Source organism: Schistocerca cancellata, chromosome 7 (assembly GCF_023864275.1).
Source record: "Schistocerca cancellata isolate TAMUIC-IGC-003103 chromosome 7, iqSchCanc2.1, whole genome shotgun sequence".
NCBI classification, from domain to species: Eukaryota; Metazoa; Arthropoda; class Insecta; order Orthoptera; family Acrididae; genus Schistocerca; species Schistocerca cancellata.
The window spans coordinates 362,224,684-362,801,399 of record NC_064632.1 but is presented as its reverse complement, the minus strand read 5'-3'; positions in this window follow the sequence as shown (position 1 = coordinate 362,801,399).

Genomic DNA, 576,716 nt, shown 5'->3' with positions numbered 1-576,716 from the left:
TATAACGAATTGCTCCATACAGTACAAGTTACAGTAAAACTGTAACAAATTTACGTTGTTACCAAAAAATTGTAAGAAGTGACCTCACACGTTGACGTACTGGAGTATAAATGTAACAAATATGTCACCATGACCTCATCAACTCCATCATCTTGGGTTGAGATCAGTTACCTGGATGTGAAGTTGGGATGAGATTGTAGTACAGGGGGGCATGGCTTGCATTGGTAGAATAGTGCTGTGCATACATAATGTCACCAATCTGACTATGCACTTAAATTATAAGTGGTCTTGACTTGTTGGTACTGAAGCCTCATCATACTGACTAACCAATTTTACCTGTTGGAACAAGTGGCAACTTGTTGGATGAAGTCTCGTCCTGCCCAGTCAGCCACATGTAGGTTAATTTGTTACAATTTTGTGTAACGAGGATGGTGTATTATGGAATACATTACCATTCCAAATAATACTGGTAGTGTGTGGAGCTATTTATTACAATTTTGAGTAACAATGGTGATCTACATTGGTTCAAAATGGCTCTGAGCACTATGGGACTCAACTTCTAAGGTCATCAGTCCCCTAGAACTTATAACTACTTAAACCTAACCAACCTAAGGACATAACACACATCCATGCCCGAGGCAGGATTCGAACCTGCGACCGTAGCGGTCACGCGGTTCCAGACTGAAGCACATAGAACCGCACGGCCACACCGGCCGGCGATCTACATTGGTTTACATTAATGGTTTACATTACCATTCCATATAATACAGGTAGTGTGTGGAGCTATTTATTACAATTTTGAGTAACAATGGTGATCTAAAGGACAATTTGTTATTTGAGATATAGTAGGTGGTATCCACTGTCAAGTTAAGGCACACAGACTGTCACTTCTGGTGTTAGAACATAGTTTTAAGATGCAATAGCCAACATCAATTGTGAGGTTATGGCATGTACATACTGTCAGTTTCTGATGGTAGAATACTATCTGACATTCAGTAGCTGAGACCAACTGGGGCTGTATCGGACAATCTGCTACAATTTTGCTGTAACATAACGACACAGTAGGCAGTTTCCTACAATTTCGAAATAACAACGGAATTTTGTTACAATTTTTGCTGCAACTTGTCGTTGTATGGAGGAATTTGTTACAATTTTGTTGTAATACAGCACTTCAATGAAGAATTTCGTGCAATTTAGATGTAAGATGAATGTTCAATTTGCTACAAGTTTCCTACAATAGGGTTTACTACAGTTATGTTGTTACTTGTCGATTTATCGAGCATTTTCTTATAACGTTACTGTAACATATCAGAATATGGGACAGTTTGTTACAATTTTGCGTAAAATGATGATATATGGGGCAATATGTTAACACTGATGTTCAATAATAATGTATGGCAGATGAGGTGTCAATTTGTCTTCACTGCGTGACAGCATAAGTCAGAAATATCAGCAGAAGATGGCTAGCTCATTGCACACATAGCTAGTGTCTAAGCATCGAGTTGCTATAATGTTGGGGTGATTTTGGTATCAGCTTTAACCAAACTAACTCAATTTTGTACAAATAATACAGACAATTTAGGAATAACTGTTTATTTTTGTAAGGGGTGGAACCATTCTTGTCACCATGTGTATTTTGAGCTGTAACTTAGATCAGTAGTGATGTTAAGTCATGCTTAGTGCTGTTATAGAACCAAAAATTATATATCTTGACAAATAATACACACAGTTACTTATTTCATATACATAGGCTTACGTATTTTCATAAATAACCAAGTACATCTGAACATGTTGCAAAATTTAGATCATTCTGATACATTTCTAGATGTCCGCTCTGGCGTTACATTGTAATTGTTACTTTGTTTTAGTGGTTGATGAAATATGGTAATGAGATTGGCGGTTTTGTTTCATTGTCTGGTAAAGTATGGAGGTGTGATTGGCTATTTCGTATTAACAGCTGGTGAAATACTGAGTTTCGACTGAAGAAGAGGGCATGGAGCACTGCCATCTTGATTCCTGATGTCAGATTGCGATGTGACCGTCACCTGCCACAATGTGAACTTCCAACTGACGCAGTCCAAGGAACAGCCATTCTTCTTATTTGGCTCCAAATAAAAATTAAGCTCCTAGTGATGACAGCTGCTATATTTTCTTTACCTTACAGTATGTATCTCGCAGTTTGCCTTCCTTATACTGACCTAGTTTCGAAGAGTTCGTTGTGGTTTTACTCTTTCCACCATTTTCAGCGTGTGAACCATTCAGCGAAACATCATCGATATGGGCTTTCGGAGCTGAAGGTCCATTTGTGTACCCTTGATGACCACACGACACAATACTTTACGCCTCGTGTGGGCCCTTCAACACCAACGTTGGATTATTGAAGGCTGGATACATGTTGTCTGGTCAGACGAGTCTCGTTTCAAATTGTGTCAAGCGGATGGGTGCGTAGAGGTATGGAGACAAGTTCATGAATCCATGGAACCTGCATGTCAGCAGGGAACTGTTCAAGCTGGCGGAGGCTCTGTAATGGTGTGAGGCCTGTGAAGTTGGACCGATATGGGATGCCTGATACGTCTAGATACGTCTCTGACATGTGACACGTACGTAAGCATCCTGTCTGATCACATGCATCAATTCGTATTCATTGTGCATTCGGATGGACTTGGGCAATTCCAGCAGGACAATGCGACACCCCGCACTTCTGGAATTGCTAAAAATTTTCTCCAAGAACACTCTTCTGAGCTTAAACACTTCCAATGCCCAACTAACTCTCCAAACATGAACAGTATTGAGCACATCTGGGATGCGTTGCAACATGCTGTTCAGAATAGACCTCCAGTCCCTCGTACTCCTACGGATTTATGGACAACGCTGAAGGATTCATGGTGTCAGTTCGCTCCAGCACTACTTCAGACATTACTCGAGTCCATGCTACGTCGTATTACCACACTTCTGCGTGCTCGCGGGGCACTACACGATATTAGGCAGATGTAGCAGTTCCTTTGACTCTTCAGTGTATCTCAAAAACGGATTTGGTGAAAAAAAACTTAGCCTAATCGTCTTCTGATTCCGAACCGTTCTGTTATACTGGTTCTAAGCTTCGTATTTCGTTTCTGACTTGTGTGTAACGCCTTACTTAAAGTCCCGTCCATCCAGTGCACCTCCTTAAATTTCAGACTTTCTTTCATCTTGTCTAATTTCACCTGGTCAAAGACCTTTCCCAGATCTATGAAGCTTAAAGTCACTCCTTTCCATCATTCCATATATCTCTCACCGATAACTCTAATTAGTCCAGTATCATCTCTCGTAACCTTCCAGTTTCTGAAACAAAAATAATCGTCACCTACCTTCCCTTCGATTATAATTACAACTCTACGATTCAATACCCTTAAATTGATTTCGGCAGCATAAGAGGTTACACTTACTGTTCCGCAAACTGTGAATTTCTTGGAACCTGACAGTTTGGTGATTGGAACTGCGCATTGGCTCACATAAAGGCCATAAAATCCGGTAGATTTAGCTCTGTAAGCATAACATCATCACAACATAATGATGATCATCATATCACCATAAACGTAAACACATTAAACCCAATGACATTTTAGAGGCTGCTCTAATCAGGACTTTATCGTTAAGATGTTCAGCTACATCTTTCCATCATATTCCCACATGATTTTTAACATCATTCAACAACCCCCTTTTACGAAACCGTCTTGCGGTTTCTTTTCTACAAGGAGTAGGATGCCTTATAGTGGACAATATTGAATATAGCCTACGAATTACAGTTTTTACGCATTTCTATGACCTATTTGAAACTTACTGATGTTGGTATTCGTCTCAAGATCACAATAACTGGAACAGGGTTCCGTTTGTCAAGTTACGTCTGTGTTTGCCCTAGTGTTGTGCTCATCTACCATCATGTCAGATCTTATAGATTCATGGAGAAGGAAACCGTCCTTTCCAGTTTAGTAGTTTTATGAATGATGTTTGCAATTATACTGAAAGTAAAGCCGTTATCTTATTAGACACTTTTAGAAGGTATTTAGATTTTCAAAAACTCTGGAACTCTCAACAGTAACTGTAATTCAGAATGAAACTTGACCAGTTGGAAAAGACGACATCCTGAAACTCAGTACGCGATCCACTGTATTTACGTACTTATGGTTGCTATGGGGATCTCTTGTATAATGCATACTCTCCACAGTCAACACGCACACAGCTATGTGCTGTGAAGATGAGAGGAAGGGGGAAATGGGTTACAGAAGGTATTACCCAAGCACACAAACGTTTGGTGGCTGTAAGATGGACCATTACTTCTTTGCAGATAAGCTCTCTGAAACCTGAGGTCAGACATTGTCGTCCGCTGTCGGATTTAGGAGCCAACCTACTCTCTTCGCTCTACTTGATCCATATACACATCTCCATAATTTTAATGTGCACAAACTGCATTATCATGCTGTGCAAATTAAATTCACAAAAAGAAGGCATCTCACTTAATCTCCGAACCACGTAGAGTTAGTCTAGTCTTCGAAATCTTCCTAGTGAGCGTACTGTAGCTGTCAGTATACATTAGAATTACTTTGGGCGCAATGAGTGATCGATGTCGGAATGGAACCTACTTTGCTTTATTATCATGAAATGATTGACTAATGGAAACGACTGACTCTCCAGAGGAACGTAGTAGAACCCGTGGTCTAGGTGCGGCTTCTTTCATCAGGGTCCCTGGTTTAAATATAGCACCTGCTTAATTTTGGATAAAAATTACCAGCAATGGCGGTACAAGATTGCCGGCATAAAAATTGGCCCTCCGTCTGCCAAAAGCCTATTAAGAGACGGCCCAGGTGTGGACAGAGATTCAGGGCACTGCCTTCTCCTTGAGGTGGGATACTGCCCCTAAGAGGAGTAGAATGACCAACAATCCACAGCATGGTGCTGAAGGAGGCAATGGAAAACGCCCCATTAAAGACGTATAAGGTGTATACACCGGACGTGTGGCCTGTAATTGAAGAAGTGTCGTGATGACGTCTCCATTCGTTAAAGATTCCGGGTAAGTATCCCAGTTGGATCTCGGGGAGGGGACTGCCAAGCAGGATGTGGCAAGTAGATAAAAAATTCTGTAAGCAGCGAAAGGATAACCCTTTACGAGTCTGGACGCGGAATGTCAGAAGTGTGAATGTGGAAGAGAAGCTACAAAATCTGAGAAAAGGAAATTCAAAGGCTCAATCTAGATATAATGGGCATCAGTGAAGTTAAATGCAAATAGCGTAAGGATTTCTGGTTATAAGAATGCAGAATATTATCAACAGCAGCAGAAATTGCTATAACGGTAACAGGATTCGATATCAGTAGGAATGTAGGGCAGAGAGTGAGTTACTGTGAACAGTTGAGCTGTCCCGAGGTTCAACATCAAACCGTCATCTATAACAACAGTATACGAGCCAACGCCACAAGCAGAAGATGAAGGTGAAGAGGTAGAGGAAGTATATGAAGGTACTGAATGGGTAACTAAATACGTAAGCGGTGAAGATAAACTGTTATGGGGGATAGTAATGCGAATGTATGCGAGAGAGCAAAAGAAAAGTTACGGGAAAGTATGGTCGAGGTAGTAGGTATGAGATGGAGAAAGGCTAACTGAATTCTGCAATAAATTTCAGCTAGTAACAGCGAATACTTCATTCAAGAATAACAAAACGTGTAGGCATACTTGGAAAAGTTACGGAGATACTGGAAGATTCCAAGTACATTACATTATGGTAAGACAATAAGTAAATTAAATATTGGATTTTAAGGTATGCGCAGGAGGTAGTTATGAAGTGTAGACTGAAATTTAAGAGAATTGTCCGTATGGATCCTTGTGGAAGTATTGAGAAAGGATGAGGCGCGTTTTAAGTTCACTAACGATGTGGATAATTTTATATGGAATAAAACATTATGAAGGTCTGACGAAGACGAGTGGGCATCTCTGTAAAGAGCTGTCAGACACGTTGGAACGACAAACATATGTAATAGGGAGGTAACTGCGAATAAACCTCGGGTAACACGACAAATACTCCAACTGATCGAGAAAAGAAGGAAGTACAAAAATGTTCAGGGGAAGACAGGAATACAACAATATAAATCCCTTCAGGAATGAAATAAATATGAAGTGCAGGCAGCAGGGCGAAATGGCAGCAGAAAGAATGTGTAGAAATGTAAGAAATGGGGCTGTCGGGAGGACTGCCTGAGCATATAAAACAGTAAAAACAACCTTCAGTGAAATGAAAAGTAACAATGGCAACATTAAAAAGCACAGTGGCAATCCCACTGTTAACGACAGAGGAGAGAGTGGGTAGATTTAGAGAACACTTTATATGGGGGGGAAGGACTATTGGCTTTGGTTTGTAGAATCTGAGAGAGGCAACATATCATCGGAATTTCGGAAAAACTCAGCCACAGTATTCCAAAGATAGAGAAAGCAGTTGCGTTTGAGAAGTGCCACGCAGTCACCTTAACTGCTCTCATAACTAAGCTTCTATGAGGAATAATATACAGAAGAATGGAGAAGGAAATGGTGGATCAATGTGGCTTTTGGAAAGACAGAAGAACCAGAGAAGCAATCCTCAGTTCGCGTTTGAAAACGGAAACAATGCTGAAGAAAAATCAAGATTTTTCTTAGTATATCCCGACCTGTAAAAAGCGGTACCCTATGAAAATCCGTGCAACGTTTTCGAAATTCTGAGAAAAAAGGGATTAAGCTACGAGGAAAGATGGGTAATATACAATATGTACAAGAACGAAGATGCTAACAGTAAGACAGTAAGAGCAAGAAAGAAATGCTTGGATGAAATGAGGTGGACATATAAAGCATATTAGGAGTAGCGAAGACGTCATTCTTGGCTAGGAGAACTCTATTGTAGTATCAAACATATGCTGTAATTTAAGGCATAAATTTTTGAGAATGTACGTTTCGAGCATTGCACTGCATGTTATTGAATGAAAAGGAATATACGGAAAAAAACATACGGAAAATACAGGAAATATAGGGGTTAGAGTGATAGGGCATGTATCAAGACATCAAGGAATAAGTTCCATGTTTCATTCCGATGTTTCTTTATGACATCTTCTCTGTTGATGATATTGTGTATAAAACTGTAAAACGTCACAACAGAAATAAGCTGCCATTTTGCCGTTGCGCAGTAAGGTTTTCATCTGTGAAATTCGAATAGAAAGCTTCCACGCACGTATCTATGGAAGACATCTTTGAAGCAGTTCTCCTCGCGTGTAAATCATTGTCTAGGTTCTGTCCTTGATCTTCTCGTCGTCATCTGTTGTTACCGTTACCAGGTGTTCAACATGTCATTACAAGAGCCCTTTGCTTAATGCGCATAGGAATGAATATCTTGTTCGTCATCTTCAAAAGATGCAAAATTTGTTTCGTCCATTTTAATGAGTGGTAAGAGGACGAAGATATTCTCGAGAAAGTGGCTTGCTAATTTTCGTTTAGATTTTCTGTTTTACACCTAAATGTCTTCAGTATTGAAATGGTACACTGCTGATCCCTCCCCTCCAATGTCACTACTGTCGACGGGAGGTAAGATCCTTCAAGTGTTACTCAAATAATATACAGTGCTTTCAGAGCCAAATTAAAATCATATGGTCATTTTTAAGGGCTACCGTCAAGAAAAAAAAATCATCTGCATCAGGCTCTCTTATGTTTCAATTCTATAAAATTAGTACCTTATGCGACGGTAATTATTCGAAAGGTATTGATAAAGATATGGATGTAACTGTTAACTTACTAAGTTTTGACGAGTGCTTTAACAAAAGAACCGATGAAATTATCAGGCAGTACGGTGCTTATATTTATTAATTTTAACCGTATTTTCTAAGGCATTAGGTTGTCACGGATGTTAAACTACGAGAGGTGAACTTATACATGTCTACATTCTTGTGACATTTCGATGAAAAGGAATATGCATAAACATTGGTAGGGCAAATGTAGAGGAGGAAAACAGCTATTGAGACCCTGAAACTACACTCCTGGAAATGGAAAAAAGAACACATTGACACCGGTGTGTCGGACCCACAATACTTGCTCCGGACACTGCGAGAGGGCTGTACAAGCAATGATCACACGCACGGCACAGCGGACACACCACGAACCGCGGTGTTGGCCGTCGAATGGCGCTAGCTGCGCAGCATTTGTGCACCGCCGCCGTCAGTGTCAGCCAGTTTGCCGTGGCATACGGAGCTCCATCGCAGTCTTTAACACTGGTAGCATGCCGCGACAGCGTGGACGTGAACCGTATGTGCCGTTGACGGACTTTGAGCGAGGGCGTATAGTGGCCATGCGGGAGGCCGGGTGGACGTACCGCCGAATTGCTCAACACGTGGGGCGTGAGGTCTCCACAGTACATCGATGTTGTCGCCAGTGGTCGGCGGAAGGTGCACGTGCCCGTCGACCTGGGACCGGACCGCAGCGACGCACGGATGCACGCCAAGACCGTAGGATCCTACGCAGTGCCGTAGGGGACCGCACCGCCACTTCGCAGCAAATTAGGGACACTGTTGCTCCTGGGGTATCGGCGAGGACCATTCGCAACCGTCTCCATGAAGCTGGGCTACGGTCCCGCACACCGTTAGGCCGTCTTCCGCTCACGCCCCAACATCGTGCAGCCCGCCTCCAGTGGTGTCGCGACAGGCGTGAATGGAGGGACGAATGGAGACGTGTCGTCTTCAGCGATGAGAGTCGCTTCTGCCTTGGTGCCAATGATGGTCGTATGCGTGTTTGGCGCCGTGCAGGTGAGCGCCACAATCAGGACTGCATACGACCGAGGCACACAGGGCCAACACCCGGCATCATGGTGTGGGGAGCGATCTCCTACACTGGCCGTACACCACTGGTGATCGTCGAGGGGACACTGAATAGTGCACGGTACATCCAAACCGTCATCGAACCCATCGTTCTACCATTCCTAGACCGGCAAGGGAACTTGCTGTTCCAACAGGACAATGCACATCCGCATGTATCCCGTGCCACCCAACGTGCTCTAGAAGGTGTAAATCAACTACCCTGGCCAGCAAGATCTCCGGATCTGTCCCCCATTGAGCATGTTTGGGACTGGATGAAGCGTCGTCTCACGCGGTCTGCACGTCCAGCACGAACGCTGGTCCAACTGAGGCGCCAGGTGGAAATGGCATGGCAAGCCGTTCCACAGGACTACATCCAGCATCTCTACGATCGTCTCCATGGGAGAATAGCAGCCTGCATTGCTGCGAAAGGTGGATATACACTGTACTAGTACCGACATTGTGCATGCTCTGTTGCCTGTATCTATGTGCCTGTGGCTCTGTCAGTGTGATCATGTGATGTATCTGACCCCAGGAATGTGTCAATAAAGTTTCCCCTTCCTGGGACAATGAATTCACGGTGTTCTTATTTCAAATCCAGGAGTGTAGCTTGGTGATGTTGGGAAAACGCTGCTACCAAAGCACGACGAATTATAGTTACATGACACTAATCGAACGTTAATTGAAATAAAATTACTACATAAATACAATCTATATTGGCTTATCTCTCGAATAATTAATGACATTATAACACATTTTTAAATTTCTAGAAGTAAAGTACGTCCCATACACAATGGCACAGAAGTGGTGAACCTTGTTTCTGTAAAGTAAGATATAGACGTTGGGCACTTCCTTCCTTATGTGACAAACTCAGTGTTTATTAACTAATTACAATTTCAATAAATCCCAAATTTAAGAAAAAATTAAAGTAATCTTTGAGCTCAGTTAGTTTCATTTCTTGTTCGGTAAACATATTAGTAGTACGTATTGGTAACAATAAAAGGTATTAGTTGCCACATTTTCACCAGACAAAAGTTCTTTGCCATTTAGTGGGCAAATATCACAAGCCTTCATCTGCAGTTACTGCTATATTTGGACTAAAAAAATGTGTGCTCTTCCTAACAATTTATTGGTCGAAATTCTAGAATTTCATCACTTAACAAACTTAGTTCTTCTTTCCCAGTTTACTTTTGTGAAAAATGTAGCGTTCTTCCCCACTTGCGGTATCCACTGTATGAACCACTTCGTACACGTTCGGTTTTCGACTTTCTATCGAAATGTCATTACCCTTTTAACAAATTTCCTATTCGAAGATCTCAGCATCGGTCCTACACGTGTTCTGGTGCTGTGCTAAGTGATGAGATTTACATTCAGTAATCTCAAAGTTAATAGTCCTAAATACCCGTATCGGTGCGTGTATGTGGATTTTTCTGTGAACTTGTCAAATCCTTCACATTAAATTGCTTGATGTCAACTCGAAATAGTTTTTATCCATTTTCCACCTCGCGCTAACTGTCCACATAGCTGCCAGATAAGGAAATAGTTCGTGTTAATTGGAGAATTTCAATTAAATCAGTGCAATGAAGCATGTTAATCATAACTATTAAGGTCTGACATACAACATGATGATGATGTTTGGTTTGTGGCGAGCTCAACTGCGCGGTCATCAGCGCCCGTACAAAGTCCCAATTCTTACACAGTCCAGTTCCTTACACAGTCCAATATAGCCACTGACACGAATGATGATGAAGACAACACAAACACACAATTCTCGGTCAGAGAAAATTCCCAATCCGGCCGGGAATTGAAATCGGCATCCCGTGATCCAAAGATAGCAACGCTTGCCACTAGACCACGAGCTGCGGACAACTTACAACATCAAGATAGCTGGAACTGTCACTATATAAAGCAGCCACCAGTTCGATATTTACGAAATCTTATGGAGCTATTCATTACTTAACGAGTAATTTATGATTTAACTTTCGTTTCATTCGGAACGGATGTCCTTCAGTGTAGATGGAGATCTGCACGACATGACTACACACTGATATTCGTTTAAGGGGGAAGCAAAGCGCCTCCATGTATCATTTTGAGTAAATGCTTCGAATGCCTTAAACAAAAGCTATGCAAGTTCATAATGCCTGCTGCCCGAAGGCTAGAATGAAAACACGCCAGATACTCTCTTAGGGCGATAAATCAGGGGATCGTACAGGCCAGTCAAGGTGCCGTAATTCCACAGGACCTATGTGGTGTGGGTTTTGCATTACCCTGTTAGAATTTGCGATTTACTATCATGGTCATGAGCGTATGACGAAATTGGATCCAATTTATGTAATATACTGACGAGAATATTCGCAAATAAGCTCGCATAAAGAAAGACATGGAAATGCTGGAGTATCTGGTTGGTATCGTTCGGTATAGATGCTCATGGTATATCGTTTTCATTATGCCTCAGTATTTAGCCCTCTCTCCCACATAATATAAATTTCTCAACCTGTCCTTGTAGAATTTCTGATGGTACAGACTTAACCATCGCAGCGCTCAGAGATTTAGAATAAACGTATGAGAAGCATTTTATTTTATTTTTGCTACAAATGGCACATTTTTACATCACAGAGGTGCGTTAGTGTAGGGCAGTAACTTGAACGATGCGGTTTGCATGTTAGCACCCTTGTACCTTGGTCAGTGTAGTGGTAAGCAAAGTCGTACCTAGCAATGGGATAGAGCAGCGGACCCGTCTACAAAAATTAGATCTTCGCAAGTAAAAATCTCACCCTTCCTCGTCAGACACATAGACATACTCGTATTTATCCAGTACCAGTTAGAAGAATTCCAAGCTTGTATTGAGCATGGATTTGTAGCAAGTGTATCCAGAGTCTTTTATCGTGAGATCCTAAACACTATACTGTGTTCATCATTAGAATAATCCTTATGTATACATTAAGCCGTGTGATCCCCCGCGTTTGCTGGAATCTCACTGGATTTTGTTTCACATGGTATGAAAGTCAAGCTGGCTCGAATACAGGAAAGTACGATAATAAGGATACGTTTTATGACGTGCTTTACACGCGCATCGACTGAGCGATAATACAGGACAACAGATTTACCGACGCATTTAACCTGAACAGCACTGGCTAGGCAGCTGGTCCAACCAACCTGCAGTGATGTGATACTGCTTCCAACCTCACTTAATGTTTAGAGAGAATGGAATGGTATTCCTCAAAACTCTAGAAGTACCGCACGTTGCTTAGGGGACCTGACGGAAAACATAACATTCTCTCGGTCTTAGCTAATTAAGTATTGTAATTAAAAACAAGAGTAACAAAACTGCTAATCTAAATACAGGGCAATTTTTCTGAGAGACCTGTGTGTGACGCAAGGGATTTCATGGTTTAGTTACAAACTGAAGCCACTGAAAGCATTATTTAGAATCAGCCGTCTGGTAAACTTTGAGCACTTCAATATCCGAATTCGAGAAATACATTTTAGTACCCGACTAGTCGATCAACAGCAGAATCCACGAAGCATTCCGTGCGCCACATTTTCTCTTCTCTTGACGTGCCGTTCGAAATCCCGACAGCGCTCGGGAGTGACGTGTCCCAAAGCTTCGTGTATTAGTTTCAGTAAGTGTGGCAGCTTAAACGTCTTTCTATTTTTCGTGCCGAGATGAGTTCTGTTGGATACATAATGCAACAGCACAGTCACAACTATACGAGTATAGTCCCGCTGAATCTGTACGGTGTACACGATGTTGTGAAAACCACTGTTTTTCACGTTTGGGGGATGCTTATCACTATGGCTTGTGTGGGACCGCATCTATGGTATAAAACAATGGACATAGTTCACATAAAGAATAGCTGTTTCTTATTTTCTCCTAAAATTTAATAAGTACGCTTTCTTAATTTAAACAACATTTATTAACAATCCTTATAAAATATCGATAATCAAGTATTTATATTAGGAATAAAAACTGAAATTTTGCCTGCAGTATTCAATTAGAAACAAGAAGACATACATTTTTCATAAAAAATTATATCGGATAAGTGAACATAAATCTGATGACTTCTACATTAGAAATATGTATGTATTTGAAATAGAACGAAAAAAGGACTATTGTGAAATTCGAACCGTCGCTCGTTAGACTGTACCAAAGTACCATGATACAACGCTAGCGATTCACATGCGCACTGCGTTCAACGTAAGGGCTTATTTCTAGCAAATACAGTTCTTAGAAAAACTTAAAAGCAGGTTTCTTTTCTGTAAACTTGTGAAAAACATTAAGAAAAACCTGTTTCTCGCTAATTTTTAAAGGCGTTCCATACGCATATATCTGTACGGAGCACGAAGCAGCGTCAACATTTTCACACTGCGTAATAACAGCGCTACAATAAGAACACAACAGTACAGAGACTGCAACTGTACACGAGTTTCGAAATAAAAAACCACATAGCTAAAGCGTGCTTAAGAATAACGTTGATAGCTGTTAATACACTACGTGATCAGAAGTATAGTAGGTACCACCCACTGCCAGGTACTCCACATCAGCGATCACAGAAGACACTAGACATCGTGCGAGAGGTCCGCAGGTCGTGGTCTAGTGACTAGCGCTTCTGCCTCTGTATCACGGGGTCCCGGGTTCGATTCCCGGCCGGGTTGGGGATTTTCTCTGCCCGAGGACTGGGTGTTTGTGTTCGCCTTATCTTTTCATCATCATCATCCTCATTCGTGGCTGAGGCTAGATTGGACTATGCAAAGGAACTGGACTATGTAAAAATTGCCGCGATGGTCTAGTGGTTCTAGGCGCGCAGTCCGGAACCGCGGGGCTGCTACGGTCGCAGATTCGAATCCTGCCTCGGGCATGGATGTGTGTGATGTCCTTAGGTTAGTTAGGTTTAAGTAGTTCTAAGTTCTAGGGGACTGATGACCACAGCAGTTAAGTCCCATAGTGCTCAGAGCCATTTGAACCATTTTTTTGTAAAAATTGTTACCATGTGCAGGAGCTGACGACCACGCAGTTGAGCGTCCCACAAACCAAACATCATCATCATCTTTATGAGAGAGCAGAATGTCGTAGTCCGCGGAACTCACGGACTTTTAACGTGGTCAGGTGATTGGGTGTCGCGGGCCGTGGTGTCCAAACTGTTCTAGGCACTACAGTATGGAACCGCGCGACCGCTACAGTCGCAGGTTCCAATCCTGCCCCGGGCATGGATGTGTGTGATGTCCTTAGGTTAGTTAGGTTTAAGTACTTCTAAGTTCTAGGGGACTGGTGACCTTAGAAGTTAAGTCCCATAGTGCTCAGGGCCATTTGAACCATTTTTGATTGGGTGTCACTTGTGTCATACGTCTGTACTCGAGATTTCCACACTGCTAAAAATCCGAAGGTCCACTGTTTCAGATGTCATAGTGAAGTGTGAACGTGAAGGGACACGTACAGCACAAAAGCGTACAGGTCGACCTCGCCTGTTGACTGATAGAGACCGCCAACAGTTGAAGAAGGTCGTAATGTGTAATAGGCAGACATCTATCCAGACCATCACACAGGAATTCCAAACTGCACCACGATCCACTGCAAGTACTATGACAGTTAGGCGGGAGATGAGAAAACTTGTATTTCATGGTCGAGTGGCTGCTCATAAGGCACACATCACGCCAGTAAATGCCAACCGACATCTCCCTTGGTGTAAGGAGCGTAAAGATTGAACGGTTCAAGTGGCTCTGAGCACTATGGGACTTAACATCTGCGGTCATCAGTCCCCTAGAACTTAGAACTACGTAAACCGAACTAACTAAGGACATCACACACATCCATGCTCGAGGCAGGATTCGAACCTGCGCCCGTAGTGCTCGCGCGGTTCCAGACTGAAGCGCCTTCAACCGCTCGGTCACACTGGCCGGCAAACATTGACCGACTGAACTGTGGAAAAACGATGTGTGTTGTAACGTGTCCCGGTACACAATGTGGCGATCCGATGGCAGGGTGTGGGTACGGCGAACGTCCGGCGAACGTCATCTGCCAGCGTGTGTAGTGCCAACAGTAAAGTTCGTGTTATGGTGTGGCCGTGTTTTTCATGGAGAGGACTTGCGCCCCTTGTTGTTTTGCGTGGTACTATCATAACGCAGGTCTTCAATGATGTTTTAAGCACCTTCTTGCTTCCCACTGTCGAAGACCATTTCGGGGATGGCGATTGCATCTTTCAACACGATCGTGAACCTGTTCATAATTCACGGCCTGTGATGAAGTGGTTACACGACAATAACATCCATATAATGGACTGGCCTGCATAGATTCCTGACCTGAATCCTGTAGAACACCTTTGGGATGTTTTGGAACGCCGACTTCGTGCCAGGCCTCACCGACCGACATCGATACCTCTCCTCAGTGCTGGGCTGTCATTTCCCAAGAACCCTTCCAGCACCTGATTGAACGTATGTCTGCGAGAGTGAAAGCTGTCATCAAGGCTAAGGGTGGGCCAATACCATACTGAATTCCAGTATAACCGATGGAGGGCGACACGAACTTGTAAGTTATTTTGAGGCAGGTGTCCGGATACTTTTGATAACGTACTGTATATTAGAATATCTTAAAGTTTCATTTACCTTAACTTAGTAGTAAGTTGTCTAAAGTGTAAGTAGGAGCCACTTCCGAGAGCGTAACAACACCAGTGTAGGGATGGTACGGCCTCTGACATATCATCGCGTTTGTATTGGAATACATCAGATTTAATCGTATGATGAAGGAAGTATAGATTGTCATTCACCGTGGAACTAATATAATCCGCCAAATCAACGCGTGTTTATTTTTGATTGATGTAAGGTTGATTTTCTTATTGCTGGAATGAGAGGGAACGACGGGCTGTTATTGGGGAACGGGGTGGAGTTCCGTTGTGCTGACAGCATAATCAGACAGCGACACACTCACGCAAGGCGCCCTAAATCACCTGCTGCTCAGTGACGGAGACGGTGGTGCTACTGACCGCGATAGCCTGGTCAGATTTACTGCCCCAGAGGCGCAGGACAGAGCCGCCAAACGCGGAACTCCCCTCCCGTCGCTCCCCAAATCCCCCTACCCGACAAACACGCTCCCTGTTGGCGCACGGATACCCCTACCACAGCGTATAAATCAGCGACAGCGCCGCTTCGGTTCCGGTTCCGCGAAAAGTGTCAGCCCGAGTTTAATAGCAACCGGTGGCGGTTTCGCTTCAGTAAATTGTGGACGCCTGTAATGAATATAAAACAGATAGTTCCAGCCAGACGACGTTCAATTTGTTATTCCATCTGCTGCTGTTTATTCTTGCATTGCTGCCTACAAAGCGCTCGCTTTTTCTCGTGCACTTTGTTCCGAGTTACCGTGCGCTGAGTACCTAAACAAAAGAGACAGTACGGTCTCGCGATGCATCGCTGTTCGCTGAAAGGTCGCCAAGCTAAAATAAAGGTGTTGTAGTTTTGCTCTTCAGTATTTTGCTGCAAGCTTTGGAGCTTCTCCCCACTATCACAAATATACAGTCGCTCAGTGACTCACTCACCCATTCACTCACGTACACATAATCTGTCACGGTGTCGGACTGGCTTTTAAGAGATGAAAACATCAGAACCTGTCTTATAAAATCTATAATATGTGGAAATACATACATTATAGTGCCTGGCACGAATATAAACAGGTAAAGTTCATTCTATCTTAGCATAAAATTGCAAGGTGGCAAGAATTTCAAGGTCACTTATAATAATTTAAAAAGGAAGGTAGGGATTACCCCTTGACAATACGCACAAGTTGATGAACTTATAAACTGCGAAATTTATATGGTAATTACAATAAAAAATAAAAACCAGTTTGGGCCACAACTGCGATGAGACGTGACTTTTTGCTTCAGGAAGGAGAAAACATCACAACGCCTCGTCAAATCGAGTTTAAGAAAATTAAGAGGCTTTTTGATTCTTTCTATTTATCTTTAGTAGCTACCAAATACAGAAAATAAACAAGTGAAAAGATATAACGTAAAAAAATTGAATATGAGAATTTGTTGGTTAAACTGTTATCGCTGAGTGACTTATGCCCATTATTTCCCTGAGATAACTTCCAGTGAGAAAGTTTCCCCAAAAATATAGAAATTGTTTTTGGAGACTCAAACAGCATCTTTATCCTATTGTATTGGACATGACTGATGTTTTATTCCGGAGTTTCTGCCGACGCACGTTATTCGCGGAAAGTGGTGTGTACACTGTAATATCCTTCGTAAAGTGCGCAAAACGTTCCCAGTCGAAAGAAGTGCAGAGAAAAATTTCATAAGTGTAAGACAAAGGACAATGCAGTAAGATGAGACACTAACGTAAACAAATTCAATGTACGTCAACATCTACATCAGTATTTTGCAAGCCACATGACGACGTGCGGTAGGGGGTACTTCTCGTATCAGTAAGTGATCCCCCCCTTCCTTGTTGATCGCCGGAAAGCCTCTGTACTGGCACTTATTACTCCAATTTTTTTGTCGTGGTCATTTCACGAGATACATGTGGGAGGAGGTAATATGATGCCACACTCTTCCCAGAATATATCTCCTTGATATTTCAATACACATATTTAGAAAAACTGCTGTTTTCAATGCATAGCGAACTGAAAATTTTATTTTGAATGGCAGTTATTGACCAATAGGTTAATTTGCACCACTTGTGAAAAATGTTTCATTAATCTAAGGAAAAAAATTATTCGTGGTGGTGCCTCCACCATAACTAACATAAACACAGATAAAATTTAAATGAAGAAAGCCTTTTACATAAACTTACTTTACCGAAACTGGAGCATCGCTATGTCCCATGAGTTCAAGTTCTCTGCCGTTTCATTCCGCCAGGTATCCCGTCATAAGTGCTACTGTGCTCTCTTTTCTACATCTAAATCTGGATACGTACTCCGGAAGTCACCGTATGGTGGACGGAGCAAGGTACCTTGTAGCAACACTATCTCATCTTCATTGTCGTAAAATGACGATAGCTGAAGTAGAATCGTTTTTCAGTCGACTATTAGGCCGGAGGTTCTCCATCTTGTAGTGCTTCCGCATGTCTTACGCACCTCAACCAGTCATGGTGATTATCTTTTCCTAGAACAACCTGGGTTAGCCGCTCGATATCAGCCAAAATTGAACTCATCGACTGAAAATAAAACAGCAGTTCAGTTCAGCCACTGCATTATGTCTGCCTTGTGACAATTTGAACGTTGTCTGTTCGAATGGAGTAATACACTACTGGCCATTAAAATTGCTACATCAAGAAGAAAATCAGATTATAAACGGGTATTCATTGGACAAATATATTATACTAGAACTGACATGTGATTACATTTTCACGCAATTTGGGTGCACAGATCCTGAGTAATCAGTACCCAGAACAACCACCTCTGCCCGTAATAACGGCCTTGATATGCCTGGGCATTGAGTCAAACAGAGCTCGGATAGCGTGTACAGGTACAGCTGCCCATACAACTTCAACACGATACTACAGTTCATCAAGAGTAGTGACTGGCTTATTGGGTCGAGCCAGTTGCTCGTCCACCATTGATCAAATATTTCCAATTGGTGAGAGATCTGGAGAATGTGCTGGCCAGGGCAGCAGTCGAACACTTTCTGTATCCAGAAAGGCCCGTACAGGACCTGCAACATGCGCTCGTGCATTATCCTGCTGAAATCTACGGTTTCGTAAGGATCGAATGAAGAGTAGAGCCACGGGTCGTAACACATCTCAAATGTAACGTCCACTGTTCAAAGTGCCGTCAATGCGAACAAGAGGTGAGCGAGACGTGTAACTAATGGCACCCCCATACCATCACGCCGGGTGACACGCCAGTATGGCGATGACGAATACACGCTTCCAATGTGCGCTCACCGCGATGTCGCCAAACACGGATGCGACCATCACCCTGCTGTAAACGGAACCCGGATTCATCGGAAAAAATGACGTTTTGCCATTCGTGCACCCAGGTTCGTCGTCAAGTACACCATCGCAGGCGCTCCTGTCTGTGATGCAGCGTGAAGGGTAACCGCAGTCATGGTCTCCGAGCTGATAGTCCACGATGCTGCAAACGTCGTTGAACTGTTCGTGCAGATATTTGTTGACTTGCAAACGTCTCCATTTGTTGACTCAGGCATAGAGACGTGGCTGCACGATCCGTTAAAGCCATGCGGATAAGATGCCTGCTAGTGCTACGAGGCCGATTGGATCCAGCACGGCGTTCCGTATTTGCCTCCTGAACCCACCGATTCCATATTCTGCTAACAGTCATTGGATCTCGACCAACGCGATCATCAATGTCGCGATACGATAAACCGCAATCGCGATAGGCTACAATCCGACCTTTATCAAAGTCGGATACGTGATGGTACGCATTTCTGCTCCTTACACGAGGCATCATAACAATATTTCACCAGGAAACACCGGTCAACTACTATTTGTGTATGAGAAAACGGTTGGAAACTTTCCTCATGTCAGCACTTTGTAGGTGTCACCACCGGCGCCAACCTTGTGTCAATGCTCTGAAAAGCTAATCATTTGCATATCACAGCATCTTCTTCCTGTTGGTTAAATTTCGCGTCTGTAAAACGTCATCTTCGTGGTGTAGCAATTTTAATGGCCATTAATGTAGCTGGCATTAACTATCATGATTACTGAGCTTTCCCCCGCCACAGACAACAGTCGAATGAGCCAGTTCTTAAAAACTGCTCCATTCATTATGAGTGATAACTGTATATGTCCGGCAGATTCTTTTATCAACAGGAAAAGTATGACCTCCGGTATGAAGCCTGTGTTAAATGAGCCACAACGGCTGATGATTAAGTGGACACCTCTGTGAGAAATCATTTTCAACCCGCATTTCCTTTGGAATAGTGATATATATAATTATTGGTTTGGTTCGATGAAACCAAGTTTCATCCGGGTACACTACAGGCTTCTGGTCTGAGCGTGCAATAAGTGCATTCTACGCAAAATCTCTGCTGTTGCTGCTGCACTATCTCTTAGTCCCATTAAAATTTTTCAGAATAGAGGAAGATGTGAGTGGAGAAGACAAAGAACGAAAGTCTCTGACCAGTGTAATTTTTTTTTCTCGGTAAAATCATAGAATATATTTGTAACCGTTGGATACATTCTTCTCTCGCAGTACATTTCCATGTCAGAGCTATGTTGAAATCGTCTAATTGTGTAAATTTCTTTCTCGTTTCTATTCAGTTCTTGGAGAATCAAAGCAGTCGTTCATATCGGGAGTTTCTGGCGCAATTAGTACTCTGTTAATACGGCTACAGTCGGCTCGGAAATACACTCCTGTAAATGGAAAAAAGAACACATTGACACTGGTGTGTCAGACCCACCATACTTGCTCCGGACACTGCGAGAGGGCTGTACAAGCAATGATCACACGCACGGCACAGCGGACACACCGGAACCGTGGTGTTGGCCGTCGAATGGCGCTAGCTGCGCAGCATTTGTGCACCGCCGCCGTCAGTGTCAGCCAGTTTGCCGTGGCATACGGAGCTCCATCGCAGTCTTTAACACTGGTAGCATGCCGCGACAGCGTGGACGTGAACCGTATGTGCAGTTGACGAACGTTGAGCGATGGCGTATAGTGGGCATGCGGGAGGCCGGGTGGACGTACCGCCGAATTGCTCAACACGTGGGGCGTGAGGTCTCCACAGTACATCGATGTTGTCGCCAGTGGTCGGCGGAAGGTGCACGTGCCCGTCGACCTGGGACCGGACCGCAGCGACGCACGGATGCACGCCAAGACCGTAGGATCCTACGCAGTGCCGTAGGGGACCGCACCGCCACTTCCCAGCAAATTAGGGACACTGTTGCTCCTGGGGTATCGGCGAGGACCATTCGCAGCCGTCTCCATGAAGCTGGGCTACGGTCCCGCACACCGTTAGGCCGTCTTCCGCTCACGCCCCAACATCGTGCAGCCCGCCTCCAGTGGTGTCGCGACAGGCGTGAATGGAGGGACGAATGGAGACGTGTCGTCTTCAGCGATGAGAGTCGCTTCTGCCTTGGTGCCAATGATGGTCGTATACGTGTTTGGCGCCGTGCAGGTGAGCGCCACAATCAGGACTGCATACGACCGAGGCACACAGGGCCAACACCCGGCATCGTGGTGTGGGGAGCGATCTCCTACACTGGCCGTACACCACTGGTGATCGTCGAGGGGACACTGAATAGTGCACGGTACATCCAAACCGTCATCGAACCCATCGTTCTAACATTCTTAGACCGGCAAGGGAACTTGCTGTTCCAACAGGACAATGCACGTCTGCATGTATCCCGTGCCACCCAACGTGCTCTAGAAGGTGTAAGTCAACTATCCTGGCCAGCAAGATCTCCGGATCTGTCCCCCATTGAGCATGTTTGGGACTGGATGAAGCGTCGTCTCACGCGGTCTGCACGTCCAGCACGAACGCTGGTCCAACTGAGGCGCCAGGTGGAAATGGCATGGCAAGCCGTTCCACAGGACTACATCCAGCATCTCTACGATCGTCTCCATGGGAGAATAGCAGCCTGCATTGCTGCGAAAGGTGGATATACACTGTACTAGTGCCGACATTGTGCATGCTCTGTTGCCTGTGTCTATGTGCCTGTGGTTCTGTCAGTGTGATCATGTGATGTATCTGACCCCAGGAATGTGTCAATAAAGTTTCCCTTTCCTGGGTCAATGAATTCACGGTGTTCTTATTTCAATTTCCAGGAGTGTATGACGGAGTATTGGTCCCAACTTATGATTTCACGCAAAATTTGTATTACTCTGGTTTCTTCATTGTTGCCCAATCAGTAAAATACTTCAGCACATTCAATACAACAATTTTAGTTCGTTTTCGTATGACTTGTCATTCTTTACCTACCCTGATATATGTGATCACTTGGTCTTCCATTTCGTTCACTGAAAAACAAAATTTAATGTTTCCATGACAGATTCAGGCTACATGTGAACTTACGAAACCTCATAGAAACACTAAAACTTCAGCTGAAACTACCCTAGTTCGCTACCACCATATGTGTGTGGCAATTGGGCGAATCACAGTGCTTTGCGCATGGAGACTGCAGACAGTGTGTGTGACTTCGAGCGATCTACTTTCGAGATGGCTACTGTAGTGAACATCGGCAACCACACTGCCGTATCGCTGAGTAACCAAATGTTGGTCTTAATTCTTAAGTGCAGCATGATCATAGGAGGGATAATAAAGTTAAAAACTGTAAATTGCTTGTCAACATCTTTACAACAATAATTAATAAGTGAAATACTACCACAGTTGCTGATGGTGTTCCTTAAATTTCACTATCAGCTATGTTGATTGAACACCTTCAGATGACATAAAAACGTGTGCTGCTGGTAATGCTTTCATGGGAAACAAAGTACTCAGAAAGGTCCTGGACACCGTTGCTTGAAATGTTCCATGAATGAGTAACCAAATGTTGGTCGTAATTCTTAAGTGCAGCATGTTCATAGGAGGGATAATAAAGTTTAAAATTGTAAATTGCTTGTAGACTACGTGGTGTTAAAAAGTCTCCCCCTAGTGCCGTATGCCGCAGTGAATATACCGAAATGAAAGTCAGTGAAATACAAGTTATAAATTTATTGAATATTCATTTTTACTTACAAATTTTCACATTAAATTTGGAAATGGTCCCCCCTGTAGTTGAATACACAATTAATAATGTTTCCAAACACAAGCTGTAACATTTATTGTGTAACAGAAGCAGGGAAAGTGGATATTGGAGTTTTCAATTCATCTATGGATTTTGGACATTTTCTTACAGACAGTTGCTTTCGCTGCACCCCAGCAGAAAAAGTCAGGTGGTGTTAGGTCAGGCGATCGTGGAGGCCAAAGTCCCTGCGAAATTATGCGATCACCAAAAACATGAGCAAGCAGTGACACTGAAACGCTAGCTGTGTTCGCGGTTGCACCATCTTGTTGAAAATAACCGTTTGTATTTCATTTAATACAAGTTCTCCTATGAATGGGTACAGAGCACTATAGTATCGTTGTGCGTTTATTGCTTCATTGAAAAATATGGGACCCACAATCCGAGGTCTAGAAACTGCAATCGCAACTCCTATTTTCACAGAATGAAGTGGTTCCTCATGAATACTCAATGAATTTGCAGTACTGAACATACGAGAACTTTTCGAGTTCATGTACCTGGATAAATGAAACCATGCTTCATCAGTGAAAAACGTTTCATTAAAAATATCCCTTCCATTTTGTTGAACGAAAATTTTGAACCACTGACAATAATGCAGTCTCTTGCCATGATCAGCATATTTCAGTTCTTGCACGACTGTCACTTTCTATGGGAAAAGTTCTAATTTTTTCCTCACAGCTGTGTGGGCCGTTCCGACACTAACATCGATTTCCTGGGCGAGTTTCCTTACTGACTTTTTCGGACTCATCGACATTTTATTGTAAATATCGAGTAGTTTATCCTCAGACAAAACACTAGGACGGCCACTTCTCGGTGCATCTGTCACTGAAACAGTACTTCGAAATTGGTTAATCAGTATGGCGATGTGGGAGTATTGTCTCCAGAATAATCAGTTAAATGTTTGACGAACTGAAACTGTGTATTTACCGCCAGCTTTGAACACGTGTTCGGCTACAAACACACGTTCTTCAATTTTAACAGTGACAACAACGAAACAAACGATTAAAGGAACTAAACTTAAACGTTCACGTCAATAGGAAACGACACGGACCGACAATACTATTGACGGTGGCTGAAATAAACGAAACAGTGGAAAGTTGAGAGAGTCCACGTGAAGGGAAGTAACACAGGCAGGTGAACAATCATACGGCACTCGCGGCTAACAATCATACGGCACTGCGGAGAGACTTTTAGAACACCCCGTATTTCTCAAAAGCAGCTGAGTTTGTGTTTTAAATACAGCTTAAGGTTTTGAAAGGTGTTTCAGCAAACTGTAATTAATGAGGAATATACTTTGAAAACATAGGGAACTTACAGTTCATTAAGTCGTAATTTCACACACACAACAAAATTTCTACATATTTACTTACCTTAATACATAAAACAAATCAAAATTAGACTTACATTAAATTATTTTACCTTACTTTTTATAGTATTTGATACTCTAAACTTAACGCCGTCTGAACAGACCTTGGAACGCCCAACGGTATCGACCGGCCGCCGTGTCTTCCTCAGGCCACAGACGTCACAGGATGCGGATATGGTGGGGCATGTGGTCAGCACGCCTCTCTCCCAACCGTATGACAGTCTACGAGACCGGAGCCGCTATTTCTCAATCAAGTGGCTCCTCAGTTTGCCACACAAGGGCTGAGTGCACCCCGGTTTGACACATAATAATAATAATTTTGTCTTAACAATAACTAATCCTTTCCTTCGTCTCCGAATTGCTTGAAAGACTACTACTGTAAAATATTATTATAACAAGATGCTTGCAATTATTGTAGCAGCGAACAATATCTGGAAAACTGCACAACTGATCTAAGTGTTCCAATCATAGTGACGTTAGGACATCAAAAAGTAACTGAGCACTAATGTGACCTGTCACAGTGAACAGCTGTCAACAAAAAGTTGAACCTTACAAAATCATTTCTAAAAAGTAAAGTTTTGCTTGGAGGAACGAATTCGAAATCTGCCGTACATAACAAGAAACCTGCATGAAAGAGAAACTGGCTTTATTTAGCGGTGTAAATGACTTTCATGCCCTCAGACGATTAATTACACAATATGGTTTCTTGTGGCAATTAACACTTCATCCTGATAGTCTTAACTACCGTGAGTATCATTCACGTTGGACCCACTGTGTATTTCTCCCAACACAATGACTCTCACTGTGATACATCCACATTTATCATTGGAAGCATGTTTATGTACCTACATGTTCGGTTAATTTTATAGGTATGTGTGTAACTTAGCTCTGATTTATTATTATATTCTTCGCTACACACTTTTATGAATCATTATTTTGGTTATTATGTACTCAGTAGTTTTCTTATTAGCACATTGGACTTATTTATATGCGAATTCTGTCTAATATTTTCAAAACTTTTTCTCAAAAATTAGATTCACATGTTATTATAATATTTCATTCCACAAATTTCGTTTGTCATTATGAGTAAACGAATATTGGCATGTAAAATACACATTTTGTTATAACATACGGAGCCATGAGTACTAAATATATCCATAAGTATTAGTAAGTATTGGCAAATTTTTTACTGTTTTTTTTAGGAATATCAGTCGTTTGAGTATTTTATTTTATTTTCTTCAATATAATCAACACCGGTTGAGAATGTTAAAATTTTCTACGTGCATTGCTTCAAGCTCTAATAAAAACGGTAATTGTTTACATAGTAGACTGTGGATTGCTGTGTTATAAAGGTTAAATTACGTATTTGTATTTGTCATGCCCATAACAGGATGGGCACCAGATTGAGGAAGTTGAATCAAAGTTTGAGAGATAAGAAACTTTCTATGGCAAAACCATAAGAGGCAGGCTGACAGACAAACTGATTGATGTACTACAACAGTATTATGGGATGACCATTAGATATAATACTGAAGATTTATTGTAAATGAAGCAGGCAATATGGGCTACCTTCGACAACAGACTGGCAACGATGAAAAACCAGTACACCACCTTTGCCGTCCCGGGCCTGAATCATGGTGCAATTATCCCAATGCTCAGTACTGAAACAGTTCATACAGCCATAAACATTCCATCCCAGCAGCAGTCATGGATATGATAAAACCTGTTTACAGAGACCTGGAAAATCCTGAATTACTGAAGAAGTGTCTGCATGGTCAGACTCAAAATCCCAATGAGTCGTTCAGTAATCATATATGGACTCGCTTCCCAAAAATTATTTTTGTTGGAATGAAGACACTAAAGTCGGAGGTCACTCATGCTGTTATTGCTTTTAATTATGGCAACACTGGTAGGGTGAAAGTGCTACATCATATGGGAATTAATCCTCGAGCGAACTGCATCAGAGAACTCGAACGGATGGACAAATTTCGCACTGATAAAGCAAATTATGCAGCACAGTTGGCCACTAAGGAGTTCAGAAAGAAGAAAAGAAGAAAAAACTTGGAAAACGATCAAGAGGCTAATATACAGTATGGTAACAAATGCTTCTGAGTGACTAAAAATAAAAAATGAAGCATATATAACCTGAGTTACAGTCTTTTGAAACTTTAGAAGCCGTTCCTGAAAATTTACATTTTCCGTTGCATTTCTCCATAAATCTCAGATACCACTTAGAGTAGAGTATTCAAATTGTCAGGTAGTAATAACATACATATCCTGTATCTACAGAACTAAAAGAAGAACATAATGTTATTTATAATTAAAATTATTTGGGATAACGTACAAAAAAGTACACATAATTTTAATCATGTAATTAAAAAAATCGTATTTCTGAAAAGTGGCTGAAAAGCAATTATTGTAATTCAGTAGACTCAGAACATACGATTTAATGTCCTGTAAAAGTTTCATGTCAATGGGTACATTGGTTCCTGAAATATAGGGAAGCCAAGTCACTAAATTTAACACTGTCGGGATAGGGCGTTCCAACTCTCTCGAAGGACATAGCTTAGTACTAGTCGAACTCTTTCGAAGAGGAATGGCCATATTGCCTATGCTGGTCTCCTTTCGTAACCTCCTTGTTTTGACCTTTATTTCCGACTTTGCTCCCAAAGTGTAACCTCAGTTCGCCTACCTTACGGTCCCCAATTTCGATGGTAAGTTCTGTCGCTACATTACAATGTATTGTTATCAATAAATTGATTGCCTCCTCAATTTATGTGGTACTTGAATAATGGTAATATTTTTATGCTACAGACGATTCGTTTGCTTTATTAAAAGAATGATAATACAAAAAAACAACACAACTTCATATTTGAAGACTAGTTTACGGAAACTGACATGTTAAAATTTTTTCACTTTTTCCTTTCACGCCCTTTAATGCGTCAAAATAACTGAATTGTTTTATTTGACTGCGGTGTTTTCAATTTCTTTTTCTTACGATTTTTCCTTACAGTCTATCGTTGACACTAATATAATTCCTGTTAAGTTACTAAGTTTCAGTTGCTCAACTTTGTAATGGTCGGTAGAAAAGAATTAACTTTTTTCTACCACTTTGAGTTTGAAGCTTAATTACAATGGCTTTAATAACATTATTAAGCACTATCACAAGCAATAAGCAAGGTGGATGAGATGTACTGTCGGAATCTGAGTTGTGTGATAGTGAGATGTGAAAAGTCGGATTGCTTCCCATAAAGAAATGGTGTGAAACATCGCAGTGCATTGTCACCTCCTCGTTTCCAAACGGTTTTGAATGAGATAATGACTAAGGTGGTAGAAGAAACTGGACAAGACAAGACAAGAAGAAGGGAACGGTGTCCACAGATGACTTGATGGTCTGCGGAAATAGGGAGGAGTAGATTCGACAACAGCTACATGCTTAGGAAAAAATTATGACAGAGTATGGAATGAAATTCAATATAAACAAATGTGAGATCCCAGTTACAACTAGAAAGAAAGTAGGCCAACTAGCGGAATGAGGATTACAGGTGGACACTCGAAGAAGGTGGAGGGTGCCAATTGCATAGGAGATATGACAGATGAAAATGGAAGAAATGAGATAGAGGTTTATGAATGTGGCAGACAGGCATTCCTGCAAAATATTAGGAGCCTGGTTTGGAACAAAGATATTAAACAATAAAGATATTCAACAAGAAGTAGTATATAGAAGATACTACATCCTAATGATGACCTATGCATATGAAACCTGGGTAATGAAGGAAATAGATGTTTCAGTTTATGACCATGTTAAATGAAGTTTCTCAGAAATAGGATTGGAGTAACAAGGAAAGATAGGGTGAGGAATGGAAATGAAAATAGTGAAAGAGGAACCCTTGCAGAGCAGCACAGAAACATCAAAGCTATGGAAACGACCTAGAGGAAGAACGAGGGGTGTGGAGGAATGTGTTGAAGAAAGAGGCAAGGACTGCACCAAAATGAATACAGAAAGATAGTGGGAATAGGACCAGACGACAAGGCTTTCATCCCAAATGAATTCAGCCTGGGGCTGGAAACCGTTCAAGAAGATGATGATCATGCACTATAAGATGTCTTTGTTAGCTATATTATGCTGTCCCAGAATAACACATGTTAAGGTACCAATGTTTGTACTGTGATACAAAAATCTGTCCTACTTCATATATTCTTGTTTTTCCTACAGCCATATGTCACATTTATCAGCAGCACCATGCTGAAGTACCATAATCTGATGGTGTAAAATTGTACAGATAACTTAATTCTATTGTAAAATTTTAAGTAGTAGTGGTTGCTCATAGAGACATCGTGCCAAAATGTGCACCACATTATGTTGATGTGATTTAATTAGCAAAAAATACTGTTTACATTAATTAACTGGATTCTCTTGCATTGTTGACCTTATTGTCATGGAATTCAAATTAAGTTGCTCCAACAAAATTAAATCTGATAACTGTAAACTGAATAATTAATTTATGTGATGCAAACAAACATGTTGTTTTCAATAATTGATAGTTGTTCAATTACTCCATACACCTTGGAGGACCAATACAATTTCTTGTTAACTTGATTTGCACTTACCTTTAACAGTTATGTTGCTACTAAATTAGTTGCTCAAGATATTATATGTTCATGCTAGATACTACTGTCTGGAAGGTCTTTGAACACAAGACTCTAGGGAAAGTCATTTTTTGCATGATAAATATGATAACTGTGTTTTACAAAGTCTTAAAATCCCATCAACATATATAAAGCTTTTATAATGTGTTAAATTGACATGAACTGCTCTTTTCAATTTCAAGATTTGTTATGTACATTGTTTCCGACAGTGTTAATTTCATGTTCGTTGTTTATAACTTCGCTCCTCCGTAGTTGAGAGTTCTGCATGTCTGACTGCAATGGCGAGAGCGCTGGTTCATTTTACAGTGCTGCCAGGAATTATTTGGCTATCATGTAAGTTCCTAATCTTTCGGTAAGAGAGTTTTCTCTCTACGGACGCAGTAAATATCAGAACGATTTATCCCATCCGGCCAAGTTGGAGAGCGGATTGGAAAACTGCTTGTTAGCAAAAGTCAGTAACGAACGGCTACTCGTTTCTCAAAAACCTGAAGTGGAATAAACAGCCCGCTGCTTCTGAGGGCTTCACAGGCTCTTAAGACAGGCTGCTTACAAATCAGTCCTTCTGTAGTGAGATCCAGTTGTATAATTACTCTGAAATACAGTCTGATACAATAATAGTAGCACCTGACAGCATGCCACTTAATAAAATTACATTGCGATAAAAAGAGTATTAATGCCGCTCATTACATATCAGATGAACTGTATTCCATATTCTGACATCCAGAATTCCGCGATCTGACTCTGTTACGTAGATAGAGATAACACGCCAGTCTCCAAACTACTTGCTAAGAGTTGAGTATTGGCGCTTATTAGATACGATGTGTGGTAGCTTTCACTTTATTGAGCAGTTTTTACACATTTTATGTACGTTTCTAGTTGGAACAAGAAGACATTGTAATGACAAGTATTTTCCTTGCGCAGTAACTCATATTTGACTTGTTATCTGGGGTTAAATTGCGTTGTTTGGTCGTAAAAATACTGGATGTACTGGATGTACTGAATTGGAAAAGTATCACACTGCATATCACAGTACAACCAGACGTTAGTATGTATCATTTCACTTACCTCACAGCTGGTTATTGTAGCTAAGGACTGAGTGAAAATACTGGCACCTTCATCGCCATACAGTATCAAAGTTTTAACCGCCTCTATGGCTTAAGTGGATCTATGTAACAGCACAGACGACCAGATGACTTTGTCATTAGTTATATGTCAGAAATATATTAGTTATCATTACTGCTTACTGAACGCCATTTCCTAATTTAAGGTAATTCAGAATGTAAGAGACATTCCATTTTTGTGGAATACCCACATAAAATGGTGTCAGTGAGCCAGTTTGACGTAAGAAGCTGATGTGAGAGATATTTGAAAAATGTGCGACATTAAACATTCCATAAACTCTAAAGTAATTGAGATACGATCATTCTGCATCTTTGTATGGCGACTGTGAAGATTGTTTCTTCTGTTATAGTTTTCCAGTGATAAACTACTTCAGCGAAAATTAAATACAGGCATCATATTGCCTGTATCGATGTAATATGACTTGACTCGGTTTCAATAACATACAGGGTGGTCCAAAAGTCCGGAAACACCCCCATAAAATTCAAATGGAGTAGCAAACAAGGAAATAGAGTCCCTACACACGAGGAACGGGAAGGGGCAAACTTTATAGGCTATGCCACTAACATGGCGGCCATCTTGAAAGCCGCCATCTAAGATTCAACTTCAAAATTTCAAATGGGAATTTGGTCATGTGACATATCAAACAGATAGAGAATTTCACGAGAAAAACAATGCCGTTGTTATTTTAAACATAGCTTTATTCATTCTCGGGTTATAGCCCAGTTACATGTGGCAGTGGTGGGACGCTCGGCAGCATGTGTGTAATGTGCCGAAGAAACATTACGCCGTTGTTACACAGTCCTGAGAGACCACCAACAGTCATAGGGATGGCTCGATATGTTGTCCATTATGTTGTATTGTTAATGCTATCCTCCGAATCCAGTCTTGATGAACTTTGTTTGACCAACACATCTGGCTGAATTTGACCACACGCATCAACAATGCGCTGCTTTAGATTATGCAAATCCCGTAATGCACAGAATAAACCAGTGCTTTGACATGACCCCAAAGATAAAAATCCAAAGGGGTCAAATCCGGTTAATGCGGTGGGCACTCCAGCACTCCACAGCACCCTTACGACCAATCCGCTTCTGAGGGAACTGCATCTCCAGGTATGCTCGCATATTGTGCCCATAATGTGGTGGGGCTACATCATGCTGGAAGATGTCGGCAATGTCCCGTCCTCCGTTAACAACGAGGAGAACACTTCTTCATCCAATAACCTCAGATAACCGTTTGCTGTTAACGTACCATCAATAAAACCTGATAGGGGAAACGTGGGTTTATCTGCAGCTGCTATGTCACCCATTCTGCGAACTGTACCCGACGGTCTGGGTCATCCTCGTTCAGGTGTTGGAGCAGCTGAATTTTGTACGGGTGCCATTTGTGCTGCGATAAAATTCGCAGTATGGAGGTACGGCTAACCCACATTCTTGTGACAGCGACGAGTACTCCGTTGTGGACTCTTGCTAAATGATGGCAACACGCTCAGTGTTGTTGCTTCATCGGTGGCGGATTTTGGGCTTCCAAACTTAGGTTTATCTGCGACAGAACCTGTTGCTAGGAATTTGGGCAAAAGCTTGGCAACTGCGCTGTGAGTGACGGGCTGTCTGGTTGGGTGACGACTGTTGAAATTCTCAGCAATGACCTGTGTGCTTCTTTCTCCTGATATCAAGATGATTTCAATGTGTTTTTCATGTGTTAAGGACATTTTGTAGCCTGTAAATAAGGAAACAATGATTAAAACATCAGCTTGAGTAAACGATACCTAACAGTTAAACACATGGGATAGTCACTTTGCACCGTTTCAGACTCAATTTTATGACTTCTCAGTACGTAATACTCACGCTGCCGAGCGTCCCATTCTGCCGCAAGTAATTGGCTATAACCCGAGAATGAACAAAACTATGTTTGAAATAACAACGGCATTGTTTTTTCAGGTGAAATTCTCTATCTGTTTGATATGTCACATGACCACATTCCCATTTGAAATTTTGAAGTTGAATCCAAGATGGCGGCTTTCAAGATGGCCGCCATGTTGGTGGAATAGCCTATAAAGTTTCCCCCTTCCCGTTCCTCGTGTGTAGGTACTCTGTTTCCATGTTTGCTACTCAATTTGGATTTTATTAGAGTGTTTCCATACTTTTGGACCACCCTGTATTCATCCTGATACACGATGTAATCAAAATAATGGAAGTAGCTTAATCAGTCAGTTAACGACAATACGCGGCACTCACACGTTACAAAAAGGTTCGCGCAAAGATGCGATTTTTCCAGAGGTCATCTCTAGGGTTCTGTTGATCACCGAGATAAGGGGTCAATTGCTTAGGATAGCTCTTAGCCCAGCAATCATTTGTGTACCTATCGAAAGAACGGGCATACTGTAGCCATCCGACTATAGAGGGTCCAGGTTTGAAAACTAGATACTTCCTGCAGCCGAGGGAAACTAAGGAAATTGGATGCTTCTTCTGCGTTAGATGTGAAGTGGCATGGATTATAAAAGCACCATTTCTTCATGAACGGTCCATGAGAAACCTCGAAAAAACCATGATTTTTGGGTATGGGAAGAACCAGTTTATCAGTTGATATTCAAACGTATCGTACTTATGAAGAAAACTGTAATTCGACTGTTAGCCATAGGCCACAAGAGTCTAAAAAAATTATCACAGCAAATGGCTCAAATTCCAACTGTATGTTCCTTATCCACACATTAAAAACGCCATACTTCCGTTTTAGGAAGTCTGTGACTGTTGTCAAAATACACCAGACATACCATGATGTTTGGATACAAAAAATTCCTGTTATGTGGATGGACATTTCTATAACTTTCATTAGTAGAAATCGGTGAAAGTCTTAAAGTATGTTCTCAAGATGATGTTACCTCGAAACATTTTTCGATATCATTATCCATTAACGGTATCGAGAGGTTCAAAGTTACCGTACTTATCCGTTTTTAACCGAGGTAGTGAACACACGGTAAGGGTTCTAGGGCCATCGCAAGGATTCTGAGGTCATGATATCATGTTTATAGTCTTCATTTTTCACCATATTTTTGACATGCCGTATCTGTGTAAAGGGCATTTTGTGTCGTCATCGACACTGTAGAGTCTTGTAACAGGGTAAGCAAGGGAGAGGATGTTGTTTGGTGGCCAGTATACCCTTTCTACAACTGCACAAAAGTATACAGGGTTCTTTCTTTACCAGAACAGAAAGCTACTTATCTTTGAGCTAGTCTATGTGTTGTGGTACAGGTTCTTCCATAATAGTCCACGTTAGCGTCACTGTTGATGAAGTACAAGTCCCACTATGAACTTTACACTCTCGTAGCCGGTGACGTAAACTGATAGACGCCAACTAGAACAGTGACTGCCTCTCAGACCGCGACTGACTTGCCGGGAGAGACTGCGACTCTGACTGGGACTGACTGACTCTGCAACTCTAACTGAGTATGGCTTGGTGACTGACTGACTAAGTGACTGGGACTAAGCCTGCCGAATGACTGCGCCCTCTGGTTCGCGTTGACGATGTAAATAATTGCCGTCGAGACGGCGTTGGTAGCGAGTTGCATGCGAGTTTGTCTTCGGCCTCTCTCCTGATAGTCGCGCTTACTCCAGCGCCTACTCTCGATTTTCTCGCAACCTCATTGCCGACTGGTGTGCTGGCGACAGCACTTCATACCCACGGTGGTACTAGTGACAAAAATGGGCTAAATCAGTTCTTAATTTGCCTGAAAAGAACTTAAAAGGACTACAAAGAACTATGTAAAATCTAAAGCACTGCAGATTCAGTAAGATATTTGAATAACATTTCACTCTTTTACTATTGAAATCGTAAGCCAGGTATTCTCAATGAATTGCGAGCTAAGTATCCAGGAAAAAAGTAAAGCAAAAGGTCATTATTATTCGTTGTTTAAATGTTGCGAATTATATAAATCTATCAAAATACAAAGCACAGTCAGAAATTTGCGGACCAGTACAACTCGTTTTATATGAGCAGCACACCCTGCTGTAGCAGGAAAAAGAAGTGAACCAGCAGAAAAAATTCTGCTGTTGGAACACAAAACAGATAATGATGTTCCTCTGTAAAAGCCAGAAAAGTGGGGACACAGCTTCTTTAATCCTCATTTGGCCTTCATCATCAAAAATTTTGCCGTGCGAATATACTGCGTTTTCTTCTGCTGAAAGAGAGCTGCAGAGAACCAGTGATGGTGGATGAGAGGGGAGCCTGTAGTAGATGGAGAGAGAGAAAATGGCAGTGAAAGAGAAAGAGAGATGGATGAAGACAACAGCAATGGGAGCCTAATAGAGGGAGATATTGACGGTCAGTTACAGACAGTGACTGTAACAAAAAAGAGAGATGGGTGGAGGTAGAAGCATAAGGTATAGAAGTATAAACTTTAAACAGTGTAGCTACTTTTACAGAAGTTATGGCGAATGTTACTCTGTTCTCCATTTCTTCTATGTTACGAGGTAAAGAGGAGGTGAACATCCTTTTCTGTATGCACCCCCAAAAGAAAAATAGCGTGGGATCATGTATGGCGATATTGGAGGCCTAGAACGCAAAGCAGTGTCTTGAAGTCCCATGCAGCGTTGAGACAGAGTGGCACTGAGAAGTCCGTTGATGTGCCACTGTGGCGGAGCTCCATCCTGTTGGAGAATGAAATCAAAGTGCTCCTTAAGTTGTGGAAAAGCCAGATCTGCAGCATTTGAAAATAGCTCATTCCAGTCACTGTGCTTTATTCAAAATAGTATGGGCCTTAGCACAAGCATCCTGTCTCTTCATATCGGCGATACCAACAACGAATGTTTTTCGGGTGCAGGTGGAACGCCATACTACTTCTGACTAACTGAAGTCTGAGTAGAAGCATTGACTGACATATAACGGCGATTTTCTGAAACTCCAAGCCACGTCCATAGAAACAACACACATTTCGTTTCCGGCACGTCCCATATTTAATAATCATTACCGTCCAAAATCCTCCAAAATCTTGTCAATCTTTTTGAAACACTCTGAGTATATTTTACATACGTTAAATTTAGATACTGTTAATCAGTCATTTGACAACAGTAGCTTGACCAAAACTACCTGTCTGAAAACAAATACACTTACAACAATATTTAGTGGATTTAAGATTCTTTTCTTTAAACACAAAGTGTGTACACTAGAATTTACACTTTCAAACTACAAAGAAACTAAATGACAGAGCCTACATCTTATTCGCTTCAAACTGTATCCAGTTAATGGAGCACAAGTGGAAGGATGTTTTTTTTCAGGGGTTGCCGCCGCCACAGAATATTACTGTAGAAAATGTCAAGTGCACCCCCAATAGAAGAGCAGGTATGTCCTTCCGAATTTTGGAAAAAACTGTTGGTGGGACCTAAAACTCACGACTTGCTCTAGGTTTAGATTTGTGTGGGCTTCGCTGGAATGCTGCTCGAACGCTGTCAACTGTTTCCTGCGACACAGGAAACTTACCATCACTATTGTCTTTGCAGGAGCACTCTTCCTCCTCAAACTGACTCTACCAAGCAGTTTGAAGACTCTACTGGTGGGATCCTGGTGGAAATATATACGAACTGCCCCTTGAACACCAGATTCCCTTTAAGCTAACTGAATCACACACCATCTCATCAGCTGTGGTGTAATTGCCATTTTCTACAATAGCGGCGGCCACATGTGACAAAAGAATTGTGCCCATATATAACAGAAAAATAAAAAGTAAAATAAAAAAAAATCTTCTTCGGATGCTCTACTAACAGGTCAAGATTTGAAGCGAATAAGGCCTCGTGTCTGAAAACGTGAAGTATTTTCGGGCGTACCCTGAACGCTGGGCCGGTGCAGCATTGTCTACGGAAGACTAAATTCGATATTTTAGAACAGGCGCGTATATCTCATCCGGGAACAGAGCTGTCATGAGATATAGTTCTCGGTTTCGTCTAGCCGACATAATTTTTACGAATATTAGTTTGTAGGAGCTACAATAAATACGCAAACTGGTCCTAACTAGTTAGATTGCTTCCGGCAACTGTCTGAAAATTCGCGGGCCATGTTCATTTCGACTGATAGGACTTGGCGAAACGGTGCAGAGTTCCAGCCAGTCGTCCTTTCTCCCTTCAGCCACACCCGTCTCTCTGTTACAACGGAGGATAATCGGATTACGGCGCCTCGGCTCGTAATTCTCGCTCAAAACCAGTCGTCTCAACTCAGAATCCCATTGCACACACTTACGCACATTACTTCCGAGTATTCTACGAGCTCAGACGAAACTGAGATAATAGGCAATGGTAGGACATCATTCCGACGATAAGCAAATATTGTGGGCGAAATAATGCTAATTTAACGACAGTGAAGGCTTAACCAAATAGGAAAATCTTGCGCGTAATTACTTTTACATGTGATTTTTGTAGGATAAAAAGGTATTTACATTTTCACCTCTGGCAGGTAAGTGCTCAGTGAAACCACAATTATGCCAAAATAAGAGGGTTGGAACTTTAGTAGTCGCAACTATTTATTTACAGCTCGTACAAAACTGATATGTGTTTCAAAGTTTTATTGCCCTTCAAAGTAGTCACCAGCTTTGTATATAACCCGCTGCCAGCGATGTGAAATTCTTTGGATACTCTTAGCAGTGCGAGTTGTGTTGACAGTTCGAGCGGTGCGGTATACTACCCGACGAATTTTTAACAAGAAGCGAATGCCGTGAAGTGTTTCCTTCATTTTAGAAATCGAGTGAAACTCACGAGAGCTTAAGTCAGTGGAGTGCAGTAGATGGTATAGCACTTCGTAGTTCCATCAGTCGCCGGCCGAAATGGCCGAGCGGATCTAGGCGCTACAGTCTGGAACCGCACGACCGTTGCGGACGCAGGTTCGAATCCTGCCTGGGGCATGGATGTGTGTGATGTCTTTAGGTTAGTTAGGTTTAAGAAGTTCTAAGTTCTAGGGGACTGATGACCTCAGAAGTTAAGTCCTATAGTGCTCAGAGCCAAGTTCCACCAGTCAAACAAAGCAGTAACAGTTTGCACTGTACATGCTTGAGCATTGTACTGAAAAATGATGGCTAGGTCTTACAGAAAGTATTATAGCTTCTGTCTCTAAGCTGGTTGTAGGTTGTGTTCCAAAAATGAACAGCATAGAGACAGAAGTGATGACACTTTCTGCAGGACCAGACCATCACTTTGCAGGACAATGCTCAAGCACGTACAGTGCAAGCTGTTACTGATTTGTTTGACTGATGGGGCTTCTAAGTGCTGTACCACCTACTGCACTCCCCTGACTTAAGCCCTCGTAAGGATTTCTAAACTGAAGGAAACACTTCACGGCATTCGCTTCAGAACTGCTAAAAATTCATCGGGCAATAGACCGCGCCGTTCGAACTGTCAACGCAACTGGCACTGCTAAGAGTATCATAAGACTTTCACATCGCTGGAAACGGGTTATACACAATGCTGGTGACTACTCTGAAGGTCAGCAAAACTTTGAAACACGTATCTAATTTGTACGAACTGTAAAATAAAAGTTGCCACTATTAAAGTTCCAACAATCGTATATTAATTACTCTGTACTTCTCCGTGTAGAAATTTCACCGTACTTCTACAAATTACTGAAGGAAGTTTACGTTTGGACGTTCTGTCTATAAGGAAATAATAATTTCCAATCAGAAGGGACGTAATAGAAGCTGTTCGTGGTGTTTACAAATAACTATGGGTCTTGTGATAATGTAACCAAACTTTAATCTATATCCACATTAGTAGGAAGCAAACCCATTAGCGTCGTTCAGTACAGTATGGCAGTATATAAACGCTAGGGAATTTACACTGACGGAAATAAATCACAGAACCAAGAAGGAACTGTGTGACATAAACGAAAGTTGGTACGCGTGTTCAAACAACTTAAAGATGATGTGTACTCAAATTTTGCTCCGCTCACAGAAAGCTAGCGCTAGTAACGCCACTAAGAAGATGCAGATCAGATTTGCTTTAAATACACGCTCTAACCGTCGCGAGCGTTAGTTACCTTTGAGAGTGGACGTGGTGAGTTGGTATTAGTAAAGAATGCCTTTATGGCTACAAAGACGCCATTGTCAACACGTCGCTGAGTTTCAGCGCGGTTGCGTAAAACGTGTTCCAAAAGCTGGACGATTCTTCTGCGATACTGAAGAACGACGTGGCAGAAGTGCCGTCACTGTATGTGATTGCTGGCAGCGGTGGTCACGAGAATATACGGGCTCCCTACGGCCGCTTGACACTACTGAGAGGGAAGACAACGTGTTCGGCGTATGGCTCTGGCGTATGCTGTTGCGTATGTAGCAGAAATCTGAGCAGCAGTTGGCACCTTAGTGACCCAACGAACTGCTACAAATCGATTACTCCAAGGACAGCGGTGAACCAGACGACCTGTAGCTTGCGTTCCACTGACCCCAACAACCTTCATTTGCGACTTCAGTTTTGTCAAGCGAAATGCCATTGGAGGACAGCAGGGAGGTCCGTTGTGTTCTCTGATGAAAGCCGGTTTTGGCTTGGTGCGGTGATGGCCATGTGTTGGTCAGGGTAAGGCCAGTTGTGGACCTGCAACCGGCCTGACTCCGTGCTAGACACACTGGACCAACACCTGGTCTGGATTGCCATTTCGTATCACAGCAGTAGCATTCTCGTGGTTATCCCAAGCATCCTGACTGCGAATTGTATGTCACTCATATTATTCAACCTTTTGTGCAATCTTTTATGAATAGCTTTGCAGGCGGTGGTTCCCAACAGCACAACTCTCGTCCACATACCGCTGTTGTAGCCCATTTTCTCTACAGGGTGTCGACAATACCTGCCTTGGCCAGCTGGATTACCATACCTTTCTCCAATAGACCACATATGGGGCATCATCTACGATAACTCCAGCGTAACCCACAACCGACGTTGACTGTACCCGTATTGAGCGAACAAGTGCATCAGGCGTGGAACTCCGTCCCACAAACTGACTCCCGGCACCTATACAACACAGTGCATCCGCATTTGGCTGTTTGCATTCAACATTCTAGGCGGTTACAGCGGTTATTAATGAACTGGCGCTTCACATCTGCAATGACTTATCTCGCGCTTATGTGATCTGTGACCTTGCAATGTTGATCACTTTAAATGTTACAAAGACAAATGTATTCTCGAAATTTAGTTGCACTGCATTTATTACTTTTTGGTGTTGTGATTTCTTTCATTCAGTGTACTTATACACTTTCGATTACACTGGCTGATCTACAACATAATAGGGAAACTTCTGTATAAACAATGGTCATTTGCTACTCGAAGTACACGCAAGAAGCACCCAATTTTGTTTTAGCTTGAGGCGTGGCCCCCGCTGAAAGTTTTTTGCTAAATAATTTTAACACAATTATGGTGAAGTAACTTATCTAATTAGCTGCAATAGACTACGGTCTCTGACAGCTAATGAATCTCTCACTTAGCAAACACTAACACGGTAGGTATTCGGCATTTGACTGCTTCAAATCACTCCCTAAGAAATGGCTACTATTACGATAGGAACGGTTTATAAGCGTGAAAAGCTGCGACTGGCACATGAAATGAGCTGCGACAGAAAGTTCACGAGATGATTTATGGCTGAACGGCACTGGGCCCGGAACTGTGCTGGAGCTGTAGGAAGTGTTGCTGCGACGGAACTGGACGAGTGACGGCGGTGCGTCTTCCTGTATCCGTGACTAGCGGAAGGATCTCGATCTGCGCTCTAATTTGCGGAAGCGAAAGTAGTCCCGAAAGTCAACGCTCTCTGTGGCGGCTGACAACACTGTCAGCTGATGGATACGACACTTTGACCGTCTCGTGGCACAGGGTATAATTATCTATGGAGTAAGCATTCGATGAGCAGAACGAGAACTGTGTCTGCGACATCTACTGCAGCACAAGTCATGTAATTTTGGGATGGCGCATTTGGTCTCGTATAGCGCTTAATGTATTATGAGTATTATTACTTGGCTGGAAGAGTTAGATCACCATCAAAAGTGCAGTGAAACTTTGTATTCGCGTTTTACATACGTTTTAGCAATTTGATACCAAGAACTGAAGTTGGCCTATAGATGTGAAGAGCAACAGTATAGTGCTTTTTCCCCATAGAATCATCGCTCAGATTCCACTTCATACACGTTTTCTCGCTAACAGGATAAGAAGTGGCAGCCAGCAATACTTGTTTACGTTCTCTAAGGGACTTACTCGTATTGTCGAATCTCTGTTCTTATTAATTACTCTGCTGATGACGCCTAAATGTCACTAAAAGCAACGCTATTCGGATTATGGTATTTTTACGGCAAATGCGATAAGCTTCTACATTATATTTTCAGTTTTTCTTTCTTTACTCTTCTGCTTTTTGTAGACAAGTAAGATATTTATAACATTTTTTCGCCACCTCATCAGAAAAGTAAAACCATACACTTTGCACTAAAAAGAAGAAAGCAAAAAATACTACATCAATGCTCGAATTCTGGAGTGATAGGAGAAGTGACTGACGATTTTTATTTAATTAATTTTTTTTTACATTTTCTATTACACTTATTCATATTGCCGAACCTGTTGTAATTAATTACGTTAAATGGCGCTGTAAACGAAATTGTGTTATACAGAAGTACTTAGATAGACACAATACTCTTTGGAGAACCTGCACCATTTGGAGGATATTAGCCAAATTGTCATATATAAATTTTATCTTTATATGCCCGTAGCAACGGTATGCATTCACTGACTGGCAGATTTTGTAGTAAAGTATCTCCATATTTTTGACATATATAGTGCCCCATATCAATGTGATATTTAGAATTACATTTGTTGTATGTACCTATGAAAAGTGACTGGTCCTCATCTCACGTACATCCGTAACAACAACAGTACTCTCCGTAGCTGTAGCTAAAGCTCGAATGTGTAAAAACAAGTATGAACATGGGCGAATACGTGTAATGTTCAAATATCTCAACTGCCACAAATTTGGAAAAAGCAATGGCGTCGCAAAATCACGTGACTATCTCGTTTTGATGTTGAGAACATGCGCAAATAAGGGGGCTATTCGGAGAGTAAGTTCCGATCGGCCACGAAATGAAAATCACTGGAAAACTAAAAACTTTTCTTTGCACCAGTTAGCTACACCTTCCTGATACTTCTCTATATAACCCCTGCTCCAACTTAGACATATTTTCGTAGCGTTGTACCAACTTTCCAGATTTCTCGTCATAGACGGAAGCCGCCTGTGCTTTGCGCTACTTCTCTATGCTCCTCCAAGAGTCCCTACCGTAAATTGGGAATATACAAACTCATATGTGATACATGCCCAAAATTCTACATTGGACAGACGGGCAGAAGTTTTGATATTAGATACAAAGAACATATTGATGCTCTCAGACTTGGTAACTTGAATAAATCAGCATTTTCAGCCCATATTGCTGAAGAAAACCATTCAGTGGGAAACATTGAGGACAACTTAAAAATTTTGCATCTAGCAGAAAAAGGAACCACTATGAATTTATTAGAAGAATTAGAAATACACACACACAAAAAAAGCACCCCAGACTATATCCTTAACGAACAAACAAAGTTAGCTAACACCCCTTTCCTGAAAAATTTCCAAAAATTACTTTCCAGCCTCCAAAGCAAATAATATTAGTACACCTATCTGCAGATCAAGTAGCAAATTTATATGTTACTATAATTCTCATGATGCTAAATATAATTAAATAATATACTATTTTACCTATACAGTTATATATATATATATATATATATATATATATATAATTATTTTAGCAATATCAACTAAAAAAATAAATAAATAAAAATAAAAATTCAATGTCTCTGTACTAGTATAAAAAAAATCAACGTCTCTGTACTAGTGTAAAAGGCATTACAGTTGTGTAAATGAATATAGGATCCTTTCCAAACATAGGACATCGTCGTCACATTTTACTGTATATCATAGCATCTATGATACTCATATGTTTGTAAGCTCTTTGTATGTATCAAAACATGTGGTGCGTGGGAGAAATCATCTCTGTGAAAAATCTTGAGTGTTCAGCCAGAACAATTTACCTGTGCTACAATAAGAATGCAGTGAGAATGCATTTACATCTGCTGGACGAATTTTATGAAAACAAACACTCGAAACCGACGTTTCACGTAAGTCACATGCAACGAAAATCTGTAACGCAACCATCTGTGAGTGCCATGTTTGTCTTCAAACAACAGCGACGGTCTCCATCATGTCATCATATGACAAAATTGCAGCAAGGTGTTTTTCGTTGAGACGGAATCTTCTCACTAAATTCCAATCACCAACTTTCTCCTCCGAATGCGAAAATATTTTGTTGACACCGACCTACATAGGGAGGAACGATCACCACGATAAAATAACGGAAATCAGAGTTCGTACGGAAAGGTATAGGTGTTCATCCATTCCGAGCGCTATACGAGATTGGAATAACAAAGAATTGTGAAGGATGTTCGATGAACCCTCTGCCAGGCACTTAAATGTGATTTGTAGAGTATCCATGTAGATGTAGATATAGATATGAATCGAAGAGGTCCTCACTGGAACCGGCGAACAATGATAAGAAGAATGGTCAGTATGATAGAACGTGTACTTCCATGCTACTAGAGAGAATTGTAGAGAGCACAATCTGTAGGGAAAACCGAGATTGGAAGACATCCAACAATTAACTGAGAACGTAAATTTCAAGTGCTACTCTGAAATTAAGAGTTTAGCACAGGAAAGAAAATCGTGACTGTCAACATCAATGCATTCAGAAGACTGATGACTCAAAAGGAGAAATTGACATCTCTTCTGTGAATTTACTGCTTTCATTGATTTCATATGAGCGCAAAAACGTCATTTTTCTTGCTAAATATCAATCGTGCCTTACTGCACTTACTATCATGTGATTAAACAGAAAATTTTTACGCATATACTAAATACTTGTCAGTGCAAGACTGCACTTCTATTTGAGGTAAATTTAAAACAGAACACATTCACAGTAAACTAAGTTTTTGACATCGCTTGGGGACTGATGACCTCAGATGTTAAGTCCCACAGTGCTCAGTGCCATTTTGACATTGCTTGTAACACGCCTTCTGCACACGCAGCATTAAGATCTGAAAAGGCTGGAATGTGAAATCAAATCTGGTCTTCATCTAGTCTTTTAAACAAATAAACGAGTTTAATAAATAAATTCTTTCATCCATTGAGAACAAATTAAAAGTTTAATGTTGTGATAGTTTTTTTTCTGCGCATAGAAAACGAAATTTGTATGAGACTAGAATTTCTCTGTTTATTTCACACTTATCTTATGACTGTTTTTTTCTTCTTTTGTTGTGAACTGATGACAGAAAAGTGTATGAAACTCGAACTACAGTATTTCACAACAGTTGTTTATGGAACCACCCTATTGCCTACAATTAACGCGTTCCACTATATACTGATCTCATTTGATTGTTATATATTTTTTTTTTAATTTATGTTATGAGCGCATGAAGAATTATAAATCTTATTTATGTTAAGAGACGTTCCACAGACCGCTGAAACCAACAATCACTCTTTCCCCTTCCTACTTCGTTGCTTCCAGTAAAGTCGTTCCTTGCCCTTCTCTCCGACCTACACAACTTCTAGAATCCATGGATTAAATACTGATCAGATAAGATCACTTGCACAACAGTTGTAACATCTCACTGTTGCTAACTGTCTATCAGAAGTGTAAGGAGAAGAATAAAAGAGAAATACTGGGTGATTATTAGTTAGGTGTCTGCTAGGAAATTATCAAAGGAAGAGTCATAAGAAATTAAATTTTGTGAACCGGGAGTGTGTTCAAAACAACAAAATACAACACTTATTTTGAGAAGTTAGGAATCAGTAAGGTTGTTTATTGCTGAACTAAATCTAGTTACGTCATGATTCCTGCTACTTGAACAGGATATAGCGTCATGTAGCTCAGTTTCAATGACAACATTGTCGACTGTTACTTTACGTTCAGCCACCACTACTGGAATTTAGATATTATGGTCCTTTTGAAGTGTTGTAATTAGTGTCCATTCATATATGAAAAACTCAAGCAGCTTACTCCTGTAATACGAATGGGCATACAGCTGTACAACGGTCTGCTCAAATATGTGAATATGTGGGGAAATGTTGAAGGAGTACAATGCTCGAACTATTTTATTTTGTCATCATCATTTATCATCATCATCATCATCATCATCATCATCATCATTTAAGACTGATTATGCCTTTCAGCGTTCAGTCTGGAGCATAGTCCCCCTTATAAAATTCCTCCAAGATCCCCTATTCAGTGCTAACATTGGTGCCTCTTCTGATGTTAAGCCTATTACTTCAAAATTATTCTTAACCGAATCCAGGTACCTTCTCCTTGCTCTAACCCAAGTCCTCCTACCCTCTACTGGTTGGTTGGTTGGTTGTTTCGGGGAAGGAGACCAGACAGCGAGGTCATCGGTCTCATCGGATTAGGGAAGGACGGGGAAGGAAGTCGGCCGTGCCCTTTGAAAGGAACCATCTCGGCATTTGTCTGGAGCGATTTAGGGAAATCACGGGAAACCTAAATCAGGATGGCCGGACGCGGGATTGAACCGTCGTCCTCCCTAATGCGAGTCCAGTGTCTAACCACTGCGCCACCTCGCTCGGTCCTACCCTCTACTGCTGAACCCATGAGTCTCTTGGGTAATCTTGCCTTCTCCTCGGTCTGCCCCGACTCCTCCTACCCTCTACTGCTGAATCCATGAGTCTCTTGGGTAACCTTGCTTCTCCCATGCGTGTAACATGACCCCACCATCTAAGCCTGTTCGCCCTGACTGCTACATCTATAGAGTTCATTCCCAGTTTTTCTTTGATTTCCTCATTGTGGACGCCCTCCTGCCATTGTTCCCATCTACTAGTACCTGCAATCATCCTAGCTACTTTCATATCCGTAACCTCAACCTTGTTGATAAGGTAACCTGAATCCACCCAGCTTTCGCTCCCATACAACAAAGTTGGTCGAAAGATTGAACGGTGCACAGATAACTTAGTCTTGGTACTGACTTCCTTCTTGCAGAAGAGAGTAGATCGTAGCTGAGCGCTCACTGCATTAGCTTTGCTACACCTCGCTTCCAGTTCTTTCACTATGTTGCCATCCTGTGAGAATATGCATCCTAAGTACTTGAAACCGTCCACCTGTTCTAACTTTGTTCCTCCTATTTGGCACTCAATCCGTTTATATATCTTTCCCACTGACATTACTTTTGTTTGGAGATGCTAATCTTCATACCATAGTCCTTACATTTCTGATCTAGCTCTTTAATATTACTTTGCAAACTTTCAATAGAATCTGCCATCACAACCAAGTCATCTGCATATGCGAGACTGCTTATTTTGTGTTCACCTATCTTAATCTCACCTAGCCAGTCTATTGTTTTAACCATATGATACATAAATAATATGAACAACAGTGGAGACATGTTGCAGCCTTGTCTTACCCCTGAAACTAATCTGAACTTTGGACTCAATTTACCGTCAACTCTAACTGCTGCCTGACTATCTATGTAAAGACCTTTAATTGCTTGCAAAAGTTTGCCTCCTATTCCATTATCACGTAGAACAGACAATAACTTCCTCCTAGGAACCCGGTCAAATGCCTTTTCTAGATCTATAAAACATAGATACAATTCCCTGTTCCACTCGTAACACTTCTCCATTATTTGCTGTAAGCTAAAGATCTGGTCCTGACAACCTCTAAGAGACCTAAACCCACACTGATTTTCTTCCAATTTGTTCTCAACTAATATTCGCACTTTCCTTTCAACAATACCTGAGAAGATTTTACCCACAACGCTGATTAAAGAGATACCTCTGTAGTTGTTACAATCTTTTCTGTTTCCATGTTTAAAGATTGGTGTGATTACTGCTGTCGTCCAGTCTGATGGAACCTGTCCCGACTCCCACGCCATTTCAATTATCCTGTGTAGCCATTTAAGACCTGATATTCCACTGTATTTGATGAGTTCCGACTTAATTTCATCCACCCCAGCCGCTTTATTGCACTGCAATCTACCGACCATTTCCTCCACTTCCTCAAATGTGATCCTATTTCCATCATCATTCCTGTCCCATTGTACATCGAAATCTGAAACATTACTGATCGTATTTTCACCTACATTGAGAAACTCTTCAAAATATTCCCTCCATCTGCCCAAGGCATCAACAGGATTCGCCCGCAGTTTTCCTGACCTGTCCAAAATACTTGTCATTTCCTTCTTACCTCCCTTTCGAAGGCTGCTAATTACACTCCAGAATGGTTTTCCAGCAGCTTGACCCAAGGTCTCCAACCTGTTTCCAAAGTCTTCCCAAGATTTCTTCTTGGATGCTGTAAATATCTGTTTGGCTTTGTTTCTTTCTTCAACATAACTTTCTCTGTCTACCTGAGTTCTAGTATGTTGCAATTTTTATATGCCTTCTTTTTCCTTTTACAGGCTGCCTTGACTGTGTCATTCCACCTAGCTGTTTGCTTCATCCTACCTTTACACACTACTGTTCCACACTTACTTGCCCAGGGTCCCATTGAGTTTTACCCCTAACAGTTGAGGGACTAACCGGTGGATTTGGTAGTCTTTGCCGTCTGAGCACAAAGGTGGCCACGACTCGGAATATGTCCGAGATGCCCAGCCTTATTCCAAAGTACCTGGTATCTCGACTGTCAGGACCACCTAGTTGGCCACTCATACGTTGCCCGTGGTTCATGAACTATGACATTATACCAGGAACCCACACCATGACCCACTTCTAACACTGTGTCCCTGTACCTTGTCCATTCCTTTTCCAGTGACTGCAATTGACTACATTCGACTAACTGGTACCTTTCTGAGATCACTGTTATGTACTTGTGTCTGATTTCCTTATCGCGAAGTTTCTCCACTCTTATCCTCCTACACATGGACCTGACCTCGTGCACTTTCGGCCTCACAATACCAATTTCACTGCATATTAAATAGTGATCAGTGTCATCAAAGAATCCCCTAAATGCACGTGTGTCCCTCACAGCATTCCTGAATTCCTGATCTGTTATTATATAGTCAATGACAGATCTCGTTCCCCTGCCTTCCCAAGTATACTGGTGAATGTCCTTATGTTTAAACAAGGAGTTTGTGATTACTAGGCCCATAGTGGCACAGAAATCCAAGAGTTGTTTCCCGTTCCTGTTGGCCTCCATATCCTATCAAAATTTACCCATAACCTTTCCATAGCCTTCTGTTCGATTTCCAATCCTAGCATTAAAATCACCCATGAGCAGAACACTGTCCTTGTCCTTTACTCTACAACTACATCACTGAGTGCGTCATAAAAACTATTCATCTTATCTTGATCTGTCCCTTCACAATGCGAATATACTGACACAATTCTAATTTTCTTGCTAGACGCTGTCAGATCTATCCACATCAGTCGCTCGTTTACATACCTTATTGCAACTACGCTGGGTTCCATTTCTTTCCTGATGAAAAGCCCTACACCCCATTGTGCTATTCCTGCTTTGACTCCTGACAGGTAGACCTTGTATTCTCCCACTTCCTCTTCTTTCTCACCCCTTACCCAATGTCACTAACAGCTAAAACGTCCAACCCCATCTTACTTGCAGCCTCTGCCAGCTCTACCTTCTTCCCAGAGTAGCCCCCATTGATATTAATATCTCCCCATCTCGTTACCATTCGTTTGCCGAGTCGTATCTTAGGAGTCCCTGGTTTGTCAATTAGAGGTGGGACTCCGTCACCTCCAAAGGTCCGAGGCATTTTGCTCTGATTGTTGCCAGCATCATATTTATAGTACCAAGGAAGCAGGTTGCTAGCCTTACTTGCCCAGGGTCCCATTGAGTTTTACTCCTAACAGTTGAGGGACTAACCGGTGGATTTGGTAGTCTTTGCCGTCTGAGCACAAAGGTGGCCACGACTCGGAATATGTCCGAGATTCCCAGCCTTATTGCAAAGTAACAGGTATCCCGACTGTCAGGACTACTTACTTGGCCATTCATACGTTGCCCGTGTTTCATGAACTAGGACATTATACCAGGAACCCACACCATGAACATTTTATTTTGTTATGAAACTTTTATGAATTACAGTGATGTTTCAATTTCCTGACTTGTGCTTATTCGTTGTCAGTTTCCATTCGTGACATAAATTAAAATGAGAGGAAAAGACGAAATTTTTGTCCTCCAAAACTTTATGATCACTGTGATGACAGTCTTCATGTATGTGATTGTGGTTAGTTTCAATCATTTACTAATCAGTTTAAAGTAATAATGTGTCAGGAGTCGTATTCTGTATCAGAAAGGGTCTTTTCTGTGTTGTGGAGGCCAATCGCGTGATGGGGCCACTTTCAGTTGGAGGAAAGGGCAGAGGAAGGATTTAGTGGCGTGGAAGAAACACTGCTGACGTGTACTCTGCTCCAGGCCAAAATCACACACACACACACACACGCACACACACGCTCAGACACACACACACACACACACACACATACACTCACAAAGAGAGAGAGAGAGAGAGAGAGAGAGAGAGAGAAAGATAGAGAGAGAGAGAGAAATACGTTGCAGCGTCGTCGGAGGTCCGTCTGTGTTGCCTACCAGCAGATGTTTCAGCCGTCGTCTCCCCGTACTACGGGCAACGTTGGGGTATGCTTCTCTTAGGAGTATACAAAATTAAACTTCCCCTGACAAGAATGTTTGAGAAGCCTCTGAAAAACGTACAGTTTTAAGTAATAAAAAGCTTTTACTGCTCTGATTTCAACATCGAGACCAAAAATAACTGTGAAAACTGTTTGCTATTGTAACTGATAGCAAAATTGTTTCATATTAACTTATAGTCCCTGATGTCCTGACATATACGGCAGTTAATATACACAGCTCTTTGAATGCCGCCGCTGTTTTTGAATAACTTTATTCTCGTCCTAAGCCATTGTTACAGAAACGAAGATAAACAATATTGTAGTACAAATCAAGACAAAATTTGTACTTAATTTAAAAAAATATCCATACAAGCTGATCCCATAAGTCCTTCAGTTTTGAGGTACAAAATAAGATTTTACAACTATTAAAATCACACACATAAATAAACGTTCAAAGCATCCTCCACTCGCTTAAGCACAAGCCTCCCCTTGGCCGATCGTGAACTGTCGTACTGTTAGAAACATCTCCAGGCAATGGTCATAATTTATACAGACTCCCATACCAAGCTGATAAAGAGTTTTTCATGAAAGTGTGTTACATGATATAGTAATTTTTAGTGCCTCCTCAGATAATAACCCAATGAATGGAGTTCATATAAATGTGTAGTTTAGGCCAACCCATAGGTTTGCCGTGACAGATATCACTCGTGCACCTCGAATAATGAGAAGGAGATGGGCTCGGACCCCATCACGCATCAACCATTATCTTTGTCTTACTATCAGACATACTGCCTTTTGCAGGTCTAAAAGATTGAAACCAACACACGTAAAAGGTGCAGTGGAGTACGTTAACACATCGAGCTCCTAGTCGCCGCAATTGGGTATTCGACTGTTCTGTGGATATCACCTTAAATAGTTAATTATGTGATTTTACACTCGTAACATGGTTTGTTCCTTATGAATTTCAGTTTTTTCCTTTAAAAATAAGGAAATGAAATTCAAGTAATTTTTAAGCCCGCTAGGACGCACCATTTGAGTCACTTGATACTTCTGACAACAATGGTTAGCGCGCTGCTTCAATGCCAAAAGGAACTATGACAGTGAGCCTTTTTTTCGAATTTACGTTTCGAAAAAGAGTTACAGATGGTGTGTAGTACTACTTTGTACAAATACGTCTATAAAAGTTCCTGAAAAGTTGTTTTTTAGAGTTCCAAAGACTGAAAAGGTGCATAAAATGTGGCTGGAGCTCGCTCTTAGTTAAGTAAACATTCATAGGGGCACGTTTTCGGTTGTAATGTAATTGTCAGTGTCATCGATTTCTACCTTAATGAACACTAAGCTGATCCGTGTGTTCGGTCTCTTCGTATATTGCTGTTTCATTAACTTTACTTTATTTGTAATAGAGCTATGTAAGAGCTTTTAATTTCTACATCATATTACATTTTAATATATATCTTCTTCGTTATCTTCATATTCCACATCATCAATTTGGGATGAATCACAATGATATAGAGACCGATGGCCTCACCAGCTTGGTCTCTTAGAAATTCTCACACATTTGAACATTTTGAACAATGATAGTGGTAAGAATCTGTATTTCATCCCTGATATAGTTCTTACTCTGAAGAATCTGAGAAAGCATTTAACAATTGCCGACCACATTATTCTTCCGAAACAAGTCGTTGAAGACAATAGTTTACGACTTCCGTCTCTACTGAGCCTGCTGTAAAGCTGTATGATTTTGATAAAGAGGAAAATTAAACGTTGCTTGAACATAATAGGAAATTTAACGAGACTAGGGCATTACGATAAATTGAGGTCTGGCCCTTCTTAAGAACTTTTGAATCACAGTATTTCAGTAGCAATTAAGTAGGCAGTAGCACAACAGATACTTTAAAGTTCAGCAGTCTCAACTGCATATTTTACAGACATAATTTTCCGGCGGCTTAAATTAATTACCCTGGGGAATCGAGAAGCTGTAATGTGTAAACACAAACACAATAAAACTGTGCAGCTTCCAACGAGTGTTATTACGCTGTCCGAAAATATGAAAATTTGGAAAAGAGGTACCGCGAAAACAGTAGTAATTCTGGCAACAACCACAGCAATTAAGAATGAGTAGTGTCTGCTGAATGAAACATTGAATAAAATTTTTGCTGGATTTGTCACCGTTTTGTCAATACGTAAAACTACCGACGTATCGGACACTGTTGCAAGTGACCTTTACTGCTCAATGAGGAACCCTTGTTTCTCATATACCTGCAGACGTGGCTGTTATCTCATTCTGATAGGCTGTTAAGAGTGAAGCGGAGGGATGTTAAAAGTTCATTACTGGTATTTCTATTATTTCTTTTCATCAGTGGAAACCCGATACTTTAACTGGTGTTTGCATTACTGCTTATGGCTGGGGGATAACGGCAATTGGAAAGCCAGAAGCAGTTGTGGCGTAGCGTTGTTCTCCTGCTTTCGAGCTCCGGCTAAGGAGAATCAGTACTCTAGCTACCTGTGGCCGCTGGGGTCTCACGCGTGCCTTTGTGTATTGCCTCACGTGAATTGTTGTCCCGTAACGCCGTTATTGCCGGCAGCAAATACGTCAGAAGTCGGTAACCGTCTGATCCGTTCTTGTTAGCGTGTCGCTTGGCTATTTCTATTGCCTCTCCAATCTTCCGCCTGAAAGTAAGAGGCTGTTTCGCCAGAACGCGAGCTTCGCCGCTGATTTCCACCTATCACAAGCAGTAATACAAACACCTATCAAAACTTCGTGTTTCCACTAACGAAATGAAATGATAGAAACACCAATAAAGAACTTCTAACATCCCTCCCCTTCACCCTTAACAGCTTATCAGAATTAGGTAACAGCCACATCTGAAGGTATATAGGAAACCAAGTTTTGTCATTCAACAATAAACATAAACACCCTGAAGAAGGTCACTTGCAACAGTGAACGAAACGTCGATAGTTTTATACAATGACAATGCGGTCGCCGCTGTCTACGGCAGTCGGCACGGTAGCTCAGCGTGTCCGGTCTTAGGGTTAGCTGCTCTGTGTAATAAAAAAAAAAAAAACGATGCACTGGAACAGGTGTCACTGGACGTCCACCCCGAACAAGAGCAACGGACAAAAACGAACAAAATGAGATCAGAAAGAAAGGGAAAAATAGGGGTAGTGTCTTTGAATAACACTCAAAACATCCTCAGTCGCGAGTTGGAAACCTGCCACTGCTTAAATTTTCATTAATAATCAGCACTGGCGACCGAAGACTTCCTTCATTCTGCCAACGGCCTTGTCAAAGAGGGCGGAGGAGTGGACAGAGGTTCAGCGCACTCTCTTGTCCTAGAGGTCGAAACTGCCCATAAAGGGGAAAAAATCAGCAGTTATCGAAGACATGAGGATAGAGAAGGCAATGGAAACCACTGCAGTAAAGACACATAACGTGTATCCACAGGACATGTGGCCTGTAATTGAAAAAGTGTCATGACGATCTCTCGATTGGCGAAAGATTGCGGAATAGCCCTTACTCGGATCTGCGGGAAGAGACTGCCAAGGGAGGAGGTAACCATGAGAAAAAGATTGAATTGCCAAGGAAAGGATAACGTTCTACGAGTCGCCGCGTGGAATGTCAGAAGCTTAAACGTGGTAAGGAAACGAGAAAATCTGAAAAGGAAAATGTTAAGGCTCTTTCTAGATGTAGTAGGGGTCAATGAAGAAGTGAATTGCAATGGTGACAATGATTTCTGTTCAGATGAGTATAGGGGTAATATCAACAACAGCAGATAATGGTATAACGGGAGTAGGATTCGTTATGAACAGGAAGATAGGGCAGAGAGTGTGGTACTGTGAACAGTTCGATGTTAAGGTTGTTCTTATCAGAATCGATAGCAAAATGATACCAACAACGGTAGTTCAGGCACACATGCCGACGTCGGAAGGTGAATATGAGGAGTTAGAGAAAGTATATGAGGATACTGAAACGGTATACAGTGCGTAAAGATAGATGAAAATGTAGTAGTCATGGGGAACTGGGATGCAGTTGTAGGGGAAGGAGTGGAAGGAAAGTTTACAGGAGAATATGGGCTTCGGGCAAGGATAGAAAGAGGAGAAAGGCTCATTGTGTTCTGTAATAAATTTCAGATGGTAATAGCGAACACTTTGTTCAAGAATCACAAGAGGAGGAGGTATACTTGGAAAAGACCAAGTTATACTGGAAGATCATCATGGTCAGACAGAGATTCAGAAATCAGATACTGGATTGTAAGGAATATCCAGAAACAGATATAGACACAGATCACAATAAAGTAGTGATGAAGAGTAGGTTGAAGTTTAAGACGTTAGCCAGGAAGAATCAATACTCAAACAACTGGGAGACGGTAGTGCTAAGGAATGACAAGCTACGCTTGAAGTTCTCTAAGTCTGCAGACACGGCATTAACGAACAGCTCAGTAGATAGTAAATTTGAAGAGGAATGGAGATCTCTAAAAAGGACCGTCACAGAAGCTGGAAAAAAAACACAGGTACAAAGAAGGAATCGTACTGGCGATATCAGATTTTACTTCAATGATGTAGATCTTTTATTAAAAACCTTATTTACCAAGACCGCAATGTACAAAACAAACAGTGGTTGTTGGTTTAAACCGATGATCATACTCAGACCTGAAAGTTCTTAAAAAGAGTCACACATCAGAAATCCTTTTTAATACAAGAGCATTAATAAGAATCATTGAGTAAAATATGTTGACCGTACGTACTAGGATACAAACATGCAGTGTAAACATCAAGAGAATAGGTAGGACGTTCAGCCATTTCAGTGTAACATCCCTATGTAAATGCAACTGTATAACAAAATAGAAAATTATAATGATGTGACCCAAATCCAATGGCAACAACATCCCCTCCAATCGTGTTTACAGTATACGTATGTCACAGACACTGTGGCAACATCACCGTAGCAAACAGAATGTGAGATAATATGAGTAATCCTGCATAGCCACAAAGCCAGTCAAAGCAAACAACATGAGGGCAGCAAACAGACTAACTGGTACTGTTTGCATCGGCTCAAATCTTAGCGAAGATGTCACCAGGTGGCAGGACAAATAATGAAGTGGAATTATAATGTAATACAATACTTAGAAGCGGCAAATACTACACATTATTTTAGGAAACAAATACTGCAGCCAGTAGTTATAGCCGTAAATTATTACAATTTGTGACACACACTGAAGCTGCTCGGATAGAAGACGCCTATTAACGGCGTAATTAATTCGTTATTACGTTTTCTGGTCCAACTTTCTACTGGTGAGTAAAATAATAAAGAAATTTATGTTTGTTAATCTGGGTGAAGATGCTTACCGGTTTGGAGGTATGAGAAACGGTGATACAGAACACAGTATCTCGGTATAGCAACAGTTATAGTACCCACAGTGAGAGGGATATACTTACGAAATTAAGACGCAGTTCCTGTTACAAACTTGATGTAGGCAGCTACTGATTGCAGCCTTTTTTAATAACAATAAAAACTTAAGAAAATATAATTTTACTCTTAGAACGATCTTTTTTTAACCGTTTCATTCTCCAACGCCTTTTCCATGCGTATTATTGTCGACTTTCTTCTAGTTTTGAGAGGCGACTTCCCTAAGAGCTGCATTGCTGTCTCGTTGGCAGTGTGTTCTCATTGTTGTTAGTGCTGACAACCTTTAAATTTGGTACTGATCAGTCTTGTTAGACTAAAACGTTGGTGACAATGTGGATGTCTAATGACTGTATGCTTAAATGTTTTTCTCAGCTCATCAATTCAGTATGAGAGGAATTGTGGTCTGTGGAGGGGTACTCGGCCTGTACATTCCACTTTCTTTAAATTAGTTAGTTAATTCTACACTCATGCCAACTGTTTCCTCCTTTCGTTCTACCACCTTACGTGTCTTATCATCAAAAAACTCTTGGCAGTATCGTGAAGATAATTTGTTGACTTTTCCGGCACGAGGCGTGTCAAGCATTTCTGTCCACTGACTTTGTACAACAATCTCACACCCAAGAGAGCGTCATAGAACCTTCCCATTGAATAACATTTCATAAACTTGCTTCTGATATTGTTAGGTACCACACGACACACAACAGACAACAGTAATGTTAGATGACCTAGTAATCCCGCAACTGCAATAACCAAAATTTCAATCCACAACTACGACTCCACAGATCAGCAGCCCTCCGGAACCTGAAGTATAGTTGAAACTAAAAGTGTTGTAGCGGTGGTGCACAATACCCGAAAACTCCAGGTAGTTGCTGCAGCCGCAGCTATTGCGGGATTGGTCTTAAGCGTGCCAGCCTTCCTTATAAGCGTCAACCCACTGATTTTTTCGTAGCAGTCAGTCTTAAAGAAATTTTGAACAGCCAATAGTATGCACTGTCAATGGCCTTGTCGCAGTGGATACACCGCTTCCCGTCAGAGCACCGAAGTTAAGCGCTGTCGGACGTGGCCGGCACTTGGATGGATGATCATCCGGCCGCCATACGTAGTTGCCATTTTTCGGGGTGCACTCAGCCACGTGATGCCAAGTGAGGAGCTACTCGACCGAATAGTAGCGGCTCCGGTTACAGAAAACCATCATAACGACCGGGAGAGTGGTGTGCTGACCACGCGCCCCTCCTTTCCGCATCCTCAGCTTGTGGCCTGAAGACGGAGTGCTTTGATAGTACACACTGCTGCTCCGTGACGACTGGAATGGACTAGCCATACCTTCAACTGTTTACTGACCAGGAGCTGCGCCGGTAAAATGCACGAAGCGGACGACTTTTGGCGACCGAGGCAGGAGTAGCTGTACTTCGTCCAGCTAGGTGTGTTGTTGCAGGGGGCAGACATCAGCGGCATACTATATCAGGCTGTGCTGCACCTTGCAGCAATACGGTACGCCACCGACGGTGGAACGCAGCCTGATTGGTTTCTGGTGGCCTGGCGACAGCTTGTGCCTGCATTATTAAAGTCGGTTCCCAACTACAGACTGGCAGCTCTGTGCGCGCGGCAGCGGTAGAGGCAAGTGTTTCACGCGGAGACGTGGCGTCACGCGGAATTGACGTTCCCGTCTGAAGCGACAGACGCCAATGGTACCCAATGCAGACAGAACAGAGCTGCAGCAGAGGAACCAATGAAACCCGCTTCGTAACTGGCACTTGTTTGTTGCAAGTACGACAGTTTGGTCAAGCAAACTGTTTACTGGGTTCCGTATCTCAGTCGGTGAAAACGGAACTCGCATAAGATCTCATTATTATCCATCCGTCTATCAGTCTGTTCGACAATTATAACCCCATTTCTCAGGAATGATTGGAGGTACAGAGTTGAGATTTATTTCAGGTACGAAGGTCTACAGACTCTTGCTGGCGTAAAGCAGCGGAGCTTCTAAGTCAATGAAATGGCAGATACAGCTACTTATATAAATACTTCCTATTGACCTAGAATCATAGCAAAGTTTCACAGTACGAGTAAATGGAAAAGTTCCAGAAAGTGTTAATTTTTAATTACATCGCATAAAAATACTTTCCACCATTTGTTGTTAATTTATCTGTCTGTTCATCTGTATCTTAGGAACGGGTGGAAGCACCCAGTTTAGATTATCTTCAAGTACTATGCTTGGATAGTTGGGGTGGGTTAGGAACATACATGTCGCTGAATTGCTCCAGGACACTGAGACACACGAAATTACTATAATTACCGTCTATACACCTAGACACGTAGAAATGTTGGAACACGTGAGGCAATACTGACCCTACGACTTATCTTAGAAGATATATTAAGGAAAGGCAAACCTACGTTTCTAGCATTTGTAGACTTAAGGAAAGCTTTTGACAATGTTGACTGGAATACTCTCTTTCAAATCCTGAAGGTGGCAGGGGTAAAATACAGGGAGCGAAAGGCTATTTACAATTTGTCCAGAAACCAGAAGGCAGTTATAAGAGTCGAAGGACGTGAAAGGGAAGCAGTGGTGGGGAAGGGAGTGAGACAGGGTTGTAGCCTATCCCCGATGTTATTCAATCTGTATATTGAGCAAGCAGTAAAGGAGACAAAAGAAAAATTCGGAGTAAGTATCAAAATGGATGGATAATAAATAAAAACTTTGCGGATCGCCGATGACATTGTAATTCTGACAGAGACAGCAAAGGACTTGGAAGAGCAGCTGAACGGAATGGACAGTGCCTTGAAAGGAGGATACAAGATCAACATCAGCAAAAGAAGAACGAGGATAACGGATTGTAGTCGAGTTAACTTGGGCGATGCTGAGGGAATAAGATTAGGAAATGAGACACTTACAGTTGTAAAGGAGTATTGCTATTTGGGGAGCAAAATAACTGATGTTGGACATAAAATGTAGACTGGCAATGGCAAGGAAAGTTTTTCTGAAGAAGAGAAATTTGTTAACATCGAGTATAGATTTAAGTGTCAGGAAGTCGTTTCTGAAAGTATTTGTATGGAGTGAAACATGGACGATAAATAGACAAGAAGAGAATAGAAGCTTTCGAAATGTGGTGCTACAGAAGAATGCTGAAGATTAGATGGGTAGATCACGTAACTAGTGAGAAGGTACTGACCAGAATTGGGGAGAAGAGAAATTTGTGGCACAAATTGACTTTAAGAAGGGATCGGTTGGTAGGACATGTTCTGAGGCATCAATGGATCACCAGTTTAGTATTGGAGGGCAGCATGGAGGGTAAAAATCGTAGAGGGCTACCAAGAGATGAATGCACTAAGCAGATTCAGAAGGATGTAGTCTGCAGTAGGTACTGGGAGATGAAGACACTTCCACTGGATACAGTAGCATGGAGAGCTGCATCAAACCAGTCTCTGGACTGAAGACCACCACAACAACAACAACGACAACAACAACACATAATCAAGAGTATGAGTCCTTATTTTCCATCTAAAATACTTTTATTTATTTGATAAATCATGTATTCTCATTTCACTGTCAACAGATTCAAAGAGACAGCATTCACGTTTGATCCCTGTGAGACTATGCAGTCGACAATGTTTATAAAACCCGTCACTCAAAGAGAACAACTTGCTATGACCCTCACATCATCTTTTAATCTTGCAATTAGCAGTACCTAAACACAGTTTTGCATAATTGTAGAACATTACCTTGTATGTGGTACGATCTATTTACAACTGAAAACGTCTGAAAGTTACTTCACTCCATTTTCTGTATCAAAATAACTCGTTTTAACCACTCTGCTAATGTTATTTGCTGAAACAATCAATGAAATAGTTTCGCTGTACTAAATTCTGTCCTTTGACAGACATTACTAAAATTATAGCCGAGACTGACAAAAAACTAGTACCCACCACAGGTCAGGTATATCCGCGCCCAGTAGATGAGTGGTCAGCGCGAAGGAATGTCATATCTAACAGCGCGGGTGCGATTCCCCGCTGGGTAGGAGATTTTCTCCGCTCAGGGACTGTGTGTTGTGTTGTCCTTATCATTACCATTTCATCCCCATCGACACGCAAGTCGCTGAAGTGGCGTCAAAGACTTGCACCAGGCGAACGGTCTATTTAACGGGAGGCCCTAGCCACATGGGATTTCCATTTTTACCACAGGTATACGACTTTACATATCTACTAACAACTGAGATAATGAAGAGAGTGAAAGAAACAATGCCGAGGTAAAAGAAATCATAGGAGACAAAAATTTATAAGCGAAAATGGTGGAGAATTCGGTAGTAACAAAAGAACAGAAAATAGTAGGACAAAAAGGCCCTGTGGGAAGGATATAAGAGGAAGCCGCCTGGCAGAATTTTTCACAATCATCATACAGTCAGCGCTGACACTTGGTTTAACAATCGTGGAGGATGGATGCATACATGGAAACGACCTGGAGACAATGGAAGGTTTGAGACGCATTATACAGGGTGGTCCACTGTTCGTGACCGGGCCAAATATCTCGCGAAATAAGCGTCAAACAAAAAACTACAAATAACGATACTTGTCTAGCTTGAAGGAGGAATCAAGATGGCGCTATGGTTGGCCCGCTATGTGGCGCTGCCATTGGTCAAACGGATGTCAACCGCGTTTTTTAAAAATAGGAAGCCCCATTTTTTATTACATATTCGTGTAGTACGTAAAGAAATATGAATGTTTTGGTTGGACGCTTTGTGATAGATGGCGCTGTAATAGTCACAAACACATGGCTCACAATTTTAGACAAACAGTTGGTAGCAGGTAGGTTCCTTAAATTAAAATACAGAACGTAGGTACGTTTGAGCATTTTATTTCGGTTGTTCCAATGTGATACGTGTACCTTTGTGAACTTATCATTTCTGAGAACGCATGCTGTTACAGCGTGATTACCTGTAAATACCACATTAATGCAATAAATGCTCAAAGTGATGTCCGTCAACCTCAATGCATTTGACAATCCGTGTAGCCACATTCCTCTCAACAGCGAGTAGTTCGCAGTCCGTAATGTTCGCACATGCATTGACAATGCGCTGACGTATGTTGTCAGACGTTGTCGGGGATCACGATAGCAAAAATCCTTCAACTTTCCCCATAGAAAGAAATCCGGGGAGGTCAGATCCGGTGAACGTGCGGGTCATGCTATGGCGCTTCGATGACCTGTCATGAAATATGCTATTCAATACCGCTTCAACCGCACGCTAGCTATGCGCCGGACATCCATCATGTTGGAAGTACATCGCCATTCTGTCAGCACTGAAACATCTTGTAGTAACATCGGTAGAACATTACGCAGGAAATCAGCATACTTTCCACCATTTAGACTGCCATCGGTAAAATGGAGGCCAGTTATCCTTCCTCCCGTAGTGCCGCACCATATATTAATCAGCCAAGGTCGCTGATGTTCCACTTGTCGCAGCCATCGTGGATTATTCGTTGCCCAATAGTGCATATTATGACGGTTTACGTTACCGCTGTTGGTGAATGACGCTTCGTCGCTAAATAGAACGTGTGCAAAGAATCTGTCATCGTCCCGTAATTTCTCTTGTGCCCAGTGGCAGAACTGTACACGACGTTCAGAGTCGTCGCCAATCATTCCTAGTGCATAGAGATATGGTACGGGTGCAATCGATGTTGATGTAGCATTCTCAACACCGACGTTTTTGAGATTCCAGATTCTCCCGCAATTTCTCTACTACTGATGTGCGGATTAGCCGCGACAGCAGCTAAAACACCTACTTGGGCATCATCATTTGTTGCAGATCGTGGTTGACGTTTCACATGTGGCTGAACACATCATGTTTCCTTAAATAACGTAACGATCGGGCGAACGGTCCGGACACTTGGATGATGTCGTCCTGGATACCGAGCAACATACATAGCACACGCCCGTTGGGCATTTTGATCACAATAGCCATACATCAACATGATACCGACCTCTTCCGCAATTGGTAAACGGTCCATTTTAACACGGTTAATGTATCACGAAGAAAATACCGTCGGCACTGGCGGAATGTTACGTGATACCTCGTACTTATATGTTTGTGACTATTACAGCGCCATCTATCACAAAGCGATAAAAGTGGTCCAACTAAAACGTTCATATTTCTTTACTTACTACACGAATATGTAATAAAAAATGGGAACCGCGGGACTGCTACGGTCGCAGGTTCGAATCCTGCCTCGGGCATGGATGTGTGTGATGTCCTTAGGTTGGTTAGGTTTAAGTAGTTCTAAGTTCTAGGGGACTTATGACCTAAGATGTTGAGTCCCATAGTGCTCAGAGCCATTGGAACTGTTTGTAATAAAAAATTGGAGTTCCTATTAAAAAAAAACGCAAATGATATCCGTTTGACCTATGGCAGAGCCATCTAGTGGGCCAACCATATTGCCATCTGGTTTCCCCCTTCAAGCTAGACGAGTTTCGTTCTTTGTAGTTTTTTGGTTTAATGCAATTTCGTGAGATATCTGGCCCGGTCACTATTAATTTGCAAGACAACAATCATCTGCACGAACAGTTTGACGTCGTTTGCAGCAGCATGGACTATCGGCTCGGAGACCATGGCTGCGGTTACCTTTGACGCTGCCTCTCAGACAGGAGCGCCTGCGATGGTGTACTCAACGACGAGCCTGGGTGCACGAATGGCAAAAGGTCATTTTGTCGGATGAATCCAGGTTCTGTTTACAGCATCATGATGGTCGCATCCGTGTTTGGCGATATCGCTGTGAGCGCACATTGGAAGCGTGTATTCATCATCGCCATACTGGCGTATCACCCGGCGTGATGTTATGGGGTGCCATTGGTTATACGTCTCGGTCACCTCTTGTTCGCATTGACGGCACTTTGAACAGTGGACGTTACATTTCAGACCCGTGGCTCTACCCTTCATTCGATCCCTGCGAAACCCTACATTTCAGCAGGATAATGCACGACCACATGTTGCAGGTCCTGTACGGGCCTTTCTGGATACAGAAAATGTTCGACTTCTGCACTGGCCAGCACATTCGCCAGATCTCTCACCAATTGAAAACGTTTGGTCAATGGTGGCCGAGCAACTGGCTCGTCACAATACGCCAGTCACTACTCTTGATCAACTGTGGTATCATGTTGAAGCTGCATGGACGGCTGTACCTGTACACACCATCCAAGCTCTGTTTGACTCAATGCGCAGTGTATCAAGGCCGTTATTACGGCCAGAGGTGGTTGTTCTAGGTACTGATTTCTCAGGATCTATTCACCCAAATTGCGTAAAAATGTAATCACATGTCAGTTCTAGTATAATATATATGTCCAATGAATACCCGTTTATCATCTGCACTTCTTGGTGTAGCAATTTTAATGGCCAGTAGTGTATACTAGAGAGATCCTGGGATTCACCGAATACTGAATTTATTCGACAAAAGGAAAAAATGCAGAAAAGAAGTAGGTCGAAGGGAACACAGATGTCTAAAAATGTTTTGACCAAAAGTGTAAAATGTCAAATTAGGAATGACTAAATGAGTAATGCAAGTTTCTAGCAGAATGTATGGAAAGGATAGACGTTGCATATAGGAAAATAAACCAGGCAGAAGCAGTTGTACGAATAATAATACCCTCTGCGAGGTACTTAAATGTGAGTGGCCGACTATCCATGTAGATGTAGTTGTAGAAGAACTCAGACAGAAAGCTACACCTAAGTAAGGTAGGGAAGGCTGGAAGGTCCTAGGACTTGTAGAGAGGAGTGGGTAGGGGAAGGTGGGGGAATTACACGCATGTGGGAAATCCCAGGCAGGCTGATTTATGCAGTTTGAAAGGCGCAAGCTGTTCCCAGTTGGTGCTACACCCTGCCGGCAGGAGTAACAACTACTATGCAGCTTACGCCAGCCATTTTCCAGTGGCATTGTTGGAGCAGTGAAGTACTGTTTATTTTCGGCGTGTCTCATGTAATTTTGGTCAGCTGTATTTTGCTAGGTAAGTGCTACTATAAGGTGCTTTAATGTAATTCTTCCGTATCAACTACTAACCCTAGATGAAACCTTTAATTTAATCGTAGATTTGTACCGCTATTTGAATAGGTGCCGAGTTATGCTTAGGTTAGTCATCGAACTTACAGTGGGGTAATGCCACGCAGCTGTTGAAGTGCGTGGTATTCCCCCTTGCAGGTTATATTTTCAATACTAACGAGGGTGTTTTTTTTAATTTCAGATGGGTAGATATTATAAAATAAAAACCCAGAAAGCAAAATGGACGCAAGAAAAACTTTGTAAGGCTCTTGATGCCATCAAATCTTTAAGAAAAATAAGAGAAGTATCAAGAGCTTTGGGGATTCTTGAAGCTACACTGCGAACGAGAATGAAGGTTAAAAATACCGAGGGTCCAAAACTTGGAAGAAACCTAACATTTTCGACAGAACAGGAAATTGAGATTAGGGGTCATGTTATTACAATGGCCAAGCTGTTCTATGGCATTACATGCATCCAGCTGCGAAAGATTGCATTTGAGTATACAGAGGCTAACAACATTGCAAACAATTTTGATAAGTCATCAAGGTTAGCTGGAAAGGACTGGCTAGCTCTATTTTTAAAAAGAAACCCAAGTATTAGCATGAGAAAACCTGAAGCAACTAGCATTAACAGAATACAGGCATTTAATGAAGAAGAGGTTAATGCATATTTTAAAAATATAGAACGTGTCTTTGAAAAATATAAATTTAAAGAGGGCGAGTGTTCAACGTCAATGCAACGGGCATAAATACTCTACAAAAGCCCGACAGAATTTTGGCTGCTAAAGGTGTTAAACAAATAGGTGGGGCCACGTCTTGGGAAAGAGGAAAAAACGTGACTATGATATGTTGTTTCAGCGCTGCTGGTACCTACATCCCCCCTATGTTTATCTTGCCCAGGAAGAGGATGTCAAATCTCTTAAGTAAAGGTGGACCAGTTGGAGCAATATATGGTTGTTCTGTCAATGGCTGGTCCAATGAGTCATTATTTATCGAATGGATCCAACATTTTCAGAACAATGTAAAATCAACTATTGATGACCCTGTGCTGCTGATTTTAGATAATCACAGCAGCCACATTTCACTTGATATTTTTGAATTTTGTAAAAAACATTCTATTGCCATGGTAACCATACCTCCACACACTTCTCACAAGCTTCAATCACTTGAAGTTACATTCTTTTCCTCTTTGAAATCAGCCTTCAATCGTGAATGTGACATGTATATGAAGTCACAGGTGTATCAAAAAATTACACCATATGAGTTAGGAGAATTTTTTAATAAGGCATATATTAAGGTCGCTACCATGGACAAAGGGCAGTCAGTGTTTAAGGTATGTGGGATTTGCCCTTTCAATCCAAACAAATTTCAGCATGACGACTTACAACAATGTGAGATCTTCAGAGATGTTGTCCTTGAAGATGAAGAGGTTCCGAATGCAACAAATAGAAATGAAGTGGGTGCATCTACAAACGTGCCACATATCCCCAAAAGGAGTCAAGAACAGATTCCTGGGTCTTTAGCAGAAGATGTTCCACTTCTAGTAGGCCTAGAAGAGGTCACAACAACATCAACTAAAAGTGCATGTGCTAATCACGTTAGTATATTTGACATATCTCATGTTCCAAAACAAAAACAAGTTCTTCCTAAGACGAAACAAGCCAAGAGAAAGCCTAAGGGAAAGTCAGTGATCCTTACAGCAACTCCAGAGAAGAATAAACTGCTAACGGAGGTATCAATAAAGAAACAAAAAAAAAAGGCCTGAAAAAGAAAGCTGAAGAAAACAAGTAAAGAAATCTTAAGGATAAAGCGGATAAGTTCAGAAATCAGCTACTTAAAAAAGTCTGAAAGAAGAAACACACATTATATAAGAAAAAACACCAGCAATAAAGTGAAAGTAGCAGCGAAGATGACCTAAATCTGGACTTGCAGAACATTTGTGATGACGAAGAAATGGATGATATTGACCCATTGGCGATTTCAGAAGATGTCTGTTTAGTTTGTGGAGTGTTTGGGAAAGATGGAGAAGTATGGTACCGATGTATTTCTTGTAGCAGATGGAGTCATGAAGAATGTAGTGGCTGGAACACTCCAAAAGGTTACAAGTGCGATCTTTGCTGTATGAGAAAATGATCTCTTTTCACATCAATAAAAATGTAAAAAACGAGAATTATAAGAGATGTTTGTAGAATTACATTATTTCGTTCTTAAATATACTGTTTACCATTTGTAGTAACTAATAAGCAAATAAAAATAGCAATTAATGTACATGTTTATGATTTGTTTGTTCTACGTGTTATTACCCAGTACTTTGCGTGTCATTACCCTCAGGGGTGGGGAATACCACGCATTTGCACTTTTTTTTATTTTGATGTTCAAAATTAAGGTACTGTTCATAACTATGTACAGGCGATTGGAATATGTGGAGAAATGTCCATTGTATGGTATGTATTTATTTTCGTAGGTTTTAATGACGTAACGAATGGGTCACATCGATTTTTCCTTAGGTGCGTGTATTTCCCCCACTCTCCCCTACTTAATAGTTTGAACAGGAAACGATCCGGAACGGTACCGTTTCCGTTCTACGACGCTTTCAGTTCAGAAGTTTAACTCATCCACTTCTGCTTGAGTGACTGAATTAGGCACGACGCAGTACAATTGATTATTAGGTAACAGTTAGAAAGGAAACATAGCGAAACATCCAATTATCACTTAAGCGTATTCGTTCCTCTAACACTTAAACAATACGTTTTTACATTATTCCAAAACGAAAACGAACCCACCACACTGTACGTCCTAATGCATTTTAGTAGTGGCTTCATGTGGCGACCGCCAAGAAAAACATGCCAGCAGATCTTCATCTGTCTCTGCGGGAGTGTCGTAAATTAAACTTTGCACGTGAAATCATGACAAGTATTCCACAGGAGTTAAATGCGGCGATTGCGACGGCCACGCGGCTGGACCACCTCGGCCTATCCATCTTTCTCCATATCATCTGCTGAGATGTCTCCGAAATACACGTGAGAATTGAGGTGGTACACCATTATGCTGAAGGCACCTTTTCTGACGGACATTCAGTGGCACAGCTTCCAAGAACGGATCCAATACGTTTTGTAGGAAGATCAAGTATGCAGGACCAGTTACTCTCACAATCTTATCTCACTGTCGGCTAGATGTACTAAAAGTTAAAACGATTACTTTCGGAGTGTATACACTATTCTTACCTTTATTTTCATCTGTCTTGCATCGATTTTACTGTTCGATATATGTCTAAGCATTAGTAAGACCTTGGGTTTTTACATGTGTTTCCCGAGCCCAAACCTATCTTCTCCTTTCATCTCATAACAGCGTTCTCCACGGGATGTTACCAGATGTGAGAAAAGTAGGTCAATTGAGCGGGTCGAGCACCAAAAATGATAAAGGACGGCTGGCTGAAATTTGTGGCACGACGTGTTAGCTATTTCGGAACGAGCTTAGAACAGGACAAAAGCTGCCCACAGACCCCGCGTCCACCTGCCCAGCACAGACAGCACAATTTTCAGCGCCTCCGGTGCTGTGCCCTCACACAGACGGCTGTCGACCGCCGCTTTATGTCGGCAGCTATGCGTAATGCATAATTCACGCGCGCGTGTTTCCCCAGCTGCAGCGTGGCACGCCTCTTGCCGGGAATGGTTCTTCTCTTGTCACACTGGGCAACCTCGCTTTTAGTACGCATAATGATAAAGAAATGTGAATATTTCGGGCAGTAACTTGTGAGAACCGTTTTCTCGTTTATTTTGCCACGCTAAAGGCGGAGGCACTGGAGTTTCCTATCGTAGCATCGTACACCTCGGCCAGCTCTTGAAAGTGCCTGGACATTAACTATTAGCTAGAGGTATAATGTCATACAGAGTATCAGAGGCATCTTTGGTAAAACTGAAACAGTTCCAATGACCCAAGAAGTATATTCAGTTGCCGCAATAGGTTTTGACTTTAAAGCCACTTGCAGATATTCAGCGCAGCACGTTACTTTATGGACCTTGGTGTTGTATGCGTATCAAACATGTGATATTGTAATGTTAAATAAATGAATCGTCGCAAAGTCCTGAAGACTTTAGACCGTAAAATAAACAGGATAGATCTGCTGTAAGTACTTTTGGAACCTTTCGGACTACTGTGTTGAAATAACAGAACGGTAGTCAAAAAGAAAAAAAAAGAAACGGATAAAAAGCAGTGCTATAATTTGATATTTCGGATTTTAGATTTTGTGGTGTACCAGAGGCAAAGAATATGAATGATTCACGTAAGAAACGAAGGCAAGGGTATCAGAGAATACACACAGAGTGGGGTAAGGGAGCTACGATGCATAATATTACTTTTCATTATGGTTACCCGTGGGCCAGGCGTAGAGTCTTCGATTAATGATCAAAACGTCATTAGTCCCGGGATCGCGACCCGCAACCGCTTAAAATTTGATTGCTAATAGCAATTGGCGCCCAAAGATTTCCAGCATAAGAAATCACCCTCATTCCGCCAACGGCTTTGTCAAAGAGGGCGGAGGAGCGGACAGAGGTTCAGGGCACTCTCTTGTCCTTTGGGCGGGAAACGGTCCGTAAAGGCGGAAGAATCAGCAATGATGAACGGCCTGAGGCTTCAGAAGGCAAAGGAAACCATTGCATTAAAGACACATAACGTGTATCCACAGGACATGTGGCCTCTAACTGAAAAAGAGTCATGATGAGCTCTCCATTTACAAAAGATTCCCGAATACTCCCCCATTCGGATCTCCGGAGGGAATTGCAAAGAGGGAGGTGACCATGAGAAAAAGATTCAATAACCATAATGAATGTCAGAAGTTTGAACGTGATAGAAAGCTAGAATATCTGAAAAGGGAATGCAAAGGCTGAAGCTAGACATAGTAGGGTCAATGAAGTGAAATGGAAAGAAGATAAGGATATCTGGTCAGATAAGTATAGGGAGATCTCAGCAGCAGCAGAAAGTGACATAACGGGAGTGGGGTTCGTTATGAATAGGAAAGCAGGGCAGAGTGGGCGTTACTGTGAACAGTTGAGTGTTAGGATTGTTCGTATCAGAAGCGACGACAAACCAACACTGACAACGATAATTAAGGTATACACGCTAACGTCGTAAGCTGACAATAAGGAGTCAGAGAAAGAATACAAGGATATTTAATGGGTAATACAATACGTAAGGGAGATTAAAACCTAAGAGTCATGGGGCAATGGAATGTACACACATCAAAATAAGTTTTGCATCACCCCTGTTCCCAGAACTCCCGATATTGTATCACAGACACAGTCCTTTTGACTGTTCAGAGATGTGACTAAACCTGCCCAAAGATGTAAACAACCATGCATGAGCAGCGCCTATTAGTCGGAGGGGTTCAGACAGCCGACCAGTTCCAGTCATTCCACCAGGGTGGAGGTACACGGCTGTAGTTCAACCATACATAGACGGTCAATACCGCACTTCGATCGCGTCCGCATTGTTACTTTGTGCCAGGAGGCTCTCAACAAATAAAGTGTGCAGGCGTCTCGCAGTGAACCGAAGCGATGTTGTTCGGTTACGGAGGAGATACAGAGATACAGTAACTGTCAACGACATGCCTCGCTCAGGCCGCCAAGGGATAATAATGCAGTGGATGACCGCTATCTACTGATTATGGCTCGGAGGAACCCTGACAGCAATGCCACCATGCTGTTGCTTTTCGTGCAGTCACCGGACGTCATGTTACGACTCAATCTGTGCGCAATAGGCTGCATGATGCGCAACTTCACTCCCGACGTCAATGGCGAGATCCATCTTTGCAACCATGACACCAGATAGCGCTGTACAAATGGGTCCAGCACACGACGAATGGATCGCTCAGGATTGGCATCACGTTTTCTTCACCGATGAGTGTCGCATATGCCTTCAACCAGAAAATCGTCGGAGACGAGTTCGGAGGCAACCCAGTCAGGCTGAATGCCTTAGACACACTGTCCTGTACGTGCAGCAAGGTGGACATTCCCTAATGTTTTGGGGTGGCATTATGTGGGACCGACGTACGCCGCTGGTGGTCATGGAACCATCAGAACCACCTGATTATGGCGGAAAGATTATTCACCGAAATATCGTGGGACTTTCATGGTCCGGCTGGACATCTGAGAGCGCTGGAAACAACACATACGCCGGGAAAGCCACCGATCACATATGCCTCGGATATATTGATAAGGGTCTTTATCGACGACGTGACCCACCAACCACTCTGAGAGACCTAAGCAAAACCGCCGTTGAGGAGTGGCTGAATCTGGACAAAAAGTGCCGTGATGAACTTGTGAATAGTATGCCACGACGAATACAGGCATGCATCTGTGCTAGAGGACGTGCTACTGGGTGTTAGAAGTACTGGTGTGTACAGCAATCTGGACCACCACCTCTGCAGGTCTCGCTGTATGGTGCGATGTATGGTGTTCATGAGCAATAAAAACGGCGGAAATGATGCGTATATTGATCTCAATTCTAATTTTCCGTACAGGTCCCGGAACTCTCGAAACCGAGGTAATGCAAAACTTTTTTGATGTGTGTATTTGCGTGGGAAGGAGTAGAAGAAAAGGTGACAGGAGAATATGGGCTTGGGACAAGGAATGAGAGACGAGAAAAACTAATTGATCTACACTCCTGGAAATTGAAATAAGAACACCGTGAATTCATTGTCCCAGGAAGGGGAAACTTTATTGACACATTCCTGGGGTCAGATACATCACATGATCACACTGACAGAACCACAGGCACATAGACACAGGCAACACAGCATGCACAATGTCGGCACTAGTACAGTGTATATCCACCTTTCGCAGCAATGCAGGCTGCTATTCTCCCATGGAGACGATCGTAGAGATGCTGGATGTAGTCCTGTGGAACGGCTTGCCATGCCATTTCCACCTGGCGCCTCAGTTGGACCAGCGTTCGTGCTGGACGTGCAGACCGCGTGAGACGACGCTTCATCCAGTCCCAAACATGCTCAATGGGGGACAGATCCGGAGATCTTGCTGGCCAGGGTAGTTGACTTACACCTTCTATGGCACGTTGGGTGGCACGGGATACATGCGGACGTGCATTGTCCTGTTGGAACAGCAAGTTCCCTTGCCGGTCTAGGAATGGTAGAACGATGGGTTCGATGACGGTTTGGATGTACCGTGCACTATTCAGTGTCCCCTCGACGATCACCAGTGGTGTACGGCCAGTGTAGGAGATCGCTCCCCACACCATGATGCCGGGTGTTGGCCCTGTGTGCCTCGGTCGTATGCAGTCCTGATTGTGGCGCTCACCTGCACGGCGCCAAACACGCATACGACCATCATTGGCACCAAGGCAGAAGCGACTCTCATCGCTGAAGACGACACGTCTCCATTCGTCCCTCCATTCACGCCTGTCGCGACACCACTGGAGGCGGGCTGCACGATGTTGGGGCGTGAGCGGAAGACGGCCTAACGGTGTGCGGGACCGTAGCCCAGCTTCATGGAGACGGTTGCGAATGGTCCTCGCCGATACCCCAGGAGCAACAGTGTCCCTAATTTGCTGGGAAGTGGCGGTGCGGTCCCCTACGGCACTGCGTAGGATCCTACGGTCTTGGCGTGCATCCGTGCGTCGCTGCGGTCCGGTCCCAGGTCGACGGGCACGTGCACCTTCCGCCGACCACTGGCGACAACATCGACGTACTGTGGAGACCTCACGCCCCACGTGTTGAGCAATTCGGCGGTACGTCCACCCGGCCTCCCGCATGCCCACTATACGCCCTCGCTCAAAGTCCGTCAACTGCACATACGGTTCACGTCCACGCTGTTGCGGCATGCTACCAGTGTTAAAGACTGCGATGGAGCTCCGTATGCCACGGCAAACTGGCTGACACTGACGGCGGCGGTGCAAAAATGCTGCGCAGCTAGCGCCATTCGACGGCCAACACCGCGGTTCCTGGTGTGTCCGCTGTGCCGTGCGTGTGATCATTGCTTGTACAGCCCTCTCGCAGTGTCCGGAGCAAGTATGTTGGGTCTGAGACATCGGTGTCAATGTGTTCTTCTTTCCATTTCCAGGAGTGCATATAGTAAATTTGACCTAATAACAGTGAATACTCTGTTCAAGAATTACAAGAGGAGGAAGTATACATTACATCATGGTCACTGAGACCCCGAATTCAGATACGGGACTGTAAGCTTACCCAAGAGCAGATATAGACTCATGTAACAATGTAGTAGTGATTAAGAGTGGGCTGAAGTTTGAGATGAGTCACCAAGAATCAATACGCAAAGAAGTGGGACACAGAAGTACTAAGGAATGACGAGATACGCTTGAGGTTCTCTAAGGCTATAGATACAGCGATACGAAATAGCTGAATATACAGTATAGTTGGAGAGGAATGTCACAGAAGTTAGAAAGCAAAAAATAGGTGCAAACAACGGCGAAGAATGCGTGGGTAACAAAATAATTACTACATTTAATCGATGAAAGAAGGAAGTATAAACACATGCAGGGAAATTCAGAAATAGAAAAATACAAATTGCTGACAATGAAATAAATAGGGAGTGCAGGAATGCTAAGACGAAATGGCTGCATGAAAAATTTGGAGAAATAGAAAAAGAAATGATTGTCGGAAGGACTAACTCAGCATATAGGGAAGTCAAAACGGGCAAATGCTGTGCACTAGATAGTTTGGACGACGTGACCCACAAACCATTCTGAGAGACCTAAGCCGAATCGCCGTTGAGGAGTGGGTGAACCTGGACCAACAGTGCCTTGATGAAATTAAAAGCAAGGGTGGTAACATTAAGTGTGCAACGGGAATTCCACTGTTAAATTCAGAGGAGAGAGCGGATTGGTGAATGAGGACATTGAAGGCCTCTATGACGGGAAGATTTGTCTGATCTGATAGAAGAAGAAGCAGGAGGCGATTTGGAAGATATGGAGGGATCCAGTATTAGAATCAGAATTTAAGAGACCTGTGGAGGACTTAAGATCAAATGAGGCTGAAGGGATATATAATATTCCATCAGAATTCTTAAAAGCGCTGGGGGAAGTGGCAACAAAGCGACTGTTCAAATTGTTGTGAAGAATTAATGAATCTGGCATCATATTATCTGACTTTCGGAAAAGTATCACCCACACAATTCCGAAGACCACAAGAGCTGACAAGCGCGAAAATTATCGTACAATCAGGTTAACAGTTCATGTATCCATGTTGCTGACAATAATAATATACAGAAGAGTGGTAAAGAAAGTTGAGGATGTTTTAGATGACCATCAGTTCGGCTGTAGGAAAGATAAAGGCATCAGAGAGGCAAGTGTGACGTTGCGGCTGATAATGGAAGCATGACTAAAGAAAAATCAACATGCGTCCATAGGATTTGTTGATCTGGAGAAAGCGTTCTACAGTGTAACATGGTCCAAATAATTCTAAATTCTGAGAAAAATAGGGGTAAGCTATAGGGAGAGACGGGTAATATACAATATATACAGGAACGAAGAGGGAAGTCCCACGATATTTCGGCGAATGATCTTTCCGTCATCATCAGGTGGTTCTGATGGTTCCATCACCACACTTCCACGATGCGGTTGGACATCCGAGAGCGCTGGAAACAACACATATGCCAGAAAAGCCTCCGATCACATATGCCTGGGATAGATTGATAAGGGTGTTTATGGAAAGTTATTGTGCGTGCAAGTAACCCAAATATAGGATGTTAAAATTTGTTCTTTTGGTCTCTGCTGTATAGTAACTAGATGAGGTGAGCCATATAAGAGATAGAGACAGAGAGAGAAAGAGAGAGACAACGAGAGGGGGGAAGAGAAGAGATAAACAAACAAACAGGCCTAGTACTTTGAAGTTCGTGATGTTTCCCGTCCGTCTTAAATACCGTAAGCTGCTCGTATTATATTGACATAGGAAAACTAAATTTTTTAACGATAATGGCTTTCTCATCAATAAATTACACTATAGTTCCAGACGGAGTGGAGGTGGTTTTGATATACCTACTCAAAAATTATGTTTTTCCTGTAAGTCGACTATCCTCCACCCTGCAAGTGTATATCATTAAGTTCTGTGCAAACCTGGACGCAACGTCGGCAGAAAAAATAATGTGTGGAAGAGAATGCCTAAAATTTGAGTGTCTTTTTAGAGGTGAAAATTTGAGTAAAGAATACCTACATCTATAGCTTATTATTTGCTTAAATAACACAACTTCTACTCTGCGTGTATTTAGTAATGTTACCAGCAAAATGGTTAGAAAGTTTGTTTCCTTTACAATTTTTCATTCATTAATGTCGTATAGAGTAATGTGTAAGACAGTATTACGACACATTGCACAGACACTATTAATAAATATCTGGGTTCTGTCCTCAACAATTACATAAAGAACAACTTAAACAAGTGAATATAGATTATGTCAAGCAGCACACCACTAATACTGCATTCTAACATTACAGGATTGTTTTCCTTACTTTTCTGCATAAATTTAAATATTTCTCCTTTTACAGCAACTTGTTATTTATCACACCAATTAGAATTCTATCTTTCTAAGCTATCCTGTATCTTGTACAGTATCTCAATGGCGACACTTTCATGTAAGCTTACAGTTTCACCAGTAAACAGCCGCAGACAGCTACTTGCTTTAGCCGTCAGACCGTTCCCGCGTATAGAGAACAATACCATTTCTATCACGCTTCCCTGGGGCACTCTCTCCCTAAACGCTCGCCCTCCAGGACAACGTACAAGTTTCTATTACTCAACAAGTCTTCGAGCCACTCACATATGTCAAAAACTATTTGCTTGCTCGCATTGAAGTGGAAGGGGTGGAACAAGTTATTTCTGATTTCATCGTTACGTATTTAAAAAGAAAATCGCAACATAGAAGAGGGAAATTCAAACGAATACAGTCCACTTCCATAAGCTCATTGACATTAAATAAAAGGTGTGGTTTGAAGAATTCATTGTGACATTTTTCGAGCTACTTTCCAGGCTGTTTGCCGTTTCAGTTGAAAGAGTCCTGTGCATGTGAAGACACTACTGACAGATCTACAGTGAAAATCCCATTTTGAAGACAAGTCCTATTACGTTTAGATATTATAGTCCGCCTACTTTGATTTCCTCAGGTATACTTTGCAGGTCTCCATGCTGAGGTTTCAAAACTGCTATAACATTCCGATCAACATGTGTGTCTGAAAGACCTTTTGTCAAATGTTGAAATGTGTGTGAATTCCTAAGGTACCAATCTTCTGAGGTCATCAGTCCTTAGACTTACACACTGCTTAAACTAACTTATGCTAAGAACAACACACACACCCATACCCGAGGGAGGACTCGAACCTCTGGCGGGAGGGGCTGCGCAATCCGTGACATGGTACTTCAAACCACGCGGCCACTCCACGCGTCGACCTTTTTCAGTTGTGGAACTGAATAAGTCACAATAATGTGTCAAACTGTGTGGAAAAATCTGTAAAATTCTCCATGTCTGTATGTAAGCTGACACTTTGTAGCAGATAAAATTTTATTGTATTGTGTTGTGAGTGTGCCAAAAATAATTAACTAATGGTGTAATTTTCTTTTCTGTGTGATCTATACCGTTGAAAAATTTTAAATGTAAAACCCAGTCTTATGCAGTGCGACTGCATTGCCATTTACATGCGACGCTTCGCACTTTTCACCTTGCTCGCAATCAGACAGCTTTCCTCTGCAGTTGGAGAAGTGTTCAGCGCTCTGGGATCCAATGCTGCGACACGTCTAGTGAGGCGAATTCTTAGCTGTCCCTTCTCTAGGCAATTCTGACTTCTACTTCTTACTCTCTGTCACTGTTATTGCTTACGACAACAGCTGCGAGCGTTCCCATGGGAGAAACCAAGACGAGAATGAAGCAAGAAGCGCTAGTTGGTATGTCAGAGGTAGGGGTCAGGGAGAGGGGGTTGGAGGCAAAAAGCAATAACGCAGACGCCCTCGCTGCTGCTCTCAAAGGACATTTGCATTCCTGCATCTGCACGGCCTGGCCACCAAAATGGCGCCGCTGAAACCAGTTGCCAACGTAAACGAGAACGCTCCGCTGGTCACTTCGCGGTTTTCAGTAACACTATTCGGTCAGCCTGCCGCATGGTTGGCACTTTAACTTGTGCGAATTCAGAGCTCAGCGAGATTTTAGACTTGGGAACACCGAGTAAACACGTACAACTGGGACATTCCTCTTTGTCGAAGACGAAAATAAAAGCGGTCAACTCAACCTCACCAAGATTCGTACAGGTGACAGCTGTCAATATTATTTACACGTCAAAGAGCAAGTGACTCGCTCTCGTGAAGTGACAAGAGAGAAACCAAGACACTTTGTAATGCTTCGCGTTGCAGGATTGTATATCTGCCATTTCCTCAGGGATTTGTACTATGTGACTTTTAATACAGTAGAATGTTCGTTTCAACATCGGAATACGAGTAATAGCGGCGAATCTGTCATGGCTGACATTCGACTTGAATCAGATATTACTTTTAATTTCGCGTCTATCCTCTTCTCAGTTACAACTAGCAGCACTTGAAAATTGTATAGCCCCACTGCACAGACTGCACTTTCATTGTCTAACGTTTTGTAATCATTACCAGAGATATGTGCAGGAGCCAAGAGGGAATAATAAGAGGGGACGACCAAGAACTAAGGGCTTAGATTAAAAAGTTTGTAAGACAATGATCTAGTCTTTCGCCCTCACTGTTCTATCTGTACATCAAAGAAGCAATGATGCAAATAAAAGGAAGATTTAGCAGTGGAATTAAAATTCAAGATGAAACGCTATGAATAATACGACTCGCTGATGAGATTGCTATCCTGAGTGAAAGTGAAGAGGAATTACTTGAGCTGCTGATTGGAATGAACAGTGAATTGAGTTTAGAATATGGATTGAGAGGAAACCGAACAATGAGAAATTAATGAGAAGTAGCAGAAATGAAAATAGCGAGAAACTTAACACGAGTATTGATGGCCACGAAGTACAGGGTGATCAAAAAGTCAGTATAAATTTGAAAACTTAATAAACCACGGAATAATGTAGATAGAGAGGTACAAATTGACACACATGCTTCGAATGACATGGGGTTTTATTAGAACCAAAAAAATTCGCCAAATGGCAGACAAATGGCGCTGAACAACAAAACGTCAGTAACTGCTACCGTGACGGGTGAGAGGTACGCCGACACGTTGCAGAATCGTATCATCCACAGCCTGGCTGATAAACACCTGCTGGGACGTACGATGTTTGTACAGGATGGCGCTCCACCCCATATTGCTAGACGCGTGAAAGTTCTCTTGCGCGCGTCGTTTGGTGATGATCGTGTGCTCAGCCGCCACTTTCGTCATGCTTGGTCTCCCAGGTCCCCAGACCTCAGTCCGTGCGATTATTAGCTTTGGGGTTACCTGAAGTCACAAGTGTATCGCGATCGACCGACATCTCTAGGGATGCTGAAAGACAACATCCGACGCCAATGCCTCACCATAACTCCGGGCATGCTTTACAGTGCTGTTCACAACATTATTCATCGACTACAGCTATTGTTGAGGAATGATGGTGGACATATTGAGCATTTCCTGTAATGAACATCATCTTTGCTTTGTCTTACTTTGTTATGCTTATTATTGCTATTCTGATCAGATGAAGCGCCATCTGTCGGACATTTTTTCAATTTTTGTATTTCTTTTGGTTCTAATAAAACCCCATGTCATTCCAAGCATTTGTGTCAATTTGTTCCTCTCTATCTACATTATTCCGCGATTTATACAGTTTTCAATTTTATACTGGGTTTTGATCACCCGGCAGATGAAGATAAGGAATTCTTCCACCTAAGCAGCAAAATAACCAGTGGCGGACGGAGCAAGGAGGACATCAAAAATAGACTAGCACTAGCAAAAAGGGCATTACTGGCCAAAATAAGTCTACTACCATCAAATGCAGGCATTGATTTGAGGAAGAAATTTGTGAGACAGTACATTTGAAGCACAGTATTGTGCGGTAGTGAAACAAGGACTGTGGGAAACCGGAACAGAAGAGAATCTAAGCATTTGAGATGTGGTACTACAGATAAATGTAGAAAATTAGGTGGACTGATAAGGTAAGTAATGAGGTGACTGCGCAGAATCGCATAGGAAAGTAATATGTGGAACACACTAACAAAGAGAAGAGAGAGGACGGTAGGACAACTGTTAAGTCATTACAGGAAGCTGCAGAAGGCAAAAACTGCAGAGAAAGACAGAGATTGGAAGATATCCAGCAAATAACTGAGAACGTAGTGCTACTCTGAGATGAAGAGGTTGGCACTCTAGAGGAATTTGCTGGCGGGCCTCATCAAACCACTCAAAAAAGAACAAGAAAACCCAAAGATAAGCACAGCAATCAGTCGCATTTAAAGCAGTACTTTATTTTTAGATCTAGCTGGTTTTCAGCTACAGCATAGGGATAATCAGTTCTTTTAGTAGAGATTCGTGTAGACCCAGAAAACTTGCATGACCTCATCTTATTAAAACGGCGACAACTCAGATATTGGCTGTCTTAAGTTGTTTTAACAACATGGGCTTATGCAAGATTTATGATTCTAGATGACTCGCTTCTAAACATAACGACGGTGGCTATACTGCAGCTGAAATCCAACTAAAGTTGCAAAACATACCGATATATATGCAAATGACTACTGTGTTTGTCCGTGGTTATATAAGCACAACAGTTCCTAATAGAATCGAACTTGATGTTTTTTGATCACTTTTATTAAAAGTGGATTATTTGACTTAAGTGTTGGGTTCTTGGGGTTTATTCTCCACAATTTCAACTATCCGAATCGAATGCTAGTGTGTGTATCGTGGGACATATTATCACATCAGCTTTCAATGTTAATCTTAAGTAGCGCCTATGGAGTATACTGTCAGCTGTAGACTGAATTCGTGATTCCCTGTCAGAAAGGTCACAGTTCGCAGAAATTGACGGTAGTTATTGAGTAAAACGGAAGTGTTTCTACTGTTTCTAATCTATGTAAATGATTTAGGCGACAATCTGAGCAGCCATATTAGATTGTTTTCAGACGATGCTGTCATTTACCATCTAGTGAAATCATCGGAAAACGAAAACCAATTGCTAAATGATTTAGTCAGGATACCTCTACGGAAAAGTGGCCATTCATATGAGTAATAAAGTGGGTCCGTTACACAATAAATCTAGAGACTGGCGATTTAATGAAATATCTAGGAATCTGAATTCCGAACAACTTGTAGTGGAAGGATAACATGGGTAATGAGAAAAAGGCAAACCAATGACTGCGTTTTATTGGCAAAATTCTTAGACGATGTAGTAGGTGTAAAAAAAGAGATTGCCTACAATACGCTTGTCCGTCCTCTGCTAGAGTATTGCTGCACGGTATGGGATCCTTACAAGATATAATTGACGGAGGACATCGAAAAAGCTCGAAGAAGGGCCGCTCGTTGTGTAGTATCGTGAAATAGACGAAAGAGGGTCACAGATATGATATGAAAGGTGGATTGACAGATAGTAAAAGAAAGGCGTCATTTGTTGTGACGAGATCTCTGAACGAAATCTCAATCTGTAAGATTCTCCTTCGAATGCGAAATTATCTTATTGACACCCGCCTACATAGGGAGAAATGACCACATTAATAAAGTATGAGAAATCCGAGCTTACACGAAAAATTCAGGTATTGGTTTTTCTGCACTAGAGAAACTCTTTCGATGAATTCTCTGCCAGACACCTAAGTGTGAATTACAGAGTAGACATGTAGCCGTAGATGTAGATGGAGAATAAGCTGACTGCTCGCAATGACTATAAGGAGTGCAATCAACCCCACGCCTTATTTAAAGTAACGATGTCACATTAACCAAATCATAGACTCCAGAAGTATTTTCAACACCTAAAATGTATGTCATCCATCAGGCAAAAGATAAGGAAAAAAACAATGGCTCAATATCTCTGCGTCGAACGTGGATAGATTAAGATAAACCATAATTAGGAAACACTAAGTAATCGGACTCGCTTCAGCAATCTTGTCCGTTGGCGAGCATTTACAATAATTTACTGGTAGCAACCAGACGGTAGTGGGATGCAAGGCATGTCGGTAATGAGTCACAAATTGTGAGCGTACAGGTTGTCATATTCTTGCCTGAGTTTCAGAACACATTCAATAAGTACGTTTATTAAAAATAGGAATACAGTGTCCTGTGCGTGCACAGGAGATACATTAACTTCTGTGACCCATGTCATGACGCTGATGCCAGTTGAAATTACAGCACATATAAAAAAGATTGTTTTAGTTATTGTGCGTCTGTAGTATACTAGAGTGAGCACATAATTAAATTTTTAACGTATTTGCGAGTAGGCAGAGTGCGAATTTTGTGCACAGTGCTGCCAACTCTGGCAGTAACAGTGACTAACGCGCCTCGTCTACGAGTCCAATTGAACTTGTAAGACAGTTAGGAATATTTAATTTCCGAGTAGTGGCTGACGTGTGTTCGTGGAGCCAATGAACAGATGTCGGTGGGTGGCGGATGTGACGAACACACTCTCTATATCGGCGTAGGTTAGAACGAAAGGGTAACATGCTGTCTTGCGTCATCTTGTAAGTTAACATTACTGAGAACTGTACGGTAGAGCAAAGCTACCAGTTTTCGGGCTTGTTACCTACGATTGATCGTGTTATGTACCTAGTGGCATACCATATCATAAAGCCAAGTGCTGCGCCTCTATGAAAAAGATGAATTATCATTCTGTGTTTGTTCTACTCGGAGTCCCCAAACGCGAGTACGTCCATCGTGTTCACAAAATTGGCACGACTGCAATGAGAACGCGTAGTGCCACCACTGTGTCCAGCGTTGCCATTTGGGCACAATACTGACAGCAATCCTCTCTCTGCTACCACGTCGTGGGAAGACACTGCAGCGGTCGCCATGCTGCTGACGTCGTAGCATTGATCAGGAGGTTTCTTGTTGCAGAAATTCATTTAGTGACTCAATGTGCGTGATGTGGTTGTATGATCCCACAGGCACGAGCGAACTATACAGTGCGCTGGACAACATTAAATCAGTATTTATTTCATTTTCAGACTAGTAATTGTGGCTATTAGGAGTAGAATGTTCTTATATTTGTTTGTACATCGAAGTCCGCGGGGCAACAGCAAGCCATTAAGCCATTAATGATAATACCCACGTGCATGTGTTAACGTGTGCACATGTGGACGCAAAACGGTTAGCCTATACTGACAGGCATGCTACAAATAGTTAGTTACGGCTGTGCAGTAAGCATCAGATAATAAGTTACGCGATGTGTTTGTGGGAAGACTGTTCAACGCAGAGGAAAAACAACCAACACGCTGATGTATTTACATATTAACCACTTATAAATATAAAATTATAAATAAACAACCATGTATAAAAATATCTGCACTTTACACCTTGTATGTCTGCACTCTCCAACATTAGGCATGGGTTGCCACTGAGACCCTGCATGGCACGAGTGTAGTCGTCCTGAACTCTTCTTCAATTCCATGTTCGCATAACAGTCGTGGAATCTTGGCCAACTGAGTAGTAGTATCGCAGAAAGATATACTTCATCTTGATAGGGTACGATTCTGCCGCTGCAAGATTCACGCCTCTCCTTCTCACACGAAATCCAAAACGATCTTCTGTCACAGATATATGTGGCTCAGCACTCTGAACTTGCATTCGCGAGGACGATGTTCAAATCCGCGCCTAGTCATCCACATTTCCTTCTTTACCTTTACCTAAATCACTCCTCACGAATGCCAATATTCTTCTTTCGAAAGAGTTGGCCGAGTTCCTTCCCCCGTCCCCTACACCTTCCGAGCCTGTACTGTCTCTGACTTTCATGTCGATTGGACGTTAAACCCTGATATTTGTTGTTTCTAGTCAGTCTTCTGATAACAACCAACTTTCAGTAGCGAGTGAGGAAGTGGCTGCATAATCTTTTCTTGTAAGCAGGTTGCAGAGGGGTAGCAAAAAGAAATTGAAATAACGAAAACACAACGCTTTACCGTGACTACAACAGTATAAAGAAATAGATGTGTGAAAAACAGCTTTCAGCCGTTTCAGAATGAATAAATACAGACACTGAGTGGTTCTCATGGAAGTCTCATACCGCTCTTCCTGCAAAATAACCACAAGTGCAGGTGACAATTATGGAGGTCGATGGCCCACTTCTCTCAAAAGTAGATATATGGTGACTGTTGTGGCCAAGGGAAACGCAATAATTCATCCTGGTGGTCAAGAATCAGTTATTCGGGTAAACAGTGACCCCGTCGTCTTGGTCGCAGTCGATTTCGCTTATGTTGATTTCGTGCATTATTCTCAGCCACTACTATTGGTAGCGCGAATCGATTATAGTTAGTCGCTGATTATCTCTGGCAGAGGACTCCTAATGTAGGCCTTGAGCAGCGTTGATGGGGCAGAAGAATGAAGCAGTTACTGACAGCGGATTACAGGGCTTCATAGACTGAGTCAGTGGGATGTTACCTCTGTTTATGTCAAGACTAGGTTTAGCTGGTGAAGTCAAAGTTACGACACAGAGTTGAGTATGGCGTCCTTCTGTTCGCGCCCACTCATTTGTCTGGCTTTGATATTCGATGCTTTGTGGGACTGGTGCTGGGATCTCCACTGGAGATCAGTATCAGTATTATCAAATATATGCAACGTTGTTCGTTTATGATTACTGTTTTTGAAACTACGAAACGCCCACTTCTATTGCTTGTGCTTGGTAGATTCCAGAAACATTACTTTGGGCGTAATTATCTGCGTTAAGGCTCTGTTGCTTCCGATTATTTATATTTCCCCTCAGTCGAATATTGGTCTCTATATGTAACTGTGTCTGTAATGGGGTTTCTGTGTGCCACTAAGAGCTTCACTGTAGTATAATTGCGTTCGCTATAAGCAGTGTGAAAGACTAAATTCAGTAGCTAATATTTATGTTAGAGTTTTCCGTTGATATGGCCATCGCTTTCTTGTGCCATAGTATTCTGGGAAACTATTTTGTTAACAAACCGTTGCAAAAATTTGCTGGTTAAATTGTGATCTTAAGTAATTTAAGGATACTGCATTTAACCTTTTGTTTATATTGTTTGTATTAATTGAAATTTCCTGTATTTAATTTATATGTTAAAATTGTGTTGTAATTATTCAAGGCTAAATACCATAGAATTATTAATTATTGCCTCGAAGAACTATGTTTACATTTTCCTTACGTAACTGTTTGGTTCATGAAGGATTCTTGCCGTATGGTTTGGCTAAATTATGGTCAGATATTAAAAATTTAAAATTTAAAAAGGGAAATGGATAGGTTAAAGTTAGATATAGTGGGAATTAGTGAAGTTCGGTGGCAGGAGGAACAAGACTTTTGGTCGGGTGATTACAGGGTTATAAATACAAAATCAAATAGGGGTAATGCAGGAGTAGGTTTAATAATGAATAAAAAAATAGGAGTGCGGGTTAGCTACTACAAACAGCATAGTGAACGCATTATTGTGGCCAAAATAGACACAAAGCCCATGCCTACTACAGTAGTACAAGTTTATATGCCAACTACCTCTGCAGATGATGAAGAAATAGATGAAATGTATGACGAGATAAAAGAAATTATTCAGGTAGTGAAAGGAGACGAAAATTTAATAGTCATGGGTGACTGGAATTCGTCAGTAGGAAAAGGGAGAGAAGGAAACATAGTAGGTGAATATGGATTGGGGGGAAGGAATGAAAGAGGAAGCCGCCTTGTAGAATTTTGCACAGAGCATAACTTAATCATAGCCAACACTTGGTTCAAGAATCATAAAAGAAGGTTGTATACCTGGACGAATCCTGGAGATACTAGTAGGTATCAGATAGATTATATAATGGTAAGACAGAGATTTAGGAACCAGGTTTTAAATTGTAAGACATTTCCTGGGGCAGATGTGGATTCTGACCACAATCTATTGGTTATGAACTGCAGATTGAAACTGAAGAAACTGCAAAAAGGTGGGAATTTAAGGAGATGGGACCTGGATAAACTGAAAGAACCAGAGGTTGTAGAGAGTTTCAGGGAGAGCATAAGGGAACAATTGACAGGAATGGGGGAAAGAAATACAGTAGAAGAAGAATGGGTAGCTCTGAGAGATGAAGTAGTGAAGGCAGCAGAGGATCAAGTAGGTAAAAAGACGAGGGCTAATAGAAATCCTTGGGTAACAGAAGAAATATTGAATTTAATTGATGAAAGGAGAAAATACAAAAATGCAGTAAATGAAGCAGGCAAAAAGGAATACAGAAGTCTCAAAAATGATATCGACAGGAAGTGCAAAATGGCTAAGCAGGGATGGCTAGAGGACAAATGTAAGGATGTAGAGGCTTGTCTCACTAGGGGTAAGATAGATACTGCCTACAGGAAAATTAAAGAGACCTTTGGAGAGAAGAGAACCACTTGTATGAATATCAAGAGCTCAGATGGCAACCCAGTTCTAAGCAAAGAAGGGAAGGCAGAAAGGTGGAAGGAGTATATAGAGGGTTTATACAAGGGCGATGTACTTGACGACAATATTATGGAAATGGAAGAGGATGTAGATGAAGACGAAATGGGAGATAAGATACTGCGTGAAGAGTTTGACAGAGCACTGAAAGACCTGATTCGAAACAAGGCCCCGGGAGTAGACAACATTCCATTTGAACTACTGATGGCCTCGGGAGAGCCTGTCATAACAAAACTCTACCATCTGGTGAGCACGATGTATGAGACAGGCGAAATACCCTCAGACTTCAAGAAGAATATAATAATTCAAATCCCAAAGAAAGCAGGTGTTGACAGATGTGAAAATTACCGAACTATCAGTTTAATAAGTCACAGCTGCAAAATACTAACGCGAATTCTTTACAGACGAATGGAAAAACTGGTAGAAGCCGACCTCGGGGAAGATCAGTTTGGATTCCGTAGAAATGTTGGAACACGTGAGGCAATACTGACCTTACGACTTATCTTAGAAGAAAGATTAAGAAAAGGCAAACCTACGTTTCTAGCATTTGTAGGCTTAGAGAAAGCTTTTGACAATGTTGACTGGAATACTCTCTTTCAAATTCTGAAGGTGGCAGGGGTAAAATACAGGGAACGAAAGGCTATTTACAGTTTGTACAGAAACCAGATGGCAGTTATAAGAGTCGAGGGGCATGAAAGGGAAGCAGTGGTTGGGAAAGGAGTAAGACAGGGTTGTAGCCTCTCCCCGATGTTATTCAATCTGTATATTGAGCAAGCAGTAAAGGAAACAAAAGAAAAATTCGGAGTAGGTATTAAAATTCATGGAGAAGAAGTAAAAACTTTGAGGTTCGCCGATGACATTGTAATTCTGTCAGAGACAGCAAAGGACTTGGAAGAGCAGTTGAACGGAATGGACAGTGTCTTGAAACGAGGATATAAGATGAACATCAACAAAAGCAAAACGAGGATAATGGAATGTAGGCAAATTAACTCGGGTGATGCTGAGGGAATTAGATTAGGAAATGAGACACTTAAAGTAGTAAAGGAGTTTTGCTATTTAGGGAGTAAAATAACCGATGATGGTCGAAGTAGAGAGGATATAAAATGTAGACTGGCAATGGCAAGGAAAGCGTTTCTCAAGAAGAGGAATTTGTTAACATCGAGTATAGATTTAAGTGTCAGGAAGTCGTTTCTGAAAGTATTTGTATGGAGTGTAGCCATGTATGGAAGTGAAACATGGACGATAACTAGTTTGGACAAGAAGAGAATAGAAGCTTTCGAAATGTGGTGCTACAGAAGAATGCTGAAGATAAGGTGGGTAGATCACGTAACAAATGAGGAGGTATTGAATAGGATTGGGGAGAAGAGAAGTTTGTGGCACAACTTGACTAGAAGAAGGGATCGGTTGGTAGGACATGTTTTGAGGCATCAAGGGATCACAAATTTAGCATTGGAGGGCAGTGTGGAGGGTAAAAATCGTAGAGGGAGACCAAGAGATGAATACACTAAGCAGATTCAGAAGGATGTAGGTTGCAGTAGATACTGGGAGATGAAGAAGCTTGCACAGGATAGAGTAGCATGGAGAGCTGCATCAAACCAGTCTCAGGACTGAAGACCACAACAACAACAACATTATCCTCTGGGGACTTATTAAGTTTTCGTGTACAAAATTGTATCCAGATAAATAATTTAAGAGATTAAGTTTTCGTGTATAAAATTGTATCCAGATAAATAATTTAAGAGATTAAGTTTTCATGTACTAAATTTTATTCAGATAATTAATTTACGAGACATTACCTTCGCCACTACTATACATTCTTGATATTTTGTAAATTTAGTTAAAGAGGAACTTTGAAATCTGCTGGCGTATTAAGGGGCTTATGCTGACCATTTCCCAAGAAGGTGGTCATTAATACTTGCTTAACTTAATTCGTTGGACTATGTTTCCCTTAAGTGGTCTGTGTTAACAACCCTACTTAGTCTTCTGGGCTTCGCCGCCGATTTTTAAGTGGCTGGTGGCCACAGGGAGGTTATTGCTGTTATGCACCACCTTGATGTTTATTGGCTGCCTCTGCGATATGCTCACAATAGCCTTAGGGCACTGGTTTGCGCTGCCTGCTGATAACTTTTAAATGAAGTAGTATCTATGTCAATAATCTCACCTATAGAATCTTGTTTACATTTTGAATTAAAGTTGTACATCTTCTTCTGAATATGCCTATATAGCCCCTGTTTTGAATCTGAGGTACGTAAGTTTTTTGTTAACCTGATTAAGCACAAGTTATTGTCTTGATTATTACCTTCAGAGAATATTTCCGAATCATCTAATCATAATTACTGGTACGAGACTAAATTGGGACTGTACTTCCTCACGTGTGGACAGCCTTACCTACAGGGTGAGTCACCAACTATTGACACCAAGAATAACTCCGAAAGTATGATAGGGGCTGAAAAGTTTGTGGGACAAAAGTTGCATGGGACAATGGGGGCCATGATATGACGGTTTTTTGTTGCTTGGCGGGATCGCTTCAGAGATATGAAGGTAAACTTTTTTTTATGGGACTCTGTAATTTGGTACTTATTTTCTGATATCCGCTACCGACACAAGCGTCAATTTACAGAAGGTGTTCGATGTTAAGACATTGGTATCAATGCAGTGGTGCAATCTTCTTATCATGGACTGAGTGGTATTCCTTGTCACATCGGCACTTATCGAAGCACATACTCTGACAATTCTCTCTCGCATATCTTCAGGTGTAGTTGGAACATCTTTATAAACAATGTCTTTCACGAATCTCCACAAGAAAAAATCCAGATGCATCACGTTTGGCGAACTAACCGGCCACAACACATCTTCTTCTCGTCCAATCCAACGATTTGGGAATTGTCTCTGCAATTCATTTCTATCCATCAGCGAAAAATGTGTAGGACACCTGTCGTGTTGATACCACATTCTGTTCCTTGCTCCTAAACGTATTTCTTCCAATAACAGACATAACGTATCTTGCAGGAATGTGGTGTACTTCTACCATTAAGATTTAAAATCAAATTAATAAATGTGTCATCCTTCTGAATCTGAGGTTGATCCCATCGGCAGAATTCGGTGCGACGCATACAGTCTGTGCCAGTTAATTCTTGGTGGAGACTGATATGGTAAGGATGATATTTATGGCAATGCAGAAAAGGAAGAACACTACTCTGGCTCATGCCAAATTCCCTTGCGATTTGACGCGAACTAACACAAGGATCTCAAACCAAAGTAGCAAGAGTACTAAGTTTCGTTTCCTCGTTAGTAGCTTTCCTTTGCCGGATAAGTTTCCAACGCGTTAAAAATCGAGTTGTTCTCAATTTATCATACACATATTTAAATCTACGACGTGTAGGATGAGTACGTTGAGGATATCTTTCAGCGTAGAAGTCTATATCTCTCACTGAATTTCTTTGGCATTCTCCGTACATCAGAAGCATATCGATTTGTTCTTCGAAGGAATACATAATTAACATTCACTTGATTGGACGATACTAGTCTTACCGTACCGATTAGTGTTGTGCTGCGAAACCGTCGAATGGTGTTTACATGTCAATGGCACGTTCGATGAATACGCCGTATTCGATGAATATTTACTATTTGCACGATATAAGAGACAGAATTCTCAGACCATGTGTTTCGATAAGTGCCGAAGTGATAAGGAATACCACTAAATCCGTGATAAGAAGATTGCAGCACTGCATGGGTACCAATGGTCATCACTTCGAACACCTTCTGTAAATGGACGTTCATGCCACCTTCGTGACCTTCGTTGACCTCACTGTTACATATCACTGGATTCGTCTCGATAGCCGCTATCTGAAAATAACTACCAAACTATAGCATCCCATTTAGAAAAACGAAGTTGACCTTCATATCTCTGACGCGACCCCACCTAGCAACAAAAAATCAACATCATATTAAGGCCTCCGTTGTCCCATGCAACATTCGTCCCACAAACTTTTCAGATACTATTACAGTTTCGGGGTTATTCAAGGTGGCAATAGTTAGTGACTCAACCTGAATTTTTTTGTTTTGGTACTGATAAACTGTCAGTAAATTTTATGCTGATTTTAGCAGTTTGTTAGCCCTCTTATGTGTTATGGGCTTGTTTGAGTAAAAGGAAAATTTAATTAGTTTTCGGGAAATCCTTTGAAGGCAGTAAGTGATCTTTTCTTAAGTCGTCTTGAAGACATATTTTCTGTTTCCCTTTGAGCTACTTCTGTTTTATAAAGAAAGAAGCTTCTTTTTTCAAAAAAAGTGTTTTTACTGATTTATATTTATTGTGGCACTGTGTTTTGTGGCTTGTTGAGTTACAATAATTTGTTAATGCCGATTATTGATCTAAGCAACTAATTAGCCCTACCCTGCCGCTAACAACTTGAGACCATTTTATTTATTTAATCATTTTGTTATGTGCTGTCTAAATAACGTAGCTACTCAAGCGACAAATGACTTTGCTATTCTTGGTTCCCCCTTCCATCCCTTACTTTTCCTACTCCATCCTGTGTTTAGGGATTTCAGTATTAGACAGAGTCTGGTTGCGTTCTGTTCATTTGAAAGGGGGAAAGCAGTTAGAATTGTCTACTGCTGTAGCGTCATTCCTCTTTTGGAACCCGAGAATTCCATTTCAAACTTTTGTGCTTTTCAGGATGCCACTTATTGTCATGGAGGCCAGAGTCTGTTTGAGCATATCGTATCTCAAGCGTGAACACCTTGAGCATGAATTAAGGGTAACGCGCGATTCTGTGGAAGACAGCGTCCCAGAACTGTCGGCCAGGTCCACCACAACAATGGGTAACCGTCTTAACATTTCCCCTGACGCCGTTGGAGAGGTACGTGCGACTGTCTCTAATGGTTCCGTAGCTTTGGAAGAAGTATTACGTAATTTGCTTTTTTTGGAAAGCAGTCGACCCACATATAACCAATTGTGTAGGGACCAAGCCCATTTGGCTCATAGGGGTAACCGTCTTGACGGTTTAAATTATTTTGACCGTAGTGACTAATAAAGAGAGACTGTTGAGCAGTTGATCGATCAAGTGAAAGATCTACAAGTTAGGACTGGTTACTTGAGTTTGGATAGTCAAGTGGATAGTTTGCAACAGGATTGTTCGGCGAACAGCCATTTACTGGATTTGAAACTGATCGGTGCTCCAGATCTGGGTGTTTGGGCTGTGATGCCTTTTCTAAATTACCTAACCCGATCTTGTGTTTGTGTAGTGGTATTTCCGAGTTACCTATTGATCACTTTGGTAAAGATCGACAGGTGTCGTTGTTACTTGCCCAACCTGAATTTAATGTTGATGCTTGCAAATATCGCATTTTGTGAAACTTTCCTTGATGTGTACTGTTACACTGTTCCGCCGTTAAGTATATTGTTGTCTGAGGTACTTAGAAATCAAGGCATCCTAAGTCAGCTCACAACTCGTGTGATAGACAGTTATCACCACTTATACGTATCGGACTAGAGTTGATACACTACTGGCAGGTACAAGTGTCTGCCGAGGCCTTGAGTCAATATGTTGAGCATGTTCGCATTGATTTCTCGCCTTTGAATATGAAAGTTACCAAATAGGTTTTGACCTCGAACATTTTAGAAGGCATGAAACCGGGAGATTGGTCGCGTTTTGTATTTGCTTGCAAACCTACAACTTTCTCTGAGTTAAATGAGTAATTTCGTTCCTCCATTTCATCAAAATACACTACCGGCATTAAAATTGCTACATCACGAAGATGACGTGCTAAAGACGCGAAATTTAACCGACAGGAAGAAGATGCTGTGATATACAAATGATTAGCTTTTCAGAGCATTCACACAAGGTTGGCGCTGGTGGCGACACCTACAATGTGCTGACATGATGAAAGTTTCCAACCGATTTGTCATACACAAACAGCAGTTGACCGGTGTTTCCTGGTGAAACGTTGTTGTGATGCCTCGTGTAAAGAGGAGAAATGCGTACCATCAAGTATCCGACTTTGATAAGGGTCGGATTGTAGCCTATCGCGATTGCGGTTTATAGTATCGCGACATTGCTGCTCGCGGTGGTCGAGATCCAATGACTGTTAGAAGAATATGCAATCGGTGGGTTCAGGAGGGTAATACGGAACGCTGTGCTCGATCCCTACGGCCTCGTATCACTAGCAGTCGAGATGAAAGGCACCTTATCAGCTTGGCTGTAACGTATCGTGCAGCCACGTCTCAATCCCTGAGTCAACAGATGGGGACGTTTGCAAGACAACAACCATCTTGCACGAACAGTTCGACGACGTTTGCAGCAACATGGATTATCAGCTCGGAAACCATGGCTGCGGTTACCCTTGACGCTGCATCACAGACAGGAGCGCCTGCGATGGTGTACTCAACGACGAACCTAGGTGCACGAATGACAAAACGTCATTTTTTCGGATGAATCCAGGTTCTGTTTACAGTACCCGTGTTTGGCGACATCGCTGTGAACGCACATTGGAAGCGTGTATTCGTCATCGCTATACAGGCGTATCACCCGTCGTGATGGTATGGGGTGCCACTGGTTACACGTCTCGGTCACCTCTTGTTCGCACTGACTGCGCTTTGAACAGTGGACGCTACATTTCAGACGTGTTAGGACCCGTGCATCTGCCCTTCATTCGATCCCTGCGAAACCCTGCATTTCAGCAGTATAATGCACGACCGCATGTTGCAGGTCCTGTACGGGACTTTCTGGATACAGAAACTGTTCGGCTGCTGCCCTGGACAGCATATTCTCCAGATCTCTCACGAATTGAAAAAGTTTGGTCAATGGTGGTCAAGCGACTGGCTCGTCAATACGCCAGTCACTACTCTTGATGAACTGTGGTATCGTGTAGAAACTGCATGGGCCGCTGTACCTGTACACGCCATCCGAGCTCTGTTTGACACAATGCCCAGGCGTATCAAGGCTGTTATTACGACCAGAGGTCCTTGTTCTGGGTACTGATTTCTCAGGATCTATGAACCTAAATTGCGTGAAAATGTAATCACATGTCAGTTCTGGTATATTTGTCCAATGAATATGCGTTTATCATCTGCATTTCTTCTAGGTGTAGCAATTTTGATGGCCAGTAGTTTATTAAAACAAAACTGTAGGTTGACTAAAATTATTAGGGAAAAGGTTCCAGTGCCATCTCGCGGATGAAAATGTTTAATACTTTGTTTTTAGTAAACAAATATATTTGTGTGACACAAGCTCTGAGATTTTGAGACGAGTAACGAGGTCGGAGTAAGGGTTTTCAGTCTGAACCTCCTATCCGAAATAGTAATCATCAACAGTTGCCTTTAGATTCATCAGCCAGTAAACGCTGCTTTCAGTGTGGTGCCATATGTCATTTCGTACCGAGTGCCCGGATGGACGTGGTCCTAGGCCCTACATGTGACGCCACAGGGTACGAGGTAAAACTCTCCGCGTAAACTTCCCGTGCATTGCTCGCTTATTCGTGTTCTTAGTCAATGTGCTCTTCCATATATTTGTACTCCTCTTAATGGGGAACCTGTCTATGCTCGTCTGGATTCTGGGAGTTTCGTTTCCTTGCTCGACTACAGTTGGTAACTCGAATTTCGTAATTTGTGATGGATGCCTTCTATACACCCCTCTTGCCAGAGACGTAGTGCGGCCAGTGGGCAAAAATTGAATTCGATGGGTAAGGTGGGATGGAATTCATCTATTTGTGAGTTTCGTTGGCCCGTAAGTTGCATTGTCGTTAAGAATGTGTCTGTGACCTCGTTGCTTGGTTGTGATTTCATTCAACAGACAGGCTTGGTTCTCGACTTCGCAACATCTTTGCCTTTAGATTCCGTCCATCTCAAAAATTTGCTGTCTGCCGTTGTCATTTTATCAATAAAATTAATTCTCGGAGGGCAAAGCCCTCCGAATTCGAAGTTAGTCACCTGTGTCATGATCAGGCTAAACAGTTAATGGCTCTTCTAGAACAGCTTTCCGATGTATTGACTAACACGTTGGGCGTAGCCGATATAATTTAATACACAGTCCGTCTGGCCGACGACATCCTGGTACAGCATACTTCGTATCGTCTCTCCCCTAAGGTGAGTATATTAAGACAAAAAATTAATGATGTGCTGCGGGATGGAGTTATAAGACCAAAGACCATCAGCTTCCTCATATGCTTCCCCACATTTCTCATTCCTAAGAGGCAGGGTAGTCGATTATCAAGACCTTAATGATAAGGTTATTTTGCAGTTAGTTTCCCTTATTGATCTCCACAACTGTTTCACATGGTTGGCTGGTGCTTGTTATTATACGGTATTTCTAGGGATGGTATTAGTGTTGATCGAGAACGGACTTCCGACTTCAGAAAGTTTCCAGCTCAAAAGAATAAAAGAAGGATGGCCAGATTCGTTGGTATGGCCAATTGTTTTCTGAATTTCGCCCCTAATTTCACACAACTTGGTGTAAAACAAGAGGAAACTTTGTTTTGGGAAGAGAGTCAGTAACCCATCTTTGAAACAACTAAGGCAACATTCAGTGAAATGAAATGAAATGTGTGACGAGGGCCTCCCGTCGTGTAGACGGTTCTCCTGGTGCAAGTCTTTTGATTTGACGCCACTTCGGCGACTTGCGCGTCGATGGGGATGAAATGATTCAGTAATCCTCTTGTATTGGCTATCCTGAACTCTGGAAGGAGATTTACAGTGCAGACTGATGCTTCCAACTCAGGAGATGCTGCTGTACTTTTACAACAATATTGAGGTGAAAAGCTCCCTTCAGCTCTTGTCTCGAGGAGATTAGCAGATCCTGAACCTAAGTACTCGTTTATGAGTGTGAGTCCTTGACTGTTCTATCTGCTTTTGAGAAATTTAAATTCTATCTCGAGCATACATAATTTGACTTACAGACCAAGAACCATGCCTTGAGATGGATTTCGGCACGTCCTCGGAAGACCAGCAGAATTGCAAGGTGGGTTGTTCGTATATCCCCCTACTGTTTCAGAGTGTATCATATTAGAAATTCCTATTATCACATTGCTGATGCACTTACCCTCCTGTGTAGTGATGGCACTCAGAAACCAAAATAAAGCTGTTTTAGTAAGTATGACGTCTGAACCGTGAATTCACTTTTTCTTAAGAATTTACCTTTTTACTAGCGAATCATCAAGAACATTACCACATTTAATCATACTATTCGAGCGTGGAAGTAGTTGCCAGTGGGTAATTGATGAAAACGAATCAAATTTCTTTCAACAAATGGAAATTTTATTCCCAGGAGCCCTTTTTTCTCAGGAACAGATTTAAAATTACAATCAGAAAGCACCCTCTAAATATTAAGTTTTAATTTATTCAGAGGCAGAAAGAAAGAATTTTTGACAGTATGAGCTTTCGGGCTGAGAACCTTGCCACTCCCTTTTGATACGGCCGTAGTCTCGACAGCTCACAACAACCTCTGAAAGACTACACTGGTGCAAATCCGCAACACACCAGATTACTGTAATCTAAAAATTTTAACAACTCACACAAGCACATGAACTATGCACCCCTTAGGAGGGATGGAAATGGTACAAAACACTAACATTAAAAGATTAACGTGCCACCGAAGGTGCAATTTGATTTAATAAAAAATAAAAAATAAACTCTTATGGTGGAAGGGTGGAAACTTTATACACTAAAATGACCATTTAAATAAAAACCCATAAAAAGCAGTCTTACATAAATATACAAGTTTGGCCAAACATGTTCTACATTACACGTACACCGCGTCTCAAGATGAATTTCAGGAATTCGGGCGTTACACTTCAAGCAATAAATTCGTTAGCACCGATTCCGACAAACCTGATAGAGGCAGCTATTAACGTACGACAGACAGACAGACAGACAGACACCCACTAACTGCCTAACAAATGCGGACGAGAGAGAGACGAGCAAGCTGGGGACGAGAGACTGACCAAGAAAACAAGTAGAATTTAAAAAGTAAATGAAACAACATATCACGAATCACCTAACTTCTAATAAACTGCGATGTCTCGCAAAGACCTGGTGCAGCACCCCCAAAACGCTTTCCCGAACCGTCCGCTACCAGCCGCTTCAACGGACACAGGAAGGCGCACCGATATCCCGTCTCACGGCGTCGCAGCTCACACTGGCCAGACCGATGTCGTGGGTTGATTCCTGTTGCTCTCGTGTCGGCCGCGAAGCCACTACCCCTTGCTATACCGCGCGGCCCACTGGACTGGCGTGGCGACCTCACATGCGCCGACGCTCAAGACGGACAAGTCATCTTGTGTCTCAGTGCGTGACCGACCAACCGATCGATGTAACCGCCAATGACCATTGCCGGAACAAACTGGAGGAGACTGGGAGCCTAACGCGCAGGCTCAGATGCAGGAACTCAGCCCCGACCGGGCGACCACTAATTGAGTTCTGTTACTGGCGGAGTGGCAAGACTCTCATTTGCCAGCTTTAAACGACAGACGACAGACATACTAGCACTCCAAACGACAGACAGACACAGACTGTCCAACACTGACGCGGCAGACCAAGTGACCGACTGGCGAGCTCATCGCGCCCTCTTAAATGCACGTGAACAGGCAACCTTTCCCCTTTCCCACAGAGGGAGACACCAAAGCTGCGATTGCCATAGCGGCGCCACTGACAGAAACGGAGGGCGACTGCTTCACACTACCTGCTGCGGCGCGCTCTTCAAAGTAGCAATTTTTACCACGTCTCAACTTCCTCACATTATTATTTACTAATATTTTTACAAGATGGTAATTTTACATGTGGCAATTCCTGGAGAGGAAATATTGTTCTTAATTTGTGGGCAATTTTGAGCTTGATGTCTTGCAATATATGTTAATGACATGAACTAAGTCACTTGAAAATGTTATAAAAGACCGAAACCTGGATCGTAATTAACTAAGCAACAATACAATCAACTGGCAATGTGTTCATTTAAAAATCATCATATGACTGTTGCTCAACAACATCAGAAACTCTTTACTGAAGGCTGTTCATTGTTGGCCAATTCACCAGTCTACAGTGTTTTAACTGAGGTATCTCTTGGATCATCTCAAGGTTAAACAGGGTCATGATCAGTGTTTGGGATCTATTAGGAAGCGCGCTTTGGCTGGAGACTGTTCCCAGTTATTCTTTGAGGAATATTAGTTTTTCTCGTTAGGTTCGTAATTTAGCTGAGGCTAAGATTTGTTTACCCATAGAATTTTTGCTTTCTGTCTTTCAGTATTTTCATGCTTCATTGTTGCTTGGTCATTTGTGACTTCGTAAAACTCTTGCTAAGGTGCGTTCTCATCTCACCGGGCCTTTCTTATAAAATGACATTCGTCGTTTAGTTGGCGTGTGTGATTTGTGTAAAATGGGTAAACTCAACATAAGTCACGTAAGGGGCTATTCAAACCTGAATGAGAACAGCGCCCAATGGATGAATGGTTTATTGCTTATGTGGTCCCCTTCCCTGGGCTAGGTGAGGAAATCGTTATACACCAGTAGTAGTGGTTGGTTTTTCTAGGCTTGATTACTGCCCAGCACAGTAATCACCTCTTCACTCACTATTCATCATCTTATTAATACGATACTTTTTGACCACCTAACGCTCTTGTGAAAGATAATGCTTCCGTCTTTATCTCTGGTCGGTTAAAAAGTTTTCGCTTTAGTAACACTATTAAGCATACCACTTCTGCCCCTATAATCCTCAGCCCTACTTCTCTGAACGGTTTAGCAGAAATTTTAAGGCACCTTTAATCATTTATTATGGGATATTTCTCTCCGTAGGATCAATGTTGCATTTATTCGACATAGCATGAAGCCTCTACAGTGATGCCGACGGCTCTTACGTTCGCCTACCCCGTCAGTTCTTCCCTTACGAACCTATGATATATAAATTACCTTTTGTCTGAGTGTATCATCCCCCCATGAGATTATACAGAACAGGCACGGAACTAGGAGGAATGTTGACTTAGCCCATCACCATCCGGGGAGACCTTATAAACAAGGCAGACAGCTCTTTCTAGGGAATGTGGCGGATGAGGTTTTCGTCTGGAACATAATGTCGGTCGGGGACAGCAAGGGCGACTTACTGGGAAACAAGCTGCTCGATTTGTTGGTCCTTGCTCCATTGTAAGGATCTTGAGACCTGTCAATTTACTCGATCGCAGTGTGGCTATTGGTGGAACTTGTAAGGTTCATGTCAGCTACGTGAAACAGACTGATTACCCCTTCCATATTTTCCCTCCAGTTGTGAAGAAGGGGTCGACGGGGGTGGGGGGGGGGGGTGGGAGAGTTCCTTCGGTTTGAGTGGGAGAAACTGAGCCATTTCGAGCTCGCAATCCATTTTTCTTACCTCGATATCAGCAATTATTCACAGCCGCTACTTTTGGCAGTTCGAATCTCTGTCTTTCCGGTAATCATCTTTGGCAGAGTGACGCCTAATATAGACCTTGAGTAGCGTTGGTGGGACAGCAAGAATGAGGCAGCTAGAGACAGCAGACTACAGGGCATCATGGGCCGAGTTAAAGGCATACTTGGTCAGTCGGCTGTTAGCCTTGTTTACGTCAAGACTGTTGCAGCTAGTGACGTCAGAATTACGACACAGAGCTGAGTATGCCGTCCTTTCTTTCGCGCCTGCTCATTTGCCTGACTTTGATATTCCATGCTTTGTGGGACTGTGTGCTGGAAGAGGCACTGGATATCAACAGCATGATTGGTTTATATTGTCTCTTCCTGTATTTAATATATATGTAAAATTTTTGCTGTAGATATCCATGTCTAAATACCATGGAAGGAAGATGCTCGTAAGATCTAATTATTAAGTTTTGCCTCTTAGATTCAAACTTTTCATTTTTCTTACGTAACTGTTTCGTTCATGCAAGGACTCTGGTCATGTGGTTTTGTTAAATTACGGTCAGATCTCATTCTCTAGGCACTTATTACGTTTTCTCGTATAAAGATTTATTCGGATTAATAGTTTAAGACACAATACCTTCGCCACTATTACGCATTCTTTATAGTGTGTATATTTGGCTGAGGATAAATTTTGAAGTTTGGGGATTACTAAGTTGCCTTATGCTGACCATTTCCCAAGAACGTGGCCTTCAAAACTTGCTTAACTTATTTGGTTGGCTTATGTTTTACCTGAGTGGTCTGTGTTAACAACCCTACTTAGAGCTCCGCGACTGGTTTTGCAGCGGCTGGTGGCCAAAGGGGGCTTACTTCTGCTATGCAGCACCTTGGTGTTTATTGGCTGCCTTTGAGGCATGCCCGCAATAGCCTTCGGTCACTGATTCGCACTGCCTGCTAACAATTTTAAATGAAGTAGTTGCTACATTACTTAATGTCCTAATATATGGAACATTATTTACATTTTTACTTAAAGCTGTACATCTCCTTCGGAATATGTTTGTATTGTCCATGTTACCAATTTTGGGTAGCTTAGTTTTTTTCTAAACTTGCTTAAGCACACAGTATGGCCTTGATTACTACGTTATTTCCAAATCATCTAATGGTAATTACTGGTTTGAGCCTAAATTGGGATTTTATTTGCCTCAAATGTGAACAATCTTCATCTATTTTGCTGTTTTGGTTCTTGATAAAACTGTCACTAGAATTTTGGCTGATTTTAGCAGTGTATTTTGCCTCTTATGTGTTAAGGGAATATTTGGTTAAAAGAAGTTTATTTAGTTTTAGGAAAATCTTTTGAAGGCTTTAAGTGACCTTTTCTTAAGTTTCTTTGAACATGTATTTGCTGTTGCCCTTTGAACAGCTTCTGTTTGATAAGGAAAGAAAATATCATTGTTTAAAGAAAAAAGCTTTTTGCTCTTTTATATTCATTCTGGCACTGTGTTTTGTGGCTTATTGACCAAAAATAATCTGTTAATGCCAATTTCTACAGTAAACTATTAATCTGCTTTAGCCTGTTACTTAGGATTAATTGATTTTTCTTTGTATTTATTCATGCAATTATCTGGTGGTTAAATAGATGCAACCATTCAAGCGACAGATGGAGCTCCTATTCTGAGCTCGTCCCGGCATGCTTTACTTGTCACACTCGATCCTTTGTGTAGGGATTTGAGTCCTGATAAGCCAAAATAGTCACATAATCCTTACATAGTAATTATGTGGGCGACAGAATTCCACAATATTGCGGCTCAATTCATCTCCGAACACCTCTAATTTTTCAATTTAGGGACGTCAATACAGCCAAAAGTTGCACGAAATTTTTTCCACATGGCGCTCCATAGTATAGGTTTTTTGGCTTTGACACCACATTTTCCTGTTACAGGCATTTGCATCGCTCGTGAGTTGTTATGGAATTGCGGCTCGCTCTGAAGTTCGCAGTTGATAGAACTCCCTTCTTGTTTGTGCCGATGGTATCACCGCCACACGTCTGACGCCTTTGAATGCCGCGCGCAACTAGTCTGCAGCGTCTGCAAGTGTGACAGTGAGTGACTTTTGTTTCAACAGGCCAGTTATTTTATGTCATATTCCTCTTCAGTGACCGTCTATCACGATCACTCAACATAATTTCGTCCACTTTCCTTGTATGCTGTAAAATTCTTCGATACAGTTCCTCTTGAAACACCAAATAAATTGAGTTTTTCGACCGAATAACAGGAGGCCTAAGGACAACAGTAGGACACAGCGATGGAAGAACACGGTTTCTCTACCCTTCATCAAAAAAGTAACCGATAAAATCGGCAAGATGTTCAGGAAACATGACGTTTGACCGATTCCAACGAGGAAGTAGGCTAAGCACTTCGTTCTGTTAAGGATACACGTCCCCCTATGTTTGCAAGTGGTGTATATAAGATTCCGTATATGTGTGGTAAGGTCTACATTGGAACTACAAAGAGAAGTGTGAATACATGGTTGAAGAAACACAAAAGTCTTTGCCGACTAGGGAAAACAGACAAATCAGCCGTGGAGGAACATGCTCTTCAGTCAGGTGATCACGTAGTGAAATTTTCGGAAACTGAAGTTTTATGTACTATGACGAACTATTATCCACGGCTATATAGAGAAGTCATCGAAATATATAAACATGGAGATAATTTCAACAGAAATGAAGAAGCCATGAAACTCAATGATATATGGACAGTGGCGCTACAGAATCGTTGAGAAGTTTTTATCTTTGACGTACTATGATCGATAGTTATATTTTATCTTTGACAAGGTCTGTCACGTGAAATATCCAGACTACGCCAACTTTCCGCGGTATTTAGGCCGCTCTTCGACGTCTGACTCCCCCCCCCCCCCACCCTCCCTAAGACCCTGCACCCCATCCTTGCCTCTTTCCTTCCCACATCCCTCCCTACCTGGCCCTCTTCAGCGCGCCCTCCGCCCATCATGACTTGACAAAAACCTGTGAAACTATTAATTGCAAATTAGAATCAAACACGCACGCATGTGACGAAATTAATTTAAAGGTGAATACAATAGAAACAAACGTAGCACACAACAATACAGATAGAGGCTGAACCCCATTTGTCTCGAATTAATTCACAATTTAAAGAATGGACGGCACACAAAGACGAAATTTTTGAAGAATGTATACAAAACAAATTGCCACATATTGTGCACGATTCTGTAGTGGAATACATGAACAACAATAGACAAGTAATCGATGACGATATGCAAACAAAGACAACTCAATGCCAAGCACAACAGAATAATACACCCACTACACATTTTTACACACACAAAAGAAAATCTCGATTCGGAAACGAACACATGTACACACACGAATTTCAACACTCAAATACACAATACACTGACACGCATAGAAACATGATACGTAACAACTTATGATTCATAGCATGATAAATAAAGAAAATACGTCAACAAATTGCTCAGCTGCAGGTGGTATACCTTTGCTCCCGCAATTTGGGGGGCAGTTTAAGGAACCATTTGCACTCGAGCACAGACAATATTTAATTTAGTTAACTTAGATTATATGTATCGATTTTTTAAGACAAGAGAATGCAAAATAAAGCAATTAACACCGCTCTCTTGTCACAGCCAGTAGGCATCAACACTCTTGTGTCATTCGTTGTCCTAGAAGGACGTAATATTTTGTGTGGCTCCACAATTAGCCATTTGATACTTATTTGCAGAAAAGAGGCGCAGAATCAATAAGTCGGTCTCATTTGTGAATTATCTGCAATCATTTACCTATAATTTTACGTAAGTGTCATTTATATCGTAATGTATATGTTAAAATGAATATATGTTTTATTTACTCGTATGATTTTCTCTGTTTTAGTAATTTTAGTCACTCCATTTTCATGATTGAAGCTCAGGTCAGATATTAGACTGTCTACAGAAAATATATAATGAGCCCTGGCTACGTTCCGTACATCTTCGGACGTGCGAAGCTCGATGAATTCACGGCGTAAATTTTAATCTCTCAATTACTTACTCAACCAAACAAACAAGTATTATTATTATTATTACAAATTATTACTATTATTATTATTATTTTAATTTTTTTTTATTTGCTAAACCCCTCTCTTCCCCTCCCTCCCTCCCCCCCATTCTTCCGGTCTCCCTCATCTCCTTGCGCCTGGCAGATCCCCCGTTTTGATCATCGTCAGTGTGCCACGTCAGTGTTGTGTTTAGTACTGTTTCTCCTGTGCATCGAGAGGTGTGATTTTAATTGTGTGCTGCCTTGAGGTTCGCTGTCAGTGTTTGTTATGTGCTACGCCATCCGTCGATACTTTTTATGCTCCGGTCATACTGTGCCTTGTGTTCTTTTAACTGTCGCAGTGTGTGGCTTTTTGTGTGCGCTACTTTTTTACAGTTTTTTATCTCCGTTTTACAGTCGCTCCTCGCTCCTTTTTTTGTCTATTGCCTTCCATGATGTTCCCCTTTTGCTATATCTATGTTCACCATATTCTCTCCTTTGTATAATTTTCACTGTCTTCTATTGTTTGTTCTATCTCTTTCGGCTGAAGAGCAGTGCAAATGCTGCTGCCAGCCCACCCCGATGGGGATCTGAAATACAATAAAGGAAAACAAAAAAGACATCCGACCCGTCAGTCTGCAAGACTCAGCACAACCAGCAGTGCCTCCAAAGATGTCCAACGCAGCCTTGGACGAAAAGTCAGAGATAGAAGAGTTCTATGGACCACAGCCATACAACCCGAAGAATTCTCAAGAGCTGACACAAAACACTGTTTTGATCACGTGTTGATTTGGCTGGTGCCGTTCGTTATCAAATACTGAAATGGCACCTGCAGGCTAGGCTAACATCTCCATTTATGTACAAATATGCGTTTCTGGCGGTATTTCCGTATTTTTGTGAACCCCTGTAGATAGCGTGGCCTGTACATAATTCGTGCTGTTGCGTAGACACGCCAATTTGACGATTGTTTAATGCCGCTTTCAAGGTGTTGTAATTTTAATGGCTAGCACTGTACGTTGCGAGCCAGAGTTACTACACACTCATTCCGCTTCCTGACACTATGTCAGAGATAATGTTCTGCAAGCAGATGAAATTGAGACAGTTTTAGAAAGGCACGTAAGCCAGAGTTGTAGTGGCCAGGTAGGTAGTTTGGATAGACAACTGTCTGGTGGCCGTCCTCTGCAGTGTGGTCTTTTGATGGGCTGTTCCTCAAAGGGCTGCACAGTAGTCGGAGCCCTGTTACAGGCACAATGAGATAGGAGACGTCGGGCAGAATACGGACCTCCTGCGGTTTATAGCTCACAAGAGCAGCAGACGTTCCCAGCATACAGGACGGACAGTAGCCGGCCTCCGGCGATTCCGTGGCGTAATAACTTGCTGCTGCGTAAAACTTATTACCCCAAACAAGGGCAGCACACACACTGGCCACTCCGTTCCTCTCCCTCTCTTTCTCTCACTACATCCTCCTCTGTTCTTTGTGTTTATGCGCGTGTGTGGCTCCCTTCCAGTTTAACTGCTTTAGCTAACCGTATTAATGACTCGGCCTTTGCGGAATTTAGGGGGATTCACTCTGACTCTGTATCCACACATGCTACAAAACTGAGTACTGGTTTGCAGCAGATAGTCTCTGAGACTTCCAGTGAAACACTCGCCCTTCTAAATATTTTATCCGTATATTTTTCGACACAGTCGCATTTTGAAGTCCTCCAGTCTTCCAAATGAGTAGATCGCAGAAGGGAAGGGCGGTCTTTGAAGTACGAAAATTTATACATGGTGTAACACAATTAACAGTGAAAGCTGACACGACTCAGCATACACGATAATAGAAGAAAAGGGGTGCGTTTTACTGTTCCAGTGACGCGCATCCCCAGATAAGCTACTAGTGAGATATTTGTTAATCTGTGATTACCAGCCGCCACTTTAGTACCACATAGTTTTCCATTCAACTCAAATTGCATTAAAAAACTCAAAAATTCACCCGTGAATTGAACCCAGATTTCGCCCGTAACCTACATTAACAATAAGTCACATGTTATATTGCAGCGTATTTTTGTACTAGTAAAAAGAAGTGTTCCACGACTCAAACTCGCAGTTGGAGGCAATACAGCACTATGCAGCTGGTAACTAATTTTTCCATACACCCTCGGATCATCTCGCTATTTCATTTCTTCGATGGTAACAACGGATGTGTTGTACACCACATTTTGATAACACCAGGCCGAAAAGTCAAAAGGACTGAAGTCAAGTGCTCTTTTCGACCGACATATGTACAGGTCCTGCTCGCGTTATTCGTCTTGCGAGTTTCTACATAGTCGCAGCAAAATTATCTGTGGTCCTTGGGAACTTCCTTTTATATTTATTCGAGCTAATAAGCACAATATCTTACACCCAGTAACGTACTTGGTCAATGATGATAATCTTCAAGACTTAAGGTGGGACATAGGAATCTTGCCATGCAAAATGCGCCGAACCACCTAGTATGGTACTTGAGAATCAATTTATGCGTGACTGAGACATTCACTTATCTACATATAAACTGTATTTCAATCACATCGAGCCAACATACGTAAATATGAGACACTTATAAAGTAACAAGCCAAGTAAATTTCGTAGTTCCATGTAAATATGTAGGTACCAAATCTACAGGGTGGACCATTTTAACCCATAATAGGAAATAACTCAAGATAGAGATGAAGTAAAGCAAAATGTTTTAGTTAAAAGTAGTAGGTGTTAAAGACGATCACCAATTAATACTAATTGTCGTGAATGTGAACCTGATTTTCAAGGTGATTTGCAACTTAAGTAGGAACCATAATATTTCATTAAAGATTTGAAAAGAGCTGAAAATCTTACATATAAAATGATGCATTATTGAAGGTCATGGGATAGTTCAATTAAGGTCAAATAAGTCTATATGTTTTTAGTTCTAGTAGGGATTAGCTCGGAGCAGAGGAGACATACAGCAAAATATGATGTTAGATTCAAATTGGAAGAAGCAGCCCGAGGAAAGAGACGTGAGGGCACTCACTCAGCGACTTGTAAATCAATGATCTGCGTTTTATTTATATTTGTTCTGCCTTGATAATGTTAAAGTAACATTTATACATTGTGGTGTATTTAGTTTTGCTAATAAACGAGTTAATGAAAACTAAAAGTTTAAATCTCTTCACTCTTTCCAAATCCGACGTTAGAAATTAGGGTTTCCGTGACGCAAAACTCAACCTTCAAACGATCTTTGATAATGAAATTTAACATCAACGGTTATCGGTAATTGAATGTGACCCTTATGCCCCTCCCAGCTAGTACCTAACGTTTTATTTATCGTTCCTCAATTCAGATTTAACCACGACGAAATTTAAAAACGTACTAATATTTGCTTATTTGACCTTCATTGAACCACACTAAGGCTTTGAATAACGCAAAATTTTCTTCGTAATATTTGCAGCTCTTTTCAAATCTTAAATTAAATGTTGGGGTTTCCATTTTAAAGTATCTGTTTATGCTTCTAATCACCTTGAAAATCACGTTTAAAGTCACGACCATTCGTAGCAGTACATGACCCTCCTTCCCACCTACAGATTTTACCTACGACATTTTCCTATATCTCATCTCCGTCTGGTGCTGTTTCCCTCTAAGGAGTAAATTGTTCTATCCTGAATATTACTAAACGGTTAGAAACCGACATAGATTTCAGTTCCGGGTTTTATATGTAACGGTTCTAGTCAACGAAAATTTAAGGCCGGCCAGAGTGGCCGAGTGGTTCTAGGCGCTAGAGTCAGGAATCGCGTGACCACTACGGTCGCAGGCTCGAATCCTTCCTCGGGCATTGATGTGTGTGATGTCCTTAGGTTGTTGTTGTTGTTGTTGTTGTTGTTGTGGTCTTCAGTCCTGAGACTGGTTTGATGCAACTTTCCATGTTACCCTATCCTGTGCAAGCTTCTTAATCTCCCAGTACTTATTGCAACTTACATCTTTCTGAATCTGCTTAGTGTATTCATCTCTTGGTCTCCCTCTACGATTTTTACCCTTCATGCTGCCCTCCAACGCAAAATTTGTGATCCCTTGATGCCTCAGAACAAGACCTACCAACCAGTCCCTTCTTTTCGTCAAGTTGTGCTACAAACTCCTCTTCTTCCCATTTCTATTCAATAGTTCATCATTAGTTATGTGATCTACCCATCTAATCTTCAGCATTCCTCTGCAGCACCACATTTCGAAAGCTTCTATTCTCTTCTTGTCCAAACTATTTATCGTCCATGTTACACTTCCATACATGGCTACAAACCATATAAATACTTTCAGAAACGACATCCAAACACGGAAATCTATACTCGATGTTAACAAATTTCTCTTCTTCAGAAACGCTTTCCTTGCCATTGCCAGTCTACATTTTATATCTTCTCTACTTCGACCATCATCAGTTATTTTGCTCTCCAAATAGCAAAACTCCTTTTCTACTTTAAGTGTCTCATTTTTTAATCTAATTCCCTCAGAATCACCCGGCTTAATTCGACAACATTCCATTATCCTAGTTTTTCTTTTGTTGATGTTCATCTTATATCCTCCTTTCGAGACACTGTGCATTCCGTTCAACTGCTCTTCCAATTCCTTTGCTGTCTCTGACAGAATTACAATGTCTTCGGCACACCTCCATGGATTTTAACACTTACTCCGAATTTTTCTTTTATTTCCTTTACTTCTTGCTCAATATACAGAATGAACAACATCGGGGAGAGGCTACAACCCTGTCTCACTGCTTCCCTTTCATGTCCCTCGACTCTTATAACTGCCATCTGGTTTCTGTACAAATTGTAAATAGCCTTTCTCTCCCTGTATTTTACCCCTGCCACCTTTAGAAGTTGAAAGGGAGTATTCCTGTCAACATTTTCAAAACTTTCTCTAAGTCTAAAAATGCTAGAAATGTAGGTTAGCCTTTCCTTAATCTTTGTTCTAAGATAAGTCGTAAGTCCAGTATTGCCTCACGTGTTCCAATATTTCTACGGAATTAAAACTGATCATGTCATATGAGAGTGCTTATTAGCCAACATACTCCTTCCACCTTTCTGCTTTCCCCACTTTGCTTAGAACTGGGTTTCCATCTGAGCTCTTGATATTCATACAAGTGGTTCTCTTTTCTCCAAAGGTCTCTTTAATTTTCCTGTTGGCAGTATCTATCTTACCCCTAGTGAGATAAGCCCCTACATCCTTACATTTGTCCTCTAGCCATGCCTGCGTAGCCATTTTGCACTTCCTGTCGATCTCATTTTTGAGACGTTTTTATTTCTTTTTGCCTGCTTCACTTACTGCACTTTTATATTTTCTCCTTTCATGAATTAAATTCAATATTTCTTCTGTTACCCAAGGACTTCTACTAGCCTTCGTCTTTTTACCTACTTGATCTTCTGCTGCCGTAACTACTTCATCACTCAGAGCTACCCGTTCTTCTTGCACTGTGCTTCTTTCCCCCATTCCTGTCAATTGTTCCCTTATGCTCTCCCTGAAACTCTGTACTCTGTACTCCTTAGGTTAGTTGGGTTTAAGTAGTTCTAAGTTCTAGGGGACTGATGACTTCAGCAGTTAAGTCCCATATTGCTCAGAGCCATTTGAACCATTTTTGAAAATTTGAGTTTCAGAACGTCATATGACTGTGGACTGAATTTAATAATTGAAAATTCTGTGATAATCTACACGCTAAGTGGTGATGCAACTGAAGTAGTAAAGTGACAAGCTGTTTATATGTTTCGAGACGGCGTAACTCATGGCGGACTGATTATCCAGTCTACATTCATCTAGTATTTGAGAATGGAAGCACTAGGTGACTTCCAACTAACTTCACATATAATTTTAAACCTTTCGGAAACTTTTTCTCTCTGATACCTCGGACATAAAAGTGAAAGGAAAAAAAGTACATCGACTTCTAAATTATCGCTGTTCATGCACTAAAGCTTCACCATCAGGCATAACGTTGAAAGTTATTACTTCTTTGCTACTAACATGTAATACATTTTGTAGGCAGGATTAATGAATACCGCTGAACGTTCCTACATAATTATACACGGTCCAGTCACAAGACCGGTGTCCCACGTCACCGTGTAATAACCACTTATAGACGGCATGTAGCAGCAGTAGCAGTGGAGGGTAAATAAAGTGTGCAGAGAGGACATGGACAATGGTACTGTTGTTGTCACAATGAGGAAATGGAGCGATTTATCTGACGTCCAGAATTTTCGGACCAAGGGTGGTAGTATTTCAGAAATGACTAGGTTTGTAAACTGTTCTGGTACCGCTGTGGTTAAGGTATTCTGTGCATCGCAAAATGGGGCTACAGAAAACCGGTGGCAAGGCAACGGTCGTGCATCATGGGCTGCAGATGGCAGGGGTTAACGACAACTCCGGGGATGTGTAAGGGCGCTGAGCAGCTGACCGTACAGATGAACTAAGGAGCTAGCAACAGTGCCTCTTCTACCACCGTCCAGCGAACACTCCTGTGTATGGACCACCGCACCAGGCGCCTGATGCTTGCCCCCATGCTGACTACTGCTCATCGGCAACTAGCGTTGGATTTCGCACCCCAGCACTGCAACTGCACGTCCACAGTGTGCCGACAGGTGGCCTTTCACATTAATCACATTGTATGTTCAGTAACACAGACGTATACTGCCCTGCAGCAATCATCGGAAGGGACCAGACAGGAGAAGACAGACACATACTGGTGGTGATAACTAAGAAAAGCAGAATTTTCATGGAATGGCAACGAGTGTGGCTTACGGTAACCAAGGGGCTTGTAAATAGGATGAATCTTGAGAATAAGATCGCCGAAGTCAGCATCGCTGTCAGGATTGTCGAGCCACCCGGCGACTAAACGTGTCAACGATGGCACGACATGGCGGGTGGTTAGGACACGAAGACGTTCCCGCAGAAGACGCAGCTTGCCGTCACTGCAAGTCGTCCATGAGGTTCTGCGCTACCTAACAGCAAAAGCCAACGCCCTTGTAAAGAATTCTGCGGCCAATTTCGCTCCGATAGAAGTCCCTGTAGAGGCACACCACGTCTCTCTCTTCGAAAAACGAACTGCGTTTTCCCAGTCACCAGAGCAGATGCGGTGCAGCAGTTCGAACAATTCAAAACAGATGTGGCTCAACAACTCTCCTGCTACAACATTGGCAAAGTCGAAGGCCCCGACCTGCTTACTTTCGTGTCAACTGCCACCGGCAAACGAAAACAATCTAGGGGAGAATTTCAATAGCGTGCTCTGTACTCCGAGGTACCCAGCTGGTTGTATGACAGCCGACTTTTTGATCATCGTTAAAACTGGGAAGAATCGACAATCGTCGAACAGCTACCAGCCACGTGGCAAAAAGCTGTTCCAATCGGTGTAATGACCATTTCTCCCAATTGCTATCAGACGACCGTTTTGAATTTCGTCGGCAACATGCGACGACTCACCAGATGTGGAGGAGGCGTTTGACGCTCTTGGCAGGAGTAAGTACTTTGAGGCAGTACTCCTCGATGTTCCGAGCGTCTTCAAATCGTCGTTACGCGAGGATCAGCTCTTCTAGGTCATCCACATGGAGATGCCTGTGCCAAATGTTCGCTTCATTATGTCTTACCTTAGTCCGCGCTGAAGGCGTATCCACAGTGCACCACATCCTCGCTCGCGTCCTACTTGTGGCCGTCTTCGGCCAACTCTTCTACATTTTGCACAAAGAGGATTATCCAGGTATCCCCACCCCATCCCCTCATCGTGAGCATCACCACCACAGGTTCAGCTTGCCCCCACAGCGAATTATTCCACCAGTATGAACGCCAGTCTTCAATGCCGCATCCAACAATCATACGACCTCTTGACACAGTGGGCAATGCTTTGGTGGCTGAGATTCTCGGGTTAAATACACATGCACTTATAATAACAAAAAAAAAAACATTCCTACTAGTTGTAGGCTGCTGCTATTATATCCCTTTATAGATCCGCATTCTTCATCAGAAGTTGGAGTTACCATATTTGAGATATTTGTCCTCCCATCATCGAGTACATGGATATCATTTGGAGCAACGCTGCGTAGATGCACATAGAGTGACGCAAGCACTCCAGAACAGCACTGTCTTGTCCCTGATCTCCACAAGATTAGCAAGGTGTCTCCCTCTACAGGTCTTCTAATAAAAGATGGTGTAGTTTGTCATGTATTATGTTCGTAAGTTTCCGTTATGTTATCTACATTAATTATAAAGAAATAATATTGTTGTGATGGAAGTGATATTTGAAATGTGATATGTAAGTACATTACTCCGAGCTCTTCAGTGCAAGTGAATTTAACTTTATCCTCGAGTATCAGTATGGTCGAATTGTGTCAGAGCGCACAGTCATCGATGCTGAAAAGTTAATAAAGTAGGTTTAACTTGAGTCTTTATGTCTTTCAATCAATCTATCATGTACTATTCGTAATAACTGTAATAAAAGAACAGCAAGTTTCAGTGTAGTTATTCTGCCGTGAATCTGAAATGAGCTGATAGCGTTGCTCTAGTTGCAATTAAAACACTCTTTGCGTAATTATGAGCAGAGGTGAGGCTGCACGTGCGCTAGTACGACTCACAGCGTCGAGGTTGAATGGATAGCTGCCGGTTGTACTGATAATTCAAATTAAAGTTAAATAATGATTTCCTGAAGAAGGCAATGACCGTGCAGCAAGCTCGGTTAACCTTGTCACCCTGCACACATCTCCATGACATTGAAAGACATCGATCGCATTAAATTAAATACTGAGGATTTGATTATTGGAATTAAATAGTTGAAACGTACCTTAACAAAAATCCATGCACATTCTTCATAAATTAGTATAAGTGATCCGTGTCATTTTCAGCAAGAACAGTTTTCTAGCTCTTTCACAGGCGGACATGATTCCGTTACTCACAAATTCATACATTGGCGCCGGTCGGTGTGGCCGAACGGTTCTAGGAGCTTCAGTCTGGGAGCGCGCGACCGCTACAGTCGCAGGTTCGAATCCTGCCTCGGACATGGATGTGTGTCATGTCAAAAAATGTTCAAATGTGTGTGAAATCGTATGGGACTTAACTGATAAGGTCATCAGTCCCTAAGCATACACACTACTTTACCTAAATTATCCTAAGGACGAACGCACACCCATGCCCGAAGGAGGACTCGAACCTACGCTGGTACCATCTGCACATGCGTCATGTCCAGTCTGTGTGCCTTAACTTGACAGTGGATACCACCTACTGTATCTCAAATGACAAATTGTCCTTTAGATCACCATTGTTACTCAAAATTGTAATAAATAGCTCCACACACTACCTGTATTATATGGAATGGTAATGTAAACCATTAATGTAAACCAATGTAGATCACCGGCCGGTGTGGCCGTGTGGTTCTAGGCGCTTCAGTCTGGAACCGCGTGACCGCTACGGTCGCAGGTTCGAATCCTACCTCGGGCATGGATGTGTGTGATGTCCTTAGGTTAGTTAGGTTTAAGTAGTTCTACGTTCTAGTGGACTGATGACCTCAGATGCTAAGTCCCATAGTGCTCAGAGCCATTTGAAGCAATACATTGGCCGCAGCAGCAGGCAATGCGTCTTTACAGATTCAGTCAGTGTATCATAAGGGCTTTTTCTCTATCGAATTTCTTATACATGAAGTAAAACGTTCCACTCTCACAGAGTGCATAGCTCTGTTCCATTGGATTAAGTGTTTTATCATCGCTGGTGCTATGTTCACGCGTAGCGTAGTATGACATATTGAAAACTTCTTCCAAATTATCAACACCTGAAAGAGTGAAAGAAGCTTTGTGTTAGTCCCCTTTTGGCCATCTGGTCTAGTCGTTCAATATCCTGATTCGTGAGGCGTTCTGATGTGACTGTTGCCATACGTCGGACTAGATGAAACGCGAAGTTATGCAAACTCATTGTCAAGGTTCCGGTGGATAACGTGTGACTACCACAAGGCACGGTGCATCTTCCAAGCAGATGGTAACCCTTTCAAATCTGCACCTACAATGGCACACTACCAGGACTAGGGAAAACCGTACCATGTGTAGGCTGCCGTTATCACCACAATAGAAACAGCTGGTCAGAAGAACCTGCGCCGAAATATCGTACCAGCAAGATGCAGACATCCGGCAGCTCTCACGAAATCATGGCTGTGTTTGGAAAGGTGCGGGGACTCCTGATGAATGACGTTGCACTGTGTTTACCAATGAGTCCCAGTTGTGCACTACCCCAGATCACTGTCGTCGGCGAGTATGGCGAGCAGCTGAGAAAAGGTCTCATTCTTCCAGTCTGATGGAGAGTAACAGCGGCGTCATGATGTTGGTAGACATCAGGCATGATTTCGGGTCACAGCTAGTACGGAGCTATGACAGCATAGAGCGTCCGCACGTATTGCCTCTCGTACTACAATACTGTGGAGTAATTTTCAAAAGCACATTGCTCTTGTACAGATGACGCGTGTCTCTATGAACTGTCTGCGTGATGCTGAGGTACTTTCGTGGTCAGAAACATCCCCAAATCTATCCCGACTGAACGTGTGGGAGATTAGTTCAGACGTAAACACCGTCCAAGCGCTAGTACTCGTTATATCAAGGATATGTCACAACAGCTATGGGCCGGCTTGGTTCAGGAGACGATACAATGGATTCATGACAACATTCCAAACCGAATCAGTATTCAACCCACAGAGGGTACAACGTCGCACTGAATAACGTGCTTGTACTGGAATGGTCTTTGCAAATCTGACTCGATACTTACTGACATAACATCACATACTTTCTCAATTGAGCAAGCAGTAAAGGAAACAAAAGAAAAATTCGGAGTAGGAATTAAAATCCATGGAGAAGAAATAAAAACTTAGAGGTTCGCCGATGACGTTGTAATGCTGTCAGAGACAGCAAAGGACCTGGAAGAGCAGCTGAACAGAATGGTTCAAATGGTTCAAATGGTTGTGAGCACTATGGGACTCAACTGCTGAGGTCATTAGTCCCCTAGAACTTAGAACTAGTTGAACCTAACTAACCTAGTGACATCACAAAGATCCATGCCCGAGGCAGGATTCGAACCTGCGACCGTAGCGGTCTTGCGGTTCCAGGCTGCAGCGCCTTTAACAGCACGGCCACTTCGGCCGGCAACAGAATGGACAATGTCTTGAAAGGAGGATATAAAATGAATATCAACAAAAGCAAAACGAGATTATGGAATGTAGTAGAATTAAATCGGGTAATGCCTAGGGAATTAGAGTAGGAAATGAGACACTTAAAGTGGTAAATGAGTTTTGCTATTTGGGGAGCAAAATAACTGAAGATGGTCGAAGTAGAGAGGATATAAAATGTAGACTGACAATGGCAAGGAAAGCGTTTCTGAAGAAGAGAAATTTGTTAACATTGAGTATAGATTTAAGTGTCAGGAAGTCGTTTCTGAAATTATTTGTATGGAGTGTAGCCATGTATGGAAGCGAAACGTGGACGATAAATAGTTTAGACAAGAAGAGAATAGAAGCTTTCGAAATGTGGTGCTATAGAAGAATGCTGAAGATTAGATGGGTAGATCACATAACTGATGAGGAGGTATTGAACAGAATTGGGGAGAAGAGAAGTTTGTGGCACAACTTGACTAGAAGAAGGGATCGGATGGTAGGACATATTCTGAGGCATCAAGGGATGACCAATTTAGTATTGGAGGGCAGCGCAGAGGGAGACAAAGAGACGAATAGACTAAATAGATTCAGAAGGATGTAGGTTTCAGTAGGTACTGGGAGATGAAGAAGCTTGCACAGGATAGAGTAGCATGGAGAGTTGCATCAAACCAGTCTCTGGACTGAAGATTACAACAACAACAACTTTCTCGTTTCGTGACGATTCATTTCGTTTCCGCCTCCAATTCTGGTTCAAATGGCTCTAAACACTATGGGACTTAAACATCCGAGGTCATCATTCACCTAGACTTAGAACTGTCTAAACCTGAGTAACCTAATGACATCACAGACATTCATGCCCGAGGCAGGATTCGAACCTGCGAGCGTAGCAGCAGCGCTGTTCCGGACTGAAGCGCCTGGAACCGCTCGGCCACACCGGCCGGCTCCCATTCTGGGTGACTTGATTTTTCTGACAGATGGGAAGCGTTCAGCCGATATAAACAGCAGAACTTTACATGAAAAGGGAGGATTTTACAAGAAACTGCTACATGCATGAATGAGCCTAAATATGGAGAGGAAAAACTGATTTAGAAAGAGCACTGACGGGCCCGCGGCCATTTACGGATGCGAAATGTGGGTTACTGATGCATGCGAGAGCAGTCTGAAGACATATAAAATATGGTGTTCAAGCAGGATGGAAATGACTTCATGGACAGTAAATCTCACAAATACAGTTTTAGAAAGGCAGCAGAGAAAAAAATACATACGCTATGATGACAAGTCACGGGATAGCGATATGCACATATACAGACGGAGGTAGTGTGGCGTACACAAGGTATAAAACGGCAGTGATTACGTGGAGCTGTCACTTAACTCAGTTGATTCATGTGAAAAGGACTGGGGCGTTATTATGGCTACACGACTGGAATCAAGTGTTTGAACGCCGAGTGACAGTTGGAGCCAGACGTATGGCACGTTATTTCCGAAATCATCAGGGAATGCAATATTCAGAGATGAACAGTGGTAAGAGTGTGCCGAGAATATCAAATTTCAGGCATTACCTTTCATCGTGACCAACACAGTGGCGGAAGACTTTTACTTAACAACCGACGCGTTTGCGTAGAGTTACCAGTGCTAAGAAACAAGCAACACTGCATGAAATAATCACTGATATCAACGTGGAACGTACGGCGAACCAGTAGGCCAGCGACCCGAGTCCCTTTGCTAACTGCACGACGTCGCCGGCAGCATCTCTCCTGTGATCGTGACCATATCGGTTCTACCCTAGAAGACCGGAAAACCGTGTTCTGGTCGAATGACTCCTTATTTCAGTTGGTAAGAGCTGACGGTAGAGTTAGACTGTGTCGCAAACTTCAGAGAGCCATGACACACGTTGTCGAGACTGCACTGTGATAGATTGTGGGGGCACTTTAATGCTGTGGGGTATGCGTCCTAGACATGGACTTCGTCCTCTGGTCAAATTGAACCGGTCACTGACTAGAAGTGCTTCCGCTCGGCTACGTGGAGATCATTGTAGCCATTCGTGGACTTCATGTTCCCAAACAATCATAGATTTTTAATGGATGGCAATGCGCCATATCACAGGCCACAATTGGTCTCGATTGGTTTGAAGAATATTCTGGACATTTCGAGCGAATGATTCGGCCACCCATATCGCCCGACATGAATCCTGTCGAAAACTTGTTGCCGCCGGGGTGGCCGAGCGGTTCTAGGCGCTACAGTTTGGAACCGCGCGACCGCTATGGTCGCAGGTTCGAATCCGGCCTCGGGCATCGATGTGTGTGATGTCAAATGGTTCAAATGGTTCTGAGCACTATGGGACTTAACATCTATGGTCATCAGTCCCCTAGAACTTAGAACTACTTAAACCTAACCAACCTAAGGACATCACACAACAGCCCGCATCTCGTGGTCGTGCGGTAGCGTTCTCGCTTCCCACGCCAGGGTTCCCGGGTTCGATTCCCGGCGGGGTCAGGGATTTTCTCTGCCTCGTGATGGCTGGGTGTTGTGTGCTGTCCTTCGGTTAGTTAGGTTTAAGTAGTTCTAAGTTCTAGGGGACTTATGACCACAGCAGTTGAGTCTCATAGTGCTCAAAGCCATTTGAACCATTTGACATCACACAACACCTAGTCATGACGAGGTAGAGAAAATCCCTGACCCCCCCGGGAATCGAACCCGAGAACCCGGGCGTGGGAAGCGACTGTGTGATGTCCTTAGGTTAGTTAGATTTAAGTAGCTCTAAGTTCTAGGGGACTGATGACCTCAGAAGTTAAGTCCCATAGTGCTCAGAGCCATTTGAACCATTTTTGAAAACTTGTTGGGCGTAATCCAGAGGTCAGTTCGTGCACAAAATCTTGCACCGGCAACATTTTCGCAATTATGGATAGCTATAGGGCAAGCAAGACTCAGTATTTCTGACGAGGCCTTCTAACGACTTGTTGAGTCATGCCATGTGTAACTGCTGCAGTATGCCAGGCAAAAGGTGGTCCGACACGATATTAGTGCTTTTGTCATCTCTGTGTACAACCAATAGTACGGGAGAGAAGCTATAAATTAATTTACCATCCATAATGACAAAATAGCTTTCTTATTAATCTAATGAAAGTAATGCACCAAGACAGGAGCGAGACGGCAGCTCGGAGTTGATTTAGAAACAGGCTCACATGAAAAACTGAAAAGTCTCTCAGGGAATTGAGAGTTGAGAAAAGTTACTGCCCTCCACTCTTCGGCGTGAGCTTTAAGACAACAGTCGGACTGCTAAGTTGGTCAGAAGCTCTCTAAAAAGGAAACGCATTATCAAGCTGTGCAACGTGCCGATGGGGCAGGTATATGTTGATGACAGTCGGTGGCTGTCACGCCTTGAGGCCACTGTAGGGCCTTAGTTGTAGTATGCTTTACAAAAATTGAAGGGCTGCGCGCGGTTCGACTGTACTTGGCTAGCTCTGAGTTCGACTTCTACGTAGAGCAATATCCCCAATATAAGTCTGGTAAGGTATTCCAGCGGGCCATTGAGTTGCTCTTACGCCAAATCTAACAACTGACTTTACCTCTCTTAAATGAGGAAAGATAGCAGCCTAGAACTCACATTGATTCTCAGCAAGTGGTTCAGCCTGGAACATAGAGGACAGTACGTTAGAACTACCACGTTACTTCATATGAAATGCGTTATTAAAAGTTTCTCCGCTGCAGAAAGCAAACTCGATGAGTGCCGAATCTTGAGAGAACTGTACAGAACCCTTAATTTTAACGAATATGTAGACAGAATTTAATGGCTTTAGACAGCTTTGAATTAAAGGAGGCTGAGAGTTTGAATAACTTACGCAATATAGTGACCAGCCAATGACAGTTTTGTTTACTTTCTTCGTGTTTTTTCACCCACAAGAGATATACGCTGGCATTAGCTCTCCATACCAAATGTATTTACAGTGTTTTTAATTCCAGTACTTCGGAAAATATAGGTTATAACGTAAAGATCAGGTACTTGTGTTGTGAGAAAAAGTCTCCCTTGCACTGGGCACTTGATCTCAATTGATGCTTTGGAATGTTCGTTGAGGACTGTTTGTTCCTTCCTTCTCGCGGGAAGCATTAAGATGTCCTTGTAATTATAGATGCGCTGCCTAGATAAGCTACGATAAAAGTATCAGTGAATTAAGGGTCATTGGTTTCTGGTCTGGATACTTGCCACTGATTGCTCTAGTGCTTCTTAAGCAGTACATCGAGTCGGTATCAGTTCACTGTTGACTACATGAGACTTTCAAAGTTAGGGGTACAAGAGACTTCTCAGTTTATACGACAATTAAAAGGGAACGTTTTTGTTTGCAATCTGTGCTATTTATGCACCTTCCATAAGTATTCGTCTGTACTCATTGAATAGTTTCTAAAGTCCTATCTGCCCAGATTTCAAGAGGAGAGTCTTGTCCCCGAATGGTTACAAGTTTTACCATCTTTGCGATTACCATAAATGTGTGGTCACAGTTGTTATATAACTGCAGTGCTTCTTTTAAAACCTGCAAGACGAACTCGGAATTTACAAATAGAGGTTGGAGATTAGCTCTAAATACAGGTTCTAAATTATATTCTGAAAAGTGTGTGTTGTTTATAAGTTAATTCTGAGCATTAAATTTCAGTTCATTTAGTATTTTTATGGTTACATTACACATGGAACATTTAAATAAGGTCCCCCATTGCAATGAACAATTTAAGGTGCTCTAGCCATAGATATTAAATCCTGTGATATAATCCAACCCTCCAGGACATGCTATCTGATCTTTCTACCGCTAAACTGTCATGTTGGGGTCAGGATGTGACGAACAGTAAGGCGTAGCAACGGCAGACAACTATTAAGCTAAGTTGTTCCTCTTTTCGGCCGTTAACATGGGAAAAAATAGTCTCATTCGTTTAAGAATACCACACAGATAAATAATTCATTATTTAGTGTTCTAGATAAAGAACCATCAGACTGATTTTAATTTGAATTAATAAGAAGGAGGCTACATTACGTGCCCTTTCTAATTTAATAGACAGTGTGATAAATGCAAAATTGTGTAAAATGACCGACCTGCTAATAGAGTCATCGCCCCAATCAACAGCGACAGCATTTTTAATTCCATGTAGGATTGTGAGCTTCTCCAAATTTCTCCAGCATAACAAGCGTCCATTAGCACCTTCCAATTCACAGATATGACAGTCTTACTGTGGACCTGGAAACCAGCTGAGTTGGTCCTCTAGTCATTGTTCAGTTGTAGCGGCAGTGTGTATAGCAACTTGTAATATAAATTGAGTGTAGGATCCTGTAACATCAGTAAGTATCGTTCCATGAAATTCATGCTGCTAACCAAAGAAATATTGCATTCCACAAAAATATTTGAGGAAGTTCTATCTCTATAAACAGTATTAATCCACGGTTTAATTACCAGCAATGCTGTTCAAATGTAGCTCTTCTTCTATTTCCGATTTAATGTTTCAATATTTAGTAAAAAGACTGTAGTCTTTAAGGCTACTTTCACATTGATACCTGTTCTTTTTTATCCTGTACAGTTCATTTAATCAAAATCGTGAGAAAGCATGCATCGTATGAAATCATATTTCAATCTCAAAGACATCCTGTGTGTTATACGTAATTGTCTGAAAATAATGGTAACTCACGAACGAAGCTATTAACAAACAAACTTTTGAGAACTTCCTCGAGACGCATTCAAACACTTCATGCTTAGCCTTATAGCCATTGTTCCTTTACTGTGAAGTGAAATTCTCTACAAACATTCAGCTCGGTATTATCACTCCTGACCATACCTAGTGATTTGCATAATGGACTGTCGTGTTATCTTAATGGAATTGATCGACTAATAATGCGACTCCCAATTACCATAATACTGGTACGAAGACAATCATAGAAACACTATTCGAAAAAGGCGTCGTATACGATGTTCTCTTCGTTTCTTACCTTGGGTGCTAAGGAAGATAAAAACTTTTTACGAAAACTCTGTAAGTGTGGTATATACTCTGTGGTGTACAGGTATGACTTCGTTAGAATTAGTCCTATATGATGACATGAAATAAGTATTTCCATATGTTTTTGTTGCAGTTAATTTCCCCTTGTTTAATAGTGTGGAAATATATCTCTTGTGACACGAGATGATGAAATTTAATGTGCAGATGCTTACCCCCGTTTTTTTTAAACCTACCAGCTGGGTATTTTCACCCATTATAATTTGATTTTTCTCATATCGTATCATAAAAATCGAATCTATTTCCTGTAATACATACTGAAAATGTGAAATAACATCGAATTATAAGTATCTCTGCACTGAAATTTTGTACTTCTTTTTTTTACAATGTTATTACTTCATAGCTATTCGTGTTAACTGCAAGCACTTTCTTCGATGTAGCAGTAACAGGTTTTAAGGTGGTTTCAGTTTACTTTGTGTCACATGGAGTACATCGCCCTGTTCCTGGTTACTAGAAGATTCCGTACGTAGCAAAAGTTACACGAGGTTCTGGTACTATGTCTAATGGTATGTGAAGTAAATATAGTGCTCTACTCTGTTCCGTTCCTACCTGTGCTCATAACTGGGCTTCTATTGGCTATTTACTCGTAGATGCTTCTCTACTTAAATTCAAACATGGTATAATTTCTCTTCAATTTCCACTCAATGTGAGTACTTACCGCGACACTGGTACTATCAGGCATAAAGGACATAATCAAGAGATCTGGCAGCTGTGTAGTCGGCATTGCCAACATATTGAACATCACATTCGTTTTGGTCACTTTCAGAAGCATTCTTAATTATTCATTACGATACCGGAAATAAGAACAAATTTCAATCTTATGTTAGTTTACTACTGGATGTCAGTACATTCAACCACATACTGCCTATTACTTCACACTAATCGTAGTAGTGAGGAGTCGCAGTGCTTATCACTCTGGACTCCCAACCTGTCAACAGTTCCTCGAAATTACTATAGCGAAATACTGATATTCCTTTTCCACTTTTGAAAGGCGCAGTGCGAAATTTTCCTGATCCTTCTCGAGCTCATTAATTGTAGCTCACCCCCGTCAAAATTTAATCATTTGTTTTGTGCCCATATTATTACTAATGACATAGAGTTTTAGTTATAGTGCATAGTGCATTATCGCTTAGATATTCGTGCATTTCTAAATTAAATGCAAAGCGATTCCATCATATTAACTCCTGATTAATTACACTTGCGCATTACCATAGTAAAAAAAAAGAAAAAACATATTACCGGTTCATTATTTGAAGTTGAGTTTTCGAAGGAAGGCACAAAGGCTGAGTATTTAATTGAGGGAAAGGGGGGGGGGAAGGTGAGGTGAGGTGTCTGTTACAGTGCTTGATTAGTCACCCTTGGTGCTCTTGTGCTCTTACATTTATTGCAATTCGTCTGTCAGTAAAGAAATTTGGTTGGGAATATTCGATTTAATAACGTTGAATTAACTCGAACATAGTAATCAGATATGCTCTGTGTTTATGAGAACTACCAGAAAGAGATACTGAGAGACTAACCAGACGATTGAAGTAGACCTCAGTTGTTTCGAACGAAATATTCGTTGACAGAATCTGCATTCACCCCTAAATTTTAGGAAAGAATATTACTTGGCCAGACAGATTTAATGTAATGATACAATCATATTATAGCACTTGCTAAACTTTGGCAATGGAACTGGTTTACGGAAACAAGTAATATCAATGGCAGTTCCGTTTAAAGAGCTCTACGTTCTACTGAAGAAAAAGATGGTACTTTTAATATGTCTAGAATAACAGCATAGCCATAACCTTATTGTACTGAAGAAAAGGACAGTACTTCGTTCGCCGTGTCGGTAGAAAGAAATCTATCGCTAGGAATGCTACCGGATACTAGATCATTCTTGTAGTAAGTTTGTTCCCATATTTAAATCGTTATCTCTATTTTTCATTATTATGCTTCTAATATGAAGCATGTCCACGTTATGTGGCTCAGAATGTGCAACGATCCAGAAAAATATAAATTTACTCTCGCTTGAGATGCGTATTCGTGAGTGACATTTCCAATCATGATACCGATATCCCAGGCTCTGAGCACTATTGGACTTAACATATGAGGTCATCAGTCCCCTAGAACTTAGAACTACTTAATCGTAACTATCCTAAGGACATCACACACATCCATGCCCGAGGCAGGATTTGAACCTGCGACCGTTGCGGTCACACGGTTCCGGACTGAAGCGCCTAGAACAACTCGACCACAACGGCTGGCGATACCGATATCAAAGGATGCTCATAAACCCAAACGTCACCCAGTAAAAAATTTGTGGAATTTCCTGTGTCAGAGGCCTGCTCGTCCAACTACCGATGCAGCCGATTTTTGGGATAGGATGAAAGCCATTTGTAATTCCATCGTACGTTTTATTATTTGATAGGGCAGAAGAGCCATGCATTAGAAATTGATAAGAGTGGAATTTGCATTCTGTTGCATTGCGGGGCGTTATATGATTCGCTGCCTGCAAGTAACGATAATATCAGCAAAAACTATACATCTTACTAATTTCCTGGTTTAAGGGTAAAAATGAGCAGTATAATATTTTAAAAATTAGGGGGATTAAAATTTTGAGTGCAAATACTTCATTATTCATCAGTCAGTTCTGCACTTTTCCTTCATGAGAACTGATTCCTTATGTAGTGTATAATGGTCATGGGCCAAAATGTTTGTAATGGACAAGGAAATAATGAAATGAAAAACGTTTTGAAAATATTCCAGCAACCGAGCATAACTAGGAGGCTTTAGCCATTGACACTGAGTTGGCCCCTCATGCGGTATTGGCCTCATTTTTATTTATTTCTTATTTTTATTTTTTGAAAAATAGTAGCTTGCTACTGAAAAGAATGAAACAAGATGAGAGTAAGTCCTATATTGTTTCAGTCACGTAGAAAAGAGAGAAAAACTTTACTTCCAATCGTTGCCTGCAACAATATTTTGTTCCTTTTTTTATTAATTCAGAAAAGGAAAATGAGACAAACAGGCCCACAAAAATGAAATAAACTGTGTGTTCCGTAGCCATCACAGCGGGAAGGCTATACATATCCAGAATCCGATCTTTCTGAAGAACCTTAAGGGAACGTCGTTCATGTTCGAGGATTTCTTCTTGTATCTTCTCCGCAACCAACTCCCAATCATATGTAGCCATTTGGAATGGAGAACGGTCAATTATGACTCGTTCCATGACCATGGAGACTTCTCCTTAATTTGGTCCCACGGAACAATAAATAAATAAATAAAACTAAATAAATGACTGCCAAAGATTTATGTCTATCGACTACCGTCGCTCACGAAATGACAGTACTATGAAAACACCGTAGTTCCACCAATCAACAATTGCCTTCGTTGATGCGGGCACCAGACACAAGGCGAAAGGTATCCAACGTAACCTTGAGCAGTGGAATCACAGCAGGAGGGCGGAATAACACCATCACATCGTCCGCATATGCGCGCACCGAGAATATCTCTCTAAAGAGTGTCCATCCTTGTAACCGAGCAACGATTCTTCGAAGAAGGGGCTCAAGTGATAGAACAAACGACGACATTGATATGACATCATGACATCAGCTACCGGGGTCAGAATAGTACGACCAGGAAAACAACTTTGTCGGTCAGCAACAGTTTTCCTGAGCAAAGGAGACAGCCGGTGATTCACCGCCCTAACCACAGTCTTATCATCAAAATTTAATAAAGTCACCAGACGAAATTTATCAGTTGCTGCGTGACCACAAGTTTATTAACACCATTTTTCTAACTACAAACGAATGGGGAAGAAACCCTCCTCTCAACACTTCGTTCAAAACCAATGTAAAAGTAGTGCCCAAGCAAGGCCAAACACGCACGTAAGACTCCTTAGGTACCCCATCCAACCCCAATGACTTGCGAGATGGCGACCTGACAAAAAAGAGAAAATACTTCCAATCGTTGCCTACAACAATATTTTGTTCCTTTTTTTATTAATTCAGAAAATGAAAATTAATTCAGAAAAGATCCCAGACATCGTAACATTGAAAAGCTTCTAAAAGCGGAGCATTACGAGAAAGTGCAAATTTACGATCTACTACCAGTGGACGCACATGGCAACCAACACTATGGAGCAAACCTCCATGCGACGTACACGAAGACAAATACAAGACTTGAGGAAAAGCTGTCCAGACGCGCACGACGCTGCGGTGAAGCGGTAAACTAATGACCTTCCCGTTCGGAGCTCGAGGCGGAACTGACGGACCTCGAGCACATACAGTTCAGTGAGACGGGAGAGCTAACCGCTACACACAGTACCTATTGCAGAACTTCACGGTCTAACCCTGTCACTCTTCCCTTCCTCAACCCAAATTCCCTTTCACACCTCAGCCCAATTGCTGTTCTCCATATACTAGAACAGCATTGCAGAGGCTACCCAATTGTCATGGAATGACACCTTAGCATCGAATGGTATGAGGGAGGGGGAATTTGGATTGAGGAGGGAGGCGTGCTAGGGTAGTCCATGGAGTTGTGCAGAAATACTGTACCATGGTGGTGTAGTGAGTAGGAGACCTGAGCTTGAATCCTGGACTTGGTAGAAAGTTTCATTAGTCGATTCAGTCTACGTTTATGTATCTACACCTACACCAGAGTCTTCTTGATTAATATGACAGAGTAATCGATGGATCACGTCAAGCCATTTGTGCACCGTTCCTCTGCCGAACAGTGCGTGGGTAAAACGAACACTTAAATTTCTCTGTGGTAGCTCTGATTTCTCTTATTTTATTTAGATTATCATTCCTCCCTATTTAGGTGGACACCAAAAATACATTTTTACGCTCTGAGGACAATGTTGGTGATTTAAATTTCACGAGAATATTCAGCTCCATTGAAAATTTTCTTCGATTTAATGATTGCCACCCTGATTCGCATAATATCCATTGCAATCTCTCATTTATTTCGCGATAGTACAAAACGAGCTGGCTTTCTTTGAAATTTTTTGATGTCGTCCGGAAATCCTATGTGATGTGCACCCCACACCGCACAGCAATACTCCGGAACAGGGTGGACAAGCGTAGTGTTACCAGTGTCTTCAGCAGACTTGTTATTTTTAAGCGTTTTGCGAATAAAGTGCAGCCTTTGGTTTGCTTTCCCCACATCAATATCTATGTGATTGTAATTTATCCGTTACTGTAATGCGTAAGTTCAAAAATGGCTCTGAGCACTATGGGACTCAACTTCTGAGGTCATTAGTCCCCTAGAACTTAGAACTAGTTAAACCTAACTAACCTAAGGACATCACACACATCCATGCCCGAGGCAGGATTCGAACCTGCGACCGTAGCGGTCTCGCGGTTCCAGACTGCAGCGCCTTTAACCGCACGGCCGCTTCGGCCGGCTAATGCGTAAGTTTTTAGTTGAATTTACAGCCTTCAGATTTGTGCGTTTTACTCTGTACCCGAAACGTTGGAATTCCATTCAGTACCGGCGTTCCATGACGCCACACTTTTCATTATTTAGATTCAATTGCCTCTTTTCACACCATGCAGATATCTTGTTTAAATGGCTTTGCAACTAATTTTGATCACCCGAGAACTTTAAAAGACGGTAAAATGACAGCGTCAACTGCAAATAATCTAAGAGGGCTGCTCAGATTGTCTCCTAGATCTTTTATGTAAATGAGGAACAACAGGGGACCTGTAACCGTTCCTTTGGGAACCCCAGGTATTACGTCTGTTTTACTCGATGACTTTCCATCAGTTGTTACGAACTGTGATCTTCGTGATAGAAAATAAAGAATAGAATCGCACGAGGATACTCCATAAGTACGCTATCTGTTTGGAAGTTTTTTGTGAGGAACGGTGTCAAAAGACGTCTGGAAATCTAAAAATACGGAATTCATTATGTCGTGAGAATAAACAGCTAATTCAATTTGACAAGAACGATGATTTTTGAATCCATGTTGGCTCTTTTTCAATAAATCGTTGCCCTCGAGGTAACCCACAATATCCGAACAGAGTACACGTTCCGAAATTCTATTGCAAACCGACGTTGGCGATTGGATCCGTTACCCAGCGTATTACTCCTATTTTCTTCCTTCGGTATTGCTGTGATGTGTGCAGCTTTCAGTCTTCAGGTACGGATCCTTCGACGAAGGAGCCGTTTTCTAGGATTTCTAAGTATCGAGCTACTGTATCACCGTGGTCCTAAAGGAAGCTGCCTGATACAATCTGGACCAAAGGTCTTGCCTATATTGATTTGAGCTAGTTTATGACACCGAGGATATCTACTTCCAAGTTACCGATGTTGGTACTTGTTCTTGTTTTGAATTCACGAATATTTACTTCTTTGGTGAGAGTATTTCGGAAAACTGAGTTTTGGTACTCTGTGTTTACTCAGCTTCATCTATAACATCACCATTGTTATCGAGCAGTGAAGGTACTGATCGCGTCTTTCCGCTGGTATACTTCACATACGACCAAAATCTCTTTAGATTTTCTGTCAGATTTCGCGAAGAGTTTCATTGTGGAAACTGCTGGAAAGATTTAACATTGAAGTTCGCAGTAAGTTGGGAGCTTCTATAAAATTCTTCCAGAGATGAAGGTTTTACATTCATTGAAATGTGGTATGTTTTTTTCGTTGCTTCTGCAGCAGTGCTCTGACCACTTCTGTGTTCCATGGTGTCTTGTGGCCGGCCGCTGTAGGCGAGCATTTCTTGGTGTTTCAGTCCTGAACGGCGCTGCCGCTACGGTCGCAGGTTCGAATCCTGCCTCGGGCATGGTGTGTGTGATGTCCTTAGGTTAGTTAGGTGTAAGTAGTTCTAAGTCTAGGGGACTGATGGCCTCGGATGTTAAGTCCCATAGTGTTTAGAGCCATTTGAACCATTTTTGCTCCTTTGGGGATCACCGGTATCTCTTAGTTTAATTAGTGTAGAGCTCTTAATTGTTGTCGATATCATTTCTTTGAGTTCAAACCATATGTCCTTCACTTACATATCCAAATTGGAAGGAGTGGAGACTGTCGCTTAGGAAGCCTCAAGAGAACTTTTATCTGCTTTTTTAAACAAATGTATTTTTAGTTTATTTTTGGTGGATTTTGATGCTACGGTATTGTCTCACTACAGCAACCTTGTGACCGCTAATCCCTGTATCTGTCATGATGATCCCATTTTGCTCAGTATTACTTGTTGATAAGAGATCAAGTATGTTTCCGCAACCACTGGCACCTCGAAAGGGCTCCTGAACTATTTGTTCAAAACAATTTCCTGAGAGAGTAATAAGAACGATTTCGGAAGATGATTTATGTGTACCACAAACTTCAAATATATGTTTTCGACAACGTTTCGAGGGTAGATTGAAGTCAGCACCAGCTATAATTGTATGAGTGGGGTACCTTTTTGAAACGAGACTCTCGTTTTCAGTGAACTGTTCAGCAACGGTATCATCTACATCGGGGGGACGATAAAAGAAACGAATTATTAATTTATTCTCGTTATCAAGCATTACGTCGGACCATACTCACAAGAAGCAACTTTTTCAATGTTTTTGCAAGGTAAACTACTTCTGACAGCAATAAACACTACACCACCCATTGTATTTAATTTAACCTTTCTGAACACGGCTTGGTCCTTTTTAAATTTTGCGAATCAACTTAATTACAGCTACAGCCAGCTTTTCGAACTTATAACGATTTGAGCTTCAGTGCTTTCTATTAGCACTCTGAACTCTGGTTCTTTTCGAACACGGGTACGATAATTTACGATTACAGTACCGATGGTTTCCAGGTTGACCTTCTTGTGTTTGTCCTGCATTCTTTTAGACTGGCGTCCTTTCTGTCGTTTTCCGACACTCTCTAACCTAAAAACTGTCCATTCCCATCCATACGGTCCTCGCTAACGGTGAAGCCGTTTTCACTACGTGGTGGACCCCTAACCTATAAAGCACAACCCAGAAACCCACTCTACAAGAACGAAGTATTCCCTGAAACCCGCCATCCTATCGCGCAAGTTGAGGCATCTTCATCCCACACTGTCGCAGAACTATCTGAACCTATTCAGAACCTCCACGTTGCTCTCTACCAAAGGACCATAGTCAGTTCTACAGTCGATGTGACAGAAGAAGGAATATGATCGTTACGTTATGGTGACGTGAGGTCTAACGTTTCCAGCTTTCTGAAATCGGTAGACTCACCGATCAACGCTAATGTAGTACTGTGCTCCTCCCCCCTCTGTGTCTATTCAGCCCTGAATTCATTATAATGGACGTCAATCCTCGACCGCAACAAGTGTGCAGGTGGAAGAGATCTCGGAACGAGGTGATATTCGGCGAATAGTGTGGCTCGCTAGTTCCCCCGAATTTAATGTCATCGAGCACGTGTGGTATGCGTTGCACGTCCATGTGCACGAACAACCATCGAACAGTTGTCAACTGCCTTGGTGGAGGAATGGAGCTCCATACAACAAGAATTCCTTACCAACCTTGTGGCCACAATGGAGGACACGTTATAAAGCAAGCATTTCCATCCGTTGTGATCACAGATCCCGTTAAGAACCACATCAGGGCACTTATAATGTTAAGAGACCATCATAACCTTGGTTATTTCGGTGTGATTTTTGTCTTTGAATAAGTGTAAATTCTCTTCGTCTCATTGCGTATTTGTTTCTTACCTTGCGTACTATACTAAACCGGTGCTTTCTGTTGCATCTTCCAAGTCATTTCAGACTTACTTAACACAGGCACATCATGCTATAGTTACTTCCTTCCTTAAGTTTTCACAGCAATGTGTATTTGAGAAAAGCGATAATTCAAAGTGCACTGCTGTGAAGGCGATGAAAATACGTGGAAATATCATTGACAGAAATATGACTTACACAGAAAACTATCCAATGAAATTTGAATTTGGGGCGTATTTTTGCAATGTCACATCTATACAGGGTGAACATTAATAAAATCAACAGACTGAAAATGGAGGAAAAAATTTCCTACGAACCTGTAGCTGGAAATGGACGGTGTGCGTGCAAAGACAACAAATCGTACCGGAACGCAGTACAGAGTAGCACCACATCCACGTCACAACAGATGTTCAAAATGGCTTCCATTGGATGAAAGATGATAGAGATAGTATTGGTTGTCAAGCAGGATACGGATAATCGTAGTTTGACTTACGTCATGTTGGCGGGCCACTTGCCTAGAGCATGTATTATGTTTCGTTCAATAAACTATATAACTCGGTCTTCGAAATCTCATGTACGCACAGTCCACCACCTCCATGCACGTTCATCTGTCTGAAAGGCCACATGACTACAGAAACACTCAAATGGATTTAAAATGTTGTGTGATGTGGTTGGCGTCTGTAAGAGTACTCATTTTTGTATAGCTGTGCTGCATTTCGACCTTTTCCATCTGCTTGCTCGTACACAAACCCCATCTCGACTTGTTCCCGACATGAATACCGGACGAATCTGCTGCTTACTGTACGCTGTTTCAATCACACAGCCTGCAACACACTTGGTAGGCACGGTACATGGTCAGAGGAAATATCATTCGTCAGGTCCATCTGTAGTGAAAACGATGCATTTCCAGACAACAACCTTTTTCCCTCCATTTCTAATCAGGAAGCCATCCCAGCAGTTCGTCGGTTTTACTCATGTTCGCCGAATACTCAATCCGGGACACGGGAGAGAACAAATCATGCGGTTATACTCGTTTCAAGGAAATCATATTGTGGCTCTACGGGATGTTATTCATCGTACGGTAGATCTGACCAAAGATTAGGTATAAGCTGCGTGTCAATATTGGTAGCGTAGAGGTGCGTATACACTTGCAAGCAACATGACCGCGAGTGACGCAAGAGCCTCTCAGAGTAAAATCTCTCGCGGCGAGCCTCACCGAAAGCTCTATTAGCAAAACTGGTATCGAGCGTGTAGATGCCTGTAAGCGTGCAACTGTTTCATGAGTACTCAGCTAGCGGGTCCTTTGCGTTCGCCAGCTGGGATGTTACGCCGAGCATGTAAGGAGAAAAATGCTCGCGAGCTATACATGAGCCACTTTGGTCGTTCGTGTAGCCGTACCTTAAGGAAAGGTGCCACAATCGTCATCCTCTTCTATCACGGCAGCAACATAAATATTTAATCCTAGACCACGGCTGATTTACATTTCGTCCAGATTAACAACTAAGAGCCAATTTCTGGAAACTGGGCTCCTAGCTGGGATGTAAATTTCAACTTGTTATCATACTTTACCGTTCACTCCAATCCAGATGGTACAGTAGGACATGTAACTGGAAGAATGATTGTTACAAGAATCTATTTATTGGTAGGAACAGATTCTACTTTGGCATCTGCAACGTCAGTTTAGAAAAGAGCCATTGAGCAAAAGAACGTAGAGACATCAGAGTATGGGACATCACAGCCTGCGACAGTTTTTGGATTTGTCTGTAACTACAATTTCCAGGATTATGCTGATTATGTGCTTTCAGAAATAGGATGGTATATCTCTAAAATCATAGATTCCCCACAGTAACATGGAAAATCATTTGGTTTCCACTTCACTCCTTCGTTTTAGTAATTCAGATTTAGTGTTCTCTATTTTTTGTATCTTGTACGATAGGAAGAATTCTAAAGCTCCGATAAATTGTCTCTAATACTATATCCAAATGGTTCAAATGGCTCTGAGCACTATGGGACTTAACTTCAAAGGTCATCAGTCCCCTAGAACTTAGAACTACTTAAATCTAACTAACCTAAGGACATCACACACATCCATGATTGAGGCAGGATTCGAACCTGCGACCGTACCGGTCATTTTTAATTCTATCAACGCTTATAGCGGCAATAACACTCCATGTATGTCAGGAGACCATGTTTAGTGCACCAATCAATCGACAATATTTCGCATTTTCTTCTGTTGATGGAACGGGACGATTTTAGTGCGCCACCATAAATATAAAAATGGAAACCAAATCAGATCAGAGGGAACCTTGAAGAGGGCTAGTTACGGTCTAAACATCTTTTAGCATATCATTCTGCCATTACGTTATACAAAGGTACAATAACGATACTCTATTGACGTTACGCGGCTGATAGATATGAGACATGCTAGGAGGCTAGGAGGGACTCCATTGATGAATACATACCGTGTAAACATGACGTTAACTGTCTGTTAGCATTCACCACGAATGGGCATCAGAACGTATGTCATTATCCATTAACCGAACGTTACACGGACATCTGAAGCAAGCATTCGTTGTTAGCTCGAGTCGCCTTCAGTTTTCGCTCTCTGTACCGCGTTCTGCAACACAGCTGTTGCAATTCAGATAATCTAATGACTGGTCTAATTGTTACTTTAATGGCATTGGATATGGTTTTATTGTGGGCAGTAGAGAACTAGTTACTTCAAAATACTTCAAGCTATGATTGTATGTTCTGCCCACATTAGACGTTCATTACAGGTTAGATACCTTTCCTGTTTTCTTGATAGGGTAACGGGGTACTACTGTGGTATGCAAAAGTTAAGGAAGAAAGTAACATCCAGATCATGTGGCACTGTCCGATGAATCCTGCACCATACATAGGAAGAATTACTACAGTGTTGTACAGAAGAAAACAAAGAAATAAGCATTGAGACTAATATAAGTGACACTATCTTTCAAAGGCGATGACTGACATTATAAACGCCAGAACTTTTCTTAAAACGGTGTGTGGTCACCACCCACGGCGCTGCTTTCTCTGCCATGTGCTCTCATTCTGACCCCGAGGTTGGCAGGGATTTCTTGCTGCAGGGCCATCAGTTCCTCCACCAGCGCAGATGACAATTGTAGGATTGTCATTGGTGCACGTGGATGAGGTGCAGTATGCATCAGCTACGCGTCACACACGTGCACGATGGTGGGAGCGGACAGCACAGTCCTCTCAGGCAGGAAGCTCCTGCACCTGCGCTGTTCGATGCGGTCACGTACTGTCAACTCTAAAATTTGAGTCAAGGCCGAATACACCCTTGAAATGATGCACATGGTGAAGGCAGACAGTTCCACATTGACGTTGACCGGTAAGTGTACCATAGTCGAAGCTTTGAAGGTCACTACGCCCTTGAAACATTGTCTTCCCACAGCGTAACAGGTGTTCTGCAAAAACGAACGTATTCGAAGTTTCTGAATTCATTACGTGTTCTCACCTTGCGCCATACGAGGTTACGTCGAGTATCACTACTGAGATTCGATCTGCTCTCATGTGAGAAGATCTCGCAACCCTTTTCTCCACAAACCAGGCCCTATGTTCGTGTCGCCAAGTGCGGTTGTCGGACAAAGAGACAACCCCCGTGCAGTCACCGTGACACCGTACAGCGTGATATTGCGTACGTCGTAATAATCTTAAATGTGGATACCGATTCATCTGCCAAAAACCCATGCTGTGCTTTTTCCATGCTAGAAACGTTTTCTCTTGTGCATTTCTATCAATAAACCCCGTTGTGTGGTTAACAAAACATTCTACATCACGAAGGAATTATTCGAATTAGACGGAAATCGGTAGATTTGATGCCCGTGTACAGACAATCGAATGATCTGAGTTTCGCAGAAATTTGATTATGTATTCAGGAGGAAGAGTTTCAAAAAGAGAAAGTTAACAATGCGTTGGTCTAGATATGCCCCTTATGCAAGCAGTTATTCGGCATGGCACTGATCAATAAAATTGTTGGATGTCCTCCTGAGTGATATCGTGACAAATTCTATCAAATTGGAGCTTTAGATTGTCAACTTCTCGAGATGGTAGGAGGCCCCGGCCCATAATGGTCCAAACCGTCAAGACAACCGACGAACTTGCTGTCGAAGGCAGGATTTGGCAAGCACGAAGACAAGCACTAGAAACAATCGCCGGGTTCGCCGGCGGGCATTATCCTACTAAAATGTAACCCCAGGATAGCTCTCCATGAAAGGCAACAAAACGGGGCGTAGTATATAATCGATGAACCACTGTTGGAGGTGCATGGATGTCAACGAAAGGAGTCTTTCCATAAGAAGAAATGACCCTCCAGACCATCACACCCGGTTATCGCGCTATATGGCTGACGACAGTCAGACTGCCATCGCAACGCTGTCCGGGACGTCTCGAGACATGTCTTCGGCCTGGAATGTCATTGACTACAGTACAATTGTATCCAGTGGTAAGACCTGCTTCTAAGTGAGTTCCGATGACCACTACTGACGTGTCTGTAGATTGCGCGGAGAGTGATGGGATACCAACGCGATTATCGCCTGCCATACTTACAGGAATGACGGTTTGGGGTGCCGCTTGTTTTCATAGCTGGACCCCATTGGTTGTTCGCGGCATTCTTACAGCGCAGCGGTACATCGAAGATTACCCTAGGCGCCCATTTGTTGCTCTCCAAGGCAAGCCATCCTAGACTCACATTTCAGCAAATTAATACCCGCCCACGCACTGCGAGAGTTTGTACTGCTTACCTTCGTGCGTAAAAAATCCTGTCTTGGTGAGCAAGGTTGTCGGATGTCTCCCCAACTGAGAAAGTTTAGAACATTATGGGCAGGGCTCTCCAGCCACTTCGGGCTGTTGACATTCGAACGCACCAATCTGACAGAATCCCTGCGACGGACATACAATTACTATATCTTTTGTATCCCGCCTGGATAGGCGTCGCGCGGGTCTGCTCCTGTAAGCTGAAGGGTAGGCCGACTGTAGGAGTCGAATAGGGGCAAGAAAAGGTAAAGTACTGCGGTACTGCGTATAAGTTAAACATCTTTTACTGTTGTTTTTTTTTCTTTATTGATTTTCAGTTCCCCCCGAAGGGGCCGGGCCGGCAGCAGCTTACTACGCTGCTCTACAGCCTACATACTTTTTTTAAAGAAAGGAAGAAGATAGAAACAAGGAAAAACAGGCGATAAAATGGCGATTTAAAGCGAAAAATGGCGTAAAATTGCGGAAAGTTAAAACAGAAAGCAAAGGGGGTTGGCATTGTAGATAAAAGACACAGGAATCAGACAAGTAACACAGTAGACACACAATTAGAAAACATGGCGACAGTCTGGTTTCTGTTCGAAAGTAATAAAAAGCACACCCAGCGACAGTATGATGGCTGTTCGCTACACTTCCCAAAAGACGCAACACGGAGCACGCACTGGAAAAAACACACTGTAAAACACTGCACGAAAAAGGCGGCACAAAGATGGCACTCCCGACCCAAGGCAGATGGGGGGGGGGGGTGGGGGAGGGCAGGAGTAGGGGTAAAAACAAGGAGGGAGAATTTTCTGTCGTATGAACATGTACAAATTATAATATTATTTAACTTTGGCTGAGATGAGCACGCAGATGCGAGGCCGTACAGGCATCACCGCTAACAGCTACTAGTAGTTGGACAAATTATCATTGAAGTAACTGAAGTAACAAGTCTGTAATGGCTAGCCCCCCATGAAGTAGAAACAATGTTACTAGGTCCTCTCCTCGGAATCAAATGGGCAGAATCTGGAGCGGCGCTCGTAGAGCTGCACAGCGCTGGCTAGAGGGCGCCGTCGTCGGTGTCGGTGTCGTAGTGCCAGCCTACGAACTTAGCACCTACGCCGTGGCATCGTAGCTATCGACACCACAATATCAGTCAATGCCAAGCTCAGCTAGTTTCCATAGTGATCGATGTGGACCTCCGCCATATTGACTAACTCAATGTGTGAAGCTTATTCTCTTATATACTTCATCCAACAATTGTGAATTTGTAATCCTGTCTTTGTCTGTACATGTACATCTCATCTTCCCATTTCTGTTCCATTTATATAATTCATTTGAGGTGGGAAATTTTCTGTTTCTATTTTACTTTTTTTCATAGAGCGTATTTAATGGCTGTAGCTGCAGATATAAGTCTTAGACCCATATGGCCTTAAAAATAAACAAAAATAAAAAACTCAACGGTGATTCCCCCAAGAGGTTCTACGAAATTATGTTACATCTTACTAGGAGTGGCCAAATAGGAATTTCGCGAACACCCTTGCAGAATGTGACTGCAGTATCGTAATGCAGTAGCTACAGGTAGATTTGTGTCCGCCCCCCGTAGCTGAGTGGTCCACGACGAAACCCCATCCACAATCCATGCCGCATCCGACCATAGTCGTCGACGTCGGCTTTTCGTCCCCAACATCACGACCTCCGATGGTGTTCACCACACAACACAGGCGGCAGTCGTGTCCGCCTTTGCTGAACATTATCGCCAATTTTATGACGATGAACCGATGGCGACGCCCATTCCTGATGATCTCCGTCCTTCCCCTGCTCGGACGCTCACCGTAGCGGAGTCAACGTCCATGATGTCTGCAATCACCGCAGAAGAGGTGGTAGATGCGATCAACAAAGGGGCCAAGAACAAATCACCCGGACCAGATGGTCTCCCAGTGGAGTTTTACCGGGCGTTCACGACGTTAATGCTTCCTCGCTGGATGGAAATGATTCAGGAACTCTTTACTCCGTCCTTCCCAATTCCGCCTGAATTCGTCACTGGCATTCTTCTACCTGTGCCTAAACCGAAGGGAGGGTCTCATGTCTCTGCATATCACCCCCTTACACTACTGAATGCAGACTATAAAATCTATGCACGCCTCTTAGCAGCGCGCATACGCACCGTCTTACCTACGGTCCTTTCACCTGAGCAGACTGCACGTGGTTGTGGGGCCACCTTACAAACAGCCCTAGGGGAATGCCGTGACCTCATTGCACTGGCGTCGGTTTGTCGCCTTTGTGCAGCACTGGTATCCGTCGATTTCGCGAGTGCCTTTGATCGCGTTCGACACCCATTCCTCCTCATGGTGGCGACACGTATGGGGTTCCCATTGCTTTTTGTCGATGCCATCCGCCGGTTACTACTTCCCGCGGTCTCGATGGTACAAGTCAATGGGAGGCTTGTAGGACCGATTCCTATACGCCGCTCTGTGCGTCAAGGATGCCCTACGTCTACTATATGCCATTGCACTTGAGCCCCTCATCACTGGACTTACCTCTAGACTGCAGGGCCTCACTTTGCGTGACCACACCATTTACTGTAGGTCTTATGCGGACGATCTCCTCTTTCTCACCTGCTCCTCCACGGAACTCAATGACGCCATCCAATGGATCCACCAGTATGGACGTCTTTCTGGTAGCATTCTTAATGTCCGTAAATCGACTATGATGCACATTGGGCGCGGCCTCCCGGCTATGGTGCCGACCCCACTCCCAGTCAGTGCCACCCTTCGTTACTTGGGTATCGAATTTACGAGCTCCACACGCCGCACAGTGGCCCTGGCTTACCGGCGGCTTTTGCAGTCGATTCGGCACCATGTCCGCGGTCAAGTGCACCGTAACTTAAACCAACTCCAACGTGTGTCCTATCTCAACATCTATGTCGCCCCTAAACTGGTACACGTCGCCCAGATCCTCCCAATGCCGTTACTCCTTGGCCGCCGCATCCAATCAGCCTTTGGATATTTCGTGACAGCAGGGACACTTTTCAAAGTCCGCTACAACACTCTAACACTGCCTCCTGCAAAAGGTGGCCTCGGACTCATCAACGTGCGGGCACGCTCTTCTGCACTCTTTGTCCACACTCTGTTGCGGCACTGGCAGGGGCCGGTCCCGTCCTTAACACGCAGTCTCTTAGATATCCTCCGACCAGCTTCTCTCGATCCACCGATCAATGTGGCACCTATTTCTCCATTATTGTACTACGTCGCCAATTGTTTCATAGAACTCAGCTACGTTCGGGCCGATCTTCCAGTCACCCGTCCTCCCCGTACAAAAGATTACTATCGTTTGTTTATGCTGTCCAACCCTTGCGACCCCATGGTGCTACAGCATCCTGACATTAACTGGCGCACGGTTTGGGGGTGTGTGCATGCACCCTTTTTACCGTCGTCTGTGTCTGCACTCTGGTATGTTTTAGTCTATGGAAAATTCCCGACTAATAGTCGACTTTATCGCATAGGACTGGCCACCTCCCCACTCTGCCCTGACTGTCAGCTCGAAGACACGACGAGCACCGTCTTACGTGCCCCCTGAAACAAAACGTATGGCTCCTCATCCAAAGAATCGTGGGCTTTTACCTCCGTGCCCCGCCAACGACGGTAACCCCGGATTTCCTGTTGTTGCCCCAGACATTTCACTACCCTCTTGCTAAGCACCATACCCTAATCTGGTTTCGAGGACAGGCTTTAGAATATCTCTTTCAGAGTGGTCCGCATACAGTCCTTGACTTCTGGTACAAAGTTGTGACCGCGCATAGCACCCTCACCCGAAAACCATCTTACCGACAAACTTTTGCCGGTTATCTCCGCAGCGTCTTCCTTGACCCCCCTCAAAGTTGGGGTGTACCATGTCTACCTGTCACATGATGCAACACCCTTATCCACGTTCTCATGCATCGACCAAAAACAAACACAATTTAAAAAAAAAGAAAACAAGGAAGAAGACAGAATATGTTATATTTTGTTGTATTTAATGTTTTTCTTTTTTAATATTTTTTTGTTTAACTAACAGTCATTTGTATGTTTTTAAATGGTACCTTGAAGAACTCCTGCATAGTGAATATATATGTACCTTTTTTTTGTTCAATACAAATTTTTAAACAAAAACAAAAAAAAAAGGAAAACAGGATATGTTCTATTTTGTTGTATTTCATGTTATTCTAATAATTTGTTTACCTAACACTCATTTGTATATGTTTAACTGGTACCTAGAGAACTTTTGCTTTGTGTATCTATATATGAAACCTCCGTTTGTTCAATAAAAAAAATATAAAAAGAAAAATAAATAAATAAATAAATAAAAGTTGCTAGAGCACTTATCAAAAAAAAAAGTGGTCAGCGTGACAGACTGTCAATCCAAAGGGCCCGGGTTCGATTCCCGGATGGGTCGGAGATTTTCTCCGCTCAGGGACTGGGTGTTGTGTTGTCCTAATCATCATCATTTTATCCCCATCGACGCACAGGTCGCCGAAGTGGCGTCAAATCGAAAGACCTGCACCAGGCGAACGGTCTACCCGACGAGAGGCCCTAGCCACACGACATTTCATTTCATTTCATAGGTAGATTTGTTCACAAGATATGGAAGGTGAAAACAAACAAAGTAGATCGCCATCGACGTGATGGATCACCTTCCAAAACTTTTAGAAGTGCTTCGCTAGAAAATAGGCGGGTTATATCGTCGTTCGAAGGAAAAGTCAGACTTCTTTCTTTCGCCTTTTTAAGACGCCAATGTTTAATGTATGAGCAGAATAAAATTGCTCTTAAGAAGGTCCTCAGGGCAGCGTGTTTCATTAAGACGCACTAACATGGCCGTGGTTCAGAAATCTCGTACGGTTCATTAATCACGAAGTTAGCGGCAGCTACCGCAGCGATAAGCTCCCGAGACAAGGCGGCCGGCGCCATGCCTCATCTGTTCGCCAACTTAAGTCGCCCCTCGATTGTCCATTAGCCTGCTCGGCTTACAAGGACGGCGACCAGCAGCTGCTGCAGATGATCTGCAAGTCGCTCGCCATCCCGAGCACTCTCTCTCCCCCTGATCCCGTCCTCCGTCTTGGCAGAGCAGCTGATGCCAGCAGCTGCTGAGAGCCTTAGGGCTTTGGCTGTACGTTGCTCGCTTAGCGCATTTGTATCATCAATCAACTATAACTTCTTGGCAGCTGCACTGAGCGTCATGAAATACTTGCCGTCCACTGTTGGGTAAAGGCCTCCTCCATGAACTTCAGTCATGAGATATTTGCCCTCGCCACCCTCAATATGTATTTAATACTATTTGCTAAACTTCCATACCTACTATTAGACCTTTTCGATTCTTTAGAAATTCGGCAAGAAACTTCTTTTGTTCATTGACAATCCAGTGGATTGAATTTTCTCATGCTAGTAATTTAGGAGGCGAGCCCTTTTTCACATGCTAAAATCTTTCTAAAGCCCAGATAACGTTAACAAATGTGCACTGTGTATGAAATTGAATACGTTTTTTATGATGTAACAATAATCTGTGAGCACTATGGCCATGTTCACAATGTGCTTCTTGATTTTAGGACTTTTACTTGTAACAAACCTTTATAATATGAACTACATTTTACCTACATCACACCCTGGCATGAAGTCCAACTCGAAATGAACACATTTTATAACAAAAAGTTGACAGCGAAGTCTGCCGAACATTGTTGTTTGTAAACAAATTTTTATGCGACCTTGGTTATAGAAAGTTTTTACCAGTCCATTTGCCCCAAAACCTGACCCATCCATCTCCCTTTCATCTGACGGTATCGCACTCTCTCCAGTAAACGACAACCCTTCAGAGGTGTCAGTGAGTGACAAAGTGCAAACATCCGTTTATTTTAGACAAGTAATATTCTACGAGACAGTCTTAACTGGTCCGTCTCTCTGTGATGGACCACGTTACGACTATCGCATGTAATGAACGTTTGGTCTCCAAATACACCCATGACCAATAGCATTTGTGGATGACCGTTCAAAGCCGAAACAGCTTGTAAACGTGTCACAGCACCTCATTGGTTCCGAAATAAAAGGGAGCTGTTAATTATATCTTCAAATTCTAATTGTTCCTATTTCTGCCTCTTTGTTTTCATGTCTCTCACACAAATTCCCAACATGCATCTTTCAGCGATCAATTATCACTTTTCGAATATTTTTTCGAGCTGAATATCCAGGTCCCATTGCTGTAACTCAAAACAGGTACACCGACGAAGTATTAAATTTCGTTTCGGAACTATAGGAAGCTTCATTTCGAAACCTCAGCTTAGTTTACCGACAGCAGTTCTTTCACTTCATGTTATTTCATTCCCTTTGTATTTATTACTTATTTTCTTCCTGGTCGTTATCGACTTTCTTTTATCTACGTATATAAGACGAAACGTCTTGACTCATCATAGCCCAGCCAAAGCCACTAAGGATACAAACATGAAATTTGGAGATTCTACACCACAGGCGTCGTTTATGGAGAGCTTTTTCGGAAAATAACCCTTAAAGGGGAGAAAAAGGAATTAATTGATTTTTGAAAATATGTCGCTGCTAAGGTAATTTTGAAGCTAGGAATACGAAATTTGATATTTGGGTTTCTTGATCAGAAATAAAATAATAGATGCTTCACCAGTTTTGGAAATCGAACCACAGAAGGAAAATAGTGGATCAGCGTTTATTTTGAAAATAAATAACTATTAATTTACTAATAAAGCATTTGTATAATTACATCTATGAAGATAGGTATTTTTCTTCTCCGTTAGAAATAAAAAGATACATGTCTCAGAGTTTTTGTAAATTCAGTCCCTAACAGAATGGAAAAGGGTATGAAAATTTTTATGGAATTATTTCGTTATGGAAGTATTTTTAAAGATAAATTCAAGTGAATTTGTATTTGGCTTCTAGCTTGGAAATAAAAAGAACTACGTTTCTCATCTTTCGAAAATTCAGCCCCTAATGGGGTAAAATGTGGGATGAAAATTTTAATAGAAATATTTCACTACTAAATTATCTTGGAAACTAAATCCCAGAAATTTGTATGTGACTATTAGGTTATAAATAAAGATACTTGTTTCATTATATTTTGGACATTTGTCTCCTAAGGTAGTGAAATACGGCATGAAAATGTTCATGAGAGAATTTCGTTACATGTATTGATTTCTAAAGAAGTTGATGATAAGGGATGAAAGTCTTTACAAAAAAAGTCACCGCAAGGATTCAGAAGGAAAAATTAACGAAGACCTCCGACTCCAGGTACCAGAACCGCTTTTTCGTCAGCAGTAAATTCGGTAAAGGCCATGCTTCTACAACCTTAATGACTGGGAAAACTTCAGAAGATGTTTCAATTTGTGAACAACATAAAAATTCGATCAAAGAAAAATATCTCTGCATGGAAAACAAAAATATCTGTGTAAACCATTCTATCAACGCGAGCGAAGCTGCGGGCGCTAATGTAGTCCTACTGCAAATACAATAATCAGAGGTCCTCTAACTTCATTCTTTATTTTTACTATTTTCTTCTTGGTATACGTGTTAGAAATCTCTTCTGACAATATGTGTCCAATGTTTTACCTTGTATGGAAGCTAAACGTAGATGCTGAACAATTCAGAAGAGAAGAAAGTAGAAGATTAGGAATCTAATGAAATCGGTACCACATGGTACTGGCGAGGAAAGAAATTTATGGCACAATTTGAAAGAAAAGATTGGATCTATTGGAAGGACGTGTGCTGGTGCATCAAGGAATCGTTAATTTCGCAATGAAAGTGTGTGTGTGTGTCTGTGTGTGACTGTGTGTGTAAAAGTTGCAGAGGAAGACCAAAGCTTACCAATGGTAAGAAGTTTCAAAGGGATGTAAGCTGCAGTAGATATACAGGGTATTACAAAAAGGTACGGCCAAACTTTCAGGAAACATTCCTCTCACACAAATAAAGAAAAGATGTTATGTGGACAAGTGTCCGGAATCGCTTGGTTTCCATGTTAGAGCTCATTTTAGTTTCGTCAGTATGTACTGTACTTCCTCGATTCTGATGATCAAATTGCAAATTTTCACAATCAACACGTGTGGGCTGACGAGAATCCGCAAGCAATTGTGCAATCACGTCATCAACACAGATTTTCTGTGAACGTTTGGGCAGGCATTGTTGTTGATGTCTTGATTGGGCCCCATGTTCTTCCACCTACGCTCAATGGAGCACGTTATCATGATTTCATACGGGATACTCTACCTGTGCTGCTAGAACATGTGCCTTTACAAGTATGACACAACATGTGGTTCATGCACGATGGAGCTCCTGCACGTTTCAGTCGAAGTGTTCGTACGCTTCTCAACAACAGATTCGGTGACCGATGGATTGGTATAGGCGGACCAATTCCTTGGCCTCCACGCTCTTCTGACCTCAACCCTCTTGACTTTCATTTATGGGGGCATTTGAAAGCTCTTGTCTACGCAACCCCGGTACCAAATGTAGAGACTTCGTGCTCGTATTGTGGACGGCTGTGATACAATACGCCATTCTCCAGGGCTGCATCAACGCATCAGGGATTCCATGCGACGGAGGGTGGATGCATGTATCCTCGCTAACGGAGTACATTTTGAATATTTCCTGTAACAAAGTGTTTGAAGTCATGCTGGTACGTTCTGTTGCTGTGTGTTTCCATTCCATGATTAATGTCATTTGAAGAGAAGTAATAAAATGAGCTGTAACATGGAAAGTAAGCGTTTCCGGACACATGTCCACATAACATATTTTCTTTCTTTGTGTGTGAGGAATGTTTCCTGAAAGCTTGGCCGTACCTTTACGTAACACCCTGAATAGGAATCCCTCTGTAATAAGTTACTAGTTATACACTTTTTCTGTGGTAACTGATCGCAATGCCTATTTTCAAACTTCTAATCATTGTTGTTTTTAGCTGCACTAGAGGCACACAGAACAAAACTATCAGGAAAGTGAAGTTGATTCAGATATGATTTTTCTCATACAAATGAACCGAATATTTGATCTATAGCTTGTGAGAGTATATTTTCGCGTTCTTATTTCAATTGTACTTTCCTACTATCTCGATTCTACCTCAGAAAAGTTGTACAATTAACACATATACTCGTCCGCATTGTAACTTAAACGAATCACTATTTTGTTTCACAAGGCGTTATAACAGATTTTATAGAAAGCTTTCCGAAAAATCAATGATCCCAGACAAGTAATTTATAATCAGTTCTAAGCTGTGCTCCACAATCGTTATGAATGACATTATGTATAACCACAATAAAGCTTGCAAAATTATTATTGCTCCGCAACAAGTGTCATACTGCACACATCAAAATTTTAAAATGGGGTTTACGTCACGCCCATAACTACAAAAGATGTATCGAGACAAAACCAACCTGACACCCCCATGTAATGTGGAGCTGACCACCAGGTATCCGAGAGATGTACCCGCCAGTATAAAGGACCGCAGAGAGCATTGTGTTGTTAGTAGAGAGGCAGTCAAAGCATAATGGATCAGTCAAGAGAGATACACGATATTGAATGTGGGCTGGTTATTGCATTTCACCTCAGGAAGGAATCCATCGGGGAAATTTCAACTTTCTCCCTCAGCTAAACCAAAACCCGAGAGGCTTCGTGCACAGACAGACAGTGCCCATCGGCCATTGTGGAGGGTGGTTAAAACAGTTAAATGAAATGAGTGGAAGAAATCTGAATTAAAAAATGTCACCAGCAGTCCGATAATGGCTGTGCATAGGGAGACAAAAAGGACAAAATGTAATTATCGCCCGCATCTCGTGGTCGTGCGGTAGCGTTCTCGCTTCCCACGCCCGGGTTCCCGGGTTCGATTCCCGGCGGGGTCAGGGATTTTCTCTGCCTCGTGATGGCTGGGTGTTGTGTGCTGTCCTTAGGTTAGTTAGGTTTAAGTAGTTCTAAGTTCTAGGTACTTATGACCACAGCAGTTGAGTCCCATAGTGCTCAGAGCCATTTTTTTGTAATTATCGAATAGCTCGCCAAAAGCCACGCATTTCCATAGAAAATGATAAACGACGTTTGAGATGTATAGAGCAACACCACTGGACAGTGAAGCTAGTGATTTGGAGTGATGAGTCACGTTACGCATTTTGGTAGTCCGTTAGAAGAGTTACCTGCCATCTCGCGTGACGCCAACAGTGAAGTGAGAGGGAAGTTGTGTTACGGTACGGAGGTGATTTTCGTGGTTAGGGTGTAGTCCCCTTAACGCGCCTAAGAAAACTTTAAATGAGGAAGGGTATGGAAGCTTTCGCAGAACGCTTTGCTACACACGGTTCAGTGACGATCGTTGTACCAACGTGATTATGTAGCTTAACATAAAGCAAAAAATGCGAGACAAATGTCGATAGTCAACAACTTTCTTAAAATTGACTGAGTCTGGTGGAACATTTCTGAAAATAGTATTAGGTTTAGTTTACAATCTATTTCTTCTTATTTTGCCTTCTGTTTATCAATTTCGGTACGCAGTACAACTTTATGCCAGAAGATGGTGTCAGGATGTCAGTATCTGATATAGTCACTTGAGAAGCGAATGTGTATACTGCTTGCCAGTGGATGGTCTGAGGATGTTGGTATTTGTCACGCCCACCTGGGAAACGAGAATCACTACTGCGTGCCAGGCTATGGTTTATTTTTGTTTATTTTTTTGTAATGTGCTTCTTCAATATTTGTACCAACGGGACCGCATTGCTTAACGTTTACATCCAACGGACGGATATACGAATTTTTCCTTTTCAAAGTGTCTAGAGATAAATATGGAAATCTTAACTGCATACAGAGAACCTCAGTTTAGTAGAGACGGTCGAGCCAGTAGGACTGTTACAATTTTCTTTAACTTACAATTATTCTGAAATAAATAGTAACATTTATTTTCAGGGGGAGAATTTAGCAATGATCTGTAGTTTCTAGGTACACTAGCCAGATTTTTCGTCAGTGACTTGGAATATAAATTTTTCCTGAATCACAATGACATAAAAGCCAAAACGTAGATGGTGTGGCCATGTTAAGTGGTAGCGAAAGAGATATACAAAACTACGTTTCATCATTAAATGACGTGTACCATGAAAAGTAAATTAACGCCAGAAACGGAAGAAAATAATCCAGCTAGTTTCCTAGACTTTACCATCACCAGAAAAGTAATGACATTTTTTGGATTTACAGAAAACCAGCCAGCACTGATATTACCATTAATGGCACATCATGCCACCCAGTACAGTATAAAACGATATTCTTTTGCACAATTGTACATAGACCTATTAAACTATCAACTGAACAGAGAAATGCTGAAATAGAACTAGTAGCCCTCGAACAAATAGGTATCACGAGCTGCTATGGTAAAATGCAGTAACTAAAATATGTAACAAATTTAGGATGAGAAACCAAAAGACGATCCGTACAAGACATACTTAGGAGTCAATGGTATCTATAACAAAATTTGTTACAAAACCATACCAAGGAACAGTTTCAGATAAGACTATGGGTTTCGCAAATCTATCTTTAAACTTTTTACACATTATCAGGTAACTTTTTTAAGAGAGTATTCTGATAATAGAGAATATTCTGATAATAGAATGATATATTTTGTTAAAATTATCTTTTATGTTTGTTAAAAACCACGGCTAAATTTTCTCAGGGCACTATCGCCAGCAATATCATACGTATTCCAACGTGAAGACATCCCGTCTTACTGAAGATGGAATGAAAAAAATCTTTATTTAACGCTACGCTTAATTATTTTTTCTGTGAGGCTTGATGCTCCATGATAGCTGCCTATGTGCAATGGCAGTGTGCTCTTAACAAATCTCTGGCCAAAATTCCATAGGAAAATATTACAAGACGACGTTTTGCATTTATTTACCTTATTTTTTTAATACTTTTAGCATTAAATGACTATTAAAATAGAATATATCATTCTATTATTAATGGCGTCTCTACAACAATGAGGCTATATAAAATGCCCAGGACGACATTTAATTGTTACGTAAATAAATCATGGGCAGGAAATGTACTTGCTATTGACAAAAACACAGTTTTGAATGACTACTTTTATATATATTCAAAACATTACTATTATTACTACAGATGATTGTATTAGTTACAGACCGTGAACAATAAGCGTCTGTCAGTTAGAACATCAGAACCAAGAAAGCAATGAAACAAAAATTATTCATCCCTTTTGTACCAAATGACAAAGATAATACATATCACTATTCCGAGAGCGCATATAGCGCTTCCATTGTTGTGTATCGATAATTTAATTTTTACTAACTTTTTTTCCGGAGGCTATGCTATAATACGTGGCTTTCACAACTGATCATTTCATTCCAAACATTACAGACCTAAGCACATACACTCCTGGAAATGGAAAAAAGAACACATTGACACCGGTGTGTCAGACCCACCATACTAGCTCCGGACACTGCGAGAGGGCTGTACAAACAATGATCACACGCACGGCACAGCGGACACACCAGGAACCGCGGTGTTGGCCGTCGAATGGCGCTAGCTGCGCAGCATTTGTGCACCGCCGCCGTCAGTGTCAGCCAGTTTGCCGTGGCATACGGAGCTGCATCGCAGTCTTTAACACTGGTAGCATGCCGCGACAGCGTGGACGTGAACCGTATGTGCAGTTGACGGACTTTGAGCGAGGGCGTATAGTGGGCATGCGGGAGGCCGGGTGGACGAACCGCCGAATTGCTCAACACGTGGGGCGTGAGGTCTCCACAGTACATCGATGTTGTCGCCAGTGGTCGGCGGAAGGTGCACGTGCCCGTCGACCTGGGACCGGACCGCAGCGACGCACGGATGCACGCCAAGACCGTAGGATCCTACGCAGTGCCTTAGGGGACCGCACCGCCACTTCCCAGCAAATTAGGGATACTGTTGCTCCTGGGGTATTGGCGAGGACCATTCGCAACCGTCTCCATGAAGCTGGGCTACGGTCTCGCACACAGTTAGGCCGTCTTCCGCTCACGCCCCAACATCGTGCAGCCCGCCTCCAGTGGTGTCGCGGCAGGCGTGAATGGAGAGACGAATGGAGACGTGTCGTCTTCAGCGATGAGAGTCGCTTCTGCCTTGGTGCCAATGATGGTCGTATGCGTGTTTGGCGCCGTGCAGGTGAGCGCCACAATCAGGACTGCATACGACCGAGGCACACAGGGCCAACACCCGGCATCATGGTGTGGGGAGCGATCTCCTACACTGGCCGTACACCACTGGTGATCGTCGAGGGAACACTGAATAGTGCACGGTACATCCAAACCGTCATCGAACCCATCGTTCTACCATTCCTAGACCGGCAAGGGAACTTGCTGTTCCAACAGGACAATGCACGTCCGCATGTATCCCGTGCCACCCAACGTGCTCTAGAAGGTGTAAGTCAACTACCCTGGCCAGCAGGATCTCCGGATCTGTCCCCCATTGAGCATGTTTGGGACTGGATGAAGCGTCGTCTCACGCGGTCTGCACGTCCAGCACGAACGCTGGTCCAACTGAGGCGCCAGGTGGAAATGGCATGGCAAGCCGTTCCACAGGACTACATCCAGCATCTCTACGATCGTCTCCATGGGAGAATAGCAGCCTGCATTGCTGCGAAGGGTGGATATACACTGTACTAGTGCCGACATTGTGCATGCTCTGTTGCCTGTGTCTATGTGCCTGTGGTTCTGTCAGTGTGATCATGTGATGTATCTGACCCCAGGAATGTGTCAATAAAGTTTCCCCTTCCTGGGACAATGAATTCACGGTGTCCTTATTTCAATTTCCAGGAGCGTATATGGGTTGTTACGAATAAATAACAATGGATAATTACAGGTTTTGTTATTATGCTACAGTCAGGACTTCTAATAATACAACGCATATTTTATTTAGGGTGTACATTCGGGTACATCCCTGGGACTGTTCGTACTTGTAGAGAAACCAACAGCCGCTGTGAACATTCTTAAACACTTCATGTACATATTTTACGAGGTACATCATTTAGCACCATATTTTATACCCTAATTCTTAATACCGTATGTTCTGATAACAATTGTTAATGTTCACAGCATTTCATCCTGTATTTAATTAGAATATATGTACATTATTAACATACATTTCTGACACGATGTGAAATATTGTCATACCTATCTGTGTATTAATCTAGTAAGCTACCATATCGTAAAATGAGGTCTCAATACTTCTTAAGAAGAACATTGTAATCTCACATTATTATTTGCATAATGTTTATGGTTTACCGCAGCATAGTCTACCAAAAGTTATAATTACGCTATGTAGTGCTCTGTATGTGCAGTTCTCTTATACACTAAAGTAACATTTTATCATTGTCTGTGTGAAAAATTTTACCCTCGTTTCAAATTTGTGATACATTGTATACTGGTACACAGAAATTTTTTATGGTATATACATTCTGATTTATGTGGTACTGTACACAAGAAAGAAGACTTAATGTAAATTACATTGCCACCTGGTGGCAGACTCGCGCAAGCTGGGATTAACTTACTTCCAGCATGCAGCACATTACAGTCGTTGTGTAAATAGTAGGCTGCACTCAGTCACTCACACAGGCTACGTGACCATCATTCATACATAATAAATGTTGTATGACTTAGGTGGATGATTGTATTGAATAAAAAAACCGCAACTATTCTTCAGTTAATAAAGACCACTGTCTATGTAACTTTGACGTTCTTTAAAATTTTGTTGATATATGTTTACAAACTGCATAACCGTCTTCAAAAATGGTTCAAACGGCTCTGAGCACTATGGGACTTAACATCTGAGGTCATCACTCCCCTAGAACGTAGAGCCACTTTAAAACTAACTAATCTAAGGACATCATACACATCCATGCCCGAGTCAGGATTCGAAGCTGCGACCGTAGCAGTCGCCCGTTTCCGGACTGAAGCACCTAGAACTGCTCGGTTGCATAACAGTCTTCCTCCAGCTGTTTACATAGACGCATAGACGTGTTATCTACCGTGGTACTGGCTAGGTGTACTTGCTATTGTTGTTATGGTCTTCAGTCCAGAGTCTGGTTTGCTACAGCTCTCCATGCTACTCTAGTCTGTGTTAGGTTCTTCATCTCTGAGTAACTACTACAACCTACATCCTTATGAATCTTCTAGTGTATCCATCCCTTGGTCTCGCTCTACTATTTTTACTCTTCACGCTTCCCTCCAATACTAAATTGATGATACCTTGGTGCCTCAGAACGTGTCCTACGAACCGATCCCTTCTTCTAGTCAAGTTGAGCCACAAATTCCTCTTGTCCCCAATTCTGTTCAATACCACCTCATAAGTTACGTGATCTACCCATCTAATCTTCAGCAATCTTCTGTAGCACCACATTTCGAAAGCTTCTATTCTCTTCTTGTCTAAACTATTTATCGTCCAATTTTCTCTTCTATACATGACTACACGCCATACAAATACTCTCAGAAATAACTTCCTTACACTTAAATCTATAATCGATATTAACAAATTTCTCTTATTCAAAAACGCTTTCCATGTCATTGCCAGTCTACACTTTATATCCTTTCTACTTCTATCATCATCAGTTATTTTGCTCCCCAAATAGTAATACTCATCTACTACATTAATCGTCTCATTTCCTAATCTAATTCCCTCAGCACCACCTGATTTAATGTGATACATTTCATTTTCCTCGTTCTGTTATTGTTGTAGTTCATCTTATATCCCCCTTTCAAGACACTGTCCATTCCAGGTCTCTAACAGAATTACAATGTCATCAGCAAACTTCTAAGTTTTTATATCTTCTACATGGATTTTCATTCCTACTCCGAATTTTTCTTTTGTTTCTTTCACTGCTTGCTCAATATACAGATTGAATAACATCGGGGTTAGGGTACAACCCTGTCTCACTCCCTTCCCAACCACTGCTTCCCTTTCATGCCCTCGACTCTTATAACCGCCATCTGGTTTCTGTAAAAATTGTAAATAGCCTTTCGCTCCCTGTTTTTGACCGCTGACACCTTCAGAATTTGAGAGTATTCCAGTCAACGTTGTGAAAAGCTTTCTCTAGGTCTACAAATGCTAGAAACATGGGTTTTCCTTCCCTTAATCTATCTTCTAAGATAAATCGTAGAGTTAGTATTGCCTCGCGTGTTCCAACATTTCGACGGAATCCCAACTGATCTCACCCTAAGTCGGCTTCTACCAATTTTTCGATTCTTTTGTACAGAACTCGTGTCAGTATTTTGCAACCGTGACTTATTAAACTGATAGTTCGGTAAATTTCACACTTGTCAACACCTGCTTTCTTTGGGATTGAAATAATTAAATTCTTCTTGAAGTCTGAGGGTATTTCACCCATCTCAAACATCTTGCTCACCAGATGGTAGAGTTTTTTCATGGTTGGCCCTCCCAAGACTATCAGTCTATCTAATGAAATTTTGTCGACTCCTGGGTCCAATTTTCGACTTAGATTTTTCAGTGCTCTGTCAAATTCTTCACGCAGTACAAAGTCTCTGATTTCACCTTCATCTACGCCCTCTTCTATTTCCATAATATTGTCCTCATGTACATTGCCCCTGTATAGACCCTCTACATAATCCTTCCACCTTTTTGCTTTTTCTTCTTTGCTTAGAACAGATTTTCCACATAAGCTCTTGATATTCATACAGGTAGTTCTCTTTTCTCCAAAGGTCTCTTTTAATTTTTCTGCACGCTGTATCTATCCTACCCCTAGTGATATATGCGTCTTCATCCTTAGATTAGTCCTCTAGCCATCCCTGTTTTGCCACTTTGCACTCCAGTCGATCTCATTTTTGAGACATTTGTATCCCTTTTTGCCTGCTTCATTTAGTGAATTTTTATGTTTTCTCCTTTCATCAATTACATTCAATCTCTCTTCTGTTACCCAAGGATTCCTACTAGCTCTCGTCTTTTTACCTGCTTGATGCTCTGCTGCCTCTACTATTTCTTCTCTCAAAGCTACCCATTCTTCTTCTACTGTATTTCCTTCCTCCGTTCTTGTCAATCGTTACCTAACATTCTTTCTGAAATTCTCCACAATCTCTGGTTCTTCGAGTTTATCCACGTCCCATCTCCTTAAAGTGCCACATTTTGGCAGTTTCATAAGTTTTAATCTACAGTTCATAACCAATAAAATGTGGTCAGAGTCCACATCTACCCTGGATATGTCTTACATTTTGAAACGTAGTTTCTGTCTGTCTAACCATTATTTAATCTATCTGAGATCTTCCAGTGTCTTCAGAGCTCTTCATCGCATACAACCTTGTGTCATGTTTCTTAAACCAAGTGTTAGCAATTATTAAGTAATTCTCTGTGCAAAAATTTACCAGGCGTCTTCCTCTTTTATTCCTTACCCCCATCCCTTATTCACCTACTACTTTTCCTTCTCTTCCTTTTCCTGCTATCGAATTGAAGTTCCTGGTGACTATTAAATTTTCGTCTCCTTTCACTATCGGAACAATTTCTTTTATCGCATCATATATTTCTTCAGTCTCTTCATATGGGGAACTAGTTGGCATATAAACTTGTACTACTGTGGTAGGCGTGGGCTTCGTATCCACCTTGGCCATAATATTGCGATCACTATGCTGTTCGTAGTAGCTTCCCCCCGCTCCTATTTTTTTATTCATTATTATACCTGCTCCTGCATTACCCCTATTTGATTTTGTATTTACAACCCGATATTCAGCTGACCAGAAGTGTTGCTCCTATTGCCACCGAACTTCACTAATTCCCACTATATCTAACTTTAACCTATCCATTTCCCTTTTTATATTTTCTAACCTACCTGCCCGATTAAAGGATCTGACATTCCGCGTAGAACGCAAGTATTCTTTCTCCTGTTAACGACGTCCTCCTGAGTAGTCCCCGCCCGGAGATCCGAATGGGGGACCGTTTTACTTCAATCATACAGTAAAGCTGCATGCCCTCGGGAAAAATTACGGCTTTAGTTTCCCCTTTCTTTAAACGACTTATCGCATTTGATGTGAATTTTATTTCTTTAATCGTTACGGAACATTCTGTAGTTTTACCTGTACTGTAAGGTAGGTCAGTTACGTACATACCCTCTATTATTCTATTGATAACTGTGGATATTTTTCTACTTATTCACATACTTCGTATCGTACAATAAATGTAGTGTCGATTGTGACAAAATTTGTACCTAAAATGGTCGTTGTAAAAACTACTGCCTGTAGTAATGTAGGATGTAATTATTTTACTTGTTTCTCTGTTAACTTATATATTCATGTCAAATATTAACCTGTAGCTTACATGTTATGCATTTTCAGATTTTAAAATGTGAATTCAAATTTGCCGAAACTAGTCACTCTGTCTTTAAAAAATGGTTCAAATGGCTATGAGTACTATGGGACTTAACTTCTGAGGTCATCAGTACCCTGGAACTAGGAACTACTAAAACCTAACTAAACTAAGGACATCACACACATCCATGACGGAGCAGGATTCGAACCTGCGAGCGTAGCGGTCACGCGGATCCAGACTGTAGCGCCTAGAACCGCTCGGCCACAACGGCCGGCTAACTCTGTCTTCTATCTCGGCAAATAAAGTATTTGAATTAGAAAGACTTCTACATTTTAATATCGATTCCTCTTCCCATTCTGGGTGATTCACCCTTTCGTTACACGGTACATAAATGAAGCTGCAAAGTCTTTGCATCAAATGCCCAGAGGTGGTAAATCACGCCATTTGTCACGACTTTAGTTGGAGAGTAAACGTTCGAGAGACGGCAGGCATAGGCCCGCATCGTGCGTCTGCAATGCGGGTTGCCTATGTTTCAGTCACCTGCTTCGCTTCAAGGAGCATGGATTGAGCAAACCTGACAACCATCCAATTGGCGTTCCCAGAGTTCATCAACACTATCAGTAAGGCTGGAATACAGTAAAACCTTTAAATATTCCTGTAGAAACAAAAGTCTAGTGGTTTCAAGATCAGCGACGTAATACTGGCTAGCCCGACCAATACAATCTTTGTCGAAAATATGTGTTTCATATTCCTGAACAGCTGTCATGCGTATACCATTTACACGTCCTTTTATCGAAAGGAACATCTTCGAAACACCCAATAATTTTGTCGTAAAACCTGCATTACGGCATTTGTGCTTTCGTTATGTCTGGGAAACCATTCGTTTTCGGAGGTATGTTCATTATGACTATTTTCTTATCATATGAATGTGTAATGCATTCGTATAACTGATTCGCCTCGATAGGCCATGAATCCACAACCTTCAGTGCGGGTGCATAATTGCCTTCGACCTCCTGTGGGAATCTCCATGTAGCGAGCATGGAGGATAAGAATGAGAACACCAGATAGATGGCACTCGGTGGGAAAGTGAGTAAGCCGAGAGACGTACCGAGATACTCCGCACAAATACGATAAGTACTGTCTCTGGATGATGCAGTGGTCAACGCAACTGCCAAGTACGCCCGAGGTCCTGGGTTCGAGTTCCCGTCATGCACACATTTTCACTCACCAACGCTGATTCTGCATAAAATCGCGATGCAGCTGACGTCTATAATCCGTTCTCTTTCATTTACTTTTATCTCTCCCTCTCTACCTTCAATTTAACATAAGATTATTTGCTTGTTCCAAAGTCTTCTACTGTCGCCTTTTTTTTGTATTCTAAATTCAATCAACAGCCACTGCACACCTACTGTGCACTTTCACACATTGATACCATCTTCTAAGTTCTTTACACAATTGCAGCACCTGAGGTTCTAAATAATAAGGGATATAGAGACTCAAATACTTGACATTGATAGTTTCCTACGTTACGTTATTAAACTCAATTTGTTCAAGAAGTACGTTAACGACTAATAGGTCGTTTCATCCTTGAGAGCTTCCTTCATTTATTGACTCGCCTAGTTTATGTGACACTGCTAGCGATATAAAGTGTAACACATTGTGCAAGGTGTAGCATTCTCATGGCCAGAAATCAACGTATTCCACTTCAACAAGATAAATGAAAATTTCCCCAAACGGAGCTCGCTCTGAACTGTAGGTTCTAGTCGCTGATCCACTTTCCAATGACCCCTCCAACCCGCAAACTGCTTATGCTTTCCAACATCCTCAAGATAATTGTAATCAGTACTCGTTGAAATAAGGACCTCACACTGAAGTTTATTTTGGAGGAAATACTACACTACTGGCTATTAAAATAGCTACACCATAAAGATGACATGCAACAGACGCTAAATTTAACCGACAGGGAGAAGATGCTGTGATATGCAAAAGATTAGCTTTTCAGAGCATTCACACAAGGCTGGCACCGGTAGCGACACCTACAACATGCTGACATGGGGAATGTTTCCAACCGATTTCTCATATACAAACAGCAGGTGACCGGCGTTGCGTGGTGAAACGTTGTTGTGATGCCTCGTGTAAGGAGGAGAAATGCGTACCAACACGTTTCCGACTTTGATAAAGATCGGATTGTAGTCTATCGCGGTTACGTTTTATCGTATAGCGACATTGCTGCTCGCATTAGTCGAGAGCCAATGACTGCTAGCAGAATATGGAATCGGTGGGTTCAGGAAGGTAATACTGAACGCCAAGCTGGATCCCAACGGCCTCGTATCACTAGCAGTCAAGATGACAGGCATCTTATCCGCATGGATGTAACGGATCGTACAGTTACGTCTCTATCCCTGAGTCAACAGATGGGGACGTTTGCAAGACAACAACCATCTGCACGAACAGTTCGACGACCTTTCCAGCAGCATGGACTATCATCTCGGAGACCATGGCAGCGGTTACCCTTGACGCTGCATCACTGATAGGAGCGCCTGCGATGGTGTACTCAACGACGAACCTGGGTTACGAATGGCAAAACGTCATTTTTTCGGATGAATCCAGGTTCTGTTTATAGAATCATGATGGTAGAATCCGTGTTTGGCGACATTGCGGTGAACGGACTTTGGAAGCATGTATTCGTCATCGCCATACTGTCGTATCTCCCGGCGTGATAGTATGGGGTGCGTTTGGTTACACGTCTCGGTCACCTCTTGTTCGCAATGACGGCGTTTAGAACAGTGGACGTAACATTTCACATGTGTTACGACCCGTGGCTCTACCCTTTATTCGATCCCTGTGAAACCCTACATTTGTGCAGGATAATGCACGACCGCATGTTGCAGGGCCTTTCTGGATACAGAAAATGTTCGACTGCTGCCGTGGCCAGCACATTCTCAAGATCTCTCACCAACTGAAAACGTTTGGTCAATGGTGGCCGAGCAACTGGTTCATCACAATACTCCAGTCACTACTCTTGATGAACTGTGGTATCGTGTTGAACCTGCATGGGCAGCTGTACCTGTACACGACATCCAAGCTCTGTTTGACTCAATGGCCAGGAGTATCAAGGCCGCTACTACGGGCAGAGGTGGTTGCTCTGGGTACAGATTTCTCAGGATCTATGCACCCAAATTGCGTGAAAATGTAATCACATATCAGTTGTAGTATAATATATTATTCCAATGAATACCCGTTTATCATCTGCATTTCTTCTTGGTGTAGCAATTTTAATGGCCAGTAGTGTATAATGCAGCTCCCTCGCCCAGTACTACTTTGAATAGTACTATTATTGTCTAGAATCCGGACATGAATACAACTCCCTACAAAAGAGAATATTATTTATCGTCTGTACCACACGATGGATAACAATCGAGAGAGTGAAATCTTTTCTTTCATCCCAAGAGACATGGCATAATGGAATGGGAGTAGATCTCTAAACCACATACGCCGCAGACAGCGGTCGTGAATTGTTTTCTTTGGCACACAATATGCACGTACGGGAAAAAATATAAGAATATATACTACATTGGCATAGTAAATTACACAGCAATGCGAACGTGACGGCAGGTGAAAATCTTTTAGCGTCAACTGAGATGAGGCATCACGATCGTTACACTATGAATGCATGGGCAGGCATTGTCAGTGACAGAGAGTAGGCCACATACTTTACCATACAGATTAGAAAGGATCTGTATATCTCTCAGTTATGCACGATGAGTTAGCCCTCCAGAAGAGCGACGACTGCAGAATATCCACGAAAGGGCATCGGCTCATTTTCTGCGAATCATGTGACACATTTTACCACAACGTTTGGTACGCTACATATTTGTAGCATGGCCTCACCATTCACTAATTATGAATCCATTAGATTTCTATCTACGGGACATTCAAAGCCATTAGCGTACGTGCAACTTTCAACAATGTACAGACTTAAGAGAGCGGCTGGCCAATGCGCGAGATGCAGTCCGAATGGAGCCAGATGTATTAGGAGTGATGTAACGTTAAGAAGGGCTGAAGAATGTGTCAGGGTAACCAGATGCAACACTTCCCATGGTGTCTACATCTACGTAACAGATGGCAAGGAGTGTTTGAAAGCCAACTGATTTTCGGTGAAATGATTATGGGAACCTCTCTTTTAGTTTCCACCTGTACTACCTCCCGCAGGAATATGATACCTTTACAAATAACCAATGTAATATTCGATACAGGGAGTTACTGGAATTTAAATGTGAAATGAAGGTTAAAATATTGTTGCGTATTATAAATTTGTTAATGTTTATCACTGTTGGTTGTAGAATATTTCCAAGTACAGCTTTTATTTTTATATCCATATATCTAAGGCTATATGAATTCTGCTGATGTCTTGTCACACAAGGTACGTATATCTAAATTCTTGGTTATAAAAGTTATTTAATTATGTAGTACAATAAGTCATAACAAAGCTGGCCGGTGTGGCCCAGCGGTTCCAGGCGCTTCAGTGTGGTACGCGCGACCGCTACGGTCGCAGGTTTGAATCCTGCCTCGGGCATGCATGTGTGTGATGTCCTTAGGTTAGTTAGGCTTACGTAGTTCTACGTTCTAGGGGACTGATGACCTCAGATGTTAAGTCCCATAGTGCTGAGGACAATTTGAACCATTTTGAACTCATAACAAACACGACTCCAGCAGGAATTAACAAAGTATTAGGCTTTATACATGAACAGATAAGAGATACAGCGAAATCATTTACTGCATTCTTCTGAAATTTAAATTACACTTACTCCATTGTGAACTGTAATCCTGTTGGTATTACATAGGATGGGACATGGGATAAAAAGATAGCAATAAGGACGATAGAGGGAGTACTTCCAGAAATAGGAAAGGAGACCAGATTTCTACACATTTCCATGCACTTTCTCAACGCCAAGGGATATAAATACAGCAGTTTTGTTGAGATAGGAGGTGGCCCAACGTTAGCGCTTGCAACTTCGATTGCTACAGCCGTTTAATCCCGGACAAGAAGTGACAAATACAACTACACTGGGTCTCGTTAACAACAATGCGCATTGAAATTCTAGTCGATATCAGTTCATTGCGATCTGATCTGTAGAGTAGCGGTCCACGAACATAGACTTGAATATGGCTCACGTGATTAAACTATAACGAAATTTCAAGGTTCAGCTGTTCAGTACAATTTTTTTTTTCTTTTGCAGTAACAAATTATTCAGACAATGTTGGCTCGACTATGAGTTTATGTCCACAAGACAAGAAAGTTCCAAAATATTTCTAAATCCCGAACTGATGCACATCGATATATTAATAAGTACCGAATAACGCAGTAGCCCAAGTGGATGTTCGGCCGCACTGAACCTTACCAAAACCAAACTCACCGACCAAAAAATGAAGAGAGAGACAGTGTCCAGTTCTGCCTCCTACTTAATAACTTGGTCGTGTGAAAGACTGCCTTGCCCTATTCAGCAACTTGCAACTTGTCCATCACTCGTTAGGTTACGAACATTAAATTGATACATTTAAAATACATATACACCATCAATAGTCTGGATATCAATCTTTTGCTGGTGGACATTTGCGCGACGTGCAGGAAGAAAATCAGAAATTCTAGAAGAGACCGATAGGTATATGGTGGCCTGGCGACTCAAGTGCCGTTGCCAGATGCACAAGGCTTCTCAGTTTCGGATCGATGGAACGTATAGTCCGATCGAGGCGGTCTCACGAATTTTCGATTGAGTTTAAATCTGGGGAACCTGGTGTCCAAGAGAGTACGGTGGTCTTCGAACTACCTACGTACGCTGCTAGCTGTGTGAAGCGTTGCGTTGTCCAGCCAATAGATCCCACCATGTTGAGGAAAAGTAAACTGCGTGGAAGGGTGCATAATGTTGCCAAGGATAGATTCACACTTGCGTACATCCACGTGCCTTCCAGAACGAATAGATCATCCAGGGACTGCCACGAAACATGAATACCACCATAACTCGCCATCCACCGGCCAAGACCCTTCCGACGAATGTTGGAAGATGGATAATTTTAGACGCTTCACGTCATCACACCAACGGTCATTCACCTGGAACGGCCACCTCTCGCCACGCAGTGGACGTGCAGTTCCGGTACTGGCTTGCAAATTCCGGCCTTCATGGTCGATCAAACGCAGTCAGCAGGGGTGCACGAACCAGGTGCCTGCTGCGGGGGCTGTACGCGGCGAACGGAAGTTGAGGGGCCACAGTTGGTAGCTCCTTGTTCATCTCGACGATGAATACTCAATGGTTGCACATCTGTTCTCCTGTACACATTTCTGCAGACGTTGTTCACCCCTGTCGTCTATGGCCCGTGATGTGCCACAGTTGCCTCAGCGTCAGTTATGGCAATGCCCTTTTTCCACACACGGTGTACTTTAACCACAGAGGAAAACTTAGCCATTTCGGATGTGTTTCCGCCCTTGACGAGAAAACCAATGACCGTACCCTTTTGGGGTTCAGAAATATAGTTCGGTTTCAGCCATACGACAAATACTGCATTGCCATCCACATCACCCAAGATGTGTTAAGTATCCTCCACTGCTACTGCTGCCACCTGCCGTCTGTGAGTGGCTATTGCACGTTGTCGTTGAACGTAAGCGCTGATCACATTAATGTGACTGGGCCGTGTGTAACACATGTTGTTGGCTAATAAGCACTCTCATATGACATGATCAGTTAGAATTCCGTAGAAATTTTGGAACACGTGAGGCGATACTGACCTTACGACATATCTTAGAAGAAATATTAAGGAAAGGAAAATCTACGTTTCTAGCTTTTGTACACTTAGAGAAAGCTTGCGACAATGTTGACTCGAATACTCTATTTCAAATTTTAAAGGTGGCAGGAGTAAAATACAGGGAGCGAAAGGCTATTTACAATTTGTACATGAGCCAGATGGCAGTTATAACGGTCCAGGGGCACGAAAGGGAATCAGTGGTTGTGAAGGGAGTGAGACAGGGTTGTAGTCTATCTCCCATGTTATTAACTCTGTATATTGAGCAAGCAGTATAGGAAACAAAAGTAGAATTTGGAGTAGGTATTAAATTCCATGGAGAAGAAATAAAAACTATGAGGTTCTCCGATGACATTGTAATTCTGTCAGAGATAGCAAATGACTTGGAAGAGCAGTTGTACGGAATGGACAGTGTCTTGAAAGAAGGATATAAGATGAACATCAACAAAAGCAAAACCGAGGATAATGGAATGTAGTCGTATTAAGTTGGCTGATGCTGATGGAATTAGATTAGGAAATGAGACACTTAAAGTAGTAAAGGAGGTTTGCTATTTGTGGAGCAAAATAACTGATGATGGTCGAAGTAGAAAGGATATAAAATATAAACTGGCAATTTCAAGGAAACCGTTTCTGAAGAAGAGAAGTTTGTTAACATCAAGTATAGATTTAAGTGTCAGGACGTCGTTTCTAAAAGTATCTGTATGGAGTGTAGCCATGTATGGAAGTGAAACATGGACGATAAATAGTTTGGACAAGAAGAGAATAGAAACTTTCGAAATGTGGTGCTACAGAAGAATGCTGAAGATTAGATGGGTAGATCACATAACTAATGAGGAGGTTTTGATTAGAATTGGGTAGAAGAGGAGTTTCTGGCACAACTTGACAAGAAGAAGGGACCTTTTGGTAGGACATGTTCTGAGGCATCAAGCGATTACAAATTTAGCATTGGAGGGCAGCGTGGGGGGGTAAAAATCGTAGAGGGAGACCAAGAGATGAATACACTAAGCAGATTCAGAAGGATGTAGGTTACAGTAGATACTGGGAGATGAAGAAGCTTGCACTGGATAGAATAGCATCGAGAGCTGCATCAAACCAGTCTCAGGACTGAAGACCACAACAGCAACAACTTTCATTCTCTAGCTGATATCAATATTTAAATAATAGTGTGTCACATGCATTTATTGTATGTCTGAGTCATTTGTTATTTATTGTATAAATAATTTGCAGCGTAAATGTTAACATTAAGGATATACTCCTGGTATTAAATTTCATGAGATCGTCTCACTACCGCGAATTCGACGCTGTCCATCGAACTTTAATGGCATTTCTGGAAGTAGTTTTACTATTTTCAGTGAATAGTTTAAGTTTCCTGGGCCATTTTGACTCACTTCGTTAGGCGCGCGGCGTACCGTTCGTGATATCCAGATCGCTGGACTGCTCTAAGTGCCGGCCGCGGTGGCCGTGCGGTTCTAGGTGCTCCAGTCCGGAGCCGCGCTGCTGCTACGGTCGCAGGTTCGAATCTTGCCTCGGGCAAGGGTGTGTGTGATGTCCTTAGGTTAGTTAGGTTTAAGTAGTTCTGAGTTCTAGGTGACTAATGACCACAGCAGTTGAGTCCCATAGTGCTCAGAGCCATTTGAACCATTTTTTTGACTGCTCTAAGTGACAGAGTGCCCTCTGCATCTGTTGACCGCTCGCTGTAATAGCCTAGGTACGCTGCCCATCCGACTCTTACTTATTTGGTGCAGCCTCTTGACGACAACATGCCAGCCACAAATCACTCAAATCAGTACTCTGTTGCTATATACAGAGTGAGTTCTTTTGTATTGAGACAAGGAAATACCTTAAAACTGCGTATCAGATTAGAAAACGGAAAAATACTTGCTCAAAATGATTAAAAATGCTTCCCGACGATAGCAATGAGGACCCCCCCCCCTGCCCAGCCCCATTTGGAATAACAATTTTTTTTTTGTAGATTAGGATTCTACAGATATACGTAAATTTTGTTTGTATAACTTTTATCGTTGAGTGACGAATGGCCTTGTAATCGACAGATAACACAGTTGAGTTCCATAACGGTATTACCTCGAGAAAAATTTAGCAGATTAAACACGCAGAACCAGACGTGTGTGGCGAACGACTCACTCTACGAGGAATTCATACATAGCCACAATCGGGCATTAAAACAAATCCGATGTCGACAACTAAAAATTTGTCCTGGCCACGGAAGCGAATCTGGATTTCACGCTTTACACGAGCGGTCGCCTTAACCACTTACGCTTTCCAAGCATGCTTTCCGCCCAATCGAATTTATTGCACACTACACTTGTATCGACCATTGCCCATTATATTCCTTGCTCGCTGCTTCACTTGATTCCCATAAGTGTTTAGACACAGTATTCATTCGCTTTTAAGACGCGTATGTATTATTTGTATGTGTTGCGTCTGTTCTTTTGGGCAACTCCGAAAGAACAGTTATCACATATATAAGTAATACGTACACGCCTATCGCCTAGAAGTTCGAACCCGGGACCGAGAACGTCTTCATCAGTGAAGACGTTCTTTCTCCCTGGTTCGAACATACCATAGTTTAAATTTTGAGTAAACATTGTCAACAATGGCGGCCGAAGACTTCAGCCTTAAGAAGACACCCTAATTCTGCCAACGGCACTTTCAAAGAGGATTGGGGAGCGGACAGAGGTTGAGGAAACTGTTGCCCTTTGGGTGGGATATTGTACCTAAAGGCGAAAGAATCAGTAATGATCAACGACTTGAAGGTGTAGAAGGCAATGAAAACGTGGTATGTCAGAGGTCTGAATGTGGTGGGTGAACTAGAAAGTCTAAAAAGAGAAATGCTGAGGCTCAATCCAGGTAATATGAAGTTAGTGAAGTGAATTAGAAAGAAGACAAAGATTTCTGGTCAGATGAGTATAGGATAATATCAGCAATAGCAGAAAATCGTTTACCGAGAGTAGGATTATGAACACGAAGGTGGGGCAGAGAGAGAGTTACTGTGAATAGTTCACGGATACCGCTGTTCTCTTCACAGTCGACAGCAAACCAACACGGACAATACTAGTTTAGACATACACGCCGAGTTTGTATGCCAAAGATGAAGACATAGAGGGAACATGTAAGGGTCCTGAACGGGTAATTCACTACGCGAAGGGAGATGAAAGTCTATTAGTGATGGGGGATTGGATTGCGGTTGTAGGAGAAGGAGTTGAAGAAAATATTACGTGAAAATATGGGCTTCCTGCTAGGAATGAGACAGAAGAAAGACAAATTTTCTGCTATACATTTCAGCTAGTAATAGCTGTGGCTCTGTTCAAGAATCACGTAAGGAGTTATACATGAAAAAAGACCTGGTGGTGCGAGAAGATTTCAGTTAGATTACTTGATGGTGAGACACAGATTCCGAAATCAGGTGCTAGATTGTAAGGCGCACCCATGGACAGACATGGAGACAGATCACAATTTAGTAGTGACGAAGAGTAGGCCGAAGTCTGAGACTACTCAGGGAGAATACATGTGCAAAGAAGTGGAACACAGGAATACTAAGAAATGAAGAAATGCGCTTGAGGATCTCTCAGGCTATAGATACGGCCATAAGGATCAGCTGATTAGGAAGTTGAGTTGAAGAGGAATGGACATCTCCAAAAATGGCAATTGCAGAAGTTGGAAGGGAAGACGTAGGTATGTTGTTGTTGTTGTTGTCTTCAGTCCTGAGACTGGTTTGATGCAGCTCTCCATGCTACTCTATCCTGTGCAAGCTTCTTCATCTCCCAGTAGCTACTGCAATCTACATCCTTCTGAATCTGCTTAGTGTATTGATCTCTTGGTCTCCCTCTACGATTTTTACCCTCCACGCTGCCCTCCAATGCTAAATTTGTGATCCCTCGACGCCTCAGAACATGTCCTACCAACCGATCCCTTCTTCTAGTCAAGTTGTGCCACAAACTTCTCTTCTCCCCAATCCTATTCAATACCTCCTCATTAGTTACGTGATCTACCCACCTTATCTTCAGCATTCTTCTGTAGCACCACATTTCGAAAGCTTCTATTCTCTTCTTGTCCAAACTAGTTATCGTCCATGTCTCACTTCCATACATGGCTACACTCCATACAAATACTTTCAGAAACGACTTCCTGACACCTAAATCTATATTCGATGTTAACAAATTTCTCTTCTTGAGAAACGCTTTCCTTGCCATTGCCAGTCTACATTTTATATCCTCTCTACTACGACCATCATCGGTTAATTTACTCCCTAAATAGCAAAACTCCTTTACTACTTTAAGTGTCTCATTTCCTAATCTAATTCCCTCAGCATCACCCGACTTAATTTGACTACATTCCATTATCCTCGTTTTGCTTTTGTTGATGTTCATATAGAGAATGTAAATACGAGGAACCACGGGTAACAAAAGAAATGCTTCAGTTGATTGACGAAAGAAGGAATCACAAAAATGTTCCTGGAAATTAGGAATGAAGAAGTTCATTTCACTTAGGAATGAAATAAACAGCAAACTAAGGCAAAACCGCTGCATGAAAAATGTGAAGAATTCGGAAAAGGAAGGGTTTTCTGAAGGATTGACTCAGCATACAGAAAAGTCAAAACAGCATTCGGTGAAATTAAATGGAAGGGTGGTAGCAACAAGAGCGCAATGGAAATTCCACCTATAATCGCAGATGAGGGAACGGATAGGTGGAAATGGCACATTGAAGGCCTTTATTAGGGCGGACACTTGTGTGATGACGTGACGCAAGAAGATATAGGAGAGATACGCAATCCAGTATTCGAATTAGAAATTAAAACAGCTTTGGTAGCCTTAAGATCGAACACTGCAGTAGGGATATATAACATTCCATAAATATTTGTAAAATCATTGGGGGAAGGCTTATCAAAACTATTATTCACGTTGGTGTGTAGGATATATGTGTCTGGCGATAAATCATCAGACTTCAACCACACAATTACGAAGATTACATGAACAGATAAGTGCGAGAATTATTTCACCATCAAATTAAAATCTCATTCATCCAAGTTGCTCAAAAGAATAATATACTGAAGAATGGAAAAGAAAAGTGAGGTTGTGTTAGATGACGATCAGTTTGGCTTTAGAAAAGAGGAAGGCACCAGAGAGGCATTTCTCATGTTGCGATTGATAATACAAGCAAGACTGAAGAAAAATCAAGATACGTTCATAGGATTTTTCCGTCAGGAAAAAGCGTTCAGCAATGTAAAATGCTGCATTATGTTCGAAATTCAGAGAAAAATATGGGTAAGCTATTAGGAAAGACGGCTAATATGCGATACGTACTGAAACGAAGAGGGAACAATGTGACTGGAAGACCAAGAACGAAGTGCTCGGACTAGAAAGTGTGTAAGACGGGGATGTAGTCTTTCGTCTTTACTGTTCCATCTATGCAGCGAAGAAGCAATGAAGTAAATAAAAAAAAATTAAAATTCAAGGCGTAAGGATATAAACGATAACGTTCGCTGATGATATTGCTGTCCTCAGTGGAAGGGTTTTGTGAAGGGAATGAACCGTCTAATTAGTACAGAATATGGACTGAAAATAAATCAATGGAGGACGAAAGTAATGAGAAGTACCAGAAATGGAAACAGCAAGAAACTTAACATCAGGATTGTGATCACGAAGTAGATGAAGTTAAGGAATTCTGCTACCTACGAGTAAAACTGAAGTGATATCAGGTGTTCCCCAGGGAAGCGTCCTGGGACTTCTTCTGTTCCTGATCTATATAAATGACCTGGGTGACAATCTGAGCAGTTCTCTCAGGTTGTTCGCAGATGATGCTGTAATTTACCGTCTAGTAACGTCATCCGAAGACCAGTATCAGTTGCAAAGCGATTTAGAAAAGACAGCTGTATGGTGTGGCAGGTGGCAGTTGACGCTAAATAACGAAAAGTGTGAGAAGATCCGCATGAGTTCCAAAAGAAATCCATTGGAGTTCGATTACTCGATAAATAGTACAATTCTCAAGGCTGTCAATTCAACTAAGTACCTGGGTGTTAAAATTACGAACAACTTCAGTTGGAAAGACCACATAGATAATATTGCGGGGAAGGCGAGCCGAAGGTTGCGTTTCATTGGCAGGACACTAAGAAGATGCAACAAGTCCGCTAAAGAGACAGCTTACACTACACTCGTTCGTCCTCTGTTAGAATATTGCTGCGCGGTGTGGGATCCTTACCAGGTGGGATTGACGGAGGACATCGAAAGGGTGCAAAAAAGGGCAGCTCGTTTTGTATTATCACGTAATAGGGGAGAGAGTGTGGCAGATATGATACGCAAGTTGGGATGGAAGTCATTAAAGCAAAGAGGTTTTTCGTCGCTGCGAGATCCATTTACGAAATTTCAGTCACCAACTTTCTCTTCCGAATGCGAAAATATTTTGTTGAGCATAACCTACATAGGTAGGAATGATCATCAAAATAAAATAAGAGAAATCAGAGCTCGAACAGAAAGGTTTAGGTGTTCGTTTGTCACGCGCGCTGTTCTGGAGTGGAATGGTAGGGAGATAGTATGATAGTGGTGCGATGAACCCTCTGCCAAGCATTTCAACGTGAATTGCAGAGTAATCATGTAGATGTAGAAAGTAACCCATGATGAACGGAGCAGGGAGGACATAAAAAGCAGACTGGCACAGGAAAAAAGTGTGTTTCCTGCCAAGAGAAGTGTGCTACCACCAAGAAAAGGCTTTAAATTGAGGAAGAAATTTCTAAGGATGAACATTTGGAGCATAACATTCTAGTAGTGAAACATGTACTGTGGGAAAAACGGAACAGAATCGAAGTATTTAAGATATGGTGTTACAGAACGATGGAACTATGTGAAAATATGGTGAACTGATAGGGTATGCAATGAGGAATCGGCGAGGAAAGGAATGTATGGAAAATACTGACAAGAAGACAGCACAGTATGGTAGCCGATCTGTCACGACAATAGGGAATGGCTTCCATCGTACTATAGGGAACTGCAGACGGTGAAATCTGTAAAAAAAAAGAGATTTGAACACATCTAGCAAATAATTGAGTACGTAGGTTGCGAGTTAAATGAAGAGCTTGTCACTGGAGAAAATTTGGCGGCGGGCCGTATGAAACCAATCAGAGGACTTAAAAAAAGCCTTGAGTACGCGAATGCACACAGCGTACAACTTCTTGCGGGAAGCAGATGGATCTAGGAGCGATCAGGATAATGCAGAGGAGACGCAAGATGTGAAATGTTCGTCAAGATGAGAGTTTTGGTTAGACGGAAAGCATGTTCGGATAGCAGAAGCAATTCCAGCACGGTAGCTCTGTTATCTTGCTAATTAAAAAAGAAGAGGAACTGTATGAAGGATTCGGTTCTCTACGTGTAGCTGTTTTGAAACATTCATTCAACATTTGACTTGACGCCCACATCGTCCGTCATTTCTTCAATCCGTTCCTTCATGACCTGAAGGCATTACTAATGACAATGCAGGCTATTGTGATAGAATAGAAAACTAAAATGATTTACATTTGAGTGGATCATGTGGTAGGAATATCGATAATGCTATAATGTTGTATGCTCATCCTTTTCTAATGAGCGTGCTATCACGTGATTCTTTCTGTCGCGGTATTTGACAGATATCCACTGAGGGCCCACCATGAAACCGGAACAGTCGAAGAACAGTTGCTGGAGAGAATACTGAAACAGTGATATTAGCTACAGCGAATCATAGCACCCACATTAGCACTCCGCAGTTAAGTAGTGAATCAGGAATTAGAGAGACTACCGTTTGCCGAATTCTGAGGCGTAGGAAAAGTAGTCTGGTTGATATTTCCTTCCATCAGGAACTTCGTGGCAATGATTTCCAGAACGGAGTGACATTTTGCCAGTGATCGCTTCAGCAAATACTGAGAGACCCTAACTTCTTTGCTCGAGTAATGTTCACTGACAAGTCGACTTTCAAGAGCTACTTAATGGAAGAAGGTGAATTACTGAAATGCGGAAAACCCACGTTAGTTACGCCAAGCTAAACATCATTGTCCGTGGAAAGGATTATGTTTGATGTGACATAATTGGTGACAATCTCATTGGTCCATCACTTAAGCACCTTAAATGGTGACAGACATCGACCATTCTTGGAGGACAATTTTCCAGTACAACGTGCAGACCTTTCCCTGGACTTGCGAGAGCCAATGTGGATTTAACATGACGTTGGTCCGAAACATTATTCTGTCGCAGCAGTGGAAGTATTAGATCGCGAGTACAATCGTCGTTAGATCGAGAGAGGTGGACCAGTTTCTTGGTCTGCAAGGTCGCCAGATCTTATTTTGCCTGACTTTTGATTCTGGAGCTACTAGAAGAGCGAAATTTATAACGTAATACAAACAACGCACTATCCAGGGGATCACAAATGCATATTATCAGATTATACAGGAAACCCTTCTCAATTGTGTCGAGTCATTCCATCGAAATGGATGGCGACATTTTTGAGCACTTATTTTTTTCTTTGCTGTTATTTCACACCGCGAGCCCCATATGCGAGGGGAATTTGCTGCCAATGGTATAATATCCCACTATTCATCCTACTTCATTTACAAAAATTAATAAAATAACAGAACATATTTATGGATGAAAAGGTTTAAAATACAAATTTGAGATAACGTATATGTAAAAATTTTTCTTCGATGAGAGTTAAAAAGCAATAAAAAATCCAACATGTGAACAAAAGAAGACAATAATGGACATTTCAAACGCTAAAATGAAAATGAAACTCTGATGTTCGTTAAAATAATACTGCACTTTCACTAAAGAGCTGAAGGACCTGCACTGGATGAAGAAGCTAATGCACCGCGTTCGAGGATTTGGAGGGACTTGTAGAGCTTTGGTGGGGTGAACAGAAATTACTGTGAAACAGTTTTAACAAAGAAGCACCCTTGGTAAGAGGCGGAAGGACACACCTAAAACGAGCACTCTGTTGGGAGTGATACGAAGGCAAAACTGAAACTTTTCTCACAGGTACTAAACAAGTCAGTTTTTTTCTTTTCTCTTTTTGAACCAATGAATTTTTCTCGAGATTATACCCTTTCGGAACTCAATTGTTACTTGTCAAATGCGGCGACATCTATCGTGAAACAACAAAAATTACAAATATTTTCCAATGTAATCCAGTAAAAATAGGAAGTTCCTAAGATTTAATAGTTGTCCCCTGCCTCAACAGCTAGGAATGCGGAAGGGGGGCAGGTCAACATTGGCATCGGCAGAAAGGATTTTAAAAAATATTGAACACGGATTATTCCGGTTCTTTTAACCCGATGCGTAGTTTTTGAGGTGTTTTTTTGACACAAAATAAAGAAAAAACCAGGCTGTATAATGCTTAGAGAACTTGCTGCTCATAATAACACGAGTACCACAATTTATTCGCAGCTGGTCTGAGGGTGATGGTGTGTCCAGTGTAAGGGGCCATTCTGAAAGATGTACTGCACGTAATCTGCACTTGCGCCAGTGTTAGTGAGAAATGACGACCGCTAAGAAATATCGACAGTATGGGTGGTGTTCACTTTATACTTGTGCTGTTTCACTAATGAAAAAGCAGGAAGCAACGTATGGCGAGATTTGTAGAACGAGAGGTCGAGTCTTTTATTTGTACTGCTGAGTAATCTCTAGCTAGCTGCTGTGTAATCTCTAGGAATTCTCTTTACCCAGAAAAAGTTTTACCTGCGCATATAGTTTTGTTGTAAAGAAGGCAGCATTATATATTACACACGCCAGTAAACACACATTCCACTAGCAGTAAGAAAGCATATAAATGTAGTACGTCACTGGTTAAAAGAAGCGTATGGGAAGCTTATCTTCAGTACTACTTCATACTTGTTGCAAGTGAAAAAGAAAGAATAGTCTGTCAAGTGAAATGACCCAACGACATTTTTTTTTCCTTTCCTGCTTCGTCTTCAGAACGCAATTTGCAAATAAAAGTAGAAATAATACTGTTATCAAGAGCAAGAGACTCTGATGCTATTCGGAATGAAGTCGGAACACCGAACTACCTCCATGAATAAGAAAAGATTTAATATCACTTGTTTTTAAGCCTCCCTTATGGCTGATTCATATCTTCACCTCAGGATTGTAATTGAACGGACATATAGTCCACGTAAGCTATGTAAAATAATAAGTTACGATGAAAACAGTGAAGTGCGCTGTGGTACATCACTTTAACATTATGTTTCAATAGCGCTTCGCAAGGAAGAAGTGCTGAGTTTTTGCTGAACGAAATTAGCCGGCTTGGTCGTGATCGGTTTAGCCGCCATTGTGTTCATCTTAATGACACAATAAGTACTTACATTTGTCACATGGGACCTGTTTTTTTAGTTTTTTTATTTAACGAAGTCGAACAGAATCTGCCACATTCATAATTTTATGTCTCGCGGTGGTCATAGAATTCTTTTAGCCAAGGTTATTAATTCAAAAGGAAATACTTCGTGTTCAGTCTACTGATAAACAGCTTGGGAGAAACTTACTTTATTCTATGGCAGCTTTAAGGCGGTTTAAAGATAATCCTCTCTTTCTCACCAATGTGACGAGTATCTTACGTGATCGGATATCACGAATCATTAATTAATCAGTCCGACATCCGACATTATTTATTGGCCGGCCGGAGTGGCCGAGCGGTTCTAGGCGCTACAGTCTGGGACCGCGCGACTGCTACGGTCGCAGGTTCGAAACCTGCCTCGGGCATGGATGTGTGTGATGCCATTAGGTTAGTTAGGTTTAAATAGTTCTAAGTTCTAGGGGACTGAAGACCTCAGCAGTTAAGTCCCATAGTGCTCAGAGCCATTTCAACCATTTTTGAACCATTATTTATTCAGAACGAATTTTAGTAAATTTATTCCAACTGAGATCGTATATGATGGGGGTCACATACTGGAGCTCTACTGTTAACGAAACACTCGACTTTCAAATATGCTGCCACAGTCCCAAACGTGGATGTTAGCAATTATGCTTTAGAGTTTTCGCGGATGTTCAGCGCAGGACTTGTTAATGAGTACTTTGTTTGGCACATAAGGGAAGGACTTAAAGCAGAGTAGATTCTCGTCTGTCACACGCAGTTCCAGTCGGCGGTAACAGAGAGCAATTTGTAGCAAATCTCCGCTAACGCGAGACAGCCGCCGCTGCCGGCCGTTCAGTGCTTTTACGACACTCATTCTATTAAGCTGATTCGATGCTACGGCTAACGCAGTTACAGAATACTTCCTCACAAAGCCGACGTTAACAGCAGTAAACTGTCGGTGGCTTTCAATTAAGCCTCCAATTTATTAATATGAGCGTCGCGATATTTCGGGGTCACTAGTGCTGAGATGGGCTTCCACAAATGCTGCTCTCAACAAAATTACGCACTGTTCATAACTGCCGACCCTCACTCGATTTAAAAGCGGCATTTTCGGATTTAATACGAGTAAGAACCCTAACAAGATTGCAGATTTCGAGCAGAGTGTGTTAAATAAATCCATCCAATACACAAGGCACGATGCGTTCATCAAATCTCGCTAGATGAGGGAAGTTTTTCAGTTGGTTATCCAATCTCACAGATTGCTACCTTTCTTCCCATTGTCCGTGACAGCGGAAAATGAATAGCTCTCTGTTCCTATCTGATTTTACAGAGACGAGTTGGTGAATGGGTTAAAAAAATGAGACAAATAAAGTTTCCGAATACATATAGAGCATGAAACGGGGAGCGTAAGACGCGGGGTCGAAAGTAAAAAGGATATATTATATATATTGACCCCTTCTGCATTTTACCATTAACAAACTGAAATGTAAAAGCAGTCACCAGACAATACAAGACGGAAGTCAGCGATCAGTCGCACCTCAATCTCAAATTCATTGCAGATCTACGTTTTCAGCTGCAGAATACCTAACATCAATACCAAAAATATAAAAAATACAAAGGAATCAGACATTGGATGGCGCTAAACGAGACAAGTATTGCAGTTGTACAGAACTGGAGACTGATTAGTAATCGTATCTAACCTGACGAAACATAAGGCATGTAACAGACGTTGCATCGGGGAAAGAAAGTTAAAATTATTTAACACTTAAAGAGTTTTTTAACGTCTGACACGAATAGTTTTTTTTTTGTAGGAAAAGGAATGAAAGAATAACCTTTACCAAATTTTAAACATTGAAGAAAATCGAGTATGTAAAAACATAATTGATCAACCTGAAACCTGTGCATCTAGTTATTAATTATGTGATGTCAGAAGGTGACCAGCTTAATCTAAGCCAGACTTCACTAAATCTAAAATATACAAGGGGAGTGATTTAAACAAATGACAACAAATAAACTGAATACAAGGCTCTCTTAACTATTGACTTTAACTGACAAATAATGGTATTTTACACTGAGGTGAGAAGTCGTGGGCAAGAAATGCATGTATACAGGTGATGGTAGCATCGATTACACAGGGTATTAAAGAACAGAGCTTTGACCAAGCTGCCATTTGCATTAAGATGTTTAATGTCAAAGGACTTCCGACTTAATTATGGCCGCAAGATTGGATTAAGGCTCTTAACGCGGAATGGTGGTTGGACCTAGACGCCGGGATATTACATTTCGTACGATCCACAGTGTCAAGAGCGTGCCGGGAATACCAAATTTCAGGCAATATCTATCATGACGGACAATGCAGTGGCCGACGGTCTTCATTAAACGAGCGAGAGCAGCAGCTTTCGGGTAAAGTTGTCAGTATCAACACACAAGCAACAATGCGTGAAATAACACCAGAAATAAATGTGGGACGTGCGATGAATGTACCTGTTAGGACGTGCGCCGAAATTTGCCATTAATGGGCTGTGGCAGCAGACGATCGACGTGAGTGCTTTTGCTAACGCGGAAAATCCTGCAGCACCTATCCTGGGCTCGTGACAATACTGGTTAGACGCTAGACGAGTGGAAGACCGTGTCCTGGTCAGATGAGGCCAGACTTCAGTTTGTAAGAGATAATGGTAGAGTTTGAGTGTAGTGCAGCCCCCTGAAACCACGCAACAGTTGTGCACAAGGCACTTTGCAAGCTGGTGGTGGCTCCGTGATGACTTGGGTTGGTTTACGTGGAATGGACTGGATCCTTTGATCCAGCCGAACCCATCATTGACTGGAAATGGCTGTATTCGCTTACTTGGAGACCATTTGCTGTCATTCACAGACTTCATGTTCCTAAACCACGATGGAATTCTTATGGATGGTAGTGAATCACCTCAGAACATGCTGGAGAATTCGAGCTAATGATCTCGTTACTCCGATCGCTAAACAGGAATTCCATCGAGCATTTATGGGTCATAATCGAGAGGTTAGTTCATTCACAGAATCCAACACCAACAACACTTTCGCAGTTATAGACGGATATACAGGGTGTTTCTGTAAGAGCGTGCAAAAATGTAAGAAGACATAGAGAATGTTCCACTGAGCAATTTGAGATAAGGAATCCATGGTGGGAGGACCCAGGTTAAGGAGATATGGAAGTACACTTGTATACCACTTTGTCTAGCATTACTGTTTTCCAACTTATTTACAACTAACATGCGTGTGCTGTTCATCTACATGTACGTTCTTTATTTCTTGCGAGGAAACTAGGACGACGAGCCTGATTACCAAGACGTAGGTTTTGTTTTCTTTACTTGTCCATAAGGTGGCTTTGCTGTATGGTATTTACATCGTCCCATGACAGAACGTCCTCTGAATCAACGGAACCGACAGTAGAGCGTGACCTCTGAATTACACCATTAAGAGACCTTTAATTGATTGTTATTTACAATAAGATCTTGAAACGTGTAACAGCTTTATTATTTTATGGGTTTCATCCGGTGCTGCAATCAGAAATTTCTATCATTGATATAAATGATGCTTGAGCTATTACAAATCAGGACATTTTCGTTCCAAATTTAGTTTCAGGAAATTACTCGAAAACTGTTCGAGGTAGGTTGATAGGGGTCACATATTTGATGTTTTTATATCAAATTGAAGCTTCATACCAATTCTCGTATTTCTGAGTATATTACTGAGCACCGTAAATTTTTGGTAAAAACACCGATTTTGATCAAATATGGCTCCGGTCAAGTTGCGACACGTAGCAATTGATTTTGACACACGTTTTCACAATCTGAACAGTCTTCGGTTTTTTAGCTTTATTATTTAGCACCACTTGATTTTTACGTAAAACCATGTATTTATCTAATCACACTTATTCTTAAAAATTAATATACTGAAGCATATTTTGACTAAAGTTTAGAAAACCTACTTTAATTTTTAACTTTATTCTCAGATTATGGCGCAAACCGCTGTGTGCTACGCACAAGTGCCTTACGTTGAAGTGGCGCTGGTAGCAGTGAACTGGTGTAAGTCCTTGTGCACTCCCTCATGTGATACAGCGCTTGTTCCCCCACATAACCCGGTATTTATTTTGCGGAAAAATTTATTTTTTGACCAAATTAGATATTGAAACAAGGAATGTGTCTTTAGCTGACCTCTTTTAGATGAAATTGATATTAGCAAAATCACAATATTAAAAAATATTCTCAGAAAAACATGACACATTGGAGTTTTAAAAATCGTGTACATAAATTACGCAGTAACATGAAATAAGATTGTCGATTATTATAAAATTATTTTTTTATCTAAATTCTTCAGTCTTTACATAAAACAGAAGCATACAAAAGTTTTCTCTTTTCAGTACTCACTATTTTAATGACAATCGTTCGCACCAATGTGAGCACCCATATAGGCCACTTTCTACAAAACATTAGAGGTAGACGGTGTCAAGTTATTCTATGGTGTGTTCCAATATAACACAAGGTAAATGTGTATATTCCCCGTAAACCGTGTTATTCTGACTTCCTTCACCACTACAGCTTGTAGGCAGCCTTTCATGTAGCCTCAAATGGCTCTGAGCACTATGGGACTCAACTTCTGAGGTCATTAGCCCCCTAGAACTTAGAACTAGTTAAACCTAACTAACCTAAGGTCATCACACACATCCATACCCGAGGCAGGATTCGAACCTGCTACCGTAGCGGCCTCGTGGTTCCAGACTGCAGCGCCTAGAACCGTACGGCCACTTCGGTCGGCATGTAGCCTCTTTGTGCCTGAGAAACACATAACATATCCTAAGCTTCTGTTCTCTACTTACTTATAATTGAGGACAAAACGCATTTTATAGTCTATTTTCCTTCAATAATTGAATTAAAGAATTCAGAGGTTATCAATAAGAATTTTTCTTCTCTTCTGTTTTTGTTATTTTAGTATCTTGAAAATTGTTATTAACTTTTTTAAAAATGATTATTAGCAATTCTTTACTTTGTAAAATTGTGATACCTCAGTTCATTACTGAATCACAAACCTGGCAGTACTCTTTTATGTATATAAACCATAGCTATTACATTCTTTTTAGGTTTTTAAATAGTGACATGCTGAGCTAGTCTGCAATTTACTTGATTACTTTAGATGTTGTTTTACTTAGAAAATCGAGTAACCTTTGTATGTTGAATCTTAATGTGGCTCAATTATTGTACGGGTTAGTATGTTAAGGAAGTCATTCTTTTGACAACGGTTTCATTGCTTTGTTACTAGAATAATTAGAAACTTGTTTTTATTATAACATAATAATAATTTATAATTTGCAATTCGTAACACATTCGTTCACTTGTATTCGGTTGTCTGTATTCTTCTGTTAATTGACCATCTTCCTTAACCAAGATTACGCGTATTTCAAATCATTTTTACGAGACATGTTGGAATTCCTCATTTATTTTCCACCTTTTTACTATGTGTGTGAGCCTGCTGACTTCTCTGTTTCCACTTATTCGTCTATCTCGAACTTCTTTCCCATTTTACCTCTGTCAGTCTACTGACCTCATTATTTACCTGTGATATTAGTGTGAGCCTCACACCTCTTCCAGACATCCTTAATTAAAACCAAGACGCTTTGCCATGTATCTAGTGGCGTTATTACTCTCTCGTACCTGAGCTGTGTTGCGGCTCGTGTTGGTGTCGTTGACAGGTTGGCATCGTGTAGTAGGGATAGTGGCGTCTCGTTTTCTTCTCATGTTTACTGGCGCCACTACGTCTGCTAGCGTTGTCTGTCCGTGAGTGGCAGCGGCAGCAGCGGTTATCGATATTTAGTACTCTAGTACCATCTTTGAAAGGACGTCAAGTGTTTCCCGGATAGGAGTGTGTTGGGTACTTCAGTTGGGATGGAGCAGCAGTGAGGGCCGGCAGTGGGAGTACATCGAGGGACTGCTGGCGGCACACAGGCACTGCCAGATCGAAGTGATGTAGTTACGAGGGCCACAACCTCGTAGTCCATTGGACCAAGGACGTTTAAGGTGAGTGAACATTAACCCAGTGGGGAAACCCCCTCTATTTTGAGATCATGCCGATTGTTCGTGCCTTGCTGCTCGCAGGGTCGCTGAGACGAAGAGCAACAAGTGGAGTTTTTGGAGTTGGCAAAATTAGTTAGCCATTTTCTTCTTCTTATTATTAATCATTGAATTTCTTGTGTTTATTGTTGAAGTTCAACCAGCGGTATTTCTCTGCCTAGTGGCCGTTAACGCCCCAGTTACCTGCCCTAGATGTTAGCGAATTTTCGCGGCAGTATACCTTTCCTTGCCTTGCCGCTGCTGTCCAGTAAGGCGTGTAGTTCGAAAGCCTCCTTGATTGCGGTTCGGATATTTGTTTCTTTTGGACGACCTTGGTCGTAATGGTTTCCTCTGCTTCTGGATGTTCTAAACACTGGATTTTCAAGACGCAGTAACGTCTGGTGGTTCCGCCTTGCCTGGGTTATTCCATCGTTATGTTGCTTACCAGAGGTTAGGTAGATTTTGCAAGAGTGTTGGTCTGTGTTTAAACTGTCACTAGTTTCAGTTGCCACCCAGTCAAGTGAATACAACTCTTGGCTGCCTGTCTCATCCGTGAGTGACTTTCACAGGCCGATACTTGGAGCACTGTCTGAGGCCCACTTCTCTCTTGATCTGGTTAGATTGTAATGATTGTTTATTAAAAAATATATTAATTGTGAGTTATTACCATTGGGGTCTTCAGCAGACAAATAATTTGAATTTCTGCTCAATACGGACCTCAGCCGTGAGTGCAACTTGCTTAAGAATCTTTTTTTATTTAGACATTGTCTTAACAGTTAGATTTGATAATTGTTCCTTATTGTGAACCTTATTTGCAATTGGTTCCAAATAAAGTGTACGTGATTTAAAAAAAAACTGTGTAACCAACAGTAACTGAGTAGGGCTCCGACCACACCAAATCCTGCCTTTCCCTGAGTCCCATGTTTCAGTACCTTCAGACAACTTCACTTTCAACTGAAAATTATTAATTTATGCAAACTCTATTGTTTCATATTTTAGGAGTTTCCAGCTTCAGTAACTTCTCATTACCCAAAATTCTCTGTATTACGTAGTTGTTAATCCTTGTTGTGAATTTTATTTATTATTTATTTAATTCAGGCATTATTGGTATATTATTCGTGCTCCATAGTTACTCATCGTTATTTTACTACTTAGAATTTACTACTGCAAACTACTTCTGATATTCACTTATAAGTGTTCGATATAGTCCTTTTCAGGAATCATTCACCGCAAGACATTACAAAGTTATAGCAGATATGCTGAATGAAGAAGCTCTTTTACCAGAAGTTTGATTTGTTGGTTGCTCCTTTGTCTATCTCTTCTACGATATAGTTCTCTTCCGCTCACTACCATCTTACGTTATATTACAGAATTCAGTACCTTAATGCAAATATCCGTTGTTTTACTCTAAGAGGCAGTTCCCATTCTATATTATTACTGCCTCTCTTTTTATCAGAAATTTGATCTATTGTTATGTTACCTATACCAACTGGTATCAAAGAATCGTGCTATACTTGTGTAGAAACTACTCCAGTAGCACCTATTATTTTTAAACCACTTCTTTTCATATCAGGTAGTTCATTCTCATTAGGAATAGCATCGTAGACAATTTGGAAGAAGGCGTACACTTGCTTCAGTGACACTATCAAGGAGACAACGCTGTGTTACTTCTGAGATGTCAGTTTTTATAATAAGGTGAGTTGCTCTAGTTTCAACAGATTCTTCCTAAAAGTCTTGTAATAAATCCATCGCAATCTGTTTCAGCTATAGGCGTTTTGTACGGTTGCAAGTACATTCACACATTAATACAACGGGGTAATCAATCTTTATATTCTTAGCTGCCTTTTCCAACCTGTCCACCCGTTTTAAATCAAAGCAATTGACTATTTCCTCTACTTTCTTTTGCTGCAGGTCAGCTAAGTTGCTCTCTGCATCTGAGCAACTTCGTCCCTGTGCTACATTGCTATCTATAACACTGCTGTAGGCTTTTACAGTCTGTGGCAAGTCAATACAGCTAATAGGTTCGTTGACCACATTATTATCCCTACCCTCTGAATTCATGATCTATTCCTATTCAAAACCTTGCAACACTCACTCTACTTCCTCTACCGAAACATTAACCTTCAGATTGCCATCATTGTCGATGATGTAAGCTTTTACCTCATCTTCGTCCATATCAAATTCGAACAAATTAGTTTGTTCCTTCGTATTATCTATAGCGTTTACCTTCTCGTCCCTTACCCATTTTTCTATAGAGGCCAAAATGCTGTCAACTATATACTGGTACTGTTTGTTCCTATGTCATCATGCATGTTATCTGTTTGCGTGTTCTGACTGACTTTGGTTTGCGTTTTTGTTTGTGGTTTGGAAATTTGTGGTAAGTTCCTTTGGACCAAACAGCAGATGTCGTCGGTCCCTAGGCTTAAACACTACTTAATCTAATTTAAAGTAGCTTACGCTAAGGGCAACGCACAGTCCCATGCCCGAGGGAGGACTAACTTCCGATGGGGAGAGCCGCGTGAACCGTGGCACTGCGCCCCAGACCACACGGCTTTGTTTGTTACTGGATGTGAGACTGTTTGCGCATTGTGAGCGCCAGTTTCCTCATGGATTGGGCTCAGTTTCCCACACACGGCCTGTTGAGTTCCTCTGATACAGAATCAGATAGGGTAGTATTCTGCTCTGTCTTCTCTCAACGGCAAATTATTTACATTTCTGCTTTCGTCATAATAATTGTTGCGAAAGGGTGTCTATCCTTTCTTACTCTACTACGGCCTTGACTACGATAATTACATCTTGTGTTCTGAACCTCCATACTTCCAACATTCACGTTCCCACTGTCAGTATTTCTGTTGTTTAAGTGACTGTTAGAAGACCTGTTATTATTTAGCACCTTCTCCTCAGCGCAGCCACTCTTTCTACTCGCTCTAAATATTCAGTGAACCTATCCACATTTTCCCTAGGTAGGGGAGTGATTCTCTTCTTCCAATATCAGACAGTTTACCTTCAAATTCAAAATGGTTGAAATGGTTCTGAGCACTATGGGACTTAACATCTAAGGTCATCACTCCCCTAGAACTTAGAACTACTTAAACCTAACTAACCTATGGACATCACACACATCCATGCCCGAGGCAGGATTCGAACCTGCGACCGCAGCGAGCGCGCAGTTCCAGACTGAAGCGCCTAGAACCTCTCGGCCACTGAGGCCGATTTGCCTTCAAATGCCAAGATAATCATTCCCTGTTTCATGCTTTCTGTTAGATGCGACAGCTATGAAACCCAATTTCTAGAGAACTCTTTCACTGTCTCACATCCTAAAGCATGCTTTTTACCACTCCAAAACTCTCTCAAGACATCTTTTTGTTTGGAAAGTGACAGTACTCACTAAAAAATGCAGATTTAAATTCAGAAAGAGTTTTGCATCTCATCGTTACGTCAGCTGACAACCGCAAAGCGTTTCCTGACAGATGACTTCGTATGAAAGAAATTTTCTCTCGTTCTGACCACACGTTAGGCAAAACATCCTCAAAAGCAATTCAGTACTCTAATTGTTGAATTTATTTGTTTGGATCAAAACGTAACATTTGACGACATCCGATGAAAGCGGCTCAACTGAAGCAAAATGCAGTACAGTAGTATTAGAAGAACAATTAGGGACTACTCTATTTTATGTGTTAATAATGTCAATATTTAGAACCTGTACTTGTAGTTCTACTGCTTCCACTCTGTGAGAAAATCTTTTGTCAAGGTCTTCACAAAATTTCTCACAGTCAGATTTTACTTTCTCAATATCTTTTTGATGACCTTTTACTTTAGTAGTTACTTCTGCAAATCCCCTAGAGCGAAGTCTGGATTCACTGACTATTCTTTCTGGCAACCTCCCTTTTATAAGTTCATGTGCATCTTTGAAATCTTGGGACACTTCGCTAATTTTGTTTTTGTGAGTGCTATTCAATTTATTTAGCTATTCCCCTACTTTGACTTGCAGATCTGGGTGGTTAGGTTCAATTTTATAATTTAAAATATTCAGTTTTGAGTTCATTTCGTCCTCTAATGCTTAATTCTATCCTTCAGATGTTTACTAATATCCTTTAGATATTTATTAGTAGACCCAATCTTGCTGTTCCGTTCTTTATTACTATTCTTTATTACTATCCCTCAGCTCTCAGTTTCATTATCTGACAACTCTACTAATTCTACCTTTTCCTTTGTGACCTCAACTTCAATTACCTCATCGTCATGTAACTTTGCAGTAACATTGAAATTAATTTCAGATTCTACTTATGACAGTTCACATTCCGTTTGTATTCCCTACATTGTCGGAACCATCCTCATTAATTCCAGTTTATAGTTCTGACGATTCATCGTCGCATCGCGACGTAGTACAGGCAGCAGCAGCTGTGGCGGTGAGTATGGTGGCGAGTATGGGCTACTGCAGTAGCCCCATGCGAGGCTGGGAAATGGAGTACAGCAGGGGGCCCAGAATGGACCCCTGAGGCACCCCGCCTCGGGTAGACTGGACTGTAAACGTAACCTGAACGGCCTGCACGTGGAACGAGCGGCCAAAGAGGTATGACTTCAGGAGGACCGCGAAAAGATTGTACATGAGGCTGTCATTCTAAATGCAGTCAAAGACCTGGGAAACATCTATGAATACCGCCCCAAGGTATTCCCTCGAGCTCCACCAGACACAACATCTGGTATCATGGCCACCTCGAAAACCATCCGGGAGGAGATGTACCTGATCGACATACTAAAGGAGTCACTTCACGTAGATCCTCTCAACCAATTTCTAGAGGACTAGTAGCATACGAATTGGCCGGTAACTTGATGGCAAACGTGGAGTCTTATTGAGTTTTGTGACGGCCACCAATTCCGCTTGCTTCCACGTGCACATGAGAGTGAAGTCCATCGAAACCATGATCTCACTGAAGATATCCGCCAGAGGTTAATGTACCACTGGTGGTAGGTCTAGCAAGAGTGTGCCAATGCTGTCATCACTGCCATTGGGCTTTCGGGCATTCAGTGTGCCCAGGTATGAAAAGACCGTTTCAGCAGAGATCGGAACGATGACATCCTCCTCCCTACCAGCCAGGAAGGTGAGGACTCGTTCCTCAACGAGGTGCATGTGGGGCTCATCAACATCACACCAGTGTCGGTTGGTCACAGCCAGTGTACTCCCTGTCGCTGTTGGATAAGCCGCTGCCAGTAGCAAGTCGTATTCTCTTAGCTCACGTATTTGTTACATAGTTTAATTCTTAATTTCTTTGCGTATTTTTGGGTACTTGCACTGTTTAATTCATAAATTTCTGGCGTATTATAGTATTTGAGAGTTGTAGCATCGCGCTTTAGAACCTGAATAGTGTAAATTCGCGTAGTCGTTTGTCTTCTGTTTTTGTTTTGAATGGCCAGTGTCAATTGGTCACAGCCAGTGTGCTCCCTGCTGCCATTGGTTAAGCAGCTGCCAGCAGCAAGTCGTATACTCCTAGCTCACTTATTTGGTACATAGTTTGGTATAGGAGGTGTAATTTCGAGTTTTAGTTACTGTAATCTTAAATTCAGGCAGATTGTAGCGCAGTCATTAGGCATTTGTACAGGTTAGTTCATACATTCTTTGCGTGTTTCCCTTGCGTTATCTAGGCACGGACTTGTGTTTCAGTAACTGTTGTTCAACATCGATTAGAATGGACAGGGACTGTGATTGCTGTGTTTGGATGAGGGCTGAGTTGGCATCCCTTCACTCACAGCTGCAGGCGGCGCTGACTTCGGTCGCACAGCTTGAGGCTGTTGCCAATGGGCACCTCTGCGGGGAGCCGGACTTGGATATCACGGAGATGTAATGAGGCCCCTTAGGGATATGGAGGGGAAGAAATCCAGTGTGCACTCCATGTGCATTCCGGGTGAAGTCATTCCTGATGTGGAAAAGGTCCTTCCGGATGCCATGAAGAGCGCAGGGTGCAGCCAGCTGCAGGTGGTGGCACATGTCGGCACTAATGACGCGTGTCGCTTTGGATCTGAGGAAATTCTCTCTGGATTCCAGCAGCTATCTGATTTGGTGAAGGCTGCCGGTCTTGCTTACGAGATGAAGGCAGAGCTCACCATCTGCAGCATCGTTGACAGAACCGACTACACACCTTTAGTGCAGAGCCGGGTGGAGGTCTGAATCAGAGGCTCAGACAGTTTTGCAACCGTGTTGGCTGCAGATTCCTTTACTTGCGCCATAGGGTAGTGGGGTTTCGGGTTCCGCTGAATAGGTCAAGAGTTCACTACACTCAGCTGGCGGCTAAATGGGTAGCGTAGGCTGTGTGGCGTGGACTGGGCGGTTTTTTAGGTTAGAAGGCCTCGGGAAAGTACGGGGTGGGCTGCAATCTCAAAGCGTGCATGGCAAATACAAGACGTGCTTGGTTCAAGGAACAGTCGGAATTGTAGTTGTAAATTGTTGTAGTTGTGCTCGGAAAATCCCTGAGCTTCAAGAGCTAATGGAAAGCACAGAAGCTGAAATCGTTATAGGTACAGAAAGCTGGCTAAAGCCTGAAATAAGTTCTGCAGAAATTTTTACGAAGTCTCAGTCGGTGTTCAGGAAAGAGAGATTAGGCAGAATTGGTGGGGGAGTGGTAGTGTCTGTCAGTAGTGGTTTACCTTGTAGTGAAGTCGAAGTAGATACTCCGTGCGAATTGGTATGGGTGGAGATTATACTCAACAGCCGAACTAAGTTAATAATTGGCTCCTTCTACCGACACCCAGACTCCGATGATATAGTTGCTGAAGAGTTCAGCGAAAATTTGAGACTCGCAGCAGAGAAATACCCCACTCATACAGTTATAGTTGGTGGGGACTTCAACCTTTCCTCGATATGTTGACAAACATACTTGTTCAAAACCGGTGGTAGGCAGAAAACATCTTCCGAGATTGTCCTAAATGCTTTCTCCGAAAATTATTTCGAGCTGTTAGTCCACCAACCCACGCGCATTGTAAATGGATGCGAAAACACACCTGACCTCTTAGCCAAAAACAATCCAGAGCTTATAGAGAGCATCATGACTGATACAGGGATTAGTGATCACAAGGTCGTTGTAGCTAGGCTCAATACAGTTTCTTCCAAATCCACCAGAAACAAACGCAAAATAATTTTATTTAAAAAAGCGGATAAAGTGTCACTATTAGCCTTCCTAAGAGACAATCTCCATTCCTTCCGAACTGACTACGCAAATGTAAACGAGATGTGGCTCAAATTCAGTGATATAGCAGCAACAGCAATTGAGAGATTCATACCTCACAAATTGGTAAGAGATGGAACTGATCTCCCATGGTACACAAAACAGGTCCGAACGCTGTTGCAGAGGCAACGGAAAAAGCATGCGAAGTTCAGAAGAAAGCGAAATTCCGAAGATTGGCTAAAATTTACAGACGCGCGAAATTTGGCACGGACTTCAATGCGAGATGCCTTTCATAGGTTCCACAACGAAACATTGTCTCGAAATTTGGTAGAAAATCCGAAGAAATTCTGGTCGTATGTAAAGTACACAGGCGGCAAGACGCAGTCAATACCTTCGCTGCGCAGTGCCGATGGTACTTTACCGACGACTGTGCCGCTAAAGCGGCAGTTTTCCGAAATTCCTTCAGCAGGGGAGACGAATGGAATATTGCAGAATTTAAAACACGAACAGCTGCTAGCATGAGTTTCTTAGAAGTAGATACCTTAGGGGTTGCGAAGCAACTCAAATCGCTTAATACGGGCAAGTCTTCAGGTCCAGATTCTATACCGATTAGGTTCCTTTCAGGTTACGCTGATACAATAGCTCCCCACTTAGCAATCATATACAACCTCTCGCTCACCGATAGATCTGTACCTGCAGATTGGAAAATTGCGCAGGTCGCACCAGTGTTTAAGAAGGGTAGTAGGAGTAATCCATCGAACTACAGACCTATATCATTGACGTCGGTTTGCAGTAGGGTTTTGGAGCATATACTGTATTGAAACATTATGAATCACCTCGAAGGGAACGATCTATTGATACGTAATCAGCATGGTTTCAGAAAACATTTTCAACGCAGCTAGCTCTTTATTCGCACAAAGTAATGGCCGCTATCGACAGGGGATCTCAAGTTGATTATGTATTTCTAGATTTCAAGAAATCTTTTGACACCGTTCCTCACAAGCGACTTCTAATCAAGCTGCGGGCCTATGGGGCGTCGTCTCATTTGTGCGACTGTATTCGTGATTTCTAGCTCTTTATTCGCACAAAGTAATGGCCGCTATCGACAGGGGATCTCAAGTTGATTATGTATTTCTAGATTTCAAGAAATCTTTTGACACCGTTCCTCACAAGCGACTTCTAATCAAGCTGCGGGCCTATGGGGCGTCGTCTCATTTGTGCGACTGTATTCGTGATTTCCTGTCAGGAAGGTCGCAGTTCGTAGAAATAGACTGCAAATCATCGAGTAAAACTGAAGTGGTATCAGGTGTTCCCCAGGGAAGCGTCCTGAGACCTCTGCTGTTCCTGATCTATATAAATGACCTGGGTGACAATCTGAGGCGTTCTCTTAGGTTGTTCGCAGATGATGCTACAATTTACCGTCTAGTAAGGTCATCCGAAGACCAGTATCAGTTGCAAAAAGATTTAGAAAAGATTACTGTATAGTGTGGCAGGTGGCAGTTGACGCTAAATAACGAAAAGTGTGAGATGATCCACATGAGTTCCAAAAGAAATCCGTTGGAATTCGATTACTCGATAAATAGTACAATTCACAAGGCTCTCAATTCAACCAAGTACCTGGGTGTAAAAATTACGAACACCTTCAGTTGGAAAGACCACATAGATAATATTGCGGGGAAGGCGAGCCAAAGGTTGCGTTTCATTGGCAGGACACTTAGAAGATGCAACAAGTCGACTAAAGAGGCAGCTTACCCTACACTCGTTCGTCCTCTGTTGGAATATTGCTGCGCGGTGTGGGATCCTTACCAAGTGGGATTGACGGAGGACATCGAAAGAGTGCAAAAAAGGGCAGCTCGTTTTGTAGTATCACGTAATAGGGAAGAGAGTGTGGAGATATGATACGCGAGTTGGGATGGAAGTCATTAAAGCAAAGACGTTTTTCGTCGCGGCGAGATCCATTTAGAAATTTCAGTCACCAACTTTCCCTTCCGAATGCGAAAATATTTTGTTGAGCCCAACCTACATAGGTAGGAATGATCATCAAAATAAAATAAGAGAAACCAGAGCTCGAAGAGAAAAGTTTAGGTGTTCATTTTTCCCGCGCGCTGTTCGGGAGTGGAATGGTAGGGAGATAGTATGATTGTGGTTCGATGAAACCTCTGCCAAGCACTTAAATGTGAATTGCAGAGTATTCATGTAGATGTAGATGTACTGTAGTGAATTTGGCTTGGAAGGTTTTGGCTTTGGGGTTCCTCGTCGACGAGTAGAGTGGGGCGGGTTGTCTGCACCGCAGACAAGTTGTGCACGACACGTCACGCATTGCCGTCATGAGGGTCGAGTGTGGCGACCTAGTCAGCCCACTCCTTGTTCCGACGAGCCTCCACAGTTGCCTTAATCTCGCGTCGCAGTTAGTTGAAACTGCGTTTCGCGGCCGTCTGTCGCGTGAGTTGCCACTCACGGAACAGCCGATTTCGTCAGTCTCCCAAGCTGTTTTTATATATGGGCGCAGCGGACGGCAGAAGGGAACATCAGTCGTCATCTGTTGTATGCTGTAGCAGCATTTATGGCCGCTTTCTCGGATTCATTTTATAACACTGTTATATAAATTTACAATCCTCGTAATTTTTATATGGATGGAGAAAAGCTGACTTTAATAACAGAAAACGATTTTTCTTGACAGAATTTAAATTTTTCCCGCTAGAAGTTTTAGACCGGAACCAACGGTAAAATATGACCTCTGAATTACAACTTTAAGAGACCTTTAAGGGATTGTTATTTACATTAAGGTCTTGAAACTTGTAATAGCCCTATTACTTAATGGGTTTCATCAGATGCTGCAATCAGAAATTTCTGTCATTAATAAAAATGATACCTGTTCAATTACAGATCAAGACTTTTTGTTCTAAATTTAGTTTTGGAAAAGTACTCAAAAACTGTACGAGGTAGCTTGATTGGGTCACATAGTTGACGTTTTTATATCAAACTGAAGCTTCATAACAATTTTCATATATCTGAGTCTATTATTTAACGCCTTAAACTTTTCATAAAAACACCGACTTTGATGAAATTATTGTTCCGGTCAAGTTGAGACTAGTAACAGTTGATTTTGACACACATTTTCACATTCTGAACTGTTTTCAGCTTTCTAGCTTCATTTTCTAGCACCGCTTGATTTTTATGTTAAACGATGTATTTAGGGAAACATTCATTTGATCACACTTATTCTTAAAATTTAATATACTGAAGGATGTGATGACAAAGGTTGCAAAAGCTACTTTAATTTTTGACTTCATTCTTGGATTAGGACGCAATACTCTGTATGCAACGCACAGATGCGTTACGATGATGCGACGCTAGTTGAAGTCCCGGCACACTCGCTAGCCGTTGTATCTCTCAAACGATACAGTGCTTGTTTGGATAGAAAATGAGTGAATAGAAAACAAGAAAATGGTATTGTATTCGTCTATGGAGAGAATGACCTCTGTTTTCTAGAACGTGAAAGAAACTTTTCTCAGTGATTACTAGTGTATAGGATAAAAGATCTGGCGAATAGAATGAACTTTTTCCATTATAATAGGCAAAGGACTTACGTGGGAGGAGAACTATAATGTGATATAGGACGTCACTAAAAATGGCAATGACATTACAAATATGACAGTGGAGAGGTCCAATCCGACATGCAGAAAACCACCCTGTAATTTTTTATACGGGAAAAATAGGACGAAAGTAATATCATCATTATTTTAGCTCCTAACAAATACTGCAACTATTTTTTCAAATGTTTTTGAATTCTGTCGTATTTGTCGCACAAAGAACCGCTAATGACAGCTTTTGTACAGCCCTTCCTGTCTAGCGCGCGATCGTCCGTGACGACATTGCGTAGCGCGACGTAGTGCTCTTTTCCGGAGGACACAAACGAATCTGAAGCACCACCTAACAAGAAGTATAATATATCATTAATGTTTTGAATAAAGCGCAGGGACGTAAAGCCGAAAGGTGGAAGGAGTATTTAGAGGGTCTATACAAGGGAGATGAACTAGAAGGCAGTATTGCTGAAGTGTAAGTGGCCGTAGATAAAGGTATGATGCGAGATACGATACTTCGGGAAGAATCTGATAGAGCTCTGAAAGATCTAAGTCGAAACAAAGCACCAAGGATAGATGATATTCCATCAGAACTAGTGATAGCCTTTGGAGAGCCATCCATGACAAAACTCTTCCATCTGGTGTATAAGATACATGAGAAAGGCGAAATACTCTTTGACTTCAAGAAGAACGTACTAATTCCAAAGAAGGCTGTTGTTGACAGGTGTGGAAATTTCAGAAATATCAGTTTAATAAGTCATTATTGCAAAATACTAACATGAAAAGCGTTGGAAGCCGATCTCTAGGAACATCAGTTTGGATTCAGGAGAAATGCAGGAACACACGAGGCAATAACGGCCCTTAGAAGATACGTTAAGCAAAGGAAAACCTGAGTTTATAGCATTTGTAGAGTTAGAGAAATCTCTTGACAGTGTTGACTGGAATAATCTCTTTGAAATTCCTAGGGTAGTCGGGGTAAAATACAGGGAGGAAAGACTATTTACAAAATGTATCGAAACCTGACGGCACTAATAAGAGTCGAGGTGTATGAGTGGGAAGCAGTCGTTGAGAAGACAGTGAGACAAGTTTGAGGACTACCCCTGATGCTATTCAATATGTGCATCGAACAAGCAGTAAAAGAAACCAAAGAATAATTTGGAATAGCAGTGAAAGTTCAGGAAGAAGAAATAAAAGCAGTAAGGTTTGCCGACGACACTATAATACTATTAGAGACAGCAAAGGACTTGGAACAGCAGTTGAACCCAATGGGCGGTGTCTTAAAAGGTCAAGTCCATCTACGTCCCCCCTTAACTGGAATGGGTCTGCCTTGAGCACAAAGACCAGCTGACATACTTCGGAGTGACGATGGACAGGTACTTCACATATAAACGTCACTGTGAGTAACATCGATATAAGGTAGGTGAAAGGATAAATATCCATAGAAAGCTAACTGGTAGTAACTGGGGTGCCAAACCAAATGTGCTTAGAACCACTGCCTAACTGCCTTAGCACTGCGCTTAGCTCAGTATGCGTGCCCTGTCTGGTCTAGATCGGTACATGCGAGGAAAAAGGAACATCAGTGCAAATCTTAACCAAACCTGTAGTCTAGTCACGGGATGCATGAAGCCTACTCCACTGAAAAAGCTTTACCAAGCTTCAGGTTTCAGAACTCCCAAACCTCGTAACGTAGCTCATGACCATAACGAACAGTTCAAAAGACATTTGCTAGTACACGTTAACCTTTAAGGATTAGAAAGACTAAAATCAGGACATCCGATCCCAATTTACACCTTGGATGAACCTCCTGTCGACTACTCTGTTTCAGAACTTCCTCCAAGTGGTATTTCATTAAACTACGAGTCATGGAAAGTGCTAAGGCGTATCATAATTGGTGTAAGCTCTATAAAAATCAATCTGATAAACTGGAACCTATTAAAACCTGATGACAATAAGTGCGACTGTTGAAAAATACAAAACATGGAACATTTCTAACGTGCCTAAATTGTTGTGCCCGTTGCTGCCTAGATGGCCCCTTGCTAAGCAGGCCTGACGCTTTTGACATACCCCGGTATTGGGCCGAAAGTTTGACAGCTGCGGACATGAAACAGTTAAGATAAGAGGGACAACGACATCTGCCGGAGGAGTCACGAACTTTTCAAGGGAACCATCATGACATTTGTCTCAAGTGATTTGATGCAGCCACGGAAAACCTAATTCGACATGTCAGCACGGGGATTTGAAAACCATTCATCAGTGTTGAGCCATTGCACCTCATAGGTACAAGCTGCGAGAGTCATAGCTACAGCAGAAGTAATGTAGTACAAGTCTTATGCTTTAATTAAGAACTGGTACTATGTAATTAACATCATCCAAAGGACGGCTGCAGGTGTTCCGTTTTATTGCACACATGAACGAGATCTTTCTATAGCCTGGCATCAACAGTGGATAAATCAGGCCACCCATACTTGGTTCACATTCACTGTTCGAAAGCTTTGACGTCATCGCCCTTCGTGATTTCTCTTTGCACTGGACGGCTATTACATTACTGCTGGCATCCGGCAAAAAGTTTTTCTCTTCAGAGTTTACTTTTACCTGACTATTTTCTACGACTGTGGGTGGGCCTGGCTAAAGCTGACTGCAAAAATGGTTCGAATGGCTCTAAGGACTACGGGACTTCACATCTGACGTCGTCAGTCCCCTAGCCTTAGAACTATGTAAACCTTACTAACCTAAGGGCATCACACACATCCACGCCCGAGACAGTATTCGAACCTACGACCGTAGCAGCCACGTGGTTCTGGACTGAAGCGCCTAGAACCGCTCGTCCACCGGGCCGGCAAAGCTGACTACAGTTTGGCTGCCAGATATATTGGCCCACGAGCTCATTAAATAATAGGATGATCTAAGGACCTGTGAAAAATGAAAATGACAATAAATATGCGAATTTATCTTCCAAATAAAACCATTTTACAAGATAGGGACCTAGTCAGTTTGTAGATCTTCTTTTTGTTATGCAGTTGACATACCTCCAGAATTACTGGTATCACATCAAATTTAAACTGTATTATCTCGTTATAGGTATTTAGGTAGTGTGATAACCGCATATCAGCTGTGTGAATATTTTGATGAAAAATCGTGGTGGCAAATTTCTTGATTTACTTCGTAAATTTAAAGAGAACAAAACAGATTTTCTCAGATGATTTTTCAGTTTTTTAAACGCATTTACCTTTTAGCTCCAACTACAGATACCTGATTGGAAAGATCGGGAATTACCTTCCCTGTCGCATTCATATACTACATTTTCTGTCTTCTGAATTCGATTCTTTTCGGTGAAAAGTTAGTTTACTAGGCGAAAATATGATACAACACATGACATACCGTAGATGAGCCTTAGTAACCCTAAAGCTGTTAAAACAGCATCATTAAAATACCCGAAGAGTCCGCTAGGTTTGCATGTATGGGAGAACGATTCACGTGATCTATGGTTCTTCGTAAGCAATTAATTTACTATTTAACATGGTTATATTCACCAAGGTCCTTGAGTGCTGGGCTGGTTGAAATTGTCTTTTTAATACTGGCTAATGATAACAACATGGTAACTTTAACTGCCAAATTTTTGTGATCAGTAACTCGTATCAAAAAGACTACATTATTACTGGACTACTGTGCCTAATGAGATCATGTCTCAACTCGTATGCAAGAGTTTCACGGACATGTAGAGTCTGCTGTATGCTGAAGTTGTCTGAGCGATGTGCGACGTAGCACATGTTGGGTTGTTTGGGGGAGGGTGGGTGGGAGGGGAGACCAGACAGCGAGGTCATCGGTCTTATCGGATTAGGGGAGGATGGGGAAGGATGTCGGTCGTGCCCTTTCGCAGGAACCATCCCGGCATTTGCCTGGAGTGATTTAGGGAAATCACGGAAAACCTAAATCAGGATGGCCGGACGCGGGATTGAACCGTCGTCCTCCCGAATTCGAGTCCAGTGTGCTAGCCACTGCGCCACCCCGCTCGGTCTTAAGTTGTCTGACGACTTGTACTGTACTGGTGAAAACAACTAAAACGGAATAAAATAGTTCGGAACATCTTCGGGAAAGAAACACACAAACTCGATGGAACTGTAGAGTGCGTTTCAAGCTTGAACTACTTTTTCCTGTTGCTGAGTTAATAAATTTCACATCTGAGGAATACAGACTGTCATTTATTTTAAGTCGTGACTCTTCCACGCGGTCTTCCTTCCGCGTGTCAACCTCTTTAGCTCACAGCCGACTTGCACTCACGCCAGCGTTATTTGTTGAAAGTTTTCCAGTCGCTGTCTTTCACTACAGGTTTTAGACTCTACTAAAATGCAAGTTCTGTCCTACAACGCTTCTTTCCTTGTAGTCAGAGATTTCCCTAACACTCCTTGCCGATTCTACAAAGAAGCTCTTCATTCCTCATTACTCCACCTATTTTTCAACACCCTTCTACACGGAGAGATTTTCCACTGTATACAAACTCTAGGGATTGATCGATGGGTGGATGCAGAGCGAAAAAGGTCTAATGAATTTACGTCCGTAAATGCGTTGTTTCCATCCTAGTGACCACTTATTCGATCATAAATTGTAACAAAGACTGCGGGCTGATACGCGCTGTACTATGCACCCACATCTATAGAAAGTGTTAAGAATGGTTTCCATGTGCCTCAACACATGCGTGTTCTGCCTCACACGTTCACATAGCGCAATTTGCATCTAAACAGTGTCAAAGGCAGCATGAATATGCCGCTCCAGTATCTCCAAATCTGGAATGCGCTCTGCATACACGATACCTCTGAGATGGTCTCATAACCAGTAATTGTTCAGGCTGAAATGTAGTGATGGAGCAGGCCATGCAACTGGACCGCCTCGTCCTATCCGTCGACTACGGAAGACAGAACTGAGTTGCGTCCGGTCGTTAACGGCGAAGTGGGTTGGAGCAATATCAGCAACCGCGCCACTCTTCGAATCATCAATGGTGCTTCTTCCAGAGGGGAGGCAGGCAACTGCAGATACGCTGATAATTCCGGCCTGTTAGGCGACTTGGAGGGAATACTGGTCCCAAAATAAGTTCAAATGGTTCAAATGGCTCTGAGCACTATGGGACTTAACATCTGTGAACATCAGTCCCCTAGAACTTAGAACTACTTAAACCTAACTAACCTAAGGACATCACACACATCCATGCCCGAGGCAGGATTCGAACCTGCGACCGTAGCGGTCACGCGGTTCCAGACTGAAGCGCCTATAACCGCACGGCCACACCGGCCGGCCCCCAAAATAAGGTCGGCAATCATCCCAGCTGCAGCGACGCTGATGATATGCTGTCACCATACAAAGGTGGTTCTGGCTACTATCCCATAGGTGAATGTCATGAAAATTGTGGATAACCATCCGCGTCAAGGTGGCCTCACCTGTGGATAGGATGGATGACACAAATCCCGAAACCGTGGTTGCCTGATGACAAAACTGCTCCCGATGTGGAAAGTCTGTCGCTAGTAAGCCCTGCACGCGCTGTAAGTGATATGGGTAGTAACAACTGTCATGGAGAACGTTCCACACGGTCGTCTGGTTTAGTATTGGCGGGCCAACTGCGTGATACAGCAGGAGCGGTCGCCTGCCAAGATGTTAATCACGTTTTCCTCCAAGTCTGGTGTCCGAAAATTTCGGGTACGTCTTACATGATGTCCATCTTCCCAAACCACCCTGTTTCAGACAAACTGCGAAACACTGTTGCAAACATTGAATGCTGTTGTTGTTGTTGGCGGTAATAGGTCTCCGATACAACACTGCAGCCCGCAACCCGTTGGCATTTCCCTTTCCGTAAGTAAAGACCAAGGCGCCAAGCTCCCGATTCGAACAACGGTGTATCACATTCACTACAAGGTGAGTCAGCAAGAGAAGTGAATCGGGCACAAGATTACCAATTACTATCGCAGGAAAGGGAGCTAGAGCATGACGAATGAGAAACAGTACCACCCTCTAGGAGGAAATCATGCATACTGTAGCTGTGGATGCATGGTACCGGAGTCTCTGTAACAAAGTACGATTGAATAAATTGTTTGTAGCATGGAAACCATGCAATATCCAGACATAAAATCATTAGACCTTGTTTGTTCCGTATCCTCTCATCGATCAGAGTTTGTACACGGTGAAAAAATCATGCTATATAGCAGCACTCATGAAACACTTAGATTCTCTTCTTTTCCGGTTTTTCCTCTGTCCGTGATCTATCACCATAAAGTCTTGTGCTCCTTACTTAGTCTCAGATATTAATGCCCCAGATTAAGGCCGATGATCTATTTTTCATCTATTCTTTGCTTCATTTGTGTTATTTCACTTCCAAGGGAGCAAAATTTCTTGTCTTCGCTTAGTTGCTGCTCTGCAGTTTTGAAGTTTAGTTTGTCGCCAGTCTCATTTCTGCACCTCATTACTTTCGATTTTCTTTAGTTAACTCTCAAACACTTGGCACGCTATGGGATCTGTTTCCTTACATCGTCCTTTTCGTATTCGACCTGAAGTTTTCAATGACGTTGGCATTACGAAACGGAAGAGGCCAACAGTGAAACACAAATTCGTGTTAACAAACGGCACAGAGTTCCTTTGCAGGTGTCTTCATAGGAAACTGCTCTGTATACACTCATACGAAGGAAAGTATCCCCGGAGAAGATGGAAGCACTCTACTGGAATGTGTGGTGTGTATCAGGTAGTCGTGCACTCAGGGAAATGAGTATCGGAACGCCCAGTCCTATTGCAGTTCACAAAACTCGCGTCTCCGGAGAAGGTGTACAAAAGGGTAAGGAATAAAGGAGATACGCCTCAAGAAAGGCCCGAGTTCCTGCTTCTCCACATACACTTCGCTACGTCAGCCAGTCAGTCAGAGTTCGGTTTCCCGGCTCCAGTTTTGGATTTCATAGCACTGTGGGCATTTTTATTCTGCGCTTATGTCACCCGTTATTAAATACTTCCTGTGCTATTGTATTCCGTCTTCAAAACCACCGACTGCAGATATCAGAATCGTATGTGGCCCCTCAGGCGTAAGTGTGATATTATTTTAGTTTTAACCAAAAATTCAAATAATTGGCACTAGAACGAAAATTAGGTAGTAACATGTGTCAATGGTGTTGGGTACGGTGCCCTGTGCGTCCGTGAAAACTGTAGTCGCAACGGAACGAAGCAGCGCAGGATACGGTCACAAGATTCGATTCGGATACAGCTGAGTTCGAGTTACCATTTGATAACTCACATTTAAATTTTCCACACTCCTTTTAAATTACTTCCTGTGGATGCTGTGATAATCCCTCGGCTCAGCTATGACCGAAAAGTTCCTCTTTTCTTCAGTCTATGCGAACGTTCTGTTTTAAATCACCTCCATATCGATGTGGTGTTAAATTCTGCCCTCGTCCTTACCAATTTACATTTCTAGCTGTGTTTCCGTTATTTATAGTGTGTACATTAATAAGCATTAAATGTAACAAATTTTCATAGATGACAACAACTCTCCGTGACATGAACTATACTGAACGAGAGCGCTCTCTCTATCTCTCTCTCTCTCTATCTCTCTCTCTCTATCTCTCAACGGGCGCCGGTGCGTGCATGCGCACGCGCGCGCGCGCGCGTGTGTGTGTTCCTGTGTGTGTGTGTGTGTGTGTGTGTGTGTGTGTGTGTGTGTGTGTACGCGTGCGCGCGCGCCCCGTATGTGTCGCTTATCATACAATCAGTAACTTCTTCGCCACATGGGACCTTAACTGAGGTGACAAAAGTAAGGGAATACCTGATTTTATCGTGTCTGATTTCCTTTTGCCCGGCGTTGTGCAGGAATTGGACGTGGCATGGACTCAACAAGTCGTTGTTACCTTAGTTTCATCCGGATTATACGGTGTTCAAATAACGTACGGGACTGCAGAATGTTGACCTCGTCGAAAACCCGAAAGTCGCTTGGAAGTCCGCTCCACAAATGTTGAGCCGTTGCGAAAGTGTTACCGGTGGCGGATGTTGTGCACGAAATGACGTCCCAATTATGTCTCACAAATGTTCCGTGAGATTCATGTCTGTCGATGCGTTAAACGAAATCATTCGCTCGAATTCTCCAGCACGTTTTGGCGTGATGCATTGCCGTCCATAAAAATTCCATCGGTATTTGGAAACGTGAAGTTCATAAAAGGCTACAAATGGTCTCCAAGTAACCGAAGATAAGCATTTCCAGTCAATGAGCAGTTCAGTTGGATCAGAGGACGCAGTCCACGAAAAACGTATCCCATACTGTTATGGAGCCGCCACCATTTTACACAGTGCCCTGTTGGCAAGTTGGGTCCATGGCTTCGTCGGATCTGCGCCACATTCGAATCCTGACGTCATCTCTTACGAACTGAAATCAAGACTCATCTGACCAGTCCTCAGTTTTCCAGTCGTCCAGCGCCGACCGATATGATCTCGTGCCCGGGAGAGGCACTACAGACGATATCGTATTGTTAGCAACGGCACTCGTTTTGGTTGTCTGGTGCCACAACTCATTAACGCCAAAAAAGTATGTAGTCTATTATATTGGCAATATATTTTCAAACACTGACAAACTTCACAGAGACTTTTAATTATTCCACAATGTCTACACTCAATAAATACGTTAATGACCACACCAGAGATACGAATATTATTCTCGATGTATGCATTCACGGATCTGATAAAATCGCTATAGTGCGCAAGCAACGAACAACTACGTGCAGTGAAAAGGCAAATTACCAAAACTTCTCAATTATTACCAAAGTGTCCTCCGTCACTACTAGAACGATCACGGCAGGCTGCGGCATCTCATTTGCGAAGCTTCTCTCCACAGCACTTTGCGTCCGAAAAGTTCCGACTCCTCTCAACAACCACCCGCGATAATAATATCTCAGACTCACAGTTTGTATCTGCACACAGCAGCGTCATAGACTTCCAAGTCTCAGCCGCTGATCTCGTTCGTTAAGTGAAGGCCTTCGGCTTGAATTTTGTTATTCTCGGCACATTCTTGACACCATGCATCTCGGAATATTTAATTCACTAACGGTTGCCGAAATTGAATGTCTTGTGCGTCTGGTTGAAACCACCATTCCGCGTTCAGAGTCTGTTAATTCCCGTGCAGCCAAAATCACGTCGGAAATATTTTCACCTGAATCACCTGAGTAGAGTCCGCCCCTGGTAGCTGAGTTGTCAGCGCGACGGAATGTCATACCTAACGGCCCAGTTTCGATTCCCGGCTAGGTCGGAGATTTTCTCCGCCCAGGGACAGGGTGTTGTGTTGTCCTTATCATCATCATTTCATCCTCATCGACACGCAAGTCGCCGACGAGGCATCTACTCGAAAGACTTGCACCAGGTGAACGGTCTACCCACCGGGAGGCCTTAGCCGCTCGGCATTTCCATTTACCTGAGTAGAAATAACGTCTCCGCCAGTGCACTACCCATTTATATTATACATTGTGTACACGATACTACCGTCATCTGTGTGCTTTTATATCGCTGTCTCATGACTTTTGTCACCGCGGTGTAGAACGGTATCACGCAACAGTATGAGATGTTTTTCCTCTAGCGTAACGGAGGTCGTTTTGTGACGGGGATGACAGATTTAGTGATAAAATCACTGTATAGTTTTCAATGATTGAACCGAATGTGAAACGATCCAGACCTGCAAGCAATGTACATAATAACTGCGGTCGAATTGCTGGCTCGTGTTAGGACAAATGGTAACGCAACGACGTAGACATTTCTGATAGATATGAACGTCGGCACTTACTAATTATGAGAAGAAAACTACGAGAAGGTGTGCAAGAAGTGCATATTTGGAGCAGGAGAGATACCAAGTGAGGCTTTTTCGCCCCTGTCTAGTGTAATTACGAAACCCAACAGTTGGTTATCGAAGATTGTAGTCATACATGGTCAGATGCTTCACGTCTATTAGTCTAGCCAAGTGCTGTGTGAATTCGTTTGCGCCACAACCATTGAAAACGTTTTTAAACTAGTTGTGATGCAGATTGGAGCATTCTTAGGCCGGCCGCTGTGGTCAAACAGTTCTAGGCGCTTCAGTCCGGAACCACGCAGCTGCTACGGTCGCAGGTTCGAATCCTGCCTCAGGCATGGATGTGTGTGATGTCCTTAGGTTAGTTAGGTTTAAGTAGTTCTAAGTCTACGGGACTGATGACCTGAGATGTTAAGTCCCACTGTGCTTAGAGCCATTTGAACCATTTTTTTGTCGCATGCTTTCTAACGCTTTGGGAATCTTTTAATATCACTAAATTAGGTCCTTTGGTTGCGTAGATAAATATAAAGAAGCTCAATATTTACACTTGACTGCTGTAAGACAAGGTTTAGCTGTTGATTCATCACAACCAACATGTCGGCCAAACATACGAACTTAGTGGCGTACTGTTGGGTACGGAAACCAAGTTGTGGATTCTGTTTCATGCACAATATTCGACGGCCGATCCAAATTCTGCGAAGTGCCTCAGTTAGGTTACTTGCTGGCGGCACTAGTCCAATTATTTAGGAAGACTAGTGGATCGATCGTCGAAACCTTGTGCATAAAACGAAATGCAATCACGGCTTTAAACCCGATAGTACCCCAATAATTAAGCACGAGGGACTTGTATACTTTTACTGAATTCTCTTGCGCACATAGGTCACGTGAGATCATTTATCCCATAGTGAAGCGGCTCACGGAGAGTGCTCAGCTTCAGAAGCTGCCACCGAACAACGTTCAGTCTCACCACAAATCATCAACACAGGTTCATGGGGAGAGTCTCGCTGATGCCTCAGTAATCGAGTAAAGGTCGGCGATCCTGCTCACTTAGATATCACTCGCGATGTAGCCAAATGATCCAATCAGTGAGAAGCTGGACAGATCCATTGACTGACTGTTGCGCCTACGAAATGCCAGCCGAATTTTACGTCCCTCAATAGGCCATATCACAGGACTGCCTCCGGGCTACAATTATGTAACTGAGTGGTTTTGTAAAGTGAGGGGCCAACTCAGGTTGTATTGTAGTGAAAAAGGTTTTAATAAGTATCAGTCCTCTTTGCAGACACAAAATTCTTACAAATTATGGTTTTAGCTCAGCATTGTAAAACTCAACATGGATTTAAACTCAAAACGGCCAAATGGTCATGTGTGTAATTTTTAAGATTTTTCTGAATTGGGTTTGCATCAGGAGCTGCGCGCTTCACAACAACCATACCAGTTTTAACAACAAAAGGAGTGCCAGCATTGTTCGTGTAAGTAGAAATTATTTCTGTTGCATATCGATCTCATTCACTGTGAGACCATCATCAGCGCCCGTATTAAAGCCGTGTGGACTCATAAATACAAGCAATAAAATAGCAAAACCTGCACGTATAAATGAAGAGCACTTGTCAGAGCCCAGGTAGAATTGCACCTGGGCTATCTGCTTACAAGGACCTACGCAGCTATTATCAAATGGTTCAAATGGCTCTGAGCACAATGGGACTTAACATCTGAGGTCATTAGTCCCCTAGAATTTAGATCTACTTAAACCTAACTAACCTAAGGACATCACACACATCCATGCCCGAGGCAGGATTCGAACCTGCGACCGTAACGGTCGCGCGGTTCCAGACTGTAGCACCTAGAACCGCTCGGCCAGCCTGACCGGCGCAGCTATTATCGCTGCCAAAATTGGTCGCAACAGCGCCCTCTTTGATCATTAAAGAGGGCGCTGTAGCGTCCAGTCCTTCCAACAATCATATCATTTTCGAATTCTTCACATTTTTCATTCAGCCATTTCATCTTGATTCTATTTATGTATTCCTTCATTTCTCTGGACATTTTTGTACTTCCTTCTTTCGTCGATCAGCTGAAGTATTTCTTCTGTTACTCGTGGTTTCTTCGCTGTTACCTTCTTTGTATCTATATTTTTGCTTCCAGCTTCCGTGATTATTCTTTTTACAGACGTCCATTGCTATTCGACTTTACTGCCTACTGTGTTATTTCTTATGACAAGATCGATAGCCTAGAATAACATCAAGTGGATTTCTTTATGCCTTATTACTTCCGTATCCCAAATCTCTTCGCACTGACCCCTCCTAACTATATTAAACTTCGCCCTATTCTTCATCACTGCTATGTTGTGATCTGAGTCTATATTTGCCTTTCAATCCAATATCTGATTTTGGAATCTTTGCCTGGCCTTGAAGTAATCTAATTGCAATCTTCCCGTATCTCCCGACCTTAACCAAATATATATCCTCCTCTTGTGATTCCTGAACAGAGTATTCGATATTATTAATTGACATTTATTGTAGTACCTGTAGTATCACTGTTCTTGTTGCTCTGTTGTCGATTCTGACGTGAACAACCCTATCACTGAACTGTTGCCGGCCGCTGTGGCCGAGTCGTTCTAGGCGTTTCAGTCCGGAACCGCGCTGCTGCTACGGTCGCAGGTTCGAATCCTGCCTCGGGCTGGATGTGTGTGATGTCCTTAGGTTAGTTAGGTTCAAGCACTTCTAAATCTAGGGGACTGATGACCTCAGATGTCAAGTTCCGTAGTGCTCAGAGCTTTTTGAAACATGTGAACTGAACTGTTCACAATAGCTCACTCTCTGCCTTGCCTTCCTATTCATAACGAATGCTATTCCTGTTGTACCATTTCCCGCTGCCGTTGGTATTACCCTATACTCATCTGACCATAAATCCTCGGCTTCTCGCCATTTCATTTCACTTCACTGACCCTGAAAGAAGCTAGACTGAGCCTTAGGATTTACCTTTTAAGATTTTCTGGCTTCCCTGTTACTTTCATTCTTATGCCATTCCACGCCCTGACTCGCAGAACGTTATCCTTTAGTTGGCTATTCAGTGTTTTTCTCAAGGTCACCTCCCCTTGGCAGCGCCTTCCTGAAGAAGCGAATGTGTGGCTTTTCCGAAATATTTTGCCAATGGAGACATCATGCTGACACTTTTCAGTTACAGGCCACATGTCCTGTGGATTTATATTATCAGCCTTCAATGCAGTGGTTTCCATTGCCTTCAATAAGAAATGCAAGTACTCTCATTGTCAGAGAAGGAGGTGCATCCAAAAGGGCATGACGGATCCACTGCTAATTGGGTAAGTACTTTTTACACCGACACCTATGGTAAAGATTACTTTCTCAGGTTCGGCCTTATTCTCGGGGAGCGCGTGGGATTATGTCGTCGTGCTATTCGGTTGATATAAGAAGGTCCAAACAACCGTGGGACCAGTAAGACAGCGGGTACCGTTACAAGAGCAACAGCTGAACATTCACCATTCCCAGTCGACAAGCTTGTTCATCGTCGTACTGTGGCCATTGCGCGTTGTAGGCGACAATGGATACAGGAAGGCAAGGAGACATCAAATGTAGAATCTGGACGTCCGACAAGTACCACAAGAACGATGTACAGACGGATATCCGCCAGGAGCGAAGAGATGCGACGTCGACGATTAGAGGCAATGTATCGCACTGTCATTCCTTCTCTGCAACATCCTGTAAGCACTAGTATCATTGGCAGGCGACTGCATGACGCAGGGCTCGCCACAGGCCGAACGTAGCGACACCTGCCATTCACGCCTCCCCGTAGAATCGCGCTCGACTCGCATGGTGTCGGCAACGAGGTACATGGGGCCCTGATTTGCAGACTGGCATCGGAAGAATGTCGTTTCTGCCTCAGAAGCGACATCCATACGTCCGTGTCTGGAGGCTCAGTGGAGAGCGCCCCATAGAGCGGTGTGTAGGGTGGGTGATGGTGTGGGGAGCAATATCCTAGTTCACCTGTTCACCGTTAGTGTTCCTGTCGAACTCCATGGCAGCTGTACGGTACATGTAAGAGGTCCTCCGCTGTTCATGAACTCCCACGCCCACGCCCTGTGACAACAGGACAAATTCGTCCTGATAACGCTGCTATTTCTTGAGCCAGTGTTCCGGCTGTGGATACTCTCAGGTGCAAGCAGCATGGGATGGAGTGTCACAAGACCACATCCGAGACCTGTACAACTAAATGCCGTGACGTCTGGACGCTCGGATGCTGGCACCGAATTAACATGTACATTTTTGGCGGTATAGCGCAATACACGTTGGTCCTTCATAGTTGGAAGCGTAATTATTTCCCATGCTTGCTACCATTTACCTGCCTACCAACAATATTCGCAATTCACTTTGTCTTTCTAAGACGATAAGTGTATAAATCTTTATTAAGAAATGCACCGTACATACATCAATGTGAAATGTATACTGCCTGAATTAGTATGTCTAAACTAGCATAAATGCAACACATGTGAGAATGTTCTACCATATAATATAAAAACTAACGCTTAATAGTGGAAAGGTGGTCACCCAGTATCGTGATGCGAAACATATGGTCATCTTAGTGTCTTCAGCGAATAAGAAACCAGCATCGCGTCGCCTACACTTTAAAATGTGATAAGCGTAAATGTAATAATGTCGTAGAGTCAAAGTTCAAACGCAGATCAGTCCTGAATATCAGATAGTATGCGAAGGAAACTTCGTATGTAAACTGTACGGCACTGTCGGTCAGTTGAATTCGTTAATTAAATTTAAATGTGGTAGGGGAAGGAAACGTACATCATTATAAGGTAAAATATCGTAGAAAAAAAATACAAAATCTACATTTTTCAGAATTTCATAAACGCAGTTGTATGCAAAAAAATTAAGGCAGATTAAATGAATATCAATTTTCATAACCCTCGACATCTTATTCAAAATAGCAAGAGAAAATTGGATTATTCATGCAGACGTACTCCAAGATTAAGTTCCTGGACTTTTTATTATCATATTCGACTCACATCTGAATTGGCAAGGTAAGAATAACAATATAAAAATATGACCTTCTCAAATGTGCTAAGACCTAAGAAAACAGAAAATGTGCACACATGATAAAATAACGCAGTGAAAAGTACTTCGTTCACTTGCGAACAGTACTGCTATAACAACATGTGAGTTAAAACAATAACTTACGAAGTATTATTAGTTTAATATGGAAAAACTCATCTAGTTTTACAGATTATTTATGAAATGCATGAGAGGCATCCGTCTACAATATACTTCCTGTGTTATTACTACTGGTTTTGGTTAATATCTTTTATCACTGTGTGAAAGTTCATAGACAGTTGACCAATGAAGTCATTTCGTATCAGCATAGGCATGTTACCAGTACAGCCCCTTCATGACTGCTGAAAATCAAAACAAAAAGGAGCATACGCTTAGAGACGTGCAAGAACAATATTGTAAAATCCTGACCGTAAAATATACAACAAAACACCTGCAGACAAAATCGGTTGGTAGAGGAGGATGTTGCTACAACGCGGTGGAAAACACAGCCATTATAAAAGGTGAAGGTGATAGACCTTCAAGAAAGAGTTTATTCCCAAAAAAGCAGTGGTGTTAGAGCAGTTATGCTCAAGTGAAAAATAAAATAAAACGTTCCAGCCTTTGCCACGTGTGCCTACCTAGGAACAATAACTGACTGATCGATCCAGTGTCTTACATTGCTGCCACGGAAACTATACAAGATCCGCCGCCTGTTGGGCCCAGACTGTAAGATGTAACCATTTCAAATAATATAATTGAAATAATTAAAAAAAGACAATGTAAAATACATAGAGAAAATAGAGATGATAGCCTCGATGTACTCGAAGAGCTGGAGATTTTCAAGAATATTTCTAAGAACGATGGCCTCATACTCAATGAGAGATTAAAACTATGTAACAAAAATATTTTCAACGATTCCAATCCTCTGCTCTCGGAATTTTGGTACCTTTATTTTTAGCATATTTTCCTGCCTCTGATTCCGAAACATCATTTTCTTCGATTTTCATAGATATGTGCTACTAAAGTTACCTTCATGCAGTTATTTTCTGGATTGTACAGCTGTTTGTAAAAACATATTTTCTATATTATTCTGTCCTTTCTATTTTCTATAAATTTCTATAAAACTTAAGAGATGGCTCATATTTACACTTAATCTGCTTGACTACTGTGTATTTTCAATAATGTATTAAGTTCTCTTCATTTATATTCGTTTTTTTTTAAATTAACTGCTGCTTTTTCTCAATTTTGTTTGTTATATGTGAGAAATGGACACATGCTACTGCCCGCACCCGACTGGCGCTGCAACTTGTATTGTTTTCGTGAAATCAATGTAAGGCACTGTTCCTATCAGTCCAACGTTGTTCCTAGCTAGGCACACCTGGCAAAGAATGGAACGTTTTATCTCATTTTTGACTGCAGCATAGTTGCTCTAAAATCAGACCATTGGTTTCTCGCAGTTTAATTTTACGTTAGTAACATTTGTAACTCATGAGAGCAGTCACCTTGGTTAATGTGTTTATTTGTCATTCTAAATTTTAAAAGTCCTACCTTATAGGGTTCATCAAGAAGGACCGTTAGTAGGTGTCGAAACCTATGTCAGTGTGTCTTACAGTGACTTGCAATCGGTTGGCAGTATAAGACTATGCTGTGTGTGAAATCTTATGGGACTTAACTACTAAGGTCATCAGTCCCTAAGCTTACTGTTATATCCTAGCCAGTAATGCCAACCGAGCCCGCTGCCAAAAGGTTGGCAGCATCAAAGTCCGGACGCCGTCCGCATAAGCAGCGCCAGCGATACAGGAAATCGCCGCTAGTCTGCGCGCGCCACCGCTGGCTTCTGGCTTCGTAAGCGCTGGAGTCGCGAGCGCTAGGACAGTTCTGTATTCGCCGCTCAGTTGTATACTCGCAACCGATTTGTGTACTTGCTAGACAGTTGTGTGTTCATCGCAGCAGAGTTGTTGTTTGTCGTCAGCCGACGCTGACCTAGCCGCTCCGACTCGAACTAGACAGATTTCTGTAGACACGGAGTTCACTACTGTGTTACTGTATCTTCGTTAATAAAGATAAGTCCCGATTTTTATTTAATCAGAGTGTTTGGGTTTTCATCTTTCTGTTCACTGTTCCAGCGGACCGGTCGGCCCGCTATTAAAAGTGTGGCGGTGACTTCGTAAGCCGTTTCTACAGCGAAGTGTTTGTCGCTACGAACGCCGCCACAAAACTTACACACTCAGCATCATCAGTTATCTGCTATATTAGCAGGTCCTTTGCCTCTCCATTTTCTGCGATCCATTGCTTCCTTGTTAAGGCTGCTGTATGTTGTACCGTCCATCATGTCATCCAGTATTTAGAATCTCTTCCTTCCTCGCTTCCTTTTCCCTTCTACATAACCTTCTAAAACTGTTTTTATTAGTCCGTCATTCTTTCTTAATATATACCCAATCCAATTTCTTTTTCTTCTCTTTATTACATCTAGTAACTGTCTTTTCTCTCCCACTCTTCTCAGTACCTCTTCATTTTTTACTCTGTCCATCCAACTTATTCTTTCCATCTTCCGCCATGTCCAGATCTCAAAAGCCTCCAGCCTTTCTCTGTCTTTTTTCCTCATAGTCCATGTTTCAGCGCCATATAGAAGAACACTCCATACAAGACTTTTATGAGTCTCTTTCTGAGTTCTCTGTCCAGACCGCTGCAGAAGATTCTCCTTTTCTGATAAAACGCCTCTTTTGCCATTGCTATCCTTGTTTTAATTTCTGTGGTGCACTTCCAGTCGGTGTCTATCCTGCTTCCAAGATACTTAAAATTTTGCACCTGTTCTAGTGTTTCTCCATTCAGCACAATTTTTATTTTCTTATTTCCTCCTATTGCCAATACTTTTGTTTTATTGGTGTTAATTTTTATTCCATATTTTTTCCGTTAGTTGCAATGGTGTCCACCAAATCCTGTAATTCTTTTTCCCCTGTGGCTAGAAGGACCATGTCATCAGCAAATCTCAAGCACCCTACTCTTCTTCCTCCAATTTCTACTCCTTTGTCATCTAATGAGCATTGGTCAATCATATTTTCCAAGTACAGGTTGAAAAGAGTAGGTGATAAACAGCATCCTTTTCTTACTCCTTTCCCTAGTCTGATCCAGTTTGTACTTTCTCCTCTCACTTTAACTGAAACTTTTTGATTAAGGTATAATGAGTTTATAAGTCTTCTGGTTTTCCAGTCCACTCTCTTTTCCCTCATAATAGTCGCCAGCTTGTCCCAAACCACATTGGCAAGTCCCTTTTCTAAATCGATGAAGCACAAATATAGGTCTCTTCCTTTTTCAATAAACCTTTCTCCCAAGATTCGTAGGAGCCCTATCGCATCTCTGGTGCCCGTTTTCCGTCTAAAGCCAAACTGCTCCTTGCCGAGATTCTCCTCTATTACTTTTTCAAGTCTTTTATTAATTATTCTTAACATCACTTTGGCTGCATGTGAAATGAGGCTGATTGTCCCGTGCTCGCTGCATTTCTTGGTTCCTTGTTTTTTCGGTAATGGAATCGTTACTGTTGTCAAAAAGTCCTCAGGCCATTCACCACTGTCATATATTTTATTACATAACCTCAATAATTCTCTTATTCCATTGTGGTTCAAGCATTTTAGTATTTCTCCCGGCATTGTATCCGTACCTACTGCTTTACCATTTTTCATTGCAGCAATGGCAGACTTTACTTCTACCATTATGATGGTCGTTCCTTTCTCTTCATCACTTACACTGTTGTGTGATTCAAGTTCGAGAGTTTCTGGTTTGCTATTTGTGTCATACAGCTCTTTTATATATTCTTCCCATCTCTGGAGGACATCGTCACGATCTTTGTACACCACCTCTTCGTCTTTACTCCAAATTTCCATAGTAGCACTTCCTGCTCTGTTTTGGTCCCATGTCATAGTCTTTACTCTGTTCGTATCTTCCCTTCCTGTCCAGTTCTTCAATTTCATCACATTCCTCTTTTAGCCATTTTTTCCTAGCTTGCTCTGTTTCTCTACGCAGTTCGTTATTTAACCTTCGGTATATCTTTCTTGCATCTTCAGTGTTCTTGTTTTTCAATTCTCTTCTCTCCTCCATCTTGGAAATCATTTCTTGTGTGACCCATGGTTTATTTGACCCTTTTAGATATCCTATATTTTGCTGTCCTGCTTTAATGATTCCTTCTTTCAGCATATTCCAGTACTCGTTGGCATTATCAGGTGCTTCTATTTCTCGTAATGTGTTTAGAAAGGCCCGAGACAGCATTTCTGTAATTTGTTCTTTGTTGGACCTTATCTTCTCTAGATCCCATTTCTTCACCATTGTCGCCTTTTTCAGTTTTTTCATTCTTATTTCTATTTCTGCCATAAGTAAGTTGTGGTCACTATTAATATCTGCACCTGGTAATGTGTGCACCTTCTTGATTCCATTCCTGTAACTTTCTTCTACCAGTATAAAATCGATTTGGTTTCTGTATTTATCCCCTGGTGATTTCCAAGTGTAGAGCCTCCTCTTATGGTTCTTGAACCATGTGTTTGCCGCTATCAGCTGCCTTTCCCTGCAGAAGTCAATTTACCATTCACCTCTGTCATTTCTCTTTCCAAGACCATGACTGCCTACTTACACACTACCTAACCTAAATTATCCTAAGGACAAACACACACACCCATGCCCGAGTTTGGACTCGAACCTCCGCCGGGACTAGCTGCAAAGGCCGTGACTGCAGCGCCCAAGACCGCTCGGCTAATCCCGCGCGGCTAACCATATGTTGAAAAAATATTTAGTCTGTTTTTTAATACTCTGCCACGGATTTCATCTTATATGAATTTGGGAAAGGACAGAGTGAACTCTGTGTTCGCAACACCGAGGCAAGTGTACTGCCGGACACCTGCAGTGACGGGGGCCACGCGCCCGAAGGTGAGAGGCGGCTCGGCTCGGCACACAGAACTCGACGGCAGGCAAACACGGGGACCTCCACTTTACCCGATTGCGAAACTCTGAAAGGGCCGTTAAAGGGGGTCCGCCGTAGCGCTGCTCCGGCAGGTGGGCTGGCTCTGACGCCACGAATTCTGGTCAGTTCTTCCATCTCTCACTTAAAGTGACTGAAGCACCTAGCAGAGAGAAGTGTGTTTCAAGTAGTTCATCGACGGAAATATATCGTTAACTGCGATGGATCCAGAAAACGTTTGCAATACTGTCCTCCTCAATTTATTTTAAAAGTCAGTTTCCACCCATTGACTGTCATAGTCTTCTAAACCGTCGGCTAAGCCATTAGAGAGCGTAATTAGTAGGGTGAAAGTACACTTAACCTTAGAGCTTTCTTCACATGTAGTGTCAGTGTATAGCATCATTTTTTTACGCAGGACTACAAAAGTCTCTTGGGCCTAATTTCTGCAAAACATTTGATCGTGTTTCTAATGGTTAACTTGAGCTCAAAGTAAATTATTCTTCTCCAAAACAGAAAACAATCAGTGTACATGACAAGGCGGACATCAAATTGCAGACAGGCTTTTTAATAAGCAGAAAAACTGCACCAAAATTGAAACAAAACTATAGTTACTAACAGTCTGCATTAACAGTAGTGCCATGAGACAGATACGAAACCTAGCTTTAATTGTAATATTCATTACGTACTTTACTGTGAGACACTATATAACAACAACATTACTCCCTCACATTAACGGTTACAAAAATACTGTGTACTGTTCTGAACGAAGCAATAATTAAGGTAACCAAGAAAATTAATCTGCAGCCATATTTTCATATCACTGACGTTTCATAATCACAAGTACATCTACATGATACACATAACTAAACACACGCTTACCACGCTTTGTGAGCAATGAAATGCTAAAAAAACAATCATTTGCCTTGAATGTTTGTTAATAAGGCTGTTAGAATAAAGTTACTTTTAGGTTCCTGGTTGGCATTAACTGATAATCTGAATATATTATAAGTTATGCAGTAGGCTAAAACGTGACCTTGCATAACCAAACTGAATCGTTAAATATTTTTTGAAGGTAACATAAATTTCTGACAGTCCCTGTTAAATGAATAAGGCATTAGTCTCATTATAATTATGACGTTAAGGTTTCTTTTATTATTTGGCCCAGGAACCTATAACAGGTAGCATGACCTGGATCAATAGCAGCCTGTATTCCCGAGTAACTATACTGAAAAAAAAATGCACAACAAATACAGGCCCATCTGATTTACAATACTGAACAAAAGAATACATTGCCTCGAGACGATGACGTGAACTACTACATCGGCGTCGTCGAATTTTTGTATAGCTTTAGCTTCAGCACTTTCAGTGCTCACGTATTACACTTCTTCTAACTAACGACTGCCACCATGGAGCACTGTTTAAGTATTCCACATTTTTTACTGTCAGAGCCAACGTCCATCCAAGGCAATATTTCAATGTAGTGGTACAGACTTTAGCTTCGTATACGACTCAGTATGAGCTCACTATGATGGCAGCCTACTGACTGCTGCTTTGTCCTCATTTAGCCCGCTCTCCACATCCATTTTCCACAGACAATGTTTTGCGTCCTTAATACAAATGGACGTCGCTCCATCTTTTATTATCCTATAACAATGTTATAGGACCTCTACATGGGCCAGTACCCATATGATATTTTCACAGATTATATTACATATACAGAAATGGTTCGTATTTTGTACAATACAAGTTATTTTAATTTCAGTTTATGATGGACAGCAAACTTAACATTCTTCCCCATTGACAGAGTGTACAAATAGCTTTCTAAATTTTGTAATGTACATATTACTACTCTTACTATTTTAATATTGTAATTTGATTTTACTAACTTAGAACACTCATCTTCATTCTGACATGTCACTTCTGCCTTTTTACTTCCATTTACTTCTCTCTAATAATAATTTTAAAAACTTCCCTATACATCATTTTCGTTAAATCTCTCAAATTTTCATGTAAACAAGAGAAACAATGTCATTACCTTTTACGTAACAGATGTCATACGCGAGCAGTTGGATCAGTAAGTTATATTACACTAATCTCCCTGTAATGCAAAACAGAATTTCAAGGAAGTCGTTTCTGTATGGTGCATATGTATAATAACGTAATTCCCCCACAAATAATTTTAGATTTTTCTTGAATTCCCATATACTTAAGGATTTCTTTTCTGAGAAGACACAATTTCTTTCATTTTTCATCAACCTCCTACTCACAAATGCAGTTATTGTGTTTATCCTTTCTCTGGAATCATTTATTTCTTGAAAAACTACATATAAACTAAGACTACTGTTACTATTCATTTGGAAAGTTGCAATACATCATAATTGTACTGTATACCACTTAATATTAATTCTTCATTTAATTACTCATTAAAATTACTGGCTTTAATCTATCCAAATAAAAACATTGTTTTTCATTGACAAATAACTCAAAGTTGAGTTTCTGAATATATGCTTCTTTACAGGTTTCTGTAACACCCACATACCCAAGAAAGCGGTTAAACGTTGTAAAACTGGGTCGCAAGTGGCAAAAGGTGAAACATCTGCCACACAATCTTCATTTTTGATATAATAGAAGGAGGCAGCTCGAAAGATTTGAACTGCGTGTGGAGCGAGTGCTTTTAGGAAAGATGCGCCAGAAAACGATATTCTTGTTTCAACAAAGATAGTTCTGGCATAAATGATTTTCCACATTAAGGAAGTCTCGATTAGTGATATATGTGATGGGTTACCATTTAACCATCCCGCGATATTTTCATTCAACAGGCAATGTTAAGAAGTCTGGTGTAGGGGTGCTGCATGCTCTAATTAAAAACAGCAATTGCAGTTTTGTTTGAATGTCATCAGGTCGCTCATTGAGCATTCATATGCAATGCTGTTACTGGTGACGAGTTATGACGCAATTATCGTTAACTTCTTAAAAAGAAATGAAAGGCTGGGACCTACCAAAAGACGTAAACGCGAGCAAAGAGTAGTTTGAACATAGTATTTTGCATCTGATAGCTCCAAAAGTGTATTTGAACTACGAATTCTTCCGCAAGTGTGTGTCCATCACAGCTAGAATTTGCTGCCAACAATTGAAACACCTTTCAGTCACAGTGTAAGGAAATCGACCGACATAACTGCTTCACCTGTGCTACTGCATGATAGCGCACACTCTTGATTTGAGAAACAGAACTATCCAGGCGACTGATAGAGAAGTCATCTCAAGGGCACTTGTATTGATACGGAAGTCATCTCGCAGGTACTTATCCCTCTGATCGTATACTCGTAAAATTTTCCCTCACCCGCTCTTGATCGGTCAACCGTCAAGGAAATTCATTTCTATATGAAAATGCTCCTTAGACTACTCTGCTTCAATGACATCGTTAGAAACAATAGGTTTCTACAGGCGTAGAATTTGTAAACTACTTTAGAATTGTCAGATTGTTTTAGACATTGTAAGAGAATATACTTACTGTTGCTGATTACTTTCTCTTTGATGATTACTGCTTTGTTCAATAAACTATTTGAAAACGAAATTAAAATATACACTGTACTAATAGAAATTAAATTCAGTTTATTACAGAAACATCATGACAGCAGGCTATCTTAATAAAGTGTCTGTAAGACGATTTTGCCTATTTTAACACGAATTAGTAGGATATTACCGAATTTTGACTTCGAGAAGGTCTGTATTTACTTCATGTCCTGTATCATACTCAAGTATTATGAAAATGTGGCAGTTTATAGATAAAATTATGTATCCACAACAATAACAAATAAGTCAGCAGAAAGTAAAGGTGGCATTGTGAAATTTACAGTACCATAATGTTTTCGCTCAGACGCTAAGGAGTACTGAAGGTAGCAAGACGAATTTTGCTTGAGCGTTGTCTTAAGATTCCCTTATTGAGTTTCTATCTGCCTGCTTGTAGCTCTGCCACAGAAGAATTAAAAATCTGTCTTTCAGCCAGTCTCGAAAGGTGGACGAAAGCAGCTTGTTGCTGGTAGGCAAGCGTGTTACATTTTTCTTTTTTTTTTTAAAAAAAAAGAAACTCATTTTGATCGTTTTTCCGTTCGTTACATCTGCTCGGGGCGGATGTCGCAAGACACTCGTTTCAGTTCGTCGTTGACCTATTTACTCACTTTTTTTTTTTATTACAGAGGGAAGCTAACCCTCTGACCGAACACTCTGAGCTACCGTGCCAGCAAAAACTTTTGGAACCACTGTCCTAACATGCAACCATCTGTGGATCAGTGGCGCTACTCAGTGCGCTAAACCAACACCACTTCGCAGCTAGCGACGAGGTGATGCCCTGTGTGTGGTTTATTTGCCCATTAGCCGCTATGACAGTTTAATCGCAACATAAGAGATGAGATGAGTTGGAATGACTATCGTGGACTCAAAAGCATTAACTGATATCCTCATATCCCATCTGAAGAGAAAATCACTCACATTATTCACCTGAAATGACACGATAATATCAAGTGAATTTATCAGCATAGTTCCATGCAATCAAGGAAGTAACTCGTCGGTTACAGAGTGTCAAACATATTCTACGTTATTGCCAAGTTTCAGTTGTACTACCAGGAAGGATACCAGCTGATGTGTTCTGTGAGTGACCTCGGAAGCGACTATAGCTTTGTCTCGATGTTGTGGGTGGCAAGGGCCAGAATATCTTCATTATGAGTCTTATTCGCATTTCTGTAAGTAGGTTTAGGGGCTAAAGTGTAATTATTTGTAACACATCGATGCATCGAGTGCAAACGAAAAGTCATAAATTGATAACTACGATAATTACAGGTATTTTAGTGTCTTAATCGGACCGAAACCTTGAAAAATATTCACCAGACGCGATTCACAACTTGGGAACTTCTCCAGTGGTTGAGTTGGCAACGTATCTTTGCTATACAATATTGTTATTAAAATCACTGTCATTGGCACATCCTTCAGAAGACAGCCATGCCCTGGCTTCTTATTGTCAGCTTTTCTGACTGATATTCAGCCGTTGCTCGAAACGTGAAGACTTAAGGTGAATTCGAATAATAATGCAGTCATAATTAGTGGAATCTGACAAACTCCACCTGTCATCTGATAATTGTGAAGAACAACTTTTTTTATCTTCATAGCACCGCAGTATGAACTCAAGAGTTTCGTAGGATTAATATACTTCATTTCGTTGTGGTCTTTTTCAATTACAGTGGAGGAGGAGCAAAACCATTTGATTTGTAATATACTTTTCCAGTGGGATTTCACTCTTTGGAAATGCTGCAGTATCACGTCCAGTGAGGTATCAAGAATGTGAGCATCCACGCATTGCTGTAGTATAGGCTAGGGCGGAAGGAAGCAGATTTCCCGCAAAGTAAAAGACGACAGACACTGTAATTTACGCATAAACTAACCATCTCGCAAACGTAAATTTCCCAAATCACTGTCACTTATTAAACATCAATTTTTGGGAAAACATTCAACTGAAGCACGTAAGAAATTCCAGTCTGATGTTTAAATTTCAATGTCTGTTTCTAAAGAGATAAATATTCGCTGACTGGATACTTAACTGACACTCTGTCATCCACGAATAGCCTAGAATATTGGTCTTTCAATGATGCATGTATGCTGGAATTCATGATACGGTGCTAAATTCCGTCGTCTAGAACCAGCACTCGAAATGTATCACAAAGCCTACTGTTGATACACCTAAAACAGCACTAGACAAATGCTTTCGCCTAAATTGCTGCCACGTTTCAGCTCTTTACTTTGACCAGTGACTTAATTTCACGCACCCAGTTACATTTACATAAATGGACTTTTTTTTTTTTTACTTTTCAAATTTCAAGTCTTTGAATGGTTTAATGAGGCCCGCCACGAATTGCTCTCTTGTGCCAACCTTCCCATCTCACAGGAACAGCTGCAGCCTGCATCCTCAGATATTTGCCGGATGTATTCCAGTCTCTGCTTTCCTCAACAGTTAATGCCCTGTGCAAGGTACAAGTATAAAATTATAATAATATTTGAAGAGCTAGTTTTATCAGTAAATTATTTCTCTGTCTTGACAGAACGGTGGTGCAAAAATTGGACTATTTCAAGTTTATTGAGTCTAATTGAAAACCTTAATTCATTCTGTTGACTTATATGTACGTAAAAATGATATCAGATGGAAAGTGTATAAAAATGGCTCTAAGCACTATGGAACTTAACATCTGAGTTCATCAGTCCCCTAGACTTAGAATTACTTAAACCTAAGGACATCACACACATCAATGCCCGAGGCAGGATTCGAACATGCGACCGTAGCAGCAGCGCGGTTCCGGACTGAAGTGCCTAGAATCTCTCCGCCACAGCGGTTGGCGAAAATGTACAAACATACTAAATATAGTGAGTTACATATAAGTAAAAACGATTATCAGACCGACACTGTACCATGGATTGTCGATTGTAAGATTACTGTTGCAATGAATAGAACTGCAACAGTCAAGTTTAGTTTACTATAAACGTTTTTATATATAGTGAAATAAATAGACGTTACTTTACAGAACAAATATACATCGCAAATTAACTAAAGGCAGAGGAGGTAAAAGATGACCTTCCATTTAAACCTTACAGTCACGGAATTACGACCTTAGCGCGAGAGTTAAATAGTTGAGCACAAATTTTGACTGCAAGAAAAATTCTATGCTTCAATATAAAACAAGAATATATTAGGATTAGTTACTATTATTCTGAAATAGCTGTTTAGATCACAACAGTCTTTGCTGTTACCTTTCTTTAATGAGGTCTGCTGCAAAGTGCTTGTTTCCAATGTAAACATTCACTACTGTGTAGCATATAATGGCTGCCACCAGAGAGATATGACTGCTTCCCCTCCTGAAATTTGTATTCTGCATCGGCTAACAATAGCCAAACTGTAGAGGATCAGCTTTTCTGCTACACACAAGAAGCTAGCAACATGGTGGCTTTGCCGTTAATGAGCAAATAAATTTGAAAAATTCTATCAGCTGCCACGGTTTCTCTCTGCATCGTGATGCTGTGTAAACTCTGTTGAAAACCTTTTCGAAAGGACATCTTGAGTGTGATGAGCTGGGCTGATATATGAACATCGTATAAAGTTCAGAGCGGTATTCCTAAATACATACACTGAAGCGCCAGAGAAACTGTTAAAGGCATGCGTATTCAAAAACAGAGATATGTAAACAGGCAGAATACGGCGCTGCGACCGGCAACGCCTATATAAGACTACAAGTGTCTGGCGCATTTGTTAGACCGGTTACTGCTGTTAAAATGGCAGATTATCAAGATTTAAGTGAGTTTGAACGTGGTGTTACACTCGGTGCACGAGCTATGGGACACATCTCCGACCAAGGAAGCTATGAAGTGGGGATTTTCTCGTACGACAATTTCACGAGCGAAACATGACTATCAGAAATCCGGTAAAACGTCAGATCTCCGACATCGCTGCGTACGGAAAAAATATCCTGCAAGGACGAGATCAACGACGACTGACGAGAATAGTTCAGTGTGACAGAAGAGCAATCTTTCCGCAAATTGCTGCAGATTTCAATGCTGGCCAGTCAACAAGGGTAAGCATGCGAATCATCCAATGAAACATCATCGATATGAGCTTTCACAGCCCAAGGCCCACTCTTGTACCCTTGGCGACTGTACGACACAAAGCTTTACGAGCCTCTCCTGGGCCCGTCAACACCAACAATGAACCGTTGATGACTGGAAACATGTTGATCGGACGAGTCTCGTTTCAAATTGTATCGAGCTAATGGACGTGTACGGGTATGGAGACAAGCTCATGAATCCAATGACCCTACATGTCAGCAGGGGACTTTTCAAGCTGGTGGAGGCTCTGTAATGGTACGGGCTGAGTGCAGCTGGAGTGGTACGGAACCCCTAATACGTCTAGATAAGACTCTGACAGATGATATGTCTGATCGCCAACATTCATTCACGTCCATTGTGCATTTCGACGAAATTGAGAAATTCCAACAGAACAATGCGTTACCCTACACGTCCAGAAGTGCTACATAGTGGCTTCAGAAAACGCTCCTGAGTTTAGACACTTATGTTGGCCAGCAAACTTCCCAGACTTGAAAATTATTTAGCATTTCTGGAATGCCTTGCAACGTGCTGTTCAGAAGAGATCTCCACCCTACGGATTTATTAACCCGCCTTCAGGATTCATGGTGTCAGTTCCCTCTAGCACTACTTCAGACATTGCTAGAGTCCATGGCACGTCCTGTTGCAGCACTTCTGCGTGCTCTTGGGGCCCTACACGATACTAGGTAATTGTACAAGTTTCTTTGGCTCTTCAGTGTATTACGGTGGACTGACATCATTTTATTTATTCTTTCACTCTAGAGTAATGTGCGTTTAAATACCTCTGCTATATAGCACCTGTCCCTCTCCACACTGTTGAGCACCAGAGACCGATAATTGTCACTTTTCTAACAGTGTCCATACCGACACTGTAGTCCAGCCTCCTTTGTGTCTCAGATGAAATGTCGCCGTTTGTTCCCTTCGCACATAGCCTCTGATTCTTTACCAAATATTACATTCGTAGCATGCACGCCACCTTTAAACCTCTCCCTCATGTTTTCAAAACTTCGCTCACCTGTCGTCTTCGAAGCTGACCTTTTGTTTCTTCTTCGCTCATGACTCTCGATTTTGCAACTTTTACTTGATCCCCTCTCCATCCTTAATTTGAAAATCCATGTCTCTTCTTACTGTTATTGCAACACTACAGCTATGGTAATTTTTTGGCCATTTCTTAAATGCAATCATCTCTGCACTGTTAAACTGCTTCCACTGTCTGTGGGCTTTAATTCCCGTTTCCATCTTATATCTTCCAACTAATACCACAAGAAACTCCTCCGCTCCAGAAAATTATTGCTGTTTTCCAAGAATTAAACAACGTGTCCCTTGCGATCGTCTTTACGCTTCAACGCAACAGCTGCAACTGTTCGTTTCAACTTGTGACTTCCATATTGGATAATAAAATTTGCACAGATTAAACTTCTAACGCTCTAACGCACCCAATACAAATATTATGTTCAGTTTCCCTATTTGGTGTTTCTAGGCCCTCATCAGCTGCCTCCTAGGTGGCGAATTGAGGAGAGCCTCCCAAATATGGATGGCACTGGTGAAATGAAGTACCCTGGGAGCAGCAATACTAGCAACTTGGGTGGAGCCCGTATTCAAGAGGAGGGGCCAGCCAGAGATGTCTTTACTCCATGTTAGAGGCGGTCTTGAAAATCAGATCGCCATTTTGTTCTGAAGCAAGCGTGACGATTACGCTTCACATTTCATTGATGATGTGTGAAAGTAAGGTAAAATGTTCCACAGCTAAATTAGCTCCACATTCGGATCTCCTGGTGGCATCTTCTGTAGTGTCTCAAAATACTAAGTCTCAAATATGCACATATAATGATCGTTCGCTAATGGGAGGCGCAGATTGACAGAAATAGAAGAGGAATTAGAAAAAAAAACTAACTGGGGCATTGTTGGATTTTGTGGCAGTACGTCGTTAAGGTGAAAACAGCCTTTGACCGAATGCGGAAGATCTTCTTCCATTACCGTGGGGAACCATATGGAAAATTAGACGGAGTCGGATTTTTAGTAAACAAAACCGTAATAGAAAAGATATCAGCATTAGAAGGAACCTCGAGCAGAATTGCACGTTTGGTGCTCAGAATATCATAAAGGTATAAAATTCAATTACTTCAAACATACGCACCTACTTATAGTCACTCGGATGAAGAGATTGAATTCTTCCATGAGTGCCGTAAAGAAACCTGCGAAAACAGGAAAGATTGCTTTTATAAATTTATAACTGGTGAGTTTAACGCCAAAGTAGGAAATCACAAGGAATGCTATTCAGTTATTGGCAAACATGGGTAGGCAAGGTAATGAAAAAGGTGAGAGATTGGTTCAGTTTGCAGAATATATGAAAACATCTATTATTAATACGTTTTTCAAGATGCATCCTAGTCGCAGATGGACTTGGAGAGGTCCTAACCTTGAACTGAAAAATGAAATACACTTCTTTCTTACCAACATGCCTCGAAGTGTTAAAGATATCTCTGTGATGAACAGGTTCGGTACGAACAGGGATCATCGATTAACAAGAATATGATCTGAATTGAATTTAAAAGATAAATGATCCAAACTAATGAAAGCTAGAGGAAAAGTTCTTAGTTACAAAATCTCGAAGAACGGAAAGATGAATTCCAAGACAAAGAAGTAAATTCTAATCTGAAAAACAATTAAAGAAGCTAACGAATAAAATGATACATTCGATGGACAAGAGAGAAAATAAAAGTAGAAACAGAGAAAGATAAGATATACATCACTGTGCAAATATCTGGGAAAGAGTGTGAAACATGACCTGAAGAAGCATGAAGAGCATGATAAAAGCCAGTCCTGAAACTAAATGTAGTTTAAAGACGGCCAAGCTGGTTCTTATGATTAGAAAGAGTCAACTAGGAGCGGTAGGCACAGACCAAGGGCTAATTGCAGATAAGGAAGAAATACTGGGATATATTGAGAATTTTTATTGTAACAGTAAAGACAATCCTTGACGAACTGGATGCTTCTGTTTCCCAAATCCCAAAATACACCCGTCCGAAGGGAGACATGCTACAGACAAGATGGAAAAAAGACCTGTTCAAGGTAGCGATGAGTTCTCAGTCGATATTGTTAAGCTGGTGGAAGGCGAATCTATCAGACATGTAGGTAAAATATTTTCAAGTTATTTGCACAGTGGAAAATTACCAAGATGCTGGAATAAAGAGAAAATAGTCCTAATATATAAGAATGGTAATTCTAATACCGCCTTATCAACGTCCTGTCTGTACTGTTTAACGTCGATACTAGAATTTTGTCTTCCAGGTTGAACACTGCACTTGACAAGGCCCAATCCGTTGATTAAGGTGGGCTCCACGCGGGGTTTAGTACAACTGACCGTATCTTTACTCTACGCGAAGCAATTAGTGGAACAAATGAGTACCATCTGCCTCTTTGTCTTGCCTTCATGCATTTCTAAAAGGCGTTCTATTCGATCAGTCACTCAGTTGTGTTTCAGGCTCTAACACACCAAGGAATAGAACAGACCTGTATTGAAGTCTTACACAGCATATAAGAAACTTCCACAGCCTTTGTGAATGTAGAGGAAACAACTAAACAATTTCTCATCTCCCTAGGTCAACTGCTAACTGTGATAGAAGACATAAAACCAGAAATTTTTCGAAGTGTTAAATTAGGCAAGCAAATTTAAGAAAGATACTCCTCATTTTTTAAGTTCAAGGGGTCTCCGAGGTGAGTGAACAGTTTTTGACCTGTGTATACTGCCAGTAATAACTTGTGGCTGAGAGACATGGACATTAAATAAGTTTAGTGTCAGAAAACTAATAGTAGCCGAAAAAGGAATGGAAAGCTCAATATTGTAAGTAAAACATAAAACTGTAGCCACTGACTTTTTTAAACAGTTATTAATTGTTCCATAAAATGGTTTTCTAATCTTTTCAGGTTATTTTCAGAGGGATTTATGGATGTTACATCACTATTTACGGCATAATGGTAGGTGCTGCCTGCGTGACAAGATGAATCACGCTTTACTGTATCGAAATGACTATTGTTTACCTGCGAAATGGATGAAAAATTTAGTATTCTACTTATTGCTTTCTTCCGTTAGTCTTCGTCTCTCTGCCTCTATGAAGGAAATAGTGATTTAACATCCAGAAAACCATCTGAAGGTGAAACTGAATAGGTTCGAAAACTGGTTGATGGAATAATAAATAACTATTCAAAAAAAGTGATTGGTTGCAGTTTTATGTGTTTAAATTGATAACCATGGGTTCCAAAATATCCGTAATGTATAAACTTAATAAATACACTGAAGAGGCAAAGAAACTTGTACACCTGCTTAGTGTCGTGTCCGCGAGCACGCACAAGTGCCACAACACGACGTGGCATGGAATCGACTAATGTGTGAAGTGGTGCTGGAGGGAATTGACATAATGAATCTTGCAGGGCATAAATCCGTAAGAGCACGAAGGGTTGGAGATATCTTCAGGACAGCAGGTAGCAACGCAACCCAGATATGCTCAGTAATGTTCATGTCTAAGGCTACAGGTGGCCTGCGGCAATGTTTAAACTCGGATAAGTGTTCCTGGAGCCACTCTGTAGCAATTCTGGATGTGTTTGGCGCCGCATTGTCCTGTCGCAATTGCCGAAGGTGTCGGAATTCACAATGGACATGAAGATAATCGGACAGGATGCGCACGGTAGTATCTAGACGTATCAGGGGTTCCGTATCACTCCAACTGAACATACCGTGATGTTTCGTTGATACTTGATGATGGCCCGGCATTGAAATATGCAGCAATATCTAGCTGTATCTTTTTCTTCCCGCAATGAAGTCTGAATCTGATGTTATACCGGATTCCTGATATTCACGGTTCACTCGTGAAATGATCGTACGGGAAAATCCCTTCATTGCTGCCTCGGAGATGCTGTGTCGCAATGCTCGTGCTCCGACTATAGCACGTTCAAACTCACTTACATCTTGATAACCTGCAATTGTGGCAGAAGTAACCGATCTATCAACTGCTGTAGATACTTGGTTTATATAGGCGTAACCTATCGCAGCGCGGTATTCTACCTGTTTACATATCTCTCTATTTGAATACGCATGCCTATACCAGTTTCTTTGGCGCTTCAGTGTAGGTCAATATTGTGCTACGCAAATAAAGGCAAACAGAAACCAGATGGTATCGGACAGACAACAAAGAATGCAACCTATAACACTAAATTGCGTACTCATGACAGTTCTGCTTTGCCGTTTTTGGTACGACTTGGAAAGAGAGAGAAATTAATTTATAATCGCCGATTGGTCGGCTCTCGATTGTGTTCAGGAGACGTAAGGTTTGATTACGCGAAGGTGGTTTCGTGACTGACCTTTGACCCGGATTGCCTTCAAGCAATCAGAATCTTCGATGAAAATACCTGAGGGACCTATTTAAACATTAAAAAAATGGAAATGACTGTAAAAGAGTGACAGTTTGTAAAACGTTACCAGATTGGAAATTGAACACATTAATTCTTTCCCGAATACAATCGAGATACCACGATGAAGAGCGATCCTGCAACACAGCTTACATACATTGAAAAATCATGGTGAGTCTAAAGAAAAGAATAAGCAGATATTTTCTATAAAGTGAAGTTTCAATATATTCTCAAAGAAAAGGGAGTTAAACTAATAGACATTAAAAAATATACAATGAATACAAAACTTACATTTTTAAGTTTCTCTCATACATGGAGCTGTCCAACAATCGCTGCTTTTATCTGTCCGAGATTTCTTAAAAATTAAAAGCACTGGCGTGCGCGTGAGTACTTTTTAGCGTCACACGGTTTACCGAAGCGTTTTGCTTGGTGTTTACATGGTTTTGAGACTAAATAAAATCTAACTTGTGGCGGTGCTACACAACAGCCGGCCGTTGTGGCCGAGCGGTTCTAGGCGCTACAGTCTGGAACCGCGCGACCGTTACGGTCGCAGGTTCGAATCCTGCCTCGGACTTGGATGTGTGTGATGTCCTTACGTTAGTTAGGTGTAAGTAGTTCTAAGTTCTAGGGGACTGATGACCTCAGAAGTTAAGTCCCATAGTGCTCAGAGCCATTTTTCAGCTACACAACACGCCTTAACAAATCGGTGACCAAACGTACAAAGGTAATGCAGTCTCTAGAACATTTCTTAACAAATTTTGGATTGTTCTTTTAAATGTTTCGCAGCGTATTGCTATCGAGCACTGTGGCAATGATTTAAATATCTGCGCCCTGCGGGTCATCGTGTTTATTTGAAATATTTTAACGATGGACGCGTGTCTTGGTGTAGGCGCACATTTAAAAAGTATTTTGTCTCTTTACACATGCGCTGTGATGCTCAATATCTGTACCAACTACAGCCCGATGGCTGTTCCTCTCTTTCATAACAAATATCTCATTTGCAAAATATCTGAAATAATATAATATTACAGAGGGTAACATGTTTACAGTCCAGGTTACAAACGTTGTTCAATGTTACAAATGTTGCTCGATGGACGACGATCTGCATTCACGACAACCTGGATCTGCACTACGGATACCTTTTCACAATTTTTCGAACGGTGGACCATGGAATGTCTCGATGAATTTCGTGCACTTCTTGACACGTTTCGTCCAACATTCTCAGTCATAGCAATAGTAACTTCAACAATTTTCGACGCCATTTGGCATCGGAATCTCTCAGGAGAAATTCCCAAATAAACTAGTTAATTCATTCTCTCGAGCCAAGCTATTCGACACCAGTGCAGAAAGAGGATGGTTCCGTGTTCATTTACTGCGTCGACACTCGCGAACACCAGCAGTACTATTGCTGTTGTTTCGATGAAAACAGTGTTGCGAGTAAAGCCTTTTTTAAACTGTCCTGATCCATGCTGAACGTATGCAACTGTAATGCGCGCTGGTGCTTATAATTCAACTCTACGCGGTCTTTCCAATACCGGCCCCTAAAGGCATATCATGAAACTAACACAATTAGTAACGCAAATCCTGCAGCGCACAGTCTGAACATCATTCGTGTAAAGATGGGCACCTATATGGTTAATAGTTATCTGTCTACACTTCCTCAAACAGCAAAAGTTTAATTATAGCCACCCTGTTAACATTGTTGATTAACAGTGGAGAAAAACTTCGTTATAACTGCACCTAAATCGCAGATTTATATATTTGTTGCTGAAATGTTCTTATTCGATGGAATTGAGAGGCTTTTGGCTTTACCTACTGAATATCAAAAATTAAATGGTTCGTAGAATAAGCACATGTGGTCTGGTAATGGTTTACAAGAATTTCCTGTTCTGGAATCAAGAGTTCTATATTTGTGGCTTTTCTAAATTAGTCTGAGTCCGTTGGGGCCCTTTATAAATGGCTGATTCAGTTACAAATACGAAATGAAATGGAGGTCAGAATGGCGATTCTACAGAATGGTCATACAACAATACTTAACGTACTTTCAATGGTAATCTAAAAGTATGCCTATCTAATTATATTAAATGTTTGGTATACTGTGATGCGGTTTCCAAAGAGCTCACCACGAAAAGGGATAGACGAATACACAGGTGGGTAATAACCACACACCTTTCATCACGCAGGTTACGGGCACGTCGTTGGTAGTTTGCACTACATCCACTTCTCTATAAGCACTGCCACGCCTTACACAGTCACTGCAGCGTTTTTCTCATATGTCTCACAATTTTTACTCGTTGAGTTGTATCTTTTGTAGACTGTCCCCTAAATTCTAGTAACAAGTTATTGTAGACAGTGTATGTAGTAGCATTCAGGTTCATTTATTAAAAATATGTCATTTACTGATATAGTCATAACTTTAATAGTTCGTTATTTTATATATCAGAAGAGCACGTCTGTGCCATAGTACAAAATGGACAATTGCACTGCTAGATTTGAATTGTACCCTCGGAACTGCTATCTGATATTAGGAAAACCAATACACATTGCAATTCTCCCCTTCATCTGCACCCCTCCTTATGCCGCTTCTTCTGCCTGGAGCTACTCATAACATCGGAAGTGAGACTGTTTTCGTGTTATCTCTTCTGATTTATACGTCCTGGAAATGTTTTAATTAGTGTGTAAATGTAGCAAACTGGTACGCCATTATGAAAACGTACCCGGAAACCTTGTTAAGTGTCGTACGTGTGTTGAAAGCAGTGTGGATAGTTACTGCATGCCACAATTAAGATTCCATTTCATTGTTAATATTAACAGCCAAGCCGCTCAGGATGTTTTGATGAGACAGTGATACACTCCTGGAAATGGAAAAAAGAACACATTGACACCGGTGTGTCAGACCCACCATACTTGCTCCGGACACTGCGAGAGGGCTGTACAAGCAATGATCACACACACGGCACAGCGGACACACCACGAACCGCGGTGTTGGCCGTCGAATGGCGCTAGCTGCGCAGCATTTGTGCACCGCCGCCGTCAGTGTCAGCCAGTTTGCCGTGGCATACGGAGCTCCATCGCAGTCTTTAACACTGGTAGCATGCCGCGACAGCGTGGACGTGAACCGTTTGTGCAGTTGACGGACTTTGAGCGAGGGCGTATAGTGGGCATGCGGGAGGCCGGGTGGACGTACCGCCGAATTGCTCAACACGTGGGGCGTGAGGTCTCCACAGTACATCAATGTTGTCGTCAGTGGTCGGCGGAAGGTGCACGTCGACCTGGGACCGGACCGCAGCGACGCACGGATGCACGCCAAGACCGTAGGATCCTACGCAGTGCCGTAGGGGACCGCACCGCCACTTCCCAGCAAATTAGGGACACTGTTGCTCCTGGGGTATCGGCGAGGACCATTCGCAACCGTCTCCATGAAGCTGGGCTATGGTCCCACACACCGTAGGCCGTCTTCCACTCACGCCCCAACATCGTGCAGCCCGCCTCCAGTGGTGTCGCGACAGGCGTGAATGGAGGGACGAATGGAGACGTGTCGTCTTCAGCGATGAGAGTCGCTTCTGCCTTGGTGCCAATGATGGTCGTATGCGTGTTTGGCGCCGTGCAGGTGAGCGCCACACTCAGTACTGCATACGACCGAGGCACACAGGGCCAACACCCGGCATCATGGTGTGGGGAGCGATCTCCTACACTGGCCGTACACCACTGGTGATCGTCGAGGGGACACTGAATAGTGCACGGTACATCCAAACCGTCATCGAACCCATCGTTCTACCATTCCTAGACCGGCAAGGGAACTTGCTGTTCCAACAGGACAATGCACGTCCGCATGTATCCCGTGCCACCCAACGTGCTCTACAAGGTGTAAGTCAACTGCCCTGGCCAGCAAGATCTCCGGATCTGTCCCCTATTGAGCATGTTTGGGACTGGATGAAGCGTCGTCTCACGCGGTCTGCACGTCCAGCACGAACGCTGGTCCAACTGAGGCGCCAGGTGGAAATGGCATGGCAAGCCGTTCCACAGGACTACATCCAGCATCTCTACGATCGTCTCCATGGGAGAATAGCAGCCTGCATTGCTGCGAAAGGTGGATATACACTGTACTAGTGCCGACATTGTGCATGCTCTGTTGCCTGTGTCTATGTGCCTGTGGTTCTGTCAGTGTGATCATGTGATGTATCTGACCCCAGGAATGTGTCAATAAAGTTTCCCCTTCCTGGGACAATGAATTCACGGTGTTCTTATTTCAATTTCCAGTAGTGTATATAGGAGTGCACCAAGGAAATTAAGTTACCATTATTGACAGGCGATGCTTCGTCTATTGAGTGTTGCACCACACTTTAAAATGCCACAGGTACGTGACACAATTTGTCAACAAATTCGCCAAGCCTCTGTAAACAATAGTTGGAACATATATTGTTCGCTCCCCCGACCATAGAAATTTGATCCTTGCACACGGTGCCAATCGCCGACCTCTTTGTAACCCTCCTCATTGTTGGAAAATCTACATTTCCTGTGAATCAGTTCCTCGGCTGCCTAGAGAGTCGTCTGTGGACGCTGTAGATGGCCTCGCTTCTCGATCGGCATCATCCACGTCAGTGCGGCATTGGTCAATTTGTTGCTACCATTTCAGTACCGCTGCCGCAGTGAATCTGTGTGGTTATTAAACATTTTTCTTTCAAGAATCGCACTGTCCCATGTACTTGAATTTTAAGTACCTTTACAGTTGCCTCACCATTTCGCTCGTAAGCTTTGATGCATCTCTTAAGAACAACTCAGTGGAGCATGTCTGCAGCGCACGCGGAACATGTGGTCTGTTTTGAAAATGCACTACTCAGGTTGAGCAGGGGTCTTAGCGATGGACAACATGTGTAACTTACGTTTTGAAGTCCCTTCGTAGAATCTGAACTGAATGTGTTTCACATTATCATGTTTGCATGTATGTACTTGTATTATAGGGTCTTAAGAAATTTCTTTGCGCGCATCGACGGTAGTGTGAACAGTTGCATAAGGGGCTACAACGGGTATCCTTGCTGCCATGGCAGTCACACGTACTTGTGAAACGCAAACTTTGGCTTGACGCGAATGAGAACAACGTCTTAACTAGGATATGCTGGTGTTATTTTTATCATGAGGGCTGCCGGTGCGATGACAGATATTACGACAGCTCACTCCCACTTATCGGTGTTTTCATTTCGGCTACTAGTTTTAAAATGTATTATATCGATTTTTCACAATACCGTTTGTAAGAAAGTAGGTACGTAAGCACGTGACCGGACAGCTTGATGGCTTGTGCTCAGGCGCGTAAAGTACGTTTATTGAATCTGTGTACTAGTGTAACCGTCACTACCTGTTCATTTGCTATTTTTATTTTATTGTCCTTTTCCTTTATGAATGCCGAATGCAGATGCAATCTGTTTTTTGGAGCTGCCGCACCAAAATGACATGATAGTCGAATTTGACCAATTTCGGGAAATAAACAATAACTACAGTTTTAGATTCAGTGGACGCCCCAGGATCTTAATGGCGGGACGGAGGTGCAGGCTGCATTCAGGGAGAGGCATTTGTTGTTTCACGATAGTTGTTATTCTTAAATTAAACAAGCTGCTTTTAAACGTCAGTATCAACAAATCCACAGCAACTGTGAGATAGATTTCCAGACCACAAACCAGAAATACTAAACTTACGATAAAGTAGTCCTGACAAAACACGAAGTTTAAAGTTAGTTAACACAAGTTATCCAAGGCTGTTTTAATACCTCCTTTAGCAGTTGCAGTTTTTTTTCTTTTTTACGGGACAAGTAATATCTTTTTAAAATAACAAGTTCAACATTCTCAAAACTACAGCTTGAGAGCTCTTTAGGCACTCGTAAAATTTCAACCAGGCAAATGTGGCTTCTGTACGATGACATAAAGAGCATTACCATAACAATTTGGGAACCGCTCATTAGATAGTAGACTTGAAACAACGAAGGTGGCTCCTTTACAGAAATTTTTTAAAAGTTCAGAATTGCAATTGTTCAGAATTTAACAAAACTGGAGGATCTCTTTGACATTAGGATCTTTTCAAACAGGAAGGTAACAATATTCAAAGTTGTATTAGTTCAGCGTTTGACAATCTGAAGCCGAAAGACATTAGGACTTTCATCAAGCCGGAATGGCAGAAAAATTTTTAAGCTATAGATGTTCAGTATTTCTCCTATATCGAGTCTCTTTGCCACAAGTAGTTTTTCAAAAAGGAAAAGCTGCAATATTTTAAAATCTACTAGTTCAGGATTGCGAAAAATGTATTTGGAGCGACCTTTGGGCACTAGCCATTTCGGACCGGAAAGGTAAAAACTATTTTAAGATTTGCGGGTTCAGCAATCCAAAATTAGAGGATTGAGAGATCTTCAAACCAAAGCCAATTCAAAGGCAGCAATAATAAGTCTAGGGAGCTGTGACGGAGGCAAGGCTTGGCTAGGATGGCTTAAGGTAGCGAACACTTTGATTTAAATTTAAGTGCAAATGGCATAAAGATTCAGAACTTAGCTTACAAAGAGGTGCCGTACCAAGCGAGGAGGCCTCACCGCCTCAGTGACCACCGCAAGACGGGAGGTGGAACAGCAAGCCGCACACACATACACAGCCAACGTGGACTAGCCACACCCGGTGAATCAGCGGGTAGTGGATAACGCGCCGGGGCCAACGGCTCCAACGCTGCGAACAATTCGGGAAGCCGAGGGCAAACAAAGAGACATAGAATTCATGCAAGACTGAGCATAAAAAATAAGTAAATTCTCAATGCCCAACACAGAAATACCAAATGAGAACCCCGCTTCAGACACCGACCAAAATCTAAGTGCTGCAATAACTGCGTAGTAAAAACAAAGGTGATTAACTGGTTCATCTTTTTACAGTTATGACCAAACATAACGATTAACTCGTATAAGCAGCCAACTGTTAACAAGGCTCCTAAAAATGTACTTAGCTTAAGAATGTAGCAAGAAATTCTTGAGCGCTAAATTCTAGCACGAGATCACAGTAGCAATAAAATATACGACAGTAAACATCGGATTTCTTCTTTTTAGGGAAATGCTGGATCTCAATAAGATATTCCAATGTCGTTACAGAAAACGAGCCAACATTCACCGGGCTGCTGGCATGCTTACCACGACAATGCCCGATGTTACAATTCATGCACAAGTCTGGCGAGCAAGAACTTGCCACCGTGAGGGTCTGGATCGATTGTCGGCCTCAGTGGTCACTAATGTATGTGATGCCCTAGAAAATATTACAATAAAATAGTTACACACCCTATCAATAATTACAAAGATCGCTGAAACACTGAACTCTCATATAAATTAAAGGAACTTCACAGAGAGAGTGGGGTAGCGAATTTGTTAGATTGAGTGTGGAGTGATGGAGAATAGCAGGAATACCAGCCTAATGGGAGAAAGTTCAGCCACGGAGCACATGTGCCAAAATCCATGAACAGAACTACCTTCCCCAAAAACAAAGTAGAGCAGGCAGTTATCATAGATAATCAACGTCATCACGACGCCCATATCAGCAGAGTCACTCCCAAAACAATATAGCCAATCAGGAGCAACAGTATAGAGCCCAACACTCTATACCAATACAGCCCTGTACAAAAAGCCACCCACATGCACGAGCAACCGCCGACCATGCCCTGTAATCACACGCTAACCCATTCCTCTCTCTCACTGCCCATAGTATGTCAACGATCTCCTATAACCAAAGGGCCAACTACAAGAAGACCGAAGTGCACCTGGTGGAGTGACAGGAAAACAGATTGCGCCAGTAAACCAAGATATAACAGCTCAGAAAACAAGTCGACACAGCTCAACTTCCCCTACCAAAAGAAACATACCCCCCTCATTCACCACCCCTTCGGGGTCTCACGAGGGTCGGGTTGATTAGAGCTCTTAAGGCTTCTCTGGTCCACAGAATTTGCACCAGGAGATATACTGGACTCAGAACCCTCAAGGCAGTGCAAGGACCTATAGGTCATGGAGTAAGTTTATTAGAACCAGCTTCTGCCAAACCCCCAACAGGGTTAAGATTTGACATGAAGATCCTGATTCCAGACTTGACCTGAAAGGGCTCCTGTCCTAACTGAAACATGTCCTGAGCCAATTCTGGGCTACTTCAATATTTCTCTGGGCCCGCCCCCAACTCTGCCTACTAACATCCGAGTCGACGATGTTGGGTGAAAGATCATCAATATTTCAAAAGTTGGACAAAAAAGAATTAAGGTGGTAGGCTAAAATTAGGACAGCTGAGCCTCCTCCAAAAGCTTCCGGCTGTGCAGATTCAAAAGTGTGGGTGATTTAGCAAATCGAACTATTCCACTTGGTTTGAGACGTTGCGTGATAAATTATAGGAGTGGCATTAAGATTTTTATTTACCCTTTCCAAAAAGGATGGCTGCAGATATTAGGGGATGGTGGTGATAAGCTTGAAGCCATTACCAAAACAGAAACACTAAAAATCCCTGGAAACAAGCCGGCACATTAACATTTTCTAGCGCCCTAGGAGAATCAAACACAGAAAAAAATCGGGTAAGGTAATGAGCAGTTACAGGTGCGATCTACGCCTTAGTAGGAACAAGCCAAACGAAACATGAGAAGGCGTCCACAACAACTGGAATGTAACGTTGGCCGATCTTTGTGCGAGGCAGTGATCTCATGTAATACACAACTTATCCATCGGGTGTCGCTCAAGTTCCAAACAAAGAGGCCCTTTCCGTGAGTTGGAGTTCTGGAGCTCACATTTCCTCACTAAGCGGGGCACATCTTTGGAAAACTTTGGATGACGTGGCGCCGAATCTTCGCAACAGTTTTGTGGATGCCTAAGTGGCATCCGGTCAATGAACCACAAAAATAATGAAACATCGAATGAGCTCGATCGACAAACAAATTCTAAGTTGCAGAGGCCTGCCTACTTCTCGGTAAAAAATGCCTTTCTTCAATGTGTAACCTGGGACTGAAACTGCCGCCAAAAGTTTTTTACGAATAGGCACTAGGTCAGGTTCTTGATCCAGTTTACCCTTGAAATCGCTAAAGAGTTGGGGAACCTCGATACGAATACTGCCCACAGAAACGTCTGCTTCAAGAGGACGTTAGTGATCTGGCTCGCTATCGTCTTCGAACATCCGACCAAGTGCATCAGCGACATAGATGTCAGGACCTCGAATACGGCACACTTGCAAGACGGAGATACTACAGCCCGATTTTCTAGGCCGAATGAGGGGCTTGGTTTCAGTCTCGTGATCGAACTCCCAGTGTTGCCACTTAAATTTAAATTCGCAACAGCGAGCAACAAAGCCAACGCCTTACATACGTAAACAGCATATTTATGTTCGAGGAATGCAAATCTTCTAGAGACGTAAGAAAGAGGCAATACCGCGGCAATGCCAGCATTGGAGGCATCGGTATGGACAATGAATCTTTTATCAAAAAATGGTTCAAATGACTCTAAGAACTATGGGACTTAACATCGGAGGTCGTCAGTCCCCTAGATGAAAGAACTACTTAAACCTAACTAACCTAAGAACACCACACACATCCAAGCCCCGAAGCAGGATTGGTTCAAATGGTTCTGAGCACTATGGGACTGATCATCTGAGGTCATCAGTCCCCTAGAACTTAGAAATACTTCAACCTAACTAACCTAAGGACATCACACACATCCATGCCCGAGGCAGCATTCGAACCTGCGACTGTAGCAGCAGCGCTGTTCTGACTGAATGGCCTAGAACCTCTCGGCCACAGCGGCCATCTCTTTCATCAAGATTAGGGATGGTTAAGAATGGGGGGTTCGTTAAGATGGTTTTAACCGCAGCAAAGACAGCCTGCTGGTTTTCTCCCAACACGAAGGCTTGCCCCTTCCTGCGCATATTGTTAAAGGGGCACCAATTTGGACAAAATTAGACACGAAGTTACCAGAATAATTTGCCGTGAGAATAAACCCAGCGATGCCTTTCTTACTTAACGGAGGGGGAAAGTTCCTTACGCCAATAGTACGTTCGTGGTCAACTTTAATTCCGTCACTAGACACCAAGTGCCCCAAAAAAGAAAGATTGTTGTCTGGCCAAAGCGATCAAGTGATCTTCGATGGTTTAACGGTTAGACCGCAATCTAATCAAAACCTGACCAAGAAGTTCCAAATGTTCGCTTAAAGACCGTCTATAAATGACCACATTAAATCCCCCAGCAATATGATACAAGAACTTGGACAGGACAGCAGCACCAATGGACAAGCCAAAAGGAACCCTGTTGAATTCGTACGGGTTGCAGTCAGTACAGAAGGCGGTGGCCGGCTTGGAATCTTCAGTAACAGCTATTTTATAATATGCCTGATTTCAATCGAGCACCGTGAAATAAGCGCTAATATCTAAGCAAGAGATCACACCAGTAGTAAAATACACAACAATAAAGAGTAAATTTCTTCTCTTAAGAGAAATGCTGCATCTTACCGAGACCTTCCAACGTGAGTTCAGAGAACGAACCAACATTCTTCGGTCCGATGGCGTTTGCTTAGCACCATGCCCTATGTCACAATTCATGCACATGTCGAGAGAGCGACCGTAAGGGTCAGGCTAGATTTTCGACGGAGTGACGAAGAACAGCGGTTTAACCAGCCTAACAGGAGCAAGTTAAGCACCGGAGCACAGGTGCCAAATCCATAAACAGAGATACCTTACCAAAAAATGAGGTAGCGGAGTTTACCAGAGAAAATCAACGTCATCACGACGCCCACATTAGCAGATATTCACTCCTAAATCCAGATAGTCAATTGGGGGCAACAGCGTAGAGCCCAACAAATGGTTCAAATGGCCCTGAGCGCTATGGGACTAACATCTATGACCATCAGTCTCCTAGAAATTAGAACTGCTTAAACCTGACTAACCTAAGGACAGCACACAACACTCAGTCATCACGAGGCAGAGAAAATCCCTGACCCCGCCGGAAATCGAACCCGGGAACCCGAGCGCGGAAAGCGAGAACGCTACGGCACGATCACGAGCTGCGGACAGAGCCCAACACTTCACACCAACTCCTTCCTGTATGAATAGCCGACCACTTGGACGAGCAAACGCCGATCAGGCCTCGTAATCGCACGCTCACAGTTCGTCACACACTTCTCTCTCCCACTGTCCAACCGACTGTCAACAACCTCCATCGAACTACCTCTAACCAAATAGCCAGATACAAGGACGCCGATACGCCACCCGCAGGCGTAAGAGATTGCGTCAGTAAGCAGACATACAACCGGTCGAAAAACGAGCCGACATGGTTCACAGTTAAGGCGGAAAATGTTTTTAGTTCACATGTTTTGTACCTCTGTGGAATTTGTCCAAAGGAAAGTAACATCTTTCCTTTTTGTTGTAGGAATGCTTTCCAACATACGAAGCTGCCTTGTGGCGAATGCTGTCTCGTATCTCATTTAATTACCTGACAGAAACCCAAAGCCCCCAAAAGACATGGCTAGATGTCAGTGTAACTCGGTACACGTGATAGCATTGGCTGATATGTAAATGATTACAACTGCAATTGTCTGTAACAAGTAGAACGGCCACCAGGTTGGATTAGTGTCGTTCGCTTTTAGCGTTGTTACCAGGGCCAGTAGGGTACGCGAGGTGAGTGAATAGCGTTAGATGATTAGTGATCACCGTGAAGGACACGAGAATGGCGCGTAGTCGTTTGGGTCACCGTTATCAGAATCTGGCAGAGTGTGAAAGGGGCCATATTGTGGGTTTCCATTTGGCGACCACCTGGTCGAATGGCGCAATTTACAAATTTATGATGCAGTTGGATGTGACAGTGAACTGACGCTGGAGTGCAGGGGCAGGAGAGTGCAGGCATATTTGTCGTCAAGGTCGCATCCGACTGCACTGTATACCGTAATAACCCCTTCACATCGGCGCATGCTGTCCAAGAAAAAGTAAAGGACTCCATGCAGCATTCTGTGTGATTCTCAACAATTTGTCGGAGTCTCACAGCAGCCATCACGAATGACCAACGTTGACGAGCATGACGGCCACTGAGCAAGAGGTACCGTCCACCCAATGTTTAGAAAGACACATAGGTGTTACTTTCTTCGTCATGATGAGCGAGATACAGGGTATGACTTTAGGCCACGACTGGTAGTAATTGACAGACATCCTGCATTCTCATAACTTACTTATGATGCGATAGTGCCGTGGTGACATCTTTCAACAGGACAATGCTCGTCCACGCATGGCACATGTCTCAATGAACTGTCCCTGTGATGCTGAGATATTCCCGTGACCAGCAAGATCCCCAGATCTGTCTCCAATAGACGTGTGAGACCATCTCGGAGGTCAACACCGTCTCAATGCCAGTAGCCATAATACCATTTACAACTGTTGAGTGCAGCTCTCCTCTGGAATGGACACAATGGCTTTGATATCTTTCTCAACCGAATTTTGTGCATACATCCAGGCCAGAGGGGTTACAACTACACACTGACAAGTGGTTCATACTGTCAAGTTCTCTCCCAGTTTTACTCCAACACATGAACTTTCATTCCGTTCCTCTCCTCCCTTCACTCCCCCGCCCCCGTTGTCGGTGCTTCACCTTCTTCTTTTTTGGCAGACATTATTACATAAATTCCTGACCCGGAGTTGACGTTATTCAAAACGTCAACAAGAGCCTTAGAAGCGCACTGTATGTGGCAAAGAGTACAATCGCACTGTCGTTACCGACTGAAATATGTAAGGAAAATACATCTCTTTAAAACACAATTAAGGAGGGTTTACTCATTAATATTTGTGAAATAATTAAAACTCTATCTATGTTTGATGTTGAACGGGCAGTTATCAAAGCAACAAGAGCGCGTACACTTGCTGCGTAGCGAAGCATTGCCGCGGCTGTTTGAAGTAAAATTTAGCGACGGCCAGCGATAGTGAGAAGAGACCGCCATTTTCTTCCTTTTTCTGTGACCATTATAAAGGCACTTTATTTGTAAAACAAGAGAAAGACATCTAAAAACAGTACGAGTCTGGCCTTCGTAATGTTCATCTCTGTGTTGTACCAGGTACGGAAAAGTTGTTTGTGTCGTTACTTAAGATTACTCACAACAGTAAAACCTCTGTCACTTGTGAATGTAACCACGTCTACATCTATATCTCCAGCACACGGTACACGGAGAATAGTATTTTGTGTAACTGCTAGCCCTTTTCTTTCCCGCTCCACTCACAAACAGAGAGATAGATAACTGTATGTATGTCTTCGTACGAGCTAGAATCTACGATCTCTTCTGTTCACCGACTTTACGCGAGACGTACTTTGGTGGAAGCAGAATCCTGAGCCACAAGTGCACGTTCTGTAAAGTTTTTAAAAAAAAGTACTTCGCAAAGAGAACGTATTCTTCCTGTGGTGTCACCGCCAGACACCACACTTGCTAGGTGGTAGCCTTTAAATCGGCCGCCGTCCGTTAGTATACGTCGGACTCGCCTGTCACCACTATCAGTGATTGCAGACCGAGCGCCGCCACACGGCAGGTCTCGTCTAGAAAGACTCCCTAGCACTCGCCACAGTTGTACAGCCGACTTTGCTAGCGATGGTTCACTGTCTACATACGCTCTCATTTGCAGAGACGACAGTTTAGCATAGCCTTCAGCTACGTCATTTGCTACGACCTAGCAAGGCGCCACATTCAGTTAATATGTATCTTGAACAGATAATATTGTGAATCATGTACCGTCAAGAGCGACGTTCATCATTAATGGATTAAAGTTAAGTATCAAACTAATTACGTCCGCTTTCTGAATTCTAATTCCTTGTCATGTTCCAGACCTCACGTCAGTATAGTCCTTCCCTCCTCACGCCAGCCTGCGTGAGCTAAGACGCGTGCATTTCGGCCTCCTCTCGTAACACGGTGTTGGCTCTTCTGCCAACACAACACTTCCCTCCACGGTTTCACATTTGAGGTAATGGAACACTACCGTAATACTTGTTGCCAATAACTAACGGCAACAAATGTAGCATCTGCTTCGATGAGTTCCATTTAATACAGCCTGGGAGGGTTCTCAAACACTTGAGCAGTACTCAGGAATGGATCGCACTGCTGTTCTATACGCGATATTCTTCACAGATTAGGTACCCTTGGCCGAATAAAACAAAGTCAACGAGTGACTGACTATATGCACTTGAGTCGCTTAGCGATTTTACGCAGTCTCCGAATTTTCTCAGGTTCTCCAAATTAACTTTTGCTGTAGCTGTAAAATGAGAAAATAAGTAATTTATTGGGGGCTTGTGAAAAGAAACTACAACTTCTGAGCAGTTCGTGTTGAAAGTTAACCCGGCATGGGACGCCACATTGAAAGTTAACCAGTGGGGCTGACTATACAAAATGATTGAGAATGCAGTAAAATTTACTAACATTTATTTTTATAAGAAAAACAGACGTAAATTATAGTTATTGATTGAATACAGTAAACAACTAACAATTGGGTTAAGACAACAATGGACAAGAATCTAGGGTGACAGCAGTGAATCAAGTACTCTGGTCCTAAAAATGTGGATAACGCAATCTGAATTCATCTGACGATGAGCAGACTTGATAGTCTACGGAAGTTTATATAGGTGTAGCTGAGAGCAAGTGTCGACTGAGATCAGTAAGCCCTGACAAGGGCGGAGTAGCTGTACGTCACCCTGTTTGTTTCGTGCAGCGATGTAACTTGCAGCTGGCGAGATGTGAGAGGCGGAGTTGAGGCTTAAGGAGGCACCTGTGAATCAATCGCGGCCATGAAAGAAATGCAAAATCTCACTGGTCATACCAAGGACCAGTTTGGCTCACCTATTCGACAGAGCGCACAAGGATACCAAACGTCAAGACCGGTAAACCACGACCACTACGGTTGCAGGTTCGAATCCTGCCTCGGGCATACACGTGTGTGAAGTCCTTAGGTTAGTTAGGTTTAAGTACTTCTAGAGGACTGATGACCTCAGATGTTAAGTCCCATAGTGCTCAGAGCCATTTTAACTATTTTTAACCGGTAAACCAAAAACGAATACTTGTGCCCTCGGCAAACGAGTAGTCCGAGACGTTTCAAGTCACACTTTCGGAATAGTAAGAACTTCACCACAGGCTCTCTCGTCTAGCTACTCGCAAGTGAAGTCAGTCTCAGGACAGGTCCCAAGTACCAACCATACATGATAGTGCTTCGACCAGAAGATGCTTCCAGACCCAAGTGCCTCTCACATCTACAGATAAAAAAATTCCGTTTCTCCGCAAAGGGCACAAACGAGACCGCCTTCACCCAATCTTGAGCCAATCACAGGGCTTTAGAGGCGATAAATCTCCCTTCCTACACGACAGCACGAACTCATGTCGAACCAACGCAAGAGCTAAGAAACCTGCGACTCTGGAAAAAAAAATCGCAAATTACTGGCTTTTTTAAGTTTTTGCGGAGGGAGGAGACGTTTTCCTCTGAAGTCGCATCACTTGCTGCGGCAACAAGCAAACAGATAGAGTCTTAAAAGTCCTTATCTAAATCACCTGTTCCTTGGAGAATGTTAGTCCTAGCTATGAAGTGTGATGAAGATTCTATCTCTAAACGTTTCTCAGACGCCAGAGTTTCTTATACAACAGAGGCGGCCGATGGATGTGAGTCACAGGCCTATTTGCAGTATCGATGAACATGTAAACCTGTGAATTTTTATTATGTGTGGCTCTGCACAGAATGTCTGGTTTACGACTCCACTGTGTAGACCCATCCCTTCAGTCTGTCTCCCACAGCTCAGCCTTTGGCTGAAGCCAATGCAGGTATAGTAGCATTGTCCTCCTGGACTCTTGACTAGGGTCTGCTCTGTCTGCCCTGTACAGCTGTGGGCCTGTCCAGCAAGATTTACTGAGCGATGAGCTCGCCGCCAATTGCTTACAACTACCAACATGCAATTTCTACAAATAAAGAACTATAAAAATACCTCATGCTTTTAGCGCCCTACTAGGCTCCATCAACGTCTGCTCAGGCCGTTAACTTTCTAGAGTGTTGCTTAGGGTGCGTAAGGTTGTAACAAAATCTTTAATAATTTTCTGTATACGAAAAATAAGTGAGAGAGTAACTTGTCGTCTCTCACTGTTAACAAATGTATCCTTTCTCAGTGGAAGACTGAAGTGATGAACGAGTCAATGGACATATTTTACATAGATATGATATAGGAATCAGTCAAAGACAATTGCTTTACTGTTAATATGGAATGATTCAATATACAGAAGAATGGCCGTTTTTATCAAAATACTAATATTTTTTTAAGAAAGCGAGGAATGATATGCAAATGTCTAATATATCAAAGATTACAGGAAATAATTTAATGGAACTCTAAGTTGAATAATAACTGAAGCTCAGAGTGAAAGAACAAAACCGACAAGTTTCAGTAGGATCCCGCCCTCAGGGGTTCGTAAAAACTAATTATGTGTGTATGTAATAATAATGATTTTGTATGCTTCAGTGGCTTGGTGCAAGTCTTGTTTTTGGACGTCAGTGTCGTCGTAACTGCCGCCTGCTTCACGTCTGCTGTGCAGCGAGCTACCTTAATTTAAGTATTAACTGTATTTTTCTTACTTGTCACTTCTTCTTCCGTGTGTATTTGCTTTTAGGAAGCTTTATTTTTTGAGTGCTCTTAATAGTGTTCCATAGATTTCGTGTTTGTTTTGAATACAGTAAGAGAGAGTCCCTGTAGTCAACCATAGTGCCAGTAGTGCTAGAGTTTGTTTTCAATACAGTCCAGAGACAGGTAGTGCTATTTTCATTGTTTTCTACAAGAAGTGGCTAGCAACCACAGTTTAGTGAATAAGCAGCCGCCTTTAGAGAATTAGCAGTCTAGTTAAAGGTTGATTAACTCCCTTCAGTAAATTGTTTCCTTAGGATGGATAGGATGTGTGACTGCTGTGTACGGACGCAGGAGGAGCTGGCCACTGTTCGCGAACAGCTGAGCGTGTTGATGGCCGCGGTCAGCCGTCTTCAGGCTGCTGCCTCGGAGTGTAGCGGCAGTGGGGAGTCTGGTGCGTCGCAAGGTACACCCCAGGTGTTACATGCTTCACCCACTGTCCCTGCTATCGAGACATCTTCGCGGGTATCGGGCGCGGTTGGGCCACCCTCTCCCCAAGGGGAGTGGCGGGTACAGCGGCGTTCGCGGCGCACGAGGCGGAAGGTTAATGTGGAGGCTGGCCGTGTGGCATCGCCCGCTCTGCCTGTGAGGGGACATGTGGCTGCTCCTTCAGCAAGGTCCGAGCAGGCACACGGGGGGAGGGGTTTATTAGTTATTGGGAGCTCCAACGTTAGGCGGGTGATGGAGCCCCTTAGGGAAATAGCGAGAAGGTCGGGGAAGAAGGCCAGTGTTCACTCTGTCTGCTTGCCGGGGGGTCTCATCCGAGATGTGGAGGAGGCCCTACCGGCGGCGATAGAGAGCACTGGGTGCACCCGACTGCAAATTGTTGCTCATGTCGGCACCAATGACTCCTGCCGTCTGGGTTCAGAGGTCATCCTCAGTTCGTACAGGCGGTTGGCGGAATTGGTGAAGGCGGAAAGCCTCGCTCGCGGGGTGGAATCAGAGCTAACTATTTGTAGTATCGTTCCCAGAACCGATCGCGGTCCTCTGGTTTGGAGCCGAGTGGAAGGCTTAAACCAGAGGCTCAGACGATTCTGCGGAGATCTGGGGTGCAAATTTCTCGACCTCCGCTATCGGGTGGAGAAATGTAGGGTCCCCCTGAATAGGTCAGGCGTGCACTACACGCCGGAAGCGGCTACAAGGGTAGCGGAGGACGTGTGGAGTGCACATGGGGGTTTTTTAGGTTAGAGAATCCCCTCCCTAGGCCCGACAAGACGCCTCCTGAGACGCGGCAAGATAGGAGTAGGCAAAATGCAACAGGGAATAACAATATTAATGTGCTAATAGTAAACTGCAGGAGCGTCTATAGAAAGGTCCCAGAACTGCTCTCATTAATAAACGATCACAACGCCCATATAGTACTAGGGACAGAAAGTTGGCTGAAACCAGACGTAAACAATAACGAAATCCTAAACTCAGATTGGAATGTATACTGCAGAGACAGGCTGAACAGTGAAGGGGGAGGCGTGTTTATAGCGGTAAGAAGTGCAATAGTATCGAAGGAAATTGACGGAGATCCGAAATGTGAAATGATTTGGGTGAAGGTCGCGGTTAAAGCAGGCTCAGACATGGTAATTGTATGTCTCTATAGGCCCCCTGGCTCAGCAGCTGTTGTGGCTGAGCACCTGAAGGATAATTTGGAAAATATTTCGAGTAGATTTCCCCACCATGTTATAGTTCTGGGTGGAGATTTTAATTTGCCGGATATAGACTGGGAGACTCAGACGTTCATAACGGGTGGCAGGGACAAAGAATCCAGTGAAATTTTTTTAAGTGCTTTATCTGAAAACTACCTTGAGCAGTTAAACAGAGAACCGACTCGTGGCGATAACATATTAGACCTTCTGGTGACAAACAGACCCGAACTATTTGAAAAAGTTAACGCAGAACAGGGAATCAGTGATCATAAAGCGGTTACGGCATCGATGATTTCAGCCGTAAATAGGAATATTAAAAAGGGTAGGAAGATTTTTCTGTTTAGAAAAAGTGACAAAAAGCAGATTTCAGAGTACCTGTTGGCTCAACACAAAAGTTTTGTCTCAAGTACTGATAGTGTTGAGGATCAGTGGACAAAGTTCAAAACCATCGTACAATATGCGTTAGATGAGTATGTGCCAAGCAAGATCGTAAGAGATGGAAAAGAGCCACCGTGGTTCAACAACCGAGTTAGAAAACTGCTGCGGAAGCAAAGGGAACTTCACAGCAAACATAAACCTAGCCAAAGCCTTGCAGACAAACAAAAATTACGCGAAGCGAAATGTAGTGTGAAGAGAGCCATGCGAGAGGCGTTCAATGAATTCGAAAGTAAAGTTCTATGTACTGACTTGGCAGAAAATCCTAAGAAATTTTGGTCTTATGTCAAAGCGGTAGGTGGATCAAAACAAAATGTCCAGACACTCTGTGACCAAAATGATACTGAAACAGACGATGACAGACTAAAGGCCGAGATACTAAATGTCTTTTTCCAAAGTTGTTTCACAGAGGAAGATTGCACTGTAGTTCCTTCTCTAGATTGTCGCACAGATGACAAAATGGTAGATATCGAAATAGACGACAGAGGGATAGAGAAACAATTAAAATCGCTCAAAAGAGGAAAGGCCTCTGGACCTGATGGGATACCAGTTCAATTTTACACAGAGTACGCGAAGGAACTTGTCCCCCTTCTTGCAGCGGTGTACCGTAGGTCTCTAGAAGAGCGTAGCGTTCCAAAGGATTGGAAAAGGGCACAGGTCATCCCCGTTTTCAAGAAGGGACGTCGAACAGATGTGCAGAACTATAGACCTATATCTCTAACGTCGATCAGTTGTAGAATTTTGGAACACGTATTGTGTTCGAGTATAATGACTTTTCTGGAGACTAGAAATCTACTCTGTAGGAATCAGCATGGGTTTCGAAAAAGACGGTCATGTGAAACCCAGCTCGCGCTATTCGTCCACGAGACTCAGAGGGCCATAAACACGGGTTCACAGGTAGATGCCGTGTTTCTTGACTTCCGCAAGGCGTTCGATACAGTTCCCCACAGTCGTTTATTGAACAAAGTAAGAGCATATGGACTATCAGACCAATTGTGTGATTGGATTGAGGAGTTCCTAGATAACAGGACGCAGCATGTTATTCTCAATGGAGAGAAGTCTTCCGAAGTAAGAGTGATTTCAGGTGTGCCGCAGGGGAGTGTCATAGGACCGTTGCTGTTCACAATATACATAAATGACCTGGTGGATGACATCGGAAGTTCACTGAGGCTTTTTGCAGATGATGCTGTGGTGTATCGAGAGGTTGTAACAATGGAAAATTGTACTGAAATGCAGGAGGATCTGCAGCGAATTGACGCATGGTGCAGGGAATGGCAACTGAATCTCAATGTAGACAAGTGTAATGTGCTGCGGATACACAGAAAGATAGATCCTTTATCATTTAGCTACAAAATTGCAGGTCAGCAACTGGAAGCAGTTAATACCATAAATTATCTGGGAGTACGCATTAGGAGTGATTTAAAATGGAATGATCATATAATGTTGATTGTCGGTAAAGCAGATGCCAGACTGAGATTCATTGGAAGAATCCTAAGGAAATGCAATCCGAAAACAAAGGAAGTAGGTTACAGTACGCTTGTTCGCCCACTGCTTGAATACTGCTCAGCAGTGTGGGATCCGTACCAGATAGGGTTGATACAAGACATAGAGAAGATCCAACGGAGAGCAGCGCGCTTCGTTACAGGATCATTTAGTAATCGCGAAAGCGTTACGGAGATGATAGATAAACTCCAGTGGAAGACTCTGCAGGAGAGACGCTCAGTAGCTCGGTACGGACTTTTGTCAAAGTTTCGAGAACATACCTTCACCGAAGAGTCAAGCAGTATATTGCTCCCTCCTACGTATATCTCGCGAAGAGACCATGAGGATAAAATCAGAGAGATTAGAGCCCACACAGAGGCATACCGACAATCCTTCTTTCCACGAACAATACGAGACTGGAATAGAAGGGAGAACCGATAGAGGTACTGAAGGTACCCTCCGCCACACACCGTCAGGTGGCTTGCGGAGTATGGATGTAGATGTAGATGTAGATGTAGACTTGCGTGTCCCTAACCTACATCAGTATTACCCAATCTCGTAAAGCTTAAAGTAGACTCTGGGGCAAGTGTTGTTTCTGGCGACTTATTACATCATTGAGAGATGAAAGTAAGGTTAAAAAGACGACATAGAAATAAATGAAGTGACTGAGGTTCGATTGTGTGACCTCTGGGTTTCCAGGTACACGCTTTACCGCTTTCTTCTATCTCGTTTATCTTGTTCTCTTTATCTGGTCTGGACTTACGTCACATGACGCTCCTTGAAATTCATCGTTGAATATTTCACTGAATTTTTTTATTGCAGAGGGAACCTGAACACGCTGAACCGCTGGACCACCCGCCCGGATATATCTATATAGAACCATTCATCTACTGCTTTTGGTAAGTGAGTTTGAGAGTAAGAAAACACGTGACTTATTTGACCGTATCTTTTCATTACATCGACTAAAAGTTTAAATTTTTGGCACTGTAAGGGACCGTAGAGGTTAGTATTAGACGTAAATGTGAATGTGATACCTGTACCGGTTCGTGAGGGCTCATAACAAACGGACAACAAATGGCTAAAAGCTTTTTTATGTGGTATAATTACAAACAAACAGTTTTCGGATTTTTTGCCTTACTTGTGCTATGAAACTTTACTTCTTGCACATATAGTATTCTAGGTCAACAGAAAGTATTCTGTATGTTTTGGTAGTGACGGTAATAGCCGTGGGCGTGGTGATGGTGGTGGTATGCATAAGGTGCTATTCTCCAATTTTATCAGCGCCCGAACTCAACAGATGGGAGACGAATGTTGTTGTGTTCCCTGAAAAGAATGCTATAGATGGTGAAATATAAAATATAACCCTAATCGATCCTGGGACACTCACCCAATTTCACACTTTTACTCAGAACATCGAAATATATAGCCCTAAAAGGCAGTTTGTGATTACAACAAACAGGTTATAACCACACAATAGGTAAAGTAGTTTAAAGGGGACTGTGCCTGGTTGAGCAATTGGAAGATGAAAGATGAAGCTACTACTCTGGAAACACGTTAAAATCACCTAAGTACTACTTTACACAAAATCTTAGAACACGAACTACATTTGATTAATCCCCTCCTGAAATGGAAGACACCTTTTAGGTTTTGATGACTGAGTCTGCAAGTATTAAAATATGTTTGAATGGTATACCTTTTGACTGCAATGACTTAATAGCATAAACGTTCTACGCCGCGAACGGACAGTGGAGTTTGATATGTGACATAATTTCAACTTGTTATCTATACCCGGCCATGAGGAAAAGGGGTCTAAACAGACGGACAGGGAGACAGGACAAAGAATGGTAATAAAATCATGTGATATAGTTACACGTTAATAAATTTCGGATATTGTCTTTATTTGTACTGTCAAACTCTGCATCTCGTCAAATTTCATAATATTAGTTCAATGGGAAGAACTTTACAAGTCTGGATGATCGACTTTGTCGGTACCGAGATAAGTGACATAAATGACCGTATCTTTAATTGAATTGACTTAGAACCTTAAATTTTTCCCACCGTCAAAGGAGCATAGATCTTAGTTTGTGACATAAATTTCAACCCGATACATCTACACGTTTCTGAGAAAAAAGGGTCTTCATAGCCGGACAGACAAACAGGCATACGAACTAAAAGTGATCCTATAAGAGTTTCATTTTTACCAGCTAAGGTACGAAACCCTAAAAATTAATATCTTGTTGAATCTCTAGCAACGAAAGGAAGCAACTAATTCTACACTCTAACACTACGTCACTGACCAGATTGTGGTGATATCTGGATATTAATTATAACTGTCGCAGAAAAACGTGTGGCTGCAGAGGTAATAAATATAAAACAGCTATATAAACGTTTGACTGCATGAAATACGTTGTTCGCAGTGCGCAAGTATACTGTTTTAACAATGCGACTATTACGGCTATACCCTTCTATTCGTGTTCGACAAATGATGTATTCCTTACAGAATTAGGGTACTTGTGGTAACGTGCTGCTGCTTTGCTTGAACGTATAATCGATTCGAATAGAGTGGTCGACCGGTTTCTCACTCGCAGACTGGGGTTAGCACAATGTGTTCGATCCACGGCACACAGCGAGCCTTCGACAAAGCGTCTCAGAGCTTTCTTTCGCGACCGTTGCGTTCACGTTGCAGCTGACACGAGCGGGCTAGCCCATTTCGCCATCAATGGCTAGGAAAACGGTAGCACAGCGTGCTTTCTTCTGCAGAAATATCGGAAACTCATTCCTTTACTCCCTTGGTTGAATCGTAGGTGCTTGACGTCGTGCACCGTAAGGCGTACGAAGCCCCACATTCCACGCAGTTGGTTTAAGAAGTGTGCTACTGGCCGCCAAATATTTCCGCTATCATCAACAAAAATGTACTTCTGCGGCCATGTGCTACGTATCTTATAGCAACATGTTGCCACTACGACCCACAAGACAACAATTCTGCAGCCGCCTATTGCAACATAGCAAGGATTCTTGTAACACATTCCGTAGTTATTTTGTAGCTGCCGTTGTGTTAACTTTAGCGTCGTCGCTGCGATCATATGAATCTAACCCGTTTCATCTTCGTATGCAGAAACGTTATCATTCGGTAAAGGCGAAGTAAACAGAGTGATTGACAAGAAGAGCTGTTTCTATTTATCCCTCGCATTAGTAATCCCCAAATGTTTGAAAGTAATGTACAGGCACTATCAATACGTTGAAAATAAAAATATAAATATCGCTAAACAGTCGATCCTTTTCTCTCAGAGCTGGCCGCTGTGGCGGAGCCGTTCTAGGCGCTTCAATCTGGAACCGCGCTGCTCTTACGGTCGCAGGTTCGAATCCTACCTCGGACATGATGTCATTAGGTTAGTTAGTTCTAAATCTAGGGGACTGATGACCTCAGATGTTACGTCCCATTGTGCTTAGAGCTATTTGAACGGATTTTTTCTCTCAGAAACTGATAAATGCGCTGTTTGATGAATAAAATTAAAAGCTAACAATTACTGTAATTTCCATATAGCAACGCTCGTGTGTCAGTCATTCACGAGTCGGCAAGACTCAGCGTAGCAGCGCCTGTGAGGAAGTCCAGCGCAGTCCTGGACGAAACGTAAGGAGCAGAAAAGTTCTTGGACCACGACCTCACATCCCGGAAAGTGTATCAACAGCCTATTCACGAGACAATTTTGTTTCTTTCGTCACCAACGGCGTAATACAAAAGCCTTGAACCACCAGGAGAAAAGTCCCGTCGGTTTCGTCTCTTTTTAGAAAGTTTTTTCTGAAAAATTCTTTGGTGCACTCCACGATGTGACTAAGAAATGTGACTGACCTGTTTGCATGAGCCTACCCTCAGCGCTTCACAACGGCGTGTCCGCAAAGTATACGTACTCTTACAACGATCGATGGACATCCGGAAACGAAAATTGCAAATTATTGTTCATGTGGTAGGTTTCTCCCAGAAAGTATCGCCAAAATAATAATTAATTGTAGCGATATCGACAATCTCCCTATCCGACCAGCGTCAGAGGAAGGACAGACATGTTACTCCGTCAATCTTACTTTCTTTTTAATTATTCGTGTAAAATGTGGGTGGTGTAACGGTAACCACACAGTATAAGTATATGATAAGTATATGACATCGGAAACTCCAGACAATCATGTACTTCAGGAGACTGATGACACTTGGCCGCATTAGAACAGTTTAATAATTTGTTACCGATATCGGTCACACACCACCATCAGGCACGGAAAATTGGCTACTGCCAGTCACACGTCAATGATGCTGACTTATACTGCCAGTTTCATGAGTAATAATACAGAAGGACAATCGTTTTCACACATTCCTTATGGCCTCACGACAGGAAACTGTTGTGTGGGCATGAGGGAGGATGCTAATGTGTCAAAATTATTGTTGTTGTGGTGTCACCGCCAGACACCACACTTGCTAGGTGGTAGCCTTTAAATCGGTCGCGGTCCGCTAGTATACGTCGGACCCGTGTGTCGCCACTGTCAGTGATTGCAGACCGAGCGCCGCCACACAGCAGGTCTAGAGAGACGTCCTAGCACTCGCCCCAGTTGTACAGCCGACTTTGCTAGCGAAGCTACACTGACAAATACGCTCTCATTTGCCGAGACGATAGTTAGCATAGCCTTCAGCTACGTCATTTGCTACGACCTAGCAAGGCGCCATTATCTATAGATATTTAACTAGTGATGCCTGTACCTTCAGACCGATGTTCTCCTATTATGGATTAAAGTTAAGTATTACATCAACTACGTACTTTATTTGCTACTCTAAATTCCCTTAACTGTTCCAGACCTCACGCCAGTCTGCGTGAGCTTAACGCGTGCATTTCGGCCTCCTCTAGCAACACGGTGTTGGCTCTTCTGCCAACACTTCAGTTCTTCTATATTTTTACTCATGAAACGGACAGCTAATGCGATTGTACGGTTCACCATGATTGACATGTCACTTGCCGTAACCAATTTTTTGTGTCAGATGATGGTCAGGGAATGAAACCGGCAGCAAAGAAATAAAATGTGGTAGTGCAGCCAAGTCTCATGAACATCCTGGAACATACATCCGCTGCTAACAGTTGCTTGAAGAAAACTATTACACTGTCACAGTAAAAATGGTTGCATTGAATTGTACTCTGAACTGTGCGATAGAAGTCAACCCGGTAAACTACATAAATGGAGGTGTGCTTTACAATAAAAGAGATTTCTTCTGACAAATGATGGAATTTATGCACAGTGTGGTCTCGAAATGGGAGTAATTGAAATACCTGCCTCTACACAAAGATCAAATAGCACAGTTACGTCACCTCTGAGCTTTTGCATGTTACAGAGAGGAGAACGTAAGTCACAACTCCATAGTGAAAAGGGGGAATAGCTTGATACAACGCTCATGGGACAAATTTGCGTAACTTGTGCGAATAAGGAGGAAATCTGTTTCACCGCCTTGGTTGTCACCAACCGTGTTTCCTTTCTTCGTTAGCTTTCTAACGCATAGCTACTGTAAACTTTTGCTTGTTATGAAGTCACGAATTTTCTTCTAACTCCACAAATTAAAGGGGTTTACGTTGCTGCTACGTTTATGCAATAAATCTGATTCATCGCGATGGTTTTCCGAAACTGTGTTTCCTTTTTTCCTCAACTTTCTAAGAGATGAAACGACCAGATATTTGTTACGAGACGTCATAAGTGAAGAGTCTCACACGAGCCGTAGAAATTTACTAACAGAGGCACCATAGCCGCAGCATAGATAAGACAGTGCTTAGATCAGTTCGTACGGACAATACAACTCGGAACAGCTTATAATTCTATGTATTTATTTAAATACGATCGTAAGAGTACAGCTCATTTGACGTGCTATTGACGATTAATTGAAGTTTATTCTCAAATGATGCTGAATTAAATTTCCGCTGTTGTAGCAAAAGACAGTCACAGCATTGTCCGAGAAACAACGGCCTTGGTGGAAATCACTTAACAAAGGTACCAACCTGATTAACGGGGCCCATAGTCATAGATTTCCGATCTAAACTCTAAGTCAAAAATAAAATACTAAAAAGACCACGAAGGAATTATCTGAATGTAACAGAAACCAGTTTATGTAATGGATATGTATAGACAAACAAATTTATTATAACTTTAGAGAAAAGGAATGAATCATTCAAGAGGAAGAGCTTCACAAATGAAGCAAGTGAATAACACATTCGACCACTTTTGGTGCTTACGCAAGCAGTTATTCGACTTGGCACTGATTGACAGAGCTGTTGGAAGTCCTCATGAAGGATATCATGCCAAATTGTGTCCAATTGGCGGGTTAGGTAGTCAAAACCCCGAGCTGCTTGGAGAGCCAGCCCTACAATACTAAGAACTTTCGGCATTATCTTGCTGAAACGTAAGCCGAAGATGGCTTGCCATGAAGGGCAACAAACCTGGACTTTTCGCGCTTGCTAAACCCTATCTTGGCCAGCAACATCGTCGTATCTTTCCCCAACTGAGAAATTTTGCAGCATTACGCGCAGGGCTCTGCAACAAGCTCGTAATTTAGACGATGTAATGCACCAATTGGACAGAACGTGGCACCATATCCCTCATTAGGACTTTCAGCGACTCTGTCATTCAATGCGATGTCTTATAAGTACTTGCGCAAGGATCAGAAGTGGACTAGCGCGTCATTGATTAGCCGAAGTTGTGAAGCTCTTCCTCGTGAATAAATCAACCAGTTTTTCTAAAATTGTAATCCTTTGTTAACCTGCATCAACGCAGTTGGTTTTGTGTTCCGCGGATCATATGTACGATTAATGGTAATGATGTCGAGGAAGTCATTTAACATTCATATTACAATAGTAATACGTAAATAATATTACATGCCTAATAAAAACTTGTGTAAAACAGATGTGAATTAGTAATTGCTACTCACCAATGACTACTGATTACACAGATAGAAATACTTCTAAGGACAGAAGGAGTTGTAAAGACGAATGTTTTTTTCATTTTGTTTCCAAATTTAACTTTGTTGACTGTCAGACACTGAGCATATTTGGGTAAGATATATATATTTTTTTTCTTTCTTTTCTTTGTGGCAGCAAAGTACACCCCATTTTTTAATGAAGATAACTTTGATACGGAGTGATGAATCTCATTTTTATTCTGCTGTTATAATCGGGTGCACCACTGTTTCTTTCCAACTCCTTCACTTTATAATAGAATAAGTATATTGGAAACCAGCTATGGCCGAGTGAGGCGGCGAAGTGGTTAGCACACTGGACTCGCATCCTCCCCTGAGCTGATGGGACCGATGACCTCTGTTTTGGTCCCCTCCGCCAACAATGAAAACTGTCATTTTTAAAGATCGTTATTGCATACATTATCGAATGGATAAACACAAAATATGTGAAGTAACTCATTTGTATCTTCCCAGTATTTTCAATGATTCATAGTGCAAATGTCGTTGAACTGAATTGTTTTAGGGGTTGTAAAGTGAGTATTTTCCAGTTTGATTTCTTATCGATATAGACACCTAAAATTTTTGAATTTTCCACCCTGGTTATTATTTCCTTTCTGCATTTGTCGTTGGTGTTGTACCCCTAGATATGCAGAACTGTTCGTGCTGTCGTTTTTCTACTTTATTTCATTTTCTTGTAAGGGTGGAGCCCTCCACGCCCACGCCAACGTGGATATCATCTCAATACAACTACCGTCGCCCCCGTATTAGTTGCAAGTCAAAGATGTCACAGAATGTGAGGCCATGATGCTGTCCGAGCGCTTGGATAGGAGTACCCCCTAGAACAGGCCAAACGAGGTGATAAAAGCGGACGAAAAGCATGAGGAGTAGTGGTTTTAAGGGGGAAAGGGGGGCGGGAGTGTCAGGACAAATGCCAAGAGAGAAAAACCTCTGCGACAGTCTGCACGGGTAGTAAGAGCAGTAGCGGATTTCTTGATATCTGTGACAGACCATGCAATGATAGTTACACTCCTGAAAATGGAAAAAAGAACACATTGACACCGGTGTGTCAGACCCACCATACTTGCTCCGGACACTGCGAGAGGGCTGTACAAGCAATGATCACACGCACGGCACAGCGGACACACCAGGAACCGCGGTGTTGGCCGTCGAATGGCGCTAGCTGCGCAGCATTTGTGCACCGCCGCCGTCAGTGTCAGCCAGTTTGCCGTGGCATACGGAGCTCCATCGCAGTCTTTAACACTGGTAGCATGCCGCGACAGCGTGGACGTGAACCGTATGTGCAGTTGACGGACTTTGAGCGAGGGCGTATAGTGGGCATGCGGGAGGCCGGGTGGACGTACCGCCGAATTGCTCAACACGTGGGGCGTGAGGTCTCCACAGTTCATCGATGTTGTCGCCAGTGGTCGGCGGAAGGTGCACGTGCCCGTCGACCTGGGACCGGACCGCAGCGACGCACGGATGCACGCCAAGACCGTAGGATCCTACGCAGTGCCGTAGGGGACCGCACCGCCACTTCCCAGCAAATTAGGGACACTGTTGCTCCTGGGGTATCGGCGAGGACCATTCGCAACCGTCTCCATGAAGCTGGGCTACGGTCCCGCACACCGTTAGACCGTCTTCCGCTCACGCCCCAACATCGTACAGCCCGCCTCCAGTGGTGTCGCGACAGGCGTGAATGGAGGGACGAATGGAGACGTGTCGTCTTCAGCGATGAGAGTCGCTTCTGCCTTGGTGCCAATGATGGTCGTATGTGTGTTTGGCGCCGTGCAGGTGAGCGCCACAATCAGGACTGCATACGACCGAGGCACACAGGGCCAACACCCGGCATCATGGTGTGGGGAGCGATCTCCTACACTGGCCGTACACCAACTGGTGATCGTCGAGGGGACACTGAATAGCGCACGGTACATCCAAACCGTCATCGAACCCATCGTTCTACCATTCCTAGACCGGCAAGGGAACTTGCTGTTCCAACAGGACAATGCACTTCCGCATGTATCCCGTGCCACCCAACGTGCTCTAGAAGGTGTAAGTCAACTACCCTGGCCAGCAAGATCTCCGGATCTGTTCCCCATTGAGCATGTTTGGGACTGGATGAAGCGTCGTCTCACGCGGTCTGCACGTCCAGCACGAACGCTGGTCCAACTGAGGCGCCAGGTGGAAATGGCATGGCAAGCCGTTCCACAGGACTACATCCAGCATCTGTACGATCGTCTCCATGGGAGAATAGCAGCCTGCATTGCTGCGAAAGGTGGATATACACTGTACTAGTGCCGACATTGTGCATGCTCTGTTGCCTGTGTCTATGTGCCTGTGGTTCTGTCAGTGTGATCATGTGATGTATCTGACCCCAGGAATGTGTCAATAAAGTTTCCCCTTCCTGGGACCATGAATTCACGGTGTTCTTATTTCAATTTCCAGGAGTGTATATTAGCGGTATCATGCATCCTGATACCTACTCAGAGCTAATCTTCGTCACGGCAGCGCAAAGCGCTGCTTTGAGCCCTTCTGCTGCTTCGTGTCAGTGGTGACTTGGTGCAGCATCAGGCAGCCGGCGGCAGCTCGCTGCTGTTCGGCCCCTTACTGCATGGTGCAGTTTGTCTGCAGCAGTTCTTCGAACAGGACCGCCTGTTCGGTGAGCTGCGCTGCATCCTCTTCGGCGAGCAGCGTGTCGGCTTCTAGCGCTTTCACGATGATTGGTGTTCTCTACTCTTCCTTGGCGCACGTCACCTCCAAGGCGTGCGGCGTCGCCACCGTCCCGATGTAGTGACAGGTGTCTTCGAGGGGCCCTTCTCTTGCGGCCCTGCTGGAGCAGTTACCGGGGCAGGCAGCCATACAACTGTCGTATTACTGGAGTCCGCCTTCTGCGATGGTGCAGAAGTTGTCGCCGGGATTGAAAGCCCTGCGGCTGGTTATGCGTCTTATGGGAGCACTGTGTACAGTTTTCTCAACGCTTCTCCTTCTCAGTAGCCTTCTCTGCCTCTATGACGGGCCGCTGTTGCCTCCTACAAGGCGACGCGAACGTCCTCATTAGTGAAACTTGAAACTTCCTGGCAGATTAAAACTGTGTGCCGGACCGAGACTCGAACTCGGGACCTTTGCCTTTCGCGGGCAAGTGCTCTACCAACCGAGCTACCCAAGCACGACTCACGCCCCGTCCTCACAGCTTTACTTCTGCCAGTGTCTCGTCTCCTACCTTCTAAACTTCACAGAAGCTCTCCTGCAAACATTGCAGAACTAGCACTCCTGAAAGAAAGGATATTGCGGAGACATGGCTTAGCCACAGCCCGGGGGAAAAACTCATTCTGGTCCTCATTAGTCTTCTTCTCAGGAACGAGAGGTGCTCCCTGACCAACCGCCTTCGCCGGTTTTCCCCGCTGTCCAAGGAGAGCGTTGCTTCCGCTATGCTCAGGGCTGGTCTCCGCCCGTCGACGTCGTCGTCGTCTTCTCCGCTTCGGCGTCCTTGCTGCCGCAGCCGTCGCATCGCCGTCGGTCTGGCTGTGGCTTTAGAAAGCCGGGCAGTCACGCCAGCTGGCGACGTGTGGCCTACGACAGATCGGCGAAAACCGCTATCGTGCTCGCCAGAGCACTTTACACATGGTCATGCATAATAGCAATATTTGGCCGCCTGACCGTCGTCCTAGCACTTGTAACACTGGCTCTGATGGTCCTCGCCGGTCGAGAGGGTTTCCACCATCACAAGGAAGGCCAACAGCTTCCGCAGAGAGAATACGTCGCTTGCACCGTCTGCTTGCACCGCTACGGCAAAAGGCGGCGGTCTCCTCCAGTTGGTCCGGTTACGCAAGTGCATTACCGAACCGGGCTCGCAACAGGCCTTGCCGAATTACTGCTTCATTACAGCAGCAAGGCAGTCCTCTTTGGTCGTCTTCTGTCTTCTCTGCAGAGTAGTTCTCACTCGCATCGGTGGCGATTTGGGCGACCACAGCTCTCTTGATGGCCATGTGGTCTGCCATGCTCACTGCTTGGACGCAGATCAATGAGTCTGGGTCAATAGATTCGAAGATCACTTCACGCCTACAGCAACTCGACATCGTTTCGAAGAGCGCTGTCCATCTGGGACCTCTGCACTACATGTACAAAGGGGTTACATGCAGCGTAATTGAAATTTTTTATAGTTACTGTTGTTTTTGGTTCCTATTTGGGTTCTCTTGCTTCTAAGTTAGATTTTTCTCGTAACTTGTTTTCTTTGGGTATGCTATCCTTCGCGCGCGTTCTTTCCCGGGTCGTCGGCAGTCTCGCTGAGCTGCATCATCGACTTTGGTCTGTCTGACTTCTTTGCCCACTCTAAGGCGTGGAGAGACGCGAGCTCGCTCGCTGGCTCGACCCAAACTCGCTCATGTTGCCTTATTTAAAACTCATAGTAAGATCATTAGCAAAAAGCCAGCCAACACTTTTAAGAAGATTATTTACCCCGTCTTACGTTGCTGAATGAATGGCTGGATTTGTTACATGTGGCGTCGGCAAAAAGAATCAAATCTAAATGATGCCAAAAGACACAGTACAGTGAAGAGCTGACGATATTCATAACAATAAGATGGAGTTTATTTCCCGTACCATCAGCATACTGAATGAGAAAAACTGACACTTTCGACACATGGAGACCAATAACCTGTACTATCACAATCTCGTGATCTCTAATCGAAATATATGATCGTGTCAGCAGAATTATCACACACTCTTCCTTGATTCCCTTTCCTCTAAATTTACTCTGAGTGGCTCTTCCGTCTAAAAATTCACACTTTAAATCTGTGTGCCATTCTGACCTCTTATGATACCTGAAATGTGTCTGAGTGTTCTTTCGCTACTTCATTAATGGCTACTTTTCAAAGTGCAATAGATTACGATAGGTCGTACTAGCTTCAGCTGCTCCATAACAGGCAGTACGCTAGAATTCCTTGCATTAGGGTTCCACACTTACTTTGCTGATTCCCTGCGCTTTCCCAGAACATTGCCAACAAAAGCTGTTGCCCTACTCATTAATTTTAAGTTTTCGTCCCATTTCATGTCGATTCTAAGTAATACGCCCTAAATATTGAAATGAAATGACAAGCAACAGATGTTCGCCAGTACTTTTGAGAACGGGCACTGTCTGGCTTTATGTTTGTTCTGGTAACAACATGGTGTCACCCAACTACCATTTCGCTACTGTGAACGAGCATTGACGTCCTGCTCGGCTGGTGCCCAGGTGCTGTGGACGTGTATATGCGCAACGCTTGGGTTCTGCTACACTGCTGTTGCCATCTGCACTGTATGCGTCCTTTGCCACAGACCTCTCACTGCTGCGGACGAGTTACTTCCAGATCTTGGTGAATAAAAACTTTCTAGTATTATCATAAAAAACCTTCCTCTTTCCCTGCAAGCGTTTTTAAAAATCATTGTTTCGACATCTTGAGTCATTTATGAAACATGACTATTGTTATGGCCACATAACTCGTTATGCGCAGCGGCAGAGACGAAAGCGTCGCACGATCATCTGTGAGATACAAAAATCAGAACGAAATGAGGTATCGTTCTGCTCTTAATTTAAATAAAATTTCGACCTGTTACGTTCATTTCTTTTTTTTTTTTTTTCTTTATTGAATTTCAATTCCCCCCGAAGGGGGCGGGCTGGCAGCATCTTAGTACGCCGCTCTTCAGCCTTCAGACTTTGTTAGAAAGATGAAGAGAATAAATAATGAAAACAGGCGATAAATTCGGAGACTTAAAGAGTAACATGGCGAAAAGAAATCATGGAACTTAAAACAAAGAACAGAGGGATGATGATGCTAATAAAATATATACGAAGCAGACAGGTAAAACAATAGACAGACAATTAAAAAAAAGGGCGACAGTCTGGATTCTGTTCGCAAAAGACAAAAAATTCACACCTAGCGACAGCATGGTTTCTGTTCGCAACATGAGAAAGACGAACAACACTGAATAGTCACTGGAACACTGCACTAAAAAGTTGGCAAATGTGACATACCACAGTCGAGAGCAGATGGGGGGAAACTGGACAGATGATGGGAAAACAAAAAAGGGGGGAAAGGAGAGTAAAAGCGAAGGGGGAACCGGGAAAGGAGCTGATGGAGGATGAGGACCCATAAGAGGGGTGGGGGGCAGACGCGACAGGGAGTGGGGTAGGCAGAGGAGGGGAAGACAAAACGACTTGGGGGGGGGAGAAGGGAGGTAGGGAGATGTTTAGTGGGGAGAAAACAGGACGGAAGGGGGGAAGAGGGAGCCCAGAGAAAGGACAGAGGAAAGGAGGGGGAGTGAGGATCAGAGTTGATAGGAGGGATAAATGGAGGGAGAGAGGGCATCGTCCAGGAGGGGGAGTTGATGGAAGCCACCTTGGGAAAGGAGATGTAGGGTGTAGAGATCGAGGGTAGGGGGGACACAACGGTGAAGACGTGGCAGGGGGCGGGGATGGGAGAGGAGAGGAACAACCAGGGGGTGAGGGGGTTCAAGACGGCGGGAGGTGTAGAGGATGCGGATATGTTCGAGGAATAGGAGCAGATGGGGGAAATGAATGAGATCATAGAGGATCCGCGTATGCGGAAGGCGAGGTGGAGTGCATGACGCTCAAGGATCTGGAGGGACTTATAGAATTTGGGGGGGGGGGCAGATATCCAGGCAGGACTGGCATAACAGAGGATGGGACGGATTAAGGATTTGTAGGTGTGGAGGATGGTAGAGGGGTGCAACCCCCACGTCCGGCCAGAGAGGAGTTTGAGGAGTCGGAGGCGATTGTGGGCTTTGGATTGGATGGAGCGGAGATGAGGGATCCAGGTGAGGTGACAGTCAACGGTGAGGCCAAGGTAAGGTGAGGGTGGGGGTGACGTTCATTTCGTGTACTCAGATATATGAGCTGATATCAACCACACGCAGGCTTTCAGCTCTGCAAACTCTTCAAATTTTGTTCATTGATTTACTTAATTCGATGTAGCGCAGTAACTAGGACGAATAACTGAACGAAATTCTGTCCTTTAACGAGAAAAGATATCAGATCGTAAGATGTGAGAAAATCATATTATTTGAGGGAATAGTTTTCTTAAAATCAGATCAAAAGTATTTCGTAGCGACTGGAGAGCCATCTCTCAGCACAGGTAGCAGTATTTGGCGAGCAGTACAGCAGCAACAGAGACGCGCTCAGGAGGGAATGCAGAGGGCGTCACTGCAGCAGCGAAAGAATTAAAAAGTGGAAATTTAGTCTTTCTGTATTTTCAGTGAGGATAAATTTCTGAATACAGCAATATCGCTAACAGACGACCATAATACAGAGCAGATTCTCTCTGATAAATTCTTTACGAATGCTAATGTGTGGCATTTACGCCTCATTTCAGTCCACGTTTTACGATTATTATACAGTATATATGGAACCTCACGCTGTTGAATTCGCGAACAAATAGATCGGTTCACTTACGCACCTCATAAAGTGGCAGATTGTGGTGGAGCTCGGGAAAAGTTGTCTGAGTACTGTCAGTGTCGTCCTGGAGATTATGGAAGGAAGAGTGATTCTCCTACTTAGCTTGGCGCCAAGAGCGGAACTTCCATTTTTGGCGATGACATTAGCCACGTCGACAGCTTTGTAATTGTGCTTTCAGTAACTACACATTCCGGCTCAGTTGCACAAGAAAGTGCACCCCGTTATCCGTATGAAATAAAAGAAACTGCTATAAATATATCTTCACATGAAAATACATGTCATTATTAATATCACAATTACCTAATAGTTAATCCAATCGCCGCCATTATCGATTTTAGCTTGGTGCCTTCCTGGCATGCTTTTCACGAGATGTTATTCAGATTCTTTCGGTAACGATCTCCATATCTTCCTGATTTTATATGGCAGCTGCTTCGAAGTACATATTGGCTTTCCTTCCAGCTTCATCTGAATATACGAGCAAACATTTGCGATCGGATTTGCAATCGGAGACACAGCAGGCCAATCCATCGCGGACACCCACGCTGTATAGAGACGGCTGCTATGTTTCGAATCATTATCCTCATTGTCCAGTTTGCCTCGTTTGAACCACATAACTTCTTAACGGATGTCAGAAGCCATTTTGATAAATATTGCACATATTTTCAGCTATTAAACTGGCTGTAAATAAGTGCAAATAGCCAAACCCGTTTAGAGAAACATCCCCAAAGATAAACTTTTACACAGTGTCAGAGAGACCGTTGAAGTAACCTTTCACTCTTCGTACACCAGGCTTTTGAAAGAGATTAGGTCTCTTGGACGATTTACAAGAAAGACTGCCTCTTGATGCTTCAGATACTTTGCACTCATTTTAACCTGTAATCACAAAACAAAACATTCAACTCTCATACTGTTTATCTACAGCAGGCTGTTCCAACCGAGCTCCAGGGAGCCGGAGCGCTCACTGCGGCAGCTCGGAGCCCGTGTGGAAGGGGAAAGCGAACTCACTGCCCCCTGGCCGCATGCAGCCGCAACTGACGCAGTAATCCGTGTTCAATGACAGCTATGACTAGCCGCGGGAGACCTGTACCTCTATTGGAGGATGCCTTTCTATTCATTGAGAGGGATGGACGCCCGCAGTGTCTCGTATGTCATAAAGTATTTAATTCTGCAAGGAGGTAAAATATACACCGACATTATACACGTCTTCACGCAGCACACTACGATCAGGTAGAAGGCGTTGCACGCAGAGAATTGGTAGCCAGGCTTAAGAACGACATACCAGGAGGCGTAATACGGAGGGTATCGAAACATGCAACATAGTTCGTGTTCTGTAATGCGTTTATAATTTTCAGGTGAATGAGAGTGGAGAAAACACTACTGAACCTGCAATTCGAGCAAGCTACAGGATCGCTTACGTCTTTGCGACCAGTGACAAGCCGTTTTCGGTGGGACCACTTGTAAAATCGTGCATGGTAGCAGTTGCAGAATGTTTGTTTCCAAGGGAGGTGCAGGCAATTGAAGGGGTTTGCCTGAGTGTGCCTGTCGAAGCAAACAATGTCTCGTCAAATCCTGAATATGGCAGCGGTTTTAGAGACACAGCTCAGGTAAAAATCAGAGAGCTTTGTTGCATTTTAGCTAGCGCTTGGCGGAAGCACCGACATATCGGACGGTGCTCAGCTGGCAGTGTTTGTGTGTGGTGTCGACATGGAGCTGCAAGTAACTGAAGAACTCTTGGATGTGGTACCACTCGATTACACCGCAACAGGACGTGACATTTTTGAAGCTGTTTGTGAATCAGTGGACAATATGGATTTCCCGTGGGATAAGCTCCAATCTGTAACGACAGACGCTGCACCACAAATGATCGGGCGTCATCAAGGTTTTGCTTCTCGCTTGAAAAATAAACTCAGGGACGAATTCGGGAAAGACATTTTGACTTTTCATTGTTTTGTTCGCCAAGAGGCACTGTGTGCTGAAACAGTAGAGCTAGGTGGCCTAATGAAAGATGTCGTGAAATGTGTGAATTTTGCACGGCGTCACGGTATGAATCATCGCCAATTCAAAGGATTCCTGAAAGATGTGGAAGCGGAATATGGGGATATACCTTACCACAGTACAGTTCGTTGGCTGAGTCGGGGAAAAGTTCTTGATGTTTTCTTTGCCATTCGTGAGGAAATATTCCTTCTTCTCGAAATGAAAGGGGAAGAAATGCGTTGTCTGAAAGATATAAAATGGATATCAGACCTGGCGTTCCTAGCTGACATAACTATGCATCTGAATAATTTAAATCTGTCATTGCAGAGCAAAGGGCAGCTAATCGTTGACATGCACGACCAGATCAAAGCGTTCATGGAAAAGTTACGTTTATTTGAGAGGCAGATGAGTAATGGACATTTAACGTTCTTCAATCGTCTTGCTTCTTTAAAACTACCTGAAGGTACTACTTTCGGCGATTACCAAGCAAAGTTAAAGCAGCTCATCACGTCGTTTGAAACACGATTCCGAGGCCTCACTAGTTTGGAAATGGAACTTACGGTGTTCAGCACTCCTTTTTCAGTTTCCCCCGATGACTTGTCATCGTCACTTCAATTGGAGATTATTGATTTGCAAAATTCAACTTGTTCAAAGAGAGGTACTACAACATGTTGGATTTGTCACGATGGTATCGTTTATTACAGCAAAAAACATTTCCCAAGTTTCACAACGATGCCGCTCAGATCATCTGCATGTTGGGATCTACATATTGTTGTGAGCAGCTTTTCTCAGCACTGAAAACAGTAAAGAGGAAGGAACGATCGTTTCTTCAGGATGCAACAATAAAGGCCATCCTCCGCATTAACGCTGCGAACACTTTGACGCCAGATATTTCCGATCTTGCAATGAAAAGAAAATGTCAAGCTAAAGAGGCCCAATAAATTTGTAAAACAGTTGTTCCTTATATATTTCCTGAACATCGTATTCCCTGGTGTAGCATGTCCCCACGTCTTAGCAGCTAAGAGTACGAGGTTGTCGATCTTGTAAGACGCAGCTGGCACATCAAAACGCTCGCCTTGCCGCCTGCCTCAGCCTGCCGCGCCACCTGCCGGCGTGCCGGCCCACTTGAATGGCCACAGCGAGCGACACGGCTCCCTGGAGCAGGGTGCGCTCCGCGGCTCACAACGGAGCCGACGAGCTGGAACAGCCTGATCTACAGGGTGTCCAGAAAAGGGCTCCCTGATTTCAAAATTAAATATCTCGACAACAATGATCGATAGAGGAATGCAGTAAACGGTATGTTTATTGTGAAAGCTTCAAGAAGTTTATACAGCAGTTTGAAATAATAATAGTTACAAAAGCTAACAGATGGCGCTGTACACTGTACAGCTCATATCAACATACATAAGTGATATAATCGTATGAAAACAATCTTTGAAAACAATCACATCACAATGTTTTCAAAATGTTCACCATTGGCACTACGGACGTGGCGCAAACCAAAAATGAAATTCGCCATCACATTTCGTAGTGTCTCAACGGAAATGGATTCACGTGCCACAGAGATCGCCCATTCAAGCTTGTCCAGAGTGGCGGGATGCTTCGGGTAGACCATGTCTTTCCCCACAAAAAAAAAGTCACAGGGAGTCAAATCCGGCGAATATGGAAGCCAATCCATTCCTGCACCAGTAAATTTGGGATATTCCAAAGCAATATTCGATTCCCGAAGTATTCCTCAAGAAAGCGAAACACTTGTTCGGTCTGATGTGGTCGGCCTCCATCTGGCATAAACCATTGAGTACCTGATCGATCCTTTAACGCTTACTGTGTGGCGACAAATTGTTCCAAAATTGCAAAGTAACGTGCACCAGTGACCGTTTATCGAATGAAAAAAGGGCCAATAATGCCTCTGCTGCATACTGCAGCCCACACAGTAACTTTAGGAGAATACAGGGGTTTCGCTTCACACCAATATGGCTTTTCGGAACCCCAAAATCACCAGTTCTGCTTATTCACGTATCCATTCAGATGGAAGTGTGCTACATCTGTAAACCAGATGTAGCCAACATCAAATCCTTCACTATCAATTATTGTGAGCATCTGATTAGCAAAGGCAACCCTTTGTTGCACAGCTCATACGGGTATGGCCTGGTGCATTTGAATTTTGAATGTAAACATGTGTAGGCTCTTTCTCAGTATTTTCTGCGTGCTGGAACGCTTCAAACCAGTCTCAGATGCAATTCTACGGACGGATGACATTGGATTTCGCTGAATAATTCCAGAAACTGTGGCGATATTTTCAGGCGTAACTGCGGTTTGCTTGCGGCCAACATTCCCCACTAGGTCATCAGTTACGCTGCCTGTTCGTTGAAATTTTGCGAAGAGCATACGAATGGTTTTCGAATCGGGTCCTTTTGGAACATTAAATCGTGCTTGAAAATTTCGCCTTGTTGCCGTAGGACTCTCTTCTAACCTGTGGTACTCTAGCACCAGAAAAACGCGTTGTTCAATGGAGTACATGGTTTTAATCTCTTCGTTCGGTACGCTAACCTCCTTTCACGTTTCAAAAGTGGAACTCATCGCTCTGGGCTTCAGATCACTATTTATACTAGGCATTATGTATGGCGATTACAGCACCATCTGTGAGCAGCTTTTGTAACTATTATTTCAAACTGCTGTATGAACTTCTTACAGCTTTCACAATAGACATACCGTTTACTGCATTCCTCTATCGATCATTGTTTTCAAGATATTTAATTTTGAAATCAGGGAGTCCTTTTCTGGACGCCCTGTATATTCTGTCTAAAAGCGCATTGAGTACAGATTGGAGACCACTACTAGAGATGTCACTGCGGATGTTACATTTAATACTACGGCTTACATTTTCTTGTGGAACTAAGTGTAGCTTAACATCTCCGGCGGTAATCCGAAGGGGTACAGCCCTTGGATTGTGCCTTTCCGTCTCTAATCGACGCGATAGGTCTATTGCAGGTGCCTGCCACCCTGCATCGGTCCAGCCAGCAGCCAGCAGCGGTTCCAGACAGCAGCGGTTCCAGCCAGCAGCAGTTCCAGCCAGCAGTGGTTCCAGCCAGCAGTGGTTCCAGCCAGCAGTGGTTCCAGCCAGCAGTGGTTCCAGCCAGCAGTGGTTCCAGCCAGCACCCAGCAGCTAGCGGCAGTTCCAGCCAGTAGCCAGCAGCCAGCAGCGGTCCCAGCCAGCAGTGGTCCCAGCCAGCAGCTGTCCCAGCCATCCAGCAGCAGCAGCAGCGGCAGTAGCAGTGGCGTCCCTACCGGCCAGCCAGCCGCCCCCCCCCCCATCAGCAGCAGCAGAGTGGGGCTTCGGCCCTAGTCTCCTTCATTGTTCTCCGTCCCTTTTACTCTGTGTTTGTCGTCGCCTTGCCAGTCCCTCGTTTGCTTCTTTGTCCTGTCCTGTGCTTTTCCCCTTATCACCATGTCAACCCCCACCACCACTACTACAGCCACCACCACTGCCATTGTATACACATCTCCCTCCGCCGCCGCCACCACTATCACGTGGTGTGCTCAATCACCCCATCCTCAGTCCATCCCCCCACTCCTCACTCTACCGTCTCCCAAACATTTTGTCGCTCCATCCCCATCTCCTCCCTCCTGTGCCTCCGCTGATCCCTTCCCTCCACTCCCTCCGTCTGCTCCTTCCATTTCCGCAGCCCCCGCTAGGGTGGTGGCGTAGAGGGCCACAGCCCATGCTCAACTTTCCCCTTCGCCCTCTTCATCGTCTTCATCATCGCCGTCGCCATCGCCTTCGCCCTCACCATCTCCGGCGCCGACTCCAGCACCGAAACCTGCCACTTTTTAGATGAAATGGAGGCAGGGGTGGTACTGGGCCGTTTGACAGCAGCGGAGGAAGAGTGGGGGACGGGAGCAACTGGAAGGTCAGATAACATTTTTGCTATGAATTAATTTTATACTTTAGTATTGTAAGTTAATTACAGTATCCAGCATGACTACGTTTTACATTCTACTAGACCCTAATCGGCTCTCTAGTAGAATGTAAAACGTAGTCATGCTGGATACTGTAATTAACTTACAACACTAAAGTATAAAATTAATTCATAGCAAAAATGTTATCTGACGCGTGCGTAATAAGAGTTTGATTCTATACATCTCGCGCATATGCGCCGCCCTCTGTGAAGCAGAACGCGAAGCCCTCGCGGTCCACAGTCTCTATTCACATGACGAGGCCCATACAACAGGCTTAAAGTGAATTTGCTACAGGTTGTTTAATAGAAGCGACAAAACCTTATGGTTATGCATCAAGTGTTATAAAGTTGACTTAGGACATGGTTTGTTTTAGGCAAACATGTAAATAATATTTTGTGTAAGTACTACACGTTGCATCCTATAGGATGACCATATCTAATATAATTTACTAGCACATTATTAACTTTTTGCAAGTTCTGAATAAGACGTTATTACTAACGTTGAAACCTAGGTATACGATGAAGTTAACCTGCAACTGTAGGCTGTATATTCTTGTACATTTTCCATTCCATAATTTACTGTTCTTTTCTTGCATTTTAGGTTCTGCGGGCGTCGGAGAAGGAAACCAGGGGGATATCGAGAGAACTTTGCAAGACACAGGGTAAGCAGGCATCCTCCTGTTGAGTTAGGGAAAATAATGGAGAGAACTGCTGCATATCTTCATTACCAAATGGTCAACATAGCGACAATTCGCAAAGAGCAACTTCCCATTTCGCATGCCCAACACAGTAATGCCTCACGGCAAGAACATTCCATGTCTCAACCTCATTAATTAGTTAGTTAGTTAAGAAAGGGGTAAATGAACAGGGCTAAAGCTGATGCTATTACACAACCAAGAGACACGTGAGATGTTAGTTTTGTATCTATTGACTTTTTGTCGTCCAATAAAGACTACTGGTCTCTAGTGTCAAAACTGCAGATAGACAAATTCATATCGGTGAGAATATTCGTCATAATCGTTTGTTGAAGATGTAGTATTACGTCAAGTGACTGCTGATATCACAGGTAGGAGAAATCTGCGTGTTCACCTACATATTCCGCGAAAGATAGAAGGCCCATCTGGCCCGTCCACTTCCATAAGAAGGCTGTCAGGCCCTTCCCAGTTACATTCTTTATACTTGTCTATCACGCAAATTTTGTCGAGATCACCGTGTTAATTTTTTTTCCCGTGCTTAATGTTAAGTGCGAAGGGTGATTAGTGGTACAACTATCCTGCGATCGACTGCACTGTACCTGCATGACTTGGGAGTGCGTAATAGAATCAAAATGTTTCCATACTACTTTTCGCTTTCTGGACGCAAATGTTCCATTTAACTCTTAGCTTCCCAGGTCATTTTCTGGTCACACACTGTCCCATATCGGGTCTGAGTAAGCGTGTTATGCCGGCTGGTGTGGCCGAGCGGTTCTAGCCGCTTCAGTCTGGAACCGCGCGACCGCTACGGTCGCAGCTTCGAATCCTGCCACGGGCATGGATGTGTGTGATGTCCTTAGGTTAGTTAGGTTTAAGTAGTTCTAAGTTCTAGGGGACTGATGACCTCAGATGTTAAGTCCCATACTGCTCAAAGGCATTTGAAATGTTTTTTAGCGTTATATCTGAATAGCCATAAAAACTGAATTAAGCAATTTCAGTGGAGCAGTTCAGATTTTATGTAAATGGTTACATCAAAACGACACAGAAAATATAAATTCAAATAATTTTTAAAGTTCATTTTCGGGAAAAATGTATTTAAACAGAAAACTACCCAAAATGAATATAATATTACATGACAATGTTAATGCAATGAAAACTCCGAATTTCACTTTTTGCTATGTTTTTATCGGTGACTACACATGTAATAATAAAAACATAAGAACTCCCACAGAACATAAAAAAAATGAAAATTACAATAGTATGTTTCAGGTGTTTAGTTGCCTTCTCAGAGTTTCCTTTTGCACTAGCTGGTGGGAATTTCTGTAGAGATTTCCAAACAGGCTGGCTTATTGCAACAGTGCCAAATATAAAATCTCGTTACCATTCGTTTGGTTCTCACGTGTAGCATGTTTTGAGTTTCTCGAATCGTTTTAGAACGATCTCCATTCTTGGTTCCGCTGCCCTCAAACACGATGAAGGGCGCACGAAGTTCATGTGGTATCTGATACTTGTTGACACGTTTTTTATCTGTGGTGTCACCAACGATTTTACAAGCTCCTACAAAAATTACAGCGGTACGCCTAAGTATTGTCTTTGCAGCAATCGTGAAGGATAAACGCATTCACCCCACTTACGTCCAACAATGGCCAGCGTTGGAAGAGGCTTCGACAACCAGCGATATTGGTTTCGACCTAATATATTTCATCACCCTGATCACTTGTTTCCTTCGAGGAATTCACAGGATGCGAAACAAATTTCTCTTTACTTTCACACTGTTCTTCTACTGTGTTATGTTCAGTTTCAATTTCGTGGTCACTATCTGATCCAACACCACTTCCTAAACTGTCCTCAGGCAATTTTAAAACAGTATCCTGAAACACAGCAGACATAGACCTGGCTACTGAATCCATAACGCAAAGACCCAGGTCAGTCTCAGAAACCGCTAGCACGAAAGAAGCAGTAATGGCATACGTCCACGTCACATACATGTGGCTTCTGACAAAGGTAACCACGTCAGCTTCCGAGAAGAACAACTAGACAACGCTGTAATCTCCTGCGCTACCATTATGTATTAGCAACAGAGTAACAATGAAAGCTAGCGGTCTGGGAGACTGAGTTCGAGGAACTCGGCGCCCGTGGAACGGATAGGCAACACCTTTCCTGGAAGGACGGGTCGGCGAGGATAATGGGAAAAAACGGGGGAACTTGAGTTAGGCGGCCGCGAACTGCATGGCTTCCTTTGAATTGCAGCTGGCCAGCACCAAGCGCCCAGCAAACCGCTTTACAGTAGCCTCTGCATGTGGCGTTAGAAGCTATCTCTTGTTGTGCGGGGTGCAAATGTCGTGGCCCCAGTATCTCCAAGCATTGTTCATTGGGCTTCCGAGAAATGTGCGACGTGCACAGGGTGTCTCTATATTGCGCTCTGGATTCGTGTGTGTGATTGGCGAGCAGTTGTTGTTCGGTTCCGACTGGCAGTTTCGAGCACAACGACAGACACCTTATTATTACTGTTATCATTATTACTTTGTAGAGATTAAAGGCAGCGGCACTTACTGGTTGACCGCTGTGGAGCATAGTCGTTCTTATCTCATCCGTACCTGTGAGTAGATCTTACCAAAGTATTCTCCTCCGGATATTCGGCCGAAATTTACTTCGCGGTCACGAATCAAACCATCTGCTGATCAGCGGTCGTCTGACAGCTCGGAACGCAGCAGCCCACTTCGCAGCTTGGCACTGTCTTCGTGCAGCCGACGGCTTCACATCGTACGACTGCAGCTTCGGCAAGTGGGGAAATTCCGGATCGTTAACCAACACTCTCGATTCAGTCTTGTTTATACAATGATCGCACTTAGATTCTTCATTGCATGCGCGCCTAAAGTTCCACACGTGTGACCAATCACTCTGACGTGGAAGGGAAATTTGTATTTTACGACCAACGGCCATCCGCCAATAGTCCAAGATAGAATTCCTGTGATTATTCTCAACCCTCCTCCCGCATATGACACTGACATTTAACACGTTATTAACATCTGTCATTCGATATTGTATACATTTTCCTAATTCATGACCTTCATTTTATTCAATAAATGTAGTTTGATATCGTAATACCTTGTTATACTTTTAAAGCATCACAGACCCACTTTCCTTACCACATCACTTACTTTGGTAGGATTATCGAGGGATTGAAATAAATTACAGTACCTATGTCAAGCTAGACAGCCCATTAGGTGTTGTACAGGAGTCCACAATTTAACTAACACGTTTCCTGTGCAGCAGTATTAATGCGTAAGCTCTTAAGCGTGTTGGATATCAAGGAGGTCCTCTTGTATAAATTATCCGTACACAAACTGACCACAGCATAGGATAATTTACAACTGTATACAACATATAATACAAGAAAACAGTAACTGCATTTCATACGACTCGTTTTTCCTGAATCCATGCCGATTACCTGAAGAAGTTCCCTTTTCGTCCAGTGACATAGCGTACAGGAGGATCCTGCAACAGACTGACAAGTAGATCTATAATTCTGTACATTCACTATTTTATTCTCTTCGCAAACAGGAATGAGCATCCTCTTTTGGAGTCAAGCATGACTCTTCACTGCAGAAGAGATCCTCGGGAAATCAGGGTGAGACTAATTCCGCAGCATGTTCAATGTAAAATCTAAGATGAGTACCGTCTATGCGTAATTTCCCGTTTTATTTGAGCCATCTTAATACATTTTCACTACCCGGGGTTTGTGAGGCTGTACAGCGGTAAAATAATAATTGGAAAGTGTCTTCAGGAGCGGATTATCGGAGAAATCGTTCGAGACAGTAATCTCAAATGTGTCAGTATTACTTCGCCAGACTCTTTAATGTGGCTTGCGGAGTATTGATGTAGATGTAGGTGTAGATAACGTATGTATACTTATAAATTGTAGCCACGTCTAAATACTGGAGTACATATGACGTTTTAAGAGTGGTACCATGCATTAGTAGTCATTCCCTGCCTTGTTCCCCTCAAGTGGAGCGAGGGGAAGACCACTGTGTAGGTATAAATATTCTTCTGTAGGGGCTTCTTGTTTCTCTCATGTTGTCTTCGCGGTAACTATGTAAGACGTATGTTGGTGGTAGAAGAATCGTTCTGCCCTCTGTTGTAAATGCTGGTTCTCGATATTTTCTCAACATGGACTAGCGAAAACAGCGTCTTCTTCCCTCCTGCTATTCCCATTTCATTTTAACTAATATTTACGTAACACTCACTTGTTGATCGAAGTTACTGATAACAAAGGTCGGAACACACTCCTGAATTCCGACGTACTTTTCTTTAATTTGGGCTGGTGGGGATTTCCAACACTCGAGCAGTAATCAAGTAAGGGTCGTGCTAGTTCTATAAGCGGTTCTCAATATAGATGCGGTAGACACTCTCCCGTTCAACCGAAGTCGACCGCTATCCTTCCATACAATCAGCCTTACGTCCTCATTCCATTTCTGCAGCTTTACGTCTAGGTATTTAATTGGAAAGAACGAGTCATGTAGCACTCTAGTATTTGAACGTTTTCCACAGGGCCAGTTGAAATCACTACTCAATATTAGCGTAAGCTCGTATATTTAGTTACTGCCAAGTTAAGCCCACATTTGAGTAACTCCGCAGTTCATGTGTCCAATCTAACTGCATGCAGAAACATCTTTGGGGGTGGGAGAGGTGAGGGACGAGAGTAAACGTCCGGTCAACGAATGGGCCATTATAGACGAAGTAGAGGTCCAGATTTCGGAGGATGGGAAATTAAAATGCCCATATTCTCTTTAACAGGAAGAATCCTGGTATTTCCCTTGAACGATTTAGGAACACCTCAGAAAATCTGAATGTGGATATCTGCGTGTGGATTCTAACTGTCATTCTCTCGAATGCTAATACCACATCACTCAGCAGAAACATTCTATATTACACTACTGGACATCACATTTGCTACACCACGAAGATGATGTGCTACAGACGCGAAATTTAACCGACAGGAAGAAGATGCTCTGATATGCAAATGATTAGCTTTTCGATCATTCACACAAGAATGGCGCCGGTGGCGACACCTACAACGTGCTGACATGAGGAAAGTTTTCTACCGATTTGTCATACAGAAACAGCAGTTGACCGGCGTTGCCTGGTGAAACGTTGTTGTGATGCCTCTTGTAAGGAGGTGAATAGCGTACAATCACGTTTCCGACTTTGATAAAGGTCTGATTGTAGCCTATCGCAATTCCGGTTTATCGTGTCGCGACATTGCTGCTCGCATTGGTCGAGATCCAGTGACTGTTAGCAGAATATGGAATCGGTGGGTTCAAAAGGGTAATATGGAACGCCGTGCTGGATCCCAACGGCCTCGTATCACTAGCAGTCGAGATCACAGGCATCTTATCCGCATGGATGTAACGGATCGTGCAGCCACGTCTCGATCCCTGAGTCAGCATATGGGGACGTTTGCAAGACAAAACAACCATCTGCACGAACAGTTCGGCGAAGTTCGCAGCAGCATGGACAATCAGCTCGGAGACCATGGCTGTGGTTAGTCTTGACGCTGCATCACAGACAGGAGCGCCTGCGATAGTGTACTCAATGACGAACCTGGGTGCGCGAATGGCAAAACGTCATTTTTTCGGATGAATCCAGGTCCTGTTTATAGTATCATGATGGTCGCATCCGTGTTTGGCGACATCGCGGTGAACGCACACCGGAAGCGTGTATTCGTCATCGCCATACTGGTGTATCACCCGGCGTGATGGTATGGGGTGCCATTGGTTACACGTCTCGGTCACCTCTTGTTCGCACTGACGGCACTTTGAACAGTGGACGTTACACTTCAGATGTGTTACAACCCGTGGTTCTACCCTTCATTCGATCCCTGTGAAACCCTACATTTCAGCAGGATAATGCACTACCGCATGTTGCAGGTCCTGTACGGGCCTTTCTGGATACAGAAAATGTTCGGTTGCTGTCCTGGCCAGCACATTATCCAGATCTCTCACCAATTGAAAACGTCTGGTCAATGGTGGCCGAGCAACAGGCTCGGCACAATACGCCAGTCACTACTCTTGATGAACTGTGGTATCGTGTTTGAAGCTGCATGGGCAGCTGTACCTGTACACGCCATCGAAGCTCTGTTTGACTCAATGCCCAGGCGTATCAAGGCCGTTACTACGGCCAGAGGTGGTTGTTTTGGGTACTGATTTCTCAGGTTCTATGCACCCAAATTGCGTGAGAATGTAATCATATGTCAGTTCTAGTATAACATATTTGTCCAATGAATACCCGTTTATCTTCTGCATTTCTTCTTGGTGTAGCAATTATATTGGCCGGTAGTGTAATAAAAGTGCATAGACCTCCGTTAAATTTGTCTTTTTTATTTTGCAGTTCTGCTCATTTTGGACTTGGCTATATCTCAAGTTCGTTCTTGTTGCAATAAACACTCCTTGTTTAAGGAGCGTAATCCACCTTTCCGGTACTCGTTCCATGTGTTTGTGAAAATTATGTTCGCAGTATGGTGAAAAAGTTACAGCTTTCCAGCGGTTTACAAGTTCTTGAACAGTAGTGCGACTGTTCCGGCAGTTCGAAATCAACATTTTAAAATTATGACGCTGTTATAGTGGCTGCTTCATTTGATGATAGCTGCCTCATTATTGATCTTAACTGTGCAGAGGAGCTGCTATACCAGCTGCAGCACAACACCGTGTTGAGACTAGCTCCCTAACGTCCACGCTGAGCACTGATTGCTGCAGCTTGCTCGTAACTCTCTCTCGTCCCCCTCGTTCCCAGGCCTCCGGCGGTTTGTGCGGTATCGGACGAACTCTGCGGGCCCGCTGCGCCCTTAGTCAAAGCTTGTGTGTCTTTCACACTCCCAAGAGAGATGTCCCTTCCAGCTCCAGCGGAAACCAGCTACCGCTCTATTCAATCTGTCCGACAAACAACCGAACATAACGGAAGTCAACAAAGTCGTCCGAAGTTAAATAATGAGTTCCTGACATAGCCCACAAACATGATAACAAACACAGTGTACTGGTAAATAGCACCAATAAATGTATAGAACTCACAAATCTAAAAAGACACCTTAAACAAGTTAGAGCCACTATACATGCTAGGCTTAGTTGTCCACAAAAGTAGTACCATACAGGACCACGAGAGAAAAGACACCAAAAGAACATTAGAATACGAGAGGACCTTGATTCAGATTTTAGCGACGTTTCTTTCAGTCCTTGAGCTAATATCTGGTTCGATACCATATCTTCCCACGTAGATACGTTACTAATGGGATCAGTTAGTAAGAAACCAGAAGAAAAATCCAATACAGTTGTTAATTAAACAGTGTCTCAACAGCATTACACAAAGCAGAACAAGGTAACACTCCGTCTGCCCGACTTCGAACCCTTCAGTGTAGGGTATAATAATAGACCACTAAAAGTCAATTGTAGATCCCTCCTCTGTTTCTTCCCATCGACGATCCTATGATTTCAAGTAAGACAGGAAATTACCAACAAAACAAAAGAAAACAGCCACATCTCAGTGTCTTTATGTATAAAAAATAGCACCCCGTCTTCAGGTCACGAGTGGCCTACCAGGACCATCCGACCGCCGTGGAGGATGTGGATAAGAGGTGCGTGGGGTCAACACACCGCTCTCCCTTTCGTTATGATGGTATTCTTGACCGAAGCCGCTACTATTCGGTCGAGTAGCTCCTCAATTGGCTTCACGAGGCTGAGCGCACCCCGAAAAATGGCAACAGCGCACGGTGGCCTGGATGGTCACCCATCCAAGCGCCGAACACGCCCGACAGCGCTTAACTTCGGGAAATGATGTATCCACTGCGGCACGCCAGTTGCCACAGTGTCTTTATATATGCCCAGAAAAGTTAAATATTTTTTTCTTTGGGGGGGGGGGGGGGAGGGGCGGTGAATATATGAGGATATTGAGTAAGCTACGGATGCCGTCAAATTTGAAGGAGATATAGGAGGTGGCTCGAGAAACAAAATGAGTTTAGGAAGTTCGGAAGCGTTATACAAAGAGTCTAAACAGCGACGAAGGTACATGGAGCGGCGTCTGTATATGTGTGTATATAGCGTGTATAAAAAGGGATGGCGCAAACCTACACGGCTGAAAGTACGCGGTAATAGAAGCATAAATGTCAAGTAAACATGGGCTCTAAAACTCTTACCTTAAGAACTATGAGATATTCTTGATTTTCAGTTTTGTGAATCAAATCTCTTCTACTGCAAGCTCTTTGCTTTCCATATTATGGGAAGTGGGAGTATGGACCAAAACGAGAAAAATATGTTCAGTAAACACGTGCTCTAAAATGCATACCTTGAAAGTTACGAGCACTTGTTCAGTAGAAGAGTTGTGTTACAAAGTACCGAAAATGAACAGGTGCTCATAGCTGTTAAGGTATGCATTTTATAGCACATGTTTACAGAACATTTTTGCTTGTTTTGGTCCATAATACGTCTTCCTTAAATATGGAACGCAAAGAGCTTGCAGTAGAAGAGGTTTGTTTTATAATATTGAAAATCAAGAATATCTCATACCTCTTAAGGTATGCATTTTAGAGCCCATGTTTACTTGAAATTTGTGCTCCTATTATCGTGTACTTCCAGTCGTTTCTGCCTTCGTTTTTGATACACACTGTATACAAGGTGATCTCGTCATGTTGCTGCTAACTTTAATGGACGATGGAGAATGATAAATATATCAGCCTGAGGTAACGGACCCTAGTCCGGAAATCAATGCGTTGAAAGTAATAAGCGAAAATATTTCTGATGACCTCTGGTATTGGAATAAATGTTGTGGTACTGTTGTTGCTGAGATTGCAGGTAAGCAACTTTCAATACAAGAAAAAGATGTCCAGAAATCGTGAGTTCTAGACTGAATACCTGAGGACCTATGAGCACTTATCTATCTTCGCTACAATGAAACACATCTCCCCTACTGAGCAACTGCTCATAGCCCTTAAGCTATGCATTCTACAGCCCATGTTTACTGAACACTTATCTTCTTTTGGTCCGTACTACCAGTTGTGAAAGCTGTCTATCCTACACTATTAGCAACAACAGGCATGGTACAACTATTCGTCTGTCAGTGGTATCAGAAAGATTTCATTTTATCACCCTCAAGTTCATTTCCAGACCGGGGTCCCCTACTCCTCATTGAGTCACTTATCGTTCTCCGTATTTCTGAACGTTGGTAGGCAACATCATTGAATCACCATGTAAATCCATATGTACACATGCGCCGGCGCCCTTAACTCCGACACTGTGTAGCGACGTTTCCGAACAAGATATCCTATCGCTATTTTGTTCCTCAAGACACCTTCTACATCTCCTTGAAGTATAACGGTGTAATTCTGTAACACAGTGCATAAATCGGGTGTTTATCCTTTAGGTCGTCAGGCGCTTTTTATCTTTTATTTCCACAGATAATTGCACTTCCAGTTTTTCAACATGTAGTTGGTGTCTGCCCAAAGATACCTTGCTCATCACGTCTTTCATGCGACGCTCAGCGCCGGCGGAAGACGTCGGTTAATTTCTCATTACAAGAAAAAATATTTTTTATGGTGGAATTTTACGCGCCCATATGATAGCTCGGTCTCAGATTGGTCTTGTGCGTTATTTTTTCATCGATATGTATTAACAAGAACCGTTAAACAAGAAGAAAAATCAATATTCCAGCTGCGGCTGAACAGTGCCTTCTTGGCGGTAGCAGTCAGCGCGGGCCAGCGGTACTGCCGGAGTACTGGTTACTTTTCGTGTTTTACGGTCACACATCGTTAAAAATATGTCACACTAGTTTAATTAAGATCTTTCTGACGAAAGGGCATGTAAATTCCATTCTAAAATATCATTTGGTTTGTAACGGGAAACAATCTGACGCTTTCCATCGAAGCTCGGCGTCACACGAAACACGTGATGAGCAATGTTTGTCTGGGATAGCTCCTGCTACACATAGCAAAAAATAAACTACAAAATATCTGCGAAACAACACAGAAAATGTGCATGATATATATGGCCGTTGCCACACATACAGGGTGTTTTACTAAATGTGTTTGCCTCTGTAAGTTACGAAGTAATAGGCGACCGAAATATTTATTGCGATAGGTCACCATAAGAAACGTTACACTGCGGAGCTATGAGCATAGTTTATTGTGTTATTATCCAAAGAGTTTCAGCAAAAAGATATAATTTTTAAATGGAACAATAGTTGTTTCTATCTTCTCTGGAGTCAGTAACACCAGCTGTGTATACATCAATTTCAATTACATTCCTATCACTTTTAGTTTGGGAGCTACAACCCTTCAAAGATTCAAGGGCAGATACCACACGCTGTACATAATACATGGCTTTGTGGTCGGTGATGGATGTTCTGGCCGTGGGAAGTTGTTTTAAATGAGATATTGAAATGTGTGTCCATGTTACTGAATGCACAATGCAATGCGCCTTCTAAAGGATCAGAGGACGAGATGTAACATCGCCGGTGTCACGGAGCAACATGCGTCCTCGATGCGCCGTTTTATATCATCTGAGGATGTGGGCACAGTGACACAAACACGATCCTTTAGATATCCTCACAAAAAGAAATCTAATGCTGTTAAATCGGGCGACCTTGCGGGCCATGAATGAGGACCATGGCACCCCATCTCCCTTCCTGCAAAACCTGTGGGTTAGCTTTTCCACAACAGCACGCGCAGAATGGGCTGGGTGACCATCGTTCTGCATTCACATATGAACTCTCGTGTATAGAGACACATGTTGAAGGAGACCACCCAATCTGTCGACTATAAACGCGCGATATAACTAACCTGTCAGTGTACCTGGGAAGTAGTGTGGACCGTTGATTTCATCTCCAAGGATTCCACACCATACATTAATAGATCACCTAATTTGACGGGCCAGAGGTCGTACCCACCGAGGATTGTCTGCGGCCTAATAGTGCACGTTATGGCGATTCACCATAACTTGTAAACGTGGACTCATTAGAGAACATAACACCTTGTAATGACTCCAGCGTGAAACTACGCACGGCCCATTCACAAAATGTAATTCTCGCACGGAAATCGTTCCCGTGCAGCTCCTGGGTCAGTGAGTGACAGGTGGTACGGATGCAACCTGTGGCCGTGTACTACACGCCACAGAGATGAGAAACTTACACCAGCGACTGCAGCAACGGCTCGTAAGCTGACATGAGGCCGGCCGTGGTGGCCATGCGGTTCTAGGCGCTCAGTCCGGAACCGCGCGACTGCTACGGTCGCAGGTTCCAATCTTGCCTCGGTCATGGATGTGTGTGATGTCCTTAGGTTAGTTAGGTTTAAGTAGTTCTAAGCTCTAGGGGACTGATGACCACAGATGTTAAGTCCCAGAGCGCTCAGAGCCATTTGAACCATTTGTTAACTAAGCTGACATGAGGATCGTAGTGTACTGCAGCTAAAACAAACGCCTCCGTCTCCTCACGTCTTGCAGTTATTCGTTTGTTACTGCAGCGCATTAGCAAGCAGCGTGTTTCCCGAAGTCGTTGTTCGGCACGTAAGAACGTAATGGCTGCCGAAGCTCTTCGCCTAGGACATCTCACGACGTACGCTATGGCTACTTCAGAGGCATCGTGTCGGCACTAGCCGAGCATCAGCAACATGTCAACGTACTCGTTGTTCGTGTATGCCATCTTCATCCGATGTCAATAACTATGGTATATTGATCCCCGTTTGTTTGTGCGGCTCGAACTGTCGGGTACACGGCCGTGTGCGGCGAGAGTCGTCAGTCTAACACTGCATCAAGGAAGCTTCTCGCTCCGTGACACCGGCGTTACAACTCAGCCGCACCACATTTAGAAGGCGCATTGTGTTAGGCGCAGCGTGTGTGGTATCTGTGGTGTCACCGCCAGACACCACACTTGCTAGGTGGTAGCCTTTAAATCGGCCGCGGTCCGCTAGTATACGTCGGACCCGCGTGTCGCCACTGTCAGGATTGCAGACCGAGCGCCGCCACACGACAGGTCTAGAGAGACGTACTAGCACTCGCCCCAGTTGGACAGCAGACTTTGCTAGCGATGCTACATTGACAAATACGCTCTCATTTGCCGAGACGATAGTTAGCATAGCCTTCAGCTACGTCATTTGCTACGACCTAGCAAGGCGCCATAGCATTTGATAATTATTATTGTGAAGCCTGTACAGTAACGAGAGATGTTCTACAATTGTGGAATAAAGTTAAGTATTCTACCAGTTACTCTTGTTTTGCTAGTCTTATTTCTCTGACCTGTTCCAGACCTCACGCCAGCCTGCGTGAGGTTAATCGCGTGCCTTTCGGCTTCCTCCAAACTTCGTGAATTGGCTCCTGCCAATTCACAACAGTATCTGCTCCTGAAACTTTGAAGGGTTGTAGCTCCCAAACTAAATGAGATAGGAATGTAATTTAAATTGATGTATACACAGCTGGTGTTACTGATTCCAGAGCATGATAGAAACAACCATTGTTCCATATAAAAAATTGTATCATTTTGCTGTAACTCTTTGGATAATAACACAATAAATTATGTTCATAGCTCCGCAGACAGTATAATCTTTCTTATGGTGACATACCGCAATAAATATTTCGGTCGCCTATTACTTCGTAACTTACAGAGGCAAACACATTTAGTGGAACATCCTGTATATGCCAACCGGTTTGCCGGTGGGGTAGCGCTGGTTACCATCAGAATACCCTAATTAAGCGCTGTCGGACTTGTGGTCTCGGATAACACTTTCATGGGTGGCCGTTCTGTCTGTCGAGCGCTCTTGGCATGCAGGGTGCACCCCGTTCTTGTGAGGCAAATTGAAGAGCTACGTGTCTGAGAAGCAGCGGCTCCGGTCACGAAAACTGACAACGGCATGGAGAAGGGTGTGCTGATTACACGCTCCACCATATCCGTATTCAATGATGCTTAGGTGTTGAGGATGACATGGCGGTCGGTCACTACCGTTGCGGCCCTTGGCGACCTGTTCTGACGGATATATACAGATACTGTAATAATTTGTACCTTAATATCCACCCCCTTCAGCCTATTACCTGTTTTTTCCCTGCATCTAACGCTCTTCCACAAAAACGTAAAATGATTTACTACCTGATGTTTCCTGCATGGTAGCAACTGCACCGTTCAGTGGACTGCGCCTGGCAGTAAAGACTAACCCTTCTGTGTCCACGAATCCACACTTCAGTACCTGATTTATTTCCCAGGGCAATATAAACATCAATGTCTTCCTTGTGCCATGCGTACTTGTTGGTACTAGTGAATCTTGTAACACAACTCGCGAAAGTCATAATTATCAGTCTGCAAATGCAGTAAATAGTTATGTAATGGTGTCCATTACACTGTCCTCAGCCATCAATAGTATTATTCGCACTTTACAGTGGGGTGACAAAGGTCGTGGGTGCCTTCAAATATAGTGTCAGACCTCATTTTGCCCAACTTAGTGCAGCAACACGACGTGGCACACATTCAAGAAGTCGTTGCAAGTCCGCGGCAGAAACAGTTCAAATGGTTCAAATGGCTCTGAGCTCTATGGGACTTCACATTTGAGGTCATCAGTCCCCCAGAACTTAGAACTACTTAAACCTAACTAACCTAAGGACATCACACACATCCATGCCCGAGGCAGGATTGGAACCTGCGACCGTAGCGGTCGCGCGGTTCCAGACTGAAGCGCCTAGAACCGCTCGGCCACACCGGCCGGTGCAGAAACAGTGAGCCGTGCTTCCTCTATAGGCGTCCGTAATTACGAATGTGTTGCCAGTGTAATATTTTATGCATGGACTGATTTCTCGATCATGTACCATAAATTTTATAAATGTACGATGGGATTCATGTCACGTGACCTGGGTGACCAAATCATTCGATCAAATTGTGCAGAATGTTCTTCAAACCAATAGCGGACAATTGTCGCCACGTGAAACGATGGATTGCCATACATCAAAATTCCCTAATTGTTTGGGAACACGAGGTCACTGAACGACAACAAGCGGTCTCCAACAAAGGCCTTCATCTGAGGAACAAATTTCTGGGAATGTACGTTTTCTGCATAGCACTGTTTGGCAGTGAAACATGGACTGTGGGAAACCTGGAACAGTAGAAAATCGAAGCGTTTGAGATGAGATTCAACAGAAGAGTGTGGGAAATAGGGTGGACTGATAAGGTAAGGCATGAGGAGGTACTTTGTAGAATCGGTGACGAAATGCGTATGTGGAAAACACTGAAAAGAAAATACAGGATGATAGGACCTGTCAAGACATCAGGATATAATTTCCATGGTACGAAAGGCAGCTGTAAAAGGTAAAAACTGCTGCGGGGAACAGAGATTGGAATACTTACAGCAAACAATTGAGGACGTAGGTTGCAAATGCTACTCTGGGATGAAAAATTGGTACAGGGTAGGAATTCGAGGCGGGCTGCATCAAACGATCGATAAGACCAGAGAAAATAAAAAAGAGTGCTAAAATTCCATGTTCATGACGAATGTAAAGGGAGATGGCTACAGAATCTAAAACTGTCAATCACAACATTCTTATAGGTCATCCCAATTACCTAACCATGACATCAAGGAACAGGAGCAAACGTGTCGATCGTTTTCCCAGTGCTGCTCATGAGAGGAATCCAGTATTACACGATAGCCGGCCGAAGTGGCCGTGCGGTTAAAGGCGCTGCAGTCTGGAACCGCAAGGCCGCTTCGGTCGCAGGTTCGAATCCTGCCTCGGGCATGGATGTTTGTGATGTCCTTAGGTTAGTTAGGCTTAACTAGTTCTAAGTTCTAGGGGACTAATGACCTCAGCAGTTGAGTCCCATAGTACTCAGAGCCATTTGAACCAATTACACGATAACAAAATAGCTTTCTCAGAGGACCGCTCCTCTAGCAAGGTATGAACGAGAGCTCGCTTACTGATAGGAATGAACGTAAAAGATACTGGTAGACTGAATTCATGATCACAACAGGTGAACCTGGTTTAACATTTCATTACCCAAGGCAATATTCACTAAAAAACAAAAACAAAATTTGATTGATTTTAAAACATATCACATGAGTGGCAGCTCGCCACCCCCTGTCATTGTCAATTATGACAGTACAATTAGTCAAATGCCTCTCCATGACAAGTTGGAATCACAGTTGCGCTACATCAAATTACCACATCCACAAGGTAGGGCCTAATCGCCTTCACATTTAGAGAACCTCTTTCTCATTTGTGTCTGTAGCAATATTTATAAAGAATTTATTCTGAAGTATGAGGAATGTACTCTAAGTTATTTCTAATTACACTGTTATATTTTTACCCTTAGTTTTCCTTAATGTGTCTTCCAATTGCGTTAATCGGTGTAGTAGTAGCTTGCGTGCGGGTATTTAGGTCTCTTCTAAATTCATCGATCATCACTTAAAATCTCTCAACTTAATTACTACTTAGTACAAAAGACGAAGGTAGAGTATTCAAATGTTACTGAAATTATATTTCATTCTAGGTGGTCTCACACAGTGACATGAGACAGAAGAGGATGAAGCGAGAAACAGTTGTAACCAAGAGAATGCTAAATGCAACCAATCTATACACTAGCAGTTTCTTATAAACGTTTTCTATTGTGTCATCCATAGCAGAAACTGCAAATCGATTCTTTCTTATGTATGCTCTAGGCGCACAGTAATGCTATCGCCTACACTCACACTACTTCTTGTGGAAGACTAATACGTTCGGTAAGTTTAAATGTAGAGTTGTGGAATCTGTGTGAAAAGATCAGACTAATCGATCCAAATTTTCAATGGGTTCATCTATCCAATCACAAATTGTAATGTCAATAAAAGAAAAAAAACTATCGTACCGTGAGATATTCAAGGAAGAGGGAAACTATTCTTTAATGTAAAATATTACTTCGTAATAGTACGTCCCGCGGGCATAAACTACAGATAGTAATTTCTATTTCCTTTGAATCTTCTAGATTGAGACAAGCGACAGTAACTAGTAATTTACAGGAGAAAAATCTCGCATTTGTTTAACTTCAGTGTTTAATAAGATATTTTCACTGTATACGTTAACGTGCAACGTTGTGCAACAACTACTATACTACTGTACCCCATACTAACCAAGATTTGAATATTTAGGTATCTATGTTCAGGCACTTGATACTCAACGTCGAGTGGTTACTGACTTGTAAAATTTATAAAATATTCTAAATTAGTTTCATATTTTGGGGGGTTGCTAGTGACCGTATGCAATATAAAAGTTTATTGTGTGTACAGCTAAACAAGCAAAAATTCAGTATACGTTGTATTAATTATACAGCACTGAAACTGTGGTATTGGGAACCGATTAAACAAGCCTTCTAAATAAACTATAGCAAAAATTGCTGAAAGCAGTCTCTTAATGTACTATTTATTTTAATAACTTTGTTGGAGTCATGTCAAAGTTATTTCATATTGGACTCATAGAATGTTTATTGTTAAAATACGATGCTGGATGTTTGAGCTTGGTTCGCTGTGATGCATGACACCGTACTCTTCCGCCGAGAATGATGCTGATAGTAGGATGTAGAACACTTGATACGGGGGTGCGTAACTCCTTAGGCAACGTACATAGACACGAACGTAGCTGAAAATTATATCATATTAAAATTATGCACCAATAGTGCTAACACCCACTTACTCCAAAGTACACGTAGACGCATTTATGTGCACGGTAACATTTTTTTCTGCGGCAGTTAGTTTTGACAGATAAGAACAATGTCAGCGGAAGAAAACCAAACTAGTACACTAAAACCCTGTGAGTGGTAGATCATAATTCCGAAGGCGTATGTGGAAGCAGAGAACTGAGCTGATCCTGTGTCCCTGGTACACAGGTCAATAAAAATTTTTAATATTGCTTTAATTAATGATTAGAAATCATAGAAAGAGATTTATAACTAAGGGTTGAGAGAATTTATCTTTCCAGCCATTGTGTTAGTAAAAGATGTTGACTTTACTTAATCTTCCTTTGGACAAAACAACCTCAATAGTTCTGGTACGAAACTCGTATTTGGCAGCTGTGTTGTGCTCTGCCAGCAAGGTAGCTGTATGGCGGTCTGGCTTTACTCATAACTTAGGTTTTTCTTCGAGCCATCAGTCTTCTGACTGCTTTGATGCCGCCCGCCACGACTTCCTCTCAGAGTAGCATTTGCTACCTACATCCTCAATTAATTGCTGGATTAACTCCAATCTCTGTCTTCCTCTACAGTTTTATCCTAGGCAGCTCCCTCTAGTACAATGGAAGTCATTCATTGATGGCTTTACGGATGTCCTATCAGCCTGTCCCTTCTCTTTGGCAGTATTTTCCACGTATTCCTTTCCTCTCAGATTCTGCCCAGAACACCCTCATTCCTTAATTTACAGTTCACGTAATTTTCGGCATTCGTTTGTAGCATACATCTCAAATAGCTCGAGTCTCTTCTGTTTCGGATTTTTCACCATCCATTTGTCACTACCGTATAATGCCGTGCTTCGTACGTACGTTCTCAGATGTTTCTTCTTCAAATTAGGGCCTATGTTTGAGACCAGGAATGCGCTTTTTCCAACGCTAGATAGCTTTTTATATCCTCCTTACTCCATCCGTCATTGGTTAGTTTGCTGCCTAGGTAGCAGAATTCCTTAACTTCATCTACTGCTTGACCATCTATCCTGACGTTAAGTCTCTGGCTGATCGCATTTCTGCTACTTCTAATTACTTTCGTCTTTCTTCGATTTACTCTCAGTTCATTCAACTCAGCACATCATGTAATTCTTCTTCACTTTCACTCAGGATAGCAATGTTATCAGCGAATCGTATCACTGACATCCTTTCACGCTGGTTTTTAATCGTGCTGAGCCTTCTTTTTATTTCCACCATTACTTCTTCGATATACAGATTGAACAGAAGGGGTGAAAGACGAAATACCTGTCTTACACTCTCTTCAATCGGAGCACTTCGTTCATAGTCGTCCACTCTTTTTAATCCCTCTTGGCTCTTGTACATCTTGTACATCATACATCTGTCCTCATAGCACGTCCCTATTGTTCTCAGAATTTCGAACATTTTGCACAATCTTACATTGTCGAGCGCATTTTTCAGGTCGACAAATCCTATGAGCGTGTCTTGATTTTTCTTTAGTCTTGCTTCCATTATTAACCGTAACGTCAGAAGTGCCGCTGTGGTGCTTTTACCTTTCCTTAATCCAAATCGATCGTCATCTAAGACATCCTCAGTTTCCTTTTCCATTCTTCTGTATACTTTTCTTGTCAGAAAACTGGATGCATCGGCTGTTAAGGTGATTGTGCGGTAAATCTCTCACTTGCCAGCTCTTGTAGCCTTCGGAATTATTTGGATGATATTTTGATGAATGTCAGATGGTATGTCGCCAGACTCATACATTCTACACAACAACGTGAATAATGTTTTTGTTGCCACTTCCCCAATTATTTTAGAAATTCTATTGGATGTTATCTATCCTTTCTGTCTTATTTATCTTAAATCCTCCAAAGCTCTTCTAAATTCTTATTCTAATACTGGACCTCCATGTTTTCTAAATCGATTCCTGTTTCTGCCTTTATCACATCGGACAAATCTTCCCCCTCATTGAAGTGAAATCTAGTTGCACTTTTAATGTTACCATCCTTGCTTCTAATTTCACCAAAAGATTTTATGACATTCCTATATGCTGTCTTTCCGACAATATTTCCATTTCTTCACATTTTTCATGCAGCCACTTCGTCTTACCCCCCCTACACTTCCTGTTTATATCATGCCTCAGTGGGTTCTGTATTCTTAAATTTTCCTGAACATTTTTGTACCTACTTCTTTCATCGACCCACTGAAGTATTTCTTTTGCTACCCAAGATTCCTTCACAGCTACCTTGTTTGTACCTACGTTTTCCTTTCCAACTTCTCCAAATGCCTTTCTTAGATATTTCCGTTCCTCTTGAACTGTGCTGCCTACTGAGCTACTCCTTATTGCTGTATCTATTTCCTTAGAGAACTTCAAGCGTATCTCGTCATTCTTTAGTACCTCTGTATCTCACTTCTTTGTGAATTTACTCTTCCTGACTAATCTCTCAAACTTCAGGATACTCTTCATCACAACAACATTGTGATCTGTATCTTTATCTGCTCCTGGGTACGTCTTACAATCCAGTATCTGATTTCGGAATCTGTGTCGGACTATGATGTAATCTAACTGAAATCTTCCCGTGTCACCCGGTCTTTCCTAGGTATACTTCCTCCTCTTGTTACTCTTGAACAGAGTATTCGCTATTAATAGCTGAAATTTATTACAGAACTGAATTAGTCTTTGTCATCTCTCAATCCGTATCCAAAGCGCATATTCTCCTGTAACTATTTCTGCTGGTCCTTCCCTACAACTGTGTTCCGATCCCTCATCACTATTAGATTTTCATTTCCCCTTATGTTCTGTAATACCCTTTAATATCTCCATATGCTTTATTTCCTGTTCTTCAGCTTGAGAGGTCTTCATGTATACCTGAACTCTATCAGTGTCGGCGTTGGTTTGCTGTCGGTTCTGATAAGAACAAGCCTACCTTTGAACTGTTCACAGTAACACAGTCTTTGCCCTACCTTGCTAATTACAACGAATGCTAGTCCCGTGATACCACTTTCCGCTGCCACTGATATCTTATACTCATTTGACCAGAAATCCTTGTCTTCTTTCCATTTCTCTTCACTGGCCCCTACTATATCTAGATTTAGCCTTTGAATTTGTCATTTCAGATTTTCTAGCTTCCCCAACAGGTTCAAGCTTCTGACATTTCACGTCCCGACTAGTAGAAAATTATACTTTCGTTGGTTATTCAGTCTTTTTTTTATATTTTTTCTCATATTCAATTTCTTGATATTGTGTTTCCATAACACTTTTGTCCTAATTAAACTGAAAGCAGTTTCAATGTTTCAATAAGCACATTCTGAAAAAATTCAAATATCGGTACCTTAACCTCGGACTTGAAATCAGCTTTTCGGTTTAGTTCCCTTGTATTAATATCTATGCTAAATTTGGCAGCAAGCTCAGATTCAATTTTTTTAAATGAGATAAAGGGCTCTCAGATAAGGCATTTGCTGATTGGAAATGAGCAGTGATATTAACGCTAGCAGTGACTTATGGTGTATAGTGAAGTATACTGTTTGCATGTCGCTCATCAGTTGCGACAATTGGATTTGAACCAAAGTTAAGTATTTTCAAGTTAATTTATTGTAATAAAAAATTATTAATCTGATTTGCTTGAATTTTTGTATAGCTATCTGGGAAAGTATCCTTTACGCACCCTGTAAAAGACGAGGGGGCAGGACCCCACAGGAACAGTACTCAAGAACAGGTCGCACAAGCGTCCTAAGGCCGTCTCCTATACAGGTGAAGCACTCTTTCCTAAAACTCTCCTAATAAACCGAAGTCGATGATTCGCCTTTCCTACCACAGTTCTCATGTGCTCCTTCCACCGAATATCGCTTTGCAACGTTACATACAGATATTTAAACGACTTGACAGTGTCAAGCAGGGCACTAATAATACTGTATCCAAACATTACAAGCTGGATCTTCATACTCATACGCATTAACTTACATTTCTCCACATTTTATGGCTAGCTGCGCTTCGTCACACCAACTGGAAATTTTGTCTAAGTCTTCTTGTATCTTCATACAGTCGCGCAACTTCGACACCGTAACGTACGCCACGTCATCATCAGCAATCAACTGCGGATTACTGTCCACCCTGTCAGCTACATCATTTATGTCTATACACTGTTATGTCCTCGTTGAGTGCATGTGATGTTTTTCCACCCCCGTGTATCAGTTATAAGAAATAGATACGGTTCCTCTTGAAATAGCTGTCACTTCAGCTACCATGGTTCAGGAATCATCTGCCATACGAGATCCTACTACTTGCCCACGTTGGAGTCCACTTAGCTCTGACATAATGCACTCACTACTACACCGGAAACTGTGCTGACCACAACTGATACTTGCAACGTATTGAGGACTGCACAGGTAGGTTTCATGGTCAAATACAACAGTGGAGCCTGGAGGCTTTGTTTGCACCTACATTTATGTTCGAACGTCATTTTCTCGGTGCTGTTGCATATTTTGTACAGTCCCTGCAGATATAGAAGAACTGGTGGAGGTAAAGCTGGAGGCTGAATTCTGAGTGGTGGGTGGACAGCTCGATCACTATAGTTTTTGCCTCCGAAGCGCAAACGTTGTGAAGAACCTTCACTTCGCTTTGTTTCACCTGAAAATGCTTTCGACCAGTTGTCACTTGCTGGCATACAGCTTGTCCTGCGAGAGCAGGAAGCGCTTGGGGAACTAACTGAACGGTTGCAGCTTCTCTACCACACCCTAAAAATCGAATAGTATCTGATACGTGAGTATCAGGTGGCTTTCCTGTTTTTGTGGATGTACATTAGGGATCTACTCCTCCTCCCCTCCCTTCAACATAGAATGGACACATTCAGCAGCCATCTTCAGAAATTATCACCTATGCTTATGCTGTTCTACAGACTACTGACGGCAGAACGACCATCAAAGAGTCCAACCGTACCAGAACCGCCCTGCACAGCTTGGAATACGCTTCAGTATAAAGACGACCATAGCTGTCAACAGATGCACACGATATGGACTCCGTCACGATCGACGCTATATATCTGCCAAAGACAAATACCTACAAGTGATTTGGTTTGAAGATCACTGTGGACGCGACTGCTCACTCGCAACCGAAATCAGATCTTGCATTAGCAATGCATGGTTTGAATTTCGGACAACGTCCGATATACTATGTGACGAGACCGACCGACACCAGTGGCAAACATCACTACATTGCGCCCCACCCAATGCGGTGCAGAATATTTCCTAAAAAGAAAAGTAGCAGAGCTATGACCTTACTCATGACTGTCCTTTTCTCGGAAACAGCAGTATATATTTTGGAGCAAGATTCAGTAGTCAGTTGCACAGTTAAGAAATTTATTTCGCTTTACCGGTTTCAAGAGATTCATCTGTCATAATCAGAAGCCTGCAGAGTTTGGGATATTATATATCATCAGGACTTGGCCACAAAAGTTTGTAAAGTACAGGAAGTCTATCACAAAACCTTACTAAGCAATTACTTAGCAGATATCAGAATCTTATTTACAGGAGAAAGATGCCATGAACTCTCTAAACACGTACATATGTGATAAATATAAACACTGATCGATAATTTGCAGTAAATCGATCACATTTATGTACACAGTTCAGTTGAGGCTCTAGATGCAAGGACATATGCAACGAACGCCTCGTCCAGTTCCTGAAGACAAAAGGAATGTCAATCAGCCACCATAACATCCTCCGCCTTGCGACGCGATGCGGATGCGGTATGGAGAATCATGTGGTCAGTACACTGCTCTCCCTGCCACTGTGCCACATTTCCAGACCTTGGAGCCGCAACTGCTCGGCCAAGTACTTCCCAGTTGGAATAGCGAGACTGGGTCCACGCCATACCAGCCCTTCCATTAAGAAAAGATCACTAGCAGCATCGGGAATCTAACCCGGGTCCTCTGCACAGCAAACCATTTATGCCGACCACTGAAACATACATAAAAGCAAATGTGAAATATAAGTAACATGTATAAATAGGGACTACTATTTAATACGTATGAACAGCATCGAACGTAGTTCAGCATAAGATATTAATATTTAAATTTAACACACTGATTTTCATCACTTTGTAAGACCTGCTACACACTCAAACCAGTGTCTACTTTCAAGGCGAGAAATGTTGAACTATCAGCTTGCAGAGAAATATCTTCGCAGGCGGGCGTGACGGCTTCTGAATAACGTAAGTAAATTTGTTGACGACGAGAAGGGGAAGGGAATCATCGCCTAATCGGACAAGGCGACGAAATGCACGGCCAAATTGCTGCGGTTGAGTAAGAGAATGCTTCTCAAATTACGGAAGCCGAACAGATTGGGATTCAGCTTTCTAAGTGAAAGGCTAAGCAGGGTGCTCACAATAAGTATTCTATTGACGATGTGGATAAATGTATCGTTAGTCAGGAATTTCTCCTCTTTTACGAACAACATAAAGAAATACCAACTTCGCGAAGACCACACAACTTTTTATCACACAGAACTGAACTTGAAAACTAACAAGAAAATTCTTAGTAAAATACACTGATCAGCCAGACTATTATGACCACTGATCTACTATCGAGTCCAGCCGGCAGCAGCATCACCTGGAAAGGAACAACTGCTAGTCAGAGTTACACACAGCGCACTACATACATAAAAAAAGTTTTGCATCACCCCGATTACCAGAACTCCTTAAGGCAGACGTTGACTGTGGACATTGTATCACAGACACAGTCGCTGTGACTGTTCAGAGATGTCACTAAACCCGCCCAAAGATATAAACAACCATTCATGAGCAGCGCCTATTAGACGGAGGGGGTCCGACAGCCGATCAGTTACAGTCATTCCACCAGGAACGAGATACACGGCTTCTGTTGTCTGTAGATCAACCATGCCTTGACTGTCAATACCGCGGTTCCATCGCGTCCGCACTCTTACTTTGGACCAGGAAGGGCTCTTAACAAGGGAAGTGTCCAGGCGTCTCGGAGTGAACCAAAGCGATATTGTTCGGGCATGGAGGAGATACGGAGAGACAGGAACTGTCGATGACATGCCTCGCTAGGGCCGCCCAAGGGCTACCTACTACTGCAGTGGATTACCTCTACCTACAGCTTATGGCTCGGAGGAACCCCGACAGAACGCTACCATGTTGAATAATGCTTTTCGCGTAGCCAGAGAACGTCGTGTTATGACTCAACCTGTGCGCAATATACTGCTTAACGCGCAACTTAATTTCCGACGTCCATGGCGAGGTCCATCTTTGCAACCACGACACCGTGCAGTGCGGTAGAGATGCACCCAACGACATTCCAAATGGACTGCTCAGGATTGGCATCACGTTCTCTTCACAGATGAGTGTCGCATACGCTTTCAACCAACAATCGGCGGAGATGTGTTTGGAGGCAACCCGTTCAGGCTGAACGCCTTAGACACACCGTCCAGCGTGTGCAGCAAGTTGCAAGTTTGCTGCTGTTATGGGGTGGCATTTATGGCCGACGTACGCCGCAGGTGGTCATGGAAGGCGCCGTAACGACTGTACGATACGTGAACGCCATCCTCTGACCGATAGGCGTTCTCGCTTCCCGCGCCCGGGTTCCCGGGTTCGATTCCCAGCGGGGTCAGGGATTTTCTCTGCCTCGTGATGACTGGATGTTGTGTGGTGTCCTTAGGTTAGTTAGGTTTAAGTAGTTCTAAGATCTAGGTCACTGATGACCATAGATGTTAAGTCCCATAGTGCTCAGAGCCATTTGAACCATTTGAACCGACCGATAGTGCATTCGTCTTTCTTGAGGACAATTCGCACCCCCATCGTGCCCATCTTGTGAATGCAGTGCTTCATGATAACGACATCGTTCGACTAGAGTGGCCAGCACGTTCTCCAGACATCAAACATGCTTAGGATAGACTGGAAAGGGCTGTTTATCGACGACGTGCCCCACCAACCATTCTGAGGAATCTACGCCAAATTGCTGTTGTGGAGTAAGACAATCTTGACCAACAGTGCTTTGATGAACTTGTGGATAATATGCTACGGCGAAAACAGGCATGCATCAGTGCTAGAGGACGTTTTGCTGGGTATTAGAGGTACCAGTGTGTCCAGCAATCTGGACCAACACCTCTGAAGGTCTCGCTGTATGGTAGTACAACATGCAATGTGTGGTTTTCATGAGCAATAAAAATGGCAGAAATGATGTTCATGTTGATCTCTATTCCAATTTTCTGTACAAGTTCCAGAATTCTTGGAACCGAGGTGATGAAAAACTTCTTTTGATAAGTGTAATATTAGTGAGCCTGCTCTACGTGTACAGAATGGGGAAGGCGCACGATCTGAGTTTGACAGAGTGCAGATTTCAATGGTCCGAGCATTTCAGAAACGGCACGACATCTCGGATGTTCCAGAAGTACTGTGGTGAGCGTCTTCAACACGTGGCGAAACCATGGTTAAACCGAGTTCAGACGTCTTGAGTTAGGCGACTACCCCTGATTACAAATGTCGGACGTCGTAGATTGGGCAGACTGGTAAAACCGGAGAGGCGGTGGAACACTTTAATTCTGAGAACAATAAAACTGTCAGTACACACAGTGCACCTAACACTCCAAACGCCTGCCCCTCACAGCCACCGACACATTCATGTGCCAATGTTAACTCCAGGACATCGAGAGCTACGACTGAAATGGTCACGTGACCGTCGGCATTGGTCGGTGGTGCCGTGGCAGAGCGTTGCATGTTCTCATGAGTCCATATACTTTCTCCATCATGCCGATGGGAGCGAGCGAATCCGTTGTCCTCGCGGGAAACAACTCCTTGACACTGCGCTGCGGACACAAGCCGGCGACGGCTCATTTACGTTTTGGGGACATTCACGTCGGCATCCATCGGTCCAGTGAAGCTCGTGCAAGTCACAACAATGGGCAAGGAGTATCATATATCGGTTGCAGACCACATACATCCCTTCATGATGATCATGTTTCCTGACCATCGTGACATCTTTCATCAAGATAATACGCCATGTCACAAAGGCAGGAGTATGATGGAATGGTTCGAGGAACACAGTGGCGAGTTCCGATTGATGTGCTATCCCCTGATCTCGCCAGATCTGAACCAGGCCGAATACGTCTGGGATGTGACTGAACATGGCGGCAGAGCTCATCACCCCCTTCCCTGGAATTTACAGGAATTAGATGACTTGTGTGCTGATGTGGTGCCAGCTCCCTTCAGCGACCTACCAAGGCCTCATTTCTTCCTTGCCATGACGATTCGCTGCTGTTAACCACAACAAAGGTGGACATACTGGCTATTAGGCAGGTGGTTATAACCGTAAAATCGTCTGGCTGTTTATTTCTGTGTTTGGGATTTAGTTTCAAAAGATGCCAAAATAAACATCTTATGTGCATTACATTTTTACAGAAGAACGAAGCATCAGAAACAGACCGGCTAATGGTTTACTTCCATGAAACGTGTTATCACATTACACTGTTGAGCTATGTGTGGCTCGTGTTCACGCTTTTATTGTTTGCCATCTTTTCTTTACCGTACTGCGGCCTCGTTTCCTTATTTGATTTACTGGCGCCACTAAGTTCCTGTCTTACCTGCCCGTGACAGGCAGCAGCAGCGCTTATCGATAAGAGCACTGTCGTATTATCTTTGAAGCGGCCTCAAGTATTTCCGGCTCGTCGTATGTCAGGAGTTCGAGTCGGGGGACGGAGCGGCAGTGAGGTGCAGACAGTCTGTACCTGCCGACCGCTGGCCACACACATGAACTGTCTGACGGAACGGATGGGGATTGGAGCAGGAACGACCGCCGCTTGGTCGTTCGGTCGGTCGTCTCATCGGACGACATTTGCTCGTCCAACGCTTATGGAATCTCTCTCTTTGTGTGACTTGTCATTTCTCCTTGTTCTTTCTCGGTGATTGGTTTTAGGATTGTCAGAGTTCTTGGTGCAAGTGTTTACGTGGAACTGTTTGTAGCGTCTGTCATTTCCGCTGAGCAGATGAATGCTGTCTGCGAACTGGAGTAGCCAGTTGGTCGATTGCGACGGAGCAGCGAAGAAGTCTCCGCGGCGTGAGTTCAGGCCGGAATTGATTGGATTGGTGGTTGGTTCTTCAGCCGTCCCCAGGTCGTGGTGCCACCCGATTATTTAGTGTTTTACTATCAAGCTTGGCTGCCTGTCTCACCTAAACTGTCGTTAGTTTCCTCCCCAGGCCGACCCTTGGAACGCTTCTGAGCCCCACTGTTCTGCTGTTTGTGATTGTGATTTTCTTTTGTCAGAAGTACTGTGCCAGGCCTTCAGCCATGTATTAATTTTGTCCGTTCTATGTTTAGTATATCGCCTTCAGCCGAACCTTATGTGAAGTATTTTAATATTAGGCCTTCAGCCGCCTTTTATTTAAAATTCTTGTTTACTCTGTATTTAGGCCTTCAGCCGCGTTTGTTTTAAAGTTTGTGGCTTTCAGCCGTAATGTGCTAATTCCTGTCTGTAAGGTTTCTCTTTAATTATCTTGAATTCTTAAAATGGCCTTCAGCCGTACTGTGTAAATGGTTATCTTAAGGTTTTCTTTAATTATATTGAATAATTGTTTGGGCCTTCAGCCGTCAAGATATTATCATATTTTCTTAAGATGGTTTTCTGTTGTAGTGTGTAAACGCTTATCATTAAAGTTTGCCTTTTATTATGTTGAAATATTATTGGGCTTTCATCCGAGGATTTAATTTAAATTTTCCTTAATATGACTTTTAGCCAATATTGGTAAATGCTTGTATTTTAAAGAATTTCCTTTGTTGATCTCAAATATTATTTGGGCCTTTAGCCATGAAGATATTTTAATTTTACTTAGGTAAGGCCTTCAGCCGTTTGTCTAAATTCTGGTGCCTTAAAAGGAATTATTTAAGGATATTTTAATTTTACTTAAGTATTTTAAAAGGAATTATTTAAGCTTTATTATTGAAAAGCTACTTGGGCCCTTAGCTGTGAATTGATCCTTGTATTAAAGAGAAAACTGTGCATTGTGTTTTCGAGGAATAAAGTTGTGTGTTCTTGTGTAACTCACAGTAACTGATCTTAACTGCTCTCCACAACCTGATCCACTCTGTCCTGCGAAATCAGATTTCAACTGTAAATATATCTTGGCAAACTGACAGTACGCTAAAACTGTTGTCGAATGAAAGCGTCTGTCAACAGATAATTGTTATGCATACAGGCGATGACAGTCGTTGTTCGTTAAGTGCTCACTTCTCATCATCTATGACTCAAAACCAAAAGTTCGCACTACCACTCAGAAATGGACCATGAAGTCTTTATTTATTTCAGAAGAATCACGTTTTATCTTGACGTAACAAGGTACACAAATGCTGAAATATTTTATAAACTATGAAAACGAAACTAATCACCAATAACGCTATTATCCCTCTTGGCAGGCTGATTTTTAAATTATACCCACTTTCTTTTACTGGCAAACTCTCGGGCGGAATCATTTACTGGCGACAAATCATTCGGACTTTTTGAAATACTCTTTAAGGTACGGAATGGCACCAATGGTTGACAAAATGAGAAGATCAAGAAACAATAGTGAAACGCAAATTGTCGTAGCTCAATAATAAAAGATCTGTTGGGAGACCAAGGCAACATTGGCTGGATATACCTCTCAAGATGAGCCTCTGTCCTGAACAAGCATTATATCGCACGAAGCGGAGGAAGAGATTTAATAGCTTGGACATCCGTACAATGCAAGACGTACTGTCTTAGACATAAAAACTGACCGCCGCCGGGCCGCGACAGTGACTAAGTCCGAGTCGTTCACTTAAGGTGGCCAATAAAACTGGCCGCCCCTGACAACTCCGGTCATCTGCACAAACTGGCAACACTGTAAGATGCGGAAGTGTTAGGAGCAAGTGTTGACTACTTCCGAGGTGTACTCGGGTTGTGTGAGCCCGTGGTCTAGTGGTAATCGTCGTGCATTCTAAACTTATAGTCGCCTGTTCGCGTCCACTTGTATTTTTTTTACTACATTTCGGCCCTCGTCTAAAGTTATGAGTCTGATTGAATGGCAGACATAATTCGCTTGACATTCTACCCACCAGCAATAACAAGTATTCCAGAAACAATTCCGCAGGACAGTTCGTGACTGCGTCGCGATCATAACAGCTTACGCTCTAGCGTTTCCTCGCTGCAGCGGCTACCGGCCACCGGCGAGACGCCACCCGCCGCCTGAAATCGGGCGCAGCCCACGTGAACGAGGCGCGACGCTGTCAGTGTATGTATTAACTGTCATTTTCGAATTTAAAGTTCTAGTTATCATTTTGCAGTTATGCAACTGTGTGTGGAGCGAGTGCTTTTGGGAAAAATACGCCAGAATAAAGATATTCTTGTTTCAACAAAGATCGTTCTGGCATGAATGATTTTCCACATTAAGGAAGTCTCGTCTACTGATATATGTGATAGATTACCATTTCACCATCATGCGACATTTGAATTCAACAGGCAAAGTTCAAGAATCTGGCGTAGGAGTACTGCATGCGCTAATTCTAAACAACAAAAATCATGGAGTGGCTATTATTGAACGTCATCAGGTCGCTCATTGAGCATTCGTAGGCAGTACTGTTATTGGTGACGTGTTATGATCCCTTTATCGTTAACTTCCTCACAAGAAATGAAAGGCTGAGCCCCACCAAAAGACGTAAACTCGATCAAAGAGTAATGTGAACATAATATTTTACATCTGATAGCTCCAAAAGTGTGTTTTGGGCTACGAATTCTGCCCCAAGGGGTGTGTGCAACACACTTGGAATTTGTTGCCAACAACTGAGACACCTTCCGGTCACAGTGTAAGAAAATTGAGCAACATAACTACATCACCTGTGCTACTGCATGATAACGCACTCTGTTGATTTGAGAAACAAAACTATCCAGGAGATTGATAGGAAAGTCATGTCACAGGCACTTGTATTGATAGGGAAGTCCTCTCTCAAGCACTTGTCCTTCTCGTCATATATTCGTAAAATTGTACCTTTCCCGCTCTTGATCGATCAACCGTCAAGGCAATTAATTTCTACACGAAAATATTCTAAAAAATACACTGGTTAAAACCTAACTAACCTAAGGACATCACACACATCCATGGCCGAGGCAGGACACGAAACTGCGACGTAGTGGACGCGCGGTTCCTGACTGTAGCGCCTAGAACCGATCGGTCACAACGGCCGGAGCTGGCTTTCAGCGAGTCTCGAAAGCCGAACGAAAGCAGCTTGCACCTTGTAGCCAAGCATGGTACCTGGGAACTGGTTTTTTTCCTAAAGTGGGCTGTTGCCGTTTGTTCCACGATCACCGAAGATCAGCCAGATAGAGAATATGTGGGCAGAAGTAACAAGGTCATTGTCATGTGGACCTACAAATGCAAGCGACCTTTGGACGAATCTAGAAAACGTATGGTGGGAAATAAACCATCACACTACACTGTCGACAACTTAATGAAATCAATGCCCCTATGCCTGCGAAAAATCTTACGTAATGATCGTTGGTGGGTTGGTTACTAAAAGTATACTCGTCCACAAAACCCATGTGGACTATTATCTGACAATCGGCCAAGCTTTGCTTTGTCGCAGCTCTTTAGCATAAAAGTCCATTTACTTTCAGTCTCCTTCTTACAATTCTTGCAATGCAAGGTAATTGAAAAATCTCATCCACTCGACGCCTACTGAGGAATTGACTGGTGCATGTGTTGTTCAACACACAGTAGTTGTCACCCTCACTGGAATCAATGGCTGTTCGTGCGTGCGTGCGTCCGTGTGTGTGTGTGTGTGTGTGTGTGTGTGTGTGTGTGTGTGTGTGTGTTTTCGTGTTCACGCACAATCTGAATCAATACTGCTAACATTAGAGAGACAACCAACAATAAATATTGCATCAAATATGACAGTAAAGTATTTTAAAGCGATGGGAGGTTGCAAACTGAATATTTACCCAGCCCACGTCCTGCGTATTACGTTAAGTAAGATGTGTTAACTCCATAGCATCGTTAGCAGGGACAGTGTGCTCTTGTTGTCTAGGCTCGCGACAAGTGCAGCGATTAGCAGTGCCCAATGCCGCCGCACTTTGTTTATGTTGGCTGAGCGTGGACACTGCAGCAGACGCTTCGCCATAGACAGAAAGAAATCACGTTGGTTCTGACTGCAGTGAGCGGATATCACTGCCTGCGTGTTCTTATAGTAACCAACGTGAGACTCTACTCACAGGTGCCATGGAGCAATTGCAAAGGGTATCATGTCATTAGTCATCTGAATACTAACCAGTGATGAAATGTCCACTCTATTTGAATCCCACGAAAATAGGAACCTTCTCGCAAAGGAATGTGAGGTGGTATCAAAATTTATCCAACATACAAAAATTAACTGCAGGGCTTTCATGTATGCAGTAGTAGCACACAAGGAATTATTGTGTCTTGCAAGCGTATATTTCATTTCCTCTTCTCATATTAATGCCCTTGTTTTAGTATGAAGTGAGAAAATAAACACGAAAAACTAAAGTCCATGAGAAGCATATAAGTCATTCCCTCTTCTCATATCATAACTTTTGTTTTAGTATGAAGTAAAAAAATAAGTAGTTTAGGGTTCTGAAGCATAATATGACACCATATTCTTATCGTAGGCGCTATCGGAAACGCAAAAACAGGGAGCTGTCCATTCTTTTGTCCAACAGTCTGTTCCCTTTCATGCATTACTCTGGCTAGGATATTCTTATTTAAGGACTTGTGGGCATCAAGTTCTTCAGCAGAATAAGCCTTATATTATTGTGCTAATTACGGCATGGAAAAAATGCAACAAAGAGGAGTTCCCCTAAAGCAGTAAGGATATTTGTACATGTCTGTATTCAGCAATGACTGCCAGCTGCCACAATACTTCACAGAATCCATGCGGCAGGCAACACATCTGTGCGTGCGCTTCAGACTTCATACAGTAAGACGTCAGGAGATGGATGAAAACGTCGAATTAACATCGCTTTCCGAGTCGTATTCAATCCAGGGAATGAAGTGTTATTAAGGTAGTTGAGCGTTCTAGCAATTACACTTTTATAATTCCCATATGAGTATTCCAATACCTGAAAGAACCCGTTAGCGTGAAACCATCTGGAACTGCATTAATATCAAACTGCAAGAACTTGAGATAATACATGGACTCTCTCATAGCTGGGTGACCTATTACTGTTATTTAGGATTCTCTCCGTCCTAGTAGTAATACAAATGGAACTTCAGAGGCGCTTTCCGCTATTCTTGACAAACATCAGCAACTTGTAATCACTGCGAGTTACAACTGCGTGATGATAATAGTTCAGGTCGTCAGTAGTTTTGGTGGTGTTATGCTGTCAAACTGCTTACAGTAACGTTAATTGTGGCGCACATAATTTAGCACTGATTACCTACTTGAGTAAAGATAGTGTTGTGGCGTCGTCACTTCTCTTTATTTGGCCTCAGCTTGAGTAATACAATTTTACGAACATAGTACACCATTCGCGAGCTGCTAATGATACAGTATGACTACAGAGATCAACGTGCGGGTATTACATTAATTCTGCAATGAATTGCTTAACAGACTCTGACCACAATCTATTAGTTATGAACTGTAGATTAAAACTGAAGAAGCTGCAAAAAGGTGGTAATTTAAGGAGTTGGGACCTGGATAAACTGACTGAACCAGATGTTGTACAGAGTTTCAGGGAGAGCATAAGGGAACAATTGACAGGAATCGGGGAAAGAAATACATTAGAAGAAGAATGAGTAGCTCTGAGGGATGAAGTAGTGAAGGCAGCAGAGGATCAAGTAGGTAAAAAGACAAGGGCTCGTAGCAATCCTTGGGTAACCGAAGAAATATTGAATTTAATTGATGAAAGGAGAAAATATAAAAACGCAGTAAATAAAGCAGGCAAAAAGGAATACAAACGTCTCAAAAATGAGATCGACAGGAAATGCAAAATGGCTAAGCAGGGATGGCTAGAGAGCAAATGTAAGGATGCAGAGGCTTATCTCACAAGGGGTAAGATAGATACTGCCTACAGGAAAATTAAAGAGACCTTTGGAGAAAAGAGAGCCACTTGTATGAATATCAAGAGCTCAGATGGAAACTTAGTTCTAAGCAAAGAAGGGAAAGCAGAAAGGTGGAAAGAGTATATAGACGGTCTATACAAGGGCGATGTACTAGAGGACAATATTATTGAAATGGAAGAGGATGTAGATGAAGATGAAATGGGAGATACGATACTGCGTGGAGAGTTTGACAGAGCAAAGAAAGACCTGAGTCGAAATAAGGCCCCGGGAGTAGACACCATTCCATTGGAACTACTAACGGCCTTAGGAGAGCCAGTCCTGACAAAACTCTACCATCTGGTGAGCAAGATGTATGAGACAGGTGAAATACCCTCAGGCTTCAAGAAGAATATAATAATTACAATCCCAAAGAAAGCTGGAGTTGACAGATGTGAAAATTACCGAACTATCTGTTTAATAAATCACAGCTGCAAAATACTAACTTGAATTCTTCACAGACGAATGGAAAAACTGGTAGAAGCCGACCTCGGGGAAGATCAGTTTGGATTCCGCAGAAATGTTGGAACACATGAGGCAATACTGACCCTACTACATTAAGGAAAGGCAAATACTCTATTGCAAATTCTACAGGTGGCTGAGGTAAACTACAGGGAGCGAAATGCTATTTACAATTTGTACAGAAACCAGATGGCAGTTATAAGGTCGATGGGCATGTAAGGGAAGCAGCGGTTGGGAGGGGAGTGAGACAGGGTTGTAGCCTCTCCCCGATGTTATTCAACCTGTATATTGAGCAAGCAGTAAAGGAAACAAAAGAAAAATTCGGAGTAAGTATTAAAGTCCATGGAGAAGGAATAAAAACTTTGAGGTTTGCCGATGACATTGTAATTCTGTCAGAGACAGCAAAGGACTTGGAAGAGCAGTTGAACGGAATGGACAGTGTCTTGAAAGGTGGATATGAGATGAACATCAACAAAAGCAAAACGAGGATAATGGAATGTAGTCGAATTATGTTGGGTGATGCTGAGGGAATTAGATTAGGAAATGAGACACTTAAAGTAGTAAAGGACTTTTGCTATTTGGGGAGCAAAATAACTGATGATGGTCGAAGTAGAGAGGATATAAAATGTAGACCGGCAATGGCAAGGAAAGCATTTCTGAAGAAGAAACATTTGTTAACATCGAGTATAGATTTAAATGTCAGGAAGTCGTTTCTGAAAGTATTTGTATGGAGTGTAGCCATGTATGGAAGTGAAACATGGACGATAAATATTTTGGACAAGAAGAGAATAGAAGCTTTCGAAATGTGGTGCTACAGAAGAATGCCTAAGATTAGATGAGTAGATCACATAACTAATGAGGAGGTACTGAATAGAATTGGGGAGAAGAGGAGTTTGTGGCACGACTTGACAAGAAGAAGGGACCGGTTGGTAGGACACGTTCTGAGGCATCAAGGGGTCACAAATTTAGCGTTGGAGGGCAGTGTGTAGAGTGAAAATCGTAGAGGGAGACCAAGAGATGAATACACTAAGCAGATTCAGAAGTATGTAGGTTGCAGTAAGTACTGGGAGATGAAGAAGCTTGAAAAGGTAGAGTGGCATGGAGAGCTGCATCTAACCAGTCTCAGGACTGAAGACAACAACAGAAACAGCAACATTAGTATTTCTTGACACAGATGGATCATCTAAAAATGGGGGGGGGGGGGGTAAACTTTGCAAAGCGATATGAAATGGTATGAGCATGTGACGATTGTAGTAGGGAAGGGAATTGGCGGCTTCGGTTTACTGTGAGAATTTTGGGAAAGAAAGATTCATCTGTAGGGGAGGCCACATTTAGGAGAATAGTTAGACCTATTCTTCTGTACGGGTCCAGTGTATGGATCCACACGAGGTCGGATTAAAAGGACGCATCGAAGCAATTGAGAGGCGTGCTGCTAGATTTGTTACTGACAGATTCGAACAATACGCAAATGTTATAGAGATGCTCCGAGAACTCAAATGGCAATCGCTTTGCGGGATGGCGAGGTGCTTTTCGAGAATGACTACTGAGAAAATGTAGAGAACCAGGATTTGAGGGTGGCTGTAGTACGATGTTACTATCGCCAACATACATTTTGCGTAAGTACCACTAATATAAGGTACAAGAAATAAGGGCTCTTTCAGAGGCACGTAGAGTGTTGTTTGTCCTTCGCTCATTCTCCTAGTGGAACAGGGGCTGGACTAGTGGTGGTACTGGGTACCTTCCCCCTCACACCTTACGGTGACTTGCGAAGTATACATTTAGATGCAGATGTAGGAACCATGAAATACGTGTGTTTGGGAAGCGATTACACAGAGAAAAATCAGCTGACAGGGAACCACATTCTTGAAACGAAAGTAAAAAAGGGCTTTATTTGGGGCATTGTACCTTATGAGCATACGCGCGTGAAACTGTCGATTAGGAAACGCGTAATAACATGGTTTCCCAACGGAGAATGTGAGAGTGAGGCAAAGAGAGACAGTGAGAGAAAGCCAGGCAGAGAGTCAGAGATAGCAACAAGAAGCCCCGCCTGCATTTCTCTCCCGCAGCACGTTTCGGCAATAAGCGCATCCGCGGGACAAAGACGGCACGCAGAGGGCGACGACGGAGGGGGTCGCGCGATGCCATTATGCTTTTTGCGGGCCCGGTAATTACCAGAGCCTTTCGGCGGAACCGCTGCGGCAGCGCCAGCGGCTCGGCAGATCCAATTAGTAGGGCCCAGTCAACGGGACACCGCCCCCCCCCTCCCCCTCTCGCTCCGCACAACCATACCATGGGTAGGCCGGCCACGTCTGCTGGCGCAGCAACGCTGTACTTCCACTGTGCGCCGCGCGCTGATTCGATAGCTGCCTGGAGACTGGCAAAAATAGGCAGAGACCACATTCCCCTACACACGTGGCCAAACTATTTCGTACCGCGATTTCCGTACGCTGCAAGCACCCTCCGCTTAACTCTTTCTATCACGCTTGATTCGAACTGAATCCAGGAGCGCATTTATGAGCAGGGTATCTCAATTTCAGCCTAGGGATCTCGTTCATAAACAAAAGAAGTACCTGTTATAATCTTAAAAAGCGATAATGTAGATATTTTATGGGCTTTACCTGCTGAAGAGTTCGTACGAATTGATAACATGTAAAAAAATTGGCGCTAACGGTAAAATCTGTCTGGGAGACTGAGATGAGCAATGCTGAATTTGCATCTTTGAAGAGGGTGACGTTCGTACCATATTTGGCAGGTTTATTGTCCATAAACATCTTTTATCGCCAATGACTCTAAATGAGCTTAGACACACCAACACATGGATGAGCCCGAATGGAATATACGCTCTCACAGTTAGAAAAAAAAATACTCGAAGTGTTGGACACAGCTGTCAGAGGATCATCTCTATTCCTTTAAGGGGGGTAGGACGTCAAATGGGCCGATTTGGAGCAGGAGAGGCACCACAGGACATTTTAATGTCCACTGTCTATACTTTCACAAGTAAATTCATAAAACTTTGTCAGCATGACCAGAAAGGATTCAGGATTCACACTCGCAGCAGCGGAAGTTCAAAAACATAACAAAATAATTTTTTTTACATCTGAAATTTCATCATTATTTCACTTACTATTGGCTGCATTTGTTGCTATAGGTACACTTTTCTTCATAAGTAAGAGAGCCTGTTCCATGAATTTTGGACGGCATACAAACCATACTTACAGGTGTCTGAAACTCTAGAATCTATTTAATTTATGAAAAAATGAATGAGCTGTTACGTTTAAATTTTATGTTTAGAAAAAAATCAAATTTTGTAGTTAATTATCTCAAATTTCACCACAGTTTTTAATAGATTTGCAAAATTCTAGAGTTTCATATTTCTGTAAGTATGGTTTGTATGCTGTGCAAAATTCATCAAAGAATCTCTCTTACTTGTGAAGAAAAATGTATCTATAGCCACAAATGCAGCCGACAGTAAGTGAAAAAATGATGATATTTCATATCTAACAAAAATTTATTTTGTTATGTTTTTGTACTTCCACTGCTATGAGTGTGAATCCTGAATCCTTTCTGATCATACTGACAAAGTTTTATGAATTTATTTGTAAAAGTATAGACAGTAGAAAATAAAATGTCCTGTGGTGCCTCTTCTGCTCCAAGTCGGCCCATTTGACGTCCTACCCCCCTTAATCGAAAATATATGCGTCATCAAATCTGAGAGCCACAAATGAAACTTCCCTTCGTTTAAGAGTGTTTGTACCAGGAAAAACGAATAAGTCCAGTAGAGTTATTTTCAGAACGTGTTACCAAGTTTTCCCGTCCAAACTTGTAATTGGGTATTGGAACTATCAATCCAATAAATGCCTTAATTTAATTTTTGTCTGTATATTAATAATTGTAGGAGGAAGTGCAGGGTGTACATAAAGCCTGGGAACACTTTCAGTTGTTTATTGCACAAGAACTAAAGATTGTACAGATGTCATACATATTGCATTTTGAAGAGAAACGCTGAAAGTTTTTTTCTTTTTTTAATGTATACCGCAACCGATTTCTTTGGACTCTTTACGAATGTCCCTCGTACGCTCTACATTCACTTCACTCACACTGGGACGTCCACTTCTCTTTGCCGCGCGCAAGCAACCCGTAGAAACGAATTTGTTGTGTCAGCGGCAAATGGCTTTCCTCATTGATGGCTTCTTATTGCACTTGGTTCTAAACATCCGATGAACAGCCGTAGCACACTTGTTTTTGTCGAATTTCAACTCACAGAAAGCTCACTCCGCAACTGAACTCGCTCTGTTTGCGACTAGCGCTGACTATCGGCAAATTATCGAACTACGCTGTGACGGTATACTTTGGGGAAAAAAAAACCCTTTCAGGGTTTCTCTTCAAAATGACATATGTATGATGTCTGTACAGTGTTTGCTTTTTGCGCAATAAATAATTGAAAGTGTTCCCGGACTTTATGTAAACCCCGGATTGTGTAATTTATTTTGTATGATCTGCAGCGCTGAGTTGGTAATGATCAAAATACGAGCTTTACGGAACACAGGACCAACCGTGTGATTGGACTGAAGAGTTTCCAGCAAACAGAGTTCTGCATGTCGTTCTGAACGGAGAGGTCTTCAGGCGTGCCTCAAGGAAGTGTTGTAGGACCATTATATCATTGACCTAGCAGATATCGTCGGACGTACCACGAGGCTTTTTGTGGATGATGCTCTTGTCGTATACAGAGACGTCACAACTCTACAAATTGTACTAAAATCCGGGGTAGGGGGGATCTACAGACGTTCTATGCTTGGTGCAGGGAGTGGAAATTGACTCTCATGTAACGTATTGATACGTGGTACTTACCGGAATTGAGGAAAATGTGGAAGCTAGGACCCACCAATGTAACTTCCTTTCCATACAACCTGTTTATTTGGCAATATGTAAACTGTGTTTTACAGATAATCGAAGCATTAAACGATAACATTTTCTTTAAGAAAATGAACAAATTTGCAAAATTCTTTCGACCTTAAACTTTAAGTTGAATAAGCTTTTAATCTGAAGTACTGTATTGCAAAACAGCAAACAATATGACAGTGATTAAAAGACGGCCAGACCCGCAGCCCGCCCATTATCGGATGAAACAGCGGTGTTTGCTACCGCGCTGGACACAGTCTGTCTTATTAAATGCCCTTCTGGAACACATGGAAACTATATAAGCACCATTGATGACTAGAGTAATTCAGTTACTCAAAACAGATGACTTAAGCTTTAATTTGAAAACTGTATGTCGAAAGCTTAGGGGTTAAGATGCGCACCTGTGCTTGAAGTTTAAACAGATTAACAAACAATATGACAATGATAAGGCTTACTTCAAAGCAACCAACCTCTTAGTTTCAGTCGGCAACGAACCCGTCCGTTCTGACAATTTTATTTTGACTAAATCCCTGGTGACAGTTAACTGATTGTCAGTTATTAAGACCGCTCTGAAGGAACGTCTTAAAACATGACATGTGAACACTTATTACAAGAGAACCCACTCGGCGGAACCACAAGACCCAGCTGAAATACACGAATAATAACCCAGTCTTTCAAACACAGAACAAACAGCTTTGTACAACACGTTGTTCAGATTATAACTAAAGACTGAGAAATGCAATTCCAATCAAAGAATTGAACCGGTTAACAGCTAAATCTAACCCCAAGGTCCCTCTTTTGTTTCACGGCAACCTGTGCTTTAGTACAATTGTTCCGGCTGTATTTACGACCAAGAACTGATTAGTTAGAACATTAATGATCGGGTACAAACCAGAAATTAAAGACATACACTCCTGGAAATTGAAATAAGAACACCGTGAATTCATTGTCCCAGGAAGGGGAAACTTTATTGACACATTCCTGGGGTCAGATACATCACATGATCACACTGACAGAACCACAGGCACATAGACACAGGCAACAGAGCATGCACAATGTCGGCACTAGTACAGTGTATATCCACCTTTCGCAGCAATGCAGGCTGCTATTCTCCCATGGAGACGATCGTAGAGATGCTGGATGTAGTCCTGTGGAACGGCTTGCCATGCCATTTCCACCTGGCGCCTCAGTTGGACCAGCGTTCGAGCTGGACGTGCAGACCGCGTGAGACGACGCTTCATCCAGACCCAAACATTATCAACGGGGGACAGATCTGGAGATCTTGCTGGCCAGGGTAGTTGACTTACACCTTCTAGAGCACGTTGGGTGGCACGGGATACATGCGGACGTGCATTGTCCTGTTGGAACAGCAAGTTCCCTTGCCGGTCTAGGAATGGTAGAACGATGGGTTCGATGACGGTTTGGATGTACCGTGCACTATTCAGTGTCCCCTCGACGATCACCAGTGGTGTACGGCCAGTGTAGGAGATCGCTCCCCACACCATGATGCCGGGTGTTGGCCCTGTGTGCCTCGGTCGTATGCAGTCCTGATTGTGGCGCTCACCTGCACGGCGCCAAACACGCATACGACCATCATTGGCACCAAGGCAGAAGCGACTCTCATCGCTGAAGACGACACGTCTCTATTCGTCCCTCCATTCACGCCTGTCGCGACACCACTGGAGGCGGGCTGCACGATGTTGGGGCGTGAGCGGAAGACGGCCTAACGGTGTGCGGGACCGTAGCCCAGCTTCATGGAGACGGTTGCGAATGGTCCTCGCCGATACCCCAGGAGCAACAGTGTCCCTAATTTGCTGGGAAGTGGCGGTGCGGTCCCCTACGGCACTGCGTAGGATCCTACGATCTTGGCGTGCATCCGTGCGTCGCTGCGGTCCGGTCCCAGGTCGACGGGCACGTGCACCTTCCGCCGACCACTGGCGACAACATCGATGTACTGTGGAGACCTCACGCTCCACGTGTTGAGCAATTCGGTGGTACGTCCACCCGGCCTCCCGCATGCCCACTGTACGCCCTCGCTCAAAGTCCGTCAACTGCACATACGGTTCACGTCCACGCTGTCGCGGCATGCTACCAGTGTTAAAGACTGCGATGGAGCTCCGTATGCCACGGCAAACTGGCTGACACTGACGGCGGCGGTGCACAAATGCTGCGCAGCTAGCGCCATTCGACGGCCAACACCGCGGTTCCTGGTGTGTCCGCTGTGCCGTGCGTGTGATCATTGCTTGTACAGCCCTTTCGCAGTGTCCGGAGCAAGTATGGTGGGTCTGACACACCGGTGTCAATGTGTTCTGTTTTCCATTTCCAGGAGTGTATTTTCAAACGATAACTAGTGTCTTTGTACAATACTACTGCCTATATTTACGACCAATGAGCCGACCGAGTAAAACTCTGGGAGTCGGGTGCAAACCAGAAAATAATGAGGGCAGGTAGTCAATAAAAGAAATGACCACGAGGATAACAGAATGTTACCCCACTTTATCGGCAAGCAGTTCCATGGATCCACGGTGCTTCGCAGCGGTTACTGAGTTGTGCCGGTGAAAGCCAGGTAGAAGAGAGCAGCCAGGCCACGAGCGGGTCGTCCGACATGAAAGTTGCCAAACAACCGACAGGATGTCGACCTGCTGCTTACTGTCGACGCTGAACGCAGTGTAGTACTGCGGTATCTTAGCTCTGCGCAGGCCCTCCTTGCGCAGCTCATATCTTCGGCCGCTCGGACCTCGTGACCACCCCTCCTCGTGACCTAGCGCCAATCGCCCAATTTCGTGCCCCTCTCTCGGGCCAGCGAACACCGTATATACATCGGCAAACAACGAACTTCTGAAGACACAATCCGCAAATAACAATAACATTAGATATTGGCAATGGGGCTGCAACTTCGACCATAGATACTAGTAGACTGGCCTTGCTGTGCAGAAGCTATAGGGCTGGTGTGGCTCCAACATAAACCACGTGACTGTTGGCAAAACGTGGCGGGATTTCAAATCAGCGGTCTGCCATCCTATATTTGTATCGTATTTTACCCACGTTTCTCAATTGACTGCCAAACGCTTCCGACAAAAATTACTTTTTTATTTGCGAAAAATTATGTCAGAACTACATTTTACCTGGATTTGTTCTCAGTACAATTTATAAAATCTAACAAATACATCGAACGCCCCTCTGGTGGGCAGCGGGACGAAAGTACTATAAACTATCAATTAAAGTAAAATGTCGTTAAAATTCTTTTAAACAGTAAGAGTGGTCTCATGTCAAAACTTGAAATATTGGATTCGTCACGTTTTGAGCTCTAGTCACTTATAAAAGAAAATGGGATATGGGAATTATGTCAACTATAGGTGCCAAAATTGTCGACTTTAGGAGCAGTTCCTTTTTAGAGTATCAATTTTAGGTGTACTTCAAAGGTTCAGTTCCTACTATTTTTACAAAACTTTAAACTGTCAATTTAAAAAAAAAATTATATTATAGATGAAAGGTGAGACTTTGAAGTTTCAGAAAATAGTTTTAGAGCCTACATTTATTTAATAGTATAAGAAGGTAGAAAAAGATTCTCTTCATGTGTCGACTATAGGTGCTCTTAGGTGCTCTTACCTTATTATAATCTCACTAGTATATACAAAAAGGCGCGTATGTACAGATGGCTTACAGTTTTTCCGTTTCAGGGCCTGTATCCAAAGCTGCCTTCGGTTTTCATCCTTAGTGAACCTATGAGTAGGAACGAGAAACATTTATACATACTTACATCTGTAACCGAATTATCACAGATACTTTCCAAAATGTAATATGAGTCTGACTTTATAGGCATCACTTTCAACGTTTCAATTTACGTGATACTCTATTTCAAGTGTAAAAAACATATAAAAGTCACTTCAGCAGATTTCAATAAACGCATCTGCGCTATCATAGAAACACGTGAAATGAAATGCCATTTCACCCGACAAAACGCTGAGTACAGCCATAAGCGCTACACGAAATAACCATGTTTCCCCGACATTCACGTGACTTTAGCCCAGAGATGTTGGAGCAACGAAAATGACGTCAGGGCCAGTCTGTTATATTTACGGTCGAAGGGCTGCAAGACGGATAGTCGATAGCACACCTGAGCCAGTGGCGCCAGACAGAACAGTCTACTAATACAATGGCGCCACGGCTCACGTGCTGCTAGGACATAAACAGAAAGTCTCTTTGTTGTATGATTACACGATTGCAGAACAATCATAGGAAGCCATTAGCTCCATAAAATATGTAGCAGTGTGTGTACGGAGTTATCTGAAGCGGAACGACCACGTGAAATTAATCGCGGGTGAGGCAGCTGCTAGACAGACTCATTGGAAGAATACTCCACCGGAAGAATACTCCATCAACAAAAGAAGTACTTTATAAAACGCTCGATCGACCAATACACGAATATTGAACGTCATGGCATCCATACGAGATAAGACTGATAGAGGAAATAGAGAAGACAAGGAGAAGAGCAGCACGTTTCGTTTCAGGTTCATTCAGGATGTACGAAACTGTTACAGAATAGGTCAGCCGACTCTAGAGGCAGACACAGGAAGAGAGATGTGGTTTACTATTAAAATTCCGTTAGCGTGCTTCCTATTTGAGTTCCTCCCGTGTATATATCACGAAAAGACCATTAACATAAACTTAGAGAGATCCAAGGCCACACAGGTGCTTACTAGTAATCTTTCTTCCCACGAAACATAGGCGACTGGAACAGCAAAATGGGGAAGTGGCAGTGGGTATGCAAAGTACACTGCACAGCACACCATCAGGTGGCTTGCTGAGTACAAGTGCATATGTGTGTTTATACCACAATCTCATCCAAAATCTCAGTGTTCAAAAACAAGCACGATACTTTCTGCGGGGCTGGGTTATTACCTAACTACAGTAGTTGGCAGGGCTTAACTACAAGGACAATATAATTTTTATTATTTTTACGTGTGATGCTTTAGTAACACTACTGGGCTCTCTGGAACTTCAAGCGAAACGGTTCATCCAGAACAACAGTACTACTGGGGAAATACAACAATAACGGCTATCAACTATGCGTTCAGTCCCTTGTATGAAGCATCGCTGAAATACCAGATCAATTTAATAATGCCCATGAGCCAAATATACGTTGAGATTTTTATATTGCCTATTTCCGTCTTTCTTTCTCTTTCTTTCTTTTGGCCTTGTCCTGCGCCAACGCGGGGTCGGCCGTGTTATTACGGATTCGGCAGTATTAGGAGCAGTGGGTGGCCGGATGCCTTTCCAGCCGCCACCCCGAACCCCCTGGGACGTAAGCAGTGTACTCCAGGTTATGCGCCTAGTGTAATCCATGAAATAGTGCGAATGTGTGCAAATGTCTGTAAGTCGTTCAACTGAGGCGGACCTTGGGAACCATCCCGTTATTCACCTAGTGGGATGTTGAAAACCGCGTAAAAATCACATCCAGGCTGGTCGGCGTACCGGCCCTCGTCGTTAATCAGTCGCGCCTACTCGAGGCCAGCAAGCAGCACATGAGAGCCCTTGGCTACGTGGTAGGTATGTCGCCTATGATCGAACTCACCTCTTAATCGTTGCATTCTATATTGTTTACATTACCGGTGATATCGGGCAACCATATGGCACCTCAGTCATCAAAATCACTAAGCTACCGGAAAACGCAGCCAACATAATTTTGACATTTTGAAATGAGTTCGATTTCCCGGAATTTTTTTTTTTTCTGTACCTCATTCCCTAGGACCTATAAATCTATTTAGTTCCTGTCGCGAGACGTGGATTTTCGGGACTCTTGGAGGTGAAGACAGCAATTTTCAGATAACTTTATTACTGTGGTAAATGTAATCGTAAGAGCAATATCGTGTGGCGTACACTAATGACGAAAAGTATCCGGACGCCATCAAAAACATACGTTTCTCGTGTTAGGTGAATTGTGCTGCCATCTACTGCCAGGTACTCCATATCAGCGACCTCAGTAGTTACTAGATATCGTGAGAAAGCAGAATGGGGCGCTCCATGGAACTCACGGCCTTCGAACGTGGTCAGATGATTGGGTTCCACTTGGGTCATACATCTTTACGCGATATTTCCACACTCCTTAACATCCTTAGGTCCACTGTTTCCGATGTGATAGTGTAGTCGAAACGTGAATGGGCACGGAAAGCACAAAAGCGTAAAGGTCGACCTCGTCTGTAGACTGACAGAGACCGCCGACAGTTGATGAGGGTGTGTAATAGGCAGGCTTCTATCCAGACCATCACACATGAATTCCGAATTGCACCAGAATCCACTCCAAGTACTATGACAGTTAGGTGGGACGTGAGAAAACTTGGATTTCATGGTCGAGCGGCTGCTCGTAAGCCACATATCATGCCGGTAAACGCCAAACGACGCCTCGCTTGGTGTAAGGAGCGTAAACATTGGACGATTGAACAGTGAAAAAACGTTGTATGGAGTGATGAATCATGGTACACAATGTGGCGATCCGATGAGAGTGTGTAGGTACGGCGAATGCCCGGTGACCGTCATCTGCCAGCGTGTGTAGTGCCAACAATAAAATTCTCAGGCGCTGGTGTTATTGTTTGGTCGTGTTTTTCATCGAGGGGGCATGCGCCGATTGTTGTTTTGCGTGGCACTATCGCAGCACATGCTTACATGGATGTTTTAAGCGCCTTCTTGCTTCCCACTGTTGAAGAGCAATTCCGAGAAGGCGACTGGATCTTTCAACACGATCGAGCACCTGTTCATAATGCACGGCTTGTGGCGGAGTTGTTACACGACAGTAACATCCCTGTAATGGACTGGTCTGCAGAGTCCTGACCTGAATCCTATAGAACACCTTTGGGATATTTTGGAACACCGACTTCGTGCCAGGCCGCACCGACCGACATCGATACCCCTCCTCAGTGTAGCACTCCGTGAAAAATGGTCTGCCACTCTCCAAGAAACCTGTCACCACCTGATTCCACTTATGCCTGCTGGTGTGGAAGCTGTCATCAAGGCGTAGGGTGGACCAACACCATACTGAATTCCAGCATTACCGATGTAGGGCGCCACAAACTTGTAAGTCATTTTCAGCCCGGTGTCCGGATACTTTTGATCAAATAGTGTGCCTTAATGACCCTTGACGTCTTAGGGTTAATTCCAAAATCAAATAAACTTGTAAAAAATTACGAAAGTATCTTGTAAAAAGTTTATTTCAGTCCTAGTAATTAAACACTGCAGGAAAAAATTAGTACACTCTTTTACAGGTTTCCAAGTCACTCGAGATTTATTGTTGCAACAGCACTTATGGAGTTCATTACATTTTCGGATTACTAGCACAAGCAGCTCTGAGGAATCAGATATGGGACATTGTTAAAACACCTGTGGTGTCACCGCCAGACACCACACTTGCTAGGTGGTAGCCTTTAAATCGGCCGCGGTCCGCTAGTATACGTCGGACCCGCCTGTCGCCACTGTCAGTGATTGCAGACCGAGCGCCGCCACACGGCAGGTCTAGAGAGACGTCCTAGTACTCGCCCCAGTTGTACAGCCGACTTTGCTAGTGAAGCTACACTGACAAATACGCTCTCATTTGCCGAGACGATAGTTAGCATAGCCTTCAGCTACGTCATTTGCTACGACCTAGCAAGGCGCCATTACCAGTTTATATTGAGATTGTAATTAACCTTGGGATGCATGTACCGTCAAGAGAGATATTCACCAATTGTGGATTAAAGTTAAGTATTCTACCAGTTACCTCCTTTTTTTTACTAGACTCAACTCCTACAACTGTTCCAGACCTCACGCCAGCCTGTGTGAGCTTAAACGCGTGCCTTTCGGCTTCCTCCAAACTCCGTGAATTGGCTTCTGCCAATTCACAACAACACCCATATCAGTATCTCGTGTAGACTCGATGAGCGGCAATGCAGGTGCTGACCCTGGCATCGAGTCGATCGTACAGATGTCGAATACTGTCCCTTGATACGTTATGCCATGCCTGTTCGACCTGTTAAACTAGCTGCGCAAGATTTGTCGGCTAACGAGTCGCACGAGTCACTTCTCCTCCCATCATATCCAACTCGTCCTTGATTGGAGGGAAGTCCGGAGATCGTGCTGGCCAGGGAAGTTGCTTACAGAGCTCGTTGGGTTTCACGGGCAAGGTGTGGGAGAGCATTATTCTGTTCAAATGAACGACAAATACCGATTCTACCAACATTCTGTACGTACTCTGCGCTGGTTACCATCCCCTCGATAAACACCAAAAGTAATGAGAATTGTAGGTTTTCACACCCCAGATCATAACGCCTCGGGTGGAGCCAGTGTGTCTTCGACGAATGCACACTACAAGACAGTGTTCGCCAGGTCTGCGTCGTATGCACAAACGGCCATTTCTTACATAAGGGCAGAACTTGCTTTCATCGAAGAAAACTACATCGAGCCATTCCATCTTCCAAATGATCCTCCGATGGAACTAGTCGAGTTCTGCATGTCGAGTGAATGGAAGACGTGCTAAAATTGTGAGGAGTCCCACTGCTAAAAATAGGTTCGTAATCGTGTTGAAAGGTCAGTGCTCACAAGCTCTAGCATCCGTGCTGTGGTAGCTGATGATCTGCCACCGCTGCCCTTACAATACGACGATCCTGGGGGCCATGTGTGCTGCGTGGCCGTCCAGAACCTAGGCTATGGGTGTGAAAACATTTACGCGCGTACGACAATCAACTGTGGTAATTGAAACCGTCTTTAATGGTGAATGACGACATCGTAACTGTGAAGTAAAGCTGTCACTCTAACAATAATTACTTTAGGTATTTCTCTTTTGTCGTCCAGTATTAAGGACCTACATATGAAACAGATTGGTCGCTATAATAAGAAAATATGTTTTAACAATATCAGTTCATTAAGCCATAAATTGTGTAGTAGCATTTTACGTAACAGAAAAATCTGAATGCAGCTTTATATGCTTTTTACTGAAAAGTTGCTCAAAAATGCAGTTATTATTGATTAAATATCACAAAATTTCCACTGAGACGAACCGCACGACATTTTCAGACGAGGCAGTCCATAGATTTAAAATGTGGCCATACTTCTAAAAATTCATTTTTGAGACCTGAAATGTCCTTCTCTCTTTAAATATTTGTGACTAAAATATTCAATTAGCTGAAAATGAACACTTATAGTAACGAACTGGTCGCATTTACATTCTCAGAAATTTCTCTGATTATACCTTTGGAACACAGCATTGTATGGTAGTCAAACATGGTCTGTGGATAAAACGGAAAGAAGAAAATCGAAGCGTTTGAGATGTGGTACTACAGAAGAATGTGGAAAATTAGGTAGACTGATAAGATAGGAAATGTGGAGGTTCTCCGTAACATCGAAGAGGAAAAGAATACACATAAGACACTGAAAAGCGGATAACTTCCGTGGCACTAGAGGGAGATTTTGAGGCTAAAAATTGTAGAAAAAGACGGAGATTGGAATACATACAGTAAATTATTGAGGTCATAAGTGCTACTCTGAGATGAAGAGGTTAATCAGAGCAGCTCGTTCATTATATTGTCCCCTACATTTACTTTCCTCGCATTAAATGTGCCTTTGATTTCTCTTGGATTAACGTTCGTAATATTTTTGCAAGAAGGTATAGAACAGCTGTTTGAAAGTCTTAGTGTGAACGAAAGTGTACTAAGTTGTGCAATTAGAGGTAGTGAAACGAAGTTTACTGGCACTGTGGCGACCCACACACAACACCGAGAACACGTCCGCTACGCTTCCACTTTCTGGTCTTATCTTAGCAATTGTCGGAGGCGCTTGCCCATGTTTCGATTGCTTCCATTCAGGTCATCTCCCCTTGAGTCGGTTACCAGTATGAGATTTTGAGAGAGCTATTCACTGAACGTATTTGAACGAGGAAACTTCAAAGCTGGCAGAACATCAGTGTGGGAAAGTTGTTGACCAGTCAACAGGTTCGCTTCAGAAATTCGTTGAGAGCAGTGCGAATAGATGCTATGGAATACAGTTTCCAGATGGATTTTGCTCTTATTGCCGAAAGAGTTAATAAATATGTTGGCGTTCCCAGTAAATATAACTTTTTATGTTATGTAACGGTGTAGAGAAAGACACGCATCTCTCCTGCAAGCAGGCAAAGATGTTTACTTTCCCTGCGGAAGAGACACTTCTTCGTCATTACGGACGTACACCTATCTCTTATACCGTAATGATGTTTCTGTATCTGACAAAGAATTGGAAATGGGCCGTCCTATTTGCCTTGGCTATTTTCAAGAAGTTATGGCTGTATTTGTGAATAAAGTAGAGAAATACACTCCTGGAAATGGAAAAAAGAACACATTGACACCGGTGTGTCAGACCCACCATACTTGCTCCGGACACTGCGAGAGGGCTGTACGAGCAATGATCACACGCACGGCACAGCGGACACACCAGGAACCGCGGTGTTGGCCGTCGAATGGCGCTAGCTGCGCAGCATTTGTGCACCGCCGCCGTCAGTGTCAGCCAATTTGCCGTGGCATACGGAGCTCCATCGCAGTCTTTAACACTGGTAGCATGCCGCGACAGCGTGGACGTGAACCGTATGTGCAGTTGATGGACTTTGAGCGAGGGCGTATAATGGGCATGCGGGAGACCGGGTGGACGTACCGCCGAATTGCTCAACACGTGGGGCGTGAGGTCTCCACAGTACATCGATGTTGTCGCCAGTGGTCGGCGGAAGGTGCACGTGCCCGTCGACCTGCGACCGGACTGCAGCGACGCACGGATGCACGCCAAGACCGTAGGATCCTACGCAGTGCCGTAGGGGACCGCACCGCCACTTCCCAGCAAATTAGGGACACTGTTGCTCCTGGGGTATCGGCGAGGACCATTCGCAACCGTCTCCATGAAGCTGGGCTACGGTCCCGCACACCGTTAGGCCGTCTTCCGCTCGCGCCCCAACATCGTGCAGCCCGCCTCCAGTGGTGTCGCGACAGGCGTGAATGGAGACGTGTCGTCTTCAGCGATGAGAGTCGCTTCTGCCTTGGTGCCAATGATGGTCGTATGCATGTTTGGCGCCGTGCAGGTGAGCGCCACAATCAGGACTGCATACGACCGAGGCACATAGGGCCAACACCCGGCATCATGGTGTGGGGAGCGATCTCTTACACTGGCCGTACACCACTGGTGATCGTCGAGGGGACACTGAATAGTGCACGGTACATCCAAACCGTCATCGAACCCATCGTTCTACCATTCCTAGACCGGCAAGCGAACTTGCTGTTCCAACAGGACAATGCACGTCCGCATGTATCCCGTGCCACCCAACGTGCTCTAGAAGGTGTAAGTCAACTACCCTGGCCAGCAAGATCTCCGGATCTGTCCCCCATTGAGCATGTTTGGGACTGGATGAAGCGTCGTCTCACGCGGTCTGCACGTCCAGCACGAACGCTGGTCCAACTGAGGCGCCAGGTGGAAATGGCATGGCAAGCCGTTCCACAGGACTACATCCAGCATCTCTACGATCGTCTCCATGGGAGAATAGCAGCCTGCATTGCTGCGAAAAATGTTCTAAGTTCTAGGGGGCTGATGACCATAGATGTTAAGTCCCATAGTGCTCAGAGCCATTTGATGCGAGTTTGGAAATTTTTACAATATCTTTTCAAACTAAAGCTGAAAGAGAACATTCTATGTTTAAGAGTACACGCATGAGTACGGTTTCTACTAGGGATGGGCAAAATTGTGGCTTTCCGACAACAGTGATTTCTGTGAATGCTAACTGTCGGTAACTGACATTTTTATATGCGATTTTTCAGTTTAAAATCGCAGTTCACGAATTCACATCTTGTATCGCACCATACACTATCAAATATAAAATGCGATTTCTGTAACTTCCGCGATTTCTGAGACTTCTCACCGTATATGCTATACTGTGATTAATCGCAGGAAATTTCTGAGAATGTATGTTCCGAGTACAGCATTGTATAGTAGTGAAACATGGACTGCGGATGGTACTCACAGTCAAACCAGACAACTCACCGAGCGAGGTGGCGCAGTGGTTAGACACTGGACTCGCATACGGGAGGACGATGGTTCAATCCCGGGTCCGGCCATCCTGATTTAGGTTTTCCGTGATTTCCCTAAGTCATTCCAGGCAAATGCCGTGATGGTTCCTCTGAAAGGGCACGGCCGACTTCCTTCCCTAATCCGATGAGACCGATGACCACGCTGTCTGGTCTCCTTCCGCAACCAACCTACCAACCAACCAGACAACTCAAAGTCAACTAGGTGCGAAGTTTTGGCGAAATTATGATTCCGTTATGTACGCTACATAATTAGCTATTTTCCTGTCACAGAATTCATTACACCTCGTGCAGACCCGCCTGTCTCACGTAGGAAGAGTAAACACAAAGATGCACCGCTATTCAAATCAAGACACACCAGTCATCTAAAGTTAAGCTTACCGACATTCGCAGATAGGATTAAACTTATCTCAAAGAATGAGTACGGATTCAAAAAATGGTTCAAATGGCTCTGAGCACTATGGGACTCAACTGCTGTGGTCATAAGTCCCCTACAACTTAGAACTACTTAAACCTAACTAACCTAAGGACAGCACACAACACCCAGCCATCACGAGGCAGAGAAAATCCCTGACCCCGCCGGGAATCGAACCCGGGAACCCGGGCGTGGGAAGTGAGAACGCTACCGCACGACCACGAGATGCGGGCAGTACGGATTCACTTGTATGGAAAACAGCTTCCTAACCCTCACCCCAACGTTTCTCTCGACTATTAGTTAGAACCTAACACGTAGGTTCTGTCTTCCAAGATTTCTATAAGTCGTACAGAACTGCAGCACACTAGACAGCGATAGTCAGTTCTCTCTGTCAAAATGTCTCGTTGAATATTTTACTGACCGAACACAGAGCGTGTTTCCGGCTACCTACCGTTTAACAAACTCAAAAGTTGTTTTGATCGAGAGGAGTAATGCGTTCTACGGCATAATTTTGTAAAGAAATTAAATTAATTTACAAAATAGTCCACTTTTAACTCAATGCAGTTTGTGATAAATTTTAAGAGGACTCATCAATGCCTGCCACAACTGCATCATAACACTGATAACGTTTTCCAGAAATTCATTACTTTAACTAAGAGAAGTGTTGGAAGTTGATGGGTAGCAAATCTGATAAACAGGATGGAGGTATTAAAAGTAAATGCATGAAATCTGTCACATTTCTCATAGTGAAACCAAATTCCACACTCCCGACGGAAGACCATCACTAGTGATATTATCTAGGCCGCTTCCGACTCTATTTTTTCCTTATAACTAGTTCAGAACACTACCATATCATCAGTTAGTTCTTTTTTTACGCATACAAATTCCAAGAAAAACTCCAGTTGCATCTAACATAACACTTGCCTTTACCTGTCCTGTAGGTGAAACTGACTTCTTACTTTGTTTCAGCACTATGGGATTCCACATGGCTGTAAGAAAAGTACGCACGTATCTTCCCGAATTCTCACCTAGACATGACAAAAATTGGACTGCAAACATCGGTGAAAACTTTATTCCACTATTATTTATTTGGATATACATTTCATTTCAAATAGTCCTCCAAATAACCGTCAGGAAACAGCTCAGATTATCCGATACAACTACATTCCGTTGCCACTAAATAGATTGGCTCTTCTACTACAGTATGATGCACATATCTCCAGATATTCGGTTTTGTCACTTGCGCATGTTTGCTTCTAAATGCTTCAATTAAGAAATGGCCCATTCATGTACCACAGGCTTTCTTGCTGGTAGCACTTCATGCAATATATGGAAAGGTCTTTCTTTAAAAATGACCATAGTGTCAGATACTGCACACATGAATAATTAAAGTTATCAAATGCTATACAATTCCCTTCTTCGATTTCTTTTATTTGTGGTCATAGTTTTGACAGTTCGTTCACGTTTACTACGCATCTTCAACAGATGTACAGCAAATCTGAAATCGGGCACTCAGTTTTTGACTTTCGAAAACAGAAGCTAAATCCTTTCAAGTGTCACTAACTGCATCTGAAGTTACCTTCATTTTGAAACAAAAAAACTACTTGTTTCATTCGTCACAATGTACTAGTTTATCCATTTGAACAACACACACTGACTCTACAAGGCTACTTTATAATTTAAAAACAATTATTGCAAAGAACAGGTTATCACTCAATGTTGTCGTGACACGCCGAGATATTTTCGCCTTGGATTCGAGGGGAGAGGGGACTACCATCTGTCGCAGTTAGCACAGTATCATATAATTTGTATCATGTTTATGTTGGTCAAAATTGGAACTAAATACGAGCACGTCATGTGTCCTGAACAGTGTGTCGAATCTGGATCCGGCATACAAAAATTATAACTTCCTTCATGATCTTTTTGGGCTTTATGACAAATATTGGTTTTCTGCCCTCATTCAGTAGTAATACAGTGCTGCTAGTAATACGGGAGAATTTTTCATCCACACCACGTATTTGACAGGAGTCCACAATGATTTAATATGATTCGTTCCGAGAATCAGAATGGTGCAAATTTCAGCGACGTTTTTTGTGCGCCAGCAAATACCAGCTTCACACAAATGTTTCGGATGAATGATTTTCTTCGTATCTCGGTATCGGGTATGAGTCGGTAGACTGCAAACTGAACTTCACACTTACTACCTTCTTCATAAATTGATTACAACTTCTCCAAGTCAATTTCTTAATGAAGAGGAAGAGCATACACCTAGCCTTTTGCAGGCAAATAAGCAGTTGCGAGAATAAAATTATAAGCAGCAACAATTCCCCGCAACCATCGAAGTAGCGACAGGCGTTGGAAGTCGGTTACAGAAATATAAGCTACCTGACATCTGATCATCTAACTAAGTTCCTGTAAAAAGATATATAAGTTATTTCTAGGTGACTAATGATTATTTCAACAGTGGATTCCTATCTGGCTATGCAAGAATAACATGATTAAATTACATAGCAGACTAAAGTGTAGGGGGTTGGAATATGGCATTAAAGTACACTCCTGGAAATGGAAAAAAGAACACATTGACACCGGTGTGTCAGACCCACCATACTTGCTCCGGACACTGCGAGAGGGCTGTACAAGCAATGATCACACGCACGGCACAGCCGACACACCAAGAACCGCGGTGTTGGCCGTCGAATGGCGCTAGCTGCGCAGCATTTGTGCACCGCCACCGTCAGTGTCAGTCAGTTTGCCATGGCATACGGAGCTCCATCGCAGTCTTTAACACTGGTAGCATGCCGCGACAGCGTGGACGTGAACCGTATGTGCAGTTGACGGACTTTGAGCGAGGGCGTATAGTGGGCATGCGGGAGGCCGGGTGGACGTACCGCCGAATTGCTCAACACGTGGGGCGTGAGGTCTCCACAGTACATCGATGTTGTCGCCAGTGGTCGGCGGAAGGTGCACGTGCCCGTCGACCTGGGACCGGACCGCAGCGACGCACGGATGCATGTCAAGACCGTAGGATCCTACGCAGTGCCGTAGGGGACCGCACCGCCACTTTCCAGCAAATTAGGGACACTGTTTCTCCTGGGGTATCGGCGAGGACCATTCGCAACCGTCTCCATGAAGCTGGGCTACGGTCCCGCACACTGTTAGGCCATCTTCCGCTCACGCCCCAACATCGTGCAGCCCGCCTCCAGTGGTGTCACGACAGGCGTGAATGGAGGGACGAATGGAGACGTGTCGTCTTCAGTGATGAGAGTCGCTTCTGCCTTGGTGCCAATGATGGTCGTATGCGTGTTTGTTTGGCGCCGTGCAGGTGAGCGCCACAATCAGGACTGCATATGACAGAGGCACACAGGGCCAACACCCGGCATCATGGTGTGGGGAGCGATCTCCTACACTGACCGTACACCACTGGTGATCGTCGAGGGGACACTGAATAGTGCACGGTACATCCAAACCGTCATCGAACCCATCGTTCTACCATTCCTAGACCGGCAAGGGAACTTGCTGTTCCAACAGGACAATGCACGTCCGCATGTATCCCGTGCCACCCAACGAGCTCTAGAAGGTGTAAGTCAACTACCCTGGCCAGCAAGATCTCCGGATGTGTCCCCCATTGAGCATGTTTGGGACTGGATGAAGCGTCGTCTCACGCGGTCTGCACGTCCAGCACGAACGCTGGTCCAACTGAGGCGCCAGGTGGAAATGGCGTGGCAAGCCTTTCCACAGGACTACATCCAGCATCTCTACGATCGTCTCCATGGGAGAATAGCAGCCTGCATTGCTGCGAAAGGTGGATATACACTGTACTAGTGCCGACATTGTGCATGCTCTGTTGCCTGTGTCTATGTGCCTGTGGTTCTGTCAGTGTGATCATGTGATGTATCTGACCCCAGGAATGTGTCAATAAAGTTTCCCCTTCCTGGGACAATGACTTCACGGTGTTCTTATTTCAATTTCCAGGAGTGTACAATACTGATGTTTCGTCTTTCTTTGGCGAAATTTCCTTCCTTAGAATGAGATTATGGAATGCATTTTGCGCTAATGACTACTTATTCTTTCGCACAAGGTGATCATTATTTAGTGGGTCTCATCATTAAGACCGAAACCCACGGCCTTACAAAACATCCTGATACATACGAACAAACGCTGCACGAATAGCGGGCGTCCTCATGATGCCACTATGATTGCACTTCTAATGTATACTTCGTAAACAAAAGAGATAAGACTAAAAATATCCTTGTGGCTGTAAGTGTAAAAAAAAAAAGCTAGGTTTTTTTTTTATTCTGTGCACTACGGAAGGCTTCCCACTGGCGAACGAGAAAGCAGTGTATAGCGAAATTTTGTATTCTCAAAAAAAATGAAACGTTATGAGCGTGCATTGCGGCATACTCGTAGCTGTAAGAATTGCCTCGGGAGCAGTTCCAGCGGCTTGTGATTTATTCAGCTGCGTTGCGCAATTCAGAACTCAGGGACGGGACCGCAATAGTAGTTACCCGCTAACTTTGTTGTAGTCCCGTAAGAGACGGTAACTATTCCGGTAGTAGTACTCCAACTTGACCAACCTAATGCATTTATGGGAAAGAATGTTGCTGTGGAAAACTGCGGATTCTAATGTGGCATTAAGTTATATTAACACCAGTATCTTATTTACTGATAGGCGTCTGTTCATGGCCAATGAAATTTGGTGTGCTTTCAACGTCTCCATACTGATGTCTGATGAGACAAGCCATTACAAGTTGTTAGCAGAACATACGAACGTCGAAACCTATATGAGGCGATGCACAACATTACGAGAAAGGCACTGTTGAGAAAATGGAGGAGAATTCGAATTTATCGACAGCGCACTCATTAGAGATGGAGCAAAAGCTCTGGTTCGGGAATGATAAAAAAGGGAAAGAATCGCACCTTTTTCAAGGGAATAACCCAGGTATTTGATAGCAGCGATGAAGGGAACACACTGGAAACCTAAGCCAGCATGTGTGCACTAGGGTTTGAGACTTCGACCTTCCGAATGCGAACCCATTGTGGTATTGGTCAGTCAGGTTATGAACATGTTCTCCGGTGAGACATGTTCACACTGGATGAATTCCACCTAAATGTGGAAGAGTCCTCTGTCCGACCATATGTGCACGTTCGTCTGCCTTGCATGGGAACCTTGCATGGGACCAATAACTCTGCAGCTATCAATTCATGGAAAAACACTATACGAAAATTTGAGCGTTAAAGAGGACACTTTGAGGACATAAAAAGTATTTAAACTGTAATGAAACTAACTCTCAAATATCCCTCAGAAAACAACCGGCTTCATACTTCCTTGTATAGTACTTCTATTTTTGAGGTAACGTGGGAACATCAGAGTGGTCATGGAAAAAGTCGGTACATAGTTTGCAGAATGGCGATTACATACTTTAGAAGCAAAAACGTAAATAATTAATTTAATACGGGAGAAATTCTGAGCGAGTATACGATTAGGTAAAACTTTACGAGAACAGATCTCAGCTGATATGAAGAACTCCTGGATAGAGTAGCAGAACTGTGTCTGAAGCAAGCTTTCTTAATTAGATTACAACACTTGGAGTTCATTAAAAACTTTTTTAATTCCGCTGGAAGAGCACTGAAACTAAAGCTCAATCTACAGCGCACATCTTTCTGTACAAAGCTAAAGAATGTGTTACCCAAGTGCCGTTATCGAAGCTCTGTTACTTACACAGTTAGTAAATTTTCAATAGCCACCACGTCTGAAACAAGGTCACTGGTGTTTTTACCCCAGTTTTGAATTATTACGTTCTGTGGTGACATGTATTAAAATTATACCTCTACACTCCCTATTTTAAAACAATCATCCAGCCATGGTTACTATTAATGGTCATTATATCTTTCAAAGAAAATGCCGAAGCTGTAGTGTCAGTGATCAGGTACTCGTTTTACAAGTATAACAAAATCTACTAAATATTTACCGATATTAAATAGTGAGACACTCCATTCAATAGTTCCAAATATGAAATAGAGCTCAAAGTTTAATCACAATTGCAAAAACAGAAATTTTGCCGATATGACACAATACAAAGGAAAAAAAACGCAGTGCTATTGAATGTTTGGAATTTTCTAAGAAGGAAAGTGACATAAAATCGATTAACAACGTAGCTAGGTCTGACAGAGGTCCCAAAAAATTGAAAAAAATCAACGAATAGTTCAAGAACTTCTTTTGGTCCCTGTAGTGGTACTAGAATAAAAGATAAATACACTGAAGTGACAAAATTCGTGGGACAGAGACATGAACGTATACAGATAGCGGTATTATCGCGTACACAGAGGTATAAAAGGGCAATACATTGGCGCAGGCGTCACTTGTACACAGGTGACTCATGTGAAAAGTTTTCCGAGGTGATTAAGCAGCGCCGGCCGCGGTGGTCTAGCGGTTCTAGGCGCTCAGTCCGGAACCGCGCGACTGCTACGGTCGCAGGTTCGAATCCTGCCTCGGGCATGGATGTGTGTGATGTCCGTAGGTTAGTTAGGTTTAAGTAGTTCTAAGTTCTAGGGGACTGATGACAACAGATGTTGAGTCCTATAGTGCTCAGAGCCATCTGAACCTTTTTTTTTTTTTTTTATGATTAAGCAGCACGACCGGAATTAAAAGACTTTGAACGCCTAATGAGATATGGAACTATATGCATGAGACTCTCCATTTCGGAAATAATTAGGGAATTCAATATTCCAATATCCACAGTGTCGAGAGTCTGCCAAAAACACAAAATATCAGGCGTTACCTCTCCTCACGCACAACGCAGTGGTCGACGGCCTTCACTTAAAGACCGAGAGAGGTGTTTGTGTAGAGTTATCAGTGATAACAGACAAGCAACTCTGCATGAAATAACAGCAGGAATGAATGTGGGACGTACGACGAATGTATCCATTACGACAATGCGGCAAAATCTGAAATGAATGGGCAATTCCAGCAGACGACCGGCGTGAATGTCTTTGCTAACAGCACGACATCGCCTGTAGCGCCTCTCCTGGGCTGGTGACCACATTCATTGCATCCTAGACGTTTGAAGAACCACAGCCTTGTCAGATTTCAGTTGGTAAAACGGTAGGGTTTCAGTGTGGTGCAGACACCACGAAGCCATCGACCGATGCTCTCAACAAGGCACTGTGCAAGCTTATGATGATTCCATGATGGTGTGGGCTGTGTTTACAAGGGACTGACTGGGTCTTGGGTCTTCTGGTCCAACTGAACTGATCTTTGACTGGAAATGGATATGCTCAGCTATTAGGATACCACCTGCAGCCATTCCTGGACTTCATGTTCGCAAACCACGAAGGAATTTTTATGGATGAAACGCGCTACGTCACCGCGTCGCATTTATTAGCAACTGATTCGGAGAAGGTTCTGGACAATTCGGCCGATGGTTTGGTCATTCAGATCACCCGACATGACTCCATCGAATATTTATGGGACATAATCGAGAGCTGATTTCGTGCACAGAACCCTGAATTGGCAACACTTTTGCAATTATGGATGGCTGTAGAGATACCACGGTTCACTTTTTCGAAGATGACTTCCAATACCTTCTTGGGCCCTTGTGACTTCGAGCTGCTGCGCTGCTCCGGGCGAAAGGGGGTCCGACACAATGAGATGAGGTGTCCCATGACTTTTATCAGCCCCGTGTATTGTGGCCCTATCGTGCAATCATAATCGCCATTAAAGCACATTATATCTCTCAAAGAACTTGTCAAAGCTGTGGGATTACTGTTCAAAAACATGGTACTCGTTTTACAAGTTCAGCAAAATATAGTAAATATTTAGAAATATTACAAAGTTGAAAATTCAGCAGTCCCATACAAAATCAGTTAACCATTTCACAAAAATTAACCTCTAATCATATTTATGAAAATAAGTTATTCTGATAGAATATAACGTAAGGAAAAATGCGCAGTGAGGGTTGACGTTTGGAATTTTGTAGCAAGTAAGGACATATAAATTCAATTAATTACTTAGCTAGGTCTGAAGTAGGTTGAAAAATAAATAAGATCACTCAATGATTGAAATAACAACTACTGGTCCCCGCTGTGATACCGCAGTTAACGATATACGCGGCACTGGACCCACATGAAGCGCCAGACTCTGTACTCAGTATGAAAATACTACATTAATTATTTTTTAGGAACGTGGCTTTCACTGAGGGAACATAAACAGTTTGATATTCCTCCTTTACAGACGTTTTTATTAACAGTATTCTGTATTAACTCATTTTAAATGCTGCTGATTATCTAATCAAATACATTCAGACACTAGGACGTCCGTGGGACTGGATGGACATCTGCAAACTATGTCGTCCCCCGCTAGAGATCATTTCAAAACTAATTTATTTGAATCAGGAGATACCAGCGAAGTTAACCATTTACACCAAAGTATCAAAAATATCCATAAATGATAGGAAGCGTGGAAAGAAGTTATCCTTAATGAAATAGTTGTACAGATGCGTCACGTACAGGTGAACCTAGATTCGCACATAGTACGCCTTGGATACTTGTAGCACAAAAGCTATGTGTAACTGAATTTCATCCCGTGCATATTTTAGGTGGGGAAAAGATGTCAAAGATTTACAGTTTGGCAACACTGCAATCAGACTTATGGCAACTGTCTTCATTCATAATAATTATACAGCAATTACAGCGAAAGACTAGTTTTTAATACTACAACAGAAACGAGAGTACAGTAGCAGCAGAAAACTCCACCCACCGTACCAGCCGGCAGCAGAGATATGCAATAATGACTGAATGCAGTTATCTTACAACTGATTACGTTGCTCCCAAACTGCTTGTCTTTGACGACCATTTTCTAATGAAAATATGCATGGACGAATTTTAGTACAGATACTTTTCTAGTGTTAGAAAGAAATGAGAGAGTGCATGAATTTTAGTTCATCCTACATACATTGGTGGAAAAAAATCGTCACAACAAGAAGATCTTGTGAGACATAATCGGAAGTAGGTAGGCGTGTTGTTACATCTGAAAGATGATGTCTGTTAAGATTTCGCACCATTCGCACAAGAGTGACTCTATTAATGCCACTATAAGGATGTAAGTCAGGTTTGCTTTGAGCAAAAGCTGTAACTGTCGTCAGCGTTAGTTACCTTTGAGACTGTACATGTTGAACTGATGTTAGTCAAGAATGTCTTCTGGGCGACAGTTCACTGAGTTTGGAGGAGGTCATGTAATATGGCCACGATAAGCTAGATGTTCCTTATTCGACACTGCAGCGGTGCTCACGAGAATGTACGATCGCAAGAAGACTAAGCTATGGCTCATCGAACTGCACATGCAGTACCGATCTGAACAACAGGTGGCAAAACAGTGACACAACGAACTGTTATAAATCGGTTACTTCAAGGACAGCTCTGAGGCAGATGTCCTCTACGCGCATTTCACTGGCACCAAACCACAGCCGTTTACGACTTCCGTGATGTCAAGCGAGAGCACATTGGAGGACAAGGTGGAGGTCTGTTGTGTTTTATGATGAAAACTGTTTCTGCTTCGGTGCCAGTAATCGTCCTATGTTGATTGGAAGGAAGCCAGTTGGGGACCTGTGCCCACTCTGACTGCGTGCTAAACCAACTGGATCTACACCTGGAGTTAGTTCTTTTGACAGCAGGCGCACTGTTGTGGTTATTACACGAATCCCGGCTGAAACTTGTTCGTAAATCTGGTGATTCGACCTGCTGTGCTGCCATTTATGAACAGCATTCCAGAACGTATTTTCCAAAAGGATAACCCCTTTCCCGACATGCACGCCGACAAATCGCACCTCAAAATATACGTTTTTGAGCGTACGTTCGTTTTATGTTCACCCTATCTTCGAATGTTAACATTTATTCAAGTGCAGTGAACACTGCGTTTACTTATAACATTTCACAAAAACTATATTAAAAATTTCCGTTGAAAAATTCTTACTAAAAAAGGTATTCATCAAATTAATCATCATCTCCCTTTCAAGGAGTTACGCTGTAGCCTGTTTAGAACTCAAAAACACAATCATTCTCATCTTTTTCGAAGGCTTCCAGTATCTCTTTTCCCATCCGGCTTGTAGTTCAGAAATTTCTGGGGAATTCTGTGACCTAAATTCTCATGAAGTGTTACCTCCAATCTTCATGATACATTTTATTTTTTCGTTAATGTTGAAAAGGTTCTAATATTTTCATTTCTAATCATGTCTCATTTTGTGCAGCCCTTTATCGTTTTTAGGAACCTCATCTCTTCTGGTTGAATTTTATTTTCTTGCTTTTTGTGGTCATCCAGCTTTCGATTCCTTAGGATAACCCGATATAGCGTCTCCTGGGCCAATCGTCATAAAAAGCGTGTGACAGAATTTTTTCCGTGTGTGTAAGACCCGTTAACATGTATCGATATAGTGCCACGCACAAGGCGAAAGAGAAGTAATTGAAACACGAATAAACATGACCAAATGAAGCAATAAAGCGAGACTGTGTAAACATTTCACGAATACATTATGTGTATATGTAGAACATTCATAATTATTTGACGTTTTATTCATTTTTAACTCTCAGTCCATGACATATTATTATCTTTGACAATCGTAATCTTGTTAAATGAATTAGTGATTATGATCTGTGCCTCAGATAAAAAGGACAAGTCAGTACATGTATAAATAGTAAAAAGTATTGTAGTAATCTATCTGTTCTCTTTGGGTATCGTTAAGAGTAACACTTGCGTGTTAAGCAAATGTATATGCTGGCCTTGAGTCTTTTGTTCATGAAGCATGAGATCCGCCATTAGGCGAGTTGTTATAAAAAGGTGTGTAAAATTAATGCATTTTGGTTTCAATATATAGAGTTTGAGCAAATATGTTTTTAAAATAATTAGTACAGTTGCCAGCCGTTCGTCCTGTAGATAATTTAGACATTTTCAGCATTTAATTTAGCGGAAGCCAGCTTACCAATCTGCGAGGGCAACGGCCACAGACGCTGCACATTTAAAAGATATTTATTTCAGGCATCACAGTCGTCTCACCGGTAAAGCGAGGTAGCATAATAATATTAAACATTTTCTTACAGCTCCCAGCAGTGCCGGCAGACTATATTATATTATTCAGTGCATTTCAAAGTTTGATTTGGAAAGTACTGTGCGACATGTTATATGCGATCACAAAAATATAATGAATAACTGTGTTATGACTTTATCATTTTCACATTTTGTGGCAAGGTCTGCTCTGTCAAACTAAAGAAACATTTTACATTTTTTCCCTGAAATTAAGAGAACGCGGGCTAGCTGCGCGCCTGTTCTAATTAACAGTGTTCAAAAATCCACTGCATAACGTAACCAACATTCAGTGCTGTGACGATCATTTGAATTTCATTACTGACTTTTCTGAATACGATGCAAGGTAGTGAGTTCAGATACAGTTTTCTTTCTTTCTTGATTACGTTACAGTAGCAAGTGAATGTTTCCTACATAATTATCCAGAGCAGATGTGGAAAAGCAATAATGTGATCCACAGTGCGCCACATTTATGATAAAGGTGTTTATTCCCTCTCCCACTCCATGTCTGAACTTAACATATGTGTGCTAGAATGAAATTTTCACTCTGCAGCGGAGTGTGCGCTGATATGAAACTTCCTGGCAGATTAAAACTGTGAGCCCGACCGAGACTCGAACTCGGGACCTTTGCCTTTCGCGGGCAAGTGCTCTACCAACTGAGCTACCGAAGCACGACTCACGTCCGGTACCCACAGCTTTACTTCTGCCAGTACCTCGTCTCCTACCTTCCAAACTTTACAGAAGCTCTCCTGCGAACCTTGCAGAACTAGCACTCCTGAAAGAAAGGATATTGCGGAGACATGGCTTAGCCACAGCCTGAGGGATATTTCCAGAATGAGATTTTCACTCTGCAGCGGAGTGTGCGCTGATATGCAACTTCCTGGCAGATTAAAACTGTGAGCCCGACCGAGACTCGAACTCGGGACCTTTGCCTTTCGCGGGCAAGTGCTCTACCAACTGAGCTACCGAAGCACGACTCACGTCCGGTACCCACAGCTTTACTTCTGCCAGTACTTCGTCTCCTACCTTCCAAACTTTACAGAAGCTCTCCTGCGAACCTTGCAGAACTAGCACTCCTGAAAGAAAGGATATTGCGGAGATATGGCTTAGCCACTGCCTGAGGGATGTTTCCAGAATGAGATTTTCACTCTGCAGCGGAGTGTGCGCTGATATGAAACTTCCTGGCAGATTAAAACTGTGAGCCCGACCGAGACTCGAACTCGGGACCTTTGCCTTTCGCGGGCAAGTGCTCTACCAACTGAGCTACCGAAGCACGACTCACGTCCGGTACCCACAGCTTTACTTCTGCCAGTACCTCGTCTCCTACCTTCCAAACTTTACAGAAGCTCTCCTGCGAACCTTGCAGAACTAGCACTCCTGAAAGAAAGGATATTGCGGAGACATGGCTTAGCCACAGCCTGAGGGATGTTTCCAGAATGAGATTTTCACTCTGCAGCGGAGTGTGCGCTGATATGAAACTTCCTGGCAGATTAAAACTGTGAGCCCGACCGAGAGTCGAACTCGGAACCTTTGCCTTTCGCGGGCAAGTGCTCTACCAACTTTTTTTTTACTTTTTTTCATTTTTTCTTCTTTTTTTTATTTTTTTAATTTTTTTTGTTTTTTTTATGAAAGTGAAAATAAAAATATTTGATTCCGAGTGGTATTGAACCCGGGAACTCCGGTACCAAAGTTCAGTGCACTGGCTTTTTTTTTTTAATTTTAATGTCCCAAAAGAAAAATCATATATAAAAAAGAAGGAAAAGAAATATAGGACTGAAGTGACATCCTCGTCACTTCCCTGGGAGTACATTCTATCCCTCGAAACAACGTAAACCTGGGACTCCCCACCGCTTCGGGGGGTTATGAAACATGCTGCCTAGAAAGTTCGCAAAATTCGTTTTATATTTAGAGTGGCTTCGGATGATTTCGTGTTGTTCTAGTAGATAATGCCAATAGTCCATGCCCGATATCAATGTCCGCGAGAGCACGTAGTGCGATGCGTGTCCACCAATCCATCGGATTGCCGAAGTTTTTTGTGAGGGGAAAAATACAGCGTCAGGGAAAAATAAGGCGTCCGTCGTGATCGTTGATTCGTCGGTGCGTCTGAGGAGGGCCATGATGCGTTGCGTCAGCCGCCAAACATCCTTTGCCTCACCGCACTGCAGAGAATGTTCGTTGGTGTCCTGCATGCCACATATAAGGCAGAGCGGGGAATCCACCATGCGAATGTCGTACAATCGTTGGCGGTTGACTGTCTTGCGGTTGATTAGTGTATACCATGACGATCGCGCTGCTGTGGTGAGGAGAGGTGTATGGACAGCTCGCCAAATCTGTCGCCAGTTTCATGTTGGGTATTTAAGTTCGACAACATTGCTGCCATGATGACGCCGCAAGTATCGATATATCTCACGGGTAGTGGGGATTCTTGTAGAAGGTATCTGTATCTGAACATAACTAAAATCAACAAAAAATCGCGCGACGTGAGAAAAAGAGGGCGAGATTGTGCCTACCGCCACCGGTGGTTCAAAGGACGTGGGAAGAAGCACATCCAGGATGGCCGACGTGATGGCGTGTTGCCGTTGGTTCCAAGTGCGTAGCGTCGCTCGCAGGTATAGAGCTAGAGCCTTGTTCCGCACATCCGTGAGGTTAAGTCCTCCAGCATGGGTTGGGAGAGTTAAAGTCTTGTATTTGACCTTAAACAGCATTCCTTGGCTGACATAGTATCCAAAGGCCGCCATTAATCTGTCAGCAATACCATGTGGCATTGGCAGTACCTGTGCCAGGTGCGGCAGTCGCGAGGCCAGGTGAACATTAGTGTAGTTCACCCTTTGGAGCAGGTCGTGCGTTCGGAGTGAATTGTTGCGTATGTGCAGTCGGACGTTCTGGAGGAGACGTCGATAGCTCGCCGCCGCTGATTGCCGTAGCGATCGGGTGAACAATACACCTAAGCATCGCAAGATGTCCACCGTCGTAAACGGACTGTGCAGATCGTCCAGCCCTCGACCGATGTGCATGATCTTGGTTTTATTCATGTTGACCCTGCTTCCCGCAGCTACTCCGTACGTAGTAAGAAGGGTAACCACCTGACTTACTTCGTTCTCCGACCGGACGAGTATCATCAAGTCGTCGGCATATGCACGACACGTGAAGGAGCTCGCACGGAGTCGGACGCCTGTTAGAGACCGTCTAAGAGTCTGCATCAATGGTTCGAGCGCTATTGTAAACAGTAACATCGACAAGGGACATCCTTGCCTAACTGAGCTGCAAACAGGAATCGGTCCTACCTCCCTGTCATTGACTCTCACCGTCGAAGAAGCGCCGCGAAGGAGGCGCATGAGGACGATAATAAAATTCTGTGGTATCGCCATGCGTCGCATGGTCGAGTCAAGGAAATCATGGTTGATCCTGTCAAAGGCACGATCAAAGTCCACCGATACGAACGCCGCTCGCATGCGACAAGCTTCCGTCAGGGAAATTACGTCACGGTATTCGCCGAGGATAGTATGTATGGTGCTCCGAACCCCTAGACAAGCCTGGTCTGGTGGTATTGTCTTGGATATTACAGTCTTGATCCTTGCCGCCAACATTCGCGCAAAGACCTTATGATCAGTATTGAGCATCGTGAGCGGTCTAAATTGATGGGCGCTGACACTCGCTGTCGATTTCGGTATTGGTATAAGCAGTCCCGCCATGAACTGCGACGGAACGTCCGTGTCAGGGCTCAATAACTCATTATACATCAATACCAACTGGGACATCATTACATCCGCAAATGCGCGGTAAAATTCGAGTGTCAACCCATCTGGCCCAGGGGATTTATGCACCGCACCCTTCGCGAGTGCGCCCCGGATGTCATCTTCCGTTAGGGGTTCCAATAGCGCCTCTGCATCCGAACCATCCACCTCCGTTTGCATCTGTCGCAAAATTTCTTCTCCTGTCCGATTGTCCGTCGGCGTCCCAGTGAAAAGGAGGCGATAATGCTCCAGAAACTCAGCAGCAATTTCCTGTTGTGACGTCAAGGGCCGACCATCGTCATCATGGAGGACTGTGATTAGGGAGCGGCGATTACGCGCATGTCCCTTGGACACATGATGCATGCCAATACGTTCTCCATCGACGTTGTCCAAGCACCGAGCACGGATCGAAAGTCCCTCCAGTCGACGTCTCGTGATCGATAAAATACAGGCCTGAATGCGATGGACTTCCGCTTGACGCTCGAGCGATGGGGCCATGGAGGACAGGTCGCGGAGCACCATGTAGAAATAGTCAAGTGTATCTCGGAGCCATTTCGCTTTTTCCTTGCCATACGTGATGAGAGCTCTTCGTATCGCCGGTTTTGCACACTGCAGCCACCACGAAAGAACCGTACGGTGCAGCGGCAGACGGCGAGTGCAAGTCTGCCATGTTTCTTCGATCCGCTGGCGACATTCGAGATCCACCAATAAGGATGAATTGAGTTTCCAGGAACTACGACTCCGCCAGACCCTCTGCCGTGGGAGGGTTAACGTGCATAAATATGCAAGGTGATCCGTAAAAGCTGTGGGCCAACGTTCAGCAGCCAACACGTGATCTCTTAATCCGTCAGAAACATAAATCCGATCCAGCCTGCTCGCCGAGTGGCTAGTAAAATACGTGTAGCCCTCTCGCTGCCCATGGATCTTTTCCCACGTGTCCATAAGGGCCATGTCCCGGCAGATCGTGTTAAATGCGTGGCATGAGCTGAAATTAGGAGTTTGATCCTTCGGGGCGAGGACACAGTTAAAATCCCCCCCTACCAAGATGTGGTCATACCTCCCATGGAATAGGGGGGCAATCTCCTCTGAGTAGAATCGTGCACGCGCCTGTCGATTGTCAGATCCGGAGGGTGCATAGATGTTGACGATATGAATGCCGTTCACGGTCATAGCCAAACCCCGAGCCGAAGGAAGGTAATCGAGGTCACACATCGGAATCCCTTCCCGGACTAGTATCGCTGTGCCACGTCCTCCATCTGGAGTCGGCGCTAGGTAAGTGTTGTATCCGTGCACGTCGGGAAAAGCAGCATTGCAGGTTTCCTGCATCAGCAGAATATCAACGTCAGTGGCGTAAATCATGTCCCGGAGAAGTTGCATCTTTGCAAGCGAACGTGCGGTGTTAATGTTCACTGTGCCCACCTTATATGCTTGGTTCGTTGTCGTTGTCATGCTCGTGTCATGTCACTGAGAACTCCAAGGGCGTTAGTCCACTATTCGTGCTCAGAGGGGTGCCCGCCAACGGGCTGCCCTCCTTTGTTGTCGTTCCGTGGTGTGCATCCTGTAGGTGAGTGGTCATCATTAGGGGGTGGCAAGTCCTGTATGTCCTCGACTGGTTCCGCCCAGTCGCAGTGGTCATCCATCCGAGAAACGTCCTCTGATGTATTTCGACGAGGCTGCTGGGACATTGGTATCCCTGACTCCTTCGTCGGCAGCGCTGGGTCAGTCGGTGCCAATGAAGAGGGACCATCTGAAAGGCAGGACATCCGGTCTCCATCTGACGGAATCCTGTCAGCGTCCTCTAAAGGCACGTGTTTTGTGTCAGACAGTTCTTCGGCTAGGATACCTTCCGTGTCCCCTAGGCTAGGGGGGGACGCGTCACCCGAACTGTGGCGACGCTTTTTGCGACGCTTCGGCGATCGCTGTTTGCGTGCCCTGCCCTCTGCTGCCTCACTGTGTTCGTCGATCGTTCGTTGGTCCGTTGCCGGCGCCGCTGTCTCGACCTCTACTTCCACGTCGCGTGCTTCATGTGAGTTGTCGGAAGGTTCCTCCCTCAACCGACGCGACGTGGGCGTAGGGACATTCTCCGAGTCACCTCCATGCTCCCGTAACTCGGTCGGCTCTTGCATAAACACGTCCTTGTCACGCTCCGAACTGGGCAACACCTCCCGGCGAGCCACCGACACGTACGTCATCGGCAGTTGCGTGGGAACTTCTCGCTGTGACGCGTCTCCATGTGGCAGTTGCACGACGCGGCGTTGTATGCACTCGGAGCGGATATGTCCTTCTCCACCACAGCCAGAACAAGTGCGTGGCTGGCCATCGTAGATCACAATAGCTCGACACCCGCCAATGTATAAATAAGACGGGATATGTTTAGTAAGGACGATCCGCACCTGTCGCACGCCGTTTAGCACAGGATATGTACTAAAACTTGCCCAGCGTTCAGGCGTATGACTAAGTACCGTTCCATATGGTCGCAGCGATTCAGTAACCATCGATTCTGGCACCTCAAACGGCAATTCAAAGATCCGAATGATCCTCACACCCAATCCTGAAGGAGCTACTGTTACATCGCTGATATGGCCATCAGAGTGTCGAAATTTAAATCCTCTTTGAGCAGCGGAGAGAGTTCTTTCACACGCAGCTTCATCGGTCATCTTTACGTACATTGTACTGCTTACAATGGACAGGTGTATTCCAATTATGTCTGTAGCAGGTAAACGAACTTCTTCCCTCAAAAAACGCTCTATTTCGAAAGCTTTGGGTCTGGCAAATTCGTTGTTGAACGTAAATTGGAGCGTAGTCTTTCGAAAATTGTGTGCCATGGCGATCGAGTCAGACAACAACACGCGCGAGTACCGGCGGTGTAAACACTTCCTCGTCCACGCGCGCCCGCGGCCGGGACAGCAGGTCCGTGCCGCGCCACCGCCTAAAGCAGACTTCTTACCAACTGAGCTACCGAAGCACGACTCACGTCCGGTACCCACAGCTGTACTTCTGCAGGTACCTCGTCTCCTACCTTCCAAACTTTACAGAAGCTCTCCTGCGAACCTTGCAGAACTAGCACTCCTGAAAGAAATGATATTGCGGAGACATGGCTTAGCCACAGCCTGGGGGATGTTTCCAGAATGAGATTTTCACTCTGCAGCGGAGTGTGCGCTGATATGAAACTTCCTGGCAGATTAAAACTGGAGAGCTTCTGTAAAGTTTGGAAGGTAGGAGACGAGGTACTGGCAGAAGTAAAGCTGTGGGTACCGGACGTGAGTCGTGCTTCGGTAGCTCAGTTGGTAGAGCACTTGCCCGCGAAAGGAAAATGTCCCGAGTTCGAGTCTCGGTCGGGCTCACAGTTTTAATCTGCCAGGAAGTTTCATATGTGTGCTAGTGTGACTCATGCAGCCAAAGTGAAATATTTATTCAACATTACTCAAAGTTGCTTGCTTTCATGAAGAAAGAATTACCAAGTAAAGACAGTGTAATAACATTGAATCAAAACCATAGTAACTTGTTACAAATAATTTTGTGTACTGCCATTAGCTCTCAGTTTCAGTCTTATATCAGCCTGAACATTGGAAATCCAAACTTTAATATCGTAAAGCAAAGTTACTAGTTACCATGTACCAACTTACGTGCTGCTATACATATATAATCATATCTAAATAAATAAAAATCACTAGCCGAATAAAATTAACTCCAGTAGTAAAAACGTGAGAGGAGGAGTAAGGGAGACGGAATAATAAGAAGCCCACTACCTTACAGAATATCATGATGGTCACTATTTGTACTTTATGGCCCAATTTACTGCTAAAGATAAAATATGAAGCTTGGAATTCGTGTAGTTATTTTATTTACACGTCAAGTTCCTTATGACCAAATTTAGGAGCAAATCTCCAAGGTCATGTAACGTGTCAGTACATGATATTACAACGTAAAAGTAATAACAGGTAAAAATAAAATGTTTATGAACCCGAAAAATGTTTGTCCATAAATTTAATCAAACGCAATCAGCAATACAACAAGAAGCAGCTTAATTTTTCAAGAAACTCCTCGACAGATTAGAAGGAGCGACCCATGACGAAACACTTCAGATTCGATTTGAAAACGAGTGCATTACTGCTAAGATTTTTGAATTCTAGCTGTAATTTATTGAAAACGGATGCAGCAGTATACTGAACACCTTTCCGCACAAGAATTAAGGAAGTCTGGTCCAGAAGCAGATTTGATTTCTGCCGAGTATTAACTGAGTGAAGGCTGCTTACTCTTGGGAATAGGCTAATATTGTTGAAAGACATAGCAGTAAGGAATATATCTACTGAGAGGTCAGTGTCAAAATACCCAGACTCGTGAACAGGGGTCCAGCAGATGTTCAAGAACTTACACCACTTATCCCCGTACCGCCCGTTTCTGCGCCAAAATTATTCTTTTAGAATGGGAAGAGTTACCCCAAAATATAATACGATAAGACGTAAGCGAATGAAAATAATTAAAGTAGACTTATTTTCGTGTCGAACCATCACTCATTTCACTTCACATACCGTTGAATAGTAAAAATGGTCGCATTAAGTCTTTGAACAACATCCTGAATGTTGGCTTTCCACGTCAGTTTACAATTTATCTGAACACCTAGAAATCTGAACTGTTCAGTTTCACTAGTCATATGCCCTTTCTGTGAAATTAAAACGTTAGGTTTTGTTGAATTGTATGTTAAAAATCGTAAAAACCGAGTCTTACTGTGATTCAGCGTTAGTTTATTTTCTACATGTCCTGAACGTATGGCCCAAACTGCAGTATTTGAAACCAAGCCAATGTTGCACACAACATCAGTTATTACCAAGCTAGTGTCATCAGCAAACAGAAATATTTTAGAGTTACTCATAATACTAGAGGACATACCATTTATATAAATAAGGAACAGGATTGGCCCCAACACTGATCCTTGGGACACCCCCCAATCGACCATACCTCACTCAGATCCCACATCACAGCCATTCTCAACACTGTGAATAATGACCTTTTGCTGTCTGTTGCTAAAGTAAGAGGTGAGCCAATTGTGAGCTACTCATTGTATTCTGTGATCCAACTTATGGAGCAATATTTTGTGATCAACACAATCAAATGCCTTAGTTAAATCAACAAATTTGCCTAGCGTTCGAAACCTTTTTTCTAACACTTCCAGTAGCTCACAGAGAAAAATTAATATAACATTATATGTAGTTAAACGACTTCTGAAGCCGAACTGTACATATGATAGCAAATCGTGTGATACAAAATTATCAATTGTCCTTACATACACAGCTTTATCAATCACTTTAGCAAACACTGATGGCATAGAAATAGGCCTAAAATTGTCTACATTATTCTTTTCTCCCTTTTTATAAAGCGGTTTTACTAATAAGTACTTTAATTGTTCAGGAAAGTGACCATTCCTAAAGGAAAAATTACAAATATTCCTAAATAGATGGCTAAAATAGGCAGCACAGTACTTCAATATTCTGCTAGGGACTCCAGCATATCCATGAGAGTCCATAGACTTCAGTGAGTTAATTATTGATTTTTGAATATCAAGGTGAAAATCAAATCTGATAGCTCAGACGAAATAAGAGATTTGATAATCTTGTTCTGAAACTGAATTATCCGAAACAGTTTATGATATGGCTGGATATTTTCCTCATAGTGCCATTATTTCTGTTTCATTAGTAGAAATTTTAAAGTTGTACTTCTTGCAACATATTCACGACGCATAAAGCAACATAAACATCTGAAAATGGATTCAAGGCATCCTGAAATGTCATCATGACACAGTAAAAGAAACTAGTTGCAGTTAATGCATTACAAATTACGGCCAGATTCAAGAGTATCAGTGTTCTAATACATCAACAACAGATAAGAATTATTACCGATCTCAATACGAGAAGGGTTAGGAAAACGACTTACGGTAGTGAGATACGTAATACCAGTCGACAAGCGATCTCAGTCGGCTTTGTGATATTTGGCCGGTTGTTTTTGAAATCTAGTGCGTATATATCCATAAATACTATTCGCAACACACTTCTTGTAAGTATTTGTCCAAAAATACATTTGATGACTGATCGCATAGGCGTGCATTGTTTCTGTAACATTAAAGTAATTGGGTGCTCAGATTGGAGACGTGTTACTATTTGTTGTTCAGCTCTAGCGGCGGCGAAATGGTATGTGCAGAGTAAGCAAAACTTCCACTGGTATACGACATGAGCTGCGAACCCGAGACCAAATGAGTGTCGGCGGAAATATCCGAAAAATATGTCGCGGGTGGAGTACAATGCGAGCGCAATCCCTTCTCTCACACGAATCTCTTCCGGGGCCGGACTGAAAGTAATCGCTGGCCGCACCTTGTCCGAGGGCCGCTGATTGCACACCTGTGGCGTAAACGAACCCATGATGAGTTCTGCTGTTCTTTTTTTGGATATTCTTTGTCAACGCTGCTAAGCCCATATTGCGTGTGTCTCAGACTAGCGAACAGTGCAGATGAATGGATCGACTGAACCCTTTGTACATTTTTCCTTTCGTAGGTGCATTACATTTCCTTATTACTCTATCGAAGGGAAACAATGTCTTATCCGCTTTTCCTACAACTTGTTTTATGTGGTCATTCCAAAGAAGCTCGCATGGGACGCAGCCACTGGTTTCCTCTCCTGTACCAACCTCTTCATTTCAAAGTATCACTTTCATCAAATGTTCTCAATAACCAACAATAGTTATGCACAATTTGTTTTACGTTAAAGAATTTCTCACCACAAGAGCGAAAGTTCGCTGTTATCGTCTCTTCGGTCGCTACGATCGATCGAGTCCCTGGAGGGTAGCTCTCTCGAATTATTTGTACCTGAGGGGTGACTAATAGGAACGTCTCCACGGTGAGAGGGAGACCAGTGGTCAAAGAGCACCCGATCGGGCGGCTGCCGTAGGTCAGGGTTCGCGGGTCTCGTAAAGTAAAGAGAGAATATGTACAAGGTGTATAACTTTGCTTCCGCCGTTTTTTCCCCAACATTAGAGGCTTACACATGTTCATTCAGAGTATTTTCCATCGCTGGCCACTACTTTCTCCAATCTTTCGGGCAGTGTACGAATCCCGAGTCGAAAAAAATGTTCATCTTTTGAAGTGATCCACGAATCAATCCAATTTTTGAGTTCTTCATGAGATCGAAAGTGTTGGTCAGCCAGGCCATGCACAATTGATCTAAACAGGTGATAGTCAGAGGGAGCAATGTCTGGACAATACGGCGGGTGGGGCAGGACTTCCCACTTTAACGTTCCCAAGTACGTTTTGACCTCTTATACAACGTGGCGTCAAGCGTTGTCGTGCTGGAAAATCACTTTATCGTACTTCTCGCTGTATTGCGGCCGTTTGTCTTTTAATGCTCTGCTCAGACGAATTAATTGCGTTCGATAACGAGCATCTGTGATTGTTTCACTTGTTTTTAACACCTCATAATACACGCGGTATTGGTCCGAAATGCAGAGTATGATCTTCGTGCCGTGCATATTCGGTTTGCCCGTCAACGTGTAAGCGTGGCTGGAATATCCCCATGATTTTTTGGGTTTAGGGTTGTCGTAACGAACCCATTTTTCGTCCCCGGTCACAATGCGATTTCCCTTTGAAGCAACTATTCACAAACACACAAACGCCATCCAACGTCTCTTGGTTTCAACTCACATGGGAACCACGTTTCTTCTTTCTGAACGTGCCCGTAGCCTTGAGGTGTTTTGAAATGTTGTTATTGGCACAGAGCGTGCCCTCATTTGTATAGGACCTTGTCATTAACTTGTAACAGGCATATGTTACGAACTGGAAACAACAACATTTAATCAGCTTAATAAATACACTACTGTCCATTAAAATTGCTACACCAAGAAGATATGCAGATTATTATTATGTGATTATATTTTCACGCAATTTGGGTGCATAGATCCTGAGAAATCAGTACCCAGAACAACCACCTCTGGCCTTAATAACGGCCTTGATACGCCTGGGCATTGAGTCAAACAGAGCTTCGATGGCGTGTACAGGTACAGCTGCCCATGCTGCTTCTACACGATACCACAGTTCATCAAGAGTAGTGACAGGCGTATTGTCACGAGCCAGTTGCTCGGCCACCATTGACCAGACGTTTTCAATTGGTGAGAGATCTGGAGAATGTGCTGACCAGGGCAGCAGTCGAACATTTTCTGTACTCAGAAAGAACCGTACAGGACCTGCAACATGCGGTCGTGCATTATCGTGCTGAAATGTAGGATTTCGCAGGGATCGAATGAAGGGTAAAGCCACGGGTCGTAACACATCTGAAATGTAACGTCAACTGTTCAAAGTCCCGTAATGGGAACAAGAGGTGACCGAGACGTGAACCAATGGAACCCCATACCATCACGCCGGGTGATACGCCAGTACGGCGATGACGAATACATGCTTCCAATGTGCATTCACCGTAATGTCGCCAAACACGGATGGCACGATCATGATGCTGAAAACAGAATCTGGATTCATCCAAAAAAATGACGTTTTGCCATTCGTGCACCCAGGTTCGTCATTGAGTATACCATCGCAGGTGCTCCTGTCTGTGATGCGGCGTCAAGGGTAACCGCAGCCATGGTCTCCGACCTGACAGTCCATGCTGCTGCAAACGTCGTCGAGCTGTTCGTGCAGATGGTTATTGTCTCGCAAACGTCCCCATCCGTTGACTTATGGATCGAGACGTGGCTGAACAATCCGTTACAGCCATGCAGATAAGATGCCTGTCATCTCTACTGCTAGTGATACGAGGCTGTTGGGATTCAGCACTGCATTCTGTACTACCTTCCTGAACCCACCGATTCCATAATCTGCTAACAGTCATTGGATCTCGACCAACGCGAGCAGCAATGTCGCGATACGATAAACCGCAATCGCGATAGGCTACAATCCAACCTTTATCAAAGTTGAAAGCGTGATGGTACGGATATCTCCTCCTTACACGAGGCATTACAACAACATTTCACCAGGCAACTCCGGTCAACTGTTGTTTTTGTAATGAAAATTGGTTGGAAACGTTACTCATGTCAGCACGTTGTAGGTGCCGCCACCGGTGCCAACATTGTGTGAATGCTCTGAAAAGCTAATCATTTGCATATCACAGCAACCTCTTCCTGTCGGTTAAATTTCGAGTCTGTAGCACGTCATCTTCGTGGTGTAGCCATTTTAATGGCCAGTCGTGTAATACGCAAGCACCCGGAACGAGATCAGTAGCGTCAGACCGCTACGAAAACTCTTAGAGGAACACCAGTCTATTACTACACTCCCTTGTAAGGATGCCTTTAATGTTTCTTTTAAAATGACATTGATACATATCGGGACTGTCCACTATTGAAATCAGCACCTTGTCCCCGAACCACAAATAATACTTGCTATTTTACAAGAGACAGACCTTGATAAACCGCGGAGAACAGTTCGAAGATGCTTCTTCAGTTAACTCTCAGCAGAGTCACAGTACCATCACACCTCAATGAAAATTTGAGCACCATACGCGCTCACATCGCCACAAATGAGGTTGTCACGCGTTCTGCCTTCTGTAATAACACTGTCTGAGGATGACTCCAATCATACCAATTATCTCAGCCATTTCTCTCGGCCCGACAGCCACGCCCTGCCAGCAAAGCTTCCCACTTACTCACTGGCGGTCCACAACCTCCTCACTCCCGGCGGACCAGCTAGCCAGGGAGTCTCTGTAGCTTCGAAGACCAAAGAGAGGTCATTGCTCCTTGATACGACTGTCGATAAGTGCCAATACGACACACAATGTACGGGTGTAGGGCAGCATTCACTTAAGCAGTTATCTTGATTTTGAAAAGATCCACGTTTTCCAATAATAAAACCTCCTTTTGTACCTGAAGCTCAGGCATAAAAATTTTGTTGTGACCTTTGAAGATTTCAGAAAGACATACGACTCGATTTACAGTAAAACCCTGATCAGAATTCTAGAAGAACTTGGCGTAGACAAGAAGCGCAAAGCGATAATACAGCAAACACTAACTAACACAACCTCAAAAGTTAAATTTAGAGGATAAAAATATCAGAAGCTTTTGAAATAAAGATTGGAGTTAGAAAAGGAGATGGACTCTCACCTCTGCTCTTCAATTGTGCCTTAGAGACGGTGATTCATGAGTGGCGCAAAGAACTGAAAAATCAAGGAATTAAAAATGGCATCAGGTTGGGTTACAAGAAACTAAATCTTGAAATCGACTGTTTTGCTTTTGCATATGATCTTTCATTTTTTTCTGATTCGATGGAAACAGTTGAGAGACAGATTAATGAGCTTAACGTGCAAGCACAGAACACTGGCCTCCAAATTTCACTTGAGAAAGCCGAGTTTGTAACGAACATAAATTCACCACCAATGAAGCTTGTAGTTGGTCAAGGCAAAATTAAGCGCATTGAAAAGTTTAAATATCTCGAATAATGGATAACAGCCACCTTATCAGAGAAAGAAGGCTTCACATCACGCATGAACAAAATAGAAATTGCCTTCCGTTAACCAAAAACATCCACAACAAAAGATCAGTATCGTTCACTGCAAAGTTAGGACATTACTCCGATGTTATCCACCTGGAGGTCTTGTACGCTTCTGAATGCCTAGTAATGAACAAAAAAGGCCTAATAGAAAAATTGGAGGCCGAGTAAAGGAAGATTTTGAGAAAGATCTTAGGTTCCATCAAAGAGAATGGGGAATATAGAAGATGTCATAATCATCAAGTGTATTCCCATATAAAGAAGATAACCGATACCATTCGGAGAAGAAGGATCATATTTTATGGACGAAGGACCCGAATGAGCCCTGGAAGACTCACTAATCGTACGGTCACCTACTTTCAGGAGAAGAAAACAAAATAGGCCTGGTTCACAGAGGTGGAGAAAGATCTTAAAGAAGTGGCGATCACCCATGATGACATCTTGGGGCGTGTCCCACTCAAAGAGAAAGTTATGACTTGGCAGGGTTTCGAAGAAATGCCAAAACTAAAAGCAGGATTTGCTTGGACCCTGGAAAGGAAGGAGCAACACAGAGATCGAACGCTGGAGCACTGGGCAAACATAAGAACACGTAAGGCAAGACAGTTGGAATATCGTGGTTCAAAGATGGCCTATACGAAAAGAATGAATGAAATGCTTGGATAGTTTAATGTGAAATGGCAGTTCTTACAATCAAAGTTTGCTACGTACTACCATACAATTTTAATACTAAGATGTTGCTGTTCTGTTGCCATATTTAAAGATGAAACTCTTTCTGCCAAATTCGGTATTCCTGCACTGGGCAATTAGTGCAATGTTTTGGCATTACGACTGTCAAGAGGACCTCAAACAAACACTTTTATAAAGGACAGCAAACGCTGATGTAGGTTCCGAAATTTATTTTCAAGTGAAAGGTACCTCTCTAGGGCGACAGGCGATTATCTTGTTTGCACTGCTACAGTCCATTGCAATTGCCATCTTAGATGAAGGTAAAAGAACGTCGAATTTCAGGGAAGTCGCTCAGAACGAGTGTTTAAAGTATTCACAAAGGAGAATCGCATTTCCATTAAGCAGCTCTGAGACCTGACAGAGGGAACAGAAGTTTGCTTAGACTTGAGCCGCCAGCGCCAGTAAAGGTACATATCCCGCGGCAGAGGAGGAAACACGTCTCCCTTTGGTGCCTCTGGACTCTGTGTTTACACAATGTTTCCACCAACAGAGCACGGACTACTTTTTGTTTGTGGAAGAATAATGAAACTTTTTGGTGAAACGTAAAGCAAATACATCGCATTTGCAAGAGGCGGAAGCCACGTACCTCCACAACGTGTAGGAAATATAATGAATATCGCTGAATGAGAATATAGAAGAACAATGGAGAAACACAGTGAAAATGCAGCGTTGACAAAAAGATGGAATGAGCAAGCTAGATTAACTTCCAGTAGACTAAAAAGTCGGAAATCTCATCTAGTTCTTTTCAGGCTTCGCTCGCGGTAACAACGAAACACAGGGTGGGAGGCATCGAGTAAAGCAAATTTCAGCCACCACACCTAAAACATTTTTCTGTCAGCCTTTCGTAGGATTTCAAATTGTTCCGTTTAAAAGGTGAATGCAACACTTGCTCCTATCCGCTACAAAAGAAAAACTTGACTAGATGAAATGTGAACTACAGTTAGGTGAAGAACGAAAGCTTCTTTTACTGTAGTTTATTCGAAAAATGTGACGGCACGTGTAGGATCTCTTAAGCGTATATAACAGCCAAATAATTTCTTGGGGTCGAAGAGTATATATTCTTATGATCGTCTATGGATTTTAACCTATTTCTGCTGGAAGTAGTTTTCAATAATGAATTCAAAAGCTTAGGTGCTTATATATTTATTGTCATCAAAGAAACACACTATGAATTTAAAAAACAGACAACTCCGAGTACGACTCGCACTCTAAGGATTAGATACAAAATTAATTTTGTACAGACAATTAAAATAATCTAGGGTGCCCGGTGCAAGTCTTCCGTTTGGTCGCCACTTCGGCAACTGGGGAAAGGAGACGGGGGACCAATAGTCTAACGTCCGATAGAGGTACGTCCGATAGAGGTACTCAAGGTACCCTCCGCCACACACCGTCAGGTGGCTTGCGGAGTATGGATGTAGATGTAGATGTAGATGTAGAATCCGAGTCACGTGACGTTTCTGGTGACTCATTACATCGTAGAGAACTGAACGCTAGGTTAAAACGAAGACTGAAACATCATTCATCCGCCCGGCATTCAAACCCACAACCCCTCGGTTTTCAAGCACTCGCATTGCTGCAAAGTCACCAGGACCAAGATGTAAGAAAATAGTTAATCTACCAGGTCTGACAACTGAATTTACGAGTATCAAAACATGTTATTTTGACTTCATTGACTTAGAAGGTTAAATTTTTTACACCGCTCAGTGATTGCAGGTCTAGTATTTGACATAAATCTCAATATATTACACTTATCCGTTCCTGAGAAAAAGGAATGTAAACAGACGGACAAAGAGACAGGTGGACAACAACCAGAAAAAATTGTGAGTTATAATTACAAATTAATAATTTTCGGAATTTTCCCTTTACCTTTACTGTTAAAGATTGCTTCTTATAAAATGTTCTGATTCTACACTTACGAGTAGTGCCGCAGAGGTTTTCATGAGTGAGTTTGCTAGTATCAAAGTATGTGACTTTTGACTGAATTGACTTAGAAATTTAAATTTTAGTTCTGCCAAATGATCATAGGCCCTAGTATGTTACATAATACCTCTACCCGTATTTGAGAAAAAGAGATCTTCACAGTCGGGCAGACAGACAGAGAGGCAACAACATGGTTTTATAAGGGTTCAATTTTCACTGAGTAAGAACGATAAAAATAATAATTTAAACAATAGAGGGTTTAACATACTAATATATGTCACAATATACACAATATATATTTTGAGCGAAATTCATGACAGTAAATAAAATAATGTAGTGTATGTCATATTTTTTATGTTTAGGCAACAGTACTCACATTCTGTGATAGGTACAATGCACCTAATGCACACAGACTGACACGTGCAGTGAATTCTCATCCGACTTCCTGTGCAGTTTTCTGCTGTAAAAAGCGTTCTTTTCTTTTGTCGCCCTATAGCTACCCCACGATTTTTACCAACGTATCCGGTGTCATGCAGCACTGTTCCTTGATACGAATTACCTGCATGGCGACCAGGACCTCTAGGGATTGTTGTATTGGAAATCAGGTAAATTTCACATTGTACTGCCTAAACCGCGGATGTAATAGCTATATTAATAACTTTCTTTGGTAGAGAAGCCATCCATTACGTACACTCATATACAACAGCCACGTAATATTTGGCCACCACCACCTATTTCCTCTAATACCTTATACGACACTATGTTTTCATCCATTCGGTAAATTCCCGACAGTAACATATGGTGGGTGTGCTAGGATTCTTTTCTTCTATTATCTGTGGCATCAGGCCACAGAGCTGACTCGATTGATGCCATGGCTACTGTTATACAGTTACTACAGAATTGTCTACCGATGTGGTAATGATGATTTCATTTTCCTTTCTGCTGCTGTAATCAACATCTCTCTTACTCTTTTTGGACATTGTCTTTGAGGGTATCAGTTGTCATTCTTCAGACAGACCATTTTCGCAATAAGTCCCAGTTGCTCCATAATCCTGTACCTTTACGTGAATAAACGATGTCTGTAATATAACAGTTTGTCAAAATAAAGCCTGTAGGCCACATTTCTTATTTTTTTCAGAAACTTAATCGCTCGTTTGAACTAGAGATGCAGCATATTTTTCAAATATTTCTTGTACACTTGGTTCCTTTGTGAATCAGTTACTTGGTATATCTGAAAATCCGTTAGACATCCCACGTCTGTGATTAGGCACCGTGCTTTATTCGCAAATCTGGTGGGCGTAACTTTCAAGAATGGTTGCATCCGTATCTACCAAAATACATTATCATCCTCTCATCACAATCCAAATATTTCTCACGCTGCAAGTGAAAAGAAAAGGAAATCTGCCTATTTTAGAAGACACATTCCCGGCATATGGAAGGAGCGCAGTTTATATATAGTCGTTATTAGTGTGCTCATTGCGTTGCTTCTTATTATTATAGCTGTGCATGGCCTTGCTTATTTGGCGTGGAGTGTAGTTATTCTCTTAGAAACCTATTCTGATATCGAAGTACGTAAATCTCGACGCGGGGCAACAGAACTGTGTTAAAGTTAAATTTTGAAGGAATGTATGTGAAGCACACGTTACACGATGTGAAATTCGAGCTAGCCGTTACATCAAACACTTCGCCTATAATGTTATGAATTAATGTAAATGGTACCTAGGCTGAACAGTATTTAAATATGATGTACACTCCTCGAAATGGAAAAAAGAACACATTGACACCGGTGTGTCAGACCCACCATACTTGCTCCGGACACTGCGAGAGGGCTGTACAAGCAATGATCACACGCACGGCACAGCGGACACATCAGGAACCGCGGTGTTGGCCGTCGAATGGCGCTAGCTGCGCAGCATTTGTGCACCGCCGCCGTCAGTGTCAGCCAGTTTGCCGTGGCATACGGAGCTCCATCGCAGTCTTTAACACTGGTAGCATGCCGCGACAGCGTGGACGTGAACCGTATGTGCAGTTGACGGACTTTGAGCGAGGGCGTATAGTGGGAATGCGGGAGGCCGGGTGGACGTACCGCAGAATTGCTCAACACGTGGGGCGTGAGGTCTCCACAGTACATCGATGTTGTCGCCAGTGGTCGGCGGAAGGTGCACGTGCCCGTCGACCTGGGACCGGACCGCAGCGACGCACGGATGCACGCCAAGACCGTAGGATCCTACGCAGTGCCGTAGGGGACCGCACCGCCACTTCCCAGCAAATTAGGGACACTGTTGCTCCTGGGGTATCGGCGAGGACCATTCGCAACCGTCTCCATAAAGCTGGGCTACCGTCCCGCACACCGTTAGGCCGTCTTCCGCTCACGCCCCAACATCGTGCAGCCCGCCTCCAGTGGTGTCGCGACAGGCGTGAATGGAGGGACGAATGGAGACGTGTCGTCTTCAGCGATGAGAGTCGCTTCTGCCTTGGTGCCAATGATGGTCGTATGCGTGTTTGGCGCCGTGCAGGTGAGCGCCACAATCAGGACTGCATACGACCGAGGCACACAGGGCCAACACCCGGCATCATGGTGTGGGGAGCGATCGCCTACACTGGCCGTACACCACTGGTGATCGTCGAGGGGACACTGAATAGTGCACGGTACATCCAAACCGTCATCGAACCCATCGTTCTACCATTCCTAGAACGGCAAGGGAACTTGCTGTTCCAACAGGACAATGCACGTCCGCATGTATCCCGTGCCACCCAACGTGCTCTAGAATGTGTAAGTCAACTACCCTGGCCAGCAAGATCTCCGGATCTGTCCCCCATTGAGCATGTTTGGGACTGGATGAAGCGTCGTCTCACGCGGTCTGCACGTCCAGCACGAACGCTGGTCCAACTGAGGCGCCAGGTGGAAATGGCATGGCAAGCCGTTCCACAGGACTACATCCAGCATCTCTACGATCGTCTCCACGGGAGAATAGCAGCCTGCATTGCTGCGAAAGGTGGATATACACTGTACTAGTGCCGACATTGTGCATGCTCTGTTGCCTGTGTCTATGTGCCTGTGGTTCTGTCATTGTGATCATGTGATGTATCTGACCCCAGGAATGTGCCAATAAAGTTTCCCCTTCCTGGGACAATGAATTCACGGTGTTCTTATTTCAATTTCCAGGAGTGTATATGTAAGTGAAGATATGTTTTTGAGAATAACTATTTCAGGAAGCCAATGAGGAGTAGAAGGTGATGTTATTTCAGTAGTGGTAATGTATGAGGGTGTTTTTATGGGTTATTATTTCATGTAGCCAATGAGAGATAAAGCAAGATTTCTCTCCCAGCAATGATAATGTAAGTAGTTTGATAGAAACGTCACAGGTACACTGCGTAGTAGTGGAAACAAGAACCAAAATACAATTAACATGAACATTTTCTTTCAGAACCGTGCTCTGTATGTATGTCTTTATGAGGAACTCACTCAACAGATAATAGACCTACTATGTGGTTGACACTTGATCTTTGAATGTTCAGGAACTTGCAGCTTGTCCATGAAAATATAACTAATATGTCACTCTTTTAACACCATGAATGGCAATGGTTTTGTAGCTGTTATGATACCAGAGTATTTGGCAAATGCTAAGGTGATGTTACATCTTTTTTACTCCATTAGTATAAGATGTTGACAGATGCGTGGCTCATGTTAATAGTACGCTAATAAGGTTTTCTATTCTAAAAGTTTGCATATTATAATTGGCCAGTTTGGTTGTCACCATATTTATTAGTACCGTTACTGTACATGGTAGTTAGCATTCTGGCCAGATACGTAAATGTATGAAACTTAAGAATCTGGATCCAAGTCTTGTCATTTACGTAAGGTCCTTTAAAAACGGAGAAATGTATTCATGAGTGATATTTAATACCAGACTGATGATCAGCTGTTTACTTGTTTAAGCAACTGTCTAAAATGATACCAGAGCCTTAGAGATGAGGCTTCCATATTATGAGATAACTATATCTACTGTCTGTACATCAGATAAAGATTCTGAATAAAGCACATGTGCATGGAGTTAAATGTTTTTCAGGACAAATAATTTTGCTATCTACATCGCGTGTGTAATTGTTTCTTTTTTTCTGGACACATATGGAAGATGACCTTGGTTAACGTGCAAACGCAAAACTCAGTGGTCAGAGTATGCTGGATGGCTTCATACAATTTATTGTGGCTCTAAGGTCAGTTCCACAGCTTGTGGCAATTCTACAGCAATGACTGTAGCTCTTCAAATTCTGGGTTTCAGTGGAGGTTGTGCAGGTCACTTATTCCTCCCTACGACTAACTGGATAGGATCTTCCAATTCTGGATTGACAATGGAGATTGTGCAAGACAATTCAGCCTCCCTGAGGCTGCTTGGATAACATAATTACTTCGAACCTCGTGGTTTGTCAGTGAAGAGACTGAAAATGAAGTACTGTGGTCCCTCAGTCTGTACCAGGAATGTGCTCTTGCTACCATGCTGGTGCAACTGTGATAAACGTGTGTGCAAGAAACAGTGATGCGTGTAACTTTTTGCTGTGATAGTTTTCTGCCACTGCATGACGTTGTCCTCACAGGTTTTCTCAGTGATATTGACCAGACAATTCTAAGCATTTTATGTATCATACTGTAAGCGAGTGTATCTTTCTTCCTTTATTTGAACTGACTTGTTTTCACAATATTTTCCTAAACTTTTGAACCGATAATTATAACTGCTTAGTAAGAATCCTTATAGTTTTGTTTTAAACATTTGTACATCTAACTGTAATAACTTTGTAATGCTTTGGACTGTATTGTCAAATTGTATGTATTCACGTTACTGAACTCTAGTACGTTTAAAATTAGTTCAGACTTTTGACGTTTCGGACATGACGCCGTTGCCCAGTTAACATCAATGGCGAACCGACTTTCCGTAGTACGCTACCAGCAGTTTGCTTGGTAAAGCACAGTTGTTCCCACGCCGTGGATGAACAGTACCACGTGGTGTTGCGCTCTAGAGGCACCTACGTTCATTAGTTCTCGTAGTAAAGTGACATTTTCTGGCGTTGAAGTATTTTAGTCGTCAGGTATTGTGAAAGAGTGTTTCGTGTTGGCGCTGCATTAATGACAGTGCAGCACGTCTGACCACGAGATTCGCAATAATAGTGGTCGTCCAAGAATAGGTAACCGGCTGTGAAGATCATGTTCTGCTGCAAAATATTCCTACGAGTTCGACAAAGCAAAGGACAGTGAGCAATACCACTCGGTTGTATGGCTAAAGCTCCAACAATGCACCAGAGGAAACTGGCTATTTTTCTCTGACCACAAAGGAATGTTAGACTGAATAACGTTGAACCCAGCTTGTATAAGGTGTAATTAATGGAACTTATAGTACTGTGCAAGCCAAAACCACACGCTATCAGGTCAATGAACAGGATAACACTAAAGGGCTTAGTTTAATCAGGCTTCCTCCGTATCATTCTAATTCAAATCCAATTGTGAATATATGGGCCTAGATGAAAAGTAATGTAAGACGAGAAATTTACGCTCATTGAGGTTGAAATGCTGACGAAAGAAGTCTCTGCCAATCTTATATCACATGACTGGTCTACAGTTGTTAGCCATACCAAGAATGAGTTTCAGGAGACATGGATTCATGAAGCACTGCGTCGAGTTTTTAGTAATACGTCACTTCTCTTGTTGCTGTGTTAACAACTGCTTCTTTTGCCCTCACACAGCAGAGTTTAGAGATATACATCTCACTAACATTCTACTGCAGTTGAAATAGTGACAGAATCCTAAAACAGCGTATTATGAAACTAGCAACTGAGGGTGAGACATATCATCAGTTATGAGAAAAGCTCAATGTAAGTATAAAAATAAATGTTTGGTTTCTTCATTTACATTATTGCAACGTACAGCAATTTTCGTTTCACTGGCTACTCATGGTCCTTGAAGATTACATCATTTCATATAAAAACATCTGTAGTTGGTTGAATACCGCGGTAGAGATGGAAGTCTAGCATATTAATCATATGGAAAAATATTCTGCTCTTTGTGTGCTATCGTTTACCAGAATCCTGTTTCGATATCTCAGACCGTTTATGAGATACGAGAGATTTATGAATATTTCATTTTTGCATTTTTCACTGGCGTATGCGTTCGTGACGAAAACACATTCTATTTTCTGGACATTGCAGATAGATAGCGATATAGTTCGAGATTTAATGGAAAATTCAATACGTTATCTAAATTTTATATGCAGCAACGTATGACCTAACAAACACTAAACGGAAATTCGTAGCGATCCCTATTTTTTACTACAAACTTTCAGAATTTCTCGCAGTAGACTAGCTAATACCGAAATATCGCAATAACTATTTACATCTACATCTACATCCAAACTCCGCAAGCCGCCGACAGTGTGTAACGCGGAGTGAAATAAGTGTCAAGGAAAGTAAACTTAAACAGGAAATAGCGAAATAATAGGTAACTCATCATGAAGCTGACGAATGAAGATATAAGGCGTGTGAGACTCGGAGGTTATTGGCTTATAGTTCCTCTAAAATCGGTTGAGAAAGAGTGCAGATCGGCCAGTTTGCGCGGGCGACAGGTTACACGCCGAACAAGTTACCGTTGCCTAGACACGCCGGCAACTACGGTTTCCTCCAATTAGTCCTCACTGAACTGTCAAAAGTCACAACTAATTTTAAACGCACTATACATTACTGTTTTACCAAAGCAAACATCTTGTTATGCTGTGTCTTATGTATCATGACAAAAAATTGAAGTGACTTATTACTGGAAGCTTTGTACACTTGTTTGTGTGTATGTACTATTATATACATTTCAAATAATTCACCATATTAGTATCACTTAGCACTTGTTCACTGATATTTTATATGCGTACTCACACGCTTGGTGTCATACTTTTGTCATTACTTCTTTTGGAGAATTTTTTGAGTGCATCCTGCTACTAATCAGAAGAAACGACTCTGCAAAATCTTGTTTAGTAGGAGGAAGGCTTATGAAAGGGGGCTGTCTTATTTACCATTACGATTTTCGACAGGTTTTCACCATAAATATAAAGGAAGTTGGTAATTTCATAAATGTACTCAACGCCAATAGTACCGATATAATTATATTACTTGTAAGTCTGTTCCTGAGACAAGAGCTCTTGCTCAGAGAGGTTAGTTTTACTTTGTCAGAGTTGCATTCACTTGTGTGTTAGTCAGTCTTCTTGCTTTGTGTAGTGGAGGCAGCATTATTTGGAAATGATTTTGTATTAATTGATTCTGAGAAAAAAATTTGTGGAACTAAGATGATATAAACGCAAGAATGCCAGAAGAGAAGTTTTCTAAGATAATCTAGTTTTTCATACATTCGTAATTATGTAGTTCCTTATTATAGAATATGGTTAAAGTTTACTGTAAGGAGTTTGATATTGGAGCACATGGACTTGTGCTATAATTGAAATAAGTGTCAAGGAAAGTAACTGTAAACAGGAAAATTATTGAGAAAGATATCTGCTAGCTTGTCTAGTTGGGAGAACTTTATGAAATGGTGTATTGTTATTAATCAAGCATAGTTATACTTGTAGTGTTTGTTCTCAATTATCACTCATTGAGCTTAGAGCCTCATTTTTCAGTCTTTACCCTTATCAGTTTGTTTGTAAATTCGCACTGCACCGCGCGAGTTGTGCTGCTGAAGCATTTTATGAAAATTGATATGATGCCGTCTTGCATTGCACATTGTAGAAAGTATGGCAATTGAAATCTGGTTTTAGATAATCAGATCTATACTCCTAATAGTAACGGGTTGCAGAACAGATGAGTGTTCTGTGGTACAGGTAGACCATTAATTTAATTACCTTTAAGATTCATGTCCATTGTAAGGCACAGTGATTGTCACAATGCATTCGTGAAAATATCATATCATTCCAAAGTCTTAATACCAGTAGAAGATTTCAGTAAAATGCTATCTTGTGAATTTTCAAGCCATTTTATCATAAACTCAGATGCGGTATATTTTCTGGTCGTTTATTGTGTAATTAAAATTACAGTTCTGGTAAAGTGATTGTTTGCAAGACTAAATATGAAGATTAACATTATTCAGGACCAACATTTTAATCGGAATCATTAGGTTTGCAGTCAGGAAGCGTATGTAAATTTCATTGGAATCGGATTACTTTCTCGCAGGCGAATTATTGAATAGACAGGCAAGTCTGGATTTCGCATCGTTTAACGAGTGTTTCACATACTTGCGTTCAAAATTTAAGACCGTTCTGTTGTCCTACACCTGGATTTACGTATTTCGATATCAAATGGTTTTATACGTGTGTACCAGACACCAGCGAGACCATTGCGAAGACGAGTTTCAGTAGAAGTTCTTACATTCACTTTCACCTGTCGACCGACCGTTTCTGCCAGGGATTGTAATTACATATTTGTTCGCTGATTTTTGCAGTCAGATATTTTTTCCTACAACAACAAATTAAAATTCCAGTTACAGACCGTGGCTTAGCAACTACTTTCAAGATATGTGGCGCCACAATTGAAATGATTTCACACTGTATCCCTTTAGCAACAGAGTTTGTTTGGGGTATTTATTAGCAGTGAACAATACAAATTCTCTTGAGAACAATCAAAACGTTTGTTTTAGCAGCATTCGTGTTTTGAGTATTTTCCTCAGTTTTGAATACCAAGATTTGTGACAAGTATTTTACTGTGTATAGTGTTAGTGAGATTCTTTCATTTTCTGCATTTGTGATGTCTATTATGCTTAGAACAAGTGATCTTCGGTGTTGTTAAATATATAGTATATTGTTCCATAAAAACACGGGAGCACTGCCGGATATCAGTAACGTCCTGTCACAATATTGCAGCGCAGAGTCTTCTGGCCATCTTCAGGTGAGCACCACTGTAGTAGTACTGGGGGTACGCGCTGATTTTATCAGCCGACCTCAGTCACTACAACTGCGAAGTACCGACTTATTGGTGAGTCTTGATGTGGTATCACTTGTCACAAAGGTGCCTCTTGTGGACTCACTACACCTCTTTGGCAATATGTTTGGTGCAGACATTACAGCGTTGTTTGAGCACACCCTCTCCTCTACATATTTTATATTTAACAATGAATTTTACGATCAATCTGACGGTGTCGCCATGGGGAGTCCTTTGTCTCCTCTGGTGGCCAATCTTATTATGGAAGATTATGAGGAGAGAGCACTCGACTCTGCCACTTTTAAACCGACAGTATTTTGGCGATACGTTGACGACACTTTTATAGAGCGGCCTCATGGACTGGACCGTCTCCAAGAATTTTTACGTCACATGAACTCCATACATGAAAACATAAAGTTTACTGTGGAGATAGAGCAAGACGATTGCCTGCCATTTTTAGACGTCTTGGTGTGACGGAAGAGTATTAGCACACTTGCTCACTCGGTGTACAGAAAGCCCACTCATACAGACCCGTATCTACAAGCTACTAGCTTCCACCGTTCAGCACAAACAATGGGCGTTCTCAAAACTTCATCCACCGTGCCCATACCATCTCTGACGCCGACAGTATTCAAGCGGAACTGGAACACCTGAAAAAAGTATTTCTGAAGAACGGCTTTTCAACTAGGCAAGTGAACAGAGTGATGCAGACCTACGAACGACGGAACAAGGAAGAGGAAGAGGCCTTTGGGTCGACTGCTTATCTACCATTTATTGGGAATATTTCTTCACAGATAGGCAGAATATTGAGAAAGTATCAAGTGAGAGTCATCTTTCGCTCTCCTTCCAAAATTTCATCACTGCTGGGATCCGTTAGAGACGACCTGGGCCTGCGTAAATCAGGTGTTTACAAAATTCCGTGCGAATGTGGCAAATCACATATAGAGCAAACAACACGAACTGTGCGGGAACGCATTGTGGAACACTAACGACATACTCGCCTTCTCCAACCCACGAAGTCCGCAATTGCCGAACATTGTTATTTCCACTGACCATTCCATGAATTACAACGACACAAAAATTTTGACCCATTCATCAAACTTTTGGAGCTCGATTATCAATGAATCTGTGGAAATAAGATTGTCTGACAACGAGACTTTTATCAATGGAGATAGCAGTTATCAGCTAAACTCTGCTTGGAATCCTGTTACACAGAAACTTTGTAGTCGACGTAGTTATTTGCATAAAAATGAAAATCGAACTGATTCGCCAAGCTTTCACCGTGGAGGGAGCGAGGCGCAACCCTCAGAGTTTTTATGAACGTGCACGCCGAGCAGCGCATATGCAGTGTCACCTCAGTATGCCTTTTAATAGCAGAGCTCAGCGTGTACTCGCCAGTACTACTACTACAGTGATTCTCACCTGAAGATAGCCAGAAGGCTGCGCCGAAATATCGTGGCAGGACGTTACTGGTATCCGGCAGTTCTCCCGTGTTTTTATGGAACAATCAGTACGCCGAGAAAGCTTTAAACATCACATATAGCATATTCCCTTTTAAAAGTATTCTTACTTACTGAATCTTGAAATGTTTTATGGATCAACAGACAGTGTTTTTTGTGGTGTATGCAACATTGTGTCCGCTACTGAAGAATAGGTATTTCATTCCTCAGTGATATTATCAGAATTTTGAACTTGCGTTTATCCAGTGTATTCTGTCAGTGATAATTTAAATATTTTTTATGTTTTCATTAGGAATTGACTTTTAGTAGTTATTTGTGTATTATTGATTTTCGGCGTGTGACAGTTCTTCCTTTTTGTTGGCTTTATTGCTATAATTGCATTAAAATGTCAAAGGCTACCAGAACTAATACAAATGCTATAGCAGCAGCTGATGTAACTTCTGGTAATCCTGTACACAGAGAAGGAACAACTGAACAGGGCTCTCTCACGATACTGATTAAATTGAAACAAATAGGACAATGTCTGACAGGATTGATGAGAGTACTTTTTAGGTATCAAACATGGAACAAGAAAATTAACAAGAGAAAGTGCAACTGGGGATTCTGCTGTGGAAACACAGCTTGTAGGATATAGCTTCTCACAAGTCAGTGTTCTGTAGATAAAGACTTATGTTTCGCATCCACAGCTGTTGACCAAGGTGAGCCAGTCTCTGCCCCTCTCCTGTAGTAATGCTCAAGATGGGAACAATGGTTTTTTGCGAAGTATAAAGAACAGTTTAGAAATTTGAAGAAAGTGATAGACGACTTTTCCAGCAATCTAGAACAGATTAATACAAAATTCAGAGAGGGACTTTTGGCCAGTTTAAATGAGAAAACTGAACAGGATAGCCAAGATGTATCTGAGGAGTTCAAGCCTGTAATAAACAAGCCACAAAAAATTCCTCCACCTATACCATAGAAATCATAGATTGTGAACCAATTAGCGGCGAACAAAATGAACAGTGTGATACTATTTGTAATCAAAATGAAGAACAGATGGTAGGTGAAACCGATCGCAATCCTGTTAATATAGAGACTGTTGGGGACCAAGCACTAGATTTAAGACTAATCGGTGTTTCTGACTGGGTAACTAGTTACATGCCATGCTCATCGTACGATGATAGTGAATGTGAAGCATATGTACATACGCAAGCAATAGGGACCATATCTAATGATATGCTGCTGGATTTTAGTGACACTTTTTTAGGAAACACATTTTGTGATATGGATTCAGAGGAGTGACGGAGAGACTCTGACCAGTTTGATCATTTTAGGGATACCTTGCTGGAACAGAAGATGGACGATCAGTACACCTTAATCGATACTATGATGTCAGTTTACGTTGTACAAGTGTCTTTATCACACGTATTCGGCTCAGGCAGTCCCATTTTGGTCATCAGTGAGGCAGCTTTCAGTAAATGTGAGAAATTAACTGTTTATCCAACATTTCCATTACAACGAACAAAAATTAAGGATATGGTTACTTGAAAACTTTCGAGATCAGAACCGAGGCACGTTTAGATTGCATTTGACAAGTTCATCAGTTCTCTCCCAACCTCTTAATTGTGACCCTTCTTACTACACAAATGGTACTAGGTGTTGATTTCTCAACTGAATACAAGGCTTCCTAAACTTTAATGATGCTGAGTCTAATGCCGAAGTCGGCGATAAGTTAGTCGGCTTACAATTTGAGGATTGGATTTCAAAGGATGAGGAAGACATCAACTGCCTGAAATTTTTATCTTCGTTAGAACCACAACTTTCCACTGAATCTATCGGTCATAAATCAAACATTTCACAGGAGACACAACAGTTTTTTGATATATCTGAAATTAGACTCGAGGAAGTAGAAAGTCCAGAGGATGCTTCTGAAGGGGATACACAAGAGCTATCCGATGTTATTTGTTTCACCTGATACTACTCTATTGTTATACAGGGAAAGAGGAAACAATGAGATCCAGTGGATGTAGAGGACTCATCTGTCTATGGTCGATACGTCAGCTGGCGATTGATGCCTCCTCGAATTGGGTGTTACTATTCCTCTTTATAATTCATGGTGCTCTCGAATTCTTCTAACGTTCTATTTCATTAATAGGTGTAAATGACTCTCTCCTACTATCCCAGTGTAAGTATAGTAAAGTAAATTTTCTGACTGGTGATAAATGTCATTTGCTACTAACTTTTGGTAATTTGTGAATGGTGTTTCAGAAGACTACTGTATCGATGCCATCTTTGAAAACTAACAATCCTCAGATATTGACTAGTGGTAATACAGAGATATGAATTGTGAATTCCAGCAGAAAATGTATATTATGAGAAACTCTACAGTGTAAAGAATGATAAAGAAAGCGTAAAGTATGACATTTGTTAAAAGAAGCACTGACCTTATGATGTAGCTTGTATTTGTGTGATGAAATAAGAAAACAGAAAAGTTAGCAAAAATCTTTCTCAATAATTTTTCTGTGTACAGTTTCTTTCATTAACACTTATTTCAGTTATAATTAAGCCCAAGTGGTCCAATATCATACTTCTTACAGTAAACTTTGACCATACACGATGTTATACCAGTAAGGAACTGTATAATTACAAATATATAAAAAAAACTAGATTCCCTTAGAAAACTTCTGACATTCTTGCATTCATATCATTGTAGTTTCACAGTTATTTTCCTCAAAATAAATTTATACAAAATCCTTTTCGAATAACGCTTCGTTCACTATACGGCAGGCCAGCTTCCATCCTTCTCAAAGCAAGTACACCGCCAGACTGTCTAACACACACTGAATGCTACTCTGACAAAGTACAACTATCCTCTCTGACGAAGATCTGTTGGTATCAGGTACACAGTTACAAAGAATGTGGTTATATCGACACTACAGAGGTTAGTACAGTGATAAAATTACCAACTTCCTTTATATTTATGGCCAAAATCTCTTGGAAATCGTAATGCCAAACCCAACAGTCCCTTTTCAAATGTCCAAATGGCTCTTCGTTGTTATGGCCAACACGTCTAGAAAATGTAATTTCGCATCTTTCTCAATCTGCATCGTAAACTTGAGGTTGAAGTGAAGAGGGGTTGCTCCAGTTCTTGTATGCCATGAGAACATACAACAAAGCTATCATCTACATAACGCCAGAAAACCGTGGGCTTTAAAACAGCACTCTAGCGCTTTGCCCTCAGATTCCTCCATAAAAAGATTAGGCGGTACAGCCTCCCCAAGGCGAGACCATCTGTTTGTTCAAAGAATTCGATATTAATTAAGACGTAGGTGAGGAGAAAATATGTTCAATTGAGGTCGTCGCGACAGTACTGAATAAGTTACAAATAACATATGACGAGTCCATTAAAGGCATATAACACTCCCCGTCTGCTAACTACTGTACCATAACCTCAATGCCAGAAGCAGGTTGTAACATAAAACAATTTTGTAAAAGTAACTATGGCACAAAGCAACAGAGCAGTGTTACCCTCTGAGAGGAATTTTGTTAAGTTGACCGTATTGTTCCTAATGGAAGTGGCTTATCGGAAATGAAAGTCAGAATTACATTAATATTGGAATAGTGACAAACAAAATTTTGCCTAGCTATACTGTTTATAGAATAAGGGAAACGGTCGCCAGCCTAATTAGGCAAGAGAAAGATTAACATTCTCGTTTATGAAAGTAGGTATAAGTAACTATAATGGACAACACGACAGACACAACCTAGACTTAGCAACACGCGAGTGCAATGAACTCTAACACACATATATTTTAAGATTGAAGCTAACAGTTAGAGCAGCAGGAACTATTTTCAAAATTATAACAGGTACAGAAAAACACTATCACTTTCAAGGTTTACACAAACTGAGTGGTCTTTATACTGTTAATATGCACACAAGAGAGACAAACACTTGGAATACATGAGAATGTAACGTTTCACAACTGCAGCTTTCTCACTTTTTCTACAACGAAACACAATGTTGACAAAATTGCAAGAAACTGACTCTCCTTTTTAGAATTTACTACAGACAACAACGTGATCATTTACTTTATAAGACTCAGCCTAAAGTTTGAAGTTGGTAACAGCACTTTAAATAACAGTTTCAATACGAAAATTATTATTGGACAAATAACATTTGCTTTAACTCACTCTGTTACCACATTAGCTTTAACTATCTTTTTAATAAGTTCAAGAGGCATTATTTCACAAAGCTCTAGGCTTCAACGTACTTTCAGTAAGGGCACTCGGTAATCACTTTACTTCAAACGGATAGGACCCTGAGAGGTGTTATGATGAGGAGTAAAATCAAGGTAGGTAAATAAATTCCGATATGAATTACCTTATATTTCAGCACACTAACACATCCATTAGGCTGATCCTTCACTGTACATCAATATAGTATTACGTTACAGTGATTGCGCAATGTGGTGGCAACTGCATGTTGGTAGGTGGAATTACAGGTAGAATTGCCGGACTTTATCGTATCTTCATGGCGATGATTCATACAAATTCCAGAATAGATCCAGCTATTTATCCACCCATCCGAGGCATTGAAAAGAAGCAGGAAAAGCCTCTCTCTGAATCAGCACAATATGCACCTTTATAATGGCAGTGCACAGACTCGTAGCTCCTTTCCAACTCGTGGCTCGTCCCAGACTGACTATCAGTTCCACCTTTTTCACCTAAGCCAACCACAATTTGCGCACGCTACACATTTCCGTTCCTAAGGGGAACCACTACACCTTTTACATACAAAGTAACTAAGAACCCTAAGTGAGGATCAGCAATTTACATAACAGCAAACAAATACTTTAAATAAAACAGAACATTTTCACATATTGGCGCTTCTACAAAAAATTATTCACACAAAATTACAATTACATACAATAAGTTCTGTTCCCTCCAAATGGGACAAAGAATATAAATTGCAGATACACTACTTTGCATAGAATCAAATCACGACACCAAAGTTTTTTAACAAAGAAAAGAGTACACAATTTTATGCTATCGATATGAACACATTTACAGACGATCAACAATGTAACATTAAATAAAGCAAAAGCAAAATAAATTCATACAGCATAAGAGCTGTGGTGTTACAGGCATTTTGGTAAAAAGTAAGAGAAAATCAATGCTAATTAATAAACTCGAGCTGCTAAGGTTATCTGTCTTCAAGCGATTCACAAAATCCACTGAATAACGTATATGGTAACAACACTTGGCCTCATACAGGCAGATGTTTTGCAGTACAATAGGTAGAGGCAACAATATTGCTCACTATTAATCGTAGTGGGATCATACTTGTGAATCTTGGGAAGACCATACAGTCTTGGTGGCACTGCACTGCGCGAGATTCAACATAAATACCGAGAATGCACCTGACCTCTTCAGTAGTTGTCTACTCATATGAAGATGGCCCACCGTCTCTGGACCGGAATATCGTGGAAGATGTCGAAGAAATCAGGCTGCATGGCTGCAAATTATTAGAAAAAGAAATAAGCCGGAATAATTTCAGCTGTTCTGTTTTCGTTTGTTTGTAGGAATGTACTCACAACACTGAGTCACAGTGCTGCACCACACAGCTAACGACTCTAAAGGAAATGACGCAGTTTACTACTAAAGTGGGGTATATGTCGGTATTTTGGAGTAGTATCTTTCACCAGTAATCAAAACATCCTGGTTCCTAGTGAAAGGGGATGGTCCGATTTGCCATGCCAATTTACAAAAAGTTTTGGCCACAACTGTGAATTAAATTGCGAATCTGATGAATGCATGGAACCTATGAACTGCAGTATCGATATAATCCTATTCTTTGTAAGTCTGTGTTTTGAGACCAAAGATTTTAAACTAAGTCAGAGAGTAGAGATGTAGAATGTATTGGACAGTCTGGCAGTGTACTCGGTTTGGAAAGGATGGAAGCTGGGCTTCCGTGTAGTGGAGGCAGCATTATTTAAGAAGGATTTTGTACTAATATGTTTTGAGGAAATAAAACAAAATTACGTCAACAGAAGAATGTTAAAGGGAAAATTTTAAGGTAATTCGATTTCCTTATTTATATCTGCATTTGTGTAATTTATAATTGTTGGAATATTGCGTATGGTTGAGGTTCTCTGTAGAAATGTTATAAAGCGATATACGGTTTTGTGTCATAATTGAAACAAGTGTCAAGGAAAGTAATTGTGCGCAGGAAAGTTATTAAGAAAAATTTTGCTAACTTGTCTAGTTGTGAGAACTTTATGAAAGGGTGTATTGTTGTTATGATTTAATGAATCACAGTTGTACTAGGAGTATTTGTTCTCTCATTTGTCACTCGTTAGATTTAGGTTCTCATTCTTCATTCTTTACCTCAAGATTGTGTTAGTATACTCGCGTTGCATATCGCGATTAGTGTGCTGCAGTAGCATTTCGTGAAAACTGGTGAGATATCGTCTCGCACTGCACATCGTAAATACGGTAAATTAAATGAGTTTAGACAGTCACATCAGTATTCTTCATGGCGAAAGTTTGCAGAGCAGACAATCGTTCCGTGTGCACAGGTAGGCTAATAAATTTAATTATCATCAAACTTCATGTCCACTGTAAGATACAGTGATTGTCGCCATGTATTTGTGAAAATATCATATCAGATAAAGCACTCAGTAAAGTGCTATTTTGTAAGTTTTCAAGCAGTTTTATCAGAAAGTCAGACGCGTTAAATTTTATATTAATTTGTTGTGTAATTAAAATAACAATTTTGGTGCAGTAATTGTTTGCAAGATCAAAGATAAAGATTAACCATATCCACTACGCACATTTAAATCAAAGTCCTTTGTTTTTCAGTCAATAGCAGTCGTAAATATCATTGAAAACTGGTTGCTTTCTCGAAGGCGAATTGTTTGATGTTCTAGCTAATGTGGATTTCGCATCGTGTAGTGTGAACTTCAAATAACTCGTTCAAAATTTAGCACAGTTCTATTGCCCTGCACTGAGATTCACTATTTCGGTATCAAAATACGTTTTATACATTTGTCAGAGAGCAACCTGAGACAAACACATGTTTAAAAGTTTAACATTTAACTTTCCCCGAGTTTGAACCTAGCCATTGCTCCCCTGTTCTGCCAGCGCGCCTGTCAAAGAGGATGGAGGAGCTGACAGAGGTTCAGGGCACTCTCTTGTGCTTGGGAAACTTCTCCAAGAATGTAGAAGAATCAGCAGCGAGCAACGGCACAAGGATGTAAAAGGCAATGGAAACCACTGTAATGAAGACACACGCAGGATGTAGCAACAGGACATGTGGCCTGTAATTGAAAAAGTATCTTGATGATATCTGCATTGTAAATATATTCCGGAATATTTCCCGGTTTTTATGTGCAGGAGATTGGCATCAATAGGAAGCTGACCGTGAGAAAAATTGGAATAACCAAGGATAGGATAATATTCAGCAAAATCGAGTGTGGCGAATAAAGTGAACAGGAAAGAAGATAAGGATATCCGCCCAGACGAAAAGAGGGTAATACCAACACCAGTAGGAAATTGTATAACGGGAATAAAGTTCGTCATCGATAGGTGGGTAGGAATCAGAGTGAGTTGCTGTGAACAGTTCTGTGATAGGATTTTTCTCATTAGAACTGACAATAAACTAACGTCGCTAGTACTAGTTAAGGTATACTTGCAATCAACCTAAGCAGAAGATTACAAGATAGAGCAATTATATGAAGATATAGAACAGGTAACTCAGTATGTAAAGGATAATGAAAATCTAATAATCTTCGGGGATTGGAATTCGATAGTTTGGCAAGAATTAGATGACTGAGTTAAAAGAGACTGTGGGCTAGGTAGTATGAACGAGAGAGGATGTATGGTAACTGAATTTGGTAATAAATTTCTGTTAGTACTGTTCAAAAGTAACAAGAGGAGAAAATATACGTGGAAAACGCTTAGATACAAGGGAAGATTACAGATGGATGAAATCATATTCAGGCAGAGATTCCGAAATCAGATGGATCGTAAGGCGTACCCAGGAGCGCATATAGACTCCGATCTCAGTTTGCTAATGATGAAGAGTAGAGTAAATTTTATGAACATCACTCTGGAAATGTCATACTAAAGTACTAAGAAACGAAGACACGCTTACGAAATTCCCTAAAGATCTGCATACTGCGACAATGAATACCACAGTGCTCAGTTCAGTTGAAGTGTTGAAATCTCCAGAAGGGCAATCACTGACGTTAGAAAGACGAACAAAGATATCAGGAAGGCAATGGTGAAGATTCCACGGGTATCAGAAATATTCAGCTGATCGGCGAAGGCAGGTGAGTTTTCGAGGAAGAACAAGAAAACGGCAATGTAAAACACTTGCTATGAAATAAGTAGATAAGGCTGGGCTTCCAAGCTAAAATGACTACAGAAAAAAGTGGAGAAATAGAAAAAGAAGTGGCTGATGAGAGAAATGAATCAGCGAATAGTAAAATCAAAACAACCTTCGGTAAAATTAAAAATATGGACTGCAACATTAAGAGTGCAATGGTATTTCCACTGTTGAGCGCACAACAGAGAACGGTAGGACAAAGATTTCATTGAATGTCTGTGTGACGAGGAGTAACTGTATGATTATATGGTCGATGAAGGTATTGCAGTCGATGTGGAAGAGATAGGAGATGCAGTGTCTGAGCCAGATTTTAAAAGGGCTTTTGAGGACTCGATATTAAATAAAACAGAAGGGATAGAAAATATTCTGACCAAATTTCTGAAATCATTGCAGTAAATGGCAATCATAGTGCGAATCAAGTACTTGGGTAGCGTCTTTGAGACTGACGACATACCATCAGACATTTGGAAAAACATAATCTTCACAATTCTCAAGATCCCAAGAAAAGGTAAGTAAAATAACTATCGCAGAATCAGCTTAACAGCTCATGCACCCAACCTGTTAATAAAGTTACCCAAATAGGACGTAAATCCAGAGATGTGATGTACATGTGCACACAAACATGTGATTACAGTTACAGAGAAATTGAATTATTTTTTCAGTAGAAACAGTTTCACAAATTCACAACCGGCCCTCCAATCAGTTCCGGATTTTGGTGATCTAACCGTCCAGCTGCACCGAACTTGGCACAATATCGCTCAGAAGGACATCCAGCAATTCTATCAATCAAATCCAAACCAAATAACTGCTGGTATAAAGGCGAGAGGTAGGCCAACGCGTTATTGTCCCTCTCAATTTGTGAATCTCTTTCTCTTCAATAAATTCTACAATATTCTCTGAAACTGGAATCACTTGTTTATCCGTACATGTACATCACAGTTACCGATTTCTGTTCCATTCGGGTAATTCCTGTGTGGTACATTTTTTTAGTGTACTTTTATTGATCACTGCGGACATTATCCTGAAAAACATTAGACCAGTGTTTGCTTCATTTACAAATTATTCATTGCAGCAATTAGGAGAGGTGTGTTGTTAGGTTGGTTAGTACCTCCAAGAACATGTTGCAAGACGTAAGCCATAAATGCTTATTTTCCCCTTGGCATTTGGTCAGATGTTGAAGTACCACTGTTCACAAAATCTGCACTTTTACCTCTATCATCCTGTTTACAGAAGAATTGAAGTGTAAATTGAGGCTCTGTTAGATGACAGTGAGTTAGGCTTAAGGAAAGGTAAAGGTACCAGAACAGACCAGAAGGAAGACTGAAAAATATCAACACATGCTGATAGGATTTTTCGATTTGGAATAGGCCCTCCACAACGCAAAATTTTGCAAGATACTCGAAAGTCTGACAAAAACTATAGAGAGAGATCTGTAACGCACAGTATGTATAAGAATCAAGAGTGAACAGTAAGAGTGGAAGTCTAAGAATGAAGTGCATAGATTAAAAGAGCGTAAAACAAGAATGTATTCTTTCACCCTTATTGTTCAATCTGTAATTCCAATTTATTAAATTGTATGGCTATGGCCCCCCTCTGGGCAGGCCGCTCGCTAGGTGCCGGTCTTTCAATTTGACGCCACTTTGGCGACCTGCAGTCGATAAGGATGAGAGGATGGTGATGAGGACAACACAACACCCAGTCCCTGGGCGGAAAAAATTTCCCGACCCAGCCGGGAATCGATCCCGGGCCCAAAGGACCGTCAATCCGTCACGCTGACCGTTTTTTTTTTTTTTTTTTTTACCGTTCAGCTGAGGGGAGCGGACTATAATTCTAAGAAGCAACAGCGATAACTAAAGAAAAGTTCAGGAGTGTGATTAAAATTCATGGATATCAATGATGCGATTAGCTAATGTCATTGCTAACCCCAATGAAGGTGGAGGAGAATTATGTAATGCACAGTCTAATGATAACAGTAAATGGATTGAGCGTTAACCGAAGAAAGACAAAAATGATAAGAAGCAGCGGAAATGAAGATAGTTAGAGAGTTAACATCAAAATTGTTGTTTACAAAGGAGGTAAGCAGTTGTGTTGCACTGGAAAAAAAATAGCCACAAAGCAAGGAGGAAGTAAGAAGCAGATTAGCACACGCAAACAGTCCACTTCTGGCCAAAATAAGAGTTCTAGTATGAGTATATGTCTTGATTTGAGGAAGAGGTTTGTGAGAATGTACGTTTGGAGCACTTCGTTCTATAGTAATAAATCATGGGCTCTAGGAAAACCGGAACGGAAAAGAGTCTATGCGTTTGAGGTGTGGCACTGCAGAGGACTCTTGAAAATTATTTGGATGATAAGGTACGGTATAAGAATATTCTCCTAAGAAGCAAGGAAGAAAAGAAAATACGGAGAACATGGAAAAAAGGATAAGAAGATATGAGATATGTTATCAAGGAACTAGAAGGGGTTACAGACGGTAAAACCGTGTTGAGGAAGAAAGAGATTAAATTATACCCTATATACAAATATAACTGATGTCTAGCAGAATTGCTACGCTGAGATGAAGAGGTTGGCATTGAAAATGAATTTGGAAATTTGTGATATGGACTGTGCGACCAAACAGCTGAGGTCATCGGTCCCTAGTGTTACTCACTATTAATCTGATTTAAACTAACTTACGCTAAAGATAACACATACACCCATGTTCGAGGAAGGACTCGAATCTCCGACGGGGGGAACCGCGTGAAACGTGCAAGACGCCCCAGACTGCACGGATATCCCGCACAACAAAAGCAATTGCGAGCAAAGCAGTCAGAAGACTTAAAAAAAAAAGAAAGTCTACCGAAACGAAACATTATCATATTGTGTTACGGTTAGGTGGCACAGACATATCCAGTAAGGTCAATGGTGAAAGGAGCCTGAACGATGGAGAACGAAGTTGCCGATCGTCTATCTGTGATGAAATTTGAATCACCTGAAAGGAGGAAATTTGTTACTCGAAGACCAGAGTATTACAATTAGTGTCTTTGACTAGAAAGCAAAATAACCTCGGTCCTGGATTCGAACGGCATCACTGCTTAAAGTTTGAATAAATGTTATCAGGAGAGGCTGTCGGAAACTTGCGGCATAAAAAGTCACTCTTATTCTGCCAATGACATTGTCAAAGAGGGTGGAGGAGAGGACAGAGGTTCAGGACACTCCCTTGCCAATGGGGAGGAATACTGTCCTAAAAGGCGAAAGATTCAGTAATACGAGTTGCATTCAAGTTCTAAGGCCTCCGATTTTTTTTTTCTAATTAACTACTCACCCGAAATCGATGAAACTGGCGTTACTTGTCGACGTAATCGCCCTGCAGACGTACACATTTTTCACAATGCTGACGCCATGATTCCATGGCAGCGGCGAAGGCTTCTTTAGGAGTCTGTTTTGACCACTGGAAAATCGCTGAGGCAATAGCAGCACGGCTGGTGAATGTGCAGCCACGGAGAGTGTCTTCCATTGTTGGAAAAAGCCAAAAGTCACTAGGAGCCAGGTCAGGTGAGTAGGGAGCATGAGGAATCCCTTCAAAGTTGTTATCACGAAGAAACTGTTGCGTAACGTTAGCTCGATGTGCGGGTGCGTTGTCTTGGAGAAACAGCACACGAGCAGCCCTTCCCGGACGTTTTTGTTGCAGTGCAGGAAGGAATTTGTTCTTCAAAACATTTTCGTAGGATGCACCTGTTACCGTAGTGCCCTTTGGAACGCAATTGGTACGGATTACGCCCTCGCTGTCCTAGAACATGCACACCATCATTTTTTCAGCACTGGCGGTTACCCGAAATTTTTTTGGTGGCGGTGAATCTGTGTGCTTCCATTGAGCTGACTGGTGCTTTGTTTCTGGATTGAAAAATGGCATCCACGTCTCATCCATTGTCACAACCGACGAAAATAAAGTCCCATTCATGCTGTCATTGCGCGTCAACATTGCTTGGCAACATGCCACACGGGCAGCCATGTGGTCGTCTGTCAGCATTCGTGGCACCCACCTGGATGATGCTTTTCGCATTTTCAGGTCGTCATGCAGGATTGTGTGCACAGAAACCGCAGAAATGCCAACTCAGGAGGCGATCTGTTCAACAGTCATTCGGTGATCCCCCAAAACAATTCTCTCCACTTTCTCGATCATGTCGTCAGACCGGCTTGTGCGAGCATAAGGTTGTTTTGGTTTGTTGTCACACAATGTTCCGCCTTCATTAAACTGTCGCACCCACGAACGCACTATCGACACATCCATAACTCCATCACCACATGTCTCCTTCAACTGCCGATGAATTTCAATTGGTTTCACACCACGCAAATTCAGAAAACGAATGATTGCACGCTGTTCAAGTACGGAAAACGTCGTCATTTTAAGTAATTAAAACAGTTCTCATTCTCGCCGCTGGCGGTAAAATTCCATCCGCCGTACGGTGCTGCCATCTCTGGGACGTATTGACAAAGAACGCGGCATCATTTTAAAACAATGCGCATGTTTCTATCTCCTTCCAGTCCGGAGAAAAAGAATCGGAGGCCTTAGAACTTGAATGCACCTCGTAATTAATGGAATGGGGATGCAGAAGTCAGTGTAATCACTGTACTAACCCTTTGGCTGCTGCAGTTGCACGTCTGGCTGTCTGTGTCGAGCGCGCCCTTGAGGTCGCCCAATCCGTTTACCTGCGATAGCCTTCTCAGCGGACTGCTGCCTGTGCCTGAGCTCTTCGCTCGGTCGATGTCGCCCTGTGTTGAGTTTTTCTGGAGCCACGACGGGACTGGTTGACAGTTTGAATGTGATCACCAACGTTACAAATAAACACTGTTTCTGGATACTTATTCCGTAGCTTTGAATCTGTAGGAGAATTGCTCGACACACATAATGTACACTGTGACTGCTGATCCTGCTAACATGTAACTCCTCATCAAAAGCACTCTTTCATTTGCAGGTGGTTCTTGATCATCTTAATGTTTATCTACACATCTGAGTTTTATTTGACTTGTTGACATTTATTTATCTGTTTTTTTTAATGTATCTTACGATGTAAACGCTGCAGAATCCGTAACAATCAAACGTTGACCCCCTCCTCCAGGGAAATTTCAAACCCAAAAAGTCTCCATTTCTGAATTCCTTGTTAAGCAACGTGGTTGTTATTACACAGTAGAAATAAACGATGACGTACAACTTTTGTTTAAGAATACTAAAGTTTCTACACTGCCTAATAAATGTCATCTTTAATTTCTAATGACTTTTGTGCCTAAGAAACGGGCGAGAGTGTGCGTCTAGTGAAGTTAACGTTCATGATCCCTATATATAAAAATGAACGGTGTTGCATTAGTCTCACTTAATCTCGATAAAAAGCTCAACCGGTTTGGATGATCCTTTGTTTCGTTCATAATTGTTAAACCAAGACCCGTATAAAAGAAAAGTTGGGAAAATGTATCTAGACAATTGGAAAATTCTGGAAATATTGAAAAAGCTTTTTATATACGATTTTCACGATTTTCGTTATTCACAATTGAAACGATCATATGATTAATTGTTTCCTTTTATTTTTGTTCGTTATTCTCCTGGACTAGAAGTATCCAGTCTGTGTTTGTCAGCGCACTGAGCCTACACTTGCATTCTAGTCGAAAAAACATTGCGGCTTCATTACTTTCTCGCCAGTCTTCCTGTTTATCTTTCACGTGACACGCATTTCAGTAGTGTTACAGACAGTCAACATCAACATTTCGCAACACTTGATGGCAAGCATTGTGTCAGTTGACGTAAATTGAACTCCTCGTTGTTTTACTTTCCTCTGTAGCTTCGCCAAATTGTGCCTGTTGCTACGTACAGTTTCGCATACTGCTGGCCTATGGTTGTGAAGCCAGAGGAACAAGTTTGGACTACTATACCAACTGTGGACATACAATATATGTCCACGTCCACAGTATGGCTTCATTAGTGTTGCTACTATACCGCCGGATTTCCCCAAATCATGGACATCAATTTCTGTTGTGTCTCTGTATGCAATGAAATCCAAGACGTATCCAGTTTATCGTCGCACAACACGAATGTCTTGATTTCGAATCTATTTCGTTTCGAAGGACTGAATTGTTTATAATTAAACGACCTTTGACAGTAATAGGTTTCCATCGACACAGATTTTTGAACGGATTAAACGCACTGCAGAATGCCATAGCGAATCTATCAATTCTTTTCTTATTTTTAAGCAAACTGTTATGTCCACGACTGGCAGAGTTCTCACTAAAATGCAACGTTCTCAAAAGTAACATAAAACGATTTCGGGACATAACTTCGCCGGAAGTTGAAGTGCTCAGAAATATATAACTAGACCAGTATTTCCTTATTCTCAACTTTTTGACCACGGGCCAAGAGAAGCCAAATACCAATGAAGACATACAGTGTCTCAAAACCAGTGTCGTCCCAGGTGAACAGTCGAGAATAAACTGATTCCGAACTGTTTTCCATGCTGCAAGTGTAAAATCGATGCTATCAATTTCATCAGATTTTCTGGTTGAAATAACATAAAAGAGGACAGAATGCTTGAATCTACTTCTACATCTACCTCCATCTCCGCAAGCCACCTGATAGTGTGTGGTGGAGGGTACCTTGTGTACCTCTATCGGTTCTCCCTTCTATTCCACTCTCTTATAGTTCGTGCAAGGAAAGATTGTCGCTATGCTTCTGTGTGGGCTCTAACCTCTCTGATCTGATCCTCATGGTCTCTTCGCGAGATATACGTAGGAGAGAGCTATATACTGCTTGACTCCTTGGTGAAGGTATGTTCTCGAAACTTCAACAAAGGCCCATACCGAGCTACTGAGAGTCAGTCTTGCAGAGTATCCCATTAGAGTTTATCTATCATCTCCGTAACGCTTTTGCGATTACTAAATGATCCTGTAACGAAGCGCGCTGCTCTCCACTGGACCTTCTCTATCTCTTCTATCAACGCTATCTGGTACGGATCTCACACCAGTGAGCAGTATTCTAGCAGTGGGGAAACAAGTGTACTGTAACCTACTTAATTTGTTTTCGGACTACATTTCCTTAGGATTTTTCCAATGAATCTCAGTCTGGCATCTGCTTTACTGACGATTAATTTTATATGGTCATTCCATTTTAAATCACTCTGAAAGGTGGCTTTCATTGGTGACATTCATTTCGCTGATTATTCTGCATATTTGAAGTAAATAAATCCATATAATGGTTAATTAGTCTTATTAGGTGGATTAGAAAGAGAGATACGTGATGATTAAACATATATCTGATATAATACAGGCTTTGAGAATGATAATATTTAGTTGCATGCTGTAAGTGCAAGCAAAGTAAGTTTGCCTGTGGAGGCGAGGAGTGGTCGGGAACAACCGGGGAGGCGAAGGCCGATGAGCTCCGGAAGAGCATTGTGCGGGGGCCGGGGGTCCCACGGGATGGGGCCACTCACCTGCAAGCATCAGAAGGAACGCCGCCGGGTGCTAGGTGTGGGAGAGAGGGGATATGTCGAACAGACAGAGAGCGTCCAACGTACGCGCTGGCGGCGCTCAGTCGCGCGCTGTTTTAGCGGCAAATGGGCTGAGCTCTGGTTGGGCAGTTCATAAGAAAGTGCGGGAAACGCTGAGGGTCAACGCCCGCTGTTTGGACAGAGAAATTTTTGGATAGGTGGAGAAATTGTATCACTCCGCGAGGGAGATGTGGGAGGCCTTTGCAGCGTCGGGATTGGCGGCAAGATTGTCGCAAGAGCATCGTGCAGAGAGCGACAGGTGAGAGAGCGTCTTGTGCCGTGAAAGCGGACAGTCGCAAAGTTTGGTAGCTCTGAGATAGGGTCATAGATTCAGAATACTGTGCTGTGTATGATCTAGAGTCTGCAACTACAGTAGGACATCAGCGTCCACGATAGGCATTACATTGACTACTAGTATAATTGCAGTTGATTCCGCCTTATAGGCTGGCAGTCACCATTGAACGTACTCAACGAGTGCACAGAGCTATCATACTGGTATTGCACGTTAGAACAAGACACACTGGGCTGCACGCTAAAGGTTGTTGAGCCAGTCTTGAAAGCGTTGTATACCATTTAGAGGAAATATAGGGCTTGTGGTATTAGCAGTTTCTGAGTAGTTTATTCTGCTCAAGGTATTTGAGAGACTTATCTTAATTCAGCGACTTCACAGCTGCAGTCGTCGCCCCAGCAGTATCGAGGGAGCCAGCACGCTGGTAGACGGTATTGTAAAACTTGCAGCAGCGGCAGTAAAGTTCAGAAATAGTTGTTGGATCGTGTTCTTGCCATCCACTGAGCATCCGTGTAGTTTTGCTTACGATTCGTTATTGTTTATTTGTCTATTTTCATGTTGTTTGGTTTGTTTCTTGGTGGTGGTAACCGAAATGCGTATTATTTCAGGCACAAAAGAGATTATAGGAACGCAGTCAGATCGCATTTGCCATTTCCTTATCCAGGGGCGTAATTAAATCTAACTTCGCATCAACTTAACATTGATATTATAGGAATGCTGTCAGATCGCATTTACCATTTGCTTATCCTGGGACATAATTAAATCTAACTTCGCATCAACTTAACATTAAGAGCTGAGAGCCAAACTTACCAGTGTACTATATCTAAGAACAGTGTACCATTTGTTTAGTTTGTTTTCATTCATGATTTGTTCAATATGATCTAATTTCTATCGTGAGATAATTTACAATAAATACAAGTTATTTACAATATCGCTTTTGATTCAGTAGTAGGCGGTAGTTAGCCGTCACTGTCACATCAGTAATATCTTATTCATGTTTATTATCGGGCTGCCCCAATAGGAACCCTTACAACTCTTATTGCCTACTCCCAGGTAATTTATGGAATTAACTGCTTCCAGTTGCTGACCTGCTATATTTCTGCTAAATGATAAAGGATCTTTCTTTCTATGTATTCGCAGCACATTACACTTCTCTATATCGAGATACAATTGCCCTTCCCTGCAACATGCGCCAATTCGTTGCAGATCGTCCTGCATTTCAGTACAATTTTCCACTGTTACAACCTCTCTATATACCACAGCATCATCCGCAAAAAGCCTCAGTGAACTTCCGATGTTATCCAGGTCATTTATATATACTGTGAATAGCAACGGTCCTACGACACTCCCCTGCGGCACACCTGAAATCACTCTTACTTCGGAAGACTTCTCTCCATTGAGAATGACATGCTCCGTTCTGTTAACTAGGAACTATTCAATCCAATCACACAATTGGTGTGATAGTCCATATGCTCTTACTTTGTTCATTAAAGACTGTGGGGAACTGTATCGAATGCCTAGCGGAAGTCAGGTTCTAGTTGGCAATTTTGCTCTGAAGATGAGTCACCAAATGCATGCAGTGCTGGACTGAAATCACGCTTTTGCCTATCAAATTTGTCAGTAAGCTGTGGCGATTCACGGAGCGACTCGTCTTCACTTACTATTATGTGAAGTACGTGGACAAGTATCACTACGAGATTTTTCTGAAGAATCATCATCATTATGATTACAATCATTGTAGACGCCACATTCACTGTCACTGTCACTCCTTGTGCGAATCTCCAGTCTCTTAGTCAGTGCAACCACGCCGACGTGCCATTTGTTTGTGAAACTCAAAAGTGACAGCACTCTAAAAATCCTGATGGATAAGCAGAAAGCTAGATGACATCACAGAAACAGAATGCAGACGATCACATAAAACAGCTAGCTTTAATTTCGAACAGCAACAGTGAAATCAGGCGCAAATACCGCAGAGCGGCTACACACGGCTGCAAGAACACAGTAGTGAGTAGAGGAACCGGCTGACGCTAAATGCCGTCATTAGGACTCAGGTTCCGGCCAGGCCGCGACGGTGAATGCCATCCGCAGCGCCCATGGGAAATACCTCTGCAGCGGCTGACGACGTCCGCAGCCCCTGCGGAAAGGTGGAGCACTGCGGGATTTCACGTCTGCAGCGCTCAAAGGGCTACAGGAACATATGTGTATCCGTAGGACATGTGACCTGAAACTGAAAAAGGGTCATGATGATCGCTTCATTGCCAAAAATAGCGGATTCGGGTATTCGGGAGGGGACTGTCAAAGGGGAGCTGACAATGAGAAGAAGATCGAATAGCCAATGAAAGGATAATGTCTTACGAATTGGGGTGTGGAATCTCAGAAGTTCGAACGTGCTACGGTAGTTAGGAAACCGGAAAATGAAATACCAGGGCTCAGTCTAGATACGGAGGGGAGGATTTCTGCCCAGATAGTGTAAGGTAATACCATAAGTATCAAAAAATGTTATAACGGCTGAAGGCTTATTTATGAATAGGATGATAGGGTAGACAATGAGCTACTGTGAACAGTTCAGTGACAGGGTTGTTCTCGACAAAATCGACAGAAAACCAACACCGACAACGATAGTTCCGGTGAAGAGATAAATAAAGTTGTGAGAATATTGAACGGATAATTTTGTAGCTAAAACGCGATGAATGTGGTGGAGGACTTGGATGCGGTTGTACGGGAAGGAGTAAAGTACGACTACGTGGGAATGCGGGTTTGGAAGTACGAATGAGAGGGAGAAAGACAGATCCGCAATAAATTTCAGGTAGTAATAGTGAATACTCTGTTCAAGAATCACAAGAAAAGGAGTTAGAAAAGTCAGGGAGTTACGGGAAGAATTCAGTTATATTACATAATGGCGAGGCATAGATTATAAATTCATATTCTAAACTTTAATGCGTACCCAGACTCAGACTCAGATCACAATGAAGTAATAATGTTAATTGGGCTGAAATTTGAGAGCCTAGTCAGAAAGAAACAACGCACAAAGATGTGAGAAATGGAAATAATAACGGATGAAGAGATACGCTTGAAATTCTCTGTGGATACAGGTAACGTAATAATTAGTTGTTCAGTAGGCAGTTCACTTGAAGGATAATGTATATCGTAGCCAAAAGCATACACGAGAACATCAAATTCATAGTGGAATTGGAAGAAAGTGGGTGCCTACCCCTCTTCGATATCCTAATAAAGAAGATAACGGACGGCACGCTGGGGACACTCGGTCTACCAAAAGAAAACACAGTCTCTTGGTTTCTGGAATTCTGTTATTAAAGAGGCAGTGGAGACGCGGGTCAGTGATAACCTGGTCAACCGGGATAGTGGCTTCCAACTCAGCACCGTATGGGACACAACATTATCAAGAATAAGACGAGAGCGCGCAAATGGAGGCAGGTCGGTGGCGGCTAATGCAATAAACAGGCCGCACCGAGACGAGACCCCAGGACCCGGTTCCTGCGGCTACCACCCCCCCCTCCACCCACGCACCACCAAGCCGATTCCGCTCACGCCTGACAGACCCGAACGGAGCCGAGGATGCAGAGAAGCCCGTGGTCCAGCGGTTATAAGGATCCGGACGAAACGTCAACCCGAGACTTCGCCTGAAGATGACAAGGAAGAAACTTGCTGAAACGTTGCCGACTGTCAACCCGAGAAGATTTAATCATCTAGATTCGCCGAGAAAGCTTGCATCTCGTTTAACAGTAATGAAATACTGAAACCGGTCATCAATTCAAAATGAAAATAGAAATTTGATCTAGGGTCTGAAGTATTTCTTTTAATATTTCCATCTGCAGATCGTACCCTGATCATAATATCTGTACTATACTGTATACCGTCAACATTATCAGGAGGTAAGTGCCTTAGCTGCTGTTGGAAGAGGCTGACAGTTCTTTGGCATGTCGCCCCCTCAAGCATTGGTGTGACAGCTTTGTTTGTCTGTCCACGGTCTGGTCGTGGATATGAAGTCAGCAGTACGGAGCAGACACCACAAAAAGAAATTGAGGCACTGTCGGAGGCTAAGGCTTCAAGTGATTGAGATGTCGTGTGGTGGTGGTGTGCTGTGTTGTGGCACTGGCCACCCATATTTTGGATTCAGTGTTGTTGGGCCATGTAGTCGTATTGGGTCGCATTTGTGTGGTTGGTAGCAAGCGAGAAGGAAATAGAAGCTACCTGGAACGGGAAATGCCATGAGGCCGGATAGCACACGGAGAGTCACGTCGATCAATATGGGCGTGGCCAAGTTGCACATGGACATCGCCTTCATGGAAAGTAGATGGAGCCATTTTCCAGTGTCCATAAGAAGGCGACAGCCATATGCAGAGACGATAAAAATTGGAGATTACTGTTTCTCTCTTGTACATCTACATCTACATTTATACTCCGCAAGCCACCCATCGGTGTGTGGCGGAGGGCACTTTACGTGCCACTGTCATTACCTCCCTTTCCTGTTCCAGTCGCGTATGGTTCGCGGGAAGAACAACTGTCTGAAAGCCTCCGTGCGCGCTCTAATCTCTCTAATTTTACATTCGTGATTTCCTCGGGAGGTATAAGTAGGGGGAAGCAATATATTCGATACCTCATCCAGAAACGCACCCTTTCGAAACCTGGCGAGCAAGCTACACTGCGATACAGAGCGCCTCTCTTGCAGAGTCTGCCACTTGAGTTTGTTAAACATCTCCGTAACGCTATCACGGTTACCAAATAACCCTGTGACGAAACGCGCCGCTCTCCTTTGGATCTTCTCTATCTCCTCCGTCAACCCGATCTGGTACGGATCCCACACTGATGAGCAATACTCAAGTATAGGTCGAACGAGTGTTTTGTAAGCCACCTCCTTTGTTGATGGACTACATTTTCTAAGGACTCTCCCAATGAATCTCAACCTGGTCCCCGCCTTACCAACAATTAATTTTATATGATCATTCCACTTCAAATTGTTCCGCACAGAGAACTGTCTTTTGCTTTTGTGACTTGCGTCTATTGATGGGAAAGCTGACAGGTTTTGTCAATGTAAAGTACAGCGCGTACTGAGAGCAATGGAAGGAGAGAGTGGCCGTTGTTGTGTTTGTAAAGCTGATGTAACTGTTATAAGTTGTTAAATCTATACAGCATGGCATGTCGTTGAGGGCATAAGGCAGTGCTCTCTGTATTGCGTTTTATATTCAAGTAGACATCGTGTTTCTGTCATTGTATACAGCCACATGGTTTTCGGTGTTACGCTGCTATCTGTTGTGAGTATAATAGTTAGCTCCGTGTAGTCTTGCTGTCCATATGTTGATGGAGTACCTGACGGAGGTTCTTGGTGGTGCAGTGTAACTCTTGTTGTGCCATTTGCCCATGTAGTGTACTGTGTTATTATGGCTGCCAACTTATAAAGTAATGTGATATCATATGCCCTCTGTATCTCGCTGGACCCAAACAAGTTAAATGTTTGAAAATATATATTTTTTTCTTTACTATTGTCCTATGCCCGTCGTTAAGTGAGAATTATTGTTTTGCAGAATGCTGTGTAAGTAGGCTGTTTAAGTTTTTATGTCTGTGTAATTGGGCTGTTCAGGTTTTTATGTTGGTAATACCACGTAGAGCAGTGTACGAAAGTCGCTGACTGCGCTGTGTACAGTCTGTGGCTGGTTGGACTCATTGTTGGAATATTCGCTAGTGTAGTGTTGGGCATTTGGATGTGAACAGCGTTGCAGGTGAGCCGCCAACAGTGGTGGATGTGGGGAGAGAGATGCCATTGTTTTGAACTTACGAACTCGACATGTGTCCGTCAGAAAAAAAGGAAATTTGTTTAATTGGAGATCACAAAATTATATATATATATATATATATATATATATATATATATATATATATATATATATCAGTAGTTAGTGCCTTTAGTAGTTAGAATCTCTTATTTAGCTGGCAGTATGGGCGCTCGCTGTTTAAGTAACGAAGACTTTTGTGATGTGATTCATGAAAGGTGTAGGTTATTGTAAGTCAGGGCCATTATCTTGCAGGGGTTATTGAAAGTCAGATTGCGTTGCGCTGAAAATAATATTGTGTCTCAGTTTAGTGATGATGAGAATAAGTAAAGAGAGAAATGTCTGAGTACGTTCAGTTTTGCTCAGCTGTTTGAAAATCAAAAACGTAGAAGTTTACCAGCACAGTCATTCTTAATTTTTCAAAGGGGACGTTTCAGCTGTATATTTTGATATGAATTGACAAGTATATCTGTCGATGTCATTTGAGTTTTACATGATAACTTAAGTGTGACGTGAAGGACACGGAGCCGTTTCAGGCTGCTAGCTGCACAAAGACGGATTTCTTGGCGGTCGCACCAAGTGTCACCGCGGCTCAGAGCGCACGCGAAGACAACACACTGTGAAGCAGTGAGGGTCTCGGAGACAACGTTTCTTGCCTTAGTGTGAGATGGTGAACACTGTGTAGGAGGCCCACCGTCACCACTCCTGACAGACGTTAATGGCTTCACCTCTGCCTACACCTGGAAGTCATAATTGGTGTGCAACAGGTCAACAGGCCTCCTGTGGTAATTATCATTAGCCCAGGGGGAATCTGAAGAAAACTACACTTTTTTTCTTTCAAATCGCTGCAGAAGGAAACCTCTGTGACTGTAATTGTATAAATTTAAGTTCAGCCTGTAAAAATTCAGATTATCGGACCTAAAAATTGTCTGTTTTCTCTTTTGGTGGATGGCGTGCCTGCTTAGGAAGTTCAAATATTAAAACGTTGTTTTGAGTAAGGTTGCCATGCGACTTAGCACTGAGTTCTAATCTCTATTCTTGTTGCCATGACTGTTGTGCCTCAATCAAATTTAAATTTTAGAATATTTGGTAAGGTGTCTTTTGTGGCTAGCCATTAAATACGAATTTTAAGATTTTTTTGCTAAGGTCGCGGCTGGACTTAGCTTTTGCATTTAGATTGTTTCTTGTTAAATTTAGTTCATCCCAATCTGCCATTGAACTTTATTTCATGTGTCTGAACTGAGATATACAGGGAGTGTAACATTATTGAGAACACTCCATTTTCAGTATTTAATGTAAATTTACTCTGTATAATACATCGTTCCAACAATGTTGAAAAACTCTTTTTTGGAAACATAGAATTACGCTCCCTAGAGAGTGAAGCAATGTTATTAGTTTGGAGTGAAAATGTGCTAATGAATGACATTATCTGGGTAACTTAATTTTGACCTTCAGCACGCACGAGACATACTGTACTAGAAAACCAAGCGAATTTGCGCAGTGCTTAGCACATTGGACATACATTTGCTAAGACGACGGTTGAAATCTCCTTCTGGTCATCTTGATTTAAGTTTTCCATGATTTCCCTAAATCGCTTCAGGCAAATACCGGGATAGCTCCTTTGAAAGGTCGCATTGCTTCCCTACCGTTCCATAATCCGATTGGATCGATGACCTCACTGTTTGGTCCCCTCTAACAAATCAACAAACCAACCAACCAGCCACTTATACTAGACATTAGAACTGGTACACATACCGAAACGCGGGTTTTGGCAAATGTTAGAGCGGCGAGAGGCAAGTAGTTTTTTGTTTGGTTGATGTTTGTAGCACTAGTATCAAAGAAAATATTGAAGCAAGTAGGTTTCTTTAAATGGAATGGTAACTTTTTATAACTGCATTATTACAGTTGAAAGTTTCCTTAACTTGCTATTTTAGTTTCATTTGGAACTCGTAGCTGCAGATTTCTAAGTACAATTGCTGACAGCTTAGTGTAATGCTGCAGACAACAAGTAAACTGTTGAAACACATATCGTTGAGTGAGACACTCCTTTAAACAAAAATGACTAGGATCGAGGGTGTGGACAATGCTCCTAGGTGATATATTCCTTTAACAAACTGCTTTCAAACTATTTGGTTTATTATTAATCGTATGAAATTCGTGTTACAACACTCATTAACACTGACGAAGGGCAACACAGATAACAAAGTCTTACTCACACAAATCTTAGACAAATAATTAATAAACATTAAAATTACCTTACAGTGAAAATTACTCAATACTCAACGAAAAGTCTAAGGTCCCATGATATGGATGTCTCGTTCAATAATGATTCTAACTACTCCTGACGGCAGCGCCAGCAAAAAAGTATTAATTCATTCCTCTTCATATTCTTTTTATTCTAAACCACTAATGAAATACTGCTCACCTCTTTCACAACATTCAAATACAAATTATTTCACTTAAACACAGATTCGCTTAGTTTAACGTCTACATTGCCTCGAGTCATCGGCTCGAAGTCTTCCTCACTACTACACTAACGACAGAACTCCCTCGCTCTTCGCTGCCAAGCAGCGATGAGGAAACAAACACATCTTCCAGCGACAGAGCTACTCTGACCAAAGACTGTGCGCGGATAATAAGGGAATCAAAATTGTCGCTTAGCGTCTGAGATACACAAAGGTTGTATAAATAACAGAAATGCAAGTAAGAAAATCCCAACAGTCCTGTTTCACTATCCTACGGCCTCTCTGGCCAGAATTCTGCAGGATTATTTTTGCATATGGCAAAAAGCGTACAATATTACACAGAAGTAGTAGTAAGCTAGGATCTAATACAATATATCATAGAGATACATAAAAAAGATTGCAGAATATACACTATATATCATATATGTAAAGAAGTCATGAAAGAATTTGTTTTGCGAGTAGTGATGTTCAGTCGCACATAAATTAATTTGCAAGAAGCTCAGGTACACTCATAATACATTACATTTCGTTTGCTAGAAGTGTGCACAAGTTAAATAAAATTTTCCATTACATTAGGGTGCATTAGTTATGAAGTCATTACCTGTGGGAAGAATGACGGCCATAGCATTATTATTTTTGTAGTTATTCAACTCAAAAAATCGTGATAGTGACTGTGATTAAAAGTCTTTTAGTCGTAGCCAATATGTATCGAAGAAATATTTTTTCGTGGTTCTTGTTCACGAAGCTCTTCACGTGAGTGTACACTGTACACTACGTAGCACATGTTGAAGTGTCATTTAGCACTTATAACGTTGTAATAACTCATCAAGTGAAAGAGTTGTATCCTGATTGTTTGTGATATGGCTAAGAGCAGTCTCAGTGAATGCAGTACTTGCCCGTATTAAATCCAGTGACAACTCAGGGGCAAACCGACCACAAAAGGTACCGCCATGTACTTTTCACCAAATGTCTGTGAACTCGTCTAAAACCACGATAATCGATGTGACATGTCGTGGCAAAGAAAACGTTCATAATACCTCGAACTTATTCACAGTGCAGAGAGTAATTAAGTACGTCCATGAATGTCCTGATTTACATCTACATCTGCATCTACATCTACATAATTACTCTGCTATTCACAATAAATTGCCTGGCAGAGGGTTCAATGAACCACCTTCAGCTAGCCGTCTGTCTACCGTTCCACTCTAAAACGGCGCGCGGGAAAAACTAACGCCTTAATTTCTGTGTGCGAGCCCGGATTTCTCTAATTTTATCGTGATGATCTTTTCTCGCTATGTAAGTGGGTGCCAACAGAATGTTTTCGCAATTGAGAGAGAAAACTGGTGATTGAAATTTCGTGAGAAGATCCCGTCGCAACGAAAACGCCTTTGTTTTAATGATTGCCACTCCAATTCACGTATTATGTCTGTGGCACTATCTTCCCTATTTCGCGATAGTACCAAACAAGCCACCCTTCTTTCAACGTTTTCGATGTCATCCGTTAGTCCCACCTGATGTGGATCCCACACCGCACAGCAATACTCCAGAATAGGGTTGACAAGCGTGGTGTAAGCAGTCTCTTTAGTAGACCTGTTGCACCTACTAAGTGTTTTGCCAATGAATCGCAGAATTTGGTTTGCTCTACCCACAACATTATCTAAGTGATTGTTTCAATTTACATTAGTTGTAATGTTAATCCCTAAGTATTTAGCCGAATCTGCAGCCTTAAGATTTGCTTGAATGATCGTTTAATCGAAATTAAGCGGATTTCTTTTAGGATTCATGTGAATAACTTCCAACTTTTCTTTATTCAGGATCAATTGCTACGTTTCACATCATAGAGATGTCTTATCTATATCATTTTGCAATTCGTTTTGGACATCTGATGACTTCACAATACGGTAAATGACAGCATCATCTGCAAACAATGTAATCGGGCTACTCAGATTGTCTCCTATGTCGTTAATATAGATCAGGAACAATAAAGGGCTTGTAACACTTCCTTTGGGAACGCTGGATATTACTTCGATTTTACTCGATGACTTTCCGTCTGTTACTACGAACTGTTTCCTTTCTTACAGAAAATAACGAATCCAATCGCACAACTGAGGCGATATTCCATAGCCACTCAGTTTGTTTAGATGACGCTTGTGAGGAACGGTGTCGAAAGTCTTCTGGAAATCTAAAAATATGGAATCAATTTGACATCCCCTGTCGTTAGCACTTTTACTTCATGAGTATGAAAAGCTAGTTATGTTCACAGTAACGATGATTTCTGAATCCGTCCTATGTGTCAATAAATCGTTTTCTTCGAGGTAACTCATAATGTTCGAAAACAGTACATGTTCCAAAAATCCTACTTCTAATCAACGTTAGTGATATGGGTCTGTAATTCAGCAGATTACACCTATTTCTCTTTTTGGGTATTGGTGTGACTTGAACAATTTTCCAGTCTTTAGGTGCGGATTTTTCCATGAGCGAGCGGTTATATATAATTGCTACATATGGAGCTGTTGTTTGAGCATACACTGAAATGAACCTCACTGATATACAAACTGGCCCGAAGGCCTTGCCTTTATTTAGTGATTCAAGCTGTTTTGCTACACCGAGCATGTCTGCTTCTATGTTTCTCATCTTGGCAGTTGTTCTTGATTGGAATTCAGGAATATTTACTTCGTCTCCTTTGGTAAAGGAGTTTCGGAAAATCATGTTTAATAACCGCGTCTATCGCACAGTGAGAGTACTGATTCCGTCTTGGCATTGGTGTGCTTGATGTGTGACCAGAATCTCTGGGTTTTCTGCGAGTTTGCGAGACAAGTAATCTGTTACAACTTAGTGAACAAAAATAAAGTCAAGACATATATTTAAAACTACATGTGGTACCTTCTCAGATTGCATGACGAAGAATAACAGACATTTCTTACGAACATTGAAATTTCGCTTTATACAGATGTGTCAGTAGTGACATCTCAAACTGAATATTCATAATCGAAATCTGTTTAATACTGTGAGAGGATAGGAACGTTAAAAAATGGTACTCGTTGCGTGGGAAGTCCATTGTGAAAATATCAATAGGCAAACATTGTTATCAGTGTTCTTCCTTTTTACAGGTGTATGACTGGACCACTCGTGTTGTTATGCAAGAGTACAACAGTGATTTCTGCAGACAGTATTTTTTTTGTATCCTCAAATAAATGCACATAAGACACATGGTAAAGGGAAGGAAAAGAAAGGAATGTGCGCAATATTTTTCTGCTATAAAAAAAAAAGAAATTATGACATTTGTCTATCGTCTGTCAGTCAAAAAACAAAAATCAAATGAAATTGTGATCACAAAGCCTTAATCTATGCACCTACCAGTTACTTAAAATTCCCCCAATTACAATATTTAGATGGTATCAAGAAGGGTACTTAGTATTTACGAACAAGCAAACATACAGAACGAAAATAATTAAGAAATTATGTCTTTCCAATGAAGTCGGTTAACGAGAACTGAAAAATAATGGGAAATGGTATTTTCCCGTAAATGAGAAAAAAATCCATTAGCGCAAGCTAAATTACAAATTCAACTAAGTTGGTACTTGGCGACAAGCGTCTTCAGTCCTTCATGTTGCTGTTCATAAAGAGAAAAATATACATATTGTTGAAACAAAGTGTTAATCTTCCTGTAAATTCATGGACCAGTATTATCGTTCTGCAACACTTTATCGCAAACCGTTGGAAATACTACTGATGAGAGGAACAGACCGAAACACAATTTACAAAGCATACACCAAGGGTAAAATGATCACGTAATCCCTAATAATCTCAAACATCAGTATTTTGCACTTCATATCATAAATAGCTGCATAATAATCAAAAGAAATTTGGTATCCTCACTTCTTATCATCTCGTCATATCCTTTTTCTAAACATTCAAAATCGTCGCTTCATCGCTTCACATACTTCATCTGTAATAAATGCGCAAGTCTTCAGTTCACATACGACATCTAGAGTAAAATTCTTATGCCAATGAAGAAACCCTAGCTACAGCGGGCATATCTCATGGCAAGGCACAAATTAAACAAACATCTCCTCCCATTACTGACGGAACATGTTACACGTGTGCATATATATATATATATATATATATATATATATATATATATATATATATGTGCTACCTGCTTTATCATTCCTACCTGGAATCCATTGTTGCATACTTCTGTACGTTAGCCTGTATGCATTATGTTTCTCATGTTGCTTTTGTTTTCTGTGATGCCCTTGTGTTTGATGAAGAAATATTGCTGTCTTCTTTTACATAACCTTTGCTTGTGAAATGGTGGATTATACGGATCTGAGTCATTACCTTAGAACATGATGTTGTATACGATCTGTAACAAATATTGTGTCTATTACTTATAAGTCATGACACAGCGAAAATAATCATACGAAATGACTTATAGTACAGTATGAGGCAAAAATATTGTTATTGATATGTACACAAGCATGTGAATGAAAGAAAACTAACTGTATACAAACTGTTCATGTCAAAAGAAAATGAAATACCTGTTGCCACAACGTGACCGTTATATATCGGTACGTTGTTGTCATTAGGGAAAAGAAAGTCAAATAATTATTCCATGACCGGTTTTAAATTGGTGTGATGAAGACCTCTCGAAGCTTTAGTTCTCAGTGTTTAAAGATGTACCACTCTGGAATGTGGAATTCGCAGAATCCGAAACGGTCCGCTACAAAGTAATGCAAATTTCTAACACTTATTCTTTGCTGTACTCGAACTAAGATTTTTTATCCAACTTCGAATTTTCTAGTGTGACTTTTCTTGTTTTGTAGCATTTTCCTCTTTTCATCTACCTTTTTTATATTAGTAATTGCAATGTCAATCAGATTATGATGACGTAAACACTGTGAATTGGGATAAGGAACAGATTCTTTTCTTTTTTTTTGTGGCGGACTTTTATTCTTCAAAACTAAATGTCATTAATCCGTCGCGAATCTAATACAAATCTCAAAGATACGTCTTTGTATGGGACGACGTGTAAGAGGCTGATATACGGACTTGCTGCCGGTTCAATAATGTCTTTTGACAGTGTGAATTATAATTCTTGTTACCCTTTGTCTCTGTAAATAAAAAGTACCGAGTAATGCTTTGAAACAGAAGTCTTATGTGGTTTTACTTGGAATTCATACACAGTACCGAGTACATTGTCTAAAACATACGAATGCAACTGAAAAACATCTTGTAACTGTCGTCTGTCTTCGTCTGTTACTGCTTCATAACTGTCTACCTTGGCTTTGATTGTCTGCGAAACTTCGAAATTAGATTCTTCACCTGCATTGTTAATAGCAAAAGACGTGTCAGTGAAAAGTGATGTATACCACCGTGTATTCTTTGTGTATAAAAAAAAGTTCTAATCTTTTAATATCCTGTTCTTCCACTGAAGTGCTCTGATGAAACTTAAGAGCAGCTTCAGCGTTATTGTTGCCTAGTACAATATAATAGTCTTTAAAGTCCAAAATCGCTTTATGTTCTGTCAAGTAATCCAGATATAGCATAACTTCAGTTGTTAAACGTGGAACGATCCAAATATTTGCATAAAACGTGTAGCCATGTAAAGTTACTTTTAAGGGTGTCTGTAGTTTTACATCTACTCCTTCTCCGGAAACTGCTCCTCTTACTTTAGGCTTTTGTAGTGGGAATGTAGGGAAAGAATCACTTTGAATGTATTGAATGGTGCATCACTGATCACTGTAACCGGAGGTCCAGAGTCAATTACTTCGTTGAAATTATGTGAATCAATTTGAATGCTTCTAATCGGATGATACACATTCTTTAGTGGCTGTTCTTTTTCGTGCGATAAAGTGTCTCTTATGTCTTCCACCGTGATAATATGCCCTGTTACTGCGTTCATATTGTCTGTAGATGCTGAGCTCCTATATGGTCCATTTAATACATAATGTTGTTGCTGTCGGTAGCTTTCATTTTGCCTGTTGTCATTGCGGTTACTGTGTCTGTAGTTATGATAGTGGTTCTGTTATCTGTTGTCGTGCCTTCTGTTATGTGGCACGTGATGATTGGAATGAAACTTTATTTCGATGACATAATTGTTTCTCTAACTATCATTATTGTAATTCTGCTGTGATCCGTAAGTTTACTGGGACGAATTATGATTGCTATTATCTTGCAGCTGAAACTGTTGGTTGTTGCCAGCAAACTTTTGGTTTTGTTGTTGAGTGGACTGAGGCTATCCGTTAAAACTGTTTAAAATTGTTTCGCCTGTTCAAATTATTCTGATTCCTCTGACTACTGCCGTATCACCTGTTGTGTATGTCATTAAATGATCTCTTATAACATTGATTCCTATTGCCATTGTAGCCTCTGTTGTTTTGAGGGAAATTTATGCTAACGAAAGAATAGTCAGGCTGCTGAATTTCAAGTAATGGAAGTAAGTTCGGAATGCGTTAATACCTTTTTGTTTATTTGTGAGTAAAGGAACACGTCATGAACGAGGAAATTGAGATATAAAGCAGATTGAGAGCTGACTGTATGGTTGTGCTATATGTTGGTTCTGTCGCACCATGTACTAAAAAAATTTAGTAATTGGCGCGAATTGCAAATTGTCAACATTAACTAATCTTTGATGCCTCACCATGTCGTTTCCGACCAATACGCCGCTAAAAATGGATCCTGGAATCCAACAGAATGGCATTGTCTGGCTACTGGGCATGGCGGGTTCGCCTTCTAAAAAACTACAAATGAAGTCTAGTTTGTGAGTCACTGCCCAAGCTAGAGGTAAGGAAAAAGAGAACTGCTCTATCCAATCTAACGGATGCAAGTCCGTTTCACTATTTTTAAAAATTTAGAATTTTCTTACAGAAAGAAAATGTCTATAGTCGAATCAGTCGTGTCTTGGAGCATTTAGTAGATAACTGGTAATGTAAAATGTATGCGGTTGTCACTGTTCTGTTTCAAAGTCCCTGATTCTTCTCTTTCTGCCTATATTTTGTTCAAATGTAAATCCATCTGACTGTTCACGAAAAGTATTTGGAGAATCACAAGTGCTATGTTCATATGACACAGGTTTCACAACGTTGGTAAGATTAAAAAGTAATCTGTGAATCTCCTATGATTTGATGTTGTTCACTATATGCTGGTCGCGTTGAAAACACTGTAATGAGGGAAATTCTTGGGTAACAGGTTTGGGAAGTGTGTCTGCGGAATTTGAGTTTGTATTGACCTCTAATTGTTCGACACTCTGAGAAATGTGTTCTATTTGTGCTTTTAGAGATCGAAATTGTGTCGTAGTGTCATCGTCGACTTTATTAATTTCCGATTCCCACAGACAGATCTGTTCCGAATGCATGAGTGCTTTGCGTTATAGCCTTGTGGTTGCTGCGCTGGAAACTATTTTCTTAAGAAGCAAATATTTCTCTTTGAGCATTGTTTCTTTAACATTTTATACAGATTATCTACTTCAGCAACTCGTTGTGAAAGTAAAGTTTGTAACTGGGTGTGATGCTCTGCAAGCGCTTCTAAATGGTCTGAAATTTTATTTAATTTCGTGTCAACGTGGTTTGTTAGGCTCAAGTGTTTTACTGTGCTTTCGTAACTTTTGGTCAATATGACTTGAAAGTTGAGAAGCTAGAGCTCTGTTACTTTCTTTCTGTTTTGCGTCAAAATGTGTGGCTAACATTTTACTACTTTCTTGTTGTTTAGTCTCGAGAATTTTGTTGGTTTCTGCGAGTAAAATCTGGGACATAATTCGAAGATTTGGATGTTGAAAAATTGCCGTTAATCACTTTGTGATGAGCGCACTGTTCATTAGTATTTTCATTGCATACGGCTATTGTGGCCTGGCTTCTCAAAGTCTCTGTTGTGGTGGATTCCGCCTATCTGGAATCTAAAATTTGTAAAGCTGAAGTAGGTGATTCATTGACGAAAGAAATATTTAGACTTGCAAACGCATTGCTATGCGAATACGGTAACGTTTCTATATTAGTTGGAACGCGACTGTCTGTGACGGAAGAGTCTGCATCTTGCATTGTCAAGTAATATTTTTTGAAATAGCATGCAGTAATTCGTCAGAAATCTCTGTATTATGTACGAGAACTTCGGTTTGCCATATTACGCGGCATCACGATGAAGAATGATATTAACAAGAAAATAAATTGTCAAATAGAAGTATTTCGGCCAGCACGGGAAAGAAAACACAAATAATTAATTTATAATCGCAGCGCAAAATCTAACCACGAACAGAATGTTACGAAGAGCAGTGGAGATACCTGACTAAAAATTTAACAAAACGTTCCCCGACGTCCGGATGAAGCAGAACTGTCGCCAAGTGAAAGTTTCCTTACAAAAATTATTTTTGTTTCATTTGAAACTCTCGTACTGGCTTGATGGAATGTAACGTTGCTGTTGTTCAGCTTTGGACGACTTTTCGCATTTCCTATTGCGAGAGCAACAGTTTTATCTGCCTGCGAGACTACAACATGAAATTGGCCCTGTTTTATAATCTTTCTAAAAGTGTGCAAACTGATTAAATCCTGAACATTAGTATTAATTTCCCTAATTAAACAAAGTGGTCCCTGTGCGTTAATGATCTGCCTAATAATACTGCTGATGAAATGGTCCCTGTACGTTGATAATTTTTGTGGCAAACTGACCCTGAAATGAAAATACCTCGCCTCTTACTGTAATTGCTTGGGAACGCGATGCTTGCTGATCTCTGTCCACCAGCTACAAATGTCTAGTTACAGCTGTTGAGAGCTTAGTGCAGTGCTCCAGACAAGTAAACTATAGTTTACTCATCATTGAGTGAGATAGGCCTACTCCTTTAAATAAAAATGTCTTGGTTCGAGGATGTGGACGATGCTCTTAGGTGAAACATTCCTTTAACACAATCTGTTTAAACTGTTTCATATTTTATCAGTTGTATGACATTCATGTTACAACCGTCACTACCATTGACAAAGGGCACCATTGATGCTAAACTCTTATGCTCACAAATGGTAGAAAAATAAGTAATAAACATGAAAAAATCCTTACAGTGAAAATTACTCAATCTTTAAAGACAAATCTAAGGTTCCGTGATATGGATGTCTTTTTCAACAATGATTCTAACTACTCGCGACTGCAGTGCCAATAAGAAAAATATTATCTTTATTCCTCTTCATAATCTTTTCATTCTAAATCACTAATCAAATCCTTCTCATCCGTTTCACAGTGTTCAGATACAAATCATTTTACTTGAACAAAGATGCACTTCACTTTTACGTCTACATTGCCATTAGTATTCTACTCGGAATATTTGTCACTACTACACTACACACTCTGTAAAGAAGCGATGACGAACCAAACACATCTTCAAGCGACAGAGCTACTCTGACCGAAGGTTGCGCGCGAATAATAAGCGATTCGAAATTGTCACTTAGCGTTTGAGACATATGAAGTACGCACAAAAGCAAATAACAAACTCCCAATAGATTTGTTTCACAGTGATAAAGCCTTTGTTAATGCTGGCGTTGAAAGCTGTCACAAAAAAATTCCGGAATGTGAGAGCACGGTGGCCGGAAATGGCATTAGCGGTGCAAACACCGCCAAGCAGGTCTCTCGGGCTAGCTGTGTCAGGATGTCAACACATTTGCCTGTTTACTCATGAGCACGGCAGGCCGCTCATTTCTGATTCAACATTCGTAGCGTACAGGCATGTACAAATGGTTCAAATGGCTCTGAGCACTATGGGACTTAACGTCTGTGGTCATCAGTCCCCTAGAACTTAGAACTAGTTAAACCTAACTAACCTAAGGATGTAAGCGTAGGCTTCCGCGGCCGTTGTCATCTTCAATAAAATTCTTCAGGGTATCAGACCGCATCGTCATAATTTAAAATGCGCCAACGTTTCGGCCAGCGTTGCAGCTAGCCTTCATCAGGGCCTTACGTTAAACTGCTAAATGAAACACACTTGGTTCCTTAAATAGCTGCACGAGAAAACCGTGTCGTTACTTGATTGGCTGTAAAATCAAGTAACGACACGGTTTTCTCGTGCAGCTATTTAAGGAACCAAGTGTGTTTCATTTAGCAATTTAACGTAAGGCCCTGATGAAGGCTAGCTGCAACGCTGGCCGAAACGTTGGCGCATTTTAAATTATGACGATGCGGTCTGATACCCTGAAGAATTTTATTGAAGATGACAACGGCCGCGGAAGCCTACGCTTACATTTAACCAACCTGTATGGGCAGGAAATACACGGAAACATCAAGAAGTTAGAAGCACTGCGTCTAAAAAGATGTAAACTGTTGAATGACCTTGCTTTTTTGAAGAGATGCAGAGACACGAGTGTTGTGCCGTATTCTTTGCGGTTGACGTCTCACATAAAAACGAACAAGGCGAGGAATATCTGTACTAAAGCCAGTAAAGCATTGCTACGGGAAAGGATCCGCCACGTCCGCATAAGTCTCGATGCTCACAACAGGAATTTGTGTGATCTGCACCTATTTCTGGCCGGAAAACTTCAGATGGAAGACTGGGATAAAGTCGACAGGTTAACCTTTCAGCAAGAATCAAGGACCAGCAATAGCATTACTAACCGCCAGATGAGAAAGTACGACAAACTACAACAGAAAGCCACGGACGAAACATTGACGCTGGACAGGCGACGGACAGTGGTCAACCTCTCCAGCCACACCTTGAGCGAAGCAACCACAGTAATTCTGGCCAAGGGGATGAATTTCGCAGTCGCACCTAAGCGAGTTCCAAAAGAAGATATCATAGAATCCGTAGAGGCTGCGGTAGGTCATCTGCCACAGGCCGAGGCGGAGAAGATCCGGCAGGAAACGGTCAGAGTTCTGAATAAAGCAAAGCCACCGAAGCAAAACATCAACGCTGAGGAATACCATGCCCTCAAGGAACTCAGGGACAACCCCCACTTAGTAGTGGTACAGGCAGATAAGGGCAACGCCACTGTAGTCTTGGACACAACTGATTACAACAAACGAATGGAAGATATTCTCGCAGAACCTATCTACAAGAAACTTCAGGGAGATCCGACGGCCAAGGTAATCAAAACGACGCAGGCACTGCTCAAGCACTCTAGAATCAACTTCGACAAGGCCAGAAGATTCATCCCGCAAGTGACACAGGCACCAAGGATATATGGTGTACCGAAGGTACACAAAACCGACTTCCCCTTAAGGCCCATAGTAAACAGTATAAATTCGCCGACCTACTACCTAGCGAAAGAACTGGCACCTAGGCTCCGACACCTAGTGCATCAAACCGAGTCCTACGTTAAGGATTCCACTCACTTCGTGTCTCTCCTAAAGGAAATGCGTGTTACGGACCAAGATCTGATGGTTAGTTTCGACGTCAAATCCCTATTCACGAACGTCCCAGTGTCAGATACTGTGAACATCCTAGAAAAACGCGTGGCACCTGATATATGTGAGCTTGTGCGCCACTGTCTGACGACCACCTATTTCAAGTGGAGAGGTCAATTTTATGAACAAACTGACGGTGTAGCTATGGGCTCACCCCTATCGCCTATCGCAGCAGAAATCTTCATGGAGGCATTTGAGGAAACAGCCCTCCAGTCCGCACCATTACGTCCAAATTGTTGGCTTCGCTATGTCGATGATACTTTCGTCATTTGGCCCCACGGAGAAGAGGAGTTACAGAACTTCCACAAGCACCTTAACCAACAGCATAGGAAAATTCAGTTTACAATGGAAACAGAGAAGAATGGGGTGCTGCCTTTTCTCGACGTGGAAGTTTATCGAAAACCTGATGGTAAACTTGGCCACAAAGTGTACAGGAAACCAACCAGTACGGACAGGTACCTTCACGCCTCCTCCCACCATCACCCCACGCAGAAGAAGTCCGCCCTGCACACGCTAACGAAGAGAGCGTACAGGATAAGCGACGAAGAACATCTGAAGACAGAACTTGAACGCCTCAGGTCCATCTTCGGAACCAATGGCTATGGGAAGCAGAAGATAGACAGCACCATGTCGACAAGGGAGAAGACTAATAGGGAAGAGGAGAAGGAGGCACAGAGCATTGCTGTGTTACCATATGTACAAGGGGTCACCGAACGTATTGGCAAAATTCTACGAAAAGCCGACATCAAACCAATTTTCCGAAGCAGAAACAAAATATCAGACATGCTCGGTTCTACCAAGGATGCAGTTGACAAACTACACACAGCTGGCGTGTATGAAATTGGTTGTGCATGTGGATTAGTCTACATAGGTGAGACGGGACGTCCGATTAGCACAAGGCTCTCGGAACATGAAAGATATATCCGCCTGAAACAACACACTAAGTCAGCAGTGGCGGAACACCGAGACGAGTGCGGGAAACCAATATTTTTTCAAGAAGCCCGCGTCCTGGCGAAACAGCCTCTCACTTTCAAAAGAAAGATTAGAGAGGCGATAGAAATAGCCAAAAGACCCGCCAACATAAATAGAGAGGACGGGTACAAGCTTCCGAGGTCTTGGCTGCCTGCAATAGCAGGGCTACGGAGCGGCGGCAGAGCCGTGGCGGCCCATGCAGACACGCGGAGAGCCGCAGTAGTGGTCGCGAGAACACAAAGCAATGGCACGCCGCAGCCGGCTTCTGGACAGCATGTAAACAGTATGACGTCACAGCCATCACCTGTTCGCTATTCGTCCGTCTCCTCCAATGGGGTGGATTAATATAAAGACCAATAGAAAAAAAGCTATTTCAGCCAATGACAGATAATAAAGGAAACACCAATAAAGCATACCTTTCACCCCTCCTCCTCCTCCTTTTACAGCCAATCAAGTAACGACACGATTTTCTCGTGCAGCTATTTAAGGAACCAAGTGTGTTTCATTTTGCAGTTTAACGTAAGGCCCTGATGAAGGCTAGCTGCAACGCTGGCCGAAATGTTGGCGCATTTTAAATTATGACGATGCGGTCTGATACCCTGAAGAATTTTATTGAAGATAACCTAAGAACATCACACACATCCATGCCCGAGGCAGGATTCGAACCTGCGACCGTAGCAGTCGCGCGGTTCCGGACTGAGCGCCTAGAACCGCGAGACCACCGCGATCGGCAGGCATGTACACCAATGACAAGTTGGATGTACTACTTTTATATGGTGAATGTGCAAGAAATACCGTAAAATCAGTGCATCAGTATACGGCTATCTATCAGTATCGCCAACGTCCGATGTGCCAGCCAACTCGAATTATTGAGACGCTAGTGCTAACAGGCTGCTTGAACGTTAAAAGGAGGACAAGAAAGAAGACTGCAACTGACAAAGAACACGAAGAAGCTGTTGTGGCCACGACGCTAACGAATAATCACAGTGGGACGAGAAATGTGGGGTCAGCCAGGCGAGTATCATTCGCGTCATGCATCGACAGAATTTCCATCCCTATCATCTGTCACTACATCAGGCACTCGACAATAGTGATTTCGAACGTCTTACAACATTTTATCGGTTTGCTCTTTAGTAACTGAGAGACGACCCTACGTTTTTTTGACGTGTGCTCTGTACCTATGAAACAGGGTTTAATAACCACGCTAATGTGTAATTGCAGAACATGCACTATTGGGAAGCCGAAAATCAGCACTGGCTTCGGCAATTGTAATATCAACAACGTGGAGCCTAGACATATTGAGCGGCATCATAGAAAATTACATTTTAGGACCGTACTTCATCTCACAAGGGGACCCTCCATACTGTAACTCACGGATTTTGATGCGCTTCAAATATATTGTAGAGGCACTTACCCTGAGTGCCTCGCTATCCGGTTTTCTAGCGACGGGCCTTGGTTGTTTAGAAAATCGTTTTTGAAGTTCATTGCGCGCTGTGTATACCCGTAACATTACATATATTCCCGGAAAGTTAGAGCACCGCAGCGGTAAAGCTACACGGCTACCGCGCTGGAGGTACCGTGTTCGAATCTTACTTCTAAAAGTTTTATTCATGTATGCAAGAACCGTGCGGAGAATTTGGTCCTGACATTCAAGTAGACGAATTGACTGAGAATTGGTCCTGACATTCGAGTAGACGAATTGACTGCGAAATACAGAAATTTAGTCGTGTACTGCACGAAATCTGGGAAATTCACGAAACGGGTGTACGAAGAATTTTAGCGTTCTGTAATTCTTCCGTACGTGGGACAGAATTTTTTTTTACATTACCGATTCGTGGGGACTGCAAACCGATTCAACTTTACACGACCATCTTTTCACTGATGAAAGGAAAGCGAGCATCTGCACCCTACAAGTGGTCCAACCAAAGTGCTCTCCTTATTGCCAGCCCTGTGATGTTATTTTACCTACAGGTGAAAATGACGAAAATTATTCAGAATGCTCCCGGCTTGATGAAAGACAATAGAGAGATCACTTCTAGCGAAGATTCGATAAAATTGCATTCGCTAATCCTACATATATTCAGTGCACCGAATTTTGAAAGCATGATTAGATACGCATGGTTCGCATCGAAATTAGCGGATGAAAGAGAAATCGTTTTGAATGGAAAATAATTGTGTTTCCAGGTATCGCTCAAGAAGAAACCGTGCGCCTGCAAGACGGTTGCTTTAATAAAATTCGCGTGGTTCTGCGAAAATTTGTGCTTTGATTGTTTCTATGATAAGTATCTCCCACAATATTGTTCTGGCACATCAAGCAATGTGGACGATGAAAAATAAAATTCTGTAACATTGTATGACAGATAAAATTAGTAAATGAACATAACTTTATAATTTCGCACACCTTACACTGTTTGTTTATACTCTTTGAAATAAAATTAAAAAATTCGGTCGACTTAGAAAAAAAAAGTACACGCGCAGCATTCGAACATGGTATCTCCAGGACGGAAAACGTTAACCTTCACCGCTGCGCTACGCTGACTTACTCGGAATAGACGCCATGTTACGGATATAGACAGCACGCAATCAACTTCAAAATCAATTTTCTCAAAAACCAAGGCCCGTCGCTAAAAGAAACCGGATAGCCAGGTACTCAGGGTTAAGTGCCTCTACAACATATCGAAGCGCATCAAAATCCGTGATTTACAGTATGGAGGGTCCCCTTGTCAGACGTACTAAATGGACATTCGTACACACGTTTTATGATGAACATTCTGCTGGTTCCTCTAGAACAGGTAGCACCGAGTAATAGACAGTGTATGTGGCTGAAACACGACAGTTGTCCAGCTCCCTCACCCCGTGTTGCAATGCAAATATTGAATAAGGACTTTTCTTGGCCTTGCGTACGTCGAAATTCCGCTGTCAAATAGCCTGCGAGGTCACACGATTTGACTACTCTTGATTTCTTTCTTTTAGGAGCACTCGAAGATGCAGTCTTTGATGAAGTCCCTCCTACACCACACGAAATGTGTCGTTGAATCGCCAGGGCATGCTCTACCACATCATCCACTTTAATTACATTTGTTCATTGTTCTTCCGATCGGCGATTGCGAATGTGCTTTTCAGTTCACGGTCAACAGTTTCAACACATGCTTAAATAAGGATAAAGTTATTTGTTTGTAAGACAAAATTTAGATTAATCTGATTTGTATGGTTACCAAATAATTGCCAACTGTTTCTTTGATTTATGTGTGTACCATATTGCACTGAAATGTCATGTAATTCGACACCGTCTACTACACGTAGCTGGTAACACTCCCACTACGCGCTTACGCTCAGCGTGAAACGATGTTTCATTAGGAAGAATACTTATTTCGCGGTAACAGGCGGTCACCAAAGGATTATTAATAACATCTTTCGGAAACCACTGTATGTCGCATGATTTAACTTGAAGCAGTGTAGGTAGAGATACACTCCTGGAAATGGAAAAAAGAACACATTGACACCGGTGTGTCAGACCCACCATACTTGCTCCGGACACTGCGAGAGGGCTGTACAAGCAATGATCACACGCACGGCACAGCGGACACACCAGGAACCGCGGTGTTGGCTGTCGAATGGCGCTAGCTGCGCAGCATTTGTGCACCGCCGCCGTCAGTGTCAGCCAGTTTGCCGTGGCATACGGAGCTCCATCGCAGTCTTTAACACTGGTAGCATGCCGCGACAGCGTGGACGTGAACCGTATGTGCAGTTGACGGACTTTGAGCGAGGGCGTATAGTGGGCATGCGGGAGGCCAGGTGGACGTACCGCCGAATTTCTCAACACGTGGGGCGTGAGGTCTCCACAGTACATCGATGTTGTCGCCAGTGGTCGGCGGAAGGTGCACGTGCCCGTCGACCTGGGACCGGACCGCAGCGACGCACGGATGCACGCCAAGACCGTAGGATCCTACGCAGTGCCGTAGGGGACCGCACCGCCACTTCCCAGCAAATTAGGGACACTGTTGCTCCTGGGGTATCGGCGAGGACCATTCGCAACCGTCTCCATGAAGCTGGGCTACGGTCCCGCACACCGTTAGGCCGTCTTCCGCTCACGCCCCAACATCGTGCAGCCCACCTCCAGTTGTGTCGCGACAGGCGTGAATGGAGGGACGAATGGAGACGTGTCGTCTTCAGCGATGAGAGTCGCTTCTGCCTTGGTGCCAATGATGGTCGTATGCGTGTTTGGCGCCGTGCAGGTGAGCGCCACAATCAGGACTGCATACGACCGAGGCACACAGGGCCAACACCGGGCATCATGGTGTGGGGAGCGATCTCCTACACTGGCCGTACACCACTGGTGATCGTCGAGGGGACACTGAATAGTGCACGGTAGATCCAAACCGTCATCGAACCCATCGTTCTACCATTCCTAGACCGGCAAGGGAACTTGCTGTTCCAACAGGACAATGCACGTCCGCATGTATCCCGTGCCACCCAACGTGCTCTGGAAGGTGTAAGTCAACTACCCTGGCCAGCAGGATCTCCGGATCTGTCCCCCATTGAGCATGTTTGGGACTGGATGAAGCGTCGTCTCACGCGGTCTGCACGTCCAGCACTATCGCTGGTCCAACTGAGGCGCCAGGTGGAAATGGCATGGCAAGCCGTTCCACAGGACTACATCCAGCATCTCTACTATCGTCTCCATGGGAGAATAGCAGCCTGCATTGCTGCGAAAGGTGGATATACACTGTACTAGTGCTGACATTGTGCATGCTCTGTTGCCTGTGTCTATGTGCCTGTGGTTCTGTCAGTGTGATCATGTGATGTATCTGACCCCAGGAATGTGTCAATAAAGTGTCCCCTTCCTGGGACAATGAATTCACGGTGTTCTTATTTCAATTTCCAGGAGTGTAGTTGTCCGATAACATGTATTTTCCTTCTAAGAAGCACACAACCACATACCGGAAAAGATAGGTCAAATCTCCATTCTAATATTTAACTCAATAGTTGATTTTTGTACCGTATAGGGACTCTTCATATTTCTCTGTTTCAGCACATGTAAATTTGGGAGTGATAAAAAAATTGAAAATTTGTGGTTAGATCTTTTGGGGACAAATCTGCCTAGGTCAATGGTTGCTAGGCTTACACACTACTTAATCTAACCTAAACTAACTTACACTAAGAACGACACGCGCACCCATGCCCGAGGGAGGACTCGAACCTCCGTCGGGGGTAGCCGCCCTGACCGTGAGAAGACACCTCAGACCGCGCCGCTACCCCGCGCAGATTGGGGCAGATACACACATGTCAAATAGTTTTCCTAAACCCTTTCAGATACGCTAGATTCAAGCCTATGTCGTATTTCGATATACAACATTCGTAGGTGAACCTGAATCAAGGTCGTATGTTGGTTTAAGGGGAAAATTTATTCTTGTAGTGCAGGCCTACCTTACGGTATACGGATATGCGGTCTGGTCCGAGACGTCGGTTTGGCAGTGTTTGCATAGCAAATACCGTTCTCGGCCACCGTGCTGTCACGTTCTAGGGCACTTAACGGGCCGGCCGTGGTGGCCGAGCGGTTCTAGGCGCTTCAGTCCGGAACAGCGCGACTGCTACGGTCTTCGAATGCTGCCTCGGGAATGGATGTGTGCGATGTCTTTAAGTTAGTTAGGTGTAAGTAGTTCTAAGTTCTAGGGGACTGATGACCTCAGATGTTTAGTCTCATAGGGCTCAGAGTCATTTGAACCATTTGACACTTATCGAATTTTTTTACGACAAGTTTTAACGTCAACATTAACAAACTCTGTCACTGTAACTGTCTTCTCAAGAGGTATCGAATGCAGTTACAAAAAGTATACGATTCTATTTAGTAAAACGTTCTTGTTTCCATATGCCCGTTGATACAGCATTAAAAACGCGTCAAGAATTTTTCAACGTATATTACAGGGATGCGTGGGGGACGACGGGATAGAAGGGATTCTGCTAGACGATCCTTGCAATTTTGCATGGTTTTCTAATTAACGTAAGTGCATATTGTAGTACAACATGATTAAAAGCCATTCACCCTCCGGCAGGACTCCGTACTGGGACAGATGTGTTGACTCCCTGTTCGTTTAGCAAGATGCTGCAATTAAATCCAATGATAAAAGCTCTGCTAACGAACAGTCCTGGAGCAATTTTATCCATTATCCTGTACCAGTACGGCGAACTGCTGGAGGGTGAATGGATTTTAGTCATGTTGTACCATATTATGCACTTACGTTAGTTAGAAAACCGCGTAAAGTTGCAAGGATCGTATAGCAGAATTCGACTTACCAGTCATCCTCAACGCATCCCTGTAATATACGCTGAAAAAATTCCCAAGGTAACAGAATTCAATTATATCTAGAATTTGCGTAAAGTAGTTCAGTGAGCTTTCCTGATACAGAGGTGATACAATTATTTGTCTTTCATTTAAGGAAAGAGAGAATTTTCTGTCAACGAGGTGATTCAAGAATTGTTAAGCGAAACAAAATTCTTGTCACATCTAAGGTTAGTAAATGTGCTTTGATCATTTCAGATTATTCAGTCTTGTAATACAGTGTTGTACATACGTCATTGTAATTACTGCATAATACGTACTTATAGAATAACTTCAATTTTAAAATGGAACATGTGGTAAAGTGGCCGCTATACCTAGTTGTTTGAGATTTGTTTCTTTAAACTGTGTCCACTGAGGTCTATTAAGTGGTGTTCTAGCCTTTTCATTTTATAAAAGTTGTTAAGAGTAATGCACTTAATGAACCAATCCTCCACTCTACTGTTACACGGGTGCACTAAGGTAGGACAGCGCGTTTGATTTGATTATTTGGGTTATTGTTAATCAGTAGATTATTCCCTGTTGATAATATTGGAGCATATACATGGTGTTACAAAAAGGTACGGCCAAACTTTCAGGAAACATTCCTCACACACAAAGAAAGAAAATATGTTATGTGGACATGCGTCCAGAAACGCTTACTTTCCATGTTAGAGCTCATTTTATTACTTCTCTTCAAATCACATTAATCATGGAATGGAAACACACAGCAACAGAACGTACCAGCGTGACTTCAAACACTTTGTTACAGGAAATGTTCAAAATGTCCTCCGTTAGCGAGAATACATGCATCCACCCTCCGTCACATGGAATCCCTGATGCGCTGATGCAGCCCTGGAGAATGGCGTATTGTATCACAGCCGTCCACAATACGAGCACGAAGAGTCTCTACATTTGGTACCGGGGTTGCGTAGACAAGAGCTTTCAAATGCCCCCATAAATGAAAGTCAAGAGGGTTGAGGTCAGGAGAGCGTGGAGGCCATGGAATTGGTCCGCCTCTACCAATCCATCGGTCACCGAATCTGTTGTTGAGAAGCGTACGAACACTTCGACTGAAATGTGCAGGAGCTCCATCGTGCATGAACCACATGTTGTGTCGTACTTGTAAAGGCACATGTTCTAGCAGCACAGGTAGAGTATCCCGTATGAAATCATGATAACGTGCTCCATTGAGCGTAGGCGGAAGAACATGGGGCCCAATCAAGACATCACCAACAATGCCTGCCCAACCGTTCACAGAAAATCTATGTTGATGACGTGATTGCACAATTGCGTGCGGATTCTCGTCAACCCACACATGTTGATTGTGAAAATTTACAATTTGATCACGTTGGAATGAAGCCTCATCCGTAAAGAGAACATTTGCACTGAAATGAGGATTGACACATTGTTGGATGAACCATTCGCAGAAGTGTACCCGTGGAGGCCAATCAGCTGCTGATAGTGCCTGCACAAGCTGTACATGGTACGGAAACAACAAGTTCTCCCGTAGCACTATCCATAGAGTGATGTGGTCAACGTTAACTTGTACAGCAGCAACTTCTCTGACGCTGACATTAGGGTTATCGTCAACTGCACGAAGAATTTCCTCGTCCATTGCAGGTGTCCTCGTCGTTCTAGGTCTTCCTCAGTCGCGAGTCATAGGCTGGAATGTTCCATGCTCCCTAAGACGCCGATCAATTGCTTCGAACGTCTTCCTGTCGGGGCACCTTCGTTCTGGAAATCTGTCTCGATACAAACGTACCGCACCACGGCTATTGCCCCGTGCTAATCCATACATCAAATGGGCACCTGCCAACTCCGCATTTGTAAACATTGCACTGACTGCAAAACCATGTTCGTGATGAATACTAACCTGTTAATGCTACGTACTGATGTGCTTGATGCTAGTACTGTAGAGCAATGAGTCGCATGTCAACACAAGTACCGAAGTTAACATTACCTTCCTTCAATTGGGCCAACTGGCGGTGAATCGAGGAAGTACAGTACATAGTGACGAAACTAAAATGAGCTCTAACATGGAAATTAAGCGTTTCCGGACACAAGTCCACATAACATCTTTTCTTTGTTTGTGTGTGAGGAATTTTTCGTGGAAGTTTGGCCGTACATTTTTGTAGCACCCTGTATAACGCACCGATGGAGATTATTTTATTCCAGAATGGGTGACAAAGAGGTGCCTGGAGTTGGGGAATGGAGGAAAGAGGAATTACGATATGAGCTTAGAATTATGGGCTTAGAGCCTCCTGGGAGTGTAGCCATCCATGTAGGCGTGCCGAAGGAAATACTGCATGGACTTGTTGTCAGAAAACATCGACACATCCGAGTGAGGTGAGTGAGTGCCGCTATCGACTCTGTTCAGCCCACAGTAGCTGAAACAGCATAGGTCGTGTTATTTGAAGCGGGTGAATCCTCTCGAGTGCAATTAAGACGTGCTAAGGCCCAATTAACGTGTTATTTTAGTAGGTAGCGTGATTTGCATTAAGGGGAGCGAACAACTGAGTAAACAGATAAGCCAGTTACAGCAACAAGCTTCCGCCGTCTCGGAACATTTTGAGGAAATGTCTGCTACTAATCTAGGGGAAAATTGGAAGTGAGGCGCGTGGAAGCAACTGCAGAGGATACGGAATACGGTGGCCAGAATTATAGGAGAGTTGTTGACGGAGAGCAGGAGGGCGCAGCAAAACGAGAGTCCATGAATCTGTTCGCTAAGTTACCTCATCCTTCACTTGTGTGGTTACAAGAGTACAGAAACTTGTCGATCGACTCTTCAATCCATGTTCAGTATGTATTGCGGTCCCCAGTTGGATTCAAGAAACAAGGTGAAATTTGTGGATCTTAAAACCTGCTATATCTGAAGTGTACAGTGCTGTTGAGGGGCTATACTAACACCGGCAAAGTGGCGCATTATAGTCTTAATAATTTTTGGGAGTACCTGTGTAAGCAAGAGACACACCGCAGGCATTGCAGGAAGTAATAAAAAGACACTACTAGCGGTTATCAGACGGATGCCATATTCCTTGACTCCCGGAAAGCGTTTGACTCGGTGCCCCACTGCAGACTCCCAACTAAGGTACGAGCATATGGGATTGGTTCCCAAATATGTGAGTGGCTCGAAGACTTCTTAAGAAATAGAACCCAGTACGTTGTCCTCGATGGTGAGTGTTCATCGGAGGTGAGGGTATCGTCTGGAGCGCCCCAGGGAAGTGTGGTAGGTGCGCTGTTGTTTTCTAACTACATAAATGATCTTTTGGATAGGGTGGATAGCAATGTGCGACTGTTTGCTGATGATGCTATGGTGTACGGGAAGGTGTCGTCGTTGAGTGATTGTAGGAGGATACAAGATGACTTGGACAGGATTTGTGATTGGTGTAAAACATGGCAGCTAACTCTAAATATAGATAAATGTCAATTAATGTAGATGAATAGGAAAAATAATCCCGTAATGTTTGAATATTCCATTAGTAGTGTAGCGCTTGACACAGTCACGTCGATTAAATATTTGGGCGTAACGTTGCAGAGCGATATGAAGTGGGACAAGCATGTAATGGCAGTTGTGGGGAAGGCGGATAGTCGTCTTCGGTTCATTGGTAGAATTTTGGAAAGATGTGGTTCATCTGTAAAGGAGACTTCTTATAAAACACTAATACGACCCATTCTTGAGTACTGCTCGAGCGTTTGGGATCCCTATTAGGTCGGATTGAGGGAGGACATAGAAGCAATTCAGAGGCGGACTGCTAGATTTGTTACTGGTAGGATTAATCATCAAGCGAGTGTTACGGAAATGCTTCAGGAACTCGGGTGGGAGTCTCTGGAGGAAAGGTGGCGTTCTTTTCGTGAATCGCTACTGAGGAAGTTTAGAGAACCAGCATTTGAGGCTGACTGCAGTACAATTTTACTGCCGCCATCTTATCTTTCGCGGTAAGACCACAAAGATAAGAGAGATTAGGGCTCGTACAGAGGCATATAGGCAGTCATTTTTCTCTCGTTCTGTTTGGGAGTGGAACAGGGGGAGAAGATGCTAGTTGTCGTACGAGGTACCCTCCGCCACGCACCGTATGGTGGATTGCGGAGTATGAATGTAGGTGTAGATGTAGGTTACAACAAAACGGGCTGCTGTTAGCACGGCGTGTGTGGGACATCTAATGCCCTGTAGAGGCGTGTTGTTTACGATAGAGCGAAGCACAAGTTATTAGCAATATTCTTGAAGTAATACGTCTGGGGGATAAATCTAAGTTGCTGTTTGTGGCATCTGTTGTTGCTGTTTTGCTGAATTTTAAGATGTTATACAGCAGGCGGACGCTCTGCTTAATGTGAACGTGAAGCATTAGGTAGCCAACGAATTATAGGATTCGAAAGTGCCTAAGAGGAATGAAGGGGCACCCTTACAGATAATTGGACAAGTTTACGTGTTTTGTATGTTGGAATAATAAACCATTTTAAAAGAGACTGTCCAGGCAACCAGCCAAAGAACAGGAAGTATTATGACCGACTATTGGCCAGGAGTAGGGGGAAGGTTAGGGCGGGCAAACGGCAAGTGTGTAATAGGATGGCTCCCCATGTTGCCTGTGTTCCGTTTATTGGTGTTAGAGTGAAAGAAGAACCATTTTGTGCTGTACTTGACTTGGAAAACGCGTAAATTACCAATTAGCGAAGAGTAGTATCACTAGTGCCCCTCACCATGATGATGTCCTCCGTTGAGCTCGGAACTTGGTGGTTTCATTGCGACAAACCCTCTTGTATATCATGTGTTACGAATAATTCATCATTAACCTGAGGGTTCAGTGTTTCACTTGGAAGATTAAGGCTAAGACAGCGCGTGAATTGTTCATGCCCCTGGCTCTTGGTTCTGACTTTATCCAACCCATCGGTCTGATTATTAATTGAAAAGAACACTAATTATCAGACCGTTTCGCTAGAGTACGAACTCATAAGTTATGTAACCATCTACGTGAAGTATTGGTGCAGGTTGACACGGTCGAAGAAACAGGGGTAAAAGAGAACGACCAGAGCAGGCCGTGCAGTTGTGGTGCGCATGTAAGATGTACAAGGATATGCTTATCATTGTTTTTGAGAGATGCAAAATTCGGTGCGTACATGATCGAACGTACTGAAAATATTCTTGTCAGACATTCACCGTACAGGTTTCCTCCTCCAAGGATGAAACGGCTCACGTTAGTTATTGAGGAAATACTTAAGGAAGTAATCATTAGATCTCCCTACTCTCCCCCCATAGATTTGGTTCCAAAATGAGAAGCGAGATTTCGGTCTATCATAGATTCTACATCTACATCTACGTGATTACTCTGCTATTCACAATAACGTGTCTGGCGGAGGGTTCAATGAACCACCTTCAAGCTGTCTCTCTACCGTTCCACTGTCGAACGGCACGCGAGAAAAACGAGCACTTAAATTTTTCTGAGAGAGCCCTGATTTCTCTTATTTTATCTTGATGACCATTTCTCCGCATGTAGGTGGGTCCAACAGAATGTTATCGCAATCAGAGGAGAAAACTGGTGATTGAAATTTCATCATGCTGTGAAGAAGGAGATAATGCTTCAGTTCACTCTGCTGCCTGACCTGCGTTCCTGTTTTTCCTGGTTTTGTAAGACTAAATTCTTCACTACCTTGGATCCCAACCAGGCCTGTTACCATATTCCACTCTTTGAAGATTCTAAACCTACCACAACCATTTCAGCCAATTAGAACATACGTGAATTTAACCCTGTTGCATTCGAACTTTCAACTGGAGCGGAGGTATTGTCCCATCTCCTGCATAATTTTCTTATGCTTTGGTTATTTGTAACGAGAACTTATCTGAACATGTTAGGCACATTGAGGAAGTCTTGTGCCTGTTATAGGAGGGGGGCGGAGCTTTCAGTTTGGAACATGTAGTTTCTCCCCAGGGTATTACTTTTGATTAGAGTTGCACATATGCAATCAAAAATTGTCCGCCACTTGACAGTCCAAAGGCGGTGGCAAGATTGATTGGTACGATTATTTATTTTTTCAAAGTACATTCCTAATTTGGCCAAATGGCCGCTCCACTGAACAAACTAAGAGAGAAAGGAAAGAAATATGAATGGCGTCTTTCCCATCAAGCCGCCTTTAGGGATCTTAGCAACAGTACGCATGCTGGAGATCCCTAACTTTGCTAAATAATCTGTGGTACAAACGGATGGTCTTCGTTTACAAGTACATCCATCGAGGAGAAGACCGACAGGATATGCCTCTTGCAGTGTCAGGACTAGAGAATAATTATTCGATTTCCGAACTGAAAGCGTTAGATGTACTAAAAAATTTCATATATGCTCGAATCTGGACCACCGCACATTTTTTTCAGAGTCTGATAACCTGACCATTAGTTGGGTGCTGAGAAGATAAGGCGAACATGGCCTACGGACAGGTGGGCAGCTCGAATCTCAGCCTTCATTGCTGATTCTTCTGCCTATTAGAACCAATCTCACACAAAGTTCAAGAAACTACTCTGAACCTCTGCCAGGTCTTCCAACCTGTATGTCAAGGCCGATGTCGGAATGAGGATGACTTCTAATGTGGGAAGCCTTCGCCCGCCTTTGATGATGAGTTTGTTTGAAATGTAAGCAATGGTGGGGTTCGAACCAAGGACATTCGGTGTTGCGATTAGTAGTTAATGACACTATTACTACACCACAGGTAGACCACTTTACCGAAAAATATTTTAAAATTAACGTAATCCCAACATACTGCCGTTTGGAACAGGCGAGAAATGTGCTGGTTTTCTTATGTATATTAAAATTTCCCTTCCTAAGGAAGGAACTGTAGCTCTGTAAGATTTCTACACGTGGTAATTTTAATTTAATTCTCCATACGACACATAGGAATAAAAGAAAAGGCGACCTTCAGCAATTTATTTGAGGGTGTCGCTAATATTATCGTTCTACGTTGCCTTACCAAAAGCTTCTACCCACATGAAGGTGTTCCGGTGGGCATTCTGCAAACTTGATTTTCGCTGTTGTCAGGGCGCTAGAGGACGCGCCACAACTGCGCGCTGTGGAGCAGCGAGACATTCGGTGACGGATCGTATCTTGGCGTGAGTTTAATGGTCAGTTCTGCATGGACGGCCCACTGTGACCGCTGTTGCCAGGGAGCAACGGCTTCCTCTGCTGGCACTTGGGTATCTTACCGGGTATGGTGGGGTCTTACTGCGTGGCATGTCCAATGCACTTGAGTGGCAACCCTCAGCAACGCAGAAGGAACCTGAAGGCAACATTTTCCCCTTCAAACACGTGCTGAAGGAAATCTCCGTGTTTGCAATTGTATACATGAAAACTCAGCCTGTAGCCAATAAGCAATAAATAGAAAAGGTGCGACTATAACTTTCTTCTGAGTATACCGATCGCTGTTCCAACCAGCAGTACGTCGCAATAGGTAAATTTCAAAATGTTTCTTGGTGCAGGTGCCGTCTCACCTAATCACTGTTGCTCTTGTTGTCGTGCCTATTGTGCCTCAATCACATTCAAATTTTGAAGTATTTGGGAATGTGGCCATTGTGTACAATCATTAAATTCAAATTTTAAGATTTTTCCTAAGGTGTCGCTGAACCTAACTATTGATTTCAAGCTATTTCTTGTTAAATTCGATATTATTTGGTGTATGATCACTGAATTCAATATGTTTATCTTGTCATAGTGTGTTATGTATCAGTCAAATTAATATTTCAGATACGTTCGTAAGGTATCTAATGGGCCCAGCTATTAAATTCAAATTCTAAGTTTTCTTAGTAAGTTGTCGGCAGGGCCTAGCTGTTGAATTCAAATTGATTCTTACCAAATTCAGTTTTAATTTTTTTAATGTTTATTTTCCTGCTGCTAATAAGGTGAGTTTACTGTTCATTTGTTAGATAATTTTACAAGCTTCAAACAGGAGCCTTTTCAGTTATCTTGTAGTTAGTAGTTTATTTTTGTAATTTCTTGCGCGTTTGAGTGGTTACTAGGCACAACCTTTTATTTTATTAACAGCGTAGCCAACAGTACCACCGTTTTTATCGACCCTTGTATCGACCTTAGTATAGTAGAGGCTTTTGTTTGTTTTGATTAGAACAGTTCAGTGTTGGTTAGACCATAAGTGAGAGAGCACTGTGAGTTTCTGCTGCTAATAAGGCGAGTACACCGTTCGTTTATTACACGAGCTTCAAACAGGAACGACTTCAGTAATGCATAGGAACTGTGACTGCTGTGTGCAGATGCGAGCTGAGTTGGTGAGCCTTCGTTCACAGTTCCAGGTGGTGTTGACTTCCGTCACAACCTTGACGCTGCTGCCACGGACCATCACTGGGGGGGTTTGGATGCGCAGATGCGAGGAACGTCGAGCACACTCCAAGTGTCCCCCAATCGGTCCACTGCTGTGGCTGCCCTGGGCACTGTCTGCACTGTGGTTGACACCCATGGTCGAGTGGTAGATCATTCCAAAGTCTGGCAGGCAGCTAAAGACTTTCTGAGGGGCTGATCATAGGACCTCCTGAGTTCGTTTGACGAACAGGTTCCAGGCATTATCTGTGGCTGACGAAGTCTCTGAGCCAGATGTAGTCATCCACGCTGTTCCTAATTTTTAGGAAGTATGTTCAAACAGATAGACCCAACAGTTTAAGTTTTATTATATATGTATAATCAACTTCTAATCAGGCTGTCTCTGTTTCAGCTATCATTTCCCCATACTTTGTAGATTAATAATGTAGTAGCCTTGCTGTGAGTCTTCTGATATCTGAGTGTTGAACATGTATGATGCAGCGTTTTAAGGCCTGTGAATGGATACACTTTCATGCAGTGTGCGAAAGCGAGGAAGGCGTACTCCAGTGGCGTTTGTAGTGCCACCTTTAGGAGTGTGGCAAACCCATTACACAGCGGGTTTCGCAGTCACGCAACTGCCGGTCCGTTTAAATCGTGCCTGTTCTGCACAGATGTGGTGTGGAACAGATATCGTCATCTTCGTTACCAAGTTGGTCCCAGACACCGTCTTTGCCACTTTTACTTTTATCAGAAGGCTCTGCGGAGAACAGCTGACTTGTGTAGTGGACTTTCCTCTATTTCGAAGTTTTTTGGAATGTATACTGTTCAAAACATAAAAATTTTCTTCATTGTTTTGTCAAGGACCAAAATCTGAAGATGATCTTTTGGAAGATCGAAACAGGTCATTAAAATAAACAACTTCAATGCTATAGCGAATGTGTGTATTAAATTAGTTAAGAGATTCGGCAGCCTAAGAAGTGCTGCTCCACTAGAAGTCTGTACTCTGTTGGAACGCGCACCTAGTCGCCGGGGTTCTGTGTTTCAGTCGTAGCTGATTGCTGGCCCGTTGTGCATCGAGCAGTTGGTTTGGCTCGACAGTGACGCCTGCATTTGTTCGGTCTGAAACTGGATAATGGGAGGGTGTCATACTTCTCCCGTTGCTGTTTCAGTCACAATTTAAGAACACCTTAACGTACAATAAACACAAGGAAAAAATTGAAACATGGGGCTTGGGGAAAGGCAGGATTCGGTGTGGACGGGGTCTTACTCAGTTACCATTGGTTGCTCAGTCTTTTTCTTTTCCTAATCACGTACACTTTATTTGGAACCAACTGCAAATGAGGTCGACAATAAGGAACAAATATCAAATCTGACTGTTAAGACACAATGTCTAGTAAAAGAATTCTTAAGTAAGTTGCACACGGATGAAGGCCTTATTGACAAGAAATTCAAATTACTTGTCGGCTGAAGGCCCCAATAGTAATAACTCAACATTAAAATATTTTTAAAAAGAAACAGTCATCGCAATCTGACCAAATCAAGAGAGAAGTGGGCCTCAGACAGCGCGCCAAGGATCAGCATGGGAAAGTCGCTCAACTTCGTAACCGATGAGACAGGCAGCCAAGAGTTGTATTCACTTAACCGGATGGCACCTCAAACTAGTGACAGTTTAAGCGCAGACCAACACTCTTGCAAAATCTACCTAACCTCTGGTAACCAACACAACGATGGAATTACCCAGGCAAGGTGGTCAGGAGGCAGACACCACTGCGTCTTCAAAATCCGGTGTTTAGAACATCCAGAAGCAGAAGGAACCACTACGACCAAAGTAGTCCAAAATAACAAAATATCCGAACCACAATCAAGGAGGCTGTCGAACTACACGCCATTTTAGAGATATTTCCTCGTAGTATCTTCATCTTAGGCGATGAGAGACGTTGTGGGGACTGCCTGGTGGGAATATTGTCAGATAGACAAATATGGTATTCAAGAACATTAGTAACCCTCAGTCTATCTCAGTGAAGCTCGGGGAACCTCTGCAACAAATCCGCTAGTTCAGAGGCCTGCTGTGAAGGCAGTTGGGTGACTCATTAACCTTAGAATCAACAGCCAGCATGCCGGCATTTCGATGCACATTACGCTTAGCACATTCAAAGAACCCAAACTTCTGAGCGGTTGCGAACTTATAGGAGAAGGTCTACCCGAAATAATCCAAGACAAGACCAGTCTTACTGATAAAATCGCATTCCAAATTCAAATCGACCGGCAACTTCTTAACCAAGGCCAAAGACAAGGGCCAGGAGATATCCCCAACCCAGATACTCCCTCTCACCCACCCATGCAGAGGCAATACCTGCCCATTAGCAACCCAACATCTCTGCACCGGCCTATGTCTCGTAAGATGACCAAATTCAAGAAACCATTCCAAGCTCAACAACGAAAAGGAGCTACCAGAATCAAAAAGGGCACAAATACGTTCGCGACCTATTTGAGAATAAATATAAGGCAGGGCAGGTGTTGAGCGAGGGCAACAAGGGCACACCAAGGTTTAAGGGCTTGATCCCGAGGTCGCTGTCCAGCCCGGCGTCATTTATTGGCTTTGGGTTCGCGCGGTTGAACGCAAGAACGAACTAAATGACCTGTCCGATCGCATCTGAAGCATCGCCACGGTCCCCTTTTAGTAGACTCAGCCGATGCAGATAATATGGAGTTGTCCTTGATAACGACCGCATGCTGAACCTTAACTTCACTGCCTGGATCGTCCGCGAGTGGTAACGCAGATATCGCTACAACGGCGGCACTAAGTTCTTCCCAGGTGGAGGGACGACCACGAAAAACAAAGTCCGACTTATGCGCCGTTCGCATTCCCCTCAGGACAATTGACACTAACTCCGGTTCTGGCAAGTTGACTAACAAGGCCAAGCAGGCCGTCTTGACTCTGTCCACATACTGATGTGACTCCACTTTATATTGCTGCATCTGCCAAATATAGCGACACTAGAGCTGTTTGCGAACTCCCATGGTCAATCTTTCTTTAATTACAAGCTCCCTCAACCACTGCAAGGAAAACCGCTCTGCCATGGCTCTGGATATGGAAGTCCTCAATTCGCCTCTAGCTAACGGATACAACAACGACATAACTACTTGATGCGAAACCCCAAAGGCATCAGCGTGTTAATCAAGGCGAACCAACAACCCAACAACCATAACAACCTTTTAATTTGCTCAGGTCGGTCTAAAACTAATTCTGTGATGTCCCGAAAGAGATGCACCAGAGGATCAGGCAATTTAGCAAACGCTGCGTCTAACCTCCCGGGAGACATAAGTGCATCATTCACGGGCTGGCTCGCGCGCCCATGAAGACAGCAAATCCTGCTCCCCAGTCCTCTTCCCATCTACCTCTAAATATATAATCCGAAATCGCAATTCATTAATGAAGGACACAAATTCAGCAGCTGATTCCTTATAACGATCCTCTAATTTTAATGTCCTTAAATCCGCTATCCAGTTGGTTAAATGTATTAACTGTGCCCGCATCCTGTTTAACTGACTTCCAATAGGTTGAATGCCCTCCAAAAAGCCGATGGTGTCCTCAAGGCCACTAACAGCATTTTTAATATCACGTACACTTTATTTGGAAACAATTGCAAATGAGGTCGACAATAAGAAACAGTTGTCAGATATCTGACTATTAAGACAGAATGTCTAACAAAAAAACTCTTAAGCAAATTTCACTCACGGCTGAAGGCCTTATTGACCAGAAATTCAAATTATTGTTTGTCGGCTAAAAGCCCCAATAGTAATAACTGAAAGAACGATTTAACGGCTGAAGGCCTGGATAGCAGATTCTCAAGAACAGTTAAACTTCTCCAAGGGAAAGAAAACACAATCATCAAAATTTCACTATTAAGAGACAATGTTGTTGTTGTTGTGGTCTTCAGTCCTGAGACTGGTTTGATGCAGCTCTCCATGCTACTCTGTCCTGTGCAAGCTTCTTCTTCTCCCAGTACCTACTGCAACCTACATCCTTCTGAATCTTAGTGTATTCATCTCTTGGTTTCCTTCTACGATATTTACCCTCCACGCTGCCCTCCAATACTAAATTGGTGATCCATTGATGCCTCAGAACATGTCCTACTAACCGATCGCTTCTTCTGGTCAAGTTGTGCCACAAACCTCTCTTCTCCCCAATCCTATTCAATACTTCCTCATTAGTTATGTGATCTACCCATCTAATCTACAGCATTCTTCTGTAGCACCACATTTCGAAAGCTTCTATTCTCTTCTTGTCCAAACTATTTATCGTCCATCTTTCACTTCCGTACATGGCTACACTCTATACAAATACTTTCAGAAATGACTTCCTGACACTAAAATCTATACTCGATGTTAACAAATTTCTATTATTCAGAAACGCTTACCTTGCCATTGCCAGTCTACATTTTATATCCTCTCTACCTCGACCATCATCAGTTATTTTGCTCCCCAAATAGCAAAACGCCTTTACTACTTTAAGTGTCTCATTTCCTAATCTAATTCCCTCAGCATCACCCGACTTAATTCGACTACATTCCATTATCCTCGTTTTGCTTTTGTTGATGTTCATCTTATAACCTCCTTTCAAGACGCTATCCATTTAATTCAACTGCTCTTCCAAGCCGTTTGCTGTCTCTGACAGAATTACAATGTCATCGGCGATCCTCAAAGTTTTTATTTCTTCTCCCAGGATTTTAATACCTACTCCGAATTTTTCTTTTGTTTCCTTTACTGCTTGCTCGATATACAGATTGAATAACATCGGGGAGAGTCTACAACCTTGTCTTATTCCCTTCCCAACAACTGCTTCCCTTTCATGTCCCTCGACTCTTATAACTGCCATCTGGTTTCTGTAAAAATTGTAAATAGCCTTTCGCTCCCTGTATTTTACCCCTGCCACCTTTAGAATTTGAAAGAGAGTAATCCAGTCAACATTGTCAAAAACTTTCTCTAAGTCTACAAATGCTAGAAACGTAGGTTTGCCTTTCCTTAATTTTTCTTCTAAGATAAGTCGTAAGGTCAGTATTGCCTCACGTGTTACAGTATTTCTACGGAATCCAAACTGATATTCCCCGAGGTCGGCTTCTACTAGTTTTTCCATTCGTCTGTAAATAATTCGTGTTAGTATTTGCAACTGTGGCTTATTAAACTGATTGTTCGGTAATTTTCACATCTGTCAACACCTGCTTTCTTTGGGATTGGAATTATTATATTCTTCTTTAAGTCTGGGGGTATTTCGCCTGTTTCATACATCTTGCTCACCAGATGGTAGAGTTTTGTCAGGACTGACTCTCCCAAGGCCGTCAGTAATTCCAATGGAATGTTGTCTACTCGGGGGGCCTTGTTTCGACTCAGGTCATTCAGTGCTCTGTCAAACTCTTCATGCAGTATCGTATCTCCCATTTCATCTTCATCTACATCCTCTTCCATTTCCATAATATTGTCCTCAAGTACATCGCCCTTGTATAGACCCTCTATATACTCATCCACCTTTCTTCTTTCCCTTCTTTGCTTAGAACTTGGTTTCCATCTGAGCTCTTGATGTTCATACAAGTGGTTTTCTATTCTCCAAAGGTCTCTTTAATTTTCCTGTAGGCAGTATCTATGTTACCCCTAGTGATATAAGCCTCTACAGCCTTACATTTGTCCTCTAGCCATCCCTGCTTAGCCATTTTGCACTTGCTGTCTGTCTCATTTTTTGAGACGTTTGTATTCCTTTTTGCCTGCTTCTTTTACTGCATTTTTATATTTTCTCCTTTCATCAGTGAAATTCAATATTTCTTCTGTTACCCAAGGATTACTACTAGCCCTTGTCTTTTTACCTACTTGATATTCTGCTCGTGCGGTTCTAGGCGCTGCAGTCCGGAACCCCGGGACTGCTACGGCCGCAGTTTCGAATACTGCCTCGGACGTGGATGTGTGTGATGTCCTCAGGTTAGTTAGGTTTAAGTAGTTCTAAGTTCTAGGGGACTGATGACCTAAGATGTTAAGTCCCATAGTGCTCAGAGCCATTTGAACCATTTGATCCTCTGCTGCCTTCACTACTTCATCCCTCAATGCTTCCTATTCTCCTTCTACTGTATTTCTTTCCCCCATTCCTGTCAATTGTTCCCCTATGCTCTCCCTGAAACTCTGTGCAAGATCTGGTTCTTTCAGTTTATCCAGGTCCCATCTCTTTAAGTTCCCACCTTTTTGCAGTTTCTTCAGTTTTAATCTACAGGTCATAACCAATAGGTCGTGGCCAGAGTCCACATCTGCCACTGGAAATGTCTTACAATGTAAAACCTGGTTCCTAAATCTCTGTCTTACCATTACATAATCTGTCTGATACCTATTAGTATCTCCAGGGTTCTTCCATGTATACAACCTTCTTTCATGATTCTTAAACCAAATGTTAGCTATGATTAAGTTGTGCTCTGCGCAAAATTCTACCAGGCGGCTTCCTCTTTCATTTCTTACCCCCAATCCATATTCACCTACTACGTTTCCTTCTCTCCCTTTTCCTACACTCGAATTCCAGTCACCCATGACTATTAAATTTTCGTCACCCTTCACTATCTGATTAATTTCTTTTATTTCATCATACATTTCTTCATTTTCTTCGTCATCTGTAGAGCTAGTTGGCATATAAACTTGTACTACTGTAGTAGGTGTGGGCTTCGTATCTATCTTGGCCACAATAATGCGTTCACTATGCTGTTTGTAGTAGCTTACCCGCATTCCTATTTTCGTATTCATTATTAAACCTACTCCTGCATTACCCCTATTTTATTTTGTGTTTATTACCCTGTAGTCACCTGACCAGAAGTCTTGTTCCTCCTGCCACTGAACTTCACTAATTCTCACTACATCTAACTTTAACCTATCCATTTCCGTTTTTAAATTTTCTAACCTACCTGCCCGATTAAGTGATCTGACATTCCACGCTCCGATCCGTAGAATGCCAGTTTTCTTTCTCCTGATAACGACATCCTCTTGAGTAGTCCCCACCCGGAGATCCGAATGGGGAACTATTTTACCTCCAGAATATTTTACCCATGAGGACACCATCATCATTTAATCATACAGTAAAGCTGCATGCCCTCGGGAAAAATTACGGCCGTAGTTTCCCCTTGCTTTCAGCCATTCGCAGTACCAGCACAGCAAGGCCGTTTTGGTTATTGTTACAAGGCCTGCCCCACTGTCCTATCGCCCTTTCAAACTTCGCGTCCGCTAACGCGACTGTGTACCGCTCTCCGCCAGTGCACCTGCCGCTCTTTTCCTCTTCTTTGATCCTCTCCTTTTCCACTCTCCATTTTCATCATTCTTGTTGGTTGCATGTTCCGAGGAGGCAGATGTTATGTCCTCGCTGTTAATGGCAGATGGGTGGAAGACAGTCAAAGGTATCCGTTACCGCAGGTATCTGAACAGGCTAGCAAAAGATTAGTTGACATAAGCACGCTTTAAATAAATTGTACTGAACTTCTGGATGAAGAAATGGCACACTGTTGATAACTTGTGGCACAAGTCACTAGTTATAATGAGAGATCCCATATTACGTGCGTACTAGCTATCAAAAATTTGCGTCTAAGTGCACTGAATATTTATAGAGAGAGCTATCTATCAAAAATTTGGTGTAACTTTCGGCACCACCTGGCAACTGGAAGTAATCACGGCTATCAGCAATCTTGAACTAGAAGACTCGTTCCCAGGTTCCCGCCTCTTATAACACCGTCGTGATGGTCTTCATTTCTCGGCAGCCTGGAGGTACTTCAGTAATGGCGACGTCAAACCGCCTCACCGTCGTCTTGTAGTGACGACGGCGACGATAGCACGGGGGTGGGAGGAGACGTGGATGCAGGAAGCGATGAGGAGCAGGAGCCGCAGCAATTGCTGGTAACGAGAAACCAGACGGAGGGCGGCCCCCCATCCAGCGACGGTATGATGTATTCTGGTGATCGAACCTCAACGGCGTCATGGTCTTGTAGTGGTTCAGCGCATCCCTGGCCAGCCGCGGAATTGAGCGGACCATCGCCTGTGGACGTCTACTGTCCGCTTGACGATGGATGAGGTGTATGTTCCTGATTCATCGGTTCAGTGCCACATGTAGGCGACGCAAGACCCTAGGAAGTCGGGAGTAGAGGAGGATGCAGGCTGCATCATCTGGGAACCAAGAGTCACCAGCAGGATCAAGCACTTCGATGTCGATTCAGGTGTCGTCGCTATGATTGTCTGGACACTGTAGCAAAAAAATACAACTACCCGGAAACTTTACGACGATGTCGCGCTCCCAGCGCATCCGACCGCTGTATGATCTTAAAAAATGATTCATTAACCTAATACACTGCCGCAGTGGGCGAAGTAGGCGCGGCCGCTGCAGTGGTTGCAGCAACTGGTGTAAGGTGCTGTGACGCCGTCCATGAGGCAACTCCGCCGGCGATGTGCCGTTGCGAGGCTGGGAGCGGTAGGCCCAGAGAAAGAGCAGAGCAACAAAGCTTTTTCCTGTCTGTGGTGGGAGCGTAGCTTATCCTTCCGCTGCTTAAAAGTGTGAACGGAGTTTTACGTTTCTCCGTTGGACTGCAATTGTAATCAGACTAATCTCGTTGATTGTACAGAGGAGCCGGCCGGAGTAGCCGAGCGGTTCTAGGCGCTACAATCTGGAACCACGCGACCGCTACGGTCGCAGGTTGGAATCCTGCCTCGGTCATGGATGTGTGTGATGTCCTTAGGTTAGTTATGTTTAGGTGGTTCTAGGGGACTGATGACCTCAGAACGCAAGTCCCATAGTGCTCAGAGCCATTTGAACCATTTGAACAGAGGTCTTCGAACTGTGCAGACATAGAATGAGGTCCGTTGTCTGTCACAAGCAGCTCTGGAATATCTTGGAAGAAAAGTATGGATTACTAGGCTTGAATGCTGCAAAGTGTCGTCGTAGAGTGCATGGAAACAAATGCATGTGTTCCAGTACGGTCCAGCAAAATCCAAATAAAAACGTTGCCAAGGCACTTGAGGCTACCTGGTGTTCCGCACAAGCCGTCATCTGCTCTATATGCGACTCTGTGCCAAACCATGTACAATCTTGGTGAGCTAGTCGTTCGGCGTGGACATGCTCCAGGGACCCTGATGAACAAAGCTAAGAACATGTCAGGAGAACCTTTGAAATCCCACCACGCGATTGTTCAAATTCAATGGGTAGCAACAGGACGTCTTGTAGTACAGAAACATGCAGAGTGCGGACTAACAATTTGTTCCACAGTGCGAGGCTAGCCAGTGCGGACGAAGCGCAACCGAGTCTACGAGCCCAGATCTACTAGTGTGGCCTGGGCGATGTTCTGGTGATTTAATGGAAAAGAGATCCAGCGCGTCTCAGTCCTGTGCATCAGTGCGGCAACAAAATGCCTCTGATGCGTCGAAGTCTTATTCCGGTCCCAAGGAAAGACGGGAAAGTGTGTCTGCGTGCGCATGCTTGGTTATGGGCCTGTTCATTATCTCTTATTGGTAGTACGATAAGATGAGAGCCCAAAGTTGCAATTTCTGCTCAGTGAATGCAGAATGGCTTGGCCGGGTTTAAAAGTGGATGGAAAGGCTTGTGGTCAGTGACCAAGTAAAACCTTCTTCCGTACAACACAGATGAAATTTAGTTACTCCATAAATGATGGCAACAGCCCCCCTCCTTCGTTTACGAATAGTTGCTATGAGCTTTGTCAAGCTATTCGGAGGCGAAGGTCAGCACACCAATCCTATGTGGCAGTGGAGCACCAGTGCCTTACGAAGAGGCATTCAATACCTACGAATTACAGTTAGTAAGAACTTAAATTGGAAAGAACACATAAGAAATGTTATGGAGAAGACGAACTGAAGACTGCGTTTTATTGGCAGAAAGAGCAACAGGTCTATTGAAGAGACTGCCTACACTACGCCTGTCCGTCCTCTTTTGGAGTACTGCTACGCTGTGTAGGATCCTTGCCTGATAGGATTAACAAAATCCATCGAAAACGTTCAGCGAAGAATAGTACGTTTTGTATTTTAGAGAAATAGGGGAGAGTGTCACAGACATGACAGAGGATACCTTAACTAAAACGGAGGCAATTCATGTTGAAGCGCGAACTTCTCACAAATTTTAATCACCATTTTGCTCCAGCGAAAGCGAAAATATTTTTTTCACACCGGTCTACATAGGGAGAAACAATCATCATGAAATTAGGGAAACCAGTGCTCGTACGGAAGATACAGGTGTTCGTTTCCTCTGCGCACCTTTCGAGAGTAAAATAGTAGAGTATTATTGTGAAGGTGGTTCGATGAACCCTCTGCCAGAGGATCCATGTAAGTGCAGATGTAGAAGAGGCATCCACCAGCAGGATGACCGATCTGTGAGGATGACAATGTACTTGGTAACGATCGCTTAGAAAAGAGTCTTTGAGTAGTCGAAAAACAGTGCCACATTCCTGTGTACATTCTTGCAGCGAAGGCTGTGCCAAGTTGACGCGTTGTGACCTGCATTCGGAATGAAGCGCATGTAGTAAGTCGCATCTGTTATGTTATGTGAGCCTCACTGCCCTTTTTTAAAACTAATTTGCGCCTTAAGCTCAATCTATGTAAATACCGCAAATGTAAATTTGATTCAAAAACTACTTGAAGCGATGCGCAGCTGGACAGCAAGAAACTCTTTAGCGCGCAATCCCCGCAACGATAGTATTAGAGAATCTTTGAGTATGGACTCTAAAAAAAAGACAATTGTTTTATTAAAAAAAGAGGACTGTTAATCTGTATATTGTGGAAAGAGGGCGTGTTGCTAGGACGTCGCTCAGAACCTATTGTTACATTTAATTAAAATTGATATTTTAGTGATAACATCGAGTAAAGCATGTGGAAGAGTTGCCAAACATTTATGTACACAAATTTTCTGGAAGTGAAGAATAGAAAGATCTTGTTTTTGGAAACAGAGGTGAACTTCATTGTCGTCGCCGTCTATCAATCAAACAGAATTGTAAGTGTACAAAGTTCACTAAAATACAGGAAAAGAAATGCATTCTCTATAGTTTTCATTCAATAAGTAACAACCTCTCATAATTTCTTAATTACAGTAATTGGATTACGTTCTTGTGCAACAGTATGGTGCTGAACTCCACCGACCAATTTTGATGTAGCAGGACGTTTACTTTGAAGGAAGTTTGTGTGTCAAGCAGTCTCTTTTTCTCACGAGAAGCAGATTGCTGTTTGATCTTATCCACTTACAACAGTGGTCCCTTAGGTATGAAAAGTTACGAAAACATGGGCTCAAAGCTATCCGCAATACGGCCAAGTAACTAACAGTCATATTTTAAACCTTAAAGAACAATAACTTCCTCCAAATTATAATACGTCACCAACTGGTACAGAAGCTGATCATTCAATGAGGCAGCAACCAAAATTCCGGTACCAATTACGACTTAAAGTAAAAATCTCAATCAAAAAATCTCTCTCTCTCTCCAAACACATATATAAATATTCATATCATTAAGATAAAAGTAACTTTATAATTTGTAGCACCGGCTGTAATCCAGTAACATTCCTTGGAGGTCTGAGTTCACGAAATGCCTGCAAGTGCGACTGTGTCGGAAGAACACTGTGGAAATTAATCACATGCCCCAAGTACTCCGTCTCACTTTGAAAGAACAGACGTCTTTGTTACATTTAAGGCCTGCATCTGATAACCCTTGCAACAAGATGAGCAAATTACCAAGGTCCTCGTGTGCTGCCCGACCTGCTACCATTATATCATCTAAATAATTTATACACGAAGGCACCGATGCGGTTAACTGTCCCAAATAGCGTTGAAAAATTGATGGTGTGGATGGAATACCAAAGGGCAAATGAAGAAATTTGAACAGCCCCTCGTGTGTATTATTGGCTTCTCTTTTAAGGGATTCTGGAGGTAGGCACCAAGTAAATCAATGTTTTAGAAGTAACGACCATTTCCACAAAAAGCCCAAAAGTTCATTAGGTCGAGGGAAATAATATTAATCAGTCACTGTCTTGGAAGTTCACTGTGGCCTTAAAGTTTGCACAAATAGACTATTTGACCAAAGGCTTCTTGACTACTGTTAGCAGAGGTGCCCTCTACCTGGCCGCAATGGGTGCCATAACGCTAGTGTTCTGCCACCGTGAATGTTCTTGTCCAACCTGATCACGGGGCACGTGCTGTACAGTATGAGCTTTGAAAAATCGATGCTGTACATTGTCTTTCATGGCCACATGCGCAAAAAAATTAGAGCCTTTGCCTTATCCATCAGTAAATAAGTCTCTGAATTCAGCACACAACCGAGGAGCGCTGTCCTTTGAATCAAAAACTAGCAACACGTTGTCCACCACACACAACCAAACTAATCAGACAAATGAAGGCCAGGTACATTTGCACTTTTGTGTGAACACAAAATATGGAATGCTAAAGCCTTTTGAAAATTCTGATGTACAGCAATCAGGCTGCAAGAGCAGAGCACTGGAATGTCTTGTCCCTTATATGCTGTAAACGTAGTGTGAGATTTCTGCGTCTTGGGCCTGCCAAGGATGTAAATACTGCGACAGAGCAAAGAAACTGAGGTACCCATATCTAACTGAAACTAAACTGCTAAACCTGATATCATATGATCCACAAAGAGTTTGTTAGAGCGGCGTTGCACCGAAGAATAGACCACTGATTTATTGAATTGCGAGATACCACAGGACTACTCCACACTAGAAACTGTTTGGTTCAGAATGCACAACATGCAGAGCAGAGTTTGATATCCGCGGGCGTATGTTAACTCACGTCGGTACCTCGCTGGCGTGTCTGTTTACGTGGCTGGCTACGCCGAGGCCGAGGCGGCCGCTGTGCGGTCTGTTTACGCGACCACGCAGTGCTATTGTTAGGCGCTACAGCACAAATGTTGACTGACCGGGAACTGTCTACTGCATTATCACAAGTGTGTTTATAGTCAATAATCTGCAAAACTTGCTGCAAGGTGAGACTGGAATTCCTGAGAAACTGTTTTTTTATTCTATTATCAGCGGCGTACTGAGTAATGGCGTCACGTATAGTGAAATCCCTTTAATACTCGTACTTGCCGCACTCACATATAGTGGCCAGTCAACCTTTATTTTATTGGGAAGGATCGCCTTGTCCCCGGCACGAATCCGCCCGGCGGACTTGTGTCGAGGTCCGGTGAGCCGGCCAGTCTGTGGATGGCTTTTAGGCGGTTTTCCATCTGCCTCGGCGAATGCGGGCTGCTTCCCCTTATTCCGCCTCAGCTACACTTTGTCGGCGATTTCTGCTGAAACAAGTTCTCCACGTACACGTACACCACCATTAGCACGCAAACATAAGGATTACACTCGTCTGGTGTGAGACGTTCTCTGAGGGCGTCCACCGGGGGCCGAACCGCATAATAACCCTGAAAGAAGGGTTCGGTGTGCGGCGGCGGAGGGGTGAAGTGGACTGTAGTAGTCGTCGTGGCGTTGTGGACCACTGCGGGTCGGTGGGGACGGAGCCTCTCCTTCGTTTCTAGGACCCCGGTTGACATACAATACAAACGTTTATTATAATGGTCCGTGTTGATCATTCCAACTTTTACACTTCACTATTGCCAGTTTCGACTACTGCGATCTTCGGAACTGTTACAAACAGAAACAGGGTGTAACCAATTAAGTTCAGCTTGCTGACAATAAATCTATAAAAGGCCTGGTGCTACATAAGGAAGATAAAAAGTGTTCACATGATTAGCAACCATCTATACCAGCCATGCATATCATAAAATTTTCTGATGTAGTATCAACGTCAAACTAAAAGCGTAGATGTATAGTAAGTGCTGGTGATGAACAGAATGCGACTGATATGCAAAAAAACTGTGGCCAGCAGAGGGCACTGTAGCTAGGGTACATGATTAACCAACATCGCAAATGTAATGGTTTAAATGCGTTAGGCGTAGTCATTAATTAAAATTACTTCAAGTGACAAAATCAGTGTCTACAATACAACATGTACTGATATACTAAAAATGGAATTAGATCCTTTCTTGAAAAACTACATAAAAAGTGCAAATACTAATAATGTGAAGCTCCTAGCCTGGCAAATTGAAATATACAAGTGTGTAAAAAACAGTATAAAAAGTTTAAGAATAAAATCACATCAACAAAATGAGATCGTCCAGGACGAGAAAACAATTACCGTAACTTTATGTCTTCAATTGATGAATTTTGTCAAGAATTAGCTAAAACTCTCCCTTAAAACAAAAATGCGCATTATGAAAGATACAAGGTTTAACAAATTCTATATACAGGGGATTATTCCTAAATATGTTAATATCAGGATTAATAATCATTCTGCAGCAGCAGTACGTGTTAAACCAAATAGTGAAATTTTATGCATAAGGACTGAGATCAGGGAAGCATACTAGAATAAAGAAAAATATAATTTGGAAGCACTCATATTTACATCTACATCTACATCTACATTTATAATCCGCAAGCCACCCAACGGTGTGTGGCGGAGGGCACTTTACGTGCCACTGTCATTATCTCCCTTTCCTGTTCCAGTCGCGTATGGTTCGCGGGAAGAACGACTGTCTGAAAGCCTCTGTGCGCGCTCTAATCACTCTAATTTTACATTCGTGATTTCCTCGGGAGGTATAAGTAGGGGGAAGCAATATATTCGATACCTTATCCAGAAACGCACCCTCTCGAAACCTGGCGAGCAAGCTACACCGCGATGCAGAGCGCCTCTCTTTCAGTTGCTTTTCAGCACTTTGCTCTCGCCATTACACTTGTCATGTGTTTTCAAAGGTGTTAATAATGTGGTGGACAATGAACAGATAAAGATCGCAATGAGACAAAGAAAACCCCCAATTTACAGATGACGTTCAGTGTAAGAGTAGACGAAAAGCTGGAAAGCAAACATCAATTTACGGACACTGTGATGAATCTCACGAACATAACAATGACGGATAATGAAATGGATCTTCTGAATAAGGGTTTAGATTTTAGTATTAGTCCGAAATTTAGCCCAGGCATAATTAAAAATACTATTTCAGAAGTAAAAGTTGTTTGTGACGTGGCTAAACTCAAATTTGATCAAATAGACATAGAAGTTAAAACTAACCAAAGTATATCCAAAGTAGGTCGCTATGAACGTAATAATGCAAAATACTTTGTTGTTGTTGTTGTCTTCAGTCCTGAGACTGGTTTGATGCAGCTCTCCATGCTACTCTATCCTGTGCAAGCTTCTTCATCTCCCAGTACCTACTGCAACCTACATCCTTCTGAATTTGCTTAGTGTATTCATCTCTTGGTCTCCCCCAACGATTTTTACCCTCCACGCTGCCTTCCAATACTAAATTGGTGATCTCTTGATGCCTCAGAACATGTCCTACCAACCGATCCCTTCCTCTGGTCAAGTTGTGCCACAAACTTCTCTTCTCCCCAATCCTATTCAATACCTCCTTATTAGTTATGTGATCTACCCATCTAATCTACAGCATTATTCTGTAGCACCACATTTCAAAAGCTTCTATTCTCTTTTTGTCCAAACTATTTACCGTCCATGTTTCACTTCCATACATGGCTACACTCCATACAAATACTTTCAGAAATGACTTCCTGGCACATAAATCTATACACGATGTTAACAAATTTCTCTTCTTCAGAAACGCTTTCCTTGCCATTGCCAGTCTACATTTTATATCCTCTCTACTTCGACCATCATCAGTTATTTTGCCCCCCAAATAGCAAAACTCCTTTACTACTTTAAGTGTCTCATTTCCTAATCTAATACCCTCAGCATCACCCGACTTAATTCGACTACATTCCATTATCCTCGTTTTGCTTTTGTTGATGTTCATCTTATATCCTCCCTTCAAGGCACCATCCATTCCGTTCAACTGCTCTTCTAAGTCCTTTGCTGTCTCTGACAGAATTACAATGTGATCGGCGAACCTCAAAGTTTTTATTTCTTCTCCATGGATTTTAATACCAACTCCAAATTTTTCTTTTGTTTCCTTTACTGCTTGCTCAATATACAGATTGAATTACATTGGGGAGAGGCTGCAACCCTGTCTCACTCCCTTCCCAACCGCTGCTTCCCTCTCATGCCCCTCGACTCGAGCAAAATACTTAGAAGCACTTAAAAGCCTAAATCAAAAATTGCAAATGGAATGGGCTTCAGTTACGTGGACTGATAAAGGAAATTCGGTTGTTGTAATTTAGATTGACACTAAATCCAAAAAAGTAAAATTTCTTGCTGATAATAACATAGTCGAAGTCAAGAGAAATCCTGTGCACAAATTTCAGTCAGATATAAGGAAAACAAATGAGAACAGTGCCTTTTTGTTTCCATTTGAGAAAGAGAAACGTAGATGAAAAATTAAGAATCCGCCCATTCCTGCGCTTCGTTAGCAAATTAAATTACACAAGAAGGGAGAACCGATTGGGCCGGTAATTAGCAACATATCATGCCCCAATTAAAATTGAACCGGGAATGAAACAAAAAAACTGAGAGCATCGTATACTTGCAGGAAGACATTAAATGTCAGAATAGTTACGAGTTTGCGAATGATGTTAATGCTGGCTAATATCAGCTAGAGCTACATTGGCTTCATTTGATATTCTTAACCTGTATACCAACGTCTCAGTAAACGATACTTCGGAGATAAGGTATAACTCGCTAAGATACTAGTCAAGGCGAAATAGTAGAACTCTTGGAAATTTAAGAACTAATATTATTTAATTATTTTAAGTTTAACGATAATTTTTTATCAAGAGGATGGACTCGCAAAGGACAACAGTTTGTTTCTTTTGCTAAGATATTTGTAAATGAGATAGAAAATAAGTTTTTTGAACAAAATCCTCACATCTTCGAGAAAGTTCTCTATTACAGACTTTATGTTGACCTCATACTACTGTACAAAGGTGACGAAAGTGAAATACGAAAGGTAGCAGAAAGAATGGATGGGATGCTCCATCAAATTAAGGTCACAGTGGAACTATAAGATGAAGAAGTATAACATTTTGGATTACAGGCTAACTTAAAGGTAAGGAAGGCATTAGATTACCATATTTAGGAAAACGACAGTTACTGATACGATTACACATGTGAAATCCTGTCACCCTAAAGAGCGTAAGTGTGTGTACTTCAGAGCCATGATCAACAGGATGCAGAAACTACCACTCATCCCTAATGAAGGGGTGGAAGAATTAAATGTGATTAGACAAGTAGCCGAGGCAAACGGATATAAAGACCGTGATGTAATGAAACTTTATAATAAACTGGAGTCAATAATATGTGACAAGGAGACAACATAACCAGAGTGCAACAAGTTTTTTACTATGTTGTACAGTCTTGTATTTTCCGACTGAATTGCACGGGCTTTCAGAAAAACGAAAGTAAATACTGGTTTTGAAACGAAAACTACAATTGGTTTTAGGCCACGATACAAAGCTGGAAACAACAGCAACAAATGTTGGAATCATATGTCTATATGATCAGCAGTCAAGACTATGACAAGTTTTATATTGGTCAGGCAGGAAGAAATTTCAAGAGTCGTGTTAGTGAAGATAGGTGTAACCGAAATAAGGGCGCTTTCGGTACTCATTTGAATAGAGGAAAACATTCGGGAGGCAAGGTAGAGAATAATGTGAAAGTGGGACATAGCGCGTCAAAACGCCAGTTACTGGACCTACTTGAGGAATTGGAGATTCATATGCACAGGAAACGGCAACCGGAGTTACTGTTGAACGAACAGAATTAGTTCAACCTGAGTGCCTACTTTGGTGCGTTCAGAAACCTTGTAGTTCGAGCAACGTCGAGAGCGCCATCGGCTTGGCGTGCGGTCGTGTGATCCGGCTGTCAGCAGCGGGGAGACTAGGCCTCACTACGGAATTTCCCCTGCAGGAAAAGAAGAGAATCATACAGAGAAGCCACGAGGGACCGCCATTGATTTTCCGCTCCGGATGTGTTATCGACTATAGATTTCTTATTATTTGATTAATAGTCACTGCTTCGTTAATTACCTTACACTTGGGGTTACGGTAATTGTTTTGTCATGCAGGAAGGTTTCGTTTTATAGATGTGATTCTGTTCTGTAACATTTTATACTGGTTTTTACACAATTGTATGTATTACTTTGCCAGACTATGAGCTTCACATTATTAGTATTTGCTATTTTTTATGTGGATTTTAAATATGGATCTAATTCCACGTATAGTATCCCAGTACATGTTTTGTTGTTAGATGCTCGTTTTGCCATGTGCAGTAATTTTAATTAAAGAGTACCCTACGCAAACCGCATTTTAACGAGTACATTTACGACATTGGTTAGTCATGTAACCTAGCTATAGTGCCCTCTACTGGCCACTGTTTATTTGCATAAAAACCACACACATCGTGAACATCGCCAGCACTTACTATGTACCTACATGTTCAGTTGGCGTTGGTACTACATCAGAATATTTTATGGCTGGTATAAATGGCTGATAATCATGAGCAAACTTTATATCTTTTTTATGTAGCACCATGCCTATTATAGTATTTGAACCAACTATTGTCTTCTAAGGATGTGGCCTTATTCAATATGCTGAAGCACTATATAACCAGCGAGTAAGATAAAAGGAACAGTGATTGCAGTCTTCCTAGAGTGTTCAGACGGCACAGCGTTCAAACAGTTACAGCAGAGTAACTGAATCACAACTCACGTAGACAATTGGATCAGTCAGTACAACAGCTGCACCGCAGAGAAGATAATTCACACTTATGAAGAACAAAAGCGGTCAAGTATCTGTGACCCCCACGCTTTAGAATTGCAGTTGCCACTGTCCTGACGAAACTGAACGCAGTTGGTTACATCCTGGTTTTGTTTGTAAAAGATCTGAAAATGGCATTAGCCGAAACCGGTAATAGAACTATGGATATTTATGTGATCAAGACGGACCTGCAAAGTAAAGTGCCAAAATATGATCACGGACGCATTTTCATATTTTATTGATAATAAACCCTTTTAAGTCTGTCACCACTGATTATATGTTAGTCCTGACTGCTTCTTTAGTCTGAAAATTTAAACGCAGCAGCAGCCACTTACTCTCTCGCGTCTTAGTGCTATATGTTATTCTCAACTGCTCCCATCGACAAGTCTCATTCTTGTCCGATACAATCGAACAATTTTCAAAGTATGTAATGGTAGAAAAATCTCGTTTTCGACCAAAACTTGACGTTATTGCACCAATGTCCTCGACTGTAGGCGAGCCAAAGAAAATGTCTCTGAGAGAAGTACCGCATTTCGAGCTGAAATTTGTCACAAGATCTACTCAAGATTCATATGACGTCACCCAGTGCGTCTGTTGAGTTCTCGGCCTCTGCCTCAAGTGTTTGTCTTTAATTGGAGACTGCGGTGCGACGACGAATTTCCATAATTAACTGTCTGGGACACTATCTCTGGTAGGGGCATTGAGCATGCATGAGCAACAAGAATCGGTGCTCGGTTACGTGTGGTGACGCTAATAGGTTTGCAGTGGTGGGTCTCAGTGATTTAGACAGCCAAGTTATTCCGCCTCTGTTGCCACCAATGACTGTCCTTCCTGCAGAAAGCGTAATGTCTTATCACATGATATCAGAATCTTTGAAATGAGTTTCTAGGGGATTCATGCGTAATGCTCTTTCACTCGAAGATATCCCCACTTGTCTACGTGAGTTCTGACTCAGTTACTCTGCTGTAACTGTTTGAACGCTGTGCCGTCTGAACACTCAAGGAAGACTGCAATCACTGGTCCTTTTATCTTACTCGCAAGTTATATAACGCTTCAGCATATTCAATAAGGCCGCATCCTAACCACTTTCATGTCCGTTTATTTAATAGAAGACAATAGTTTCTTCTGTTTTAAATAAACTACTACTTCGTGAGTATAAAGTAGTTTTTATGTTACTTTAACTTGCTGTTTTTGGGACATTAAATATTGTTGGGTAAGTGATCGAAGACTGTGACAAAATTACTATTTCCTGAGCTAAAGTTAGTTTTCCAGGAGTCTTTATAATCCCTTCCCGTGCAATAGCGTTAGCTTTAGAGACTGATTTCGTCAGGACAGTGGCAACTGCAATTCTAAAGCTTGGGGGTCACAAATACCTGATCGCTTTTGTTCTTCATAAGTGATATTTGTGAATTATCTTCTCTGCGGTGCAGCTTTTGTACTGCCTGATGCAGTGACAGTACATTCGCATTTGTGGGGATGAAATCGATGAATCTGTTTCGCTGAATGGCTTGTCATAACTACCCCCAATTTGGTGTGCCATATCACTTAACCTTTGCATGGCCAAATTTTGGCAGTGGTTTCGCTATTAGAGGTCGCGTCCCAAGGCATGTGTATCCAACTACGCACAGCGTAAAGTACGTGTATTTAAAGTTAAAACGAATTATGTCCACTACTCGTAAAACTGGGCTCTCCAGTATTCCTATATAACGTTTGTATCAATGTCCAAGGTTTATGATCAGTTGACAAAAGCCTTACGAGGTTGCCGTTTGTGTACAAGAGATAAAATTCTGAAGTACTTTCTTCGCCCTCGATGGAGGGCCAGTTTTTCCCGGAAATAATCCAGTTTACAGAAAAGCTTACTGTGGATAATTCGTGGCGCTATTCCGCTTTTCACAGGAACAGTGCTGCCAGTCGCCACAGCTTTCTCCTGAGTGTGCTTCACGGTGAAATTTGCTTCTCTGCCCGTACGTCCAAGACGAGCCTGTTATGGGCACTTCCTTGGCCCGAGAAAGTTCGTTGCTTCCCTCTAAAATTACGGACTGTACAATTGAATCACTGATTGCAGAAACAGCATTAGTTCATGCATGTTGATTTTGAGAAAAACGGAAAAATAAGTATTTTCTTTGACAGCTCTATTTTACTTTGAACGGCCTAGTTTCTGGTGATGTCCAGACACTATTTTCAATGATGTAATGATTAGATTATATAATGATGTAAATACGCAAAATTCGTGAACATGTGCTGTTTCTGAAATCAACTGGTGGCCAGCAATGTACGTCTGTGTTATTCAGCAGTTTATTTGTAAATTTATTGTGTTCAGTACAAATATTGTTATTATTAGGCTACATAACAGTTTCTGAAGATTAGCTATATTATTTCTCATTACTGAAATTCTTACTTTATGTGTACATAACAGATTGTGAACAACTACTTTTAACTACAAATTACAATCAGCTAAATAGCAAGCTCAGTGAAATATTGCTTGCACCCATGTCTATTTTTCACTGTCAGGCCCTCTGCTGTCCCCTGAAGGCCAGTTGTAGAGAGCTCTGTAAAAGAAAGGTGCTCTTCAGGGATATACGGCTCCAGCCGGCCGAAGTGGCCGGGCGGTTAAAGGCGCTGCAGTCTCGAACCGCAAGCCCGCTACGGTCGCAGGTTCGAATCCTGCCTCGGGCATGGATGTTTGTGATGTCCTTAGGTTAGTTAGGTTTAACTAGTTCTAAGTTGTAGGGGACTAATGACCTCAGCAGTTGAGTCCCATAGTGCTCAGAGCCATTTGAACCATTTTGAACGGCTCCAATTTCTTGAGGTCAGCTATCTTCTTCTTACTTAGTGATACACATTTTCCGTATGCTGCAGCCGTCGGTAGAGTTACTGTTGTTTTTAAATCAAGTAGTAAAAGAAAAGTGTGCATCACCAGGCTTCCAATGTGTGGTTTTGCAATGACGTTCCCACTACACTCACTGTTGTATTCAAATTCCATGAATTCTGAAATGGTGAAGGATTCTTTCTCATTCCTTGTGAGCACTTTGCTCTTCATTGTTTCCAAAGACAAGGCATTGCGTTTATAAAATTTAGGCCACCATTGTTTGAAAGCCAGTAAAAACTCTGTTGAAACAAGTTTAACCTTGTATTTGTTAAATATACTTGCAGAAAAAATAAGTTCTACAATCTGCATGATGCTATAAATCGTATCGACAGCTCGAATTTTCCTCTTAATCACTGCAAAGTCCCTGTCCCAGGGTAAGAATGAATGGCCTCTGACCGGGAAATAATGATAAATTCTGAGTAAACGCTGATATGCTGCAACTGCCATGAGGAACCTGACCATACTATTATTCTTATTCTGCCCTGAGCAGCCATCTGAAAATATATGCAGGTATTTTATGTTTGGTGGCAACTCGTTTCGTATGTAATCCAGCAGAAACGCGCAGACTTCATTGGGACCCTTCTTTGCTACACCTTCGTGATAAATGTAGAATGTTGCATATCTTGTCTTCAGGTTCTGAATATTGAATACATTAACACTGATTTGCCGAAGGTAGAAAACTTCATGAACTGGAATGGTAGGAAGGGACAGATTTTGCATAAAATATATGGCAATACCTGCAACATCCTCGTCTTTTTGACACAATACTTGTACTTCACGAATACGAGCAGAAAACTTTGCAGCCCTACGTTCATGAACCATCATTTCTGCAGCGGCAAACCTCTTAGCCTTTTCATTCCGTGTTTTGTTTCGTAGTTTATTTTGAAGTGCTTCACAAGTACCAGATGTGTCAACTTGTGGTCGACCAAATGTAAGTGAAAAACGTTCATTGAATATTTTTAAATAAAATTCGTACTTTATATTACTTGCTTGGGGATGTCGTAATCTGAACTGCTCATGCATGATTTTGACATTACGTTGATTATTTAAATAACGCTGTTCTCTTGTGCCGTAGTGAGTAATTTTTTGGGGATAGGAATTTATGTGATCAATTATCAAACTTATTTATGCACCACCGATTTGATTTCCTGATGCATTTTTACCCCTCTGGTCACTAGGATACTTTCCACAAGCAAGCCGATTGATTATCCTCCATAACCTTTCGTTTGTGACACCATGGATACTTAAGAAAGCTTACTTGCATACCTCTGATCGTCCAGTGCTGAAATTAATAAAATACTGAAAATTGTTGCATCTTGGTTTGCAGTTGCCTCCTTCTGGAAATATTACCTACAGCAATCAGCCCTTGGAGATAAGAATCTTGTGCGTCCTTTGATGTCATGTTGTACAAAAGTGAAAATTCTTCATTTCTTTCCTCTTCAGGAATTCTTCCAAAGCAGTTTCTACAACATCTACAAAATTACACATATATTTCAGTCACGCAATAAATCATTAGTTTACTATTTTACTGACGTATAGCCTCCCGTATTAGTACATTACTTACTTGCAGTCCACACCAATGCTTTTCTTTGAAACTAACTTTCCATTGTAGGTTTGTACTCTAAACCTTTAATTCGCGACCTTTTTATGATTTCCCACCGATACTCAACATTCTTTACACCTTTTCTCCTCTTTCTGCTTTCACCACCATCATGTGCATCCATATCTTCCCTGTTCATCATTGCTGTGCTTCACAAAGAAAAACCGTGCGAACACAGAGATGATATTACACAATAGGCTAGCCAACTTTGGCTGCAGAAATAGCACTACTCCTGCACAAGTGTTGTTTCTCCTCTCATTCATAACGTCGGGATCTTGTTTGTCCCATTAAGAATGTTGGACAAATGTTGTTTCTGAATTCATTCCATAGAGGGAGCGCCATAACATGGAAATCAGCTCTTAACTCAATTCAACCAAAAAGTGGACAAGTGTTGTTTCTGCAATCAGTGATTCAATTAAAGTTAACGCTCCTACCACCAGAGACGGTTAGGTCGGTTCTGGTAAACGGAGAGAGACTGCTGGAAAGGTGAACCGACGTAATGAATAGTAATGATGCTTTTTGGACGACTTACTTTATATTGAAATTAGAAATATATAAAAAATTAATTAAATGCAGAAAATTATTTCAAACAATTATATCATCCTTGTATAAAATACATTGCCATTTTTCATAAAATGGCAAATGTTTAATGGAAATGTTGACTTTTGCAATGTACAAGAGGACTTGTTTCGTTTTGGAACCAGCAAAGAAGGATATAATGTTTTGGAACGGATGAAATACGAAGGTTTCAGGAAATCATGAAATATTTATAAGAAAACTGAGACGTAGTCACATTGTCAATATACTTATAAAGTAGTTACGTGAAGAAATTAATTGTCATTTACATTATACATGTCGTATAATCATTTGCATTTTCATTCACAAAAAATTGAAACAGTTTCTCTGAGTGTAATTAGGAAATGGTTAAAATTTAAGTTACTCAAATAAAATATTTTGCATTATGGAAGCATATAGTTCACAAATATGTTCGACTTTGTGGTTATCAGTGTGGTATACTTTGTAGTACTGATGTGGCTCCATTAAACACAAACATTGTCTATTGATGAAATTAACTTAAAGGTAACGATTTGTACGGCACAAAACATTACTTCATAGAACGGGATGAAACAACATCTTTGTCAGTTATTGGTATCATTACCTTTTTCCTCCTTTTGTTGTTGTCTTAAACTAAACTTGCAAGACTCCAGCAGTTTTTGGAAAAGTTGAGCTCTGGATTAGTGTCCCACTCATTGCCAAAGTGCTTATTTAGCAGGCTCAAAACGCTTTTGATTTTGGTAGATTTAGGTACAAAACAAAAAGGTTGTGGTTCAGTAACCGTAGTTTAACGATTCTGTCTTTCCAGCAAACACCCCTTGGCATTGCAAGATCTGTAAGGTAGCTTGTTTCACCTTGGATTCTTGTTACTTATCTTCTCCGGATAGCATTTCTATGGAGGCAAATGTGAAGTGACAAATTTGCCTGAGGTTTCATTACAACAAACACTGCTTTTTTACAATTACAGAATCCATCCAGATCGATGACAGTTCCAAGTTCCTGAAATATATGTAAGTAGTCTTGTGTTGGAATTACTTCTCGTCGTCGAATATCTTTCTCGAAACGACGAATAACTCGATCTCGTAGCAGATATGAGATACTAGGCACTGGAGGAATTACCATTACTGTTGTAATTGGATTGGTTCTTCAGTTGCACACGCACCATGATTTTGTTTTGACACCCGCTTCGATCGGAAAAAAGGCGTATGGTGTACACCATAGGAGGGAAAAACGTATTTCGTAATCACTCAGAAAAATCTATTTCATTGGAACTTTTGAAACCCTCAATTTCTGTGCAGCAATACATATACATTTTCCTTAGACTGTTTTGTCTTCGAAATTCCTTTCGCAGCGTGAGAAGATAACAAAGTTAGAGGCTATAATATCTCGCCTAATCCGGTAGTTCATATATAAGAGATTCTTTTTGCAGTCAAAAGAGATAGTTATTTCTAGTTCATTCCGAATTTTCAGCAGTTTAAAAAATGCCTACGTACGCAATTTATGATAAACAACTTCACTGAGGAACGTACCTTTTACTGCAACATTCCCTAGTATTTTGGCTCTTTCAATGCGTTCTTGCAACTCAGTACATTTTGAGCGTTGGTCTAAGAAACTGTATTTGACTCTCACTCCAAGATTTGGTGCTGTGCTGTACATCCTCCACAACTTTTTAATAGACAGTTCACTTGGTAAGTATTGGAGGTTTGAATAATCACGGCAGTAATGTGACTCAGTCGCTGTCAAAGAATGATTGAATTTCTTTACATCATCTCTTTGTTTCGCATAGAGTTTTGAACGGGTATCACCCCCTGTTTTTCCTTGTGGTAATAGCCTTATCCTTAATTGATCTTTACGAAGAGTTTGAAATCTAAATTTCAAAATTCCCAAAAGAGAAAGAAACGTATTCTGATACACTTTCAGTAATTCTCTCTTTCCAGAAATAAATTGATGTATGTAGTAAGTCAATGTGACAACTCTGCTTTTACTTATTTCACTCATTCTTGGCCTTCTACGGTGTGGACATTCTTGCGTCGCGTGGAGCAGAATAAATGAATATTTTACAGTGAGACCCAAAAATCACTGGTGAAACGCTCTGATACCTTGCATTCCAAGATCATTGCATTTACAACCAAACCATTGATGCGGTAACAATTTGGTTTCTTTGGAACAGACCTGAATGAGTCTCTGAAAAACTGAAAAAATTTTATGTGTAATTTTTGACTATTGAATGGCATTGACGATATGTATCTATAGGTTTAAAACTCAGAGAGCAGCAGCGCTAATAAGATTCAGTCAAGGTTAATTCATATCATCATGAAGATCCCTGATTTAATTCGAAAAATCGGAGATTAGGTGTACGTCACTGGTAATCTTTGATGCAATAAAATAAGAAATGTTTCAGAATCGTTCTTACCTTGCTCGCTTTTCATTGGCTTTTAGTCATCTAGAGACGTCTCCATTCCTTTCCCTATTGCGTCCTAATTCCGTGGCAGTAACATTACATCGATGAACTATAACACTGACTTCTTCTCTTCCCATTTTACTCAGTGTTATTACTATTACTGTGCTCATTAATGCTGCATGTTTTCAATTGGGCAAAACCCACTGCAGAAGTACGTTGCTGTTCATGTGTTTGAATTGATTACTGATTGTTCGCAGATACTAATGTTTGTTATGCGTTTATGAACAACATAAACAGAACTCTATTTCATCCCTGAGAATATTGGTAAATCGAAGCAGCTCCTTTTCAATCTTCTCAGAGTTATAAAAAGTGATGAATCATTTAGCTCTGTGTAATACGACTGCCTATGCGTATCTCCCTTAATACAGTAAAACAAACACAAGAGATAAACATTTCATTGAGAAACTTTGAAATTCACGTTGCACATACAAAGTTTCAGAACTCAAGAGGCAGTGGACATACAAACTTTTGGAACAAAATCAAAACTTCATTGCTTAATATCCATGGGACGTGGAAAATTACGGACATAGACTAACTTTTCCACCATATTACAAAGAAAGTTACAAAGGTTTTGGTATGTGTGAAATCTCGATTTGAACTGACGACTTCACTTAATTCGTTTGGTTTTGCATCTTGAATTTTCCTACATACGAAATATAGATCTTATTTACTCGTATCTTGCTTTTGCGACCTTATTCATTTTCGATTCCTGCTGTCTTCCAATTAAATGCGAGTCCCACGGAGATTAGAGTAGCTTTATTTTAGTAACATATTCGTAGATTGCTAATTAGATTGGACATCAGCTGTAAAATTTTGTAGTGACGCATGAAAATGGGTCCGGACCGGGACTCAAAACCGGATTTCCCTCTCAACGCGAGCGATCGCGTTAACTACTTTTTTTTATTGATCTCATTTTGTTTGTAATTGATTGTTGTATTTGTTCGGGCCGGATGTCCTATGACACTTGTTCAAGCTCATCGTTGATCCATTAACTCTTTTTTTTTTTGTTACAGGGGGCAGATATCCCTCTGACCGAATACGCTGAGCTACCTAGCCGACAAAATCACCACTTCCGCTATTTGTTCATGCTACCTGGACTGACCTAGACCCCGAGCGGTCTGAGGCGCTGCAGTCATGGACTGTGCGGCTGGTGCCGGCGGAGGTTCGAGTCCTCCCTCGGGCATGGGTGTGTGTGTTTGCCCTTAGGATAATTTAGGTTAAGTAGTGTGTAAGTTCAGGGACTGATGACCTTAGCAGTTAAGTCCCATAAGATTTCACACATATTTGAACATTTTTTGACCTAGACCTCCATATGTCACCTCGAGTCCATCCCGCAGTCACTCACTTGCTGTGCATCCCGCACAGGGAGATATCGTTTTATTATTCTCGCGGGCTAGCTAGGTTTATACGAGGGGCGTTCAATAAACAATGCAACACCTCTTTTTCTGAAAGCAGGTTCGTTTTATTTTAAATTCCAATACACCATCTTATTGCCCTCATTTATGGGTAAAAATTTCTGCTTTTAAGGATAATCTCCGTTCACTGCGACGGCCTTACGCCACTTTACAGGGAGGGCCTGTTGGACTACGTGGTAACAGTCTACTAGTCGACGTCAGTCAACGTCTTGCTTCATCATCCACAGACTGTTTCCCGTCGGTTGCATCTTTCATTGGGCCATACAGATGGAAGTCGGAAAGGTACGAGATCCGGCATGTAGGGTGGATAAGGAAGTACAGTCCAAGAAAATTTTATGAACTACTCTCGAGTGCACAGTCTTCTATGAGGCTTTGCGTAGTCATGGAGACAGAGAAGTTATTTTGCGTTCTTGTGACGAAGACCACTCTTAAGTGATTCCTTCAATTTTCTGAGGGAAAGCGCAATACACTTCGGAGCTGACTGTTGCACCATGACGGAGGCCATTCAACAGAATGACCCCTTTAGTCTCAAGGTAGACAGTCGCCTTGGCTCTACCAGCTGAGAGTGCGGCTCTGAACTGTGAAGTGTCGCCGCTCCATGGATTGCCACTTTTTTTCCTCTTCAAAACGATGAACAGATGTTTCATCCCCGGTGACTCCGTTTGACAAGATATTGTCACGATCAACTTCTTAACGCGAAAGCAATTCCGCACAAATGATCCACGTATGTCTGAAGGACATTGCAAAGTACTTCGTAAAATGCGGGCTCACCAAAAAGGTACAATTTTTTTTAAGTTTTCTACGGCTTTCTCAGTATTGATCATTGTCATTTGTTTACTTGATTAGTTTAAATAAGAGTTTCCTGTTCACAGTGTGACGTTTTGAGATCGCTAACGTCCTACAAATTCCATACGATTAGGTAGCCCTTGAGTAATAAGTATAACCAACTGCAGTTCTAGGACCTTTGCTTCATCGTGACAATTTTCCGTTGTGTGTAGCACTCACTGTTTTTAAAGATGTAAGAGATGGATCCTGGGAACGGAACTGCAAAAGGGGAGGTGATTATGAGAAAAAGACTGAGTAATCAACGAAACGATAATGTTCTACGGGTCGGGGCGTGGAAAATCTAAGTCAGAACGGGGTAGTGATGCTAGAAAATTTGAAAGAGGAATACTATGTCTCAATTTAGATATAAAGACGATCATTAAATTGAAATTGAGAGAAGACAAGGTTATCTTGTCTGATGCGTATATGATAATATCAACAGCAGCAGAAAATGGTGTTACGGAAGTAGGGTTCATTATGAATATTAAGGTAGGGCCGAAAGTTTTACTGTTCAAAGTTCAGTGTTAGGGTTATTCCTATCAGAATCGACAGCAAACTGACAACGACAATGATAGTTCAGGTATACATGCCAACGTAGAAGATGAATTTGAAGATGTAGAGTAAATACATTAGCATATTAAAAACGGACTCGGTATGTAAGGCGAGATGAAAATCTAAACGTCAAGCGGAACTGAAACGAGGTAGTAGGGAAGAAGTTGATGACAGGGTTGCGGGAGAATACAGGCCTGGTACTAATAATGAGAGAGGAGAAACTATGTTTTCTAATAAATTTCAGCTACTAATACCGAATACTCTATTCAAGAATCACAATAGGAGGAGATATACACTACTGGCCATTAAAATTGCTACACCAAGTTGAAATGCAGATGATAAACGGGTATTAATTCGACAAATATATTATACTACAACTGACGTGATTACATTTTCACGCAATTTGGGTGCATAGATCCTGAGAAATCATTACCCAGAACAACCGTAATAACGGCCTTGATACGCCTGGGCATTGAGTCAAACAGAGCTTGGATGGCGTGTACAGGTACAGCTGCCCATGCAGCTTCAACACGATACCACAGTTCATCAAGAGTAGTGACTGGCGTAATGTGACGAGCCAGTTGCTCGGCCACCATTGACGAGACGTTTTCAATTGGTGAGAGATCTGGAGAATGTGCTGGCCAGGGCAGCAGTCGAACATTTTCTGTATCCAGAAAGGCCCGTACAGGACTTGCAACATGCGGTCGTGCATTTTCCTGCTGAGATGTAGGGTTTCGCAGGGATCGAATGAAGGATAGAGCCACGGGTCGTAACACATCTGAAATGTAATTTTCACTGTTCAAAGTGCCGTCAATGCGAACAATAGGTGAGCGAGGCGTGTAACCAATGGCACCCTATACCATCACGCCGGGTGATACGCCAGTATGGCGATGACGAATATGCGCTTCCAATGTGCGTTCATCGCGATGTCACCAAACACGGATGCGACCATCGTGATGGTGTAAACAGAACCAGGCTTCATCCGAAAAAATCACGTTTTGCCATTCGTGCACCCAGGTTCGTCGTTGATTACGCCATCACAGGCGCTCCTGTCTGTGATGCAGCGTCAAGGGTAACCGAAGCCACGGTCTCCGAGCTGATAGTCCATGCTGCTGCAAACGTCGTCGAACTGTTCGTGCCGATGGTTGTTGTCTTGCAGACGTCCCCATCTGTTGACTCAGGGATCGAGATGTAGCTGCACGATCCGTTACAGCCATGCGGATAAGATGCCTATCATCTCGACTGCTAGTGATACGAGGTCGTTTGGATCCAGCACGGCGTTCCGTATTCACCTCCTGAACCCACGGATTCCACATTCTGCTGACAGTTATGGATCCCGACCAACGCGAGCAGCAATGTCGCGATACGATAAACCGCAATCGCGACATGCTACAAACCGACCTTTATCAAAGTCGGAAACGTCATGACACGCATTTCTCTTCCTTACACGAGGCACCACAACAACGTTTCACCAGGCAACGCCGGTCAACTGCTGTTTGTGTATGAGAAATCAATTGGAAACTTTCCTCATGTCAGAACGTTGTAGGTGTCGCCACCGGCGCCAACCTTGTGTGAATGCTCTGAAAAGTTAATCATTTGTATATCACTGCATCTTCTCCCTGTCGGTTAAGTTTCGCGTCTGTAGCACGTCATCTTTGTGGTGTAGCAATTTTAATGGCCAGTAGTGTAGTTGAAAAAGGCTGGGAGATACGAGAAGGTTTCAGTCTGATTACATCATGATCAGCGGAGAATCCGAAATTAGATATTGGACTGTAAGGTCCACTCAGGAGCAGATATAGACTCAGATAACATATCATTAGCGGTGAAGAGTGGGTTGAAGTTTAAAACTGAACACGAAAAATCAATGGGAAGTGAAGTGGGATATGAAAGTACAAAGGAATGAAGAGGTACGCATTAAGTTTTCTGAGGCTATATAAAGGATGAACATTAATAAAACTAACAAACTGTAGGGAGGGATTCCTGATTGGAAATAAAGGGAAAATGGTTCTGTGAACATGTGTTCGGAAATGGATTGTTGCTATGGTCGAGGGCGATGACGAACTAAATTTCATCTGTCAACGTATCGTGTGTTCCTTGTGTGTTGCAGGCTGTGGGATTGACACAGTGTACTGTAAGAAGCAGAATGGCTCTGTATTCATGTCAGGAAGAAGTCGAGATGAGGTTTATGAATGGCCAAGCAGATGGAAAAGTCGTAAAGCAGCGCGGTCCTCCACATGTGGTATACAAACCGTTCATCGACTCCCTGCATATTCGTCTGTTCGAGAAAACCCATGAACACAGAAACACCCAAAAATTGCTTTAAATGTTATGTGATGCGGTTAGTGTCTGTCACGGTACTTGGTTGGTACAGCTGTGCTGCCTGTCGACCGTTTCCATCTCCTTGGAAGTATGCAAATACTATCTCGGCTTCTTCCCGGTATGAATAACGGATCATTACTCTGCTTACAGTACGTTGCGTCAATCACATAAACTTTAACATACAAGAAACATACAGCACGTGCTCAGAGGAACCTTCATTCGTCAGCGCTCTCTAAAGTGGCCACGATGCATTTCCAGGCACATGTTCGTAGAACCGTTTCTCCTTCATTTTCAGTCAGGAGTCCACCCACGCAGTTCGTCGCTTTTATTAATGTTCACCGTGTATACTGCGGTAAGTAATATCTCGGTAGACAGTTCAGTTGAGGAGGAATGGGCATCTCCAGATAGTACAGTGACAGAATGTGGAAAGAAAGACAGGTACGAAGTAGGTAACTAAGAAGAAACAGTAGGTAACAGAAACACTTCTGATGATCGATGAAAGAAGGAAGTGAAAAAATGTTCAGGAAAATTCAGGAATCCAGATAAGGATAGAAATAAAATGGAAATCCATGGAAGGCGAAGGCGAAATGACTACATGATAAATGTGGGGAAATCTAAAAAGCAATGCTTGTCGAAAGGACTGACTGTCACATAGAAAACAGTCTTCGATGAAATGAAAAGCAAAGGTAGTAACATTAAGGGTGCAATGGAAAATCCACTGTTAAATGCAGGGGAGAGAGTGGAGAGGTAGAAAGATTACATTGAAAGCGTCTACATGGGTGAAGACTTGTCTGATATGATAGAAGAAGAAAAAGGAGAAAAGATGCGGAATCCAGCATTAGAATCAGAATGTAAAAGAGCTTTGAAAGCCTTAACATTGAATAAGGCAGAAGTCATACGTAACAGAATTTCTAGAATCATTGGGGAAAGTGGCTACGAAACTTATATTCACGTTGTTGTGTAGAATGAGACTAGCAATACGTGATCAGACTTTCGGAAAAAACATCATCCACAGAATTCCGAAGATTGCAACGGCTAACAAATGCGAGAATTATCGCATAATCTGCTTAACCGCACAGGCAATTAATTTTCTGACAAAAATAATATACAGAAGAATGAAAAGGAAAACTGAAGATGTGGTAGATGAGGTACAGTCGGGCTTTAGGAAAGGAAAAGGCACCAGATTGCCAGTTCTGACGTTGCTGATGATAATGGAAGAAAGACTAAATAAATACACGTTTAATGGATTTGTCGACCTGGACAAAGTGGTCGACAGTGTCATATGGAGCGAGATATTCGAAATCAATAGGTGAAAGCTGTTGGAAAAGATGGGTAAATGCAATATGTACAAGAGCCAATAGGGAAAAATAAGAGTGGAAAATCGAGAAAGAAGGGCCCGCATTAAAATGAGTTTAAGACAGAAATGCAGTCTTCTGCGCCTACTTGATTTGTACATCGAAGAGGGAAGGACAAAAATAAAATAAAAGTTCAGGAGTGGAATTAAAATTTGCGGTGGAAGGATATTAATGATGAGATTCGTTGACGTTGAACCTGAATAATGGTTACAGGATAGGATGAGTCGAATGAATATTCTAATGTGTACAGAATAATGATTGACAGTAAATCGATGAAAGACTAAAGTAATGAGAAATATCAGAAATGGGATCACCGAGAAACTGAACATCAGGATAGGTGATCATAAAGTAGGTGAAGTTAAGAAATCTTGCTATCTAGGCACCAAAATAACCCATGGCGGACGGAGCAAGCAGGACGCAGAAACCACACTTGCGCTGGCAAAAAGGGCATTCCTGGCTAAGAAACGTCTACTAGTAAGTAAGATATGCCTTAATGTGAGGAAGAAAATTCTGAAAGTGTACTTTCGGAGAACAGCACTATATGGTAGTAAAACGCGGATTGTGGGAACGCAGAAAAGAAGAGAATCGAAGAATTTTAAATGTGGTGCTATAGAAGAATGTTAGTTGGACTGAGAAGGTTAGGAATGGGGAAGTTCTTTGGAGAATAGGCGAGAAAAGTAATATATTGGAAACAGTGACAAGAGGAAGGGACGGGATGGTAGGACATCCGCTAAGACATCACAGAATAACTTCCATGGCACTAGAAGGAGCTGTAGAAGAAGACCAGATTTGGAATAGATCCAGCAAACAATAGAGGACGTAGGTTGAAAGTACTACTCTGAGATGAAGAGGTTAGCACATGAGAGGGATTCGTGGCGGGTTTCATCAAACCAGTCAGAAGGCTACTGACTCAAGAAAAGAAAAACCGAGTTGTGTACGGAAAAAACTCACTTGACGCCCACCGCATCGGCACGCAGCACGGCTTGAGTTACACTCCTGGAAATGGAAAAAAGAACACATTGACACCGGTGTGTCAGACCCACCATACTTGCTCCGGACACTGCAAGAGGGCTGTACAAGCAATGATCACACGCACGGCACAGCGGACACACCAGGAACCGCGGTGTTGGCCGTCGAATGGCGCTAGCTGCGCAGCATTTGTGCACCGCCGCCGTCAGTGTAAGCCAGTTTGCCGTGGCATACGGAGCTCCATCGCAGTCTTTAACACTGGTAGCATGCCGCGACAGCGTGGACGTGAACCGTATGTGCAGTTGACGGACTTTGAGCGAGGGCGTATAGTGGGCATGCGGGAGGCCGGGTGGACGTACCGCCGAATTGCTCAACACGTGGGGCGTGAGGTCTCCACAGTACATCGATGTTGTCGCCAGTGGTCGGCGGAAGGTGCACGTGCCCGTCGACCTGGGACCGGACCGCAGCGACGCACGGATGCACGCCAAGACCGTAGGATCCTACGTAGTGCCGTAGGGGATCGCACCGCCACTTCCCAGCAAATTAGGGACACTGTTGCTCCTGGGGTATCGGCGACGACCATTCGCAACCGTCTCCATGAAGCTGGGCTACGGTCCCGCACACCGTTAGGCCGTCTTCCGCTCACCCCCCAACATCGTGCAGCCCGCCTCCAGTGGTGTCGCGACAGGCGTGAATGGAGGGACGAATGGAGACGTGTCGTCTTCAGCGATGAGAGTCGCTTCTGCCTTGGTGCCAATGATGGTCGTATGCGTGTTTGGCGCCGTGCAGGTGAGCGCCACAATCAGGACTGCATACGACCGAGGCACACAGGGCCAACACCCGGCATCATGGTGTGGGGAGCGATCTCCTACACTGGCCGTACACCACTGGTGATCGTCGAGGGGACACTGAACAGTGCACGGTACATCCAAACCGTCATCGAACCCATCGTTCTACCATTCCTAGACCGGCAAGGGAACTTGCTGTTCCAACAGGACAATGCACGTCCGCATGTATCCCGTGCCACCCAACGTGCTCTAGAAGGTGTAAGCAACTACCCTGGCCAGCAAGATCTCCGGATCTGTCCCCCATTGAGCATGTTTGGGACTGGATGAAGCGTCGTCTCACGCGGTCTGCACGTCCAGCACGAACGCTGGTCCAACTGAGGCGCCAGGTGGAAATGGCATGGCAAGCCGTTCCACAGGACTACATCCAGCATCTCTACGATCGTCTCCATGGGAGAATAGCAGCCTGCATTGCTGCGAAAGGTGGATATACACTGTACTAGTGCCGACATTGTGCATGCTCTGTTGCCTGTGTCTATGTGCCTGTGGTTCTGTCAGTGTGATCATGTGATGTATCTGACCCCAGGAATGTGTCAATAAAGTTTCCCCTTCCTGGGACAATGAATTCACGGTGTTCTTATTTCAATTTCCAGGAGTGTATTTTGGAAGTACTGCGATCGCCGGATATCGGCTGCAAAGAACAGGGGGCAGACAGGAATCCTAGTTGCAAGAGATGCTTGACATTTAAACGTATCCATGTGGCATGTGCAGATGATTCTACTCTGACACATTTTATTTTTACTGTAACAGAAACGCATTTGTAGGCCTTTGCTTCGCACGATTGGGAAATCCGTACCTTTAGAATTGGAACTGAGAAGATGTAGAATTGTCTTGGAATATGAAGCTGCAATGCAAGATGAAAATCAACTGGTTTCGAAACATTACACATGGAGCTTTCGTAGAGCTGTTGGGAATACGTATTTGGGAACTCCATCGTAAAGAGACGAATGCTTCGTATCGGTATTAACTTAGACAAGAACAAAGTAACTGGTCTAATAAAAGTCGTGACTCTTGATCTAGGAATCGGTGTTTGTATTTCGCAGCAAATATTTTATATTTCACTTCGATAAAAATTTACGAGGTGTTTGATGCCAGTTTACATTTGTTATTAACATCTAATTCCCTTTCACAGATTCTCTGACGACTGGTAATCCGCCGTACTGATTAATATCAACAAACTTCTTTTCTGAAAACAAATATTAAACTAGCGTAACTGAGAATTATTCAATAATAAATGTGTGAACACGCGACGCATGTGTAATGCAACTTAACATGCAAACTTACGTACTATTTGCAGCGAACTCGATTACAGAAGACTAGTCCACCCATTTGCATATCGTACGTTATTTCACGGTTCGTCTTACACTATTGCATATTAAAATCAATAGTACAAAATCCATGCTGCTGATTCGTGACGTTCGCGGCTGGATGAGCATGTGTTCGAGAATTATCGCCTCCGACTACACAGGCTGTTCCATGCCTGGAAGCCCACCACAATAATATCGTGTGTCGTAATATCGATGAACATCTAATTTAATTTCAAAACAGACTTCAACTCGCCCATGGGCTAAGCCTAAATAAACAATTCCAGCACTGCGTCACTGCGTGATTCCAGAGGCAAGAGTTTGTTTTCTTATTACACATCGTGAAAGACGGCACTCAATCCACCTTCCACGTGATTTTGTCATTTTATTATGTTGTGCAGAGTGTCTTTCCTCTGCTGTGTTTCTCAGATTTTGTATCATGTCAGGGGTAAGGTCACTCTCGGAATCGACCTGATTGACCTCTATTCTAATCTTTATTGCAGCTGATATTCAATATCCCATGTAGCTACATCCGTCTTCCGTAAACATGGATGATTGATTGATTATATGAATAAGAGTGTAATTGCAACCAAATACACACTGGTAAACTCAGGAGGGCTTTCTTAGTTTTGCCACATCGCAGGGCCTGCCAACGGCCGTCTCCGACGCTAGCTTGCGGCAACAGTTTGGGAAGGCGTCCGGTTGCTCGTTCTTTCTTAATCCGGAACCTCGCTATTACTTACTTCAGACCCAAGCGCAGGGAAAACCGTTGTTCAAACTCTAGACGCTGATTCGGTGCGAAATTCTGATCAATGGATCCAGGCGTTGTGTCTGTTATCTCCCGATTGGAGGAGACACTTGGCACCACTGTAAATTTCTCTTTGTCGGTTAGTCAGTTCGCCACCGCCAAGTTTTGTTCTGCCTCTGTCCACGGAATTGCGATAGGTTGAATTTTGTTGAGAGTCGCCGTTAGAGGGTCTGGTGCATACGTCCGGCCACTGCTATCTGCACTTGCAATATGATTTTGGGTAGAAGTTAGTGTTTTCGTGTTAGAGTGTTTCTACAATCTTTAATTGTTTTGTCAGAAGCATTTTTACGGGGTGCTCGCGAGTGATAATTAGCTTGTCTTAACTAGTTTTAGTTAGGGTCGACTTTGTTCCTTATCCTATCACGATTCACTTCATGCACCGTGATCGCGCTTTAATTTCGTGGTTTCGTTCCGTTGTGGGCCCCATGCAGTTTTCACAATTCGTACAGCGCGATAGATGCTGAATGTGGCTTTCCGTCATCTATGAGTGTCTGAATTTTCATAGCAATTGAATATTCGTGTGACAGTTCATGCTGCAATCTTCTCTTAAACGAATAGTAACTAAGATACCGTGCAAGTAAATATAGTGATAGAATTTTACTCGTATTCAGTGTTTACTGAATTTGAGTAACTTTTTCTCCATTTTATGAATAGCTGTAACTTGGAATCAACTTACTAAGCTAAGATACTCCCTGAAGTGCATTCCAGCACAGCATCCAATATTACTTAGCTCATTAACTCCAACTGTCCTCTGCTGAAAATGCATGAAAAGGCACATGTTTAAATTTGATAACAATATCGACCTTCCTGAAGTCTGAAAGATTTCCCGTTGTTCGCTTTACAGCAAGACTTAGGGCCAAATTCAATTAATGTTTTGCTTGACTTCATCCGGCTTGACATTCAGTGGGAATCAGATGACGAAAATTATTATTTATGTAAATAATCGATGCAGAAACGAAACCAGTTATAAAGTGTTTCATCGAGATTCATCCTATTTCAGAAGACTGTATCTTCAACATTCATGAAGATAGTAAACTGAATTTTATCTTACGAGTAGGACTACAAAGTTATTGTTATGAAAACATATACCCTACTGTGTATGGTTACATCTTTTCATGCATACTAGGGTGTCACTTACTTTTTGACTTCAAAATTATTGTGAGTATCCCTCCAGTACTGTTTCAATGACTCTGGATCACGTGTGTACATAATTTTGGTTCAAATGTTTCAAATGCTCTGAGCACTAAGCGACTAAACTTCTGAGATCATCAGTCGCCTAGAACATAGAACTAATTAAACCTAACTAAAAGGCATCACACACATCCATGCCCGAGGCAGGATTCGAACCTGGGACCGCAGCGGTCGCTCGGCTCCAGACTGCAGCGCCTAGAATCGCACGGCCATTCCGGCCGCCGTACGTAATTTTGTAGCGATCGTAACACTCAGCGTGATATTTGACATTGTTTACAGATATCACGCTGACGTCACCTCCGCTGGTTAGTACGTACATCCACACTGCAGTCAGCTGTTTATTTGTTATCGAGCTTGTTGGATTATGTTTTGAGAGAAAGCAAGACTTCTGACAAGCTGATAAGAGCTATACAGAATAGTTAACAAAAATTTAATAACCTACATTCAGAATGGAGAAAAAAAAGAAACCCTAGAAAGTGTCAAGCTCCGTTTGATTGCCGTGAAGTTTATAAATAATTTGGATAATTCATTTCATATCGCGCGTGCCAATGTTCTACAAAAGACGAAGTTGGGTGAACACGGGATGGTTTTACTTCTACAGAGAGAGCTAAGCCGTAAAGGCAGTTTTGCAGGAGTAGACCGAGATCTTTAGAATACAGAAGTAATCACGAGTGCAAAAGAAAATTGGAAAAATGCCAGAGAAACTAAGTTGTACTTTATCTACCCCTACATCTACTGCCGCACTTCCTTCTTTTTCATCTACAAACTAAGATATAGCATTTTCAAGTTCAAGTGAAGTTGACGCTGGTGATGCTGAGTTACTAGAACTTACGTCTGATAGTAGTCCATTAGAGTATGCTGCAAGGCAAGGAACGAAAGATTTTCTTACTTAAAAATTAATGACTCCTTTGTATTCATGCCAGAGAAGTACAAGAGATTCTGTACACATTCTTCAGGCAACAAAAGAGGGACTTCGTCACAATACTAAGGAGCTCTGTGTTAATAAATCATCTCCTGATATCGGCAAGCAGAAGAAGAGATGAGAACGGTCAGAAATAATAAACCACCTTTAATGAACGATTTCAGACAGTTCTTAGTGTTGAACGAGATGGTAAACTGTTGCCAGCATCACTGTTACGTTTGATTTCAGTAAACAGCACATTGGCTATCCAAAATTGTAGGATGACTTTGGTGAAGTGCAAGTGAAAAGAGATTGGAATGCATTACACAAATTGGAGGGAGTTGTTGTATTCACCAAGTCAGTTTCACATATGTGAACCTATTTTAAAAAAGGTGTACTTGAACGTAAAATGTATGGTGTAAGAAGCGGTCCTGTCGTACCAGTTTTTAAACATTTTAGAGAAAACTGGAAAAGTGTTAATGGCAGGAATTTGCACACTGTCAAAAAAAATGTGGATTTGTTTTTATGAGTCAAAAATTAAGAAGTTAATCATCCATGAAAACGAATTAGATGAAGCAATAGTGAGAAGTAATTATCGTCGACTCATACAACTCTAATAGTTTTGGAAAGAAACTTAGAAAAAACGGAAAATATACCATGATGGAGCAATGCATCAAGGAAGATGGATAGCAAAACCAATTTATTGCTTAAAATACTTTTGATAAGGTAACAGCTTGAACTAATAATTGAAAACAAAGTTCATTGTGAGATGTATCCCTTTTTACTGTAAATTTTTATCTCTAACCGTGGCTCAAGTGCAGTGGTGTTGTAAAAGTCCTCATTTAATCTCTTTTTCTTAAAAGATCTGAAGTCGTATGCTTAGTTTGAATCCACGATTTCCAAAGCAGCTGTATGGAAATTTAGTGATCATTTGTGGTACTTATCATAACAGTTCTCTCTCCTATTGCACTTTGATAATGAAGAAGAAGTGCAAAGAAAAATCAAAATGGAATTAAATTTGAACACACTCAATCGACAACTAGAAAAATCATACTTTGCTTTTGTGGAGAACTGAATGGATTACTATTTAGTAAGTGTAAACATTCTGGTTATCATATGTAATTGGTTTTAATTCAGAAATTTACATAGCTTTATTTAATATCACCTTCATTTCAGAGAAAATATTAGCTGACTTCGTATCAACCAAAAGCATAGATATGGCCTCTTGCTTGAATATTGCGATCTGTACATCGATTAGGTAGCTCTGCGTGGTTGATAAAATGAAACTTCTGGAATATTTTACAATTGTGCAAAAAGCCGGATATCCAAAAGATGAGTAAGCCAGCGAATGAGACGGAAACTTACAGTTAGCGGCTAGGTAAACCTTTACTTTCGATGTGTAAGTTAGATTCTAAGCTTAGTTTCTATGTCCATCCTCGTAAAGTCAAATTAACCTTTCAAAACCACCTGTTCAAATCGAACATAACAATCACTGACTAAAGACACACAAGGTATTGCACATAGCAGTAGCTCGTAAGGAACGAGCACTCATATGTGTAATTTAAATTGTTCTCTTACAGAGTGGGAAAGATATCATAGTACAAGTTGTTTTGCAGTTTGTGAAACATGCCTCCCAGATATGTACGAGAAGGCGGCAAATGTTTTCATATTATATTATTTCACATAGATTAAATTCACAGCTTTCAGTCTTACTGCTGTCCTTGCAATTGTTTTCAGCAGGGTATGAGGTAGCTACACATATAAACTTCCTAGCCCGCATTCCGCCTATCCCCCCCCCCCCCCTCACCGGCACCAAAACCAAAAAGAAAATGATCGTGCTATCGTCATATATCGCCGGCGCGCTTGACGAAGTGGGGCAGGCTCAAACTGTGATGGACATTATGGATTTGAATAAGTGAGTATGGCAGATGCTGCCGTCCAACACCCATTTTGACGTTTGTCTTGCGTATTTCCGGAAACATCCGTGAAAATCCGAAAGTATGAAGCATACCCACAGCCACAGGATTCCAGCACTGGTGCTAATAACAATTACGCTGACGTGAATTATGGAACTATGTCACAGAAGGATAGTGGAAAGGGATGTTGCAGCCATGGCTGAGACAGCTCCTTCATAGGTGGACAAGGGTAGACCGACATGGATGTTGCAATTTCTTTTGAGGCATGCGACTGGACCGCTACCGTAGCCGGTCGCTGCGTACAGGCTGCGGACTAGTTTGTGACAGTGGCTCTCGAAAACTAAGATCTACAGTAAGATCAGTGTATTCACACGAAGATGATTTTTTTTACGTCAGGGCTGATAGCGTGTGCCGCTTTTGCCCTGAATTGAACAGTTTGCTCGGCCGGTCGCCTGAACTAGAATTTCTGACTCCCAGATGCGATTAGCTGTGACACTTTGTCACTCTTGTGAAATTTCATCGTTCAGCGTGCCTTCGAAATAGTGTTCTGAGTATGTTGTAATATTACATTAACGTGCGATAACTAGGGCTATGCATTCAGCCTGCTTGGTATCTGCTGTGACAGTGCCTCTCGAAAATTAAGATCTACAGCAGGATCAGTGTATTCACACGAAGATGATTCTTTTACGTCAGGGCTGTTAGCGTGTGCCGCTTTTGCCCTGAATTGAACAGTTTGCTCGGCCGGTCACCTGAACTAGAATTTCTGACTCCCAGATGCGTTTAGCTGAGACACTTTGTCACTCTTGCGAAATTTCATCGTTCAGCGTGCCTTCGAAATAGTGTTCTGAGTATGTTGTAATATTACATTAACGTGCGATAACTAGGGCTATGCATTCAGCCTGCTTGGTATCTGCTGTGACAGTGGCTCTCGAAAATTAAGATCTACAGCAGGATCAATGTATTCACACGAAGATGATTTTTTTTACGTCAGGGCTGTTAGCGTGTGCCGCTTTTGCCCTGAATTGAACAGTTTGCTCGGCCGGACACCTGAACTAGAATTTCTGACTCCCAGATGCGTTTAGCTGAGACACTTTGTCACTCTTGCGAAATTTCATCGTTCAGCGTGCCTTCGAAATAGTGTTCTGAGTATGTTGTAATATTACATTAACGTGCGATAACTAGGGCTATGCATTCAGCCTGCTTGGTATCTGCTGTGACAGTGGCTCTCGAAAATTAAGATCTACAGCAGGATCAGTGTATTCACACGAAGATGATTCTTTTACGTCAGGGCTGTTAGCGTGTGCCGCTTTTGCCCTGAATTGAACAGTTTGCTCGGCCGGTCACCTGAACTAGAATTTCTGACTCCCAGATGCGTTTAGCTGAGACACTTTGTCACTCTTGCGAAATTTCATCGTTCAGCGTGCCTTTGAAATAGTGTTCTGAGTATGTTGTAATATTACATTAACGTGCGATAACTAGGGCTATGCATTCAGCCTGCTTGGTATCTGCTGTGACAGTGGCTCTCGAAAATTAAGATCTACAGCAGGATCAATGTATTCACACGAAGATGATTTTTTTTACGTCAGGGCTGTTAGCGTGTGCCGCTTTTGCCCTGAATTGAACAGTTTGCTCGGCCGGTCGCCTGAACTAGAATTTCTGACTCCCAGATGCGTTTAGCTGAGACACTTTGTCACTCTTGCGAAATTTCATCGTTCAGCGTGCCTTCGAAATAGTGTTCTGAGTATGTTGTAATATTACATTAACGTGCGATAACTAGGGCTATGCATTCAGCCTGCTTGGTATCTGCTGTGACAGTGGCTCTCGAAAATTAAGATCTACAGCAGGATCAATGTATTCACACGAAGATGATTTTTTTTACGTCAGGGCTGTTAGCGTGTGCCGCTTTTGCCCTGAATTGAACAGTTTGCTCGGCCGGTCACCTGAACTAGAATTTCTGACTCCCAGATGCGTTTAGCTGAGACACTTTGTCACTCTTGCGAAATTTCATCGTTCAGCGTGCCTTCGAAATAGTGTTCTGAGTATGTTGTAATATTACATTAACGTGCGATAACTAGGGCTATGCATTCAGCCTGCTTGGTATCTGCTGTGACAGTGGCTCTCGAAAACTAAGATCTACAGCAGGATCAGTGTATTCACACGAAGATGATTCTTTTACGTCAGGGCTGTTAGCGTGTGCCGCTTTTGCCCTGAATTGAACAGTTTGCTCGGCCGGTCACCTGAACTAGAATTTCTGACTCCCAGATGCGTTTAGCTGAGACACTTTGTCACTCTTGCGAAATTTCATCGTTCAGCGTGCCTTCGAAATAGTGTTCTGAGTATGTTGTAATATTACATTAACGTGCGATAACTAGGGCTATGCATTCAGCCTGCTTGGTATCTGCTGTGACAGTGGCTCTCGAAAATTAAGATCTACAGCAGGATCAATGTATTCACATGAAGATGATTTTTTTTACGTCAGGGCTGTTAGCGTGTGCCGCTTTTGCCCTGAATTGAACAGTTTGCTCGGCCGGTCGCCTGAACTAGAATTTCTGACTCCCAGATGCGTTTAGCTGAGACACTTTGTCACTCTTGCGAAATTTCATCGTTCAGCGTGCCTTCGTAATAGTGTTCTGAGTATGTTGTAATATTACATTAACGTGCGATAACTAGGGCTATGCATTCAGCCTGCTTGGTATCTGCTGTGACAGTGGCTCTCGAAAATTAAGATCTACAGCAGGATCAATGTATTCACACGAAGATGATTTTTTTTACGTCAGGGCTGTTAGCGTGTGCCGCTTTTGCCCTGAATTGAACAGTTTGCTCGGCCGGTCACCTGAACTAGAATTTCTGACTCCCAGATGCGTTTAGCTGAGACACTTTGTCACTCTTGCGAAATTTCATCGTTCAGCGTGCCTTCGAAATAGTGTTCTGAGTATGTTGTAATATTACATTAACGTGCGATAACTAGGGCTGTGCATTCAGCCTGCTTGGTATCTGCTGTGACAGTGGCTCTCGAAAATTAAGATCTACAGCAGGATCAATGTATTCACACGAAGATGATTCTTTTACGTCAGGGCTGTTAGCGTGTGCCGCTTTTGCCCTGAATTGAACAGTTTGCTCGGCCGGTCACCTGAACTAGAATTTCTGACTCCCAGATGCGTTTAGCTGAGACACTTTGTCACTCTTGCGAAATTTCATCGTTCAGCGTGCCTTTGAAATAGTGTTCTGAGTATGTTGTAATATTACATTAACGTGCGATAACTAGGGCTATGCATTCAGCCTGCTTGGTATCTGCTGTGACAGTGGCTCTCGAAAATTAAGATCTACAGCAGGATCAATGTATTCACACGAAGATGATTTTTTTTACGTCAGGGCTGTTAGCGTGTGCCGCTTTTGCCCTGAATTGAACAGTTTGCTCGGCCGGTCACCTGAACTAGAATTTCTGACTCCCAGATGCGTTTAGCTGAGACACTTTGTCACTCTTGCGAAATTTCATCGTTCAGCGTGCCTTCGAAATAGTGTTCTGAGTATGTTGTAATATTACATTAACGTGCGATAACTAGGGCTATGCATTCAGCCTGCTTGGTATCTGCTGTGACAGTGGCTCTCGAAAATTAAGATCTACAGCAGGATCAATGTATTCACACGAAGATGATTTTTTTTACGTCAGGGCTGTTAGCGTGTGCCGCTTTTGCCCTGAATTGAACAGTTTGCTCGGCCGGTCACCTGAACTAGAATTTCTGACTCCCAGATGCGTTTAGCTGAGACACTTTGTCACTCTTGCGAAATTTCATCGTTCAGCGTGCCTTCGAAATAGTGTTCTGAGTATGTTGTAATATTACATTAACGTGCGATAACTAGGGCTATGCATTCAGCCTGCTTGGTATCTGCTGTGACAGTGGCTCTCGAAAATTAAGATTTACAGCAGGATCAATGTATTCACACGAAGATGATTTTTTTTTACGTCAGGGCTGTTAGCGTGTGCCGCTTTTGCCCTGAATTGAACAGTTTGCTCGGCCGGTCACCTGAACTAGAATTTCTGACTCCCAGATGCGTTTAGCTGAGACACTTTGTCACTCTTGCGAAATTTCATCGTTCAGCGTGCCTTCGAAATAGTGTTCTGAGTATGTTGTAATATTACATTAACGTGCGATAACTAGGGCTATGCATTCAGCCTGCTTGGTATCTGCTGTGACAGTGGCTCTCGAAAATTAAGATCTACAGCAGGATCAATGTATTCACACGAAGATGATTTTTTTTACGTCAGGGCTGTTAGCGTGTGCCGCTTTTGCCCTGAATTGAACAGTTTGCTCGGCCGGTCACCTGAACTAGAATTTCTGACTCCCAGATGCGTTTAGCTGAGACACTTTGTCACTCTTGCGAAATTTCAACGTTCAGCGTGCCTTCGAAATAGTGTTCTGAGTATGTTGTAATATTACATTAACGTGCGATAACTAGGGCTATGCATTCAGCCTGCTTGGTATCTGCTGTGACAGTGGCTCTCGAAAATTAAGATCTACAGCAGGATCAATGTATTCACACAAAGATGATTTTTTTTTACGTCAGGGCTGTTAGCGTGTGCCGCTTTTGCCCTGAATTGAACAGTTTGCTCGGCCGGTCACCTGAACTAGAATTTCTGACTCCCAGATGCGTTTAGCTGAGACACTTTGTCACTCTTGCGAAATTTCATCGTTCAGCGTGCCTTCGAAATAGTGTTCTGAGTATGTTGTAATATTACATTAACGTGCGATAACTAGGGCTATGCATTCAGCCTGCTTGGTATCTGCTGTGACAGTGGCTCTCGAAAATTAAGATCTACAGCAGGATCAATGTATTCACACGAAGATGATTTTTTTTACGTCAGGGCTGTTAGCGTGTGCCACTTTTGCCCTGAATTGAACAGTTTGCTCGGCCGGTCACCTGAACTAGAATTTCTGACTCCCAGATGCGTTTAGCTGAGACACTTTGTCACTCTTGCGAAATTTCATCGTTCAGCGTGCCTTCGAAATAGTGTTCTAAGTATGTTGTAATATTACATTAACGTGCGATAACTAGGGCTATGCATTCAGCCTGCTTGGTATCTGCTGTGACAGTGGCTCTCGAAAATTAAGATCTACAGCAGGATCAATGTATTCACACGAAGATGATTTTTTTTACGTCAGGGCTGTTAGCGTGTGCCGCTTTTGCCCTGAATTGAACAGTTTGCTCGGCCGGTCACCTGAACTAGAATTTCTGACTCCCAGATGCGTTTAGCTGAGACACTTTGTCACTCTTGCGAAATTTCATCGTTCAGCGTGCCTTCGAAATAGTGTTCTGAGTATGTTGTAATATTACATTAACGTGCGATAACTAGGGCTATGCATTCAGCCTGCTTGGTATCTGCTGTGACAGTGGCTCTCGAAAATTAAGATCTACAGCAGGATCAATGTATTCACACGAAGATGATTTTTTTTACGTCAGGGCTGTTAGCGTGTGCCGCTTTTGCCCTGAATTGAACAGTTTGCTCGGCCGGTCACCTGAACTAGAATTTCTGACTCCCAGATGCGTTTAGCTGAGACACTTTGTCACTCTTGCGAAATTTCATCGTTCAGCGTGCCTTCGAAATAGTGTTCTGAGTATGTTGTAATATTACATTAACGTGCGATAACTAGGGCTATGCATTCAGCCTGCTTGGTATCTGCTGTGACAGTGGCTCTCGAAAATTAAGATCTACAGCAGGATCAATGTATTCACACGAAGATGATTTTTTTTACGTCAGGGCTGTTAGCGTGTGCCGCTTTTGCCCTGAATTGAACAGTTTGCTCGGCCGGTCACCTGAACTAGAATTTCTGACTCCCAGATGCGTTTAGCTGAGACACTTTGTCACTCTTGCGAAATTTCATCGTTCAGCGTGCCTTCGAAATAGTGTTCTGAGTATGTTGTAATATTACATTAACGTGCAATAACTAGGGCTATGCATTCAGCCTGCTTGGTATCTGCTGTGACAGTGGCTCTCGAAAATTAAGATCTACAGCAGGATCAATGTATTCACACGAAGATGATTCTTTTACGTCAGGGCTGTTAGCGTGTGCCGCTTTTGCCCTGAATTGAACAGTTTGCTCGGCCGGTCACCTGAACTAGAATTTCTGACTCCCAGATGCGTTTAGCTGAGACACTTTGTCACTCTTGCGAAATTTCATCGTTCAGCGTGCCTTCGAAATAGTGTTCTGAGTATGTTGTAATATTACATTAACGTGCGATAACTAGGGCTATGCATCCAGCCTGCTTGGTATCTGCTGTGACCTTGGCTCTCGAAAATTAAGATCTACAGCAGGATCAATGTATTCACACGAAGATGATTCTTTTACGTCAGGGCTGTTAGCGTGTGCCGCTTTTGCCCTGAATTGAACAGTTTGCTCGGCCGGTCACCTGAACTAGAATTTCTGACTCCCAGATGCGTTTAGCTGAGACACTTTGTCACTCTTGCGAAATTTCATCGTTCAGCGTGCCTTCGAAATAGTGTTCTGAGTATGTTGTAATATTACATTAACGTGCGATAACTAGGGCTATGCATTCAGCCTGCTTGGTATCTGCTGTGACAGTGGCTCTCGAAAATTAAGATCTACAGCAGGATCAATGTATTCACACGAAGATGATTTTTTTTACATCAGGGCTGTTAGCGTGTGCCGCTTTTGCCCTGAATTGAACAGTTTGCTCGGCCGGTCACCTGAACTTGAATTTCTGACTCCCAGATGCGTTTAGCTGAGACACTTTGTCACTCTTGCGAAATTTCATCGTTCAGCGTGCCTTCGAAATAGTGTTCTGAGTATGTTGTAATATTACATTAACGTGCGATAACTAGGGCTATGCATTCAGCCTGCTTGGTATCTGCTGTGACAGTGGCTCTCGAAAATTAAGATCTACAGCAGGCTCAATGTATTCACACGAAGATGATTTTTTTTTACGTCAGGGCTGTTAGCGTGTGCCGCTTTTGCCCTGAATTGAACAGTTTGCTCGGCCGGTCACCTGAACTAGAATTTCTGACTCCCAGATGCGTTTAGCTGAGACACTTTGTCACTCTTGCGAAATTTCATCGTTCAGCGTGCCTTCGAAATAGTGTTCTGAGTATGTTGTAATATTACATTAACGTGCGATAACTAGGGCTATGCATTCAGCCTGCTTGGTATCTGCTGTGACAGTGGCTCTCGAAAATTAAGATTTACAGCAGGATCAATGTATTCACATGAAGATGATTTTTTTTACGTCAGGGCTGTTAGCGTGTGCCGCTTTTGCCCTGAATTGAACAGTTTGCTCGGCCGGTCACCTGAACTAGAATTTCTGACTCCCAGATGCATTTAGCTGAGACACTTTGTCACTCTTGCGAAATTTCATCGTTCAGCGTGCCTTCGAAATAGTGTTCTGAGTATGTTGTAATATTACATTAACGTGCGATAACTAGGGCTATGCATTCAGCCTGCTTGGTATCTGCTGTGACAGTGGCTCTCGAAAATTAAGATCTACAGCAGGATCAATGTATTCACACGAAGATGATTCTTTTACGTCAGGGCTGTTAGTGTGTGCCGCTTTTGCCCTGAATTGAACAGTTTGCTCGGCCGGTCACCTGAACTTGAATTTCTGACTCCCAGATGCGTTTAGCTGAGACACTTTGTCACTCCTGCGAAATTTCATCGTTCAGCGTGCCTTCGAAATAGTGTTCTGAGTATGTTGTAATATTACATTAACGTGCGATAACTAGGGCTATGCATTCAGCCTGCTTGGTATCTGCTGTGACAGTGGCTCTCGAAAATTAAGATCTACAGCAGGATCAATGTATTCACACGAAGATGATTTTTTTTACGTCAGGGCTGTTAGCGTGTGCCGCTTTTGCCCTGAATTGAACAGTTTGCTCGGCCGGTCACCTGAACTAGAATTTCTGACTCCCAGATGCGTTTAGCTGAGACACTTTGTCACTCTTGCGAAATTTCATCGTTCAGCGTGCCTTCGAAATAGTGTTCTGAGTATGTTGTAATATTACATTAACGTGCGATAACTAGGGCTATGCATTCAGCCTGCTTGGTATCTGCTGTGACAGTGGCTCTCGAAAATTAAGATCTACAGCAGGATCAATGTATTCACACGAAGATGATTTTTTTTACGTCAGGGCTGTTAGCGTGTGCCGCTTTTGCCCTGAATTGAACAGTTTGCTCGGCCGGTCACCTGAACTATAATTTCTGACTCCCAGATGCGTTTAGCTGAGACACTTTGTCACTCTTGCGAAATTTCATCGTTCAGCGTGCCTTCGAAATAGTGTTCTGAGTATGTTGTAATATTACATTAACGTGCGATGACTAGGGCTATGCATTCAGCCTGCTTGGTATCTGCTGTGACAGTGGCTCTCGAAAATTAAGATCTACAGCAGGATCAATGTATTCACACGAAGATGATTTTTTTTACGTCAGGGCTGTTAGCGTGTGCCGCTTTTGCCCTGAATTGAACAGTTTGCTCGGCCGGTCACCTGAACTAGAATTTCTGACTCCCAGATGCGTTTAGCTGAGACACTTTGTCACTCTTGCGAAATTTCATCGTTCAGCGTGCCTTCGAAATAGTGTTCTGAGTATGTTGTGATATTACATTAACGTGCGATAACTAGGGCGATGCATTCAGCCTGCTTGGTATCTGCTGTGACAGTGGCTCTCGAAAATTAAGATCTACAGCAGGATCAATGTATTCACACGAAGATGATTTTTTTTACGTCAGGGCTGTTAGCGTGTGCCGCTTTTGCCCTGAATTGAACAGTTTGCTCGGCCGGTCACCTGAACTAGAATTTCTGACTCCCAGATGCGTTTAGTTGAGACACTTTGTCACTCTTGCGAAATTTCATCGTTCAGCGTGCCTTCGAAATAGTGTTCTGAGTATGTTGTAATATTACATTAACGTGCGATAACTAGGGCTATGCATTCAGCCTGCTTGGTATCTGCTGTGACAGTGGCTCTCGAAAATTAAGATCTACAGCAGGATCAATGTATTCACACGAAGATGATTTTTTTTACGTCAGGGCTGTTAGCGTGTGCCGCTTTTGCCCTGAATTGAACAGTTTGCTCGGCCGGTCACCTGAACTAGAATTTCTGACTCCCAGATGCGTTTAGCTGAGACACTTTGTCACTCTTGCGAAATTTCATCGTTCAGCGTGCCTTCGAAATAGTGTTCTGAGTATGTTGTAATATTACATTAACGTGCGATAACTAGGGCTATGCATTCAGCCTGCTTGGTATCTGCTGTGACAGTGGCTCTCGAAAATTAAGATCTACAGCAGGATCAGTGTATTCACACGAAGATGATTTTTTTTACGTCAGGGCTGTTAGCGTGTGCCGCTTTTGCCCTGAATTGAACAGTTTGCTCGGCCGGTCACCTGAACTAGAATTTCTGACTCCCAGATGCGTTTAGCTGAGACACTTTTTCACTCTTGCGAAATTTCATCGTTCAGCGTGCCTTCGAAATAGTGTTCTGAGTATGTTGTAATATTACATTAACGTGCGATAACTAGGGCTATGCATTCAGCCTGCTTGTTAGCTGCTGTGACAGTGGCTCTCGAAAATTAAGATCTACGGCAGGATCAGTGTATTCACACGAAGATGATTTTTTTTACGTCAGGGCTGTTAGCGTGTGCCGCTTTTGCCCTGAATTGAACAGTTTGCTCGGCCGGTCACCTGAACTAGAATTTCTGACTCCCAGATGCGTTTAGCTGAGACACTTTGTCACTCTTGCGAAATTTCATCGTTCAGCGTGCCTTCGAAATAGTGTTCTGAGTATGTTGTAATATTACATTAACGTGCGATAACTAGGGCTATGCATTCAGCCTGCTTGGTATCTGCTGTGACAGTGGCTCTCGAAAATTAAGATCTACAGCAGGATCAATGTATTCACACGAAGATGATTTTTTTTACGTCAGGGCTGTTAGCGTGTGCCGCTTTTGCCCTGAATTGAACAGTTTGCTCGGCCGGTCACCTGAACTTGAATTTCTGACTCCCAGATGCGTTTAGCTGAGACACTTTGTCACTCTTGCGAAATTTCATCGTTCAGTGTGCCTTCGAAATAGTGTTCTGAGTATGTTGTAATATTACATTAACGTGCGATAACTAGGGCTATGCATTCAGCCTGCTTGGTATCTGCTGTGACAGTGGCTCTCGAAAATTAAGATCTACAGCAGGATCAATGTATTCACACGAAGATGATTCTTTTACGTCAGGGCTGTTAGCGTGTGCCGCTTTTGCCCTGAATTGAACAGTTTGCTCGGCCGGTCACCTGAACTAGAATTTCTGACTCCCAGATGCGTTTAGCTGAGACACTTTGTCACTCTTTCGAAATTTCATCGTTCAGCGTGCCTTCGAAATAGTGTTCTGAGTATGTTGTAATATTACATTAACGTGCGATAACTAGGGCTATGCATTCAGCCTGCTTGGTATCTGCTGTGACAGTGGCTCTCGAAAATTAAGATCTACAGCAGGATCAATGTATTCACACGAAGATGATTTTTTTTGCGTCAGGGCTGTTAGCGTGTGCCGCTTTTGCCCTGAATTGAACAGTTTGCTCGGCCGGTCACCTGAACTAGAATTTCTGACTCCCAGATGCGTTTAGCTGAGACACTTTGTCACTCTTGCGAAATTTCATCGTTCAGCGTGCCTTCGAAATAGTGTTCTGAGTATGTTGTAATATTACATTAACGTGCGATAACTAGGGCTATGCATTCAGCCTGCTTGGTATCTGCTGTGACAGTGGCTCTCGAAAATTAAGATCTACAGCAGGATCAATGTATTCACACGAAGATGATTTTTTTTACGTCAGGGCTGTTAGCGTGTGCCGCTTTTGCCCTGAATTGAACAGTTTGCTCGGCCGGTCACCTGAACTAGAATTTCTGACTCCCAGATGCGTTTAGCTGAGACACTTTGTCACTCTTGCGAAATTTCATCGTTCAGCGTGCCTTCGAAGTAGTGTTCTGAGTATGTTGTAATATTACATTAACGTGCGATAACTAGGGCTATGCATTCAGCCTGCTTGGTATCTGCTGTGACAGTGGCTCTCGAAAATTAAGATCTACAGCAGGATCAATGTATTCACACGAAGATGATTTTTTTTACGTCAGGGCTGTTAGCGTGTGCCGCTTTTGCCCTGAATTGAACAGTTTGCTCGGCCGGTCACCTGAACTTGAATTTCTGACTCCCAGATGCGTTTAGCTGAGACACTTTGTCACTCTTGCGAAATTTCATCGTTCAGCGTGCCTTCGAAATAGTGTTCTGAGTATGTTGTAATATTACATTAACGTGCGATAACTAGGGCTATGCATTCAGCCTGCTTGGTATCTGCTGTGACAGTGGCTCTCGAAAATTAAGATCTACAGCAGGATCAATGTATTCACACGAAGATGATTTTTTTTACGTCAGGGCTGTTAGCGTGTGCCGCTTTTGCCCTGAATTGAACAGTTTGCTCGGCCGGTCACCTGAACTATAATTTCTGACTCCCAGATGCGTTTAGCTGAGACACTTTGTCACTCTTGCGAAATTTCATCGTTCAGCGTGCCTTCGAAATAGTGTTCTGAGTATGTTGTAATATTACATTAACGTGCGATGACTAGGGCTATGCATTCAGCCTGCTTGGTATCTGCTGTGACAGTGGCTCTCGAAAATTAAGATCTACAGCAGGATCAATGTATTCACACGAAGATGATTTTTTTTACGTCAGGGCTATTAGCGTGTGCCGCTTTTGCCCTGAATTGAACAGTTTGCTCGGCCGGTCACCTGAACTAGAATTTCTGACTCCCAGATGCGTTTAGCTGAGACACTTTGTCACTCTTGCGAAATTTCATCGTTCAGCGTGCCTTCGAAATAGTGTTCTGAGTATGTTGTAATATTACATTAACGTGCGATAACTAGGGCTATGCATTCAGCCTGCTTGGTATCTGCTGTGACAGTGGCTCTCGAAAATTAAGATCTACAGCAGGATCAATGTATTCACACGAAGATGATTTTTTTTACGTCAGGGCTGTTAGCGTGTGCCGCTTTTGCCCTGAATTGAACAGTTTGCTCGGCCGGTCACCTGAACTAGAATTTCTGACTCCCAGATGCGTTTAGCTGAGACACTTTGTCACTCTTGCGAAATTTCATCGTTCAGCGTGCCTTTGAAATAGTGTTCTGAGTATGTTGTAATATTACATTAACGTGCGATAACTAGGGCTATGCATTCAGCCTGCTTGGTATCTGCTGTGACAGTGGCTCTCGAAAATTAAGATCTACAGCAGGATCAATGTATTCACACGAAGATGATTTTTTTTACGTCAGGGCTGTTAGCGTGTGCCGCTTTTGCCCTGAATTGAACAGTTTGCTCGGCCGGTCACCTGAACTAGAATTTCTGACTCCCAGATGCGTTTAGCTGAGACACTTTGTCACTCTTGCGAAATTTCATCGTTCAGCGTGCCTTCGAAATAGTGTTCTGAGTATGTTGTAATATTACATTAACGTGCGATAACTAGGGCTATGCATTCAGCCTGCTTGGTATCTGCTGTGACAGTGGCTCTCGAAAATTAAGATCTACAGCAGGATCAATGTATTCACACGAAGATGATTTTTTTTACGTCAGGGCTGTTAGCGTGTGCCGCTTTTGCCCTGAATTGAACAGTTTGCTCGGCCGGTCACCTGAACTAGAATTTCTGACTCCCAGATGCGTTTAGCTGAGACACTTTGTCACTCTTGCGAAATTTCATCGTTCAGCGTGCCTTCGAAATAGTGTTCTGAGTATGTTGTAATATTACATTAACGTGCGATAACTAGGGCTATGCATTCAGCCTGCTTGGTATCTGCTGTGACAGTGGCTCTCGAAAATTAAGATCTACAGCAGGATCAGTGTATTCACACGAAGATGATTTTTTTTACGTCAGGGCTGTTAGCGTGTGCCGCTTTTGCCCTGAATTGAACAGTTTGCTCGGCCGGTCACCTGAACTAGAATTTCTGACTCCCAGATGCGTTTAGCTGAGACACTTTGTCACTCTTGCGAAATTTCATCGTTCAGCGTGCCTTCGAAATAGTGTTCTGAGTATGTTGTAATATTACATTAACGTGCGATAACTAGGGCTATGCATTCAGCCTGCTTGGTATCTGCTGTGACAGTGGCTCTCGAAAATTAAGATCTACAGCAGGATCAATGTATTCACACGAAGATGATTTTTTTTACGTCAGGGCTGTTAGCGTGTGCCGCTTTTGCCCTGAATTGAACAGTTTGCTCGGCCGGTCACCTGAACTTGAATTTCTGACTCCCAGATGCGTTTAGCTGAGACACTTTGTCACTCTTGCGAAATTTCATCGTTCAGTGTGCCTTCGAAATAGTGTTCTGAGTATGTTGTAATATTACATTAACGTGCGATAACTAGGGCTATGCATTCAGCCTGCTTGGTATCTGCTGTGACAGTGGCTCTCGAAAATTAAGATCTACAGCAGGATCAATGTATTCACACGAAGATGATTCTTTTACGTCAGGGCTGTTAGCGTGTGCCGCTTTTGCCCTGAATTGAACAGTTTGCTCGGCCGGTCACCTGAACTAGAATTTCTGACTCCCAGATGCGTTTAGCTGAGACACTTTGTCACTCTTTCGAAATTTCATCGTTCAGCGTGCCTTCGAAATAGTGTTCTGAGTATGTTGTAATATTACATTAACGTGCGATAACTAGGGCTATGCATTCAGCCTGCTTGGTATCTGCTGTGACAGTGGCTCTCGAAAATTAAGATCTACAGCAGGATCAATGTATTCACACGAAGATGATTTTTTTTGCGTCAGGGCTGTTAGCGTGTGCCGCTTTTGCCCTGAATTGAACAGTTTGCTCGGCCGGTCACCTGAACTAGAATTTCTGACTCCCAGATGCGTTTAGCTGAGACACTTTGTCACTCTTGCGAAATTTCATCGTTCAGCGTGCCTTCGAAATAGTGTTCTGAGTATGTTGTAATATTACATTAACGTGCGATAACTAGGGCTATGCATTCAGCCTGCTTGGTATCTGCTGTGACAGTGGCTCTCGAAAATTAAGATCTACAGCAGGATCAATGTATTCACACGAAGATGATTTTTTTTACGTCAGGGCTGTTAGCGTGTGCCGCTTTTGCCCTGAATTGAACAGTTTGCTCGGCCGGTCACCTGAACTAGAATTTCTGACTCCCAGATGCGTTTAGCTGAGACACTTTGTCACTCTTGCGAAATTTCATCGTTCAGCGTGCCTTCGAAGTAGTGTTCTGAGTATGTTGTAATATTACATTAACGTGCGATAACTAGGGCTATGCATTCAGCCTGCTTGGTATCTGCTGTGACAGTGGCTCTCGAAAATTAAGATCTACAGCAGGATCAATGTATTCACACGAAGATGATTTTTTTTACGTCAGGGCTGTTAGCGTGTGCCGCTTTTGCCCTGAATTGAACAGTTTGCTCGGCCGGTCACCTGAACTTGAATTTCTGACTCCCAGATGCGTTTAGCTGAGACACTTTGTCACTCTTGCGAAATTTCATCGTTCAGCGTGCCTTCGAAATAGTGTTCTGAGTATGTTGTAATATTACATTAACGTGCGATAACTAGGGCTATGCATTCAGCCTGCTTGGTATCTGCTGTGACAGTGGCTCTCGAAAATTAAGATCTACAGCAGGATCAATGTATTCACACGAAGATGATTTTTTTTACGTCAGGGCTGTTAGCGTGTGCCGCTTTTGCCCTGAATTGAACAGTTTGCTCGGCCGGTCACCTGAACTATAATTTCTGACTCCCAGATGCGTTTAGCTGAGACACTTTGTCACTCTTGCGAAATTTCATCGTTCAGCGTGCCTTCGAAATAGTGTTCTGAGTATGTTGTAATATTACATTAACGTGCGATGACTAGGGCTATGCATTCAGCCTGCTTGGTATCTGCTGTGACAGTGGCTCTCGAAAATTAAGATCTACAGCAGGATCAATGTATTCACACGAAGATGATTTTTTTTACGTCAGGGCTATTAGCGTGTGCCGCTTTTGCCCTGAATTGAACAGTTTGCTCGGCCGGTCACCTGAACTAGAATTTCTGACTCCCAGATGCGTTTAGCTGAGACACTTTGTCACTCTTGCGAAATTTCATCGTTCAGCGTGCCTTCGAAATAGTGTTCTGAGTATGTTGTAATATTACATTAACGTGCGATAACTAGGGCTATGCATTCAGCCTGCTTGGTATCTGCTGTGACAGTGGCTCTCGAAAATTAAGATCTACAGCAGGATCAATGTATTCACACGAAGATGATTTTTTTTACGTCAGGGCTGTTAGCGTGTGCCGCTTTTGCCCTGAATTGAACAGTTTGCTCGGCCGGTCACCTGAACTAGAATTTCTGACTCCCAGATGCGTTTAGCTGAGACACTTTGTCACTCTTGCGAAATTTCATCGTTCAGCGTGCCTTTGAAATAGTGTTCTGAGTATGTTGTAATATTACATTAACGTGCGATAACTAGGGCTATGCATTCAGCCTGCTTGGTATCTGCTGTGACAGTGGCTCTCGAAAATTAAGATCTACAGCAGGATCAATGTATTCACACGAAGATGATTTTTTTTACGTCAGGGCTGTTAGCGTGTGCCGCTTTTGCCCTGAATTGAACAGTTTGCTCGGCCGGTCACCTGAACTAGAATTTCTGACTCCCAGATGCGTTTAGCTGAGACACTTTGTCACTCTTGCGAAATTTCATCGTTCAGCGTGCCTTCGAAATAGTGTTCTGAGTATGTTGTAATATTACATTAACGTGCGATAACTAGGGCTATGCATTCAGCCTGCTTGGTATCTGCTGTGACAGTGGCTCTCGAAAATTAAGATCTACAGCAGGATCAATGTATTCACACGAAGATGATTTTTTTTACGTCAGGGCTGTTAGCGTGTGCCGCTTTTGCCCTGAATTGAACAGTTTGCTCGGCCGGTCACCTGAACTAGAATTTCTGACTCCCAGATGCGTTTAGCTGAGACACTTTGTCACTCTTGCGAAATTTCATCGTTCAGCGTGCCTTCGAAATAGTGTTCTGAGTATGTTGTAATATTACATTAACGTGCGATAACTAGGGCTATGCATTCAGCCTGCTTGGTATCTGCTGTGACAGTGGCTCTCGAAAATTAAGATCTACAGCAGGATCAGTGTATTCACACGAAGATGATTTTTTTTACGTCAGGGCTGTTAGCGTGTGCCGCTTTTGCCCTGAATTGAACAGTTTGCTCGGCCGGTCACCTGAACTAGAATTTCTGACTCCCAGATGCGTTTAGCTGAGACACTTTGTCACTCTTGCGAAATTTCATCGTTCAGCGTGCCTTCGAAATAGTGTTCTGAGTATGTTGTAATATTACATTAACGTGCGATAACTAGGGCTATGCATTCAGCCTGCTTGGTATCTGCTGTGACAGTGGCTCTCGAAAATTAAGATCTACAGCAGGATCAATGTATTCACACGAAGATGATTTTTTTTACGTCAGGGCTGTTAGCGTGTGCCGCTTTTGCCCTGAATTGAACAGTTTGCTCGGCCGGTCACCTGAACTTGAATTTCTGACTCCCAGATGCGTTTAGCTGAGACACTTTGTCACTCTTGCGAAATTTCATCGTTCAGTGTGCCTTCGAAATAGTGTTCTGAGTATGTTGTAATATTACATTAACGTGCGATAACTAGGGCTATGCATTCAGCCTGCTTGGTATCTGCCGTGACAGTGGCTCTCGAAAATTAAGATCTACAGCAGGATCAATGTATTCACACGAAGATGATTCTTTTACGTCAGGGCTGTTAGCGTGTGCCGCTTTTGCCCTGAATTGAACAGTTTGCTCGGCCGGTCACCTGAACTAGAATTTCTGACTCCCAGATGCGTTTAGCTGAGACACTTTGTCACTCTTTCGAAATTTCATCGTTCAGCGTGCCTTCGAAATAGTGTTCTGAGTATGTTGTAATATTACATTAACGTGCGATAACTAGGGCTATGCATTCAGCCTGCTTGGTATCTGCTGTGACAGTGGCTCTCGAAAATTAAGATCTACAGCAGGATCAATGTATTCACACGAAGATGATTTTTTTTGCGTCAGGGCTGTTAGCGTGTGCCGCTTTTGCCCTGAATTGAACAGTTTGCTCGGCCGGTCACCTGAACTAGAATTTCTGACTCCCAGATGCGTTTAGCTGAGACATTTTTTCACTCTTGCGAAATTTCATCGTTCAGCGTGCCTTCGAAATAGTGTTCTGAGTATGTTGTAATATTACATTAACGTGCGATAACTAGGGCTATGCATTCAGCCTGCTTGGTATCTGCTGTGACAGTGGCTCTCGAAAATTAAGATCTACAGCAGGATCAGTGTATTCACACGAAGATGATTTTTTTTACGTCAGGGCTGTTAGCGTGTGCCGCTTTTGCCCTGAATTGAACAGTTTGCTCGGCCGGTCACCTGAACTAGAATTTCTGACTCCCAGATGCGTTTAGCTGAGACACTTTGTCACTCTTGCGAAATTTCATCGTTCAGCGTGCCTTCGAAATAGTGTTCTGAGTATGTTGTAATATTACATTAACGTGCGATAACTAGGGCTATGCATTCAGCCTGCTTGGTATCTGCTGTGACAGTGGCTCTCGAAAATTAAGATCTACAGCAGGATCAATGTATTCACACGAAGATGATTTTTTTTACGTCAGGGCTGTTAGCGTGTGCCGCTTTTGCCCTGAATTGAACAGTTTGCTCGGCCGGTCGCCTGAACTAGAATTTCTGACTCCCAGATGCGTTTAGCTGAGACACTTTGTCACTCTTGCGAAATTTCATCGTTCAGCGTGCCTTCGAAATAGTGTTCTGAGTATGTTGTAATATTATATTAACGTGCGATAACTAGGGCTATGCATTCAGCCTGCTTGGTATCTGCTGTGACAGTGGCTCTCGAAAATTAAGATCTACAGCAGGATCAATGTATTCACACGAAGATGATTCTTTTACGTCAGGGCTGTTAGCGTGTGCCGCTTTTGCCCTGAATTGAACAGTTTGCTCGGCCGGTCACCTGAACTAGAATTTCTCACTCCCAGATGCGTTTAGCTGAGACACTTTGTCACTCTTTCGAAATTTCATCGTTCAGCGTGCCTTCGAAATAGTGTTCTGAGTATGTTGTAATATTACATTAACGTGCGATAACTAGGGCTGTGCATTCAGCCTGCTTGGTATCTGCTGTGACAGTGGCTCTCGAAAATTAAGATCTACAGCAGGATCAATGTATTCACACGAAGATGATTTTTTTTACGTCAGGGCTGTTAGCGTGTGCCGCTTTTGCCCTGAATTGAACAGTTTGCTCGGCCGGTCACCTGAACTAGAATTTCTGACTCCCAGATGCGTTTAGCTGAGACACTTTGTCACTCTTGCGAAATTTCATCGTTCAGCGTGCCTTCGAAATAGTGTTCTGAGTATGTTTTAATATTACATTAACGTGCGATAACTAGGGCTATGCATTCAGCCTGCTTGGTATCTGCTGTGACAGTGGCTCTCGAAAATTAAGATCTACAGCAGGATCAATGTATTCACACGAAGATGATTCTTTTACGTCAGGGCTGTTAGCGTGTGCCGCTTTTGCCCTGAGTTGAACAGTTTGCTCGGCCGGTCACCTGAACTAGAATTTCTGACTCCCAGATGCGTTTAGCTGAGACACTTTGTCACTCTTGCGAAATGTCATCGTTCAGCGTGCCTTCGAAATAGTGTTCTGAGTATGTTGTAATATTACATTAACGTGTGATAACTAGGGCTATGCATTCAGCCTGCTTGGTATCTGCTGTGACAGTGGCTCTCGAAAATTAAGATCTACAGCAGGATCAATGTATTCACACGAAGATGATTTTTTTTATGTCAGGGCTGTTAGCGTGTGCCCCTTTTGCCCTGAATTGAACAGTTTGCTCGGCCGGTCACCTGAACTAGAATTTCTGACTCCCAGATGCGTTTAGCTGAGACACTTTGTCACTCTTGCGAAATTTCATCGTTCAGCGTGCCTTCGAAATAGTGTTCTGAGTATGTTGTAATATTACATTAACGTGCGATAACTAGGGCTATGAATTCAGCCTGCTTGGTATCTGCTGTGACAGTGGCTCTCGAAAATTAAGATCTACAGCAGGATCAATGTATTCACACGAAGATGATTTTTTTTACGTCAGGGCTGTTAGCGTGTGCCGCTTTTGCCCTGAATTGAACAGTTTGCTCGGCCGGTCACCTGAACTAGAATTTCTGACTCCCAGATGCGTTTAGCTGAGACACTTTGTCACTCTTGCGAAATTTCATCGTTCAGCGTGCCTTCGAAATAGTGTTCTGAGTATGTTGTAATATTACATTAACGTGCGATAACTAGGGCTATGCATTCAGCCTGCTTGGTATCTGCTGTGACCTTGGCTCTCGAAAATTAAGATCTACAGCAGGATCAATGTATTCACACGAAGATGATTCTTTTACGTCAGGGCTGTTAGCGTGTGCCGCTTTTGCCCTGAATTGAACAGTTTGCTCGGCCGGTCACCTGAACTAGAATTTCTGACTCCCAGATGCGTTTAGCTGAGACACTTTGTCACTCTTGCGAAATTTCATCGTTCAGCGTGCCTTCGAAATAGTGTTCTGAGTATGTTGTAATATTACATTAACGTGCGATAACTAGGGCTATGCATTCAGCCTGCTTGGTATCTGCTGTGACCTTGGCTCTCGAAAATTAAGATCTACAGCAGGATCAATGTATTCACACGAAGATGATTCTTTTACGTCAGGGCTGTTAGCGTGTGCCGCTTTTGCCCTGAATTGAACAGTTTGCTCGGCCGGTCACCTGAACTAGAATTTCTGATTCCCAGATGCGTTTAGCTGAGACACTTTGTCACTCTTGCGAAATTTCATCGTTCAGCATGCCTTCGAAATAGTGTTCTGAGTATGTTGTAATATTACATTAACGTGCGATAACTAGGGCTATGCATTCAGCCTGCTTGGTATCTGCTGTGACCTTGGCTCTCGAAAATTAAGATCTACAGCAGGATCAATGTATTCACACGAAGATGATTCTTTTACGTCAGGGCTGTTAGCGTGTGCCGCTTTTGCCCTGAATTGAACAGTTTGCTCGGCCGGTCACCTGAACTAGAATTTCTGACTCCCAGATGCGTTTAGCTGAGACACTTTGTCACTCTTGCGAAATTTCATCGTTCAGCGTGCCTTCGAAATAGTGTTCTGAGTATGTTGTAATATTACATTAACGTGCGATAACTAGGGCTATGCATTCAGCCTGCTTGGTATCTGCTGTGACAGTGGCTCTCGAAAATTAAGATCTACAGCAGGATCAGTGTATTCACACGAAGATGATTTTTTTTACGTCAGGGCTGTTAGCGTGTGCCGCTTTTGCCCTGAATTGAACAGTTTGCTCGGCCGGTCACCTGAACAAGAATTTCTGACTCCCACATGCGTTTAGCTGAGACACTTTGTCACTCTTGCGAAATTTCATCGTTCAGCGTGCCTTCGAAATAGTGTTCTGAGTATGTTGTAATATTACATTAACATGCGATAACTATGGCTATGCATTCAGCCTGCTTGGTATCTGCTGTGACAGTGGCTCTCGAAAATTAAGATCTACAGCAGGATCAATGTATTCACACGAAGATGATTCTTTTACGTCAGGGCTGTTAGCGTGTGCCGCTTTTGCCCTGAATTGAACAGTTTGCTCGGCCGGTCACCTGAACTAGAATTTCTGACTCCCAGATGCGTTTAGCTGAGACACTTTGTCACTCTTGCGAAATTTCATCGTTCAGCGTGCCTTCGAAATAGTGTTCTGAGTATGTTGTAATATTACATTAACGTGCGATAACTAGGGCTATGCATTCAGCCTGCTTGGTATCTGCTGTGACAGTGGCTCTCGAAAATTAAGATCTACAGCAGGATCAATGTATTCACACGAAGATGATTTTTTTTACGTCAGGGCTGTTAGCGTGTGCCGCTTTTGCCCTGAATTGAACAGTTTGCTCGGCCGGTCACCTGAACTAGAATTTCTGACTCCCAGATGCGTTTAGCTGAGACACTTTGTCACTCTTGCGAAATTTCATCGTTCAGCGTGCCTTCGAAATAGTGTTCTGAGTATGTTGTAATATTACATTAACGTGCGATAACTAGGGCTATGCATTCAGCCTGCTTGGTATCTGCTGTGACCTTGGCTCTCGAAAACTATGATCTACAGCAGGATCAATGTATTCACACGAAGATGATTCTTTTACGTCAGGGCTGTTAGCGTGTGCCGCTTTTGCCCTGAATTGAACAGTTTGCTCGGCCGGTCACCTGAACTAGAATTTCTGACTCCCAGATGCGTTTAGCTGAGACACTTTGTCACTCTTGCGAAATTTCATCGTTCAGCGTGCCTTCGAAATAGTGTTCTGAGTATGTTGTAATATTACATTAACGTGCGATAACTAGGGCTATGCATTCAGCCTGCTTGGTATCTGCTGTGACCTTGGCTCTCGAAAATTAAGATCTACAGCAGGATCAATGTATTCACACGAAGATGATTCTTTTACGTCAGGGCTGTTAGCGTGTGCCGCTTTTGCCCTGAATTGAACAGTTTGCTCGGCCGGTCACCTGAACTAGAATTTCTGACTCCCAGATGCGTTTAGCTGAGACACTTTGTCACTCTTGCGAAATTTCATCGTTCAGCGCGCCTTCGAAATAGTGTTCTGAGTATGTTGTAATATTACATTAACGTGCGATAACTAGGGCTATGCATTCAGCCTGCTTGGTATCTGCTGTGACCTTGGCTCTCGAAAATTAAGATCTACAGCAGGATCAATGTATTCACACGAAGATGATTCTTTTACGTCAGGGCTGTTAGCGTGTGCCGCTTTTGCCCTGAATTGAACAGTTTGCTCGGCCGGTCACCTGAACTAGAATTTCTGACTCCCAGATGCCTTTAGCTGAGACACTTTGTCACTCTTGCGAAATTTCATCGTTCAGCGTGCCTTCGAAATAGTGTTCTGAGTATGTTGTAATATTACATTAACGTGCGATAACTAGGGCTATGCATTCAGCCTGCTTGGTATCTGCTGTGACAGTGGCTCTCGAAAATTAAGATCTACAGCAGGATCAATGTATTCACACGAAGATGATTTTTTTTACGTCAGGGCTGTTAGCGTGTGCCGCTTTTGCCCTGAATTGAACAGTTTGCTCGGCCGGTCACCTGAACTAGAATTTCTGACTCCCAGATGCGTTTAGCTGAGACACTTTGTCACTCTTGCGAAATTTCATCGTTCAGCGTGCCTTCGAAATAGTGTTCTGAGTATGTTGTAATATTACATTAACGTGCGATAACTAGGGCTATGCATTCAGCCTGCTTGGTATCTGCTGTGACCTTGGCTCTCGAAAATTAAGATCTACAGCAGGATCAATGTATTCACACGAAGATGATTTTTTTTACGTCAGGGCTGTTAGCGTGTGCCGCTTTTGCCCTGAATTGAACAGTTTGCTCGGCCGGTCACCTGAACTAGAATTTCTGACTCCCAGATGCGTTTAGCTGAGACACTTTGTCACTCTTGCGAAATTTCATCGTTCAGCGTGCCTTCGAAATAGTGTTCTGAGTATGTTGTAATATTACATTAACGTGCGATAACTAGGGCTATGCATTCAGCCTGCTTGGTATCTGCTGTGACAGTGGCTCTCGAAAATTAAGATCTACAGCAGGATCAGTGTATTCACACGAAGATGATTCTTTTACGTCAGGGCTGTTAGCGTGTGCCGCTTTTGCCCTGAATTGAACAGTTTGCTCGGCCGGTCACCTGAACTAGAATTTCTGACTCCCAGATGCGTTTAGCTGAGACACTTTGTCACTCTTGCGAAATTTCATCGTTCAGCGTGCCTTCGAAATAGTGTTCTGAGTATGTTGTAATATTACATTAACGTGCGATAACTAGGGCTATGCATTCAGCCTGCTTGGTATCTGCTGTGACCTTCGCTCTCGAAAATTAAGATCTACAGCAGGATCAATGTATTCACACGAAGATGATTCTTTTACGTCAGGGCTGTTAGCGTGTGCCGCTTTTGCCCTGAATTGAACAGTTTGCTCGGCCGGTCACCTGAACTATAATTTCTGACTCCCAGATGCGTTTAGCTGAGACACTTTGTCACTCTTGCGAAATTTCATCGTTCAGCGTGCCTTCGAAATAGTGTTCTGAGTATGTTGTAATATTACATTAACGTGCGATAACTAGGGCTATGCATTCAGCCTGCTTGGTATCTGCTGTGACAGTGGCTCTCGAAAATTAAGATCTACAGCAGGATCAATGTATTCACACGAAGATGATTCTTTTACGTCAGGGCTGTTAGCGTGTGCCGCTTTTGCCCTGAATTGAACAGTTTGCTCGGCCGGTCACCTGAACTAGAATTTCTGACTCCCAGATGCGTTTAGCTGAGACACTTTGTCACTCTTGCGAAATTTCATCGTTCAGCGTGCCTTCGAAATAGTGTTCTGAGTATGTTGTAATATTACATTAACGTGCGATAACTAGGGCTATGCATTCAGCCTGCTTGGTATCTGCTGTGACCTTGGCTCTCGAAAATTAAGATCTACAGCAGGATCAATGTATTCACACGAAGATGATTCTTTTACGTCAGGGCTGTTAGCGTGTGCCGCTTTTGCCCTGAATTGAACAGTTTGCTCGGCCGGTCACCTGAACTAGAATTTCTGATTCCCAGATGCGTTTAGCTGAGACACTTTGTCACTCTTGCGAAATTTCATCGTTCAGCATGCCTTCGAAATAGTGTTCTGAGTATGTTGTAATATTACATTAACGTGCGATAACTAGGGCTATGCATTCAGCCTGCTTGGTATCTGCTGTGACCTTGGCTCTCGAAAATTAAGATCTACAGCAGGATCAATGTATTCACACGAAGATGATTCTTTTACGTCAGGGCTGTTAGCGTGTGCCGCTTTTGCCCTGAATTGAACAGTTTGCTCGGCCGGTCACCTGAACTAGAATTTCTGACTCCCAGATGCGTTTAGCTGAGACACTTTGTCACTCTTGCGAAATTTCATCGTTCAGCGTGCCTTCGAAATAGTGTTCTGAGTATGTTGTAATATTACATTAACGTGCGATAACTAGGGCTATGCATTCAGCCTGCTTGGTATCTGCTGTGACAGTGGCTCTCGAAAATTAAGATCTACAGCAGGATCAGTGTATTCACACGAAGATGATTTTTTTTACGTCAGGGCTGTTAGCGTGTGCCGCTTTTGCCCTGAATTGAACAGTTTGCTCGGCCGGTCACCTGAACAAGAATTTCTGACTCCCACATGCGTTTAGCTGAGACACTTTGTCACTCTTGCGAAATTTCATCGTTCAGCGTGCCTTCGAAATAGTGTTCTGAGTATGTTGTAATATTACATTAACATGCGATAACTATGGCTATGCATTCAGCCTGCTTGGTATCTGCTGTGACAGTGGCTCTCGAAAATTAAGATCTACAGCAGGATCAATGTATTCACACGAAGATGATTCTTTTACGTCAGGGCTGTTAGCGTGTGCCGCTTTTGCCCTGAATTGAACAGTTTGCTCGGCCGGTCACCTGAACTAGAATTTCTGACTCCCAGATGCGTTTAGCTGAGACACTTTGTCACTCTTGCGAAATTTCATCGTTCAGCGTGCCTTCGAAATAGTGTTCTGAGTATGTTGTAATATTACATTAACGTGCGATAACTAGGGCTATGCATTCAGCCTGCTTGGTATCTGCTGTGACAGTGGCTCTCGAAAATTAAGATCTACAGCAGGATCAATGTATTCACACGAAGATGATTTTTTTTACGTCAGGGCTGTTAGCGTGTGCCGCTTTTGCCCTGAATTGAACAGTTTGCTCGGCCGGTCACCTGAACTAGAATTTCTGACTCCCAGATGCGTTTAGCTGAGACACTTTGTCACTCTTGCGAAATTTCATCGTTCAGCGTGCCTTCGAAATAGTGTTCTGAGTATGTTGTAATATTACATTAACGTGCGATAACTAGGGCTATGCATTCAGCCTGCTTGGTATCTGCTGTGACCTTGGCTCTCGAAAATTATGATCTACAGCAGGATCAATGTATTCACACGAAGATGATTCTTTTACGTCAGGGCTGTTAGCGTGTGCCGCTTTTGCCCTGAATTGAACAGTTTGCTCGGCCGGTCACCTGAACTAGAATTTCTGACTCCCAGATGCGTTTAGCTGAGACACTTTGTCACTCTTGCGAAATTTCATCGTTCAGCGTGCCTTCGAAATAGTGTTCTGAGTATGTTGTAATATTACATTAACGTGCGATAACTAGGGCTATGCATTCAGCCTGCTTGGTATCTGCTGTGACCTTGGCTCTCGAAAATTAAGATCTACAGCAGGATCAATGTATTCACACGAAGATGATTCTTTTACGTCAGGGCTGTTAGCGTGTGCCGCTTTTGCCCTGAATTGAACAGTTTGCTCGGCCGGTCACCTGAACTAGAATTTCTGACTCCCAGATGCGTTTAGCTGAGACACTTTGTCACTCTTGCGAAATTTCATCGTTCAGCGTGCCTTCGAAATAGTGTTCTGAGTATGTTGTAATATTACATTAACGTGCGATAACTAGGGCTATGCATTCAGCCTGCTTGGTATCTGCAGTGACCTTGGCTCTCGAAAATTAAGATCTACAGCAGGATCAATGTATTCACACGAAGATGATTCTTTTACGTCAGGGCTGTTAGCGTGTGCCGCTTTTGCCCTTAATTGAACAGTTTGCTCGGCCGGTCACCTGAACTAGAATTTCTGACTCCCAGATGCCTTTAGCTGAGACACTTTGTCACTCTTGCGAAATTTCATCGTTCAGCGTGCCTTCGAAATAGTGTTCTGAGTATGTTGTAATATTACATTAACGTGCGATAACTAGGGCTATGCATTCAGCCTGCTTGGTATCTGCTGTGACAGTGGCTCTCGAAAATTAAGATCTACAGCAGGATCAATGTATTCACACGAAGATGATTTTTTTTACGTCAGGGCTGTTAGCGTGTGCCGCTTTTGCCCTGAATTGAACAGTTTGCTCGGCCGGTCACCTGAACTAGAATTTCTGACTCCCAGATGCGTTTAGCTGAGACACTTTGTCACTCTTGCGAAATTTCATCGTTCAGCGTGCCTTCGAAATAGTGTTCTGAGTATGTTGTAATATTACATTAACGTGCGATAACTAGGGCTATGCATTCAGCCTGCTTGGTATCTGCTGTGACCTTGGCTCTCGAAAATTAAGATCTACAGCAGGATCAATGTATTCACACGAAGATGATTTTTTTTACGTCAGGGCTGTTAGCGTGTGCCGCTTTTGCCCTGAATTGAACAGTTTGCTCGGCCGGTCACCTGAACTAGAATTTCTGACTCCCAGATGCGTTTAGCTGAGACACTTTGTCACTCTTGCGAAATTTCATCGTTCAGCGTGCCTTCGAAATAGTGTTCTGAGTATGTTGTAATATTACATTAACCTGCGATAACTAGGGCTATGCATTCAGCCTGCTTGGTATCTGCTGTGACAGTGGCTCTCGAAAATTAAGATCTACAGCAGGATCAGTGTATTCACACGAAGATGATTCTTTTACGTCAGGGCTGTTAGCGTGTGCCGCTTTTGCCCTGAATTGAACAGTTTGCTCGGCCGGTCACCTGAACTAGAATTTCTGACTCCCAGATGCGTTTAGCTGAGACACTTTGTCACTCTTGCGAAATTTCATCGTTCAGCGTGCCTTCGAAATAGTGTTCTGAGTATGTTGTAATATTACATTAACGTGCGATAACTAGGGCTATGCATTCAGCCTGCTTGGTATCTGCTGTGACCTTCGCTCTCGAAAATTAAGATCTACAGCAGGATCAATGTATTCACACGAAGATGATTCTTTTACGTCAGGGCTGTTAGCGTGTGCCGCTTTTGCCCTGAATTGAACAGTTTGCTCGGCCGGTCACCTGAACTATAATTTCTGACTCCCAGATGCGTTTAGCTGAGACACTTTGTCACTCTTGCGAAATTTCATCGTTCAGCGTGCCTTCGAAATAGTGTTCTGAGTATGTTGTAATATTACATTAACGTGCGATAACTAGGGCTATGCATTCAGCCTGCTTGGTATCTGCTGTGACAGTGGCTCTCGAAAATTAAGATCTACAGCAGGATCAATGTATTCACACGAAGATGATTCTTTTACGTCAGGGCTGTTAGCGTGTGCCGCTTTTGCCCTGAATTGAACAGTTTGCTCGGCCGGTCACCTGAACTAGAATTTCTGACTCCCAGATGCGTTTAGCTGAGACACTTTGTCACTCTTGCGAAATTTCATCGTTCAGCGTGCCTTCGAAATAGTGTTCTGAGTATGTTGTAATATTACATTAACGTGCGATAACTAGGGCTATGCATTCAGCCTGCTTGGTATCTGCTGTGACCTTGGCTCTCGAAAATTAAGATCTACAGCAGGATCAATGTATTCACACGAAGATGATTCTTTTACGTCAGGGCTGTTAGCGTGTGCCGCTTTTGCCCTGAGTTGAACAGTTTGCTCGGCCGGTCACCTGAACTAGAATTTCTGACTCCCAGATGCGTTTAGCTGAGACACTTTGTCACTCTTGCGAAATTTCATCGTTCAGCGTGCCTTCGAAATAGTGTTCTGAGTATGTTGTAATATTACATTAACGTGCGATAACTAGGGCTATGCATTCAGCCTGCTTGGTATCTGCTGTGACCTTGGCTCTCGAAAATTAAGATCTACAGCAGGATCAATGTATTCACACGAAGATGATTTTTTTTACGTCAGGGCTGTTAGCGTGTGCCGCTTTTGCCCTGAATTGAACAGTTTGCTCGGCCGGTCACCTGAACTAGAATTTCTGACTCCCAGATGCGTTTAGCTGAGACACTTTGTCACTCTTGCGAAATTTCATCGTTCAGCGTGCCTTCGAAATAGTGTTCTGAGTATGTTGTAATATTACATTAACGTGCGATAACTAGGGCTATGCATTCAGCCTGCTTGGTATCTGCTGTGACCTTGGCTCTCGAAAATTAAGATCTACAGCAGGATCAATGTATTCACACGAAGATGATTCTTTTACGTCAGGGCTGTTAGCGTGTGCCGCTTTTGCTCTGAGTTGAACAGTTTGCTCGGCCGGTCACCTGAACTAGAATTTCTGACTCCCAGATGCGTTTAGCTGAGACACTTTGTCACTCTTGCGAAATTTCATCGTTCAGCGTGCCTTCGAAATAGTGTTCTGAGTATGTTGTAATATTACATTAACGTGCGATAACTAGGGCTATGCATTCAGCCTGCTTGGTATCTGCTGTGACCTTGGCTCTCGAAAATTAAGATCTACAGCAGGATCAATGTATTCACACGAAGATGATTTTTTTTACGTCAGGGCTGTTAGCGTGTGCCGCTTTTGCCCTAAATTGAACAGTTTGCTCGGCCGGTCACCTGAACTAGAATTTCTGACTCCCAGATGCGTTTAGCTGAGACACTTTGTCACTCTTGCGAAATTTCATCGTTCAGCGTGCCTTCGAAATAGTGTTCTGAGTATGTTGTAATATTACATTAACGTGCGATAACTAGGGCTATGCATTCAGCCTGCTTGGTATCTGCTGTGACCTTGGCTCTCGAAAAATAAGATCTACAGCAGGATCAATGTATTCACACGAAGATGATTCTTTTACGTCAGGGCTGTTAGCGTGTGCCGCTTTTGCCCTGAATTGAACAGTTTGCTCGGCCGGTCACCTGAACTAGAATTTCTGACTCCCAGATGCGTTTAGCTGAGACACTTTGTCACTCTTGCGAAATTTCATCGTTCAGCGTGCCTTCGAAATAGTGTTCTGAGTATGTTGTTTTGTTACATTAACGTGCGATAACTAGGGCTATGCATTCAGCCTGCTTGGTATCTGCTGTGACCTTGGCTCTCGAATATTAAGATCTACAGCAGGATCAATGTATTCACACGAAGATGATTCTTTTACGTCAGGGCTGTTAGCGTGTGCCGCTTTTGCCCTGAATTGAACAGTTTGCTCGGCCGGTCACCTGAACTAGAATTTCTGACTCCCAGATGCGTTTAGCTGAGACACTTTGTCACTCTTGCGAAATTTCATCGTTCAGCGTGCCTTCGAAATAGTGTTCTGAGTATGTTGTAATATTACATTAACGTGCGATAACTAGGGCTATGCATTCAGCCTGCTTGGTATCTGCTGTGACAGTGGCTCTCGAAAATTAAGATCTACAGCACGATCAATGTATTCACACGAAGATGATTCTTTTACGTCAGGGCTGTTAGCGTGTGCTGCTTTTGCCCTGAATTGAACAGTTTGCTCGGCCGGTCACCTGAACTAGAATTTCTGACTCCCAGATGCGTTTAGCTGAGACACTTTGTCACTCTTGCGAAATTTCATCGTTCAGCGTGCCTTCGAAATAGTGTTCTGAGTATGTTGTAATATTACATTAACGTGCGATAACTAGGGCTATGCATTCAGCCTGCTTGGTATCTGCTGTGACAGTGGCTCTCGAAAATTAAGATCTACAGCAGGATCAATGTATTCACACGAAGATGATTTTTTTTATGTCAGGGCTGTTAGCGTGTGCCGCTTTTGCCCTGAATTGAACAGTTTGCTCGGCCGGTCAGCTGAACTAGAATTTCTGACTCCCAGATGCGTTTAGCTGAGACACTTTGTCACTCTTGCGAAATTTCATCGTTCAGCGTGCCTTCGAAATAGTGTTCTGAGTATGTTGTAATATTACATTAACGTGCGATAACTAGGGCTATGCATTCAGCCTGCTTGGTATCTGCTGTGACAGTGGCTCTCGAAAATTAAGATCTACAGCACGATCAATGTATTCACACGAAGATGATTCTTTTACGTCAGGGCTGTTAGCGTGTGCTGCTTTTGCCCTGAATTGAACAGTTTGCTCGGCCGGTCACCTGAACTAGAATTTCTGACTCCCAGATGCGTTTAGCTGAGACACTTTGTCACTCTTGCGAAATTTCATCGTTCAGCGTGCCTTCGAAATAGTGCTCTGAGTATGTTGTAATATTACATTAACGTGCGATAACTAGGGCTATGCATTCAGCCTGCTTGGTATCTGCTGTGACAGTGGCTCTCGAAAATTAAGATCTACAGCAGGATCAATGTATTCACACGAAGATGATTTTTTTTACGTCAGGGCTGTTAGCGTGTGCCGCTTTTGCCCTGAATTGAACAGTTTGCTTGGCCGGTCAGCTGAACTAGAATTTCTGACTCCCAGATGCGTTTAGCTGAGACACTTTGTCACTCTTGCGAAATTTCATCGTTCAGCGTGCCTTCGAAATAGTGTTCTGAGTATGTTGTAATATTACATTAACGTGCGATAACTAGGGCTATGCATTCAGCCTGCTTGGTATCTGCTGTGACAGTGGCTCTCGAAAATTAAGATCTACAGCAGGATCAATGTATTCACACGAAGATGATTTTTTTTACGTCAGGGCTGTTAGCGTGTGCCGCTTTTGCCCTGAATTGAACAGTTTGCTCGGCCGGTCACCTGAACTAGAATTTCTGACTCCCAGATGCGTTTAGCTGAGACACTTTGTCACTCTTGCGAAATTTCATCGTTCAGCGTGCCTTCGAAATAGTGTTCTGAGTATGTTGTAATATTACATTAACGTGCGATAACTAGGGCTATGCATTCAGCCTGCTTGGTATCTGCTGTGACAGTGGCTCTCGAAAATTAAGATCTACAGCAGGATCAATGTATTCACACGAAGATGATTTTTTTTACGTCAGGGCTGTTAGCGTGTGCCGCTTTTGCCCTGAGTTGAACAGTTTGCTCGTCCGGTCGCCTGAACTAGAATTTCTGACTCCCAGATGCGATTAGCTGTGACACTTTGTCACTCTTGTGAAATTTCAACGTTCAGTGTGCCTTCGAAACAGTGTTCTGAGTATGTTGTAATATTACATTAACGTGCGATAACTAGGGCTATGCATTCAGCCTGCTTGGTATCTGCTGTGACAGTGGCTCTCGAAAATTAAGATCTACAGCAGGATCAGTGTATTCACACGAAGATGATTTTTTTTACTTCAGGGCTGTTAGCGTGTGCCGCTTTTGCCCTGAATTGAACAGTTTGCTCGGCCGGTCACCTGAACTAGAATTTCTGACTCCCAGATGCGTTTAGCTGAGACACTTTGTCACTCTTGCGAAATTTCATCGTTCAGCGTGCCTTCGAAATAGTGTTCTGAGTATGTTGTAATATTACATTAACGTGCGATAACTAGGGCTATGCATTCAGCCTGCTTGGTATCTGCTGTGACAGTGGCTCTCGAAAATTAAGATCTACAGCAGGATCAATGTATTCACACGAAGATGATTCTTTTACGTCAGGGCTGTTAGCGTGTGCCGCTTTTGCCCTGAATTGAACAGTTTGCTCGGCCGGTCGCCTGAACTAGAATTTCTGACTCCCAGATGCGATTAGCTGTGACACTTTGTCACTCTTGTGAAATTTCAACGTTCAGTGTGCCTTCGAAACAGTGTTCTGAGTATGTTGTAATATTACATTAACGTGCGATAACTAGGGCTATGCATTCAGCCTGCTTGGTATCTGCTGTGACAGTGGCTCTCGAAAATTAAGATCTACAGCAGGATCAATGTATTCACACGAAGATGATTTTTTTTACGTCAGGGCTGTTAGCGTGTGCCGCTTTTGCCCTGAATTGAACAGTTTGCTCGGCCGGTCACCTGAACTAGAATTTCTGACTCCCAGATGCGTTTAGCTGAGACACTTTGTCACTCTTGCGAAATTTCATCGTTCAGCGTGCCTTCGAAATAGTGTTCTGAGTATGTTGTAATATTACATTAACGTGCGATAACTAGGGCTATGCATTCAGCCTGCTTGGTATCTGCTGTGACGGTGGCTCTCGAAAATTAAGATCTACAGCAGGATCAGTGTATTCACACGAAGATGATTTTTTTTACGTCAGGGCTGTTAGCGTGTGCCGCTTTTGCCCTGAATTGAACAGTTTGCTCGGCCGGTCACCTGAACTAGAATTTCTGACTCCCAGATGCGTTTAGCTGAGACACTTTGTCACTCTTGCGAAATTTCATCGTTCAGCGTGCCTTCGAAATAGTGTTCTGAGTATGTTGTAATATTACATTAACGTGCGACAACTAGGGCTATGCATTCAGCCTGCTTGGTATCTGCTGTGACAGTGGCTCTCGAAAATTAAGATCTACAGCAGGATCAATGTATTCACACGAAGATGATTCTTTTACGTAAGGGCTGTTAGCGTGTGCCGCTTTTGCCCTGAATTGAACAGTTTGCTCAGCCGGTCGCCTGAACTAGAATTTCTGACTCCCAGATGCGATTAGCTGTGACACTTTGTCACTCTTGTGAAATTTCAACGTTCAGTGTGCCTTCGAAACAGTGTTCTGAGTATGTTGTAATATTACATTAACGTGTGATAACTAGGGCTATGCATTCAGCCTGCTTGGTATCTGCTGTGACAGTGGCTCTCGAAAATTAAGATCTACAGCAGGATCAGTGTATTCACACTAAGATGATTTTTTTTACGTCAGGGCTGTAAGTGTGTGCCGCTTTTGCCCTGAATTGAACAGTTTGCTCGGCCGGTCACCTGAACTAGAATTTCTGACTCCCAGATGCGTTTAGCTGAGACACTTTGTCACTCTTGCGAAATTTCATCGTTCAGCGTGCCTTCGAAATAGTGTTCTGAGTATGTTGTAATATTACATTAACGTGCGATAACTAGGGCTATGCATTCAGCCTGCTTGGTATCTGCTGTGACAGTGGCTCTCGAAAATTAAGATCTACAGCAGGATCAGTGTATTCACACGAAGATGATTTTTTTTACGTCAGGGCTGTTAGCGTGTGCCGCCTTTGCCCTGAATTGAACAGTTTGCTCGGCCGGTCACCTGAACTAGAATTTCTGACTCCCAGATGCGTTTAGCTGAGACACTTTGTCACTCTTGTGAAATTTCAACGTTCAGTGTGCCTTCGAAGTAGTGTTCTGAGTATGTTGTAATATTACATTAACGTGCGATAACTAGGGCTATGCATTCAGCCTGCTTGGTATCTGCTGTGACCTTCGCTCTCGAAAATTAAGATCTACAGCAGGATCAATGTATTCACACGAAGATGATTTTTTTTACGTCAGGGCTGTTAGCGTATGCCGCTTTTGCCCTGAATTGAACAGTTTGCTCGTCCGGTCGCCTGAACTAGAATTTCTGACTCCCAGATGCGATTAGCTGTGACACTTTGTCACTCTTGTGAAATTTCAACGTTCAGTGTGCCTTCGAAACAGTGTTCTGAGTATGTTGTAATATTACATTAACGTGCGATAACTAGGGCTATGCATTCAGCCTGCTTGGTATCTGCTGTGACAGTGGCTCTCGAAAATTAAGATCTACAGCAGGATCAATGTATTCACACGAAGATGATTTTTTTTACGTCAGGGCTGTTAGCGTGTGCCGCTTTTGCCCTGAATTGAACAGTTTGCTCGGCCGGTCACCTGAACTAGAATTTCTGACTCCCAGATGCGTTTAGCTGAGACACTTTGTCACTCTTGCGAAATTTCATCGTTCAGCGTGCCTTCGAAATAGTGTTCTGAGTATGTTGTAATATTACATTAACGTGCGATAACTAGGGCTATGCATTCAGCCTGCTTGGTATCTGCTGTGACAGTGGCTCTCGAAAATTAAGATCTACAGCAGGATCAATGTATTCACACGAAGATGATTTTTTTTACGTCAGGGCTGTTAGCGTGTGCCGCTTTTGCCCTGAATTGAACAGTTTGCTCAGCCGGTCACCTGAACTAGAATTTCTGACTCCCAGATGCGTTTAGCTGAGACACTTTGTCACTCTTGCGAAATTTCATCGTTCAGCGTGCCTTCGAAATAGTGTTCTGAGTATGTTGTAATATTACATTAACGTGCGATAACTAGGGCTATGCATTCAGCCTGCTTGGTATCTGCTGTGACAGTGGCTCTCGAAAATTAAGATCTACAGCAGGATCAATGTATTCACACGAAGATGATTTTTTTTACGTCAGGGCTGTTAGCGTGTGCCGCTTTTGCCCTGAATTGAACAGTTTGCTCGGCCGGTCACCTGAACTAGAATTTCTGACTCCCAGATGCGTTTAGCTGAGACACTTTGTCACTCTTGCGAAATTTCATCGTTCAGCGTGCCTTCGAAATAGTGTTCTGAGTATGTTGTAATATTACATTAACGTGCGATAACTAGGGCTTTGCATTCAGCCTGCTTGGTATCTGCTGTGACAGTGGCTCTCGAAAATTAAGATCTACAGCAGGATCAATGTATTCACACGAAGATGATTTTTTTTACGTCAGGGCTGTTAGCGTGTGCCGCTTTTGCCCTGAGTTGAACAGTTTGCTCGTCCTGTCGCCTGAACTAGAATTTCTGACTCCCAGATGCGATTAGCTGTGACACTTTGTCACTCTTGTGAAATTTCAACGTTCAGTGTGCCTTCGAAACAGTGTTCTGAGTATGTTGTAATATTACATTAACGTGCGATAACTAGGGCTATGCATTCAGCCTGCTTGGTATCTGCTGTGACAGTGGCTCTCGAAAATTAAGATCTACAGCAGGATCAGTGTATTCACACGAAGATGATTTTTTTTTACGTCAGGGCTGTTAGCGTGTGCCGCTTTTGCCCTGAATTGAACAGTTTGCTCGGCCGGTCACCTGAACTAGAATTTCTGACTCCCAGATGCGTTTAGCTGAGACACTTTGTCACTCTTGCGAAATTTCATCGTTCAGCATGCCTTCGAAATAGTGTTCTGAGTATGTTGTAATATTACATTAACGTGCGATAACTAGGGCTATGCATTCAGCCTGCTTGGTATCTGCTGTGACAGTGGCTCTCGAAAATTAAGATCTACAGCAGGATCAATGTATTCACACGAAGATGATTCTCTTACGTCGGGCTGTTAGCGTGTGCCGCTTTTGCCCTGAATTGAACAGTTTGCTCGGCCGGTCGCCTGAACTAGAATTTCTGACTACCAGATGCGATTAGCTGTGACACTTTGTCACTCTTGCGAAATTTCATCGTTCAGCGTGCCTTCGAAATAGTGTTCTGAGTATGTTGTAATATTACATTAACGTGCGATAACTAGGGCTATGCATTCAGCCTGCTTGGTATCTGCTGTGACAGTGGCTCTCGAAAATTAAGATCTACAGCAGGATCAGTGTATTCACACGAAGATGATTTTTTTTACGTCAGGGCTGTTAGCGTGTGCTGCTTTTGCCCTGAATTGAACAGTTTGCTCGGCCGGTCACCTGAACTAGAATTTCTGACTCCCAGATGCGTTTAGCTGTGACACTTTGTCACTCTTGCGAAATTTCATCGTTCAGCGTGCCTTCGAAATAGTGTTCTGAGTATGTTGTAATATTACATTAACGTGCGACAACTAGGGCTATGCATTCAGCCTGCTTGGTATCTGCTGTGACAGTGGCTCTCGAAAATTAAGATCTACAGCAGGATCAATGTATTCACACCAAGATGATTCTTTTACGTCAGGGCTGTTAGCGTGTGCCGCTTTTGCCCTGAATTGAACAGTTTGCTCGGCCGGTCGCCTGAACTAGAATTTCTGACTCCCAGATGCGATTAGCTGTGACACTTTGTCACTCTTGTGAAATTTCAACGTTCAGTGTGCCTTCGAAACAGTGTTCTGAGTATGTTGTAATATTACATTAATGTGTGATAACTAGGGCTATGCATTCAGCCTGCTTGGTATCTGCTGTGACAGTGGCTCTCGAAAATTAAGATCTACAGCAGGATCAGTGTATTCACACTAAGATGATTTTTTTTACGTCAGGGCTGTAAGCGTGTGCCGCTTTTGCCCTGAATTGAACAGTTTGCTCGGCCGGTCACCTGAACTAGAATTTCTGACTCCCAGATGCGTTTAGCTGAGACACTTTGTCACTCTTGCGAAATTTCATCGTTCAGCGTGCCTTCGAAATAGTGTTCTGAGTATGTTGTAATATTACATTAACGTGCGATAACTAGGGCTATGCATTCAGCCTGCTTGGTATCTGCTGTGACAGTGGCTCTCGAAAATTAAGATCTACAGCAGGATCAGTGTATTCAAACGAAGATGATTATTTTTACGTCAGGGCTGTTAGCGTGTGCCGCTTTTGCCCTGAATTGAACAGTTTGCTCGGCCGGTCACCTGAACTAGAATTTCTGACCCCCAGATGCGTTTAGCTGAGACACTTTGTCACTCTTGCGAAATTTCATCGTTCAGCGTGCCTTCGAAATAGTGTTCTGAGTATGTTGTAATATTACATTAACGTGCGATAACTAGGGCTATGCATTCAGCCTGCTTGGTATCTGCTGTGACAGTGGCTCTCGAAAATTAAGATCTACAGCAGGATCAATGTATTCACACGAAGATGATTCTTTTACGTCAGGGCTGTTAGCGTGTGCCCCTTTTGCCCTGAATTGAACAGTTTGCTCGGCCGGTCACCTGAACTAGAATTTCTGACCCCCAGATGCGTTTAGCTGAGACACTTTGTCACTCTTGCAAAATTTCATCGTTCAGCGTGCCTTCGAAATAGTGTTCTGAGTATGTTGTAATATTACATTAACGTGCGATAACTAGGGCTATGCATTCAGCCTGCTTGGTATCTGCTGTGACAGTGGCTCTCGAAAATTAAGATCTACAGCAGGATCAGTGTATTCACACGAAGATGATTTTTTTTACGTCAGGGCTGTTAGCGTGTGCCGCTTTTGCCCTGAATTGAACAGTTTGCTCGGCTGGTCACCTGAACTAGAATTTCTGACTCCCAGATGCGTTTAGCTGTGACACTTTGTCACTCTTGCGAAATTTCATCGTTCAGCGTGCCTTCGAAATTATGTTCTGAGTATGTTGTAATATTACATTAACGTGCGATAACTAGGGCTATGCATTCAGCCTGCTTGGTATCTGCTGTGACAGTGGCTCTCGAAAATTAAGATCTACAGCAGGATCAGTGTATTCACACGAAGATGATTTTTTTTACGTCAGGGCTGTTAGCATGTGCCGCTTTTGCCCTGAATTGAACAGTTTGCTCGGCCGGTCACCTGAACTAGAATTTCTGACTCCCAGATGCGTTTAGCTGTGACACTTTGTCACTCTTGCGAAATTTCATCGTTCAGCGTGCCTTCGAAATAGTGTTCTGAGTATGTTGTAATATTACATTAACGTGCGATAACTAGGGCTATGCATTCAGCCTGCTTGGTATCTGCTGTGACAGTGGCTCTCGAAAATTAAGATCTACAGCAGGATCAATGTATTCACACGAAGATGATTCTTTTACGTCAGGGCTGTTAGCGTGTGCCCCTTTTGCCCTGAATTGAACAGTTTGCTCGGCCGGTCACCTGAACTAGAATTTCTGACCCCCAGATGCGTTTAGCTGAGACACTTTGTCACTCTTGCAAAATTTCATCGTTCAGCGTGCCTTCGAAATAGTGTTCTGAGTATGTTGTAATATTACATTAACGTGCGATAACTAGGGCTATGCATTCAGCCTGCTTGGTATCTGCTGTGACAGTGGCTCTCGAAAATTAAGATCTACAGCAGGATCAGTGTATTCACACGAAGATGATTTTTTTTACGTCAGGGCTGTTAGCATGTGCCGCTTTTGCCCTGAATTGAACAGTTTGCTCGGCCGGTCACCTGAACTAGAATTTCTGACTCCCAGATGCGTTTAGCTGTGACACTTTGTCACTCTTGCGAAATTTCATCGTTCAGCGTGCCTTCGAAATAGTGTTCTGAGTATGTTGTAATATTACATTAACGTGCGATAACTAGGGCTATGCATTCAGCCTGCTTGGTATCTGCTGTGACAGTGGCTCTCGAAAATTAAGATCTACAGCAGGATCAATGTATTCACACGAAGATGATTCTTTTACGTCAGGGCTGTTAGCGTGTGCCGGTTTTGCCCTGAATTGAACAGTTTGCTCGGCCGGTCGCCTGAACTAGAATTTCTGACTCCCAGATGCGATTAGGTGTGACACTTTGTCACTCTTGTGAAATTTCAACGTTCAGTGTGCTTCGAAACAGTGATCTGAGTATGTTGTAATATTACATTAACGTGTGATAACTAGGGCTATGCATTCAGCCTGCTTGGTATCTGCTGTGACAGTGGCTCTCGAAAATTAAGATCTACAGCAGGATCAATGTATTCACACGAAGATGATTCTTTTACGTCAGGGCTGTTAGCGTGTGCCCCTTTTGCCCTGAATTGAACAGTTTGCTCGGCCGGTCACCTGAACTAGAATTTCTGACTCCCAGATGCGTTTAGCTGAGACACTTTGTCACTCTTGCAAAATTTCATCGTTCAGCGTGCCTTCGAAATAGTGTTCTGAGTATGTTGTAATATTACATTAACGTGCGATAACTAGGGCTATGCATTCAGCCTGCTTGGTATCTGCTGCGACAGTGGCTCTCGAAAATTAAGATCTACAGCAGGATCAATGTATTCACACGAAGATGATTTTTTTTACGTCAGGGCTGTTAGCGTGTGCCGCTTTTGCCCTGAATTGAACAGTTTGCTCGTCCGGTCGCCTGAACTAGAATTTCTGACTCCCAGATGCGATTAGCTGTGACACTTTGTCACTCTTGTGAAATTTCAACGTTCAGTGTGCCTTCGAAACAGTGTTCTGAGTATGTTGTAATATTACATTAACGTGCGATAACTAGGGCTATGCATTCAGCCTGCTTGGTATCTGCTGTGACAGTGGCTCTCGAAAATTAAGATCTACAGCAGGATCAATGTATTCACACGAAGATGATTTTTTTTACGTCAGGGCTGTTAGCGTGTGCCGCTTTTGCCCTGAATTGAACAGTTTGCTCGGCCGGTCACCTGAACTAGAATTTCTGACTCCCAGATGCGTTTAGCTGAGACACTTTGTCACTCTTGCGAAATTTCATCGTTCAGCGTGCCTTCGAAATAGTGTTCTGAGTATGTTGTAATATTACATTAACGTGCGATAACTAGGGCTATGCATTCAGCCTGCTTGGTATCTGCTGTGACAGTGGCTCTCGAAAATTAAGATCTACAGCAGGATCAATGTATTCACACGAAGATGATTTTTTTTACGTCAGGGCTGTTAGCGTGTGCCGCTTTTGCCCTGAATTGAACAGTTTGCTCGGCCGGTCACCTGAACTAGAATTTCTGACTCCCAGATGCGTTTAGCTGAGACACTTTGTCACTCTTGCGAAATTTCATCGTTCAGCGTGCCTTCGAAATAGTGTTCTGAGTATGTTGTAATATTACATTAACGTGCGATAACTAGGGCTATGCATTCAGCCTGCTTGGTATCTGCTGTGACAGTGGCTCTCGAAAATTAAGATCTACAGCAGGATCAATGTATTCACACGAAGATGATTTTTTTTACGTCAGGGCTGTTAGCGTGTGCCGCTTTTGCCCTGAATTGAACAGTTTGCTCGGCCGGTCACCTGAACTAGAATTTCTGACTCCCAGATGCGTTTAGCTGAGACACTTTGTCACTCTTGCGAAATTTCATCGTTCAGCGTGCCTTCGAAATAGTGTTCTGAGTATGTTGTAATATTACATTAACGTGCGATAACTAGGGCTATGCATTCAGCCTGCTTGGTATCTGCTGTGACAGTGGCTCTCGAAAATTAAGATCTACAGCAGGATCAATGTATTCACACGAAGATGATTTTTTTTACGTCAGGGCTGTTAGCGTGTGCCGCTTTTGCCCTGAGTTGAACAGTTTGCTCGTCCGGTCGCCTGAACTAGAATTTCTGACTCCCAGATGCGATTAGCTGTGACACTTTGTCACTCTTGTGAAATTTCAAAGTTCAGTGTGCCTTCGAAACAGTGTTCTGAGTATGTTGTAATATTACATTAACGTGCGATAACTAGGGCTATGCATTCAGCCTGCTTGGTATCTGCTGTGACAGTGGCTCTCGAAAATTAAGATCTACAGCAGGATCAGTGTATTCACACGAAGATGATTTTTTTTTACGTCAGGGCTGTTAGCGTGTGCCGCTTTTGCCCTGAATTGAACAGTTTGCTCGGCCGGTCACCTGAACTAGAATTTCTGACTCCCAGATGCGTTTAGCTGAGACACTTTGTCACTCTTGCGAAATTTCATCGTTCAGCATGCCTTCGAAATAGTGTTCTGAGTATGTTGTAATATTACATTAACGTGCGATAACTAGGGCTATGCATTCAGCCTGCTTGGTATCTGCTGTGACAGTGGCTCTCGAAAATTAAGATCTACAGCAGGATCAATGTATTCACACGAAGATGATTCTTTTACGTCGGGCTGTTAGCGTGTGCCGCTTTTGCCCTGAATTGAACAGTTTGCTCGGCCGGTCGCCTGAACTAGAATTTCTGACTACCAGATGCGATTAGCTGTGACACTTTGTCACTCTTGCGAAATTTCATCGTTCAGCGTGCCTTCGAAATAGTGTTCTGAGTATGTTGTAATATTACATTAACGTGCGATAACTAGGGCTATGCATTCAGCCTGCTTGGTATCTGCTGTGACAGTGGCTCTCGAAAATTAAGATCTACAGCAGGATCAGTGTATTCACACGAAGATGATTTTTTTTACGTCAGGGCTGTTAGCGTGTGCTGCTTTTGCCCTGAATTGAACAGTTTGCTCGGCCGGTCACCTGAACTAGAATTTCTGACTCCCAGATGCGTTTAGCTGTGACACTTTGTCACTCTTGCGAAATTTCATCGTTCAGCGTGCCTTCGAAATAGTGTTCTGAGTATGTTGTAATATTACATTAACGTGCGACAACTAGGGCTATGCATTCAGCCTGCTTGGTATCTGCTGTGACAGTGGCTCTCGAAAATTAAGATCTACAGCAGGATCAATGTATTCACACCAAGATGATTCTTTTACGTCAGGGCTGTTAGCGTGTGCCGCTTTTGCCCTGAATTGAACAGTTTGCTCGGCCGTTCGCCTGAACTAGAATTTCTGACTCCCAGATGCGATTAGCTGTGACACTTTGTCACTCTTGTGAAATTTCAACGTTCAGTGTGCCTTCGAAACAGTGTTCTGAGTATGTTGTAATATTACATTAACGTGTGATAACTAGGGCTATGCATTCAGCCTGCTTGGTATCTGCTGTGACAGTGGCTCTCGAAAATTAAGATCTACAGCAGGATCAGTGTATTCACACTAAGATGATTTTTTTTACGTCAGGGCTGTAAGCGTGTGCCGCTTTTGCCCTGAATTGAACAGTTTGCTCGGCCGGTCACCTGAACTAGAATTTCTGACTCCCAGATGCGTTTAGCTGAGACACTTTGTCACTCTTGCGAAATTTCATCGTTCAGCGTGCCTTCGAAATAGTGTTCTGAGTATGTTGTAATATTACATTAACGTGCGATAACTAGGGCTATGCATTCAGCCTGCTTGGTATCTGCTGTGACAGTGGCTCTCGAAAATTAAGATCTACAGCAGGATCAGTGTATTCAAACGAAGATGATTATTTTTACGTCAGGGCTGTTAGCGTGTGCCGCTTTTGCCCTGAATTGAACAGTTTGCTCGGCCGGTCACCTGAACTAGAATTTCTGACTCCCAGATGCGTTTAGCTGAGACACTTTGTCACTCTTGCGAAATTTCATCGTTCAGCGTGCCTTCGAAATAGTGTTCTGAGTATGTTGTAATATTACATTAACGTGCGATAACTAGGGCTATGCATTCAGCCTGCTTGGTATCTGCTGTGACAGTGGCTCTCGAAAATTAAGATCTACAGCAGGATCAATGTATTCACACGAAGATGATTCTTTTACGTCAGGGCTGTTAGCGTGTGCCCCTTTTGCCCTGAATTGAACAGTTTGCTCGGCCGGTCACCTGAACTAGAATTTCTGACCCCCAGATGCGTTTAGCTGAGACACCTTGTCACTCTTGCAAAATTTCATCGTTCAGCGTGCCTTCGAAATAGTGTTCTGAGTATGTTGTAATATTACATTAACGTGCGATAACTAGGGCTATGCATTCAGCCTGCTTGGTATCTGCTGTGACAGTGGCTCTCGAAAATTAAGATCTACAGCAGGATCAGTGTATTCACACGAAGATGATTTTTTTTACGTCAGGGCTGTTAGCGTGTGCCGCTTTTGCCCTGAATTGAACAGTTTGCTCGGCTGGTCACCTGAACTAGAATTTCTGACTCCCAGATGCGTTTAGCTGTGACACTTTGTCACTCTTGCGAAATTTCATCGTTCAGCGTGCCTTCGAAATTATGTTCTGAGTATGTTGTAATATTAATATTCACACGAAGATGATTCTTTTACGTCAGGGCTGTTAGCGTGTGCCCCTTTTGCCCTGAATTGAACAGTTTGCTCGGCCGGTCACCTGAACTAGAATTTCTGACCCCCAGATGCGTTTAGCTGAGACACTTTGTCACTCTTGCAAAATTTCATCGTTCAGCGTGCCTTCGAAATAGTGTTCTGAGTATGTTGTAATATTACATTAACGTGCGATAACTAGGGCTATGCATTCAGCCTGCTTGGTATCTGCTGTGACAGTGGCTCTCGAAAATTAAGATCTACAGCAGGATCAGTGTATTCACACGAAGATGATTTTTTTTACGTCAGGGCTGTTAGCATGTGCCGCTTTTGCCCTGAATTGAACAGTTTGCTGACTCCCAGATGCGTTTAGCTGTGACACTTTGTCACTCTTGCGAAATTTCATCGTTCAGCGTGCCTTCGAAATAGTGTTCTGAGTATGTTGTAATATTACATTAACGTGCGATAACTAGGGCTATGCATTCAGCCTGCTTGGTATCTGCTGTGACAGTGGCTCTCGAAAATTAAGATCTACAGCAGGATCAATGTATTCACACGAAGATGATTCTTTTACGTCAGGGCTGTTAGCGTGTGCCGCTTTTGCCCTGAATTGAACAGTTTGCTCGGCCGGTCGCCTGAAGTAGAATTTCTGACTCCCAGATGCGATTAGCTGTGACACTTTGTCACTCTTGTGAAATTTCAACGTTCAGTGTGCTTCGAAACAGTGATCTGAGTATGTTGTAATATTACATTAACGTGCGATAACTAGGGCTATGCATTCAGCCTGCTTGGTATCTGCTGTGACAGTGGCTCTCGAAAATTAAGATCTACAGCAGGATCAGTGTATTCACACGAAGATGATTTTTTTTACGTCAGGGCTGTTAGCATGTGCCGCTTTTGCCCTGAATTGAACAGTTTGCTCGGCCGGTCACCTGAACTAGAATTTCTGACTCCCAGATGCGTTTAGCTGTGACACTTTGTCACTCTTGCGAAATTTCATCGTTCAGCGTGCCTTCGAAATAGTGTTCTGAGTATGTTGTAATATTACATTAACGTGCGATAACTAGGGCTATGCATTCAGCCTGCTTGGTATCTGCTGTGACAGTGGCTCTCGAAAATTAAGATCTACAGCAGGATCAATGTATTCACACGAAGATGATTCTTTTACGTCAGGGCTGTTAGCGTGTGCCCCTTTTGCCCTGAATTGAACAGTTTGCTCGGCCGGTCACCTGAACTAGAATTTCTGACTCCCAGATGCGATTAGCTGTGACACTTTGTCACTCTTGTGAAATTTCAACGTTCAGTGTGCCTTCGAAACAGTGATCTGAGTATGTTGTAATATTACATTAACGTGTGATAACTAGGGCTATGCATTCAGCCTGCTTGGTATCTGCTGTGACAGTGGCTCTCGAAAATTAAGATCTACAGCAGGATCAGTGTATTCACACGAAGATGATTTTTTTTACGTCAGGGCTGTTAGCGTGTGCCGCTTTTGCCCTGAATTGAACAGTTTGCTCGGCCGGTCGCCTGAACTAGAATTTCTGACTCCCAGATGCGTTTAGCTGAGACACTTTGTCACTCTTGCAAAATTTCATCGTTCAGCGTGCCTTCGAAATAGTGTTCTGAGTATGTTGTAATATTACATTAACGTGCGATAACTAGGGCTATGCATTCAGCCTGCTTGGTATCTGCTGTGACAGTGGCTCTCGAAAATTAAGATCTACAGCAGGATCAATGTATTCACACGAAGATGATTCTTTTACGTCAGGGCTGTTAGCGTGTGCCGCTTTTGCCCTGAATTGAACAGTTTGCTCGGCCGGTCGCCTGAACTAGAATTTCTGACTCCCAGATGCGATTAGCTGTGACACTTTGTCACTCTTGCGAAATTTCAACGTTCAGTGTGCCTTCGAAACAGTGATCTGAGTATGTTGTAATATTACATTAACGTGTGATAACTAGGGCTATGCATTCAGCCTGCTTGGTATCTGCTGTGACAGTGGCTCTCGAAAATTAAGATCTACAGCAGGATCAGTGTATTCACACGAAGATGATTTTTTTTACGTCAGGGCTGTTAGCGTGTGCCGCTTTTGCCCTGAATTGAACAGTTTGCTCGGCCGGTCACCTGAACTAGAATTTCTGACTCCCAGATGCGTTTAGCTGAGACACTTTGTCACTCTTGCGAAATTTCATCGTTCAGCGTGCCTTCGAAATAGTGTTCTGAGTATGTTGTAATATTACATTAACGTGCGACAACTAGGGCTATGCATTCAGCCTGCTTGGTATCTGCTGTGACAGTGGCTCTCGAAAATTAAGATCTACAGCAGGATCAATGTATTCACACGAAGATGATTCTTTTACGTCAGGGCTGTTAGCGTGTGCCGCTTTTCCCCTGAATTGAACAGTTTGCTCGGCCGGTCACCTGAACTAGAATTTCTGACTCCCAGATGCGATTAGCTGTGACACTTTGTCACTCTTGTGAAATTTCAACGTTCAGTGTGCCTTCGAAACAGTGTTCTGAGTATGTTGTAATATTACATTAACGTGTGATAACTAGGGCTATGCATTCAGCCTGCTTGGTATCTGCTGTGACAGTGGCTCTCGAAAATTAAGATCTACAGCAGGATCAGTGTATTCACACGAAGATGATTTTTTTTACGTCAGGGCTGTTAGCGTGTGCCGCTTTTGCCCTGAATTGAACAGTTTGCTCGGCCGGTCACCTGAACTAGAATTTCTGACTCCCAGATGCGTTTAGCTGAGACACTTTGTCACTCTTGCGAAATTTCATCGTTCAGCGTGCCTTCGAAATAGTGTTCTGAGTATGTTGTAATATTACATTAACGTGCGATAACTAGGGCTATGCATTCAGCCTGCTTGGTATCTGCTGTGACAGTGGCTCTCGAAAATTAAGATCTACAGCAGGATCAATGTATTCACACGAAGATGATTTTTTTTACATCAGGGCTGTTAGCGTGTGCCGCTTTTGCCCTGAATTGAACAGTTTGCTCGGCCGGTCGCCTGAACTAGAATTTCTGACTCCCAGATGCGATTAGCTGTGACACTTTGTCACTCTTGTGAAATTTCAACGTTCAGTGTGCCTTCGAAACAGTGTTCTGAGTATGTTGTAATATTACATTAACGTGCGATAACTAGGGCTATGCATTCAGCGTGCTTGGTATCTGCTGTGACAGTGGCTCTCGAAAATTAAGATCTACAGCAGGATCAATGTATTCACACGAAGATGATTTTTTTTACGTCAGGGCTGTTAGCGTGTGCCGCTTTTGCCCTGAATTGAACAGTTTGCTCGGCCGGTCACCTGAACTAGAATTTCTGACTCCCAGATGCCTTTAGCTGAGACACTTTGTCACTCTTGCGAAATTTCATCGTTCAGTGTGCCTTCGAAATAGTGTTCTGAGTATGTTGTAATATTACATTAACGTGCGATAACTAGGGCTATGCATTCAGCCTGCTTGGTATCTGCTGTGACAGTGGCTCTCGAAAATTAAGATCTACAGCGGGATCAATGTATTCACACGAAGATGATTTTTTTTACGTCAGGGCTGTTAGCGTGTGCCGCTTTTGCCCTGAATTGAACAGTTTGCTCGGCCGGTCACCTGAACTAGAATTTCTGACTCCCAGATGCGTTTAGCTGTGACACTTTGTCACTCTTGCGAAATTTCATCGTTCAGCGTGCCTTCGAAATAGTGTTCTGAGTATGTTGTAATATTACATTAACGTGCGATAACTAGGGCTATGCATTCAGCCTGCTTGGTATCTGCTGTGACAGTGGCTCTCGAAAATTAAGATCTACAGCAGGATCAATGTATTCACACGAAGATGATTTTTTTTACGTCAGGGCTGTTAGCGTGTGCCGCTTTTGCCCTGAATTGAACAGTTTGCTCGGCCGGTCGCCTGAACTAGAATTTCTGACTCCCAGATGCGATTAGCTGTGACACTTTGTCACTCTTGTGAAATTTCAACGTTCAGTGTGCCTTCGAAACAGTGTTCTGAGTATGTTGTAATATTACATTAACGTGCGATAACTAGGGCTATGCATTCAGCGTGCTTGGTATCTGCTGTGACAGTGGCTCTCGAAAATTAAGATCTACAGCAGGATCAATGTATTCACACGAAGGTGATTTTTTTTACGTCAGGGCTGTTAGCGTGTGCCGCTTTTGCCCTGAATTGAACAGTTTGCTCGGCCGGTCACCTGAACTAGAATTTCTGACTCCCAGATGCCTTTAGCTGAGACACTTTGTCACTCTTGCGAAATTTCATCGTTCAGCGTGCCTTCGAAATAGTGTTCTGAGTATGTTGTAATATTACATTAACGTGCGATAACTAGGGCTATGCATTCAGCCTGCTTGGTATCTGCTGTGACAGTGGCTCTCGAAAATTAAGATCTACAGCAGGATCAATGTATTCACACGAAGATGATTTTTTTTACGTCAGGGCTGTTAGCGTGTGCCGCTTTTGCCCTGAATTGAACAGTTTGCTCGGCCGGTCACCTGAACTAGAATTTCTGATTCCCAGATGCGTTTAGCTGTGACACTTTGTCACTCTTGCGAAATTTCATCGTTCAGTGTGCCTTCGAAATAGTGTTCTGAGTATGTTGTAATATTACATTAACGTGCGATAACTAGGGCTATGCATTCAGCCTGCTTGGTATCTGCTTCCAATTATAATTGTACGATAAGTACAAATAAATAACAATAGCGCAATTCCTCTCTGCGCAGCATGAAGTTTTGGCTTCTGAGTCTGGAATGTTCTCTAAAGGCGCACGCCTACGCCGTTGGACTGATGAGAGAACCAAGTCGTTATAATGTGCGGAATCGTGTTTTGTTGATAGAATATCTGAAGTTAAAAAGACGATAGCTTATCTGAAACGACGACTTTATGCAATTCGCCATACCGTTACAGCACAGTGGTACGTAGGCGATAATCTGCGTCCCGTTCTGTTGCTTTTCATGGTAAGCCATCCTGGGGTTACATTCAGCAAGTCAATGCCCTTCGGCACCGGGCGATAGTTTCTACTGCTTTGCTTGTCTTCGTGCTTACCAAACCGTGTCTTGGCCAGCAAGGTCGCCGGATCTCTCACGAGTTGTAAACATTTGGAGCATTGTGGGCAGATCCCTCCAACCAGCTAGGGCTTCTGACGACCTAACACACGAATTGGATAGAGTTTGGCACGATATCACTCAAGAGAATATCCAACAATTCTAGCAATCAATGCCAAGCCAAATACCTACATCCATAAGAGCCAGACGTAGAGCTACGTATTATACACTTTTTAATAATAATTTATCTGAGCCGTGTTAGAAGCTTTCGATGTAAATGCTCTGATTTGCTAACCTTGTGCTATGAAACTGTGCAAATTCATAATGAAGAAGCGTCGACTGCCAGTACTACTTATTTACTAGGATCGAAGTTTGAATAAGCCAGGAATCCTCCAATTTGGGAAATGATTGTCTGTAATCAATAGTCTACCTGAAAGGAACGTCAATATGCCTGAGGTGATACAATGGTGGCACTGTTTGTGCTGCGTTAGCGATAAATCTTACATAATAATTAATACACTCAAGAACTGCTAATAATTCCTGATCATTGTTAGGTCATTTTCGGGTCACCTCTATATGTTTGGTAGTGGGATGTGTGCCCTGAACATCTCTGTCAGTCCGCAGCTCGTGGTCGTACGGTAGCGTTCTCGCTTCCCACGCCCGGGTTCCCGCGTTCGATTCCCGGCGGGGTCAGGAATTTTCTCTGCCTCGTGATAACTGGGTGTTGTGTGATGCCCTTAGGTTAGTTAGGTTTAAGTAGTTTTAAGTTATAGGGGACTGATGACCATAGATGTTAAGTCCCATAGTGTTCAGAGCCATTTTGAACCATCTCTGTCATGTCGGGAATATTTCCATGTCGATCAAAGATCCTTATAGCAGACTACATTTCTTATCATGGATTGGACAATACCTGTAAAGTGATTACAAATTACTGAGATGTTACTAGTATTAGGTCACTGTGGTATCTACGGAATTCGGTGCCTCAGTACCCGTCAGTACTTCATCCACATATTTTATCATCTCATTTGTCCACGTTCACCAGGACCATTCCGAGAATCATAGTGTGTAAGCACTTCCTTATCATTCCAAGAATCCCACCAAGCTTCATTGCATCTGGCAAGTCGCCAAGGCCTTGTAGGGAGAGGGGAGGGCCTGGCCCCAACCCCAGTGCCCCGTCACCCCCATCCTATCTTTCCAGGAATCTTTCGAAGGGTGCCTGTTTCATTTTGATGATATTAGCTTCATTACATCTGGCAACACGCCAAGGACATGAAGGGAGCAGAGGGAGCTTAACCCAATCCCCAATCCCCCTTAATCCCGCCCTTCACATGTTCCCGTACGCCAGCCAATGACGTTCGGTTTTCATATGTGTTGTCAGCATGAAGCGTAGCCCGCCCCTAGCGCCCCTGTTCGGTATTACATTCCATGAAAGTTTAGCTGAGTAAATGTTTCGTAATGAGTTCAGTACATGTGAGTAATCATGTGGTGTTCAGCATGAAGCACAATGCTGGCGTAGTTTATGAGTTCGCACTTACATCAGATCAGTAGATCCTTACCTCCATGGCGATGTTATGAATCCAGACATCCCACTCCCCGCACCTCATGCGCCCGCATCCCACACCACCGCAGCTCACCCAAGCTCATCAACATCATCGTCAGTGGTTTGGAAATAAAATGATCGCTTCAGCTTTCTACCTGTTCTCTATTGTACCTCAGTGCTTGGGTATTTATTATGAAAACAAATTAATTTATGATGTCCTAAAAGTATTCGAACAATCCGACGATGTCATACACGCTTCACGTATGTGTAATGCAGGCATTTCAGTTGCAACACACACACACACACACACACACACACACACACACACACACACTCCAAGTGCCACATCTATGTCCGTAAGTGCTTAGTCCTTGGGTTACTTTTTTTTTTGTCATCAGTCTTCTGACTGGTTTGATGCGGCCCGCTACTAATTCCTCTCCTGTGCTAACCTCTTCATCTCAAGCTCTTGCAACCTACGTTCTCAATTATTTGCTGGATGTATTCCAATCTCTGTCTTGCTCTAAAGTTTTTGCCCTCTACCACTCCATCTAGTACCATGGAAGTCATTCCCTCATGTCTTAACAGATCCTATCCCTTCTCCTTACCAGTGTTTTGCACAAATTCTTTTCCTCTCCGATTCTACGCAGAACCTCATTACTCTTTATCTTATCAGTCCACCTAATTTTCAACATTCGTCTGTAGCATCACATCTCAAATGCTTCGATTTTCTTCTTGTTTTCCTACTTTCGATGTTACACTACCATAGAATGCTGTACTCCAGACATACAGTCTCAGAAGTTTTATTTCTCAAATTAAGGTCAATATTTGATTTTGGTAGACTTCTCTTGGCAAGGAATGCCATTTTTGCTATTCCTAGTCTGCTTTGATGTCCTCCTTGCTCCATCCGTCATTGGTTATCTTACTGCCTAGGTAGCAGAATTCCATAACTTCATTTACTTCGGGACCATTCATCCTGATGTTAAATTTCTCACTGTTCTCATTTCTACTAATTCTCATTACCTTCGTCTTTCTTCGATTTACTGTCAATCCATACTCTGTATTCATTAGACTGATCTTTCCGTTCAGCAGTTTATGTACTTCTTCCTCACTTTCACTCAGGATAGCAATGTCATCAGCGACTCGTATCATTGACATCCTTTCGCCTTGAATTTTAATTCAACCACTGAACCTTTCTTTTATTTCCATCATTGCTTCCTCGATGTACAGATTGAACAGTAGGGGCGAAAGGCTACATCCTTGTCTTACATCCTTTTTAATACGAGCACTTCCTTCTTGGTCGTCCACTCTTATTATTCCTTCTTGGCTGTTGTACATACTGTATATGACCCGTTTCTGCCTATAGCTTACCCCTCTTTTTTCAGAATTTCGAACATCTTGCACCATTTTATATTGTCGAACGCTTTTTCCAGGTCGACAAATCCTATGAACGTGTCTTCATATCTCTTTAGTCGTGCTTCCTTTATTAACTGCTACGTCAGAATTGCCTCTCGTGCCTTTACCTTTGCTAAAGTCAAACTGAGCATCATTTGGCGCATCCTCAATTTTCTTTTCCTTTCATCTGTGTATTATTCTTGTAAGCAACTTTTTTGGATGCATGACCTGTTAAGCTGATTGTGCGGTAATCCTCGCACTTGTTAGCTCTTGCTGTCTTCGGATTTGTGTGGATGATGCTTTTCCGTAAGTCATATGGTATGTCGTCAGACTCATACAATCTACACACCAACGTGAATAGTCGTTTTGCTGCCACTTCAACCAAAATGATTTTAGAAATTCTGCCTTATTTCATCTTAAATCCTCCAAAGCTCCTAAATTCTGATTCCAATACTGGATCCCCTACCTCTTCTAAATCTACTCCTGTGTCTTCTTCTATCACATCAGACAAATCTTCACCCTCTTAGAGGCTTTCAATGTATTCTTTCCACCTATCTGCTCTCTCCTCTGCATTTGAGTGGAATTCCTGTTGCACTCTTAATGTTATCACCCTTGCTTTTAATGTCACCGAAGGTTGTTTTGACTTTTCTGTATGCTGAGTTTGCCCTTCGGACAATTATTTCTTTTTCGACGTCTTCACGTTTCGTCTTAGCTTCCCTGCATTTCCTATTTATTTCGTTCCTCAGCGACTTGTATTTCTGTATTCACGAGTTTCCCGGAATATTTTTGTACTTCTTCCTTTCATCGATCAATTGAAATATTTCTTCTGTTACCAATGGTTTCTTCGCAGTTACCTTCTTTGTGCAAATGTTTTCTTTCCCAACTTCTGTGGTGGCCCTTTTTTGATATGTCCATTCCTCTTCAACTGTACTGACTTCCGAGCTATTCCTTACAGCTGTATCTATAGCCTTAGAGAATTCCAACCATATCTCGTCATTGCTTAGTATTTCCGTATCCAACTTCTTTGCGTATTGATTCTTCCTGACTAAGATCTTAAACTTCAGCTTATTCTTTGTCCGTACTATAGAGTGATCTGAGTGTCTCTGCTCCTGGGTACACCGTAAAATCCAGTATCTTATTTCGGAACCTATGTCTGACCATGATGTAATCCAACTGAAATCTTCACGTACCAAACGGTCTTTTCCAAGTGTACCTCCTCCTCTTGTGATTCGTGAACAGAGTATTCGCTATTACAAGCTGAAACTTGTTACAGAACTCAATTACTCTTTCTGCTCTCTCATTCCTTGTCCCAAGTTCGTATTCTCCTCTAACTTTTTCTTCTACTCCTTCCCCTACAACTGCATTCCAGTGTGCAATGGCTATTACATTTTCATATCCCTTTACATACTGTATTACCGTTTCAATATCCTCATACACTTTCTCTATCTCTGAATGTTCAGCTTGCGACTTCGGCATGTATACCTGGACTATCGTTGTCGGTGTTGGTTTGCTATTGATTCTAATGAGAACAACCTTATCACGGAACTGTTCACAGTAGTACACTCTCTGCTCTACCTTACTTATCATAATGAATCCTACTCCCGATATGCCATTTTCTGCTGTTGGTGATATTACCCTATACTCATCTGACCAGAAATCGTTGTCTTCTTTCCACTTCACTTCACTGACCCATACTATATCTAGATTGAGCCTTTGCCTTTCACTTTTCAGATTTTCTAGTCTCCCTACCACGTTCAAGCTTACGACATTCCACGCCCCGACTTGTAGAACGTTATCTTTCCGTTGATAATTCAGTTTTTTTCTAAAGGTAACCTTCCCCTTGGCAGTCCTCTCCCGGAGATCCGAATGGGGGACTATTCCAGAATCTTTTTCCAGTGGAGAGATCATCATGATACTGCTTCAATACAGGCCACTCGTCCTGTGGATACACCTTACGTGTCATTAATGCAGTGATCTTCATTGCCTTCTGCATTCTCATGCAGTTGATCATTGCTGATTCTGCCGCCTTTAAGGGCAGTTTCCCACCCCTAGGAGAGGAGAGTGCCCTGAACCTCTGTCCGCTCGTCCGCCCTCTTTCACAAGGCCGTTGGCAGAATGATGGGTGACTTATGCCGGAAGGGTTCGGCCACCAATGCTGAATTTTGTTATAACAAATTATATTTGCCCGACGTACCTAAACGATCTGACGCCGTTACACGTGTGCTTTACGTACCAGAACAATATAAGATCAACCTCTATAACTAATTTACTGCTGAACAGTACCTGTGGTATTTGTCAACCATGTGCTGTTGTTCTCCAATCGAGAACTCTTACTCTGTAGCGAGAAGCAGAGTAAGATATACTGACAGTATGAAACAATGACACTATAGCATAGCTCGCTAAAAGTATCAGTCTTGTGGCACCAAAATCCTTAATCTAGCAGTAACGGCAGTTTGGCAGGACTTTAAATACAGAAAAAGTAGTAAACAGGCTGTAAATGGTTACACTGTTGTATGTATTTCGAGAAATATGCTCTACATTCTAGCACAGGACTTGAATATTTGCTATAACGGCAAATTAATTTTATCTTACGCATAAAATATCCCAAAACGATCTGACGGTATCTCACACAAATCGGTGTCAACGTTCATACATAGATTAGTGCTCAAAGGACCTACAATATTTATCAACCAAGCGCTGCTCGTCTCCATTCAAGACCTCTGCACTCTAGAGGGAAACAGTAGCATAGTCTGACATTACCATGGAATGATATCATACAGCTATGAAACAAGCCATACTATACATTAAACTAATTAGATCACCGTAAACAGGAGACTCGTTTAGGATTGTTTGACAGGGTAAAGAATGCAAAAAGCAATTATTCTTGTACAAAATCACATGTACGTTAAACATAGGAAACACTCCTTTCTTTATTTGTGCAGAATGTAGTTGTAACGTAAGAGCATGGTATGGCATGGAAGCAGTAACATGGAATCACTTTTGGGGCATTCTGCAAAGAAGACAGTCATACTGCTTGTGCCACCTCGTGCAACTAACTTTAGTTACTTGTCAGAATTCTGCTTGCAGTTCGCATGCATTGGGATTCAACATCACAGCATTCAGAATACAAACAGAGTGCAATAGAATCTTACAGCTGCGAATAGAGTGAAGCATGTATGGGGCCCTGTTAAGACTCCACAAGTTTATTCATTTACAGTATGAGTTACCCAAGTTCATAACTGTGAGACACGGTGTCAAGGTAAACCTACCGTTCCTCCTACCTCCGAATATTGGAAATCACTTCTCAGAGTAAAAAATGGAAATCCGATGGGTAATAAAATGGAAATAAATCGAGAAATATTATTAGTATATACTATCATACGGGACGGCCTCCCACGTGAGATGCTACGCTTAAAGAAAATTGGTCTTAAATACAAGGTGTTTGGAAAAGAACTCCCTACTTTTAAGTTGGTTGGTTGGTTGTTTGGTGGGAAGAGACCAAACAGCGAGGTCATCGGTCTCATCGGACTAGGGAAGTATGGGGAAGGAAGTCGGCCGTGCCCTTGCAAAGGAGCCATCCCAGCATTTGCGTGGAGCGATTCAGGGAAATCACGGAAAACCTAAATCAGGATGGCCGGACGCGGGATTGAACCGTCGTCCTCCCGAATGCGAGTCCAGTGTGCTACCACTGCGCCACCTCGCTCGGTCCCTACTTTTAAGTGTAAATTCAATGAGGACGTTAATGAAAAATTACATCAATGAGTACTTATCATGAAAGAGAATTCCTTCAAGTTTTGTTCAATGTTAGTGGATGTCAATGTGTGATCCATTTGTTGCTTGGCACATGTAGAGACGATATTCCACTTCTCGCCACGTATTTACCAACATTTCTGGTGTAACTGTCCCAACTGCCGTGAAGATTCTTTCCCGTATATGGTTGATGTCTCTCATCTTTTCACTGCACACAACATTTTTTATGTGGCCACAAGAGAAAGATATCCAATGGGGTTAAGTCTGGGATTCGTGGGGGCCAAGGTATTGCGTCAGCCCTGCTTATCCACCTTCCTGGAAAGCGAGTGTCAAGAGCCGCAGTCACATGGTTACAGTAATGAGGTGGGGCGCCATCTTGGTGGAAAAACACAGTCCCCTTATCTGCCTCAATATCGTCCATTTGGGGAAAGACGTACTCGGTCAACATGTCACAGTAAACGTCCCCGTTTATTGTTTCTTCTACAAAAATGAAAGGACCAACCACACGATCTTCCATCAAACCACACGAGACGCTAACTTTGGGAGTGTCACGTTGATTCTGAATAACTTCATGTGCATGCTCTGCCCTCCAAATTGTCATCATCATCAATTCTGTGTATAAAGCCAACAGCTAAGCCATGCCTTTCGATTTCATCAGTAGATTTTATTTCATGTAAAAGTTGCAATTTGCAGGCAAACAAGTTAAGTCTTTTACGTACAGTACCTTTAGGCATTCCTAATTGTGAACTACGTCTTGACCGTGACTTCTTAGGGCTCCAAACACACGAAACACGTATCTGTTCAACAACATCTTCAGAAATTCTCGGTCTACCTGGTAATTTTGCTTTTAAACACTATCAGATTCCTTGAAAGACTTTAGCCAATGACGGATAGTTTTTACTGTAGGTGGTTCACCACCATACTAACGTCTAAAATTACGTTGACTGAATCAGTTTTCACATCTCTAATAACACAGCGCTCTCTGTGGCGGAGTACACATTGCTGCTGAGTTGCTCTGCACTGCACGCACGCCCGGACTGAACTGAGGGAAGTGAGGGAAGAAACAGTACTGGTGCAGCTGACCGCTATGTCCGAGCGGTTCTAGGTGTTTCCGTCCGGAACCACACTGCTGCTACGGTCGCAGGTTCGAATCCTGCCTCGGGCATGGATGGGTGTGATATGGTTCAAATGGTGCAAATGGCTCTGAGCACTATGGGACTTAACTTCTAAGGTCATCAGTCCCCTAGAACTTAGAACTACTTAAACCTAACTAACCTAAGGACATGACACACATCCATGCCCGAGGCAGGATTCGAACCTGCGACCGTAGCGGTCACGTGGTTCCAAACTGAAGCGCTTAGAACCGCACGGCCACACCGGCCGGCATGGGTGTGGTATCCCTAGGTTAGTTAGATTTAAGTAGTTCTAAGTTTAAGGGACTGATGACCTCAGATGTTAAGTCCCATAGTGCTCAGAGCCATTTGAACCATTTGAACCAGTACTGATACCATCTCAAGGTCAAGCAGATCATCCAACTGCAGGGGAGCTTACCTTGGAGAGTTGATGAATCAAATACGACAAAATATAATAGTGTATGTCACTTTGTACAGATTCGAGGATACATTAAAACTAGGAACTAGGAAGTCTGGACATTCTTACCATAACTGTAACTGTCGGCTCCTAGTGATTATTCCAGACCAATCAAATTACATCATGCCTTTAACAGAGAACCCTAAGGAAGTAGGTGACATAATTGTTGAAGTACGTTCAAGTATTAATAACAGAAATAAAAATTATATTAATAATGGAAATTACACTCCTGGAAATGGAAAAAAGAACACATTGACACCGGTGTGTCAGACCCACCATACTTGCTCCGGACACTGCGAGAGGGCTGTACAAGCAATGATCACACGCACGGCACAGCGGACACACCAGGAACCGCGGTGTTGGCCGTCGAATGGCGCTAGCTGCGCAGCATTTGTGCACCGCCGCCGTCAGTGTCAGCCAGTTTGCCGTGGCATACGGAGCTCCATCGCAGTCTTTAACACTGGTAGCATGCCGCGACAGCGTGGACGTGAACCGTATGTGCAGCTGACGGACTTTGAGCGAGGGCGTATAGTGGGCATGCGGGAGGCCGGGTGGACGTACCGCCGAATTGCTCAACACGTGGAGCGTGAGGTCTCCACAGTACATCGATGTTGTCGCCAGTGGTCGGCGGAAGGTGCACGTGCCCGTCGACCTGGGACCGGACCGCAGCGACGCACGGATGCACGCCAAGACCGTAGGATCCTACGCAGTGCCGTAGGGGACCGCACCGCGACTTCCCAGCAAATTAGGGACACTGTTGCTCCAAGGGTATCGGCGAGGACCATTCGCAACCGTCTCCATGAAGCTGGGCTACGGTCCCGCACACCGTTAGGCCGTCTTCCGCTCACGCCCCAACATCGTGCAGCCCGCCTCCAGTGGTGTCGCGACAGGCGTGAATGGAGGGACGAATGGAGACGCGTCGTCTTCAGCGATGAGAGCCGCTTCTGCCTTGGTGCCAATGATGGTCGTATGCGTGTTTGGCGCCGTGCAGGTGAGCGCCACAATCAGGACTGCATACGACCGAGGCACACAGGGCCAACACCCGGCATCATGGTGTGGGGAGCGATCTCCTACACTGGCCGTACACCACTGCTGATCGTCGAGGGGACACTGAATAGTGCACGGTACATCCAAACCGTCATCGAACCCATCGTTCTACCATTCCTAGACCGGCAAGGGAACTTGCTGTTCCAACAGGACAATGCACGTCCGCATGTATCCCGTGCCACCCAACGTGCTCTAGAAGGTGTAAGTCAACTACCCTGGCCAGCAAGATCTCCGGATCTGTCCCCCATTGAGCATTTTTGGGACTGGATGAAGCGTCGTCTCACGCGGTCTGCACGTCCAGCACGAACGCTGGTCCAACTGAGGCACCAGGTGGAAATGGCATGGCAAGCCGTTCCACAGGACTACATCCAGCATCTCTACGATCATCTCCATGCCTGCATTGCTGCGAAAGGTGGATATACACTGTACTAGTGCCGACATTGTGCATGCTCTGTTGCCTGTGTATATGTGCCTGTGGTTCTTTCAGTGTGATCATGTGATGTATCTGACCCCAGGAATGTGTCAATAAAGTTTCCCCTTCCTGGGACAATGAATTCACGGTGTTCTTATTTCAATTTCCAGGAGTGTATATGTAACCCACCCCTGCGATCTCTGATTTTGAAGCGACTAGACGCGAAGCGGATGGCAACATGCTCAGCACAGGATCAAATCGCCTCACTCAGACAAACACACACACACACACACAAACACACACAGAGGTAACACGCACACACGCTTGGCGGTCTGTGGCATACGTCCAGCTCTGATAGATTTCGGCCTCTCGCAGTGTGTCCGTCACTGCAGGGGAAGTAGTAGTCAGAACGAGCTGCTTTGACATACTCCAGTTCTCCTCGCATAGTTGCTAATAATAATGCGAAAAAAATAATACTAAATTATTAATCATTTTATACATGACACTATCCAAAGACGAATTGACTCCCTACCAACATTAGCAAATGTTCTGATATAAAGGAGAGACAGAGACAGAGAGAGAGGTTGAACGTCAGATACAGGTCAGATGACGAATAGAGACCTGTCACTTAACTGAACTATATGTATTTCGTCACACAGTAAAACGTAATTAGCAGTATTTTGCTAGTTATCCATGGACACTTTTCTTGCATGACAATAGCCTCAAATAATGAAACAGCCCATATTATTGTATCACCACATCATGCAAAACAAAGCATAAAGCAATGAAACACCCCTCAGACGTAATACATATACTTATGTCGCAGTGTGTTCATACTGTTCTGACAGTGTACAGCACTTCTGTGCTTTGGAAGCCAACCTACGACGTGTGAAGAGTGTACTTTGTTAACTACTGCCATTCCCCATCTTCCCCATTCCAGTTGTGAACGTTTCAGGGCTACACAGAAAGTAATGCACAGCATTTTTTTCTCAGACTAAAACAATACTACGAATGCGAAACGTAACGTATGTATTATTTGAAGTCTCCTGAGTGAGCATACCAAGTTTCCGTCACTTCCGACAGATAGCGTAGCTGCAGGACAGTTTCAGAATGGTGTCTGTAGGAGATGTACGCTACAAGCAACGTGCCGTCATTGAATTTCCTCGCTGCAGAGAAAGAAACAGTGGGGAACGCTTGTGCAAAGTCTATGGAGAATCTGCTGTCGACGGAAGTACAGTTAGTCGCACGGAAAGTGAGGTCATCAGAAGGCGGTTCGGCGGAGCTCCACGATTTGCAGCGGTCGGAGAGACCATCCACTGCTGTTACACTTGACATACTGAGCGAGCTGATGCAGTCATTCGCCATTAAGGGGTGCCGTTCGTGCAAGAAATTTTGAGGACTTTGTAACGGTAATTGGAACACCATGTCCTGAATTCCGTTGATATGTAAAGGGAAGAAAGAATATAAAGAACGAGAAGGAAAGGAAGAAAATGAAAAGAAGGGAAGGTGGAACAGAGATAGAGTGAAATAAGGCACGCATCTAGAGTGAAGTAAGGTACGTTTAAGTAAAGAAATTAATACAAGTAGAAGCTGTAATTGACGAATACATTCATCCAAAGAGACGAGATGTGGTGTAAATGCAGCATTCTGATTTGTTCAGTGTTTGTTAACTGAATTCGTACATTATGAAGAATAGGGTTGCAGTAGCAAGCACAAGAATTCTCTGGACAGTTAACCTGGAAGAGGGGGGAGGTGAAGGAATGACACAAGTTATCCACAAACGAGACAAAGAGCTGATGGATGTGGAGAAATAACGAGATGAGAAGTCGCCAAGTAAAAGACTGCAACCAGTAAGCGAAAGAGATCGATAAAGTAGGCCCGTGTGCAGCTAAAAGACTATCACGTAAGAGAATATGTTAAGGAGAAAGAATTTTTGAGTTTTTCTTAGTTTACACAGCATGTCAGTGTAATGCACCAATAGGACAATGTTTACATGTGAAAAAGCGAGCGCGCCGGTTCGTTTCCGGGTACTGTAGTGCAAAGAAGAAGAAGGAGACATCGGACTGATTCTCTTTCCTTCCGAAACTGACGCTCTTCTAATAAATAAGACCCAATTACAGGAACCCTTATACCCTTCTACCCTTGTACAAAACCTGTGGTAGAACACAGTAAAGAACATCACAAGCGCATACGCTAACTATTCGGATTCTGGCCAGTAACGAGAGATTTGACTATCACAGGTTGTGTTGAAAATGACCACTGCCAGCGGAAATATAGGCTTCCAGTCTGGTATGGAATGACTGATGCAAGCATACTAGCATTTCGCGTAAATGTTCGAGCAGGCAACAGTAATATGCCATTGCATATCGTCGAGTATAGCTGGTATGTCTTTGTAGACAGCGTCTTTCAGCTTCCCCTACAGAAAATGTCTACAGGCGTCTGATCCAGAAAATGGACCTGCCAAGGTATGGGTCCTCTCCAATTCAACGATATGAAAACAATGAGGGCTTAGCAGACATTATGTTGGTACTACACGTTTCATCTAGTCTGTAGAGGAACATATTTCAGCGTCCGTGGAAGTTCTCTTATGAGGCTGCGATACTTGTGCATGCTCAGTGTTCCATGTATTAAAATCGGTCCTGTGAGCTGATGGTTCACTATCCCGCACTACTCGTTTACCCTCCATGGACGCTGACGTTCCATCTGACGAAGCGAAAGGGAATTTTCAACGATTAACACTGCATATTTCGACGATTTACCTGTGCACGCTTAGTAAGTGCAGCTCCATCACTAAATATGATGCAGGATATATCTAGAGTATCTTGTCTTAATGCCCATCTTCGGAAGTTAACACGATTCTCATAATCGTTTCCATTCAACTTCTGGTAGAGAGAGATATGGTGCAGATAGATCCTATATAGTTTCGATAATGTGTAGGACACTTGCCAGACTCATGCACCTCTCCATCCGATGCGCTGGAGTGAACGTGTGCATCAATTTCATCAGCTGTAAGAACGTCACTTGCTTCCTACTGTTACATTGTCCAGGTGTTACATTACCACATTGACGTAACTGATTGCACAGACTGATAAATAACTACCCAGATCGTTGACGTCTTTTGGGATATCTTGCTGCGTACACCGCGCAATTTCTAATGGAATTCTTCTTACAGACTATATACACCATGAGCATGTTGGCCTTTTTTTCCTTTGGTAAATCCAATCGTACACACACGACCTACTGCTTGGATATCACACACTAACTGAGTAGCAAGTCACAGTGCATTCAAGGAACACAATTGCACACTCTAAGCAAACCTAACAACATCGTACCTAGCAACTTCACAGCTTTAATGGCATAAACAAGCGTTGGTGTGAAAACATTTCAACTCGTAAACGGCTAGCACTAGAATCCTGCTACATACACCAATGGCATTCTAATTTACCCTACGTTTAGTGTGTTTATGCCAATAGGCATTGTTCCATTTAAAAAGTGTATCTTTCCACATGGAATACCCTTTCTAAGTATTATTACAATCTGTTCATTTGCTAACAGTGCTAGCCCCTAACTGCTAACCCATTCTATGATAACCGCACATCAATAACACTTTGCATATCCGCAATACCTGTGGTGTGTGTTTTAGGTGACTTACCCTGTGTATACGCTCCTATCCCAAGCTGCACCTTTGTACCCATACAGGGCATATATTCCACACATATCCTCCTCCCTCCCCTCTCTCTGGTCATCTCCACCTCCCCTTCTCCTCTGCCTCCTCCTCACTCTTCTCCATGTCCATCTTCATATGCCCCCCTTACCTTGCTGTCGAAGCCAAAGTGCTCCCACTTCCTCTCTCTCTGCCCATTTCCTCTTGCCCCACCTCTCCTTGTCGATATCCTCCTCTCTCTATATCTCTGGATCTCACTGCAGCCCCATCTCCCGATCCTCCATTTTTCCTGTCATTCCCCTCCTCTTCAACTCCTCTTTCCACATATCTTTGTACATCTCCTCCTAATCCCTCTCTCCTTGTCGATCTTCTCCTACTCCACTCTCTCTGTCCATATCCTCCTCCCACTCTCTGGCCTTCCCTCCCTGTCACCATTTCTCCATCTCCTCCAGGCCTCCTCTCCCTCTCCTTCTTCTACTGTTCTCCCTATTCACATCCTCCTCCTACTCCTCCTCCTCCTCCTCCCTCTCCCGCTCCTCTTCCTCCACTCCACCTCTCTATCTTCATCCTCTTCTGCCCATGTTCACCATTTTCCACCCCCTCTCTCTCATCCATTGCCTCCTGTATCCATTGCATCCTTCGTACATTGGTGCTGACCTGCACATGAAGCTCCTGCAAAACAGATCTGTAAAGAAGGTCGATTTTACTGATACTAATCGTGCAGGGAAGCCGCACATCAGGAGCTGGAAAACGGTTTTTGCTCATATCTGTGCAAATAGTGGAATTTTGTAGGTGTAACCAAATCGATGCCGATGTTCATAAAATGTGCTGTTTATGTTCGAAATTGGGTTGAATACGATCAAGAGCTTTGGGAGGCGACGCTGGATGGATAAACACACATTACTATATATATGCACTTTTGTCCAAAATAAAGCAATTAATGAAAATGTTGTGGACTGACAAGACAGCCAGTCCACAGTGACGGGTAACCGAAAGGCACGCGTCAACTCACGCCAGCTTGCGTTATGTCTGAAACAGGATACGTAATGAATGCTATAAAGAAAAGTACGTAGCTGCTGGAATACTTAACTTTAATCCATCATTTGTATACAGCGTGCTTGACGATACAAGTGAGACTCTCTCTAGAAATGGTTAGTGGCGCCTTGCTAGGTCGTAGCCATGGACTTAGCTGAAGGCTATTCTATCTATCTCTCGGCAAATGAGAGAAAGGCTTCGTCAGTGTAGTCGCTAGCAAAGTCGTCGTACAACTGGGGCGAGTGCTAGTACGTCTCTCTAGACCTGCCGTGTGGTGGCGCTCGGTCTGCAATTACTGACAGTGGCGACACGCGGGTCCGACATGTACTAATGGACCGCGGCCGATTTAAGGCTACCACCTAGCAAGTGTGGTGTCTGGCGGTGACACCACAGAAAATTTTGCAATGTCGCATTTATTTTGCCCCAAAACTATATAAACAAGTGACAATAAAAAAGAAAAATGTCAAGAAAACAGAACGTAAACAACTGCAACATGCATAAGAGTAGACAAAAATGTTCTTAGGTTTTTTTTCCCATTCAACGGACATGCACACACATTCCCACAACTGGTTAATGTGCTCAGTATGGGGTGTGACTACATCTGGCAGCAGTACAGGCCTAACAACGATGGAGCATACTGTGAATGATGTCATCAACCTCATGTTGAGACAATAACGCCCTTTATTCCTGTAGAACTGCTCACGTCCCAGAAACGCTCTATGGGATTCAAATCGGGAGAATGAGTATGTCACACCTAGTATGCAATAACTTCGTTTCCAAGAAAACATCAATAACCCATGGTGTATGAGATCGAGCATTATCGTCCATCAATACGACACGTGAGCCCACAGCCCTTCGCAACAACTGTTCGACTGATCAGGTGGTATTGAGAGGCACCCACTTGCCTTGCTCATACTGTGGCATCAAGCAGTCAGGCCTGCAAGATGAGTGGTCTGCCAAGCGAGTGGATTCATCCTTCTTTATGGAGTAACATGAACTCTCGTACTCACAATTAAGTTACAAATTATCCTCCTGTATGAATAATACGCAACGGAAACACGTATCTGACTATCAGTAATTTATAGAACTCTGACTGTACACTACGCACTGGCAATACCACATTTTCTTTCCTTTTTTATTTAACGGCTTTTGTCTACACGTGGCCACCGCACTGAATATGAATGGCACACACATCATAAATTCGGGACATTATGGCAACATACAATTCAATGGAAAAGTCCACCAATCTTTTTCTGTTCACTATCTCATTTATTCCGATAAATTATCTAACCTAAACACACAAATTCTATAACCTACAACAATAACACATGATAAATTCCGCCCAGTGGGCATGACTTTACATTGGTGAATCTCTATATTATGGCCTCGTAGTTATTTTAACGCTACAGTGCACTTTCTGGATAGGATGGTGGATCTTTTATTATACCTCACACTTCGACTCTCACAATCATCATCACGAAACTTTCCTCCAGACCGAGCGGTACAGAAGGAACAAGCATAACCCACTAATCTTTTGAAACTACCTTGCTACTCTCTCATGCAATCCACACATACCCAAATTACATGACATACACCACACTACGACACGAAATGCTACACAGAGAATGGTCACAACATTATCACTTTCAGCTTTCTCACTTCAATTAATATTTATCCCAGTTTCACACGACACTGCCCCACTTTGTAATTCTACTTTCCTACTATGAACTCTGGAGATATATGCACGTCTTCCTGTGCAATGCAAGCCCAGTGGCGTTGCTGGATAGACGGCCGACTCACCTTGCTTCTCTCTCAGAGTTTGAATCTAGCGTCACACGGAATCATATCACGCAAAGTAATATTAAGAACTTATTCATCACACACGCGAGTCCTCAACTGATACCATGGACGAGTACTTCTCTTTATCTTTTGTCTCATACACAGTTTGAGACTCACACAGTACTCACCACGTGGAAGTACTCGTCTCTAATTTCAAGTCCTGCACACGCCATTTCTTAAATATTTCAACTTATGGTACACACGCTATTTCTTAAATATTTCAACTTATTGTACACACGCTAGTGATTCAGCTTAACTTAAGCACACGGAAGTATTTCAACTTATTGCTACACGTGGTTTCATTGTGACCGTTGGTCACTTCCGAAGATTACTACAATCCCATTAATATTACCGGCCTGACATTTAATTCTCCCCACAAAAGTTCCTGAAATAGAGAAATTATTATTTCAAACTACTCTTAAATATTCCACATGCATACCATGACTCCACTCTTTCGTCATTACGGAGCACAACTAAAACAGGTGTTAACAGCACAGGATCCAGCGCAGAGTGCTGAAACATGGCTGTTCTCGAGGTCCTCTCACACCTCTGTCGAAGTGGGGGAGCACCTTACTACCCTATTGGTCAGCCACATTTCAGGCGCTCAAAGCTCAGGTAAATTTCATCTCTTTGGTCCCACTAAAGGTGGCCAAAGGATCGACTCATAGATGATCATAAATTCACATTGACTATCTGTGGTTAGCAGACGACCATACATTCATTCATTTCAGAAGATCTCACCAAACTGGACGTAGGGATTTACTTTGTGGGAGTGCACATGTGATCAATTAAATAAATAAATTGTCATTCTTTCCCACACTGGTATCCGGCTTCGCTGTATTAATTGAAATTGAGTTATTTTACAAAAAAAAGATGTGTTGTTCTGACAAAAATAATGAAGTATGTTGTACCTATTTTCAATGTCGGGCGGTACTGTACCCTTTCACCATCGGCTACCCATGCAGAAAAAAATGGCACGGTACTATCCTTGCAATGCGAGGGTAGTTCCAAACATTTTTTTTAAGAATGCTGTATTAGAACAAACGTAGCAAGTCATCAAAATAACCAGGAGGAGACCTTAGCCCCTGGTGACCTCAAATTGACGACCAAATGTCGCTACTTTACCAAATTATTGACATAGTTGTTGCATTATTGTACTCTCCACAATCCGAATTAACGTACACATACAAATTTACAACAATCCACATGACAAATAAAACATTACATCATACAAATAAAAAATAATGGTGAGATAAAAATTTGCTTAGTTACTGGGATCTTCGTTATTTTTATGAGTAATCCAAACTTCACTAATTCTATGACAAATAAAAAAATACTAATTGTACTCATGAAATTTTAAATAGCTCACCGTCCAAACACAGAGCAAGTAATCTGACATTCATAAATTGTGGGGTAAAAACCTTTACACAGCAAAGTCTAAATACAAAACAAAATCAACAAAAGAAAAACATTGCGTACACCAGTTACATGTATATTGTCAGGCTCCATACCATTACTCTAAAATATACATCAAACGTACAGAGAAATAAAACTGAGAAGAAAAACAATGAAATATACCACAAATTACATACTGGTTATGTAATATAGTTCATCTAAGACATCATGTCATACCTAATTAACTATCATCACTTAAGCAATTGCCACAACTACTCGACTGTGAGTTTAATCTTATCCTTGTCGACCAGTACAAATACCTGCTGCTGAGCTAGTCAGTCCATCAACTTGGATCAATACACGCAGTAAATATAGTTTAGCAATAAGTGCTTGAATCCACCAGTAGCTCTTGTATCTTACTCTACTGCTCATTTCTCTGTTGTTACACATTTAGACGACAAGAACTTGCATTTCGACTAGCCCTCGTTACACTTTAATGTGAAATATCACCACTGTGATAATGAAAATAAGTGGCTTCAGTCAACACACCAACAAGATCAATACTGTCCACGACATCAAAATGCATCAGTTAATTCTGATATTTGTTGTGCAATGCAAATTCTTGTCCCCTGTGACAACCTTACTGACCATTGCAACAAGAGCCGCTACGTTACTATTACGCCACTGGCTAATAATTAAAGCATCATTGTACCAAATATTCTAATAAACATGTTACGTGTACTTGATAACCCAGAACAAACAAAAAAAACACACTAACTATTCTACACACAAATGTTAATAAAATACAATTACACTTGCTGTCCCTTCAGGAATGAAACATATAATAAAAAAAATTCACACAATTACAATTACAAATACATTATTCCCTATCATGCGAGTCACACGGAATCATTTCATTCTGTGATTTTCTTGGGGTCAAAAAGTTGCTGATAGTTTTCCTAGAAACACTGTCTCGGTGTCAAAGCTCTCCCATGGTCACCCGGACGAAAGTCTTTAAGTCACTCAAATCGGCATTTTGAACACGCACTGAACAGTAAACTGTGTCTCACATTAAACACAAATGTCATAGTCACACTCAGCCTACCATCCACACGAATCTGGTCGTCCAGAACTGACCCTACAACTACTATTACCCACGGTTCTGTCCTTTCAGTTCATGGTGTAATTAAAAGTCGTAAGTTCCAACAAACAGCACTTATTCTCGCACCAATTCAAGAAATGTCTCCTACTACAGACGCAAATGTCAATGTCCCACTCTAGTTTCTTGTGTTCATACAATAATTAGTCACCAAACGACAACTGTCCTCTTCAAGAATACCAAGCGTCCCACATGCAATTCACAAAGCACACTTAACATGTCACTGCCAAAAGTTTATGGATCCCACCGTTCAGTGGTCAAGACAAAACAAAACGATCGTCCTGTCTGCTAAAGACAAAATCTTTTCCACCACTCACAACGTGGAAACACCAGTCCTTCACTTTCCACCTTATGGAGACATACGATCAGTCATCTTGTTTCACGGCTCCACAGTCCAGTACTAGTTAATAGTTGCTGGTAACAAATGCCTGCAGGGCTCTGCCACGCGTCGTCCATTCTGCCGTGGCGCCGCTGCGCGCCACGTTGAGCAGAAGAAACCACCCGCTGTTGCCTCCGCGGGATACTTTCCCCAGTCGTAAGGGTGGCGGAACTTATGAATGGCCAGTGGTACGTGCGTGTCGCCCCAGGCCGTTGCCCTGCTGTAGCGGGCGCGTGGAGCGTACCCCGACCGGCAGTGGAGTGGGGGAGTGCCGCGGTTCTGCTGCCGACGTCTGCTTGGCTTATGTGGTACGGGCGTGTTCTGTGTAGCCCCTCAGCGCTACGACACCCAATCAGTCAGACCCTTCCGTGCATCTCACAACATTACAGACAAAAGGATATTCTTACACTATTTAAATACTCATTGATTACATGTATGATCTATTAGATACATTGGTAATAAAAGAATCTTTGTTCTAAAAAAAATAAAATTATACATCCTAGTTTTCTACACATACAACATATCCCTTTTCTATATACAGCCCATACTTGTGCTACTGATTGTACCTGTCGTCCCTCATACAAAACATGAAAGTGTTAAAAAAAGGAATAAGAAACAATCTATACAGCTCATAATTACAATATCAAATAGTAGACTACTTTAACATCCTATCACAGTGAAAATATTAGAAACTGTTGATCCTAATACTACAATATACAACGCACCTTTGTGCTTGTGACAGACTGAAATTAATACCCCTTGAAAGTGTTCCAACAAAAAAATAAGAAATCATCTACACAGCTCCCAATTACCTACCACATGTTATTAAATGGTAAACTACTTTATCATCCTAACACAATAAACCTGTGTCATGGCGGCTGCAGTGTAACACGTGTTAAGTTCGGCTCGCGAAATTTAGTTGATTTCGAAGGTGTTCTCGCAGGTGGTGTTGTCTAGTACAAGTGGAAATCGTGTAAACAACAGTGTTCTGTGCAGTAGTGCTATTTTTTTTTCTGTGCTCCGCCAATATCTTCGAGAAAATGGTAAACAGAAGAGTCAACAGCAGCGCGTCCAGCAGCGGGGAAGCAGCAGGTGCGGCGGGTCTGCTCTTGGCGGAAGGTGCGGCCGCGGCTCCCGGTATAGCGGAGCTGGTCCGCTCTGAGGTAAACGCTGCGCTTCGCGATAAAAACAATCTCGATCTGATAGCAGGCACTATATCAGATACTGTAACGGCAGCAGTATTGGCCAAAATGCGTGAAACTGTTGAGGCCAATACTGCCGAAATTACAGCACTAAAAAAGTCTGTGTCTGAATACGAGAAAAAGGCACGAGAGTTGGAAGTGAAACTATCTGCAGCAACAGACGAGCTAGAACAGTACCAAAGGCGAAATAGTCTACGACTGTTTGGAGTAGTAGAAAATAAGGAAGAAGACACAGACAACCTGCTTATAGAGGTTGCGCGTGAAAAATTAGGTGTTGAAGTGACCAAGGCAGACATTGACAGGAGCCATCGGGTGGGACGAAAACTACCAGGTGCTACCAAACCTCGTCCAATAATAATTAAATTTCTCTCGTACCGAAAAAGGGCAGAGATCTTTACCCAGAAGAAGAAGTTAGCAAGGACAGGGCTTACAATAAGGGAAGATCTGACACACGAACGGCTAAAGATTTTAAACAGTGCCATATCCCATTTCGGTCTTCAGAATGTGTGGCCTCAGGATGGCAGAGTAATCATTAAGACAGCAGCTGGAAAGAAGACAGTCACAAACATGACAGAACTGAATAGTATTAAGTGAAGCTACTCGAGCCAAAAGTGCAAACTTAACACCATTTGCAAATTGTAACAGCCCTATACTCAGATATAGTCTTGTAATTGTATTAACTTTTCGATTATACCCATATTTGTACCTTCAACTAATTGTTTTTGTAACTGTATTAACTTTTCACTATTTTTTGTGTCTGTAGCTCTAACCATTACTTAATTTTAGTTACTGCTAATACTTTTTTCATTTTCTCAGTTTATTCTCTTCCATTCTGTAATAGTTCTATTGCAACTATTACTCTCTCGTTTAGCTCAGTAATCATCCATCTCTTCGGTTCAGATTGTTCATAACAAAAATCACCATCAGTATCACTTTGGCAAATTTCATTCTAATTGTAGCTTCCTACGATAATCACTACCAGTATCGCTTTAGTAAATTTCAGTTTAATTCTAGCTTCCTACGATAATCTATTAATTATTAAGCTTACTTCTCTCTGCTGGCAGCATCGGCCTATTAAATCACTCCCCTTTTCCTTATTTCCACCCTAACCTGTTTCAAATACGCTAATTACATTTCTCCTCTTACGACATAGGATACACACTGACACACAGCCGTCACTATTTTGGTCATATTCTCCTTGCACCGAATACCACTAATCCATTTTCTATACTCCCGCAACCCCAGGAAATCTCTTGCAGTCGCCTTTCTTTCGGTACTCGCGGAGTCACAAACAGGGCGCGCAAAATCTCGGACACCCCTGTGTTATGGCGGAAGCACCGGCCAGTGCCCCTCGCGGCAGGTAGTGCCCAACAAAGGGACAAACCAGTCTGCCACCCTGCTCCAGGCCGCCCAGCGGAACGCGTCAGAGCTTTTAGCAGCTCACTGCAACATCCAGTCTTTACCTGCACATTACGAGGAACTTAGCCTCCTCTTCAACCAACTAAACTACCACGTAATCCTCTTATCCGAAACGTGGTTGAAACCACACATATCCTCTGCATCTATTCATCTCCCAGGGTACACATTTCTTAGGGCAGACAGATCAAAAAAGCGAGGTGGCGGGGTCGGCGCGTATATACGAACAGATCTCAAAGCGAAAGTCTTATGTACGTCAAATCCTGCTGAAGAAAAAGAGGCTGAATTCATGTTCATTGAAATAAATATACAAAGTCGGAAATTCTTGACTGGCGTCGTGTACAAGCCGCCAAAAATAAACTCAATGAGTTCCTTCCAGTCGGAATTACATTCACTTCAGTGTCAATACGAACATGTCGTCGTAATGGGTGACTTGAACATAGACCTGCTAAGAGACACTCCCTCCGCAACAAACCTAAGAAGACTGTTTAGTTGCAATAGCATGAACATTCTTCCATTACAACCTACACACCATACGGCGCACAGTCATACTCTTATAGACGTAATCGCAACGAAACAGACTGACAAAGTAAAAGATGTTGGTCAAACATCGGCCCCTGGCCTCTCAGCACATGATGTAATATTCCTGGCCTACTCTGTGCAACCCCCAAGGATCAAATCGCGTTACATAACTTGTAGGAATATGAAACGTATTGACCCTGACGCTCTAACAGCCGATTGCTCAGAAATCTCATGGCATCAAATAATCAGAGAACCTACAATCGACGGCAAAATTAATGAACTTGGTGATAAACTCACTGCCCTCTATGACAAACATGCACCTGTGCGGACAATCCGTGTAAGAAAATCTCCTGCTCCATGGCTGACAGCTGAATTACGTCAAATGATGACTAATAGGGATGCTGCCCACAGGCGTTTCAAGGCAGATCCGAAACCCGAGCGTTTCGAAGAATACAGAAAGCTACGGAACAGAGTGAAACAATGCATTCGCAATGCTAAAATCAGGCACGCTCGCTCCCTTGTATGCAGCGATCTGACGCCCACGACTCTATGGAAGAATCTCCGTAGCTTGGGGGTCGGAAAGGCAAAATCGGAAACTACTTTTCATGTGTCAGCTAACGAATTAAATGAATTCTTCTCTGCACCTCTGAATACCAGCACGGCTGATAATTACCGTCCACAAGAATCCCCAAACATGATAACTAAAAACGATACCTTCCATTTAAAACATGTAACAACAAATACGGTAAGAAAAGCAATAATGAGAATCTCTTCTGATGCAATAGGCAACGATAGTATCGGTATAACCATGATTAAGAATGTTGCCGATATCTTAGTACCTGTCTTAACTGACATATTTAATTTTTCCCTCGTGAACGGAATATACCCCACTGCATGGAAAAGAAGCATAATTCGACCCATCCCTAAGATCGAAAACCCGCAACTGCCTAGTGATTACCGACCAATTAGCATACTGCCTGCTGTTTCCAAAGCACTTGAATATATTGTTCATGACCAAATCACTGAACACTTGCATGAATTCAGCCTATATGACAAATTTCAATCCGGTTTCCGTAAACATCACAGCACAAACACTGCTCTAATTAAAGTAACTGATGACCTGAAACGTGCCATCGACAATCGAAAGGCAACAGTATTGACGCTACTGGACTTCAGCAAAGCTTTTGACACTGTTAACTTTGACATATTGCTCAGAAAAATGCAACAGCTTAATTTCTCTGATAGTGCAATGAGATGGTTTGAAAGCTACTTAAAAGACAGACAGCAATGTGTTGTCTGCCTAAATGAAAAATCTTCCTGGAAACATGTTTCCTCTGGAGTGCCACAAGGATCAGTCTTAGGACCACTTTTGTTTTCTTTATATGTCAACGATATTTCGTCGGTTCTGTCCTCCTGTAAATATCATTTCTATGCCGACGACCTCCAACTCTACCTAAGCGTCAGACCTGAAGACGTAAACACTGCAATCGCTCAGATGAATGATGATCTGTCTTCAGTAGTGACATGGGCGAAAAACCTGGGACTTAAACTAAATGCAAAAAAGACGCAAGTAATCTTAATAGCCCATCAGAAACTAATAAGTTCAGATTTCCGCGAACGGCTACCTCCGATTCTGCTCGACGGTACTCCAATACCATATCAGAAAACAGTGAATAACTTGGGTGTAACTTTGGATGAGCATCTCAACTGGGCGGAGAATACAGTCGCAGTGTGCCGAAAGACGTCTGCTTGTCTCTATGCTCTCAAAAAGTTTCGGAACGTATTTCCACAGGACTTGAAACGCCAGCTCGTGCAAGCACTCGTTCTACCGAACCTCCACTATTGTGATGTGATTCAGCAAGGCACGAGTAGTGAAAACAAAAGACGGCTAGAGCTAACCATGAATGCCTGTGTGCGTTACACCTGCAACATTCGCCGATATGATCATGTTAGTGCTTCATACTCCGAGCTAGGGTGGCTGCGGCCGGACAAATTGCGTGACTACCACACTCTATGTCTACTTCACAGACTCCTCGTCGCGCAAACACCCCAATACCTTGCTTCAGAGATTAAAAACCTGTCATGCCATCATAATCGAAACACGAGGTCACTCTTATTTGGTATCCTAACTGTGCCCACTCACAAAACAAAAACTTTTGCAAACTCCTTCTCAGTTGCCGCTGTCCGCCTCTGGAACAAACTGCCCCTTACCTTGCGCAAAATTCAATCTCCTGCTGCTTTTAAGAAGAAGTTGAAGCATTTCCTACTATCATCTTCATAAAGCTCTCCACAAAATTAATGTACCAGGCCAATCCTCTGATCTGTCAAATAGCAAAGCTAGCGTCTCCTATCTTGCTCCTGAGATGCCTTCCTCTTCATCTATCTCTATTAGCCACGCAATCTTCTTTTCCTTTATATTTCCCTAATTATGTTTCATCATGTCTCTCTATTCTTCTGCTCCCTTCACCATGAGTCTCCCTCATACTCCCTGCTGCCAGCACTCCTATCCAAAATCTGTCTGTTCAATAATGTCTAATTATAACAGTACTTATGATCTACGAATATAAACTCTATATGTATGTATTTCTAATTGTTTATTTCACTTTTTGTACTAGATGTAGTTTAACATGCCTACTAAAACGTATGAATGTAAAATAAGTAGAATGCCTGGTTAGATGTAAGAGAGGGCCTGATGGCCCTAATCTTGCCAGGTTAAATAAATCAATAAATAAATAAATAAATAAATAAACATTTTAGAAACTGATGACTCTAAATCTACAACATACAATGCACCTTTGTGCATGTGACGGACTGAAATTAGTATCTCTTTATATATTTTTCATTTTATTATATATAACAACATTTCTAGGACACGTATGTACCATCTACATGTCAGATCCTGACCTGCCATCGAGGTTCATCCCAATCAAACAATAAAACACAATAATGTTTTAGATATGGATCGGTAGCATCCCCTTTACGGAAGTGTGCGCATTGATCACACTAAATTCTACGACTCTCACTCACCAGACATCACACTTTCCTTCTCATTCAATCCATTAATACACTAACAGAATAGGTCTAGAAGTCAGCTAACCTTAACACCACCACACTCACGACAACATACCATACCTTTGCTCCCTTATACTCAACCACATAACACATGAAGCTGCTTCGGAGATAGCATTCCAGTCTCCGAATTCGTCCTTTCACTCTGGCACCTCTCTCCATTGGCTTACCTCTGCATTCAATTTACCTATTATTCATCCTGCTAAATATCAACTTAGAATTGCGACATTTCATCTAAGAACAAAAAATACACAAATTATTCATCCTGAAAAATAACTGAACACATTCTTGGTACCGTTTTGATTAGTTATACTGGTACCAGGCTTCAACAACAACAAAAAATATAATTTTTGCCAAATCGCAAATCTTATGGTAAGAATTAGATTTACACTTATATTACATCTTACGTCAGTATTCCACAACGTTCACCATCTGGATCTCATACTCCCTTTATGTCCTTTCACATTGTGCAGTTGTCCCCATCTCTTCATTCGTATTTCGGCTCTCCGTCCGTCCATTACTCCATCATTTCCTGGTCTTCCTTCGCTATTGGCAACAATCTCTATTGCAGCATACACAGGCCTCTCTGTAACATACATCTAAGACATCTCCACATTATTCAATTCTACTCACCTTTATTTACCACTGTTTCATCACGTCGAATCTCTCTTTATTAATCACTCTGCTTCACGTCGCTTCTCTCCTTAAATATCACCTTTATCCACTACTATTTATCACGTCGCTTCTCTATCTACCATCTTTATCCACTCAGTAATCATCACGTCGTTTCTGCTTGATCCTTATTCATATGACAAAAAATACGTACATACACCACTCTGTCGACTCCTGTTCATGACTCATTCGACCAGTCTATTCCGTCATACTTCCTAACATCCCGCCTGAAAATTCTTGTGTTCGATTTGCCCCTGCACAACGTTACACACCACAAATAAATACACTGACTATCTACCATAAATTGCCTACTTTAGATCTATCCTTAACTTTTCCATAATTTGATGTTAGAAATGTGATGAAGCCCACGAGATTGTTTTCCCTTGATCGTCTCAATCAGTACAGCATTTTCATGGACAATCCGCCTCACTCTGAATGGTCCACTGTACACAGTAAAGGATTTGTTAGTTATGAATCTGTGCTTACATGAAAATTAAATGTGTGCGGAGAATATACAAGCTGGGAGAAATGGGCAGCCCAAGTGTTAGAAACTTAGGTGCTAGTGGCCTCTTTCCCTAACACCCGATTCCGAACAACCATACACAGCACTTCATTATAACTGTCACCAAGACAATGACATCAGATGGCATCTAATTTAAAAACTTCGATCACAATGTTGACTCTTTACATTACCTGCATTAGTCAAATCGCACTAATTGAACTGGACTCATTGGCATTAACCTAAAATTTTTAGCAACTGATTTTTTTGAGGAAACAGTCCTTTTACTTTACTTTAGTGTTACAAATAAAAATTTGCAAATTTTGCTCTGAGAGACCAGCCTAACAGATGCCATTACTGGTGTTTTATTCTCTTACCAGAAGTATGGTATTTGCCTTCCTACATATCAGTAGAGTATGTCTGCTACATAGACAATTTTCAGTGCCAGCTGCATGTGTTTTAAAGCAAGATATTAAGGGCTGATATGTTGGATTTGTTTCTCCTGTCCATCCATCTATTACGACAAGAAAGAAATGCCAGGATTCCATGCTCTCCTGTCATTCTGATAGTTTCTGCCATTCCTATCCTCGACACTATCTGACCTATGGGTCGTGTCTCCGTTCACAATGTTGCTCTCATTACCCAGTTCCTGTGACAATTGTTCAAATGACGCAAAATCGTCCAAGCCTCTGCCTGCTATCACTATATCTCTGCGCAATTTCACTGGCAACTTCGTTATTCTGATCCTAATGAACTCCCCAGGATCGTATGGCAGCACCTCCAAATACCTATTTCGTCTCAGCATTTTCTGATAGCACGACACTGGATCTCTTATACCACTTTCGTTACAATTTGGCATCATCAATATGCTTTGCTTAACCTGGTCCTGCTTACTTTTCGCCCAGAATTCATTTAAAAACTTGTCACAAAATATCTTGTAGCTACTACAGTCTTTAATAACTTCCTGCATTTTCGCTCTAGCCTCATCCCTCAAATGGTTACACACAAACTTCGTTTTGAGGAGCAGTCCCCACGATGAAGGTAATGAATCTTGAAATTGAGACAGCCTTGGACTATACCCAGTTGGGTCTGCCACCTGTTTTATCCGACACCATCGTTCTTCTGACTCCGTGAATTCGTCTTCCTCTTTCTGCCTATTTCCGTTTTTTGAATTCATCTCACTCTCCCTCTGCAGTCTACCTGGTGGTGTTTCACCTTCGCTTCTGCACGCTAATTGCAACTGTGCTAGTTCTTCACTATGTTTCCTACTTATTTCTAATTGTGCCTCTTTAAACTGTAATGGTGATTGTATCTCCTCCTGGTCGGCATAAACCTCTCGCTGCGTACTGTCAGAGCCTGTCTGGCCTCTTATACTGAGCTTTTCTACATCTGCACTAATCGTATTCATTCTGACCACGTCTTTTCTTTCGCTCATCCGGCAACACGTCCCTACGTTCAGTAGTATCACTCTCTATTGCAAATACTTGTACCTCCAAATTATTAGCTTTTTCTTTCACGGCGTCACATACTTGCTTCAACGCACCCAGATTCTTCTCCCCCTCATCTAACCGATTATTAACTGCGGGCAGACGCCCATCGATAACTGAGTCTAGCTTCATCGTTGCCTCTTTATTTCCCTTATCCATGCCTCCATACTTTCCTTACTACCTTTATCCATCGCTTCCCATCTTTCCTTATTATCTCTATGCATCGCGTCCAATATTTCCTTAAACTCCCTATCTCTCTCCTTAGTCTCCCTATCCATCGCTTCCCATTTTTCCATATAATCTTTATCCATCTTCTGTAAAAACTGCAGTAGCACACTGTCATTTGCTACTTTCGGTGCGCTCACCTCGTTCGCCTGAGAAACCGTCTCTTTGCTAAGGGTAGCTGCACTTTCACTGCATACCTGACCTAGTCCCGACTCGCCCGCGTCGTCGGGAAAAGCCCCCGATTGTGAACAAAGCCCGCCGCTCAAAGGATCACCTTGCAGCGGTCCACTGAACAATTCAGACCCTTCTGAGTGTTTGCCGTCCCCGCTCATTAACCGAGGGTCAACAGCTACTTCCTGCTGCACTGCTACGTTCACCCCAGAATCGCTATTCTCCATGGTGGCTACACTTTTCGACTGCGACCTAGTTACTACGGACATTACGCAAAAAAAAATTATACCACGATCTTCCAGCCTAGGACGATATAGCAATTAATTACATAAAAAAATAAAAGATCCTCACCAATCCAGAAAGAATTTGCAAACAAACAAACAAAAATTTTTACTTCTTAGCGCTATCGCAATATATTCCATTAAAAAATAAAAAAAATCTTAACAGCAAACCCTAAAAGCAAAATATCCTGGCAAAATATCCTGGCAGGGTCGAAATTATGAGGGGCACCCACTTGCCTTGCTCATACTGTGGCATCAAGCAGTCAGGCCTGCAAGATGAGTGGTCTGCCAAGCGAGTGGATTCATCCTTCTTTATCGAGTAACATGAACTCTCGTACACACAATTAAGTTACAAATTATCCTCCTGTATGAATAATACGCAACGGAAACATGCATCTGACTATCAGTAATTTATAGAACTCTGACTGTACACTACGCACTGGCAATACCACATTTTCTTTCCTTTTTTATTTAACGGCTTTTGTCTACACGTGGCCACCGCACTGAATATGAATGGCACACACATCATAAATTCGGGACATTATGGCAACATACAATTCAATGGAAAAGTCCACCAATCTTTTTCTTTTCACTATCTTATTTATTCCGATAAATTATCTAACCTAAACACACAAATTCTATAACCTACAACAATAACACATGATAAATTCCGCCCAGTGGGCATGACTTTACATTGGTGAATCTCTATATTATGGCCTCGTAGTTATTTTAACGCTACAGTGCACTTTCTGGATAGGATGGTGGATCTTTTATTATACCTCACACTTCGACTCTCACAATCATCATCACGAAACTTTCCTCCAGACCGAGCAGTACAGAAGGAACAAGCATAACCCACTAATCTTTTGAAACTACCTTGCTACTCTCTCATGCAATCCACACATACCCAAATTACATGACATACACCACACTACGACATGAAATGCTACACAGAGAATGGTCACAACATTATCACTTTCAGCTTTCTCACTTCAATTAATATTTATCCCAGTTTCACACGACACTGCCCCACTTTGTAATTCTACTTTCCTACTATGAACTCTGGAGATATATGCACGTCTTCCTGTGCAATGCAAGCCCAGTGGCGTTGCTGGATAGACGGCTGACTCACCTTGCTTCTCTCTCAGAGTTTGAATCTAGCGTCACACGGAATCATATCACGCAAAGTAATATTAAGAACTTATTCATCACACACGCGAGTCCTCAACTGATACCATGGACGAGTACTTCTCTTTAACTTTTGTCTCATACACAGTTTGAGACTCACACAGTACTCACCACGTGGAAGTACTCGTCTCTAATTTCAAGTCCTGCACACGCCATTTCTTAAATATTTCAACTTATGGTACACACGCTATTTCTTAAATATTTCAACTTATTGTACACACGCTAGTGATTCAGCTTAACTTAAGCACACGGAAGTATTTCAACTTATTGCTACACGTGGTTTCATTGTGACCGTTGGTCACTTCCGAAGATTACTACAATCCCATTAATATTACCGGCCTGACATTTAATTCTCCCCACAAAAGTTCCTGAAATAGAGAAATTATTATTTCAAACTACTCTTAAATATTCCACATGCATACCATGACTCCACTCTTTCGTCATTACGGAGCACAACTAAAACAGGTGTTAACAGCACAGGATCCAGCGCAGAGTGCTGAAACATGGCCGTTCTCGAGGTCCTCTCACACCTCTGTCGAAGTGGGGGAGCACCTTACTACCCTATTGGTCAGCCACATTTCAGGCGCTCAAAGCTCAGGTAAATTTCATCTCTTTGGTCCCACCAAAGGTGGCCAAAAGATCGACTCAAAGATGAACATATATTCACATTGACTATCTGTGGTTAGCAGACGACCATACATTCATTCATTTCAGAAGATCTCACCAAACTGGACGTAGGGATTTACTTTGTGGGAGTGCACATGTGATCAATTAAATAAATAAATTGTCATTCTTTCCCACACTGGTATCCAGCTTCGCTGTATTAATTGAAATTGAGTTATTTTACAAAAAAAATGTGTTGTTCTGACAAAAATAATGAAGTATGTTGTACCTATTTTCAATGTCGGGCGGTACTGTACCCCTTCAGTATGTTAATGATACCTCTCTAGGCGCATCAGAGGAAGACATGCAGCATGTCTCTGAAAATAAAGGCTATTCTGCTGAGGCCTTCTGCATATAGTTGGCTTCAGTACAACATGTCTAGTGGATGATGCGAGCTGGCATGCCAGGTTTCGTGTAGTACTGAATCAGTAATGTCGTGCTTTTACAGCCAAATAACGGTCCTCTCTTCTGAAGTCCCATGTGGTCAGCCCATGTCTTAGTCTCCAGGATACAGCTTTGGTCTCTATAAACTGTTGGCACATCCAAGAAACGACAGAAAGATAATTAGTAAGTCATCGGTCCAAATCAATTTGTGTCTGTCCTTCTTCCTTTCTTTCTATGGTCCTCCACCACAGAGAGTCTGTGTGCCGTACTGCACCATCTGTGACTGAGTACTCAGCAATGTGGATGTGGGGCTACCCAGCACACACGACTTTCGTAGGTGCCCTGACGTCATCGTTCGCATGGTTGTCTTTTGACCAGAATCCCATCTTCACTCAAGCAGACATTTCATACATATTCCTCACCCACCTCAACCAATCATCTCCCTGTTACCACGTTTTCCACCACATGATTTCTCTACCAATCTCCTGCTTTCCCCTCTTTCTTTCCGTCTCTGCCCCCCTCCCCCTAGCTGCTTATTTTCCCTGCTCACTGTCCATCTATTCCTGACCCTCTCTGGCCATATCTTCTTCCCTTCTTTTGTACATACCTTCTTCCCTCTCCTCTCTGTCTCACTACTCTTCCTTTTCCCTCTTTCTGCCATATCCCACCCCCCTTTCTGTCAATCTTCTCCCTCTGTCTATCCGTATCCTCCTTTTCCTCTCACTGTTTGTACCCTTCTTCTCTCTCTCTACTTTTCATCTCTTTCGATGCATCTTCTGTTCCCCCATATCTATATCAATCGCCTCCTGCCTGCCCCCCTCCATCCCCCATCTCTCAAATTTACCCTAGCTGTGCTTACCTGATCATGCACAGCCCCTGCAGAACAAGTTGACAAACCAGGCCGATAGAACTCCAATGTGATACATTTGTTGTAAAGGGCTACCTACAAGTCAGAAGCTGGAAAACAGTTTCTTCTCAATGATTTGTAGACTGCCCTTCACCCACTGTAGCAGACTATAAAGCAGGGGGTGAAAAGACACTCTTTTGCCCTTATCTCCTCTCTGATTGGAGCTTGGAGGTTTTAAACACCACAGGCTTGATACTTGTGAGGTTTGCTGTTTGTGTGCATATCTTGTTGGAATCGATCTAGAGGTCCGGGAGGAGATCCAGAAGTTACATACGAACTTGCTGCTTATATACCCAGGTGTCTCTAATAACACTGGTGCACCTCAAATACCTGTTAACCATCTTTACTCGAACTGCTTGTGTAGTGGCAACGATGTTTCGAAAACTGGCTACACTGCGTTATATTAAAAAGTTGACTGTAAGTGTGCGTTCGTTCGTCAATTGTTGTGAGAATCACGTATTGTTCAATTGTTACAGAAATGGTGCAGTTTACATTGGAACAGTGAACTGATACTGGGAGCATTCCATAAAGACATACTCCTTGAAGGAATGTAAATAAATGTTTAAAGCGATGTATCATGGCTGGAAACTCGCCACGACCGGCACTGTTAAAGAGCTGTACAAGAAATGGGGGGCTGTAGGTTCATTCAGAACTTCCAGAGGAATAGGGGACCGATCATGAGAAGCCCTGAAACTATAGACAGAATTTGCACAGACATCACGAGAAGTGAAGGAGGTTATCGCTAATTGTTACTTTAACTCATGCCCTTACATCTTGTCATATGAGGCCAGAATTTCTTTTTCAGTTAACGAAATCTCCTGGAATCGCAGATAATGGCCGCAGGACAACGCGCATATTCTACATGAAAAACCTCTCCAATCAGAGAAGATATGTATTAGCCTGTGCATTGTGTGGCATACGCATTACTGGCCCCATGTTCTTCAATTATGCAGTAAGCAGTGACAGATATTTAGAGATCCTTGACTCTTTCTATGCTCAGTTAACAGACGCAGAGAAGTTCTGTGCAGTATTGCAACAAGAAGAAGCCACCACTCACAAATCTAACCAAAGTATGGTCTGCTGGATCTTGCCCACTCTTTGCTTATAGGGTGCCTAAAGGATGCTGCATTATCGTAAAGCTACATACAGATTCAAACAAATAACATTAGTAGTTTTATTTCTATAAAGCAGCTTGACAATACTTAACTTTGGAGTTACATCTGTGTCGAATGTCTTCGCTATAGTCAAAGTCCAGACAAGGAACTGATAAGGATTGCAACTAGTTGTTATTGCAGCACGTTCCACTAAAGACTGTATACCAGGCCGGTCTCAGCGGCCGACACTGGCAGGAGCGACGCTTATATTCACTTATTGCAGGGGGCGCTGCTGGCGCGGCGCGGTCCAATTTCGCGCACCATTGGCCGACGTTCCTTCACCGCCTTCTCTGGTCTTGCGTTCTGCATCTTCGTTCCGGCTCTTGTGGTAACACCAGATCATGGTCCAAATGATCAACGTGCTCCGTGAAGACAGACTTGTCAGTAGAGGCTTCTGGCCTCCAAGGTTCCCGGGATTAACATGGTGTGACTTTTATTTATGGGTCACACTAAAAAGGACAATAGACGATCTTAAACGAAACATTACTAGAGATACTGACAACGTAACACCTGCAGAGTTACAGTGTGCTGCTTGTGATCTCATCACACTAAGTCAGCGATGCCTGGACGCACATTGCCACCACTTCCAACGTATCTTATAAACAGTTAACTTCATGTTATTTAACGTTAGTATTATCAGTTATTTTTAGTTAGTTAATTGTTGTTTGAATATCGGGCGTGAGGCGTATCAGTTTTATACGGGACCCACTTTATATACGGAATGACCCGTGTAACACTGCCGCCTCAAATATTTCCGAAATGAAGTAAAATGTGAAAAATGAGAAATGAAAACTTAGAGGTACAATTTGTGATGGCAGACTTGGAAAACATTCAAGAAACATAATTATTTCTTGTAAGTGATGTTTGTTTAAATTTATGGATTGTACACTCCTGCCCATTATGTGAACCCCTCCCCTGACATTGGTGCCTCCCTGGCCAATTTCGGAATTATATGAGGTTGTGGAATTAGGTGGCATACCGCACACACACACACACACACACACATATATATATATATATATATATATATATATATATATATATATATATATATATATATATATATATATATATATATATATATATATGTGTGTGTGTGTGTGTGTGTGTGTGTGTGTGTGTGTGTGTGTGTGTGTGCAGCATACCCTCTATATGGCGTATGCCACCTAACTCATATATATATATATATATATATATATATATATATGCAGCATACCCTCTATATGGCGTATGCCACCTAACTCTACCACCTCATATTATTTCCACACAGTACATCCAAGCTGTGGAGAATAGTTTGAAGAAGACACATATCTCAAAGGTCTGAATCAGATAAACACAAGACTTCCCAAGCATGCCATTAACTTTGTGGACTTCATATCTCAGTACAAGTAGATTTTCCAAAGCCATAGCAGATTACCGTAACTATGAGTGGCTTAAGTCTAAGAGGGAGACCCCCTTCTCATCCGAAAATTACTGAAGACTAAAAGGGTGGAATAGTACGAGACAAACTAAATGACATATCTCCATGAACAAATCGATAAATGACTGAGAATAAATACAGTGTAATTTATTTTGTACATTGTGTGTACGTCTTATTGTGCCCCAAAAAAAAACATGAATAAAAATTAATGGATCATATCAAATTAGTTTCTACCGTAATGCAAGATTCAATAACATTAAAAATTACTGAAAGTTTTCTAGTCCCCAGGACTGCTACAATGATACAATAGGAAAACTACAAATCCAGGTGAATCCATCACTAAGGAACTGTCATACACAGTGTCTCGATATCAATAGGGTCTCTTTCCTGAATCATAGTCTTTAGTTTAAAATCTCCTGTCTCTTGACTATGGCGTATTTGACTGTCAAATCACTGTAGTTACAAGTATTTGGAAAACGGTGTATATGTGAATGAGACCACCTAGTATTGTATGATATCTCGCGAAGAATGGTATTCAGGTTCAAATATTTCATTGCGTGTCTACGCTGGCGGTGATACAATAAAACAGCTGCCTGCTACGCAGCATTGCAGATGCGGCCGAGATCTAAACGCAAACAGTGAGTCGGCCGACCGCTCTCCGGAAGATAAACATTTTTAGCAAGCCGTACTGGCTACTTGGTCAGTAGTGAGCCAGTGGTGAAGTATTGGATGGTCTATGAACAATAGTTGGCTCGAAAACAAGAACAGCTTGAAACACCAACAGTGGGCGCTGAGTACTCGAAGTTGCTGACATGCTGAGTAACAGCTGTTTGGTGTGACGTAGCAGTTTCTTCTAATTAACTTAGAGGCCTAACGGGACGAAATGAGTGGTTCCATTTCAAGACGTACCGCGTAGGATACCACAACCTTGCGGGTAGATGCTGCGTACGGAACGAGTGTCGGCACTCTACCTGCACAGTATGATATTGAAAATTGAACTAAACTTAGGTCATCAGATAACCGACTTCGAAAACTGAGTATTATTCGATGTAACACGCATGGATCATACCATAAAAAATAAACAATAATTAATAATTCCGAGTTCACCTGTGGCTGTTCAATACCACAATATTCCAGCAACCTTAAGGTGCGGCACTGTATGGTCGCAAGTGTTTCACGAACGGACGTCACGTCGCCTTGACCCGGTAATTGCTGATCTGATGTGAGTCAAATCGTTACTCATTTGAATGTATGGTATCAGGATCTCAATTCTACTAAAAATGTAATGACTGAGATCAAAGCATAGGCTTCAAAAGCCGACGACCGAAAGTTACTTCCACTTCCTTAGCTTGACGCTTAACCCTGTCAATGTGCCTTGTGGTGCATCATCATGTAAAACAAATAATCGACGTTGGCACTGAGAATCTTAAATGATGGCTCGCTGGCTAGTGGTACATCTCCCTCCACCAAATCTCTTGATGTTAATGGCAATTGAAGTATTTTGGTCGGTATTCCAAGTTTAAACATCAAAAAAATTGCGTATTGTTTCCATACAATTTATTATACTTGTAAAGCGGGTGAACAAAAGTAAGGAAACACCAAAACTACGACATATTACCATGGATACTACAGTGTGTGAAAACCGTTGGCATCCAAGACTGCTTCATCCAATCGTCTCTGTGTGTACTGCGTGCTGTGAATGCATACCATTCTTCTTTCAAAATAGTGTTTAACTTAGGTAATGGTGATGGAGGTGGATAGCGATTACGAACTCTTCACCCCATAATAGGCAACAAAGTACCCTCTCGCCTTGATACACAGAATAACCATCGAAGATCAAACACTGTAGCACGGAATGGACGCGCTCAGCCAAAATTGTCACATAATCCTTGACACTAAAGCGACTTTGCAAAGTAACCATGAGGTTCTTGGAATGCTGGCGAATAAGGCTGGCGAAATCATCACTGAACTTCCGTCATGTTTCACTCTTCGGACGCGAACTCGGGCAGAATTTGAAAGCAGTGTTATATAAGGCTCATTCTTTCTTCCATTGCTCCAAAGGTCAGGTTTCGTGACTTTGTCACCACGTCAGCACGCTACAGGCGTTTGCCTGACTAATGAGTGGTTTTGGAATCCCAGCTTGGCCTGCAATTCCCTATGTTTGGATCTCCCTTCGCGTTGTTATGGTGCTGACAATGTTCGCGGCTGCGACGTTTATTTCTGCAGTGGCTCTTGCAGCTGTATTCCTCGAAAGATTTCACCATCCTCTACAATGACCACCTGTCACGAATATTCAACACTCCCCTTCTTCCGAGTTGTTACTCAGCGGATGATGTCTTTCCGATTTCCCTGTATGCGGTTTAAATCTTCGATACGGTGCCTCTTGAAAGAACAAACACTCGCTTTCCGTGGTTACGGAATCATCCACTATGCGACCACTAGCAAATTGTTCACGTTCGGATTCACTTAACTCCGACATAATGCACTCACAACTACTCAAAACAGTCTTCTGACCACATTTGTAACGTAGTGACGACATTGCATCGGTGTCGTTCGTGGTCAAACACAACAGCGCAAGCAGCAGGCTTGGGTAGCATCTGCATTTATGTTCAAATATTGATTTCTCCCGATGTTTCAATATTTGTATCGACACACGTCAAACTTGCTCGATTAACGGTACTGGAAATAACAGGTCGTTTTTATTACCAGTGCAGTAATTCTTGACCACACTCTCTGAAAAGCAGTCAGAACAGCCATACGTCTCACAGATGGAGCGTGTTCATTCGGAACCGCAGACGTAAACTTTTTACTCGGATAACACTCATAATTTGCGTCATGTAAGTGACACAGTGGATGCATTAATAACAGGCTAACATTAAACATAAAGTAATTTATTACATTTGTGAGCGGAGCCTCTAACATAATATCAGTTTCTTACGCCGGAAAATCATGTCTACAAATCAATAATGTCACTGAGTTTATGACGCAAACACACACAAAGCTAATTACTTGTCACACTTAAAAGAAATCAGCATTTTCATTTTACGAGAGGCATTCCGTAAGTGATGCAAAACAGTTTTGTTGGCCAACTCCGGTTAAAATAATGCGGAACTTTTTGTGGGGCATCGTGGAATATCCTACCTTCAGCCTTTCTAGTTTCACGTCTTTCTGATAGGTGGTCGCTCTATTCGTAGCCTTCAGAATTGCTTCTGTAACAGAGGTGCGTTCCAAGCAGAGAGTTGTCATTAAGTTTCTCTTCGCGGGAAACGAGAGCATCGACGATATTCACAGCCTCTTCCAGAATGGTTTTTTGCGGAGACCTGGCAGTGAACAAAAGCCCCATGAGTCATAGGGTGAGGCGTCTGCCATCATCGCTCTACGGTCATGGATACCTATGCGATCTCCCGCATGGCGGCCGGACAGAAGAAGAAATGTATTCAACGTGTCTGTCGCCACAAAAATGCAATCTTTCCCTTCTTCATTACAATGTAAGACCTCACACAAGCGAGCTCACTCGAGAGGAGCTCACAGAACTTAATCGGACTGTTCTTCTTCATCCATCCTACAGCCCGTACAGCCAACCTTCCGAAATCATCTGTTCGGTCCAATGAAGGATGCTCTCCACGGGAAGCGGTACGTGATGGGCAGGTTCCTTGATGAGGCAATACGTTGTCACGACGTCGACCAGTAATGTTGTACCATTTGGGTATACAAGACCTCCCACTAAGGAGGCTGAAGGCCATTGCATAAAACGGAGGTTATGTGGAAAAATAGGGTTTTGAGCCGGCTGTTGTGACCGAGCGGTTCTAGGCGCTTCAGTCCGGAACCGCGCTGCTGCTACGGTCGCAGGTTCGAATCCTGCCTCGGGCATGGATGTGTGTGATGTCCTTAGGTTAGATAGATTCAAATAGTTCTAACTCTAGGGGACTGATGACCTCAGATGTTAAGTCCCATAGTGCTCAGAGCCATTTGAGTGGATCTTATAGGTTACTAAAGGGCATCGATGTTTTGATGACATATGCGGGAGATTCATAAACAGTGAAGTGTGACTTACGTACAAATCTATGAATCTAAACATTAAATCAAATTTATTCAATCAAATTAACCTATTCTGTGGGCAAATTTAATCTAACACCTCTTTCGTAAATAAAGTAAGACTGTATAACGAAAAGTTAGTGCTTACAGCCAGTAGGGTTTTGTAGCCAACAGAATGGGGAATAATGGGGTGTATTGGAAATCTTAATAAAACCAATCCACTGTCAGGAAAAAAAGTGTTGCGTTACTTATTCGATGCACCTCGTACGTAATAATGTGATTTTCATGGTTGCAAATATTCGTGTACAACATTTCACACTGCAAAATCATTTACAGTGGAGAGCATTAATGACAATCAATGTTGATGTCTTAATGTAAGCATATTGCATCAAGACAGGTTCCGTTCACAGAACATCATCATCAATACACACTGCCAAAAGTATTCTGAGCAAATCCTCACCGACTGTACATTATTTTCTCATATATTTTCAGTATATATAGCTACACTGCCAACTGTTTTCTGAACAAGTCCTTACAGACGCTACATTACTTTTCTCATATATTTTGACTATTTATGGCTACACTGCCAACATTATTCTGAACAAATAATCACAAATTGTTGACAGCGTAATGGGGACCATGTTCATAAAACGCAAACGGTCGTTTGCCTACGCTAAAACTTCAGGCCTCTACCCTCCATCAATGCTAACTTCTCACATCTCACATCCATCACTGCTGGCTGTTCACCTCCAACTACCGAACATACTTCCATCACTGCTGGCGACTGACTTCCAACTGACCAACACTACTGGCGCTTAACTTCCAACATGAGTCCAACCAGCAACAGAATCTCTTAAATAAAAGCGCAGTCAGAGATCCAAAGCAAAGAGCTACACAGCGCTGCCAACACAGAAGCAGCCCACTTACACATGTTGTCTTATACAGGCGTTGCAAACCGCAGCGCCGTTTTCTGCCCGTTTACAGACCTCTGTGACTGAATTCGCATGCCTATACTAGTTTCTGTGCGCTTCAGTCTAAATGCATCAGTACTTCATTTTATTGGCTGGAGAGTTATTTGTAAATCATTAATTTCTTTTTTTTTTTTTTCAGGCCTCCTTGTGGTCAGGCACTTCGTTTTGACTGTTAGTATTTGTCCAATAGCATGGCCATTTCTAGCTATCTTTCAGGGATTTGTCGACAGCTGCCAGATCGAATGACAACCTGATAAAAGTCGACAGGGAGTCGTATGACGACTGTAGTACCTCGCACAATTTATTGTAATATTCGCCCTAAGGAACCTTTGGCAAAAGGTCACTGCAATAAACGCGCTTTATCGTTAGACTTATTACTCATGTGACCAATCTGAAGCAAAAGCTGGTTCTCCCTTCGTGCTGAATTCTCTAACAGAGAGAAACATAATTCGCAGCAACAACGTTATTCGTTACTAATAAAGCGCTTCAAGGTGACGGGGAAAATGCAAAGATATTCAGGTGCCATGTCTCTGTGCTTTTGCTGTTCGTCATTTTTGGTGTTGGTGATATAAACTGGGGATGGAGGATGAGCTGGATTTTTCGATTTTAGGAATTTAATGCTTCGGTGAAAGGGGGTATCAGATAGGAGTGTAGCGTAGGATATGTTCCAGGAACGAAATGGTGTGGCATGACAGGCAAGAACACGTCGAGCCACCCACGCTTAGGGGAAGAAGACCAAGTTTCACCTAGAAATGGGAATAGATCTCGAGGCAGTGTGACAGCATGTGGACAGGGTGTCGCTTTGAATTTGGGGTGATGCAGTATCATCAGCGGAGCGTAATGAGATCACTGAAAATCAGAGATGAAAAGCATAACTCATTTCGATGGAAATGTAGGGGGTATAAAGTTGACAAATAAAGGAGAGATGATGGTGAAATAGACTTCAGTTGATCTAGTACTTTATTAATCGATATCATGATAGAGTGGATCTTGCCGGCCGGAGTGGCCGTGCGGTTCTAGGCGCTACAAACTGGAACCGAGCGACCGCAACGGTCGCAGGTTCGAATCCTGCCTCGGGCATGGATGTGTGTGATGTCCTTAGGTTAGATAGGTTTAATTAGTTCCAAGTTCTAGGCGACTGATGACCTCAGAAGTTAAGCCGCATAGTGCTCAGAGCCATTCGAGTGGATCTTATAGGTTACTAAAGGGCATCGATGTTTTGATGACATATGCGGGAGATTCATGAACAGTGAAGTGTGACTTACGTACAAATCTATGAATATAAACATTAAATCAAATTTATTCAATCAAATTAACCTATTCTGTGGGCAAATTTAATCTAACACCTCTTTCGTAAACAAAGTAAGACTGTATAACGAAAAGTTAGACAGAAATCTTATTACTTTTGGACAAATGTTGAGTAGGAGAAAACAAGGCTCCCTAGATGTGCAACCAAATTTAGAGTTTTATGCCGGTAGTCGAATCGTTCACCGGGCGATATTTCTACTGGGCACCCGCCAGTCGTCTTTATGTGAGACATCGAACACTGAGAAAGACTTGCTCCGTTCCACCATACATAGCAAGCTGCGAGTATTCCACGCATGCGTCAAAATTCAAGTTGACGAACGGGACGTCCTTGTCGGCGGCAGCGCCGTCGCTAGTGGAACCGCGAAAGTCAACTATCGCCTGCGTTACTGCTCGCCGCGGCTGTTGGCGCAAATTTTTCCTCTTCGATTGGAGCAAATCGTGGAGATGATGGGATTTCATGCAACTGTGGTTCTGAGCATCCACGAAGGTTCATCAAGTTTCCTGCCAGGCGTATTTCCACGGACTCTTTAATGACGTAGCCCCAGAAAGTTGTTACTGCTGTTAGAATCACAGTTTTAGCATACTCCATTGAATGCAAAGTGGAAATACAGTGTTCGACAATATCGGACTTGTTTGGTAGCAAAAGACGAGTAAACGGTGATGGTCAGTGCAGCGCTCTTTCACAGTGCGTGTGGTATGTCCTAAGTGAGCTGACAAGGCATTTTGTGAATTCAGGCCTTCCGCGGTAACAAGTCGTCCTTTAGTGATCCCAAAAGATCTTCGATCTTATATGATGGACGAAAGATGATTGGCAGGTGTCCAGTCGAATTATCGTGCTGTTAATTGGACGTCGACCGACTGGAAGCCCCAACCTAGTTTGAACGTTCACTTCGCCAGGAAAATTTTAAAATTCACATAAGACTGCACTAAAATTACACTGTTGATTCTTTTCCGAATTTTCATAGCCCAACGAATAGTGGGAAATGTACAAACGAGATATGAAATTAACTGGCGTGTTGTCATGTTTTGCGAAAAAGTGTTTAATAGCTTTAAAGTAATCCAGGTAACTAATAAAAAACTAAAAAATGATTTGAAGGAAAATTACACAATGCAATTTGCCAGCCAAGCCACGAGTGAGAAATAGATATTTGGGTTATCAAATTGATATACATGAGGTCTAATTTTGCCGAAAAAACTTTTTAATTGCTTGGAAGTAATGAGGATAATAAAGATAATCTTATTTATCTATCATTTAGAAGCTACTAGTTGCCATGGTAAGTATAGACGCCATTCAAAAGCTGTGGCCGCAGGCTACTCTCCAACGAGGTTGTTGTAATATCGATATGCAAACACTGGCACTTCAGACGACGTACCATAAACAGCAGCATGTTGTTATGGAAACGATAGACGCTCTACCAGGGCGCTTTCCATTAAGGAGGCTGCAAAATCCGTTGACTGACGTGTTGTAGTAAATGATGCGCAGATACAATTTCAAGGTGTAACAAGAGACATCTATTTGTATAGATTATTCGAGAGATAATAATTAGTTCTTGGAAATGGAAACTGAGAATGAAAGTAATCGAGAAGGCACAGTACTTCTGCATAAAAATACTGCCTATGACGCTCCTATATATATTGCAAATTTTACAAGTGACATTATTAAACGGCATTGCTATGTTTTATTTTACATGTCTGTCTTATAAAGAAACATGTACTTAAAGTATAAAAAATAGTTCTAGAAGACTAAGAATAAAACAATGATAGTGTAAGTTACGGAATTAACAGGTACCTCTGACAAACACTGGAGCGGGTGAGATACATTATTGGTTACTAAAATATATGCACAAAATTATGAACATATAATAACAGTTTGTATTAACTTTTGTTTAATAGTGGTCGAAACCAGTTACGAGAAGAAATACATTTGTGATGAAGACTGATTTTAATAGTAACATGTGTGGGTAATCCACGAGAACAAAAGCCAGCACTTCCAGAACTTTTCCCACTGCTGTGCTGCTTTCGTCACCAGCGGAACTGAAAGCAATTCAGACAATGAGTCGGCATTATCTCTCTTTCTCTTATTGATGCCTAAAATTGATTTTCCTTGGGTAACATCTAATTTTCGCTTTCGCTGGACACTTGTGTTACTTTTCATTCCACAGCGAACATTCTGAAGAACATCTTCAGAGTTTGAAGACCAGGCATCTAAAGAATTATTTTGAAAATTATCTCCGTCAGGCAATTTTTGAGGACTGTTTCAGGAACAAAATGGAATTAATCCCACTGCACGGAATGCACTTCTTATGTTGTCTTCTTCAGTTGCTAGCACCTTTTTAATCGTTTCCTTTGAAAGTGAGGGGAAACCATCTTTTGATATTGGCACAGGGGAGCTTTTCTTCCTTTGCCTAAGCACTGCCCGCCAAGCAGCTTTTAAAAGTCTAGGAAACCTACATCTAATTGCAGTAAAATATGAGTACCATGTGGTGGCAACAAAATAAAAGAGATTTTATTTTTCTCACATTCTTCATTTACTCGCAGCGAAATGTGACTCGAAAGGTTATCTCCTGTCATAACTTTCTTCTCCTCCATTGACTTCAGGTAAGGTAGCACTATAGCAATACGCCAGTCTTCGAATGTAGACAGATCAAACCATTCACTTTTATCGCGGTTATAGCGGGTCTCTTTGGGATCTCCATCTTCCCAAGCGTTCCATAAATGCTCCGATTTGTAGGCCTCATAGGAAGGTAACAGTTTTCTTTCCCCAGTAGCAGCCATCATTACTGAAATACTAATATTAGAAGAATCTAAGATCCTTTCAGGATCTTTTGTTCCCCTTCTAACTATTAGATGCTTCCTCCCAGGTTAGTCATACAGACTGGTCTCGTCATAGTTGATAACAATTTTTGAGATATATATTTTCCATTTCTTTACCAACATTCTTGAAATATGATTTCATTGTCCCATAACTCACTTCACCACGTTACCTACAACTGTTCTCAGAGAATCAGACGCTTAATATGGTAGGGTGACGCTGCAAGAATGAACGCGACCCCTCAATCCCTGGCCTGTTACAAGAAAATCGTTTTTACCTTCGCCCACATTTTTTAAGATATCTTTTCTCTATGTTCCTAACATCATCAGAGGTAAAAGGAAAACCCCAACGTGCAACCCTTAAAATATCACGGACAAGTGTGTTCTCTTCGATGGTAGTTAAGACAGAAGGCCTTGCAATCATTAGAGGGTTTGTATTATTAACTTTATTCTCTAACGTTGAACGTGGTATATTAAATTGGCTTGACCCCTTTGTGTACGATAGATTTCCTGATCTTAGAGCTGCAACTACCTTTTCAAGATTTTTAGTATCATAATAGCGCCACGGAAGAGCCTTTTGTAAGTTTGTAGCATTGACCGATTGTGTGTAGTTACCAGACATTAGCGAAAGTGAGAGGTGGAGACAAACTGTAATCATATTTCCTTCTTAATCTTTCAGTAGGTAAACTATAAGCAAATTAAGCTTACCAATTATTTCTCTTCTCGTACAATGACGAAAGTACTCGCATAAATAGAACTAGCAACAATTGTATACTGCACTGTAAGACGCTACACACCACTGTTTCAACTTCCAGTTGCAACAACGTGTGTTCGTATATGCTTGACAATATATAAGATATAAACAGCCAAACACGCGCGCGAAGTGAAAGCTTGCATTCAGTGATACCAACGTAAGAACAGAAATGCGCTGTTCCCGTCCTAAATTACCCCTGTGTTCGATATTTCCCCATCTTACGGTTGTGTCCCTTTCGAGGTAACACGAGAGTAACATGTCTTTGCTTTTCCAATAGTAGGGGGAATATCTTGGTCTCACTCTTTAGAAAGTGTATTTCCGTCAAGTCCACATACCGTATGCCTCGAAGTGCGTAGGTGGTGTGGTTTTCCTCTCTCGTTTACTGCCCATCATCTCTTTTACTTCCCGCTATCCATTCTGTGTTTTTCCGTGATGAGAAGTAATGAAGTATCTCATACTCTATACAAGCCGTGCGGTCTGGGCGTGACATGTTTCATCATTTGAATGGCATCTGTCGAGGAACCGAAATTCATGAAAATTTTTTGAAAGGGAACTGAGGAATATTATGTCTCTTTGCTCCACTGCATTCCTATTTCGAATAATTATCTCACGTCACTGTTGTCGTTACCTGTCACGCCGGCAGTCACTGCCGTAGAGAAAATGTGCAGAAATAAGATATTCGCGAGTCGGTTCTATTTGCACAGCAGTAGCTGGCATACACGGACCTAACAGAAATATGGAAATACCGTGATACGACAGTAATTGGTTGTCCATCACGGTGCTAGACCACAACGAACATCATGCTCTCCTAAAGAACGATAAATAAAAATTCTCAGTGTTGTGTAGCGGAATTTAGTAACACGTATTCTACAGAATTTCATAGTCTTCAATAAACAAGAGGCACGTGTGGTGTGGGAGTGCCATTCTTCGGAACAGACCAAAAAATCATTTATTGAAAGCTACGACTTAGCTTTGAAATAATTATTTCGTCACAAGATCTTATTTCTAATTTCAAAGAACATTAGAATCTTTGTCTACAGAATTAATGTGATACACTTCTGCCTCTATGTTTTTGTGCAACAATATTGGAAACTGTATGCTCTTCTACATCTACATCTACGTTGGTACTCTGCAATCAGCTTACGGCACGTGCCGCGTGTCACGTGGCAGAGCGTCCCCGTACTTACGAATATAAAAAATATGTGAAACGTACTAAGACAGATTCCTAGGAAACACATGTTATGAATGTAATCTGGTCAAGTTTTTGCACGAAGTGATATAAAATGTTATCAAAGTTATTGACTGAAAAATTACTAACATATTTCTTGCAAATTCCGCAAATAACAGTTGTTAGTTGTGAGATATTGCAGTTCTAAATAAGTACTGAAACGATAGGATAAGGAAAGAAGTTCCTGCAGACATGATTCACAAGACTTTTGTAGGACAACACTAATTAGAAGTAGGGACAGAATGGTAGGCTTCAGCGATAAGCTACCATATTACTAGAGGAAACTGTAAAGAGTATAAATTGCAGAGAAAGATAGAGGTTGGAATATAACAAATAATGGAGGACTTACCGTAGAAGTGGTACAGTAAGTCAATCCGTCTGACAGAGGAGAGTTTGCCGTCATGGACTGTGACGTGACAGCTGGAAGACAGACGACTTACAAAGAAAACAGAATAAAAAGGAGCATTAAAAATAAACAGAAGCTAATAGCTTGAAAGATTACAGCTAGTTGGGACCGTGTACTCCCCTAGAGCAAATCGGTTGTTGTGTGATTTTCTGTATTTAAGAAGATTGCTCTGGCAATCATTTACCCCTTTAATTTTCACAGACAATAATAATTACCTGGAATACAAAAAAACACGAAATTTCCATTGCAACTCCTGCCAGTTCTTAATGATTTCACTACACTTGTATTACAGTACTAGACAGTTGACTTTACTAAGTTTTCATTTCGTCTCTACCAAGTGCAACGCCATTTACTTCACTTTACAGATGTGTTTCATCTTTTTTTAATAAGTTTCGCTAGAAGTTATCTCATATAACTCTCCCTTATGACTAGTCAATAGGTAGTTGATGAAGTCCAGTGCTGTCCTGTTTTAGAGTTCGACTGTAATAGTACATGAATTCAATTGTTGCGAGAGGTTAGGTAAAATTATATAAATACCAATGACCGTGGAAATAAATTTTAATCGAGGTATACTATTCCATTGCTTGGGTGAAAATAGGAAAGTTTATGGCTGTAGATCAATTATGCGTTGTTTGAGAAAGAAGAAATCGCTAGTTAGTTTTTTAAGTGTTACTTTCTAGACGAATTTGCAAGAGCTTTGGAGGCGATTTTCTTCAGTTGCAACACTATAATTTTGTCTGTAAAGCCTGTATTTTGCAGATTTCAATTATTGTAATCCGTATAAGTAAATACTATCAACAGAACAGAAGTAGGCACACAACGGACGTTTAATGGACAGACAGGAAATGTCGCACATACAACTACATAAAATCGAATTCGCTAAGTACATAACATAATTGAGGGAAAAATTGATGATCATCCAAAAATAGAACCTAAAATATTTACTTCAGTTTGGAGAGGTCTCTCCAAAGACTTTCGTGTTATTCCTCATCAGTATTGGTATGTATAATTGTGGCCGTAAGATTAAATGGTGGAACTGACTGAGAACCTAAATAGACAGGACCATAGTAATATAAATTAGACTCGATCACGCCAACTGACTACAATGACATTTACATATGCAATTTTTCCAAGACCTAATACTAATACTGCAACAAAATTATTAATAAAGACTCGGATTAAGTATAATGTAAATGAAATTAGCGTCATAATAAAGACCACATCAGAATAACCAGCTACAACTCCAAGACTTGTGAATGAAATGCTTCCTAAAAAAATTAACAAGAGCACAGATTATTAATAAAGACAAAGATTACACGAAATGTAACTGAATTTACGTCATAATTAAAGCAACAACAATATATGAAAGTGAGCTGGTACAAGATAATTTCAGAAATATAGTGTCTAAAGGATCAAACGTTTACCACAAATGCCATAACATTTAAGAACGTTAACATCTCTTTTGAAGGACCATTGGCGTTTACCACTCGAAAAGTTTCTGGTAAACGAACCTAAGTCTACATCGGCATACGCAAGGCACGAGAGAATACCACAGAAACTAACCCTGAAACCAATCCGTGTAGTAAACAGAAAACAAACATGTGTGGTTTTATCAATATCATTAGCTACTTACGATGCGCATTAACAGTATAACAAAATCTTTTATCTTACCATAAAAATATCTTACAAACTGACAGTCCAGATGATAATAAACAGTTAATACAAAAGCTGTATCCTATACAGCAAATGTAGCTAACTGCGGGCAGCTGTCTCACGTCATCGGTTATTAACACAGTCTAGCTGTGAGCCCTGTACGGGCAGTTGCTAGATAATGTCAGTTTTAGCAAACACCTGATTGCAGTTCCTGTTAACCATATCCTGCAGCTTGGATAGCTAGTCAAAGTAAGGCACTCCATGTGTTTGACATGCAAGGAACACCAACACATTGCAACCAATATCCATAAGCCACATGTTACAGTACCTGAAGTCTGTTCATCTCACGATAACTGCCATGCGTGTGGGAAACCTAATATAGACACGGCCAGCATCAATTTGTGGCGAAATTTCTACCGGCTGCTCACGAGCACCATCATAATTTGTTGCTTAGTTCACAGTCCTCTCTCGCAGCCCTCTGCAGCTATAGTTATACCCACAGTCGTTAATTACACTAATTACAATCCACTGCCCTTGATGTAATTTCATAATTCTTGTTGTTGGTTCTTCTTCCTCGCATATTCGTTTCTTACATGTCAACTCGCCACAATACCAACAAATTACTTTAGATGAGACCCGTTCTACATGTTTTGAATTAATTATTCCTCGGTGTACTTTCCTATTAAAGTCATACTCCGTCTAAATCTCTGCTAAATTCTTACTCTCCCGTATTCTTCCCGTTATGGCCTGGCTGTCCGTGCATAAATTCAGAAATTCCGCAGCCTGGATTTTCTGGACAAATTCATCTAATTGAGCCAACGTTTAGGGACCCGTCAAAACTCTGCTCTCCATCTATTCCAAGTGCTTAGCCAACCCAGAATATAACTTTCTACCTATTCTTTGGTATACATTGGTTCCAAGGCAAACACGCTCATTTTAACTAGTTCGACATTATTTATTAATGACGAGCTTCTTTCTGTTCACCCCCATATTGACAATGAATTAACTTCTCCAGCGCCCTGAGAGGAATTATTTGGTAGACTCTACTCTGAAATTGTTCCCATGTGTTATTAACTAGCATGTCAGCAATAACTCTTCAGACAACATTGACCTGTATGGGAATTAATGTTAGTGCATTTGAATAACCCAGCAATAAAATATAAAAATTCGACCCTTTGGTAATTTTAGTTCAAAGTTCAATGAGATCATCCATTCAATCACTCCTGTAATGGGTTCTGCAATTTTACACAGCATCAAGGATGATTGGACTCGCCTCACTAGTATGACCTTCCTGATGGACTTCACAATCAAAATAATTCACTTTTCTATTACAGCTCTAGAACCATTCATTAGCTGTGTAACTATATGTGTCTTATCACTGGTCTTGACCCTTGCCCATACACACCACATCACTAATTCCATCAAAGTAGCCCTCAAAATGGGCCTGATAACTCTGTACATGATTGGCACAGTTACCATCTCGTTTCATGAACTCTAAAATCTCTTTAAACACAGCACAAATTGCGACAGTGACCAAATTTGTCTCCCTGGATTCGGCAATCCGCTGAATATCAGACAAAGGACTACTTTTGCGTACTTCCTTCTCTGTAATTCGTGCATTAGCTCGCCTCCTCTCCGGAAATCAGGATTTTTTAAATTGTCAGGTATCCTGAAAAATTTCAAACTAGTGTAAACAAAATTGAAAACTACTTTAATGCAGAAAATAACCTCCCTCACTCAGTCAGCTGAACTCGTTCTGCTACCATTTGGTAGAAGCAGTTGTGCTCTTAGTATTAAAGTGTGAAATCCAGTGACTGAATTTCGGTTAGCACTGCAATATTGATACCTTTCTCGATAAGGTAAATAAATAGCAGAACAAAGATACAGATCTAAGTGGTTTAGCCCCACTGGCAGTAGCCACCGGATTTACGATATGTATTTCCAAGACCAAATATTATTACCGCGCAAAATTATTTACGAAGACTCAGATTAAGTAAAATTTAAATGAGTTTAGCTTCATAATGAAGACCACATCAGAACAAACCACCAAACCCGTAATCAAAACGCTTTTGAAATAAAATATTAACAACAGCACAAATTATAGGTAAAGGACTGAAGTTAAGTGAAATATAACTGAATTAAATAGTAATTAAAACAAAACAGCATACGAAAACGAGCTGGTGAAAGACAACTTTACAAGTGTATAAGCGTCCGCGTGGTTTGAGGCGCTATGTCACGGGTTGCACGGTCCCTCCAACCGGAGGTTCGAGTGTGTGTTGTTCTCAGCGTAAGTTAGTTTAAGTGGTGTGTAAGTCTATGGACCGCTGATCTCAGCAGTTTGGTCCCTTAGGAATTCAATCACACAAATGTATACAGTCTAAAAGATCGAAAGTTTACCATGAATGACATTTAAGCACATTAGCTTCCCTTTTCTATTTGAAAACTACCATAAGCATGCACTGTGGTTTATGAAAAATCAGTCCACACCAGCATATACAAGGCACAGAAGCTACCCTAAGACAGCTCAGCATTAGAAATAGAAAACCACCATTTCTTACTTCATTCAGTAATATCAGCTACACATGGCACATACCACCAGTAACATTAATATTTGATCACAACATATAAAGATACTTAACAAATTGTCCGATTGATAACATGCAATCAGTATCAAATCTGCACGCTTCACAGCAAACATGATACACTGCGAAGAGACACCTCACACAGTCAATTACTTACAATGTCTAGCGATGCACTGTGTGTGGCTAGTTGTTAGATAATGTCGCTTTTAGCAAACATTACTTTGTTCAGTACTATAAGTACTATAGTGCTATAAGTACTATATATATATATATATATATATATATATATATATATATATAAAGTACTATATGTATACACTATATAGTACTATAAGTACTATAAGTAATATGTTTGGGAGGTTACTGAATTGTTATATAATGGTTTGAGGAAGTACTTGTGTTGTCCAATAATTTAGTGTCTTTTTAACAATTTGTGCTCTCTGGAGAAAAAAATATTTTGAACTGGATCAAATCTTCTCGGTTTTCAAGCCGCGTCAGTTCCAGTAAAATTTAGAATTTTTTTGGAATTGATGTGGCTTGAAAACCGAGAAGATTTTATCCAGTCATGCCACCGCGAAAGACTCCAAGCACAAATATTTTCAACTCATATATTACAACAAATGCTGCAATTTTACGCTTATAATTCTGCTTGGAGCAGCTAGCTAAATACACATCATTGACGTGGTTGTAGCTCCGTGTGTCAGACATGCAAGGAATGCCAGGACACTACAAACAATATCTAAAAGCGAGAGGTTCCAGCCCTTCAAGTTGGCTCGGCTGAGCAGGCGATGTCAAGCAGACCCACCTGCTCTTGACCTACAGCCCAACATCTACCTGCGTTCAGTCAGCACTAGCAACAGTTGTGGCCCTGCCCACATTCCTCTCACTCAGCCCTCGGACGCGGCAGATAAACATGTCCTTCGTCAGACATTAACGGAACGCTAGCCAGCAACAAAGAACAGGATACACTGCCTACCAAGGAAACCTATGCAGAATAGTGCCACACTTTGCACAATGTGGATAATTGTGGAAGTAGTTAGGTACTCTGGTCATATCTCGAAAGGTATGGAGGAAAACATCATGAACGACTTCCACTTATTTTTCTGAAATTTCTGAAACGTAGCTATACAGATAATAGAGATGAATACAGGTGGAAAGAGTGAATTAAAATTTGTACCAAGGCCAAGATTCGAACCTGGATCTTCTGCTCACTCACCAGATGCGCTAAGCACTACGCCACCGTGGCACAGCTGCACAGATCACCCTAGCGTGCCAGCTTCCCTATTACAAAATCCAAATTACGCCTTAGCCGATCTTAAAGTTCCTCTTCTCAACTCGTATCAGTACTGCACAGGCTCTCCGAAAATTGGATAGCTGCTAAGCATTGTACAAAATGGGGATAATCCGGTCTGTATTGCAGTTGTAGGTGATGTATTAACTGCACGTTTCTGTGTTTATTTATATATATATGGCTGAGACTTAATATTTTTCTGGTACATATAATGTCAATGATTATTATATCACCCAAGCCCCAGGTACATGTAGGATTATTCCCAATAGATTCAGTGCTAAGGTGATATTCCCATACTCCCATGTTTGTATTCTGAGATGAAGAGGTTCACACAAGAGAGGAAATGGTAAGTGGCCACGTAAACCCTGTCAGAAGGGAAATGAATGAGGCATCTCCTATTAACAAGTCGGAAAAGATACTGGGAGTTGTACCAAACTCCTCAGGAGTATTAGGAACTGTTCCAGTAGATGTTGGAAGATGTTGTTGTTGTGCTCTTCAGTCCAAAGACTGGTTTGAAGCAGCTCTCAATGTTACTTTATCCTGTGCAAGCCTCTTCATCTCCGAGTAACTACTGCAAACTACGTCTTTCTAAATCTGATCAATGTATTCATCTCCTGGTCACCCTCTACAATTTTTGCCCTCTTCGCTTCACTCCAAAACTAAATTCGTGATCTCTTTATGCCTCATAATGTGTGATACCAACCCATCCCTTCTTCTAGTCAAGTTGTGCCACATATTCCTATTCTCCCCAGTTCTGTTCAGTAACTCACCATAAGTTACGTGATCTACCAATGAAATCTTCAGCATTCTTCTATAGTTCCACGTTTCCAAAGCTTCTCTTCTCTTCCTGTCTAAACTATTTATCGTCCATGTCTCACTTCGATACATGGCTACACTCCATACAAATACTTTCAGAAAGGACTTTTTGAGACTTAAATCTATACTCGATGTTAGCAAAATTTCTCTTCTCCAGAAACGCTTTCCCTGCCGTAGCCAGTCTACATTTTATATCCTCTCTACTTGGACGATGATCAGTTATTTTGTCGCTCTAATAGAAAAACTCATCTACTCCTTTAAGTGTCTCATTTTCTGATCTAATTCCCTCACCATCATCTCAGGCGTCTTGTCACGGTCCGCGCGGCTTCCCCCGTCGGAGGTTCGTGTCATTCCTCGGGCATGGGTGTGCATCGCGTCCTTAGCATTAGTTAGTTTAAGTTAGATTAAGTAGTGCGTAAGCTTAGGGACTGATGATCTCAGCAGTTTGTTCCCGTAAGACCTTAACATAATTTTTTTTCTTCGGTTTACTCTCAATCCATATTCTTGTTAAGTTTAGCATTTTCCGTAATGGTGCCTCATTTCCAATCAGGGTAAGAGTGCCATAAATGTATCCTTTCGTGGTTCATGTTTATGTCACTTCTGAACTTCCTTTTGTGTTCCTGTTGTTTTTCTTCGATCCACAAGTTGAGCAACAGAGTCTTATTTTACTCTTACAGCGCCCTGAAAATGCTGCATCGACATCCGGTTAGTCTATACGATATCTCGGTCAGTTACCTGATTTAGTTAGTCAGTTGTTCCATAGATCAAATTCATGATAAACGTTATGGCGCGGAAAGTGTCAACAAACCCATAAATTTTACGTACAACTAAATAAAATATATTACTTATATGACTGTATACTGCCGATTTTTTTAAATTAGTAATCCTCTAGGTATAGGAGCAGCTGTTAATGATAAATCTTCTTAACCTGCTTATGAAACATTTCTGTTCTCTGTCAGAAATTTTATTTCCGTGGGCAGGTGGTCAGAGAAGTTTATAGCCGCATATTTCACCCATTTCCACGCAAAATATAGATACTTTAAAGGGTAATGCAGATCATTTTTCCTTCTTGTGTTGTTACTCACAGACTTAGGTGGAATGTTGACAACAAATCTGGTAAGTGAATAAGTGAATAAATATGCCGGCCGTTGTGGCTAGACGCTACAATCTGGAACCGCTACGGTCGCAGGTTTGAATCCTGCCTCGGGCATGGATGTGTGTGGTGTCCTTAGGTTGGTTAGGTTTAAGTAGTTCTATGTTCAAGGGGACTGATGACCTCTGAAGTTAAGTCCCATAGTGCTCAGAGCCATTTTTTTGAATAAAAGTATTGTGAGACTGTGGTTAATTTTCCTATCTGTTTAAAGAAATGTCTCAAAAATGTATATCTATCAACTACAAAAAAATCTTAATTACCACGTTTGTGCAGTGAGTACTTATTACCTATGTAAGAAGTCATCCAGAGTATTACCCATGACGTCGTTGGATGAAAGTATGCAGAATACGATAACGTAGTGATTTTTATAACCCCAAAGTTGGGAATTATTCTTGTGCAAAACACACTAATCTAAACATTTTACAATGTCATATGATTTGTCCGTTTAGTTTTAATCAATATGCGCCCCTAAGAACTTACAGTTTTTACGTAGTTTAGTATTTCTTGTTCGTATACTAGATTAACAGTCGGTGGGAGACTTTTGAAAGAACAAAACTTCGTTTTCCAATGTTTAAAGCTATCCCACATGAACAAAACATTTAACCATCTTTCACAGAAACATCATTTACCGTTTTCTCGGTTGATGTTTCTTTGCTCGGCTTCACAACAATTTTGTACCATTTGCAAGCAGAACTAATTCTGTCTCCTGATTAAAATAGAACGGTACATCACTAACGTAGAGCAAGAATAATAGCGGGTCAAAGTTAGAACCCTTTGGGACTACCGCTGTAATTTCTCCCCATGCAGGTGCTGTGGCATCGCTTTAGGGTTAATCTAACAGCTAAGGCAGCTTTTTGCATTCCGTTTCCTAAATAAGAACTAAAGTAGACACTTGCGGCCCTGTCTGATCCATAACACTTGACTTCTCTAACAGATCATTTTGAGTGCCAGAACCAAACGCTTTCCATAAATCTCAGAATATGAAGAAGTAGATGAGGAGGAGAGACAGAAGAATATTGTACCTAAATTAAAAACAATAAGACTTTTAGCTACTCTGTGCAAAAAAAAATTTAAAAGAATTTTTAAATGTTCCAAATGAGAATATTGCTTAACTGTCACTACCATAATATAAAAAATGTTGCAATGTGGCGAGGATGGGGGATGTCAGTAGTATCGACATCTCTGTCTCACTCATTAGAGGCTTATCTGTTCTTATTCTGCACCATGATCTTATTGCGAGAGCTTGCTGTATTTCTCTTTTTTGCTTGTTTATTATGACGATATTTGTGGGGCGATATTAATTCCGTCGATCCATTCGGAGGCACAGACTGAAATCACCATTGTCAGCCGGAGAAGCGTTTCCCAGTCTGTCGTATCCAGCTGCTTTCAGGTGTAATATGTTTTTCTCTCGTTGTACATACACAAATGGGCGATTTATGAAACGTCTCCAGGAACAATTGCTACCACAGCTGACATGTGCCGCAAGCAAATTTAGAGGGCGCTAGCGACCTAAACGGAATAAGATGTAGCGCGTCTGCCAATCTAAGACTGAAGCTGAAGGTTAGCCTCCTCTAAAAGTCAGAACCTAGATCGCCATCAGTATTACAACGTATAAAATCTGTGAATAACGCCAGAGTACTCTCAACGCTTTATATGTGTCAGATTAGTTACTATAATTACTAAAATATTACAAATATTAGAAATACTTATTCTGAACGTTTTATTCAGTTTAGTGTATGTGACCATCTCCTACAATATTTACTCTTTTTTTCTGGAACATCCTGTAGAATGATCATGATCTAGTTTCATTTTCGTCAACAAACAGTACAAAACATGTTCTCAACGTTCAGATCATATTGGACTACAACATTTCCTTTATACCTATGTTGTCTCAGGAAGTGGGATGATTTCAAAATGAAAGTAAGAAAATATTCAACATTTTAACGAAACTAACACTTACTAACACACATTTAAATGTGATACCTCCTGTCAGACTAATATTGTGAGCTGAGCTTCTTGGAACCTTGTCTTAGGTGGATATCATCTTTATTCGCATACCGATTTGGCACACAGTTTGACTCTGACACGAAATTTCAAAACAGCACACATTCCACTGCGGTGCAAGATTTATTCTAGATAGTTACGTGGTCTACCCATCAAATGTTAAGCATTGTTCGGTAGCATCACATTCCAAAAGTTTCAATTCTTCTCTGGTCTAAACTGTTTACCATCCGTGTTCCACTTCCAAACATTGCTACGCAGCATAAAAATAACTTCATAAAAGACTAACTAACGCTTATGTCTGAATTCATGTTAAAAATTTCTCTTCTCCAGAAACATTTTTCTTGTTATTGCCAGTCTACATTTTATACCCTGTCTTCTTCGACCATAATTAGTTACTTTGCTGCCCGAAAAGCGAAACGTGTCCACTAATTTAATTGTCTCGTTTCCCATTGTTGTTCCTTCAGCATTGCATGATTTAATTCAACTGCATTCCATTATTTTTGTTTTGTTTCCTTTGATATTCATCTTATATCCTCCTTTCAAGACTCTGTGCATTCTGTTCAACTGGTTTTCCAAAACCTTTGCTGCCGCGGACGGAACTACAACGTCAGCCGCAAACGACAAAGCTTATATATCTCCTCCATGGACTTCAATTCATACTCGAAGTTTTTGTTTGGTTTCTTTACTGTTTGCTCAATGTACAGATCGAATAACATCAATGACAGATACGCCCCTGTCTCACTCCCATCTCGACCTTTGCTTCCCTTTAATGCCCATCAACTTTTGTAACTTTCGTCTGGTTTCTGTATAAGCTGTAAATATTCTTTCTCTCCCTGTATTTTACCCCTACTACCTTCACAAGTTCATTTCAGTCAATACTGTCAAAAACTTACTCTATGTATACAAATGGTATTAACGTAGGTTTACTTCCCTTAACCTACCTTCTAAGAGAAGTCGTAGAGTCAGTATTGCTTTCCGTGTTCCTTCATTTCTGTGGAATCCAATCTGTTCCTCCTCGAGGTCGGTTTTTACCAGTTTTTCCGTTCTCTTTAAGGATTTCAAGTTAGCATTTTCCAACCATGACTTATTAAACTGAGTTCGTTTATTTTCACATCGGTCAGTAACGGTGGAACTGGAATTATTACATTCTTCTTGAACTCTGAGGATATTTCGTCTGTCTCTTGCATGTTAGAAACTATATGGAAGAGTTTCTACGTGGCTTCCTATGTCGTTAACTTCAGGAGCCTTGTTTCATCTTAAGTCTTTGAGTGCTCTGTCAAATTCATCTCACCTTCTCTATCATCTTCATCTTCATCTTCATCCTCTTCCATGTCTATAATATTGCCTTCAAGTTCATATCATTTGTAAAAGTCCTCTATATACTGCTTCCTCTTTCAGCTTTCCCTTCTTGGTTTAGGATTGCTTTCCATCTCAGCCCTTGATATTCATACAGCTACTACTCTATTCGCCAAAGACCTGTTTAAATTTCCTGTAGGAGCTATCTATCTTTCACCTATTAAAATATGCCTTTAAATTTTTACTTTTGTTCTCTATCAAGTCCTGCATAGCCATTTTGTACTTACTGCCAATCACATTTTTGATGTATCTATTGACCTCCACCTGCTTTATTTGCTGCATTTTTATATTTCCTTTTTTCATCAGTTAAATTCAGTATCTCCTATGTTATCCATGTATTTCTACTAGGATTTCTCTCTTTTTGTATTTGACCCTCTGCTGCCTTCACTATTTCATCTGTTAACCCTACACATTCGTTTTCCACTGTATTCATTTTCTCTGTTCTAATCAACTTTTGCCTAATGTTCCGTTTGAAACTCCCAACATTCTGAGGTTCTTGCAATTCCTGTTCCTCCTGCCACCGAACTTCGATAATTCCCATTGTGTCTAACTTTAACTACCCATTTTCGTTTGTAATTTTTCTGAGTAACTTGCCCGATTAAGGGATCTGACGTTCATCCTCATACCCGTAAAACGCCAGTTTTTTTCTTATAATGATATCTTCCTGTGTATTCCTCACCTGGAGAGTGGGAAACTATTATAGCTGTGGAATATCTTACCCAAGAGGACGCCATCATCACACATTAGAGCTGCATACCCTCGGGAAAATTTGTGGCTGTATTTTCGCCTTGCCTTCAAATCAAACGGTTCAAATGGCTCTGAGCACTATGGGACTTAACTTCTGAGGTCATCAGTCCCCTAGAACATAGAGCTACTTAAACCTAACTAACCTAAGAACATCACACACATCCATGCCCGAGGCTGGATTCGAACGTGCGACTGTAGCGGTTGCGCGGCACCGGACTGAAGTACCTAGACCGCTCGTCCACACCGCCCGGCACCTTGCCTTCAGCCGTTCTCAGAACCTGCACAGTAAGGCCGTTTTGGTTAATGTTGCAAGGCCAGATTAGTCAATCATCCAGATTGTTGTCCCTGCAACTACTGAAAATGCTACTGCCCCTGTTCAGGAACCACACATTTGTCTGGCTTCTCAGCAGTAGCCATCCGTTGTGGTTGCACCTGCGGTACGGGTATTTCTATCGCTGAGGCATGCATGCCCAATCAGCTTAACGGTTTCTAAATCAAACATGTTGACAAAAATATTGTAAAGGGGAATGGAGAGAAAAACTAAGGAGTCTTAGCTAACGATCAGTTTAGGTTTACAAAAACTAGAGGCTCTAGACAGACGATTTGACGTCGCACGTCATAACGGAGTATCTGTTTTTCTGTGTTCATTAACCTTCTGACTGGTTTGATGAGGCCTACCACGACTTCCCAACATGTGCCCACCTCTTGCATTCAGGGAAGCAATTCCACCCATTTACCTCAATTATATGTTACATACATACACGGCTTTATCATCTCTACAATACGTCTATCACAGCTAACTCTATAATCATAGAAGCTACTCCCTAACGTTTTAACAGACGTCCTGCCGTCCTGTCCCTTCTTCTTGGCGATGTTTTTCATATGATGTATAAATGAAGCGAGTAGTAGTGGCATGCCGGAAGCAACTGCGGCTTGTCTGGAAGAAACACGTAGCTACGTGATCTCAGCATCCACCAGCTCCAACCAACAGCAGTTGTTACCATTGCTTTGATTTTTCAGCTTCTTGAGGTATGTGCTGAAAGAAATATTTCTTGGTTGTGGATGTATATTATAAATATGCTTGTACAAATGTTCATATTGTAATTTTGTCTCATAAACTGTTTTTGGATTGAGAGGGAGGTAATTGTTTGAAACATTTTTGGTTTATGGAATTGCATAGGGAAAGTGCCCAGTGCACAGTTCCATTAGTGAATGTTCGTATCACAGATAAAGACGGTATAACACTGGAATTTCATGGCATGTTTGGTTTCTACATAAGACTGAAGAAACATAGAAAAATGGATTGTAAATGGATGTACTGAGGGCGTTCAGTATGTCGCTGAGCACGAGTCTGGAGTCAATGTATAGGTCGAAAATAAATGGGCATGATCTGATAAAAGAAGAATCTGTTCAACCAGAATCTGTAATTTAAAAATAGTTTCTGAAATAACTGACCAAAATGGCTTGTAATTTGGAAGTACAAAGGTATGTGTGGTATGTTAACTCATGCAAAAACGAATTAGATGTAAGACACTGGATTTAAAAGGAACTTGTTGTTCTCTTTCTATGATTTTCATATGTATAAAGGTTTGTGTCTTCTGTCTAGTGTTGGTCAAATGAAAAAGTTGTCAATATTTGTAATGGGGGTTTCAGAATTTGATAGTGTATATTTGCCATGTACTAGGTTAACTTACTCACAGCTTACTTGCATGCGTTAAATGTTTCTCATTTTGTATAATTAAAAGACCTGAAGCTGTGGTGAAATAACAGAGAACAAAGAGAGAGAGAGAGAGCTGAATGTGCTCTTTTGCAAGTACCTGTAATGTGACACGTCTAAGCACTGAGCAACGCATGTCTGAGTGAACAGCAATTACAATGACGAGGAGGTTTAACATAAAGTTTGTTTCTTTTATTAACAGTCGGCAATTAGCCGAGCTATATAGTTGCATATTGCAGAACCTATTAGTACTTAAAGGACATATATAAATTCTCTACCCGACTTCAAGTTTAGGAACAGTACTGTTCATTGACAGTTATACTACAAACAGTCATTGTACAGATTGTTACACAGTTTTATCTTCTACACTTAATGCGTGTAAGTGCGAAGACCTTTTTTGTTTGCGGACACTTAGGTGTACGTCTCAACTATGTCGCTAAGTATAGGGGCTGAGTCAGAAGATTGCTGACGGACAGAAGTGCAAATGATCTATGATGCAAGATAATGTAAAACAGGTATCCTTACACATTTGTTAACCATATTACAACACATAATTATTGTTTTAATAGGTGCATTTTCCAGTCATTGTTGCTGGCACTGTTATTCTTAAGGTGGTTCTAAATTCAGCTCACCAGTGCTTTATATTGCATTTTGAGTTAATTTCAGGCACAGATTAAAAGTTCCACAATGCATAGTACTTAGAGGCATATATTTAATTTTTTAATCCTAATAAGTACTAATATTAGTTGAGTACATTTTCTGTAAAAAAGGGAGGGTGGAGAAAACACCTTTTTCTTTCCTCGCCAATTTTACAGGTATTAACATTATTGGGCATCTTACCCGTCCACCTAATTTTCGATACTTAGGGCTCTATCATCCCTACAATACTTATCCATCACAGTTGCCTATAAAATCCATTGATTCTCTTCTTTCCTTGATTTCCAATGACTTGCTTCCATATAATGCTGTGTTCCAAAGACATATTTTCAGAACTTTCCTATTTTATTTCAGCCCAATGTTTTGCTAATGTGCTTCTTATGCCCTCTTTGCTTTGTCTATCATGTGTCCTCTCTAAAGGAAGAGAGATCTTTCTCTTCATCCAAAACTTGGTCAGTAATTTTGATGATAATTTTTTCGCTAATATTATTTTTGCTAGACTTCATTACCTTGTCTTTTTTCATTCTACTCTTGATCCATATTGTGTAGTCATTAGACCATTCATTCCACTCAAAATGTGTTTTAAGTATTCTTTACTTTCACTAGCAACAGCAAATCGTCAGGAAATCTTATTATTAATATCCTTTCACCCTAGATTTTAATTCCACTCCTAGAACATTCTTTTATTTCCGTCAGAGCTCCTTCGATATATACATTGCACTGTAGTCGCAAAAGACAGCATACCTCTCTTACACCATTTTTAAGCCGGACACTCCTGCTTGATTTTCCGTTCTTATGATTCACTTTTGGTTTTTGTTCATATTGTACATTACTAGCTATAGCTTATCCCTGAGTACACTGCAGGAAGTAGTGCAAGCAGCCAAATGTTCTCTTAGAAATGATTTTATAGTACCATTGCTAATTTCGGACCTGAGCCCATCTTCGCACGGTAGCATTGATTTATCGGCAAATTTTACTTTTCTATCCTAAAATCTACCAAAATTTTTAGTGATTACGTAGATTACAAAATGTTTTATTTTTATGTATTCTAAAATGTGAAATATATTTATGAGTACATAGTTTACACAAGATTTTACATTGTATACAAACTTTATACACTGTCCTTACTTAATGTAAAGCTCCCCTTTACGTATTATACGATAGAGTTTGGATTCTCTTTTCCAATCCATATTGATACATGAGCTAAACTGAATACAAAATGGCGGATACATTTGTTTACATTGGTTGCTGATCTGATGTGCCAAAGAACGTGATTTGTGCACAAGCAGTCTTCTGAAGACATTCCCATGATACATTTCAGTACAGATCATTGGACAGCTACAATAAAACAGCTTTAAGAATAGCTGAGCGAACTTTCCATACAGCTCACAAAAACATACTAATGCTTTTAGATTTAATCAATTTGATGGACCAAAAACAGCTAAGCACATGTGTCTTAAGAGATATAGACTAAGTAACATCCAAAATAGCCCAACTGCAGTCTACACAGAAATCTATCATAAAGAAATGTTTGATCTACTAGGACAACTTGAAATAATATTACACGAATAAAAATCTCCTGAAACCATATTAACTGCACATCAGAGTTTTTAGTAATTTTAAAAGTTATTTTTTTCGTAAGGAAACAAACGTTTCCTTTTGCAACCATCCGATAACATATGGTCAATTTGACATGGTCAACAAATATTTGTACTATAACGTTTTCCATGTATAATTACTAACATAACAATGTTGTATCTGTTTTGAAGTAATGGCACCTATATATTGCTAGGTATGCAGCATCTTTACGTTTGAAATTCTTTGACTTGTTTTGACTTGTGTTTACAAGTGAGCTGTAGAGTGGAAAGTGCATATATAATCTGAAACAAATAAAAAGCGCTCCATCACTAAGGAATTGTTCGAAATCTACGGAAACTGATATCTGTTATGTACGTGTACAGACGAACAGATGATTACAGTTTCAGAAAAACTGGATTATTTAGTCAAGAGTTTTCTCTCCTAAACTTCTGAAGTGGTTGCTTGCAGTGTTCAAAGATGATTCTGAAGTTTTGGTAGAGAACATTTTATTAATTACACAAATTCACGATGACTTATCTCGAGAACAACAACTGAAAGATCGTTCCTAATTTCCTGACATAGTAAACACGAATTTTTCTAGCGTCATAACAGATCTGTGGCGTTCGATGAGGGACTGTGCAGCATGGAGTAGATTAGCAGCACGATGACGGTGCGAGCCGGAGAGGAGCTTCGAGGCTTGTTTCAGCGATTGCACAATGGGAAATGGAAGTCGAACTGGAATTAGCCTGCTGGAGGCTGCGCCTGGCCTTGAGCCTATGAACACAGCAGGCGGAAACAAACCCATGCCCACGTGATGTGCGGACGTTGTTTGTTCTTCGACAGCAGCACCGTCTGTTTCCTGTTGTCCGCGCTCCTCGGAAGCGTTGCTTCTGCCCCTGTTAGAACCTGGAATAAAAGCCGTAAAAATATACTGTGTGTGTACAGTACTGTGTCGTGTTATGTGACGACCGTCTTGTTTGAATACACTGTCGCCCGAGAGACACTTCCGGGAAACGGGTAGGCAACTCCGCACGGTGGAGGCGTCGGACTGACAGCTGGCATATGATACATACTGTCAGTATACAACAAAGGCAAAGCGTTTTCCAAACTGAGTATGTCAATAACGTGATCGTCCACTTCCACCCCTTATGCAGGCAGTTATTTGGATTAGCACGGATTGACAGAACTGTCGGATGTATTCCATATGTCGTGTCAAATTCTGTCCAATCGGCGCGTTAGTTCGCAAAAATCCCTAGCTAGTTGGAGGATGGCCCTGCCCATAATTCCCCTAACCGTTTCAGTTGGGGTGATGTACTGTGATCTTGTTGGCCAAGGTAGGGTTTAACAGTCACGAAGACAAGCAGTTGAAACTCTCGCCGTGCACGGGCGAGTATTATGTTCTTAAATGTAAGCTCAGGATTGCTTGTCATGGCAGGCCACAAAACGGAACGTAGAATATCGCCGACGTACCGCTGTGCTGTAGGGGTGTCGCGCATGACAACCAGAGGGGTTCCACTGCAAAATGAAATGCCACCCCAGACCATTATTATTGGTAGGGTCGTATGGTGGATAACAGACCAGTTGGTATCCCAACGCTGTCTGGAATGTCTCCAGACACGTCTCTACTGGTGATCGGGGCTCAGTTACATTGCGGGTCTCATCACTGAAGACAATTTGCTACAGTCAGTGAGGTTACAGGCCGAATGTCCGAGACACTACTGCAGATGGGCTTGTTGCTGTGCCAGGAGTTCAGTCCCCTCTCTGTAAACTGCTTGTTGGTGGTCCTTGCTGTCACTGAATCACCAGTTGCACGTCGCATGGATGATAATGTTGTAACCGGGGCTCTTAGTGTCTGTCTGGTGATTGCTCGTACCTCACATCCTGTCATTTCGCTAGGTCGACCACTTCGGTCTTGATGCTATGTTCTGCCAGGTTTCAACCTTGTTGAATAGTAGCATCAACCCTATTCAATTGTCGAGCGATTTACCGATTATTCCAACTGGCTTCTTTGAGCCCAACTAAAAGTCCTATCTCAAATATTGGCATTTGCGTTTACCGTTCATGCGACTGTCTGCGAGGCATAGTTACTGTTTGAGTACACGGATTGAAACTCGCAAAAGACTTTATGTCCTGATGTCGACATATTTCCTTACAACACTCTCTTGCTATGACACAAACCAGTGTTACTCTCTGGGAGGATTTTGAGTTTTGACCGTGGATATAGGGAATCCGACAGTAATATTAAATATATTTCAATTTATAGAAAAATTAAACAGGCTTTACTTTGGGGACAATGGAAGTAGAAAGGTTCATACGAATGAAAAAATAAACGGTTGCCAACCAAATTAGGCACATTAATTAGAAATATTATGTTTAAGAAAATAGAATATTAGTTGTTGAAGAGACTTTCTTTAAGATTCCCTTTGAATAGCACACTGGATACACACGAATACAGGTCGATCGAAGTTGTGGGCAGCAGTAGTTACCATTGACGCAAAACCACTGATCATAGAAAGCAAAGTTATACCCAGCTGATAATAATCATTACGTGACTCGGTACTGAGATGTTAATGCAATAAACACCGAACTAAAGTAGGACATGGAGGGGCTTCTGACTTGACTGACATATAATACCACAAATAAAATTAAATAATACTACAATTACACCGTTTATTTTTCCATTTATAAAAACGTATCACATTTCTTTAGTAGCAATAATACTCCAATTATCTTTCTAATATGAGAAGAATATAGTGGGGACCCATAAACTGATACTCTCTCACTAGCCAAACTCTATGATTATATCAGTAACAAAATTCAGTTCTTCTAAATTCAATTCCTAGCCTCACTTGGAATAGTTTATGTTTTCACCATTCGAAGCAAATTACTCAACACTGAGCTCGATTAACCTCAAAAATAAGTAAATAAATAAATCGTTCATGATGGCAATCAAGGCTAAATTATGTTCCAAATAACTTTGAACTTATGTCCCCTTTTCATCACTTGTGAAGCAGGTATTTTAGACAGCAACACTTACACAGTCTGGCACTGAACTTCAGCACATTTAATACACAGAAGTAAATCACTAGCTTGTTTGGAACAGGATACTTGGTTTTCTGAACGCTTAGGAGGGGATTCTGCATCGGTTCATGATTAGGATAAAACTTTTCGTTCCAAGCACAGGTTTATAGCACTTGGATTATTATTGGAAACACTCACACAACTTATATGGTCCATGCTCTGATACATATCTGTGTGCATGAAGTTGGTGGAGCGGTAGCAAAGTAGTGGTGGCAAGCGACGTGGCGGCTAACTGTACTCACGGCTCTTGATGTTTGAATGTTCTTTACAATTTCTTCTTGCTGACAGATTTTTAACGTGTTAGAGCCATTCCTTATTGCCGAGAGTACCATGCAACAGCCAATTCCACGTCCGAGGCAAAATCCCTTGCAAAACGGCTTCCAATTACCTCCCTCGGTACCGATGATGTGTACCGTACAACGGCTAGCTACTGACTGCGTACCGATCCCACCAAAGAGCCGCCCAGTTTGAGCGCCAAAACCACCTTTTACTTCGCGCCAAGCCACTTCCGTTTCCGGAGGGGCTTCCGTTCATCTTTTATGTTGTACAATACAAGTGTCCTAAGCATGAACCAGCTTCTTACAAACATATATATATATATATATATATATATATATATATATATATATATATATATATATATATATTATTGGTGTTTTGCCCTTAAAGAGCGCATTTGGACTAAACTACATGGCCAGTTCCTTTTGCTGCCTTCCTTGCTGCCCAAACTTCCCTCATTCGCTCGCTGTGTTTCTGTTTCCGGTCCTCTGTCCATGCTTCTTGTCGGCTTCGTGTCTTCGGCTTCATCTTGATTGCCTTTTTGGTTGCCCATATTTCTTTCATCTTCTGGCTGTGATCTTGCTTTCGTTCTTCGGTCCATTTTATGCCTGTTCGTTTGTCGCATTGTATCTCATGTAGTTTACTTTTCTTAATGATGTTTCTGAACTTTATTCTGTCGTTTATTGTGTCTGCTGTTATGTTGAGCTGGTTCAGGTCGTTTTCTACCTCTGCCACCCATTTGTTGTTTCTAGTGGTTACCCAGTCAAAGATCTGTTTGGTCAGCCTGTGTGATGGCTTTCTGTATAGGTGTCCATAGAATTGTAGTCTGCGTTTTCTAATCTTTTCTGTGATTGTCTCCGTATGTTTGTACAGTTCCTCTGTAGGTTTCTTGATCCATATTCCATTGTTGTTAGTTGCGCCAAATATTTTCCTAAGTATTTTCCGTTCTACTTTTTCTAATTGTCTGATACGTGTATGCCCTCGGATTAGTGTGGTCTCTGCTGCATATAGTGCCTCGGGGAGCACCACCGTGTCGTAATGGCGTAATTTGGCTTTTTTTGAGATAGACTTCTTGTTGTAATGATTCCACACTACTTTGTATGCCTTGTCCAGTTTAGTCTTTCTTTCTTCATTTGAGTCTCTGTTATGTCCACTCATTTGTAGTGTTTCACCGAGGTATTTGAAGTTTGCTGTTTTGTAAACCATGCCATACTTTGTGTTCAGAGATGAGAGTTTCTTTGTGCTCCTAAACTGTGTCTTTTCGTAAGAGATCTGTAGTCCAGTTTTGGAAGCGATTTCGTGCAGTTTTTCAATAGCGTCTTTTGTTTCCTTTATACCTTTCGTGACAATCGCCAAATCATCTGCAAAAGCCAGGCATTTAATCTGTAGGTTTCCTAAGGTTATCCCCTGTTGTGATGTTTCCCATTCTTTTATGACCTTATCTAACACCAGATATATATATATATATATATATATATATTATAAAATTTCATTATTTTAAACATTATTTATTTTTTTCCATACATACATTACAGACCTTAAGTAACAAAGAACAAACACTTCATGATCACAGACACACAGTTACATAGTATAAAACTACTTCTAAACGATATATGTGATACACCCTGTCTACCATCCTTGCCAGCTGCGTTGTGAAATTGCGCTGCAGCGTGACACATTTATCCATCGACGGACAAAGTTTACAGTTTTGCACTTTCCGTCGACACCTGCTTGAATATAAATTTGTGACCAATTGGCATAGTTCCTTCGTCGCGATTAGTTTTTTCTTTGTCTTACAGCATGTGTACAGAAACATGTCTATTCATACTGTACTTCTAAGCCATGTATCCACTACTGGATACAATAAGTTCTTTTCGATTTGTCTTAGTTTTGTGAACTTATATGCAAAATATGAAACTTTGTAACATATCAGTATAGTCAAAATTAGGCCAAAATTATCATAAAATTGGAAAAAACATTCAGGAAGGCTGTCAAAGCACCTGGAAATCGAAATTCATCGTGCAGTGAAATAAAATCACGAGTTTTGACTGGATCCGGTTGTTCGTCATATTTCGTAAGCAGAAATGATTTCAATTCGTTTCTAAAATTGTAAGGAGCGATCAAGAAGTTTCTCTTCGAAGACCGTACAGTCCTGAATCGGTATGCCAGTCAGGATATATCCGTGAGTATTGAGGCAATCATTATTCCATAATGCACCTGGCTGCAGACATCCGTTTGGTAAAACACTATGTCCTGCTGCGTGAAGATGTCTTTAACTGCTTCCTGCACATCCTCATCCTGCCATTGAAGGCCTTTCTTAACGTACCGACGGGGTGATAATCACATTGCGGTTGCTTGAGTTGTCATAACTTCTGTGTTACGAAATTTTCGATACGTAGATGCATACGTAGATATGGGGCGTGCTTTATTATAAACCAGCAGCACCCCATGGCGTAGCATTCCTCAACGGTGTTTTTCGACACACATGCTGTTCCATAAAAAACAATAGCTCATTGGTCCCATTCGGATGGATCTGGTAAAAACGTCACCGCAGATAACTTCATCGTGTTTACCGCTTGCACGTCGGAAAGACACAAATGACGCACTAATGCTTCTTCTACATGTCGTTGCTTATATACCAGCATCGGAGTGGTGCTACCTTGAATACGTGCTGCAGCAACGCTGTCAGACGGAAAGTTTTTGATCGGCCCTTATATCATTATTTGCTAATGGTCGTTTCGTTACTCAGGTGCCTAAGAACCCCTTCCATGATGTGTTCGTCAGGAGTAAGGTTGATGGAACTTCCAGACGCGTATCTTATTCGAACGAAACTATAGTTACGTGAAAGCGTACTTCGTACTTTGGTTTATAGTGCCCACGTCTTCACACACATTGACAATGTGTCAACTGAATTATCCTACCTCGAAGATACCTTTCGTCGGAATGGTTGTAGTGGAAGGGATATTAGACGGAGTTTGCACTGTCGACCAACCGTTAAAAGGAAAAGTGATATATAAAGATGCTGCATAACAAGACGATACCTACGTTTACGACCCTTTGGCATACACAGGTGGCAACAGGAAATGTGGTATGAAGTGTGCTTTTCTACCATCAGCTTAGCCCCCTTTTAGGTCTGTAAAGTAAGATGTAGGTTTTCTTCAGGATAGTACTTAGTGCATCCCGTGCACTTTCGGCACGTCCTACCTTGATCAGGCTAACGGGAGGGTTGTGGATCTCTGTATAAACAGGATAACCGTCGTTCTCAGTTACAGCAACCGAACAAATCTGCCATTGCAGTAAACCACATTGATACATGTCATCCTGCGGAATACAACAACACAGATATTCTGACGTGGTCTTCCAGCTGTTGTGATAGTGTAGTAAAGGGAGCAGTTTAGAGTAGACTAGCAAGTGAGCTTGTAAATAGAGGCGCAGGTAGTTTTCTTAAGCTCTGCTTGAAATCCGACTTTCTTCCTGATCCAACAGCAGAGGAATGCAGTAAACGTCCCTTGCTCACACGTTGGTTGTTAGTGGCGCTGATGCAGATGCCATATTTTGGTAGCTCCGCCTACACAATATTTATTTTTGTACGTCGGAAGTAACTCAAATTTCACAAGTGAAGTTGTCATTTATTTTTCTGGTTGTGTAACTTGTATCCTTCTGTACATTTAAACTTTCTTTTGTTTGTGCTGTTATGTTTGTGCATGCTCCCACTAATTTCAGGGCGTTGCCAGTTCTTCCTACCGACATCATTAAAGAGTCAGATGTCATTAGCAGGCCTGATTAAATAGAAGCTGGTCCCAGATGCCGGCATGCCTGTGTGGAATGGGCTTCCTGAGAACCTATCTCTGCTCTCGTGGCGGCTCGTGCGGTTCACCTCAGCTTCTGCAGCCTCTAATGCAGGAAGGTGCGACCGTAAGAGCAGCAGCAACCACATGACGCCATACCCAGAGGCTTTACATAAGATCACAGCGCAGCTTGAGAGGTCGCAAACCTGACAACCTTTATTCTGGATGAAGAAAACCTCTTTCACATCCAATTGCGGAAAAAAATTTAATTTTCATCGAATAATTTATGGCAGCAAATTGCTTCATATTGACGTATTCTTGAAGCTGTTGTAAACAAGTATCACTAAGGTGTTACAAGATTCAGCTCGTTCGTTGGAGTTACAATTTAGTTACTAAATCTTGCAGTATTTTCTAAGGTGCTCTGACACGAGTAGATGCGGATGGAGAGTCTTTACTTTCAAAATATTTCATTGGCATCAGTGAGATTTAATAATAAATGTCATGGAGAGAAGTAATAGTCTCTTACTATTCTTCATTTTCACTCAGTGACGTTTATTGCCTTTTATTTTAGATGCTATGGAGTTCGAAACAACTGCGACTTCATCTTTAGGCGCTTCTGTATGGCGGTCAGAGTAATAATCCACTGCAAGTAAGTCCTGTTAACGGCCCACAACATGCTCTGTTGTGGTAACTCCACGAAGGGCCATTTTTGTAGATTACCTTGGAAAATTTACTAATAAAATAACCAAATGACGCCAGAAGACATGGACAGGAAATCGTTGCGGTGGAGTATGACGTGGATCACAGTGCTAATACACTGGAGATGAAGCCGTAGTTCCTTCTAACTTCATAACAAATAATGTAAATAAACAATAAAAACATCCAAATAGAGTAAAAAAAGATACTGCAGAAAATTATGTTTGTAGGCCATTCGCATTTGGGAGGCATGATTCAACTGAAGCGTATGTCATTCTATTAATAAGTTAGAAAATAGCACTTATTCTCCGTAATATCATATATAATTGTCTCCAATCTCCAGAATTATGGAAGCAACAATATTAATCCATCTATGCTTCAGCTAATCTGTATTCTGTGCTTCTACTTGTTTACGAATATTTACGATGTTAAAGCAAAGCAGTTCAGTGCTAAGGCTGATCGGAAGGCATCAGACAGTATAGTGTGACTACTGGACGTATGAATAAAACGGAGGGTGTACTTTATACTCGACATTTTGAAGAAGATTCTCTGGTTCGCATGAATGAATCGAGTCGGAGAATAAACTACTTCACCCGAGATTTTTCTCAGCGTGATCAAAGTAATGGGTAAGTTGCTCAAAATAAAGAACATTCCTCGATTTCGTAAGCATAAAACTAAAGGATCTTATCACAAGCAGAGAACATTCTCCAATTTTTGAAGTGAGCTCTGTAGTATACTTCGAACTTAGTAGTTCTGTTTAAGTTAATTTTTATCAAAAGTTATTGGAAAAATGCTATAATTTATTTTGCTTGGAAGGCAAGAAAAGGTATTTGTAGCCCAGAGAAATACTGCATCGAGAGAAACGTAGAAGTCTGTAGTCATTTAACAATAAAAACATTATTAGTCAGGCGAGCTTCCTTCTCAAAAATCATGAAATAAGAAGGGAAAAATCAAAACAATTTTGCTATTACTTATCAGACCCAATTTCCTGACTGATGTACGAGACTTACACAACAAACAACTATATCACTGAATTTTTCAGATGACCATTATCATGTTTTGTCACAACATTAAATCTTATATTTTGTTATGTTCGAAATAAGAAGACGGATCAGAAAAATTAATGACTGGTTTATTACAAACGTAGCTAATTGTTTATCGTTACGGGCGACCACTTACATCATTGACACGTCGGATTAAACCAAAGAATCTCCGGTTAGAAAACTTGTAAGTAGGCTGTTTATGTTTTCTCTATGTAAGTAGGCTGTTTATGTTTTCTTTATGTAAGTTTGCTGTTTATGTTTTCTTATTGGTAATGCCACGTAGCGCTCTCTGTATGAAAATGAAATCACTGGCTGTGCTGTGTGCAGTCTGTGGCTAGTTTGCATTGTTGTCTGCCATTGTAGAGGGGCAGCTGGATGTTAACAGCGCGTAGCGTTGCGCAGTTAGAGGTGAGCCGCCAGCAGTGGTGGATGTGAGGAGAGAGATGGCGGAGTTTTGAAATTACATATATTATGACTTGTGATGATATTAAGGTAAATACATTGTTTGTTCTCTATTAATATCTTTCATTTGCTAACTATCTCTATCAGTAGTTAGTGCCTTCTGTAGTTTGAATCTTTTATTTAGCTGGCAGTAGTGGCGCTCGCTGTATTGCAGTAGTTCGAGTAACGAAGATTTTTGTGAGGTAAGTGATTTCTGAAAGGTATAGTTTAATGTTACTCAGGGCCATTCTTTTGCAGGGATCTTTGATAGTCAGATTGCGTTGCGCTAAAAATATTGTGTGTCAGTGTAAGCACAGTCGTGTATAAATTGTTCTAAGGGGACGTTTCATATGTCGACCCTTAGCCTAGGATACCTCACTGGAATCTTCTGATTTTTTCTTGTAGTTTGTGTATTTAGTGTAGCTTTTGTTTATTGCTAGCGCGTAATTGTAGAGAGAATCTCCTTTGTAGTTGCAGTCTTTCATTGTTGTACTGTAAAATTGTTGTGGCATGCATGTAGATTTGCACCAAGTATTTCGCAGCTACGCTTGCAATTAACTAGATATTATTTTCAGTGCTATGTTAATGTGTTCTCCTATTTTTGCACTTCAAATTGTGCTTTTCTGTGTTATCGTCTGAAATATTGTGACAATAATGGCGTGTAAAAAACGTAACACTAGGCTCCAAACTAAACTGAGAAATAATAGTGACGACGAACGTAGCTTATCAGCGCCGCCGTGTAATGAATTTACTAATGTTCAAAGTAGTAATTTGGTAACTGTGCACAGGGAAATGGAGCGGGCGTCAAATAATGGTGTAGACAGTGAAACAGGTAGTGAACAGGGAAGCATTATCGATCGATCGGTCGGCAACAGCTCGCCTCAGGAATCGGGAATGACAGAACACAATATTGCAAATACTGTAGACTCACGTTTTGGGTTCTCACCGTTTTTTCAAATGAGTCAAGACACATTTTCCGCTTGTCAAAATGTGAATGTTGCCGGTGCAAATTCACTGCCGAAAAGCACTGAGGAACATGTTTCAGACACCAATGCATTGTTATTACAATTAATACAACAAATGGGACAAACACAGCAAAAGCTTCAAAAGTTAGACACAATGGAACAAAATCTTCAAAAGTTAGACACAATGGAACAAAAGCTTCAAAAGTTAGATTCAGTGGAACATAAGCTTGAACAAACACGTGAAGATTTAACTACTGAGTTACATAACATTGAATCGAAATGTCAAAAAGTCTGTAATGATGTAAAAACACAAATTTGTGAGCATTTTCAACCTATTTTTTCGCGGCATGAAAATGCATTACAGAATCACGAAGCAGCCATAAAAGAACTCCAAACTATTGTTCATGAAAATCATGAGACATTGTGGGCTAAAATTGACTTAGTTGCATCTACCGATTCGGTTACGCAACTTGCAAAAACTCAGGAAAACTTAAAGGACACAGTAGAAAGACACATTGAGGAAATTAGTTCATTATCAGAGAAAGTAGTCGAACTTTCGGATCAGCTAAATAATTTATCTACGAAGGTAGATGATAATCTGAATGACGCAAAATTGGTAGTCTTTAATGACACAGAAGAGAGCGAACAAATTAGGAAATAGAAACAAAATCTGAATCAAATTGATACGCAACATCAAAGAGAAATCCGGGAAGTACAAGATCAGCTGACACAGGTAATACAAGAATTACGTATTTCAGAGGACACTCGCGCTCCAATACAGGAAGAGGGACATAGAAATACGGAACAGCCACAAATTAATAACACAGGGCACTTCGGAAATTATGAAAGAAATTGGCAAGGTACACCGAATTTTGAGATGGAACCGCCGAAACGACGTAACAATGACCGACATGCGACTCGCCGACATGATGATTTTGATTATAAGCTGTTCATTACTACACGTAAATCCAAAACGTTTAAGAATTCTGCCAACGACATTCATCCACAAGCGTGGCTCCATCAATTCTCTCATTGTTTTCCTCCCAACTGGTCATTGGAGCACAGGTTAGAATTTATGTGTGGCTACTTGGAGAATGAACCAGCTGTAAGAATGCGATCGGTCATTCACGATTGTCACAGTGAAGGAGAATTTTACCATGCGTTCCTCTCAGCATATTGGTCTCAAGCTACACAAGACCGAGTAAAACATAGCATCATGATGATGAAACACTTTGAACAATCTGAATTTTCCAGTCTTGAAATATTTTGAAGACATGTTGCACAAGAATCAGTACCTGTCAAACACATACAGCCCCTCAGAACTCATCCGCATTTGCTTAATCAAATTAACTGAACATTTACGGCATATTATTTTGGCAGGACGTTGCAAAGACGACATTGAAGCTTTTCAGGGACTGTTACAAGAATTAGAAATTGACACAGACAGTCGCGGGATGCGAAAACAGGAAAACAATCACTACAGGTCACATCCGTCACAATTCCGTGATGACAGAAACAATAAATGGCCACGACAAACCTATTCTTACCACGTAAGTCGTGACCAAAACAGACACCACCCATATGACAACCACTGGCAGAGTAATAGTTACAGGGAAAGATCACCTTTCCGCGGTAATGACTATCACAGAGACAATCAGAGAAACAGACAATATGGGAACCAAAACAATTATTATCAAGGGAGACAGAATAACTTTAGACACAATGGTCCAGCACGCAGTTACGACTCAGGGAGAAATTCTCCACCACGTGACAGACAAGAAAGAAACTATGTAAACTACCGACAAAACGACAGATGTGAATTCCATCAGAACTGGCGAGCTTTAAACAGAGCTGGGCCCTCTCGGCAAGGCGAATTTGTGGAAGTTAGGCCTCCTAATCCCAATAACGGTGCACGCCAACAAAGAGGTAGCAGACAATGACTCACACCGCAGGCACCCGCGTGCGCCGGCTGGCTCAGAGAAAAATAACATAGACGCTAACCTTGAAAAAAATTCCAGTATTCTTTACCGACGTATACAACATGATAATTGCTTTGAAGTTGAAACTCTGCGCGCTATAAAGGGTAAAAGATTGCCGCACATTTCACATGTAAAACCGTTTATTGAAAGATAATCTGCTTTTTAACTTTGTCTTTGCCATAAAACGTTTTACTTCACGTTACTAGTATGCTTTAGAAACTGTTACCATGCAACAATGTTTAAAGTTAAATATCCAGTCAAGAACCAAGAGAACTTATTCAAACAGAAATTACGACTGCATTGTTGTTGCGAACAGACGACACAGTGTTATTGTGTGTGTACATTCTTGCTTGTTAGTTGCACGATTACGTAACGACTATAAGGCTCACATACTTAGAACATTTACCAGTACTGCTAATGAGATTCTAATGCACCATTTTGGTTTACTTGAAAATACATTCCGGTTTTAAAGTACTTTCTGTGAGATACCAGATGAGACAATGGTTAGTTTATGTGACAGCTACACGATTTTATCACGACGCTACTAATGAGTGACAATTTACAATGTTGCTTTTGCGGTGTTTCTGTTTTATATCTGCACAGTTTTTCTGAATTCTTCTGGAAAGTAAAACATGTTTTAGTAGTAACTTTTGTGGTATAGCTACAATGAGACAGCCTTTTCCGTAGCACAACAATACGTTACAGTACAGTAATTTCTTCATCACAACAATAAGCGTAATAACTAAGAAATCTATACGCAAAGCATTTCACTTTTGTTTATCATGAGGTAAGTACATTGGCTTCTGCTGAACTTAGCTTTTGGAGGACGATAACTACGACACTCCCACAGAGATTATCTTACAGCAAGACGCACATTTAGCGCTACAGGACATGTATTTGAGTGATTAATTTTGTACTTAAAACATTTATTTTTAAAGATTTTTGAATTACAAAGAAAGTTTTCCGTGATACATTTCATTCCATTGCTGTAATCTGTAACACCTGAGGGTATAATTACATTAAACCTCAGGGGGGTACACGCCTACTTTGTGTACCATATGTTTGGCAAGCACAAGGAGCCCTAGCTAATATGGTATTTGCTTATACAATTTAACACATCGGTACCATATTTCTCTAACACATAAATTACACAGCTATCTGATCATTTAACAGAGAAACAAACATCTTTTTACTATGTCAGTGACACATGTTTACGCAATTACAGAGTTGGATTACTTCACACTTAAGAAATTGTATTTTGTCTGTACTTTGTGCACTGTTCATATTTTCTTGGAACCATTGTGATACTATGAGAGCTTTGAATGATGTATTTGCTATGGGATCATGATTTTTAAGGAACGTTTGAGGTAGATGACACTTTTGACATGAGCAGAGAATTTTTTTAAATTTTTAAATTATTGGAGGAAGCTACGACGTTTTTGAGATTTGACTGAGGTGTTATGGTGTTATTTTTACGACGACGATGTGTATTATGCTGTTGAAGTATGTTTATGTCAATAAGATGATGCTACCATATATGAGGAATGTGATTACGTGTTTATATGTATATGAATAATGAATAGAAGTTAGGGACTCTTGACTTGTGAAAAAGGATGTTGGAAACCAAGAATCGTACTTTAAGAGTTATGAAATGTGTGTGTAAATGCGTGATCGTATCACAATGCCGGCGAAGAATTTTTTGGACACTGTTATATTCATAGGATTTTGTTTCTACACATTTGCAACGCAAATCCTTGACCTGTGAAATATTTTTATATGAGACTGTCACTGTAGCGGAAGCTGCTGTCGTAAATATTTCCATAAGAAAGTTAAGTGACCACCTGCACGTGCGTCGTGGGCACACAGCTGTGTCAAACACCTGGAGAACAAGCCATTAGGGTGTGCCTTTCCGGAAGCACAGGTAGAAAAAAAAAGAAAGAAAAAAGGCACGCCTTTATCCTCGCCATTGACTTTCCTTTAGAGAAAATATTGCAAATGCGACACCTTCATTACTTCCATTAACCTTGCTATTGACATTCCTTTGTAGAAAGCATCACAAATATTACACGCTCATTACCTGAAAACATATGATTACTCGTACTTTGTGCTAATTACTGAACTGCTTATGAATTGATGGAAAATATTCGTACATCTGCACACCTGATATCGACAAGCGTCTTTCTACGAGAGTTGAGAGCTACTGACTTACGAAATGCCACATGACTATTGAATGATATTTTTATGCTTTGGTTTGCGTAATTGCTTATTTCATTTGATATCTGGTTTCCAGCTGTGTTGCAGCATTGCTTTTATAAACTAAAATGCATTTGCTAATGTGAACACTTTCTGTCAACAGATCTATTAAATAATTATTTTATGGTCCACATTCTTTAAAAAAGGAGCACTTGGAAAGGAAAGAACAATAAGAAGGAACTAGTAACAGTAACACATAATTTTCTTTTCAAGTACATGGTAATATTTTTTTTACAATAAGTTGTTGTGGTGCACCACTTTAATTACATAGACATTAAGATGTGAATAGACATTTCCCTTTTCTGCATTGTTGTCTTTACTGTAATATTTTTTCTGCTTGAGATTTGTCATGTTTGCTGCTGCTGTTTGCCAGGCATAGTGCTGCTAAATTTAACTTTGTATTACTCTGTTAAGCTTTTCTTGTTGCTGCACATTGGCTCATATTAGTTGTAATTTTGCATTTTTTCTGTTAATTTAGATTTACTGCTGCTTGCTTTGCAAATTGGCATTTTTTGTCATTGCTGTTTGTGTTGATTTCTTGTATGCTGCTGCATTGCCTCGTCCCTTAGTTTAGCATCTGAGCTCAGTAGATTTAAGTTAGCTTAAGAGGGGGTAGACTATATAAGAAACTAACTATGATGAATTTATAAGAAATGCATTGAGAAGCTATCAGAAAATGGTCTGGCAAAAAAAAAAAAAAAAGGATACTGTACAGTGGAGAAAAACTATTTTTGACAGAGGATGTGAACAGAATACAGAAAGCAGGCTTAGATAGGACTTTTTGGGAATAATGATGAACGAAGGGAGATTTCCATGCAAAATACTGCAGTAAAACAAACCCTGTCCTTTCCTTTTGTGTCATCCCTCTATATGTTTGTGTACCCTTGTGTATTTGTATTTTTCCTGTCTTTATGTGTTTAGCTGATGAGAGCTATGTTGTAGAATTTTTCTAATACTCTGTTATTTACTTTGTAAAGATGCTTAGACATTATTTATTCTGTTTTGTTTTAATGCTCATGTGTGAAGTTGATGTTTCGAAAGTGATTCTGATCTTTTATGTATTTACTTACGTCATGATTCTTGTAACACTGGTGTATATGTTTATTTCTATTGTTTTGTAGAGCCTATATTACTACAAATGTTATCTGTATTGTTATGTATTTAATGATGTATTTTGTACCTTTGTAATTGTACTCTTACGTCATAAAATTGTAATTGACACCAGTTCATCATATTATTAACTTGTAAGCATTCATTTCACTGCACACTTTTCTGTTGGTCACACTATATGGACACTATGTGAGAAGTTGGGACTGTTAGTGTTTGCACATGTGTTACTAATTCGGCAAGGGACTGGATAGCAGCATTGCTGTTTCTAAGGACAATTCCAAAAAACTTTGTGAGTGCACAAGTGGTGGTTATGGACTTGCTCTATTATCCGCAAGACTCTTCAATGGTGATTGTGCACCTGCACAGTCGCAACAGATGGCTGCTGGCCATCTCTACAAGGACTACAGTGGGTCTGCATCTCTGGTGGCCCACCAATACCATACTCTCTACAAGGACTACAGGGGGGCTGCTCTGTGATGACCTACCTACCAATCTTCTTCAAAACGTCGAATGACTCTGCTGTGGGTTTGCTCTGTTGTGGCCCATTACCTGTCAGCATGTCAAGAGTCAGCACTGTCTTTCCGTTGGAAGGACAACACTACTTCTTCAAGACTGCATGGAAATCCACTACTTCTGTGTGCAATTTCTTTTACTAATGACACTTTGTGAAAAACAAAAACTGTAATTACTATTATGATGAACAATCTGGACTATCTTTATGGACTGTGAAAAAATTTTAGCTTTTGACCAACATTGTATTAATCAGTGTGTGCATTTGACATCTTTCTTACTGTAATTATGAAAAAAAATTTTCAAATCTGTATTGGCCACTGGCCAAAAAAATTTGTAAAATTTTTTGTGGGGAGCATGGGGGCTATGTAAGTAGGCTGTTTATGTTTTCTCTATGTAAGTAGGCTGTTTATGTTTTCTCTATGTAAGTAGGCTGTTTATGTTTTCTTTATGTAAGTTTGCTGTTTATGTTTTCTTATTGGTAATGCCACGTAGCGCTCTCTGTATGAAAATGAAATCACTGGCTGTGCTGTGTGCAGTCTGTGGCTAGTTTGCATTGTTGTCTGCCATTGTAGAGGGGCAGCTGGATGTTAACAGCGCGTAGCGTTGCGCAGTTAGAGGTGAGCCGCCAGCAGTGGTGGATGTGAGGAGAGAGATGGCGGAGTTTTGAAATTACATATATTATGACTTGTGATGATATTAAGGTAAATACATTGTTTGTTCTCTATTAATATCTTTCATTTGCTAACTATCTCTATCAGTAGTTAGTGCCTTCCGTAGTTTGAATCTTTCATTTAGCTGGCAGTAGTGGCGCTCGCTGTATTGCAGTAGTTCGAGTAACGAAGATTTTTGTGAGGTAAGTGATTTCTGAAAGGTATAGTTTAATGTTACTCAGGGCCATTCTTTTGCAGGGATCTTTGATAGTCAGATTGCGTTGCGCTAAAAATATTGTGTGTCAGTGTAAGCACAGTCGTGTATAAATTGTTCTAAGGGGACGTTTCAAACTCTGAATGAGTTCTAGTTTGGAGTAGATGAAAATGTCATGCAATCTTAATATTTCGTTCTCGTAATGTGTTCACCTAACTTCAGTGCCAAAAATGTTTTCCACATGTCGACGATTCAGTAACACAGGAAGAAAATACATTTTCGTACACTGTCAGTAATCGTCTTAATAATTAGTTGCCGCATATAAAAGTAAAATCTGAACTTATGGCAAGTTCCAGAACACACTGATTTTAGTTGTATATTTATACACGGAATACTTCACCTGTTTGTATGAGGTGAATAAAATGTAACATTATGAGTGAGTATTAACATCAAGTCATTTGTTGCAGTAGTAAGGAAAACTTCCACTATCTCCTCCTGCCTGCTATATATATTAATGTTGAATGTTCTTTTCCTCTGAGAATTTTTTCCGGATGATGTCCCCTTTCTCATTCATACGACCCCATAACTTCGGAAACCTGTGTCTTCTCACATTTCACTGATTCAGTTTATTTAACTGAATCCTTCGTGTACATAAAAGAATGATTAAATCCAGCGTGACCTCAGACGCATTTTAAGTAGCAGTTTGACGAGAGAAAGCATCGATAAGGGAAGAAAATTCCTTAGAAGGGTATTGTTCTCCTCGGCAAATCGCGTCTAAAGATCTGGAGCAACCGCCGGAAATTGTAGCGTGCGACGCGGGGACGCGTAACTGGGAGATAAAGGCGGGGCCGTCAGTTGTCGGCGAAATCCCGCTCGTTCTCGTAAGCGAGAATGACCAGCAAGGATGGTGCCTGCTAGATTCTCGTATTCCGAGAGCACGGTCTTGGTAACGAGGCGACCCGATACTCTCGCTTAGCCATCTGCACCACAGCCTGTACTATGGAGCAGATCTGAACACCATGTCGTACTGCGTATGGATTTCCGACTTATACATGCACTAGTAAGGAACACGCACGTGTGGCGCGTCGTAGATCTCGTGCTAGTGTGTATGAGTGCGTTCTGGAAGACACATTTCGACACAACGATTCGGACTTGAGGTATTCTAATGAATCCAGTCCACGCAATTATAAATGTGAAACAGCTAAAGGTTTTCTGTGCCACTCCAATTTGTCGACTCATCAATGGCGACATTCTGATAACTCAGAAAATGTCATGTAATAGCGATAGGGGAAATGGTGAAATCTTATGATTCAGCGTGAAATGAAGATTGAAAACAATTTTCTAAACGAGGATACGGCTACTGTGGAGTGTTATCTAAGCATTAACATCAAGTCATTTGTTGCAGTGGTAAGGAAAATTTCCAATATCCCCTCCTGCCTACCATACATATTAATGTTGAATGTTGTGTGTGTGTGTGTGTGTGTGTGTGTGTGTGTGTGTGTGTGTGTATGTGTGTGAGCACGTGCTTACCGTTCCTTGTTCCTTGTTCTCCCAAACAGGAACTTAAGCCTTCCGCGGAATTAGTTTGGAAATTTATTTTGTATGTATTTGTTTTTATTTCTTTCTCTTGCTACAGACTTGTTGGAATGTTTTTCCGTTCATTCACGAGTTAATACGGCTCGTTGTATTCACTGCGCCCTCCGTCAGCATTGTCGTCAACGAAGGCCAAATTGTTGACATATTATGTATCTCAAAGCTGATTTTCAAACATTTTTTATCCAGACTGATTGTGTGATTTTTTTGTTTTCTTTTTGTATTGTTGTAGATCTGTAGAAGATTTCCCACTTTCGCAATGATCCTGTAACACAATACTGTTTGAGTTGGCAAGGGCTATAGACATAGTCTTTTCGCATGTACGGTACCTATATACCGTAGACGACTGAAAGAATAGATAACTTTTTGAGTTGTTCCATTTTGCAGGGCCTGGGTGCTTAGTGTATCAATCACTGCTCGTAAAATCCGGTTGCCGTAGATTATACCTAACTGTTCCACATTTCACAACAAAAGACGAACTTAAAACTACAAAAAGGTAGCTCGACCTGTTGCTAAAGCTGGAAGAAAAAGAGAATTACCATGCTTTCACTCATTATAGCGAAATGATACGATACTGCAGAGCCTGTAGTGTTCAGAAGAACAATGCAATGTTGGTTTCTACATGCATGCATGCCCGAACGAATATTGCATCGTTCTTCTGGACAACACAGGCGCTGCAATATCGTGTTTATCCGCCGGTACCAGGTAGTAACTTTCAATTACAACGTCCTCCCCTGTATGGGATTTACATAATGGTGGTGACGCAGGAACGACGACATGCGGAAGTTTGAGTGTGACAGTGAATATTGCCGTATAGCCTGCTGTCACGTTAACTCAGCGTACTCGGTCAGTGTGCTGGGTGCCCCGTGTACTAGTAATAGAAATACAGACCCATGAATTCAACGGTGAAATTCGAGGGGAGTCGTGTGAATTTCGACAGATCAAATGACGAAAACAATGACAAACAAAACGGAAGTAGAAAAAAAGAGTGTGAGATCGTGAAGGAGGGAGGTGGGAGGGGGGGAGGAGTCAAGGCGCTCGCGTGAAGCGAGAAATCCGGGTTCAACTCTCGGTCGGGAACGAATTTCCATTGTTGTCCTTCCACTATACAGCTGATGGTTGTCCATATTTGCAATTGTTAATACGTTTCATGTAAAGAGAAATCATTTATGTGAACAATCAAACACCGAATTGTTGTACCGATAGTCGAATGCAAATATCACCCAAAAGAAAAACGTTTCAACCAGCAAAGGTATGAAAGGCTTAAAAAGTTGTAACTTGAAATTAATCTGCTATTTAGTAAAGAAGCTGGCTCTTATGTATTAACAAAATTTCCCCTAAGCAACCTAGGTAAACGGTTATACTACACAATGGTAAATCCTTTTAATTAAAAGGGAAAGTACATCTTCAACAGAAATAAAGTAGAATATGGTTTGACAAAGTTAATCTGACACCTTAGTTTATCTATCCCATATCAGGGACATGTTTCACCACAGCTGATTCTGTTCTTCTGCTCGGACAATATTTATACAAGAAAACTCGTTACTTAATATATAGTATGTGAAATCCAGTGCATAAGTGTGCAATCATCACTTTTCTCTTCTCAACACTATATTTGATCACGTACACGCCTCAGGAAGCCAGTTGTCGGCTGCTGCCTTTCCATCTCCGCTACAAATTTAGGCTGACTTAGTTCTCTTGTTGTTATGGATAATGAGAAAATCATTAATACTGCCGAATCTACATAACTTCTTTTCTGAGTCATTACAATCCCTGTCTTGCTAAAATACACTCCTGGAAATTGAAATAAGAACACCGTGAATTCATTGTCCCAGGAAGGGGAAACTTTATTGACACATTCCTGGGGTCAGATACATCACATGATCACACTGACAGAACCACAGGCACATAGACACAGGCAACAGAGCATGCACAATGTCGGCACTAGTACAGTGTATATCCACCTTTCGCAGCAATGCAGGCTGCTATTCTCCCATGGAGACGATCGTAGAGATGCTGGATGTAGTCCTGTGGAACGGCTTGCCATGCCATTTCCACCTGGCGCCTCATTTGGACCAGCGTTCGTGCTGGACGTGCAGACCGCGTGAGACGACGCTTCATCCAGTCCCAAACATGCTCAATGGGGGACAGATCCGGAGATCTTGCTGGCCAGGGTAGTTGACTTACACCTTCTAGAGCACGTTGGGTGGCACGGGATACATGCGGACGTGCATTGTCCTGTTGGAACAGCAAGTTCCCTTGCCGGTCTAGGAATGGTAGAACGATGGGTTCGATGACGGTTTGGATGTACCGTGCACTATTCAGTGTCCCCTCGACGATCACCAGTGGTGTACGGCCAGTGTAGGAGATCGCTCCCCACACCATGATGCCGGGTGTTGGCCCTGTGTGCCTCGGTCGTATGCAGTCCTGATTGTGGTGCTCACCTGCACGGCGCCAAACACGCATACGACCATCATTGGCACCAAGGCAGAAGCGACTCTCATCGCTGAAGACGACACGTCTCCATTCGTCCCTCCATTCACGCCTGTCGCGACACCACTGGAGGCGGGCTGCACGATGTTGGAGCGTGAGCGGAAGACGGCCTAACGGTGTGCAGGACCGTAGCCCAGCCTCATGGAGACGGTTGCGAATGGTCCTCGCCGATACCCCAGGAGCAACAGTGTCCCTAATTTGCTGGGAAGTGGCGGTGCGGTCCCCTACGGCACTGCGTAGGATCCTACGGTCTTGGCGTGCATCCGTGCGTCGCTGCGGTCCGGTCCCAGGTCGACGGGCACGTGCACCTTCCGCCGACCACTGGCGACAACATCGATGTACTGTGGAGACTTCACGCCCCACGTGTTGAGCAATTCGGCGGTACGTCCACCCGGCCTCCCGCATGCCCACTATACGCCCTCGCTCAAAGTCCGTCAACTGCACATACGGTTCACGTCCACGCTGTCGCGGCATGTTACCAGTGTTAAAGACTGCGATGGAGCTCCGTATGCCACGGCAAACTGGCTGACACTGACGGCGGCGGTGCACAAATGCTGCGCAGCTAGCGCCATTCGACGGCCAACACCGCGGTTCCTGGTGTGTCCGCTGTGCCGTGCGTGTGATCATTGCTTGTACAGCCCTCTCGCAGTGTCCGGAGCAAGTATGATGGGTCTGACACACCGGTGTCAATGTGTTCTTTTTTCCATTTCCAGGAGTGTATCTTCTACTAGAGACACCAAGCAGAGGTATACAGAAAAACTCTTTCTTGACTTTGTAAAGTTTCGACGAGACACAAGCATTTATTTTCCACCATGAAAAGTAGTCTCTGAACTCATCGTTTGAACTCTCCATGTTCACATATTTCTTGAACTCATCTTCCGATATGGAGTTGAATGCTCGCAAAATTCCGATTTTTTTTTCTGGTGAGGGCCATGTAATCTTCGGTTACTTTCGTTCACATCAACCTCATTTGACATTTTCCGCACGTCTTGAAGAATTTTTGCTCACCTCTCTTCAGCAAAATCTATTAGTTCCTTGAAACAGTGGTGCAACAGCATTACCACATAATGAACGTCACGTAGTTCATTTAGAACGTTGTGTAATAAACAGTTCTGCCCTTTCTTTTAGCTTGCACACTGTCGCATCATCGGGTATAGCTTGGAAGAGATCTAAAGTTTCAAAATTCATGGCACGGAAAATTTCAGTTGGCCTATTTTCGCTTTCCAAATCGTCCGTGGTCTGCTTGAAAACTTTCAGAGATTTGATAATGTTTCCGCAGTCGCGTTGTGACACGGCATCGTCTCGTATTATTTTTAATCGTGCGAAACAGTCTCCATTCGGTATAACTCTAAACGAAATGAGTCTAACGTCTTGTACAGACTGTTTCGACCAGTTTTTCACATCCTGGTGTGAGGTTTTCTCCAATGTCGCTACAAAGCCACATAGTTTCATAAACCATATCCGTTTACGTGCGGTGGGAATGGAGTCATATACTACAGGAATCTCATCCATTAAGAAAAACCATTCAACATCTGACTCAGTGTTATATTCATACAGTGCATTACTCAAGGGAGACGTTTGTATGCTTCTAGAGCTTTCTTGATGTTAGCCTTCTGATCTGTAACGAAAGTAACTTTGCTTAGATTCGAAGAAGTTGTGTATAACTTTGCGATTTGTTCATATATTTCCTTAATGATATGTTCACCAGTCTAGGTAACATCAGGAAAACTTGAATTTAACAGTAGGCCTTCATTGCTTTTTAGTTTTGTCTCATCAACATAGCTTGACGTCACAGTCAGGTAATCTTTCTACAGCTGTCTGTCTACAGATCGCATGTCATTGAACACTGGTTCTTAATAATTGCGTCTTTCACTTCTGGAATAAGATCGTTCCTGACGTTATCATCCAAATCCTTATCGAGCCACCATTTTATTAATTTTTATTTTGAAGTAACAATGCCTTTCGCGTGAAATCACCGATGCTATTGCAAGACAGAGAAGTCCCGCAGTCGCTTGAGTCACTTCTGCGAAACATGAATTTTTCGCTCAGAAACAGCAGTGACGGTATTAAGACACCCACATCGCAAATAAGTCTGTATAAAGTTGTAGTGACCTAAAATTGAGACTGTACTACTGCTTTAATGAGTGTTTTCGAATGAAACTTATGGGAAGTATGAATTTTTACAAATTTTGTAATTGGTTTTAAATTTATTGTATTTAAGGCTATTTCATGCTTGTTATTTAACACTCTAATTTGGTTCATGAAAGTCTCGACATTAAGGATGGCGGTTATCACTGCAACAACCGGTTCTCGGTTATAGCCTTTCTGTTTCTTTTTTTCATTTTTTATCGACGTCAGTATAATCAGAGTGCTAATGCGGCTCGAAGTAACATATTTCTGAACAAAACGATTTTCGATTTAATGTTCCTGTTCTTTTCTGCAGTAAACACAGAAATCGAACAAAGATTGAAAAATCGGTCCGTCCGCCGTTCGCTGCTTTTATCGAAGAGTGATAAGTGGTTGAAACTATAAAAAAATCATCGTTATTCTCCAACTGATTCTAAATTTTTGAAACAATGCTCAAAAGTCATGCAGTAATCGTGAATCATATCATTATTTTGACGTTACCAATCATCACTGCTGAAGGGTAAAACTAACAGCGAAGTACACTATTTTTCACGTTAATTTTTTCGTTTTCATGGGCTACAAACGTGTTAGGCAGACAGAGGCAGCAGATTAGCTGCCTTCTGTTTTTAATGTAAATATGAATGAACTTAATAGCCCTACGTTTTCCCCTCATATTATGTCACAAGTGTGTTGTGATTCCTCCCGTTTTTAATCTTTTAAACTAAATGGAGCATTGTACTTCACTGACACCGCACTAATGAGATACTTCTTGTTCTAGTGATTGTACCGTTCGGCAATATATTTAATACGCGACAACGACAGTGAGAAAGTACAATATAGACTGGATGGGGGAAATCTTACGCACTGTACGTACGGCTTATCATCTAAGACGCCACGCCACATTGTAACAGGTACATTATTGTCGCATCTCTACTGTACTAATTTTTATACCACTGTTTTTTTGCTCTTTCTGTCTGCATTGTTATTAAAATAACACTGGTCGTTTTTGCAATTTTTTATAATAACACAGTATTCAAAAGCGATACAATATTACTGAAAAAATTATCCATTCTTTAAAAAGCATTTACTTAAAAACGTAAAATTTTATGCTGCCGCTATGGCTAATTGATACTTTTTTAAACCTGGTTATTAACAGAGAATAAAAACACGTGTTATAACCGAGACCAAACGAATAACAAAATATACCTGTTATTTACAAGTTAAATACTGGTATCGCGTTGAATCGGTCGGTGTTGCCATCCCTATCCGAGATGTACTGCGTCTAGGAAGAATGTGAAATTGTTTTTAAACGTATCACATGGAATGATGGGTAGTGGAAATCTGTATTCCCCACTGCTTCCAAAGTGAAACCACCTCCTCAAAACAACTGATTATTTACTTTTTGCCAAGTTTTGAAATTATATTTTTTTCCTTTTGTTGAGGCTCAGACGCATAAGAAAATTATGGAACTAGTTTAACTACAGTAAAATTAAAGAACAGAGTAAAATAGTGTGGTGCAATCAATGATAAAGTTCTATGATAACAATTCCTGCCAGAAACAAATTGAAAGCAAAAACTCATAAATAATAGGAATAATTGTAGGTGTATTATTTCATATAATCACTTACCGGCGAACGAACGTCAAGGGAAGATCGACTCACTCAAGACGAGCTTGGGATCGTCTTGAAGGTAACACAGAAAATTTTACGCATGTGTATGAAAATACATCCTTAAAGTACAAGTTATAGCACAACGCAGTTTAAGATAAAGATTCGAGAATTTCAAGAATCAACACTAATGTTTACGTGTCTTAGACCCCCTCACTAACATTTCTTAGCAGTCGGATTACGTCATATGGACAGATATGGAAAACATTCCATAAATAAACATTTTAAAATGATACTGAAAATTTCAAAAACAGAAAGATGAGTTAACAAATTGTACTTGGCTTACTACGCCATGATTTTTACAGAACGAACCAGTGTAAACAGTTATCAAGAAATGTTGTTGTTGTGGTCTTCAGTCCTGAGACTGGTTTGATGCAGCTCTCCATGCTACTCTATCCTGTGCAAGCTTCTTCATCTCCCAGTACCTACTGCAACCTACATCCTTCTGAATCTGCTTAGTGTATTCATCCCTTGGTCTCCCTCTACGATTTTTACCCTCCACGCTACCCTCCAATACTAAATTGGTGATCCCTTGATGCCTCAGAACATGTCCTACCAACCGATCCCTTCTTTTGGTCAAGTTGTGCCACAAACTTCTCTTCTCCCCAATCCCATTCAATACTTCCTCATTAGTCGTGTGATCTACCCGTCTAATCTTCAGCATTCTCCTGTAGCACCACATTTCGAAAGCTTCTATTCTCTTCTTGTCCAAACTATTTATCGTCCATGTTTCACTTCCATACATGGCTACACTCCATACAAATACTTTCAGAAATGACTTCTTGACACTTAAATCTATACTCGATGTTAACAGATTTCTATTCTTCAGAAACGCTTTCCTCGCCATTGCCAGTCTACATTTTATATCCTCTCTACTTCGAACATCATCAGTTATTTTGCTCCCCAAATAGCAAAACTCCTTTACTACTTTAAGTGTCTCATTTTTTAATCTAATTCCCTCAGCATCACCCGACTTAATTCGACTACATTCCATTATCCTCGTTTTGCTTTTGTTGATGTTTATCTTATATCCTCCTTTCAAGACTCTATCCATTCCGTTCAACTGCTCTTCCAAGTCCTTTGCTGTCTCTGACAGAATTACAATGTCATCGGCGAACCTCAAAGTTTTTATTTCTTCTCCATGGATTTTAATACCTACTCTGAATTTTTCTTTTGTTTCCTTTACTGCTTGCTCAATATACAGATTGAATAACATCGGGGATAGGCTACAACCGTGTCTTACTCCCTTCCCAACAACTGCTTCCCTTTCATGTCCCTCGACTCTTATAACTGCCATCTGGTTTCTGTACAAATTGTAAATAGCCATTCGCTCCCTGTATTTTACCCCTGCCACCTTCAGAATTTGAAAGAGAGTATTCCAGTCAACATTGTCAAAAGCTTTCTCTAAGTCTACAAATGCTAGAAACGTAGGTTTGCCTTTCCTTAATCTTTCTTCTAAGATAAGTCGTAAGGTCAGTATTGCCTCACGTGTTCCAGTATTTCTACGGAATCCAAACTGATCTTTCCCAAGGTCGGCTTCTACCAGCTTTTCCATTCGTCTGTAAAGAATTCGTGTTAGTACTTTGCATCAGTGACTTATTAAACTGATAGTTCGGTAATTTTCACATCTGTCGACACCTGCTTTCTTTGGGATTGGAATTATTATATTCTTCTTGAAGTCTGAGGGTATTTCGCCTGTTTCATACATCTTGCTCACCAGATGGTAGAGTTTTGTCAGGACTGGCTCTCCCATGGCCGTCAGTAGTTCCAATGGAATGTTGTCCAGTCCGGGGGCCTTGTTTCGACTCAGGCCTATCAAGAAATATCACGTTATAACATGGAGGATGGGGTGAAAATTTCTGATTACCAGACTTCTGTTAAACTCATGATTTAATTAACAGCACGTACTCTCTATAGGGGTAGATTAACAGAGCACCACACAATGTCAACTGATTTTGGCATGGAAAATGTGGAGCAAAGGAATTATTTTTCTGCACCATACGAGGCATATCAAATCCGTTTTGTTGAGATTTATGTCACTACGCACCTCTAGATTTTTCACCCAAAACCATAATTTATATTATTACATCACTGATATAATTTTCCTTACAATTCTTCAGGATGAAAGGAAATTCAGAACTGGAAGAACAGTGAGACAAGAAGCATCGATAACAGTGAACTACTCTCAAAAGGCTGTGAAGAATATCTCAGTCTTCTAAGGAGTAAAAATACGAGGATTCCATATTAATATAAAATAAACTCCCAACAGTTAGTAAAGTCAGTCTTATGTAGCTGACAACATTACGATCTTTGTATTTAGTGAATACGAACTGCAATAAAGAATGGAAAGGAGGTCTGAGAATCAATTACGATAAGACAAAATTAATGTAAAACCAATGTATAGAAAAACTCCGTGTAAATTACGAATGAAATCATAGAACGAGTTGAGTAATCTTTGTATTTTGGGGCAGCTGAAGGCACACGCGATGAACAATACTGTAAAAACATAAGATATTAAATCTCGTTAGACATCTACAGCCATTCTTTGTACCTCTTACATAGTTGCACAGATGTCTTGTTCCCACAGTTATCTATTTATTATCGTCATATGTCTTCTCCGGGAGTTTACGACTCAGAAGAATATGCCACTTGTTTAGGCTGAGGCGACAAAAGTTATGACATACCTCTCAGTATTATGTCTGACCTCCTTCAGCAGACGTAGTGTAGTAACTCAACCGTGGAATGGACTCAACAAGTCGTTGGAATTCCCCTGCCGGCTGTGTCTACAGCCGTCCATAATAGCGAAAGTGTTGCCGGTGCTGGATTTTGTGCACGAACTGACCTCTCGATCATGTCCCACAAATATTCGAAGGGATTCATGTCGGGCAATATGGGTGGCCAAATCATACGCTCGAATTTCCAGAACCAGTCGCTAACAGTTCAGGCTCGGTAACGTGGCGAATTGTCATTCATAAAAATCCGGCCGTTGTTTGGGAACATCAGATCTACGATTGGCTGAAAATGGTCTCCAAATAGCCGAATATAACCTTTTCCAGTCAATGGTCGGTTCAGTTGGACCAGAGGACCCAATCCATTCCATGTAACACTGCACACAACGTAATGGATCCACCACCAGCTTTCATAGTGCCTCGTTGACAACATGGGTCCATGGCTTCGTCGGGTGTGGACCACACTCGAACTCTACCATCATGTCATAGCAATTGAAATCGCGGCTCATCTGGCTAGGCCACGGTTTTTCGGTAGTATAGGGTCCAACCGATGTCATCACGAGCCCAGGAGAGCCACTGTAAGCGTTTTCGTGGTATTAGCAAATATACTCGCGTTGGTCGTCATAGCTCATAACGCCAAATTTCGCCGCACTGTCTTAACGGATGCGTTCCACATTGATTTATGCGTTCCTGAAAAATGTACTTTGGCATTTATTAATGACTGTAGGATAAAGATTATACAGCACACATTTTTCAGATTGTTTTTCGTAAGCAAAGATTTGTCGAAACTACCTTTCCGAGGCGAAAAAATAGATAATTACTATTTCAGCTACGACAGGTTGTCGTAGACTTTTAATGCGAATGCCAATCAAAACCTGATGACTGTTCAACGATCCACAGAAAAATATATGTTAGGTATTGCTAGGAGAGACAGAAAAGTAAAGGAATCAGGGTAGATAATGGAGTGAAAGATGTAGCTGTGACAACACTGACAATGGAACTAGAAAGGACATATGTCGAAGCCATTGGTGGTTAAATGAATCATGATGTAAAGAGTGGGCGAAGCGGGTTCATAAAGGGTAAGGGGATGACATCAGAAAATATGTAACAGCGATATGGACGGGTTGTTGATGATTATAACACTTAAAAAAATTTGGAGGAAACATTCCAGCAGTCGATATCAAAATCCTGATGAAAGCGAGGATAAAGACGAATCCGTGGTGGTTAGGGTTTCTGACCCTTCGCCGTCATTTGGCTGAATTGTGTTTATCCGTAGAGGTTTTAAGAGGTAGATGAACGATTCGGCATTTCTTTCTACGTAGGGGAACATGTGAAATACACGCACACCTGATCGATGCACGATATTTGAGCAAGTTGTTCGCACGCATTTTAATTTCGACCAGGTCAGTTTTCCTTCACTTACTTATTGGTGTATCACATCCTTTCGTAGACATAAAAAAAATAATGTTACCATACAGCTCCAGAATTCTCAATGACTGAATTGCAAGATGAGAACGTTCTCGGGAATTCCTATGACAGAAAGTGAAAAGCGAAAAGGGAATTTTATTTCAGTTTTGTGCAAACATTAACAACACAGCTGTGGGAATGACTCCAGTTCCATACTAGCACATTTTGCCGTGAGACAATTTGGGATACACCCATATCAGGGAATATTTTGATTTAAAAAATATTACTCAGGAACACATTATTGTCATACTGATGCCCTATTGGAAAGTGTGATAGCTGGGCTATGGACGGAAGGAAAGTTAGAATCACAACAGCAAGACCATGAGAAATGGAAATCCAGCTGTAGGAGAATGAAAGCAGGTGGGCTGCGGCCGCATTCAAGGAAACTTCGCAGTTTCTATTGAACTGACTTAGAGAAATCACAGTAAAACCTAAACCGACTTTGCTAAAAAAAGACTCACAGCTAGTACTTTCATAATACAAATCTCTACAATTACTACATACAAATCATATATTTAATAATTCCATGATGAATTAGGTGGGGTTTTGCGCAGTGATTTGAACTGTATGTACCAGACATCACCCAACGGGTTAGTAGGCATGACTCCTTGAAGGACCACCGTCGATAGGCAGCCCTCTCATTTTGAGGAAGAAATGAAAGAAGATTGTATATTTACGTACCATCATCATCGAAGTTACTAAAGTCACTGTCCCAGATTGCACAGTGATTACTGAGAATTTCTTTAAGAAACCATTTACGGATTTCAAGGCAAATATTACACGAAAAACATACAATGAAGAGTCAAAGAAACTGGTACACCTGCCTAATTTCGTGTAGGCACCCACGAGCACGCAGAAGTGCCGCAATACGACAAGGCATGTACTCGACTGATGTCTGAAGTAGTGCTGGAGAGAACTGACACCATGAATTTTGCAGAGATATCCATAATTCCTTATAGGTACGAAGGAGCGTAGTTCTCTTCGAACAGCACGTTGGAAGGCATTCCACATATGCTCAATAATGTTCATGGCTGGGGATTTTGGAAGCCAGAAGAAGCGTTTAAGCCTAGAAGAGTGCTCCTGGGGACACTCTATAGCAATTCTGCACGTGTCGGGTTTCGCGTTATCCTGCTGGAACTGCCCAAGTCCGTCGGAATGCACACTGGAAACGAATCGATGTAGATGATTAGACAGGATGCTTATGTAAGTTTTACCTGTCAGAGTTGTATCTAGACTATCAGGGGTCCCATATCACTCCAGCTGCACGCGCCCCACGCCATTACCCAGCCTCCATCTTGAACAGCCCCCTGCTGACATGCAGGCTCCTTGTCTTCATGAAGGTTTCTCTATACCCATACACGTCCATGCGCTCGACAGAGTTTGAAATGGGATTCGTCCGACCAGGAAACATGTTTTCAGTCCAACTTCGATGTTGACGGGCTCAGGCGAAGCGTAAGGCCTTGTGCCGTGCAGTCGTCAATGTTATACAAGTGTGCCTTCGTCTCTGAAAGCCCGTATCGTTGATCTATCGTAGAATGGTTCGCATGCTGACACTTGTTGATGGCCCAGCACTGAAATCTGCAGCAATCTGGGGAAGGGTTGCACTTCTGTTACGTTGAACGTTTCTCTTCAGTAGCCGTTGGTCCCTTTCTTGCACGATCATTTCCCGGCCGCAGCGATGTTGGAGATTTGGTGATTTACTGGATTCCTGATATTCACCGTACAATCGTGAAATGGTCGTACGGGAAAATCCCCATAGATCGAGTGCCCACTACAACACCACGTTCAAACTCGCTGAATTCCTGATAAGCTGCTATTGTAGCAGCTGTAACTGATATAGCAACTGCGCCAGACATATGTGAAACTTCTTTATTTAAATGTGTGAATCTTGTAACCTCTCCTAAAAAAAAGACAATGAAAATGTAAATGAGCCAAGTGTAACCTCCCCAAAGAATAATAATTAAATGAATTTTAAATATTGTAACCTCTGAACAAAATTGGCTCCGATTTATAGTCTCTGTGCAAAGAATGCATTCACACTTAATATTCCCACAAAATTCTTTTCTCATTTAATGACAAGTTCGGAATAGAAAAATTCCTAAACACCAAAATAATAAAAAAATGTTCTGTAACCTGATAAATTTTATGAGGACAGCAGCGCTGACCTTCGGCCCTGTATTCTGAATAAAAAAGGCAAAAATTCTTACCTCAATAAAACTGCAATTATATCTGCTCTTAAATTAGTCATTTTTCGACACAGCTTCGTGTGATGCTGGCGT